The 539,423-nt window shown below is 38.4% G+C and overlaps 9 protein-coding genes, 2 long non-coding RNA genes, 1 other non-coding gene and 3 pseudogenes across 26 annotated transcripts; 6 read left to right on the top strand and 9 right to left on the bottom strand.

Annotated features, from left to right (window-relative positions):
- Positions 1–74,459: 74,459 nt before the first annotated feature.
- On the bottom strand, positions 74,460–219,053 carry TRIM33 (tripartite motif containing 33). 2 transcript variants are annotated; one of them, XM_067727340.1, is made up of 20 exons: positions 218,483–219,052; positions 153,289–153,407; positions 152,726–152,870; positions 152,430–152,562; positions 114,173–114,289; positions 111,580–111,694; positions 109,353–109,499; positions 108,754–108,871; positions 107,022–107,296; positions 106,246–106,410; positions 101,771–101,971; positions 93,047–93,179; positions 91,543–91,606; positions 88,851–89,010; positions 87,083–87,432; positions 84,853–84,976; positions 83,071–83,145; positions 80,987–81,139; positions 79,511–79,561; positions 74,460–79,431 (listed from the first exon to the last, which is right to left on the bottom strand). In XM_067727340.1, exons 1-20 carry the CDS (start codon positions 219,006–219,008, stop codon positions 79,219–79,221), a joined length of 3,384 nt encoding a protein of 1,127 aa, XP_067583441.1. In that variant the 5' UTR covers positions 219,009–219,052; the 3' UTR covers positions 74,460–79,218. The 2 variants fall into 2 exon arrangements, with proteins under 2 accessions (XP_067583441.1, XP_067583442.1); XM_067727341.1 differs by lacking the exon at positions 79,511–79,561 and having other exon boundaries at positions 218,483–219,053.
- Positions 219,054–220,398: 1,345 nt separating this feature from the next.
- Positions 220,399–234,408, top strand: LOC137219177 (cytochrome c-like; annotated as a pseudogene).
- Positions 234,409–238,137: 3,729 nt separating this feature from the next.
- Positions 238,138–271,569, bottom strand: LOC137219178 (uncharacterized). Of its 2 annotated transcripts, XR_010941009.1 has the most exons (3): positions 270,192–271,569; positions 268,187–268,335; positions 238,138–238,307 (listed from the first exon to the last, which is right to left on the bottom strand). It is a non-coding gene; the product is annotated as an uncharacterized lncRNA (long non-coding RNA). The 2 variants fall into 2 exon arrangements; XR_010941008.1 differs by lacking the exon at positions 238,138–238,307 and having other exon boundaries at positions 264,676–268,335.
- A 2,040-nt stretch (positions 271,570–273,609) lies between these two features.
- On the bottom strand, positions 273,610–289,237 carry BCAS2 (BCAS2 pre-mRNA processing factor). The gene is made up of 7 exons (XM_067727357.1): positions 288,960–289,237; positions 288,758–288,850; positions 286,157–286,227; positions 284,268–284,429; positions 276,025–276,075; positions 275,241–275,321; positions 273,610–273,919 (listed from the first exon to the last, which is right to left on the bottom strand). Exons 1-7 carry the CDS (start codon positions 289,050–289,052, stop codon positions 273,793–273,795), a joined length of 678 nt encoding a protein of 225 aa, XP_067583458.1. The 5' UTR covers positions 289,053–289,237; the 3' UTR covers positions 273,610–273,792.
- Positions 289,238–290,026: 789 nt separating this feature from the next.
- DENND2C (DENN domain containing 2C) lies at positions 290,027–383,289 on the bottom strand. 5 transcript variants are annotated; one of them, XM_067727347.1, is made up of 19 exons: positions 383,166–383,289; positions 326,858–327,869; positions 326,035–326,171; positions 325,495–325,607; positions 324,741–324,911; positions 321,443–321,539; positions 317,094–317,138; positions 315,072–315,259; positions 310,989–311,098; positions 309,323–309,392; positions 308,352–308,429; positions 307,627–307,767; positions 306,997–307,145; positions 306,345–306,522; positions 299,427–299,468; positions 298,381–298,486; positions 293,909–294,145; positions 293,580–293,666; positions 290,027–292,103 (listed from the first exon to the last, which is right to left on the bottom strand). In XM_067727347.1, the coding sequence occupies exons 2-19, from the start codon at positions 327,679–327,681 to the stop codon at positions 292,072–292,074; spliced, it is 2,805 nt and encodes a 934-aa protein (XP_067583448.1). In that variant the 5' UTR covers positions 327,682–327,869; positions 383,166–383,289; the 3' UTR covers positions 290,027–292,071. The 5 variants fall into 5 exon arrangements, with proteins under 5 accessions (XP_067583448.1, XP_067583443.1, XP_067583445.1 ...); XM_067727342.1 differs by having other exon boundaries at positions 293,909–294,148; XM_067727344.1 differs by having other exon boundaries at positions 293,909–294,148; positions 383,172–383,283.
- A 2,940-nt stretch (positions 383,290–386,229) lies between these two features.
- Positions 386,230–406,577, bottom strand: AMPD1 (adenosine monophosphate deaminase 1). Of its 4 annotated transcripts, XM_067727352.1 has the most exons (16): positions 406,444–406,505; positions 405,147–405,158; positions 401,637–401,817; positions 400,155–400,320; positions 396,770–396,935; positions 393,991–394,210; positions 393,400–393,529; positions 392,177–392,371; positions 391,460–391,591; positions 390,542–390,705; positions 389,048–389,174; positions 388,701–388,864; positions 387,899–388,019; positions 387,071–387,244; positions 386,768–386,878; positions 386,230–386,406 (listed from the first exon to the last, which is right to left on the bottom strand). In XM_067727352.1, the coding sequence occupies exons 1-16, from the start codon at positions 406,463–406,465 to the stop codon at positions 386,248–386,250; spliced, it is 2,244 nt and encodes a 747-aa protein (XP_067583453.1). In that variant the 5' UTR covers positions 406,466–406,505; the 3' UTR covers positions 386,230–386,247. The 4 variants fall into 4 exon arrangements, with proteins under 4 accessions (XP_067583453.1, XP_067583454.1, XP_067583455.1 ...); XM_067727353.1 differs by lacking the exon at positions 405,147–405,158 and having other exon boundaries at positions 406,444–406,577; XM_067727354.1 differs by lacking the exon at positions 392,177–392,371.
- LOC137219184 (uncharacterized) lies at positions 404,041–422,107 on the top strand. Its single transcript, XR_010941010.1, has 3 exons — positions 404,041–404,106; positions 405,401–405,474; positions 421,786–422,107. It is a non-coding gene; the product is annotated as an uncharacterized lncRNA (long non-coding RNA).
- A 423-nt stretch (positions 422,108–422,530) lies between these two features.
- NRAS (NRAS proto-oncogene, GTPase) lies at positions 422,531–429,785 on the bottom strand. 2 transcript variants are annotated; one of them, XM_067727358.1, is made up of 7 exons: positions 429,631–429,785; positions 429,005–429,132; positions 426,778–426,956; positions 424,285–424,444; positions 423,595–423,718; positions 423,243–423,284; positions 422,531–423,135 (listed from the first exon to the last, which is right to left on the bottom strand). In XM_067727358.1, the coding sequence occupies exons 2-5, from the start codon at positions 429,113–429,115 to the stop codon at positions 423,599–423,601; spliced, it is 570 nt and encodes a 189-aa protein (XP_067583459.1). In that variant the 5' UTR covers positions 429,116–429,132; positions 429,631–429,785; the 3' UTR covers positions 422,531–423,135; positions 423,243–423,284; positions 423,595–423,598. The 2 variants fall into 2 exon arrangements, with proteins under 2 accessions (XP_067583459.1, XP_067583460.1); XM_067727359.1 differs by having other exon boundaries at positions 422,531–423,153.
- Positions 429,786–429,887: 102 nt separating this feature from the next.
- CSDE1 (cold shock domain containing E1) lies at positions 429,888–466,800 on the bottom strand. 4 transcript variants are annotated; one of them, XM_067727348.1, is made up of 21 exons: positions 466,641–466,800; positions 459,519–459,936; positions 451,342–451,488; positions 449,384–449,582; positions 448,263–448,372; positions 447,769–447,861; positions 447,050–447,147; positions 444,512–444,593; positions 444,046–444,174; positions 443,795–443,920; positions 442,952–443,164; positions 440,834–440,974; positions 440,584–440,748; positions 439,195–439,302; positions 438,410–438,585; positions 437,456–437,568; positions 436,334–436,453; positions 433,298–433,476; positions 432,272–432,435; positions 431,575–431,707; positions 429,888–431,204 (listed from the first exon to the last, which is right to left on the bottom strand). In XM_067727348.1, exons 3-21 carry the CDS (start codon positions 451,477–451,479, stop codon positions 431,157–431,159), a joined length of 2,535 nt encoding a protein of 844 aa, XP_067583449.1. In that variant the 5' UTR covers positions 451,480–451,488; positions 459,519–459,936; positions 466,641–466,800; the 3' UTR covers positions 429,888–431,156. The 4 variants fall into 4 exon arrangements, with proteins under 4 accessions (XP_067583449.1, XP_067583451.1, XP_067583450.1 ...); XM_067727350.1 differs by lacking the exon at positions 451,342–451,488; XM_067727349.1 differs by lacking the exon at positions 447,769–447,861.
- On the top strand, positions 457,123–457,208 carry LOC137220333 (small nucleolar RNA SNORD35). Its single transcript, XR_010941635.1, has one exon. It is a non-coding gene; the product is annotated as a small nucleolar RNA SNORD35 (small nucleolar RNA).
- Positions 466,801–476,216: 9,416 nt separating the features above from the next.
- On the bottom strand, positions 476,217–484,433 carry SIKE1 (suppressor of IKBKE 1). 2 transcript variants are annotated; one of them, XM_067727360.1, is made up of 5 exons: positions 484,168–484,432; positions 483,829–483,934; positions 482,760–482,902; positions 481,446–481,559; positions 476,217–479,561 (listed from the first exon to the last, which is right to left on the bottom strand). In XM_067727360.1, exons 1-5 carry the CDS (start codon positions 484,324–484,326, stop codon positions 479,460–479,462), a joined length of 624 nt encoding a protein of 207 aa, XP_067583461.1. In that variant the 5' UTR covers positions 484,327–484,432; the 3' UTR covers positions 476,217–479,459. The 2 variants fall into 2 exon arrangements, with proteins under 2 accessions (XP_067583461.1, XP_067583462.1); XM_067727361.1 differs by lacking the exon at positions 476,217–479,561 and adding an exon at positions 479,696–479,918 and having other exon boundaries at positions 484,168–484,433.
- Positions 484,434–520,069: 35,636 nt separating this feature from the next.
- LOC137211181 (tigger transposable element-derived protein 1-like) lies at positions 520,070–522,076 on the top strand (annotated as a pseudogene).
- Positions 522,077–526,103: 4,027 nt separating this feature from the next.
- LOC137209078 (bile acid receptor-like) lies at positions 526,104–529,490 on the top strand (the record flags this gene model as incomplete). Its single annotated transcript, XM_067710247.1, has 3 exons — positions 526,104–526,497; positions 528,500–528,640; positions 529,312–529,490. Coding segments are annotated over 3 exons (714 nt in total), but the record flags the coding sequence as incomplete, so codon positions are not given.
- Positions 529,491–529,542: 52 nt separating this feature from the next.
- Positions 529,543–531,522, top strand: LOC137209084 (bile acid receptor-like). Its single transcript, XM_067710261.1, has 5 exons — positions 529,543–529,653; positions 529,788–529,887; positions 530,753–530,884; positions 531,292–531,417; positions 531,500–531,522. Exons 1-5 carry the CDS (start codon positions 529,561–529,563, stop codon positions 531,520–531,522), a joined length of 474 nt encoding a protein of 157 aa, XP_067566362.1. The 5' UTR covers positions 529,543–529,560.
- Positions 531,523–532,001: 479 nt separating this feature from the next.
- LOC137219186 (dnaJ homolog subfamily A member 1 pseudogene) lies at positions 532,002–532,899 on the bottom strand (annotated as a pseudogene).
- Between the last annotated feature and the right edge of the window lie 6,524 nt (positions 532,900–539,423).

Below are 539,423 nucleotides of genomic sequence, written 5' to 3' on the forward strand. Positions count from 1 at the left end.
GACAATATAGCATCTTCTTGGGTTAGACAGAAAACCAGTTCAATGAAATTATTACAAAACCAAAGAATAAGAAGGCAGCATAAGGGACTTCCCTGGTGGTCCAATGGGTAAGACTCCGTGCTCCCAATGCAGGGAGCCCATGTTTGATCCCGGGTCAGGGAACTAGATCCTGCATGCATGCGCAAATGAGTCCACATGCCGCAACTAAGAGTCCACATGCCGCAACTAAAAAGAAAGATCCCACATGCCATAACTGAAGATCCTGCATGCCGCAACTAAGACCCGGTGCAGAAGGAAGGAAGGGAGGGAGGAAGGGAGGAAGGAAGGAAGGAAGAAATATTAAAAAAAAAAAAAAGAAGAAGAAGAAGCCAACATAAAAGGCCTGTGCATGGAATCTTCTGACTTTAGGAGTCAGATTTTCTCAAGAAGTCAAGGAAGAAGAAGAGTGGTTTAAAAAACATGCCTCGTTCTCACACTCAGGGCAGTGGAAGATTGAAAATGAAAATAAAGGCTAATTAAACTATAAAAAGAGACAGATTTCCTTTTGAAAAAACACATAAAACATTGACCAACTTAAACTGGTTTTGCCTTCTTAAATAGGTTGTTGATTAATCAAACCTGGACTTATTTTACAGAAAACAGCACTGTGCATATGCAAGAGGGAACACAGGTCTCCAGGATGATCTCTGAACCAAGAATCTTCAATCTAGGGAACTCAAAGAATAGAACTGGAGATCTTTAAGAAGTCCTTCCACAAGGAAAATCTGGCTTCCAGCAGCCTGAGTAGCTCCTAGGGACTAATTCAAGACTAGCCCATCGGCATCCAAGCTTGAAATTCCTCTAACCCCTTAAATCTAACCCCGGGCCCGGATCCAGGAGACAGATTCGAGAGCCTTGCCTCCCATCTCCTTGTCAGTCGACCTCGCAATAAAGCTCTTTCTTTTCTCAAACTTTGGCTTCTGTGTGGGTTAGGTAGCGCGCCTTTGCTCACTAATACTTTGAAGAAAATCTGGAATCTCAGAAGATCAGATGGACTGACATAAAGAGAATGATGGAAATGGGGCAGGGAGGCGGGGAGCAGGGATTTCTACATGTTACTAGGTCAGAAAGTGTGGCTGGCACTCAGTGAAATCTAACAGAAGAGATAAGATGAGAGAGAAGACTGGAAAGGCTTCGCCAGAAGTAGCTGGGACCTGGGAAACTCTTGAGAAGTGCCCTGTGTAGTGGGCACTCTGTAGTGAGGACAATTGGGGGAACCATCTTGTAGACTGGGACCACTGGACCAAAGAGCTAGGGAAATCTGGACCAGTTTAAGGGAGGAATGCCAGGAATTCACATAAAACACTTGAGTTTCAGGATGATGCAGTCACTTGGGGAGGAGATGAGATGGGGCCTGTGTCCTGAGGGAATGCACATATTGACTTACAGAATTATTTATGGGAACTAGAGGAGAGTGAGACATGCTAATGACAGAGATCAGGCCTAGCATTGGATGCTGGCCTGATGGCAGACTCTCCTGGCTGGGATGATCTAACAGAAAGGTGAGCATGGTCATGATTTGTGTAATCAAAGATTACATGATTTAAGCACACTTGGACCACATTAATTTCCTATCTTTCTCTCTAGGAGATTTCAAAGACAAATGAAGATAACTATCTTTTTTAAATGTCTGACAGAAAGCAAAGAAAAAGAAAAAAAGACAGCATTTAACACCAGCAGGCACTGCAAACCCTAGATAGTTAGAGAACAAAATAGAGCACTTAGGATACAGGTTAAACTGTTAGAAACTCACTGAGCCTTCCTGAGAGGAGTAGGAGAATAGTAAAGCAAATGAAATGCCAACAGTAGACCATACCTCTATAAAACTTGTAACAGAAAGAAATGTTGGAATATCTAAAAGCTGGGAGAGACGGGCCTGAGAGCTAGGCATTAGGGGCTTTCCACAGCCAAGGCAGTGGAAGGCCCCATGTGCCACAGAGCGCAGCGATGAAGCCCTGGGCCAGTCTCAGGTGGTTGGGGGTCTTCAATGGGCCCTGGACCATGGGCTTCAGAAAATCAACCACAGCTTCAGTTCATTAATCTGCTAAAGGCTGAAACAAATGTGGAGATGAAGGAAAAATCTTTCCTACCACAGTGCCTAGAACTCAAATGTTAATTAACCCCACCAACACGCAGGCCCAAGAGCTCCCCTCAGCACTCAAAGGCTCTCCATCACAGTGTTGTTGAACCCAAGTTCATGTGCCCAAGGCAGAGTGAGGCCAAACACATGGAAACGTCGGAGTTTGGAGTAGAGAAAGGCTTATTGCAAGGGCCAAGCAAGGGGTATGGGTGGTTCATGCTCAAAAGACCCAAACTCCGTTAATGGGTTTCAGGGAAGACGTTTTTATAGGCAAAATTTGGGGTGAGGGCTGCAGGGTGTGTGACCTTCCTCTGATTGGTTGGTGTTGAGGTAACAGAGTGGTGGTCCAGGAATCTCAATCATCAGCCTTCTTGGTCCAAAGAGCCTTAGGTCCACGTGCTAGTGCTCAGCCTGAAATTACCATCCTCTACCTGATGGGGGCCTTCATTCCTGTAAAAGAACTCAGAGATATGAAGAAAAATTTTCTGCACATCCCTAAGGAGGAACCAGGACCCTGCCCCATCACTGCACTATTGTTTCTTCCTGTGTTCCTTCACTCTCCTAATTAGTAACTATTTGAATCTGCCCTTTGGAAATAAGGGAAGGTCTAGGGGGCTGAAAGACTTTTTTCCTACAAACAAGAAATGGGGGACATGGAAAGGCTTTTATGCCCAGGAGGGCCCAGAGGGTCCTACTCAGTCTCAACAGTGCCCAGCAATATTCCAGCAATTCACCATCCCTCTTTGTATTGATCACCATACAAAGCTGACCCCAGCTCACCTGTAAACACCCAGACCCTCATGTTCCTGTGGTTCTTACATTCCCTTCCCTCAGGCTTCCCTAAATCTTCCCCTGTATCCTCTGCCACTCCAGCTGCCCTCAGTCAATAACCCCAGATCCTCTCCCTCTTCTCTGAGCAGCTGGGTCACCCTCCTGCCACGGTGGATACCTGGCTCTCCCTTCAGGATACGGCCTCCCCTGAAATCTTCCCACTGGGCCTAGGGGAGGGGGAGGAGTTCTCCTCATTCATTATGGCCATTTTCTCCACCTCCTCCCCAAAGCCCCCAGCACCTTTTCCTCTCATGCCTGAATAAACTACCCAGGGGCTCCTCATACTCACTCCCTTCATTCATTGAAGAGTTCAGTACTGGGCTCACTGTCTTTCTCTCCACCACTCCTCCCATCATTATCCTTCCAATACCCTGGCCTCTCAGCTCCTTGACGCCTCTCCTGCAATGACCTTGTCCTGCCAAACCTCAGCCACCCACTCGCATGGCTATATTCCTTGTCATTACCAATAACCGCACCCCTCCATGCTTGTAATTGCAAGCATTCTCATCCTGTGCTCACCACTTCCTACTTCCTGTTTTTCCACATCATTCACTCTAATCCAACTCCAGAGAGAATTACCAAGATCATGAAAGATCACTACAGATCCCACAGACTTTTAAAAAAATAAGAGAATATTATGAACAACTATGTGCCAATTAATTTGACCACTCAGTTGAAATGGAAAACTTTTAAAGAGATAAGACAAAAATGACACAAGAAAAATAGGAAAATATCTATATCAAAGAAAAGTAACCCCTAATTAAAATCCTTCCCAAAATGAGAAGTCTAGGTCAAATGGAGAATTCTTTCAAGCATTTAAGGAGGAAATAATGCCAAATCTACACAAACTCTTCCAGAAGAAAAGAGGAAAACTCAATTGCCATCTCATTTTATGAGGCCAAACGTTACCTTGATGTTGAAAAACAGGAAAAGACAAAATTAAACTATAGATTAATATCCCTCATGAATATAAAGGTAAAAATTCTCAACAAAATATTAACAAATCTAATTAAACAATTTTTTGAAAGGATAATACACTGCAACCAAGCGGAACTTATCCCAGGAATGCAAAATTGGTTTCATATTCAAAAAGCAAACAATGTAATTTACCATGTTAGAATTAAAAAACTCATATGATCATCTCAATAGATACGAAGAGAGCATTTGGCAGAATTCAACAACCATCCATGATTTAAAAAAACAAAAAGCACACTCAACAAGCTGGGAATAGAAGAAAACTTCCCCAACCTGATAAAGAACATCTATGAAAAACCTACAGCTAACATCATACTCAAGGGTGAAAGACTGAATGCTTCCTTTCAAATATCAGGAACAAGACAAAGATCCATTCTTTTCTATTCAACATTGTACTGGAATTCCAAACCAGTGCAATAAAAGAAAAATAATTGAAGTATATAGATTAGAAAGGAAGAAATAAAATTACTTTTACTTACAGATGACATGTTCATGTACATGGAAAATCCTAAGGCATCTACCAAAAAGTTTCCAGAACTAATGAGTTTAGCAGTGTCACAGGATATAATAAATATTTGAAAATCAATTATTTCTATAAATAGCAATGAACAACTGGAAATTGGCATCTTAAAATGCCATTTACAACAGTATCAAGAGTATAAGATACAAATGGATAAAATTAGCAAAATTTACACTGAAATTTATCTGTACACTGAACTATAAAACATTGCTGGGAGAAATTAAAGATCTAAATAAAGAGAATTACCATGTTTGTGGATCAGAATATTCTTGAGGTGCCACATCTTCTCAAATTGATCTATAGATTCAACACAACCTGAATTTTAAGTAAGCTTTTTGGTAGAAATTGACAAGTTGATTCTAAAATTTATATACAAATGCAAAGAGCCTATAAGAGCCAAAGAAGTTTTGAAAAAGGAACAAAGTTGGAGGACATGAGCTACCCAATTTCAAGACTCACAGTGATCAAGAAAATGTGCTACTGACATTAGGGTAGACACAGAATGATTAGAATATAACAGGATCTAGAAATAGAATTTCAGCCAACTTGGCAAGGTGATTCGATGGGGAAAGGACAGTCTTTTCAACAAGTGGTGCTGGAACAAATGGGTATACATATGGAAGGGAAAATGAACATTGACTCTTCATCACACCATACCAAAAAAAAAAAAAATTAACTTGAACTGGATCACAGGCCTAAATGTAAACTTTTAAACAATGAAATGTCTAAAGATAACCACAGAAGAAAATTTTTCTTGACCTTAGTGTAAGCAAAGATTTGTTAGGAAACAAAAGGCACTAGTCATAAAAAATTAATAAATTGGACTTGATCAAATTTAAAACTTCAGCTCCTCAAGACTCCACTAAGAAAACAAAAAGATGAGCACTGTCTAGAGTAAAAGGATTCCAAAGGTAAAGTTTACTAAGGCCATAGACTCAGGAAGATTTCCCATCCAATGGAAGAAGATTCTATTTGATAGCTTCCTGGTGTGTTTTACGCTGGCTTTGTTAAATTTGGATTTTACTGAAGATTGACCACTACTTCTCTACAAAGGTATAATGGCATTCAGCAGCAATAATCTGATTCTTGCCCACTCCCCAAACTGGATTTTACACAGCTGGGTAATGAAGCTCAGTGAGGATGACCCCTGAGCTCACTTGCTTGTCTCAGAAATCAGAAATGGAGCCCTTGACCTAAGTGTGGGTCGGTAGGTATGTGTGTGTTCACTTTTGTTTTTTCTTTTTTTATAAAAGCAATGTATGTTCATTATTAATCAGAAAATGCAAAGTATCCAAAACTTATTGATTGCAAGTGACAGAAACTCAGTTTAAATAGCTTAATCAAAAGCTTGTTGGACCACCTAACCAGTTCATCCTGAAGCATAATGACCCTAAGAACAGCTGGATCCAAAGCTCCAGTGACAGGTCCAGGTTCATCTCTCCACCATCAGCTCTACATCCTTCATTTGGTTGAGGAGCTGTATTTTTACCTACTACCCACTGCCTTCTTCAGGAAACCAGTGAGGATAGCCACCCTGAAGTCACACCTTTCCATTTAGCAACTCAAGAGGGAAAAGGCAAGCACCTTTCCAAAACTGTGCACAATCGGGCCAAGAAAAATTAATGATTGATCCTGCCTGATTCAAGTACCTTTGCCCCTTTCTGCCAGGGGTATGCAAAAAGACCAACTACTAATGCAATCTTCATGTTAAGTGAACAGAATGTATATGCCCATTGCCTCTCCCTCCTTATAGAGTACTGTATTGCACTGTCAAGCCTAAACTAATCTTCATTTGGTCATTTGCTCTTTCATTTGTTCAATAAGCAGCCTGCACTGTGCCATGCCCTGCACTGAGTGCTGAGGATACAAGGTTAGACACAGTCCCTGCCATAAGCTGCTGAACTAGAGGACCCTTCTACAGTTAAAGGAACTTCTACCATTAGAGGCACGTCCATGGGACCACCAGGAGCACCAGTATGGAAATGAATCCTAAAGAAAAAATATGCACATGTACAAATTCTTCCAAGAACCTCAAATTACACTCACTTTTCTCTTGGCTCACAACTATAGATTGGGCTCTAGAGAATCTGAGGGAGAATCACAATCAAATTAACTGATCTCTCCACCTCCACACAGTTATGTGAGTTTGGGTATTTAGTTTTTCTAAGGTATTACTACTCTGGCTTCTAAAGTTATTCAACATCATTTGAAAAACTAATTCCAGCAGGAGTTGCTTGTTAACTAGTATGGACATGTGAGGAGGAATGGTTGTTGCAGTCAAGCAGAGCAGGAATTGGGGACACTACGATCATCCCAGAAAATTTCTATTGTATATTTATAAACTTGTCTTTTCTATAATTAGATTGTGTTCAGGAATACAACAAAGACCCCTAGTTCTTCAATTCATAAATACGTTTAACCTCCCTGGGTAGTAAGACATTTAAAAAGCTGTATTTGAAATGCAGCTCCAAGCTGTAATGTATTTATCACAGCATGCTGTACAATTCTGCATTTATGTCTTTTGTGTGGATGAAGTTGTATGGATAACAATGAAGACAATCTTAGTTCCAACTAATTGTGTCTATAACTCAACCTTTTCTCCAGCCTTGTAAATTAAGTATGGAACTATTAAAGCTAGTATGGAGCCAACGTTTTCTGCATTTTTCAAAAGAGGTATGATCCTCAACATAGGTACACAGAAGATACAAGCACAAATATAAATATACCCACATTTATATACAATTTATACAAAAGACAAATTGAGGGTCATTTATTTACTTTGCAAATGGAATACTCAGCGCAGAATTCCTTAATAACATTAAAGACTGCATTAACTTGGTGCTAAAATTAAGTTGAAAATAACAAATTCAATTTTCATGTAGTATCTGAGGCATACATCTGTGTGTAAAGACAGACATACTAGTAAAGATTTGACAATGACATTTTTTTTTTCCTGGGAATGGTCCATTCAGAGGGCCACCTGAGCCCCAATCTCCTTTCCAATTCTGTGATGAGCCCATACATTTGCTGATTGCCCTTCAGGTCTTGGATCCAAATTAACATTTGGTTGGTGGCAGTTGTAGGGGAAAAACGTAGCACAGCAGATTGGAAATTTACGAACCTCCTGGAAAAGCTGTTTGCTAAGCTCGTGTCAAATCTGCCTGAGTAGGCTGTGGCAGCTGCAAAATCGAGGCGCCCCAGGGTACAGATGGTGCTCCTGTCACATGGCCAATGGTTGGCTGGATCCCTCGCATCGCAGAGCCCTTCTACCAAGGGAGCTGGGCCCTGCTTGTAAGGCACCTGCACCCCACTCCAGCCACCACCACTGCCACGCAGGGCTGCAGTCTTAACACAGGCACTATGGCAGACTAGGGTAAGGGCTTATTCTGCTCCTACGTTTATCACAGCACACTATGGCATAGGCTTGGAAGGAGCATGCTCTCCCAGAAACATCTAGAATACTTAGAAAACTCTTAGTTACTACCCAAAATAGATAACTCCCTCCAGCAATGCAAATCCTTCCCCATCTCACTCAGAAGGTATCAACACTCTAATGTGGCATCTCTGGCCCCTGCTAATCTGGGTCCATCTGCCTCCATAAGCCTGCACAGAACGTCACCTTTCAACAAGTCCTTCTGGCTTCTCCACACAGCTCTGGTTATCCCTCTGCACTGAGTCTTGTCAGTACTTACAGGCTCCCAATTTATTCACTGTCATTGATTCACTTATTCATTCCATAAATATTCATAGAGCACCTACTACGTTCTGGGTGCTGGGGATGAAATTGTTAGAAAGACCTGAACTGGTAAACAAGATAAACAAGGTCCTACATTTAAGATTTTCCATTTAGTCAGGAAGATCAGCAAACAGGCACATAAGTGATAAGCTAGAGAAGTCAAGATGTTACAGGAAGATTACTAAGTAGACTTGTGAGTCAGAGTCTTCATGGAAGAACTGATGCCTCACTGAAACCTAGTGGGTGTTGGGCAGGTCCAGGGTAGCATGGTGAGGGTGGGCTCAGTAGGAACCCATGCAGAGAGGCCTGAGGGGCACCAGGGACCATATCCTAGAGAACTGAAATAAGTACAGAGAGGAGGTGGGACTATAATCATTTGTGCCTCTTTATTTCACTTTTTATGTGCTTTTAAGTTCATGTCTGTCTTCTATCTCATGTACTATTGTCTTCTCTGAAATACCCAATTATTAAGACAGAGCTTAGTAAGCACAGGCAGTGCAATGCTCCATAAAGTGTTGTCCAATGGATTACAACTCTTCACAAATGTGCTAAGGAAGAGAGATCTTTCTGTAGCTCCCATATGCTGTCTGTCAGGCTTCCTGTCACTAAGAGACTCAGCCTGGGCACTGGGTGCAGAAGGGATTTCTTAGTGCTTAGAGAACAATGACCAAATGGTACCCACATCCTTTTTTTTCTGGAATAAGTACATCTGGTGAATAATAAATGACATCCCATCTCCCAGACTTTGAGAGGTAGCAATAACTCACATTCCAGTGCAACAGAAGGGAGGAAGAGGAAAAGAGCAGATTTGAGACATTTTATAATTCATCGATGGACATTTCTCAGGCTTCAGCTTTCTGGGCCTCTGGGAAGGATTCAATACCTGAAACCATGCCATCCTTCTCAAAGCATGCTTCTCTCTTGGCTTCTGAAACACAACACTCTTATGCTCCCCTTCTTGCTACTCCTTCTCAGTTGTCTTGGTAGGTTCATTTTCCACTCGGCCTTTAGGTTCTGGGAGGACTCAAGGAATATTCCAGGCCCCTTTTCTTGTCTCACTCAATGCTCTCTTCCTTGTGGCACAATATATTAAAATGATGAAAGTGAAAAACTTACAACCAAGAATACTCTACCTGGCAATGCTCTCATTCAGATTTGATGGAGAGATCAAAAGTTCTACAGACAAACAAAAGCTAAAAGAGTTCAGCACCACCAGACCAGCTTTAGAAGAAAAGTTAAATGGATTTCTCTAAGCAAAAAAAAGCCACAACTAGAAACATGAAAATTACAAAGGAAAAAGCTCACTGGTAAAGGCAAATATAAAGTAAAGGTAGTAAGTCATCCAAGCACAAAGCTAGTAGGAAGATTAAAAGACAAAAGTAGTAAAATCATCTATATCCACATAGTAGTAAAATCATCTATATCTCAAACAGTTAAGAGATGCACAACACAATTAGTTGTAAAACATGTCAAAAACTAATATGAGAGTAAAAATGCAGTGTTAAAATGAAAATGTGTTTGAAATTAAGAGATTGGCAACTTAAATCATATATGTATGCATATATATAAACTCATGGTAACCACAAACCAAAAATCTATAATAGATAAACACATAAAAGAGAAAGGAATCCAAACATAACATTAAAGATGGTTATCAAATCACAAGAGAACAAAAGAAGAAAGGAACAAAAAGCCTACAAAAACAACCCGAAAACAATTAACAAAATGGCAATAAAAACATACATATCAATAATTACTTTAAATGTAAATGGACTAAATGCTCCAGTCAAAACATATACAGTGGCTGAGTGGATACAAAACCAAGATCTGTATATAAGCTGCCAGCAAGAGACTCTCTTCAGATCTAAAGACACACACAGACTGAAAGTGAGAAGATGGAAAAAGATATTCCATGCAAATGGAAATCAAAGCTGGGGTAGCAATACATATTTCAGACAACAGACTTTAAAATATTGTTACAAGAGACAAGGACACTACATAATGATCAAGGGATCAATCCAGGAAGATAACAATTGTAAATATATATGCATGCACCCAACATAGGGGCACACAAGTACCTAAAGCAAATATTAAAACATAAAGGGAGCTTCCCTGGTGGCTCAGTGGTTGAGAGTCCTCCTGCTGATGCAGGGGTCACGGGTTCATGCCCCGGTCCGGGAGGAACCCACATGCCGCGGAGCAGCTGGGCCCGTGAGCCATGGCCGCTGAGCCTGCGTGTCCAGAGCCTGTGCTCCGCAGTGGGAGATGCCACAGCAGTGAGAGGCCCACGTGACGCAAAAAAAAAAAAAAAAAAAACATAAAGGGGAGGGACTTCCCTGGTGGCACAGTGGTTAAGAATCCACCTGCCAATGCTGGGGACATGGGTTTGAGCCCTGGTCTGGGAAGATCCCACATGCTGCAGAGCAACTAAGCCCCTGCACCACAACTACTGGGTTTGTGCTCTTAGCCTGTGAATCACAACTACTGAGCCTGTGTGCCACAACTACTGAAGCCCATGCAGCTAGAGCCCATGGTCCTCAACAAGAGAAGCCTGCAATGAGAAGGCTGTGCACCACAATGAAAAGCAGCCCCCACTCGCTGCAACTAGAGAAAGCCCACATGCAGCAACGAAGATCCAATGCAGCCAAAAATAAATAAATAAATAAATTTATTTTTTTGAAAAAGAGATAAAGGAGAGGGACTTCCCTGGTGGTCCAGTGGTTAGGACTTGGTGTTTCCACTGCAGGGGGTGTGGGTCCCTGGTTGGGGAACTAAGATCCCACATGCCATGTGGCACGGCCAAAAGAACAAAAAAGACATAAAGGGGAGAAATTGACAGTAACACAATAATAGCAGGGGGCTTTAACACCCTGTTTACATCAGTGGACAGGTCATCCAGAGAAAATCAATAAGGAAACACAGGTCTTAAATGACACATTAGACTAAATGGACTTAAGAGAAATATAGAGAACATTTCATCCAAAACCAGCAGAATAAACATTGTTTTCAAGTGCATGTGGAACATTCTCCAAGAATTCTACATGCAAGGCCACAGAACAAACATCAGTAAATTTAAGAAAACTGAAATCATATCAAGCATCTTTCCCAACCACAACGCTATGAGACTAAACAACAACTACAAGAAAAACTGCAAAAACAAAAAAAAAATCAACACATGGAAGCCAAACAATATGCTACTAAACAACAACTGGATCACTGAAGAAATCAAAGAGGAAATCAAAATGTACATGGAGACAAATGAAAGTGAAAACACAATGATCCAAATCCTATGGGATGCAGCAAAAGCAGTCCTAAGAGGGAGGTTTATAGTGATACAACCTTACCTAAGGAAACAAGGAAAATCTCAAACAACCTAACCCTACACCTAAAGGAGCTAGAAAAAGAACAAACAAAACCCAAAGTTAGTAGAAGGAAAGAAATCATAAAGATCAGAGTAGCAATAAATGAAAGAGAGACTAAAAAAATTAAAAAGGTAAATGAAACTAAGAGTTTGTTCTTTGAAAAGAAACAAAATTGATAAACAAAATTGAAAAAACTTTAGCCAGACTCATCAAGGAAAAAAGGCCCAAATCAATAAAAGTCAGAAATGAAAAAGAAGTTACAACTGACTCCACAGAAATACAAAGGATCATAAGGAACTACTACAAACAACTATATGCCAATAAAATGGACAACCTAGAAGAAATGGACAAATTCATAGAAATGTACAATCTTTCAAGAATGAACCAGTAAGAAATAGAAAATATGAACAGACCAAGTACCAGTAATGAAATGAATGAAACTGAATCAGTATTTTATTTAAAACTCCCAACAAACAAGTCCAGGACCAGATGGCTTCATAGGTGAATTCTACCAAATACCTAAAGAGTTAACACCTATCCTTCTCAAACTATTCCAAAAAATTGCAGAGGAAGGAATGCTTCCAAACTCATTCAATGAGGCCAGCATCACTCTGATACCAAAACCAGACAAAGACATCACAGAGAAAAGTACAGGCCAATGTACCTAAACATAGATGCAAAAATCCTCAACAAAATACTAGCAAGTCAATTTCAACAATACATTGAAAGGATCATACACTCTGATCAAGTGGGATTTATCCCAGGTATGCAAGTGTGCTTCAATATCTGCAAATCAGTCAATGTGATATACCACACTAACAAACTGAAGAATAAAAACGGTATGATCATCTCAATAGTTGCAGAAAAAGCTTTTGACAAAATTCAACAACGATTTATTATAAAAACTCTCCAGAAAGTGGGTATAGATGAAACATACTTCAAATAAAGGCCATATATGATAAGCCCACAGCTAACATCATGCTCAATGGTGAAAAACTGAAAGCATTTCCTCTAATATCAGGAACAAGATGAGACTGCTCATTCTCACCACTTCTATTCAACATATTAATGGAAGTTCTAGCCACAGAAATCAGACAAGAAAAAGAAATAAAAGGAATCCAAAATGGAAAAGAAGAAGTAAAACTGTCACTGTTTGCAGATAATATGGTATTATACATAGAAAATCCTAAAAATGCAACCAAAAAACTACTAAAACTCATCAACAAATTTGGTAAAAGTTGCAGGATACAAGACTGATATACAGAAACCTGCATCTCTATACACTAACAACAAACTGTCAGAAAGAGAAATTAAAGAAACAATCACATTTACAATTACATCAAAAAGAATAAAATACCTAGGAATAAACTTACCTAAGGAGGTAAAAGATCTGTACTCAGAAAACTAAGACACTGAGAGAAATTGAAGATGACCCAAACAGATGGAAAGATATACCATGCTCTTGGGCTGGAATAATTATTATTGTTAAAATAACCATATTACCCAAGGCAATCTACAGATTGAATGCAATCCCTATCAAAATAACAATGGTATTTTTCACAGAACTAGAATAAATTTTAAATTTTGTATGGAAACACAAAAGACCCCGAATAATCAAAACAATCTTGAGAAAGAAGAACAGAGCTGGAGGAATCATGCTCCCTGACTTCAGATTATACTACAAAGCTTCAATAATTAAAATGATATGGTACTGGCACAAAAACAGACACATAGATCAATGGAACAGAATAGAGAGCCCAAAACAAACCCATGCACTTATGGTCAATCTGCAACAAAGGAGGCAAGAATATACAATGGAGGAAAGACAGTCTGTTCAATAAGTGGTGCTGGGAAAACTGGACAGCTACATGTGAAAGAATGAAATTAGAACATTTTCTCACACCATATAAGAAAAAACTCAAAATGGATTAAAGACTTAAATGTATACCAAAAGCATAAAACTCCTAGAACAAAACATAGGTAGAACACTCTTTGTCATATATTGCAGATATATTTCTTTGGATCTGTCTCCTAAGGCAAAGGAAACAAAAGCAAAAATATACAAATGGGACCTGATTAAACTTAAAAGCATTGACAAAATGAAAATATAACCTACTGAATGGGAGAAAATACTTGCAAATGATATGACCTAGAAGGCATCAATATCCAAAATATGTCAAGTCATTCAACTCAATACCGAAAAAAACCTCAACCCAATTTGTCCAAAGAAGACATACAGACAGCCAACAAGTCCATGAAAAGACGCTCAACATCATTAATCATAGAAATGCAAATCAAAACCACAATGAGATCACCTCACACTTGTCAGAATGGCTATCATCAAAAAGACCACAAAAAGCAACTGTTGGTGAGGATATGGAGAAAAGGGAACCCTTGTACACTGGTGGGGATATAAATTGGTACAGCTACTGTGGGAAAACAGTGTGGAGGTTCCTCACAAAACTAAAAATGGAACTACCATATGATCCAGCAATTCTGTATCTGGATATATATCTGAGGAAAACAAAAACATTAATTCAAAAAGATATATGCACCCCAATGTTCATAAAAACATTATTTAATGATAGCCAAGATAAGGAGGCAACCTAAGTGTCCATCCATAGATGAATGGGTAAACAGTTGGTGTGGGTGTGTGGGTGTGTGTGTATACACAATGGAATACTACTCAGCCATAAAAAAGAAAATTTGCCATTTGCAACAACATGGATTGACTTGGAGGGTATTGTGGTTACTGAAATAAGTCAGAAAGACAACTGCTGTATGATATCACTTATATGTGGAATCTAAAAAGTAAAACAAACCAGTGAATATAACAAAAAAATGTACTCAGATACAGAGAACAAATTAGTGGCTACCAGTGAGGAGAGGGGAGGAGAGGCAAGCTAGGGGTAGGGGATTAAGAGGTACAAACTACTATGCATAAAATAAATAAGCTACAAGAATATACTGTACAGCACAGAGAATATAGCCTATATTTTATAAATGGAGTATAATCTTTAAAAATTGTGAATCACTATGTTGACACCTGAAGCTTATATAATATGGTAAATCAACTATACCTCAATTTTTTAAAATGTTCTATTCCTAGGAAATGTCTTTGCCACCGTGTCTTCAATGGTTAACACTTACTGATTACTCCCATTCTCTGACTCCAGCTGAAATAGGCTGAGTGTTTGTCACTTTTCAGCTGCTTTGTAGCATCCAAACTCCTTTCTATTCATGGAGAATTCCCCTTCTTATAAGTCTTGGGAAGAAGCAGAGCTGTAATCTTCCAGAGAAGCTGGAGATGTCAGGTAATAAGTCTTCCCCAGCTTACTGAGTAGCTAGGGCTGAGGCCAGTGACCCAGGCTCAGCCAATCAGAGGTTCATTCAGGGACTCAGTCCAGATCTTTCCAGGTGACAAAAGTGAGGATGACACTGTGGCAGCAGCCTCCCAGGCCAGCTCTGGAGTACCAGGATACAAGATGCAACGTGCTATGTCAATAGCAGCTGCAGTGGCAATAACAGTATCTTCCCCTCACCTGCCTGCTGGTGATATGTTGGACCAGGTTCTGGACATTGAGCCTTCTTTTGATTCTTTCTGCCCAATTTACAAGCCTGGCTCTGAAGGCCTCCTGCTGATTCTGTGAGCTACCCAATATCTATTCAGTAAATCACTTTTCCTCTTAAATAAGCCAGAATTGGTTTCCATTCTGATGGTGGCCTGCCCATCACCCTACTCAGATGAAAGTTTCCAACTGGCTCTGTTCTGTCCCACCTTGGTCAGGGATCAAGCCTTTCTAGTTACCAGATATCAGTGATTTTGAGGTGTGGTCCCCAGACACCTGAAATTTGCTGAGACAATTTCAGGAGGTCTTCAAGGTAAAAGTTATTTTCAAAAAATTAGAGATATTATTTGTCTTTTTCATGGTGTTACATTTTCACTGATACATAAGCAATGATTGAAACAGCCAGTGCCTTGGCACAAATCAAGGCAATGGCACCAAACTGCAGTAGGAGCATTGTCTTTACCATCATGCCCTCACAGAAAAAAACAAAGCCAGATTCACTTAAGAATATCCTTTTTGAATAAAATACTTAGGAGTAAACTTAACCAAAGAGATGGAAGACCTATATGCTAAAAACTATTAAAAAAAATGGTAAAGGAAATTGAGGATGATTCAAAGACATAGAAAGATATCCCATGCTCTTGGATTGGAAGAATTAATATTGTTAAAATGGCCATACTACCAAAGCAATCTACAGATTTAATGCAACCCCTATCAAATTAGCCATGACATTTTTCACAGAACTAGAACAAATAATCCTAAAATTTATATGGAACCATAAAAGACCCAGAATTGCCAAAGCAATCCTGAGGAAAAAGAACAAAGCTGGAGGCATAACCCTTCCAGACTTCAGACCATACTACAAAGCTACAGTAATCAAAACATCAAGGAATCCAAATTGGAAAAGAAGAAGTAAAGCTGTCACTGTTTGCAGATGACATGATACTATACATAGAGAATCCTAAAGATGCTACCAGACAACTACTAGAGCTAATCAATGAATTTGGTAAAGTAGCAGGATACAAAATTACTGCACAGATATCTCTGGCATTCCTATACACTCATGATGAAAATCTGAAAGTGAAATCAAGAAAACACTCCCATTTACCACTGCAACAAAAAGAATAAAATATCTAGGAATAAACCTGCCTAAGGAGACAAAAGAACTGTATGCAGAAAATTATAAAACACTGATGAAAGAAATTAAAGATGATACAAATAGATGGAGAGATATACCATATTCTTGTATTGGAAGAATCAACATTGTGAAAATGACTCTACTACCCAAAGCAATCTACAGATTCAATGCAATCCTTATCAAACTACCACTGGCATTTTTCACAGAACTAGAACAAAAAATTTCACAATTTGTATGGAAACACAAAAGACCCTGAATAGCCAAAATAAGCTTGAGAACGAAAAATGGAGCTGGAGGAATCAAGCTCCCTGACTTCAGACTATACTACAAAGCTACAGTAATCAAGACAGTATGGTACTGGCACAAAATCAGAAATATAGATCAATGGAGCAGGATAGAAAGCCCAGAGATAAACCCACGCACATATGGTCACCTTATCTTTGATAAAGGAGGCAAGAATATACAGTGGAGAAAAGACAGCCTCTTCAATAAGTGGTGCTGGGAAACCTGGACAGCTACATGTAAAAGTATGAGATTAGAACACTCCCTAACACCATACACAAAAATAAGCTCAAAATGGATTAAAGACCTAAATGTAAGGCCAGAAACTATCAAACTCTTAGAGGAAAACATAGGCAGAACACTCTATGACATAAATCACAGCAAGATCCTTTTTGACCCACCTCCTAGAGAAATGGAAATAAAAACAAAAATAAACAAATGGGACCTAGTGAAACTTAAAAACTTTTGCACAGCAAAGGAAACCATAAACAAGACCAAAAGACAACCCTCAGAATCAGAGAAAATATTTGCAAATGAAGCAACTGACAAAGGATTAATCTCCAAAATATAAAAGCAGCTCATGCCGCTCAATAACAAAAAGCAAACAACCCAGGCTTCCCTGGTGGCGCAGTGGTTGAGAGTCCACCTGCTGATGCAGGGGACACGGGTTCGTGCCCCGGTCTGGGAAGATCCCACATGCTGTGGAGCAGCTGCGCCCATGAGCCATGGCCACTGAGCCTACGTGTCCGGAGCCTGTTCTCCGCAGCAGGAGAGGCCACAACAGTGAGAGGCCCGCGTACCACAAAAAAAAAAAAAAAAAAAAAACCAAACAACCCAATCCAAAAATGGGCAGAAGACCTAAATAGACATTTCTCCAAAGAAGGTATACAGATTGCCAACAAACACATGAAAGGATGCTCAACATCACTAATCATTAGAGAAATGCAAATCAAAAGTACAATGAGGTATCACCTCACACCAGTCAGAATGGCCATCATCAAAAAATCTACAAACAATAAATGCTGGAGAGGGTGTGGAGAAAAGCGGAACCCTCTTTCACTGTTGGTGGGATTGTAAAGTGATACAGCCACTATAGAGAACAGTATGGAGGTTCCTTAAAAAACTAAAAATAGAACTACCATACGACCCAGCAATCCTACTACTGGGCATATACCCTGAGAAAACCATGATTCAAAAAGAGTCACGTACCAAAATGTTCATTGCAGCTCTATTTACAATAGCCAGGACATGGAAGCAACCTAAGTGTCCATCAACAGATGAATGGATATAGAAGATGTGACACATATATACAATGGAATATTACTCAGCCATAAAAAGAAATGAAATTGAGCTATCTGTAGTGAGGTGGATGGACCTAGGGTCTGTCATATAGAATGAAGTAAGTCAGAAAGAGAAAAACAAATACCGTATGCTAACACATATATATGGAATCTAAGAGAAAAAAAAAAAAGGTCATGAAGAACCTAGGAGTAAGACGGGAGTAAAGACACAGACCCACTAGAGAATGGACTTGAGGATATGGGGAGGGGGAAGGGTAAGCTGTGACAAAGCGAGAGAGTGGCATGGACATGTATACACTACCAAACATAAAATAGATAGCTAGTGGGAAGCAGCTGCATAGCACAGGGAGATCAGCTGGGTGCTTTGTGACCACCTAGAGGGGTGGGATAGGGAGGGTGGGAGGGAGGGAGATGCAAGAGGGAAGAGATATGGGAACATATGTATATGTATAACTGATTCACTTGGTTATAAAGCAGAAACTAACACACCATTGTAAAGCAATTATACTCCAATAAAGATGTTAAAAAAAATCATGGTATTGGCACAAAAAACATATAGACCAATGGAACAGAATACAGAGCACATGAACAAACCCACACACCTGTGGTCAATTAATCTATGAAAAAAGAGGTAAGTATATACAATGGAGAGGGACAGGGGTCAAGATGGTGGAGTAAGAAGACAAAGAGCTCACCTCCCCCTACAAACACATCAAAAATACATCTACATGGGGAACAATTTTCACTGAAAACCAACTGGAAACCGACAGAAGATATCCTCTCAAACCAAAGCTGCAAGAAGGATATCCACATAACCAGGTAGGATGAGGGGGAAAAGGAGCCAGAATGGGACTGGCACCCCTGGGAGGGATCTGTAAAGGAAAGAAGGTTCACATGGGCAGAACTTCACCCTGGGAACCCCCTTGCCTGCTGGGAAATCCACTGGGCCAGATAGAGGGCCTAGACTCTACTCATCAGGAGTGCGCAAGTGCTGGCTTGTTAACAATCAGTGCACTGGTGGCTGCCACCCTGCCATACTTCCCAATCCAAAGGGGTGAATACCTCAGACCACTCCCTCCACACTGCAGCCTAGCACAAGATCAGGGCAGAGATTCGGTCTAGCTGCTCAGAGACAGACTGGGATGTGCCAGGGTGTGATTCAGTCCAAACCACAGAGACCATAGTCAGTGCACACACAGGGGCAGCAGATCAAACTGGGAAGACACTGTCAACACATGCACCAGGCGGTGCCACATATACGCACAGCAGCCAAGCACTGAATCTTAGGCAGACGGTTCCTGGGAGGGGACTTGATCTAGCTGTGCATAGACAGCCTGGAGGGCCTGGAGTGTGGTCAAGGGGGACCCACGGAGCCAGCTGTCAGTGCTCACGCAGCAGGGGCAGCCATGGAGCTCATTGTCAAAGTGCGCGGGGCAGGGGAATTCCAGCCATAGTGGGCTGCTTTGGTGCATGCACTGGGTGGCACGACAGATCTGCACAGCAGCTGGGCACTGAGGCTCAGGCAGGCAGGCCCTGGGCAGGAGTACTCAGTGGTTCATTCCCCTGGGGGAGTGCTATAGCTCCATCCACTCTACACCACACCTTGGAGCCAAAACTGGTGCATACAGGTTCTGGGAGAGATCTGGCACAGAGGCAGCCCAGGTCCCAGGCAGCAGCACAGCCACTTCAATTCCTGCAACCACAGCACCCTGGCCCCCAGCCCCTGCCTATTCCACACCACAGCCTAGCACAAGGTCTGGGTTGAACACAAGGGAGAAAGGCACACGACTTGGGCTGCTTTGGGACAGAACTGCAGACACCTGCATGGGCAGCACAGAGGTTTACTATGACCACATGGGCATCACTTGATTCAGCAGTCACCAGCTTTGGGGCAGGGCACACACTCCAGTGCAACAAAGTCTGATAAAACTCAACCATCAGGACTTCTACTCCAACAACTGAAGATCAGACCCCACCCCTGACAGGGTGGTGATAACCATAGCACAAGGAAAAGGCCCTGCCCGACATCAAGTGCAGGCTCTGAACACCCCAACACCAATCACAATCCCTGTCAAGGGGACAATGGCCAGCACACTCTGGGGAAAGACATGGCTAGAATCCATACTAAAACCAGCCTTCACACCAAAGATATTGGACTTATAGTCTACACAGGGACACTCCCCTAAAAACACCCCTTCAAGACCATAGTAGATGTCACTCTCTCCTAAATTCATAGATGCAGAAAGTTAACTAAAATGAAAAAGCAGAGTAACTATTCCCAATTAAAAATACAAAATAAATCCCCTAAAAGAGCAAATAATGAAACAGACCTCACCAGTCTACCAGAACCTGAGTTCAAAAAGGAGGTAATGGAAATGCTAAAGGAATTAAGAAGACTTTATCGATAGAAATGCAGATCACTGTAATAAGGAACTAGAAATTATAAAGATGAACCAATCTAGAAGCAATGAATAGCAGACTAAATGACACAGAAAAATAAGTGATCTGGAAAGTAGAATAATAGAAATCACCCCACTGGGAGAGCAAACAGAAAGACAAATAAAAAAAAAAAGAAAGGAACACACGAGATCTATGGGATAATATAAAGCATGCCTACCTATGCATAATAGGGGTTCCAGTAGGAGAAAAGAGAAAAGAAGAGACCAAAAATGTATTTGAAGAAATTATGACTGAAAACTTCCCAAACCTGGAGAAGGAAATAGATATCCAGGTACAGGAAGCACAGAGGGTACCAAACAAGATGAACCCAAACAGACCCACACCAAGACATATAATTAAGATGTAAAGAATTAAAGATAAGATTCTAAAGGCAGCAAGGGAAAAACAAAGAGTCACGTACAAGGGAACCACATAAGGCTATCAGATAATTTCTCTGAAGGAACATTGCAGGCCAGAAGGGAGTAGGATGATATATTCAAAGTCCTGAAAGGGAAAAACCTGCAACCTAGGATACTCTGTCAAGCAAGATTATTATTTAGAAGAAGGAGAGAGAGAGAATTTCTCAGACATGCAGAAACCAAAAGAATTCAGCAATACTAAACTTACCCTGAAAAATACACTAAAAAAAAAAAAAAAAAACTGAAAGTTTTTCTCTAAATAGAAAAAAAAGCAAGAATCTATAGGAGAGAGAAAATTAAAATAGGAAAGGGAAACATATATAAGGATTGAAGATCACTAAAATAAGCCAGGACATAGATTAAGAAACAATCAAAAAATTTTTGTAAAAGTGATTATAATTCTAATTAACAGTAAAGTGATAAACATGAAGATGTAAAATAAGACAATAAAATCACAAAATATGGGGGAGGGGAGTAAAAATATGTAGATCTTTTAGAATCCGTCTGAACTTGTATGACTATCAGTCTAAAGCAAGTACATATAGTAATGAATCAACATACTTGAAAACCAGGGTAACCACGAATCAAAAGCATACAATAGATTCACAAAAACAAAAAAGAAAGGAATCAAACATACTTCAAAAGAAAACCATCAAACCACAAAAGGAAAAGAAAAAAGAAATACTGAACACAGAAAAACTACAAAGTCAACTGGAAAACAAGGTTTAAAATGGTAATAAGTACATACCTATCAATAATTACTTTAAATGTCAATGGATGAAATACTCTGGGACTTCCCTGGTGGTTGAGAATCCACCTGCCAATGCAGGGGACACAGGTTCGAGCCCTGGTCTGGGAAGATCCCACATGCCATGGATCAGCTAAGCCTGGGAGCCACAACTACTGAGCCTGCGCTCTAGAACCCATGAACCACAATTACTGAGCCCACATGCTACAGCTACTGAAGCCTGCACACCTAGAGCCCATGCTCTGCAACAAAGACAAGCCACTGCAATGAGAAGCCCGCACACCACAACGAAGAGTAGCCCCTGCTCGCCACAACTAGAAAAAGCCCGCACACAGCAATGAAGACCCAACACAGCCCAAAATAAATAAATACATAAATAAATTTATTTAAAAAAAAAAAGAAATACTCCGATCAAAAGACCATGGAGTGACAGATTGGGTTAAAAAAACAAGAACCTACAATATGTTGCCTACAATAGACTCACTTCAGGGTGAAAGATGCACACTGAAGATGCCTGACTCTAACGGATCTGTGCCAATGGATCTGCACTGGTGGCTTTGAACACAGCACCTGAGGGACACACAGGTTGACTGTCTGCATCCCATGGTTGAGGTGAGGCTGAGGGCAGTGCCAACAACTGTGTACTTTCAGTCCACCCAACAGGTGACAGGTGACACCAGAGCACACTTCCCAGTGGACAGCTCCTGAGGAGGAATACTCAGTGGCTCCTCTCCCAGTGGAAGTGCTCCAGTCCCACCTACCTCACACTGCAGCTCAGGAACAGATCGGGGGTTTCTACCCCAACAACTAGGGAGCAGACCCTGTCCCTGACAACCACAGAGCAAAGAGGAGGCCCCACTCAACATCCAGTGTAGGCATTGGTCACCACAGCACCACAGCACCCTATCAAGGGGATAATGGCCAGTGCACACTGAGGAAAGACATGGCAGGCATCCATAATAAAAACAGCCTTCACACCGAAAATATTAGACTCATGGAGACTACACAGGGATGCTCCCACATAAAATCAGCCTTTCAAGACCACAGTAGATAATTGTTTCTCCTGAATTCATAGAGCCTGAGAAATACAAGTAAAATGAAGAAGCAGAGGAATCACTCTCAATTAAAAGATCAAGAGGGGCTTCCCTGGTGGCACAGTGGTTGAGAGTCCACCTGCCGATGCAGGGGACACAGGTTTGTGCCACGGTCCGGGAAGATCCCACATGCCACAGAGCGGCTGGACCCGTGAGCCATGGCCGCTGAGCCTGCGTGTCCGGAGCCTGTGCTCCGCAACGGGAGAGGCCACAACAGTGAGAGGCCCACGTACCGCCAAAAAAAAAAAAAAAAGATCAAGAGAATTCCCCTGAAAGAACAAACAATGAAACAGACCTCTCCAGTCTACTGGACCCCAAGTTCAAAAAGGAGGTAATAAAAATACAGAAGGGGGCTTCCCTGGTGGCGCAGTGGTTGAGAGTCCACCTGCCGACGCAGGGGACACGGGTTCGTGCCCCGGTCCGGGAAGATCCCACATGCCGCGGAGCGGCTGCGGCCATGAGCCATGGCTGCTGAGCCTGAGCGTCCGGAGCCATTGCTCCGCAATGGGAGAGGCCACAACAGTGAGAGGCTCGCGTACCGCAAAATAAATAAATAAATAAATAAAAAATTAAAAAAATAAAAAAATAAAAAATATACAGAAGGAATTAAAAAAGGCTATCAATAGAAATGTAATCACTGTAAAAAGGAACTAGAAACTATAAAGAAGAGCCAATTAAAATTAGAAAACCCATTTGCTGAGACAAAAGCTGAGCTAAAGGCAATAGACAGCAGGGAATTTCCTGGTGGTCCAGTGGTTAGAACTCCATGCTTACACTGTAGGGGGCACAGGTTTGATCCTTGGTCAGGGAACTAAGATCCTACAAGACATGCAGCCAAAAAAAAAAAGGCAATAAACAGCAAACTGAATAATGCAGAAGAATGAATGAATGATCTGGAACATAGAATAATGGAAATCACCCAATCAGAATAGCAGACAGAAAGACAAATGAAAAAAAAATGAAAGCAACGTATGAGACCTACGGGGTACTATAAAGTGTGCCAATCTATGCATAATAGGCATACCAGAAGGAGAAGAAAGAGAAAAGACGATTTGAAAATGTATCTGAAGAAATTATGGGGAGTTCCCTGGTGGTGTAGTGGTAAGGATCCTGGGGTTTCACTGCTGCAGCCTGGGTTCATTCCCTTATTGGGGAACTGAGATCCCACAAGCTGCACGGTGGTATGGCCAAAAAAGAAAAAAGAAAGAAAGAAAGCAGAAATTATGGCTGAAAACTTTCCAAACCTAAAGGAGAAAAGAGAGATCCAGGTACAGGAAGCACAGAGGGTCCCAAACAAGTGAACCCAAACTGACCTACACCAAGACATTATAACTAAAATGGCAAAAATTAAAGAGAGGATTCTAAAGGCAGCAAGAGAAAAACAAAGAGTTAATTACAAGGGAACTCCCATAAAGCTATGAGCTGATTTCTCTACAGAAACGTTGCAGGCCAGAAGGGAGTGGCAAAGTATATTCAAAGTCCTGAAAGGAAAAACCTGCAACCTAGGATACTCTACCCAGCAAGATTATCATTTAGAATGGAAGGAGAGATAAAGAATTTCTCAGATACACAAAAACTATAAAAATACAGCAATACTAAACCTATCTGAAAAGAAATATTGAAAGATCTTCTCTAAATAGAAAAGAAGCAAGAATCTATAGGAAACAGAAATCACATCTGGAAAGTAAATCACTTAACCCAGTACTCAGATTTTAAAAAAAAATTTTTTTTTGTTAAAGTGATAACTAATGAACAACAAAAGGATAAGCATGAAGATGTAAAAGAGGACACCAAAATCATAAAATGTTGGGGGGAAGTAAGAAAATGTAGATTTTTCTTTTTAGAATGTGTTTGAGCCTACATGACTACCAGTCTAAAGCAAGTACATATAGTAATGGGTTAACATATTTGAAAAACAGGGTAACCACAAGTCAAAAGCACAAAATAGATTCACAAAAAGAAAGAAAACACAAGCATAATACAAAAGAAAACCATCAAACCACAAAAGGAAAAATGAAAAGAAAAGGAACAAAGAAACACAATCAACTGGAAAACAAGGTTTAAAATGGCAATAAATACATATCTATCAATAATTACCTTAAATGTCAATGGACTAAATGCTCCAGTCAAAAGACAGGGTGGCAGATTGGGTAACAAAACAAGAGCCTACAATATGCTGCCTACAAGAGACCAACTTGTAGGCAAAGGATACTCATAGATTGAAAGTGAGGGGATGGAAAAAGATATTTCATGCAAATGGAAATGACAAGAAAGCAGGGTTAGTAATACTTGTATCAGACAAAATAGACTTTAAAACAAAGGCCATAAAGAAAGATAAAGGACACTATATAATGATAAAAGGATCAACACAAGAAGAGGCTATTATACTCATTAACATATATGTACCCAATACAGGAGCACCTAAGTATATAAAAAAAATTAATAGAAATAAAGGGAGAAATTGGGAATATAATAATAGTAGGAGACTCCAACACCTCACTGACATCAGTGAACAGATCTTCCAGACAGAAGATAAGGCAACAGAGATACTAAATGATACAATATAACAGTTAGACTTAATTGACATATTTTCCAAAGAAGAAAACAGAATACACATTCTTTTCAAGTTCACACGGAACATTCTCTAGGATAGACCACAAAATAGGACACAAAACAAGCATCAACAAATTTAAGAGGATAGAAGTTATTTCAAGCATCTTTTCTGACCACAACAGTGAGAAACTAGAAATCAACCACAAAAAGAGAAACGAGAAAAAAACAATTACATGGAGACTAAACAACATGCTACTAAAAACCCAATGGATCAACGATTAAATCAAAGAGGAAATTTAAGAATACTTTGAGACAAATGACAATGAAAACATAACCATACAAAATCTATGAAATGCAGCAGAAGCAGTCCTTAGAGGGAATTGCACAGCAATACAGGCTTTCCTCAAAAAAACAAGAAAAATCTCAAACAACCTAACTTACCACCTAAAAGAATTAGAAAAAGAAGAAACAAAACCTAAAGTCAGCAGAAGGAAAGAAATAATAAAGATCAGAGAGGAAATAGAGATTAAAAAACAATAAAATCAAAAAATCAATAAAACCAAGAGCTGGTCTTTGAAAGGGGAAAAAAATTGACAAACCTCTGGCCAGGCTCACCAAGAAGAAAAGAGGGAGGACTCATATAAACAAAATAAGAAATAAAAGAGAAGAAACAACTGATACCGCAGACATTCAAAAAATCATGAGAGAATATTATAAACAATTATATGTCAACAAACTGAACAATTTAGAAATGGACAAGTTTCTAGAAACATACAGCCTGCCAAAACTGAATCAAGAAGAAATAACTCAAACAAACCAATCACTAGAAGTGAAATAGAATCTGTAATTTAAAACAAAACAAAACAACAACAACAAAGACCTCTGCAAACAAAAGTCCAGGACCAGAGGGATTCATTGGGGAATTCTACCAAACTTACAAAGAAAAACTTATACCTGTCCTTCTCAAACTCTTCCAAGCTTTTCCAAAAGATTGAAGAGGAGGAAACATTCTCAAAGTCATTCTATGAAGCCACCATCACCCTGATACCAAAACCAGACAAGACATTACCAAAAAAGAAAATTAAAGGCCAATATCTTTGAATACAGAGCAAAAATCCTCAACAAAATATTAGCAAACCAAATCTAACAACACATAAAAAAGATCATACACCATGACCAAGTTGGATTCATCCCAGGGTCACAAGGATGGTTCAGCATACACAAATTAATCAATGTGATACACCACATTAACAAAAGAAAAGACAAAAAACACATGATCATCTCAATAGGTACAGAAAAAGCTTCTGACAAAATTCAACATCCATTCATAATAACTCTTACCACAGTGGGCATAAAGGGAACATATATCAACATAATAAACCATTCACGACAAACCCACAGCCAACGTAATACTCAATGGTGAAAAGCCAAAAGCCTTCCCACTAAAATCTGGAACAAGACAAGGACTCCCACTCTCACCACTTCTATTAAACATAGTATTGGAAGTCCTAGCCACAAAAGATAAGAAATAAAAGGTATCTAAATTGGAAGGGAAGAGGTAAAACTGTCACTATTTGCAAATGACATGATACTCTAATAGAGAGAACCCTAAAGATTCCACACAAAAACTATTAGAAATAATAAATTCATCAAGGTATCAGGATACAAGATTAATACACAGAAATCTGTTGCATTTCCTTACAGTAACGATGAAGTATCAGAAAGAGAAAATAAAAAACAAAAACAAAAAAACCAACGTTGTTTAAAATCAGTCCAAAAAAAATTAGGACTAAACTTAATTAAGGAGGTGAAAGACCTATACTGAAAACTACAAAAAACTGATAAAGGAAAATGAACATGATTCAAAGACAAGGAAAGATATGCCATCCTCTTGGATTGGAAGAATTAATATTGTTAAAATAGCCATACTACCCAAAGCAATCTATAGATTTAATGGCATCCCTGTCAAAATACCTGTGACATGTTTCACAGAACTGGAACAAATAATCCTAAAATTTGTTTGTAATCACAAGACCCAAAACTACTAAAGCAATCCTAAGGAAAAAGAAGAAAGCTGGAAGCATAGCCATCCCAGACCTCAGACAATAATACAAAGCTACAGTAATCAAAACAGAGTGGTATTGGCACAAAAACAGAGAAATAGATCAATGGAACAGAACAGAGAGCCTAGAAATAAACTCATACACCTATGGTCAATTAATCTTTGACAAAGAAGGCAAGAATATATAGTAGATATATAGTAGAGAAAAGACAATCTCTTCAAGTGCTGTTGGGAAAGCTGGACAGCTACATGTAAAGAAATGAAATTAGAACACTCCTCACACCACATACAAAACTAAACTCAAAATGGTTTAAAGAGCTAAATATAAGATGTGACACCATTAAACTCCTAGAAGGGAACATAAGCAAAACATAGGCAAAACATTCAGACATAAATTGTAGCAATATTTTCTTAGATCAGTCTCTCAAGGCAAAAGAAATAAAAGCAAAAATAAACAACTGGAGGGAATTCTCTGGTGGTCCAGTGGTTAGGACTCTGTGCTCTCACTGCTGAGGACCTGGGTTTCATCCCTGGCTGGGGAACTAAAATCCCACAAGCTGCACAGTGTGGCCAAAAATAAATAAATAAAATTGGCCCACTTTAAAAAAAAAATGGGGACCTAATCAAACTTAGAAACTTTTGCACAGCAAAGGAAACCATCAACAAAATGAAAAGACAACCTACAGACTGGGAGGAAATATTTGCAAATGATGCAAATGACAAGGGATTAATTTCCAAAATATACAAACAGTTCATACAACTCAAAAACAACAACAAAAAACCAACCCAATCAAAAAATGGGCAGAAGACCTAAATATACACTTCTCCAAAGAAGACATACAGATGGCCAACAGGCACATGAAAAGATGCTCAACATCTCTATTAGAGAAATGCAAATCAAAACTACAGCAAGGTATTACCTCACACTAATCAGAATGGCTATCATTAGTAAGTCTACAAGTAAAAAACGCTGGAGAGGTTATGGAGAAAAGGAAACCTTCCTACACTGTTGGGGGGAGTGTAAATTGATGCAGCCACTATGGAAAACAGTATTGAGTTTTCTTAAACTAAAAATAGAGCTACCACATGATCCAGCAATCCCACTCCTGGGCATGTATCCAGAAAAGAAACCCTAATTCCAAAAGATACATGCACCCCAATGTTTAAAGCAGCACTATTTACAATAGCCAAGACATGGAAACAACCCAAATGCCCATCAACAGAAAATTGGTTTAAGAAGATGTGGTATATATACAAAGGAATATTACTCTACCATAAAAAAGAATGAAATGCTGCCATTTGCAGCAACATGGATGGACCTAGAGAATATCATACTAAGTGGAGTAAGTCATAGAAAGACAAATATATGATATTACTTATATGTGGAATCTAAAAAAATAATACAAATGAATCTATATACAAAACAAACTCACAGATAGAAAACAAACTTATGGTTACCAAAGGGGGAAAGGGAGGAGGAGGAGAGATAAATTAGGAGTATGGAGTTAACAGGTACATACTACTATACATAAAATAGAAAAGCAACAAGGATTTACTGTGTAACACAGGGAACTATAGTTACTATCTTGTAATGATAACCTGTAATGGAAAATCTGAAAATATATGTAACTGAATCACTTTGCTGTACACCTGAAACTAACAATATTGTAAGTTACCTATACTTCAATTAAAAAATCAAATTAGGGCTTCCCTGGTGGCGCAGTGGTTGAGAGTCCGCCTGCCGATGCAGGGGACACGGGTTCGTGCCCTGGTCCGGGAAGATCCCACCTGCCGCGGAGCGGCTGGGCCCGTGAGCCATGGCCGCTGAGCCTGCGCGTCCGGAGCCTGTGCTACGCAACGGGAGAGACCACAGCAGTGAGAGGCCCGAGTACCGAAAAAAAAAAAAAAAAAAATCAAATTAAAGGAATATCTTGTTTGAAAGAGTAAGAAGTAATTAAATCTTGACCCTGAAATACACACTTCTTAAAATTCTATTTGTCAAAATGGGAAGTATCCAAAAAGCACTTCTGCTGCTTCCTGAAGTGAGAAGGTTGTCTCCAGGCAAAGCACTTGTGTGGTTATTGAGTTGCAAGCTGAACTAGCCACTTTTTCATGGAATCATTTTTATTTGAAAGACTGACTGATTGACAAGCCATAATTATTCAGAATTGAGTAGACGGAAGACAAATTTTTGAAAATGAACAAGTGAAACTGTCCTTTCAATGAAAACAGAATTTGTAGTCTGACAAAATTTTCACTCTCAAGCAAATTAGAATTTTGGCAAACTTATTTCCTCAACCTTGTGTTAGAAAAGTCTTAAGTATCAGGAAGCTATCAAATGAAATTGGTTGTAATGGAATGAACATGATTTTTTGATACTGTAAAATGAAATGTACCAACATTTAGAAAATCTGCACAATTCACAAAACCAATATTTTCCAAGTGGCCAATTCATGCTGCTAAAAAGTCATTCATGAGTAAAAGATCTACTCAACGTGCAAGATAATAGATTTTCATGTAACTGAGTATGAAAGTTCATTGACATAGATTCAGATTCCACATGACAACTATTAACAAAACCAGAGTGTAATGTCCATTGAAACAATCTTTTTCTCTCTGAAATTGCCCTCATTTTTACCAATATGGCCAAGTTAGGACTAACTTGTTTGCAAAATAAGTCTGGTTAATTGATACATAGGCTCTTTTAAACTGGCTGTGGTGGAACTTTTCATAAGAAATCTCAGACTGAACTCTTAAACGGCCCTTCAAGGCCAAGAAAACCACATCAAGGGCTTGTCACAGATTTCGCCTTACAGATTTGGGTGAATTCCTCTCCGAGATCTTGCACCTGTTAGGAGGTGGCCTTACTTACCTGATAAAGCTGCTGGGAACCTAAGAGTTTCCAGTTTCTGGAGAGGGATCGGGTAGAGAGAAAAGACAAATGTTTAATTCTACATACAGAGGTATAATTTACCAAGTTGCTACAAATAATAATTCGCTTAAGGGGGAAGTCTCCCTACATCTGAAACACAGATTAAAAGCCAGTAATATTTCAGACAAAACCAAAAAGTTATAACCACATTGATCAGTTTACCCAATCCCATGTAATTAATCCTTTTTGCTAACAGTTTTATGAAATCAGTTTCCATTAGACTTTTTAAATTTCTTACCCACTTCAGCAGTATGATCTGAAAGTTATCAGAAACCCGTGCTTGTCAAAGTCCTTTCAATGAACCTTCTTGAAGATAAGCATTTTTGCAAAGCATCAGCTTAACTGTCTATGAATGACAAAAGACTTAAAAAGGCAAGGTTAAAAATCTGATTACAGGGCTTCCCTGGTGGCGCAGTGGCTGAGAGTCCGCCTGCCGATTCAGGGGACACGGGTTCGTGCCCCAGTGTGGGAAGATCCCACATGCCACGGAGCGGCTGGGCCCGTGAGCCATGGCCGCTGAGCCTGCGCGGCCGGAGCCTGTGCTCCGCAGTGGGAGAGGCTACAGCAGTGGGAGGCCCGCGTACCGAAAAAAAAAAACAAAAAAAAAACAAACAAAAAAAAAATCTGATTACAATGTTTTTGACAAGAAGCTTGACCAACTTGCTGTGACATATATTTTAAGATAACAACTAGAATTATGACTGACAACATAGCAGGACATGTCCAAATTTCAGAAACTTTAAATAATTTCTAGAATGTCTATATTAAAAACATTTACCCATACAGTATAATCTGAGGAGGTTTATAACTCACTTAACAATGCTTCCTGTGTAATTTAACATGTCAAATAATCCTTTTTTAGTATTTCTCTCTGAGATGCCTTAGGGACCCTCTGAAGCTTCCCAAACTTAGCTGGAGGTCAAAAGAACTTTAATTAGAATTTGATAGGATGTGTGTCAAATATCTGAGTTTCAAAATACTTGGTCAAATAGGATCATAGGTCATTGTGAATATTTATTCACTTAACCAAAGTGACAAAAGACTTCAAAAGCAAATACAGATTACTTAAAAGCAAGGAAATTCGCACAATGTTATAAAAAGCAGCATTCCAAGAAACCTTTGTTCTTTTAACAGAAAGAAACCAAATCTAGTCCTGCAGCTGCCTAGTTTTGATTTTTTTTTTAAATCCATTTACCTGATTTATTTAATCTGATCCCAGCTTGACCACGCATAAAACTCATTTTTCAGGGCTCGCTCTCTTTTTTTCAAACCTTCCATAATTTTCTGTATCCATATTAGTTTTTCCCTTATCTTTCCATCCAGAAACAGCAACCTCTAGGATACAAATTATCCTTTTTTTCCTTTGACAAAAATGTAACTTCATTTTTCACACTTTCTTTTACTAAAAACACACATCTTACCTTCCAGGCATACTGAAATGTTTCCCTTATTTTTAGTAGCTTTAATTACATTTATTATAATTTTTAACCCATAAAAGCCTTAATCTCTAGCAAACACCAAGAAGCAAGAAATTGTGAACTTTCTGTCATACTAGCATTTCCTGACTAGAACTTATGAACATATTCCATAACCTCTATTTGAAAAGACCTAGATATTCAATGAAGTCCCATCATTTAACTTAGCAAAACTCAAGTTACCAAATGTCTGGAGAAAGTATTTTAGATAGACATACCCAAAACATAATTATTCCTAAAAGAGTTCACCTGAAAACTCTTATCTCATTTACTTTTATAACTTATGAAAAGCATACCAAGTTAATTTTTTTCTGACAAACTCTAACAGAAGTAACATGAACTTACCGGCCTTCAGGAAACCTAGGTACAATAAAAGTAAGACATGTCTGTATTGATTAAACCAACAAGTTTAAGCTAGCTTTAATATCAGATATTAATTTAATATTGAATATTTCCTAGATCACGTGAACTTAATTGGTTCTAGCCAGTTGCTTTTATATTTAGAAGTATTTAACTTGTAAGTGCTTACTTCTAGACCAGTTAAACAGAGTTCATTTACAAGTTAATTTTTAAATAAAGACAGAACCAGAGATCTCAGTTTTTCCACTGGAGTTTTCAAAGGACTCCTTTTTTTCTCAGTCTCAGGGGCTACGGAAGATCAGATCAGTTCCTGAGAGCCCAGGCAGAACATTTTAAAGGCATGGGGAAGGAAATGCAAGTTCCTCCCAGAAAACAAGCTTCCTCTAACTGTATATGCAAAAACCAGCCATCATGGCTATTTTCAGGGATTATTTTTCCCCCAGTTTCCAAAAATCCAATTCAGTTTAAACAAATAACAAATAATACATATCATTTACACATACACCCAAGATAAAAGTCAAACCAATTACAAAAGGCTCACTTTGATACTATAGCAGAGCCATTAGGGCCCATTGTTCTTCAGATCTCAGGGAGTACTGAGGTCAAACAGAGTTACAATTAAAAAATTATTTTTCTTTTATGGGAGCATAGCTGAAGATCTCCCACTTTTGCAAAATACATCCTAGGGGAATTACAAGCTGGAACAGAGCTGTGATTACCCATACTTAATTATTCATAGCCGGTGTTGTCAAATACCAAGAAAACAAACCAATGCAATGCAAAATGGTCTCTCAGGGTCACAGTTCCCTAGCCCCAGAAAGGGAGATTTCCAACCAATGCCCCAACAAAGATGAAGCCAAATAACCAAGCTTTAGTCCAAAAGTGAAAATCCCAACCAATGCTCTGTCATCGGCAAAGCTAACGCAATAGGGAAGAATACCCTGGTGTCATCACACAGGAGCTCCGTTACTTACCAAAGACAACTCAACCAGCCAAATCCAGTGCCTTGTTTCCTTTACCACAAAAATCAAAAGCACCATAGGTCAATGACAGCCAGTTGGCAGCAAGCACTCAGGGCTATCCTTGAGACAAAGTTGTCCAGGCAGCTGCTAGACAGGACCTGGGAGCCACCAGCAGCCATGGGCCAATGTGCCACAGGCAAGATGTCCCCTCTGGACTGCGGTCCCATACTGGTGTCAAAATTGTTACCAAACCAAACTTGGGTTTACTGCTCGCCCGTGCACAGTAAAGCCAACCTACTGACACCAGGTTGTGGTGAAGGAAAGTGTAGTGTTTATTGTAAGGCACCAGACAAGGAGTCTTGGACAACTAGTGCTCAAAAAGCTTGAACTCCCCAGTGGGTTTCAGCAAAGCATTTTTAAAGGCAAGGCAAGGGAGGGGAGTTGCAGGGTATATGATAAGCTCGTCCACAATTCTCTGATTAGTTGATGGTGAGGTAAATTAAAAAGGTGATAAGTTGTTGCAGATATTTCCTGGTTCCAGCCAGATTCCAGAGGGGATGTGTTCATTTCTTCCATTTGGTGCAGGGTCCTAGCGCCTGCAAAGCAATTCAGGAAATGTGCATCAGATACTATCATTTACGTACTTCAGAGAAGAGCTAAAGCAGAGGATATGGGGAGAGGGATCTGTCTCGGGAAGGCCCCAGAGGGTCTCGCTAGGTTACAAGACAAGACAAAATCTTTCTCTAACAAAGATCTTTGGTCCCTCTGCTCCCTCCTCTCCCATCGAAGTTGATTTTTCACCTTCTGATTACCCTTCCTCCAACCCTGGTCCTAACTAGTCTTTGAGGGCAGAAAACCTCACTCTGCATGCACTCACCAGACATTTTTGTCTGGCCCTTAACTCTGCTGCATCTTTGAGTCTTTGCTTGTACGTGGGGTGGGCTAGAGAAGAGAAACCATCCATTTGGGTACCCAAAGCAGAAGATAGGAAAATGAATGGAAAATAGATTAACATTTCATATAATTCTTACCTACACTTGCAATCCAGAACCCTGACTGTTGAGTTGGTTTATGGATCCTCCTCTGAGCCCCTGAGCAATATATCCAGCTGCCTGTTCCATACACAGCTCCTTCTACCAGGAACATTCCCCTCATTCGAAGCTTGACTATCTCCTGCTTTTTACTCAAGTCCTGCTGAACTTTTTTTTTTGGCCACAACAAAGATCAGCTTTCAGGATCTTACTTCCCTGACCAGGGATTGAACCCTGGCCCACGGCAGTGGAAGCACAGAGTCTTAACAACAGGACCACCAGGGAATTCCCAAGTCCTGCTGAACTTAAATGTTAATTTCTCAAAGAAACTTTCTTTTAAGTTCCAGTCTAATTTAGGTCACCTCCCCGCATAGCCCTCCATTCTTTCCCTTCACAGTATTTATCATAATTTTAATCTTTATCTGTGTTTGCTTATTTATCATTTGTCTGTCTCATAAGACTGTGGCCATCAGGAAGTAAGGAACCATGTCTGTTCTGCTTAGTTCTATATACCCAATTAAGTGCTTGATATTAATTGATTTAATAAATTAATGAGGATAGGACTATACCTATAACTCTTTTTAGACCTTCTTTCTATTGTAATCATATAAACCTATAACTTTCCCTCTAAGCCCTGCTTTAGCTGCATGCCGCAAATTTTGATATGTTACATTTCTGTTACTTCAGTTAAAGTATTTTCTAACCTCACTCGGTTTCTTTAGTGATATGTAGTTTAGAAGCATGTAGCTTACCTCATATCTTGAGTTTTCCTAAATATCGTATTATTGATTTCTAATATAATTACATGGTGGTCAGAGAACATACTCTATATGATTTCAATTATTTTTCACTTACTGAGACTTGTTTTTTGGCCTCATATTTTCTATCTTGGTGAACATTCTGTGCTCATTTGAAAAGAATGTGCATTCCGCAACTGTAAGGTGTAGTGTTGTAATATCAGTTAAGTCCAAGTGGTTGATAGTATTCAGATCATTTGTATCTTTACTGATTTTTTTATTGTTTTCTAGTGGTTTTATCAATTGTTGAGGTTTATGCTTCATGTATTTTGTTATTAGGCACAGAAGCATCTACAGCAGTTATGTTTTTAGTGAGTTGATCTTATTATGAAATGTCCCTCCTGTCTCTGCTAATACTTTTCCTCTTGAAGTCTGTATCTGATATGTTCTAATTTCTTAAACTGAAGTAAAATAGCTCATTTAAACTCCAACTTTCTTATTCCTTGTTCACATTTTTATCTCTTATTCTCCAATCTCAGTGCAAAGCTGAAAAAAATTAGAAAAGAGGCATGAACTAAAAAGACTCTTCCTTCTAATGCAGGAAGGAGAAGTGTAACTAAAAGGTTGGCCCATTCCCCACTTACATCCCTGATGCAGCAGTGCAGCCTCTCCTAGCTCTCCATGCTTTGCTCTCAAACTTCCTCCCTTGAATCATGAAAAGCAGCTCTACCCATTTCTAACATTTTTATGCCTTTGACTTTATTAAACTTGGGGCTTTCAATAGTGTATGAAAAGAAAATCATTTCATGGCTAAAAAAGCAGGATTAGCAGACACACTTTTCTGACCAGAGCCTCTGACCGTGAACACAATTGATGCAACTTTAACAAGTGTTTCAGTCCAGTGTACATTCAGAGGAGAATTTTGTGGCACTCTGAGGAAATCAAGTGCAAGGTTAACTGTGATTTTTCTTCATGTGAACTTTTCAGAACATCTCTATTCCTGTTATAGGAACAGCTGGCAATATAGATCTTTAGACTGTAACCCAGAGGGTTCACAGGGGTTTCCCTGAACATAAATGTTACTAAATTTGGGGGATTTTATTTTTTCAGTAAATTGCTATGATCTGATTGCAGGAAGAACCTATTGCTAGTCTTAGGTTGTTTTCAGTCTTCTTAGAGGTCTCCAATGCCCCTACTGGATGTCTAAGATCATTAAAAATAAATCAAAACCAGTTTCCACATGGCATGGACTTTAGACATCACATCCTATTCTTGTAGGAGCCTCCACGAATGTTTGACTGGCAGCTACCTAGGTGATGGAATTTGAGAGGGCCACAGAAACCCTACCTATCCCAGGAGCAGATGGTCTGCCATCAGTTACTCTTTTGAGACATTTTCTTCAGAAGGTTCATGTTACAGTTCACCTGCCACGTTTGCACGGGTAACATTAAGATTTACTAACACATTGGAACATACTTGTTCATCTATCAATTGGTGGTTCACTAGGCTTCTGTTCCCATCACACTGTTTAAAAAAAAAAAGTGACAAGCTTAAATCTCTAAACTGTCAATCCAAAGACTGTCTACTACTGTGTGTCTTATCATCTGCACTCCTTTAAGGCTAACATAGCTGGAAACCAAGCACAGACCAGCACTGACAAACTTCAGCATCTACTGAATTGACTAACCCCCTATAGGTATGTTATGGAAAGACTAGGGCATTTTTCAGGAAAGATTGTGACCCCCCCCCCAAAATTATAATAAAGATATTTGGGGAAATCTGTTGGATTCGTAGAACACTGAGCATTGAACCTCTACCAGGTCTCCCTTGCTGACATTCCCTCCCTGACTGATGCCTAGTTTGAAGATGCTGTAACTCCCTTCACACATTTCCTTGCAGAAGGAAGCCAATTCTACTCATGCCCTTCCCCGCTCCATCACTCATTGTTTATCGGTCTATGACTAGCGTCAGACTCTAGCATGGCCTGGCAGTAGGGGGCAGAGGGATGGGGAGTAATTACTGTTGACCCTTGAATAACAGGGATTTGAACTGCATGGGTCCACTTACATGTAGATTTTTTTCAACAGTAAATACCACAGTGCTACAAGTTAGTGGTGGGTTGAATCCACAGTTTACAAGAAGGAACTGTCTATATGGAGGGCCAACCATAAATTCTACTGGGATTTTCAACTATGCAGAGGGTCAGGCCCCTTACCCCTGGGCTGTTCAAGGCTCAACTGTACTTAAAGTTAAATCTTCATCATCCAAAGAATTTCGGAGAAGCAGAATCAGATGGAGATGAGCATGTAGAGCTTTTATTAGGAAGTGCTCCGGGGACCATGCCTGTGGAATAGAAGGGACAGAAGCAAAGCTGGGCAGAGAGGTTGAGCTGGGTGCACTGCCAGCCAAGGCTTTAGCCAGCCCTGTTGCAAGCTTGGGAGCTGGGATGGCCATTTGGAATTGTTCAAGCTGGGGCCAAGGGTCCAACTTTGACCTTGGCTGTGGCTGCTCCAGGAAGGGGGCGTGACCCAGGGCAGTGCTGTTTTGTTCAGCCTTAAGTGGGCTGCCAGCTGAGGGCCCACTGCCGGCAACACTCCCAGCAGCTGAGGAAGTAAGTCCTTCATTCCTAAGAGGGGAGCGGGTGCTGCATCCCAGTGTTTGCCACGAGTGCATCATTTTACATCATTATTTAATCAGGAGTACGCTCACCAGAAATCAGGAACCAGCGTTCCAGCTCCAGCCACTGTGAGTGGTCCTACGGCCACGTCAATTGTTGATTTGAAACCTGGATTCACCACTGCCTTGTGCAACATGAAACTCCATGGAATAATGGAGGAAAGAATGCAAAAGCTTAGGGATATAGAAATGCTATAGCAGATGTATCATGTGTGACCTGCCCATACATCTATTCTATCCTCAGGAGAGCCCAGAAGACAAAAAGACATTGGTGAGTAGAGCACCAGCATCTCCAAAAAGCAATTTCATGACTGATTTCCATAAATCAATGATGCAATTGGATGCAGTTGAAGTGGGATCCTTGATGTTAATGGAAAAGGAAAGATACCAGAGTAGAAGGAGTTGATTTCAAGCACTTAACTGCCAAAAGCAGGATAATCATGGTAGTTACAATAGACTGCAGGGCTGGAGTGGTAATCAAGGGTCTGACCTGATTTGGTGGGGACTAATTGATTACGTTGCCTACCGACATCAACTCTCTCTGTTCTCTCTAATGAAGACTGCATTTTCATCCTCCTTTCGGCTCTGTGTGGTTATATGACTAGCTCGTGGCCAGTGAGATGTGTGAAGAAAGAAGAGAGGTAAGCCATCTCCAGGGTGTGTCTTTTATCTATTTATTTATTTTTAAATAAATTTATTTATTTTTGGCTGCATTGGGTCTTCATTGCTGCATGCAGGCTTTCTCTAGTTGCAGTGGGCTGAGGCTACTCTTTGTTGCGGTGCATGGGCTTCTCATTATGGTGGCTTCTCTTTGTTGCAGAGCACGGGCTCTAGGCGCGCAGGCTCAGTAGTTGTGGCATGCGGGCTTAGTTGCTCCGTGGCATGTGGGATCTTCCCGGGCCAGGGATCAAACCCATGTCTCCTTCACTGGCAGGCAATTCTTAACCACTGCGCCACCAGGGAAGTGCAAGGGTGTGTCTTTTAAAGGGGGCAGGGAGGCTGCCATGTTCACTCCCTCCACCCTCTGGCATGAAAAATGGACTGGGGAGCAACACCCGAGGCAGGGTGGAGCAACAAGATAGAGTTTAGGTCTCTAGACAACCTCTTAAAGCAGAGCTGCCGTACCAGCCCTAGACTGCCTGCCTTTAGACAGTGACATGAGAAATGGATCACTTCTATCTTAGTCACTGTTGTTTGGGGTCTCTCTTACACCCAGAAAAATCTGTATCCTATGTTGTCTAGATGTGGGAACCTAAAAGCATGGCACTGATTTAGCAGATGGCAGGAAAGGATCATGGCATGCTGGAAAACCGGGGATGTTTGTTATGCCACGGCAAGACGTTTGGTCAAATTGTCACCTACAACACATTGGGAGGTGTGAACCCAGCCTGTGGTTCAGAAGAAATCGTTGAGGGAAAAAATCAGAATATTGGCATATTTGGGGTACTCTTTGTCCCTTTTAGAATAATCTAGGGGAAACCTAGGCAGTTTGCAGTGACGGGTGGAAGGCAGTACAACTCTGCCTGCAGCCTGTGCTTGAAGTTGCCTGAGAGTCTGAGAATGTGGGGCTTTTGTGAGTCAAAAACAAAGCTCACTGATTCGAGTCACTGAAGTGAAGCATTTCTAAATTAAGAGATAGCCTTGTAGCAGGAAACAGGTCTGGGACATGGCCCTAACTTTTCTCAAGCATCTCCCTTCGAGATCTCTCTCCAAGACAAGAGAACCACCCAATGGCCCAGAATGTAGGGGCATTGATTTCCCCTACAAACCAGGTGTTTCCGATGGCCTCGAGATAACTGCCATTAAACAGGGCATGGGCTTAGGAATGAATTGAGCACGAAGGTCAGTAGGCAAATGGCCAGAGCTTTCCGACTTAAAAATCTATGTCTAGACAAGAGAGGTGGACGTTGGTACTTGTACCTGCAACTAACCAGAAGCAAATAGACAGAAGGCCAAAGACAACACAAGCCTGACCTGAAAATTCTCGTGACCGGTCCAACTTCAAGTCTGTGACTGTTCAACCTCTAAAGCAGAGGTCCGCACACCTTTTTTTTTTTTTTTTTTAATATTTATTTATTTATTTATGGCTGCATTGGGGCTTCATTGCGGCATGCGGGCTTCCCTCTAGTCCACACACCTTTTATGTAAAGGACCAGCTGGTAACTACTTTTAGGCTTTGTGGGCTCTGTGGCCCTGATTCCACTTCCTATGTTTGCAGAATCTGCCGCAGCACGGATCGTGGTGAGAGGGAGGGCACCTCCCCCCAACAAACCAGATGCCAATTCCCCCCTCACCCTGATAGCCAGAGCGTGGGCAGGTCGCCTAAGTGTAGCCCAACTCTGGGCAAGTGACACAAAGAGGCAGGGCAGTTAGAACCCCCTCAGGTAACTCAGTGGTGCTCCCCATGTCCAGGGGCAGTAGTGCCAGCAGCCTGAGGGGACAGCAGGTCCTAACCTGACCACCCTAGTGTTGTGACCCTGGTGGGGTCAGAGGTTCTGACCTCTGATTCCTGCTCATTTTCTAAGCCTAATCTCAGCTTTCTGGTCAATTCTTGAGAAATTTAGTATCTTTCCAGTAAATTGCCTTTTTCTGCTCAAGCTAATCAGTCTTTTTGTTGTTTAAAGCTAAGAAGCCTGACTGTTACAGTTAAGGATGTCAATTCTGCAGTCATCAGCACAAAGTAGCAGTAAATATATGAGATGGTTTGAAATTGCCTAGGGAGAGCACATAGAAGAGAAGTGAGCTGGAGACGGGCCCACGGGAACGGAAGCATGTAGGGAGGGAAAGTGATCTGTACAAGGGGAGTGATATAGTGAATGGAGCAGCGGCAAATTAAGAGATTGTGTGCAAAGAGGTGGCGTTCCAGGTTCAATACTTGGAACTGGAGTTCTACATGTAAATAAGACCAAAGAGGGTCGGTGACATTCACAGAGGCCACCAGGGGCTGTGAGCCAGGAAGTCACTGACCTGGCCACAGAGGTCACAGAAGATGGAAATGTTGATGCATTTTCACTGAGCAAGCATTTTTCAGAGCAAACTCCTTTAATCCAATTTAATTAATGCATTTTCCCTATTGTGCAGTTAAATGTTTTCCAAGTTTTTCCATTTTTCATTTTTACAGTCTTGAAATTCATTGGCAACAATTCTTTCCCACTTACATTTTACATCAAAGTTGATTCATCAGGCTTCCCTCGTGACGCAGTGGTTAAGAATCCGCCTGCCAATGCAGGGGACATAGGTTCGAGCCCTGGTCCAGGAAGATCCCACAGGCCGCGGAGCAACTAAGCCCGTGCCCGACAACTACTGAGCCTGCGCTCTAGAGCCCGCGAGCCACAACTACTCAAGCCCGCATGCCTAGAGCCTGTGCTCCACAGCAAGAGAAGCCACCACAATGAGAAGCCCACGCACCGCAATGAAGAGTAGCTCCCGCTCGCCACAACTAGAGAAAGCCCATGAGCAGCAACGAAGACACAATGCAGCCAAAAATAAACAAATAAAATAAATAAATTTATTTTTTAAAAAAAGTTGATTCATCATCAACTTCTGATCCATATATTCTACCCATTAGAGCATCTGCAATTGTGAATTTTCTTTTGTGACCATTTTTTCTAATCAAATTCTATAAACTTGGCCAAGTAGATTTGTTGTCCTGTGAATTTTCAGTCAGTGACAAATTCTATCAAGTGTACCATTGTCAGTTGTATTTAATGACTTTTGGAATAAATTGTGTACACCCTGAGAACTTGTTTTTATTTCTTGGCTAACCCACGAGAAAATTATGAGCAGTGTTAGGATGCAGAGAGAAGCAGAGGGACAGGAGAAGGAAGGCGGGGAGACAGAGAGACAGAGTGAGCCCCAGAGGGGAAAGGAGGCATAGGCAGGGACCGCTCCCTGTCCCTAAGGCTGCTGCCCAGCAGTTCAGGCCTCTGACTCCTGAGCACATGTAGACTGCAATTGGGGGGGGGGGGGGCTGAGTCACTTGTTGGGCCAGGGAGCTGTGCCCTGCCTGCCAGCAGGGACCCTCCAGAGCCCTCTAGCCTCTGACCCAGCACCCAGCGATGCCCCGAGGCTAGCAGCTCCACCAGTCTGGACCTCAGAGCCAGGACATTGCAGAGGAGAGCGATGGACTTGATGTCTGTGAGAAATAAACCACTACCGGCTTAACATAGCCACTGGAATGTGGGGGTTATTTATTACCGAAGCATAACCTGCCTAGCTTGATTATCTATAGCTGTGTGGCTTGTGGCACGGCATTTAACCTCCCTGATTCTCAATTTTCTCACGTAGAAAATAGAGAAAATAAAACTTACTTGCTGGGTTGTTGTAAGGATTAGAAATATTGAATTTGAAGTGCCCAGTGTATAGTAGACACTCAATAAATAAAACCTTTTTTAAAAATTTAATTTATTTTTGGCTGCGTCGGGTCTTCGTTGCTGCACGCGGGCTTTCTCTAGATGCTTCGAGTGGGAACTACTCTTCGTTGCGGTGTGCGAGCTTCTCATTGCAGTGGCTTCTCTTGTTGCGGAGCACGGGCTCTAGGCGCACAGGCTTCAGTAGTTGTGGCTCACAGGCTCTAGAGTGCAGGCTCAGTAGTTGTGGCGCGCGGGCTTAGTTGCTCTGTGGCATGTGGGATCTTCCTGGACCAGGGCTTGAACCCGTGACCCCTGCATTGGCAGGCGGACTCCTAACCACTGCACCACCAGGGAAGCCCAATAAAAGCTTTTTAAAATTATTAATAGTATAGCTTAGTATGAATTTCACTCTGGTTTAATTTGGAAATCAGCTGCCTTGTTTTCACTTCTTTTCCTGAATGCCTGAGGATTCAGCCCACTCTAGCGGCAGGAAGGAATGATCCAGCTCTTTCTTCACCCGAGGAAAAGGGAACAAATTTTTGGATGCCACAGCCTTGAGCTCTGGTTTTCTGGACCATCAAGGCCTACTGTGCAGGAAGGGGGGTCAAAGCTCTTAGTGGGTGGCTCAGGTGAAAGGATAAAGGGCTGGAGGCAGAGGATGGGTTACCGGGTGAGGCGCTTGTACAAGACAGGATTCCTGGATTCTGACCCCCAGAGACCTCCTCGGCATCTCCTTTCTTGCTGGAGGAGCCAGGGGAGCAGATCAAGAGAAAGATTCTGTGAGTGCCAGGAGCCTCCATACGTCAGAGACAGGCCAGTGCTTCCCCCAAAGAGACCCTTCCCCTGGCTGCACCCAGGGGATTCGGCCTGCAGTAGGGACCACAGCTCTGCCTGAAGCTCATAAGTCACCTGTCCTGCAGGAGGGACATGATGCCTGATCCTCCCTGTGATGGCCTCCAGGCCCCCGCCTCCTACCAGTGCCCAGAGCCCACCCTGGACATCCAGTGAGTGATGGTAGGAGGTGAGGGGCTCCCTGTCCTCCATGCCCTTCCTTCCTTCTCCACTTGCTTCTTCCAAACTCCCTCTCAAGGCATTCAGGGACTTTAAGAGCAGAAAGACAGCTGGGTGTGAAGGAATTATAGGTTTAATCTGTTTAGCAAATGCTTTTGCTACTCCTGGAACAAACAGGAGCTTGTGCCTTGATAATTAATCAGAGATTATGGCATGTTTTAAATGATCAGGACCGAACCTGTAAGCTTTTCCTGTATTTATAAACCTGTAGACCCCATTCTAAGCACATTAACAGACAGAAAAACCTAACCGCCTGTCGCTAACATCTGTCCAAATGTCTGGGAGCCCCTCCCTGGGCTCCAGCAGTGCGGCCTATCTGCAGCGCCCCTAGCGGCCTCCGAGCCATTGAGCCTCTGCGGCACTGTGGTAGTTCTCTCAGAAGTGTCCACTAGAGGGCGCCAGTGCTCTTCAGAAGAAGGAAGCCGACTCCAGGCTTCGCTGAGGAGGCCCGGAGTTGTCATGAGGATACAGACGGCTCCCACGGCCACACAGCCACATTGCTTCAAAAATCTTACGTTTACCCAGGTATTTTTTAGACTGAAACCATTTTACATCCCCTGTGGCAGTCCCTCACAGATAATAGTTAAAATAATAATCATGATGTTGATGATGTTTTGTGATTGTCCCTTGCCCAGAGAGTTTTCTGGCCCAGAAGAATCATGCTTTTTGGCTGTTCCTGATAAGATAATCCCTTTATATATATATATATATATATATATATATATATATATATATATATATATATATATATATATATATATATATATATATATATATATATATATATATATTTTTTTTTTTTTTTTTTTGGTACGCGGGCCTCTCACTGTTGTGGCCTCTCCCGTTGCGGAGCACAGGCTCCGGATGCGCAGGCTCAGCGGCCATGGCTCATGGGCCCAGCCGCTCTGCGGCATGTGGGATCTTCCCGGACCGGGGCACGAACCCGCGTCCCCTGCATCCGCAGGCGGACTCAACCACTGCGCCACCAGGGAAGCCCTCTTTATATCTTGTATTTGCATACCTGTCTAACTTTTAAAGTGCTCTTCAGAAATATCTCATTTACTAAGTTCTTTTTTTCTTCTTTTTTTTCTTTTTTTGGCCAGACCATAAGGTTTGTGGGATCTTAGTTCCCCAAACATTGAACCAGCGCCCTTGGCAGTGAAAGCGCAGAGTCCTAACCACTAGACTGCCAGGGAATTCCCCAGAACACCTCATTTAGACTTCACAAATCTTTTGTTTCCCTCTTTAAAAATTCGCAAACAGATTTGCAGAGATCATTATTACTGTTGTTGGAAAGACACCCCTGGCTAGTAAACAGCACCTGAACTTGGGCTCTCCATCTCCAATCCCTGACCTTTGCCTCCCCCAATCCTTTGCTTACCCACTTGCTGTGCCCAACGCACACCTTCTCTTTGACATTTTCTGTCAGATAGACATTTACACCTGGGTGAGCACGGACGAGAGTACCAGACCCTTTCCCCACAGCAAGGGGGCGAGAGCGGGTGTAGAAATGGAGCAGTGCGGTGTCACGCTCTCCAGACTGGCATCTGGAGGTGCGGGTTCTGGTCCTCATCCTGCCTGCACCTGAGCGATCCTGGGCACCACATTAACCCCGGTTCCTGAACTGTAAACTGAGGAGGTAGCCTTGGAACCGGGCAGGGGGAGCTGTAGGCTCCTGCGCAAGGAAGCCTCTTTTTGTCCCCCCTTTCTTGTAGGTAAGACTCTCTAGCCTCCACGACCTTCCCTGAGTTCCAAAGGGCGGATTCAAACAGTTGCTAGTCAAGAGAGGAGCATCCAGGAAACCACCTGAGGCAAGATTAAAGGGACCAGAGAAGCTCATCAAGGTTAGGAGACCAACCACCTGAGACCCTGCACACACCCTCGTCTTGTCAGCAACCCCACCCTTGAAGTATTGCTATAAAACTCCTCATCAAATCCTCCTGAGTTGGGACACATAGTTTTTCGAAGCACGAGCCCGCTGTGTCCCCTTTGCCTGTCAAAGCAATAAACCTATCCTCTTCTACTTCACCCAAAACTCTGTTTCCAAGATTCAATTCTGCACCCGGTGCAGAGAGGCCGAGCTTTCAGCACCAGCCTGGCTGTAATCTCTGAGGAGGCAGCATGAAGCTCTGTCATTCTGGATAGTTGTTGTCAGGAAGGCAAAAGCCCACCGCTGGGGAGAAAGTGCTCTGGGCTGTGTTGGGGTAAACAGAGTGTGTTTCTGTTACCAATGTTGCAGGAGAGGGAAATGTCACATACTAGGACCTGCAGGAGTCCTTAGGACAGACCGCCAAGGGAGGGTCCTTGGCTTCCCGAAGGAAACAATTCAAGAACAAAAGCTAGAGTAAAGGGAAAGCAAGTTTATTTAGAGAAAACACGTTCCATAGAGGTAGAATGTGGTCATCTCAGAAAGTGAGAGCAGGCCCCGTGTGGTGGGGTGGAAGGTTTTTATGGGTTTAATGATTTCATAAGCTAAGGAGTGGGAGGGATATTCTTGCTATTTCGGGGTAGGGTGGGGATTTCCCAGCAAATGGGCCACTGCCCACTTTTTGGCCTTTTAATGTTCCTCCTTGGAACTGTCATGGCATAAGGGGGAGTGATTTTTGGTATTACAATGAAGGTATAATGAGCTAAAAGTCAATGCAGGCTATTGTCGAAGCCACCTTGGTTCCAGCCAGTCTTTATTGCATCCCAACAACTATACCCCTTCTTCATTATATAGCGTGTGTGTCCTGTCCCTTTCCCTCCTTTCTCACCAAGGCTATTGCCCTGAATCATTCCCCTACCCCACCCTCGAATGGAAACTATTACTCTTATCTAAGTTTCAGAAGGAAGATGCAAAGAGAAACAAGAACCAGTTAGAACCAGCTAGGCCCAAAATGGTGGAAGATTTGACTTTCAGTAGACCTTGAGTCTCATTATATGCTCACTGTAATCCATTAACGTGCTACATGACACACCCACCAGCGCCAAGAGTGTTGACAGTTGCCATGACAACCAGAAAGGCCCATACAAGGACTGAAAAGGAGAGCTGCATCAAACTGGGGTCCAAACCACACCCCTGTTCTCAGATTAGTCATGAATATTCACCCCTCTTTCTAATTCCCTCCTTTTACCTTGACCATCCTATATACTTGATGTCTCTGCCCAAATTGGGTTGAGAAGTCGATTTGTGAACTAGTTTCCCACTTCTCCATTCTTTGGCCCTTGAATAAAGCTTGTGCTATTCCAGTCTCAGCATTGGTTTTGTTATTGGCTGGGCAAATCTAACTGGAAAAAGGACCTCCCTGGCTGAGACAGGGGGTCTTGGCCTGGACTAGGGCCCCAGTGTGGGTCCAGTCAACCAATTCGGTAACATTTCCACTTATTGGTAAAGCCAGAGCACAGAGCTTCTCACCAAAGCCACTTCTGAGCTCTGCCCCGTCCGTCTCCTCATCATGGCCCATAAACCCCTTCTTGGGAGCCAGATTTTCCATGCCCAGCACTGGGTGGTTTGATCTGATGGTTACTTATGAGAACTAATATCTGAAAGGTCAGACCCACAGGAGGTGTCCCTTTGCAGCACAAGTGGCAGGCGACCACTGGTGGCTGTGGACATATTCCAGGTGCTGCCCGCATGTCTGCCATTTACTCTTTTATAAATTTATTTTATTGGAACATAGTTGATTTACACTGTTGTGTTAGTTTCAGGTGTACAGAACAGTGATTCGGTTATACATATATATGCATTCTTTTTCATATTCTTTTCCATTATGGTTTATCATAGGATACAGTAGAACCTTATTGTTTATCCATCCTATATATAATAGTTTGCTGCCATTTACTCTTTCTATTAATCCCCACCCCCATCTCTCAATCCTCAATTCCTCTGGGGGAGCTCTGAGCTTCTTTCATGTCTCCCAGATGCCACACCTGAGGGTAATCCATTGTAGTCAGATTAATTACAAAAGGTGTCTTTTTACTAAAGGAAGTGGGCAGACTCTGGAAGCCTTTCATAATAATAGTCTCACAAGTAAAGGAAAGGACACAGATTCCAAGAACCAATGGCATTTGCATTTTGCTGGCGCATATGAGTATGATTCAAAGACTTAAATCAGGTGGCTTTCAAAAACATTTTGCTCGTTTATGTTTTTCTGACAAGGATAATCACTCCAATGTGTGGCATTTACATAGTGCCTTTCATCAAGCGCCAGCTCAATGTTTCCCTAACGGCTTCCAAAGTCCTCTTTGTCCAAGTTGCTTTGGTTCTTTTTGTTCTCAAGAAAGTGTTTTCCGGCACCTGTACCTGACTTGTGTCTCTTAAACTCGGGAGGGAGGTGGGCTTTTGAGGAGGAAGCTGGGAGCCTTGGGGCCACTGGCCAATCCCCAGGGTGTCAGGCCCTAGGCAAGATTCCCAGGAGCTCCTAAGGGGCACGTTCTGCGTCCCCCAGGCCATGCCTGACTGCCCTAAGGGGGTGGCCCCCCTCGTGGGCTGGGCACTGAGTGTTCCCTCCAGGCTGAGCAGGGATTTGTGGGGCTGCATTCCGGAGGTGCTGCAGACCACAGCAGCGTTCCTGATCTCAGCGCCTGGGGCCCAGCTCTCCTGAAGCAGCGAGCTGCTAACTTGTCTCAACAACTTCCAGCCTCACACCTCTGGCCTCCCCTGGGGGCAGGGGCGTCTTTCTCTGTGGGGCAGACACCTTAGCTCCCAGGCTCATTCCACATTCTCCAGGAAGCTTGCCCTGGGCAAGGCCAGAAGCCTCCCAGACCTTGGGTGTCACTGGTCTGCAGGAGCCCAGAACATCCTCCCCACCTCCCGCTTTGTCCCCAGGGCTCTCTGCACGTCAGAGCCCCAGCTCACAGCCCATTCTCTCTTGGGAGCCCCAGGCAGCCAGGGAAGCCAGCGGGGTTGAAAGGCCACAGCTGAGATCACACCATGCTGAACTTTTAATTTCTGGTCTCAGAATCTTCATATAGCTTCCTCTCTCTTTGTCCTCAGGACCTTCCTATGAACTAGGTAAGACTCTGCCCACTGTGTTCCTTACACATAAGGGATCTCTGGCTTGTGAGGTGACCCAGGTCTGAGGTTACACAGCCAGGAGCCTTCAGACTTGCTTCCTCACTCGAAGGCCAGGAAGCTGATGGATGCTGCCCGTCTTCTCCTCTTGTAACCCAGCAGAACCCTACAGGGCCTTCCCGGGACAGACTCCTCCCCCATATCCTCTGCTTTAGCTCCTCTCTGAAGTACCTAGATAATATCTGACACACATTTCCTGAGTTGTTTTACAGATGCAAAAACCCCCACCAAATGGAGGAAATTAACCACTTGGTGACCATGAACACTGTAGACCCCAGACCTACAGGAGTCTGAGGATTGATATTGTTAACCCCTGCCCTGTTACCTCACCATCAACCAATCAGAAGTGTGTACAAGCTGATCACATGCCCTGGGACACCCCTCCTTCACCTGGCCTTTAAAAATGCTTTCCTGAAACCCATCAGGGAGGGTATTTTGATTTCTCTCTCAAATCTGAATAAGATCCTTGCTGGGTAGAGTTTTTCTCCTTCATCACTTTAACTATGTCCTGCCACTCCCTTCTGGCTTGCAGAGTTTCTGCTGAAAGATCAGCTGTTAACCTTATGGGGATTCCCTTGTATGTTATTTGTTGTTTTTCCCTTGCTGCTTTTAATATGTTTTCTTTGTATTTAATTTTTGATAGTTTGATTAATATGTGTCTTGGTGTGTTTCTGCTTGGATTTATCCTGTATGGGACTCTCTGTGCTTCCTGGACTTGATTAACTATTTCCTTTCCCATATTAGGGAAGTTTTCAACTATAATCTCTTCAAATATTTTCTCAGTCCCTTTCTTTTTCTCTTCTTCTTCTGGAACCCCTATAATTCGAATGTTGGTGCATTTAATGTTGTCCCAGAGGTCTCTGAGACTGTCCTCAGTTCTTTTCATTCTTTTTTCTTTATTCTGCTCTGCAGTAGTTATTTCCACTATTTTATCTTCCAGGTCACTTATCCGTTCTTCCACCTCAGTTATTCTGCTATTGATCCCTCCTAGAGAATTTTTTTTTTTTTGCATTACGCGGGCCTCTCACTGTTGTGGCCTCTCCCATCTCGGAGCACAGCCTCCGGACGCGAAGGCTCAGCGGCCATGGCTCACGGGCCCAGCCGCTCCGCGGCATGTGGGATCTTTCTGGACCAGGGCATGAACCCGTGTCCCCTGCATCGGCAGGTGGACTCTCAACCACTGCGCCACCAGGGAAGCCCCGAGAATTTTTAATTTCATTGATTGTGTTGTTCATCATTGCTTGTTTCCTCTTTAGTTCTTCTAGGTCCTTGTTAAACGTTTCTTGCATTTTCTCTATTCTATTTCCAATATTTTGGATCATCTTTACTATCATTATTCTGAATTCTTTTTCAGGTAGACTGCCTAGTTCCTCTTCATTTGTTAGGGCTGGTGGATTTTTACTTTGCTCCTTCATCTGCTGTGTGTTTTTCTGTCTTCTCATTTTGCTTATCTTACTGTGTTTGGGGTCTCCTTTTTGCAGGCTGCAGGTTTGTAGTTGCCGTTGTTTTTGGTGTCTGTCCCCAGTGGCTAAGGTTGGTTCAGTGGGTTGTGTAGGCTTCCTGGTGGAGGGGACTAGTGCCTGTGTTCCAGTGGATGAAGCTGGATCTTGTCTTTCTGGTGGGCAGGTCCATGTCTTGTGGTGTGTTTTGGGGTGTCTGTGGACTTATTATGATTTTAGGCAGCCTCTCTGCTAATGGGTGGGGTTGTGTTCCTATCTTGCTAGTTGTTTGGCATAAGATGTCCAGCACTGTAGCTTGCTGGTCGTTGAGTGAAGCTGGGTGCTGGTGTTGAGATGGAGATCTCTAGGAGATTTTCGCCATTTGATATTACGTGGAGCTGGGAGGTCTCTTGTGGACCAGTGTCCTGAAGTTGGCTCTCCCACCTCAGAGGCACAACACTGACTCCTGGCTGGAGCCCCAAGAGCCTTTCATCCACACGGCTCAGAATAAAAGTGAGAAAAAGTAGAAAGAAAGGAAAGAAAGAAAGAAAGAAAGAAAGAAAGAAAGAAAGAAAGAAAGAAAGAAAGAAAGAAAGAAAGAAAGAAAGAAAGAAAGAAAGAAAGAAAGAAAGAAAGAAAGAAAGAAAGAAAGAAAGAAAGGAAGGAAGGAAGAAAGAAAGAAAGAAAGAAAAAAGAAAGAAAGAAAGAAGTAAAATAAAGTAAGATAAAATAAAATAAAATAATTAAAATAAAAAATAATTATTAAGAAAAAAATTTTTTAAAAAAGTAAACAAAACAAAACAGATGGACAGAACCCTAGGACAAATGGTGAAAGCAAAGCTATACAGACAAAATCTCACACAGAAGCATATACATACACACTCACAAAAATAGGAAAAGGGGAAAAAATAATATATCTTGCTGTCAAAGTCCACCTCCTCAATTTGGGATGATTCGTTGTCTATTCAGGTATTCCACAGATGCAGGGTACATCAAGTTGATTGTGGAGATTTAATCCGCTGCTCCTGAGGCTGTTGGGAGAAATTTCCCTTTCCCTTCTTTGTTCGTACAGCTCCCAGGGTTCAGCTTTGGTTGGCCCCGCCTCTGCGTGTAGGTCTCCTGAGGGCGTCTGTTCTTTGCTCAGACAGGACGGGGTTAAAGGAGCAGCTGATTTGGGGGCTCTGGCTCACTCAGGCTGGTGGGGAGGGAGGGTTACGGATGCAGGGTGGGCCTGCGGCGGCAGAGGCCAGCGTGACATTGCACCAGCCTGAGGCACGCCATGTGTTCTCCCGGGGAAGTTGTCCCTGGATCACGGGACCCTGGCAGTGGCGGGTTGCACAGGCTCCCAGGAGGGGAGGTGTGGATAGTAACCTGTGCTTGCACACAGGCTTCTTGGTGGCTGCAGCAGCAGCCTTAGTGTCCCATGCCCGTCTCTGGGGTCCGCGCTTTTAGCCGCGGCTCGCGCCCGTCTCTGGAGCTCCTTTAAGCAGCGCTCTGAATCCCCTCTCCTCGCGCACCAGGAAACAAAGAGGGAAGAAAAAGTCTCTTGCCTCTTCGGCAGGTTCAGACTTTTTCCTGGACTCCCTCCCGGCTAGCCGTGGTGCACTAACCCCTTCAGGCTGTGTTCACGCCGCCAACCCCAGTCCTCTCCCTGCAATCAGACCGAAGCCCGAGCCTCAGCTCCCAGCCCCGCCTGCCCCGGCGGGTGAGCAGACAAGCCTCTCGGGCTATTGAGTGCCGGTCGGCCCCGATCCTCTGTGCGGGAATCTCTCCGCTTTGCCCTCCGCACCCGTGTTGCTGTGCTCTCCTCCGTGGCTCCGAAGCTTCCCCCCTCCGCCACCCACAGTCTCCACCCGTGAAGGGGTTTCCGAGTGTGTGGAAACCTTTCCTCCTTCACAGCTCCCTCCCACTGGTGCAGGTCCCGTCCTTATTCTTTTGTCTCTGTTCTTTCTTTTTTCTTTTGCCCTACCCAGGTACGTGGGGAGTTTCTTGCCTTTGGGGAGGTCTGAGGTCTTCTGCCAGCATTCAGTGGGTGTTCTGTAGGCGTTGTTCCACGTGTAGATGTATTGCTGATGTATCTGTGTGGAGGAAGGTGATCTCCACGTCTTACTCTTCCGCCATCTTCCTCAACTCCTCCAGGGAGGGTATTTTGAGCACTAAGTGCCCAGGACTCCTTGATTGGTGCCCTGCAATAAATGCAGCACTTTCCTTGACCAAAATCCAGTGTCAGTATGTTACTGAATCCAAGCTCGGTCTGCTCACCTCAGGACAGACCAATAATAGGGAGATGGGGTGTTGAGGCAAGGAAGAGCAACTTTATTCAGAAAGCTGGGTGACCAAGAAGATGGCAGACTAATTTCCCAGAGTACCATCTTATCGGGGTCTGGATGCCAGTTTCTTTTACAGAACAGAGAGGGAGAGGAAGTGAGGAAGTAAAGGACAAAGGTTATAAGGGTCAAGATGGCAGACTAGGAGGACGTGAAATTCATGTCTCCGCACAACTAGGGCAACTAACAGGCACCGGTGGGGGACCACGGACACCTAAGATGACAGGAGGAACCCCCAGCAACTGGCTTGCAGGGCCTTGGTTCCCAGGCCAGAGTTCAGACCCGAGCTCCTGTGGTGGGAGCTCTGAGTCCAAACCACTGGATTAACAGAGAACCTCAGACACCAGGAAATATTAATCAGAGTGAGACCTCCCGGAGGTCCTCATCTCAGCACCAAGACCCGACTCTATCCAACTGCCTGCAAACTCCAGTGCTGGACGTCTCAGGCCAAACAACCAGTAAGACAGGAATACAGCACCACCCATTAAAACAACAACAACAACAACAACAACAAAAATATGTTACAGAGGAAGGAGCAAGGTAAAAACCTACAAGACCAAATAAATGAAGACAAAATACGCAACCTACCTGAAAAGATTTCAGAGTAATGATAGTAAAGATGATCCAAAATCTCAGAAACAGAATGGAGAAAACACAAGAAACATTTAACAAGGATCTAGAAGAACTAAAGAGCAAACGAACAGTGTGAACAACACAATAACTGGAATTAAAAATACTCTAGAAGGAATCAATGGCAGACTAACTGAGGCAGAAGAACAGATAAGTTAGCTGGAAGATAAAATGGTGGAAATAAGTGCCAGGGAGCAGAATAAACAAAAAAGAATGAAAAGAATGGAGGACAGTCTCAGAGACCTCTGGGACAACATTAAATGCACCAACATTCGAATTAAAGGGGTCCTGGAAGAAAAAGAGTGTCTGAGAAAATATATGAAGAGTTATAGTTGAAAACTTCCCTAACATGGGGAAAGAAATAGTCAATCAACTCCAGGAAGCACAGAGAGTCCCGTACAGGATAAATCCAAGGGGAAACACGCCTAGACACATATTAATCAAACTATCAAAAATTAAATACAAAGAAAAAATATTAAAAGCAGCAAGAGAAAAGCAAAAACTAACATACAAGGGAATGCCAATAAGATTAACAGCTGATCTTTCAGCAGAAACTCTGCAAGTGAGAAGAGAGTGGCAGGACATATTTAAAGTGATGAAAGGGGAAAACCTACAACCAAGATTACCCTACTCAGCAAGGATCTCATTCAGATTCGAAGGAGAAATTAAAATCTTTACAGACAAGCAAAAGCTAAGAGAATTCAACCCACCAAATAAGTTTTACAACAAATGCTGAAGGAACTTCTCTATGCAGGAAACACAAGAGAAGGAAAAGACCTACAATAACAAACGGAGAACAATTAAGAAAATGGTAATAGGAACATACATATTGATAATTACCTTAAATGTAAATGGATTAAATGCTCCAACCAAAAGAGATAGACTGGCTAAATGGATACAAAAACAAGACCCGTATATATGCTGTCTACAAGAGACCCACTTCAGACCTAGGGACACTTACAGGCTAAAAATGAGTGTATGGAAAAAGATATTCCATGCAAACGGAAATCAAAAGAAAGCTGGAGTAGCAATGCTCATACCAGACAAAACAGACTTTAAAATAAAGACTATTACAAGAGACAAAGACGGAGACTACATAATGATGAAGGGATCAATCCAAGAAGAAGATATAACAATTGTAAATATTTATGAACCCAACATAGGAGTAGCTCAATACATAAGGCAAATGCTAACAGCCATAAAAGGGGAAATCGACAGTAATACAATCATAGTAGGGGACTTTAACACCCCACTTTCACCAATGGACAGATCATCCAAAATGAAAATAGATAAGGAAACACAAGCTTTAAATGATACTTTAGACAAGACGGACTTAATTGATATTTATAGGACATTCCATCCAAAAACAACAGAATACACTTTCTTCTCAAGTGCTCATGGAACATTCTCCAGGATAGACCATATCTTGGGTCACAAATCAAGCCTTGGTAAATTTAAGAAAATTGAAATCATATCAAATATCTTTTCTGATCACAAGGCTATGAGACTCAGTATCAATTACAGGAAAAAAACTGAAAAAATACATACAAACACATGAAGGCTAAACAATATGCTACTAAATAACCAAGAGATCACGGAAGAAATCAAAGAGGAAATCAAAAAATACCTAGAAACAAATGACAATGAAAACACGATGACCAAAAACCTATGGGGTGCAGCAAAAGCAGTTCTAAGAGGGAAGTTTATAGCAATACAATCCTACCTCAAGAAACAGAAACAACTCAAATCAACCACCTAACCTTACACCTAAAGTGATTAGAGAAGGAAGAACAAAAAAACCCCCCAATGTTAGTAGAATAAAAGAAATCATAAAGATCAGATCAGAAATAAATGAAAAAGAAATGAAGGAAACAATAGCAAAGATCAATAAAACTAAAAGCTGGTTCTTTGAGAAGATAAACAAAATTGATAAACCATTAGTCAGACTCATCAAGAAAAAAAGGGAGAAGATGAAAATCAACAGAATTAGAAAAGGAAAAGTAACAACTGACACTGCAGAAATACAAAGGATCATGAGAGATTACTACAAGCAACTATATGCCAATAAAATGGACAACCTGGAAGAAATGGACAAATTCTTAGAAAAGTACAACCTTCCAAGATTGAACCAGGAAGAAATAGAAAATATAAACAGACCAATAACAAATAATGAAATTGAAACTGTGATTAAAAATCTTCCAACAAACAAAGCCCAGGACAGGTGAGTGGACCCAAGTTTGGTTTGGTAACACTCTTCCAGGCCCACCCCTCAGAGGGACCCTGAGTGCCACCCTTGGTCAAGAGGGCCTGGGTGAACCCCCACCCCCACCCCGTGGGGCTGGCTGAGCCAGTTCAATCTGGAGGGCGGCTGCAGCCCCAGGGCATGCCGGGCATACGCAGTGCTGAGAAACTCCCATCCACACAAGACCCTTAACCCCTAGTTATTGTAATATGTACTTTATTTGAAAAGAAATAGCCTTTAGGGACATCTCTACAACTGAGAGTACAAAATGAGTACAATTTATCTAAGAATGGCATGAAACAGTTTCTGAGTGATTCCTATGTGCCAGCACTGTCTTTACTCATGAAATTCTCATAAGGACCCTGTGAGGCAGGTACTCTTACCATTATTCCTATTTTACAGATGAGGAGGCTGAGGCATGAAATGAGCAGGAGCCTGCAGGGCCCTCCTGGGTACAAAAGCCCCTCTGTGTCCCCTGTTTCTTCTTCTTCTTCTTCTTCTTTTTTTTAATATTTATTTATTTAGGATGCGCCAGGTCTTAGTTGTTGCCTGTGGAATCTTCATCATGGCATGTTTTAGTTATGGCATGTGGCCTTCTTGGTTGCAGCATGCAGACTCTTAGTTGCAGCATGCATGTGGGATCTAGTTCCCCAACCAGGGATAGAACAAGGCCCCCTGCTTTGGGAGTGCGGAGTCTTAGCCACTGGACCACCAGGGAAATCCCCCCCCCCCATTTCTTATTTGTAGAAAAAGGCTTTAGTCTCCTAAGCCTGAGTTCCAAAGAGTAGATTCAAGCAGGTGCTAATTAGGGAAGTAAGGGGATACAGAAACAAAGGAAAAGCAGTCAAACAAATAGTTCAGTGATAAAACAGAGTCCTAGGGATATACATTAACAATCTGATACATATATTTTGAATTGTTCTGCAGGGACTAAGACCCCCACCCAGGTGGAGGTCAGGCTGAGCACAAACGTGTAGACCCCACACTGGCTGGAACCAAAGGTTGATTGAGATTCCTGCACTACCACCCTGTTACCTCACCACCAACCAATGAAAAGAAAGTCATACCCCCTGAAGCCCTCACCCAAAAACCCTTCCCTGAAAGCCATCAGGGAGTTTGGGTCTTTTGAGCATGAGCCACCTGTTCTCCTTGCTGGGCCCTGCAGTAGATATTTCTATTCTCCAAACTCCAACGTTTTGGTTTGCTTGGCCTCAGTGTGCATCAGGCACACAGACTTGTGTTCGGCAACAGGTAGAGAAATAAGTAACTTGCCACAGAACTAGGGTTCAACCCTGTAATCTGGCTCTGAACCCACACTCTTAAGTATTAGATTACACTTCTGAAGATGTCTCACCAAAAGGGAAAATAGTTGAGAGCTAGAACTGAAACCACACAACTCAGATGGGATTCAAAACCAGTCAGAACTCAGATTGGGACTTGAACCCCTGGGCTGGAACTCGAACTCATTGTCTTTTAATTGAGACTGCACACCTGGTCTCAGGACTTAATGAAGCTCAGGTTCTTTATGTCCCAGCACAGAAGGAGTTTAGCAAGAGGCAAAGTGATAGGTAAGAAGTGAATTTATTGAGAGAGAGAACACATTTCGTACACAGAATGTGGTCCATCTCAAAAGGCAAGAGTGACCTTGAAATATGGGGTGGTTAGTTTTTATGGACTGCGTAATTTCATAGGCTAAGAAGTGGGAGGATTATTTCAACTATTTTGGAGAAGGGGCAGGGATTTCCACGAATTGGGCCACAGCCCACTCTTTGGCCTTTTATGGTCAGCCTGGGAACAGTCAGGGTGCCCGTAGGTGAGTCATTTAGATGCTAATGTATTAGAATAAGCATGTAATGAGGCCCAAGGTCCACTGGAAGTCAAATCTTCTGCCATCTTGGGCCTAATCTGTTCTAACCAGTTTATGTCACATCCTATGGCTATGTCATTTTTCTTTATTTATTTATTTTTAAACAAATTTACTCATTTATTTTTGGCTGTGTTGTGTCTTCGTTGCTGCGCACGGGCTTTCTCTAGTTGCAGCGAGTGGGGGCTACTCTTCATTGTGGTGTGCAGGCTTCTAATTGCAGTGGCTTCTCTTGTGGAGCACAGGCTCTAGGCATGCGGGCTTCAGTAGTTGTGACACGTGGGCTCAGTAGTTGTGGCTCACGGGCTCTAGAGCACAGGCTCAGTAGTTGTGGCACACGGGCTTAGTTGCTCCACGGCATGTGGGATCTGGGCCCTCGGCAGTGAAAGCACTGAGTCCTAACCACTGGACTGCTTAAAACAGTGCCTAGCACAAAGCATTCAGTAAATGTTGGCTATTGTTACCTTCTAGAGGCCTTTGGATTTTAATAACGGATAATGACAATATGTGGCCCTGTGGAGACACTCCAGGGTGGACTCTCACACACCAAGTTCCATGCAGGACTGAAACCCTGGCACTTTCTTCCTCTCCAACCCCGTTCTTGCCACCATAGCCTTGGAGGACTTCACTGTCCAGGAGGATGTGCCATCCAATCACTGGCTTCTTGCCACCTGACCTCTTCTCCTCTCTTTCTACCTCTCCTATGTTCAGAGTGGGGATATTATCATTCCAATTTTCTTCACCTTGAAAAATCACTAACTCAAGGGTCCTATTATTATCTGACCACAATCTTCCATCCTCCCAGCTTGTCTATTCAGCTACCCCAGCTGTAACAGATCTTCAACATCGTTAAAATATCCTGCCCATCCAGGTAGTGTTCTCCTTATCCATCACCTCTTCCTCTCATTACTTCTTTTTAAAAAATAATTTTTATTGGAGTATTTACAATTTACAATGTTGTGTTAGTTTCAGGTGTACAGCAAAGTGAATCAGTTATACATATACATGTATCTATTCTTTTTTAGATTCTTTTCCCATATAGGCCATTATAGAATATTGAGTTCCCTGCGCTATACAGTGGGTCCTTATCAGCTATTTTATATATAGTGGTGTGTATATATTAATCCCAATCTCCCAATTTATCCCTCCTCCCTTTGTCCCCCCTGGTAACCATAACTTTGTTTTCTACTTCTGTGACTCTCTTTGTCATTACCTCTCTCTTGATTTATGGTTCATCTTAATCTGTGGTTCATCGCATCATTAATTTCAGTCAACATGCTAAACTCCTTTGCCTTCTGTCCTTTTATGCACCAGTCAGGCAAAATCCTAACCCTGGATAATTCTGCTGTCCCTCTGCTGCCCTCAGCCAGTTGAGCAATGTTAGAGAAAATAAAGACCTGACACTAACATCTGTTAACGACTTACTGTATATCAGGCACTTTCCTAAGTGCTTCTCACATAATAATTCATTTACTTCTTCCAACGATCCTATGAGAAAAGGATTGTAGAGATGAGGCTCAGAGACATTAAGTAACCCATAAACGTCACACAGTCCAGGCTTCTTTGGCTCAAAAGCCTAAACTCTAATCATTAAATTGCGTCTTACATAAAGTCTCACAAAAAAATCAGATTGCTACCAACTTACAAGTTCATGGTCACCAACCTCAAGTAGTACCTCATCAATGCCCGAGCTATAGCTATTTCACTCTCCACTACAGCTATTTCAAACTTTCATTCTTCTCAAATCTGATTTCCTGCCTTACCAGTCCCTTCAAGGTTTTATGCCAGAATAATTCCAAATTTTCAAGCCCCTGAAAGGATCACAAACTCTGCAGCATTGGCAGTAGCTTGTTTAACCAAATGTGAGGGCTATTCTTGACAGGCAACCAGGTATTATCACTAAAGGCTTTCCCAGATGAACCAAGGATGATGTCTCCACCTCTTAGATTTGGAGAAGGATGAAGAGCAGGGCACCAATTTTTTAGGTTCAGCAGCCTCTTCAAGTGAAACAAATCTTCAATATCAAAGCAGTAGCAGAGGTCCCGCTACTATCCATACTTTAGCATGTGGGCTGGCTACTGTTGCAGGCTCAGACCCAGGAAGGCGTCTGTCATCCTCAAACTGAATATTCACCCTCACTACCTATAGGATATTTCATCTCTCTGAAATCACTCAGGAGCTCAGGTTCCCTTTATGATTTCAGAAGAGATGACAGCAGTTCTCTGAGCACTACTATGAATTCTCCTACCAGGTACTATAGAGTCATCATTGGAATATCCATCACCAACCAACCAGATTCTACTATAACCTTCAGTAGCATCATGGGGGTGGCCAAACTCCTACAAGAATGAGGAATCTCTCATAAAGTATATCACAGCCTGGTTTTAGAGGACCCTCTCCTCTTGCCTCTACCAAATCCCTGGCTATTATTTCTATTCCACGAAATCCACCCTCTCACTTACCTTGTCTTCTCCTTTACCCTTCAAGCTTCAAGCACATCTCTGAAAACATTTTGGCCTCCTGATCAACGGAAACATTCCTCCAGGAAATTTATGGCTTAAGACCTCCATGAAAACCTCCTGATGGGGGCCAGTTGAAGAGAAGTTTAGTGGACAGGCTGAAGAGATTAGATAGCCAGAGTAATAAAGACTACAGATGCCCAGGAATAGAAAATGTCAAGAGGCGGAAATTCATCTTCAAAGACCAGACTCTGCTGTTTATTTAAATGCAGGTAGCAGTAGATAGGGTGGAATGAAAAAGAATTAAGAGTCTTCCAGGCATGACAGGCAGTTTTGGAACTCCAGTCTGTACATCCTTTCCCAAAACAGATATGTAGGACACTTGAGGCTCACCAATTAGCTGATCTCTTATACAAATTAGCACAGGAATAGTCACATACTGACTCACTTAGTCTGGTCTGACTTGAGAGAAAGGAAAGATACATATGGAAAGTAGAGGAATGGGAATGGAACTGTATTGAGGCACTGGATGATGAGGTCAGCTAAATGGATAATATGAAAAGTCTATGAATATATGGAGACAACAAAAAAATGTGTGTTGAAAGAAATGGGTTATGCAACACACTCCTTCAGTCAGGTTTTCTTATCTTGGAAGAAGAAAGTGAATAGAAAATAAATTGGTGAGTAATCCGTTTCTTACTGTTCTTTGGAAGGAATTGGATAAAATAAATTATTTCTTCTTCATATGATTAGAATTAGTTTATAAAGTAACTTGCCTTTGGAATTTTCTTTAATGAAAGATTTTAAATTATAGAACCACTTTCTTTAAAAGTTGTAAGAATCTGTATCAGTTTTTATGTCTAGAAATTTTATCTAAAATTTATAACTTATTGGCAGAATGTTGTCTGTAATATCTATTTTTAAAATTAATTTTAACTTTCTAATTGTAAAATAAAACCGAAGTAGAAAAATCACACAAAGGTATACTTCTAGTGAATTTTTATTTTTTTTTAGTTTAGCAAATTTTGATAAGGTCAGCAACACCCTTGTAACTACTAATTGGAACAATAAATAGCCACCCCAAAAGTCCCTCCATATGCCATCTCACTATCACTGCCCACGGCTAGCTAAATAAATAAATAAATAGATAGATAAATAAACCACCATCCTAAGTTATAAGAATCAAGTTTTTAATGGCCCAAGAATGCATCTTGAAACAATGTAATTTAGCCTTCCCAATTTTTTTTAACTGGCAGGTTTTTTAAACCCTTTTTTTGTTTTTCGGCGGTACATGCGCCTCTCATTGTTGTGGCCTCTCCCGTTGCGGAGCACAGGCTCCGGCCGCGCAGGCTCAGCGGCCATGGCTCACGGACCCAGCCGCTCCGCGGCATGTGGGATCTTCCCGGACCGGGGCACGAACCCGTGTCCCCTGAATCGGCAGGCGGACTCTCAACCACTGCGCCACCAGGGAAGCCCTTTAAACCCCTTTTAATGCACAAATTTCAGTTTCCATCCCTTTTCCTCACAATATATCTGCTGAAGAACAAGGGCATTTTACCCAGAGTTCCACACATTCTGGATTTTGCTGTCTGCATAGTCATGGTGCAATTCACCATGTTCTTCTGTGCTCTGTAATTTCTACAAATTGGCAGTTGGATCCAGAGGTCTCGTCAGATTCAGGTTTGATTCCTTTGGCAAGAACTGTAGGTTGGGTTGTTCGTGTTCTTTCATCAGAAAGCATATAATGCTTTTCTCCCCACCACCATGGCTTGCTCATTGCACAGATCCACTAATTCACTGAGGGATGAAAAATATTTTGATTCTGTAATTTGATTTCCATTCATTAGCTGAAATAATTTTATAAAGGAATGCTTCCCTCATCTATTACTTGGTTACTCAGAGATACAGTCCATAGAGGAAAGACAAGATATAGTATTTGATTCTCTCCACATATTTACCATTTTTCAAGGTAATGAATTGGTTTCTATCATCTTCTAAAGGTGACCGATTTTTATATTGTTATGAATTCACAAATATAAATGTATTTATGGGCTTCAAGCAATTGCAATTATTCTTTTTGAAATTCAAGTTTTTATCATTTTTAGAAAGTGGAAATCTCTTCATATTGGCTCCTGAGTCCTTTTGATATGACAATAGTAGTGGTTAGCTTCTTTCGTTCTCTTGCGTGATAAGATGCTCCAGGCTTATACATTTTTCACACCAAAATTAGAATCAGTCATTTAACAGAAAGTCTGATTAATTTTAGTGGGAACAGTACTTCAAGACCATGAGTTAGCTTGGATATAATGACTTCTTTAGTGGAACAGTTAGGAAAGCAAAATAAACTAAAAAGTATTCTTTTAAAATGAGATAATTTACATAAAATAAAATGCATCCACTTAAAAGTATATAGTTAGATGAATTTTTACAAATTTACACATTTTTGTAACCACCACCCCAACCAAGATATAAAACATTTTCATTACCAAAAATGTTATGACCTTTATCAGTAAATCTACTCCCCCCACCAGAAGAAATCACTGATATAATTTCCATTACCATACATTAGTTTAACCCATTCAAAAGAAATGTATACTTTCCCATTATTAGATACTGTGTTCTATAAATCCTCATTGAAATTTATATTTCTGTATGCTTGTTTCAGGTACATCCCTTGTAAACATTAAGTGTATTTTTTTTTTTAAGGTAAGAAATGTATTTATTTAGAGAGAAACACTCCACAGAGTGTGGGCCATCTTAGAAGGCAAGAGCGGTAAGTGTATAAATTTTTAAATGTAGTTTGACAAAGCTCCATTTTACTAGGCAGTTTGGCTTGTTTATATTTACTGATTATTAATATTTGGATTTACTTCTATAATATTTTGTGCTTTCTATTCATCCTGTTTATTTCCCCCCTTCCCTCCTTACCTGATTTTAGATCTTCCCTCTTTCCCTTTTCCTTGTATGTATATTACACACTCTATTTTTATTATTTTTAAAAGGTTATTAGTATGCATATTTAACTTAAGGTCTAACAGCATCTTGACTATACTGTCAAATAATTCAAAGCTCTTAAAATGCTCTCATTTTCAGTTTCTCTTTCCTGCTTACACACTACTTTTTAAAAATAATTATTTATTTTTGGCTGTATTTGGGTCTTTGTTGCTGCAGGCGGGCCTTCTCTAATTGTGGTGAGCGAGAGCTACTCTTCGTTGCAGTGCACAGGGTTCTCACTGTGGTGGCTCCTCTTGTTGTGGAGCATGGGCTCTAGGTGCATGTGCTTCAGTAGTCATGGCACGTGGGTTCAGTAGTTGTGGCTCGTGGGCTCTAGAGTGCAGGCTCAGTAGTTGTGGCCTCACGGGCTTAGTTGCTCTGCGGCGTGTGGGATCTTACCGGACCAGGGCTCGAACCCGTGCCCCCTACACTGGCAGGTGGATTCTTAACAACTGCGCCACCAGGGAAATCCCTTATATGCTACTTTTGTTCAGTATTTTATTTCTTATTTCTTATGAGGGGGCTTCATTTTTTCAATATTTATTAAGATATTTCAAATATGACACTATTCACCCATTTAAAGTATACAATTCAATGGTTTTTACTATTTTCACAGATAGGAACAATCATTACTACAATCAATTTTAGAACATTTTCATCACCTCCAAAAGAAACTCCATACACTTTAGCTATCAATCCCTACCCCTAAGCAACCACTAATCTATTTTCTGTCTCTATAGGTTTCCCTGTATAAACATACCACTTATTGTTTATACATTAGTCATTGATGGATAGTTGGATATTTCCACCTTTTGGCTATTAGGAATAATGCTGCTATAAACATTGGTGTACAAGTGTTTGTGTGAAAATATGTTTTCATTTCTGTTATACACTAGGAGTGGAATTGCTTGATCATATGGTAAAGCTATGCTTAATAGTTTGAATAAGTGCTAGATTGTTTTCAAAAGCAGCTGCACCACTTTATGGTCTTATTAGTGGTGTATGAGGGCTCTGATTTCTCCACATGCTCACTCACACTTCTTATCATCTGACTTTTTAACTTCTAGCCATCCTAGGGGTTTTGCTTTGCATTTCCCTGAGGACTGATGATGTTGAGCCTCTTTTCATGTGCTTACCGGCCATTGTATACCTTCTTTGGAGAAATATCTGTTCAGATCCTTTACCCATTTCTTAATTGGGTTATTTGCCTTTTTATTACTGAATTTTAACAGATCTTTATGAATTCTGGATACAAGTCCCTTTTCAGATATATGATTGCAAATATTTTCGCCCATTCTGTGGGTTTTTACTTTCTTGATGGTTGGTATCCAATGACCAAAATTTTTTTGATTTTTAAATTAAAATTAAATTTGATTAAGTCAAATTTATCCTTTTGCTGTTGCTGTGCTTTTGGTGTCATGTCTAAGAATTCTTTGCCAAACACAAGGTAATGAAGATTTTCCCCTATGTCGTCTTCTAAAACTTTTATAGTTTAGTTCTTTTGTTTACCTCTTTGATACCTTTTAATTTTTGCTTGTTACGAGGTAAGGGTCCAATTACAGTCTTTTGCACATGGCTATCCGGCTGAACCACTGACATTTGTTGAAAAGACTATTCTTTCCCCATTGAATTGTCTTGGCACTCTTGTTAACAAATCAGTTGACAAGAGATTTACAGGTTTATTTCTGGACTTACAGTTCTATTCCAATGATCTATTTCTGTCTTTGTGCCCATACTATAATGTATTCTCATTACTTTGTAATAAGTTTTTGTTCTGTTTTGTTAATTTTTTGGCCATGCTGCATGGCATGTGGGATCTGAGTTCCCCGATCAGGGGCTGAACCCGCACCCCCTGCGTTGGAAGTGTGGATTCTTAACCACTGGACCACCAGGTAAGTCCGTGGAATAAGTGTTGAAATGGGAAGTGTGAAACCTCTTTCATTCTCCTTCAAGATTGTTTTAGCTATTCTGGTCCCTTGCAATTCCGTATGAACTTCAGAATTACCTTGTCAATTTCTACAGAGAACTCATCTTGGATTTTGATAGGGATTACACCACATCTGTGTATCAGTTTAAGTATTGCCATATTAACAATGTTAAGTCTTCCGATCCATGAATGAGATGTTTTTCTAAGTACTTAGATCTTTGATGTTTTATACTTTTCAGAATAAAAGTTTTGCACTTATTTGGTTAAATTTAATTCCTTAGTATTTTATTCTTTTTTGATGCTATTGTAAATGAAACTGTTTTATTTTCAGATCATTTATTGAAAACGTGTAGAAACACAATGGATTTTTATATACTGATCTTTTATCCTGTGACCTTGTTGAACATAATCTTTAGTTCTAGTAGATTTTTAGTGGATTCCCTAGGATTTTCCATATATAAAATCATGTCATCTCTGAATGGAGATACTTTTACTTCATCTTTTCCAATTTGCATGCCTTTTATTTCTTTTTCTTGCCTAACTGCCCTGGCTAGAGACTCTAGTACAATGCTGAATAGTAGTAAGAGCAGATATCCATGTCTTTTTCCTAATGTTTGAGAGAAAGCACTCAGTCTTTTACCACTAAGCATAGTATGAGCTGTGGATTTTTCACAGATACCCTTAATCAGGCTGAGAAAGCTCCCTTCTATTCCCAGTTTGTTGAACATTTTTTGTAGCATGAAAGTGTGTTGGATTCTGTCAAGTGCTTTTCTTCCATCTACTGAGATGGAAGAAAAAAAGATGTAATTTGTTTTTTATTGTATTTATATGATTGATATTATGTTGACTTTCAGATGTTTAACTAACTTTGCATCCCTCAGATAAATCCTACTTGGTCATGGCGTATAATTCTTTATGTTGCTTCATTCAGTTAGCTAGTATTTTGTTGATCTGTACATCCCTCACAGGAGATATTGGTCTGTAGTCTTAGGATGTTTGGTTTTGGTATCAGGGTAATGTCTCATAAAATTGGTTGGGAAGTGTTCCCTTATCTTCTATTTTTGGGACTATTTTGTGAAAATTTCATATAAATTCTTCTTTAAATTCAGCAGTGAAGCCAACTGAGCTGGGCTTTCCTTTGTGAGTAGTTTTTTTGTGTTTAAAATTACTACTTCAAACTGTTCACTTGTTAGAAGTCTATTCCGCTTGTCTATTCTTTTCTTTAGTCAGTTTCAGTAGTTTTTCTACTAATTTATCCTTTTCATCTAGGTTATCTAATTTGTGGTCATACAATCATTCACTGTATTCTTATAATCCTTTTTTTTGTTGGGGGGGAACTAAGATCCCACACAATATGCAGGATCTTAGTTCCCTGACCAGGGATTAAACTCGTGTCCCCTGCAGTAGAAGTGCGGAGTCTTAACAGCTAGAGTGCCAGGGACGTCCCACAATCCTTTTGTTTCTAATAAGATCAGTGGTAGGAGCGAAACATATACATACTACTACATATAAAATAGATAACCAACAAGGACCTACTGTATAACACAGGGAACTATACTCAGTATTTTGTAATAACCTATAAGTAAAGAGAATCTGAAGAATATATATATATACACACACACACACACACACACACACACACACGAAATGTATATGAAACTGAATAGCTATGCTGTACACCTGAAACTAACACAATATTGTAAATCAACTATACTTCAATAAAAAAAGACAAAAAAAAAATCAGTGGTAATGTCCCATCTTTCATTGGATTCTAGTAATTAGAATCTTTTTTTTCTTGGTTAATCTAGCTAAAAGTTTGTCAATTCTGTTGATCTTTCCAAAGAATTAGCTTTCGGTTTTATTGATTTTTCTCTATTGTTTTTATATTGTGTATTTAATTAATTTCAGCTCTGGTCTTTATTTCCTTCCTTCTGCTTGCTTTAGGTATAGTTTGCTCTTTTTTCAGTGTCTTAAGGTGGAAGGTTAGGCTATTGATTCAAATTCTTTTTCTTAACACAGGCATTTATAGCTATAAATTTCCCTCTAAGCAATGTCAGGTGAATTTCATAAGTTGTTATATTTTATTGTCATTTTTATTCATCTCGAAGTATTTCCTGATTTCCCCTGATCTACTTTGATCCACTGGTTATTTAGGAGTGTTGCGTTTAATAACCCAATTAAACACAACATATTTGTAATTTTTCTCAAATTTTTTCTATTGATTTCTGATTTCATTCCATTGTTGATGAAAAACATTTTGCATTACTTCTATCCTCTTAAACGTATTGAGGTTTGGTTTATAGCTTAGCACATGATCTCTCCTGCAGAACATTCAGGTGCACTTGAGAAGGATGTATATTCTGTTGTCTGTAAAGAGTAGTATTTTACAGATATCTGTTAGATCAGTTGGTTTACAGTGTTGTTGGTCTTGTTTCATTGTTGGTCTTGTCTAGTTGTTCCACCCATTATTGAAAGTGGGATATTGAAATCTTCAACCATTACTGTTGTATTGTCTATTTCTCCCTTCATGTGTCAGTTTTTTGCTTTCTTGTATTTTTGTGCTGTTAATAGGTATATATAGAATTGTGTGGTCTGGTGTGGTCTGACACTTATTACTTCATAAAATGTCCCTCATACCATTTTTTGTTCTAAAGTCTATTATCTCTCAAAGTATAGCCACTGCAGCTTTCTTATGGTTGCTGTTTGCAGGACACTTATTATTCCCTTCTATTATTTCAATCTATCTTTGAATCTAAAGCGTATCTCCTGTAGACAGTATATAATTATTTTATCCAGTCTGACACTGTCAGTCATTTGACTGGATTGCTTAATCCAGTCACATTTAGTTATTAATATCATTGGATTAATGCCTAAAATTTTACTTTTTGCTTTCTATGTCTGTCTTTTTTTGTTCTTCTATTCCTCCTTTAATGCTTTCTTTTGCTTTAAATGAATATTTTCCAAAGTAGTATTTTAATGTCTTTAATGAATTTTCACTGTACTTTTTGAGGGTTTGAGGGTTTTTAAAAGATTTTCTGGGCTTTACCATATACATCTTATGATCAGCTACAGATTTCCTAAGCTAATTCCATATAGGAACATTACTCTTATATAGCTCTATTCCTGTTTCCTCCTTTTTGTAATATTATACATAAAATTCCATTAATGTTACAAACCCAACAATACTATTATAATTATTTAACCTACTTAAATGTTGACAACATGGGTTTGAACTGCATTCCATTTACACATGGAATTTTTTCAATAAACACATACTATAGTACTACACAATCCACAGTTGGTTGAATCCACGGATGCAGAGCTGCAGATATGTAGGGCCAACTATAATGTTATACATGGATTTTCAAATGCACGAAGGGTCAGTGCCCCTAACCCCATGTCGTTCAACTGTATAGTAATTTCCTTATGCTAATACAATTCCTACCCACCTCCTTTATCTTGTTACTAGCAAGTACAATACACATGCCTTACATTTCAGTATGGGCCCAATGACATATACATATTCTTTTATACAGCTGCTTTTTATAACAATTAAGAGAAGGAAAATATACATTTATGCTGTCTTCTATAATTAGAGAATCATACCTTATATAATTATCTTTACTGATATGGATTCAAATTACCACATGGTGTCATTTGCTTTCAACCTTTACTCCTTTTTAAGTATTTCTTGTAAGGCAAGTCTGCTAGCAACAAATTCTCTCAAATCTTGTTTTATCTGAGAAAGTCTTTATTTCACCTTTATTTATGAAAGACACCTTTGCTGGATATAGCATTCTTGGTTGACATTTTCTTCCTTTGAGCATTTTGAATATGTTACCCATGGCCTTCTGGCCTCCACTGTTACTGCTGAAGTCAATTGTTAACCTTGCTCCCTTGAAAATAGTTGTTTTTCTCTTGCTGCTTTCAAAATATTGTCTTTAACTTTCAGGGTTTTTTTTTTTTTTTTTTTTTTCGCTTTTGCAGTATGTGGGCCTCTCACTGTTGTGGCCTCTCCCGTTACGGAGCACAGGCTCTGGACACGCAGGCTCAGAACACGCAGGCTCAGCGGCCATGGCTCACAGGCCCAGCCGCTCCGCGGCATGTGGGATCTTCCCGGACACAAACCCGTGTCCCCTGCATTGACAGGCAGACTCTCAACCACTGCGCCACCAGGGAAGCCCTAACTTTCAGCACTTTTAAATTTGATGTGTCTGAGGATTTCTTTATCATACTTGGGGTTCACTAAAGTTCCTGGATGTATAAAGTTATTGTTTTGCAGTACTTGGAGAACTTTCTTTGAATATTTTTACTTCTTTCTCTCCTCTCCTTCTGGTATTCCCATTCTGCATATGCTGGTGTGCTTTTATGGTATTCCATATTTCTCTGAAGCTGTATTCATTTTTCTTCATTTCTTTTTATCTCTATTGATCCATCTTCAAGTTCATCTATTCTTTCTTCTTGCAGTTCAAGTATACTGTGGAGCCTCTCTAGTGAATTTTTAAAATTGTACTTTGCAACTCCAGAATTTCCATTTGGTTCTTTTTAATATATGTCTCCTTATTGATATTCTCCATTCGATGTGACATGGTCATCATATTTTCGTTTGCTTTTTAACCATGGTTTCCTTTAGTTCTACTTTCAAGTGTCTCTTATAAATCCAACACCTTGTCACTCTCACAGGCAGTTTCTGTTGCCTGCTTTATTTCCAGTGTATGAGTTATACTTTCCTATTTCTTTGCATAATTATTATTTGTCAGGGACAGAAGATTTTAGATAATATATTGTAGCAATGGGTCCTTCCCCTCCCTCATCCCCAGGGATTGTTATTTGTTTAATGACTGGCTGCATTTTTAGTGAAATGTACTCCCTCCCCTCTCCCAGCATTAAGCTTTTGATGTTTCTCCTCAAGAGGGCACAGATTTGGATATAATCACATTTTCCTTGGGGTTTGGTAGGGCTCCCCTTGTTTCTTTGACCATGCCCAGCTGTTAAACTCCCATAACTGCCAGCTGCTGTATTGTTCTCAACAATGTTGTGGGGCATAAAATGCTCTATAAACAAATCCAATCATATTCTGTCTCCTTTAAAGGCATAGAGATGTTTGAAACTTATCTCACGATGGCTCCTTCAAGCTGCCTAATTCCATGGTTTTCTCCTGCAAACTAGTTTACCTACAGTTTAGACTGTATTTTGAATTTATTCTCAGTTGCTTTTTGCTACAACCTCTAGTGTTGTGCTCTCACGTTTGAAGTTATTGATGCTCTGTTGCAAATCAAGTCTTCTTTCAGCAGAGATTAGGAGATATTGGTTTCATAAACTGCTTCTCCAAGGTAAAATCTCTAAGCCAAGCACAGTCCAATCTCTAGTCCACGCACAGCTTGAACAATGTCAAACTTCTGAGTGACACCCCTACTCCAGAAGCTCAGTGGTGTAAGTGGGAATGCAGCCTGAGGCCTCAGCTTGTCTCTCCTGGCATGGAACCACCACTTCAGGAGCCAGGGCAGAGGTGATCAGTGTCCCAGTATTCTAAGCATGCCACACTCAAGGTGGAGCCTCCATTCTCTGAGTGCAGACTGAATAGAAGAAGGGAGCTCCCACTTCTCAGCCACACTCAAGACTTAACCTCAGCAACAGGTAGCTGGGGGCAGGATGAGAAAGACTGATATCCTGCTTTTCCCAGGTAGAGAGCCTTCCAATTGGGAGCTGAGGGAGAGGAAGCCTGTGTTTTTCACTGCAGCAAAGAGCTGATATGTCACAGAGCTGACAAAGGGGTGGGGGTCTTGGTTCAACTATTATAGATTCTAAACATTCCAACAGAATTTTCATAGGTTTTCTTGAAGAGATGTTTCTTCACCTGCTGTTCACACATAGGACCATCTTCAGAGGTTTTATGTGTTTTATTTTGTTAATAATTTTTGGGGACTTGCCTGGTCCAGTGGTTAAGAATCTGTCTTCCAATGCAGGGGATGTGGGTTTGATCCCTGGTCGGGAACTAAGATCCCACATGCTGCAGGGCAACTAAGCCCACAGGCCACAGCTACTGAGCTAGAGAGCCTGCATGCTGCAACTACAGAGCCCATACGTCATGAAGCCCACACACCACTACAGAACCCTCGTGCTCTGGAGCCTGTGCACCACAATGAAAGATCCTGTGTGCCACAACTAAGACCAGACACAGCCAGAAATGAAATAAATATTTTAAAAACAGGGTTTTTTTTCGCCAGTTTCCAGGGAGCGAGGAAGTAGAGTTCCTCATGCTGTCAATCATTCAGTTCTTCTTTTAACTTGCAAAAATTGACATCAATATTGTTTTATAAAGTTTACTTTACCCTCATTAACCATTTTCTTTGCTCATTATTCCTTCTTGTGTCTTAGATCTTCTTTCTGCTTTTCTTCGAGTAAACACTTAAGACATTCATTTAATGAAGATATATTGGTAGTAAGCTCTTTTTAGCTAAAACGTCCTTCCCTTTTCTCTTGATAGTTTTGTTGGGTACAGAATTCTAGGCTAACAGCTTCCTCTCAGTATCTAAAATATTATTCCACTGTCTTCTGGTTTTTACTGTTGTTCTTAAGCACCTGTAAGGACTAATTACTGTTACTTCTAGGTAAGGTCTTCTCTTGCTCTTTTAAGGCCCTCTATTTTGGTGGTTTGCTTCATAAGGGTATTGCTCTGACTTCTCACTTTTGTAGGTTCTAGACTTTATCTTCCAGAACTTAGCTCAGTAGATCTAGCTATTGACTTATTTCCCAGACTCCACAAATTTGAGGATGTTTGACTTTAATCAAATTTTTAAATTCTCAGCCAAAATACCTTCAAATGTTATCCATAACCATTCTATCACCTCCTTCTCATACACTATTAGATATTCACTGACCTTCTCCACATGTTCTGGATGTCCTTTAACCTCTCCTTCACACCCTCTGTCTCTGTAATGCACTGCATTCTGTATAATTGCATCTTGGCCTTTTATCTGTTGTTTTTTGTGTCCAAATGTTTTACTGTTTCAGTCTTACTGATCATTTTCCTTCTCATGCGCTCTTGTTATCCCCCACCTCCACCATTTTTAATACTCTTGTTCCTTCTCAATTTGTTGATGTTCTCTTCTTTTCCCTGTATTGTATTTCAATGAATCTAAGCCATTAAGTATTGAAGGATACACCATTTTTTTGTACCACTAACATAACCAAAATATACTACAATGCCATCCAAATTTTAGATATGTTTTTAAAAATGTCTTTGAACACACTCATCCAATAATTTCAATATCTGCCATCATTAGAGGTCAAAACCTACTGTTTCTCCTGATTTTTAAAAAATAATTTCCCATTTTTGTGACTCTGAATATGAGTCCAAGACTATTAAACACTACCTATGAAAATTATTTGAGATTGGGTCTAAAGTGCTTTCTGTAAGAGAGTATTAACATTAAATCTGTTAAGTGTCTGAAACCACTTCTAACCTGAAACAACTTTAATTTTTCTGACTCCATAAAAGTATGAGTCTGGGGCTTCCCTGGCGGCGCAGTGGTTGAGAGTCCGCCTGCCGATGCAGGAGACACAGGTTCGTGCCCCGGTCAGAGGAGATTCCACATGCTGCGGAGCGGTTAGGCCCGTGAGCCATGGCCGCTGAGCCTGCGCATCCGAAGCCCGTGCTCCACAATGGGAGAGGCCACAACAGTGAGAGGCCCGTGTACCGCAAAAAAAAAAAGAAAAGTATGAGTCTGTGTTGGCTTGTGGGTTCAAATTCTCAGGGAAGATTTTTTTGTCTTCCCTCCACCCAGTTCTCTCTCTGACGTAGGCTATCCTGCTTCATTCCTTCACTGAGTATATCATATTTTGAGGTCCCAGGTTTTGGAAGAGTATCTCACTCAGACTTCACACTTGTGTAGGCCCTATGCTTTGTCACCATTTTAAAGTTTGGCTCATTCCAAAGTCCTCAGGACACCTGGAGCAGTTGTCTTCTTTAATGCTTACTTCTCTAGATTCATGCTTTTTGTCCCTCCCACCCCAAATTAATTTATTTTGAAAAATTTCAAGTCTCCAGAAGTTTGAAACAATACAATATGCATCCATCTACCCTTAACTGATTTCAGCAGTTGTTATTCCGCCACATTTGTATTATCATACACACACACATTTTGCCTAACCATTTACAATAATAAAATATTTCATCCCTACATATTACAGCATGCCGTCTCCTAAGATTTCCAATATAAGCACAAATCCATTATCACACCTAAGGAAATTAAACATTCCATATCATTTAAGAGTTCATATACAAATTTCCACAGCTGTGCCTAAAATGTCTTTAATGGCGGGGATTATTTAATTCAAGATCAAATCACAGTTCATGCATTTCATGTCACTGTTTGATCTAGAATAGTCTCCATACCTGTTTTACACAGCAGTTACTTTAATAATTCACATCAGGCATCTCTGTAAATGTCCTATATTCCACTTTTGTCTATTTCACATGTTTAGATTCAGGTCAAATACTTTTGGCAAAAATGCTACAGGTGATAGGGTGGAGCTTTGAGCATCTTTCTTCTTTCCTGACTCAGCAATGCTTTTAAAGAAGGTTTTTGTTTGTTTTTAAGTGAATCTTACCCAGCATTTCAGATGTTTGAACCATCAGAGTTCCTCAGGGCATGCAGTCTGCCATACTGTCAGAAACTGATGTCCCTATGTATTGCCTTTCCAAATCAACAACAGTAACATATTTGTAAATGAAAGAACAGTGATATATTTACCACCACCTGAGCCCAAGTAATATGAAAAGGGGAAGCTTGAGACAAAACCTGGCATTAGGTACTGTATCCTACCAATTCATTTTTTGCATTTTTTATTTCCTAAAAATCTAGAGCAAAATATGGGTATATGCTGAGATCTAGAAGTCTAAGGACCAATCAAATTAGTGAAGGACAAGTTTAACTACTTAAGAGTTGAGGATAGATTTAAAAGCCTTGGGGTCCTGTACTGAAGTCTCTTCTTGTTTCATCAGTAAAAAGGGAGAAATTACATTTCTAACCTTCCCCCTTTTCATCCCAATAGCAGGAAGAAGAAACAGGAAGCTATATGCTTGTTGAGAACTTACTATGTGTCAACCCTGTGGCTACAAAGGATCTTGTGTCCATAGCAATTCCATGAGCTGCAATATGACTATCTCCATTTCACAACACAAATAAAGTAAAACTCTGGGTTCACACAGATCAGTAAATCTATCACTTCAAAAGGTTTAAACCAAAGTCTCCCCAATGGCCAAAATCCATGCTTTTTCCACTACACGAAATGCATCTAGAAAGATGATAATTTGGAAGTTTCATTCTGATATTTTACTTGATTATTCATGGCCATAAGCTCTGTATAACCTAAAGAAAAACCAAAGTCATATTTTTTGAAAGAACAGTCTACACTCAGTCATTAATCTAACCCACTGAACTCTTGTTGCTGCTCAAACTGGAGCAGGTCTTACCAAGGTCATCTATGGCTTCTGCATTCCTAAATTCAATAGCCACTTTAGCATTACTTCATCTCTTGCTCCAACATTTTATCACTGATACTTCATACCCCTTCTTGCCACCTTTTTCTTTCGTCTTCCATTATAGCTCTCCTGGCTTTCTTCCATGACTAATCCATAGTGTACTTGTGGAGTCTTTTTTCCTAATCCTTAAATGTTGTTGCCTCTGCTATCATTAAGTATTCTACCCTTATTGTATAAATTTCCTAGGCAATACCATACGCTTACATTGTTTCAGTTACCAACTATTATGCAAGTGACTCAACTCTGACATTTGTTTACTGAATGCCTACTGTGTGCTAGCATGCCTACCGTGTGCTAGGCATTCAGTGATGAATAAAACAGACATGATTCCTGATGTATCTTACAGGTTCTATCTGCAGCCCAAGGATTTTTTGTAAGCACCAGAACTATGGACACCTACCTGCACCTTAATTTTCCAGAGGTACCTTAAACTCAACAAACCCCCTTTTCTTTTCTCCCCCTTTACTATTTTAATAGGTACCACATAAAATACGCCGTAGGCAACTGCGTGGCCTCAGTTATTGGTCTATTTCACTTTTTAAATCTCTAAAATTTGACTGCTATTTTCCATCTCCACTGCCAGACAGCTAGTTTACTGCTCACCTAGATTACTCAGAGCCTACAATTGTCTCTCCACTACCAATCTCCTCATAACTCATTCTTCATAATTAAAATGATCTTTCAAAAAGGCACACCTGATTATATCAACTCACCAAGTCCCATCGTGCTTAATCTTCTTCAGGGGCTCCTTGTTGCCCTCAGTGAAAGCCCTTTAACATGACTTTCAAACCCCTCTGCTTGAAAAGGACCCTGCTCATTTCTCCAGCTTAGTATTTTACTACTCCAACTTACATTCTATTCCAGACTCTATTCCAGCCAAACTGAACTTTTCAGGTCCTGGAATACACAGATGTTCTCTTTCATTTTTAGGCTTCTGTATATTTATTCTTTTTTCCTTTTCTCTTTTACCTGGTCCTATCTTTTATGAGTGAGAGAGATTGCTTCCCTGACCAACAAAATTTGGGGTTAGATCCTTTCCTATGTGTTAATCCCTACCATAGCACTCATCATTCTCCAACAGAGTCTAAACACGTGAGGAAAGGGACTGTATTTTGTCTTGTTCATGACAATATCTCCAGTGCCCTGCACAGAGTATAAATTTTAAAAATAAATTTAAATGATTAAGTCTCAACTCAAAGAGGAAGAAAAAAAAAGAAATTCATTTGAAAAATTTTTCAATTTTCTAATTTAATAGAAATAACCAAAACAATGTGGCTTTCAAACAAAGCTTTAAACTAATCTAATACAACTTCTACAACACATTCCAGAGCATTATAACAAGAAATATTTACAGGTAGCTAATGTATTAAATAACCATGAAAAGAAAATCTTGCTTTTATTACACACCAGCAAAAAACACAGGAACGGAACAATTAGAAGCTGCAACCTTGTTTAAAAAAATTAAATATGATGATTTAGAGAATACAATACCACAGAAACAGCACTTTTTCTTTCAGAATCATATTGACGGGTAGTTAACTATGTGCAAAAATAATAGTAATTGTAATATTAGTAATAATAATAATGAGGGGAGAAGAGTTGAAATACTGGAAGCAAGGAACTAGTAAGGATGTGAATTTAACCCTTTCGTGTGTAGGTATGTCTACATAGAAAATCAACAGGCTTTCAGATTGCACAAATCTTTTTGTTATAGGCTTATATACATGTTTCACTGTGATTTAAAACATAGTTAATACCTACATTTTTCAGACCAGGAGCAGACATGCATTTCGTTCTTAAGATTGAAATTTAGGCCACACTTGAAAGGGAGTACTGCAGTGGCACTTACAAAATCATTTCAGTGCCTTCCCACATACAAATTTGGTGAATTTAAAAGAACAGTATTTTTAATTTTAAAGATCACTTGCTTTCTAGAAAAGGGCTAAACTTAATTTTGTACATTTTGTAGTTTGATCATAACAAATATATCCAAATTGACTTATTTTCAAAGATAATTTTGTTTCTCAGATACAATAAAAAATATATAAAAGACCACGAAGGCAAACACAAGGAACTAAATGGAAGAAATGCTATACATGCATTTTGACCAAATAAAACAAACCATTATATCCAAGAGTACATGTTGAAATCTGAAAGGTCTATGTAAACTGTGGCATATAAATTTTTTTCTTAAAAAAGTACCTTCAATTCTTTTACTCAAATGCCTACTTTTAAAAAAATATGCAACTTTCCCCAATTTTTAAAATAAAATGCCACAATATATTGTCATTAGCTCCAGCATACATTTAATTCCTTAATTTTTAAAAGATAGACTGGGTGATATGCATACAAACTTTCCTATAAAATCACCATCCAGGAGAGGATTATGACATGCTATTAGGCAACAGACTTAAAGCAGTGTTATTGCTTTATCAAGGAGGAGATAACTGTGAGAGAAATAAAACATCCAGGTCTGGTATATGATCAAGCTGCAATACACTAAACCTTGGATCACCTCCAGCAGATTATTAATATAGATGGTATAAGAATTCATGGTATGAATTAAGAACTTGATTGTTTTAATTAGGGAAGTTGGGGAGGTTGGATTTTATAAAACTACTCACTGATCCAAAGTTAAGTATGCAAATAAGCAGTGCTGACCTCAAGAAATGAGGTTTTTATACTTCATGTGTTGTATGTGAGTGAGCATGGGTAAAGGACTTTAAAAGGCCAAGAGAGAGGGGGCCACAGCATTTACTCCCATTTTGACTACTAAGAGACTGTTTAATAATGTATGGTAGGCCACAACCCAGGAGCATAGTCAGAAAACCTAAGTCTACTGGCTTATTAAAACTAATCACTAATAGTTACATGGCAGGATACCTGCTGAGGTAATTGGTAAATCTATAATTTGCACACCATAAACCTTTTGCTTGTATTTAAAAGCATTATTTCTTTGGATTAACTAAAAATCTCGAAGTGTTATAACAAAAAATTAGAATTAACTAACTTTAAAATTTATTTAAAATTCCCTTATATAAGAATAGAAGTCAGAAAGTACCTTGTTGATTCCAAAAAGAATAATTTCAACAGTGGATTCAATGCCTTAACCTTTCTCTGTGGTAATGATTTGATGTTTCAATATAGCGCATGACCTACAATTTAACCATACTTTGGAACACATACATACTTCACGTTGCAAAGCAATTCCTTCACTCAGTGCTACAAAAAGACAAATTTAAGCCAGAGGAACAGACTGAGGAACACTTTGTTCTTAGTGAAAATGAAAAATGAAGTGTGGTGAAAGTTTGCAAGCTTTTAAGGAAACATTTAACATCTACAAATCAAAAATACTGCCTTTTAACAAAGAATACAAATGTAAGGGAGTATCAAAACAAACACCTTCAGGGATCAATATTTGTCTTTTTAAAACATAAATGAGTAGGAAAACATGTAATATATCTGAATACCAATTTAAATTTTTATATTTTTTTACAGTCATATTAGTGCTGAACAAATCAGCTTAGAAACACAATGATAAATGTGCAAGAAAAAAGCTTTAATGAAATCTAAAGTGAATACCTTCACTTAAACGTGGTTTGTTGCTAGCTATATAATTTAATAGTAATTCCTCAGCCGTATGAACTACCTTCTGTTAAGAGAAATGAAGCCTGTTAAATGCTGGCAATAAGTAGCTTTTTAAGAACTAATCTTAAATTAAAAGAAAACAAAAACGCCATCTAACATGGAAATGTTTTGAATGAAACACATTACCTTTTAAGGCCCCAAATATCAAGAAATAAATATTTACTTAAAATTTTTGTTTCTGCCCCCGTTGGTAGAACCTATTATCTAAGACTCGTGAAAAGTATTCATATGAAGAGCAAGCATAAAATATTAGAACTCAGTGGCTTGGCAAAATGAAGTTATACTGTTACTCATCACTTTCCAAAAATGTGCCCTTCGGTAAGTCTCCTGATAAACTGAAATCATGAATGTTGTGGGAAAGAGGAAAATGCACACATAAAGGCATTTTAAAACAATTTTCTCCTTTTTATAAGAAACCTGTTCTTAAAGAACTTAAAATTTGAGTAAAATGATAAAAGTTTGGTATATGTTTTGAAGTTTAACTTATAAAGAAACTGAAAAAGAAGCTAAAAGAAAGCCACAGAATGAAGTCAGTAGCAATAATAAAACCAATATACCATCAGAAGGCTTGAATCATATTCATTTTTACCCCCACCACTTGTTAAGAAAAGAAAAACAACCCAAAGAAATTTGTATAATAACTTCTTTAGAGCACTTTATTTGATTCAATACGCACTAAAAAATATTTACCTCTTAGACAATTATGTCAAATAATTTTTTCTGAGTAGTCTACTGTCTGAACTGTTCAAGCTGAATTTTTAAAAAGGCAAATGATTTGCCACAAATCTGCTGATGTCTGAAAAATATCTAATGGAAAGTCTTCTATTTTGGTCACTTTACATTCTAACATGTCCATACAAAAGTAGGACTAAAATTTTTAACTCAACAAAAGAGAAGCCTGTACACAGTCTAGAACACGCATCTTGGATCTGAGCATCACAAATGAAGAGAAGAAAAATGAAACAGAGCCAAGGTGGTTTATCTGCCTCGGGTGCTAAAATCAGAGTAGTAAAGGTGGGTTTACTCCAGTAACCATTCAAGTGGGGATTGATTGGCTCATTTTCAGGATATACTTACAGGTCTCTTCTACGTCCTTTAAGCCCCCAGTCCATGCAAATGTCCCACTTGGTGGACGGATGAGTACTCTAACCCCACCGGGTTTATTTCAATATTTTGATATTTTAATAATAAGCTGCTTCTGAAGATTTTCTGAGAAGTCTGTTCTCTATTAAAATAAGATAGAACCTCAAAATATGAATGTGAACATTAGAAATAGACAGCATATATTACAAATCCATTCTTGATAGGAACATTAGTAAGAATACATATTAGCTTAAAAAACAGGCTCAGCAAATGTTGCTGATCTGCCAGAAGTTTTAGTTCACTATTTACAAATAAGACAAAGTGAAATACAGAAAATTTTACACATTTGGTAGTTGACAGATTACTGTTTGCCAATAGTGGTCTATCAGAAAACTGATATGAAGGAAGACTGGATAAGAGCCAGCTGTCACCTTCGCAATCAAATTTTAAATGTACAGAAAACTAGATTAATTTTCAAACAAACATTCTACCTTTCACGGGAATAACTATGATCAGATGATTTGATTTGGAAGTGCAATTCTGTGGAAGTGTCTTCTGGAAATGACTACTGTAAATGATCTGCTACTGAAAGGTTACCATATTTATTTCAGTAGAACATTAAAGTTGATTAAATGATGATCAATGGTCATGTTTCCTAGGCTCTTAAGTATGAACAGAAAATAAACTATTGTTGAGTTCTTTAAATCAATATAAAACTAAGGCCCAACAGCATCAAAATGAGAGAAAATATAACAGCATGATGCAATGCACATCTGCACTGACATCAAAGTGGAATCTGAGCAACTTTGATTTTTAACTAGAAAATAAGCCAGTATGTATATGTGTGGAGGGGGAGGCATAAAAGTGGGTTTAATAATTGTGCACTCTACTCCAAAGAGACAATTTAACCAGTGACATGACCCTTAAGTACTTGAACACTCAGTATCTGCACCAATCAATACCAAGTGATCATCAACATCTGCCCATTCTAAAAATCAGAACCATTCTCTGTGGTAACAGAAGTCTTCAAATCATTTTACTTTCGCTTTTGTTTTTACTTTTAAAGTTGCAAATAGAGTCCTTTCCCCCTTTCTTGACAAGAATGTGTTTTCTGTCCATTATTTCAATCTAATACTGTGTAAAAGCTATCAGCTTCTTCAAGGAGGTGCCCACTGTAGGCAGGATATTCCAGCAACACTTAAATAAAAGTTTTTCATTCTTTTCTTTTTTTAAACAATTGATTTAAGTTCATGTCATTTTACTTTATATGTACTGGTCTCTCATCTGACTTTAGGCGTTTTCTGCGGGGCTGTATAAAGTCTTCATCAGAGTCCTCAGTTACCTCACCATCATCCTCTTCCTGCTCAAACTCTGGCAAAGGTGCGAAGGTCCTGTCTGAGTAGATCTCTGTGAGTTTATCTTCAAAGTACAATGCAACTGCTTTCCCTGCCTGAGCTACTTCTGAATCAGCCTGCAAGCAAAAGATAGGAATATTCACCTATTGGTAATGCATATTCCTTCACCAAGTTTGCATGGTCTGAAAAGCTTACCTTCAAATTAATCTCTTGTGTTTCTGCATAAACTTGAACAACTTTCATCATCTAAAAAGGATACCAGAGTCAAAAAAAAAAAGGGAAATTATAATCCTTTCTAAAGTTATAAGACTGCATAGGATTGGCGACGAAAGTCAGCCATACTAGGAGGAACAAATTGCTATGACCAGATCAAGTGCTTTCTAAAATTATACAGAACATGGACCCCCTTTCTTAACAAAGCTATTACTAAAGCTACTGCAAAATTGTCTCAAATTCTGAATTAGTGAGGTCAACCTGAGTAGGAGTTGGTTTGAATACATCAATATATTTAAGAGAAAAATATTTGTGAAAAAAATGATGTAAGAAATATTTTTTAAAAAACTACCAAACTTTCAACAACCACGAAGTCAGAATTCTATCTGTATGGCAATTTGTTAATCATAATTTAGTTAACTATTATTAAAGCAGATAAAATGAGTCTTCTTCCTGGCAAATGTTAGCTATGGTTCATGAAAGTATACTTATTTGAAAATAATCTAACTGAATTAGAAAATAACACAAGAAACTTGGGACTGTATTAATTTACCTTCAAGTGAGTGAGGTTTTACTATATTCTCTGTGGCACATTGCTATAAAGGTGACCAGAACTTGTCACCTAATAAGAAAAAATTTTTTATTTTAAAAAGTCACCTAGATGCTTCCAGGGGAAACTATGAGTACACGTTAAATGATTCAATTTGATTTTTTAATAACATTCATATGGCACCCAAATTTTATCAGCAATAAAGATTTTAGTAGTAATCTTTTTGAAGATTTTGTGGAGTCTCATCCATTTTCTTCTCTTACAATAATGAAAATATTCCTGAACAATAAGAGACTTGAGCTTCCCAAAGATAACAAAAATTTCCTTGAAGGAGGTAAATATCTATCAGATTTCTTCTAAAGGTATGGATAGCTCATCTTTATTCTCAAAATAATACATAACCAAAGTTAATGAAAGTCACACTGAGATCAGATAACTCAAAATTATACACTCTGGGCTACTATTCAAGATGAGCCACGTGAGTTTATAGTTTTAAGGTTCTATATTTATATGGTCAATAACAAAATCTAAGGACACTGGTACAAATGCCTTTCCTAAATGTACCCCAAATGTAGGCTTGTCTGTAATCATTTCCCACAAAATATACTTAACTACAGACTATCTTCTATACTTATCTCAACTCTCAACATGTACAGAAAGGGATATCCAATAATATTCTTAATTTAATACATTATATTTAAGTATATACTTCAAATTATACACAGTAAACTTTCTTCTTTGGAGCTGTGGATGCAATCAAATTTTACTTTTGACAGAACTGAAGCAGAATAAATTTTAGAAATCAACTCAGAAAAATCTCTTGGCAGGAAAAACAAAATCCAATAACCAAGTAAGCAAACAAACAAAAACTACTAATCCAAGACTCTATAGTTTGGAAGCTAACATACTTCATTAAACCTTTCACAGTTCTTGAAGATCAAACGAACATCAGCCACAAAGTCATCTGGGATTTGGTAGTGTTGGGAATGTTTTTTCTGAAGCTTCTTTTTCACGGTGGATAAATCCATAGGTTTCTTTATAATTTTATAGTAGTTTGGTATCTAAAGAAACAAATAAGGATAGATAAGGATTCTCAAAAAATGCCAAAGTGTTTAATTTGAAAATGCAAAGCATATTAATTTTAGAGAAAAACATGTGTTGATCGAGCCAGCTGCATGCAAATTTTGAGTATAATGAATTGTACTTTAAATCTTCTGTCACATGCACATCATGAAAATCAAATCATATTCAGAATATGTGGCAGTGTCCATGGTTAGTGAAGGACCCAAAGTTCCATCTTTAATAAGAAAATTTGGAAAAAAAGCAATCAGCAAGGGTAGCCAACCACTAGTGTTAAGGACAAATCTAGCCCATCAGAATTGTATGACTCCTGTTTTTTTTAAAAAAGGGAAAAAGATTACAAAATGTATTGTTATTATTAGAATAGGGTATCTTTTAGAGGATAAAACCTTGTATCACAGAGAACTCTGGACATAGCAATAGAGGGGAAAAGACTGTAGTAACACAAGATAAATTTTTATTAATCATTTAGGATTATACTTGGGAGTTCTGGCTGCAACTCTTGGCCAAAAATTTGTATCCTTGCAAAATAACTGAACATGGAGAAACTATTTAAATAGTTCATGAAAAGAAAACACTGGAAAGTAATCTTCTACTGTAAAGTCCCTAAACTTGAAGAACAGACAGACTTCCTGGTATCAGATGATTACTATCTGAACAAAACATCTTCCTTGTATCTAGACCTTTTGTACTTTAAAATCCATTCCGGAGCCTACCCAGTAAACAAATTACTATTCAATGCTCTGTAACAGGTCTGGTATCCAATATTATCTTAATTCAACAACTGACGGGAAGTAAATATATGTTGCATATTCTTATACCATTTATAAGGCACTGAGCATCCCTGATATTCCTTTTACTATGGAATTTTAGAGACTTTACTCCTTACAAAAATCTCCTGTAAGATAAACAAAGGGCATTGGCTTGCAAATTTTCCCACAGTCTTCTCTTAATCTTGAATGTTCATAAAAGAGGGCTTATGAAGCAGAACCAGTGTGCAAGGTTCAACTTTACACTTTTGTTCAAATTAATACTTATATAGAGTTATTTTCTCCCTAAGATATAGATCCTAGAATCAATCATAGAACTGGAACCTTAGAAATAATTTAGTTCAATATTCCCACTGTACAGTTAAAAAAGTAGAGGCAGGGCTTCCCTGGTGGTGCAGTGGTTGAGAGTCCGCCTGCCGATGCAGGGGACACGGATTCGTGCCCCAGTCCGGGAAGATCCCACATGCCGCAGAGCGGCTGAGCCCGTGAGCCATGGCCACTAAGCCTGCACGTCCAGAGCCTGTGCTCCGCAACGGGAGAGGCCACAACAGTGAGGGGCCCGCGGACCGCAAAAAAAAAAAAAAAAAAAAAAAGTAGAGGCAGAAAATTATGTAACTTCCCCAGTTATAAGGCTGGTTAACGGCAGAACTAGGAAAAGTTAAGTCTTCTGATTCCTAGTTAAAGACTCTTTCCATTATACCTGTACCTGTATCCTTTATGTCCATTTTAAAAGCAACAGCTTATGGAAAAACCCAAATGAACTTTTTGGCCAACCCAATAAAAGAAGTGGAAATTAAATTCATTAAGTTTTTATCACAGCAACGGTCTTTAAAAACAAACTGCAATTTTATCAAGTGAATCTCATAGCCATTTAGCCCTAATAACATCACAAGTACTTCTTATTACTCAGAAATTTTATCAGGTACTATGCTAACATATTTTACACAGGTTATTGTACAGAAGAATCCTTGAAATAACCCAATGAGGGAAGAAACAGTGTTAGAAAAGAGAATTTGAGCACCTTGGTTGAGGAGATTCTTCAAGCCTGAGTTTTACCATTAGCAGTCTAAGGCCAGAGCCCATACCCTTAAGTATTATACTAAAACTTCTTCAACAGGAAGGTACTAAGGTAAACAACTCACCGAAGCAGGAACTGGCTCCTGGAATTCAATACTTAATTCATGGCAATAGAGGTAAAGCAGAAGACGTTCACACTTCTGGCCCAAGAAAAGAAAGGAAAACCCATGAAATGTTTTCCCTCTAAAAAGATATTCTTAAGAATAAGAACTTTATCAGTACAAAGCATTATTACAACAAACTGAAGATAAGCCTCCTACATACTAGCTATCCAACTAAATATACACCCAAAGAAAACTACCTTGTTTTCTATTTAGGTTTGAGACTATGACTATCTTCTGTCCTACTTTAAATGAACTTATCAAAGACAGAGTGCCTTTGTTCTCATCTGATAACTCAGGTAATTTACCTACTATTACCTCTTAACTATTTATACAAATAGAAAAGAGTCATTAAAGCAACATACAGCATTTTGTACAACAATTGATGATTGTTGCTACTCATTTTAATTCCCTGAGGCAGGCAAGATACATGCTATTCCCTTTCTTGAAAGGATTCTGCTCAGGCTCAAAATTAAATAAAAACTGTCTGTGTCTTCTCAGTCCAATTCTAGAATTTCATTGTACAATCAGAAGTAAATTGATATGCATTTTACATTTATAGTGTTTATATGCTTAAACTTTTTAATATCCGTTTGTATACTCTAAACACATACCTTCTCCTCAAAGATAGTGGAAGATGGATTTTGCAAGTTTATACATTAGATCAAAGCCAAACGTAACTGTAAGGACCACAGAACTACGTGAAAGATATTTTGTCTTTGGAGATCAGACTATAGACCAGATCAAAAGAAATCTGAGTGAAATGATGAGAGGATTTTGGATTTCATTCTTAATATGATGGGATGCTATTAGAAGATTTTAAGCAAGGAAGTGATAGACTTGTTTACATATTTAAAAAAGAACACTATGTACTGCATAGAAAATGGACTGTAAGGGGGCAAATGTAGAATCAGGGAGTTCAGCAAAGAGATATTACAATAGTGCAGATGAAAAACTATGATGGCTGTCTCAGAAGGTAATGGTTGGGTGAAGTGAGAAAATGGTATTATAGTCATTCCTGATTCTTCTAACAGATTGCTGGCTTGAGCAACAGAGATGACCGGTGGTACCATTTGATGATGGGAATTACTGAGAGAAGGATGCAGTTTTTTATGTCGTTATTTTCTTGCTTTTGCTTTTTAAAAATAAATAAATAAATAAATAAATTTATTTATTTATTTTTGTCCGCATTGGGTTTTTGTTACTGTGCGGGGGCTTTCTCTAGTTGTGGCGAGCAGGGGCTACTCTTTGCTGCGGTGCACAGGCTTCTCATTGGGGTGGCATGTCTTTGTTGCAGAGCAAGGGCTCTAGGCACGTGGACTTCAGTAGTTGTCGCTCTCAGGCTCTAGAGTGCAGGTTCAGTAGTTGTGGCACACAGGCTTAGCTGCTCCACAGCATGTGGGATCTTCCCGGACCAGGGCTTCAACCCGTGTCCCCTGCACTGGCAGGTGGATTCTTAACCACTGCACCACCAGGGAAGTCCCCTGCTTTTGCTTTTTGAAGGAGAGGATTAGAAATCAAGATTTTCGCTGGGAAATGTTAAGTATGAGGAAGCTAGATCTAAGAGCCTAGGGCTGAGGGCTACAGACAAAGATTTCAGAAATTATGAACATACTATCAGATAATGAGATTAAAAAATGAAAATTTATCAGGTTATATGTATATTACACTGAAGAAAAAAAAAAAAGATGTATAGCCACACAACTACAGAATCCCTAATAATAAATCAATTTATCTGACACTTACCCTTTGGTCCACGGGGCTTAACCCCTGTGCAGTTTTCCCCTTCTTACTATGTTGCAAATTATCACAATCATATTCAACTTCTGGTTTTCCAATATCTCTGCAAAATGTGCATATCCAGTCCCCACTAAAGAAGGAAATAGGCAATTAGTCCATGTAATTATAACAAAACCCACTCTAAGGAAGCTAGTTCCCTAGAGGAAGTTTCCAGTTTCTTTGTTTTCTTTCCTTTCCAGTTTTTGTGGAAAAGAGAGGTACTATTTTTGCCACATCTCATAAAGTGAAGTTATGTGATAAAAGCTTCCCCAAATGTTTCCATTCTTCAACTGATTACCTTCTGGAAAGCAATATAACCCCACTATCTCTATTCAAAAGGGGTCTGTCTCTTCATAGCACAAAGCTGATGATCAGCACTTGCAGCATAAGACCAATTCTCAATACCCCAGTATGACCATGACAGTGACCTCATATGCATGAGGAAGAAAGGAGTACACGATACAGTCCCTCGGGTATCTCGTACTGTTTTGGCATGTATTAAAGATGCCAAAAATATAACAATTACTTTTTCATGGCCAGTCTTTTAAATCTGCTCAGTCAATAGTTTTTTGTATCAGGATTTCTATCAAACCATAAACTCCAATTTGATTACTTCAAATGCATTCTCCCCCTTCTCTTCCTCATCATATATATATTCTAAGTCTAGGGATTATACTAAAACTGTGTCAACAGTTTCAATTCCTTCCAAAGCATCTGCCTTTGAGAGAAAGCTTTCAGTGGCAAAATTCTAACGTTCCAGCAGATGTTACTATCCAACGGAAACAAAAATATGAAAAGCCTTAATTTTAAGACCAAAATGCCAATGTTTTTTTCTAAAAGAGTAAAGAAAAAGAAGGTCCTTAATACATCTGTGGCAAAGGACTACACCTTCTAAGATTTAGGTAAGAATTACAATGCTTCAGAAAAATATTCTGGCACTGTTCATATATCCACTACTTTTCTAATACTAAAGGCTGAATTTTTCAGAAAGGGTAGCATTAATCAACTAAAATCATTACTTCTCAGGAATCTGAGAAAAAATGTGAATCTTTCATCTATAGGCAGAAAGAAGCTGGGTTTTCCCAAGGACACTGGTTTACTTTCACTTAAAAAACCAGGGGGTTAGGGTAGGGGAAGAAGGAAGGCTTAAAGAAATAAGTATGATTCTACTATTTTAAGGTCTCTGAAATCAACTGGAGACAAAATACCACGAACATAATAAATATGTTAAATGGAAGGGAACAAAAATAGCTCTTCTAATCCAAACTCTACTACTCGTAGATGCAGAAACTAATCCCTGAAAATCAGTGAACCGTCCAAGCTAATTAAGTTAGTTCACTACAGAATTACGACCAGACTACAGGTATCGTAACCCAGCCCAGCACATTTGTTCTGCTGTATTGGCTGGAATCATCAGCTTGCACTGGATGTTCATCAATGAATGTTTTAATGCTTGAAATCAGACTTAGCCGCCAAGGGGGTCATATAGTCTGAGGACAATGCTCATATGTTGCCCCAATCTTTATCTTTACCGTACCATCTTCTCTTCTAAATAACGAATTCAGTAACTGTCCGTTCCAAAGTTAATGACTAAAAGACATTCCAAATAGGAAAAGTTGAGAAAGCTGAGAAATCTGCACACTGTGCTTCAGGTAGGCACTACCAACTAACAGCTTCCAGTGGTCAAGATGAAGCTATTCCTCAAAAAATTCAAGACATTAAAGGTATTTTTACAAAGTACTTGTTTTTTTTTCTTTAAAGTGCCTTTCAAGAGCTTTCAAACATTAGAAAAGTAAGTTTTTGGTAAGATCCAATAGAGTTGCCTCAAACTGAATACTATTCATAAATAAAGCCATTATTATAGACCCTATTAAAATTGATGGCAATAGATTAAAAAATTATCTTCAAGAGGAAATCAACTAAGTTTCTCAATACCCTAGTCTCTTGCACCTCATAATTTACAGGTTTATCTAATTTGCTTATATTAAGTATAAATTGAAGGCCAAGAAATAGTCTATTTTTTTTTTAACATTAATGCACAACTTAGATCTTGCACATTTCTTCATTCAGCTGTTAATTTCTCTAGAAGGTAATGGAGTAATAGGCAGTCATTAAGAAGGCTATCTGCCCTGAATAATTTTGTTACTTCTTTAGCTTATAAAAATAAACAACAAAAAATCAGTTATTTCACTTGTACCTTGGAAAGCTAAGAAGTGTTGGAACATGACAAGTTAGATGAAAGACCTTTGGACATTTTTCACAGCACAAGAGATCCCCTCCATTTTGGCAGACGGCACACCAATCTTCATTTGGGTCATCATCTTTGCTGCTGCCATCTCCTCCAATCCTTGCCGACCTGTGCATGAGACTTCGAACTGGGGACTTTCCATTAACAAGGCTGTTGAGCCCTGACTGTTTGCAGCTTTCATTCACATCTGTAGGTTCAGTTTTCACGTGGTTTTCCAGGCCTGCTAATGCGTCCAACTCACTCTCTAGATGCAGGCTAGTTGAAAGAGGTGGTGTCAAGCTACTCTCAGGACTGCTCAACTAAAACAAAGCAAGGACAAATTCTTGAAGAAACATTTAATCCATACTGTTCGTAGTGTGTGCGTGCATGCATGTGTGTCTCTGTGTGTTTAAAGTTTTGTCAACATGTATATACAACATGATATACTGACATAACTTAAAATTATTTTGGAATTTACTATTATTTATTATAAAATTATTTGAAATCATATTAGTAACATAAAAGAACGAAAATAACCCCGAAGTTATTCAGGCATGTTAATGTATGATTTTAGGGAGCAGTCTCTGTAATATTGGTTCACTTGGATAATAAAGGAATTAATTAAACTGTTAAGCACATTGATTGGGAAGTGAGCATAGGGTTATACTTTTCCTGACTATGATACACTATTTTTCACTCAACAATCTGTCTCATAGCTTTTTCTTCCCCTTTATATTGGCTTTTTTAACCGTTTCTTTTAATTGAAGTATAGTTAATTCACAATGTTGTTAGTTACAGGTGTACAGCAAATTGATTCAGTTATATATATATGTGTGTATATATATGTGTGTATATATACACACACACACTTTTTTTTCAGATTCTTTTCCATTATAGCTTATTACAAGATATTGAATATAGTTCACTGTACTACACAGTAGGTCCTTATTGTCACATAGCTTTTGAAAAGCATTTTGAAATATTCTTCTGCCCACTTATCATTCTACTAATATAGGAAGATTGTGACAATGTAAAATCTTTCACCACCATTTTGCACTGTTTTTTGGGGGTACTTTCCAAACCAAGTTCTGAGTGAAGAGATAACAGTACTCTCTAAATCTACATAGTTGAAATTTCTATGTGCCAACCACGTAGAAAATGAGACATAAGTGTAGGTAGGAAGAAAAAACCAAGATCAAAATTTCTAAATAAGGAGGGACTTGGGCCTTCCTTCATTCTATACTATAAATTTTATAAAATGTTCTAGCTGAGGAATTCTAAAATGGTTAATAATTCATAAGCCAAAGGCAATCTTCTCATCACAAAACTCTGTGAGCATTAAACTTCTTTCATGTCAGCGGTCGTAATCCTGAGCTCACCGGTCCAGGGAAAATAGCCAAGGATTTTTCCAGCTTGAGACTGAATGTGCCTATTGAAATTATTAATAAATTTAGAACAAGCTAGAACCCAATTTAGAATCATGGCAAAAATAATGACCGATTACAAACTAAAAGTTGAAATGAGTCCTTAATACAAGTAAGTCTTTTCTCATCAATTACAGTTGACACTTAGATGAAAAAAGTCAGTTAGAAAAAGAGATATCTGGGTTATACCACGTATAAAAATTCAAAAATGAATACAGGTCCACAGGACCACTAACCAGACTAATACATGCAGAGATGGAAGAATCAGTGAAGTGACCTCCTTAAATTCCTGACAGATTCCACTGGGAACTTACCATGCAGGCACTCCTCCTGCCATCCTCTGTCTTTTCCTGTTTCACAGCTCCTGAAAAGCTACATATTTCATCTTCAGTGCCAGGTTCTTGCTTGACCTTCACTTGATCAGACTTGAAACTAAGACTTGTCTTCTCAGCAGTTCTTCCTGACGACCCACAGCTAACAAAAACAACAAATAAAGGTCACATATGTTTGACTGTATGGTGTACATAAAAACAATTATATGAAAAGCTTGTTAAGTTATATGAAATGTTCATTAAACTGAAAACAATTTATTAACTTTATAGCAGATAAGGATACTTCATAATGCAATTAAAAGGAGTGTATTATAAACTTGGCTTCAAATTTTTAAAAAACGTAGGTCAAACTTTCAGAAGACCTGAAAAATACATTTTATGGTCTGAGGCACTTATACTACATCATTTAAGGAATCTAGTAAACAATCATTTGTCTAGGCTATTAGTATAGTGATTGTTTCTCTCTCTATATATAAGACGTTTAAATTCTTCTCTACCCCCAAACATCTGAAGGAAACCTCAATAACAGTGGTTCATGAAGTGTCCTCAAAGGAATCACTGTTTCAGCTTTTGAGTCCTTATCTGAATTAATGGGATAATAGCCTAAGAGGACAGGTACATGACTAATTGGTTCTATCTAGTCCACAAAGCAAAACCACTGGCAAGAGAAGTGAATAACTAAGACTGTATTACTGTCGAAAATGAAAACCTTTTTCACTCAATTTGTACTTTTCTTTAAAACTACTGATTATTGAAAGTATAATTTAAAAGCCAAGCAAGTATATAATATAGAACCAAATGCATACACACATATATATACAAATACAGAACATTCATATATCTGAAATAAAATCTTTCTTACATTGCACTAAATTATTCAAACTAAAGAATAAAAATCAGTCGACATTTATTACATTTACCTTTAACACACACACACACTCTTTCCACACTACCATTTCTTTTTCTTAACTCTTTTATTTTTTTAAAACATTTATTTATTTATTATTTATTTAATTTATTTTTGGCTTCCTTGAGTGTTAGCTGCGGTACACGGGATCTTTCGTTGTGGCGAGCAGGCTCTTCGTTGCAGTGCACGGGCTTCTCCCTAGTTGGGGCGCACAGGCTTCAGGACACGTGGGCTCTGTAGTTTGCAGCACACAGGCTCTCTAGTTGAAGCACACGAACTCAGTAGTTGCAGCACGCAGGCTTAGTTGCCCCACGGCATGTGGGATCTTAGTTCCCTGACCAGGGATCAAACCCGCGTCCCCTGCATTGTAAGGCAGATTCTTTACCACTGGACCACCAGGGAAATCCCCCACACTAACATTTCTTAGCTCTCTGTCCACCAAAAAGGCATAAGAAACCATGAACAATTCAGTAGCAGTGAGTGCCCCTAGTACCCAGAAGATTGTCTTGAAGCACCATTTCCCCACTAACATGACCAGGATTTCCTAGAGAAATTTCTGATTTCAGGCCTGAGGCAAGAAATGTACAAGATGAACCAGGAACATCAGGACAGGAAACAAGAATGCTTTCAACAACTACTGGGGTTATAGCAGAAGAACTATGAAGCCAACTTGGAAAAGTTCTGATAGGACAAATATGGAACAATTTAAGCATCAATAAAAATAACAATTATAATTTTAGAACATATAAAATATGTTTAAATATATAAGCCCATAAAGTTAATTTCATTGGTCACTGTTGGAGGGAGCTGGGAATCAACTCATTATTATAAAAATAGGTAAATAAAGAGAAAGAATCAATTTATTCTGCCATTCCCATAATCAAATAGCTGATGGCAGAAAATTTCTCTTTACAGAAGTATTCTAAACTAATATACAAAGAAGGTATGATACAATAATTAAAATATTTTTAAACTAGTAAAAAAAAAAAAAAAAGAGCTAAGGCAATGATCATTAATGGGTGCTATCACAAAAGAATCAACAAAAGCGACCAGACATTTTGTGACCCTGAAAGAAGTACACATCACCACAATGAAGTATTCTCCCTACCTCTTTCCCTCAAATCAAACCTGAATCTAATCAAACCTCCCGATCTAAATACCAATATAGAGAAAAAAACAGAAGGTAGTGTATTTAAATGACAAGATGGGGAAATGAGGAAAACTCTGTAAGACAAACAATACATTTCTTCAACAAATACACTGAGTTTGACCTTGACATATGGGTTGATGGCAATGTATAGCGCCTATCTGAATCTGAGTCGAAGAAACAATTTAAAAAAAAAAAGCATTTATGAGAAAATCTGGGAAATCTGAACATTAACTAGAGCTCTACTGATGTTAGAGAGTTAGCTAGTAAATTTTTTTTTAGGTGTGATAATGGTTCCATAGTTATAAAACTTTTAAATCCTTAAAGTGATACATACTTAAAAGTGTATATATATACACTGAAGTGATACATATAGTGATATATACTGAAACAACCACAAGTAAAATGATAAAATGTCTGAGATTTATCTCAAAATAATTTAGAACGGGGGGAATGGGTAGGAGTATAGAAGAAATAAGACTGGTCATAACTTGATCATTGTTGAAGATGGGTGAAAAGTTTACGGGAGTTCATTATAATAGTCTACTTTTTAGAATACGTATTTGAAATTTTTCTTGATAAAAAGAAAAAATAAAGCTATTAATAATGTAAATACTCACCTGCCTCGACTACCAGTACTAGAAGTACTAGGGGGTCTCACAGGTGTGTGAGAATTGGATAAACCTGAAAAATAATAAGTCAAAATGAATAACTATGCAGGTAAGAAAATTCAGAATTCTACCTACTAATTACAGAATTCAAGTATCATTATAAGGCAATTCAGCAATTCCTGGAAATCAGCCCTTGTCTTAGTCTCAAAGTCAAGGATTTCATGTGTTATTGTTGGCAGCTATCAATCAGTTTCTCTCAGCTGAGCCCAGATACCATTCTCAGAATCCTCTCAGAGCACCACTATTCAATCAATGGAAACTACTGTATCAAGAGAAAGCTATTTGCCGTCCCACGCATTTGGTAAATATCCTACCTAGATTCCTATTAATTATTCTTCCTTTTAAAAGTCCTGGAATACTTATATTAAACCTCAAAAATAATACGATGCAAAAAATGTATTAATGATACATCTCATGAAAAACCCACATTTAGAGCTAAACTACTCTTACTGTAGAAATAATGAGGTGGTATGTTTCAGTAAGAAACCATGAATATATCCCATAACCACTTCTGCACTGTCAATCTATTTGGAGATGCTTTAATCACTCATTCATGTAATAGCGTTAATAAAACTGGGATTTTGGAAGAGATCTATAGCTCAGGACCTGATTAGTCACATTTTAATAGTTTCCAGTAAATTTTAAGTTTTTAACTGCAAATTGAAAGTTCACTTGCCCTTCCTCAATTCTTGCTTTTTAAACAAATTTTCAATTTTTTCATTATTTAACAAAGTGTTTTAAACTTGGATTTAAACCAAAGAATTCTTCAAATGACAACATGTATTGTAAAATAGAAGACACAGAAATTAAATTCATCTACAAATCCAGCAAAAAACATGAATATAACTGGGGGTTGAGGGAGGGGTACATTAGAGTTCTGAACAGTGTACACTACAGATATATATTATTATTTCAGTTCGCTGAAGCTTGTCCACAGTATTGAAAGAAAAATAATTAGATCAGGAAAAAAAAATGTTACTGCAATGGTTAAGTTTATGTCTCAACTTGGCTAGAATATGGTACTCAGTTGTTTGGCCAAACACCAATCCAGATGCTGCTGCAATGGTATTTTTTAGATGTCACTGACACTTAAATCAGTAGACTCTGAGTAAAACATAACGAGGGTGGACCTCTAATTAGTTGAAGACCTTAAGAGAAAAGACTGAGGTCCCCAGAGCAAGAAGGAATTTTGCCTCGATTCAAGACTAGCACCAATTCTTCCCTTTGTCTCCACCCTGCTAACTACCCTGCAGGTTTCAGACTTGCCAGACCTAACAATCAAGTGGACCAATTAATTCCTTAACCTCTGTCACCTCTCTCTCTCTCTCTCTCTCTCTCTCCACACACACCCCTCTCCTATTGGTGCTATTTCTCTGGAGAACCCTAATACATATACCGAGAGATACTTTTTTAAGGTGTTAAAGAAATGAGACGGTACCTCAGTTGACTTTACCTGATGATCCTGGAGATAGGGCAGAGGGTCCTGGGGAGGGATTCATGGTGCTTGTGGGTTGTGGGGGTAGGTGACTGCCTGAGATGTATCTACTTAGTAGATTATCTAAACTACTTGAACCAGCATCTTCCAACTAAAGAAAAAGAACAAAAAGATAAATTTGCTTTGATTAAAGCAGAGGAGAAGTTACTAATTTCATTAGTATAATCATTTATGCTCACAGTTTACTAATAAGCAGATTACCTTATATCAAACTTGGCTTAATTGTTCCTTCCTTATGCTTCCTCGAGGACCCAAATAGTATATAGTTTATGTGAATATAGCTATAATTAATATGCTTCAATAAATGATTGGGAGCTCAAGACAAAACCCAATAACCCACTAAATCCTTTGTGTTTTACTATGAAAATACCTCTGACACAGTCTTACATTTTTGCCTTTTTTCAAGGTTGATGCAGGATCCTGTTTTCAGCATCCTGCCCCTAGTATCAATATTCATGGTCCTGCCAGAATCATTCAACTAAACAGGTATCGAATAATGTCAGTACCTAACTTCAGTGCTTTGAAAAGTCTGTATACTCAACAGAAAGCCTTTAGCCTGGGATATAAGTTCCCTTATTACACACAAAAAAGCCGGCAGTCAACAGGAAAACTGAGCCCTTTTCGCACTTTATATGCAGAAGGTTAAAGCCAGAGGAGCTCGCACTGTGACTGCGAGCTGGTTCCCAATTTGAATATCAGTCCCCTGTTTTTAAACATCCCACCCACAATGAAGAACTGTGATGATGAAATGAGAAAATATTTATGTAAGAAATAGTAACAAACACTACTTAATTATGAAAATTACCTTAAGAAAAATATTACACTATTCCATATCAGAGATAGTTAAACTATTCTTACTTAACTGCTAATCTTCTTGCTTACTGATCTACTTTTACCCACACCTGCCTCTTTTAATCTTCTACTAGAGGCAAGATTACTTTTTAGGGAAATCTACTTCTCATTCAAAACAGAAAACTGCGGGACTTCCCGAGTGGTCCAATGGTTAAGAATCCGTCTTGCAATACAGAGGACGCCAGTTCGATACCTGGTTGGGGAACTAAGATCCCACATGGCGTGTGGCAACTAAGCCTGCTCACCGTGACTACAGAGCCCATGAGCTCTGGAGCCTGCATGCCACAACTAGAGAGCCTGCATGCCGCAACTACTGAGCCAGTGCAGTCTGGAGCCCAAGCACCACAACTAGAGGGAAGTCCGCGAACCACAACGGAAGATCCCACATGCCCCAACTAAGACCCAATGCAGCCAAAAATTAAATAAATAAATATATATTTTTTCAAAAACAGAAAACTGAACATATACATTTACTTCTCACTCTCCTCTCAAAATCACACTGATTTTCAAGGCTATAAAACAGGAAAGAATGGCATCAAAGCAGAAACTTTGAAGAAAACTATAGATACAAACCAAGGTAGGGCTGGATTGATATAAAAATGATCAGAATAAAGCAGCTCACAACACATTACAGGCAAGGGAGGACTCTCCTAAAGTAAACAGTTTTCATCAATATAAGTTGACCCTATCAGCAAAGTGGGTACAGAGGGAATGTACCTCAATATAATAAGGGCCATTTATGATAAGCCCACAGCTAACATGACACCTAACAGTGAAAAGCTGAAGAAGTGAAAGCTTCTCCTGTAAGATCAGGAACAAGACAAGGATGCCCACTCTCACCACTTTTATTCAACATAGTACTGGAAGTCCTAGCCAGAGAATTAGACAAGAAAAAGAAATAAAAGGAATCCAAATTGGAAAGAAAGAAATCAAACTGTCACTATTTGCAGATGACATGATATTATATATAGAAAATCCTAAAGACTCCACCAAAAAACTGTAAGAATAAATGAATTCAGTAAAGTTGCAAGACACAAAATCAATATATGAAAATCTACTGCATTTCTATATATTAATAATGAACTATCAGAAAGAGAAATTAAGAAAACAATCCCAGGACAGTTCCCTGGTGGTCTAGTGGTTAGGATGCCAGGCTTTCACTACCAGGCCCAGGTTCAACCCCTGGTCAGGGAAATGAGATTCTGCAAGCCATGTGGTGTGGCCAAATAAAGTGCATCATACACACACACACACACACACACACACACACACACAGAAAAAGAGAAAGAAAAAAAGAACACAATTCCATTTAAAATCATATGAAAAAGCATAAACCAGAAATAAATTTAACCAAGGAGGTCAAAGATATCTACACTGAAAACTGTAAAACACTGATAAAAGAAACTGAAGAAGATACATGTAAGGATACTCTGGGCTCATGGATTAGAAAAATTAATATTGTTAAAATGTCCACAATACCCAAAGCAATCTACAGATTCAATGCAATCCCTATCAAAATTCCAATGGCATTTTTCACAGAAATAGAACAATCCTACAATTTCTGTGGAACCACAAAAAAACCCAAACAGCCAAAGAAATCTTGAGAAAGAAGAAAGCTGGAAGCATCACAGGCCAGGATATGAAACTATATTACAAAGCTACAGTAATCAAAACAGTATGGTGTCAGCATAAAACCAGACATGCAGATCAATGGAACAAAATAAAAAGGCCAGAAATAAACCTACACCTATATGGTCAGTTAATTTAAGACAAAGAAGCCAAGAATATACAAAGGGGAAAGGACAGTCTCTTCAATAAACAATGTTGGACAGTTGGAAAACTGGACAGCCACATGCAAAAGAATGGAATCAGACTACTATCTTACACATACACAGAAATCAACTCAAAATGGATTAAAGAACTGAAATATAAGACCTGAAACCATAAAACTTCTAGAAGAAAACATAGGCAGTAAGCTCCTGGACGCTGATCTTGGGAATCATCTTTTGGATCTGATTCCAAAAGCAAAAATAAACAAGTGGAACTACATCAAACTAAAGAGCTTTTGCACAGCAAAGGAAACCATCAACAAAATGAAACTTACTGAATGAGAGAAAATATTCACAAATCATATACCTGATAAAGGGTTAATATCCAAAATACATAAAGAACTCATACAACTCAATAGCAAAAAATCAAACAATTCAGGGACTTCCCTGGAGTCCAGCGGTTAAGACTCCGTGCTTCCACTGCAGAGGGTGGGGATTCAACCCCTGGCTGGGGAACTAAGATCCTGCATGCTGCAAGGCACAGCCAAAAAAACAAAACAAAAAACCCGCAAACAACCCAATTAAAAATTGGGCAGAGGGACTTCCCTGGTGGTCCAGTGGTAGAGAAACCACCTTCCACTGCAGGGGACGCAGGTTCAATCCCTGGTCGGGGAACTAAGATCCCACATGTCGCGGAGCAACTAAGCCCGCGCAACACAACCACTGAGCTCATGCACCTCAACGAGAGACCGGGCACGCTGCAAACTACAGAGCCCTCGCACTCTGGACCCTTTGCATCACAAGCACAGAGCCCACGTGCCCTGGAGCCTGCAGGCCACAACTAGAGAGAGAAAACCCACAAGCCACAACTAGAGAGAAGCCCACACACCACAACAAAGAACCTGTGCCACAACGAAAGATCCCGTGTGCCACAACTAAGACCCAACACAGCCCAAAAAAAAAAAAAAAAGGCAGAGAATCTAAATAGACATTTTTCCAAAGAAGACATAGAGATGACCAGCAGTTACATGCAAAGGTGCACAACATCACTAATCATCAGGGAAATGAAAATCAAAACCACGACAAGCTATCACCTCACCCCAGTTAGAATGGCTATTAAAAAGACAAGAGATAACAGGTGTTGGTAAGGATGTAGAGAAAAAGGAACCTTGTGCACTGTAGTGGTAATGTAAATTGGTACATCCACTATGGAAAACAGTATAGAAATTTCTTAAAAAATTAAAAATAGAACTGTCATATGATCCAGCAATTCCACTCCCGGGTATTTATATGAAGGAAAAAAAAAAAAAGAAACAAAAACACTAATTTAAAAAAATATTTTTATTTATGTTTTTGGCTGCACTGCATGGCATGCAAGATCTTAGTTCCCAGACCAAAGGTCAATCCCATGCCCCCTGCAGTGGAAGTACAGAGTCTTAACCACTGGACCGCCAGGGAAGTCCCCCAAAACACAAATTTGAAACATATATGCACCCCCATGTTCACTGCAACATTATTTATAATAACAAAGTTATGGAAGCAACCTAAGTGTCCATCAACAGATGAACAGATAAAGCTACAGCTGAATGAATAAAGAATATGTGCTATATCTATATACACAATGGAATATTAGCCATAAAAAAAAGGAAATCTTGTCATTTGTGACAATATGGATGGACCTGAAGGCATTAAGCTAAGTGAGATAAGTCAGACAGAGAAAGACAAATACCACATGATCTCAGTTATATGTGGAATTTAAAAACAAACAAACAAACATAGAATCAAGCTTGTAAATACAGAGATAGATCTGTGGTTGCCAGAGTTGGTAGGTGGGTGAAATGGGTGAAAGGAATCGAAAGGTACAAACTTCTAGTTATAAAATAAATAAGGAGGTAATGTACAGCATGGTGACTATAAGTAATACTCTACTGTATATCTGAAAGTTGTTAAGAGAGAAAAATCTTCAAAGCCCTCATCTCATACACACAAAATTTTTACACTATGTGTGGTGACTGATGTTAACTAGAATTATTGTGATAATCATTTTGCAATGTATGCAAATATCAAATTACTACGTTGAACAACTGAAATTAATATATGTTACATGTCAATTATACCTCAATTTAAAAAAAGGTAAATAGGCCTTCCGCAGAAAAGCCCTTTAAAAACCTCATCTCAAAGACATAAAAGGCTAAAGGTGAGAGTTTGCCGTGGGCTAGCTAGAGGGACAATTAAGAGATATTAGGAGTTGCGCCTGCTCAGTGGTCAGAGCTACTGGCCAAGGATCCACTTGTAAGCTGTAACTACAGGAAAATCCCTAGCTGCAACTAGAGTTAACTAGAGGATTTGTGAAGAGGGGCAGTTCCTAACATGGGCCACAGATAAAATTTGCACTATATCTCACCTAAACATAAAGGAGGAGAGGATGATTCAAAACAGACATGAAAGTCGCAAGTTACCTACTTCTACTCCTACTCCCACTCCTTTTATACTCTCCCACCTGCGATTTATATCTCTGGCCAGAGAGACAACACTAAGGCTACAAGAGTGGAAAGATTAGGAAGAAGCAAACCGCCAAGTACATAAAAGGGCTTCCCTGATGCCACTACAGCACCAACATGGAAATGCTAGCTGATTTACCTCGATATTTCACCAGACATGGATGAAGAGTCACTATATATAAAGTTACAAGTCTAACGGGAAAAATATTAATTCACATATTCATTAAACCAATGTTTTTTAAGCATCCTTAAATTGCATGGAATAGGTAAGTGTTATATAAATAACTTCTATGAATTCAAAGGAAAAAGACAATCCACAAAAAAATTCAAATAATCAATGAACCTGAGAAAAGATAACAAACCACATGAAAAAAAGAAATGTAAATGAAATAACCAAACATGATTTTTACCTATCATATTGGTAAAGATGGAAGACAGCCAGTACTGGGAACACAGTACAGAAATGGGTATTCTATAACATTTAAATTTACATGTGAATATCTGAAAGACACACATGGTTTTCCCAAGACTTCATATTATCCAGTATAGTATACAGATAAATTAAGTACATATTTTCCAAATACGGAAAATTGTTTACAAAGAATTTAATATATCATTAGAATACTACATCTATTAATTATAATCTAATCTGAACAGATTCTAATATTCATTTAGCTACTGAAAAAGTATTTAGGTTCGTCATGTATCCCCTAAAGGTCAAAATTACTACCACATATTATAACTCCACTGGAGATGGATAGTAGAGTGAAATAAAAAATAATTCAAGTTGAGAGAATTCTCTTTAAATCAACTTCTACTCTATACTGGATAGCTGTAATGATCAGTATTAAGATATATCAACAAATACCTGAAATTGCTTTGTATTTACTTCCTGTCTGCGTTGCATAGTTAATGCTACTTTGTCTGCTTCCTGTGTAACCTCCCCCAGGATTCTTTTCTTTTCACTATACCACGGAAACTACAGGATAGGAAAAAAAGTAGATGAATCTTCAAGAGACGATAGGTTTGCTTCCCTTTCTATTTTTGATTAATATGGTTAACTACTTCTTACTGTGGTTGTACTTTTGTGGTACCCACCTCTAATTGCTCTTAAAAGCAGGTGACAATAACGAGCGTTGGCAAGGATGTGGAAAAATTGAAATCCTCATACACTGACACTGTTGGTGGGAATGTAACATGGTGCACCCACTGTGGAAAAGAGTTTGGCAGTTCCTCAAAAACTTAAACATACAATATGACCCTGAAATTCCACTCCTAGAAATTTACATAGAGAACTGGTAACCTACAAGTTCACAAAAACTTACACACAAAAGTTCATAGCATTATTCCTAATAGCCAAGAAGTGGAAACCCAAATGTCCATCAACTGATGGATGGAGGAACAAATGTGGTATATTCACAGAATGGAATATTCAGCCATAAGAAGGAATTAAGTACTGATACATGCTTCAACGTGTTTAGACCTGATAAACATTATGCTAAGATAAAGAAGCCAGACACAAAAGACCACATATTGCATCATTCCATTCATACAAAATGTCCAGAATAGGCAAATCCATAAAAACAAAGTAAATCTGTGATTTCCAAGGGCTGGGAAAGAGGGGAATGGAGAGTGGACTGCAAATGGGTAGTTTCTTTCGGGGTGATGAAAATGTTCTGGAATTAGTCAGTGGTGATAGTTGCACCATGTTGTGAATATACTAAGAACCACTGACTGAATTGTATGTACATTTTTTAAAGTTGGATTTTATGGTACGTGAATTATATCTCAGTTTTTTAAAGGAGTCAATACTTTAATAAATCAGTAAATAAAAATAAGGTTAGGCATTATGTCTGCAAGGAAGAGAAGGTTCACAAGAGAAGGTATGGATTCTGCTCCTTCTACCCCACTTTAACTAAAGATGGGAGGGGATATATTCTGGAGCCTCTTGTTTTGATTTCAAAGTTCTCCTGGGAAAAGATGACAAGGAAGATCTAATAATGACCCATTTCCCTTATGATGCCCAGCTTTTCAAAGATGTGGAGCATCCATCCTTCCTCTATCTGCTCTCTGTGACAGTGGCCCTAGCAGATTATGTTAAGTTTGACATGAGCAACCTTTCTTTTCCCTTTGAAAGTTTCCTAAAAATTGGAACAAAGTCTTGTTTCTTTTTATCTTCAATGCCCAGGCACTTTAGCATGGAGTGCTTAGTAAAACTTAAATGACTCCTTTAATACTGTACCTACCTCTCTCTGGTTGCCCAAAGGCCCTTAATACTCTACCTTTCCAGGCCTATGATCTCAAACCACCTCCTTGCTATCTCTATGGACAGAAGTGGGGAGAGAACTGGACTTTCTCAGTTCAGTAATCAGGAGCTGGGCTTTGAATTCCAACTTACCCATTTACTGGGTGACACTGAGAAAGTCACTAACCATTCTTACTCTCTTCCATGAAATAGGGATATTATATATCATATGAGATGATTTCAAGCATTAAACTGAAAGTTTATAAATTATAAGCGTACAACTTATAAATTTTACTTCTTATTGATATATTCCAAAATTTTCCATTCTATATAGTAGTCTAGTACTCTCAACACCACTACAGGGGCTTCCCTGGTGGCACAGTGGTTAAGAATCCGCCTGCCAATGCAGGGGACACGTGTTCAATCCCTGGTCCGGGAAGATCCCACATACCGCAGAGCAAGTAAGCCCGTGCGCCACGACTACTGAAGCCCACGCACGCCACCAACTACTGAAGCCCGCGAACCTAGAGCCCATGCTCCGCAACAAGAGAAGCCACCGCAGTGAGAAGCCTGTGCACCGCAACGAAGAGTAGAGAGTCACGGGTCCTAGTGTCTTAGTAATTTCACTGCTCCTTGCTCCCATGGTGACCCCTGACTCTGAATAACTCATACAATGCTTGAAATGACCCAGTACAACCTTCAAGTTTTATATTTACATTTAAAAATAAAATGCTTCTAATTCAAACGAATTTATGAAATTTCAGAGGGCACTGAATGATATTTTTCTTCAGGAAAACGTTACAGGTGAAAGGGACAAGACAGCTCAGAGGCCCTTCCCATTCATCTTCTACTCCTCATTATTACTTCCTCTCTCAGTATACACCCCCCCTCCCCACCCCCCCGCCACATGCCTAATATCTAGACCTTCCAATCTCTTCCTTTCTCAGTCCAACCTGTTTGCACCGGGGGTTGACTATCCCTTTTGTACCTAACAGAAGACTGACAAAAATTTAACTGTATTTTGGTACTGGGTCTCCTCTCTGGATCTAAACCTTCATCAGAAGTGCTTCATTTAACACAAAGTTTGCCTGCTGGCAGACAGATCAGCAAAGCTGACACTCTGTAGCTTTAAAATACTGAGGAGTGTTAGTTTTAGCACACATAACTTTTTAAAATTCAAATTATTTATACTCTACTTTTTGGAAATTTCAAAAAGAATACTGCTCCTGAATTAAAAAAAACAAAAACAACCAGAAATATATACTCTAAGTCCCTAATTAACACAAGGTTTTAAATCTCTCACTCAAATACAAACCTGTATGGGTGGAATATCTGGCAGCGACGGAAGGTTTTCTGGATTGGTAACTGAAGGAATTAGTTCTATTGCTGTAACAGATGGGCTGGTGGGACCTCGATTTGCATTTGCCATAGTAGCTGTAGTAGGGCTGGTTGGATTGACTGGGTTGTTGTGCACCGACACAACAGGAAAGGGTCCAGCATGCCCTGGGTTTGAGTGCTGTTAGGAAAAAAGATGTTATCATTACTTGATCTGCCAGGATATCCAAATATGAACAATACCTTGACAACAAGTTTCAGTTTAGGAAGGATACACAAGTTCAGAGTTTGATACCTGTGGCTGAGAGACAAAGAAGTAGGCCCTCTCAAACTTATGCAGGAAAAAAAAAATTCAAACTTATCATTTTTCTACTCATTTTTGTGTAGTATTTAGAAAAAAAACAGACTTGCCAATAACTGTACCCTGTCAGACTGGTGATATGATTTTACTTCATAACAAAGATATATATAAATAGATGATCTGGAAGCCCATAGTTTTCAAACATCAGACCAGGAAAGCCACTGTTGTGCCTATATTTCACTTTGACACTTCCGTCTTTTTTAAAATAAAAATAATTAATTGTATAATTGTGTATTATGTAACTGATATGGTAGAAAGAACAATGAATTTACAAATGGAAACGTGGTATCAATTCCTGACTCTTAATACTATGTGACTTTAGGCCAAATCACAATCTTGGTAATTTAGAAATGTGGATAATGATGAATGAAAATGGATACCTGTCTTTATGAGGAGTGTTATGAGGATCATTTAAGACAGTACACAGACTAAAATCTTTGGGAAATAAATTACTATACACATACAAATCATTTGAAGTATTTAAAAACTTAAAATTCTAACATTCAGTGATTTCTGTAGGAGCCCGAAAGTCTAAGGACAATGTTCTGAGATGGTTGGTTAATCCAATTATGTAGCTTCTGCACCTTTCCAAACGGTGTACCTCTCCCCTGGTAATACTTGAAGGCTTTCCAAGTACACTAAGGGGTACATGGGTATGTGAATACTTTTAAGGAAATTAAAGTCTAGATAGTCGACCTTCATATATACTTTTTTCCTGAAGAAAACCAAATTTACCTAAGAATGTGCCATGGTCTGTGAGTTCTTTTTTCCAACTACTTCTTTCACAACTGCCCTTCTCCTCCAAAAATAAAATACAAAACAACACATCTTTAACTCATGCCCAATCTTATCTAGCATATTGCCCCAGGGTGAAAAACAAAACAAACAAAAAATCTCCTGAAGAGACAAAGGTACAGTTGAAAATAAAGGTGTCAAGTTGCTGACAAAGTGCCTGGCTCTGAAACCTGGGTAATCGTTGAGTGGGTTCTGATACTTGGTGATCAACAAAAACAAAGAAAGACCTGAAGAAGTTGTCAACTGATAAAAAAAAGATTTTAAAAATCGTTTTGAATTCCCAGATACCAATTTTTGTGAACAAGTTTCCTGAGCATCACATGAAAACAATAACACAAAAAAACTAGTAATAAAAATCGGCGTTGAATTCTGACTTACTCTAACAGTACAAGGTAACAGACATACAAACAGGCATACATGAAGGAAGGGGAAAGGCTCCATGTATCTAATAAGAAATGTGTATCTAAAAGAATTTTATTTTTGTTTCCTAATAATCTTAAACCATGTAAATATATTTAAACAACTGTATAGGAATAATTGTAATGAAAATTTGGTCTAAAGAAAAAGTTTTAAAGTTTAATAACTGCATTATAAACTGGAAATTTAAGAATTTTCAAATTGCAACAGACATCTTTCCAGCAGAAAATTGCAACAAACTGATTCACAAGTCTATCAAACTTGTGACTATCTTAAATATGTATCTTAAATATATTAAGATAAAATTCTGTAAAAGTAGAACAGAAATTCAAGTCCATGGGGAAAAGGGAGTATATAATTTTGACTTTGAAAAAAGAACTTGCCTCTGTATTTGGGACTCCAGTGGATCCACTTAGAAGAATAATGTAAGGGTTTTACTTTACAATGTCAATATTTATACAACACAATATGCTAAACAGTATGTCCTTTGCAACTATTTAAACTTAAACTTGTAATGGAAGTTTTAAATGTCAACCTTCAAATGTGAGGGAGTGTGTATTTTTCAAAAGTCTTTCTGGAGGTAACTGGGCCAAAAAGTTGAAGGATCGCTAATCTAGGACTTCAGTATGCAGATCGATCTGAGTCAGTAAAAGTTCACACATTTATGAGTACTCCCCTCCTGGAAATTTTGATTCAGTGGATATGGTTCAGAATCTATTTCAGACATGGTGCCCCAGTCATTCTGATGGTCTTTAAATCATGCTTTGAGAAACATCACTCTGACAATTATAAAATGACCTTTAGTTTTTATATAACTAGAAATCCTGTGCAAAAGTAGCCTCATATTTATAATCATACCTCCTATACAAATATAATCTACTATTCAAGCAAAGATCAGAAAACATGCCTCTAAACACACTTATTTTTAAGAGTAGGTATATCCATCCTAAAAGGAACAATACTGAGTGAAGAGAAAAAAAAAAAAGTCAAAATGTCACATTAAAAGAGCAGAGGAACAATTTTAGGAAATTAAAGTTTTAATCTTAATTCTACCATTGTCTCTTATGATTGTGGGTACATAACAAGCTCCTTTGTTTTGCACTTCTCTAAATGAATTGGTTGGACTAGGTCAGAGATTCTCAACCCAAAGTATACAATGGGTTTAATGACATCAAAGAAACTCTTAAAATTTAATAAAAAATTAGACATTTCTCCAAAGAAGACATACGGATTTCCAACAAACACATGAAAAGATGCTCAACATCACTAATCATTAGAGAAATGCAAATCAAAACCACAATGAGGTATCACCTCACACTGGTCAGAATGGCCATCATCAAAAAATCTACAGGGCTTCCCTGGTGGCGCAGTGGTTGAGAGTCCGCCTGCCGATGCAGGGGACACGGGTTCGTGCCCCAGTCTGGGAAGATCCCACATGCCGCGGAGCGGCTGGGCCCATGAGCCATGGCCGCTAAGCCTGCGCGTCCAGAGCCTGTGCTCTGCAACGGGAGAGGCCACAACAGTGAGAGGCCCGCGTACTGCAAAAAAAAAAAAAAAAAAAAAAAAAAAAATCTACAAACAATAAATGCTGGAGAGGATGTGGAGAAAAGGGAACCCTCCTGTACTGCTAACGGGAATGTAAATAGATATAGCCACTATGGAGAAGAGTATGGAGGTTCCTTAAAAAATGAAAAATAGGGCTTCCCTGGTGGCGCAGTGGTTGAGAGTCTGCCTGCTAGTGCAGGGCACATGGGTTCGAACCCTGGTCTGGGGGGATCCCGTGTGCCGCGGAGTGGCTGGGCCCGTGAGCCACAACTACTGAGCCTGCGCGTCTGGAGCCTGTGCTCTGCAATGGGAGAGGCCGCGATGGTGAGAGGCCCGCGCACCGCGATGAAGAGTGGCCCCCGCTTGCCGCAACTAGAGAAAGCCCTTGCACAGAAACGAAGACCCAACACAACAAAAATAAATTAATTAAAAAAACAAACAAACAAACAAAAAACCGAAAAATAGAACTACCATATGACCCAGCAATCCAACTACTGGGCATATACCCTGAGAAAACCATCATTGAAAAAGAGTCATGTACCACAATGTTCACTGCAGCACTATTTACAACAGCAAGGACATGGAAGCAACCTAAATGTCCATCGACAGATGAACAGATAAAGAAGATGTGACACACACATACAATGGAATATTACTCAGCCATAAAAAGGAACAAAATTGAGTTATTTGTAGTGAGGTGGATGAAGTCTGTATGAGTCTGTTGTACAGAGTGAAGTAAGTCAGAAAGAGAAAAACAAATAGCATATGCTAACGCATACACATGGAATCTAAAAAAACAGTACTGACGAACCTAGTGGCAGGGCAGGAATAAAGATGCAGATATAGAGAATGGACATGAGGACACGGCTGGGTTGGTGGGGGAAGCTGGGATGAAGTGAGAGAGTAGCACTGACATATATACACTACCAAATGCAAAATGAATGGCTAGTGGGAAGCAGCCGCATAGCACAGGGAGATCAGCTCAGTGCTTTGTGACCACTTAGGGGACCACTTTGTGACCACTGTGGGATAGGGAGGGTGGGAGGGAGGCTCAAGAGGACAGGATATGGAGATATATGTATACATATAGCTGATTCACTGTGTTGTACAGCAGAAACTAACACAACATTGTAAAGCAATGATCTAATGAAGATGTGAAAAAAGAATTTAATAAAAATTGTACGTGTATTTTTCTGGGACAAGAAGATACACAGCATTAATCAAATTCTCAAACGTATCAATGACCACCCCTCCCTCCACCCCACAACTGATTAAGAAAACTGTTGTCTTTTAGTTTTAAAATTATATGATTCTTACAAATGGAACTCTAGGCATACTTGTCTTTGGAGGTGTGGCTGCATCATGGAATACTGAGGGCCACTGTGCCTGGGTATCCCTGGTATTCGGGCAGCATTCTGAGCCAATCTCATCTGATGGGCTTGGAAAGCTCCACAGTTCATGTTGCCTCTTTGCATTGCTTGCACACTGATCAATCTTGGAGGCTGCAAAAGGCAGAAATTGCCATTTATGTAATAATATTTATAAATTTATCTTTCAATTATAAAACGTTATGATAAGAATACTTTTGTCAGGATAGAAGGGCATAAAGTAAAAAGTGTTAAGTCATTTTCCTCATCTCTTACCCCAATCTCCTTCTCTCAGTATATGTGTGTTTTAAAGCCTATCAGCATTAACTTAATCAACCACAGATTAATAGTTTTGATTTGGATGGGAGACAGCAGGAAAGATACAGGGATGGGAATGATTTGAACAAAAGCCTAAAGAACGTGTCAGATCTTAGGAGGAAACAACATGGCTCTTTGGTCCAAAACCACATGTTTAAACAAAAAAGATCTGGTATAGAGGGATAAAAACGTGTATACCTCCACAGTACTAGTGAGTTAATTTTGTTTCCCATCATAAGTATTTACTTCTTGTCCTTCCTCACACCTCCCCCACATCCCTGCCATACCCAAGGCAAATGTTTAAACTGATCTTTGACCTCTGTCCCCATCAGTAACTTTGAAATGTGTAACTCATCTATATAGGACAGAGTGTAGCCTCAAGGTCTTCATAATTTATATCAATAGTGCAATGATATAATAATACTCGCCTGTTGTTGTAACATCTGAGGGGCTGCTTGTCTAGGGTGCTGCTGTGTTGTTGCTGTTGTTGTTGGTACAGGTGCAGGTGGCTGCTGCATCCTCATCTGTTGCAACTGCTGATGTTTCTGTGCATACACTTGTTGTTGCATGTGCTGGAGTCGAAGCTGTGCTAAGTTAATCTGTCCAGGGGTTTTACTAATGTGGTTTGTCCCTGGCGGAACTTGCCCAACTACAACATTAGGAGTATAACCAGGAGCTGGTTTACTCTCTATTACTAGATTACCTGAAGGATTTAAAAAATGAGAATAATTTGCATGTAATCAACTAACATCTACTTTGTGGGTTAATCATTATATTTTCCTCTTTCCTCTGACAACTATCACCACTCAAAGTTTCCAACAGCACAGAAGGGATGGGAGCTACGTTTAAAGATGATGAAGATCAGAAACCTAATATAGTCCAAAGCCAATTAATTGACTTTTGATTACTCAGAATAATATATTATCTGCCCTTATTTTTGACACAGATGTTCAGAAAATTAAAGAGCTGAAAGAGACAGTATTAGAGGAGGCCCATCTAGGCAGTCTAAATCATCTCGAGCCTGAGAAGATTCAAGGATACTCAAGATCGCTAATACTGATTCCACCTGCCTTTGGATTGTCAAAATGTGCAGGGCAGAGTACTATATTGCTACAAAACTGTCTTCTGTGGAAATGTTGAACGTTTTAAACTACTTATACCCTTGGAGATGACAAATTCTCCTTCCTTTTTACAGAGCCAGGTACTTTCTAGGGATAGAAGGCAAATTTTACTAAGGTTTGATCTAAGGTAGAGTTGGCAAACCTTTTTCCTGTAATAAGCCAGATACTTTAGGCTTTGCAGGCCACATAAAATCTGTCGTATACTCTTTGTTTTTTACTTGTTTGCTTTTACAACCCTTTAAAATGTAAAAACCAAACTTAGGTACCACGTCACACAAAAATAGTTTGCCGATGCCTGATCTAAAGGTATAGCCAAACGAATATACACAAAGATTACATTTTTTTACAAAAGGCTACCCACCTCTGCTTTTACAGCTTCCAATGGTGAGGACTTGACTATTTTGAAAATGAGTTTAATCAATCTGTAGACAGCTCTAATTGTTGGTTAGTTTTGGGGGGTTTTGTTTTACTTTAAATTGAGCTGGTTTTGTATGTCTATCTGTAACTTTCACCTAAGGCCCTTAGGTCCACACTGTGGAGTAACAAAAGCAAAGTCCATTTGTCTTCCATGTGAAAAGAGCTACTCTTATCTTTCAAACATTCCTCAGAACATGGCATTCGGACACATCAGCATACTGGATGGAGGTCCTCCTCAAGTGGGCAATTTTGTACAATTAATACATAAGCTACTAAGCATGTAAGAAATGCTTCCAAAGACTAAAGACCCATTTGGTAAGTTTCTGATATGTAACACTCAATACCAATTTTAAAAGATGTGGGGAAAAAGTTAGAAATGATACATAATTTTAAAAACTATACAGAGGAGACCCTCAACATTCTTAAAGTAATTTATAATTATATATACTTAAAGATGTAATGAACATAGCTGAAGTAAGTTTCCAATGAAGAACATATTTTCCAAAAAGTTTACATGTTAGAATGAAGTTTAAAAACTTTAAGTATCTAAAACTTGCTGTAGATGCTTTCTCCTCCTAATTCAGTGTTCCAAGTTATAGCCATAAAACGAATTATTTCTCACCTAAATTGACTACGTTCTTTGCCCAGAAGGTGGGATCACAATGGAAACGTATTGCTCCATTAGCAGCAGGGACAGGATCACACCGTGCTTTCAAAATATGGCGCAATTGAAAAGTAATCTAAAAGGGAAAAAGTCATATTAGTCTTAAAATTAAATATCACTTGAGAAAACATACAAGATAAAGACATGAAAGCTCATGTAGCCCCACAGTGTCCACCTCAGATGAGATAGTATCAGTGTTTAAAAAACGATATTAGCAATCGAAGGCACATGCTTGAATTTCTGCCATTTCTGGTGATAAACTACATTATACTACTAGGTATCTCCAAAACCTATGATTGACTCAAGACTTACTGTATGATTCCATTTATATGAAATTCTAGAAAATGAGAGAAATGAGACTAATGGTTGCCTAAGGCCAGGGATAGAGAAAAATAAGAAAACTTTTGTGGGTGACGGAAATTTTCTGTATTTTGAGGTGATGGTGATAACTTTTACTAAAATTCAAAATCTATACTTTAAACAGATGCAGTTCACTGAATGTAAATAATATCTTAATAAAGTCAATTTAAAGAAAAATAAGATACTATGTGTCTCACCAGTCGCTTGCTGTACAGTAGTGCCGTGCTGCTACCACTAGCAATTGCCCAGTTTGTAAAGTTCATAACATGCTTCACCTGCCGGGAAAGGCCTGTGATGTCATTCTGTTGCTGTAGTAACTTCATCTGTCTTTCTTTTGTAACATTCTGAAACAGAACAAGAGGTTCACTTTAGAATTCTGTATAAAAAAATCAACTCATAATTTCTATTGCCAGTGAACACAATACCTGTATTTCTTTTTTAAAATGGGATAACTTAATAAGCTCCTCATTATTTAATGAGTCTATGATCAAGGAAAAAGTCACTAACAAAAGTGGGACCAAAACTTAGTTCTATAGTCCAAAACAGACATTCCACATACAGAAATTAATGTTAGTGATATCTCCCCTTTCCTTCAGAAGATGAAAAGCCTTTGTTAAAAACAGTGTTTATTAGGCTAATCTAATATATAGAGCCTATGACATATGAGCTGACCTTTAGAAATAATTTTATGTAATCTTAACACACTTCTCAGGCCAAAGAAAATTTTGTGGTGCATGGCATGAGGCTGAAGTTAAAATCTCTTATTTTCAACATGTAAGGCAAAAGGAGAAAGATGAATTCCAGAGCTCTAAGAGTAGAACTAGGGAAGCTTCTTACATGACAAAAGTTCATAAAGAACAAGGGAGTAAGTGAGGGTGGAAGGAAAGACCAATTTGAGGAAAGTGCTGCAAAGGAAAAATAAACTGCTTTCTGGGAACAAAAATTCCCAGAAGGGACAGGTGATGTCCTATGTCCTTTGACATTCAGCATACTGTACAACTTGCCTCTTCGTTCTTAACCACTTTCTTACAAAAATGACTCAACTGGGTTTACTGAACAATTTTTTCCCTAAGGAAATAAGTTACTCATTTTATAATGTAAATCAATGGATAAAAAGATTCAAATGACAGAAGTTTCATTTACAACTTCCCTGGAAATCATCCCTTTTATAAAGCTTATAGGAAAACCTCTATCTTACAAAGTTTAGAAACACAGTGCGCTAGAAAACATCTACTGCTTAAATCATTAGTATGTTAGAAATATGTGGCAGCTTTATCAGTAGGTATTTGTGTATATTTTAGCATTAAGAGGTATCTTTTTAACTCAAAAGTTCTTGAAATGGTTTCAGAACATTACTTTAGACTTATAATTAAAATGTATTTACTGTAAGTTAAAAGGTATCAAAAATAATTGCTTGCTCACGCTCTCCATTTACAAGGTCCTTCTGAAAACAAAAATCTATTAGGGTTAACTGCAACTCAGCTGGATATACAACAGTCGCAAGAGACCTCAAAATTTAACAATATGTGTGAGAGTATTTTTAATTTCACAATTGTGTCTCAACGGCAAGATGTATTTCAAAAGACAGAAATTCAGAAATAATTCTCTGTTGACATTTATTTTATTTATATGTAACTGTGTCTAGTATTTCAACAATTTTCTATGAAGGAATGGAACAGAAAAAAATCTACTATGAAAAATTTGAGGTTAATAGTAATTAAAAGTTAAATAATCAAATATTCATGTAATTTAAATTGTTACTATTCAATGGTGCTTTAAACATAACCCGGTATCATCTAAGCCAACTTAAAAGCACAAAATTTTGAGAACCAGCCAACTACGGTCAGTAGAGTCTTTGACTAGAACTTAATTTAGATTTCACAAATTGATTGGATTCTCATCTAGAAATTTACATTCACATATTACTCTCAATATACAACACAAAGACCTAATATAACAAAATTATGAGTAAATTTAAAGTTTAAGTTTCAAAATGAGCAGCATTTTTAGCAAAACTATGGAACATTTAAAAAATAAAGTGAAGAACACACATGAGTCAGTAAGACTCCCAATATACATTCATATGTAAAAGTTAAATTGAGGACCTATCTTGTGGGGAGGAGAAGAGGGAATGTGGCAGGTCAGCTTTGTCTTCATTTATATCACATTTTAGTAATAATTCTTTCATTCCTAAGAGAACAACACTATCTCCTAACCGATACATCTAAAGTGTTAAATTGGGCTGCAAAGTAACTAACTTGAAAAAGGCCTATTTTCCAACAAAAAACACACAAAAAAATTTTTTTAATTGACTTTACTTTCATACCCACCCCCAACCAATCTAAAAGAGCTTTCAATAAACATTAAAAAACAGCTAAAGAGCAAGAGAAGCAGTTTTTGTTTTATTTTGGCTTTGAACCATACCTCTAGCTGCTGTAACAGAGATTTTCCTTTCTTATTAATTTCATTGATAAGGGTGAAAATGGCCACTTTAATTTCCTGTTCTACTCGTTTGTTAGTCTCATTTACTTCTTTTATCCTGAATAAGAGAAATGCATCATTAGGTTATAGACTTATCCTATGTCTCTGAATTACCAACTGTTACAGAAATTCATCCAACTGGGCACTTAACCGAGTAACTAAAATTAAACCTTTGTCAAATGTACAACTTATGTTTTGGCAGACCTGACCACTCAGTTTGGTCCAAACAAGTTATGTATGTAGACAAAGAATGGATTAAATATTTATTAATTTTAAATTAAGTTCATAAAGGACAGTTTATTAATCTAGATGGCAATCTCCTTTAGTTTCTATGACGTGAATGTGATAAACAACTGACATCAGTGATTGCTGGTTAGTGTCAAGTATGGCACATTGTTCTTGAGAAGCATTAAGATTAAACAGAACCAATGTGCAAAAAAAAATGTTGCAACCAATACTACTATTATCTTTTGAAACAAGAGGAAGCTTAGACGCATTTAGTTTCACTAAAACTACTTCAAATGTGAATTCAGATATACCCCTTCCATAGGTTCTTCTCAAAATGATTTCCTACTGTATACGGTTAAGGGAATAAAACATTTTCATTCCTTTTTAAAAAACAGCTGTTAGATGTTTTAGAAACAGGTATAAGCTCCCATGTAGTTATGAAAGTTTTGGTTGTAAATATGAAATAGCCAATACCTTGCTATTTATAAAATAGGAAGAGAAGAATTCTACTAATATAAATACATAAAATGTTAACAAACAATCATAAGATGGTAACTTTAAACTTTTATATATTCTACTTCTGTACAAACTATAACTGACACTTTCAACTGCTAAAACTGCCTTTCATTTACCAAATTCAAATTTGAATAACTTGAATACACCGGGTCAAAAATGTAGTTTTCTCTCCTTTGTACTTCAGGCACTGATTTAAAAATTTTATTCAATTTTGTCCTTATCTTATTAAAATGAGTGGAAGACATTTTTAAAAATGAGAATGCTGATCACTAGTGGTAAGAACACATGACCTTAAAACGATTCAGCCAAAGGTTGAAACCATTACGCATGCTGAAAGCAAACTCCCCTGAATTTAAGCATGCTTAAATATATGCTCAATTGTGAAGGCAGCAAAAAAAATGAATGTACATTAAAAAATGGAGAAAGGTCATCGAAGAATCTAACAGAAGTATAGACATTTTATTACTTTAATACTTTTTTTTTTTTAAGCTTTCTGGAGATGAAATAGTCTCCCCAACCCTACGCAATCTCGTAAACTTCACTTCTCTACACAGATTCAGGAACATATACACAAAATATACATATAAAAATATGGGATTGCCATATGAATTATCTCACTATCCTTTCTCTGGAAAGGACATCCATCTGTAATTTATGAGAAGACAGTTATCCTCTCCAATATCATCTATAATATATCAGCAATATAAAAAACATCCTGACATATCCATGAGAACTAACCATGACTACTGAATATCTATATATTTATATTATCTACAACCTCTGAGGAGCCTTTATTTTCCTTTGGTATCACTTTTTAAGATGAAAGTTATAAATTCTTACTAATATCTAATGTACTATTTTATAATGTATCAATAATATACAATGTACTATTCATTCATCTTCAATACTTTTTGAGTATTTATTATGTGTCATTTTAAATCATCATAAATTAATTTTAGTATTCTAAAAGTCTCAATATTTGTGAATCTGAAGAATAAACACATATCAACCCTATTCATACCTCTAGGAACATATGGGTTTTAATTATGCCAGCTCCAAGTGTTTGTCTTTAAGGATTCCTTTAAGAGTCCTAATCTTCTTAACCTACTCACTATGGAACTTAGTCCCACTTTGTGGCATGAAGGATCTTAGTTCCCCAACCAGGGATTGAACCCGTGCCCCCTGAAGTGGAAGCATGCAGTCTTAACCACTGGACAGCCAGGGAAGTCCCAGTCCCCCTTGCTTTATCAATAAATTTAGTTTATTGAGAAATGAATGAAAATAGGATTTTTAAAAACTGACAGTGTTATTGGTAAAAATAACAACAGCTACAATTTGAGCGTTTACTATATGCCAGAAACTGTGTTCTCATAATAATACCACTAAGATAAGTACTGTTTTTAATGCTTGTTTTACAGATGGAAAATTAATTTGTCCACCACTGTTCATACTCTCTCCTGTCTTCCACACAGTCTCCAGTTAAAATTTTATAATTCAACTCTCTACACATTAATTGGTTTTTCTACATTTAACTAAGGCTGACAAAGACTAGAGCCATATTAATTATAAAATAGTCAAAGATGTATCCTAAAAGAGTATTCAAAATTTGAAGCAATTAAATTCTCTTTAATTAACAATTATCATAATCCAAACTCAAACATACCATTTACCCCTCCAAAACAATGTTTTCTATATATGCTTAATATAATATAGAAGGAAAACAATTTAAACTGGACCCATCGTGTTTAATAATCCTTAAACTGAAATTATAGTTTTAAGGAAACATACTTACCTATTCTGCACCTGAGTAGCTGCAAAATGAACATAATTCTTCTTCTCAAGAAGCTTAGCCAGTAGATTCTCAATTGCACCTTTCTGGTTTTGAAAAGCTTCTTCTAAAAATTGATACCTTTAAAACAAAAACAAAAATTACATTTAAAAGGGAAAATTTACGATTTGCAAATGAAAAACTGCTGCATGAGTCAATCTTGAAACCTTACTTAAATGATCAACACTCTATGCTGGCCACACACCCTCTATGTTACCAGCAAGTTTTAACTACCAATCCCCTTTCCCTCTTAACCTGACACTGTGAAGGCACTATTAAGAAAAAAAAATTACTCAAAACTGTTCAAGTGCTCTTAAATTAGAGTTTTGATTCAGGATTGCATTTTTATAAAAACCTAAATACTGGTGTAAGCTGTATACATTTTAAATCATAAAATACAACCACATTATACAAAATACTTTCAAAGGTGGGAAAACCACCCACAGTTCCAACAACATAAAATCACTGCTACTATTGTAATATCTAGTTCCTTAGTCTTTTCAGTCACAATGTATGTGCAACTCTGCATTTGACTTTATTCTTTATCTTGTTGTTGCAATCACCCTTGAAATAATTTTTCAGTTCTAGACTGTAAATATTGTCAAACTTTTCCAAAAGGGTTATATCAATTAAAAATATGACCAACACCAGAGTTTTATTTTAACTTTGTCAACAAAGTGGTATATGTTAAGATTTGCTAATATTATAATAGTGAAAATTAGACAGTACAAGACTACAGTTCTTTGTTTGCTAGGAAGGCAGAATGGTTTTCTTTGCTAGTTTTGTTACCTCTGTGTAAATTGCTCATTAAGTCAACAAGTATTTTAGGGCTTCTTCTATACGCTAGGGATACATGGGTAAAATAAAATCCATTATTGTTTATATTTTCATAATAAATAGGCACAAATATGAAATGATACTACACTGTGAAATGAGCTATACTGGAGGCGTACATAGTCTGCAATAAGAACACAGTGTCTATGATGAAAGAAATCAAAGACAATACAAAGAGATGGAGAGATATACCATGACTATACACCCAAAACAACCTACAGATTCAATGTGATCCCTATCAAATTAGCAATGGCATTTTTCACAGAACTAGAACAAAAATTTTTTACAATTTGTATGAAAACAAAAAAGACCCCGAAGACCAAAAGCAATCTTGAGAAAGAAAAACAGAGCTGGAGAAATCAGGCTCCCTGACTTCAGACTATACTACAAAGCTACAGTAATGAAGACAGTATGGTACTGGCACAAAAACAGAAATATAGATCAATGGAACAGGATAGAAAGCCCAGAGATAAACCCATGCACATATGGTCACCTTACTTTTGATAAAGGAGGCAGGAGTATACAATGGAGAAAAGACAGTCTCTTCAATAAGTGGTGCTGGGAAAACTGGACAGCTACATGTAAAAGACTGCAATTAGAACATTCCCTAACACCATACACAAAAATAAACCCCAAATGGATTAAAGACCTAAATTTAAGACCAGACATTATAAAACTCTTAAAGGAAAACATAGGCAGAACACTCTATGACATAAATCACAGCAAGATCCTTTTTGACCCACCTCCTAGAGAAATGGACATAAAAACAAAAATAAACAAATGGGATCTAATGAAACTTCAGAGCTTTTGCACAGCAAAGGAAACCATAAACAAGATGAAAAAACAACCCTCAGAATAGAATAAAATATTTTCAAATGAAGCAACTGACAAAGGATTAATCTCCAGAATATATAAGCAGCTCATGCATCTCAGTATCAAAAAAACAAACAACCCAATCCAAAAATGGGCAGAAGACCTAAATAGACATTTCTCTAAGGAAGACATACAGATTGCCAACAAACACATGAAAAGATGCTTAACATCACTAATCATTAGAGAAATGCAAATTAACACCACAATGAGGTATCACCTCACACAGGTCAGAATGGCCATCACCAAAAAATTTACAAATGATAAATGCTGGAGAGGGTGTGGAGAAAAGGGAACCCTCCTGCACCGTTGGTGGGAATGTAAATGGATACAGCCACTATGGAGAACAGTATGGAGATTCCTTAAACAACTAAAAACAGAACTACCATATGACCCAGCAATCCCACTACTGGGCATATACCCTGAGAAAACCATAATTCAAAAAGAGTCATGTACCACAATGTTCATTACAGCCCTATTTACAATAGTCAGGACATGGAAGTAACCTAAGTGTCCATCAACAGATGAATGGATAAAGAAGATGTGGCACATATATACAATGGAATATTACTCAGCCATAAAAAGGAATGAAATTGAGTTATTTGTAGTGAGGTGGATGGACCCAGAGTCTGTCATACAGAGTGAAGTAAGTCAGAAAGAGAAAAACAAATACCGTATGCTAACGCATATATATGGAATCTAGAAAAACGATACTGATGATCCTAGGGGCAGGAGAGGAATAAAGATGCAAACGTAGAGAAGGGACTTGAGGACACAGAGACGGGGAAGGGTAAGCTGGAACGAAGTGAGAGAGTGGCATGGACATATATACACTACCAAATGTAAAACAGATAGCTAGTGGGAAGCAGCCACATAACACAGGGAGATCAGCTTGGCGCTTTGTGACAACCTAGAGGGGTGGGATAGGGAGGTTGGGAGGGAGGCTCAAGAGGCAGGGGATATGCAGATATATGTATACATATAGCTGATTCACTTTGTTGTACAGCAGAAACTAACACAACACTGTAAAGCAATTATACGCCAATAAAGATGTATTAAAAAAAAAGAACACAGTGTCTAAATCTGCCTCAACACCAAGGAATGCTTCACAGAGAAGTCAGAACAGAATTATCCTATGCTAACTGCAGAGGCATATGTGGAGAACAACAAATACTTCAACATACCTAGAGAAAGCCGTGCAAAGATCAGAATGTGAGACAATAATAAAATCCAGAACCAGACTGTGAAGAGCTGGGTATACCATGCTAATTTTTGGATTTTTGTTTTTCAGTAATAGGAAACCCTTGAAGAATTCCAACCAAGATGTAATAATCAGACTTACATTCCAGGAAAATCATCAGACAGAAATATAAAAGATCTGAAGAAGAGAGATGGGGAAGACTAGCTAGAACTCTAAGACAGTAGCTCAGATGAGCTATCAGGCTATGGTACTAATTGGTATAGCTGAATAAACAAACTTGAACAATGGACTCTGTCACAGAGATCAGCATCTTTGGTGATTTGAAAGTTTAACTGGAGCCATATAAAGTAACATCCATGGTATAACCTAAAAACTGAATGCCTAGCTAAGGCAGAGTCAAGAAAAGATCACCGGAAATGAGAAGTTCAAGGTACTGACAAAGTTATAATTGTCTATGTGGACACAAATCATTAAAGTAAAAGCAGAAATTGAGATGAAGAGGAAGGCTATAAGCATCTAGATGTTTGGGCCTTCAGTGAAGGTCTCAGTTAAGGTAAATAAAGGAGGAAAGGCTACGAAGTTGTTAACAAAAGGAAAGTCTGCTAAATGGAGGGGATCAAGAAGTAAAAGAAAAATTGAGAGAATTAGAAGGCAAAGTTTAGAGCAACAGGGGGATTGCTGTTATAGAGAACAGCTGGCTAATGAGGATTTTATTTTGTGTACTAAGAATTTTTTATTGTAGTAAAATACACATAACAAAACAAATCATTTTATGTTTTTAAGAATATTTTTAAAGCAAAAAAAAAACTGTCTACAATGTAAAGTCTAGCACATTATAACTTGTATGATATATTAATTAAACAGCACAAAAGCATGTGAGTATTTTAATTTAAAAGGCTTTTAAAAGAGGTTCTGCTGTTACATAGGTGAGCAAAGACTATTCCTTCATTGAAGAAACACTGAAGGAACAACATTTTATTTATTTCCTATACCATAATTTCTCTGTGTCCAAAATGAAATACTTTGTTTAAATCTGTACAGATGAAGCAGGAATATGAGATTACCATGCTAACCCTTTTGACATAAGCTTTACATTGTGAGGAAGAAAAGATCTTCTGACCCAGAGTTTAATTATGTCTGCAAATAAGAAGGCATTTGGCAGAAAGTTCAACTAGTATCATAACTCACAAAATTTAACCCTGCACAATTTTATTTCTTTTCTCAACTCAAAATAAATGTTTCAGAATCCTGTTTCTAGAAATGTCTTGTTGTATTCATATGAACAAGTAGCAAGCAAACACACCATGATACACCTAGGTGAAATTATGTGTCTGTCCTTTCCTCCCCTCATACAGGAGTTGACATCTGCACTGGATGTTAAAGGATGAGTAAGAGCTTTCTAGGTAAACAAACTTGGGAGGAAGGTAAGAGCTTTCACTGGGGGAAAAAATCTGAATGTACAAAAGTACACAGTTCTGAGGCCACCTGTCATTTTCAGGGCTAAGGAAAAGAAGACAAAGCTGGAAGAGACAGGGAGGTACAAATGTTAAAGAGCACTGTACATTTTGCTGAAGTTGGACTCAGATAATAAATAATAGTGAACCATCAAGAGATTGATAAAACAGTGACAATCAGGCTTGTTTCTTTTCACTTGAATAAACTTCAACTGTATTATTAGAAGAAAGATACTAACTAGAGCTTAAAAAACAAAAGAACAATATGGAAGTAGTTTTGGCTACAAGCTACTTCTGATTCTCTTAGCTAAAAGAATAAACTAACACTGAATTTTCTTTTTTGAACTGATCAAAGTAATAGTTGAAATACTTCAGAAATGGGGGGAAAGAATAACCAATAAATGGATTAAGCATAAATTTGTTAAGATGTAAATATATCAAGGAATTTCTTAGATTTTAATCCTGCATATGAAGCAGTGATTCTTAACATGGAAGTCTTAGCCACACTGAGCTATTTTCAGTATTTCAAAATGTCTAGGTAAAAATTATGCACGCCCATGATTTACTTATGATGGGCCTTATAAGTAAGACTTTCTGTGCTTCTGGCTAGAATTATAGAAACCCAGGATAATATACATACCACTGATTATCATGTTTTGGAGAGAATCATGCTTATATATGTGTGTGTGTGTGTGTGTGTGTGTAATTTATTGAGAAATAAATTATTATTTAATGCAGTTTGCTAAGAAGTTTTTGAAGAGAGGGCTCTCATAAGTATGGGAAATGAATAAAAGGATTTTTTTTTTTCAGGTTGAAAATCACTTAGCTATTAACTGCAAACTGTAACTTTTAAATGCACATTTAGAGTCTTATTAGGTTCTGAGTTGTACAAGGATGCTACTCTATTTGCCAAGTAATTACAGTATTATTCTTAGTAACTGTCAGAGTGTTTAACAATTGATAAGATTTTACTCTGGCACTTCTAGGGAAATATATTATCTTAGTTTGTATCCAAATTGACTATCTAGGGAAACATTTTTTAAAGCTGATATGTAGTAATTCTGACTCAGTTTCTTTCTTAATTCAGTTATTCCATAAAATTTCATAAATACGAATTACATAAAATTTCAAGCATATAATAAACTACAGATTCGACCCCACTGAACCTATCATCCACTTGCAAAGAGCATCCATTTATAGCCAATTTGTCAATATACCCACCTACTCTATCGTCAAGATTACTCTTAAAAAATTCCGAACATCATATTTTATTTCAGTATTTATCAATCTAGAAATGACAACAATTAGCCTGTTTTGAGAACTTACTCTGTTTTCAGGCACTTTGTGAAGTATCTGACATGGATTCTCTCATTAAATCTTTAGAAAGACTTAATGACTAGGTACTATTATTGTCTGCACAGTAATAGATGACTTGGACAACTTTCTGTGTCTCAGTTCTTCAGAAAAATGTGTAATATTCATCGCATTTATCTTACAGGACTACTCCAAAAATTAAATTGATCAAAACAACACAAAGCACTTAATCAACATAGTACTTTGCTCACTAAAGCACAGTAAGAGCTTAAAGCCAGTTATCACTATTTTTGGCAATAATTTTAAATGATTTGCACTGTTAAAATAAAAAACTTCAATCCTTCAACAACAACAAAAAGCCTACAATGTATATAAAGACCTCATAAGAGTGTTTTTGAGAATTTTTAAATGAGGCTATCTATGTTCCTCATTCAAGACAATATATGAAAGGGAGATGATTATGCCATAAAAGTTCAGCAAGAGCTGCAGAGAGCACACACTCTGAGCAACCATGATGAGAACCAAAAGGGTAGAAATCTCAAGAAAGCTTCAGGAAGATATCAGGATTCTCACATAAATAGAACAAGAAACAAAAGCCAACTTTAATTAAATCTCAAAAGGAACACAGTGACATCAACTGATGTTTCAGTTACTTAAGACTTCATTAGTAGAACAGGCTGCTACTTTATATTGCTGCCTTTCTTCAAATTCACTAATCTTTTCTTCTGTAACATCTAATCTGCTATTAATCTCATCTGAAATCAAACAGAGAAAAAAACTGGGGGAGGGGACAAAAGAGGAACAGTGAGTTTTAGGACAACTGTAATAACACTAATATATGTATGAGTGGCATCCCCAAATGGGAAGGGAGAGGGAACAGGGAAAAAATATTGGAAGAAATTATAACAATGGAGTAAAATTTCCCAAATTTGATGAAAACTATAAAACCTATATAGATCTAAGAAGCTCAACATCCTCCAAGCACAGGAAACATTAAAAAAATTACACAATGGTATATTATTTCCAAACTGCTTAAAGCCAATAATAAAGAAAAAAAAATTTTTAAGTTCCTAGAGGGAAAAAGATACATTAGAACAGAGGAATAAAGACAGAACAGTAGACTTCTCAATGGAAACAATGCAAGCCACGATAGAGTACAGCAACATCTTTAAAGTACTGAAAGAAAACTGTCAGCCTAGAATTGGTTACACAGCAAAAACAGCTTTCATATATGAAGGTGAAACTTTTGGGGATGATAAATATGTTCATTATTTTGATTATGATGATGGTTTCACATAACTATGCCACCGTAAGGCAGAGATCTAAAGGAGCTATAAGCTTAATGTAAGGATGTAATAAGAGTAACCTGCTCCTCTACCAATTCTACAGGACTAAAAGAAAGTTACAATAATGCTGTGGAAGAGGAGAGGGAAGAACCCTTAGAAGTAGCCGTCACAAAGCACCCGATGTGGATTTTTAGACAAAGTGCACATCATCTGGTTGTCTGAAACAACTTCATTCTGGATATTTAATGGTCCCAACCTGGCAGTGCTTGTATGCACTGGCAAAAGGAAATTCAAACCTTTACTGAAGAAAGCATCATAATTCTAGACAAAGTATGTGCATAAATAATTTTCAAGGAAAATGAGAAGTTCATAGTTTAAAATAGCCATATATATATAAAGAAACAAAGCACCTTGAGCAACAGAAAAACAAAGAGAAAGAAAAGACCCACTAACAAAAGCAAAATATCTCTACTTACTATATTTAAGGAATGAAACACAAGCTACAACTATTTTTAAATGGGGGTAAAGAATACAGAGGACTTCTAACTTTTTTGGGCAACTCCCTGTGAATCTCAAAACAAAACAAAAAATCTCATATCTCAAAATATAATTTTTTTAAAGGGGGAGTAACAGATTTAAATTTTTTTAAGTGTAATGAATGGATTTTAATGGAAGCTTAACATAACTAAAGAGAATATTCATAAACTGAGACTGTTCAAAAGAAAACGCCTGTTTTACATTTAGAGCTAAAAAAAAAAAAAGGGAAATACGTAAGTTAAGAGACATGAATGGTATAAGGGAGTCTAACATACAGATGTTAGAGTTCCAGAAGGAAAGACAAGAACACAACAGATGCATTACTTGGTGAGATTACTGATTGAAAGACAGTCCAAAGATTGAGAAAACCAAATCAAAAGAGGTAATCCTAAAAAGCAGTCAAAAAATGAAGACAGGTTACCTTCAAAAGAATAACAGGTAGAATGTTTGCTGAACTCTTAAGGGCAAAAAGGCAATGTACTTGTACAACCAATGTGCTAATAACAACAAAAAATAATTGACAACCTATACATAAAATGCTATAAAAAGCAAAAATGTATTTCAAAAAATGAAAGCAAAATGGAGATGTTTTTAGACAAACTAAAACAAAATTCACTGCCAGGGGACGTTTAGTGAAGATTCTAAAAATAATAAACTTCAGGCAAGGAAGATGAATCAAGGTAGAAGTCTGAGAAGGTGGAAGGAAAAAAACAGAAAGCGGGGAAAAAAGTGAAATAAATCTGTGAAACACTATATTGTACACCTTTAACTTACACAATATTGTACATCAACTATACTTCAATTAAAAAACAATTTTAAAGAGTAAAAAAAAGTGAAGTAAATCTAAAACACTATATAAAATCAGTAATAGTGTATTCAACAGGGGTAAGAAAACAGAAAATTAAAATACATTATAATTACAAGGAGAGTAAAGGAGAGAGAGGAATAAAGTTTTAAAAAATTTTTTAACTGAGGTACAGTTGATGTACAATATTTTGTTTCAGGTGTACAACACAGTGATTCACAATTTTCAAAGGTTATATTCCATTTAGTTATTATAAAATATTGGTTATACTCCCTGTGTTGTACAACATATCCTTGTAGCTTATTTCTTATATACCTAGTAGTTTGTACCTCTTAATCCCCTATGTCTAATTACCTCTCCCCACTTCCCTCTTCTCACTGATAATCACTAGTTTGTTCTCTATACCTGTGAGTCTGTTTCTTTTTCGTTATATTCACTGGTCTGTTTTAATTTTTAGATTCCACATATAAGTGATATCATACAGTATTTTTGTCTTTCTCTGTTTGACCTACTTCACTTAGCATAATACCCTCCAAGTCTATCCACATTGTTGAAAATCACAAAATTTCATTCTTTTTTATGGCTGAGTAATACTCCTCTGTGTGTGTGTGTGTGTGTGTGTGTGTACACACACACACACACACACACACACACATTATATCCTCTTTTTCCATTCATCTGTTGATGGACACTTAGGTTGCTTCCATATCTCTAGCAATTGTAAATAATGCTGCTATGAATGCTGGGGTGCATGTATCTTTCCAAATTAGTGTTTCCATTTTCTTCAGATATATTCCCAGAAGTAGAACTGCTGTATCATATGGTAGTTCTATTTTTAGTTTTTTTGAGGAATCTCCACACTGTTTTCCAAAGTGGCTGCAGCAATTTACATGTCCACTAACAGTGTTAAGAGGGCTCCCTTTTCTCCACATGCTCACCAACATTTATTATTTGTGGTCTTTTTGATAATAGCCATTCTGACAGGTGCGAGGTGATACCTTATCATGGTCTTGATTTGCATTTCTCTAATGATTAACGACGTTGAGAATCTTTTCATGTGCCCGTTGGTCATCTGTATGTCCTCTTTGGAAAAATGTCTATTCAGGTCTTCTGCCCATTTTTTAATCAGGCTGCTTTTTCTTTTTTTTTTTTTGATATTGAGTGGTATGAGCTGTTTATATATTTTGGACATTAACCCCTTATTGGTCATATCACTTGCAAATATTTTCTTCCATTCAAGAGGTTGTCCTTTTGTTTTGTTGATGGTTTCCTTCGCTGTGTAAAAGCTTTTAAATTTAATTAGGTCCCATTTGTTTATTTTTGCTTTTGTTTCCTCTGCCTTAGGAGACAGACCCAAAGAAGTACTGCTACAGTTTACAACAAAGAGTGTTCTGCCTATGTTTTGTTCTAGGAGTTCTATGGTTTTTGGTCTTACATTTAGGTCTTTAATCCATTTTGAGTTTATTTTTGTACATGGTGTTACAGAATGTTCTAATTTCATTCCTTTACATGTAGCTGTCCAGTTTTCCCAGCACCACTTACTAAAGAGACTGTCTTTTCTCCACTGTATATTCTTGCCTGCTTTGTCGTATTAACCGACCATAAGTGTGTGGGTTGATTTCTGGGCTCGTCATTCTGTTCCATTGATCTGTGTCCGTTTTTGTGCTGCTTTGATTACTATAGCTTTGTAGTACACTCTGCAGTCAGGGAGTGTGATACCTCCAGCTCTGTTCTTTCTCAAGATTGTTTTGGCTATTCAAGGTCTTTTGTGTTTCCCTACAATTTTAAAAATTATTTGTTTGAGTTAACTCTGTGGAAATTATCTTTGGTATTTTGATAGGGGTCACACTGAATCTCTAGAGTACCTTGGGAAGTATGGTCATTTTAACAATACTGACTCTTCCAATCCATGAACACAGTATACCTTTCCACCTGTTTGTATCCTCTTCAATTTCTTTCACCAGTGCCTTATAGCAGGGGTCAGTCCCCAACTGGGCCGCACAGCAGGAGGTGAGTGGCAGGCAGTGAGCAAAGCTTCATCTGTATTTACATCTGCTCCCCATGGCTCACATTACCACCTGAGCTCCACCTCCTGACAGATCAGCAGCAGCATTAGATTCTCACAGGAGTACGAACCCTACTGTGAACTACACACGTGAGGGATGTAGGCTGCCCGCTCCTTTTGAGAATCTAATGCCTGAAGATCAAAGGTGGGGCTGAGGTGGTGATGCTAGCACTCGGGAGTGGCTACAAATACAGATTATCATTAGCAGAGAGGTGTGACTGCACAGAGGCCATAATAAATCAATTGCTTGCAGACTCATATCAAAACCCTATCAGTGAGTGGCAAGTGGCAAGTTGCATCTTAAAGGGTAGACTGGACATAAGCAATACACTTCGGGTGTCACTGTCTCCCATCACCCCCATATGGGACCATCTAGTTGCAGGAAAACAAGCTCAGAGCTCCCACTGATTCTGCATTATGGTGAGTTGTATAATTACTTCATCATATATTACAATGTAATAATAATAGAAATAAAGTGCACAATAAATGTAATGGGCTTGAATCATCCCCAAACCCACCCCCGGCCCAGGTTCGAGGAAAATTGTCTACCACAAAACTGGTCCCTGGTGCCAAAAAGGTTGGGGACTGCTGCCTTATAGCACGGGCCTTTTATCTCCTTAGTAGGCTTATTTCTAAATATTTTATTCTTTTTAATGCGATTATAAATGGGATTGTTTCCATTATTTCCCTTTCTGATAGTTCATCGTTAGTGTAGAGAAATGCAACAGATTTCTGATATTAATTTTGTACCCTGCAACTTTACTGAACTCATTGATGGGCTCTAGTAGTTTTTTGGTGGGGAACGAAGTTTTAAAGTGGTCTGAAATTATTAGGCAGTGGGTGATCATATTAAGTACAGACTTTGATAAGTAACAATTAAGAGAAAAAAACAGTATAAATAACTTTGGAGCTAGTAAAATGGGGGGAATGGAATTATGAAAAATACTTAGCCAATCCAAAAGAAGACAGAAAAAGGAAAAATAAAGTGGGAAGGAAAATAAGAAATGATGAAATGGTAGATTTAAATGAAACTATAAGTACAGTTGATCTTTGAACAATGCAGGGGTTAATCTGCATATAACTTCCAGTCAGCACTCCCAATTCAGGGTACCTCTGCATGCAGGGATTCAACCAACCAGATTGTGCAGTACTGTAGTATTTACTATTGAAAATATCCACGCATAAGCGGACCTATGCAGTTCAAACCCATGTTGTTCAATGGTCAACTGTACTTACATTACATTTAAGTCACTAAGTCAGCTAAAGGATAAAGATTCTTAGGCTTAATTTTGAAAAATCCAACCATATTTGTTCATAAGCAATCCAGAACATAAGGATAACAGCAAAGCAGAAAGTAAAAATGAAAGGAAAAAGGTATACCATGCAATTCACTAACCAAAAGAAAGCTGGCAAACAAGACAAAATTCAAGGCTAACATAAGAGACAGGTCAACTCAAATGGCTCAATTCACCAGTAAAATCATTTTAAGTATGTTCCTGACAACATAGCTTAAATGTATAGAGAGCAAACAGTGATAAAACAAGAAGAATTTAAGAAATTGAGAATCATAACTGGAAATTTTAACACATCTCTTAGTAAAAGAATAAACTTTTGTTCTTTTACTGAGGCTATAGATAGAACACAACATACTTGAGGACTATACTTGAGTGTAGAACACCACCTGAAGTACAATATACATTCTTTTCAAATACACACAGAACCTTCAAAGAAAGCAATTTTATACTAGGCCAGAGGTCAGCAAACTTTTCGTGTAAAGGTCCAGACAGTACTTATTTTTAAGTTTACAGACTCTAAGGCCTCTATCACAACTGCTCATCTGTTCCTCTGCCTTCACAGTAAAGAGAGAAGCCATGGTAGCATGATTGGATTTGGTCTATAGGTCATAGTTTACCAATGGGTGGGTGAACTAGCCCATAAAGTGTTAACAAATTTCAAAAGACTGAAATAATACAAGCCACATACTCTAACCACAATGTAAATAAATTAAAACTCAAAGGGGGGGGGGAGATAAGTTTTCCATGTGTTTGGAAGTTAAACAAAAAACTATTCTATAACCAATCCACTGTTCAAAGAAGAAATTATAATGGAAACTAGAAAATATTTTTGAATTAAACTGTCAAAATTCCATGTAACAAACTGTTAAGATAGGACTATGGCAGTACTTAATAGGAAATTAACATTTATTAGGAAAAGGGATGAAATTTAGTAAGCCAAGCATTCATCTCAAGAAGGGAGAAAATAGGGACTTCCCTGGTGGCACAGTGGTTAAGAATCCGCCTGCCAATGCAGGCGACACGGGTTGTATCCCTGGTTTGAGAAGATCCCACATGCCGCGGGGCAACTAAGCCCGTGCACCACAACTACTCAGCTTGCACTCTATAGGGCCTGCGAGCCACAACTACTGAGCCCACGTGCTGCAACTACTGAAGCCCGTGGGCCTAGAGCCCATGCTCCACAACAAGAGAAGCCACCGCAATGAGAAGCCCGTGCACCAAAACGAAGATTAGCCCCTGCTTGCCACAACTAGAGAAAGACCACACGCAGCAACAAAGACACAAGGCAGCCAAATATTAATTAATTAATTAAAAAAAAAAGAATGGAGAAAATAAACTTAAAAGCTGTTTCACAGCAAAGGAAACTGTAAACAAAACAAAAAGACAACCCTCATAATGGGAGAAAATATTTGCAAACAAAGTAACTGACAAGGGATTAATCTCCAAAATATACAAACAACTCATGCAGCTCAGTATCAAAAAAAACAAACAACCCAATCCAAAAATGTGCAGATGATCTAAACAGACACTGCTCCAAAGAAGATATACAGATGCCTAAAAAGCACAATGAAAAGATGCTCAACATCACTATCAGAGAAATGCAAATCAAAACTACAATGAAGTATCACTTCACACCGGTCAGAATGACCATCATCAAAAAATCTACAAACAATAAATGCTGGAGAGGGTGTGGAGAAAAGGGAACCCTCCTACACTATTGGTGGGAATGTATAATAAATTGGTACAGCCACTATGGAGAACAATATGGAGGTTCCGCAAAAAGTTAAAAATAGAGCAACCATGTAATCTAGCAATCCCACTCCTGGGCACATATCTGGACAAAACCATAATTCAAAAAGATACACGCACCCTAATGTTCACTGCAGCACTATTTACAGCAGCCAGGACATGAAAGTAACTTAAATGTCCATCAACAGAAGAATGGATAAAGAAGATGTGGTGTATGTGTGTATATAGATAGATAGATAGATAGATAGATAGATAGATAGATAGATAGATATAGATATATAGAGATATATATACACAATGGAATATTACTCAGCCATAAAAAATAACAAAATCATGCCATTTGCAGCAATATGGATGGACCTAGAGATTGTCATACTGAGTAAGTCAGACAAAGACAAATATCATATGAAATCGCTTATATGTGGAATCTTAAAAAAATGGTGCAAATGAACTTATTTACACAACAGAAATAAAGTCACAGGTGTAGTAAACAAACTTATGATTACCAGGGGGTAAGGGAGAGGAGGGATAAATTGGGAGATTGGGACTGACATATACACACTACTATATATAAAATAGATAACTAATAAGGACCACAACTACTGAGCCTGCGTGCTGCAACTACTGAAGTCCGCACGCCTAGAGCCTGTGCTCCGCAGTGAGAAGCCTGCGCACCTCAACGAAGAGTAGCCCCTGCTCGCCGCAACTAGAGAAAGCCCTCACGCAGCAACGAAGATCCAACAGAGACAAAAATAAATAAATAAAATAAATTTAAAAAAAAGATATTAATAAAACCTGGTATCAAGAAATTTGAAATTTTAGACAAAATGGACAAATTTATAGAAAAATAACTTTGCAAAACTGATAGAAGAAACAGAAAACCTGAACCACAGAGAATCTGAATCTATGTTAAAAAATAAATATAACCACAAAATTCCTATCCAAAATACATACCCTAGAGAAACAAACGCACATGTGTCCCAGGAGACGGGAAGGAATGTTTTTATTTTTTATACTAGCCAAAACTAGAAACAACCCAAATTACTATCAATAAAAAATGAATTAACTATAGTCAAGAGGTTCCCAAACTTTTTCAGATGATGGTGCCATTAGCATCTCAGCAGTTTTTTCTCACAGAACTAAAAGAAATACCTAACAAAAATCCAGATTTTTAAAGATATTTTAGTTATTCTTTAAACCGTACTTTTAGATACTTTTCTGTGTGTATATATACATATATATATATATATATGTATATATACACCTTGTGATTTTTTTTAAGACTTTTTAAAAGTATCCAGTCAATGAATTCTTCTATTTGCCCTAAGCATTCAAAGGGTAGAAACACCACAGTAAACAAGACAAAATAGGGTCCCCTCCTTCATTTCCTTACATTCTAATTAATCAGAAAACCAAAACTTAAATAGACTGATGTGACAGAAAGGATATAGATGGTTAAAAATTCTAGATTGGGTATAGAGAAAAAGGTTCATTAAGAGTGACATTTATTTTAAGATCTCAAAGATAAGAACTAGCCATACAGAGATCAGAGATGAACCATAAATGATGAGAGGCAGGTTTGCATTGCTGCAAAGAAAAGTGATCAACCAATACTTTTTTTACTTTTGTAATAATTTTACCAATTAACAACATTTTTACCAACATACATCTCAACCTATCTGTACCTTTGCCAAATGGATAACTGATGACTCTGAATGTTTCTTTCTCAAATCTTCTCTCCCGATATTCCTCTTTTTCAATCTCTCTTAGCCATACCCAATTCTTTTTCTAGTCATAAGCAATCATTCTGCCAGATGACTGACTCACTGAGCCTATGCATTCCTCAGATAGTTTGATAGATCCACAAACTATGATATTAAAATTAACAAGGTTTTTTTCAGCAAACCCAAAATGAATTAACTATTTTTGGAGGTAACTGCTGAAATGAACTACTATTGAACCATATACTCAGTCTCAAGTCTCATAAAGACTGTTAAGACTCCCAAAACAGCAAGGACAGTCTCAGTTTTTGTATTATTGTACAGTCATCACCTAGCATGGTACCTGGTACGTGGTGAGCACTCAAATACCTACTGAACAAATGAGCTGAATGAATACTGAACTTAAGTTCAATAAACAAGCTGCTTTTTCTCTGACAATAAATGCATCTCATGAAAACAATATGTTTGGATAGGAAATCTTGATTTGTTGCCATAGCCCTTCCTGAGAAGACTGATAGTAGATATGAATTTGTATGTCATTTCTACTAGCTAGTTGGATCACATCTGAAAGGCTTTTTTGAACTTTAGGAGAATTTACAGCAAAACTAAAAACCCAGTTTGGCAAAAGTTCTTCTGAAGTAGTTGTTCTCAATCTCCACTGAATAACAAAAACCACCTGGGATGATTTACCAGTATTACTAATATACTGTAAAAAAATTTCTGATACCCAGGATGTAATTTAAGATTCTTATTTAACCAGTCTAGAGCCAGACTAAGGCATCTGTTTTTTAAAGCTCCATAGGTAGTTCTAATATACATATAGGATTGCGAATATATTCTCTAAACCTAATCTATCCATTCATTTGTCCTCCCATTTTTTTTTTCCCCCAGTACCAGTAAGTCTTTATTCATTGAATTTTCCCAGGGAAAAGAAGGGGAAGGGGAAAGGATCAGCATGTATGTTACAAAATGATAGCAAATGGGAAAGGAAGTACCTGGCACAGCAAAATCAACCATCAAATAGAACACTCCCCAGATGGAGTCACCAAAGCTCAAGCGGGCTCAGTCTCCTGCAGTTCAGGAATGTGGAGAAGGGATGAGGGAAAGAACAGACATGCACGCGCTTTTCTACCCTCCTTCCCTCCCCATAAATTCAAGATTTCACACAAAGCTTTGGTTTCTAGCAGTAAACATGGAATTACATTCATCCGTCTCCTATTAAACAATCTTGTGGCCACTTTACATGTTTCTTTCACCTGTATAAAAGTTCCTGAGTGACATGGATATACATTCATCTTTCCTTTTGTGGTCTCCCGACACCACTTTCTACACGGAAGGCTCCCTCATTGCTTCTCTCTACCCTAGGATTAGAGATTAAAGTAGGTTTTAATCCATCCAAAGACAACAGTCTGTTTGGCATGAATCACATCAAGGAATGGTCATGATTCAAGAGACTGGGAACAAGGGATGGAGAGTTCTTACTTCAGGATTTGTGCACAAATCGTTTAACTGCAGATACTACACAAATTAAATGTATGGTGTATGGGCTGTTTGTGGGGGGAGGAGGGGCATGACGGGGAAATAGAGGAGGGGGTAGGAATCTAGTGTTTAGGACAGAATCTCGTGTTCGAAATAGGAGAAGGGGAACACAAAAGAAAGTGTGGTTCAAGACCCACCCCCCACTTCAAGAAGAGAGGTCCCCAAGCTTATGTTTCAGATCTTTCTGCGTGGTGCAGAACCTTTTGTCAAAGATGCTTTGGCTATTTTTCTCAATATAAAAAGAAGTTTGTAAACAATAAAACCCCAAAAGAACATGGAAAAGATCAACACATTATATTTACACAAACTAGGCCACCTAGCAATCACCAAATCAGCTACTTGTGAAGTCCTATGAAACCCAAATACAATAACTAGAGGGGGGCAGCAATTGGTGGAGACAAGAACCCAGGATCAGACGTACATCACCCAATGAGTTCTACTGCATTTGCCCCGTTACAACAGTGAGGTGGGTTTGCAGTTATCTCACAGCATGTAAACAACACCCACTCTCCTTTAGCTACCATGACACTAGTAACTGCTGCAGCAGGGCAGGACACTGGCTCTGGTAACCACAAAGAAGTCATTGCTGATGGTCTCTCTGGAAGCCAAGGAGGAAAGGTCCAGAATTGTTAAAGGTTAAGGATCTTGTCCTTGCTTCATATATCCATACCTGGGCAGCCCAAGATGAGTACAGAGGCATCGTTCTTAAAACCTATCCTTACCAACTCACATTTTTTTTTTTACAAAAACACACACTTATACCCTGTTGTGCATATAGGCCTAGCCTAATCCAGTGAAGGATGGATCTAGTATGTAAAGCGAGTCCTGTGCCCTGGGATTAGAGGTCTGGAACAGGAGCCCTTTATCACACATACAGACGGGCTTCGCCTAATCTTGGCTTCCCCTCTCTGTGCCTTTTACCTGGCCCAGCCTCTCCTAACCTCTCTGCACCACCTTTTCCTGTTCAGACCAATTTCCAATCTTTCAGTAGAAGGAGACCAAGTCATGGGGCAACCCAGTTAAAACCCAGTCTCCCATGAAACACTTAAGATGGAGGAGTTTCAAGAGGACACTATGGCAGAAAATCCAGCTCTAATTGGCAAAAATGAGGTAGCTCAATAGGCTATACACTCCAAACAGTTGTTCTCTCTGGTGATACAGTAATAAAAAGTATTCCTGCTGTGCAGACCCGGAGCTGCTGCCAACTTATCCCTGAGACTGCTCACATACCTCCTAAGAACACAGTGCAGGAATGAGGGCCTTAGATTAAAATACACAAAAATACAAAACTAGAATATTTATATTATGGAAAAAAAAGTTAAATGCACAAGATACGTCATCCGTAAACAGCTAGTGCAGCTGGCATACTGGAGAAAGTGGGACACAAGGTACAGTCATCCGAGGGAGCAAATAAATAAAATTGTATTGGCCCAGAATGGGGTAGGAGTGAGCTTAGAAGCAGCAGGTCTGCAGCTGTTCCTTCAACCACCCCTTTCACCTATCATCACACAACCCACTGCTTGGGACACTTCTCAGCACCCTATCCCAAGAAGGGGTTATGAGAGACAAGATGTGGAAAACCCTGCCTTACCCCTGAGATATTCCCTCCCAAAGAATGTAGTGGCTTGCGGTTTGGGTCCATCAATCTGGTCTCATGCTTAATTTTCACTTTGGCATGGGAAATATTATTCCATACCCTTCTTTAAGAGTACAACAACTTCTTTATCCAGGCCACTTTCAAAAGCTGGAGATTCTGGGGGTGGAGACTCAGATAAAGCATGCATGGAGGGTTATGAGATAAAACATGCAGGGAGGGTTACCCCGCAAAGCCCTCACATGCATCTGGATACAGCATGATTGGAGTTCCTTTGCCTCACCCCTTCCCCCCATCAAGAGCGAAGAGGGGGTGACGTTGTGGACCCTACCCACCCTGTCCCCACTTTCTCCACTCTGCCAATTGATGCCTGCTCCTCAAAACTTCCTGATCAGGCTTCCCTGGTGGTGCAGTGGTTGAAAGTCCACCTGCTGATGCAGGGAACACGGGTTCGTGACCCGGTCCGGGAAGATCCCACATGCCGTGGAGCGGCTGGATCCGTGAGCCATGGCCGCTGGGCCTGCACGTCTGGAGCCTGTGCTCTGCAAGGGGAGAGGCCACAACAGTGAGAGGCCCGCGTATTGCAAAACAAACAAACAAACAACTTCCTGATCACAAAACGTCCATCCATTTTTTTTTAATTTAAAAGCCTAATTCCAAGAAAAGGTATTTCTTTAGGAAAATATTTTAGAGAAATTTCACTTATATAGTTCCAGTCAAGTGACTGTCACCATAAACTATACTTCTGTTACTCTTTAACAAAAATGTCTGATATTAGATTCTAAGCAACCACACTCTCTTAAACCATACTGATCCTCAAAAACAATCTACAAACACCCTTCTCTAACTATACAGAAAACTGCAATCAGGGATTAAAAAATATTAAGGTGGAACAAAAGTGACTTCCACCATTAACCATGACAGAATAACTGGCACCAGACTAGCCCTGCCACCAAAAACTATAAAATAAGACAGAAATACATGGTACAACTATATTCAATCATTGGACTACATGCAGAAAAATTCTGCAGTTCCTTAGAGAGCACTTGTCTGTCTGTAGACAATTACATGATAACAGCACAGAGGGCTGGAGACCAAGCAGAACACAGAAGTCTCTCTGAGCTGAGGAGGCAGAAATTAGGGCTTGGGACAACCTGAGCCATTGGAATCCATGGAGCAAGGCACTAGAATGGAAGGAGCCATGTGGGGTGAGGTTGGAGAGTGGGGGTGAAGGGAGAAGGAAAAGTGAATTCCTCCTTCCTCCCAAGTCCTTAGCAAACATCTGGGCTGTACGTACACAGGATGAGATTATGCAAGGATTAACAGAGAGCAGCTGCTATAAAGCTGACATTGTAAGACAGAAACTAGAGGTCAAGCAGTTCTGGGAGACAGAATTCCAGCTGAGCCAGAGGAATTGATTTTGTTCAACTCCCCAGGCATCTACATGAGAAATCAGAAAGCCTACACATTAAATGAAAGGACTATACTTGGAATAATTTCTATCCTAGGCCTATCCTGTCCTAACAAAGCCTAAAATCAAGCCTTCACAAGATCTTCCAAGAAATAGATTATAGAAGTTGAGAGGGGCTTGGGAAATACCTTGGCTTTCCACAGATCCTTCCTAACAAAGGATAAAACCAAGCTTACACAAGATCAAGGTGATCAGCCAGTAATTTAAACTGCCTGCTAGAACAACAATCAACAGTCTGAAGAGGAAGATAAAACAATTCAGAGTTTCTATAATGTATCATCCACAATGTCCAAATCTCAATTAAAAATCACTAGGTATTCCAAGAAACAGGAAAGTATGACTCAGAGTAAAGAAAAACATATTCAATAGGCACTGTCACCAAGACAGTCCAAATGCTATATTTAGCAAAGATCTCAAATGGGCTACTGGATATTTATTTAAAATTTAACTGAAAACAGGTTCTTAATGAATGAACTGATAATAAATCCCAGCAGAGAAATAGAAAGTATTTTAAAAAATGGAAATTCTAGAAAAGTATAATAATTGAAATGAAATAACTCACTGCATGGGTCTGGTAGCAAATGGGAGATGACTGAAGAAAGGGTGAGTGAAAATGAAGACAAATGAAAAGTTATAAAATCTGAAGAAGGGAGAGAATAGACTGAAGGAAAATGAATAAAGCCTCAGGGACCTGTGTGACAAAATCAAGGGTCTAACATACGTGTAACTGGTGTCCCAGAAGACAGTAAGAATGTGGAGAGAAAAATTTTTTTAAATGGCCAACTTTCCAAATTTGATGAAAACCATAAACTTATAGGTACAAGAAGTTCAGTGAAACACACACAGGATGAACAGAATGAAATACATACCTAAATACATCATGGTTCAAATGGTGAAGACCAAAGAAAATCTTGAAAGCAGCCAGAGAACTGTCAAACAACATTCAGGCAAGAACAGTATGAATGATATAATTAAAAACAAAGATGGCCGGAATACAAAGTAATGACAGCTTTTACATGTTGAAAGAAGAAACTGTCAATCCAGAATTCTATAAATAGTGCAAATATCCCTCCAAACTGAGGATGTTCCAATGAATGGAAGCTAAGAGTATTCATTGCCAACAGACCTACAAAACAAGAAATGCTGAAGAATATTCTTCAGGACAAAGGAACATGATAAAAGACGTAGAGAAACAGTAATAGTAATAAATGGGTAAATATAAAAGACTGGGCTTTTATTTTCTCTCCTCATAATTTCCTTAAGAGTCTAAACATTTAAAAAAACTCTGGAAGGTAGGGTTTATAATGCATTTATGAATAAATGATACAGCATTAGTACAAAGGATGAGGATTTGATAAACGGAATTATTCTTTTGTAAGGTTATTTGTGAAGTGAGAAATAGTACAATATTTTAAGTAGGCTTTAAGTTAAAGCTGCGTATCATTAGCCCTAGAGCAATCACTGAAAATAATAAAGAGGTACACCTTAAAAAGCCACAAGTAGATATAAAATGAAATACCAAAGAAGTTTTAACTTAAAAGATGGCAGGAAAGAAACAACAGAACAAAACACAAGAGAAAATAAAAAACAAAAAGTTAAACCTAACCTTATCACTAAATACATTAAATGTAACAGGATTAAACATTCCAATTAAAAGAGCAAGAGCTTCCAATTAAAAGAGGGAGCAAGGAGCCCTCAACTACTTATGCAATAAAAATACACAACATATAATTGATAATTCCTATATCCAGGCAGCACCTCTTTTTTTCCTCTATCTATATTAACAAATATTTATTCAACAGATGAAATGTATAAATTTGTGTCAAATACTGTTATAGGCTCCTGGGACTTCGTGAATAAAACAAAGACACCTTCCCTCACGAAGTTTACATTCTAATGGGAAGAACACAAAAAATAAAAACAAGCTATAAATTATAGAATATGTTTAGAAGGTGATAAGTGCTCTATATAAAAAAATACAGAGCAGGGTAAGGCAGATTAGGAGTGAAGGGGCAAATTGCAATTTTAAATACAGTGATCAGAGTAGATCTCACTGGCAAAGTTACATTTAAACAGAGACTTGATGGATATATGAAAGTTAGCTATGCAAACAGGTGGAGCAAGAAAGTTCTAGTTAGAGAAAATAGGCAGGTAATAGCATCTCTGGCACGTTTTAGAATCAGCAAGAAAGCCAGTGTAGCTGTAGCAGAGTGAGAGGTAAGAATAGTAACAGATGAAATGCGTGTATATAGGCCTCTATAAGGAATCTGACTTTTACTCTTATTGAACAAGAGAACCACTACTTTTGGGCAGGGAAGTGACACAGTCTGATTTGAGATTCACTCTAGTGAATCTCAAAGTAAATCTCTAGTAAACTGAATCTCTAGTAAACTGATGAGGGATAATATTAGAAGCATGGGGATGATTTAGGAGACTACTGTAGTAATCCATACAAGAAATGATGGTGGCTGAGACCAGGCTAGTAGCAATGGAGCTAACAGCAATGAGGTAGTAGAAGTTGTGGGATTTGGGGATATATTTTAAAGGTGGAGCCAAAAAGATGTTCTGATATGTTTGGGTTTGGGTATGAGAAAACAGTGGAGTCAAGGATGATGCCAAGATTTCTGGCCTACGCAACAAAAAAAATGCAATTGCAACAAATTGAGATGGGGCAAGGCTGCCAGTGAAAAAGGTTGGGAGAATGTATCAGTTCAATTTTGGATAAACAGTTGACCCGTGAACAATGCAGAGGTTAGAGATCCCAACTGACCGTGCAGTCAAAAATCCAAGTATGACTTTTCAGTTGACCTTCTCATCCATGATTCCACATCTGCGGATTCAACCAACCTTGGATTGTGTAGCACTGTAGTATGTATTTAGTGAAAAGAATCCACATATAAGTGGACCCACACAATTCAAACCCGTGCTGTTAAAGGGTTTACTGTATTATATGAGAAAGCAGACACTCACGTAGAGATGTTACAGTCTGTAGAACAGACAAATCTGAAAGTTCAGGAGACAGTACTAAGCCAGAAATAGGAATTTGAACATCACCAGCATATGGATGGTATTTAAAGCCATAAGACTGTAGTTGTATATCATGGAGTAAGGCCTGGCACATTCAAAATTAGGAATCCAGAAAAATGAGCAAATGAGACTGAGAAGAAGTAATCAGCGTGGTAAAAGGAAAACTGAAAGAATGTGGTCTCCTGGTAGCGAAGTAAATGAAACGTATTAAGGGAATGATCAGCCATGTCAAATGTTGCTAATATATAAGATGATGACAGAAATGACCTCTAGGTTTAGTAATGCAATGGTTATTTGTGACCTTGAAAAGAACACTGCTGGGAGAATGATGATAGTCAAATATGTATATTAAGAGAATGGGACAGGAGAAAATGGAGACCATGATTACAAGCAATACTTTCAAAAAGTTTTGCTGCAAGGAGCAACAGGGGCCGTTGTTAGCAGGGAAAGCAGGTTAAAGAGAAAGTCTTGTGTTTTCCTTCATTTTAAAGATGGAAGAAAAAATAGCAGAATATTGAAATACTGATGGGAGTGACTGCTAGAGACTGAAAAAACTGAAACCGGCAGAGAAAAGGCCAAACTGCTGAAGCAATGTCCCCAGCTACATAAAATGAGATGGAATCTAAGTGTGTATTAATTGGAGCAAATGGCTTTATAGAGGAAGAGAGTTTAATTAAGATAAGACAGAAATGTAGAAATGTGGGTACAAGTGTTTGCAGAAAAGTAAATGTGGTAGAGGGAGTCTGCACAAGTACTCTTTTGATTGTTTCATTTTTCTCAATAAAGTAGGAAGCAATACGAATATTTGGGAGTGAGAATAGAGGGTGAAAGTTGGACATTTAAGACAGAAAAGGTGTGAATGCACAGCACGATTGCCAGGCAACATTAGGGTCTATCTGAGGTTAAGTGGTCATGAACTGAGAGTGAGACCAGCTGGTGTCATTATGTGTTTTTTCTCCTGTGATATTCCACTGCATAAGCGAAGCATGATGGAAGTTGAGTTTAGTCAGGATGGTGGTTTTGCCAAGGGAGTTCAACCAAGTGGGATATGGGAGTCAAGGCTAAAAGCAAGGGAGTGAAAATGATCAGCCATTAAATTAAACTGAAAATGGGTTAAGTGGGAACATAAAGAAATGAGGTAAAGTGAAAGGGTAGTACATTCAATGGATTAAAATAAGTCACTGTATGGTGAATAACTGAAGTCTGGTACTGAGCAGAATGAGCTAGAATGATGGGATATGTGTTTACAAAGAGGAATGCTTAAAACTGAACATAACTATTGGAAATGCCAAGGTCTAGTATATGGTCTCAGGTGTGAGTGGCAATGTAGAGGGCATAAACCTTAGAAAGGAGTTCAAAAAGCAAAGACCAGAGTGTCAGAAGGATCAAATCTAAGTATATTAAAATTGCCAGGAATTAAGACAATAATAGAATACCACAGATTGCCACTGAGTTAGGAACTAAAATCTGTAAGAGATAAAGTGGAATGACCCGAGGGTTTTATGTGACAGTATCAATGAGGGACAAGAATGATAGCACTACATTTAGAGATTTTTCAGGGAGGAAGGAGGAAGAATGGTCTAAAAAATAGCAAAGAGAAGACCTACCTCACATCTCCAGGCCTAGTAATACATGGGATGTCAAAGAAAAAACAGCCATGGGGCTTCCCTGGTGGCGCAGTGGTTGAGAGTCCGCCTGCCGATTCAGGGGACACGGGTTCGTGCCCCGGTCCGGGAAGATCCCACATGCCGCAGAGCAGCTGGGCCCGTTAGCCATGGCCGCTTAGCCTGCACGTCCGGAGCCTGTGCTCCGCAACGGGAGAGGCCACAACAGTGAGAGGCCCGCGTACCGCAAAAAAAAAAACAGCCACCAGTTAAAAGGACTGCAGAGGGAGCAATGTCCTAGAGCCCTGTTTCCATTATAGCAAAGGAGGTACAGAAAGGGATCAAAAAAGAGGTTGAGGATATAGAAATCCTGCTGATGACAAACCATGAATCACAGAGAACAAAGTAGCAGAAACTGCCACGTGGGAGCCTTATGGGAATTAAAGCATGGCAGATGAGGGGAGACCTGGGAGTGTGGGGCTTTTCTTGGATGACAAACAGGGATAAAGAACATAATAATATTAGTCCTAGCAGATTTAAAGCAGATAATAATGGAGAAATTGCAAATATTGGTGGTAAACCGGGGTGGGGCCTAGGGCTTTCTCTTTTAATCTGTTAATGGAGAAGAAATTCTAGTTCTAGCAAGTCAACCACATCTTCACTCCAGATGAGGATAGAAGAGTCAGAATTGTGTGGTCTTAGAATGCGAAGGTTTAGTCATGACCCTCATTTCGGGAGACGCAAACTCACTCCAAATGTATATGTTACATCTTGCCTCATGATGACAGAGTGAAGGGAACAGAGAAGTTCTGAGAAGGTACACTGAGTGTGAGGACCTTCTCCAATCTGTGATGATGGGGGCAGAAGGTCTATGGGATGCCTTCCAAAATGATAGGCCTTTATTATATAGCTTTATCAATTAAACACAGTTAAGAATTCAACACATACCACCATCCTCCCTACTTCTATCAAGCCCAATCTGATTTTATCATAAAATAGTCAGTGTTTATATTACTACAAGATCTCAAATTTAATATGGCCAAAACTTAACTATCAACTCCCTAAATACACCTAACAAACAATGTCTTCCCACAGTCTTCCATACCTCAGTAAATTCAATCCTAATCTTCCATTATTCTTGATAAACTGAAAGCCAAAACTCTTGGTGTTATTGGTATCTCATACAACCCATATATCAGCAAATCCACATTATCTTTTTCAGGCATCAAGTTCAAAATATATTTAGAACTGGATTATATATTTATATCTCTAGTGTTAGTCTAAACCACCATTATTTCTTGCCAAAATTATTAAGAACAACCTCCTAACTTAATCTTGTGATTCTGTCCTTGCTCCTTTAATCTCTCACTAGAGCTAGTGCGATCCTTTTTAAAACAAACAGTCAAATTATTCCACCGCTCAAAAGCTTGAGCATCTGACTCAGAGTAAAAAGCAACATTCTTACCATAACCTACAAATCACTAAATAATTTGGCCCTTCCTGCCCCTGAACTCATCTGATAGCAATCTTCCCCTTGTTAACTGCACTCAGACCATACAGTTACTCAAAGATGTCAAATATGCTACTATCTCTGGCCCTTTGCACTTGCTTTCTCTCTACCTGAAGCATGCTCCTCACTGCCAAATTTAAGCAAGGCCTGCTCCCATTCTTCCTTCAGTCTCTACTCAAATCCCACTTCATCTCTGAAGCTTTTTGAAACCACCCTAATTTAAAATAAAAACCTACAAACCTGCATGCTCACATGCTCTGTTCCAAATTCCCAGCTTTATTTTTCTCTATGACAATTACCACCTGATATATTCACTATTTGTTTGACTCTACCATGAAAAATTAAGTCTTTGGGGACAGTGACTTTACTTTGTTCACAGAAATATACCATGCCTGGCACTCAATAAGCATGCAACTATTTGTTGAATTAATAAATGATTGTAAACGCTGTCCAACGATGAGCCAAGGAGTATAATAAGAGTAATTTCTTTTCTTGAACTTTTTTTCTTTTGGAATATTGACTTAATTCTCAATGTATTGATTCCTAATGTTTCTCATGTTCCATCAGGTATGTCAAAAACGTGTCAATATTATTTTTCAAATGACCTAATATAACAAATTTAATAGAAGTGGTTCCATTTTTTCCTGGAGACATCCTTAATGGGGTCCTTAGTCCTCATGCTTCAGTCTAAACTAGCTCCTGCACAGCTGTCATCTGGGCATTCCCATTCACTTTCTTGGCTTATTAACATTTCTGTGGATCACATTCTCTAATAGCTCTCCAGAAAGAGGTGTATGGGAGGCAGTTTCTGAATCCTTACATGCTGAAAAATGTTTACATCTTACTCTCACACTGATTAAGTTTAGATATAGAATTCTAGGTTGAAAATCTTTCCCTCTCACCCCACAACTTTTTATTTTAATTTTTTTTATCACCCCCCTCAACTTTTGAAGTTACAGTTCCACCATCTTCTACCTCCTAGTATTGCTATTTTTAAAGATCATATTTAGATTTCCATTTCATTGCAGGTTACCTACTTTGATTCTTTGGAAACTCTGTTGATCTTCATTTTAACCCATAGCATATCGTCATCTTATGATGATGATACACAGCTTTGATAGAAGCCTTTTACTGTCAGCATACTGGGCATTAAATGGGTCATTTCAGATTGGCAATTCTAGGTTCGTAGGAGAATTTCTTGTATTATTTATTTGATAATTTCTTTCATTTCTTTTTCTATAATTTGTACTAGCTGGCAGTTGATCTCTTGTAATTTTTGAACCTTTTTAAAATCTTCTTTTTGTTTTATTTTCTAGGAGACTAAATAGAATTTATCTACCAAACCTATTGATTTTTTTCACCTATCATACTTCCAAGAGCTCCTTCTTATTTTAATTTTTTTTTGGGGGGGTGCCACATTGCTCGGCATGTGGGATCTTAGCTCCCTGAACAGGTATCAAACCCGACCAGGGATCAGACCTGCACCCCCTGAAGTAGAAGCAGAAGCATGGAGTCTTAACCGCTTGACCTCTGGGGAAGTCCCTTTAATTACTTCTTTTGTGGAGATTCTATCCTTAATTTGTGACCAATAGCTTGCCATTTTTCAGAACATCATAATTTTTATTTCGCACTTCCTTTTGCCCTTGTATTATGTTATGTCCTTTCATGAGGGCAGCTGTGTCAATCAGAAACATGTACAGCTGTAGGGACTAATAGTGGCTCACATAACAAGACCAAATGTAGGCAGTTGATGGTGTTAGTTTAACAACATCAAAGTTAGAATCACTGAGATGATCTTGGCTTTATCCTCATGAGTATATAATGGTGTCAGAATTCCGGGCATCACATCCAAATTCAAGGAAGGAAAAAGGAGGAAGATGGATGACACCAGCAACATCTGTCCCTTTTGTCAGGAAGGTAAAAACTTTCTGAAAATCAACCTCTAAACAGAATTCTGTTTCTATTTTGGGGGCATAAACTGTGGATCAGAGGTACCCTAATGCCAGGAATGCTGAGAAAGGAAATACTTAGATTTTACAGTCTCTATATTTGAAGCCAGACAAGAGAGAGAAGTTGAGAATTCTCAACTATCCCACAATGGATGGCATATGACAGTGGCTCTCATCAAATGTCAGATGATCCTTCCATCCATTCATATCCTTTTATATTTAAATATACTTTAATATGTCAGTATTTACTTATTTATTTGGCTGCAATGGGTCTTAGTTGCGGCACACGGGATCTCCGTTTCGACATGCAAACTCTTAGTTGAGGCATGTGGGATCTAGTTTCCTGAACAGGGATCAAACCCAGGCCCGCTGCACTGGGAATGGGGAGTCTTAGCCACTGGATGACCAAGGAAGTCCCTAAATATACTTTAAAACTGCTCAGAATCATGTGTGAGAGAGAGAGCAGAACTTATGAACTGATGGGGTTCACTGTAAGGCCATCTTTTTCATCAGAAATGAACCCCAAATGGCAACATTAGGAGGCCTCTTCTAATTATTCACTTTCTCCAGAGTGACAAAGACTCTAATTCCAGACAGCAGAGTAGGGAAGAATAGTGAAATGGAAAAGTTCACTACTGGCAATCTGGAAGCAAGTCGAGGTAAGTGAATGTCTCACAGTTTAGTGTGCAGATTGATCCTTTAATCTCCCCAATTTCAGCCAAGTACCTCATCCCCACCCTCAATCTAGACCTAATATCCCCAAGTCCAGGGCCTCTGATTCTACTTATCCAGAGAATAAGCCCAACTTTTGTGATACCTATCACCTCTAGATCCCGAGCCACCATAGGTTTCTAGGAAATAAATCAAGTAGCTTCCTTTATATCTCATTTGCATGCCCTTGGGTTGTAGATGGCTCAACTCTACTAGGTAAATCATCAGATCCAACAAATATTCAATCCATTTCCCTGGTTTTGAAAAATTAACTGAAACCTCCATTGGTGTCTCTTCTCTCATTCTTGTCCTTTATAAGTCTATACATTTTTTATTCATGTACTGTGAAGAGAATTACTAGAAGGAGGAGGGATAATGCCTTGGTTTAGCTAGAAATCATGAAGTGCTTTGAGGTACAAAATTTCATAAAGTTCTACAGATGTTTTCCTTTTTGAAAACAATTTATGAGGCCATAAAGAAAACCAAAGATCTCAATAAAGTGTTTTTTTTAAAACAAAAAAAAATAGGGAATTCCCTGGTGGTCCAGTAGTTAGGACTCAGGGCTTTCACTGCTGAGGGTCCAGGTTCAACCCCTGGTCAGGGAATTCCCACAAGCCCCCCAGCATGGCCATAAATAAATGAAATGTAACAGACTATTATTGAGCCCTTACTGTCTTAAGCACTTTACAGGTACAATTCTCAACTCAATCCTCACAGCCATCTTATAAGGAAGGTACTACATATTATTCATTTGAAGATACACACTCGCACACACACACACCAAAGTTCATTATCTGTATCACTATACTATGCAACAATCACCTTTAAAAGGGTGGGTGGGTGGCAGGGGACCCAAAATTCTTATATAGAGGAGGTAAGTCAATAATGATTCTGGAATGAGGCTAAATTTTAATCAAAGAAAAATTCACAGGCTTCCCTGGTGGCTCAGTGGTTAAGAATCCTCCTGCCAATGCAGCGGACATAGGTTTGAGCCCTGGTCCGGGAAGATCCCACATGCTGCGGAGCACCTAAGCCCGTGCGCCACAACTACTGAGCCTGTGCTCTAAAGCCTGTGAGCCACAACTACTGAGCCCACGTGCCACAACTACTGAAGCCTGTGCGCCTAGAGCCTGCGCTCTGCAACAAGAGAAGCCACTGCAATAAGAAGCCCACACACCGCAACGAAGAGTAGCCCCCACTCACCGCAACTAGAGAAAGCCCGCGCGCAGCAATGAGACCCGATGCAGCAATAGATAGATAGATAGATAAATAAATAAATAAATGAAAAATTCACATCTTTTTGATAAAGTCAAGATTCAGCATAAGAACCTAAAAGAAGTACAATGAAATTAAGCTAAGCAAAGAATAAAAATAAAAGAGAGGGCTTCCCTGGTGGCGCAGTGGTTGAGAGTCCGCCTGCTGATGCAGGGGACACGGGTTCGTGCCCCGGTCCAGGAGGATCCCACATGCCGCGGAGCCTGTGAGCCATGGCCACTGAGCCTGCGCGTCTGGAGCCTGTGCTCCGCAGCGGGAGAGGCCACAGCAGTGAGAGGCCAACGTACAGCAAAAAATAAATAAATAAAATAAAATAAAAAATAAAAGAGAACTGTGAGAGTTAGAATACTTAAAAAAAGAATAAACAATTTCAAAAACTGGATCACTGAAATGACCAATAGGGACTTCCCTAGGTCCAGTGGTTAAGAATTCACCTTTCAATGTAGGGGGTGCAGGTTTGATCCCTGGTCAGGGAGCTAAGATCCCACATGCCTCGCAGCCAAAAAACCAAAATATAAAACAGAGCAATATTGTAACAAATTCAGTAATGACTTTAAAAATGGTCCACAACAAAAAAATCTTTAAAAAATAAAATAAAATGACCAACAAGAGACTCAAATCTATGGCTAGGCTAATAAAGAATAAGGAAATAGGGTTTCCTTGGTGGCGCAGTGGTTGAGAGTCCACCTGCCGATGCAGGGGACACGGGTTCGTGCCCCGGTCCGGGAAGATCCCACATGCCGTGGAGCAGCTAAGCCTGTGAGCCATGGCCGCTGAGCCTGTGCGTCCGGAGCCTGTGCTCCGCAACGGGAGAGGCCACAACAGTGAGAGGCCAGTGAGAGGCCCGTGTACTGCAAAAAAAAAAATAAGGAGGGCTTCCCTGGTGGCGCAGTGGTTGAGAGTCCGCCTGCCGATGCAGGGGACACGGGTTCGTGCCCCGGTCCAGGAAGATCCCACATGCCGCGGAGCAGCTGTGCCCGTGAGCTATGGCCGCTGAGCCTGCGCGTCCGGAGCCTGTTGCCCCGCAACGAGAGAGGCCACAACAGTGAGAGGCCCGAGTAACGCAAAAAAAAAAATAAAAGGAAATAAACTCAGCTATTCAACATTATAAACAAGAATGAGATAGAAAACACAGATTTTTGTAAAATCTTTATGGTCTATTTCTAAGCAAGTATGTTTTTCTTTTTTTTATTTATTTTTAAACTTTTCTTAATGGCTTTTTAAAAAAATTATTTATTTTATTTATTTATTTTTGGCTGCGTTGGGTCTTCGTTGCTGTGCGTGGGCTTTCTCTAATTGCAGCGAGCAGGGGCTACTCTTTGTTGTGGTGCGTGGGCTTCTCATTGTGGTGGCTTCTCTTGTTGTGGAGCACAGGCTCTAGGCGCATGGGCTTCAGTAGTTGCGGCACGCGGGCTCAGTGGTTATGGCTCGTGGGCCCTAGAGCGCAGGCTCAGTAGTTGTGGCGCGCGGGCTTAGCTGCTCCGCAGCATGTGGGATCTTCCCAGACCAGGGTTTGAACCCGTGTCCCCTGCAATAGCAGGTGGATTCTTAACCACTGCACCATCAGGGAAGCCCACAAGTATGTTTTTAAAACCTCTACTAACTGGTGGGATTTTCTAAGAAAATACATATTATCATAATTGCATGAGTGACTCAAGAAGAGGTGGGAAACCCGACTTGATCAATAAGCATGTGAGAAGCTAAGTCCCTTAAAGAACTAGCCCTAAAAGGCCTGAAGTCCAGACAGGGAAACGGGGTGGGTAAGATGGAACCATAGTGTTAGGGAAGACAAGACACAGAAGTAAACTGGCTTTTAGAAATAGTTCTCCTGACAGTGTACTGTTAAGAAATAGCATTTGTAAAGGCAGAGAAGTTTAAAACAGGGGGTTACCTACTGTAAGAGTGCAAATGGGAGATAACAGATTGTGTACTAAAGAATTTAACCTTGCCCAAAGAGAAGTCTGGCCTTTGCCCTCAGCAGCTGGGAGGGTGTCTCTAAGCCCTTGAAATGTACTGTCTGACAAAAGTATCTTTGTTCACTTGAGGCCTTAGGCCATATGCTAATGATATGATTTCTGGTAGAGTCTTCAGGTCACACAGTCAGCTCAACCTCAGGAGGGGCTGGAAACCAGTCAATCATGTGGCCAGTAAACTACATCTACATGACAGAGTTCCAAAAAAAATTCTGGACACAAAGGCTCATGCAAGCCTTGATGGTTGGCAATATTCTCTTCATGCTGTCACACATTATTGCTAGGAGGAGTTAACTACATTAAGAATTCCACTGAGGGGGCTTCCCTGGTGGTCCAGTGGGTGGGACTCCCTGCACCCAGCACTGGAGTCCCGGGTTCGATCCCTGGTCAGGGAACTAGACCCTGCACGCATGCCGCAGCTAAGGGTTGGCATGCCACAACTGAAGATCCCATGCACCACAGCTGGGACTCAGCGCAGCCAAAATAAATGGATGAATAAATAAAGATTAAACAAAAAAAAAAAAGAATTCTACTGAGAAGACACAAATGGAAGTTCCACATTTAGAACTCTCCTAGACTACTCTGCTCAGTGTCTTTCCATTGGATGATTTTAATCTGTATCCTTTCACTGTAATAAATGTTAACTGTCAGTATACATCTTTCAGTGAGTTCTAAGAAATTACTGAATCTGAGGGTAGTCTTAAGAAATCCTGAACTTGCAACTGGTGTCAGAAGTGAGAATGAATAAGATAAATTAAAAAAAAAAAAAAGGAAGCGCAAATGGTTTTGGGGACCCCCAAATTCTGCAACTGGGTGTCAGAAGTGAGGGAGGACCTGTGAATTGTTCCCTAACTTCATAGTTGGCCTCAAAAGTGAGATTCACTAGAACCATCCTGACTCATTGAAACTTCTGGTTGGGAAGAGGAAGGAAAAGATGACAAGGGTTATGAACCTTTGATTCCTGGATGACTAGTCACTCATGGTATGGAACTACAGCTGCAGTTATTAGAGATAAAAGTTATCAACAGAAAGAATTTAGAAACTGTAGCTCCAACTCCCTAGGAGTTGACTCCCTGGATAAACAAGGAAATGCAAACTAATAAGAAACAAGGTAATGAAACAATTCCTTGGTTATTGTTATCTGTAAAATAAAGAGTGTATTGGGACAGATCCTGACACTGGGCAAAGTTTAGATTTCAGCCAGTCTGAGCTACAGCCACTAGCCTCAGGGCCATTCCAAAGGGGAAAATTATGCTGGGAAAATAGACAGCACCTCTATGACCTCAGTCACAAAGTAGTCCGGGTTGAGGAAAGACAAAATCAAGAAACTAATGAAACGAGAGTTTACAATGCTAAGGAATTATCTCATTTTGTGGATTGACATTGTATGCTTCCTGAAAAAAACCTTTACTAAAATATTTTAAGAGTGACTGATTACATAGAGGTAGTATTGTTGATTTTGAATGCTGCAGAATAGAACAGCAATGTTTGAGCTGATGGAGGACCCACAGCTCACTATGGAATCACAGATGGCTATACATAACCTAGATACACAGCAGGTGATTCCTGAGGGGACAGCTAGCTTGGTGGACTAGATAAAAGCCCCTGTGAGGTTTTTTTTACCCTCAGACAGGCGATTGTCCTTCTCCTATAAATGCCAAATAGAACTCCCCAGAAGAATTGGCTGATATGCTTCTCACACGCAAGCCACGCCAGATTAGCATTACGCAGAGCAGGATGTTCATCTACTGAGTATGCCTCCTACTAAGATCAAGGTAAATAATGTGATTAAGGGGGACCCTTGTACATGGGCACCCCCATGTAATTTTACTGCTGCAAAACCTAGCAATAATCTGAGAAGCCTTATTAGATTTGTCTCAGCTTTATGGGCCTTACAGATATTAAGAAAACTAGTGATTCATGAGAAAATAGGGAAAGACAAAGGGGAGAGTCAAGGGATTTATCCCAGCAGGATGGAAATCTTCAGGTGGCTGTTAAAAAGGGAAGGGGCGGGGGGCTTCCCTGGTGGCGCTGTGGTTGAGAGGACGCCTGCCGATGCAGGGGACACGGATTCGTGCCCCTGTCTGGGAAGATCCCACATGCCACGGAGCGGCTGGGCCCGTGAGCCATGGCCGCTGAGCCTGTGTGTCCAGAGCCTGTGCTCCGCAACGGGAGAGGCCACAACAGTGAGAGGCCCACGTACCATAAAAAACAAAAACAAAAATAACAAAAAAAAAAAAGGGAGGGGGGGAAGGTAGTGAATAAAGCAGACAATGATGGTGTTGAAACAAAGGTCTTAACGTAGCACTCTTGGGAGGTTGGGTGGACCAATGGGAGCCACTGCTGGTCCCCAACATTAAAGGGCATTAAACAACTGTTGTATTTACCCCAGTATGAAGAAATTTTAAAAGCTGGAGGGCAAAGATGACAATGAGAAACCTGACCTTGTACTGCCTGGAGCAACGATTCCATGGATCAATCAACCTGAAAACTGAAGGAGAGGCCAGGGTTTTCTGGCTCAACCCCAGCTGGAAAACACAAGGCAATATGCACTTGTGTGGGTAAAATAGCCAGGGGGTGGATAAGAGACAGTTCCGGGACTCCCCGACATGGGGGCCCAATGTGCTATGATTCTAAAACCTGCTGAAGACCTAATGGGAGCTAAGGTTAGATTGGGAGGAGAGGAATGGTTGATAGGATTAAGGTGATGAAAGTTGGAATATATGAACAGACTTTATGTGAAGTAGTTACATCTCTCCTTTATGTGACTATGTAACTGGAATGGATATTATGTCTGACTGGTACTGTAAAACAGAAGACATACAGGTTCACATTCAGGCGAGTCTTGATTAGACATGGTACATGGAAACCACTAAAACTGTCCAAGTCCAGGGACTTCCCTGGTGGTCCGGTGGCTAAGACTCCACGCTCCCAATGCAGGGGGCCCGGGTTCGATCCCTGGGTAAGGAACTAGATCCCACATGCCGCAACTAAGAGTTTGCATGCCGCTACTAAAGATCCCGCATGTCGCAACTTGAAGATCCCACGTGCCACAACTAAGACCTGGCACAGCAAAATACATACATACATAAATATTTTTTTAAAAAAACAAAACTGTCCAAGTCCACAGAAGTTGTAGACCTGAGACAGTATAGGATACCTGATGGATAAAATGAGATTACAACTTTAATGACAAATTAGAAGCTGGAGTGCTAGTATCAATGAATTCTTTGTACAATAACCATGTGTAGTTTCATCAAGAAAAAAAGTAAATGTTTCATCAAGAGTAACAGCAGACTATTAAAGTTTTAATAAAGTAGTGCCACCATAGCATCAGCAGTCCTTGATACGGTTTCAACAATACAAAAAATATATACAGCAGACTAAAAAAGAGTGGCACTCAGTGACTGAACATGCAAATTTTTTTTCTAACTCTGAAAAAGAGCCAAACAGCAATTTTCCTTGATGTGGAAGGACCCTAATTGATGTTTACTATACTGCCACAGGGTTATTTCAATTCACCAGCTTACTGGTATGATTTGTTTAGAAGAGATTTAGACTTGATGCAGGTCCTGAGTGTAAAAATATACTATATTAATTTCATGATAATATCAGAAACTAAAGATGAAGGTAAGACTGACTCAGATGCAATGGCGACACACATGACCAAGAGAAGCTGTTGCTAAATATAACAAAGGTCCAAGGACCTGTCCAAACTGGTGAAATTCTTAGGAATAACCTAGGCAGGAGCCACCCATGACATTCCAAAGGTGAAAAAAAAAGCTGCTTCTGCCACCTACCCCTAGAACTAAACAAGAAGCCAACATTTGGTTGGTATATTTGAATTTTAAAGAACACACCCTCCATATCTGGGAATATTACCAGCACCAATCTATACAACTACCCAAAAGAAGGTCATATTTGAACGGGGGCCTGAACAAAGGCAGCCATTGTCTGAACTGCAAAAAGCAGTCTTTCTCATGATGCTTTTGGGCCCCTGTGATCCACACTCGGACATGATTTTGGAAGTGTCAGCAACACGTACCTACGCAGATTGAAACTTATGGCAAAAACCTCTCAGTGCCACTCAGAAGCGACCCACCAGGATTTTGGACCAGAGAAGTTCTGGATACCATGGTAAAATTTATGTCATTTAAGAGAAAATTACTAGCTTGCCATTCAGCACTGAGACTGACTCTATGACTGAAGGACACAAAATAACCATGAAACCTGAAATACTCATAATGTCTTGGGTGACAGGGGAACACTCTAATGACGAAGGCAAGGCCCAGAAGTGTTCCACATAAACAGAGATGGTCTGTGCAGGAACATGCGACCAGGAGGATGCAAAGAAGTATTTATTGTATTTATGAGCAGGTAGCTGGCCTCTTTTCCTCTAAATATAACTTCTGAACCACCAGAGGAGCTGCTGAATGCTATGATCACATAGGTGGTGCTCTATAAAGTCTATTAGCTAACAAAGCTGCTTGGCTTATGGATGGTGGTTCCAAGGTGAACAGAAAGCATCCTGTTTACAAGGCCACCACTCTAACTGAAGAAGGTATAAGTAATAACAAATCATATTAATGAGGTGGACTGCATGCTGTTATCCCCTATGTTTGGGTTTTTACTGAACTCTGCAGCTGGTATTAGAAGAGAGGGTGGTCTTGTGGACTGTTTCCTAACTTTTGTACAGATGATAAAGAAAAGAATCTGGTAAGACTCAATAATGAGCACTTTAAACTTTGACTATGGGGTATCTTTGAAGAGTGTGTTTAAAGGGGGTGGGGTGGGTGGGGCTTAACTACATGTTAGCCAAATGATACTGGCAGCAATGTGGACAGAATGAATTTGACAATATAAAACTCAAAACAGGGAGACTAGTTGTAAATGTGTTGTAGTAACAGGAACCTAGGCTTTTAAGTCCAGTGCCATTGGTTCTGCCATAGTCTATCCAGGAAAATCACAGGGTGAAAAAACAAAAGAAAAGGGAAGAACATTCAAGAGATAATTAGGAGTTGGCTATGAGTAGTAAAGGAAAGTGGTGAAGGAAAGGGAAGAATGGAACATGGTTAAACTTTGAGAGGAGTGGCTGAAGCTATTTGTTCACAGGATAAAGGATGCCATGTTCCTATTCTTTCTGTTTCGCACCATCAATGTAAAAAGCCATAAGAAATCTAAATGCTCAAAGATCTGACTGCAGCTGTGAGAAAGTAATTTAATGTCTTACTGAGATTACAAGACAAGGGTAAGATTTGGACCTCAGGTGAAGGCATTCACAAGATTAGTTACCTCAAGCAAAACATTAGCCAATTCATAAGCAAGATGAGACATTTTGTAACAAAGGATACAAAAGTTTAAAGTAGCATTTCTACACAAATGTTCTGTAAAACAGTAAGAGGTGCCTTGGAAAAGAAAAAAGAGCATTACCCCTATGAGGTCAAGTTTGAAAGATTCCATACACTGTATTCTATATTCTGAATACCACATGGGAGAAAATGAGCATATGGGCTAAAATAGATCTGGAGTTCAAATCCTGGCTCTACCACTTATGGGGACACCTTGTACAGATTACTGAAGCTTTCTGTAAGAACTCTCGCTCACCTTTAAAACAGTCAGGATATCAGTACCAACACTGCATGGGTGGTTGGTGTGAATTAAACAAACATGCACCATTAGGAAAACTGCCTGGCACAAACTACAGATGCAATACTTGTTAGTGAACAGAATTAATGTATCCCCTTCTTTTAGAGGATTCCAAAAAATTCCAATGGCTCTAATGAACTAAAAGCTCTAAGACATCCTAGAGTTAAAAAACAAATATTTAAGTGTGGTTAATCAAACTTAACACCTGACTAGAAATTTCAGTACTTTCCAGAACAGTTCAGATGTAACAGGCTGGTGATAAGTGAATACTATTGTATCCTGAGGGTAAAAGAAGGTTGAAAGACAAAGCTATGTATTAATGAATTATTAATTATGCTACTTAGATGCTTATAAATCCCTAGTTTTTCTACAAACTGTATATCCAATATGAAAGCAGTATATTTATGCTTTGATGTTAAAATGGGTATCACTTAGCCACACTCATGGAAATATTACCTTTTAAGACAACAGTCCAGAGCCTAAATCCCATAGAACACTTGAAAAAAAGTGTATTTGAACCAGAGGCATTGCATACAAAGAAATAATATAACTCCATTCTTGCAACCCAAATCCATGTACTGATACATTTTCAACAAATATCCATAAAACAATTAGGTATGAATATGGAAACCATTAAATAATTTATCAAAAATACATCTTGCTCTAAGACATAAAACACAAAACTGATAATTTTAAAATGCTAACAAAATTATAGAATACTTGCTTTAGGAAAAATAATTTTACAAGAACTTTTTATAATATTTCTTGATAAGCAATTATGACTTTTGTACCTATGTTCTTTGTGTTCCAATAGCTGACAGTCTCTACATGTCAGCCTATCACATGTTTCACAGAAAAGTTTCAACTGTTCTTGTTTGTGTACAGGGCAGAAAACAGGGCGCTGACCAGATGCTCCAACAGACTCTGCAGTAAAATAAAACACATATTTTTAAACTAAACAAAATTTTTGTCTAACTTTCTAAATTCTTACTGATATTGGTATCAAAAGCTTATAAAGATAAGTAGAAATGCTATAGAGGCAAAAGAGGGAGATTAATAGTAATCATTAAAACTGCTTCTATCTTACCTGAGACATCTTCTTTCTTCCTGATCAAGTGATCTTTAGTGAATTTTACTCTTTGATGTGCTTCAATACATGTCTTACATAGCCACTCTCCACATTCTACACAAAAGCCAACTGCACTTGCATTGTCTTCACAACTAGTACATACCTAAAGGAGGAAATAAATACTAAGCTACATTAAATTTACAAAATATAGTTCCACAAAACAAAAAGGTGAAAACTTTCTAACTTGCTCTCAAATATACTAATTCACTGTACCTAGAATAAAATTATTTTGTTATCCATTTCTCTTCAACAAAATCCTTTCCCTTCCAGATCAAACATTCAGGTAGGTAAAAAAAAGTCTCAGAATACAAAATCTATACAAGATTTGAATCTTTAAGTAATGACTTTTAATCTCATTTAACCAGGTCTGAGGGTGTAGAATAAAGATATCCTTCATTTTCAATTTGAAAGATGAAACTAAGGCATAACTACCCTAAATTATGTAACAATTCAAGCATGTTTTCTTATAATTCATATTTTCATATCAAGATAGGAATATAAAGAAAAATTGAGAAGCATACCTGTTCTGATTTCTCATCAGAACTGCTAGGAGCTTCAGATGTATCTTTCACAAAATAATTATCCACAAGGTCTATCTGTCTGCATTCTTGGCGGCATACTGGGCACCGTATTACACCAACTACAACACAAAACAACAACATTAAGAAATATTCTTCAGAAAAAATAAGGAGATTGTACACGATGCCTACATGGGAACTACTCATTCATATATCATAGACAAGAACAAAGAAATGAGCATTAAGAGCTGAGTAAAATAAGTTATTCCACTAAGTTATTACATTGGGGAAAAATGATACCTTATTTAGGAAGAGAAAATAAGCATAAATATGCAAAAAAACTTTAAGGTGCTTCGTTATTACACTATGTGGTTGTAATAACGGCCCCCAAAGATACCTAGGTCGTAATGCTTGGAAAACCTGTGTCACTTTATACAGCAAAGGAGATTCTGTGAGGGGGATTAAATTAAGGATCTTGAGATGGGTATGCTGTCCTGGATTATTTGATAGGCCATAAATGTCATCACAAGTGATCTAACAAGATGGAGGCAGAAGAAGATTAGACTACAGAAGAGGAGAAGGCAATTGACAATGAAAGCAGAGATTAGAATAATGTGCTTTGGAAACAGAGACACAGCCAAGGAATGCAGGTGGCTACTATAAGCTGGAAAAAAAGAAAAAGAAAAAGAAAATGGATTCTCTCCTCAGAGCCTCCAGAATGAACAAGACCTGCCAACACTTTGACTCTAACACAGTAAAACTGATTTCACACTTCAGCCTTCAAGAACAATAAGAAAATAAAATGTATGTTGTTTTAAGACAAAAGTTTATGGCAATTCTGTTACAGCAGAAATAGAAATACACAATCTATCAACTTATAAATTCTGACTTTGTTCAGAACTACTTGAATTCATGCTAATGTGGGAAGAGAGATCATCTGTGACGTAACCTGCTAGTGTTCTAGCATCTATCAGAACGAATAAACCTGCTGAGGTTAACATATGGAAGTTAAACTTAACTGTAAAATAGCATCACAGTCAACACAACAAACTGACTACTATATGTCAGCCATAAAATTGAGAACACAGCATGACTCAATCCTTGCTTTTAAGAAAGGGTTCAAGACTAGGATATAATTTTTACAGTTTATACTATGCACAACTATAGGAAGCACCATACAAAGACAAGGCTATAAACAGTCCAAAGAGCTGTGCATACAGGAGGTACAGCTAAGTGGTAGTGAGACTTAGGTGGTGGGAAGAAGGAACTATATACTCTACTTACACTGTGTGTGTGTGTGTATGTGTGTGTGTGTGTGTGTCTGCGCGTGTTTGTGTGGGCATTCACATTTGTGTATGTAATCCACTCCATTTTCTTTGAAACTTCTAAAATTAAAATACGGGAGAATTCCTGTATGTGCAATGATAAAATGTTTGAAAATTTAGGAAATCAAAAATTCTCCATGCTCTCCACCTTGATTTATGCTTGAGTTATGTGCTATATTTCCTTTGAAATCTTTGGTTATCAGTAGTTTTACTAAAATTTTGAAGAATCCACTTTCATCTGCTTTCTGGATTTCTTAATATAGGTTCGTAAGACACAGCTTGTTGCCAGCATAGTTTTCTAAATGCTGCAGGTTTGCAGCCATTACCACTTCAAAGAGGTTTGAATGAGGGAACTTTTTTTCCTTGTTAAAACAGTTCCTGTTTCTATAGAAACTTCATTTCTAGATTAACCTTGATGGATGCGCTACCATAATTCAAGTATATAGTTCTTTTTTTTCTATCAACTACTCATTGTCATCCACTAGTAGAGACATTAAAGATGCAGCAAGCATCCAGAGGGCAGACAGTAGAAGCAAGAAAAACTACAATCCTGCAGCCTGCGGAACAAAAACCACATTCACAGAAAGACAGACAAGATGGAAAGGCAGAGGGCTATGTACCACATGAAGGAACAAGATAAAACCCCAGAAAAACAACTAAACGGAGATAGGCAGCCTTCCAGAAAAAGAATTCAGAATAACGATAGTGAAGATGAACCAGGACCTCAGAAAAAGAATGGAGACAAAGATCAAGAAGATGCAAGAAATGTTTAACAAAGATCTAGAAGAATTAAAGAACAGAAAACAGAGATGAACAATAACTAAAATGAAAAAAACACTAGAAGGAATCAACAGCAGAATAAATGAGGCAGAAGAACAGATAAGTGACCTGGAAGACAGAATGGTGGAATTCACTGCTGAGGAACAGAATAAAGAAAAAAGAATGAAAAGAAATGAAGACATCCTAAGAGACCTTGGGGACAACATTAAATGCAACAACATTCGCATCATAGGGGTCCCAGAAGGAGAAGAGAGAGAGAAAGGACCTGAGAAAATATTTCAAGAGATTATAGTCGAAAACTTCCCTAAAATGGGAAAGGAAATAGCCACCCAAGTCCAGGAAGCACAGAGAGTCCCAGGCAGGATAAACCCAAGGAGAAACATGCCGAGACACATAGTAATCAAACTGATAAAAATTAAAGACAAATTATTGAAAGCAACAAGGGAAAAATGACAAATAACATACAAGGGAACTCCCATGAGGTTAACAGCTGATTTCTCAGCAGAAACTCTACAAGCCAGAAGGGAGTGGAATGACATACTTAAAGTGATGAAAGGGAAGAACCTACAACCAAGACTACTCTACCCGGCAAGGATCTCATTTAGATTCCATGGAGTAATCAAAAGCTTTAGAGACAAGCAAAAGCTAAGAGAATTCAACACCACTAAACCAACTCTACAACAAATGCTAAAGGAACTTCTCTAAGTGGGAAACACAAGAGTAGAAAAGGACCTACAAAAGCAAACCCATAACAATTAAAAAAATGGTAACAGGAACATACATATCGATAACTACCTTTAATGTGAATGGATTAAATGCTCCAACCAAAAGACACAGGCTTGCTGAATGGACACAAAAACAAGACCCATATATATGCTGTCTACAAGAGACCCACTTCAGACCCAGGGACACATTCAGACCGAAAGTGAGGGGATGGAAAAAGATATTCCATGCAAATGGAAATCAAAGGAAAGCTGAAGTAGCAATTCTCATATCAAATAAAAGAGACTTTAAAATAAAGAATGTTACAAGAGACAATGAAAGACACTACATAATTATCAAGGGATCAATCCAAGAAGAAGATATAACAATTATAAATATATACGCTCCCAACATAGGAGCACCTCAATACATAAGGCAACTTCTAACAGCTATAAAAGGAAATCGACAGTAACACAATAATAATGGGGGACTTTAATACCTCACTTACACCAACGGACAGATCATCCAAAATGAAAATAAATAAGGAAACAGAAGCTTTAAATGACCCGACAGACCAGATAGATTTAATTGATATTTATAGGACATTCCAAAACAGCAGATTACACTTTGTTCTCAAGTGCGCACGGAACATTCTCCAGGATAGATCACATCCTGGGTCACAAATCAAGCCACAATAAATTAAAGAAAATTGAAACCATATCAAGCATCTTTTCTGACCACAATGCTATGAGATGAGAAATCAATTACAGGGAAAAAAACGTAAAAAACACAAACACATGGAGTATAAACAATATGTTACTAAATAACCAAGAGATCACTGAAGAAATCAAAGAGGACATAAAAAAATACCTAGAGACAAATGACAATGAAAACACGACGATCCAAAACCTATGGGATGCAGCAAAAGCACTTCTAAGGGAAGATTATAGCTATACAAGCCTACCTCAAGAAACAAGAAATACCTCAAAACAATCTAATCTTACACCTAAAGGAACTACAGAAAGAAGAACAAACAAAACCCAAAGTTAGCAGAAGGAAAGAAATCATAAAGATCACAGCAGAAATAAATGAAATAGAAACAAAGAAAACAATAGCAAAGATCAATAAAACTAAAAGCTGGTTCTTTGAGAAGGTAAACAAAATCAATAAACCATTAGCCAGGCTCATCTAGAAAAAGAGGGAGAGGACTCAAATAAAATCAATAAAATCAGAAAGGAAAAGTTACAAGAGACACCACAGAAATAAAAAGCATCCTAAGAGACTACGGCAAGCCACTCTATGCCAGTAAAATGGACAACCTGGAAGAAATGGACTAATTCTTAGAAAGGTATAACCTTCCAAGACTGAACCAGGAAGAAATAGAAACTATGAACAGACCAATCACAAGCACTGAAATTGAAACTGTGATTAGAAATCTTCCAACAAACAAAAGTCCAGACCAGATGGCTTCACAGGTGAATTCTATCAAACATTTAGAGAAGAGCTAACACCCATCCCTTCTCAAACTCTTCCAAAAAATTGCAGAGGGAGGAACACTCCCAAACTCATTCTATGAGGTCACCATCATCCTGATACCAAAACCAGACAAAGATACTACAAAAAAAGAAAATTACAAACCATATCACTGATGAATATAGATGCAAAAATCCTCAACAAAATACTAGCAAACAGAATCCAACAACGCATTAAAAGGATCATACACCATGATCAAGTGAGATTTATACCAGGGATGCAAGGATTCTTCAATATACGCATATCAATGTGATACATCATATTAACAAACTGGAGAATAAAAACCATATGATCATCTCGATAGATGCACAAAAAGCTTTCGACAAAATTCAACACCCATTTATGATAAAAACCCTCCAGAAAGTAGGCAGAGAGGGAACTTACCTCAACATAATAAAGGCCATATATGACAAACACACAGCCAACATCATTCTCAATGGTGAAAAACTGAAGCCATTTCTTCTAAGATCAGGAAAAGACAAGATTGCCCACTCTTGCCACTATTATTCAACATAACTTTGGAAGTTTTAGCCACGGCAATCAGAGAAGAAAAAGAAATAAAAGGAATCCAAATTGGAAAAGAAGAAGTAAAATTGTTACTCTTTGCAGATGACATGATACTATACATAGAGAATCCTAAAGATGCCACCAGAAAACTACTAGAGCTAAATCAATGAATTTGGTAAAGTTGTAGGATACAAAATAAATGCACAGAAAACTCTTGCATTGTTATACACTAATGATGAAAAATCTGAAAGAGAACTTAAGGAAACACTCCCATTTACCACTGCAACAAAAAGAATAAAATACCTAGGCATAAACCTACCTAAGGAGACAAAAGACCTGTATGCAGAAAACTATAAGACACTGATGAAAGAAATTAAAGATCATACAAACAGATGGAGAGATATGCCATGTTCTTGGATTGGAAGAATCAATATTGTGAAAATGACTATACTACCCAAAGCATTCTACAGATTCAATGAAATCCCTATTAAATTACCAATGGCACTTTTTACAGAACTAGAACAAAACATCTTAAAATTTGTATGGAGACACAAAAGACCCCGAATAGACAAAGCAGTCTTGAGGGAATAAAAACAGAGCTGGAGGAATCAGACTCCCTGACTTCAGACTATACTACAAAGCTACAGTAATCAATACAGTATGGTACTGGCACAAAAACAGAAATATAGATCAGTGGAACAGGACAGAAAACCCACAGATAAACCCATGCACCTATGGTCAACTAATCTATGACAAAGGAAGCAAGGATACACAAGAAAAGACAGTCTCTCCAATAAGTGGTGCTGGGAAAACTGGAAAGCTACATGTAAAAGAATGAAATTAGAACACTCCCTAACACCATACACAAAAACAAACTCAAAATGAATTAGAGATCTAAATGTAAGACTGGACACTATAAAACTCTTAGAGGAAAACATAGGAAGAACACTCTTTGACATAAATCAAAACAAGATATTTTTTGATCCACCTCCTAGAGAAATGGAAATAAAAACAAAAATAAACAAATGGGACCTAATGAAACTTAAAAGCTTTTGCAAAACAAAAGAAATAAAAACAAGACAAAAAGACAACCCTCAGAATGGGAGCAAACATTTGCAAACGAATCAATGGACAAAGGATTAGTCTCCCAAATATATAAACAGCTCATGCAGGTCAATATTAAAAAAACAAACAACCCAATCAAAAAATGGGCAGAGGGGGCTCCCCTGGTGGCACAGTGGTTGAGAGTCTGCCTGCCGATGCAGGGGACCCGGGTTCCTGCCCCGATCTGGGAAGATCCCACATGCCGCGGAGCGGCTATGCCCATGAGCCATGGCCGCTGAGCCTGTGCGTCTGGAGCCTGTGCTCCGCAACGGGAGAGGTTGCAACAGTGAGAGGCCCGCATACCGCAAAAAAAAAAAAATGGGCAGAAAACCTCAATAGACAACTCTCCAAAGAAGACAGACAGATGGCCAAGAAGCACATGAAAAGCTGCTCAAAATCACTAACTATTAGAGAAATGCAAATCAAAACTACAATGAGGTATCACTTCACACGTTAGAATGGGCATCGTCAGAAAATCTAAAAACAACAAATGCTGGAGAGGGTGTGGAGAAAAGGGAACCCTCTTGCACTGTTGGTGGGAATGTAAATTGATACAGACACTATGGAGAACAGTATGGAGGTTCCTTAAAAAACTAAAAATAGAATTACCATATGACCCAGCAATCCCACTACTGGGCATATACCCAGAGAAAACCATAATTCAAAAAGACACATGTACCCCAATATTCACTGCAGCACTATTTACAACAGCCAGGTCATGGAAGCAACCTAAATGCCCATCGACAGACAAATGGATAAAGAAGATGTGGTACATATACACAATACAATATTACTCAGCCATAAAAAGGAACGAAATTTGGGGTCATTTGTAGGGACGTGGATGTATCTAGAGGTCATACAGAATGAAGTTAACTCAGAAAGAGAAAAACAAATATCGTATATTAAAGCATATATGTGGAACCTAGAAAAAATGGTACAGATGAACTGGTTTGCAGGGCAGAAATAGAGACACAGATGTAGAGAACAAATATATGGACACCAAGGGGTAAAGTGGCGGGGTGGGGGGTGGGCGGTGATGAATTGGGAGATTGGGATTGACATGTATACACTAACATGTATAAAATGGATAACTAATAAGAACCTTCTGTATAAGAAAATAAAATAAAATTCAAAAAAAAAGATGCAGCAAGCTTATTTTCTAAATGAAATAGGCATTTTCATATTTATTATTGCACTCTTGGTTATGCAAACACTTAGATGATATAAATGTTTATGTCCTCCATAAATCTGGTCAGAAATCACTTTTGATTTTGTTCATCAAGTTAAACAATCTACAGTAGGATAGAGTACTGGGTAAAAGTGGTACAAACTAAGATAAAAGACTACAATAAAAATGCTAGATCTTAAAATAGAAACTGGTTTATGCACTAAACGTTTTGTGCTTTGGTCTAATAATAACATGTCAGGACTTCCCTGGTGGTCCAGTGGCTAAGACTCTGGCTTCCACTGCAGGGGGAATAGGTTTGATCCTGGTTGGGGAATTGAGATCAGTTCCCTGCATGCCGTGCTGCACGGCCAAAAATTTAAAAAATAAAAATAAAAATCCTGTCATTAAAAAAACTAACAAACATGATATCTGTGTAAAATGACAAAAAGAACCAGTGTTGAATCACGTTATACTTCTTGTCATTCTGCATTATCCCAGATTGCTAAATGTGTTCTTTCCAAGAAGTTTGATTGAATTACTGTATACAGTTACTGTCCTATGTGACAGTTCTGTCACTGTTAGAGATTTCAGTAATTAAAATGGGAAACAGAAGCTTAGGCTATTTTCCTTATCAAAACTATCTTCCCTGGAGCCACATTGTTATGATGGTTTTCATGCTCCTGTATACTGGATGTCTTAAGGTGAGTGCAGTTCAGGGGATCCTTTCTAATTACAGGAAGGTACTTCTTTCCTTCAACACTGTGATCTGACCTGTGACAAATCTGTACTATACACTATGTAAATGGCTAACAAGTCAACTGCAAACCAACTGAATGTACAAAATCTTAGTGCTGGTGCTGAAATCTCTTCAGAATAGTCATCATGATCTCAAAGTTTTGAAATCTGCAAGCATTAAGTGTCAATCAAAACTAAAGATGAAACACTAGTGCATATTGAATTCTCATCCTTTAGGTGTACTTCCTTTTTAGATTTTTTGGTTCTCAGCTATTTTTACCATACTGTTTCATTTAAATTTCCTATATACTAACTTCGTTTGTGTGACTGAAATAAAACTGCAGTATATTAAAAAAAAAGGGTTCAAGACTAGTATATGATTTTTATAGTTTATACCACGCACAACTATAGGAAGCAGCATACAAAGACAAGGATATAAACAGTCCAAGAGTTGTACATATAGGAGGTATAGCTCAGTGGTACAGCATTTGACTGCAAAGAGTTGTACATATACAAACTACAGTAACTTATATAGTAATTGTAATGGAAAATGAAAACAAAATGTCATGCTAAAAGCAGGAATATCAGTCCCTCAGCAGACATACATATATTGGTAAAACAAACTCAAATTTACCATTACATATGAAAACAAAATATTGTTTTTGTAACACGAAATGCATACAAAGATCCTGCTCAAAGGAAATGCATAAAAACACTTTTTTGAATCAAAGGAAGAAACAGTATGGTCAGGAGAAAGGGGAAAATGAATATAAATATTTTTACATCTAAGATGGCATGAATTAAAAACCATTGTAGAGTGACTTCCCTCGTGGGCCAGTGGTTAAGAATCTGCCTTCCAATGCAGGGGAAGCAGGTTCAATCCCTAGTTGGGAAACTAAGATCCCACGTGCCATGGGGCAACTAAGCCCGTGTGCCTCAACTACCGAGCCTGCACACCACAACTATAGAGCCCATGCGCCACAACTAGAGAGAAGTCTGCGCACCACAATGAAAGATCCTGCATGCCACAACTAAGACCCGACGCAGCCAATGAATGAATGAATGAATGAATAAATATTTTTTAAAATCCTGGAAACCTACAGCATTAACTACAGAGGAGATGAGGATAAGTAATTTAGGAGCAAAAATACGCAAGCAACTAACTTCTTACAGTGAATAAGGTAAGTTTTCACTGAAGAGGTGACATTTATACATGGTCTTGAAGAATCAACATGCATTCACTAGTGTGCAAGAAAGAGTATGCTTGGTTGGCCTGGGTTCATTAAACCCCACACATTCCTAAGGAAGGCCTTCAACACTAGCCCTTGATGGGCATATGGGAGATGGCCTTCGAACTCTTGGAATATATGCCTGATAAAAGCGTTTCTGTTTGCCTGAGGCCTTGGGCCATCTGTATTCAGTTTGACCTGTGGGATCGGCTGGAGTCCAAGTAGGTGTTATCAGTTCTGTGGAGGCTGCATCCCTATATGACTGAGTCTCCAATAAAAACCCCAGACAAGGGCTTCCCTGGTGGCGTAGTGGTTAAGAATCCAACTGCCAATGCAGGGGACACGGGTTCGACCCCTGGTCTGGCACAATCCCACATGCCAGGGAGCAACTAAGACCGTGTGCCACAACTACTGAGCCTGCGCGCCTAGAGCCCGTGCTCCGTAACGAGAGAAGCCACCGCAATGAAAAGCCCGCACACCGCAACGATGAATAGTCGCCACTCGCCACAACTAGAGAAAAGCCCAAGCGCAGCAACGAAGACCCAACCAACGCAGCCAAAAATCAAATAAATAAGTAAATTTATTTTTAGAAAAACCCAGACACAGAGGTTCATGTGAGCTTCCCTGGTTGGCAATACTCCTCCTGCATATTGTCATACATTGTAACTGGGAGAATTAAGACTCTCCCTGTGCAACTCCACTGAAAGGAGACAGCTGGATGCTTGCATCTGCTTTCTCCTGGATTTTACACCATGCACCTTTTCTCTTTGCTAATTTTAATCTGTATCCTTTCACTGCAATAAAATCAACCATGAGTATAAGCTTTTCTTAATTCTGTGAGTCCTTCCAGCAAATCACTGAACCTGAGGATGGTCTTGGGGACCCCCAACAAAACTAGGAAAGGAAGAAACAGCATGCAAACCAAGAAGAGCAGGTGCGAAGTTCACAAATGGAAAAAAAAGGAGTCTATAGATAGACCATTATATGTATATATAACTATATGTATATATAATTATATATATATGTAAAATATTGAGAAAGTTCTTAAGAAATTTGTAACATCTTAATGAAGGAATAACTCTGAAGGAATATCTCTGAAGAGACATTCTGTTCTGAGCAAGAAACATTCAATATATAAAAGTATCCATTATACTTTTATGTATGATTTGATGTAAGTCATACCAGGTTTTGTTTTTTGAACTCAATAAGCTGATTCTCAGATTCTTACAATTTCTACTTCTACCTGGCAAGCTGACATCACAGTTTACGACTTTTTATCTTTTTCAAAAAATGTAGATGGCAAAAGGATACCTAAACATTGCAGAAGAAACACAACCCAAAGTACAGGAAGAATAGAGGGATACATTTGAGAAAGACTCTTATTTGCCATAAAGGTTTTCAGAGAAGCTTGGAATTCAGAAATCTAAGGCATGAAAGAACCCCCAATGAGACACAGGAAAATTTAAGTCTGCAGACCATCAGCCAAACCCATTCCTATGCTGACTACTTACTTCTGTCAGATTACCCAGCAGCCAAGGTGTCTTACCACCAAAACAAAGAGTTGAAGCTTCTTTAGGGATCTTTCTGCTATTTACTTCTATATTTATAAATAAATTTTTAAATTATATAAATGTTTGTGTTGAAAAGGTGAGTCATTTTCCATTCGAGTTTATGAGTAACAATGCCCTTGTAATTAGTGATCAGATGAGCGTGCTCCTGACTCAATAACTCAGTACTAGTTGTCATGTTGAGTTTTCATTACTATACAAAACTGAAACCCAAACTTCAGAGCCAAAGCTACCGACCAAGTTTTTTTTTTTTTAACTTGTATTTTTGGCTGTGTTGGGTCTTCGTTTCTGTGCGTGGGCTTTCTCTAGTTGCGGCGAGCGGGGGCCACTCTTCATCGCGGTGCGCAGGCCTCTCACTGTCACGGCCTCTCTTGTTGCGGAGCACAGGCTCCAGACGCGCAGGCTCAGTAGCTGTGGCTCACGGGCCTAGTTGCTCCGTGGCATGTGAGATCTTCCCAGACCAGGGCACGAACCCGTGTCCCCTGCATTGGCAGGCAGATTCTCAACCACTGCGCCACCAGGGAAGCCCCTACTGACCAAGTTTTACGCATAACGTCCCTAGAACTGATTTCATTACTTCAATGTTCTAAGAGACCCATTCATACCTATTAGATTAATTTCTTTTAAGTGTCAATTTACTAAAATGTATAATCTTTGGTGGGGGGGTGCTTAAAGGCTAAAATAGACAAGTCTACAAACTAGTTTATCTCCACAGTGTTGTTAACTGGAATTTAGCTTCATTAAATTGGTGGACTTCCATTCAAGATGGATCACTAAGCAAATCTAAGACCACCTGACCCCCAACTCAAACACAGAAATGGCTAACATATAACAAATTAAAGGTCTAAAAATATATAACTGAGTCTACAACCAAGAAGTCAAAATTGGAAGTGCCAGAAACCAAAAGGGCACTCAAAGCCTAAGTGGTAAGGCAGTGATGCAAGTGGGCCACAGGGGTTATTGTTACCACCGTTGGGAATAGGAAGACAAAGGTTAAAAGTTGAAACTGAACTCCCTCAATAAAGCCACAGGGCAGGCTTTAAGTACTCTGAAACCTAAAATCCTTGCCAGCCGTGGAGTCATCCACAAGAAGTCTGAACACAAACAAGCTTCCTGCATAGATACATAACTAACGTGTGTACTATCTGCACAGTACATAGAAAGGCCAAGTCAAGAAACTAATAAGAAGCTTGTCTAGGAGTAGCTTCCAGGTTGGTGAACTTGGGGATATTCAGGAAGAGTGACATGCTCAGTGAGCATGGAAGCTCCACACCTCTTCCCACATACCTTGCCCTATGCATCTCTTCCATCTGGCTGTTCCTGAGCTATATTCTTTTATAATAACTGGTAATCTATCCAATGCCGGATGACTTAGGGTTCACGTAGTGATGCAATCTCCAGCCCTGAACCTTCGTGTCCTGGCACCAGTTTTTCTGAGATTTCAGAAACACTGAATGGAAAATTGGAAGTAAATCTATTATGAACCAGAAGGAACCCAAGGAAACCAGTCCATCATACTAGTCATCTTTCCCAAGCCTGAACTCAACGTTTCTCCTCTGTTCTCTATCCTAAGTTCAAGTTCTTATTTAAAATCTCCTTTTTAATCAACTCAGAACTCCAAACAAAATGTCCACGAAGCAGAAGTCATTATTTTTGCCTAACAGCTACTTGTTTTCCTGAGATTCCTCTTTAGATAAGTAAATTCACATATTCATTCAACAACAACAAAAAGAAGCTTGTCTGGACCCTTACAAACACAAAACCATCTCATTAGAACTCCTCCCAACCCAAGGCACAAGTGGAGCTCCCACTGAAGATAAGCTCATAAATAAGACTACAATGCACATGAAGAAATTTCAGTACTATTACAGTCAACAAATACAATACACCAAGAAGTAGAAACCTAATCCACAGAAGACATATCAGTCTGATAAAGACTTCAAATATGTGTAAAATTTTCACAAAGTGACAAATGGGATCTATGAAAATGGGTAGATCTGAAAAAGAATCAAGAAAATAAAATTACTGAATAAACTCACAACACAAGCTAAATAATAAGTGATAACTGTAAAAAAATTATCAAGGTAGAAGATAGATATGAAGAAATCACATAGAATTCAACAGAGATAAGGAGAGACAGAAACCACAAAAGATAAAAAGCAAGCTAAAGAACTGAATGAGGCTTTCTGGCTGTGACAACCTCCCCACAAGAACAAGCCTCTCACAAAGGATCTCCTTCATCCTCTCCAGAAAAGAAGAAGAAACATAAGAAGAAGCACCTGGTGCAGAGCCCCAATTCCTATTTCATGGATGTGAAATGTTCAAGATGTTATAAAATCACCACTGTCTTTAGCAATGCACAAACACTTTTTGTATTGGCTGCTCTACTATATTCTGCCAGCCTACAGGAGGAAAAAGCAAGGCTTACAGAAGGATGCTCCTTCAGACAGAAGCAGCATTAAAATCACCCTGAATCAAGATGAATGGGAAACCATCCCAATAAATACATTTTGGATACTGAAAAAAAAAGGGAGGGGGACTGAATGAGAAACTCCAGCATGTGTAAAATAGAAGTTCTAAAAGTTCATGAAGGAACTGAAGTACAGATGCTAAAGAGATAATAATTGGAAATTTCAGAACTAAAGAAATGAACACTCAGATTGCAATCCAAGTCCTGAGCAGGGTAAATAAAAATAAATGTGCGCACATAAACATAGCAAAAATGAAGAACTTTGGTTTTTTTTTTTTTTTTTGGCCATCCATGTGGCTTGCAGGACCTCAGTTCCCTGACCAGGGATTGAACTCAGGTCATGGCAGTGAAAAGCCTAGAATCCTAACCCCCAGGCTACCAGGGAACTCCCGAAAAAAACTCTTAACTACTAGTAATAGAAGAAAATCAGACTTACAGCTGACCTCATCAGTAAAAAAAAAAAAACTGTCAAAAGATAACAGGAATGTTTATCTTCAAAGCTGTTAGAGAAAATAACAGTCAACCAGCAATCTGTATCCTGATTAAGCTATTATTCAAGAATATAAGCAAATCAAATTATCAGACATATAACAGTACTTATTCATTGTTATAAGAATGAAGCATTAGACTGAACCATATAAAACTGCCAGTATTTGACCATTTGTGACCTGCAAATATGGTAATTTTATACAGTTCAACCTGATATTTAAGAACATGGAAAAATACTTAGAAGATGCAAAAATTAATTAGCAAAGGCATCAATAAAACATATTGATATCTAAATGCATGGCCTAAAAGTAAATATATAAAAGAGATTAAAAATTAAATTAAAATAGAAAAATATAATAATCTGTTCTATTATAATTAAACTTCAGCTTTAAAAATCATTCTAATTACAATATGAAGGGAAAATTGAGATATGATTAAAATTATGTCAATTAAAATAAGGTAAAAACCTTGCCTTAACAAAATAAGCAAAGGCCTTGAAATTCAATCACACAAACTGGAGAGTCAAATTTCAGAAATTCCAGGCATCTCTGTTAGTTGGCACCTTTTTTTCCAGTCTGATTCACATAAATCGGCTCAGGAGACACTGGGGACACAGGAACTCTCTGCCACCCCACAATCCTTGTCAGATGTTTTCCAGCCCAACTTTGCTCTACCTTGTACTTCTGCCCTTATCCCAGTAAGAATTTTAACCTGCCCGTTTGAAAACAAAGGCTGTGTTGGGGACAAGAAATAATCAAATTATATCTATATTTGCATTAGTACAAGGTTTCACTGTAAGATCAGGTAGTATTTACTGGGAAATGTATATTTATTAGTTCATTCAGTCCTCCTAACAGCTTTGTAAAGTAGGTTCAATTACTATCCTCACTTCAAAGGTGAAAAAATTGAGGTTCAGAGAGATTAGATAATGTTCTCAAGCTATATGACAATGTAAATGGAGGGGAGAGGAGACCAAGGTCTGAAACTTAAATGTCTGAACCTACAGCCAATGCTCTTAAAACCTATGCTAAACTCGCCCTCTAATTAAAAGACTGGTCTATTAGTAACAAAACAAGAGACCAAACTAAGGCAATCATAAGAGAAACGTAGATGATAAATTAGAGGCAGAACTGATTTACTTAATGAATGAATATGTGAAGATGGAGAGGTAACAGTTACAGCAAGGGAAGAAATTTGAAATTCTAGATGATTTGCAAGTTTCTGGCATGGGTAATTCATGGATAATTACACAATTACTCAAAATGAGGGAAAAGTAATTTTAGCCAGAACGTAATGAATAAGTTTCGGACAGACTGTTTAGCATAGTTCTAGAACTGAAGAGTGTGAACCACCAGCATATAAGTATTTCAAATCTGAAGTGCAGTTATGATTAGTGAAGGGAGAACAGGATCAAGGACAATACCCCTTTGTACACCAATATTTATGGGTTAAGCAAAAGAAAAGGAGGTCTCAGATTTAGGAGACAAATTCCAAACATTTTCAACTGCAAATCACAATAAGTACATTTTACATGAAACACATACATGTAGCTGAAATAAATGAGAATCAAACAAGGGTCAACTACTTTTTCCATTAACCACTCATGATCCTGTCGTGCCTGTAGCAATTTACTTTTAGAATCACAAAATATTCTTAAATATCAGCTGACTCTTGACATAACCTAACAATCTTTTTATTCAGCCCTAGTTTTCTTTCCCATACCGTGTAGTTAGTTCAAATCTTCAATCATCAATTCCCCTCCTTTCCCTTCGAAAGTAATTATGAATGAAAAAATACAGACATGTTTTTCAGGTGGAGAAGGGAGTGGAAGGGAATTTACACCTATGGCCTCTAATTACCTAAGTGGGAGGCCAGATCAAGTGATGAGGGTGAGTCTTGTGAGTTGACTGTTGAAAGTCTGAATTGAATAATTCAGGGAACAGGAAAAAGAGGCTGGAGCGAATAAGATTAGTGGGTAGTGTCAAGAGCCCCAAGTTTGAAAGGTATAACCATTCCCAATGCTAATTCCTCCCTTCACCTTGCACCTATCTCCCGTTCATCTCTATTCCTTCCCTGTGTGCACACAATAGTAGGCACCTAGGAAGAAGTACATATTTGCTAAGGAGGAAGGCAAAAAATAACTAGATTCTGAAGCAACAAGTCACTGATCTTTTCTACAGAAATTTTGTTGTAACAGTGGAGGTAGCAGCACAAAGATTTGTATATGAATACGGGGGAGCTAGAAATATGGAACGTTAAATATGTTGCCCATTCTTACAAAACAAGGTGTCAATAAAGAGAGGGAAAAGAATGGAGAGGCAAAATAAAGTAGTATACTGCTTTATACAGGAAAAAATTGGAGATATAATACAGAAAATAAATTAATTTATAATCAAATTGGCTTAACCCTACAAACTAATACCATACAGAATGTGTATTTAAATTATTAGTAGTACGTATCCAGTAAGTCTGCACAAGTCAGTTTCACCACTGTGGTGATCAGTTTGTAATGTATAAAAATATCGAATCACTGTCGTACACCTGAAATTAATGTAATACTGTAAATCAATTATGCAAAAAACTGAACACCTGTCATGTACAAAAGAATATTTATAACACATATGCAGGCTGAGCACAATAAAACAAAAACTCGAAAAGCCAAAAAAAAAATTGTTTTTACCACTAAATATAGAACTGGCTTAAGCTGAAGTCATAGTTACATATGGCCACTTACATGCACAAATGATCATATAAGACCTAACACTGATTATCAAACAAACAAAATATATTTAGGAAATACAGTAATTAAGCATGGATGTTATCATAAAGCTTCTTGGTATTCTTTAAGCTTCCTTTTTTTCTTTTTTTGCGGTACACGGGCCTCTCACTGTTGTGGCCTCTCCCGTTATGGAGCACAGGCTCCAGATGTGCAGGCTCAGCGGCCATGGCTCACGGGCCCAGCTGCTCCATGACATGTGGGATCTTCCCGGACCGGGGCACGAACCCGTGTCCCCTGCATCGGCAGGCGGACTCTCAACCACTGAGCCACCGGGGAAGCCCAAGCTTCCTAATTCTTAAAGATAGATCTTTAAATTAAAATTCAAAAACCTAACATACTCAGAAAATTATGAGTAAATTCATTACCAAATATAGCAATCTAATTCCAGTACTCAGCACTGTTTGAAATAAGGTTGCCGAAGTTTTTTCAATATTAACAGAAACTTGTGTAAAAAATAACATACTTTTAAATTGGTAATGTGGGCAAGTTACAGCCTGCTAGCTACGAAAAAGCACAGTTTAAAAAATAATAAACAGTTCAGCCAATAACTTATTAAGAATGATTTTTGGATTTCCCTGGTGGCGCAGTGGTTGGGAGTCCGCCTGCCGATGCAGGGGACACAGGTTCGTGCTCCGGTCCGGGAAGATCCCACATGCCGTGGAGCGGCTGGGCCCGTGAGCCATGGCCGCTGAGCCTGGGCGTCCGGAGCCTGTGCTCCGCAACGGGAGAGGCCACAACAGTGAGAGGCCCGCGTACCGCAAAAAAAAAAAAAAAAAGAATGATTTTTATACTTCTAAAGGAAAAGAGGAAAGAAAGAGAAAGCTATAGAGATAGTATTTGTACTGCAAAGCATAAAACATAAAACACCTGGTCCTTTACAGAAAAAGTACTGAACATCTAGTTTGAATGAATGATTTTTTACTAACTTCTAGACAGTTCTTGAATTCAAGTATTCAAATCCCAAACTACAGGAATTCTGAGTCTTCTTTGTGGATACAGCTCACAGGAGAGAGGGCTTCAATCTGTGTATACATACATGTGCTTACTTGCATGCACCTAGATTTTCTTTACTCTCTTTTCATGGGGGAAGGAGGCATGGAACTGAAAAGTCCTAGTGGAACCTGGAGCCTTCACTATGAAGAGCCAGGATTCCATGGCTGCCTGGTTCACCGCATCTACTTATTCATTGCCTCCTTTAGGAGGCCATCTGAATTTTGCACCGATAGGCTCAATCAGTCAGTCAGTCCCTGGATCCTCAGTGAGGACTGTTCCAACCCCAGCTGTACAAGCTGAGCAGGGAAACAGTAAGGCTCCGCTACTCTTGGAATAAGGTAATTAATTTGAAAATATATTCATTAAAGGGCAGCTGAAACAAAGTTTATCATGTCTTTCATGGTCTACTAGTTCACCACTGACCAATAAAACCATCCCCCACAAAATTGACCCTGTAAAGGGAGCCATACTCATGAACAGGCAAAGAATAAGTATATTCCATTTGAGGAGGTTCAGTAACTTGAGGGAGACCAAGGTGAACAATCAGAACCAGCTGACTGGCTCCTACTGAGGCAGAACTAGTGGAAGAAACAAAAGAGAACTTGACTAGAAAAAAAAAAGCTTACTCAAGAGAAATGCAATTAGAATATACATTGCAAGCACAAAAAAAAGAGCTCTGCTAAAATTAAATAAACGTGATTTTCATTTATAAAAACAGAAGACCTGAAAGAAAAAAACAAAAGGTAACTTCTAAGAAGCAAATTAATCAAATTAAGAAACATACCTAAAACAAAAGAAAGGTTTAAAGAGAAAAGGATAAACAAATAAATATCAGCAAATGGGGGTGGGTGGAAGAAGGTAGAACCAAAAAAAAGAGGAAAAACAGTATAGCATTAGATAAGTGTAATTTGACCTCAAAAAGCATTAAATAGAACAAGGAGGAATTTTATTTAACAGTGAAGTATACAATCCATAAACTGTCATAAACTTTTATGCAACAAACAAGATGGCAGCCACAAACAAAAAGTAAAAATATCTGAATATACACAAACCTAATGGTAAAACATAAAATTCAGTGGCTCTCGAACTCATATTTCCTTATCCAAATTCTGAAATCCAGAAAATTTTGATGAAAGTTTAGTTTCAAAACACATTTAGGGAAAAAGACCTGACCTGACTGGCATGAAACTATATCTTTATGTCCCTACTAAGTGTAAATACTGCTGCAAAATATTAAGGTATTTCATTACAAAGATACTACCACAGACCTTGCTGAAAGGTTAAGTACCATCTTCCCTCTCTAAAATATGAAAATTTATGCATCCCAAAAGGTACTTGACACAAAGCTGAATCCATGAATGGAATCTTTTAACATAAAAATAATAAAGTATTTTTGTTTTCCTATGTCCATAAAACTTTAATCATGTGACCTGGCCATGATAAAAAAAAAAGTAAAAGGTTTTACTGACTATATATATGGACATAATCCAATAACTCTAAAAATAAATAAATAAATAAAAATATGACCTCCCCACCCCACAAAAGAACTGAAATGATTCCTAAATAAGAAATGATACTCTGGCTCAAACAGGAAATTCTTAAGTGAAAAAAATTTTAAACTACCAAAATGGAAAATATTTTATAACTTTATTTTATAACAAATTATCACTCAGCAAAATACAAAGGGAGGAAAATATTTGGCCTTTGTGCCTTTTCTTGTAACAATTAATGAACATGAACTTATTTTTTAAAGATACACATAGTTACAGTTAAACTACTGAAGTCAAAGAAATTTTTGAAAGAAGTAAGAAAAAAGTGACTCCTGATGTACAACGGAACGACAGTAAGATTAACAGTAGATTTCACAGAAACAACAGAGGCCAGAAAGCAATGGGATGACATATTTCAAAGTGGTAAAAGAAAAAATTACCAACCAAGAATTCTATATTCATCAAAACTAACCTACAAAAATGAAAATGAAATAAAGAAATCCTCATATAATCATGGGCTGAGAGAATTCATTTCAAGTTGACCTGCCTTAAAAGATCCTCAGGTTGAAAGAAAGTATCCTCAGACAGTAACTCAAATGCCTATAGAAATAAACAGCACAGGTAAGGTTAACTATGCTGGTAAATGTATTAAAGAATATAAATTTATTTGTTCTCTTCCCTTAACTGATTTTTTTAAAGTTGCATAAAACAATAATAGCACAAAGGAGGAGAGAGGAAATGGAGTCACACTGGCTAGCACCAGGACATAACACCAAACCATAACCCAAACCCCCAAAGAAATTAGAGTACCAAAAATGTTAATATATACAGGTTAATAGGAAAGACCATGTATTTTTTTCTTTCTTCTCTTCTTTAAAAACCATAAAAGTGTATAAACTATGACTATAACAGTACTGCTGGGTTTATAGCATATAAATGGAACATACGTAACAACAGTAGCACAAAGGAAGGAAAAGGTAGAGCAGCCATACTGGAGAAAGTTTCTATATTTTACTGAAATCAAGTTAGTAGTAATCTAAAGTAGACAGTGATAAACTAAGAGACATACTGGAATCTCTAGAGCAATCACTAACAAGGGAATTAAAATGGAACACTATGAAGTATCTATATAATATAAAAGAAAGGAAATAAGGGAGAACCAAGGAACAAAAAAATACATTACACAGAAAATAGCAAAACAACTAACACAGATTTGATATAAATAATGATAGTAAATGAGAATGAATTAAGCACTCCAATCAAAAGGTAAGACTGTCACACTAGATACCAAAAAGAAAAAAAAGATTAAATATATGCTGCTTACAAGAGACACACTTTAGAGATCAAAGACATAAACAGGATGAAAGAAAAAAAGATGCAAAAAACATGTCATGGAAACTGTTACTATGCAAGAGCTGGAGTAGCTATACTAATATCAGATAAAATATTTTTCAAGAAAAAAGTTACTAGACACAAATTGAACATTTTATAATTATAAAAATGTCAATTTAAGGAAGATATAATTATAACCATATGTGCACCTAACAAGACTGCTTCAAATATGTAAGAAAAACCTAGCAGAACTGAAGGGAGATGGACAAAACGAAGCATGAAGGTGAACAAATGAGCAGGGGAAAAAAACACATACGCCCACTACCTGTGAAACATTATCAAGTGGTTTAATATATGTGTAACTGGAATTCCAGAGAGGATATAAAAAAAGATCAGAAAATATTTTTTAAGAGAAAATGGCCAAATTTTCTCCAACTTTAACAAAAAGAACCCAAAATTTAATAATCTCTGAGGATTATACCTCTAAATAAAACCATACCAGGAATTCCCCAGCAGTCCAGTGGTTAAGACTCGGCGCTTCCAGTGCAGGGGGTGTGGGTTCGAACCCTGTTCAGGGAACTTAGATCCCACATGCAGCATGGTGTGGCCAAAAAAAAAAACCAAAACAAAGAACAATCCCCACCAAAGCACATTATAAAATCAATTGCTAAAAACTAATAATAAAGAGTAAACCCTAACAGCAGAGTAGGGGAAAAGACACATTACATACAAAGGAACAAAGATAACAATGACAGCACACCTTTCATTAGAAACTACAGAAGCCAGAAGTTGTTAATGGAATGCCATCTTTAAAGCAGTGAAAGCAAAGAAAACAGACACATGAATAAACAAACCAACTGAAATTACAAACTACAGGGGGGAAAACAAACAGCAGAGATTACAGACATAGAATTAGCGTATAAATATAAAATGAATGTTTAATGTAATAAAAACAGAATACCATTAATTATGACCAAGGGAAAACGATACAAAAATAGATTGAAAAAAAAAAACCCAGAAATTAAGAAATAAAAACAACTAAGTAATAAATTTAAAAGCATTAAAATGAATGGAGACCATGACAAAGGTAAAAGTATAATGAAACTTTTCAGTACACTTTTGAATGGGATTTTAAAAAAAAAACAAGAGAGTAAATAACACAATACATTCTGGAATAAAAACATACGTTTTTAATATTAGTGTAGAATACTGACAAAATTTAATCTTGTATTTAGTTACCAAAAACAAACAAGAAAAAAACTTCCAATTCAGACTGTACTGATTTGTACAGTCCACATCTTGATTATGACCCAATAAAAATGTTTACAAAGTAAAAATAAATGAAATGGTCACATACACAAAACCCCCCAAAAAAATGGATTCCAGTTGGAAATACAAACTAAAATTACAAGCTCTCCAGAAAACAGTGTAGCAGAAACAGCTAATACTCAAAGACATTAAATCTATCCTATCTTTCAACCTAAATGTCTATCAACAGATGAATGGATAAAGAAGATGTAGTATATATATACAATGGAATATTATTCAGCCATAAATAATGCCTTTTGCAGCAACAGAGATGGACCTAGAGATTATATTAAGTGAAGTGAGACAAAGACAAATATATGATATCACTTATATGTGGAATCTAAAACAATGATACAAACTTATTTACAAAATAGAAATAGACTCACAGACATAGAAAACAAACTTATGGTTACCAAAGGGGATGGGGGGGGGTAAATTAGGAGTTTGGGATTAACATATTAACATTACTATATATAAAACAGATAAATAATGGGAATTCCCTGGTGGCCTAGTGGTTAGAATTCTGGGCTTTCACTGCCATGGCCCAGGTTCAATCCCTGATCAGGGAACTGAGATCCTGCAAGCCACACACCATTTTTTAAATTTCCAAATCAAGATGGTTTTACAGAAGAGTAATGTTTAAATAACAGACCAGCATTCCATTATTATTTAAGCTAATCTAGAAAAAGTGAAAAAAGGAAAAATCCCAATTCATTTTATAAAATCCAACATTACTTTAACATTAAAAGTTGGCAAAAACAATGCAAAAGAAAATGGCAGACTATTCTAACATATTGATTAAAATATTGAATAAAATATAAGTTGATCATAATATTCTTCTGACAGATTACCAGGCAGATTACTAAACTTCATATAGGAATTCAAGGATTATTCAACAGCAAAGATATTAACAAAATAATATTAAAACAACTAAAGGAGAAAAACATACGGTTATATAAGTAGATGCTAAAGTGGCATATGATAAAATTCAGATAATAAAAACTCTAAGGAATAGAAGCAAACAATTTACATATGAAAAGAATCATTTCCTCCAAACCATCAAATAGCATTAAAAAATAGCAAAACATTAAAAAACTTTTCAAGTCAGAAACTAACAAGCACGACTCATCAAAAAGGCAATACAACAAAATAATGCCCCAAACTCTGGAACCAGACTAATTAGGATTAAATTCCAAGCCCATCCCCTTCTGCACTGTGTGACTTTGGGTAACCTTGTTAACCTTGGAGTCTAGGTTTCCCATTTGTAAAATAATGATCATAATAGTACCTATCTCAAGGGGTGTTGGAAGAGCACATGGATTAATAAATGTAAACTCCAACACACAGTAAGTACTCAGAAAATGGTAGCTATTATTATTAGTTACAATTTGTCTCAAAGATTTTACAGCATCACTGTGTAACAGAACTTTCTATAATAATGGAAATGTGCTATATCTGCACTGTCCAGTGCAGCAGCCAATATAACAAGTGGCCACTGAGCACTTCAAAAGGTGCTCAGCGTAACTAACAAAATAGTTTTAATTTAATTTTAGTTAGCTAAAATTTAAATAACCACAAGTAACTAATGGCAACGGTACTGGACAATTCATGCCTAGAAAATATACCTGAGATATGACTTATTTTTTTTTTAAAGAATAAAACTTTTTCAATTTTTGAGAAAATAAAATTAAAAAAAAAATTGACAGCTAGCCAACTTCCACTAATGGAAGAATGAAAAGTGAATCCTCAGGACTTCCCTGGTGGCACAGTGGTTAAGAATCCGCCTGCCAATGCAAGGGACACGGGTTCAATCCCTGGTCCAGGAAGATCTCACATGCTGTGGAGCAACTAAGTCTGTGCGCCGTAATTACTGAGCCTGCGCTCTAGAGCCCGTGTGCCACAACTACTGAAACCCGCACGCCTAGAGCCTGTGCTCTGCAACAAGAGAAGCCACCACAATGAAAAGCGCACACACCACAACGAAGAGTACTCCTCTTGCCGTAACTAGAGAAAGCCCGTGCACAGCGACAAAGACCCAACGCAGCCAAAAAAAAAAAAAAAAAAAAAAAAAAAAAAGAGCGAGCTTCCCTAGTGGCACAGTGGTTGAGAGTCCGCCTGCTGATGCAGGGGACGTGGGTTCGTGCCCCGGTCCGGGAAGATCTCACATGCCGCGGAGAGGCTGGGGCCGTGAGCCATGGCCACTGAACCTGCACGACCGGAGCCTGTGCTCCGCAAAGGGAGAGGCCACAACAGTGAGAGGCCCGCGTACCACACACACACACAAAAAAAGCGAATCCTCGCCTAAAAACTTGACAAAACTGTCACACATGTCACACACAAACAAAGAACCAACCTATTTCAAAGCATGGGGAAACAACGATTATGAGACAAAATGCAGTGCTTATTCTACAAAAAACTGCTAGAGTTTCTGGTAAAAACAGTGGAAGGCACTGGCTTTCTTGCCTGAGGATGATCCTAAAAACAGCAGCTTTGTTCCCATACCATATACAAAAATAAACTCAAAATGCATTAAAGACTTAAGTGTAAGACCAGACACAATAAAACTAAAACAAAACACAGAACACTCTTTAACATAAATGGTAGCAATATTTTTTGGATCTGTCTCCTAAGGCAAAGGAAACAAAACCAAAAATAAACAAATGGGACCTAATTAAACTTAAAAGCTTTTGCCCAGCAAAGGAAACCACCAACAAAACAAAAAGACAACCTACTGAATGGGAGAAAATATTTGTAAATGATATGACCGATAAGGGGTTAATATCCAAAATATATACACAGCTCATGTAACTCAATATCAAAGGAAAAAAAACCCAATTTAAAAAATTGGCAGAAGACCTGAATAGACATTTTTCCAAACAAGATATACAGATGGCTGACAGGCACATGAAAAGATGCTCAACATCACTAATCATGAGAGAAATGCATATCAAAACCACGATGAGGTATCACCTCACATCTGTCAGAATGGCTATTATCAAAAGGACCACAACAAATGTTGGTGAGAATGTGGAGAAAAGGGAACCCTCCTACACTGTTAGTGGGAATGTAAATTGCTGCAGCCACTTTGGAAAACAGTATGGAAGTTCCTCAAAAAACTAAAAATAGAACTACTATATGATCCAGCAATTCTACTCCTGGGAATATATCTGAAGAAAATGAAAACACTAATTTGAAAAGATACATGCACTCCAATGTTCATGGCAGCATTATTTACAATGGCCAGGATATGGAAGCAACCTAAGTGTCCATCAATGGATGAACAGATAAAGAAGAACTGGAATATATATGTGTATATATACACACACACACACACACATATACACACAATGGAATACTATTCAGCCATTAAAAGAAAAAAGAATGAAATCCTGCCATTTACAACAACATGGATGGACCTGGAATGTATTGTGCTTAGTGAAATAAGTCAAACAGAGAAAGACAAATACTGTATGTTATCACTTAACATGCTGAATCTAAAAAATAAAACAATGAATGGATATAACAAAACAGAAACAGACTCACAGTATGGAAAACATATCAGTAGGGAGAGTGAAGGAGGCGGGGCAAGATAAAGGTAGGTGATTAGGAGGCACAAACTACTATGTATATAATAAATAAGCTACAAGAAGATATTGTACAGCACAGAGAAAACAGCCAATATTTTATAACAACATTTTTGGTTTTTTCTTCGTTTTTCTTTATATAATAACTTTGAATGGAGTACAATCTATAAAAATATTTATTCACTCTGTTGTACACCTGAAACTAATGTAACACTGTAAATCAACTATACTTCAATTTAAAAAAAACAAAGCAAAATAGCAGCTTTGCTGCCACATGAAGCAGGATCAATTAGGTTAGGAGGGCAAATGTGAGCAGAACATTTGCCAGCTAAAAGTGGGTATCCAAGTTAGGAAAGAATAGCTTCCCTATACTGTGGCAGCAGCCCATTCAGAAAATTAATATAAGACACTTAAAATGAGAGAGTCACAGAAGAACTAAGACAAACTCTCCACACATAGCTGGCTAACTAAAAGGGACACCCAAGAAAGCCCAGCAAAAATGAAAGGCCAAGTGAGACTAAAAACTGGCTGCAACTTTTAGTGTCTTTCCTAAACTAAACAGAGATGGATCATCAGTGGTGTGAGGCTGATAGGCTCAAGGTATCTGACCACAACTTCCACCCAAAGCACTGGCTGAACACCAAGCTATGCAGATACAGAAGGGAACCGTAGCAAGCCAGGCTAAACAATTAAAGTAAAAATACTGAAAAGAGACATCAGTGGCTATAAGCTGTACAGACTCCATACTTTAAGCAAGTTACTAAAAAATACCAACAACCCACAGAAAAATAAAGCAGAATTCATAGTTGCTACAATATAATATAATCTAATTGACAAAACATACAAAGAAACAGAAAAGTGTGACTGAACCTGATGGTAGGGGGATTGGGGTGGGGAATCAGTCAACTAATCAACTGAGTCCAGACATTGGAGTTAGAAGACAAAGATTTCAAAGCAGCTAAGCATAAAGGTACTAAGTAAAATACAATGGCAGTACTCAACATACCGGAAGTCTCAAGAGAGAACTAGGAACTATAATAACAATCCATAAGATGAAAAGTACAACATCCAAAATAAAAATTTCATCATACAGCTATGCTCAATAGTAGACCTGACCGACTTCCCTGGTGGTCCGATGGCTAAGATTCCGCACTCCCAATGCAGGGAGCCCGGGTTCGATCCCTGGTCAAGGAACTAGGTACCACATGCATGCCTCAACTAAGAGTTTGCATGCCGCAACTAAAGATCCTGCACGTGGCAACAAAGATCCCATGTGCCACAACTAAGACCCAGCACAGCGAAATAAATAAATATATTTTTTAAAAACTGTTAGAAAAATTACAGACTTGAGTGAGCCTGTAGATAGATGAAAGTATCCAATCCTTAAAAGAGGGAAAAGACCAAAAAAAAAGGAAACGGCTTCTCAGAGACCAGGGAGACAAGATCAAGAATCCCAACATAAATGTAGTGGAAGTCCCAGGAGATGAAAGTAAGGAGTAGGAAAAACGCTTGAGGAAATAATGGGCCAAAAACATCCCAAACTTGATGAAATACATTAATCTGCAGAGTCAAAAGGTGGAAGAATTCTCAAACATAATAAAACAGAGAATCAAACCTTGATTTATCATACTCAAACTGCTGAAAGGCAAAGATTTTCAAAGAAAATCTTGAAAGCAGCAAGAGAAAAACAATTCATCACACACAGAGAAACAATACTGACATCTGACTTTTCATCAGAAACAATGCAGACCAGAAAACAATGAAATGACATATTTAAAGTAACTGAGAGACTGTAAAACCAAGAATTCTATATAAATCAAAAATATTCTTCAATATGAAAGCAAAATAAAGAAATCCTCAGATAAACAAAAATTGATAGAATGTCGCTAGCATATGTGTACAACAAAAAATACTAAATGAAGCCCATTCAGGCTGAAAAGAACTGAAATCAGACTATAACCTGAATCGACAGGATGGAAATGAGGAGCATTAGAAATGGTAAACATGGAAAACACAAAAGACTATTTTTTCCTCTTAATTTCTGTAAAAAAAAAAACCCATAAGATTGTTTAAAGCAATAATCAGAACAATGTACTGATAGTTTTTAAACATACAAACGAAATAATATGACAATAGTTACAAAGAAGAGGAATGGATCTATAGCAAAGTTGCTATGTTTTAACAAAATTAATACAGTATTACCTTGAAGTGGCATGTAATAAATTAGACATATAATTGCTAGAGCTAAAACAAAAACAAAGTAGAAACAAAATGAGAGAAAAACTTATAGAACATTGAAAATACTGGTGAACACAAAAGATTTAGTAAAAGGAACCAAAAACTGACATGACAAAGATGGAAAACAAACAACCTAAATCCAACCATATCATTACTTACATTAAATATAAATGGACTAAGCACTCCAATAAAAAGGCAGAAATTAGACTGGGTAAAACACAACTATGTGGCATCTTAAACGTTCAAACCCAGAGACACAACAGGATGAAAGGGAAAAAAAGGAAAAAGATATACCATGAAGATAATAACCGTAAGAGAGGTGGAGTGGTTATATTAGCATCAGGAAAAAGACTCTCAGATAAAACGTATTACTCAACTCAAAGATAAACATTTTATATGCTAAAGGACCAATACATCAGAAATATCTAACAATTATACGTGTATACGCACCTAAAAAATACATGAAGCAAAACTAATAGAATGCGGGAATTCCCTGGTAGTCCAGTGGGTAGGGCTCCGAGCTTCCAGTGCAGGAAGCACAGGTTTGATCTCCGGTTGGGGAACTAATATCCCACATGCCGCACAGCTGCAGCTAAAAAAAACCAAAACAAAACAAAACCAAAAAAACCTAACAGAATAAAAGGAGAAATGGACAATTCAACAATGTCAGATGGAGATTGCAATACTCATTTCTCAGAAACTGATAAAAGCAACTATCTTAGTAAAATATAAAAGCCTTGAACAACACTGTAACCAACTTGATGTAACTGATCAACAAACAATCCACACAAAGACAGTACAATACAAATTCTACTAAAGCACAAATCAAACATTCTCAAGGACAGATCATGTATTAGTCCAAAGATGGGCACTAATACTAAGGCCCATGGGCCAAATCAAGCCCAGTCTGTTTCTGTATGGCCCACAAGCTAAGCAGTAGTTTACATTTTTCAAAGAGTTCTGAGAGGTTTTTTACCTCCTGACATCAAATACCTGGTATCTTTTCTAACACCACTTCTCCAACTCTCTGACACCAACTGGGTGTCTAACAATTCAATTCAGTTCCGACCCTAACTACCTGCAGGTAGCATTAAACTCCACAAAAGAAGGGCTGTCTCACAAGACTGCCCCTAATACAGATGCCAGTCACAAGTCCTAGGTTGACACCAGTACTTCTGACCAACCAGTGATGAAATTCAAAGGGTTTCCACAATCCCCTCTTCAGGTTCAATTACATACAAAATGACTCAGAACTCAGCAAAGTGCTTAACTTACTATTACTGATTTATTATAAAGACAACTCAAAAACAGATAGAAACATTCATAAGGGCTTCCCTGGTGGCGCAGTGGTTGAGAGTCCACCTGCCGATGCAGGGGACACGGGTTCGTGCCCCGGTCTGGGAAGATGCCACATGCCGCGGAGTGGCAGGGCCCGTGAGCCATGGCCGCTGGGCCTGTGCGTACGGAGACTGTGCTCCACAGCGGGAGAGGCTGCACCAGTGAGAGGCCCACATACGACAAAAAAAAAAAAATCTTCCAACAAACAAAAGCCCAGGACCAGATGGCTTCACAGGCAAATTCTATCAAACATTTAGAGAAGAGCTAACACCTATCCTTCTCAAACTCTTGAAAAATATAGCAAAGGGGGCAACACTCCCAAACTCATTTTATAAAGCCACCATCACCCTGATACCAAAACCAAAGATGTCACAAAAAACGAAGACTACAAGCCAATATCTCTGATGAACACAGATGCAAAAATTCTCAACAAAATACTAGAAAACAGAATCCAACAGCACATTAAAAGGATCATACACCATGATCAAGTGGGGTTTATCCCAGGAATGCAAGGATTCTTCAATATATGCATATCAATGTGATACAGCATATTAACAAATGGAAGGATAAAAACATATGATAATCTCAATAGATGCAAAAAAAGTTTTCAACAATATTCAACACCCATTTATGATAAAAACTCTCCAGAAAGTAGGCATAGAAAGAGCCTACCTCAACATAATAAAGGCCATATATGAAAAACCCACAGCCAACGTCGTTCTCAATGGTGAAAAACTGAAACCATTTCTTCTAAGATCAGGAACAAGACAACGTGGCCCACTCTCGCCACTATTATTCAACATAGTTTTGGAAGTTCTAGCCACATCAATCAGAGGACAAAAAGAAATAAAAGGAATCCAAATCAGAAAAAAAGATGTAAAATTGTCACTGCAGATGACATGATATTATACATAGAGAATCCTAAAAATGCTACCAGAAATCTACTACAACTAATCAATGAATTTGGTAAAGTTGTAGGATACAAAATGAATGCACAGAAATCTCTTGCATTGCTATACACTAATGATGAAAAATCTGAAACAGAAATGAAGGAAACACTCCCATTTACAACTGCAACAAAAAGAATAAAATACCTAGGAATAAACCTATCTAAGTAGACAAAACACCTGTATGCAAAAACTATAAGACACTGATGAAAGAAATTTAAGTTGATACAAACAGATGGAGAGATATACTATGTTCTTGGATTGGAAGAATCAACATTGTGAAAATGAGTATATTACCCAAAACAATCTACAGATACAATGCAATCCAATCAAACTACCAATGGCATTTTTCACAGAACTAGAACAAAAATTTGCACAGTTTGTATGGAAACACAAAACGCCCCGAATAGCCAAAACAGTCTTGAGAAAGACACACAGAGCTGGAGGAATCAGGCTCCCTGACGTCAAACTATACTACAAAGCTACAGTAATCAAGACAGTATGGTACTGGCACAAAACAGTAATATAAATCAATGGAACAGGACAGAAAGCCCAGAGATAAACCCATGCACATATGGTCACCTTACTTTTGATAAAGGAGGCAGGAGTATACAATGGAGAAAAGATAGTCTCTTCAATAAGTGGTGCTGGGAAAACTGGACAGCTACATGTAAAAGAATGAAATTAGAACACTCCCTAACACCATACACAAAAATAAACTCAAAGTGGATTAAAGACCTAAATGTAAGGCCAGACAGTATAAAACTCTTAGACGAAAACGTAAGCAGAACACTCTATGACATAAATCACAGCAAGATCCTTTCTGACCCACCTCCTAGAGAAATGGAAACAAAATCAAAATTAAACAAATGGACCTAATGAAACTTAAAAGCTTTTACACAGCAAAGGAAACCATGAAAAACATGAAAATGGGAGAAAATACTTGCAAACCTAGCAACTGAGAAAGGATTAATCTGCAAAATCCTCAAGCAGCTCATGCAGCTCAATATCAAAACAACAAACAACCCAATCCAAAAATGGGCAGAAGACCTAAATAGATATTTCTCCAAAGAAGACATACAGATGGCCAACAAACACATGAAAACATGCTCAACCTCACTAATCATCAGAGAAACGTAAATCCAAACTACAATAAGGTATCACCTCACACTGGTCAGAATGGCCATCATCAAAAAATCTACAAACAATGCTGGAGAGGGTGTGGAGAAAAGGGAATCCTCTTGCACTGCTGGTGGGAATGTAAATTGGTACAGCCACTATTGAGAACATTATGGAGGTTCCTTAAAAAACTAAAAATAGAACTACCACACAACACAGCAATTCCACTACTGGGCATATACCCTGAGAAAACCATAATTCAAAAAGAATCATGTACCACAATGTTCACTGCAGCACTATTTACAATAACCAGTACTTGGAAACAACTTAAGTGTCCATCAGCAGATGAATGAATAAAGAAGATGTGGCACATATATAAAATGGAATATTACTCAGCCATAAAAAGAAACGAAATTGAGTTATCTGTAGTGAGGTGAGAGGACCCAGTAGAGTCTGTCATACACAGTGAAGTAAGTCAGAAAGAGAGAAACAAATACCATATTGTAACACATATATACGGAATCTTAAAAAAAAAAAAAAAAAAGGTTGTGATGAACCTAGGGGCAGGACAAGAATAAAGACACAGTTGTATAGAATGGACTTGAGGACGTGGGGAAGGGGAAGGGGAAGGTGGGATGAAGTAAGAGAGTAACACTGACATATATACACTACCAAATGTAAAACAGATAGCTAGTGGGAAGCACCTGCATTGCACAGGGAGATCAGCTCAGTGCTTTGCGATCATCTAGAGGGGTGGGATAAGGAGGGTGGGAGGGAGGTGCAAGAGGGAGGGTATATGGGGATATACATATGCATATAGCTGATTCACTTTGTTATAAAGCAGAAACTAACACAACACTGTAAAGCAATTATACTCCAATGAAGATGTTAAAAATAAAAGAGAAGAAAATTCATAATTTGTTTTAAGAGGCCATGTTATCAAAGACATAAGATGAACAAGACATCACAGACACTATATCCCCAGAAAATTAGACTGGAGAACAGAGATGTAATAGTAGAGGAGACAAGGATCATTCCCAAGTTTCTTGCTTAGGAATAAGAATAAGAAGAAAGGGCTTACAAGAGGAGATTCAATAATTTTTGAGACAAGTTCAATTTTAAATATGGTAAATCTGAAATGCATGTGGGTCATTCAAGAAAAAGGCAGTTGTGTTAAAACTGTGCTTGAGTGAGACTGCATGATGATAATATAATGTTTTATTCTGAAGTAATGGCCTACCTGACAAGACTTCCTGTACTCTTATTAGCTTCTTAGCTGATATGTATTTTTACATTTCCTGGTAAAAATGATATAGTAAGTATTTAATATGTTAGTAATTTATGGATTTAAATGAGTTACCATTATATAACCATTTATCTTGTTCAAAATTCTAATCATGTCCACGTTCTAGTATTTCAAAATAATTATAAAAGACAAAATGGTGGAAAAATATTATAGCCAAATACCCTTGACCACGACTTTCTGACCTGTAAATTTTCCCATTTGCAAAAATAAATTATATCAGGAATTCCCTGGTGGGCCAGTGGTTAGGACTCTGAGCTCTCTCACTGCTGAGGGCCCAGGGTTTGATCACTGGTGGGGGAACTAAAATCCCACAAGCCACGTGATGCAGCCAAAAAATAAATAAGAATAAAAATAAGTAAATAAATAATAAATTATATTGATCATCCCTTCAATTGTTAAAAATTAAGCACTTATTCAAGTCTCCTAAACCCAAATATGATACCCTGAGATCAGAAATCATCTAACACTGCCTTGCACAGAACAGCAATTGAAGCTAGAATTCAATGAGTCATGATTCTATAATTTCACACCTATAAAGTGTAAAATGTCAGGACCTAAAGAAATTCTCAGTATATCCACTTCAACAAATAGTGTTGGGAAAACTGGATTGCCACATGCAAAAGAATGAAACTGGACCCCTGTCTTACACCATACACAAAAATCAACTCAAAGTGAATTAAAGATATAAATTTAAAATCAGAAACTATAAAACTCAAAACATAGGGGGTAATAAGTTCCTTGACATCAGTCTTGGCAATAGTTTTAATGGCTTTCATCAAAAAGACAGAAAAGTGTTGGTGAGGATGTGGAGAAAAGCAAACCCCTGTGCACTGACGGTGGGAATGTAAACTGGCACAGCCATTATGAAAAACAGTATGGAGATTTCTCAAAAAATTAGAAACAGAACTACCATATGATCCAGCAATCCCACTTCCGGGTATATATCCAAAAAAAAAAAAAAAAGAAAAAGAAAAAAGAAAACAGGATATCAAAGAGAAACCTGCACTCCCATGTTCACAGAAGCATTATTCACAATAGCCAAGATAGGGAAACCTAAATGTCCATCATCAGATAAATGGCTAAAGAAAATGTGGCATGTGTGTATACATACATACATACATGCATACAAACAGTCTCACTCACACATACACACACACACACACACAAAATGGAACAGTATTCAGCCATGAGAAAGAAGGAAATGCTGCCATTTGTTACAACATGGATAAACGTAAGTGAAATAAGCCAGACAAAGACAAATACTACATGGTATCACTTATATATGGAAGCTAAAAAAAAAAAAAAAAAAATTGTAAGTCAAGCTCAAAGAAACAGTAGAAAAGTGGTTGTCAGAGCCCAGGGTGAAGAATACAGGAAGAGAGAGAGGTTGGTAAAAGGATACAAATTCTCTGCTCTAAGATGAATAAGAACTGAAAATCTAATGTACAACATGGTGACTATAGTTGCTAACACTGTATTATATAATTGAAATTTCCTTAGGGAGTAGAACTTAAATATTCTCACCTATAAATATAAAAACATGAGGTGATGGATGTGTTATTACTGAATAGACGGGGAGGAATCCTTTCACGATATATATGTACATCAAATCATTATGATGTACATTTTAAATATCTTACAATTTTGTCAAATATGCCTCAATAAAGCTGAAAAAAAGGGAAAAAATCCTCATTATCTCCACTGTCATGATCTTAAACAAACGACATTTTAGTTGAAGCAGATTATTTTTTCTTACCTAAACTACTAAAAATAACTCTTACCCTCCATGTCAGAGGGCAGTAACAGGGAGCTGAACTTCCACCCCCACTTGGCAATAACAAGAAGGAATAAGACAGTGGAAGGTGAGGCAAGTCATCACTCTACTTCCAGTCTCTGCTAGGCTAAAGTCTCAGGGGGGTAGATGAGATTCCACCCTTACCCTGCAACAAAAAGGTGGTGTGAGTCAGCCCTATGCTTCCTATTTCCCTTGTGTCAGTGGGGCTGAGTGGAACTGAGCAGACATGGCAACAAAGTTGTATGAGTTCATATCTCATTTTTGGGAACTGAAATTTCACCTCATCCATTTGCAACAAGGCAGTGAAAGTTAGCACTCCACTTCTGCTGGAATGGTGATAGTAGGGCTCAGTGAGAAGCTGAACATACACATCCATTTAATCATCATGTCCTTCCACAGGAAGACTACTTGCTTAAAAAGATTAAATATGACCTCAAGTATCAGAACATAATATCCAAAACATCACAGTACACTAAAAAATCAGTCAAACTGACAACGAGAAATATCTAATTTAAATCAGAAAAGACAACTGATGTATCAACAGAATCAGATGTTAGAACTATATGACAAAGCATTTAAAGATATCAACATAAAAGGGCTTCAAAAAGCAATTACAAATTCTCTTGAAACAAATTTTAAAAAAACATACCAAAGAAACAGAAGTTAAAAAGCCAAATGGTAATGATATAACTAAAAAATACAATAACCAAACCTTGATAAACAGCCTCAATAGTAAAGCGAAAATGACAGAGAATAAAATCACTGAACTTCAGACCAAATCAATATAATTTACCCAAAATAGACAAAAAAAAAATTCAACAGTCTCAAGGACCTATGGGACAATAAGAAAACAGCTAACATTCATATCACTGGCATCCCAGGAGAGGAGTGGAACTTAAAAAGTATTTCAACAAATAATGGCTGCAAATATCCCAAATTTGCCAAGACATAAACCTACAGAATGAAAATCCTTAAAAATTCCAAACAGGATAAATCCAAAGAAATCCACACCAAGACCCATCATTAAGTTCTGAAAGCTTACAGGCAAAGAAAAAACCTTGAAAGCAGCCAGTGATTGCATTACAGGGGAACATCAAATTCAAACGGCAGTGGATTTCTCAGTGAAGGACAGAAGGAACTTCTACAGTGTTGTTCAAAAGCTAAAACAAAAGAATGCAACCACAAATCCTGTACGCAATAATAAGTATTCTTCAGGAGTGAAAGAGAATTAAAAACGCATTCTCACGAAGCAAACTACAAAAATTTGTCACTGGCAAACCTACCCTTAACATATGATTAAAGGAAGTTTGCTAAACAGAGAAGACTTGTTAACAGAAGGAACTTCGATTTTCAGAAAAGAACACTGGAATGGCTAAGAATGAGGGTAAACATAATACTTCTCATGAGTGCCTTAAATGTAATATGATAGCCGATGTTACAATTATAACATTATCTCACAAGGTGCTATATGTAGAGGAAATATTTAAAGACAATCCTATTTTACAACTAGGAAGGATAAAACGATCTAAATAGAAGTAAAGTTTCTGTACTCAGCTCCAAATGGTAAGTCATCAATATAAATAGACTCTAAGTTAAAAATGAGCATTACAATATTTAGAACAACCACTAAGACACTACTCAAGCACTATACAAAACTATACGAACACAACACAAAGATGGAATCTTAAAAAAAAAGTTTAGGTAACCCACTTGAAGGCAAGAAAAAACCAGGAATCAAACAAAAAAATAAGAGATTTAATCCCTAGCATATCAATAAGTGCCTTAAAACGTAAATGGTCTAAATACACAAATTAAAAGACAAAGACTGGCAGAATGGGTAAGTTTAAAACATGATCCAACAATATATTCTCTAAAAGAAATCACTTCAAACAAAAGACATAAGCACACTGAAAGCAAAAAGACAGGAAAAGACACACCATGAAGATATTAATTTTCTTAAAAATCAGGACAGGAACAATTTTTGAAAAGGTAGTGGGAAGAGCTCTGCAGATGCCTTCCTGGGGAAATAACCATAATTGGGAAAAATGATTTTTAAAAAAATAACCATTTAGGGCTTCCCTGGTAGCGCAGTGGTTGAGAGTCCACCTGCCGATGCAGGGGACACAGGTTCGTGCCCCGGTCCAGGAGGATCCCACATGCCGTGGAGCGGCTGGGCCCGTGAGCCATGGCCGCTGAGCCTGCGTGACCAGAGCCTGTGCTCTGCAACAGGTGAGGCCACAACAGTGAGAGGCCCACGTACCGCCAAAAAATAATAATAATAACCATTTAAAATCTCTGGAAATTGTCCTAAGAGCATACAGTTTAAAAAAAGAAAGATTTACTTAAGAAAAGCTACTAGATCTTGGTAGATAAAACAACAAATCCGTGGCACTGAAGCCACAACCCACTCCCCACCTCCCCACCAACTCAACACGATGAAAGCAACACTCCAGGTAGATACGACCAAAAAGACCTTTCCCACAGGCTCGAAGTCAAGGCCTACAATACCTTCCCCAAAAGGGGCAGGCCATCAGCATTTCTCAACCTGCACAGCTCTGGACTACAAATGCTAAATTCAAGGCAGTACAACCAAGGGTCAGGAGTTCCCTTTCTCCACGCAGCCCCAATATATAAGGCACAATTCTATCCAAGGCACAGTAGGACTAAAATACTCTGGCAACTGGCTCACCTGCTTGTAATGCAGAGGCTCCATGCCTAAGAGAGGCAAGCCAATAAGACAAGAGACAACTGTACTTCACCTAGTATCCTGCTCATACAGTAGGGAAGTCACCCAAAGAAATGAGGCACTGGCCCCACCTACAGCTCCAGAGCAGTGACTCAGAGAATTTACACAGGGGAAGAGGTAGACTATAAGAACAAAAAGCTCTGAAGTTCCTCTGAGAATATTTGCAAATGAAGAACTGACTTTACTTGGAATAGAATATGCAAAAGTTCAAACCTAAGAGCACTTCCTGAAAAAAACTTTTGGTGGCAAGCAACTAAGAGGAAGCTGAACTAATGATGAAAACTCTGAAAGAGAAATTAAGGAAACACTTCCATTTACCACTGCAACGAAAAGAATAAAATACCTAGGAACAAACCTACCTACGGAAACAAGAGACCTGTAGGCAGAAAACTATAAGACACTGATGAAAGAAATCAAAGATGACACAAACAGATGGAGAGATATACCATGTTCTTAGATTGGAAGAATTAACACTGTGAAAATGACTATACTACCCAAACCTATCTACAGATTCAGTGTAATCCTTATCAAACTACCAATGGCATTTTTCACAGAACTAGAACAAAAAGTTGCACAATTTTTATGGAAACACAAAAGACCCTGAATAGCAAAAGCAATCTTGAGAAAGACAAACGGAGCTGAAGGAATCAGGCTCCCAGACTTCAGACTACTACAAAGCTACAGTAATCAAGACAGTATGGTACTGACACAACAACAGAAATACAGATCAATGGAACAGGATAGAAAGCCCAGAGATAAACCCACGCACACATGGTCACCTTACCTTTGAGAAAGGAGGCAAGAATATACAATGGAGAAAAGACAGCCTCTTCAGTAAGTGGTGCTAGTAAAACTGGACAGCTACATGTAAAAGAATGAAATTAGAACACTCCCTAACCCCATACACAAAAATAAACTCAAAATTGATTAAAGACCTAAATGTAAGGCCAGACACTATAAAACTCTTAAGAGGATAACATAAGCAGAACACTCTGACATAAATCACAGCAAGATCCTTTTTGACCCACCTCCTAGAGAAATGGAAACAAAATCAAAATTAAACAAATGGGACCTAATGAAACTTAAAAACTTTTGCACAGCAAAAGAATCCATAAAAAAGACGAAAAGACAACCCTCAGAATGAAAGAAAATATTTGCAAATGAAGCAACTGACAAAAGATTAATCTCCAAAGTTTACAAGTAGCTCATGCAGCTCAATACCAAAAAACAAAAAAACAAAAACCTAATCCAAAAATGGGCAGAAGACCTAAATAGACATTGCTCCAAAGAAGATATAAGGATTGCGAACAAACACATGAAAGGATGCTCAGCATCACTAATCATTACAGAAATGCAAATCAAAACTACAATGAGGTATCACCTCACACCAGTCAGAATGGCCATCATCAAAAAATCTACAAACAGTAAATGCTGGAGAGGGTGTAGAGAAAAGGGAACCCCCTTGCTCTGTTGGTGGGAATATGAATTGGTACAGCCACTATCGAGAACATTATGGAGGTTCCTTAAAAAACTAAAAATAGAACTACCATACAACACAGCAATCCCACTACTGGGCATATACTCTGAGAAAACCATAATTCAAAGAGTCATGTACCACAATGTTCACTGCAGCTGTATTTACAATTGCCAGGACATGGAAGCAAGCTAAGTGTCCATCGACAGATGAATGGATAAAGATGATGTGTATAATGGATAAAGATGATGTATATATTTCATATATACAATGAAATATTACTCAGCCATAAAAAGAAACAAAATTGAGTTATGTGTAGTGAGGTGGATGGACCTAGAGTTTGTCATACAGAGTGAAGTCAGAAAGAGAAAAACAAATGCTGTATGCTAACACATATATATGGAATCTAAAAAACAAAAAAAGGTTCTCAAGAACCTAGGGACAGGACAGGATTAAAGACGCAGATGAAGAGAATGGACTTGAGGACCGGGGAGGGGGCAGGGTAAGCTGGGACGAAGTGAGAGAGTGGCATGGACATATATACGCTACCAAATGTAAAACAGACAGCTAGTGGGAAGCAGCCACATAGCACAAGGAGATCAGCTCAGTGCTTTGTGTCCACCTAGAGGGGTGGGATAGGAAGGGTGGGAGGGAGATGCAAGAGGGAGGAGATATGGGGATATATGTATATGTACAGCTGATTCACTATTTTAAACAGCAGAAACTAACACACCATTGTAAAGCAATTATACTCCAATAAAGATGTTAAAAAAATTGATGTAGAAATAAAATATACATTTAAAAGTTGAAAAAAAATAAGAGGAAGTTGATACGTTCATGAGAAAAATAAGCTAAACCACAGGCCAACTGTTTATCAGGGACACAAGGAACCTAATAAAGAGCCCACCTAGGGTCATAACAAACCTCAAAGACAACCTCAAAAACTACCTTGGAAAGGGGTCTGAATTTCATTTTAACAGACTATGGAAAAAGTTATGTCCCAGGGCACTGTCAGAAACAACAGAGAAGGACTTCTGTGGTGGTGCAGTGGTTAAGAATCTGCCTGCCAATTCAGGGGAAATGGCCTCAATCCCCGGTCTGGAAAGATCCCACAAGCCATGGAGCAACTAAGCCCATGAGCCACAAATACTGAGCCCACGCGCCACAACTCCTGAAGCCCATGCACCTAGAGCCTATGCTCTGCAACAAGAGAACCCACCACAATGAGAAGCCCACACACCACAATGAAGATTAGCCCCCCCTTGCCGCAACTAGAGAAAGCCTGCGGGCAGCAACAAAACCCAACGCAGCCAAAAATAAATAAACAAATAAATTTATTAAAGGAAAAAAAGAAAGAAACAGAGCAACCAGATCACGATTAGCAGAGCCTAACAGCTTGGTATGACATCAAGAGAGGTAGAGAGCTTAACAGATCAAGAAAATAAACAAAGAGCCTACCTAAAATCATGATATCCCAGGGTGACTACACATGCCCAAGATTAAGCTCTCTGACAAGAGATAGCAGAGGCTTCACACTGTAGTGGAAAATAAAGTTGACTTCTCTAAAATGATCCCATCCAGTCACTAAACAAATAAACCAACTGGCAGCCCTGGAGGTGGGGGAGATTAGTATCACAAAAGAAGTCAGAAATGGAAAAATGGAAGAACAAAGGATATGAGAAAAAGCAAAATGGCAGGCATAAATCCAAGTATATCAACAGTAACATTAAGTGTAAATGGATTAAACAATCCAACCAAAAGACAGTGATTGTTAGGCTGGATTAAAAACAAAAATAAGACCCAACTACACAGTTTCCAAAAGATACAATTTAGATTCAAATACATAAATAGGCTCAAAGTAGAAGGGTAAGAAAAGATACAAACAGCAACCATAAGAAAGATAATGGCTATACTAATTACAGTACTTCCTAATCCCCAGAATCTGTTGAAGAATGAAAGACCAATGTACAAAACTCAATATTTTTATGCAGTGAATGACTAAGGAACATGAAGTAACAGACAATTTTTAAAAAATGAAATTAAGAAGACAATTTCACTTGCAAGAGCATTAGAAAGAACACAGTACAGTTGACCCTGAACTGCATGGGTCTGAACAACACTTATACATGGCTTTTTTTAAAAAATTGTTTTTAAAATAATTTTTGGCTGCATTGGGTCTTTGTTGCTGTACACGAGCTTTTTCTCTAGTTGTGGCGAGCGAGGGCTACTCTTCATTGCAGTGTGCGGGCTTCTCATTGCAATGGCTTCTCTTGTTGAGGAGCACGGGCTCTAGGCGCGTGGGCTTCTGTAGTTGTGGCTCATGGGCTCTAGAGCACAGGCTCAGTAGTTGTGGAGCACGGGTTTAGTTGCTCTGTGGCATGTGGGATCTTCCTGGACCAGGGATCGAACCCGTGTCCCTGCATTGGCAGGCGGATTCTTAACCACTGCATCACCAGGGAAGCCCATGGATTTTTTTCCAGTAGTAAATACTACAGTACCACACAATTCATGGTTGGCTGAATCTACAGATGCAGAACCGTGGATATGGAAGAAACAAACTGCTTATACGGAGGGTCGACTGTAAGTTATATACAGATTTTTGCCTGCTCAGAGGATTGGCACCCCAAACCCCATAATGTTCAAGGGTAAACTGTACTTAAAAATAAATTTCTTAAAGCATAAAACCTGTATTCTGAAAACTATAACATACTGTTGAAAGAAATTACAGAAGACCTAAATACAGGCATACCTCAAGATATTGTGGGTTTGGTTCCAGACCATCACAATAAAGTGAGTATCACAATAAAGTCACACAAATTTTTTGGTTTCCAGGTGCATATAAAAGTTATGTTTATGCTATACTGTAGTCTATTAAGTGTGCAACAGCATTACATATTTAAAAAAATGTACATGCACATACCTTACTTTAAAAATACTTTACTGCTGAAAATGCTAACCATCATCTGAGCCTTCAGCAAGTCGTAATCTCTTTGCTGGTGGAGGGTTTGAAATACTGCAAAAATTACCAAAATATGACAGATACATGAAGTGTGCAAATGCTGTTGGAAAAATGGTGCTGACTGACTTGCTTGATGCAGGGTTACCACAAAACTTCAATCTGTAAAAAACGCAGTATCTGCAAAGCACAACAAAGCAAGGTATGCCTGTAAATGTAAAGATGTCCCAGATTCATGAATCAAAAAACTTAATATTAAGATGGCAAAACTCCTCAAAACTGGCTTACAAATTCAACACAATTTCTATCAAAATCCCAGATGACTTTTTTGTAGAAATCAACAGGCCAGTATTTGACTTTCCAAATTTATATGGAAAGTCAAGGGACCTAGAATAGAAGGGCTAAAATAATCTTGAAAAAGAACAAAGATACAGACTTACTACCAATTTCAAATCTTACTACAAAACTACAATGAACAACACAATTTGGTTCAGGCATAAGGATGCACAAAAACAGTCATCCCCAGTATTCATGGGGGATTGGTTCCAGGACCCTCATGGATACCAAAATCCGCAGATGCTCAAGTTCCTTTTATAAAATGAAATAATATTTGAATATAACCTACACACATCCTTCCATATACTTTAAATCATCTTTCAATTTCTTATAATACCTAATAATGTAAATGCTATGTAACTAGTTGCCAGGATGGTTTTGCTCTTTGCAACTTTCTGAAAATTTTTTTCCAAATATTTTCTACCTGCAGTTGGTTGAATCCATAGATGTGAAAGCTGCAGATATGGGGGGCCAACTGTAGATGAATGCAATGGAATTGAGAGTCCCAAAACAAAAATTCACTTCTATGGGTGCTAAGACAATTCAACAGGGAAAGAATAGTCCTTTCAATAAATGGTACTGGGACAAGTGTTTCCTGATGGCCTAGTGGTTAGAATGCTTGGCTTTCACTGCTGTGGCCCAGGTTCAATCCCTGGTCGGGGAACTGAGATCCCACAAGCCTTGACATGTGGCCAAAAAAATAAACTAATTAAAAAAAAAATGGTACAGGGACAATGAATAAGCACATTAAAAAAAACTGAAGCTGGATCTTTACCTCACACACAAGTTTTACATACAAAAATTATTCAAATGCATCATGGATCCAAAAGTAAGAGATAAAACTGTAAAGTTCTTTTTTAAAAAAAAGTACATTTTCATGATCTTGGGTTAGGAAATGGTATTTTAGATACAACATCAAACATAAAAGCAGAGGAAAAAAATATTAAATTGGACTTCAGCACAGAAGTTTTTGTGCTGTCAACACTATGAATGCAATTCATGCCAAAAAGATGTACACTTAATAATGGATAAAGTGGCAAATTTTGTTACATCTTTTTCTACAATAAAAAAATAGCAAGATGTTAAAAAAAATTGTGTGGCAAATGATATCATCGAAAAAATGAAAGACAGAAGATACGTTCAAGTCAGATATAAGGGTTTACTATCCAGAATATATAAAGAACTCTGACAACCTAATAACATCAAATAATCCAATTAAATAATGGGCAAAAGTCGGAACAGACATTTCCTCAAAGAAGATATACTAATACAGTAAATAAGCACTTGAGAAGATGCTCAACATTATTAGCCATCAGGAAAATGCACATCAAAACCATGATGAGACACCACCTCACACCCACTGGGATGCCTCTAATAAAAAAGACAGAATAACAACTTAGGAAGATTATGGGGAAAAAAATGGAACCTTCATAAACATTGCTAACGAGATACTGCAAAATATTAGACACATTGGAAAACAGGCAGTTCCTCAAAAGATTAAGTATAGAGTTACAATATAACCCCAAAATTCCACTCCTAAATATATACACAAGAAAAGTTGAGAATTTCCTGGTGGCACAGTGGTTAAGAATCCGCCAGCCAATTCAGGGGACAAGTGTTCGATCCCTGGTCCGGGAAGATCCCACATGCCGTGGAGCAACTAAGCCTGTGAGCCACAACTACTGAGCCTGCGCTCTAGAGCCCACAAGCCAAAACTACTGAAGCCTGAGCGCCTAGAGCCCGTGCTCCACAACAAGAGAAGCCACCTCGATGAGAAGCCCGGCCTGCGCACCACAACGAAGAGTAGCCACCCACTTGCCACAACTAGAGAAAGCTCACCCACAGCAACAAAGACCCAATGCGGCCAAAAAAAAAAAAGAAAATCTGTTAACCTTTAAAATAAAAAAAGAAAAGTTAAAACAGGGACTTCCCTGGTAGCACAGTGGACAGGACTCCAAGCTCCCAATGCAGAAGGCCCAGGTTCAATCCCTGATCAGGGAACTAGATCCCACATGCACGCTGCAACTAAGAGTTTGCATGCTACAACGAAGGATCCTGCGAGCCACAACTAAGGAGCCCGCCTGCTGCAACTAACACCTGGGGCTACCAAATAAATAAATTTTTTTTAAGAAAAAAGGAAAAGTTAAAACATATGTTCATGCAAAAACTTGTACAAAAATGTTCACAGCAACATTATTCATAATAGTCCAAAAAGGGGAAGGAACTCAAATGTCCATCAACCGATAAATAAACAAAACATAGGACAGCCATAAAATGGAGTATTATTCAAGCCTAAAAAGAATAATGTGGGACTTCCCTGGTGGTCCAGTGGCTAAGACGCCACGTTCCCAATGCAGGGGGCCCTGGTCAGGGAACTAGATCCAATACGCCACAACTAGAGATCCCACATGCCGTAACTAAAACTAAAAGATCCAGCTTAGATAGATTAGATAGACAGATAGATATTTTTTTAAAAAAAGAATAACGTGCTAACACTGCTCCAGCATGTATGAACCTTGAAAGCTTTGTGCCAAATAAAAGAAGTTACAGGGATTCCCCGGCAGTCCAGTGGTTAGGACTTGGCACTCTCACTGCCGGGGCCCTGGGTTTGATCCCTGGTTGTGGAACTAAGATCCTGTAAGTCAAGGGACGCAGCCAAATTTAAAAAAAAAAAAAAAAAAAAGCAGCAGCCAGTCACAAAAGACTATATACTCCATGATCACATTTATATGAAATGTGCAGAACAGGCAGATCTATAGACACAAAAAAGTAGAACAGTGGTTGTCTAGATCTGGGAGTGGGTATTATGGGTAAATGGGGAGTGACCATTAATGGGTACAGGGTTTCTTTTTAGGGTGATAAAAATGTTCTAAAATTGAGGTGATGGTTACACAACTCTGAATACACTAAAAACCATTATTGAGCTGTACACTTCAAATGTATGAATTACAATCACCCCTCCGTATCAGCGGGTTCCTCATCTGCAGATTCAACCAACCATGGATAAAAAACATTCACAAAGAAAAAACTTCCAGAAAATTCCAAAAAGCAAAACTTTAATTTGCCACGTGCTGGCAACTATTTACATAGCATTTACATTGTATTAGATGTTATAAATAAACTAGAGATCATTTAAAGTACATAAAAGAACAGGTTTCATGCAAATACTATAGATTTCAGAACAAAAAATAAAATATCTCCAAGATACAATTTTAAATGAAAAAATTGGGGACCTCCCTGCTGGTCCAGTGGATTAAGACTCCGCACTCCTGATGCAGTGGGCCTGGGTTCGATCCCTGGTCGGGGAAGTAGATCCCACATGGATGCCACAACTAAACATGCTGCAACGAAGATCCCGTGTGCCTCAACTAAGACCCGTCCCAGCCAAAATGAATAAATCTTTTTTAAAAAATAAATAAATGAGGGGCTTCCCTGGTGGCGCAGTGGTTGAGAGTCCGCCTACCAATGCAGGGGACACGGGTTCGTGCCCCAGTCCAGGAGGGTCCCACATGCCACCGAACAGCTGGGCCCGTGAGCCATGGCCGCTGAACCTGCGCGTCCGGAGCCTGTGCTCCGCAACGGGAGAGGCCACGACAGTGAGAGGCCCGCGTATTGCAAAAAATAAATGAATAAATAAATAAATAAAAATAAATGAAAAATTTTAATGTTTCCATTTACATAAAACAGAAAAATGATTTTGGGTTTTTTTTTCTTTTTAACTTTTTATTTTATATTGGAGTATAGCCAATTAACAATGTTGTGATAGTTTCAGGTGCACAGCAAAGGGACTCAACCATACATATACACATATCCATTCTCCCCCAAACTCCCCTCCCATCCAGGCTGCCACATAATATTGAGCAAGTTCCCTGTGCCATACAGTAGGTCCTTTTTGGTTATCCATTTTAAACACAGCAGTGTGATTTTTATTTGTATTTACATAGGGTCAGGTCTCATTATTCACAGCAGTTGTTTTATAAAGTTGCTACAAAAAGGAATTAGTGGATACTAAACCATCACTAGGAGAAACATAGGGTTAGGTTCCTGCGAGACTCTGGTCAGAACATTTAAAACAACCAATCAATACACTACCTTGTTTTATGTGTATTTCTGTTTAATACACTTTAGTTAATATATTGGGTTTGCCAAAATGTTCGTTTGGTTTTTTCCATACGATGGCTCTAGTAGTACTTAGTCGTTTTTCACTTCATTCGAAACAGTTTTGTTAGACTGTACTGTGACAGCCGTCATATCAGCATGCATTTTAAAAAAACTTATCAAAATTGGTGCATTTTGGGCTTCCATGGTGGCGCAGTGGTTGAGAGCCCGCCTGCCGATGCAGGGGACATGAGTTCGTGCCCCGGTCCGGGAAGATCCCACATGCCGCGGAGCGGCTGGGCCCGTGAGCCATGGCCGCTGAGCCTGAGCGTCCGGAGCCTGTGCTCCACAACGGGAGAGGCCACAACAGTGAGAGTCCTGCGTACCGTAAAAAAAAAAAAAAAAAAAAAAAAAATTGGTGCATTTTTGTGTAGCCATTTTAATATTGAAGATGTAAGAAAAAAGCAACATATTTGGCCTATTATGCTTTATTATTTCAAGAAAGGTAAAAACGCAACTGAAATGCAAAAAAAGATTTGTGCAGTGTATAGAGAAGGTGCTGTGACTGACTGAATATGTCAAAAGTGGTTTGCGAAGTTTCATGCTGGAGATTTCTCGCTGGATGATGCTCCACGGTCGGGTAGACCAGTTGAAGTTGATAGCGATCAAATCAAGACACTGAGAAACTCAACACTATACCACGCGGGAGACAGCCGACATACTCAAAATATCCAAATCAAGCGTTGAAAATCATTTGCACCAGCTTGGTTATGTTAATCGCTTTGATGTTTGGGTTCCACATAAGTTAAGCGAAAAAAACCTAAATGACTGTATTTCTGCATGCAATTCTCTACTGAAACGTAACAAAAACTTTCCATTTTTAAAACAAATTGTGATGGGCAATGAAAAGTGGATACTGCACAATAATGTGGAATGGAAGAAATCGTGAGGCAAATGAAATGAACCACCACAAACCACACCAAAGGCCGGTCTTCATCCAAAGAAGGTGATGTTGTGTATATGGTGGGATTGGAAGAGGGTCCTCTATTATGAGCTCCTTCCGGAAAACCACACGATTAATTCCAACAAGTACTGCTCCCAATTAAACCAACTGAAGGCAGCACTCGACGAAAAGCATCCGGAATTCGTCAACAGAAAACGCATAATCTACCATCAGGATGACGCAAGACTGCATGTTTCTTTGATGACCAGGCAAAAACTGTTACAGCTTGGCTGGGAAGTTCCGATTCATCTGCCATATTCACCAGACATTGCATCTTTGAACTTCCATTTATTTCAGTCTTTAAAAATTGTCTTAATGGAAAAAATTTCAATTCCCTGGAAGACTGTAAAAGGCATCTGGAACAGTTCTTTGCTCAAAAAGATTAAGAAGTTTTGGGAACACAGAATTATGAAGTTGCCTGAAAAATGGCAGAAGGTAGTGGAACAAAATGATGAATATGTTGTTCAATAAAGTTCTTGATGAAAATGAAAAATGTGCCTTTTAAAAATATATTTATTTATTTGGCTGCGCCGGGTCTTAGTTGCAGCAGGTGGGCTCCTTAGTTGTGGCTCACAGGCTCCTTAGTTGTGGCATGCAAACTCTTAGTTGCAGCATGCATGTGGGATCTAGTTCCCTGACCAGGGATTGAACCCGGCCCCCTGCATTTGGAGCACGGAGTCTTAACTACTGCGCCACCAGGGAAGTCCCAAATGTGTCTTTTACTTTTAGTTTAAAACCAAAGGAACTTTTTGGCCAACCCAATATAATGTTGGTTCATTAACACTGAATTCAAGCCAAAAGCACTATAACTCCAATAATACTATAAATCTCTGAAAAAAGCTTATCTAACATGTATTTTCTCAATAAAGCACACAGTCTTCTTGCACTTAAAAACACTAGACACGGAATTCCCTGGCAGTCCAGTGGTTAGGACTCTGTGCTTTCACCGTCAGGGCCCAGGTTCAATCCCTGGTCGGGGAACTAAGATCCCACAAGCCGGGGATGTGGAGTGCAGATAAAAAAAAAAAAAAATCCTCAACAGCACTTCCCCTCTATGCTTGGGGGCCATTTTAAGCAGTGAAATCACCAAACAAAAAAGCACAAAAATGAGGAAAGCATGGCACAAAACAGACCACAAGAAGGACCAGAGTTTCCAGCATGAAAGCTGAAAAGAAGGCAGAATATTACCATGTTCTCCCTAAGCTTGGAACACATGCATGGAACAACTGGAATTTTTTGCCACTTTGCACGTGTCACAAATGAGAAAGTGCCACAATTACTGATTTGGGGGTTACAAATAAATTTTAGTGAGTAGATAAATTCTAAAATACAGAATTCACAAATACTGAGAATTGAGTCTATATAGTTTCTAAATCTCTGGAAGGAAAAACAAAGTTTTTTAAAGTACTTTTTTATTGTGGTAAAAATACATATACATAAAATTTGCCATTTTAACCATTTTCAGGTATCCAATTCTACAGCATTGAACTACATTCACAAAGTTATATAACCATCTAACCATCACTGCCAAACTGTCTTCCAAAGTGGCAGCACCACCTTACATTCCCACCAGCAATATACAAGAGTTCTAATTTCTCCATATCCTTGCCAACACTTTGATTTCTTTATTAGACACACCCTAGTAGATGTGAAGTGGTATCTCATGATTTTGATTTACATCTCTAATGACTAATGATCTTGAGCATCTTTTCATGTGTTTATTGGCCACATGTCTTCTTTGGAGAATTGTCTATTCAGATCTTTTGCTCATTATTTAATTGAATTTTGTCTAAATTATGTTGTTAGCATTCTTTATATATTCCAGGTACTAGATTCTTATCTGAGTCTCCTATTCTTGTAGGTTGTTTTTTCATCTTCTTGATAATGTCCTTTGATGTACAAAATTTTAATTTTGATTAAGTCCAGTTTATCAACTTTTTCTTTTGTTGCTCATGCTTTTGGTGTTATATTAAGAATCCACTACCAAATCCAAAGTCATGAAAATTTATCTCTATGTTTTCTTTTGAGAGTTTTATGCATTTAGCTTTTATATTTAGGTTGTTGATCCATTTTGAGTTCATTTTTTTAATATGGTGGGAGGCAGGGGTCCAACTTCATTCTTTTGCATGTGGAAAATCCAGTTGTTCCAACATCATTTGTTGAAGAAACTATTCTTTCCCCCACTAAATGGATTTGGCACTCCTGTCAAAAATCATCTGGATGTACTGGGAGGACAAATAGATTATTAACACATGTTATATATTGGGGGAGATAGGAACTGGATGAGGACAAGGAGTGGAAAGAAGGCTTCTCACTATTTAGCTCTGTATACTTTTTAAACGTTTGAGCCATGTGAAAGTACTACTTATTCAAAAGCTAAAATAAATTCAAGTTTTAAAAATACAATTAAATAGGCAAGCCACAGAATAGGATGTATATCTGACAAAGGACTCATGCTTGGAATATATAAAGAATTCCACAAAAGCATCTGGGAAAAGGCAGACAACCCATAAGAAAAAAAGTATGGGCACAACTTGAACAAGCATATCACAAAAAAAGATATCCAAAGGCCGATAAACATAAAAAAGTGTGCTCGATTTTACAGTTTACCAGGGAAGTGCAAATTAAACTGCAATGCTATCCTACTACACTGCACGCCCATCAGAACAGCTAAAATGTCAAAGACAGATAATGTTATGTCTTAGTAAGAATATAAAGCAATTAATCTCAAACACTACTGGCAGAAGTGTAAATTGATATAACCACTTAAGAAAACTGTTTGGCAATATCTAGTAAAGCTGAACTCATGTGCAACTTATGACTCGGCAAGTCCACGCTAAGATACGTAATCAACAGAATGTGTGCATATGTTCCCCCAAAAGACATGTTAAATGAACACATTCATAATAGTAAAAAACTATAAACTCAAATGATCACCAACATTTGAGTGGATGAATAAATTTTAGTATATTTATACAATGAATGCTGTGAAGGCAATGAACAAACTACCATCATAAGCAATGTGAATAATCTCACAATGCTGAGCAAAAGCAGTCAGTCACAAACTAGTACATACTGTTTAGTTCTATTTAAATAAAATTTTAACACAGGCATATTAACCCATGGTGTTAGAAGTTAGGTTCATAGGTAGTAACAGGAAGGGGACACAAAGAGTACAGGCTTATAGGGTGCTAATAACGTACTTTCTCATTCTGGTTGCTAGACTTACAAATGAGTTTATGCGTATTTACTGAACTATATGCTTTTGATTTTTATACTTCCATTTATGTATATTTCAATAGCACGTTTACTTTAAAAACTGCACACATCATTAAAAATAAACCAATATTTTAGTCTCCCATCACAAAACTACTCTGTATGAGCAAATCTGTTTACTACCTTGACCATGCTCTCTACTGAAAAGACAAAATTTTCATACAACTTCTCTTTGGCATGAGATTGTCTTTTCCCAAGCTTCTGCAAGGATTAAGCAAGTTGTGTCATGTTTTATGTCACGTTAAACGACACACTGGACTCAACAGTTAGATCAAACAGACATCAAATGTGCCACTGTAACAAAAATTAATTTCACACTGTTCAGAATCTGGCAGTACACCTGTGAAGTGCTCAAGTGTAACATGCTGCTATGACACATCAACTGAGAACCATTCACCTAATTCCATTTTGAACATGTAAAAACTTGAGTGTTTTTAGAAGTGAGAAGAACAGGTAGGTAAATTACAGAAGTATATTATAATATGGGTTTGGTACAGAATTAGTAAAATTCTGAAGGCACCTATACCATCAGTTAAACAGACTTTTGTGAACTTGCTAATCACCATTTTTCAGCATTTCAATCACTTTACCAAATTTGACTAGACAATTCTCTTACCTTCTTCCCTTACTAGTAAAAATACTAGTCATTCTAATGATGTTTAATTCTTTTTTTTTATTTATTTATTTTTGAGGCAAGAAATACGACTTTATTTGGGAAGCCAGCAGACCGAGAAGATGGCAGACTAGTGTCTCTGAACAACCATCTTCTAATGATGCTTAATTCTTATTAAAATATTACAATATCACTTACTGAAACACTCTAAAGGAAAAAGTTTACATAAATAATTAAGCTTTTAAAACTATGACTTCTAACTAATTATAAATTAATTATATCCAACTCAGATAAAGTAACTAATCAGATCCAAATAAGGGCAAAGGTAGAAAACTGGCAGTCTGGTATCATCTGATCAGGAAGGAGTATTTTTAAAGTTTAAATTTTACTCCTTTTACGTAAGGCAAGCTTTGATACTCCCGTAAGCCTTACTACTAGGTGCCCCTGAAGGCATTTATCTGAGGCTGGTCTACTCTCTCCACACGGGAGAGCCACATTTAGGTAAAATTTTACCTCTCTGCCTCAGTTCATTTGTTTAAAAAACAAAAGAGAATAATATTACGTGAGAAAAATTTTATAAGCAAATTAAAAAAATGTAAAAAAAATTTAAACTGAAGCTGATATTATTCTACAGGTAAGGAACATGAAGTCTAGTCAGATTCAAATAAACCTACTCTTATCTAATTCTCTCCTGCCATTACTAATTCAGATACCCCACCTTGAAACCATACAACAAAGTAGGGAATGGAAAACAGAGAAAGAAAATTGGATCAAAGTTAAAGCAGCCTGGATTACAGCCAAAAGCCTAAGAGCCAAAATCAGTCACATTGTATGCACATGAGAAGGGAGACCATCACCTGCCAACCAACATTAAGAGCGAAAGCTGTGAATTTCAGCCATGACTAATGCTACTTCTGAACCATATTTCAAAGTAAAAAACCGTGGTTTCATTTTTTTATTTTTAAGAAATTCTGCCACGATGAAATATTTCATTCTAAATTTCCTAATTTCTCTGTCCACTGCTTTCCTGTGAATTGGGAATATCATGTCCCATACTTAGTCTGGTATTGCCCACACATGTTATTTAGCAAAGCTATATGGTAAAAGTGCATAATAAACACTTTGCCATTAAAGGAAAATAACCCACATTCCACTGTGTCTTAAAAGTGTAACATCTGAAATCCACATTTCTCTTTTCTTGTTTGAAAAGGTAAGTATGCACTGGTAACAAATATTTTTGTAAATGTCATGCTATACTTATACATATGCCTATCAAGTTATAACTATTTCACTGCAATTTGTAGTGCACCAAAAGTCATTACAAAGCAATAAATACCACATACAGTCTTTGTCACAACTACTCATTTTGCCACTGTAGCATGAAAGCAGTCATACACAATACATAAACCAACGGCCTTAAATGTGTCCCAAAAATTTAACATGAAAACAAATCTGAATTTCATAAAATTTTCACATCACAAAGTATTCTTCTTTTGATTTTTGTTCAATGATTTAAAAATGTAAAAATCATTCCTAGCCCACGAGTCATATAAAACCAGGCAGCAGGAAGGTGGTGTAAAACACGAAAGACCCCGAATAGCCAAAGCAATCTTGAGAATGAAAAATGGAGCCGGAGGAATCAGGCTCCCTGACTTCAGACTATACTACAAAGCTACAGTAATCAAGACAGTATGGTACTGGCACAAAAACAGAAATATAGATCAATGGAACAGGATAGAAAACCGAGATAAACCCACGCACATATGGTCACCTTATCTTTGATAAAGGAGGCAAGAGTATACAATTGTGAAAAGACAACCTCTTCAATGGGTGGTGCTGGGAAAACTGGACAGCTACATAAAAAGGAATGAAATTAGAACACTACCTAACACCAGACATAAAAATACTGAAAATGGATTAATGACCTAAATGTAAGGTTATAAAACTTAGAGGAAAACATAGGCAGAACACTCTATGACATAAATCACAGCAAAATCCTTTTTGACCCACCTCCTAGAGAAATGGAAATAAAAACAAAAATAAACAAATCGGACCTAATGAAACGTAAAAGCTTTTGCACAGCAAAGGAAACCGTAAAAACAGATGAAAAGGCAACCCTCAGAATGGGAGAAAATATTTGCAAACGAAGCAACTGAGAAAGGATTAATCTCCAAAATATACAAGCACCTCATGCAGCTCAATATCAAAAAAAACAAACAACCCAATCCAAAAATGGGCAGAAGAACTAAATAGCCATTTCTCCAAAGATATACAGATTGCCAACAAACATAAAAAGATGCTCAACATCACTAATCATTAGAGAAATGCAAATCAAAACTACAGTGAGGTATCACCTCACACCGGTCAGAATGGCCATCATCAAAAACTCTACAAACAATAAATGCTGGAGAGGGTGTGGAGAAAAAGGAACCCTCTTTCACTGTTGGTGGGAATGTAAACTGATACCGCCACAATGGAGAACAGTATGGAGGTTCCTTAAAAAACCAAAAATAAGGGCTTCCCTGGTGGCTTAGCACTTAAGAATCCGCCTGCCAATGCAGGGGACACGGTTTCAAGCCCTGGTCTGGGAAGATCCCACATGCCGCGGAGCAACTAAGCCCATGTGCCACAACCACTGAGCCTGCACTCTAGAGCCTATGAGCCTCAACTACCGAAGCCCACAAGCCTAGAGCCTGTGTTCCTCAACGAGAAGCCACCACAATGAGAAGCCCATGCACCTCAAAGAAGAGTAGCCCCCGCTGCTGCAACTAGAGAAAGCCCACACGCAGCAACAAAGACCCAACTCAGCCATAAATAAATAAATAAATAAATAAATTTTTTTAGAAAGTAAAAATAGAACTACCATTATGACCCAACAATCCCACTACTGGGCATATACCGTGAGAAAACCATAATTCAAAAAGAATCATGTAGGGCTTCCCTGGTGGCGCAGTGGTTGAGAATCTGCCTGCCAATGCAGAGGACACGGGTTCGAGCCCTGGTCTGGGAATATCCCACATGCCGCGGAGCAACCACTGAGCCTGCGCGTCTGGAGCCTGTGCTCCGCAACAAGAGAGGCCGTGACAGTGAGAGGCCCACGCACTGCAATGAAGAGTGGCCCCCGCTCGCTGCAACTAGAGAAAGCCCTCGCACTGAAACAAAGACCCAACATGGTCAAAAATAAAAAATTTAAAAAAATTTTTTAAAAAGTCATGTACCACAATGTTCACTGCAGCACTATTTACAATAGCCAGGACACGGAAGCAACTTAAGTGTCCTTCGACAGTGGTATAGATAAAAAAGATGTGACACATATATACAATGGAATATTACTCAGCCCTAAAAAGAAACGAAATTGAGTTATCTGTAGTGAGGTGTATGGGCCTAGAGTCTGTCACACAGAATGAAGTATGACAAAGAGCAAAACAAATAGAGTATCCTAACACATATATATGGAATCTAAAAAAAAATGGTTCTGATGAACCTAGGGGCAGGACAGGAATAAACACGCAGATGCAGATGCAGAGAATAGACTTGAGGCCACAGGGAGGGGGAAGGGTAAAGCTGGGACGAAGTGAGAGAGTAACGCTGACATACCTACACTACCAAATGTAAAACAGATAGCTAGTGGGAAGCAGCAGCATCACACAGGGAGATCAGCTAGGTGCTTTGCGACCACCTAGAGGGGTGGGATAGGGAGGGTGGGAGGGAGACGCATGGTGGGGGGATATGGGGATATACGTATGCATATAACTGATTCACTTTATTACACAGCGGAAACTAACACAACACTGTAAAGCAATTATACCCCAATAAAGATACTGAAAAACGACAACAACAACAACCAGGCAGCAGGCTAGATTTGGCCCATGGGCAGTATTTTGCCAACCCCGATCTAAAGTAAGGTCCAACAATTAACAAGCACAGAACTTCCAATTAGAATTTTATTGCCTCACTCAAATAGGAAAAGAACCAAAGATTATCCACTGTTTAAGGAAGCCTTTGAGACAAGAAGAGATAAGGATAAAAAGAAAAAAACAAAGTTAGAAAATAAAGTCAAGGACTTCCCTAGTGGCACAGTGGTTAAGACTCCGTGCTCCCAATGCAGGAGGCCTGGGTTCGATCCCTGGTCAGGGAACTAGATCCCACATGCATGCTGCAACTAAGAGTTCACATGCTGCAACTAAGACTCAACACAACCAAATAAATAAACCAATATTTTTTTTAAAAAAAAGAGAAAGGGAAGAAAGAAAATAAAGTCAAGGTGATCTTTCAGAATGTCAGTTGAATAAGAAAGTAAAGAGAAGGGGAATTCCCTGTTGGTCCAGTGGTTAAGACTTGGCACTTTCACTGCCGAGCGCCCCGGTTCCATCCCTGGTCAGGGAACTAAGATTCCACAAGCAGCGGTGAGGCCAGAAAAAAAAAAAGAAAGAAAACAAAGAGAAGGAAAGCATAAGAGAAAACGTAGGAGAGAGTATGAACCCAGTAGCTCCAACATTCAAATAGAAACAGTTCCAAAAAGAGTGAGAGAAAGGGGGGCCTGAAGGGGAAGGGCATGAAGAGAGAGGGTCCTTACGAAAAAAATTTTTAAGTTTAAACTTTTTCTTACTATAAATGAAGAGTAGAAGACTAACAGAAAAAGCACAGTGAACTTTTAAAAACGATAAAGGAAAAAAAATAGAAACAATCACTATATTCCAGAAAAGGATGAAGAAATATTAAAAGTTTCCAAGAAGAGGTAAATAAAACCCAATTGGGGTTGTACAAGGGAGCAAAAAATCAGACTAGCATGAGCAACACTGACTACTTTAAAACAAGGGAGGAGATACCTTCAAAGTTCTGAAGAAAAACAAATTTGAACCTGGCATTCCATAACCAGTCAAACTACCATTTAAATAGAAGAATAAAATAAAGAACTTCAAAAATGCAAAGGCTCCGAAATTTTACTCTTAACGATTCTTTCTTAGTATGTACAAACAAGGGAGTAAACAAAGAATGGGGAAGCCTGTGTAAAATAATTAGAAGCAAGACTCTCCTCATAAGGCAGGCTTGAAAGATTACACCCTCAGTTAGAAGGGTGCATAAGCAAATAATAATAGTAAAACTTAAAAAATAAATAAATCAGACAATTAGCATAGAAAAAAAAAACTGTCACTCCCTGGTTTCAGAGTGAGGGAAAAAATTTTCTCCTGAGAAGTTTCAAATACAGGTTAGCCTATAAGGTAAACTCTAAATCAACATCTGCCAGTTCTAAGAAACACCAAACTAAAAATTAACATCAGTGACTTTTCACTGGTGGTACCTGACAGAAGCAAGGACAAAATACTCTTTGGAGGCTTGTTTCCAAAAATCAGGTCTGGCAGGGTTCATAGTTAAAGCCCTAGTAAACACACTCAAACTCCAAAACTATAAAACACTGGAGAACACCATCTACAATAATCAGGAATAGGCAGAAGCAAGTAATAGTAAAATAGGACCTCAAGAACTTTAGATAATGGAATTATCAAATATAAATATGAAATAAGTACACTTCAGATATTTAAAAAATAAAAAGTAAAATGAAAAACAAGAAAACAAAGCAAACACAGCTAAATGTAATTTAAGGGAAGCCATTTATAGTAAAAACAAAGTATAAAATATATCAGAATAACTCATAAAAGACGTACAAGACTTTTCTAGGAAAAAAGCTATATAATATTCAAAAATAAAAGATTTAAGCAAATGGAAAGGCATGCAATGTTTCTGAACAGGCAGATACCATATTGTAAAGATAGCATTTTCTCCCAAATTAATCTATATATTCAAAGCAATTCCAACAAAAATGCTGACAAGTTTTTAAAATGAACTTTCACAACATGATTCTAATATGTTTAAGAGCTAAAAGCCAAGATCAGTCAAGATAATCTTCAAGATGAACAAGGTATATGTAGAGGGGGATGAAATTACCTTAACGAATAACAAAGTTTACTATAGCTTTATAATAAGCAATAAAGGCAGAAAAATGGGGGGAAAACTGATTTTTAAAAAACCTCTCATATATCAAAAGACAGCTCTCTAAAGAGTAAAGGGAAAAGTCAAGTGTATTAGTTTATTGCTGTGTAACAAATTACCCCAAAACTTAATGGGGTAAAACAATAATTCCTTATCTTTCAGTTTCTTTGAGTCAGGAATCTGGGAGTGATATGGCAAGTGGTTCTCTCTGAGCCTCTAATGAGGCTGCAGTCAGATGTCAGCCAGGACTGCAGTCATCTGAAAGCCTGACCATGCTGGAATATCCACCTCCAAAGTGGCTCATTCCCATGGCTGGGAAGTTGGTGCTGGATGTTAACAGACCCCAGTTCTTTACAGAACTGCAAGAGTGATAGTTGTTTTCGCCTAGAACAAGGAATCCAAAGAGTAAGGAAAAAGCTGTATACCTTTAATGAAGCCTCAGAAGTCACTGTTAATTCTGCTATACTCTCTTGGTCACCCAAACAAGCCCTGAGTCACTGTGAGAAGAGACTAAAGAAGGGTGTGAATACCAGAAGAGAAGAACACTGTGGCCACCTCAGAGGCTGGCTACCACACTAAGCCATAGTAGGCTAAGAACAAATCTTCAATTTACATAACCAACAAAGGATCGGTATGTAGAACTTACCAAGAATTCTTGTAAATCAAAACAAAAAAACGTTAGCAAACTAAAAAAAACAGAAGACATGTGGCCAAGTAATTCACAGAAGCAACAACATAAATCGCACGTAACAAGCATTCAAAAAGTATTTTTCCCTAGAACCACGTAATTCATGCTATTTACGTATCATAAAGGCATAGAATTTAAATATTTTTCTAAAAATGATGCATTTATGTTCATTCATCCTTGTTTTTTCCCACTTTCCCTTGAGACCAATGTCCATTCTGGAAGCTGGCTAAGGATGAAGGTACAATTTGTGGCCATAGAGGAGACACAGATTAATGTATCCAACACCATGATCCCAACCTCAGAACTTGTCCTCTGGAAAATAAAATGATAGAACTCAGTCAACCAGTAATAAATATGAAAAAAAAAAATCAGCAGATCTACAGCACGCTATTTACAAAAGGTTAATTTTAGTTATTAAGTACTTTTTTCCTCTTTACATTTACATTTGGGGCAAGCTCTTTATGAACTGTGATGGGTACCCCAAAATGAAGGACTATAAATGCACGAATCTGCCACCTTCTACTATTCCATGGTCTGACACTCTTCCTAATGACTTTACATTATTACTTGGTTATAGTCCCTTTAAAGAAGCAGGTCTCTGGGCTTCCCTGGTGGCGCAGTGGTTGAGAGTCCACCTGCCAATGCAGGGGACAGGGGTTCGTGCCCCAGTTCGTGCTCCACATGCTGCGGAGCGGCTGGGCCCGTGAGCCATGGCCGCTGAGCCTGCGCGTCCAGAGCCTGTGCTCTGCAACAGGAGAGGCCACAGCAGTGAGAGGCCCGCGTACCGCAGAAGCAGGTCTCAAACTTTTTGGTCTCAGAATCCCTCTTACATTCTTAATCATCAAGGACCTAAAAAGCATTTGTTCGGATGGGTTTTATCCATCCATGTGTACAGTATTAGAAATAAAAACTGAAGATTTTAAAATATTTAAAATTGTAATAAATAATTAATAGCAAATTAATAATGTTTCATTAAAATTAAATATTTTATTAATTCATTTAAAAATAAACACATTAAATAATAATAAATAAAAATAAACACATTGCATGTTTAAATAACATTTTTAACAGAAATAACTAATTTCCAAAACCAAAAAAATTTTTTAGTAAAAAGTGGCACTGATTTCACTTTTAAATCTCTTTAATGTTTAGTTTAATAGAAGATGTCTGTATATACGCTTTTGCATTTAATCTGTTGTGAGAGATTGTTTTGTTTGAAGACTATAAAGAAAACTTGGCCTCATATAACCATGTACTTAAGAAAAGGGAAGAGTATTTTAACAGTCTTTTCAGACAATCTGTGGATATTCTTCTTTGATACATTCAAAAAATTTAAAGTGTTTTTATTTATTTCTTAAACATCAGTTGCAATGTGAAATTTCAAACTATAGTGATGAACTTTTACTACGCCCTTACATGAAAATCTATTGGTCTATTTTGCACTTTGAATCTTTTTCCTACGCCTGATTTTGTAACATGATGCACTGGTCATTTGGCAAATACTGGTTCACTATGTAGATCTTCCAAATGTTGACATTTCATTGCACAATATCAAAAAAAAAGTGTTAATATCACTACCAATCTCATCAGAAAAGCCTTTAAATATTGAGAAGCTGTCAAGCTCATGGTGGCATATACAAGTTTCCCAAAAATCCTAATTTTCATTTAAAAGCTCAATTTTTATCACTGGCAACATATAACAACATCAGTTGTTTCTCTTGAAGTGACAAGGCTCAATTCATTCATTTTAAAGAAAATATCTGCCAAATATCCATTCTTGAAAACCACAGTTTGTTACTCATTCTTTCAAGTAAAAATTATTTTCCAAGAAAAAAAGCAGCTAATTCAACTTGGAATTCAAACAACTGCACAAGTACTTTTCTTATTGCACTTCAGTCTGCAGCAGAAGCACTTTATGCATTACCCCATTTCATCGCACAGAATATTAAGGATAAAGATTTTTAAAATAGGGACGTCCCTGGTGGTCCAGTGGGTAAGACTCCATTCCCAATGCGTGGGGCCCAGGTTCAATCCCTGGTCGGGGAACTAGATCCCGCACGCCACAACTAAGAAGTCCGCACGCCACAACTAAGAAGTCCGCACGCCACAACTAAGACCCGGTGCAGCCAAAATAAAATAAATATTAAAAAATATATATTTTAAAAACAAGTTTCATTGCTTCATGAAGGACATAAAAGTAAAACTAACATAATTTTTGTTGGTGGCGGTGGTTTTACTCTAAGTATGTGATGGTAAAGTTACAATAACTTTTAGAGTGCTTTGGAGGCACTATCTTAATTCCTGCTAAGGTGCCAAGCAGTCTTACCCATCATTGCTTTTGTATTATTTATACAAATGTCAGAACAGTGAATAAGGCAAATAATGAATCAGTGTTATAATGAAAACAGTTTCAACTCTGCCAACACCTGAAAGGGTATCAGAGACAATCCCCCTATCCCCTAACTCAGAGTTTCATGGACCAACTTTGAGAATCTACTTTAAGGTACTATTCTCATTTAGTGTCTGCTAAGAGGAGTATATATAAGGAAATGAAAAGCAGTTAGATTCCCCTAACTGAAATTTTTGGTGTACAGATATTAAACCTTGTAAAAACTTAGGATTTAGAACATTAGTTTACAAGTTTTTACACTGTAAGTTTTAGGCAGCTGAAGAGAGGTTTGGAATACAAATTACTTTGGTGTGCTGTACTTCATTAGATGTCAGAAAAACCTAGAAAAACACCAACAATTTGCCTTCCTGCCTCTTCTTTTCTGCTTACTGTGAGATAGAGGTAATCACAAAGGCAACAGCAGTACAATTTATTGGGGGCTTACCAGGCGCCAGGCACTCTATGAAGCAATTTACAATGTATTAACTCATTTAATCCGCACAATTAACACTATGAAATAGGTATTATTATTATTACTCTCAATTTATGGATGTTAAGTAACATATCCACAGTCATTCTAGTAGTAAATAAAGGAGCTCAAAAATGAATGCAGGCAGTCTGACTCCTGAATTGTGTGCATTTCACCAACCACAATGCCGTAAGATATTAAAAAGTGTTTTTCTTTGATACGTCTTTAATGACTGATTGCTGATGACTATGTTATCATTCAAAAACTCAAACATGTTTATGTCAAACAGAGCATTAGAGAAAGTAGGACCTAAAAAAATCCCGAAACAGATAAGCCACACCCAGAACTAGCAAACTGCTAAATGTTACATGTACTCCTGGGACAAGAACTTCCAAGAGCTCAAACAGAAGATTGCCCTGAGTGGCTCACCATGCTCAGAGATAAAACAGGACCACTGTGAGGAGGTGCTCTTCACACTATACGCAGAGTTATTCCCTCCAACTTACCACATGACTGTTGCCATCTCAGACTTTTCACAAAAAGTTGAAGATTCATAAACAGAATCATTTTTCCACGTTGATTATTCCCCACAAAAGATGAGAATATTAAACTTATGTAGATATAAAAAGTTAGCATAAAAGACAATAACAGAATCACACAGAATTTTACTGGATAGGAACTCAACTTCATATTGCAAACCTGGAGAGGCTGTCTAGGTGACTTGCCCAAGGCTACACAGCATATTAACAGCAGAACCCAATGCAAGTTATTCCCAATCCAGATAATCATCCACATCACCATGCTGTCTATGCCTTACTACAAAAGTCTCACCTCCTTCAAGAGTTCATTTGAGAGGTTGTTCAGATGCATCAATACATATTTGTATTTTTACTGATACATTATAGATTGTACATACCCACTACTGATAGCTATTCTGACTGAACCTGAAATAAACCTAAAAAAATAAAAAATAAAAGTCACAAAAGCACTTTAAAAAGCTCACAATTGAGATTCAACAAATATTAACTAAATTATCTATTTTGATTTTCCTTTTCCAAATATTCCAACAGCACATAAATCAGTCTTTCTCCTCAAAATATTTAAATCCATGTCTCTCAAAGTGTGGCAGGTTCCAGACTCAGAATCACATGATACTTGTTAAAAATTCAAATCCTAGTGTCATCCCCAAGTCAATTGAAACAGTCTCTGAAACTCCCAAAATGGTATTTTAAAAAGCTCTCCAGATGATTCTTATTCATCCAAAAGTTATTTATTGAACATTCACTCTACAATATTCTAGTGGGAAACAAGGAACAAATGAGTAAACAAAAACAAGTAAACATTCTGGACTTTAGCTGTCCTATGAAGAAATAAAGATAATATATCAAAGAGTGACCTGGAGGACTACAATTGTCCCTCAGCAATCTCAGGGGATTGGTTCCAAAACCCCCATCAGATACAGAGAGCCAGCTGTACCTTAAAAGGAGCAGCCAGACACAGAATTTTCAGGGCAGTGAAAATACTATGTATAATATTATAATGATGAAAACATGTCATTATACATTTGTTCAAACCCTTAGATTGTGCAACACTAATAGTGAACCCTAACATAAACTGTGGACTCTGGGTGATTATGATGTAGGGCCATCAACTCTAAAAAATGTACCACACTAGTGAGGGATGTTGATAATAGGAGAAGCTATGTAGGTCTGGGGAGAAGGGATATATGGGAAATCTCCATATCTTCCATTTAATTTTGCTGTAAATCTAAACTGCTCTTTAAAAATAAAGCCCTTAAAAAAAAAAAAAAAACAGTGATCAAGAGAAGGTCTTTCTGCAGAGGCAACATTTGAAGTGAGGAGCCCTTCTCTTAAGAACAGTGGTTCTCTTGGGGTTTCCCTGGTGGCGCAGTGGTTAAGAATCTGCCTGCCAATGTAGGGGACATGGGTTTGAGCCCTGGTCCGGGAAGGTCCCACATGCCACAGAGCAACTAAGCCCCTGTGACACAACTACTGAGTCTGCACTCTAGAGCCCACATGCCAGAACTGAGCCCACGTGCCGCAACTACTGAAGCCCGCATGCCTAGAGCCCGTCCTCTGCAACAAGAGAAGCCACCGTAATGAGAAGCCCGTGCACCGCAACGAAGAGTAGCCCCCGCTCGCCGCCACTAGAGAAAGACCGCATGCAGCCACGAAGACACAACACAGCCATAAATACATAAATAAATAAATAAATTTTATATATATAAAAAAAAGAATAGTGGTTCTCAAACTTAGTGTGCATCAAAATCACCTGGAGGACTTACTAAAAATGATTTCTGCTTTGAAGGTCTTGAGTGGGGCCCAAGAATTTGCATTCCTAACAAGATTGCAAATGATGCTGATGCTGCTAGTCCAGAAACCACACTTGGAGAATCATTGATCTGAAGGGAACAGCTAAAAGGTTTGAATAACTCTGGTGTGTTAGAGAAACAGAAAAAAAGTCCATTAGAAGGGAGGGTAATGTCATTGTTTCGGGACCACTTAAGATGGTGAACTAAACTACCAACCATGGATACCCAGACCAGAAATGGAATCACAGGTTGTTCAATAATACCTTACATTTGCAAAGCATTTCACAGTTTATAAAAGCATTTTCACTTTCATTATTTAATACGATTTAGTGAGATATAAGTGAAGGACTATTAGCTACATGTAGAGATAAAGAAGCTGAAGGACAGAAACATGAAACTGAGGGAACCAGGAAACAATTAAGGGGCAGAACTATGTCCCCTGACTCCAAATCCAGTGTTACTTCCAGAACAGCATGTTCCATTTTTTTAAACAGCAAAGCAAAGGATACATACAGGAGTTGATACTAAGTTACTTTCTAGACTCCCTGCCTAAAAACATGATGGCTTCCAGACTTAATTTGTTTTAGATACCAGTTAGAAAGCAATACTGCCTTAAGATTGACAGTATTTAGTCCCATCTACTTATTTCTCCTAGTTCAAAAACAAAAGATGGAGAAATGAAGAGGGAATTTACACACTATTATTCTCTCTCCTGCATAAGTAACAGAGCTAATTTCATAACCTCAGTCCCTCAGCCACATCAATCAAACACAATTTTCATCTTGTGTTTACTCTAAATCTCTCACCTAATCCAGGTTCCCACAAGAACACTGAATCCTACATGTCTTACTACACTCAGTGAGGCCATGAGCAGTTAGTTATACACCCATTATCCACCCTCTACATACCCATTATGATTTAGAATCTTCTCCATCAATCAAACCGTTACTCTTAACATTCTTACCTGCAGATCTCAATAATACTTCAAACCCAAAACTGAAATAACTATATCCTCCCTCCACCCCACACACACCTGCTTCTGTGCCTGAATTCTTTTATTTGCGTTAATGACACTGCCACCCACCAAACAAGAAACCTGGAACTTGGCCTAGACATGTGTGTCTCTCTCACTCGTCTCAATTGGCCTCTCATATCCATTCCCACAGCTACTTACGATTAGTTACCACTAATAATAAACTAGCTGCCATTTCACTAATAACTAGCATGTACTAGTCACTTAACACACTTCATTCTATCAATAACTGTATGAGGTAGGTAATTTTGTCCTTGTAAAATTAATCTGTCCAAGTAGCAAGTAGGAAGTGACAAAGTAGGCATCCAAACTCAAATGTTTCTCCCAAAGTCCATACCTTTCCCCCATACCAAAACACTTCCTTCTTTAACACCTTATATCAGTCCTTTACTACCTACTCCAAATGCTAACTTCTCCCCTAGATTACTGCCAGGATTCTCCTACCTGGCCCTGCCTTGGATCTTTTCTTCCCTTACCCTTCAATGTGCCCCCAAGTGATCTTTCTAGATCATAAATGTGATCCTTTTATCTTCCTGATACAAAAATCTGTTAGGGACTCCCTTTAATCTATCTACACTGTACAGGATACATTCTACAGGATGAATCCCAAACCCTTTAGTACAAGTCCACAATCCCTTCCGTACCTGAAGTTCCAAAATTCAAAAGCTTTGAAATTTTAAAGTTCTTTCATAATTCTGCAACAAAACCCACTCTGAATTGCAGGAGGTTATTGGTCTATCCCATTAGAATGATATTCACACACTTCACTGCAGAAACATTAATATTTGATAATGAGTTGTTAACCCAGACCCCGCAGTAGTGTTAGAGACCTTACCAGGAAAAAGAAAAATTTCTAACCTATTCTGATGTCTAAAACACACCTGGTCTCAAGGGTTTCAGATAAGGCACTGCAGACCCCCTACCTATTCAGCCCATCAAACCAACCTAATTTCCACCAATCACCTTACACATCGCTTAGCTCCAGGGATGTGTAAGGTGCCCTGTGCCCTGAAAACTCTCCAACCCAGGGAGCTACTCACCCTTCAAGAAACCTACTCAAGGGTTTCCTTTTCAGTGAAGTTTCCTTGACCTTCTCTTGATTGTGCCACAACCACTGTACCAAGGACCCACCTCCACTGCTGTACCTTATATGTTTGTTTCCCCTATGTTGGACTGTGAATGAGCTCCTCATTGAGTATTTTATCCAATTCTAGCACAGTATCCGAAACACTAAGTGTTCATTAATGTACAAGGAACTGAAATTCATGCCCAGCTCTCCCTAACCCCCAATTCCCTTCAAAGTTCATTTCTCCTTCACCCCTAAACCTTAAGATTTTTCCCTATCCATGCAGGCCCCTCACAGCTATTTTGCTTCCAGAGTTCCTCCTTCTCAATGTCATCCTAAAATTACTCTCTACTAGACGGCTTCTCGTAGCCCCAAATTCTCTAATGCCCTTTAACCTCCCTAGTCCTTCTTTCCCCTAGCTTTGAACAGATCAAATCCTCTCCCTCTAAGGCAATTCATCCTTACTGCCCTTATCTCTGAACTACTACACCTCAACACCTCTCGCGCCTAGGCCTTTCCTCCAAAATGCTTCTCACAAGCGGATTCCCAGACCCCCTCTTCTCTCACAGTCCGTTCCACCGGCTCCCGAACCTGCGCTCGACCAGAGTCCACCCCTTCCCGGCCCGTATCCGCACATCGCGAACCTCCCCTGCAGCCGGTGTCCCCCTCCCCCAGCCTCTCGCAGCCGGCACCCCTCCCTTCACCCTCCCCGTATCTCTGGAGATCCAGCTTCTCGGGAAACTGTCCCAGGAGCCGTGTCTTTCACCTCAGACCCCTTAGGATTACGCCGGTCCGAGCAGCCCCGGGCCCGAACACCTCCGTCCTCAGATCCTCCTCGGCACCGCAAATCCCCTTCGGCCCAGACCTCGGGCCGGGCCTCCCGCTCACCTTGCTGGATGTCGCCGTTGCTGCCCCCCGGGATGGGCACGTTGAGTTGGCGCTCGGGCTCCGGCAGACAGCGCAGGCAGAAAGAGTGAAGACAGGGCAGCAGCTTGGGCTCCGCCTCACGCCGGCTCTGCAGGCTCTGCTGACACACGGCGCAGGTGTCCAGGAGCGAGGCTGGCGGACCAGGAGGCGGCCCCGCCGAGGGACCCGGAGCAGGAGCCGGAGCCGGAGCTGGGGCCGGCGTCGATACCGCCCCCCCGGGAATTCCAGGGCCCACTGAGGCTGCAGGGGCTGAGGCAGCCGGGGCCGAGCCCGAGGAGGCCGCGGCCACCCCCCCGTCGTCGGGCCCGGCCGCGCCGCTCTCCGCGCCGGCCCTGCCGCCTTCCTCCTCCTCCTCCTCCACCAACACCGCGGCGAGAGGCGGCTCCGCCTCCTGCGCCGCGGGCCCGGCGGCCCCGGCAGTTACCGGCGCGCTGCTGCTGCCCCCGCCGCCGCTCTCAGCCTCGCCACCGCCTTTGTTTTCCGCCATGTTTTCCTCTTTGAACCCGCCGGACCGCCCCGCGCCGCCCGCCGCCGCCGCAGCCGCCGCCGCCCCCAGCCCCAGCCGCAGCCGCAACGAGAGCGGCCGCCGAGAGCGAGCAGGCAAGCGAACGAAGGAACGAGAACGCGCGCGCACGCGGCGCCCCCACCCTCGCGTCGCGCTGTTGCAAGAGGGCGGGCGCGGCGCGCGCACGTACGCACGGACGTCCTCCGGAGGGAGGCGGGAACTTGGGGCGCGGGCGCGCCGACGTTCTGGCCGCCCTTCCTGACCTCCGTGGCCGGCGCATGGAGTCCGCCCCGTTGCAGTTCGGCTCGCAGTGAGGGTTTAGAGTCAGAGGCTCTTGACGCTGAACTACCTTTGGTCTGGGTGGTTAAGAGCTCGGCCGCGGCGATGGTGCGGGGAAGAGCGGGCAAGGGTGGAAGGCCGGAGTGTCTCTCTGGCGGCGAGGTCCCCAGAGGCGGGCGCGTCTCCGCCGAAACCTCACTCGGTGCGGGGTCAGACGCCTTGGCCTCCTGGCTCCGAGGTGCCGACCTCCTGGGTCGCTGTGCTTTAACTGGCCGCGTTCCTTTGGATGGTTGTGTCTCAGGGGAGCAGTAAAGTGCGGATTTTTGTTTTTAACTGGTGGCGTACCAGAAATAGGCTGAAAAGACCCAATGAGGAAAAACAGCTATTTTAGCAGCTATTTTTAGCTTCTTAAGGTGATTGATTTTCTGACGTTGCTACGCTTCAGAAAACCAATCAACTGAGAAGCTTTTTCAAAGCAGAGCTGTTCCAGGACCACACCCCAGACCTACATCAGGAAGTGGGGGTGAGCTCATGAATGTTGAAAGCGCTTTGGCTGATTCTGATGTGCGTCAGTTTGGGGAGTCACGATCTAACCAGTATTATGTCCTGAGAGTCTCACTTAGTGCCCTGGCGGGAGTTGGGTTGCAAATGCCTTAACAGTGTCGGTAATAGAAGCTTTCAGGAAGGGTCTTTATTGAGAAACAAGTACTACGGCTGTTTTAATGTTAGGATTGTGAAGTGCTTTCCTCTTCTGACAGTGTTCCCAAGAAACCGTTATTCTTGAGCTGGTAAAAGTCCTTAAACCACCTCGAAACATTTTTCATTTATTCGTTCAAAAATAGTGACCTCTTACTATGAGTCAGGTAGTGTTTTAGAGATGCTAGGATTACAGCAAAGAACAAAGGAGATCCTTACTTTCAAGGAGTTTGCAGTCTGGAGGAAGAGTGACATAAATATATGCAGGGAGTGATAAATGCTATGAAGAAAAAAAAGCAGAGTAAAAGAGATTAGAGATGATTGGGGAAGGCCTCGGCTGACAGGTGAACAAGCTTGTGGTTCTCTTGCGGAAGAGTGTTCCAGGCAGAGGAACAAACGGTAAGTACAAAGGGCCTGAGGCACAGTCGGCTTGTAAGTGGAACAGCAAAGAGTCTGTGTGGCTGGAGTGGCTTGAAGGGGGAAAGAGTAGTAGAATATGACATAATAGTAAAGGAGCCAGGTCATATACAGAAATGGCCTTCAACTTTTTAAACTTCTGTGCCCGGGAAAAGAACTTAGAAAAACTATTTTCTCCCTCGAACATCGTAAGTTGATTCTTAACATTTTTCATCAGGAGTGTAAATAGTTGCAAAGAGTGCCATTTCTGACATTTTGCAATACCAACATTTTTTAATTGTCACATTACTTTTAAATCTATCCAATGGAAAGGTAAACAAGTAGTTTAACAAACATCGTCATCCAGTTTAAAAGTACATGATCAAAAATGTTCTATTTCATTAAATAAATATTAAACATGAAAAGTAAAATGTTAATTGGGACTGTCTTTTAATGAGATGACATAGTTTTTTTTTAGTTTGTGTAGGCATGGATGTATATAACATTACTAGGAAGAGATAAAGTCCTGTATCAATTCCATTTTTCATTTTTATTGACATAAGCACTGCATTAAAAAATGCATGTATACATATGTGTATATATATATATGAATTAATATAAAATTAAATCTCTTAAAACTATCCTTGTGTACCCTTTGGAAAAATTTCCTCCACTGTAGTACCCGAATACTCATATTCCAGTTTTAAGATGCTGAGTGAGATAGGAAATCTTGGATGAGTTTTGATCAAAGACCCAAAGTTGTGAAAAGAGTCACTGTGGCTGTTTACTGTAGAACTCACTTGTAGGGGGTCAGAGTGGAAGAAGGAAGACCAGTTAGGTTGCTAATACAATAATATTTCAGCCGAGGAATAATGGTGGATTGAACCAGGGTGGTATCTGTACAGGTGGTGAAAAATAAGGTGTATATATAATAAAGAGCAAATAAAGACTTTTCTCCAAATTCACTTCAAAAAAACAAATTAGTGGACCAAATTTCTCAACCAAAGTCTTTGTTTCCTTGCATTTTTCTTAAGCTTTTGATGCCTGCTACGACTTGCCTTTATTAAAATCTAGTACAAGGGAATTCCCTGATGGTCCGGTGGTTAGGATTTCATGTTTCCATTACAGGGAGCATGGGTTCGGCACATGCCGCGCAGCACAGCCAAAAAATAAATAAATACTATAAAAATCTAGTATAAAATTTCTTGTTTTTTAAACACTTTTTAAAAATTTTTGTTTATTTAGTTATTTATTTTTGGCAGCATTGGGTCTTCATTGCTGCATGCAGGTTTTCTCAAGTTGCGGTGAGCGGGGGCTACTCTTCGTTGTGGTGCACGGTCTTCTCATTGCAGTGGCTTCTCTTGTGGAGCATGGGCTCTAGGCGCGTGGGCTTCAGTAGTTGTGGCACATGGGATCAGTAGTTGGGGCTCACATGCTCTAGAGCACAGGCTTAGTAGTTTTGGCGCACAGGCTTAGTTGCTCTGCAGCAAGTGGGGTCTTCCCGGACCAGGGCTCGAACCCGTGTCCTCTGCATTGGCAGGCGGATTCTTAACCACTGCACCACCAGGGAAGCCCAAAAGGGTTGTTTTTTGAAAACGATATAATTTTATAGAGAGCAAACTGTCCCCCCACCAATATAATTTACTGTGTGCTCTGAGAATGCAGTGCCTGGAATTAAACTGTCAGGGAGTACTTGGCGACATTGAATCAGCTACATTCTCAATTTGCAATGGAAACCCAGAATTCTTGCAGGAGAAATTGTGAAATCATAAGACTGATGTATGATATGGATAAACCTGTCTGATGGAGAGACTGTATTGCATGGAGGTTGAGTCTGTGCTGGAGCCAGAATGCCTAGTTTGAAGCCTCGTTCCGCCACCTACTAGCTGTGTGATTTGGGGTAACTCACTTCGCTTGCCTCAGTTTCCTCATTTGTAAAAGGGCTTTTGTTACTAGTATGATCTACTTCAAGGCTGACAATTAAATATTTGTAAAGTGCTAACTGTACCTGGCGCATGGTAAACATGAAGTGAATGTAAAAGTAGACAGACCTAAAGGTTCATGAAGGGAGCAGAACTGGAGGGAGAAACAAAGATACCTCAGAGAAAAATCTCAAGACGAGAAACCATTCTGTGGGCTGAACTGAGCAGCAAGTGTAAGGATCCAGCCATTCCCCTAACCTAGGCTATCTTTTACCCCTGACCGGCTTGCCCAAACATTATAAGAAAAACACAGTTCTGAAATAAAGGAGAGCTATCAGTAGATGCCTAGAAGCTCTGCTGTGGAGAAAACTGCCCTGATATTGCCGGTAACCAGAAGTGAAAAGAACTTTACAATTGTCCAGAAAAGAGAAAGAGCACTGGGAATGACATAGCTAGGTGAGCAATGGTGAGAGCACAGCAGGTTGGCAACAGTGAGGCAGAGTAGCCCATGAATAGGGTGAAGGTTTGCAATGGCTGGTTCTGCCACTCTTGGACAGAGCAACTACGGCCATCAGCGGGAATGGAAGAGGTCATGAGGACCAGCAGAGGAATGCTGAGCTGCGGTTAAGATCTGGGGCATTTCTGGGGAATTCCAGTGGTTAAGACTCCACGCTTTCACTGCCAAAGGCTCAGGTTCAGTCCCTGGTCAGAAAATTAAGATCCTACAAGCCACGTGGCACAGCCAAAAAAAAAAAAAAAAAGATTTGGGGAATTTCTGTTAATGTGCCATATTAGCAATCATGAGTGGGTAAGGCCAGGGGATATAAAGGGGACATCTTGTGATTTAAAGTTCACTTCTCTGAACACAGGTACATAAGCACATGTACCTTGGATTAGCATATCCTTGCACTTAGCAGGAAGTCCAACTTCAGAGCAAGGACCTTCCTAAAGCACATGTCAAAAAACCAAAATTAAAATGGGTGATGTTGAGAAGGGCAAGATTTTTGTCCAGAAATATGCCCAGTGCCACACCATGGAAAAGTAAGGCAAGCATAATAAATGGTCCTGGCTGGAAGACAGGTCAGGCCCCTGGGATTCTCTTACACTGATGCCAACAAGAACAAGGGCATCACCTGGGGAGAAATGTATTTGGAGAATCCTAAGAAGTACATCCCTGGAAAAAAATGATCTGCGCTAGCATTAAGAAGACAGAAAGGGCAGACTTGATAGCTTATCTCAAAGCTTCTAATGAGTAATAGTTGGCCCACTGCCTTATTTTCTTACAAAACAGAAATGTCTCAACTTCTTTTATGTGTAACATATTTAAATTGATCTCATACCAGAATTCAGATCATGAGTGGCTGACAGAATTTTTTTTGGATAGTCCTGATTTAAATAAGATTGGCTGTGGTTAAATTAATATGATGAGCTTTTTGAATTTTGATAGGAATTCCAGTTCAGCAAGTACTGTCACTGTTTCCCTCTTCTAAAGATATAATCAGACTTGATTGGTAATATCGAACTTTTCACAAAGATGGTGAATGCCATCTCAAAACCTATGGGATATTGGTTTTAATTTAGATTTATAGAACTGATTATTTGAGTATAATATTTACATACTGGGAAAATCGCTTTGTTGTCTCATACAATTGAGCAAGACTCACCTGCATTTCAGTTTGTGTTCATTAGGCTTTAAAGGGCTGAAGACAAGGTAGAAATATCCATTTTATCTTTTTGGTCTTAACTATGCCAATCCAAAATTCCCTGTATCCAAAATGTTGCCTTTTGGGAATTCCCTGGCAGTCCAGTGGTTAGGATTCCACGCTCTCATTGCCGAGGGCCCAGGTTCAGTCCCTGGTCTGGGAACTAAGATTCCACAAGCCACGCAGTGCGTCCAAAAAGGAAAGAGAAAAATAAATAAAAATAAATAAGTAAAATGTTGCCTTTTACTTAACGAAAGGCATTTTAGTGTGGTTTATGTAAAATGTCAAAGAATATTTAACACTTCACACATTTTATAAATGATCTATAAGGTCAGAGGCTTTTAAAAGTCAGTGTGACAAGATATAATAGCAAGTTAAACTTTGCTTTTAAATCCTTTACTATCTGAGTGAGACTGAGTTATAATTCAGGATTGTCTTTAAACAGCTATTCAAAATGACATGAAACTATAAAACTCCTGTATATATGTGATTGGTAATGGTGTCTTTGCAAACTCATTAGACAAAGTAGGGGAGATACACCATCAGCACAAATTTGTAGATTTTGTGATCATAAGGCTTAAGATAATTAAAAACAAGATCTTAGAAAAAATAAAGTTCACTTCTCAGCATTTCATGATGTTGTGCAAAGCGCCCTTTGACTTCCAGGTGCCAAGTTGTCTGAGTTTGAGAATCACTAGTACCAAGAAAAGAGGGACAAATGGCAGAGTTCTGAGTCTAATTGCTAGCTCTTTGGCTTTTCTATGTTTCTAAGGCCTTCTGGGGGCACATTGTTAATCCCAGTAATAAACAGGACATTTGAACAGCAGTTTACAGTTTACAAAGTGATTTCACACACATTATCTCTAATTCTTGCAACCAGTAAGATACATTCCAATTTAGACAATAAACAGACTTCATAATGTGAGTGTACTGTAATATATTAGCTGTCTGTTCTTACACAATAAGGTTGTTTTCAACTTTTTGCTATTATAAACAATACTGTGATAAGCATTGTGATGAATAATACTTTGCATGTCTATAGTTATTTTTTATGACTATTTCTAAAGATAGAATTGCTGATTCAACAAGTATACCCATTGTAAAAATTTTTAATATATAAATTCAAAGGGTTCTTATTAGGTTATTAAATAACTAGATTATGTTTGATGTATTTTGCTACTATAAATAAAGGTAAATTAACCTGCAATCTTTTTTTTCAAATTTGTTTCTCTGTCTAAAGTTCTCTGTTTCCTCACATCCCACTTATTCCTCAATCTACTCTGGCCTGGCTTCCCATTTCCATCACTCTACTAAAACAGCTCTTGCTAAGGTCATCAAGGACCTCCATGTTTTTTAAATCCAGTAGACATATTTTATTCCTAACCTTACTTGTTTTCTCCATGGGATTTCACACCTTTGACAATTCCCCCTTCTGGAATCACTTACTTCCATGGCTTTCATGACACCATACTCTGGTGGTTTTCTTCCTACTTCTTGGACTGCTGTTTTTCTTTTACATACTGTGTCAGGGTCCCCAAAAACAGACTAGAAGAATTCATAGGACTCAGAAAAGTTGGTATGCTCATGGTTATGGTGTATTACAGTGAAATGATACAGATTAAAATCAGCAAAGGTAAAAGGTCCATGGAGAAAATTCCAGAAGAAAACAGGCACAAGGTTCCAGGTGTCTCCTCCCAGTGGAGTTGCACAGGCACTAATTCTCCCAGCAATGATGTGTGACAACACCTTTGTGCAGTGTTGCCAAATGGAAGTTCACCCAAGCCTTGGTTTACAGGGTTTTTATTTTGGGGGAAGGTCTGTCACATAGGCATGGATCACCCACATAACTGACCTCAGCTGCTCAAATTCCAAACTGATACATCATGGTCCAAGGCCTCAGGCATACTAAAACAGATGATCAGCATAAATCACATTGATAGCTTAAACTATTCAGTCAAAGTGATACAGTGTGGCCCAAGGCCTCAGGCATACAAACCATTCTTACAGGCAGAGTATTCCGAGGGCTCAGAGGTTATCATCTCCCAGGAGTCAATCAAGAACAGTTCTAAAAACAAGCCTTTCTTTGGAATGTGCAGGGTTTGATCAATACAGGCCTACAAAGTTAGCACTTTGCTGTACTCAGACTTATTCAGTGTTGGGCTTTCTGAAATACCAGCTCTAGACCCCCTTCTCTTTTCAATCAATTTTCTTCCCCTAGGCAAACTTATCCATGCTTCAGCTTCATTTGCCATCCATATAATAACTGCCAAGTGTATGACTTTAGCCCAGGTCAGTTAATATCTCCACGTGAATGTCTCAAAGGCACTGCAAAGTCAGCACGTCCAAGACTCAGTAATCTTTTCACCAAACCTCCTCATCTTCTTCCACATTCCCTATCTCAATAAATGGTGTTTTAAGCTAGAAAGAAAGATATTTAGAAGATACATTAACTGATTTTATTGACAGATTACATACAGGAGGGGGTCGTCCTTAAAACCTACAACTTCTCACCACTCATATCTAATCTTCTACCCAGTCCTGTCAATTTGACTTTCTAAATATTTCTCCACATCCCTCCATTTCCACTGTCACCACCCTAAGTCAGCTTACCACCCTCAAGATATCACAAGCCTCATCTCCACATGTACTGTGACTCCCCTATAATTCACTGTCTAAACTGGAGTTGAGTAATCTTTTCAAAGAAAACTGATCCCTGCTTCCCCAATCCTTATCTTCACGGCTTTCTCTTACTCTTAGGATGAAAAACAAAATCCCTAAGGGCCAATAAGGCCCCATTTCATCTGGCCTAGACTACCTCTCTAGCCATATAATGTCCCACTTTTCCCTTGCTTTCTACATTCTGGCTACATTGGCCTTTCAATTTCTTCACTGTGCCATGCTCCCTCTTGCCTCAGGGCCTTTGCACATTCTGCCCTCTAGGTGAAATGATTGCTTCTCCTACTGCCACCACCACCCACTTTGCAGAGTTAATGCCTACTCAAACTTGAGGTCTGAGCTCAAGCAGTACTTCCTCAGAAAGCTCCTGTCTAGATCAGTTTTCTTTGTTGGATATCCTCATTGATCCCTCTTTCTGGGACTTCCCTGGTGGCACAGTGGTTAAGAATCTGCCTGCCAATGCAGGGGACACGGGTTTGAGCCCTGGTCTGGGAAGATCCCACATGCTGCGGAGCAACTAAGCCCATGTGCCATAACTACTGAGCCTGTGCTCTAGAGCCCGTGCTCTGCAACAAGAGAAGCCACCACAGTGAGAAGCCCATGCACCGCAACGAAGAGTAGCCCCTGCTCACCCCAACTAGAGAAGGCCTGTGAGCAGCAAGGAAGACTCAAGGCAGCGAAAAATAAAAAATAAAATAAAGTAAAACTAAAAAATGATTCCTCGGGCTTCCCTGGTGGTGCAGTGGTTGAGAATCCACCTGCCAGTGCAGGGGACATGGGTTCGAGCCCTGATCTGGGAAGATCCCACATGCCACGGAGCAACTAAGCCTGTGTGCCACAACTACTGAACCTGCACTCTAGAGCCCACGAGCCACAACTACTGAGCCCACGTGCCACAACTACTGAAGCCCGCGTGCCTAGAGCCCGTGCTCTGCAACGAGAAGCCACCACAACGAGAAGCCCGCGCACTGCAACGAAGAGTAGCCCCTGCTCGCCGCAACTAGAGAAAGCCCGTGCACAGCGACAAAGACCCAATGCAGCCAGAAACAATAAATAAATATTTTTTTTTAAATCAAAAAAAAAAAGATCCCTCTTCATAGCTACTTGTAAGGACCAGTATAGCATAATGGTTAAGAGCAGGGGCCAGACAATTTGGGTTTCAATTCCAACTCTATCACTTATTGGCTGTATGACCTTGGACAAGTTACTTAACCTCTCTCTGACTCAGTTTCATTTCTGCAAGTGGGCATAATAGTGGTGGGCATAATAAAACTATATACATATTATAGTACGTATAATACATTATTTATGATTAAATTAATGCATGGAAAGAGTGGAATAGGGACCAACAAATATGAGTACATAATATTTCATTTTATCATTAAGGTCTCAATTTGCAATAATGCATTCATTAGTGTGATTATCTGATTGATACTTGTCTCATTAAGCTCCATGAAATCAGGGATGATATCTGTTTCTGCTTATCATTTTATTCATGGTACCTGGCACATGGGTGCTCATAAATATTCAATAAATTAATAAGTGATTTTTTTAATGAATTTATTTATTTTGGCTCTGCAGGCTTCTCTAGTTGCGACACACAGGCTTAGTTGCAGTATGTGGGATCTTAGTTCCCCAACCAGGGATCTGACCTAGGCCCCCTGCATTGGGAGTGTGGAGTCTTAACCACTGGACCACCAGGGAAGTCCCAATAAGTGATTTTTAGAAGCAGAATTATATTGGATCAAAAAAAATGTACATATTAAATGTTTTCTGATCAGAGGAAGGTTTATCTTTGTTTATAAGAAGGAAGAGACTTGGCCATTTTTCTGCTTAAAGAAAAGAACTAATAATAATACAGAATTTGAAAATAAGGGAATAAAGGAAACTTTTACCAAAGCAGACTCCCTAAGAATCTGGGAGAAAATAGTATATAGAAACATGATGGGTAAATTAGCCTTGGAATAAGAGAAAGAATATCACTGCCTGGAAATTATGGGAAAGAAGATAGAGTACTGTGGAGATGTAGGTAGTGTTGTGCCTTAGGGGATGTGGATAGAAGAGTAGGAAAAGCCTGTGTAGCCTCTGAGAAAGAAGCAAGGCTGTATGCTGAGAGGGGCATCAGTAAGGTTAGTTGGGCAGTTAGAATTCTTTTGGCTGCAAGTAACAAAAGATGGTGGAAAGAAGAGTTATTGTGAAGGCAATCAGCATTGTCTATTATAACTGATAAATATGAAAAACAGTCACTGAGCTCTTCTTCTTACCCGTTTCTTTTCCCTTCCCCAGCGATCCTGCCCAGAAGCCATTAAGCGGGATCAACAATGCGGGTATTTGTGCCTGAGAGAGAGAGCAGCTGTGCTCAAGGGCAGAGTCAGAGACTAAGGAGGGTTTCCCTCTGGGGAGAGGGGTCAGCCTCTGCAGGATGAAGAGAGAGGCTTCTACATGGGAGGTTGGGCCATCAGGAGTTTGGTGAACAAGCAGGGTGAAGAGTGTGTCCATGCAGGGGATTATCACCCAGCACAGACAGTCAAAGCCAGAGAAGAGTGGGGACACCCAGCATGGGACATCAGAGCCAGCACAGGGTGAGGAGAGTGGCCAGCACAGGGGGATGGCCTGGCCCTGGCATCAGAGCCCACGATGGATGGGGAAGGCATCTGTGTAGCAGGAAGGCCCAGTGTAGGGTTTTAGACTCTGAGCAGGGTCAGGAAGACATCCAATGGGAGAACAGCTTTGCATGGGCAGGGGTTAGCCCAGCATAGGGTAGCCCAAGAGGGTTAAGAAGGGCATCGGTGCAGGAATGGAACCCATCGTAATGTGTCAGAGCCTTGGTGGGGTGGGGACATCCTCCTCAGTTACAAATATGGAAAGAGAAAACTAGAACAAACTCTGCAATGCTGGGTTGGAATTGTGGTATCTATGTGTCCTCATGGGTGTCAATATATAGAGATAGTTACAGATATAAATACATAAATGAGAGAAATGTATAATTGTATATGTATGTATATATAATGGAAGCAAAAATTTTACCTCTACCCTCTTAAGGTCTCTGGCTGGGCCTGAGAATTAAGTTGACATAAGACAGATTAAGGGACTTCCCTGGTGGTCTAGTGGGTAAGACTCCACGCTCCCAATTCAGGGGGCCTGGCTTCAGTCCCTGGTCGGGGAACTAGATCCCACATGCATGCCACAACTAAGAGTCCACATGCTGCAACTGAGTCTGCATGCCACAACTAAGAAGTACACATGCCGCAACTGAAGATCCTGCATGCCGCAACGAAGACCTGGGGCAGCCTAAATAAATAAGTAAATAAATATTTTTTAAAAAAACATTAAGAGGAGTAAAGCATACAGATTTATGTAATATAAGTTTTACGTGACTTGGGAGCCCTCATAAGGAAATGACCCAAAGCAATGACGAAACCTAAGGGCTTATATATTAAGTTGAACAAAGAGAGGCAATTGTGGAAGAGTAACTTAAATATATGGGGAGACTAAAGGAAGTTAAGAGTTATTTTAACAAGGTCTGTTGTATACAATTTTCTCAGCATGGACTCCCTATCTCTGGTGATAAGAATGTGTCATTCCTCCTGGTATAAGGAATACATCTTTTACATGGGGGTTTCATCTCCTGCTTTCAGGTAGAAAAGGGGAAGTCAGAACACCCTTCCTGCACCTGCTGTTTTTTAAGAACATTTTGTTCAAAATAATCCTTAGGCCATATTAGCACATTTTGGGGTGGCATATTCTGCCACCCTTTACATATTTACGTATATGTGTGTACATAGAACATATATTCCTTAGGTCTCTCCACTGAGAGGCTTGGGAGCAACAATACCCCAATAGCAACAAATACACCTAGCACATATTGTACATCAACAATACTTCAGTAAAAAAATTAAACTAAAAAAATAAAATTAAAGTAGATGTTACAGATTCACAGCCCCTCATTTACAATTCTAAAACTTCACAGGTTTTAAAAAGCAGAAATTTTTTGTTTTTGTAATTTTTGGCAGTAAAACCTGAAGTCTGCTAAAAATAATAATAATAATACACCTAGCACCCAGATCCTAGCTCTTAAATACCCTTCTCTTTTAAAAAGAACTAGAGCCCTTTGGTGAAATGGCTGATTCCAAGCCTACAGAAGATGAGCTGGGAATATTTTATTGTTGCAGGTAAGGAAGTCTTCATAAAATGATGGTAACACATTAAAAGGTAAGAAAAGCCAGCTTTAATAAGTTTTGAGTAGCCAAATCTGGAACAATTTGAGTATCAAAATAAGTAATGATAGGAACAGATTATAACCCACTGAATAAAATAGGAAACCATGAATCCAAACTGATGAAAAGAAATAAATAAATCGAAACTTTGTTGAGGAAATTTTATTAACATATCCTCAAAGTTTACATATTTGCATAATTTAGTATCTCATTTATATACTTAACGTAGTGTCAAAATATTACAAAATATTTATTAATTACAAAGAAAAAAGGAGTAACTTTTTAGTGGAGAAGAGTAGCAGACACTGCCTTAGTCACAAATTGAATTTAAGCCACCAGTAATGAGACAAATCAAAACTATATTAGGATGGCATGAGAACACAGAACATAATTCTTTTACATTCCTGCTAAAATTGTATAACCTGCATCTAGTCATGAAGAAACATCAGATAAACACAAACTGAGAGATATTCTACAAAATAGCATGTCTCCAATCTTCAGAATTTCAAGGTCATTTGGAAACCACGTTAAGAAGATGGCAAAGCTGCAATATGGAAGAAGCATGGAATCTTGAATCACTATCTACTGATCAGGACCATTGGTTTCGGAATTTATGGGAGTGATAATTAAACTTCTGCTTGAGCCACTATTCACTTGAAGGGCCAAAAGAAAAACTATCAAGGTCACAAACATCAAGGAGAGACTGAGGAACTATTCCAGATTGAAGGAGATTAAAAAGACTGACAAAATGCAAATCAAAACCACAATGAGATACCACTTCACATACATTAGGATGGCTATTATCAAAAGAAAAGAAGAAAAAAAGAAAACAAGTGTTGGCTTTTATGTAGAGAAATTGGAACCCTTGTGCATTGCTGATGGGAATGTGAAAAGGTGCAGCCACTCTGGAAAACAATATGGCACTTCCTCAAAAACTTAGAATTACCATGTGATCCAGCACTACCACTTCTGGGTATACACCCAAAAGAACTGAAAGCAGGAACTTGAACAGATATTTGTACATCAATGTTCATAGCAGCATTATTCACAATACCTAAAAGTTGGAAACAACTCATGTCCCCTGATAAATGAATGTATAAACAAAATGCGGTATATACATACCATGGAATATTATTTAGCCTTAAGAAGAAAGGAAACTCTGACACATGCAACAACATGGATGGAACTTGAAGACATTATGCTAAGTGAAAAAAGCCAAACACAAAAAGACAAATATTGTATGATTCCACTTATGTGAAGTACCTAGAATAGTCAGATTCACAGAGACAGAAAGCAGAATGGTGGTTGCCGTGGTGTGGGAAGGAAAAAAATGGAGAATTATTGCTTCATGGGTATGAAGTTTCATTTTGGAAAGATGGAAAAGTTCTGGAGACAGATGGTGGCGATGGTTGCACAAAATGTGAATGTATTCATGCCACTGAGCTATATATTTTTAAATGGTTAAAATGATAAATTTGTTTTGATACAAAGGACATTTCTGGATCGATTGGTAAAACTTAAATGGGTCTGAGGTAGTAGTGATGTATGGTCTTGATAGTTGTGCTGTGGCTACTTAGGAGAATATCCTCATTTGTAGGAAATACTTGAAAATGTTTGAGAATGATGGGGCATCTCTGTTTGCTCTCAAATGAGCCAGGAAAAGAAAACAACATTTTTCTGCTGTGCTTATAACTCTTTAACATACTTAAGGTTATTTCCCCAAAAAATTTAAAGGTAAAATTAAAAGTGGAAATTAGCAGTGGTCTGTTAGATAGTTGAGAAAAATGAATCCTGGGTTAGTTTTAGCATCAGGATTTAAGCACAGGTCTCCTAGATTATAGCCTTGGAGCACTTTCGCATAAAGTCAATACAATGTTAACATAATAAAGACTCCATCGTAGTACGTATTTTTGTATATATGGTGTTTTATTTGTTAAAGGTTGGCTTTTTCTAACTACCTAGCACATTATCGTGTTATGAATCACCATTCTCCAGACAATGTATCCTTAGGAAAGATAGCCATAAGTTAATAATAAGGAAGAGAGAATGGACATAGGAAACCAAGGCTGATGGACAAAAAATTGTCTGTATTCTAAAACTAACTACAAATGATTTAAAAATTTTTTTTGTTATTTTGTATTATACTTGTCATAGAAATGTGTGGGTTTACTAGAGGAAGTTAGTTACAACTAACTTCCCTTAGTTGTAAATATACTATGGTCAATAGAAAGTGCTGCCTACCTATTTTTAATTACTTTTATATTTTATTTGGCCTTAAAAAGGTTGTCTTTTATTATGTAAATATACAAATTAGTCACTGAAAGGAATGGTCCAGGGATTGGACCATTTTGAATTGGAATAGAATTGCTAAGTAGATTGATGGCTAATGTCACTGAAAAAGCAGGGAAGAATTGGGATCCGGAAATGGCCTTGGTGGATAGGTGGGATGGTCTGGGGCAATTTTTCTCAAGTTAATGGACAGAAGGAAGATGTGAAAGGTCAGGGGCCAAATCTGGCCTGCTTTTGCATGGTCCCAGAAGGAAGAATGATTTTAATGGATGAACAACTGATCAGAGCCCCCAATTAATTAATGTTATTCCTAAAAAAAAAAAAAAAATCATTCTTCTCGTTAGTAGACCTTTTATATAAAAACTCATGTAATATCCTTGAGTTTGCCTCTTGGCCTTCAAAGTCTAAAATATTTACTACCTGCCCCTTTACAGAAATGTTTGCTGAGCCTTGTTCTAGAGGTAGAAAATGGTCTATGTTCATATGAAGAATGGAGTTTCAGCAAAAGTTGGAATTCTTGACAGACTCAATTATTTGTGAAGAGTTGTCTGCTGAGAGTGATGGAAAAGTGGCTGATAGGGAATTTTTGAAATAATTGCTGTGGGAAGTGCCCACATATGATAAAGGGACAGTTCAAATCATGGAGAAGAGTTAGGTCTTAATAAGTGATGTTTGTGCAACTGGCTGGTCATACACAGCAAAAAGAAAATTAGGTCGTTACCTCACTCCTTTGCCAAATAACTGTGGAGAGATGAAAATTAGAAATGTGAGAGAATGAAAACATTAAAGTACCAAAAGGAAGTTTGGGTAAATGTCTTTTATAAATTTGGTATGAGAAATGTCTTTTGAATCTTGATGAAGATTTAAGAAATAAAAGTTGAGGCCGTACCTTTGACTACATAAAAAATTTAAAACAGGTATAGCCCCCCTCCCTTAAAAAAAACAAAAAAAGATATTCAAGGCTAAAAAGCAATTCACAAATGGAAAAATATGTACACAACATATATGATAAAGGGTTAAGATCGTATCTCTTAACAGTTTTTTTTATTGTTTATTTTTAAAATTTTAATCAGATGAAGTTGATATTCTTTGTTCTATGAAGGCTGTCTTAGTTATGCAAATGTAATTGGTGAAGGCACCCACTGTCCTGCAAGAAGATTCTAACAAAACTTTTTGGTGTGCTGGACTTCCCTGGTGGCGCAGTGGTTAAGAATCCGCCTGCCAGTGCAGGGGAAACAGGTTCGAGCCCTGGTCCGGGAAGATCCCACATGCCGCAGAGCAGCTAAGCCCATGTGCCACAACTACTGAGCCCGGGTGCTGCAACTCCTGAAGCCCACGCACCTGGAGCCTGTGCTCCACAACAAGAGAAGCCACCGCAATGAGAAGCCCGCGCACCGCAACAAAGAGTAGCCCTCACTCGCCGCAACTAGAGAAAGCTTGCGTGCAGCAGCAAAGAACCAACACAGCCATAAATAAATTAATTAAATTAAAAAAAAAACTTTTTGGTGTGTGTGTGTGTGTGTTTCTTTCCAATTAGCAGCTGCCTCACCTTAGTTTTACCTAGTGGGTCACTGGGGAGGACGTGAATCAGTTTGCCTTAGAAGCCTGGTACCCATAGGGAAGAGGAGACCAAAAACCCTTTATGCTCACCAAGATCTGAAGTTAAGGAGAATTTATGTGGATGTGCAAAGACTCAGTGGCAAAGGAGGACTGAGTAGACACAAGTTCTAGTTCTCTCTGTATTTGGCTATTAAAAGAGGTGCCATTTGGGCTGAGTAAGCCCCACTCAGTATTCTTGGACAATCAGTGGAGACGAGGGAAAACCACAGTGGAGAAAACTAGACTTTCTTCTAATAGGGCATGTGGCACGCCTTGAAAATTAATGGATGTACTTGACCACATTTGTACCTTGAATTTGTGGAGCAGATCATACTAGTTACACTAGTATAGAAAGAACTCTTTTAAAAATCAAGAATAAAGGTCCTACTAAGTAGCACAGGGGACTATATTTAATATCCTGGGATAAACCATAATGGAAAAGAATACTATAAAAAAGATGTCTAAAATAAAAAAGAAAGCTACTGAACCACCACCACCCCCCAAAAAAATCAAAAAGATAAAAGCATTCAATATAGAATAAACAAAAAGCATGACCAACCAATCATATGAGAATAAAAATAAATGCATATTAAGTGCATGAAAATGTCAAAGGTGCACTGGTAATCAAAAAAACTATACAAATAAAAAGTGACATTATTTGTCACAGATCAGATGGTTCAAGAAAATATTATTCAGTGTTGTAGATGTGAAAAAATATATATATTCCCATGTACTGTAAGTTAAGTGGTATAACACATTGTCATTCTGTATTAAAAAATAGTATGTATATTTGTTTAATTTTAGAAAATAAATAGAAGAGGGATTTCTAAGGAAATAATTGGGCAAGCACCGAAAGATATGAGAACATTTGTTGTAGAGTTGTTAGATAGTATATACAATTCATGAGTACAATAAATTAATTTGTGCCTTGGAGTAGAGTTCAGTAAAAGAGATTGGTGCAATGCCTTCCAAATTTACGGGAGTCCTACAATTTCCCTTTTTTTTATGTCTATATTATTGAAAGCTCATTCACTGCCCTCCACTACCAAGTCCTACCCGCAACTATGCCTAAGCTGCTGGAAATTCTGTCAGCTATTCTTAACAAGAACAAAAGAAAGCAGTATCAAAGTTGAATGAGAAGGAAAGAAAAAGAGGGTGAAACCGAGAGTAACCATCAGATCCATTAAACTATAACTTGCTTAAAAATAATAAACTGTAACCTGCTTTCACTGATCAAGCTCGCTTTGTTTTTACAAAAACTTGCATATCCTCCAAGCGTCATGTAGCCTAAACAATGTCACGACTCTTAAGATGTTTGCCCAAGTTGTTTTTCAGGAACTTAGTCAGCTGTTGTTCATTTCGAGCTAGTTAAGACTTGCTGGGACCATGGACCCTCCAACTGGACACGCACAAGTGTCCAATTGATGATGACCTTTTGACATCAGAGGGCCAAAAACTCCACCCTCAGCACATGGCTAATGCCACCATTTTCTTAAAATGTGTCCAGGCTTCCCTGGTGGCGCAGTGGTTAAGAATCCACCTGCCAATACAGGGGACACGGGTTCAAGCCCTGATCCGGGAAGATCCCACATGCCGCGGAGCAGCTAAGCCCGTGCGCCACTACTACTGAGCCTGTGCACTAGAGCCCATGAGCCACCACTACTGAGCCCATGTGGCACAACTACTGAAGCTCAAATGCCTACAGCCCATGCTCCACAACAAGAGAAGCCACAGCAATGAGAAGCCCGTGCACCACAACAAAGTGTAGCCCCTGCTCGCCACAACTAGAGAAAGCCTGTGCACAGCACCAAAGACCCAAGACAGCCATAAATAAATAAATACAAATAAATTTTTAAAATAAATAAAAATGTGTCCAATGAAGAAGCATGTAGCTTAGTTTCGCCTGTGTGAAACTTTACCTCATCTTTTCCTTATTTCCAATCGCAGTGTTTGGCTTGCTGTGTGTCAGGCAAAGGAACTTGGCCTGGTAACAGGAAGAACTGGGATTTCCCAGTCTACAAAAATTTTGACTTTGTCTATGGCTATAAGGAACTGAAGGATGCCTCCTGGTCTTTTGTATTAGCACGAGGGAAATCCTAGTGGGCTTCACATGAAATGTAAATATGATTTAATCATTTCTAGAAAGCAGACTATTTGCCGACCCTTTCCAGGTCATTACTAACAGCTCCACTTGGACCAATTCATATGCACGTGTTCTTTATGTATAATGGAAACCATATAACTTATCATCTAAACCAAAATGCTTGAGAATGAAAGGGGATGCTGTTAGTAATTATGCTGCAATTGTCCTAGGAAAACCAGGGCAAACAGTCACCCTATTTACATACCATATGATTTTGCCATGCTGCAGGGGGAAAACAGATCTAATTGAGTTCAGATATTAGTAGATGTAAATTGAAGTAAATTGAAGCACAGATCAGATAGATAGCTACCTAGCTAGAGAAATAGATGTTGATTTGTGAAAGATGTAGAGACACATGGCACAATAATTTTAATAGATATCCATTTTGTAGTATAATACAGTTCACTAAATTTTCTTTTTACCTGGCTTCTGCTTCACAAATAGGCTGATTTTATTACAACGACTTTAACAATTTTGAAAAATGCTATTGCTAGTTCTTTAGACTCTTGTCCTTTTGTTACCAAACCAGGTTCACTTGCCCCATAGATGCCAAGGTTTGCAGCAGAGATAGTGTTTATTCATGAGACAGCCAAGCAAGGAGACAAGGAGAGCAAATCTCAAATCCAGCTCTCCCAAAGGCGAGGGGTTTTGAATATTTATGGATAAAGGGCATAGAGTGGTCAGAGGTGCAGGGCAAGGTGACTGGAGGTAAGAAAAGAGGAAGTGAGGTAAGTGTTGCTCTGCACAGGTGCAACTGGGCTTCACGCTCCTTTGTAGGATGTATGTTCAGAAAATGGCGGTGTTAGCATGATCTAAGGGTAGAATTTTTGGCCCTCTGACTCAATAGGTCACCTATGGAACAGTCAAGCAGGCCCGGTTATTGGGTCCATGGTCTCAACCGGCTTGATGTGGACAAGAGTTGACTCAGTTCCTGAAAAACAGTTTGAGCACACATCTTAAGACACGTCAGAGATGCTATCTATAAGGGGGTGGTGAAGGGAGTCTTGTGATACATTGTCTAAGCTACGTGAAGCTTGAAGGGCACGCAGTTTTGCAAGCTTGATCAGTGAAGACAGATTACAGTTTACTATTTACTAGACAAGGAAGTTAGTTTAATGGATATAACTAATGACCATCCTCAGTTTCACTTTTACATATTTTAAAATCTAAAAGGTAAGGAGTGGCAGATACAATACATAGGCTCATTCAGCCTTCATTTCAAACCCTTTTTTGCTTACCTTAATCTACCATAGAGGCTTGTGCTCCCAGACCCTCTTGTTGCTAAGTGTGACCATGTGACTCATTTCAGGCTAATGAGAGTTAAGTGGAAGTCTGCTGCTTCTTATTCCTTATCCTCCTTCCTGTTTGGAATGTATAAAATATTTGAGGCACAGCATCCATTAGCAAGAAAGCAGAACAGGACTGCTAACGAACTGGTTTCTTCTTACTGTATGTGAGTGTTGGGTTTTTTTGGAAAAAATGTGTACATATTTGTATTTCTCCTTTTTTATTATACAAAACTCAGCACACCATATATATTATTTTGTGGCTTACAATTTCACTCCTCATTAGTACCCAGAGATCTTTTTCTTTTTAATGGCTACATAGTGTTCCATTCTGTGAATTTTAAAATCAAACCTCAAATTTGAATAAAAAGAAAAACAAATTTCCAGTCCTTCCCTCCCCAACCCCAGAAGGACTATGAGTTTGGGATTAGCAGATGCAAACTATTACATATAGGATGGATAAACAACAGGTCCTACAGTATAGCACAGGGAACTATATTCAGTATCCTGTGATAAACCATAATAGAAAAGGATATGAAAAAGAATATATATATATATATATGTATAACTGAGTCACTTTGCTGTACAGAAGAAATTAAACACAACATTGTAAATCAACTATACTTCAATAAAATTTTAAAAAGAAAAACAAATAAACTTAATTGTATATAAAATGATATAACCTCAGGGACTTCCCTGGTGGCACAGTGGTTAAGAATCCGTGTGCCAACGCAGGGGACACGTGTTCGATCCCTGGTCCGGGAAGATCCCACATGCCGCAGAGCAACTAAGCCCATGTGCCACGACTACTGAAGCCCACGCACCTAGAGCCCGTGCTCTGCAACAAGAGAAGCCACCACAATAAGAAGCATGTGCACCGCAACAAAGAGCAGCCCCTGCTCACCGCAACTAGAGAAAGCCCATGTGCAGCAACAAAGACCCAACGCAGCCAAAACTAAATAAATAAATTTTTAAATGCTTAAAAAAATACTTTATAAAATGATATAACCTCAGAGAGAAAAATAATTCAAATAATTTTGAGTACAGGTTTCTCACTGTACACATTTAGTGGGGTATGATTTGAAGACAAACAACTAAAATGAAATCTTAAAATTCTACTTAGAAGATTTGTTGTTGGTAGTGATATTGGTGTTGCAACTCTGAAACTCTTGTGCATAATATAAGGAAGAGCAAATAATTGATATTGAGACCAGGGTTTTCTCTGTGGGGGAAGGAAAATAAAATATGGAATGGGGGAAAGTAAGGAAAGACCTTGTGATGTTTGGTTTTTGTTTTGTTTTATTTTTAAGTGCATTTCCTAGCTTTGTCCACTGAAAAGGGCTAGAAGCAATAACAGCCCAGAACAATTTCTAAATATTATTCTCCACTATAAAGAATCAGAACTCCTTAAAGAAATGGCAGAAACCAGCTCTGGGGCAGAGAAAGAACAAGGTAAGCCTGCAGTGTTTGGCTGTGCCAGAAAGCAAGGAACTGTTCAAAGACTATTGGAAACAAAAGGACAAAGGAGCCAATGTGAAGGGTCTCCCACTGTCCAAATTCGAGACAATATGGGAATCAAACAGCATAACGATGGTAAAGGATTATAACATGCTGGGATTTTTTTTTTTAATTCCACAAGTTCACAGTGACATGAGAGAGAGGGAGAGTAGCAGATGCTGTTGATGCCTTTTTCCACATTACCCTCAACCCACTTGAATTCTTTTCTATCCACAGTTCCCATCATTCTGACAGATGCCCACCTTTCTGCTCTGCCTGAGGTCTTTCTCAGGAACCACTTAGAGTGTATGGCTGCTGAGGGAGGCAATGGGAAAGTGCAGAGGGTTAGGAATGGGGGGATAGTTAATACATCCAGGGCAGCTCTTAACTAACAGGTGTTGGGATTAGCAGCACAATTCTAAGGAATTCAAACATTGTTTCTCAATGGGACTGAGCACCAATTATCCACAGCAGAACTGTTCATTGATAAACCGTTTACTGGCTTTTCCTCCTTGCCCTGTCTAAATTTCCCCATTTCCTCTGGTATCATCTCCCAAATAAACTACCCACAACCAGGTTTCTGTGTCAGGGTCTGCTTTGGAAGGACAAAAAGTAAGAGTTTAAAGAGACTAGATAAAGGGGGAAAGGGTAAGCTTGTATTATAGAAGAATGCCAGCTAATACATATAAAAGGAATGATAGAATTGGGAAAACCACCATTTTGCAACCTCGAATTAAAATCTGATTCAGGCAAGAACTATTAATTTATGCTAAAATTATTATGAAAGGTTAATGGTAAACAAGATATTCACAGGGTCTCAAAGTATCACCCACCCCTCAGATTACTTAATGATTACAAGGAGATATACATGTTAAGTGGAAAGACTGGTCACCACCTCTACCAAGTTGTATTAGTCAGCTCGGGCTGCTATAACAAAATACCATAGATTGGGTGGCTTAAATAACAGGAATTTATCTTCACAGTTCTGGAGGCTGGGAAGTCAAGATCAAGGTCCTGGCCAATTTGGTTCCTGGTGAGAGCTCTTTTCCTGATTTGCAGATGGTCACCTGCTTGCTGTATCCTCACATGACAGAGAGAGAGAGAGAGAGAGAGAGGCAAACTCTTTGGTGTTTCTTTTTTTTAGGACACTAATCCCACAATAAGGACTTCATCTTCATGATCTTATCTAAACGTAATTATCTCCCAAAGGCTTCATCTTCAAATACCATCAGTTTGGGGGTTAGGGCTTTAACTTATGAATTTTGGTGGGACACAGTTCAGTTCATAACACCAGAGATCACACTTAACATCACAATAATTGGGTAACCTAACATTATGTGCCTTCTGATTTTATACAAAAAAGGGTACAACATGTATTTTTGCTAAAATATTTCATTTATTGCACTAATGGAGAAACAAAAGAAAGAAATCCTGGGACTTTCCTGGTGGTCTACTGGTTAAGACTCTGCGCTCCCAATGCAGGGGGACGGGTTCCATCCCTGGTCGGGAAACTAGATCCCACATGCCGCAACTAAGACCCGGCACAGCCAAATAAATAAAATTAAATAAATATTAAAAGAAAGAAATCCTGAATGTGGAACATTCTACCAGAAAACTGCCCCAGACTCTTAAAACAGCCTAATTAAACATTTTTAAAAAGCCAGAACTGTTTTAAAAATTTTAAAGAGTAAAGAGACGTTACACCAAATGTAAATTGTGAACCTTGAAAAAAAAAGCAACTATATAAAAGACATTTTGCAGACAATTGGGAACATTTAAATATGAACCTAATATTAGATGATTAGACATTATTGTTGATTTTCCTAGATGTGATAAAAGTAATGTAGTGGTAGGAGAATATCCTTCTTCTCAGGACAAGCATGCTTTACCCCATTTACTTAGGGGTAAAGTAATATAATATCCGCAACTTACTTCCAAAAGGTTTAGCAATAATAAATGAAGTAATAAACAGTTTAAAAAATAATAAATAGATTAAAAATTTAAAAATAAGGCAAGTGTGACAGAATGTTAGCAACTGGTGAATCTAGGTGAAAAATGTTCATTGTGCTATTCTTTTAAGTTTTCTATAGGTTTGAAATTTTTTTAAAAACTGAAAAAAGGTAAATATTATATAGAAGCCATATAAATGTTGTTTTTGTTGTCAAAGTGGAAAAATGGATCCTTGTGAATGCCTTTATTCCAAGTCTCCCAGGCAAATGTGTAATCTCTTTCATGCTCTATGATGCTGAATTCTAGGGCTTCAATAAAAAGCTTCTCTGGGACTTCCCTGGTGGCGCAGTGGTTAAGAATCCACCTGCTGATGCAGGGGATAAGGGTTTGAGCCCTGGCCAGGGAAGGTCCTACATGCTGCAGAGCAACTAAGCCCGTGCACCACAACTACTGGGCCTGCACACCTAGAGCCCATGCTCCGCAACGAGAGAAGCCACCGCAATGAGAAATGAGAAGCCCACGCCGCAACAAAGAGTAGCCCCCGCTCACTGCAGCTAGAGAAAGCCCGCGTGCAGCAACGAAGATCCAATGTAGCCAAAAATTAATTAATTAATTAATTTTTTTAAAAAAGCTTCTCTAACTCTTGACCACTCCCCTTAAAAGGTACTAGGTCATTTCTAATGTTTCAGTATTATGAATGTATTTTATGTATTATTCCTTTTATATCCTTAAATACTTGCTTAGAATATCTGCCATTAATTCTAAGAATCCTTAATTAAATGATAGTTTCTACTTCAGAAGGCAATCACTACCACAGGTCCATGGTTACCAGTTACATGGTTCCTTTTAGACCTGGTTCTGTGCAGATTCATGTTACCCAACTTCAAGTTCACTTTCCCTGCTATTCAGCAGTTCTCTAGTCAGCTCCTTTTAACTTACTGTAAAGCAAACAGTATGTTTTTTTAAGACATCAGTTTCTTAAGCCCTCATTACACAACTATGCCTTCCTTTTCCTAAAATTAATATTTATTGACAAGTAATACAAGAACATGTTATCTTTATAAAATGGTGGAACGTTGCAAGTTTAACTAACTTGTGACCATTTATATCTTCTGCTTATTCTGTGCTAGGCACTGTTCTAGCAATAAATAAAAAAGACAAAAATCCTTGCTCTCGTGGAATTTACATGCTAACATGGGAAGCCAGACCCCAGATTATTTAAAATATATAATTCATGATTGTTCTAAGAGCTACAAAGAAAATAAGGCAGGGAAGAGGAAAAGGGACTGCAGAAGAGATTATTTTGTGCAGTGTTCTGTAGTTTAGCCTTTCACCTCTTTGGTTAAATTTATTCCTAGGAATTTTATCCTTTTGGATGGTATTATAAATGAAATTATTTTCTTATCAGGTTGTTTGTTGCTAATATATAGAAACACAACTGATTTTTGTGTATTGATCTTGTATCCTGAAACTTTACTGAATTCGTTTATTAGCTCTAATAGTTTTTCTGTGGATACTTTAGGATTGTCTATGTATAAGATCATGTCATCTGCAAATACGGATAGTTTTACTTCTTCCTTTCCAATCTGGATGATCTTATTTCTTCTTCTTGCCTAATTTCTTTGTCTGGAACTTCCAGTACAAGGTTGAAGTGACAAAAACAACTATCCTTGACTTGTTCCTGATCTTAGAGGGAAAAGCTTTCAGTCTTTACAATTGAGTATGATGCTAGATCTCAGACTTTTATAAATGTCCTTTATTAGATTGAGGAAATTCCCTTCTATTGGTAATGTATGCTCTTGAGTTGGATTATTTTGTTATAAAGTATATTATTGGGCCAACTGGTAAAACTTGAATGGGGTCTGAGGTTTACATAGTGTTAATTTCCTGATTTTGATGATTGTAATGTAGTTATATAGGAGAACAACCTGTTTGTAGGAATCACACACCAAACTATTCAGGAGAGTCATGCATCATATGCTCAAATGAAAGTTCTCTGTACTATTCTTGTTATATAACTTGAAATATATTTTTCTGTGAGTTCAAAATTACTTCAAAGTAAGTATATTTCTTAAGTAAACATTTTTGTTCAAAGAAACCCACCATAGACAAAGTTTAACAAATGACTGAATGAGATATTTGCAATCTAAATTCAATAAGGGATTAATATCTAGAATACAAGTAAACTCTGGTATATTAACAGGGAAAAAAAATCAGCAACCCCTACAGAAGAATGAACAAAGGATATGAAGAGATAATTTAGAGAAGAAGAAACTCAAAAGGCTACCAAGCATATGAAGAAATGCTCAGATTCATTGATAATCGGACACATTTAATTTGGAACAAAACTGATATGTCATTTTAGTTACTGTATTAACTGGGAACCTTCATGCCCTGCTAGTGGGGAATGTAGCCTGGTGCACCCTTGTGGAAAGCACGTTTGCTCAGATTAGTCAAACTAAAGGTAACTGTCCTCTATGTCCAACAGTTTCCCTCCTGGGTATATATCTCAAATTCTCCCATGGGCCTATGCAAGGAAATATATAAGGATATTCACTGCAATGTTATTTGTGATCATGAATAACTGGAGGCTGTCTGGGTTTCCCTGCCTGGGAGAGGGGGTACTCACATGGAGATCCATGCAAAAGTTGGTAGCAACAGACTAGTTATATAGCTAGCAACATGGATGGTTCTTAAAAACATGTTTTTAAGTAAAAATCATAAGAAACTGAATGATACTGTACATTTTAAAACGGTGAAGATGGTAAATTTTATGGGTTTATTTTTACCACAATAAAAAAGAAAATGAAATGAGAAGTATTACAAAACATGATTTTCCATCTTTGTTAACTAAAAATAACTCATACTAAAAAGCTGTAGACATTTTTTAAGAACAAATACAAATAGAAAGATGTGCTTTTAATAATTATTATTTAAATTATTTATCATCTGTTCTAATTTCTCTGCTTCCTTAGATAGATGTGATTTCCTCCCCTACTTTTTCTTCCTTTTTGGCTAGTTCTACTCTCTTTATTTTAACCCACGAGTGCATGTTTCCCTGGGTGTGATGGCCAGTCTTTTGGGCACTGCCTATTGGGAAAGGTTGGAAAGCCAGACCCTAGTCTTTGTCAACCCAGAGAAATTTAAGTAGAGAGAAGGGGAGGAGTCCTAGGTGCTACAAAACTAGTGAAGCACACCACCTCCCCTTGCTCTAAGCAGCAATTCAGCATTTGGACTTCACTGTCAAACCCTGTGGGAGAAGAACCACTAGGAGGAAGTACTCCCTGGATTGTCATCTACCAACCATGGTGGTTCGGAGAGTAAGAGAGCAGGAGTAGTGCCCATGGCTAGCCCACCCCCACTGCTTTCCTAACTCTTCACTCCAGCAGGGTTTTGTACTGCGATAAATTCATCCCTGGACCGGAAATACTGGACAGTAGAGATTTCTGAAATAAAGGTTGTCAATGATTGTTCCAATGCCAAGGGGATGGACAGGCAAGAGGAATGTAAGTTGTTTTTCTCCAAATTACCCTCTTAGAGCCAAGACAACACTCTCTGTTCTAGGATGCACCAGCACTACCACCTAGATCCCCCCAACACACACACATACTATTTCAAAACAACCTTTTAGGGCTTCCCTGGTGGCTCAGTGGTTGAGAATCTGCCTGCCAATGCAGGGGACAGGGGTTCGAGCCTGGGAAGATCCCACATGCTGTGGAGCAACTGGGCCCATGAGCCACAAGTACTGAGCCTGCGCATCTGGAGCCTGTGCTCTGCAACAAGAGAGGCCGCGACAGTGAGAGGCCCGCACACCGCGATGAAGAGTAGCCCCGGCTCGCCGCAACTAGAGAAAGCCCTCGCACAGAAACGAAGACCCAACACAGCCAATAAATAAATAAATAAATAAATTTATATATATAAAAAAAAAAACCCTTTAATCTGCTCAGGGGGTTCTTATGGTTTGCTTGTTATTTCCTGGAAACCTATAGTTTCTCGAAGGTTAATCTCAAGGGGAGGAGCCAGTATCCTATCTATTTCACCATATTGGTCAAAAGATGCCATTAAACACATTAGAATGGGAAAGAAAGGGAGCTGGGACTGGGCAATGGAGTTAAAAGGGAATGAATGAATGAATAAATAAACAGGAGAGGGGCCCTGAATGGGGCAAAAAGCCACATAGTATTCACGGTTTTAATATAAAATATAATTATTATTATAAAAAATAGTAATTCCTTGCCCCATCACACTCTACTCCGATTTCCACAGCCCCAAACATTTAGCTCTTTCAGATTTTTCTTTTGGTACTTATCTTGTATTTCTAAATAAAGTTTTTAAACTCTCCTTTCTTTTTTTTTTTTTTAGAAATTCTTTTTTTTGGGGGGGTGGGGGGCCACGCTGTGAGGCTTGCATTATCTTATTTCCCCAACCCAGCCCCTTGGCAGTGAAAGCGTGGAATCCTAACCACTGGACTGCCAAGGAATTCCCTAAACTCTTATTTCTTGATTTTCCAATTTTAGATGCTTTCCATTGACCATAGAGGGAGATTTTTTGTGAAAATAACACAGCTTGTGTTTCAGAGTCCCTCACTTTCACAGGTCCTTTACAAGACCCCATTCTTAACTTCAAACACATAACTTTGTATTACTTTTCTTAAAGACCATCCCTCGAATCATATGTTCCTCTGGCCCTACAAAACTCGAATCCATCCCTGATTTACTACCGAATTTGGACAATGAAGACTTAGTTATATCCCACTCCCTTCAACACACACCAAAACACATACATTTCCCTTCCTCGATCTCACACAATTATATTATGTTTTTAAATTTTAGGTCATCTACCATGTTTTAACCCACGGATGCTCTTCCTTGTTATCTTTTCCACATTATCTTGTTTTGTCTTATGGGTGTGAAATCGAGCAGGACCCTGTGGGGTTCCTGGGCACGGAAGCCTTTCCGTGTCCCCATTCCTTGTTTGTAGGAAACAGACTCCAGCCTCCATGACCTTCCCTGAGTTCCAAAGGGCAGATTCGAACAGTTGCTGATCAGGGAAGGGAGGGGATGCAGAGACAAGGGAGGAGCAGCCAAGAAACAATAGTGCAGCCTTGGGGCAGGGTCCTGGTTCCACCTCAAGAGATACACATAATACCTTTGAGCTCTTTATAGAACTAAATCCCAACAAATGGAAGTTGTCAGCATTCTTCCTACCAGAGAAGACCACCTGAGGCCAGATTAAAGGAACCAGAGAAGCTCATCAAGAGATTATCTGAGACCAGATTAAAGGAGTGCAGGCCTGGTACACACCCTAATCTTGTCAGCAAGCCCACCCCGGTACTATTGCTATACAACTCCTCACCAAATCCTCCCAGGTTGCGACACAACAGTTTATGAGGACAGGAACCTGCTGTGTTCCCCTTCGCCTGGCAAAGCAATAAAGCTATTCTTTTCTACTTCACCCAAAACCCTGTCTCCGAGATTTGATTTGGCACCTGTGCACAGAGGCCGAGTTTTTGGCATCAGATGCAATATTTTATCTCTCTAGTAATATTGCAGGGTTTCTTTTATTTTGTTGGTTAGTTGGTTGGTTGGTTTTATAGTTTAATTTAGTTTAGTTTAGTGTAATTCCCTAAATTGTCTGTTTCCTCTAAGTTCCTTCTTTCTTCATGGTCTGTTTAGCCCTCTCTCTTACACTGTAGACTTTTCTTAAATGGGTGGTAATCCAATCACATTTAAGAGTGAGGTACTTAAAAACTGATCAGGAACTCAGATGGGGGAAGTTCTGTAGATGGTGGGTGTGGTAGGCAGGCTCTAAAATGGCCCCTAGTGACCCTCAGCTCCCAGTAGTCATGCCTTCGCAGTGAAGGATTATTCCAAAGAGAGCCTGGTCTCTGCCCTCAGTTCCTGGGAGGTCAGTTCTAAGCCCTTGGAATATTCTGCCTGATAAGGGTATCTTATTTACCTGGAGGCCTAGGGCCATGTGAGGTAGTCTAAGCTAACAATGTGATTTATGGTGGTGGCTCTGGACCATGCAGTAACAGCTCAACCTCCAGAGGAGCTACAGACTAAGGTTAGTCAGGCAGGTAGTCAATCATGTCTACGTGACTGAGCCCTTGTACAAATTCTGGACACCAAGGCTGGGGTAAGCTTCCCCAGTTGGCAGTGTTACATGTGTATTGTCACATAGCGTTGCTGTAAGAAGTAAGCACTATCTGCACGACTCCTTGGGGAGAGGAAGACTGGATGTTCTGCACTTAAACTCTCCTGGCCACTGCCTTATGTTCCTCTTCCCTTGGGTGATTTTGATCTGTATCCTTTCACTATAATAAACCGTAACCAAGAATATGACCACTTTTAGTGACTACTGTGATTCCTAGGAAGTTATCAAACCTGAGGGTGGTCTTGAGGACCCCTACATTTGCAATGCCTTTGTGCAATCCTCTCCCTTTGAATGTTCGCTGGACTTCCTGACTCATTTCAAGCCAACAAAATATGACTGAAGTGATGGGATGTCACTTCTGAGATGAGTTTATAAATAGGCTGAGGCTTCCCTCTTGGGTATTGTAGACAATAGCGTCTTTCTTGTATTGCTTGCCCAGGGAGAAGACAGCTGTCATGTCTTGAGCCAGCTCCATGGAGAGGCCCACTTGGCAAGAGTCCACCAACCACATAAATGTGCTTGGAAGTGGATCTCACTTCAGTTGAATCTTCAGATGAAACTGCAGCCCTGGCTGACAGCTTGCCTGCAATCCCACAAGAGACCTTGAGCCAGAGGTACTCAGCTAAGCCATGATTCTTAACTTAGAAGCTGTGAGATAATAAATGTTTGCTGTTTTAAGCCACTAAGTTTTGGAGCAGTTTGTTACACAGTGGGCTACAATGTAAGGTGATTAGGAGGATCCTATGTAGTGAGTATCCAGAATTGTTTTTATCTGTAGGTATTTTTCCTGAGGCCGTTCAATTTCTTTGAAGAAGAACTCTCCAATCTCCCAGAGAATATATGCCTGGCTGCCTGAGTTCAGGGGCCAGAGCTGGAAAAGGCACCAAACTTTCACTTATTCCCCCCATTTTTAGCCCCAAGGCCAACCCCTGCCCTCTAGTGTGTTTGGTGTGCCTAATTCTGAAGACTTTCCCTTGTCATCTGTCTGGAGAAGTTGTTGTAGCTACACCCAGGTGGAGAAGGGGCCTGGTGGGGCTAACGGCGCTGTATGTAGACTTTCAAATTTTTTCCTTGTTTTCGGCCCAGATCCTTATTCTCACCTTTTAAAGTAACTAGTGTCATTCACAAAAATCAACCCCACAAGAGTTACAGATCTACCATGAAAAACAAAACTATAAAACTTTTAGGAGATAATATCGAAGAATATAATATCTTTATGACCTCAGGAAAGAGAAAGATACCTTAATATAGTTTTAAAAATATAACTTATAAAGGAAAAATATTATAAATTGGTCTACATGAAACGTAAGAATTTTGTTCATCCAAAAACACCATAAAAAGAGTAGAAAGACAAGACATATATAGTTACAACACATATAATCCACAAGAGGTTTATAACCTAACTATATAAAGGTACCTTAAAAATCAGTAAGAGGGCTTCCCTGGTGGCGCAGTGGTTGAGAGTCCACCTGCCGATGCAGGGGACATGGGTTGGTGCCCCGGTCCGGGAAGATCCCACATGCCACGGAGCGGCTGGGCCTGGGAGCCATGGCCGCTGAGCCTGTGCATCCGGAGCCTGTGCTCTGCAACGGGAGAGGCCACAATAGTGAGAGGCCTGCGGACCGCAAAAAAAAAAATCAGTAAGAAAAAAAAGGCAACACACTGCAAAAATATGGGCAAAAAGCCCTGAACAGGCAATTCACAAATAAGGACATTAACAAACATATGAATAAGTGCTTAATGTGGTTAGTAATCAATGAAATGCAAATAAAAACCTAAGTGAGGTACCACAACACATCCATTGTACACAATGCAAATATCTATGAGCAGAATCATGATTAGTAAGTTGTTGTTATGTTCAGACAATAGAATACCATCCTTCCAAGAAGATGCACAAACTAAAGATACATGTAACATAATGAATGAATGTTGAAACACATTTTTAAATAAAAGAAGCAAGATATGAAAGGATAAATATAGTAAGATTCTATTTATATAAAGTACCAAATCAGGCAAAACTAGGAATGTCTACATAGAGTGTAAAACTACATATATATTTTATGTATATATAAAATATATATACAGGCATACGTCAGAGATATTGCAGTTTTAGTTCCAGACCACCACAATAAATTAAATATCACAATAAAGCGAGTCACATGAATTTTTTTGGTTTCCCAGTTATATAAAAGTTATGTTTACACTATACTGTAGTCTATTAAGTGTGCAATAGCATTATGTCTAAAAAAATGTACATAATTAAAAAATACTTTATTGCTAAAAAATGCTAACTATCATCTGTGCCTTCTGTGAGTCATAGTTGTAACATGAATGATCACTGATCACAGATCACCATAACAAACATAATAATAGTGAAAAAGTTTGAAATATTGTGAGAATTGCCAAAATGTGATACAGAGACACAAAGTGGGCAAATGCTTTTGGAAAAATGGGGCTGAGGTATTTGCAACAACATGGACATAGTGGGTATTATGCTAACTGAAATAAGTCAGACAAAGACAAATACCATATGACTCCACTTATATGTGGAATCTAAGAAAACAAAACAAATGAACAAATGTAACAAAACAGAAACATAGATACAGAAAACAAACAAGTGGTTGCCAGAGGGGAAGGGGATGAGGAGAAGAGAGAAATAAGTGAGGGAGATTAAGAAATACAAACTTCCAGTTAAAAAAATAAACAAGTCATGGGTATAAAATGTACAATGGGGGGAATATAGTCAATAATTATGTAATATCTTTGCATGGTGACGTATTGTAACAGGTGATCATTTTGAAACATATAGAAATGTCAAATCACTATGTTGTGTTACAGGAACTAACATAGTGTTGTAGGTCAATTATACTTCAGAAACAAGCAAACTCAGAAAAAGAGATCAGACTTGTGGTTACCAGAGGTTGGGGGAGGGGGAATTGGATGAAGGCAGTCAAAAGGTACAAACTTCCAGTTAGAAGATAAAAAAGTACTAGGGATGTAATGTATGACATGATAAATTAACACTGCTGTATGTTATATGTAAAAGTTAAGAGAATAAATCTTGAGTTTTCACAAGGAAAAAACATTTTATCTATTTCTTCAATTCTGTATCTATATGAGATGATGAATGTTCACTAAACTCACAGTGGTAATCATTTCATGATGTAGGTAAATCAACTCATTATGCTGCACACCTTAAATTTATGCAGTGCTGTATATCAATTATATCTCAATAAAGCTGGAAGAAAAAATTTTAAATAAATAAATAAACTGAGGAGGAAAAAAATGGGGCTGATGAACTTGCTCGACACAGGGTTGCCACAAACCTTCACTTTGTAAAAAGCGCAATATCAATGAACCACAATAAAGTGAAGTGCAATAAAATGAGGTATTCCTGTGGAAAAAAGCATGTAATTACCATAAAAGTCAGGATAGTGGTTATCTGTGTGGGAAAGAGATTATGATCAGGAAGGAATGCTAGTAATGTTGCATTTCCCCGACATGGGAAGTGTTTAAGGAGTGTGTGCTTTATAGTGATTGGTTATTCTGTATATTTTATGTATTTTTCTGTAGGTCTGTTATACTCAATAACCAGAAGTTTAATTCTTTTTTTGTCTTCTCTACATTTTTTGTTACTGTAGTTCTGCTATTTAAAATGCTGTTTCATTTTTCTCAAGGTTACCTTTATAATTAGACCTTTATATACTATCTTTTCCCTCTTTTTGTTTAAGCAATATTTATTACTTCCCTGCCATGCACAACGTGAGCCTGTATCTTCTTCCTCCTCTCTCACCTCCTTCTCTTCATCCAATTTCAATCAGTAACGTTACATGACTCAGGGCATACTTTTGTGCCATTAAACACGCTTATCCTATTCCTACTTGATTTGTCACCCTTAAATGATACCTTTTGATTCTGAGCTCTTACAGGTGAAGTTTTTCAAAACTTATTTTACTTCCAAATTGTTTCTCTGCTCCCATTTTCTGATGGTTCTAGTTTTCCTACACTGTCAGAGCCTGTAACATCGTGTCACCCTCAATCACACGTTTATTTTTCTTATCTGTACCCTTATTTTTGCTTATTTGTTTTATATCTTAATTGACTCTCACTGCCAGCCCTTTAGCTAAAGTTTGCCCACGTTCTCTGCTGCCTGCGGTTAGTTCTTGAGCAGTTTCCTCAAGAAAGGTTTATATAATCAATGTCTTTTGGGTTCTTGCTGACTTAAAACTGTTCATCTGTAACCTTTATGTGTGAAGAACAGTTTGGCTGAATAAAAAATAATCTCTGGCTTTCTTTACTTGAGTATATTGTACGTATCGCTTTTGTGTTTTCTGGCATTCAATTTTGCTGTTTTGGGAAGTCTACGCCAATTTGTTTTTCTTTCCTTTTAAATGACTTTATCATTCTACCTGGCTCAACAAATAATTCTTCCTTGAAATTTGGATAAATTCACTTTTTACTTGAATTTGTTTAGTGATCGTTGGTTCTAGTAGTTCTTCTGATAGCTACTGAAATGACTGGACAAAGGTTATACCAAGAACAAGACAGAGGCCAAGTGCTTTCTTAAAGCAGTATTATCACCCTGGTCAAAAGTAATCCTGCCCCTGTTAACTCTATTTTTCTAGACCTTTGATAGGTAGCAGCATGAAAAAAAAAAAAAAAAAAGAGGTATAATTCACATGCAAAAAGAGGTATAATTCACATGCAATAAATGCACATATTTAAAGTGGACTATTTGATGAGTTTTAACATAGACACTTTTGGAATATGTAGGCACCCTAGGTTTGGCTCCCAAAGTGTGTGAATACACATGATCCTCCTTGACGGCCTGATTTGACCACTAACTCTCTGAGAAGGAAAAGAAATTTCAACCTTCCTCCAAAGGAAAATTAAACAATACACACAAAAGGATGCTAAAATCCCCCAAATACCAGCCTGAGGTTTTGCCTGAATTTTCTTTAAAGTCTTTTTTTTTCATTTTTTAAAAATAAATTTATTTATTTAATTTATTTATTTTTGGCTGCATTGGGTCTTCATTGCTGCGTGCAGGCTTTCTCCAGTTGCGGCCAGCAGGGGCTACTCTTCATTGCGGTACACGGACATTTTTCATTGCAGTGGCTTCTCTTGTTGCGGAGCACAGGCTCCAGGCATGCGGGCTTCAGTAGTTGTGGCACATGGGCTCAGTAGTTGTGGCTCGCTGGCTCTAGAGTATAGGCACAGTAGTTGCGGCTCACAGGCTTAGTTGCTCCACGGCATGTGGGATCTTCTTGGACCAGGGCTCAAACCTCTGTCCCCTGCATTGGCAGGCAGATTCTTAGCCACTGCACCACCAAGGAAGTCCCTCTATTTTGGGGGGACACTAGTGTCTTTACTTGTATTTCATCCCAAACACCTTTCTTTTGAAATATAATTTATTTAAAGTGTTTGGATAAATAATATATAATTATTATTAACATATGTTAATCATTTATTGTGTGATTACCGGATAGTCCAAATTTTGAAAGGCTCTTTAAGAATTCAGAAAATACAACCCACCACAATGATAAAAGAATCATTACCATCCTTTAAAACTGTGCATATGTATATTTTTTATAAAGGACCTGAACTTCAGTAAGTCCTGAGACTTAACTGTGCGGTTTCAGTGGGAAGATTGTGGGTTCAAGTCCCATCTGCGGTGTGGTTTTGAGACAGGAGGGAAGGGGGCAGGGCACGACCTTTTTTTTTTTTTTAATAAATTTATTTATTTTATTTATTTATTTTTGGCTGCATTGGGTCTTCACTGCTGCGTGGGCTTTCTCTAGTTGTGGCAAGTGGGGGTCACTCTTTGCTGCGATGCGCGGGTTTCTCATTGCAGTGGCCTCTCCCGTAGCAGAGCATGGGCTCTAGGCATGTGGGCTTCAGTAATTGTAGCACATGGGCTCAGTAGTTGCAGATTGCGGGCTCCAGAGCACAGGCCCAGCAGCTGTAGCGCACGGGCCCAGCTGCTCTGTGGCTTATGGGATTCTCCCAGGCCAGGGCTTGAACCCATGTCCAAGGCATTGGCAGGCAGACTCTCAACCACTGCGCCACCAGGGAAGCCCTAGACCCATGTTTTTATAATGTTAGTGTCTAGGTTCTGAAAGAACCAGCTCATAAAAGCCACAGCATACAAATTATACTATATCTAAGTTATAATTTTATGTTCACATTACATATAGGTATTCCCCAATATATTCATAAGTGATTCCAAGACATTTTTGGTTCATCACTAAGGTTTTTATCCTCTTATAAAACAAATACTTTATAGTGGAGAATCCTGGCAGATACCAAGTGATCAAGGTTAACGTCACCAGTAATACAGAAACATCATGTTGTACCCCTGATATGATGCACTAAGAAGGGTACATCACCTTGTAGTAGCCTTCCCAATAATGTAGAACCTCAATAATTACAGGAAAACATCAGATAATTGTGGGATAATTGTCCCAATTGTGGGGTAGCCTATAAAATAACTGTCCAGTATTCGTCAAAAGTCAAGTTTTGGGAATTCCCTGGTGGTCCAGTGGTTAGGACTCTGTGCTTTCACTGCCGAAGGCCTGGGTTCAATCCCTAGTCAGGGAACTAAGATCCCACAAGCCATGCGGCATGGCCGAAAAAAAAAGATGTCCAGTTTTGCGTGTTCATTATTTTTAAGAGTTGTAATAGATTTAATAGTATGAATGTTCCATAAATTACTTAATCAGTTCTCCATTAACACACACTTAGGATGGTTTTTCACTACTACAAACAATACTTCTGTGAATACTATTCTACATGTATTTTTGGGTCCTTTTGCAAATAAAACTGTAGAGTTCATTCTTGGATCAAAGAGTATATGCATTCAGAAAAAAATTATAGGTATTATCAAATTTCCTTCTTAAACAGCTATAATGGGACTTCCCTGGTGCAGTGGTTAAGAATCCACCTGCCAGTGCAGGGGACACGGGTTCAAGCCCTGGTCCAGGAAGATCCTACATGCCTCGGAGCAACTAAGCCCGTGTGCCACCACTACTGAGCCTGTGCTCTAGAGCCCTCAAGCCACAGCTACTGAGTCCACATGCCACAGCTGCTGAAGCCCAAGTGCCTAGAGCCTGTGCTCTGCAACAAGAGAAGCCACCACAATGAGAAGCCCGTGTACCACATCGAAGAGTAGCCCCTGCTCGCCGCAACTAGATAAAGCTCACAAGCAGCAGTGAAGACCCAATACAGACAAAAAAAAAAAATAGGTGATAACAATTTATAATACGTTTTGTTCCAACCTTGCCCTCAACATTATGAAAGTTCCTTTTCCCCCAAATCATCTGCAACACTGAGTATTATCAATTACTTTTATACTGACCAATTTTTTTTTTTTGACTACACCACACGGCTTGTGGGATCTTATTTGCCCAACCAGGGATTGAACCTGGGCACTCAGCAGTGAAAACGCAGAGTCCTAACCAATGGACTGCCAGGGAATTCCCTATATTGACCAATTTAATAGGATAAAAAGTGATGCATTGGAAGGAGGATTCTGGGAAGATAGTGAAATCTGTCTCCCTACCTACACAACAATTGCACTGGCAAAATCTGTCTGGCGTAGCTATTTTGGAACTCTGGCATCTATAGGAAGTCTCACAACTTCCAGGGGAAGGCTTGGATAGTAAATTGTGGTTAATTTTGGTCAATTTAAGCTCTTAGCTCAGTAGCAGCTAGTTATCCCCCATATCCTAGTCCCATAGTAGGCAGCTGTGCAGGTGTTTCAGGAGCAACGTGTGGAGCTTGTGGGCCAAGGCAGGCAATAAGGATCTTGTCCTCTAAATACTGGGGATCTGTGTTCTGATTGATGATTGCTGCTTCTGATCATGGAAGTTCAGACATAGATATGGGCAGCAATTGTTACGCCCTGCCCCACATTGTTACAAGCCTCTCCAGCTCTGCCTGAAATGACTTCCAAGGTATTTAAAGGACTGATGCTTTTTTTCCTTACTCTTTGTTTTTCTCTTGTTTCACTTTTGGGAGCCAGACTAGAACATTTAAGGACTAGGATATTCCAAAGCAACCACATATACAAAGTCATTGTGCATGCTGAGGGGAAGGTGCAGGCTCAGAAAAGACTTGAGAAGACCCTAAGTTTACACTTCAGGTTTATTCCTAGCACAGAGATATCTAAAATAATCAAAAATAAAAACAAAAGCAAAAAACAGCAAACCCTGGGGAAGAAGGAGACTCTGATTTCTAGAGTTCCCATATTACTAGTTTCAAAAGTTCAGTTTTCAACAAAAAATCACAAAACATATAAAGAAACAGTAAAGTATGGCCCACTGAAAAGAAAGAAAGAAATCAACAGAAAGTGTCCCTGAGAAGGACAAAATGGCAGACCTATTAGACAAAGACTTTAAAATAACTGTCTGAAAGATGTCCAAGGAGATACAAAGTATGAAATGAAACCAAAAAGAAATTCTGAAGCCAAAAGTTACAATAAATTAAATGAAACATTCACTAGAGGAATTCAATAGCATATTTGACCAGGCAGAGGAAAGAATCAATGAATTTGAAGATAGGATAATGGAAATTGTGATGTCTGAGGAATAGAAAGAAAAAGAAGAAAACTGAACAGAATCTAAGGGACCTAGGTGACAACAGCAAATGGACCAATATAAACATTGTAGGAATCCAAGAAGAGAGAAAAGAAGGCAGAGATATTATTTGAAGAAATAATGGCCCCAAACTTCTCAAATTTGAAAGACATAAATATAAACATCCAAAAAGCTCAATGAATCCCAATACAATGATCTCAAAGAGACCCACACCAAAGTACAATTATAATCAAACCACCAAAAGATAAAGACAAAGAACGAATGTTGAAAGCAGCAAAAAGAAGTGACTTGTCCCAAAGGGTCCTCAATAAGACTATTAGCAGATTCCTCATCAGAAACTTTGGAGATCAGAAGGCAATGGGCCAATATATTCAAAGTGCCAAAAGAAACAAACTGTAAACCAAGAATCACATACCTGGCAAAACTGTCCTTCAAATGTGAGGGAGAAGTTAAAACACTTTCAGATTTAACAAACAAACAAAAAATACTGAGGGAGTTTGTTATCACTAGACCTACTATAAGAAATGCCAGAGGGGGTCCCGCAGGTTGAAATGAACGGAGAGTAGACAGTAATTTGAAGCTGTATAAGAAAGAAAGTTCTCAGTAAAAGTAAATACATGAGCAATTATAAAAGCTAGTTATCATTGTAACTTTGGTTTGTAACTTCACTTTTTGTTTTCTACATGATTTAAGAGACTTAAAAAAAATAAATTTATTTATTTATTTATTTTTGGCTGCATTGGGTCTTTGTTGCTGCGCGCGGGCATTCTCTAGTTGCTGCGAGCGGGGGCTACTCTTCCTTGCAGTGTGCGGGCTTCTCATTGCGGCACGTGGGCTTCTCTTGTTGAGGAGCACGGGCTCTAGGCACGTGGGCTTCAGTAGTTGTGGCACGTGGCTCAGTAGTTGTGGCTTGTGGGCTCTAGAGCTCAGGCTCAGTAGTTGTGGCACATGGGCTTAGTTGTTCTGTGGCATATGGGATCTTCCTGGACCAGGGCTTGAACCTGTGTCCCCTGCACTGGTAGGTGGATTCTAAACCACTGTGCCACCAGCGAAGTCCCTTAAGAGACATTTAAAAAAAAAACAATTATTTGCCTAAAAGCTAGTATAAGTGTAACTTTGGTTTGTAACACCCCAAGTTTTTAAGTAGTTTGATTTATTACTATTTACCTTTATGGCTTGTGGGTTTTTAGATGTGCCGTTTAACAAAGCATTCATCACTCCAAGAAGTTAAAATAATTCACCCATAGTGGTGATCATTTTGTAAAGTATAGAAATATCAAAACACTATGTTGTGCAGCTGGAACTAACATAGTGTTGTAGGTCAATTACACTTCAATAATTTCTTAAAAATCACCTATACTTTCTTCTAGTGCTTTTATTCTTTACATTATAATTTTTAATTTATCTAGAATTTATGGTTATACAAAGAATAAAGAAGAAATTTGATATGTATACATTTTTTTCAAAATGGCCTTAAAATTTTGAGTAATCTATCTTTCCCCACTGATTTGAATAAAATATGTTAATGCATACTAAATTTTACATGGATTTCAGTCTATTTTTTCTACTTTCAGTACCTTCCTTTAATCCAATTTAGGTCCCTTTCTGCATCAGTACCAATATGCTTAAATTACTATAGCTTTATAATAGGATTTATTATCTGGTTATTTGGTATGACTAGCCACCTGTTATTCATCTTTGTCAGATGATACCTGGCTCTTCTCAAACATTTATTCTTCTAGATAAACTTATCATTTCATGAAATCCTAACCAAATAAGCAAATAAACACAAACCAATTAGTATCTGGGTTTGGAGCTACACTGAAATTACAAATTGATTTTGTGAAGAACTGGTATACTTATAATCTATTTTAGTCTTCCTAGCCAAAAACATTTTAAAATTTTATTCCATTAAAAATATATTTCATTTTAATAAATAATTCTTGAATGCCCAATATGCATTAGATGCTCTACTAGGCATCAGGGAAACAAAAATTAAGACATGGTTGGGAGTTCCCTGGTGACCTAGTGATTAGGATTCCAGGTTTTCACTGCTGTGGCTGGGTCCAATCCCTGGTCGGGGAACTGAGATCCTGCAAGCCTCGTGGCGTGGTCAAAAAAAAAAAAAAAAAAGACATGGCCTCTAGGGGCTCATATCCTGGCTAGGAGGACTGACAAGTAAACAAGTAGTTCTAACATAATGTGTGATAAGTAAATATAAAAGTATGTCTACAACTTAGAGAACAGACACAGAAGAACATAACTGTCACATGGAGAAGGGTATAAGGGAAGGCTGCCAGGAGGCCATGACCCTTACCTGCCCCTTAAAGCATGAACATAAATTCATCAGCAGCAAACTGGGGAAGGTATTCTACGGAGAGGACAAAGCATATGAAAAGGGACAAAATAATGAAAGGGTATGTCATGATAGGTTTGGAGAATTATGAAAATTTCACTACGGCTTAAGAATTGCATTCAGATAATCAATTGGCAGATGAGCCATAAAATATTAACTTGTCTTAAATTTAGAAACTGTAGCAGAACTTAATATGTGCCATGTAGTGTTCTATGCATTCTATACACTTTACGTGTGTTAATTCACGTATTCCTTACAACAGCTCTCTCAGACAGGTTCAATTGTGCGTATTTTTCACATGGGAAACAGACACAAGGAATAAATAAACTTGCCTGAGGTCACATAGCTATAGGTGACAATCAAAATTTACTCCTGGAAGTCTGACTTAACCACTGGGCTTACTATCTGCCTCTCTCTGAAAAGCTTTGTAATGCCATGGTAAAAAGTTTAGCTTTTAATTATAGGTAACAAAGAGCCAATAAAGAATTTTAAAGAAAGTAATGACTTATTAGTTTAACTTTGGGAGGAAGATTACTTTGGTAGCAGCTTTGAGGGTGAGTAGTAGGAAAAGATGGTTACAAGGAGAACAGGGAAGAAGCTATTCCTATCATTCAGAGATAAGGAGGACCTGAATTCATGACAAGTGGCAGTGAATATGGAAGAGATCAGGATTAGTATGACATGCCCAAAGTAAATGAACAGGATTGGGTGGTCAGTTGGATATAAGGATTAGAGAGGTATCAAACACCTCCCTTGAAAAATATCTAGGTGGAGTTGTCTAAAGACTGCTGGGGAGAGGGAATTCCCTGGTGGTCCAGTGGTTAGGACTCAGCACTTTCACTGCTGGGGCCTGCGTTCAGTCCTTGGTCGGGGAACTAAGATCCCACAAGCTGTGCGGCAGGGCCAAAGAAAAAAAACCTGCTGGGGAGAGAGTCAGGCTAACGATACAGATTATTGAGTCATCCAGATTATTGGTGGTAATTGAAGCTTATGGGACTAGAAACCCCAGGTAAAACAACCGAACAGAGCTTTAAGGAATACCAGCATGTAAGCAATGAGCGGCAGAAGAGAAGGAGCCTCTGAAAATAACAGATAAAGACCTGTAAAACAGGTAGGAAGATAATTAACAAAAAACAGAAAGCAACAAATACCATAAAAGAGGTACAAACAAAGTAGTGTGGGAGTTCAGAGGAGGATTACAACTTAATCTTTCTGAGCCTCTGTTAAGTCATCTGTAAAATTAAGCTGGACTAAGTGGTCCCTGAAGTCTCTTTTGTCTCTAAACCTCTGAATCTATTCAGTGTCTATCATACGCCCACTAACACAAGAGATGGTATGAGAAAATGCAAGGCAGAAACCCTGCTCTGGAGGAGCTTTCAATCTACTGCGGACCCTGGCCTCCTCCCCCTCCCCACCACATACTAAAACAACACTGGAGATGAAGATCATTTATTTATAATTAAGGGGTGAATTTTGTGGTATAGCCTGTGGGATGCAAATTCGGAGACGAGAGTAAGATAATATGTACATAAATGTTTAATGGAAAAAGAGAGTGGAATTGGGCTGGATTTAGGTAGAGAAGAGGAGAAGCATGGAGAGAAATAAAGATGTGAGTCCACTTGATTGACTGAACTTGAAGATCTCAGTTGGGAATTCATGGGAAGTAGGGTTTTACTAGGTAGCGCAAGGTCAGATTATGGTGATTCTTACAAACCAGAGAATGGGGTTTAGAATTGACCTGGAGTGAGCAGAGAGCTATTATAGATTCTTGGTCAGGGTTGGGATATATTTAAAGTACAGGACATAGGTAATTTGATCGATCTCAGCTAATTTTACCCCACAAAATGTTTACTGCTATATTATACTTTAACCCACTGCCAATTTCAGTGTTGTGGATGCTGCGGTGTGCTGCCTAAATCACCCTCCTCAGGTCTGAAGCACTCTAGCTTCTGGGAGAGTAGACAGCTGGCAACTCTCAGCTAAGTCCTTCTCTGGAACTTGCCTTGGGCTGAAGACAGCCACCTTGTCCAATGTCATGCTACCTCACCAGGAGCAGCCTACCTTCAACAGTATTTACAAAGGCCCAGCCAAGCCATCCCAGTTCAGAAAAGCTGAAAAGTGTCATCCCAGTTCCAGAGTTCCCAGTAGGGATTGATCCAGGCCTTTCTTGCAACTGTATCACAGTTCAGCTTCCCCTCTGGCCCACTCCTTCTTCTCTCCCTCCTCCACAGGTGTTGATCCCAAGAACACTTCCCTAAGAAACTTTTTGCATGCTAATTTCCGCCTCGGATTTTTTTTCCTGGTGAACCAAATTGCAACACCCAAGACAATAATATTTTCACTCAACTCTTCATCTATTCTACTTAACAACTTAACTGAAGAAAATTTATGAACTCAGATTTTGGTTTGAGCAGTTTTCCTCAATAATGTTGACATTTGTAGTTTAGAACACCAAGATCTACCTTTTATAAAACCTGTAATATCTAAGATCACATAACTTTTTTTTTTGCAATATACATCACTTCAGTTTGTGAAGAGAGTACAGCTACAAACAGCTAAGCATAAATAATGAATACCAATCAAAAGGAAATACTGAGCTGGTGGTAACTGTGGCTTGGCAGGCTAATGGAGCACATTGCTGGGTGTCTTGTATAGTAATATACTTGCAAGTCACAGGTGTTCTGCAGAGGTGGTCCATAGCTGAAGATTTTACAGAGTGCTGTTTCAAGTCACGAAGAATCATGACACCGTCTGATTTTTTTTTTTCAGTTGTCCAAAATATCTTACTTTTATATATTTTGCACTTAGCACTACTTAAAAAAAAAAATCACCAACAATTATACTACCAGATGGCTCTCAGCTAAGCACATTACTGTCTTGAAAACACCTTGAACAAAGTTCAGAAATTTAAAACTTGGAATAAAAATGGGTAACAAAATATTACCATCCTAAAATTGGTGGTAAAGTGGTTACCATTGTTACAATGGTTGCCTCAAAGTGTCCACAGCATCAAAGTGCCTGTGAAAAATATCTTGCTAAGACAATGACTGGTCTGGCAGCTTTTTTTTTTTTTTGGCCACCCCACACAGCTTGTGAGATCTTAGTTCCCCGACCAGGGATTGAACCCTGGGCCCACAGCAGTGAAAGAACAGATTCCTAACCACTGGACCACCAGGGAATTCCAGGTCTGACAGCTTTTGAGGGAAGGAAGTGGTATGGAAAAGGGATGGAGAGATTGGCCATCCATATTGCTGATAGGCTACGGCCACTATTTTGTCCTTATGATGCCTTGTTTTTCAAAATGTCCTTTTCTTAACAAGATTAATAGATATAGTTTAGAAATAAGTAACACTCAGTGCTCACTGAAATTATCAAATGTTTAACCCTGAAGTAAATAGGCTTACATTGCACTCTTTATAATACATACAAATTCAGTAAAGGGAAACATCCATTGAAAATGCTGGGTCTGCAATTGACATATTGCCAAAGAATAAATTATATCCTGTGCTGTAATTATGTATTCAGAAATAATGAATACTAGGAGAAAATAGCAAAGTAGTAATTATGCCAATTACAATTGATTAGTTGGTATTAACATTAAAAAATGTGCTCATTTTATTATACTCTCTTATGCCACATGAAGGCTCTTATATATAAAGATATCTCATTCCTCTTTAAAATCCCTTTTTATAATTGATTAAATTCAGTGAACTCAGAATAATACTGGGAATTTGTATTATTACCCATGATGAAGTTTTATTTAGTTATGCTACAATTTTCATTGTTTTATGTTAGTCTGTTTTCTAATTTTCTAATCTGTTTCTCCTGTGCTATTGGAATACTATCACTGCATTTTTTAAATCACTGCATTTTTATATAGAACAAAATAATGCAAAAGAGCTGTAATAAGTGGAGTGCCTCAATATCCACTGTTGTTTACTTTTTGTTAGAAATTGAGATTAAATGCGGCAAAGTGATTGCTGTTCTATATAAAGTAGAGCTCTGTTTTCTCTGCAGATCTACAAAGTATGAATTTGTTTAGCAGGACAAGATGATAATCCAGTGAGTTGGGTGCCCTTCATAGTTTTAACACTGAAAGTGAAGTCTACTTGAAATTAAATTTAACCTCTGAAAAAAACAGAAGGATCCTTCAATATGTGAAACATCAGAGTAAATTAATTATCTTCGTTTTCTCAAGTCACGAAATGGAGAGCAGACAGGTATTACGAATTGCTGCATAGGTAATTTACTTAACTTTTTATGACCTTGTGCCCTCTATGGTCAGACAAGAATACTACAAGAAATAAGCAGTTTCTCTCTTAAAGTAAGAGAGCATAACAGAATGTGAATTGAAGGAAAGACCTTCAAACTTAGTGAAAAGTAAAAGACAAAATAAGGCAAGGAATATTTACGTGTGGCTAGATAGATTTTCTTAGGACCAATTTTAGTGAGTGGTTAAGATTTAATTATAGCGGGACTTCCCTGGTGGCTCAGTGGTTAAGACTCCGTGCTCCCAATGCAGGCGGCCAGGGTTCGATCCCTGGTCGGGGAACTAGATCCCACATGCATGCTGCAACTAAGAGTTCACATGCCACAACTAAGGAGCCCACATGCCGCTACTAAGAAGCCTGCCTGCTGCAACTAAGACCCAGTGCAACCAAATAAATAAATAAAGATTTAATTACAGCTATAAGCAAAAGCCTAACATATATGGTCATTAACAGAATTCAATTTAAGAAAGTTATTTCCTAAGCTGTACACACTTCTTTCCTTTGAAAGCATTTGACTGCATAGTATGGAGGATAAAAGAAAGACTGAGGGAGAATGAAGCTGAGGTGGTTTTTTTTCTCTTTTTAATTGAAGTATAGTTGATTCACAATGTTGTGCTAATCTCTGCTATACAGTGACTCAGTTATACACATACAGACATTCTTTTTTCATATTCTTTTCCATTATGGTTTATCACAGGATATTGAATATAGTTCCCTGTGCTATACTTTAGGACCTTGTTTATCCATTCTAAATGTAATAGTTTGCATCTACCAACCCAAACTCCCAGTCCATCCCTCTCCCTCCCCCCTCCCCCTTGGCAACTACAAGTCTGTTCTCTATGTCTGTGAGAGTGTTTCTGTTTTGTAGATAGGTTCATTTGTGCCATATTTTAGATTCCACATATAAGTGATATCACATGCTATTTGTCTTTCTCTTTCTGACTTACTTCACTTAGTATGATAATCTCTAGTTGCATCCATGTTGCTGCAAATGGCATTATTTCATTCTTTTTTATGGCTGAGTAGTATTCCATTGTATATATGTACTGCATCTTCTTTATCCACTCATCTGTTGATGGACATTCAGGTTGTTTCCATGTTTTGGCTATTGTGAGTAGTGCTGCTATTAACATAGGGGTGCATGTATCTTTTTGAATTATAGTTTTGTCCAGGTATATTCCAGGAGTGGGATTGCTGGATCATATGGTAAACCTATTTTTAGTTTTCTGAGGAACCACCATACTGTTTTCCATAGTGACTGTACCAACTTACACTCCCACCAACAGTGTAGGAGGGTTTCCTTTTCTTCACACCCTCTCCAGCATTTGTTATTTGTAGACTTTTTAATGATGGCCATTCTGCCTGGTGTGAGGTGGTACTTCATTGTAGTTTTGATTTTCATTTCTCTAATAATTAGTGATGTTGAGCAGCTTTTCATGTGCCTACTGGCCATCTGTAGGTCTTCTTTGGAGAAATGTCTATTAAGGTCTTCTGCCTATTTTTCGATTGGGTTGTTTGTTTTTTTTGTTGTTGAGTTGTATGAGCTGTTTGTATATTCTGGAGATTAAGCCCTTGTCTATAGCATCATTTGCAAATGTTTTCTCCCATTCTGTAGGTTGTCTTTTCGTGTTTCTTTTTCTCCTTTTTTTTTTTTTTTATGGTTTCCTTTGCTGTGCAAAAGCCTATAAGTTTGATTAGGTCCCATTTTTTTTTTCTTTTCCTATTGCCTTGGGACACTGACCTAAGAAAACACTAGGGGACTTTCCTGGTGGTCCAGTGGCTAAGACTCCCAATGCAGGGGGCCTGGGTTCGATCCCTGGTCAGGGAAGTAGATCCCACATGCCGCAACTAAGAGTTTGCATGCCGCAACCAAGAGTTCTCATGCTGCAACTAAAGATCCCACACACCACAATGAAGATCCCACAGATGGCAGCAAAGATCCCGCATGCTGCAATTAAGACCCAGCACAGCCAAATAAATAAATAAATATTTTAAAAAAATAAGGTCATGTTACAACATACTACATACATTAAAAAAAAAGAAAACATTGGTATGATTTATGTCAGAGAATGTTTTGCCTATGCCCTCTTCTAGGAGTTTTACGGTGTCATGTCCTATGTTTAAGTCTTTAAGCCATTTTGAGTTTATTTTTGTGCATGGTGTGAGGGTGTGTTCTAACTTCATTGATTTACATGCAGCTGCCCAACTTTCCCAGCACCACTTGCTGAAGAGACTGTCTTTTCTCCATTTTATATTATTGCCTCCTTTGTCTAAGATTAATTGACTGTAGGTGTGTGGGTTTATTTCTGGGCTCTCCATTCTGTTCCATTGATCCATATGCCTGGTTTTGTACCAATACCACACTGTTTTGATTACTGTAGCTTTGCAGTATTGTCTGAAGTCTGGGAAAGTTATGCCTCCTTTCCCCACCCCCCTCGGGATTGCTCTGGCAATTCTGGGTCTTTTATGGTTCCATGTAAATTTTTGGATTATTTGTTCTAGTTCTGTGAAAAATGTCATGGGTAGTTAGATAGGGATCACATTAACTTTGTGAAGCTGAGCTTTTTACTGTCCTGAATTATGTAACCTTAAACTCCATACCCAAATTACTAGACCAAAAATTTTTAAGATCTAGAGAGAGAAAATTTTATATGAGGGTATTAACACCCCTCCTTCTCCTGTATTTCTTTTCACTTACTGAGATATAATGGGACATTTGGAGTACCATCCATTTTATTTCTAGGTTCTGCAGAGTGAGATTATATATTCACATGAACAAAATTTGGTTGTAACAAAATGCTGATGCCGATTTTAATGGCATTTTTATCTGTAGCAAACTGTATATAAATTAATATTACTAGCATACTTCTTTCTTTTCTCTTCAATTGGTTTGACATTCTCTTGAAATTAATTTTTTAAATGATGGTGCAAAATCAGCTTTGGGAAAACCAAAGTATAACTGAAGGTAACTCAAAACATTGCAGTTGATGATAGTGCTTTTTACTGTACAGTAAAATCCCATTTTAATGAATATGTATTGCCATGTTGTATCCAAATCTAATTAAAATGGAAATTTCCTGCTACTGTGCACAGACTATTTAACCATTTAAGTAAAATAAGTACTAAGCATATTGTTCACATCATATCAGCACAGAATTCTCCTTTTTCCTCATTTGTATACCACCCTTTCTTCTAATGTAGCTTAACAGTAATTTATGCTATGAAGTTAGATAAGTCATCACTGTCCAGGTGTAAGATTCTTGGTTGGTAAAATGTGGAAATTAAGAGCATGACTTGCACCAACTAGGACCTATTGTATAACACAGGGAACTATATTCAACATTTTGTAATAACTTATATGGGAAAAGAATCTGAAAAAGAATATATATATATATATATATATATATATATATATATATATATATATCACTGTGCTGTACACCTGAAACTAACATGAGATTGCAAGTCAACTATACTTAAAAAAAAAAAAAGGGCATGACTTGCAAGTTGCAGACATCACTTCAGTTCCTATCTCATTGAACACAACCTAGTCACGTGGCATATGCACATGATTGGATGGGAAACTGGGAAATTAGTTTTTAGTTGAGCAACCATGTGCCCAGCTAAAACTTCTATTATAGGAGGGGATAACATACCAGAAGGACAAGTTGTAGTCTCAGCTACAGTAAGTCACTGAGAGAGTAAGCTGAGTTTACCCTCTTCCCTCTCAAAAGACATACGAATCCAATCAAGTCAGATAGATATTATAGGGGAATCTTGAATTTGTATAATATATTTAAAAGACAGTTATTTAAAACTTCAGATACTGACCTACTGTTAATAACAAATTTCTTATCTGTCATCTCTCAACAAATCACTACAGCAAGGTTACGAGCTGTTGACTTTTATGGCTATTTCCCAGCCCAAAGTATATAATAGACCAGTAAAAACATCGCAAATTTTCCACTGCTGGGAGTTCCCTGGTAGCCTAGTGGTTAGGACTCAGCACTTTCACTGCAGAGGCCCAGGTTCAATCCCTGGTGGGGGAAACATCCAGCAGGCCGCTTGGTACAGCCAAAAAAAAAAAAATTTCTCCACTACTAAAATTATATAATCAATACATCTATTACATTTTTCTTGATGAAGAAAAACATCGGTACTTCCCTAGTGGTTCAGTGGTAAAGAATCCACCTTCCAATGCAGGGGACGCAGGTTCGATCCCTGATTGGGGAACTAAGATCCCACATGCGGTGGGTCAACTAAGCCCCTGCACCACAACTACTGAGCTCACGCACCTCAGCAAAAGAGCCCACAAACTACAGAGCCCACGTGCTCCGGAACCTGCACGCCACAACGAGAGAAAACCCACACACCACAACCAGAGAGAAGCCCGCGCACCACAACGAAAGATCCTGCATGCCTCAATGAAGATCCCACGTGCTGCAACTAAGACCCAACACAGCCAAAAAAAAAAAAAAAAAAGAAAAGAAAGAAAAGAAAAAATGAAAAAAGAAAAGAAAAACAACATGGGGAGTAGGTGGGTGAAAACTTTATCATAGTGGGCAGCTAAGTTAAAGGGGTTATCTTTTTTTTTTTTTAAAAGAAGATGTTGGGGATAGGAGTTTATTAATTAATTAATTTATTTTTGCTGTGTTGGGTCTTCGTTTCTGTGCCAGGGCTTTCTCTAGTTGTGGCAAGCAGGGGCCACTCTTCATTGCAGTGCACGGGCCTCTCACTATCGCGGCCTCTCTTGTTGCGGAGCACAGGCTCCAGACGCACAGGCTCAGTAGTTGTGGCTCACGGGCCTAGTTGCTCCGCGGCATGTGGGATCCTCCCAGACCAGGGCTCGAACCCGTGTCCCCTGCATTAGCAGGCAGATTCTCAACCACTGCGCCACCAGGGAAGCCCAAGGGGTTATCTTTTAAGCTAGGGAAGATTCAAAGTGTAACAGATTATTTTTGTTTACTCAACTTCTTTCTCTCCTGACGGTGGAAGCACCATCCCCATCTTACTTTGAGGAAATATCACTCCAATCCAAACAACTGCCAACTATAGCACCCTACCACAAGACCACACGTATATGACCACAGCCTGGCCAATTGTACTACCCCAAATCCCTGGCCATACCTCTGAGTCCAAGGATTGAACATGGAATCCAAACGTGGTCAATTGGAACTCTTCTCTAGAATTATATATACTGATACACTTGCTTTCCTCTGAGATTGCTGAAGGGGGATGGTGTAAGTCTGTAGCTGCCTTGTACAGAGGAAGCCTATCTGTAGAAGGAGAGAATAAGGCCAGAAAAGGAGAGAGGAAAAAGATGAAAAACAATTAGGATGACATAGAATCCCTGCATTTAGCTGACCCTGAAGTCAGCTCCACCTCTGTCCTCACCAGTTAAATGAGCCAATAAAGACCCTTTTACTGCTTAAGATAGTTTTAGTTAGCTTTCTGTCACTTGCAAATAGAGTTCCAATATACAGAAGTACATTCTAAGGATGGAGGAAACAAAGAGGATATAATGTAATAAATGTTAGTCCTTAGGGTAGAAAATAGGGTAAAATATATACATCCATTCATAAATGTTTACAAGGCATCCCATTAGTTTATCTTATTCATTTTTGATTTTATGTATTGTAATTAAATGAAATTTGGGGTTTCTATCTGTGACCATGTGCTCTTCCGGCATTAAATTAAAATAGCACCTTCTAATACATAGAGTGGCTATCTTTGAGTGATGGGTTTATGAATAATTTTCATTTTCTTCTTTTTTGCCTGCATTTTCTGAATTGCCTATGATAACCATTTTTTTTACCATTTTAATCAGTTATTTTTATTATTTATTAATTTCCTATTGCTGCTGTAGCAAATTACTGCAAACAGTAGCTTAAAGCAAAACAAATTTATTATTTTATCATTCTGGAGGTTAGAAGTCTAAAACTGATCTATAAGGCTGTGTTTCTCTGGGAGAACATTCTAGGGGCAGTTTGTTTCCTTTTCTTTTCCAGTTTCAAGAAGCTCTGTACATTCCTTAGCTCATAGTCCCTTTCCTTCATCTTCAAATCCAGCAGTTTAGCATCCTCTCTCCTCTCTGATCTCCTACTTCCCTACGGACGCTTGTGATTACACTGGGCCACCCAGATAATCCAGGATAATCTCCCCATTTCAAGAACCTTAACTTAATCCATTTGCAAAATTCCTTTTGCCAAGGAAAGTAACACACTTATAGGTGCCAGGGATTAGGACATCTTTGGGGGCCATTATTCAGCCTACCACAGTTAGCTACATGTGAAAGGTAATTAACATAAAAACTGAAAGGTAATTAACGTGAAAGGTAATTAACATAAAAACTGAGACGCATAACCTAGCTATGTAAAGAGAAGGTATCTTAGTCCATTTGGGCTGCTATAACAGAAATACCATAGACTGTGTGGATTAAACAACAAACAATGATTTCTCACAGTTCTGAAGGCAGGAAATCCGAGATTAAGGTATTAGCAGATTTGGTGTCTTGTGACAGCCTACTTCCTGGTTCATAGACAGCAATCTTCTCACTGTGTCCTCATATGGCAGAAGGTGGGAGGGAGCTCTTTGGGGTCACTTTTATAAGGTTACTAATACCATTCCTGAGGGCTCCATCCTCATGACCTAATCACACCTCAAAGGCCCCATCCTCAAATACCACCACACTGGAGATTAGGTTTCAACATATGAATTTGGCGGAAGGCACAAATATTCCGTCTAGAGCAGAAGGCAATATTTCAGTGGGTTGGATAAAGACTCCTGGGAGAAAATAAGCTGAACAATCTCTGGGTCATGGTCTGGCTTTAGCTTCCCCAACAGCTACAAGAGCCTCTTCTGGGGAAGTTAGGCAAGAAGGCTATAAGTGAATCCTGGGAGACGAAAGACTCATCAGCATTTTTGGGCTTTCTGGCAAAGCTGGAATATAGGCTAGGGGCTGCACCTTTGGCAGAATATGTTCAGGAGATGAACTCCTATGAATTTTCTACTTCTAAGCCCTCCAGAAGTAGGATATAGCAGAACACTTCCAGCAGGTCAAGGAGGGGAGAACAGGAACTTCAACAGGACAGAGAGCAAGCCAAGTGTAGGTCAGAAATGTGGGCCAGCTCACCTGGGCATCCTGCTCCTCAGGGTATAAGGATGGCGCCATTGTAGTGGGCACCCTTGTGATGAGAGCTCTCAAAATGTTAGTCTCTTGAGTCATACTATTCCAACCTGAAATGGCTGCCCTCTATTGAGTGTACAGATATAATCCTGGGATCCTCTTTCACCAACCTCTTTGGAAGAGTCCCTTTACCTTTTCCCTGTGTTGGGTCAGAAGAGCACATCCTCCAGTAGCTCCTTAAGATGCTCAGGAAGTAAATGTTTTCAAGATCTCACTTGACTAAAAATGTCTTTATTGTATCCCCACACTTAACTGTTAACTTGACTATACAGTGTCCCAGGTTGGAAATTTTTCGTAATTCTGAAGGCACTGCTCCATCGGCTTTTTTTTTTTTTTAATTTATTTTGGGCTGTGTTGGGTCTTCATTGCTGCATGCGGGCTTTCTCTAGTTGCAGTGAGCAGGGGCTACTCTCTGTTGCTGTGCACGGGCTTCTCATTGTGGTGGCTTCTCTTGTTGCGGAGCATGGGCTCTAGGGTGTGTGTGCTCAGTAGTTGTGGCTTGCGGGCTGTAGAGCACAGGCTCAGTAGTTGTGGCGCATGGGCTTAGTTGCTCCGCGGCATGTGGGATCTTCTCAGACCAGGACTCGAACCTGTGTCCCCTGCATTGACAGGCTGATTCTTAACCACTGCGCCACCAGGGAAGTCCCTCCATTGTCTTATTTCTAGCTTCCAGAGTTTATGTTGAGGAGCCTGAAGATATTTTGATTGATTTTTTCTATGTAGCAGGTCTCCTTTCCCCCAGATCTTGCAGAATGGGCTTTGTTGTTGTTATATCATTAATCATAAACTTAACTCTGCAATCCAGCTAGACTTGTGATAAGGAAAACATGGAACCCAAAGAACTGCAGTAAGAGCACAAAGGTTATAGGAGGTTGTGAGTAGATGGGGGTGGAGGGGTGCTCTCCTGAGCTACGGAAGAAATCAGCTGGTAGTTAAGATCAAACACGAGTCAAAAATTTTGCAAGATCTTAGTTCCCCGACCAGGGACTGAACCTGTGCCCTTGCAGTGAAAGCATGGAGTCCTAACCATTGGACTACCAGGGAATTCCCTCAAACTTTTTAGCTGTCCACAGTCAGCAATAGTGATCTTCCTGCCGGTATTGCTATTATTCATGGACCCAAAACACTCCATGGCTTCCACAACATTCATATCCTCTTTTCACCTCGCCAAAGACCACGTTTTCCATCCAACCATTCAGTTTTGGCAGTGCAGATGAAAACTGGAAACGATGGGCTTCTTATTCAAAAGGATGCAGTTCAGCTGAGGTTGAATCTGGGGAGAAGGGAGAGAAGGGACACAGGAGGATTGGAACTTGATTTGAAAGAACAGTCATGTCTACCCGGGGAGGGATCTTTCTTGCATACATCAAGTTCAACCTGATGTAAATTACACTCTATTAAAATTGCATACACACATATAAAGCATTACACAGGATGTGAAGCAGTTCACAGAACCCTTGAAGCCATTCATAGATCTTTAGCTACTTAAAAATACTTAGTATATAACCTTTCAGGTATTTGCCCATATAAGAGAAAGTCACTTTTGTATATAAATTCCTAAATAAATTTAGAAAAGTTAGATAAATGGGGAGGGTGGGAGAAGGATGTTGTTTACAGAAAGCTAGAACATAGAAAAATCCTAAATCACACTAGTGTTTTTCCCCTTGAGGGTGGCTAACTTTGCAAAGTGTATTATCACCTCATCTTAAAATTTAAAAAAATCTGTTAAGAGGAAATTAAAATGTAATTCCTTTTCCCCCCAACTCGTCATAAAGAAATATGTAGCAAGCATTATCCTCAACAGTTTTAACATGCTACTGAACTTTCCCTAGGGTTTAGGTTTAGGCCATTGTGATGCACTTTGTTTGGCTGTGCTGTGTGCTGCGTGCTGCACAACTTATGGGGATCTTAGTTGCCCGACCAGGGGTCGAACCTGGGCCCCCTGCAGTGGAAGTGTGGAGCCCCTCGCTGTGATGTGTTTTGGATACCGATTCTAAACCTTTAAAGATTTTTAAACTTCATCACTATACCTTTTTTGACGTTTCGTAAGTACTTCATACGTTTCTCTAATTTATTGTCCTCCGTAATTAAGCAGTCAACAGCTCAAGACCAATGAGCTTCCGACTGAGGCTAAAGATTTGCCAGTTCCAGCATATCTCATATAACCATTTCCATCATTTTTATTTTAGAAAGAGCAACATATGAAAATATTCAATAAATTATATAAATACTGCTATTCAAAAGATGAGTAAAACTGAACTGATAGATGGTATGAACTTATAATAATATGAAATATTTGATAGCTCACATATGAAACTCCATACTTACTGTACAGAGAAGTTATGAGTGCAATACACAGAAATTTTAAGATGATTTTTAAAAAGCCGTAAATGAGGTTACATTATACAAATTATTCTGTAACCTGTTTTTCCTATACATGTACCTTCAAAACCACTGACCCATAATATTGTCAATTATACTTGAAAAAAAAAAGGCACTGACCATTACCAACATAATAGGTTTAAAAAGTTCTAGGTTTAATTTGTATTCTTAATGTTAAACATCTTTTTTTCCTGGTGAGAGTTCACCTCTCAGTGATTTGTAAAAGGTCTCTCTGTACAGTAAGACTATGACTTATTTGATATAATGCAAATATTTTTTTCTGAATTGGGCAGGAATCTTTTTACTTTTTCATTCTTTACAAGTAGAAGGGTAAGAGCATAACCATGGTGCTAGACTACTGGGTTCAAAATTTGGATGATGCTTTCTAGCTAATAAAACTTCGACAAATTAATCAGCACCCGTTACAGTTTGTGTATGGGAACAACAGTATGTAATTCCATAGGTTTTTGTGAGGATTCAATTATTTTTCTATTCATGTAAGTTTAGTTCATCTACCTAAAGTGCTTGGAACAGTGTTCAGCACATACTAAGCTTTATGTGTTACTTATGACGATGATCATCATCACAGATGACATATATGGAGTCATTGTATTTCTTTAGTCTTGTCTGGTAATTAAGAAGTCATTTAGAACTACCTCTTTCATTTTATTTTGGCCGCACTGAGCAGCATGCAAACTTCCCCAACCAGGGATCGAACCCGTGTTCCCTGCATCGGAAGCACGGAGTCTTAACTACTGGACCACCAAGTCAGTCCAACTACCTCTTTATTTGAAATACTTATAAATCAAAAGTTTCCAACTTCTTGTACATGTTGAAAACTTTCAATAAAGATCTCTTGGGTACAAAATATGATCCTGGTGACTCAAAATTAATTCTACGAACATTATTATAAAGTCATACTTATTTTGAAAGTCTAAAGTTCTTTTTTTAAATGGCAAAAACACAAGACAAAACAAGCCACCATGTTGAAATTTTTTATTTTGCTGAAATGTACAAACAGAATATAACAGTCCACATTCTATGCTTTCTAAACATTTAACCACTGATGATTTCCGTAAGATGCTGTTGTTTTTCACAGTTCAGATGTTTGATCTTCTGTGAAAGCCCAACATGCCTTCCTTTCTACCCACCAGATTAGTCTTTTTCAGAAGTCTTGCCGTATGTTTTCTTTGTTTGCCTCTCCATGTTGCTGCTTCATTTGAAAGAGTTCATTTTCTAATTGTACAATAGTCCTTTCAATCTCATAATTCTTACTGACCAGGGATACCCAACTAGAAAAGAATAAAGGGGGGGAAATTACTTAATGTGAACTTTCCCTTATAAGATTTTTATAGTATATATATTTTCAGCCAGGGTCAAAACACTAACCTTCACTTTTAGCTTTACATTTTCAAAAACTGAGGTGTAATTAGGCGGGAAAGTGAGTAAAGGGCGTATAGGACCTCTGTATTACTTCTTAAAATCTCAAAATAAAAAGTTTAATTTAGAAAAGAACAAATTAGAAAGAGCTGAAGAGATATGAAAGAGTGAAGTTGGTATTTAATTGGATTAACAAAAAAGGAGAGAAAATAGGGCAGAGGCAATAAAGAAAAATGATGAAGAAATTCCTACAACTGCTAAGATAAAATTCCATAGATTCAAGGAATCTTCCCCTTCCCCCAGAAAAAAATCTCTAGGACAAATGAAAAGAAACACACATGTACATGTAGAAGATTATATTAGTTTGAAGAACAGTGTGGAAAGATGCATAATAGACTGATAACATGGGGTACTTAGAGGATGAGGGGAAGGTGGAACAAGGACAATGATGTGGGTGATGGAGGCAGGGAGGTTAGGGAAAAAGCAAATCAAAAATGAAAAGAAATGATAAAAAAAATCATGACTATATTCAGGGATTTGTACAAACTTATTTGAATACATGAAGAACAACATTAAAAAATATATATATGGGGCTTCCCTGGTGGCGCAGTGGTTGAGAGTCCGCCTGCCAATGCAGGGGACACAGGTTCGTGCCCCGGTCCGGGAAGATCCCACATGCCGCAGAGCGACTGGGCCTGTGAGCCATGGCCAGTGAGCCTGCGCGTCCGGAGTCTGTGCTCCGCAACGGGAGAGGCCACAACAGTGAGAGGCCAGCGTGCAGGGGAAAAAAAAAAAAAAAAATATATATATATATATATATATATATATATATATATATATATATATATAAACAAAGGGAAAAAACCCCTGAGACACATAAAATTATCAAGAAAGTATGGAATCTCCCTCCTGCAAGAGTTAAAAGATAGACTTTTTTCCTTTTAAAAGGAGAATATAGGTAAAATCCTATTCAGAGCAGAAGTACTGGGCAGAAAACAGGGTGCTCTAAGATCAGAATAAATTAGCAGTGGTTCAGTTTTTGTTTCTAACTCTCATTTCCTTCCGAGCCCATACTTCAGAAAGAGGAAGAGGCGGTGAAGAGTGGGATTCAGAAAACAGCATTTCTGTGACACCTGTGGCACCCCATTTGAATACTGTTTGAATTATATTGTTGAATCTTGATCTTAAAATGTGCTAAGCAATTTAAAAGGTGATGGGATTGTGGATACTCACGTTGACTCCATTTCTCTTAATTTAGATCCAGCTGTGAGCTGCATGTTCTTTCGCTGCCAGTTTAAGTCTTGAATATGTTTCCTGTAAAAAAAATTATTTATACAACCCACCTACATTCTAAAATAAGACTAAAATCAGCAGAAAAATCTATAACTAATACATTTTTAATACTTTGAGAAGAACAGATATATGTATGTGTATATATATACACATATATAGTCATAGACTAATTCCAGGAAATAACTTACTTTTTTTTTAACTTTCTTCTCATTATTTTTCAATTACAAATTTCATAAAACATGCTCATGGTGAAGAATTAAATACACACACACAAGCATGCACACAGACAGAATAAAAATCCAAAGTCCCTCCTCCCATGTGCTTCTCCTTCTCCCTGATAACTTCTGTTCAGTTTTTGGTGAGTGTCTTTCCAGATTCTTTCCTGTATATGTATGTGCATGTATAGATTAGGGTGTTTTGTTTGCTTGTGTTTTTAACATAAATCAGATTATACATGCTACTCTACAAATTTTCCCCTTCTAAAAGTACCTTTTCAATGTCTGCAGACTTGCAAACTGCAAATGACCTGGTAGAGATGTTTTCAGACCTCAGGTCTATTTCTCCTCTACTCAGGTAGGGCAAACCCAACACTAGACACTGGACACAGTGGATCATCAATTATTTACTCTCATATGACTATAGTCCAATGGTTCCTTTTTCTTCTCATTCTATTTATTAAGATTCACCTCAACTTTATTATAAAATAAGAAGAAAAACAATTTACCTTAACTTCTGGAGCTCTTTCTGTGCATGTTCAATCATATGAACTAGATTTCTAAAAAAGAAAAAGAAAATCAGATCAATGTACATTAAAATCACATAGTACCAACTAAAAGTGTACTATCTAGTTGATACAAGGTCAAGTTTTTCTGCTAAAAATAGTATTAATTGAGCTCTCTGTGCCAAACACCATGTTAGACACTCTATAAAACTAATTTAATTCTCATAAGAATTCTTTGAGGTAGGTATGATTATCCCTATTTCACATGTTAGGACACTAAGAAAGATAAAGTAAGTTGGTCAAGGTAACATGGTTAAGTGTCAGAGGTGAATTCTACTTCAGGTCTTTTAAACCCTTGAGCCCAAACCATTTACTGATATTCTGATTTTGTGTACTTATATCACGTCTTAAACTGTTATTGTCTTTTCATAGACAAGATGGGAAGTATCTGATGAGTGCACTCATTTACACTCCCTTTTATCTCTTTATTTCTTTACCTACATTTATCTTGTCACTCTCCCATCTACTGCTAGCTAGAAAGAAGAAAAAAACTGTTGTGGAAGGCTATAGATTCAGATTCCAGTCCAAGTCAGCTCTAATGAGCAGAGGGAAGAAGTTGAGCCATACAGAGTTCCATGGGATTATTATCATTAGAGAAGTGATTCAAGGGTAAAGTTCAAAATCTATCTTTTCCTAAATAACAGCTTTACTGAGATATAATTTACATACCATATCAATTTCCTCTTAAGGCAGTAGAGTCCATTTCAACCACATTGGCCCTACTATGCTCTTGCTCTAGATCCAGTATTGTTTCCCGGCTTTTGTGACTCAAATTTCCTGCTGCCCTTCTGAGTTATTCTCCTATCTCCACTGACTGATTTCCTATAACTAACTCCAATTCTCTAGAGATCTGGTCTTCAAAAAGTGGTGCCTCTCCAGCTTTCCTTTAGCTCATCCCAATTTCCCTGACTTTGACACTCATTCCATGCTGAGGACAATAAAGCTTAGTACTCTATTCCTGACCTCCAACCATTAATAGGGAGCTTTCTTTTGAACCACCTCTTCCTGAAAGCCCAGTTTGTGGTCTTCTCCCTTCTTCCAGCCTCCCTCTTAAGTACACAGGTCTCTCCTCAAGTACTCTGAATGCTGAAACTGATCACACTGCATTATGGGAGTCAGAAGACTTGGCTTCTAGTCCCAGCTCTGCCCTAAATAGCTATGTTTCCTTTGACGAGTCACCTGACATCACTTGGGCTGAGTCTGTTTATTTGTAAAATTAGGGGCTGAACTTGAAGGTTTCCCTTCAGTTTCAAGTACAGAATTCTCTCCTTATTAATGAAATACTATTTTTTTTAAAGAAGTTCGGCACCAAGACCTACTTAGAGCTTTCTGCCTAGCATATTTGACACCCTCAAATCCTATCACGGAGAAAGAAAATATAGTACAGCTCCTCTGGAGAAGCATCCATTGGGTTTGGAGGAGACAAAATATGTGCAGAATGACCAACACTATAAAGTGTTATGTAATTAAGTGTACAACAAGTGATGTGCATAATAATTTGTATAGTTACTCAGAAGAGAGAGAGAGTACCAGAGGCAGAATTTTAATCAGGGAAGAAAAGGAAACAGATTAAAGTTGGGCCTTCAACAAGTTGAATTTGGGTAGAATAGTTAAAGGTATCCCAGGTGGAGATAAGGCCTGAGTAAAGGTTCGGAGGCAGAGTTTATGATAATCACCAAGGAGAGGACTAGTTTGGCTGGAGTGAAAGTCTACAACCAAGGTATAGCCTTTTGCTTTGAATATCATGTTAAATAGCCTGGACCTTACCTTGTAGGTAAGGGAAAATTATTAAAGGTTTCTAGGCAAGATGAAAGCAATGCTCTCTTCAATTTAATGCCTCCTCCCCACCCCCCATCCCCTCACCTATGTTCTCCTCCATTCCTGGAATGTTCTCACTCTCCTTTAAACATCCAAATCTCACCCTTTTCTGGAACCCCTGTACACTGTTGGTGGAAATGTAAATTGGTGCAGCTACTATGGAAAATAGTATGGAGGGTCCTAAAAAAAAAAAACTAAAAATAGAACTACCACATGATACAGCAATTCCACTCCTGGGTATATATCTGGAAAAAATGAAAACTCTTAATTTGAAAAGATACACGCACCCCAATGTTCACAGCAGCACTATTTACAATAGCCAAGACATGGAAGCAACCCAAATGTCCATCAACAGATGACTGTATTAAGATATGGTGCATATATACACACATACAATGGAATATTACTCAGTCATAAAAAAGAAATACTGCCATATGCAGCAATGTGGATGGCCCTAGAGAACATTATGCTTAGTGACATAAACAAATTGGACAGAGACAAATATTGTACGATGTCACTTATATGCGGAATCTAAAAAATAATGAAAATTCATGCAAAACAGAAACAGACTCACAGACATAGAAAGCAAACTTGTGGTTAGCAAAGGTGAGAGAGAAGGGGAGTAGGGACAAATTATGGGTATGGGATTAACAGATACAAACTACTATATATAAAATAGATAAGCAACAAGGATATACTGTATAGCACAGGGAATTATACCCGTTATCTTGTAATAACCTACAGTATAATCTGCAAAAATACTAAATCACTATGCTGTATACCTCAAACTAACACAAAAATCAACTATACTTTAAAAACCCCCACCCCCATTCCCTAATCTCACTCTTTTATAATGGTCCTAATCCTTAACGTCCCTTTCTTTGGATCTCTGTAGTTTATGGACCACAACACACAATGCAGCACTTGCTTCCATACTGCCAAAAATGAACTACTAGTTATCTGGCCTAGAATATCTTGCCTCCTCAACTAGATAAAGCTTCCTGAGGACAAAGATCACATTTTTCCACTTTGTGAAATACACATTTTGAGGATTGATTTGTTCTCAAATTTCTTAATCATCCCAACCCCATTTTCCCTTTATTCTCCTTGCAACATATTCACAATAGAAACTGAATTGTTTGTTCTGCAGTTTCTTAAATTCTGGATTTTGCCCAAAGATCCTTATGTGGCCAATAGACATTTAAACATGATTCTGAAAACCTGAGAAAAGGTATTTATTATTTTGTGATTTTTGCTTTACTGTTTCAGGAATCATACTCTAACAAATAGTTTTATGCACAGTTGTGTAGTTCAATGGCCTTTTTTCCTTAAAAGAGACTCAGGATTTTAGGGCTCAAAGGAGCCATGGAGATCATCTAACCACTGAGTTTTACAAGTTGGAAACTGAACCCTAAATAGATAACAAAACCTAAAGCTAAAGCTAGTTATATGGAACAGAAACAGGAGCTAGTGGCACTTTTGTTTCTGGTGTTAATTCTCTACTTACAGTCAATTCTCATCATTTGCAGATTCTGTATATGTGAATTTGCCTACTCACTCAAATTTATGTGTAACCCCAAAATCAATACCTGCACTGTTTTGTGATCATTCATGGACATACTCAGAGCAGCAAAAAATTTTAGTTGCTGGGCACGTACATTTCCAGCTGCACTGGAACAAGGAGATACTCCACCTTCTTGTTTCAGGTCTCATGCAGGCATGACCAAAGGATAGAGTTTGATTTCCAATTCTGGCAAGTTACTTAACACTTCTGAACTTTATCTTTTCTTTTATAAAATAAAGAAAATACAGAATCTGCCAGGATGAGCTGTTTTAAAGGATTTAAGACTATAATCTGTCTGAGATGTGTATATATACATATGTACATATTTCTCCTAGGAGAAATGGTTCAGTATTTGTTAATTCAGTATCAAAGGCCACTTTATAAAGCACAACATGCAATAATGAGAGCTAACTGTATAAGCAACCCCCCACATTAAGGATTACACTCTACCAAGCTGTGATTTGTAAATCAGACCTCAGAACTCATTATTGCAATATTACACAACAAATGTGTTACGTTTACATCCCCTTAAACTTTGAGATGGGTCTCAAAGCCTTTCATATGGGTTGTAGTTCTAGGACATGACCCCAAGTGAAAGTCCAGCTATACTATTTTTATCCCACTTCTCCTACTCTATTTCCCACATTAAAAAAACAAGACTGGTGAGTGGTCTTGGCACTGCAGGGTCGGGGGCAGAGGGGATGCAGGGCCTGGGCCCTGGTCCCCTGCCTTCATTTGCTCTGGGATCACCAGTGGCAGTGCCATAAAGGAGCCAGGCGCCATCCAGAGAGTCAAATCTCCACCCAGCATGGGGCACGTTTCTCCTCCAGCTGTAAACACGGTATTTCTTAAGTAAACATTTAATACACTCCCTCAGAAAGGCAGCCATGGGGGCACGAACCACACGTGGGTGAGAGGAGAGAATTCCATTCTCTTGTCCCAGTGCCTCTGGGATGAGAGGGTGCTAAGGCCTACAACCTTAGTCCCGGTGCCCAGGAGGGGGTCATACGGAGCTGGTCTCCAAGGAAAAGACTGCATCCTCCCGGCTGGAGGTAAGAGGCGGGACCTGCTGGGGAGGAGGTGGCCGAGAGTGCACCTGTCTGCAGCACAGTCCTGGCCTCAGCAGAAGCTGCTAGTGAGCGCCCTGTGATGGCTGGGGGTCACGTGCCTGGCTGCAGCTCTTAGGAAAGGATGGGGCAAAGACCGGGGCGTTCATCCTCCCACGAGGCTATCTGTGGGCGGGGGGTGAGAGTTTAAGTGGCAGATGAACACCGAGAGGGAGAAAGAAGCCTTGTACTGCCAACTGAGCGAGGCAGTCGGGCGGGGAGGGCAATGGAATAAGGCACTATGATCTGTCTTGCTGATTTCTCTCACTGAGGGGGAACGGAGCTCAGATCTGTAGGGCTGAGGCCCAGATCCTCCCTCCAAAGGCTATCCTTTTCACAGATCCCAGGAGACAAGAATAACTGACTGCTATTTTAAGGGTTGGAAACTCCTAGAACTTGGACAGGACTAACAAATTGGTGGTGCTAAGATGATGCTCCCCAGGGCGGCTGCCAGGCCCGAGACCCAGGTAAAAGGCAGGAAGAGATGACAAGGCTGACTCCAGTGGGAAGAGGTGAAGAGTGGCTAAGGGAGAGGACGGCTACCTGGGCCTAACTGAGGCTAGTCTGCCGACTGGGCAGAGCCAGCCTTGACTTCGGGCTGACTTCCACCCGGCTGCTGGGTGTCCGAGGTGGATGAAGTGGAGAACAGGGGAGGGAGAAGAGAGACAGGCACTTGGGGCTAACAAGCTGGGCCTCAGGAGCTAGGGAAGGAGGTCCTGCCACCAAGCAAGGACGGGCTAGGAGTCCTGCAAGACAAGGGTACGTGGAGGCTGCCCACCACACCCGAAAGGTATAGCCACCTGTGACCTACAGTTCCAAGACCTTAGTCAGAGCTAAGAGACCTGGGGAGGGCGGAAGGGTAGGATAAGCAAAAGGTAAATAACCTGTTAGGCTTGAACCCTCACTAGGACTTCAGAGTGTGGGCTGTGGCGAGGGACAGGTGAGGGCGCCAAGTCCGGGGACTGTTTTTCCCACGTGCTCGTGGACAGACAGACAGCTGCCCTGAGGGAAGGCAGGGAGGTGGGGCAGAGAAGGGGTGCGCACTGCAGTTAGGGGATGTGCTCTCCCAGCTGCAGCTCAGAGTAGACTCTAGGTCGTCTGAGAAGTCAGAGGGAAGAGACAAGAGACAGATGATGACAAAGAATTTCAGCTGAGGGAGGGGAGGGATGGGCCTGGTCACCTCCTGCTGCCCTGCTGGATCCTGCTAAGCACAGCTAGCCATCTGCCCTGGAGAAGGAAGAGGACTTGAGAAAAGGTGGAAAGAATGTGAGCAAACACATTGCTGAGTTTGCAAGTCTGGGCTGATGCTGTGCTGGTCTCTCCTAAACTCCCAGGGCCGAAGGGCTGCGGCTCTGGGGGGGAAGCCCTCCTTGGTCACATACCAACTTAAATGCCCTCCAACATCTCCCCTATCCATCCTATGCTGGTTTAGAGAAAACAAACAAAAACAACTAAACACAAAAGAAGAATTCCTTTTCCCTTCCTTGCTTTGCTGTAATGGGGTTAGAAGCCAGGTGAGGGGCAACAGGAACAGCTCTCCTTCTCCTGGCAAGGGGAGAGGACACCCCACTTCAGAGGCCCAGGAGTAGGGAGGTTGCAAGAGTCGTTGGAGAGCGGAGGAAAGGCTACAGACAGACACTGGGGGTGGGATCACAGGGTCACAGCCAACAAGCCCACAGGCACCTAATGGCCATGGTCCACCCCGTCAGCCAGGTCCATCCTTTCCCATCAGACACATTTACACTGAGGGTAGCCCCTAACAGTTAAGTCCCTGCAGTGAGGGAGATGATGGTCGACACTGTCACCATATGTGACACCAGGGGGCCAGCACACAGGGCACATCCCTCACTGTGAGGAGACAACAGTGGCAGCCGGTTCAGGACACCCTGTTCTTATGGCAATGGTCACAACTGGGTCTTGGGGACTGAGGCAGTGTCTGACGACCTAGACATCTGGCGGGTACATCTGGGAAGACGATGATGCAGGAGGTGATGGGTGCTGAGCTCACAGGAGTGACAGATGCCCGCCGAAGACCCACCTGTGTCCCAGGCAGAGGTTTGGCACACAGTTTTTTCTGGGAATCATCCTCTGGGAAGAAGATCACTAACAGAAAGGTAGGCTTATAGAGCTGGGGTGGGCTGGCCGTTCAAACGCCAGGCAGTATGAGATGATCACCCTCTGTCCCTCCCCACCTCAGAATTCCTGGTTTTAAAGGGCAGTAGAAGGAATGGATTCCCTCTTAAGTCCTGGTGTGGCCCTGGGCTTCCAACTGCTTAAAGAGGACAAACCCAAAATACAGATCTTCTTTCTCAAGTTCTCCTGGCCAAGCCCTGGTCCTCCCCTTTCAGGTGGTTCTTGGCCTCTATCATCTCCAAGGCCCAAGGGCCAGCCAGGAGCAGGCCACCAGGGAGTCCAGCAGTTCCTGAACCTGGTGGGGAGGCAGCACAGAGGCCTCCTTCTGGATTCCAGAAGAAATCCCCAAATTCTCCATGGAGGGGCAGGCCTTCTCTGGGGAAGTGAGGTGTTATAAGCAGAACTAAGAGATGGGTAAAAGAAAGAAGACGGGAAAAATAAAGGACAAAAACAAAATAGCTCCCTAACCCCTTATAAAAATGAAATTTATACATATGCTTTGTCCATATTGAGTTTCTTTAAAGAAATTGGTGCCTGTCCACAGCATAGCTTCCTGTTCTTCTGAAGTCTTAATTGTTTAAATTTAAAAAAAAAAGAGGAGGAAAGGAAGACAAAAAATTTAAAAATTAAGCAAAACTAAAAGGAGGGGGAAAACCCAAACAAAAGCTTCACATTGCTGGAGATCCAGCTGTTGGGAGATCGCCAACCAGCCAAGCCACCGCCCGTACCCTCTGCCGTCCTCTGTGCGAGACATGATGAGACTGTGGGTCCCGAGGATCAACGTAGTTTAAAAACACCCAAGATGCTTTGCCCTGAATTTTAAGCAGCACATGTGACCCACTACTGGGCATATACCCTGAGAAAACCATAATTCAAAAAGAGTCATGTACCAAAATGTTCACTGCAGCTCTATTTACAATAGCCAGGACATGGAAGCAACCTAAGTGTCCATCATCAGATGAATGGATAAAGAAGATGTGGCACATATATACAATGGAATATTACTCAGCCATAAAAAGAAACGAAATTGAGTTATTTGTAGTGAGGTGTATAGACGCAGAGTCTGTCATACAGAGTGAAGTAAGTCAGAAAGAGAAAAACAAATACCGTATGCTAACACATATATATGGAATCTAAGAAAAAAAAAAAAAGGTCATGAAGGACCCAGGGGTAAGACGGGAATAAAGACACAGACCTACTAGAGAATGGACTTGAGGATATGGGCATGGGGAAGGGTAAGCTGTGACAAAGCCAGAGAGTGGCATGGACATATATACACTACCAAACGTAAAATAGATAGCTAATGGGAAGCAGCTGCACAGCACAGGGAGATCAGCTCGGTGCTTTGTGACCACCTAGAGGGGTGGGACAGGGAGGGTGGGAGGGAGGGAGACACAAGAGGGAAGAGATATGGGAACATATGTATTATGTATAACGGATTCACTTTGTTACAAAGCAGAAACTAACACACCATTGTAAAGCAATTATACTCCAATAAAGATGTTAAAAAAAAAAACAAGACTAAAGGTGGCATGGGTTTAAAAGAAACAAAAAAGGCTTCTTACTCATTATACACTTTCCAGGCATTGCATCCATGCTGTGACATTAGTTCCAGATTCTCAATTCGAACCGCTTGATGCTCTAACTGGGCCATAGAATTGTTTACGCATTCTTGCCACGCAGTAATGTCATTTTTCTGACCCGAGGAAGGGGCTGGAAGTTCATATCTGAAATTAAACAACAATGAAATAAAACCACATATTCCTCCAAACCTTTCTTTCTCCTCCCAACAGAATGCCTCATGGGTCTAGGCACACTGTAAAAACTACAGAAGACTGAAGATAAGATGCAGACTTTGCAATAATAAGAAATCTATTTATCCTAAGAAACAATCAATTTACAAATAAGATTTAGCATCATTATACACAGTAACAAAAAATTGTTCACTTTAATGAACAATTCAATAAGCTACACTGTGCATTCATATAACGTACTGTTATATTAGCTATTAAATGTTATTAAAGAATAGTTAAAACATTAAGATGTTTGTAATACATTAAGGGAAAAAAGGATAGAAAAAAATATGCACCTACATCCATCCACCATCCCACCCACGTACCTACACCCCTCTAGAGAAAAAATGGCAAAGGGGTATAATAATTTCTACATTTTGAATTCAGCCTTTTCTCTGTATTCATAATACCCAGTCCTTCAACACTGCCAACATAGCCAGCAACATACACTCTTCATAAATCTCAGCTCATTACTCAGTTACTACAAACTAACTTCTAATTTCCATTTTGTTATTTTTAATAGGTATTGTAAAAACTCCAAATCATTCCTATGAAAAATTGAGGGATATGCAACTGGGATTAAGAAGTGATAAACCATTTTGTTTAAAAACAAAAAAAAAACCCAAAAAACAAGCTTTACACATGCATCATGAATGCAGCATTTTGGGAACTTCTAATCATAACCCACAGTAAGAAATATTTTACACTGTGATCCAGTCCACAAATACACACAGCTGAACAGAAGTTTCACAAAACAAAACTTACTTTTACATGCAATGCATTCTGATATTTTCTATCCTACTTCCTTAAAAAAGTGCTGTGGTGTCTTACTAAACTTACTGCACAATCTACTGCTTAAAGGATCATGACCTACTTATGGGTTCAAAATATACTGTTATGAAGGAGTTACTATCATGAACATCTTTAGAGCAGAAGCACCTGGAAACAGAACTGAGGAGTCCTAGGAGTTTTCCTGCCTTTATCATTCAAGCCAGATAGGAAATGGAGCACAAGAAAAGAAAAAATCTGGTCCTTCGGTTCTATAGACTAAAATCCCTCTTTTAATCTGTACATATGCTGAGAGGATAACCCTATTGTTCATGTGGCCCTCTCTGCTCTGCCAGATTAGTTACTGGTTCTCATAATTTCATAGTTTTCTTAGAGCTGAAGGGGGCCTCAGATGTTAAGCAACCCAATTCTCCAATTTAGTGAAAGTAACAAAAGGGTGTTTTGGTTTTTTTCCTGAAACAGTTTTGTAGTAAAGTGGTATGGGAAGGGAGACAGTAGAACCAAAGTCAAACTATGCAGGTACTCTGAGTTTACTAATGTTGCCTGTGTAAGAGCGAAGCACTACATGTCTAACCAGGAACCTTTCCTCGGGAATTCTTAAACATGAACTTAGTTACAATTTACCATTCCCCTGTTATTGGATTTTAAAATAGTTTGCATTTTTAAATAAAGGTGCAAAGAATATTTTTGAACATTAACACAAGATTATATGAACCACTATTATAACTATTACATGAAAAAACATAAATGCATAAAAACAGACAAGAATTTTTTCTCTTCCACATTTATTTTAACATGGCTACAGCAGTTTTACTAATAAATTAAAATTAAACAATGATTTGAGGCCAGCTGAACCCAGAAATAGGACTTACCGTTTCATACTGAGCAATTCAATTGGTTGTCGAGCAGCCAATCTTTCAAATTCATTTCTCATTATGTCGGTCTGATGTGTAAATTGAAGAAAGAATTATTTCCAAAATCATATCAACAAACTGTATTACTATCCATTATTAACAGATCATTTCCCTTCCCCCCAGGTCTTCTCTGCAGTCAGTGCTCTCTAGAATCTGGAGAAGTGCACAGGCACACACACACTTCATATGTAAAGGGGCCCTCAGAGAAAAGGATTAATCCTAAATCAGTGGTTCTCAGTCCAGCACACATTTAGAATCAAATGGGAGTTTCGAAAACAATTCCAATACAATTCACATTATCACTCCTCTCCCCCACTACAGGACGTGATTATAACTTTTGCTTTCAACTCACCAGTTGATTGTAAAGTCAAGCCAGTGTTGAGAACTATGGATCTAAGTATTCACTGGGGGCATGGGAAGAGAGAAGAGGACGTGGGACATAAAATAATTTGCTTTAGCGCTATGAGCCTAAACCTATACTTTCTTTTTGATCCTGGCTGCTCTTTTCACTTTACTCTTTGCAAAGGAGTAACAGGGGAAGGGACAAAAGGACCTGGTTCTGCTGTTTGCTCTAACAATTTTACTATTTTTAAAAAAATGTGGTATAGCTCTACCTCTTTAAGTCCAGTGTTTTGGTCACCATCTTATTCCATTTAGACTAAAGAGTAGGCAAAAAAGACCTTCCAGAGGTCACATTCCTTGCTTAAAAATTGTGCATTAAGCATGTCTTCATTGGAGAAAGACTTTTTTTTGGACTATTGCTGAGTTTCACACAACTCTAAGAAAATGTGGTTACTTAGTTTCCTGCAGAAACTAAGGCATTCTAGCTAGAAGGCTATGCACAGTGACAGAGTAAAAACTAACAATTAGGTAAGACAGAAACTACAAAAATATAGTACAAGCCAATCTTCCGCCACGTAACATCACATGGCTAGTAAGCAACAGATCTGGAATTTTAACTAAACTCTCTTCAACGAATGAGCCAATTCTCACAGGGCTAAGTCATAAGAAGAACTCCAGGCATGAATTGCACACATTAAGCATTCATTAAACTGCCTTAGGCACTCTTCATACATTCAGTGATAAATATCTGGGTTCCTATCGTGTGCCAAACACTGTTTTAGGTGATGAAAATACAGTGCTGAAGAAGACAAGCAAGATCCCTGCTCATAGAGCATTCTCATTCTCAGCTTAGACAGGCCTTCCTCAGCCATCCTATCTAAAGCAGTCACCCAGTCACTCTGTATCACATCATTACTTTAATTCTCTGTATAGCTTTATCAATAATCTGATATTTTCTGATTTATCTGTCTCCACACTCTAGAATTTAAACTCCTGTTCCCCAATAACTCGAATAGAATCGATTTTCAGAAATAGCTGTTAAATGAATTAATGAAAGAGCAGTTCAAACGCAGTTTGAGGAGTGCTTAAGGTCTTGGGCAAATTAGTTAGCCTAACCTGCAGTTTTCCCATCTAAAAAATTGGGATAATAAACATACAGTTATATAGTTCACAGAGCTGTTTTTAGGACTGAGACAGTGAACCCAGTACACTATTAGCTTCTACTATTAGAAAGCGTTAACTAATCAGTATACTAATTATAAAGACAGGAAACACAGGCTGTATCTAAAAGAGGTAAAAAGAAAACTGGCTCAAGTATTTAAAAGTTTGTGACTGAATGCAGTTATCTAAAACTTTCAGAAATCAAGCTAATAAGTACCCATTACTGTCCTTAGTTCTTAATGTGATAACATCTATATTTGGGCAACATCATTTACAAAAAGCATGGGAAAACAGCATGCCATAGGAACATCTCTCTCCTACTTAAAACTTAACCAATATTTTTTTTCATGTTACTTCAATAGGAAATCCTGCGTTTTAATAACAGAATTCTTTCATAAATAAATGGTTAACTGTAATGGGGGAAAAAACGGAACATGTATGTACTAAAATGCCTAACAGAATCCATTAACTTAGAAATGATATTTTACATTTCATTCAGCTAATTAGACCCTAAATAGTATTTTGGGTGCACTTCTGGGCTAAATAGCTAAATGGTTTGATATGGTTCACTTAGATATGATTTACCTCTACAGTCATTCACGTCCACCCAGTAAATATTTTAAGACTTTTGATACAAAGGCCGCCCTCCACTGGTTCTCAGAGGCTTAGGTAATTAGGCTTTTGTAAATATATTAAAAAACCCTAGATCACTTGTTTTACAGTAGTCCTTAATTAGAGAGAAGAGGATTCCTTTGAGAATTTACGCAGTAAACCTATCTGGGAAAAACGTTAACACTAAATTTTGCTGTTAGGTCAGTTCGCGGAGCCCCAGAAAGTCCTTCCGTGGCTCTCAGAATAAGAACCCCGGGGAAGGCTTATCTGTGTAGCTGTTTTCAACTGACTGACAATACCTATACAACAGGGTAAGTAGTAGCTAAGCAAGTAACAGTTAAAGCTGGAATTTAAAATTCACTTCTACGTGGCGAAGCCTCTCGATCCAAAATAAGGATTCACAGGATCCTGGTTCATACGCTAGGCTCAAAACATCACACTTACTTCAAAAGCGGAATAATCCGGGGCTGTCAGGTAGCTCAGGTAGTTCTTGGTAGGTCGGTATCTGCGTGTTTCCTCCTCCACCAATGCCGCAGCCTAAGAACGAGAACAGAGGCCAGGGTAGGGGCAGCAAATTGTTAAGCGATTCTTCCAGCACTAAGGGCCAGCGAGCGCTGAGTCAGTTACACAGACACCCCGAACTTACCGCTTCCCGCACACCAGGCGCTTCATAACCTTGGTCAAAATACGGCAGCGCATCCACCACAACCTCTCCGGCCACCAAACCCGTACCCGCCATTCTTAGGTTCGCCGAAGTTTTCCGACTCCGCGCTGGCTCAGGTTCACTTAAATACTCCTGCGCCCTACGCTAACGTAATGACGTCGCCTGCGCATCAGCTTTGGCGCCTGCTAAGTTAATTCTGATGGCGCGCTCGCTAGAAATTGCCCGACCATTTTGTTTTGGTCGGAATTGACGTCACGTCGTGGTTTCCCCTAGTCAGCGGTACATCTCAACTTCCTGTCCCCACGTGCTCTACCGTTTTGCCTCCGACTGGCAGCAAAGTGGAGAGGAGTTGGGACTTTCGGTTTCCTCCAGGACGCTGATATTTGGTTGGGGAATCCTTTAAAACTTTTGGAGGGAACTGGCTGCAGGATTTGGCGGGGAGCAAGATACTGGTTTCCCACCTCGGCTTAACTCTCCTAACCTTCCACCTTCTTCCGTTAAACTTCTCTCTTTGCACTTCCTTGCTGTATCCCCATCATTCTTCGTTCTCAGCGCCCCGAGGGTCTTTGCACTAAGTGCAGTTCTTTTACAGATTCTGGAAGTGGGCGCTAGTCTCCAATTAAAATTGCGAAGCTTTAGACTCTGCGTAACAAAACGAACCTGATCTCGCCCCCAGCGCGAGATAACCGCCCGCTAATCCCATCTTTTAAAAAGACTGTGATTTCGCATTCAGGGCGTGTATAAAATCCAATCATTTTGCCCTTAGAACTTCTGGTAATAGAATAGTTTCTCATTGCCTCCGACCACTCCTGCTACTGCTGGTGCCCAGTCTCTGGTCCCTGGCTTCCAGTTCCTTTTGACTAAGCAGGGAAAGACCAAATAAGGTAGTCGGACTATATATACCGTGCCCGGTGTGCAAATCTAGACCCCGACTTTGCCAAGAGCCTGGAAATGATGGCCACTGTAATTAAAGCTTGGTTAGTCTTGGATCGATTATCTTTTACCTACCATTAGATGAATGTGTTAGCTATAGATTTAAGTAAAATATCTTTACAGCTTAAACAATTTTATTTCAAATTCTCCAGAAGATCCATTGAATTTTTTGTTTATTCATTAAAAGATCTGTAAACATTTTATACAAATTTTCAGCGATTATTTTACAAGTGTGTCCAGAATTTGTAATACTTTACAAACAAATAATAAAACAGACTGAAGAAAAGGAAGCAGCTTCAGATCGCAGGGATAAGACTCCCATCCCTGAAGAAAAGGTCTCCTCACAGAGGGATGTCTGGGATCCACCACAGTAACACCTTATACCCCCGTTTTATAAACACTCAATTCCCAGTTACTAATTGTTCCCTCAGGGTGGGAGTGTTAGAGGAGACCAAATGGGGACATGTCTGGTAAAAGCCCCACTGAGGTAAGCTGCTTAATAAACTTTTTTTCTTTTTTTAACATAGGCTTAGTTCTATTTTCTTGGCCCACATCTATAGGAATTGAATTATACAGCACCCATCTTAAATGGTGTCTGATTCAGATCCATTCACGCACACCTGAATGGGTTGTAATGACAATACTGCACAAGTTAATAAGTTGTATCATAACACAACTTATAATGCTTTAAGTTTGAATAAATATTTTTTATGCCAGTTAAAGCCATCAGCAGGAGTTGAAGAAAACAAACTGACACTTGCTGTAACATTTATCAATTAGCGTTACACCAATGCTGACAAATTTCTCTTTCATACCACTACTACTACTTTAGATATTATGGGTTGGAGTGATTATGTGGTGTGTGCCCAGGAAATGTCCATATTCTGAGTCCAATTTAACTAGAGCAAAAAGTCCAACATTTCTAGAGGAACCAAAAAAAGTCTCATCTAGACACCTATAGTTTGAAGTCCCTTATTCTCAGAGCTGCAAGTTGACTCTGGTACACTTCAGCTTAAAAAACAAAAACAAAAAAAAAGCTTTTTCAATAACTATAGTCCCACAGAGTTCAAATTTCCATCTGTAGGAATAACCAACTTTCTATGTGTTCATAAACTAACAGTCCTAGCTTCAGTTTAAAGTTATTTAAACTCTGAATTCCATTTTCCTCATTAGTAAAATGCAGATGAAAATATCTCATAAAGTTGATTTAAAGACTAAACAAGATGACATACATACATGTCCCATTCATGGCACATGGTGGACACTAAAAAAGAAGGTAGTTCTCATGCCCTTAAAGGACATTTTCCTGTTAGGTATATATTTTTTTCTTTTCTTGTTTTTGGCCATGCCATGCGGCATGTGGAATCTGCATGGGGGATCTTAGTTCTCGGACCAGGGATCAAACCTGTGCCCCTGCAGTGGAAGCATGGAGTCTTAACCACTGGACTGCCAGGGAAGTCCCCCATTAGCTATAATTCCCCAAAGTTTAATGCTGACATGCGTGGGACAAGCTACCCAAGTGCCACACAATGTGGAGGAGGCGCTATAAAATGTCTATTTTTATAAGATACTCAATAACAGTGATAATACATAGGGCTTCCACATAAGTGAGATTCCCCTAGACAGGGCATTAGACCAAAAAAAAAAAAAAAAAAAAAAAAAAGAGTATAGTCCTTAGCTCAGCTCAAACAGCCCATAGGTTTAAAGCTGCCATGGTATTTCAGTGATGAGAATTATGTGTGAAGGGCTAGTCCTCTACTTCTATCATGCCTCCGTAGTACCTTAAATGCAGCACTTTTCTCATTGTGCTCATCTATGAGCTGTTTTTAAAATGCAACACCATCTCTTTCTTGTAAAAGACAAATGCCTTCATAGACTAAGCTCAAAACGCAAAGAATGAGCTCAAGAATCAAAAAGAAAGGCCACTTAAAAAAAATCTGGTGGCAGAATAAAGGGAGCATTGGTTCCAGACTACTCCCAACAATTCTCCAGTGATTACTACAGCAGCAACAGGAGAATCCTCCTCCGAGAACCTGGCCCGCTCTGTAACCTTTCAACTTTCAAGACTTTGTAGAATACTTCAGGGCATCTTGACTCTTGGAAAAATAGTTTCTTTGTCACTTTCTGTTCTATTTAGGATGGAGGCTGTCAATCAAAGATTTCATTTCTTCTGAAGAAATTTCATTTTACTTCCTAAAGGAAAAAAGTAGAGTGAACTCTCATTAGTTCATTTTTATTTATTATACATTATTTGAGGCAAGGGATTAAACCTAGTCATTCAGAACAGCCCAGAAGTAAGCTGCCATCTCAAGCTATCAGTTGATGGTTTTTTTTGTTTTGTTTTGTTTTTTTGCGATACGCGGGCCTCTCACCGTTGTGGCCTCTCCCACTGCAGAGCACAGGCTCCGGACGCACAGGCTCAGCGGCCATGGCTCACGGGCCCAGCCGCTCTGCGGCATGTGGGATCCTCCCGGACTGGGGCACGAACCCGCCTCCCCTGCATCGGCAGGCGGACTCTCAACCACTGCGCCACCAGGGAAGTCCAGTTGATGTGTTTAACCACCAAAAAACCCCAAACCAAACCAAACCAAACACACACACACAAAATCCCCACATTTCTAATTGTAGAGGTAGAAGAGAACTGAGACATCATCTAATCCCATGGTTTTCAAACCTGACTGTAGGTTAAAATCAGCTGTCCTGCTCCCCACAGATTTTGTGGAGCCTGGTGTGGGGTGTGGGGTGGATTTTCTTTTTGTTTTTTCTTTTTCTTGCCGCACCACACAGCTTGCAGGACCTTAGTTCCCTGACCAGGGATCGAACCCATGCCCCTGCATTGGAAGCGTGAAGTCCTAACCACTGGAACGCCAGGAAATTCCCTGGATTTTCATTTAAATTCCCCAGAGATTATAATATTGTAATCAGAGCTGAGAACCACTGATCTAATCTAACACCATGGTATAAAGATGAAATAATAGCCCTAGACATGATTGTCCATGGTCTCTCAGCTAATTAGGGGCTAATTTTAATTAGGGGGGCATATATTTCAAAGACCAATATAAATACCATAGAATACAGGTTCTTCATTGTTTGGGGCTACCACACCACTGTTCTCCTACATCATACTGGATAATTAAAAGTTAAATATAATTGAAAAATCATAAACAACTGTGTTTCCTTGTGAAGAGTAAAATTAGAGACTTGCAGGAAATCCTCTTTTGCCTCAGATGCCCTCTGAACCAGGTATTTTTAACCTGGAGCATATGGATGGGCTTCAAGGGGGTCCATTAACACCCTAAAATTATATGCATAATTTGTTTGTATGCTCCAAGTATATTTTTCTGGGAAAAGGTACAGATTTTAATAAGATTCTTCCAGGGATGTGGCCTGGAAAAGATTAATAATCATGATATGCAGAATTCTTATATCATGAGGGAGCTTCATCTGAGGAAAACAGCCCCATGGACGACTCTGATGGAGAATCCTAACCTCTGAGAAAGACTTTTGTCTTTCTCCAAAACACTTTGGAAATAGGGTCATGGTTTCTGGTCACCCTCCTTGAGGTTATATTGTTGATGTGATGATAAAGCTTTTGTGATGAGGCATGCTTACCGCAAAAGTTTTTTTTTTTTAACTATATTTATCTAACAGGAAAACACAGCAACTTACCAAGAGTCCGCAAAATTCTATTCACTCCACTGGGCTCAGACTCAGGAATTGTTTCCAAATACTGGAGGGCCCGGACCTCAAACAAACCTACAAGAAAAACTCATGTTGATGAAACTGCCATACATTTAAGACTGAAAATCAATTGAATAAAACTCTGTACTCACTACCAATGTACTTCCGTAGCTAAAACAATATCACAAAATAAATGTTTCCCATAATAAACAACTCATAGTGAGCCCTTGTAGCTTTATGCTATTTTTTTATATATTATTTTCAAATCTTTCAAGTACTCACTAAATACAGAGGGAGAACTTTATGATGAAACTGACCTTTCACCCCACTTTTCCGAAGCTCTCGGTCCTGGATGAATCCTGCAAACATCTGAGTTTCCATGAAGAGATCCAGGAAGTGGCGTACACTTCGGGAAGTGTGGGATTTACGGAATGGCTCCCTTTGGAATACACGCTCCCCATGCTCAGTGACAGTCATGCTCAAAGAATAATGTCCCACCAGTTCAACAAAAAACCTGACAAATGCTTCGGACACCAGAGAGTTGAGTGTCACATCTTCTGCAAAATGAACGAAAAAAGAAAGAAGGAGGGAAAAAAATCCCCTAAGTTTTGTGTTTATAGGGACACTGGCTCCAGTTATAAAAGTGACGCCTAGGGGATCATAGATCAAAGGACAGAGAATAAATGTAGGAATCCTCATTCTTAGCTTTCTTGTACTCTTCATGACCTGAAAAAAAGCAAATGGCTTATATCCTTACCTTCATGTTCTTCCCACGCATACTGTGGTCTGCACATCTGTGATTTCACTGTAATGGCTCTTTCAAAGGCCACCAGTGAGAACCAGCCAAATTTAATCTCCTTTTCTATTTTTATCCTCCTTTAAACTCTATGCTGTATTTGTGCTGACCTCCTCCTCATTCCTCTTGTCTCCCACAACTTTATGCTCTCCTGATTTCCTGATTCCTCTCCTGCCTTTAGGACCAAAAACATTGGTTTTGCTCTTGCCTCTTCTTCTTCTTCCTAGGCATGGTCTTTGGACCCCTTCTCTTCAACATTCCTTTCCTTAAAGAGCTAACTGGTATATGCAGAGAGAGCTGGCTTTCTTTGTCAATAATTCTCAACCTCAGATCTCCAGTCCTGATATTTCACCAAAATTCACTTTCTACATTTTCAGGCTACCTATAGGTGATCATCATTTGGCTGTCCCATTAGCACTTACATTCCATTTGTCTAAAAGTCACCATCTAGGGAATTCCCTGGAGGCCCAGTGGTTAGTACTCTGTGCTCTCACTGCTGAGGGCATGGGTTTGATCCCTGGTCAGGGAACTAAGATGTTGCAAGCTGCCCGGCAAGCCAAAAAAAAAAAAAAAAGTCACCATCTCAGGTCCTTTTGGGAAATTGGTAGACTACAAATCAAATAAACAATACATGCCAAAAACCAAATTCATTATATTTCTCCACCAAATCAGTTTCTCTCTCAACTTTCTCATTTCATATTGCATCACGATTATTCCATAATAAATAATAATGTATTGAGTGCTTTTACAAATTTTAAAATAATCCAGTGAGGTAAGTCTATTATTTCCCTTTTACAGCTGAGGAAACTGAGGCTCAAATCAAAGACATTCTCCAGGGTCCCCTCATCCAGTACCATGGAGAAGCTGCAGGGCTCCCAAGTCAAGTGATTCTTAACCACTATAATATAGCACAATGTGTTGCCTTCCAGGTTCCAGGCTGAAACCTCAGGTTCAACTTAGACTCCTCCTTTTCCTCCCATATCAAAATAGTATTCTTTTCCTCACAATGTCTCTTGCTCTTTCCCATGGGCTGACTGGGGATCTGGGACCCAGGTTTAATCAGACTTCTACCATGAAGCAGCTGTATAATAGTGGGCAACTTGCTTTACCTCTCATGGCCTCTCTTTCCATATCTGTATAATGAGGTGGCTGATTAGGCAATTTCTGAGCTCTCTTCCGACATTAACATTTTTATTCTTTTTTTTTTAATTTCATTTTTATTATTTGGCTGCATCAGGTCTTAGTTGTAGCGTGTGGGCTTTTCTCTAGTTCTGGCATGTGGGCTTAGTTGCCCCATAGCATGTGGGATTTTAGTTCCCCAATCAGGGATCGAACCCATGTCCCCTGCATTGGAAAGCAGAATCTTAACCACTGGACCACCAGGGAAGTCCCTACATTTTTATTCTAATCTAGATTTTTGTTATATTTTGTTCAACAGACTTCCTTCTCATCTCTTTCTTTCTGCAGCTGAGAATCCATCACTGCTTTATCATTAACGCTTTTGCCCCACTCTCCCATCGCCTCCAGTTACTGTCCCATCTCTCCTCCAGTTCGCAGCAAAAGATTTCTTGGAAGAGCTGTTTATACCTGTTGTACCTACTTTCTTACACCTAATTCCCTTTCTTTAAAAAATTATGTTTTTCTATAACTTATCTTCCATTCTTTGTTTCTGTTCTAATGAATAACTTTATAGATTCTTGTAATATGTATGAATATTTCTTAAGATCAGGAGTGAGATGACCACACAAGTGCCCACCACAAAGCTTAGAATAGAACATCACGTGTATCTCTGAAGTTCCCTGTGTGATGCTCTCTCAGTGGTGTTCTTCCCCTACTTTGCAATAGAGGGTGACCATTTTTTGTAATTTTGTGTGTATCATTTGCTTTACATTACAGTCTTACCATACACATCCAACACCAACAACATACTGTTAGGTTTTGTATGTCTTTGAACATTATATAAAACATTATATTCTTCTGCAACTTACTGTTTTAATTCAACGTGTTTTTTAAAAAATATTTATTTATTTATTTATTTGGCTGTGTTGGGTCTTAGTTGTGGCACGCCAGATCTTCAAAATGTGTGTTTTTAAGCTTCTTTTTTTTAAATGCTATATTCTCCTGTCAGTGGACATCTAGGTTGTTTCAGTTTTTGCTATCACATACAATAACACTATAAAAATTATTGTACTTGTTTCCTAGTTATAATGTACAAGAGTTTCTCTGTGTATATATCTAAAATGGAATTGTTGGGTTGCAGGATATGTACACCTTTAATGTTACTAGATGATGCCAAATTGTTTTTCCAAAGGAGTTGAAGTAACTTACACATTCTCATCAACACCTGATACTGTCAGACTTTTAAATTTTTGCCAATATGGTGGGCATAAAATGGTATCTCACTGTGGTTTTAATTTACATTTCCCTGATTTTGATGGGGTTGTATATCTTTTCATATATTTATTGGCCTTTCATGTTTCCTCCTCTATGAAATGACTGTTCATATCTTTCCCCCATTTTCCTCTTGGGTTGTTCATCTTTTTACTTTTAAACTGTAAGAATTTTAAAAACTAAATTCTAGATACTATTCCTTTGTTAGTTATATTTGTTGAAAATGCCTTCATCTAGTTTACAGCTTGTTTTTTATTTCTTTTAGGGTTAGGGAGATTGGGGTTGACATATATACACTATTGATACCATGTATAAAACAGATAACTGATGAGAACCTACTGTATAGCACAGCAAACTACTCAGTGCTCTGTGGTGACATAAATGAGAAGGAAATCCAAAAGAGAGGGGCTATATGTATACATATACCTGATTCACTTTGCTGTACTGTACAAACTAACACAATATTGTAAAGCAACTATACTCCAATAAAAATAAAAACAAAAAAACATAACTGCTTACTCTTTCCTTCATGGAATACTTTCTTCACTCAGTTTCTACAATATCACATACTCCTGGTTTTTCACCTACTTCACTAGCTGCTCCTTTTAGTCTCCTTTGCTGGATCCTTCTCCTCTTCCCAACTACCAAAAGTTGGAAATCTAAGCACATCATCCCCAACCAGGGCTCAATCCTTAAATCTTTTTAATTTTCTCTCTATACTTACTCTATTGGGCTATTTCATCTGTTCCCACAGCTTTAAAATAGCAACTTTTAAATGTATGTCTCTAGCCCAAATCTTTCCTCTGAATCTCAACTTCACGTATATAAATGCCTACTTGATATCTCCAGCTGAAAGTCTGCCAGGTATTGGATGTCCAATAGGTATCTCAAACTTAATATTAAAAACTGAACTTTTAGTTAGTCCTCTAAACCTTCCCCTTCTCTAATGTTCCCCATTGGTAAACAGCCTTAGTGTTCTCCCCTGTAGAATGGGGATTAAATCATAACACCTGCTTCATAAAGATATTACAAGGATGAAATAAGATGTATGCTAAGTGCTTAAAACAATGCCTGGCACAGAGTAAGCCACCCATAAAATATTATTCATCCTTTTATTCAACAAATACTTATTGAATACCTATTTACTGAATGCTGTTTAAAGTACTGGAAATAGAAAACAAATAGATGGTCACTGCTCTCATGGAACTTACATTTTAGCACATCAGATGGTGATGAAGGCCATGGAGAAAAATAAGGTCAGGGAGGAGGATAGGACATGCTAAGGGAACAGGAACAATTTTAAACAGGACAGTCAGAAAAGGCCTCACTAAGAAAGTGACATTTGAGCATGGGCCTGCAAGAACAAAGAGCAGGAGCCCTGTGGATATCTAGGGGAATAGCATTCCATACATGGAACTGAGCAAGTGCAAAAGTCCTGAAATAGAAGGGGACTTGGCACAGCTGAGGGTGAGCAAGAAAGCTGACTATAAGCTTACGAAGGCACAGGCAATCTCATACTGCTATTGCATATGCTTTGGCAGGGTGCTGGGCATGTGGTATTTACTGCCTTGACCTTAAATCCTCAGACCACTTGTCTCATACCTTGTAAAAAATTCTGCTCCTGAGCCAAAATTTCATTTCGTTCTTCCAAAATTTGTATCAGGGCAGCCTGGAGTTTAGGTGGTAGAATTTCATCCTCATCAGATACCTTAAGAGAAGAAATTGAGATTTTCATGAGCTTTGAGAGAGAAAGTCTCAAACATGCCTTATTTAAGTCCCTCAAAGTCCACAGGTAGCTTTGTATATATTATGGCTGAAGAGTCAGTCTCAAGCTTCCTTCCCTACATTGAGCAGAATCCACAAAACTTATGGTGCATACATTTTCATTACATTTAAGAAAAATAAATAATATGCCTTATAAAATTTTCTGGCACTTTCCCACAAAATGTTTCTCATCTCCAAGTCTTATGCTATATTACAAAGATCATCCCCAAATAAATGGTGCTTCACATGTGACGAGCTGACTGATTCTGAAAAAAGACAGTCTTGGGAAACATTCTTTTCACCCTGCCCTCAGTGCTCACAAAACTATATACAGGTTACATACAGAGGGCTGCTCTAAGGCTTTACTAACTCTCCTCTCCACTTCACTATCTAGAATAAGTGACACTTCCTTTCTGCCCCTACTGTATCTTGTATAAGTTTCTATTACACCATTTCTAAAACTTTATGGCTATGTCTGCTCCCTCTCCCCTCCCCTTTAAACTATAAGGCCTGAGAGATCAAACTGAGTATCTTACTCATCTTTAGTTTCTGACTGGCTAACAGAATATCTAGAAATAATTGGTGCTGAATGCTTGTTAAATTTAATTAAATTAGAGACCTATACATCAACCCATAAGACTTGAAGGGAGGGTTACCTCTTTTGAGAATGGCAGTTAATCTGTTTCCTCCTTCCCTAAGTTGGGACAGTGAGCTATGAACCCAAATCAAATTTTTCAGGTCAATCTTGTATGATTGGCCGCAGTGTCAAGTCAAGTATGTGTAGGAACTGTAAGTCTTGCCTGAGTCACCTTCTCTAAGTACTTTCACATATTTTCTGGCCAATTATACCCAAACATTACATAATCACCTCCTTTGTCACTCACCTCCTGTAAGAACTTGTCTGCACAGAGATCAACTATCAGCACCTACGGAATAAAGGAGCCAGACAAGTTAAACCAGAGACATTCACAGAGAAATACATTAGACACTGCTAGATCAGGAAGAGTGTTTTGATTCTTTCATGCAAAGGGGAATAGTTTTAAATAAACTTAAAGGTTTATTTGTTTTGTTTCCTTTCTTTTTTTAAAAATTGAAGTATAATTGACTTAAATATTATATTAGTTTCAGGTGTATAAAGTGATTCAATATTATTATACACTAACTTAAAGTGTCAGCCCATTTAAAAGTTAACTCATCAACACAAGTAAAAAGAATTTCAAGTTAAAAAAAAATGATGGCAGCACACCTAGAGATTAAAAGAGACTAAAAAAACCACACCAACCAAATGCACTGCATGGACTTTATTTGGAACTTAATTCAAACTATTAAAAATTTATGAAATAATAAGAGAGCTGAATACTGAATTTTTCTGATATTGAGGAACTGTTATTAAATTTTTTAGGTGTGATAATGGTATTGTGATTATGTTAAAAATGACCTTATAGGAATTCATATTGCAATATTTAGAACTATGAAATTATGTCAGGATATACTTCAAAATATTATGGGAGAGAGGTAGAAGTATGATTGGCCAAAACTTTGTAAGTATTTAAGAAGGGTGATTGGATTTATTTTACTCTCTTGTTTACTTTTACATATGTTTAAAATTTTCCATTATAACAAGTTAAAAAAATAGGTTAATACAAAAATCAGAAGTGTTTCTATACACTAACAATGAAGTGTCTGAAAAATAAATTAAGAAAACAACCCCATTTTCAATTGCACCACAAAGAATAAAATACCTAGGAATAAATTTAAACAAGGAGGTAAAAGATATTTGTGCTGAAAACTATAAGACACTGATGAGAGAAACTGAACAATACACAAATAAATGGAAAGATATTCCATGCTCATGGACTGGAAGAATTAATATTGTTAAAATGTCTAAATTACCCAAAGCAATCTACAGAGTCAGTGCAATCCCTACCAAAATTCCAATGGCAATTTTCACAGAAAGAGAACAAACAATTGTAAAATTTCCATGGAACCACAAAAGACTCCAAATAGCCAAAATGATCTTGAGAAAGAAGAATAAAGGTAGAGACCATCATACCTCCTGATTTCAAACTATATTACAAAGCTATAGTAATCAAAACAGTATGGTACTGGCATAAAACAGACACATGGCTCAATGGAACAGAATAGAGGGTCCATAAATAAACCCCACACATAGTCAATTAACTTTTTTTATTAATTTTTTTTAAATTAATTAATTTATTAATTTGGCTGCACTGGGTCTTAGTTGCATCACATGGGATCTTTAGTTGTGGCATGAGGGATCTAGTTCCCTGACAGGGGTCGAACCCGGGCCCTCTGCATTGGCAGCGCACAGTCTTCACCACTGGACCACCAGGGAAGTCCCAGTCAATTAACTGATGACAAAGGAGCCAAGAATATAAAATGGGGAAAGGACAATCTCTTCAATAAATGGTGTTGGGAAAATTAGATAGCTGCATGCCAAAAAATAAAATTGGAACCCAATCTTACACCATACACAAAAATCAACTCAAAATGGATGAATGACTTAAACATAAGACCTGAAATCATAAAACTCCTAGAAGAAAACACAGGGGGTAGCATCTTTACCTTGGTCTTGGCAATGATTTTTTGGATTTGACACCAAAAGCAAAGGCAACAAAAGCAAAAATAAGCAAGTAGGATTACATCAAATTAAAAAGCTTCTGCACAGCAAAGGAAACCATCAATAAAATATAAAGGAAATGTAAAGAATGGGAGAAAACATTTGCAAATCATATATTGGATAAGGGGTTACTACCCAAAATATATAAAGAACTCATACAACTCAAAAGCAAAAAAACCCCCAAACAATCCAATTAAAAAATAGGCAGAGGAACTGAATAGACATTATTCCAAAGAAGACATACAAATGACTAACAAGCACATGAAAAGGTATTCCACATCAGGGAAATGCAAATCAAAACCACAATGAGATATCATCACCTGTTAGAATGGCTAGCAACAAAAGACAAAAGATAACAAATACTGGCAAGAATGTGGAGAAAAGGGAACTATTGTGCACTCTTTATGGGAATGTAAATTGGTTCAGCCACTATGGAAACAGTAAGGAGGTTCGTCAAAAAATTAAAAATAGAATCAGCACATGATTCAGCAATCCCACTTCTGGACATGAAACCAAAGGAAATAAGATCACTATTTTGAAGAAATATCCGTACCCCCATGTTCACTGCAGCATTACTTACAAAAGACATGACAATGGAAACAACCTAAATGTCCATCAACAGATGACTAGATGAAGATGTAGTATGTGTGTATGCATACACACACACACAAACACACACACACACACACAAACACACACAAACACACAATGGAATATTATTCAGCCATATAAAGAAGAAAATCCTGCCGTTGGTGACAACATGGATGCTAAGTGAAATAAGTCAGGCAGAGAAAGACAGATACCACTTACATGTGGAATCTAAAACAAATGAATTCAAAGATACAGAGAACAGATTGGTGGTTGCCAGACATGGGGGTGGGGGATGGATGAAATGGGTGAAGGGGGTCAAAAGGCAAAAATTTCCAGTTATAAGATAAATAAGTTCTGGATATGTAATGTACAGCATGGTGACTACATTTAATAATACTACACTGTATATTTGAAAGTTGCTAAGAGTCTATCTTAAAAGTTCTCATAACAAGAAAAAAAATTTCTAACTATGTGAGGTGATGGATATTAACTAAACTTACTGTGTAATTATTTTGAAATATATGCATATATCATATAATATCATTATGCTGTACATCTCAAACTAATACAATGTTATACGTCAATCATATCTCAATAAAACTGGGGGAGAAAAAAAGCTTAACCCATCAGTGTAATAGGGAAGAAGAGCTATTTCAATAAGTGGTAGTGGGATAGTTGGCTATCCATATGAAAAAAATGAAACAACCCCTACCTCCATTTTTTCTTTTTGGCCACACTGTGTGGCTTGCAGGATCTTAGTTCCCTGACCAGGGATTGAACCCACGCCCACAGCAGTGAAAACAGGGAGTCCTAACCACTGGACTGCCAGGGAATTCCCCCTACCTCCTATTATATATAAAAAAAAATCAAGCCCCCGACTTCAGAAACAAAAATTAAAGGCATAATAATAAATCTTCCAAGAGATAATATAGGAGGCTATGTCCATCAAGTTAATACAAAGAAAAACTTAAGCAGTTCACACACACACACACACACACACACATAAAAACACTAACCATAAAAAAATTGATAATTCTGACCACATTAAAATTAAGAACACCACTGTATTTAAAAAACACCATTTTGGAGAATGAAAAGGTAAGCTACAAAGGGGCTCGTATCCAGAGCTATAAAAACGCTTCTTACAAATCAGTGAGGGTAAACAATTCAGTATAAGGATATAGCCTATGAATTTTACAAAAGATGACAAAAAATGACATTCAAATGGCCAATAAACATATAGAAAGATGCTCACCCTCAACCATAATCAAGGAATGTCAATTAAACCACAGTGAGTACAACTACATACCCATCAGATAGGCTAAATTACACAAACTGATGACAACAAGGGCTGTCAAGGATGTGGAGCAACAGGAACAGTGCTGGAGGAAGTTTAACTTGGCACAGCTACTTTGGAAAAGCTTGACTTTACCTACTGAAGTTGAAGGTTTACTCTATGACCCAGCAATTCCATTTCCAAGTATATGTCCATAAAACTGCATGCACATATGTACATATGTACCAAGGGTCATGAACAAGAATATTCATAGCAGCATTATTAATAATAACTCCAAACTGGAAACAACTCAGATGTCAATCAACTGTAGAATGGATAAGAAAATTGTGGCACATTCACACAATGGAATACTATACACAATTAGAATAATCAAACTACTGTTGTTAAACCCATCAACATGGATGAATCTTAAAGACATAATGTTGGGGACTTCCCCGGTGGTGCAGTGGTTAAGAATCCGTCTGTCAATGCAGGGGAAACGGGTTTGAGCCCTGGTCAGGGAAGATCCCACATGCCACGGAGCAACTAAGCCCACGTCCTGCAACTACTGAGCCTGCACTCTAAAGTCCACGAGCCACAACTACTGAGCCCACGTGCCACAACTACTGAAGCCCACTTGCCTAGAGCCCGTGCTCCACAACAAGAGAAGCCACTGCAATGAGAAGCCTGCACACCACAACAAAAAGTAGCCCCGCTCGCCGCAACTAGGGAAAGCCCACACGCAGCAACGAAGACCCAATGCAGCCAAAAAAAAAAAAAGACATAATGTTGCTCCAAAGAAGCCAGACTGAAAAAAGAAAAGAAAGAAAGAAAGAAAGAAAAAACATACTGTATGAGTTCATTTATTTCAAGCTTAAAACCAGGCAAACCTGAATTACATTGTTTAGGTATACATGCCTAGGATGTTAAGCTATAAACAAAAAAGAAAATGAGCACCACGAAAGTCAACATAATGGTTACCTTTTGCAAGGGGTGGGGAAGGGAACAGTGATTAGAAGAAAGCATGATGGGGGACTTCCCTGGCAGTTCAGTGGTTAAGACTCCGCGCTTCAAATGCTGGAGGTGCGGGTTTGATCCCTGGTGGGGGAACTAAGATCCCACATGACACGCGGCATGGCCAAAAAATTTAAAAAATAATAATAATTAAAAAAATTAAATTAAAAAGGCATGATGGGGGGCTTCCCTGGTGGCGCAGTGGTTGAGAGTCCACCTGCCGATGCACGGGACATGGGTTCGTGGCCCGGTCCGGGAAGATCCCACATGCCGCAGAGCGGCTGGGCCCATGAGCCGTAGCCGCTGAGCCTGCGCGTCCGGAGCCTGTGCTCCACAAAGGGAGAGGCCACAACAGTGAGAGGCCCGCGTACCGCAAAAAAAAAAAAAAAAAAAAAAAAAAAGGCATGATGGGGACTTCTGTTTCCATTGCCATAATATTTCTATTCTATTCCAATGTTGGTTACATAAGCATTCACTATGTGATAATTAGCTGAGCCATACATTTTGTTTGGGCATTTATCTATACGTGTTTTATATCTGAAACAATTTATTAAATTAACCTAGAGTAGTTTCTGTGTATGATTTTTTAAAAAAGACCTATTCGTCTATACAATGGAGAAAAGACAGCCTCTTCAATAAGTGGTGCTGGGAAAACTGGACAGCTACATGTAAAAGAATGAAATAAGAACACTCCCTAACACCATACACAAAAATAAACTCAAAATGGATTAAAGACCTAAATGTAAGGCCAGACACTATCAAACTCTTAGAGGAAAACATAGGCAGAACACTCTATGACATAAATCACAGCAAGATCCTTTTTGACCCACCTCCTAGAGAAGTGGAAATAAAAACAAGAATAAACAAATGGGACGTAATGAAACTTCAAAGCTTTTGCACAGCAAAGGAAACCATAAACAAGATGAAAAGGCAACCCTCAGAATGGGAGAAAATATTTGCAAATGAAGCAACTGACAAAGGATTAATCTCCAAAATTTACAAGCAGCTCATGCAGCTCAATAACAAAAAAACAAACAACCCAATCCAAAAATGGGCAGAAGACCTTAATAGACATTTCTCCAAGGAAGACATACAGATTGCCAACAAACCCATGAAAGAATGCTCAACATCACTAATCATTAGAGAAATGCAAATCAAAACTACAATGAGGTATCACCTCACACTAGTCAGAATGGCCACCATCAAAAAATCTACAAACAGTAAATGCTGGAGAGGGTGTGGAGAAAAGGGAACCCTCTTGCACTGCTGGTGGGAATGTAAATTGATACAGCCACTATGGAGAACAGTATGGAGGTTCCTCAAAAAACTAAAAATAGAACTACCATACGACCCAGCAATCCCACTACTGGGCATATACCCTGAGAAAACCATAATTCAAAAAGAGTCATGTACCACAATGTTCACTGCAGCTCTATTTACAATAGCCAGGACATGGAAGCAACCTAAGTGTCCATCAACAGATGAATGGATAAAGAAGATGTGGCACATATATACAATGGAATATTACTCAGCCATAAAAAGAAACGAAATTGAGTTATTTGTAGTGAGGTGGATGGACCCAGACTCTGTCATACAGAGTGAAGTAAATCAGAAAGAGAAAAACAAATACCATATGCTAACACATATATATGGAATCTAAAAAAAAAAAAAGGTTATGAAGAACCTAGGGGCAGGAGAGGAATAAAGATGAAGATGTAGAGAATGGACTTGAGGACATGGCGAGGGGGAAGGGGAAGCTGGGACGAAGTGAGAGAGTGGCATGATGGACATACACACACTACCAAATGTAAAATAGACAGAGGGAAGCAGCCGCATAGCACAGGGAGATCAGCTCGGTGCTTTGTGACCACCTAGAGCGGTGGGATAGAGAGGGTGGGAGGCAGATGCAAGAGGGAGGAGATATGGGGATATATGTGTATGTATAGCTGATTCAGTTTGTTATAAAGCAGAAACTAACATACCATTGTAAAGCAATTATACTCCAATAAAGATGTTTTTAAAAAAAAAGACCTATTCAGAATAACACAAGAATTAGCCCATGGTTCAATACTGCAAATAAGATACAACTTCAGATTCATGTGTACTACAGAATTTTTCTCATTTTCATAAACAGATACAAAAATATGATAGCATAATGTATTAACAATCATAATTATATATTATTATTAATTAATGACATATCCACCACTGTTAAAGATCACTTGTTTTCATTTGCCAGTGCCCCAGTCTTTTCCACAGGTACTATTTCTCCCATCTCACCTCTTCAATGGGTAGGTCCTGGAGCTGTGGTAAGGAGCAAGACAGGATTCCAATAAGGAAAGGAGTAGGTGAGCACACAATGTCGATCATAGATGCTGGCAGGACTGGGATGTAGGTATGCTGCCAGGTGAATGGATACAGTGTGGCAACCACAGCATGGCCACATTTTGACAGGGTGCTAGCCAGAGGAGAAAGCAAACGGTGTCATATAAAGAACAACAATGGAGGGCATTTCAGACATTACGTTACAGAATTACAAAAGTGATGCCAGTTAGTGATCATAGATTAACAATTCTGTGATTACTCATTAAATTTTAACATTTTATTTAAATTTTAACTTAATTTACTGAATATCTTTAATCTCAATCTAGCTGTTTCCCACAATTTATATTGCTAAAAGCTAGTGTGTACTTAGAAAAGCAATTCCAATTTTTAACAACAGTTTTAACAAAACACATTTTGAAGGTAAATTAATTGCAACCCCCAAAAGTCACTGTTATAGCCGAATGCAAATAGCTTTTGGATTATCCATGTCACTATAGCATTAGGTAACTGAGATCCTACCTAAGTGTTTTCTAATATGCCCAAATTTTAAAATAGTAAGCACAAGTAAAACAACAGGCTGAAGTGACACATTTTACTTATTTCTCACCTTAGGCTGTTGGCAACAAAGATTATCCTCCGCTCCAAAAGGAGAGAGGCACAGACCCGAATGAGATGGCACACACTCAGGCACTTAAAGAGACATTCAAAATCAACATGTTCCAATCGTGAGTCCAGTGGTCGGCACAGTTCAATTGACTGAAATGCAAAATTTGAATCAGGGGAGCTGAGGTGGGAAAACAATCCCTAATGACAATACTAATGGATCCTGTCATTCTTTTACAGGTTAAATTCAAGAGAGAGGGTCTGCTACAAAGAGTTTGTGAAGCTGCCTACGCTAATGCCAAGACTTAATACCTTACTTTTGGGCTGTAAATTTCTGGTGAAATCTTTCATCCCACTGGACAATAGTATGTATAATCTTCATTTATCACACTGAAATAGATATTATGCAGGGGCTCAATCTACAAATGATAGAAAACCTCTGGTTCCTGGGTCTAGGATCAACTATCTCACAGATCAACTGGATGTTTCTCCAGTGCTTTGGTGACCAAAACATATTCTGTGCAGTTCATGAAAAAGAGAAAACTACCCTGTAAGGTTTCTATCAGGTAAGGCCTACTAGTGTAAGGCCTGCTTTTTGGCAGCTATCAAACCTTTTCAAAATGAACTAACTTACCCCATCTCCAGCCCCAGGGAGGTAGCTCTTTACTGTGATGGTGCGTCCAGGAGCTGGGAAAGGAGCTTCCATGACACTTCGCATAAATGGGTAAACCAAAGCTGGAGACATTTCTCTTCTCTTTTCTACTTCATCTAGAATCTACATACACACAAAAGATTTTTTTTTAATTAGGGACTCAGTTCAAAAACATAAAAGAATCCTATTGAAGGAACTGCCAAACTGGGTGCACAAACTTGAAAATAATACCAACAGATTTCAAGACAGATAAGCTTCTGCAACGAATAAAAGTTCATTAAAGGCATCATTTCTCTTAGAGGTACCTTTAAATCTCCAAGAAAAGTTACTAAAATAAATCAACTTAATTTTAGAAGAGAAGCCCCTTTTTATATCACTAAGGCAGGGGCAAAGAAGGTGACACAATAATACCCTGCAGTTTGGTGTCTGGGAAAGACATGAGACAAGATAAACTTCAGGCAATGTTTTGCTTTAAGCTGGGAGGTTTAGCAAACCAAAATGAGGATGACGGGGCAACATCATCTGGATTAGAGGTCTAAATTTAAGCCTTCAAACCCGTAGCTCTAATCTACTAATGGGAAACCCTTTCTAAAGTACTATGTTAAAGTCTATGCCACTTAACATTGCCTGGTGAAGTCATCAGAAACAAAAACTCACTCAGAGCTCAGAAAGGACAACACTTTTCATAGGGCCCATTCTCCACTCACCTTTGAAAAAAGGTTGAAGCAGCCTAGGCGACTGACCATGCAGTATACCTCAGGGAGTCGCTTTCCTTTGCCTTCTGGCTAAAAAAAAAAAAAAAACAACAAAGCAAAAATTAAACAGCACGAGTCTTTACTAATTTGGACTATTAATACCTCTTAATACTCCTTAGTATAGAGTAGGAACCAAAGCTCTCATTCTCAATGAACACTGAAAGATGAGAAAATGCTAAAAAAAAAAAAAATGATAGCATGATTTATTCCAGTTTAGTGATGGCATATAAGCAAGAAGTAACTCAGAGCTCCCTCGATTGGCTCACTGTACTCCATTCCTCAAATATAACCAGACTGACTTCAGCTACAATGTCAGTGCTTTCTTCATCTATTACAAACAAACAAATAAATAAAATAACTCCATACCGTTTCTATTATGGAACACTCTGTGGCTAACCTCCACCTTGCTCTTACTGTTTAAAGCTAACATAGCTTCGGGACTTCCCTGGTGGTCCAGTGGTAAAGAATCCTCCTTCCAGTGCAGGGGACTCGGGTTCAATCCCTGCTCAGGGAACTAAGATCCCACATGCCACAGGGCAACTAAGCCCGTGAGCCACAACTACTGAGCTCATGTGTCTCAACTAGAGAGCCTGCGTGCCGCAAACTACAGAGCCCACACGCTCCGGAGCCTGTGAGCCACAACCAGAGAGAGAAAACCCGCACGCTACAACTAGAGAGAAACCCGTGTGCCACAACTAGAGAAAAGCCCGCATGCCGCAACTAAGATCCTGCGTGCTGCAACTAAGACCCACCGCAGCCAAAAAAATAAAGAAAATAAAAATATGAAGCTTAACTAGCTTCTTTATAATACACAGATCACTGAGTAGCCCCCAAACTCATCTAGAGATCGTGTTTCTGAAGTTCCTAGTCTGACTCTTTTGTTCCTCTACCAAAGCTGCCTGTAGCACAAGTCTGGGACTTACCAAGAGCTTCTTACAGTAACCAAACCACCGGCTCCCATCTTCACCAGTTAAGACAAAGGAGAACGTTTCACTGAAAAAAACAGTCAATAGTTTGAGATCCAAACAACTGCTTATGACATTCCTCGGAACAAGCAATTAAAAATTAAGAGTCCAACAGCAGTCATTTTGTGATGTAAGAGGAGGCAGCAATATTGTATTTATTGCAAGTCACATTCCTCCTGAGGGAGAATGTCCAGCCCTTGAGAATATCTCGCTTTGTACTGGAGTGAGAGAATAGCATGTGATGAGCTGTTGATGCCGCTGCCTCCTTTTACTTTCTTATTTATTTAGTCCAGCTATTAATCAAGCCTATTTTCCTTCTGCTGAATGTCCAGTTTAGTCAAATATATAGGTAAACTATAAAGAATTCTGATAAGCTATCTTCCCTTCCAAATTCTTCTATTTAGTTCTGAGAGGTCATATGGAACTGTGATAGGGAAAAGTTTATATCCTTAATACATAAAAATTATTAGGAAAATTACCATCTCATTAGAAACACTGGCAAAAAATATGCATAGATAATTTACAAAATGAAGACCTAGAGATGCCCAAGAAATAAATTCATTAACAATCAAAAGAAATTCAAATCTGAACAACATATACATATGTCTATATTTGGCCACGAATAAAGATTGGAAGGGAACATCTCAAAACATTTACAGTTGCTTATCTCTGAGTAACCAGAATGCCAGTGATTTTTAATTTCTGCTTTTTATTTACTCCTCTGTATTTTTCAGACATTCTAGAATAAACACACATAACTCTTGGGGAAAGCCAACCATGGAGCAGCCAGGCCAATAAGAAAGAAGCCGCCTATGCAATTAGTACAACTGACAGCACAAAGGCTTCAGGGTTGATGGCTCAGAGATGAGAGCGCCGATCAGGCTAAACTGGTTAGGGGAGACAGGAGCAGAGTCTGGAGGCAACGTGGGGTGGAAGGGCAGAGCTACTTAGGCAACAGCTGAGGCTGTCTTCCAGCAGGTCACTGGCATGTGATATGGTTCACATAATCACGCTTTTCAGCCTAAATACATGATTCAATAATTACAGTTTTGAACAAAGCACTTATCTATTTATAAGCAGGATATAATTTTATTATATTATATATGGCTTATTAATTGAAAATAGTAATTTCCTCTAGATACTGGGAAGCAATTTCTTATAATTCCCTTCTCAATATACTTACACCTTCCAAACTACAGCCCCCTCTTCGTACAAGTTCGACAGGGAACATACAATCTGGGCTATGGCTTCTTCTAACAACTTGAAGGAGATAACAAGATGCAGACATTGCCATGTTTTATCTCTGTTTCTCAGTCCCTAAGTTAAAGTCTTTTTTTCCTTTTCTGTCCACTTGGTGGCATTTCTGATTATATGTAAAGTGGAACTTTTTTTCCTGCAGAATTGGCAAACTGAAGAGACTCTCAAACTTGTTTTCCCTTTGACACTGTTTTTCTTTTTTGAGCCCCACATAGGAAATGTCCTAATTGTTTCTTCCTTTCCTCCCACTGCATCCTTGATCTGCCACAGAGTCCACAGAGCTTCACTGCTGACTCTGTTTCTCAAAGATTCTCATTCTACTTTTGCTCGTCCAACAAATAGAAATCAGATAAAGTAGTCTATTTACCTCTTGAGTTCTGAGGTTGGCACCCAGTCCTTTGAATCAGGAAAACAAAATTTTGGGATAACTTTGAGCCTGTCTTCAACGTCTCTGGATTGCTTACAGCCATGATCACCCTGAAAAAAAATAACACTGTAAGTGACTAATATTCTGTGTGAGCGGAGTATATAAATAAACTCAGCCTGGTCTTAGGAAAAGAGTCTCTGATAAGTCTAGGTAGGTGTCTCAGAGTGGTTCTGTGCTATTTAATAAAACAGGAAGGCCAAGACTGGTAATCACTGGAAACATACTGAGAACTGAGTTTCTAAGGAAAAAGAATTCTGTTTTACATACAGAGGGTACTTATGGACATCCTATAATCTGATGTAAGAGAAATGATTGAAAACAGTTTCTTAGCTAGAGGAAGAATCTTAATTCAGAATTAACATACTAGTGAGAATATTTTTATGAATCATGGGACATAAAATAAATGAAAATCTATTCTACAATATACTGATAGCAAAAACCTAGTTAGCTCAAGACACTCTCTGATCAATAATCCAAGATGTTTTGAAAAGGCAGGTGAACGTTACTTAGAAAAGATACTATTTTTAGAATCCACCCCATATATATAATCATTTTCCTTAGCATATAATCTTTGCTACCTAATTACGGGTTTGCAACTTCCTGTAAGATTTTAGCATGGAAGACCTTTTGTGCAAGTCTGGTATTGTACTTTAAAGGACAGTCTAAATTTAGTTAAACCAAAAGACATTTTAAAATTAGTATAAAAACAAGCAGATAAGTCTAATTACCATATTGCCTTCATGTAACTAATACCAATGACCTATCCTTTAATTTCTAAAACAAAACATGCAGCCATTCTGGGTCACTTAGAGATTAAGCCCTTAAGAAATGGAAAAGCACTCTAACAAAATTTTAGTTGTGTCATATTCTATTATTTTTATACTGTTAAATGATTCACAATCATCTTCATTCAAGGTTTTCCACATCAGAATCAAGAGGGGCTCAGGCAGCTCTTTCCCTCCCAGACTTATAGATGCCTAATGCACAATAACGCCAAGTAACTTGCTTAGAGACATCCTTGAATTACTGTCAGAGTCAACTGGGTCCTCATCTGGTTCCAAACCCATAATTCAGGCTGTGCTGAAAACAGGTTCAACCTCAAGATTTCTCTTTGCAAATATAAGACTGATGAACAACAGAGAAAAAAATTAAGCTTCTCTTTATGGGAAATTTGATTCCTCGACTATCTATTTTAGACTCTTACGGTACTGTGTTACTAAAGAGTGCAGTGACGCTGTGCTCTCAGGCCACACTGAGGAATTTTATAAGAAATTAAACATTGATTTATTTACAGCAGGAATGTTGGTGAGGACTTTCTTAAAAAATGAGAACCCATGCAGGAAATGTCTCAGATTTCAGTTCAGTTGTGCTTCATTAGCTTTTCTTATTTTTATTTATTTATTTTTTGGCTGTGTTGGGTCTTCGTTGCTGCTCATGGGCTTTCCCTAGTTGCGGCGAGCGGAGGCTACTCTTTGTTGCGGTGTGCAGGCTTCTCATTGCGGTGGCTTCTCTTGTTGTGGCGTATGGGCTCTAGGCGTGCGGGTTTCAGTAGTTGTGGCTCGAGGGCTCTAGAGCACAGGCTCAGTAGTTGTGGCGCACGGGCTTAGTTGCTCCGCGGCATGTGGGATCTTCCAGGACCAGGGCTCGAACCTGTGTCCCCTGCATTGGTAGGAGGATTCTTAACCGCTGCACCACCAGGGAAGCCCTTCACTAGCTTTTCTAGTGAAACATGAAACTCAGGGTTTAAACCCGAAGTCCTAAAGTTCCTGAGCAGATAATGAGAGCAGTGGTCCAAGTAGTAAGCTGGAGGGTGAGTAAATGTCCCTGTTTAAAGGGATTACTCCTTCCCAAGGCCAGCTACATAATTTGCAGAGCACAGTGCAAGATGAAAAACTGTGAGCCCCTTGTTCAAAAAGCAGGAAAAAACAATGTAAAATGAAATATAAAACTTGTTACTTTCTTCTGTGGTTTCTTTCTCAGCCTGCAATGGGGTTTTTGATTTTCTGCTTAATGGCATGCTCCCTCAGGCACGAGGATCCTGGAGACAAGTGCAGACTCTCACAGGTGCCCAGGGACCCTGGCCTGCAATCTGGTGCCCAAGTGGCCCACCAGCTGCTGGGTTTCCCCTCGGGCCAGCTGCAGGACTGAAACTCTGTGTCCTGACTAGGGGTGGGACAGTTGAGCCAAGGACTTCCCTTCCCATGGGCCCACTACTCGAACCCGCAGCAGCTAGGCGACCCTCAAGGGGTTGTAGCCTCCACATGGGGACGTGCTTAGTACTTGGATTGGGGGTGGTGAAAAGGCTTGCCCCCCCCAGGCCACTCACTGAACACAGGGGCAATGCCCAGGGTAGGGAAGGATCTACCATGTGTTGCTTAAGACACTTCGGCGTTAATGCTTGCCTGATCCTGACCCCCTCCATGCCCGTGCAGAGGGTGGCAGCAGTCACTGAGTGAGGATTGAAAGGGGGAAGCCAGACGGGGCCTGGGGAACCAAGGGGTAGGAGTGAGGACAACTGGAGAACTCATCCTGGAGAGGTGACAGCATACATGAGCCAAGGCTTTAAGACCTTGGCACGTGCCCCACTGTCTCATCAGATCTCACTCCTCACTTACAAAACACAAATTCAAATATAAAATTATTGGGGCTTCCCTGGTGGCGCAGTGGTTGAGAGTCCGCCTGCCGATGCAGGGGACGCGGGTTCGTGCCCCGGTCTGGGAAGATTCCACATGCCGCGGAGCGGCTGGGCCCGTGAGCCATGGCCGCTGAGCCTGCACGTCTGGAGCCTGTGCTCCGCAACGGGAGAGGCCACAACAGTGAGAGGCCCGCATACCGTAAAAAATAAAATAAAATAAAAATAAAAAAATAAAATTATTAAGAACTTCAACGGTGACTGCGGAGCAGGGTGCAGGGCCCTTGTAAGTGAGGGGCCTTGTGTGACTGCACTGGTCACATGCCCATGAAGTCAGTCCTGCTCTTACTCAGCTTCAGCCAATTCATGCCACTTAGGAATGTAGGCTGAATGTTGGCAGTCTTTCTAGTTTCTCAGGAGAAAGCAGAAATACAGATTTTTATGTGAAATATGACTTTTAAACAAAAAATTGACAACAAAACTTTTATTATTTTATTACTGTGCAAACCCAAAAAACATATCTGTGGGCTAAATATGCTCAGAGGCCATCAGTTTGTTAAGCCCTGATGTAACGATTATGCTCTTTGTATTTACTGCCACAAAGCTCAGAGCCACATTTGGGGTCTATTTTGTAAGCTCTGTGAGGTAAGCTCTGTGCTCTCCCAGCACCTAATCTTGGCAAATAGTAGGTATTTATGAAATATTGATTAAATAAATGAATGAATTATTTTGTGAAAAAGGTAAATGAAATAATACCGTTAATAACAGTTACCATTTATCAAGTGTTACTATGTGCAAGGAACTGGATTAAGCACGTTACATACATTATCTCATTAAATCCTCACTAATAGGGAATAACATTACATAGTGCTTACTGTATGCTAGACACTGTTCTAAGTGCCTTATATTAATTATAATTAGCTCATTTAATCCTCACCACAACTCCAAGGGGGTAGACACTATGAAGATTATCCCCCTTTGACCAATGAAGAAAATGAGGCACAGAGCAGTTCAACTGGTCCAAGTCACAGAGCTAATAAGTGGCAAATGCAGATAGCTGGCTCCCAGTCCATGCTCTGAACTGCTACCCTACTCTGCCACATTTACCACTCCCCTCATTAAGGATGAGAAAACTGAGGCTCTGTAACTTGCTAAAGGTCACTTAGTAAATAGCAGAGCAAAAGATAAAAGCCCAACTTGAATAACGAGCTTTAATTCCCCCTTGGTTGCAGCCCATGCCTGACACGAGGTATCATTAGAGTGCACCGGATCCTACAAGAAGTACAGTATTAGTAAAAGCTAACTGAGACAATAGTAAACAAGAAGAGAGGGAATAAATACACAGAGACACAGAAACGTTCCTGGATGCCTCATAGCCTCCATGCACTTACCTTGCTAGGGAATTGTTGTATGACCTGGGGAATGTAGCTTATTTCTGATGGCTTCTTCTGTAGAGACACCACCACAAAAAGTTCAAACAGCTGCTGCTCCTGTAATTCAATTAGATCCCGCTCTAAGGTCTGGTAGTGAGGATTCCTCTTGGAAGGTTGCTGCAGTTGCGCTATGCGCTTGTAGCGACCTGCGATGAGATTACGGAGTCTTGTTTTCCTTTATAGCCCTATCTTCCCTCTAGCATCCAGAGGTCATGACCCACGCAGGACTAATCTTCACTCAGTCGTTGCTAATGAATGTTGACTAACCAATGTCTGCCACCCAGACATACTTGTTAGGGCTATGACACACTTGGAGGACAAGTGCAGATTCTCACAAGCACCTGGGGGCCCTGCAGTGGGACCGATGTTCTGTGTCCCAACTGATACCTATGTATGTCCCAACACATACTCTGTGCCATCCCATCTTTCATGGCATGACGCCAGGATACACAGAAAATGTCAGGTAAAAGCACTGGCCTGACAAAAGATGCCATTTTGGGGACCATGAAATCTTAGGTGGGGGAAAAGATCTGATAAAAGAACTGAGTCCTATAGAAGGTAAGTTCCTAAAGAGACAAGTTTGATCAAGTTAAAACAAAAACTATCCTCACATTAAAGAAATGTTCTTTTCCCTTTTCTCCTTGGCATATATTACTAATAATGGACATATACTTATATCAATAAATGGTGCTAAATGCAAGAGAGAAAAATGACATGTAAGAAGGTATCCATTAGCAGACTATTTCTCAAAAGAAAGAATTCATAGAAGCATACTATGTAAACAGTATGAGCAATCCCACCGAAAAGTGGATACCATTTATCCTTTATTCTCATTTATCTCTAAATTCTGAATAATTTGGGGTAGTCTCCACTAGGGGACATGCAGTACTTGCAGAAGAAATAGTCTAAGCATCCCAGAGATTTGCTTATGTGTCATTCTGAGCCAATGATGGAAAGACTCATCCACTAACTGTTTCGCTTTTCTTTTGAGATATGATGCATTCTGCCCCCAAAGAAGTTACAAGGTAGATCAAAATATTAAGAACACTTAAAAAATAGTTTTGGAGTGCCTCTCCAAAATTATCCGGTACATTTAGTGCTCTAGGCAAACCTTCCTTGCTCCAAACTCCAAAGGGCTCAGTTCAAGTCAAGAAAATTTTAGGGCCTGTTTCTCAGTAGCAACAGAACAAAATTAATCATCTTTACACATCCAAGCTGAACCTGATGATGACTTAAGTTTCACCTTCAGTCAGCCTACAGAATCAAACACCTGAAGCAATTTAGGCTACTGGTAGGAGCACATGATTATTAATCATAAGATCAGAGTATCAGACCTGGAACTGCCCTGTACTCAGCTTTGATAATTCAGGTCTCCTATTTTTTCCATGCTTCAGTTAAACAGAAATTAAATAATTTGCTGTGAAAATCCATTAGATGAAGGATACAGAGCACTATGACTGCTTGAACAAATACAGCCAAAAAAGCACAGCAGCTTCTATATTCTAACAGAAAGTAAATGGCACAATAATTTAGAATATAAATACCTATGAATAAGAAACAGATCAGTGTTTCCTGTCCCAATGTCAGAGATATCTAAGATACTCAAATGAATGACTATGAAAAAATCAGATATTTAATGCAAAGTATTTGCCTCAGAGAATGACTCACATACTCTGTTTTGGCTGCTGCACATACGTCTGAACGTGCAGCTCTGCCGCTCCCCTCTTAAGATGGAAGGACATTCCATCTTAAGAACTACACTGGTCTGCCTCACTCTACCATGGGAGATCTTTAATGCTGTCAAACATCTGACAGTGTACTGTTTAGTTCCCCAAATCTCAACAGGTTCTTATAATGAAGAAATCACCGACAAAGTGAAACTTCGTGTAGAAAAAACATGCTTAATCACAAAGGCAGGTGCCACTCCACCTACAACCAGGATCATCACGCGAAAGGGAGCAGCCCCACTGACTCACTCACTCTTTGGCAGATACTCGGCATCACTTTCGTACCCACAGGTTTCACCTGAAAAGAAAGAGTTTCCATTTGTACTGTCCAACAAGAACAGGCAGAACATGAGGACAAAAACAATGTAAAAGCTCCACGGACCTGGGGACTTACTTGGAGTAAGGAATAATTAAGGAGGCTGAGCCTTTCTCCAAACCACTTAGCTGTATCAGGGCAGGACAGGTGCAAAAAAGAATAAAAGGCTCAGAGAAGAAACTATTCCATTCCATCTTCTTCCCATACCCACCTCCCTCCTCAGTTCCCCTCTCATCCCTAATTCTAGAAATTAACAGCAGTTCAGACTAGTTTTAGAAAGCCTTGATCAGAGTGGATTTTATTTCTACCTTCATATCATTGTCTTTATATTCCCAAATAAGGTATCAAAGGTAAAACACCAACCTGGCTAAACAAAAATCTCAATACGGAACAAACTGTGAATTTAGATTAACAGGAAAATGTGAGGCTAAGAAAGATTACCAAGTAAGTTTATGAAGTAATATTTATGATGCCTTTATGATGCCTCTAAGCCACCTCTAATGCCAAACTAAACTGAACTTTACTCTGAATTCTTACAGTACTCAAACAGCTTTGAACTGCTCTTATTTTCCACAATTGGATTTTAAGTATCTTGAGGCTAAGATACTTTTAGCCTGTTTCTAGAAGGGAATGTTCTGTACAATACTAGGCACATTGTCAATTTACAAAAAAAAAAAAAAAAGAAAGAAAGAGAACAACCAAAACACAAAACAAAACATCGTGAACAGGTGAACGAAAAATTTCTAAATTAAGTCTGAAAAGTTAAAGCAAAATTTTAAAATAAAAAGAAAGGGAAAAAATTTTAATATATCAGGAAAAACAAGGACTAGGAGTCATAAATGAAAACTGTACGGAAGTTTGATTGTATAAAAATGTAAAATTTCTAATCTAATAAAAAATCATTAGTAAATTCAAAAGGTAAATAAACTGGGGGAATATTTGAAATCCACGTTGCAGACGCAAGGCTAAGTTTCTTAATATTTAAATAGCTGTTACAAATGAATAAGTAAAAACACAGCACAACAAAAAAAATGAATAAAAGAGTAGGAAAAGACAATTTGTAGAAAAAGACTGATAACTATTGATAAACATAACTGTTCAAATTCATAATTAATAAAATAAATTTAATAACTTAAAACAATAAGTAAGATACACTTTTCAACCATGATACTGGCAAAAAATAAAAAGCTCTAATAAAACACAGTATTAATGAAGATTACGAGGAAAAAACCATTTTCAAAAGCTCTTCAAAGAAATATAAAGCTGTTTTTTTTTTTTTTGCGGTACGCGGACCTCTCACTGTTGTGGCCTCTCCTGTTGCAGAGCACAGGCTCTGGATGCACAGGCCCAGTGGCCACGGCTCACGGGTCCAGCCGCTCCGCAGCAATGTGGGATCTTCCCGGACCAGGCCACGAACCCGTGTCCCCTGCATCGGCAGGCGGACTCTCAACCACTGCGCCACCAGGGAAGCCCAAAGCTGTTTTTTTTTAAGTTGTTAAAATCTATTTGTGAGACAATTTGTCAGCAGTTATAAAAATTTTAATTTATGTGTTCTTTAAAGTATGTGTTCTTTGATTAAGTACACTGCTAGGAACTTATTCTACAGATGTATTCTTACCAACATACAAAAAAATATATAAACAAAAAATATATATTACAGCATTGTTTGAAGAAAAAATCTATATCTATATATCTACCTATCTATTTATAAAACTTAATTATCCACAGGTTAAATAAAATGTTAGAAACAGCCAAAATGTCTACCAGCTAAATAAAATTCTTTTACATCTATACCAAGAAATACAGTACAGCTATGTGGATCTCTATGTGTTGATACCAAAAGAGCTCCAAAGTATATTAATTATATATTTTTTTAAAACAGCAAGATATACAAAGTCTGAATAGTATAAAAGTATTTGGGGAGAAAAAATATTTGCATGTGCATAAGATTTTCTGGGATTAGTAGGAGGAGGTTTGGGAAACTTTGGCTTTCCGTTTTATGTTATTTTATATTATTGTAATTTCTTGCTGTGCTCATTTTAATTTTGTAATAAGGAAGAAGAGAACATAAAAACAAATACTGTCTCTTCATTAGATATGTGGGAAAGCTACACAAGACATGTTACAGAAAAAGCAGGTATTTAAATATTGTGTACTGTACAGGTTTTATAACTTCAAACTAACTACAATGACAAAAAGTATACTGGGGCTATAAAATATTGTTCAGTATGAAAGAACAAACACTGTGAGCTCCTGAGTCCTATTTGTATCCTTAGCACCAAGCACCTCTTGGGAGCCCATGAAGTGTTTGGAAAGACAAAAAAAAAAGAAAGAGGGAAGGGAGGAAAGGTAATTTACCTGGAAAAGACCTTACAAAAGCTCATTTAAATGGCTTTAATATATTCACATCTATGGGTTTTGACGATCTGCATTCCAAGACACTGAATGAAGGTTAAGGGGTTTATAAGCCAATAGGAAAATCTGTTGAGAATCTGTAGGGATCAAAAAAGTACTAGATTGTCCCTTTTTAAAATGTGACTTCAACACACAAAATTATAATTTTGAAGAAGGACAATAAATCATTTTGTGATACCTGATAACTGAGAGTTAAGAACTGTTTAGGTTGCAACAGATTCGGTAAAACCTAGCATGTACTGGCAGAGCAGGTAAATACAATCATCTGGTTCTATGAGGCATTGCTGATATACAGACAAAAGCTTAAGGAGGTAAACAAAAATCTGAGAACTGTGACTACTGAGCCAGGAGATCCTCAGGCATGAGAGAAATTCCTCGGGTCCACTGAAGGAGTTGGCCACAGAGACTGAGTAAATGCATATTTCCTTTGAGCCACGCAAAAGAAAAATCTGTAGGGACTCCTCCTTTTTGTGTGTGTATGTGTTAGAAGTTGGCAGTTTATGCTCTTGAATTTTTTCTTTTCAATAATGATACAGTGAAAAAAAGGATTTGGCTCTTCAAAAACTTTTCTTCGAGCCAAATTTACTAAAATGTTCCTAATCCATAAAGCATTCAAATAAAATAAGAGATCGGTGATCATCTACCTAGGGTGGCATATCTGGTGAATACAGTTATCAATAGAGTGCTGTTAATACGGGAAAATGATAATGTTTTCTAAGAATTTGTCCTGGTTCCAGTGTCTTGATATTTCACAAAATTTGCAATTTATAATTTATTTCCTTATCTATAAAACAATAATATTTGCTACATGCCGTTATTTAGAAAAACAATCATAATAGAGAAGAAGAAGACTTTGTGGTATCATGCTCCTTGATTCAAATTGATGCTTCCTCCTCTGGCTCAGCTTCTTCCTCTGTAAAATTAGGACAGTCCCTACCTCCCAGTGTGGTCATACGTTATACACCAGATAAAGTACATAAAGAAACTATTACTTCATTCAGTAAATGGTAGCTATTATTATTAACAAAAACCAGAAGTATTTCTTCTACAGAAGAAAAGGCTGAAATGTTGTAATAATTGCTTTTGCAAATATGAAAACTCACATTTAAAATGGTGATGAGATGATTTTAATCATCACAAAGTAAGAAGAAAGAGTCTTGAATTATTGAACAGGGAAGTTTATTTTCACATAGTAATTGTTAGAATGAAGAAGAGATTTTCAATGAAAATGAAGAAATTTCTGTCTTTGGAAGTCTGCAAAAATATGAAATATTCTTTTCTGGTATGACTTGGCTGTTGCTTCTCACTTATGAATCTCACAGACAAAAATTGCTAAACTCTACACATCCTTTGCCAGACAACCAAGTTAAAGTTGTAAAGAAGATTCTACAATAATAATTCACTATAGATGTTGAAAGTTTCTTAAGACAATCTAAGTTTTATCTAGGCATCTGAGGAATAAAACTACTGAACTTATTAGATGACTATAGGTTGAATACCACATACATTCAGTATATATATACTTAATATTTTCATTTCGACACTGAGAGAGTCTATACTGACAAAAGACTGTAAATCAAAGTAGTACTACATAATAAGGATGCAACCTGTCCATGAAAATTAGTCTCATTGGTTTATAACTATTTTTTAATTTATTTACTTATTCATCCAATAGTTATTACTTGGTACAGAACTAAACAAAAGGGATTTGAGGAAGAACAAGAAATAATCCCTTAGCCTAAAGAAGTTTTATGTTTAAGTGGGATAGACAGGAAAGTAAACCAAAAATTATAATTCACATCAAACATTAAATTATTTAATGATTTGCCCTTCATATGCTAATAGCTATGGACAGTTGGAACAATTCTTACCTTTAGAGGGAGGTACATCTTTTCCAGTGTAAGGGTGTAACTTTACCCTCTTCTTCCCTCTCTTAGATTCAAATATATCATCTATTTTCAATACAAGCTGAAAAAAGACCAGAAAAGTACAAGCTAAAACAAACACCAACAAGTTTTGCAGCTTGATGTTAACTTATTAGTGATTCTCGTTCAGAGAAAGATCCATTTTATAAATAAAAACCTTTACATTTTTCAATTTTGAATCTAAAATTATCTTTAGTAAGATGATATGCTATTCTAATACATATTCCATTTAACATGGGTAAGAGAAGTGGGAAAGGATATTTCCTTTCCAGAGGAAGTTTAGCACAGGTTCTTAGAGAGATTGCTTGTCATTCCATGTCACAACATGCAGGAAATCTGGCTACTGCACTCCATATATTGACCAAGCCTTACCAATGGACTCAAGTTTTTGCGAGCCCAGAGTAGGAAGTGGGATATTTACTCACTTGTAAGGCAGGGTGAGGCACAGTTATGTCTGCTCCCAGGAATTTTTGCAAAGAGAGGATAATCACGCTTAGAAAGCTTTAGTCAAAAGGAATACTCCTTTGCTACTGGGAGCACTAATATTATAATTTATTTTGGAAACATGTCATAAAAATAGGAGATTCTCAAATATGTCCAAGTACAAAACAATGTTCCATTTAATATGCATTATTCATTAAAATTCTTTCTTTGCTTCTGGGAAGTGTGTATAAAAGAGACAGACAGACAGACTGGGCTTAAAAAAGAGAAAAGAATTAAAGCTGATCAACAGCCACTTTTAAAAGGAGAAATTGATTAGTTTTTCTATGTATATTTTTCTTAAAATTCCAAACTTTTTCTTAACTATCAATATTGATTTAACATATTTAATGCCCAGAATTACAGTTGTTAGGAACATTATATAATATGATAACCAACAAAGTTGCTTGAGAAAAATGTTCTTGTTTTTTCCTTTGTCCTTGTTTCTCTAGCAATCCTGGCAATCCATAGGCAGTGAATCAGTCCACTGCAAGAAAAATAACATGTGAGAAACATGTGCTTCCAATATGCAGATTATTCCCACATTTTTGGATGAGTTTATTCTTTTAAAGATTTTCATAGCTATAATTCAAGTGAAAAGTTACCAATATTCTTAAATATTAGCATTATTAAAGAAAATAAGAGAATCCAACATAAAAAGGTATTGCTAGGGGCTATAGGAAAGATGTATGAGAGTAAACATGTATTTTGGATACATAAGGACCAAAAATAGTAGAATTATTAATGTGTATTTGAAAAGTATACTTAAAAGTATACTCAAATGTTATAAAGAAAAGGGAACTATCTATTCTAGAAATATGAGATAAAGTAATAAAATTTAAATTTTGATTATGAGCTAGGAGCCTATAATTACCTTCTAGTTATAGGAAATACCGTAGAATAGTTTTCCTAAGAAATGATGGAAACCATATTGCTGTACACACTTGACACAAACAATATAAAACATTAGGAAATCTACTCTAGCAAACAATCCCACACAGATTGCCACAGTAGAGAAAGAAAGGAAGGGTAGGGAAGAGGCATATGGACTAGATCAGTTACTTTCAAACTATGAAACCAGTTTCCCTTCCAGAGATAGCTCTAGTCATCAAAGAGGAAATAAGTGAAAACTGCTTTCCTCATGGAATGTTGTTCCCGAAGATAGTCCAAAACCAAAATTTGTATTGCAAATGAAACATCCTAAAAGGATTTAATCCAAGGAGGGTCACAGGTAGAAATGCTAACAGTCTGTTCCTGCCTGACAATCAAGAATTCATCACCATTTTTCTCTTCCCCATTTCTTAAGAAAACCTTTGGGAAAATATCCAAACAGGAAAAGTTGGATCATCTCACCTATAATCAGAAAGAGAACAGGCTTTGAGTACTCAAGGGATCCACAGTACATAAAATACTGAGGCATGAAATCAAAAGCACTGCAAATATCCTTGGGTCTCATTAAATTCCACAATCCATAATTTCTAAATATTTGTTAATGCTATTCCAAGAACCACATCTTAAATACAATTCCTTATGTGTTTGTGTTCTAGCCCCTGTGAACGCATGATCTGCTGTTTCTGGAACATGTGGGAGGCTGCTTTGTTGTGCCAGCAATTCTTTTTTTTTTTTTTTTTTTGGAAGTATAGTTGATTTACAATGCGGTGTTAGTTCCTGGTGTACAGGAAAGTGATTGTTATGCATTATATATACATACATCCTGGAAATTCTTTAAACCTCTGATTTTTAAGTAGTCCTCACCATACACAGGAGAATAAACACCTAAAGATTTTTTTTTCCAGAGAGATCAGTTTAGTGCTTTAAAAAAAACTCTGTGTCTTTAACACTTCACATATTAAAGAGGGAGGGGCAGGAAATGGATCAGAAGAATTAAAGTAACTGTGGAACAGAATATTTCCCAAGGAACCAATCAGCAGTTACTACACCAAGAAACAGCTATGACTTTTGTTCAGTGTTAAAATCAGGTACAGAAATCATGTGCTAAATGAATATAGCTAATTCAGATGGGATTAAAGACAGGAATACTATTTAAATGATTTTATTTCTGCATAGTAATCCTGAAAACATTCTGAATTACAGAACAAAATAACATAAACAGTTTTTAAATATTTTCATGTAATTTCTTAAATGTCTCTCTTAAAAATATATATATTACAAATAATCCAAATTTCTTTATTTTGGTTCAGTGGCTGTCACTGAGATGATTTACAGACTTACTGCCTTTTCTCCCTTGAGAGAGAAGTCATTTATTTAATATAATTGGCAAAAATTTCTTTTCCCAAGTAATAGTAAAATTTCTTTTTTCCTTCCTTTGAGTGGACATTTTTGGCATATACTTTGTCATTACTGAAAATTTGTAAACTCAGGCACAAAACTGAATTAACTTTGGCTGTTATACAAATAAGTGAGAACAACACTGATGCCAGCTTACTAGAAGGTCCTTTTACATGAGGTTCTAGGGCTTCCTTCACACCGGCAGCTGATTTTAATGAGAACTAAGGTAACTAGGGCGAAGTCCTCCATCTAAAATCAATTTTCCAAATCCACACACACACACAAAAACCTTGGCAAAAGCCATTCATGCATTTTTCTTGCATGAGCAAAAACTTAGCTTAAGGCTGCTTTCCAAATCTTCTAATTCCAGTAGGTCAGTTCTAACCTATTATTCGTTTCAGTCTAAAGTTTATTTATTCGCATTTGTGGAAATGCTGAAGTAAGAGTTGAAGAATCAAAGTACTGGAGTTCTTACCCTTGGAAGATTTTTCCTTTTCCTGTTTGCAACTTCTCCAGCTCGGAAAAGCTTCCATTCAGTTAAAGTGACAGGCAATGTGGTATCCTTTGTGAGCTTTGACCATAAATAAACTTGTGAGTTCTTCGGTTCCATAGTCTTCCGGTGAAGTAACTGAGGTTTGGGAGGAAGCTAAAACAGAAGAGGTACTGCTAAGGTAAGATCATCTAGGTAATGCCTGTGTTCTCAAAGTCAAAGCTATCCCCCCAAAATATTTATCTTTCCTTTAAAATCATCTAAAATGAGGACACCGTAATTTCTTTTTCACTGTTTGTAAAGAAGTTTCTTGGGTTTCTAATCCAAGTTCTTCTACAACAGTGTAATCAAATTTCCAGAAAACAATAGCTCAGAGTCCTCATTAACTCAAGGCAGCCTTTGCTTTCAGGGCTGGTGAGTGCTTGCAGGGACCAGACAGGTAATTTAGGCCACAGGTTGATGTGGGACTATTACAGTGCTGTGGTAACTATAGTGAACTAAAAGGTTTATGGTCTGTCTAAAGGTGTTTGTATTCAAGTCTTCTCAAGCGCTAAAAAAACAAACAAAAACCCCTCCCCAAAACCAAAAAAAAAGTTTTGTGCTGCTCCCCCCAAAATAAAACAAAGAACAATAAACCAACATTTCAGTGCCTCTTAGTTTTGGCCCTAGTTAAACCATTTTAACCTTTTTGTAGGATCATAAATAAGATTCTAATATTTTCTTATTTCTCTGGTTATACCTTGTGTGCTTTGAAAGCAATTTTAGGGGGTGGTAGCTTCCATGTTGAAAGAGACCTCCACATGGGCAAAGGCTGCACTGGAATATCTTCATATGGATTTTCTTTGATGGGATCTTGAAAAATAATGAAAAAAAAGTTTAGAGGAACATAATTAAATGGGAACACACTGACTACACTTAAAAGGAAAAGAAAGCAAAAACTGACTAAATATGTTCAGCTTTCTACTCTACATTGCTGTAGGGATGTAGGTCTCAAAATCAATGGTACTTTAAGCTCACAAACCACTCAGGTGTCCAACCAACCTCAAAGAATTCTCAAAATACCATACTACACACATCTACTTCTGAACTGAACAGTCCAATAAACTAGTTGTAAAATCCATTAGAGAATTAAGGAATTTATACAACAAAGGTTTCAATATTAGAAAGGAAAATCTAGAGCAAGACATGCTTGATTGTAAAAGAAAATAACATACTCTAGTTAAGGGCTCCACCAACTACATACTCACTAAATTTAATTGCAAAGTTTGTGGACACCTACATATGATATCCTCATAGATATTGTCCTCAGACTGTGTGTAATAAAGTGCTGAGCCAGAATTTCTTCTAAGTTCTTCACGAATCTTCCGTGAGTTCTGATTTCGAAAGTGCTGAATGTCCTCAAATTCAAAGGATTTCCTTAAGAAAGGAGATACATTTTAAAGTTGTATCTTGTAAAACTCTAGTATTCTTTATATTGGTATGATAGACACAAATTGATAAGAAAAGGACTTAGTGTACAAAATTACAAAGGTGTTTTATCAGATACCTAAGAATAATAAATTAGGCTGATGCCCTAATACGCACCATGAGAAAACTGGAGGCTTTTAGCCAATTACATTCATGTTCTTCTTTGGGTACTTTATTAAATTCACTCTGTAATAAAAAGTGAGGCTAATGCCAGCATGTCCTAAATGAAGTAGAAGAAGGTACTTGCTTCCCTATACATTGTTCTTTTCTTTTTTGGCCGCACCGCATGACAGGTGGTATCTTAGTTCCCCAACCAGGGATCGAACCCATATCCCTTGCATTGGAAGTGCAGAGTCTTAATCACTGGACCGCCAGGGAAGTCCCCTATACATTTTTAAAGATATAAAATGGAAGTTTTTCTACAGTACTTATGTCAGTAGATTGTCCTGGATATTACCTATACTCCTACTGTTTCGCTTATATGTATTTTCCCCTTGGGTTAATCAACATCTGTATAATCAAATTATACGTGTAACCCACACATGGAAATGGAAATTGGTTTGAAAAGGAAACAGAAGCTCAATAGTTCTATAAGGAAAATACTTAAAATCATTACCTTTCAAATAAAAACATACCTTTTAGATCTCCCTCTGATTTTTCTGCCATAGTTCTTTGGTTCAGGTTCCTGAGAAGAGGCTAAAGAGGGCTCTGTACAAGAATTATTTTCACAGTATTTTCTGTCACAGTTTCTTTCTTTATATGGCATATCACCAGATTCAGATAAATATCTGAATGTCCTACGAGGTTTTGGCAAAGGATTTATAGAAGGTCCACACTCTTGTCCCTCAGGTTCAGAGTAAATGTTTTCTAAGCTCTTCGTTACTCCATATGAACTATCCAGACCTCTGAAATTCAGTTCTTTTTCTGAAGAGTCACAATGTTCTAAAGCTAAATTTAAGACTTTATCTGGGGGAAGTGCTTCTATTTTCTTCCACAATATCTGTGAGGTATAGAAATTTCCTGGAGGTAATGAAGTCTCTGGATCCAAAACTTCTTTCCAGCTTTCAGTTTGTTTGGCCCGAGAACATACCCAGTTGGATCCTGATTCATTTTTAAAGAAGTGTGTATCATCATACTCACGTCTCTCACTTTCATCCTCACTTCGATTGTGGCTTTTGGCATCTTCATTAATACCCTGATCAACATTTTGAGAGTTGGTGACATCCAGGTTTTTGCTCTTTCCCTCAGCAACAGGATTTCTCTTAAGAAGAATCTCTTGATTACAGTTATTATATCTCACTCCAAAGTCCTTTGGATTGCACTTATCTGGATTAGATTTACCATTAGTTCTTCCTTCCCACTGAGAAATTTTTTGTTTGATGTTTCTGCAGTGGCTTCTTGACAGTGTATGAACAGCAGAACGAGAAAAACCAACATCCATGTTCCCAGTTGGGTGCATGACAAGTGATGAATTTTACTGAGGTTCCATTACAAGTAACTGTGAAATACTATATTCTTTATCCTGTCAGTTAGAATCCAAACAATTCCAGCATTTTCCTTTCATCTTTAACTTGAAAATGTTTTAAAAAGAAAAATTCTTATCATCAATCCTTGTTGAAAATGGCTACAACTTTATCTTGAATAATCCTATTAAAATGAAATGAATATGTTAACACAGTTTTATAATTTCCTAATTTAAACTCCACTAAAACACTGCCCACCTATCCCTAAATAAGTCGCTAACATTTCATATGTAAAGATGTACCTGTCATCCATTAAGCAATTCAACCTCATAAAGGCATTCCTAAGAGGGTGGTATAATATTACAGAGAAAATACTACTTAATGGTATTTCTCAAATTGTCTGCTTTAACATTCTGCATATTTAATTTCCTAAAGTTAAGTAGAATGAGGTTTTATAAGAGATTACACATAGTAGTATACAATATTATTTTGTGATAAATCAATTCTTTACAAAACCTTCTGTTAATGAAACAAGGACCAACAGAGTATTATAAAAAGCATACAGAAATACATCTCAAATAACCAAAATATCCAAATAACCAAAAAGTTTATGATTCATAAGTAATTTAAATAACCACAGAAACAAAAGTCAATATTTTTTACATGAACACATCAAAATCCAGAGGAAGAGCCAGTTAGTCTGGAAACACACCAATAGCTGATTTCCTTCTCCAGTGCTACTTTGAGATAATATTAGCTCATCACATACCCTTATTTCAACTTTACTATTAGCAACACAGAATTCCATACACACCACTGTCACTAAAGACAATCCAAGGTGCCATTAACTATCAGTTACTTTGAAATGTAATAACCTATTTTGTCACTGACTGAATTTTCCACATCTCTGCCACCACACACTTGACCCAAATCAGCAAAAATACTTACAGTCACATCCCTTCCTTTCACATAGAGGCTTCACTCATTTAGGCCCATTAACTGTTTCCTCAAATGCAAAATTTGGCAGAGAACTTTTCCTGTCAACTGAGTAAAGACCTGATCTCAAGTTCTACTGTATACTGTTTAAAAATAGCAACTGATTCGATACTTCCTGAGACAGGGGTCATCCTTCCTTGAGCTTTGTCTGTGTGTCCTTGATTAACAGGCAGGAAAATGTCTTGGCCCAGCTCTGTCAGTGTAGCTGACCAAAACTGATACACACACCACACACACACACAATTTATTCTAGGCAGAGCAACTGCTAGTCAGGACTACCATCAGCTTTCAATTATTTCTTCAAGTTTGTAGGAAAACCAGGTTTGCTAGCAAATAAACTTTGATGAGGGTCTTATGCAAAGAAAATCATTCTAAAAAACCTTAAGAAATTGAACTCATGAGTGGAAAAAAACAAAACAAAGCACCCAAAATATAAAAGCTGTTGGGCAGAACTCTTCACAAAAGACTAATGCATAGAATTTGAACATCCAATCAGCTTCTACTGCTCATTATTAAAACTCTGAAAATCCTTTATACTAGTTTCCGATGTTTACAGAGAATTCCTAAGGATTTTAAGGTGTCTTTAGACTCAGGTTTTCTTCACTACAGACAAGATAGGAGTATTTTTCTCTCTCCTGGGAACCTAGTCAAGGTTTTTGGCAGTCCCAAACTCTTTCATTACTCTTCCCTTGTTAATGTGTTTTAAGTATGAAGGCGTGAAACTGAGAAGAAAAAGATGAAAATTGCTTGGGCTAAAAAAAAAAAAAAGTTTAACTTGAAAAGAACTGGCAACAAATGGCTTAATCTATGGAATTCACATACAAATATAAGTGATGTGTATTCATGGTGTTTCAGTGGCAAGAGAGTAGCATAGCAACATGACACTCCTTAAATCTAGGTAGGTATTATGAAGAGAAATGCTATTTTCTCCTAACTATGTATTAATACATTGCAGCTTTTAAAAAATGACAAATTATTTCAAAACCAAAAAGTTTTAATGCATTCTAATTAGATCAATGCCTATATTGATATTATAATCTGTCTTTATACATGATTGCACAGCTCCAATTTTTGCCAAATTAAACTCTTTATAATGTGGCTTGCCTATTCTTATATGTAAGTTGTGATTCTGTCCTATCCAAAAAATAAGAATCACCAAACCAAGAGTTGCCTGTTTTTTCCTTACAGGCATCTCACATCTAACTGTCCTTTTAGTCTAATTAAATTGAGTCACTTTGCTACCCAGCACCTCCTCCCCTATGGCTCTCCGAGCCTGCAAGATTCTTTATATCCCATCCTTCACCTCTAGTTTCTTGCCTTGACCTCCACTATCAGTAGACATTCTAATCCCTATGTGCTGGCCCAGTGTTCAAGTCCTAGATCTCGCCAAGCTTCATCTTTTGAAAGCTCCCTAAAGCCAACTTATTCACATATTTGCCCCTAGACACTGCTTTCTGAGCCTTGCTTCAACAGTTCTCACAGAAACACAGATTGAGAAAATATAACAGCTTCAATAATTTTAAAAATTTTGTTTCTTCTCTTAATACTACAAAATGAGTCCAAAGCTTCTCCAACTATTAAAAACTATTAAGTCAGGCAGGACTCACACGAAGAGAAGCTACAGCTCACGATAACCACAATGGGCAACCTCAAGAGAAGAAACCAGCAACTCAGTTCCTCGGGTGGGCAAAAGAAGTGTAAATGTGAAAAACTAAGCATGATTTTAAAAGTATAATAAAACAGAATGCTTGGAGTAAAGGCTACTAATCAATTATTTTTTCCTACTCTTTGTTCCCAAAGAGGTGATTCTTAATCATGTCCTTTTGTTTTTACAGTAAGTCCTCCATATACAAATGAGTTCCGTTCTGAGAGCACATTTGTTAAGTACGATTTGTTCGTAAGTCCAGCAAAATTAGCCTAGGTACCGGATTAACACAATTGGCTATATAGTACTGTAATAGGTTTATAATACTTTTCATACAAATAATGCATAAAAAACAAACAAAAACAAAAAATAAACATTTTTAATCTTACAGTACAGTACCTTGAAAAGTACAGTAGTACAGTACAACAGCTGGCATACAGGGGCTGGCATCTAGTGAACAGGCAAGGAAGAGTTACTGACTAGAGGAAGGATAGGAGGTGGGAGATGCTAGCGGTGAAGGATCGTCAGCAACAGGAGACAGAAGGCAAACTGCAAGTTCACTCACACCTGATGATGGTGGCACAGGTTCTGGTTCCTTGCTGGATTCAATTCTATCTACCCTCTTGAAAAAACAATCCAGTGATGTCTGGGTAGTAGCCCTTTTTTTCTTGTCATAGATGACATGGTAGCACCGGATTGCATTCTGAACGGCTGCTTCAACCTTTGTGTACTGTTCTATGTTCGGGTCCTGTGCCTCAAAAACTAACAGTGCCTCCTCAAATAAAGAAAATCCCCTTGCCATTTCCTGCATCATGAATCTCTTTGGTTCTTCAGTTACTTCCTCCTCCTCTTGTCTCTCTTTGTCCTTTCTCTGGGCCTCCAGTTCCTGGTCTTTTTAGCAGTACCACCTAGATCACCACTGCTTTTACACTTGCTTCCGGACATCCTGGGCTTGAAATAAAGATACTGTACTACTGTACTCTATACAGTACTGTAAAGTACACAAAAGCACAACCTCTTGTAGAGGATGCATGCACGTGACAATGTACACCAGACACGTGAACTAACTTACGTGACTGGACATGTGAACACACATTCGCATCTTTGAAAGTTCGGAACTTGAAGGTTCGTATGAGGGGACTTAAACTTGTTTTCTATTGCTTTTCTGAGTATTTACTTTCATCCAAGATAAACAGCAACTACAGTTTATCAGTTTAAGATGTAATTTATAGTATAACCTAACACATATAGGATTCTGTGTTCTTAGCCTTTTAAAAGAAACCAATCTAAATCCATTCAGGTAAGTGAAATTCCCTTTAAGAAAGAGAATATTAACGTTCTATTTTACTGACTCAAGTCTATATAAGGAAAGTTTCTCACTCCAAATCCTTTAAAATATTTTATTTGATTAAGTATAATCTGGACAAATAGGAAGAATTTAGAACATTCTAAAAGTTGACTTAAAAACTGATGAAAGGATATACTTTTAAATGGTTAATTTTTGTTATGTGAATTTTACCTCAATTAGAAAGAAAACAGATGAAAGGGACCGAGAAGACTCTCGCTTCTGGTATGATAGAAAAATTGGACTAGACTTGCCTTCCCAACATAAAAAACTATAAAACTGGACTTATATGTAAAATAAATGCTTTTAGATATTGAATAACAGCAAAGGACTGTGATCCCTGAAAGAAGGAAAACAAATGAAGTGGGCACCAAGATGGCCCAGCTTTCACCCAGGAGGCTCTTTTCAGAAAACAGCATAGAACATGGTAACCATGCTGAGTTAAGGATAAAGAGACCAGAGTGTGGAGGGGCAGAGGCAAATACAATCTTCAGGGTACAGTATCAGAAAGGAGGAAGCAACACAGAAGAGAAGCTCCAGAAATCTACATAGGATCTACTTGAGTCTTGGGCTGAATACTAAGCTGGTAAGGTATAAGGTAACACTGCACGAGGCTAGACAACATATTACTGGGAAAGAAGAGCTAATGGAACCCTGTAAAGCTGACTAACACCCAGAGTTAACAAAGGTCTGGGAAATGTTCAACTTCCAATGATCTTCACAAGGGAGGCCTTGCCAAACACCTGGGTAATTCAGTAGAAACAGTAGGAGGTCACGGCTTGCCAGTGGGACTAAACTAGCCCTAGAGTGAAGGCTACTTTAAAACCACCACAAAAAAAAACTTTTCAGAAGGATCAAGTTGATTCATAAGTAATTTAAATAACCACAGAAACAAAAGTCAATATTTTTTACATGAACACATCAAAATCCAGACACACCACAATGTAACATTTACAATGTCTAGCATCCAATCAAAATTACTAAACATGCAAAGAAGCTTGAAAATGAGACCCATAATCAGGAGAAAAATCAGTTAACAGAAACTGAAGCAAAAATGACAGACACGATACAGTTGGCAGAGAAAGACTTCAATTCAGATATTTAAAATATATTCATAAACTTAAAACAAAATATGAACATAATGAGTATAGAAATAGAAGATATAAAAAAGAAAACAAAGGTAACTTCTGGAGCTTAAAAATACCCCATATGAAAAGAAAACTTCGCTGTTTTGTTTGAACAGCAGATTTTAGACGCTGCAGAGGAAATGATCAGTGAAGTTGAATAAGTAGTAATAAAAACTGTCAAAAACTAACACAAAAACTGAAGCACAGAGAGAAGAAAAGAGTAAAACAAAAGTCTCACTGGGACAATATCAAGTGGTTTACCTTACATATAAATGGGAATCCCAGAAGTGAGGGGTTGGGAGGCAGGGAACAAATATTTCAAGAAATAATAGCTGAAATTTTTCTAAATTGGATGAAAACTCTTAACACATAGATACATGGGGCTCAACAAATTCCAAACAGGATAAATATAAGGAAAGCCTTACCAAGGCAAACCATAATCAAGTTGCTGAAAACTGGTGATAAAGAGAAAATTCTTAAGAGCCAAAGGAAAGAATATACATTACATATAAGAACAACAAGGTAAGTCAGAAAACAATGGAAAATATTTAGAGAATTCCTTGGTGGTCCAGTGGTTAGGACTCGGTGCTTTCACTGCTGTGGGCCCGGGTTCAATCCCTGGTTGGGGAACTAAGATCCCACAAGCTGTCCAGAACAGCAAAATAAATAAATAAATAAATAAAAATTGAAGTGCTAAGGGGAAAAAAAAATCTGTGAAATCTAGAATTCTAGACATATCCTTCAAGATGAAGGTGAAATAAAAACATTTTCAGTTAAACAAAACTGTTGTGAATTTGTTAACAGCAGACCTGCACTTAGGGCCAGGGACATAATTTGTGGGTCCCAGGGCAAATTGAAAACATGAGGCCCCTTGTTCAAAGTGCTTTAAAGGTACATATGAAGCTTTTCCTTTTTCTGCAGTCTTCTTTTCAGCTTATCATGGCATTTTAAATTTACTATTTAATGTTTTATGGGAAAAAATTTTTAATTTAAATTATCAGCATGAGTTTTACCATTCATCTATATATTGTGCAATATCATTTAAAATGCAAATATCAGAGCGATACATGGAACATTTACCAATAGACCATACATTGGGCTATAAAATAAGACATGATAAATTTAAAAGGATTGAAATCATTCTGAGGATGTTTTCTAACCCACTATGGAAATGAATTAGAAATCAGTTCTAAACCAAAACGAAAATCCCAAAATATTTGGAAATAAATGTTTATATTACAAAAGGAAGAAAAAGCTTAAAAACAATGAATGATGATGCTATTTCTTGGTGTTTTAAATTGGAACACCTTTTACCCTGTTAAGTTTCAAGTTATATTTTATCTATTTTTTAAATTTAATTTTATTTATTCTTTTATATAGCAGGTCCTTATTAGTCATCAATTTTATGCACATCAGCAATTGTCAATCCCAATCGCCCAATTCATCACACCACCACCACCACCCCCCCCGCCGCTTTCCCCCCTTGGTCTGTCCATACGTTTGTTCTCTACATCTGTGTCTCAATTTCTGCCCTGCAAGCTGGTTCATTGGTACCATTTTTCTAAGTTCCATATGTATGCAATAATATACGATATTTGTTTTTCTCTTTCTGACTTACTGCACTCTGTATGACAGTCTCTAGATCCACCCACGTGTCTACAAATGACCCAATTTTGTTCCTTTTTATGCCTGAGTAATATTCCACTGTACATATTTACCACAACTTCTTTATCCATTCATCTGTCGATGGGCATTTAAGTTGCTTCCATGACCTGGCTATTGTAAATACTGCTGCAATGAACATTGGGGTGCATGTGTCTTTCTGAATTATGGTTTTCTCTGGGTATATGCACAGTAGTGGGATTGCTGGATCATACGGTAATTCTATTTTTCGTTTTTTAAGGAACCTCCATACTGTTCTCCATAGTGGGTGTATCAATTTACATTACCACTAACAGTGCAAGAGGGTTCCCTTTTCTCCACACCCTCTCCAGCATTTGTTGTTTGTAGACTTTCTGCTGATGCCCATTTTAACTGGTGTGAGGTGATAGATACCTCATTGAGTTTTGATTTGCATTTCTCTAATAATTAGTGATGCTGAGCAGCTTTTCATGTGCTCCTTGGCCATCTGTATGTCTTCTTTGGAGAAATGTCTCTTCTGCCCATTTTTGAACTGAGTTATTTGTTTTTTTAATATTGAGCTGTTTATATATTCTGGAGATTAATCCTTTGTTGATTTGTTTGCAAATGCTTGTAAATACTTTCTCCCACTATGAGGGCTGCCTTTCCGTCTTGTTTATGGTTTCCTTTGCTGTGCAAAAGCTTTGAAGTTTCATTATGTCCCATTTGTTTCTTTCTGTTTTTATTTCCATTACTCTAGGAGGTGGATCAAAAAAGATCTTGCTGTGATTTGTATCAAAGAGTGTTCTTCCTATGTTTTCCTCTAAGAGTTTTATAGTGTCCAGTCTTACATTTAGCTCTCTAATCCATTTTGAGTTTATTTTTGTCTATGGTGTAGGGAATGTTCTAATTTCATTCTTTTACATGTAGCTGTCCAGTTTTCCCAGCAGCACTTATTGAAGAGACTGTCTTTTCTCCATTGTATATCCTTGCCTCTTTAGTCATAGATTAGTTGACCATAGGTGTATGGGTTTATCTCTAGGCTTTCTATCTTGTTCCATTGATCTATATTTCTGTTATTGTGCTAGTACCATACTGTCTTGATTACTGTAGCTTTGTAGTATAGTCTGAAGTCACAAAGTCTGATTCCTCCAGCTCCGTTTTTTTCCCTCAAGACTGCTTTGGCTATTCAGGGTCTTTTGTGTCTCCATACAAATTTTAAAATTTTTTTGTTCTAGTTCCGTAAAATATGCCATTGGTAATTTGATAGGGATTGCACTGAATCTGTAGATTGCTTTGGGTAGTATAGTCATTTTCACAATATTGATTCTTCCAAACCAAGAACATGGTATATCTCTCCATCTGTTGGTATCATTTTTAATTTCTTTCATCAATGTCTTATAGTCTTCTGCATACAGGACTTTTGTCTCCCTAGTTAGGTTTATTCCTAGGTATTTTATTCTTTTTGTTGCAATGGTAAATGGGAGTGTTTCCTTAATTGCTCTTTCAGATATTTCATCATTAGTGTATAGCAGTGCAAGAGATTTTTGTGCATTAATGTTGTATCCTGTAACTTTACCAAATTCATTGATTACCTCTAGTAGTTTTCTGGTGGCATCTTTAGAATTCTCAGTGTATAGTATCATGTCATCTGAAAACAGTGACAGATTTACTTCTTCTTTTACAATTTGTATTCCTTTTATTTCTTTTTCTTCTCTGATTGCCGTGGCTAGGACTTCCAAAACTATGTTGAATAATAGTGGTGAGAGTAGACATCCTTGTCTTGTTCCTGATCTTAGAGGAAATGCTTTCAGTTTTTCACCATTGAGAATGATGTTTGCTGTGGGTTTGTCCTATATGGCCTTAACTATGTTGAGGTAGGTTCCCTCTACGCCCACTTTCTGGAGAGTCTTATCATAAATGGGCGTCGAATTTTGTCAAAAGCTTTTTCTGCATCTATTGAGATGATCTTATGGTTTTTCTTCTTCAATTTGTTAATATGGTGTATCACACTAACTTACGTATATTGAAGAATCCTTGCATCTCTGGGATAAATCCCACTTGATCATGGTGTATGATACTTTTAATGTGTTGTTGGATTCTGTTTGCTAGTATTTTGTTGAGGATTTTTCCGTCTATATTCATCAGTGATATTGGTCTGTGATTTTCTTTTTTTTGTAGTATCTTTCTCTGGTTTTGGTATCAGGGTGATGGTGGCCTCACAGAATGAGTCTAGGAGTGTTCCTTCCTCTGCAATATTTTGCAAGAGTTTCAGAAGGATGGGTGTTAGCTCTTCTCTAAATGTCTGATAGAATTCACCTGTGAAGCCATCTGGTCCTGGACTTTTGTTTACTGGAAGATTTTTAATCACAGTTTCAATTTCATTACTTGTGATTGGTCTGTTCATATTTTCTATTTCTTCCTGGTTCAGTCTTGGAAGGTTATACCTTTCTAAGAATTTGTCCATTTCTTCCAGGTTGTCCATTTTATTGGCATAGAGTTGCTTGTAGTAGTCTCTTAGGATGCTTTGTATTTCTGCGGTGTCTGTTGTAACTTCTCTTTCTTCACTTCTACTTTTATTGATTTGAGTCCTCTCCCTCTTTTTCTTCATGAGTCTGGCTAATGGTTTATCAATTTTGTTTATCTTCTCAAAGAACCAGCTTTTAGTTTTATTGATCTTTGCTATTGTTTTCTTTGTTTCTATATCATTTATTTCTGCTCTGATCTTTATGATTTCTTTCCTTCTGCTAACTTCGGGTTTTGTTTGTTCTTCTTTCTCTAGTTCCTTTAGGTGTAAGGTTAGATTGTTTATTTGAGGTATTTCTTGTTTCTTGAGGTAGGCCTGTATAGCTATAAACTTCCCTCTTAGAGCTGCTTTTGCTGCATCCCATAGATTTTGGGTCATCGTGTTTTCATTGTCATTTATCTCTAGGTATTTTTTGATGTCCTCTTTGATTTCTTCAGTGATCTCTTGGTTATTTAGTAACGTATTGTTTAGCCTCCATGTGTTTGTGTTTTTTACGTTTTTTTTCCCTGTAATTTATTTCTAATCTCACAGCATTGTGGTCAGAAAAGATGCTTGATATGATTTCAATTTTCTTAAATTTACTGTGGCTTGATTTGTGACCCAAGATGTGATCTATCCTGGAGAATGTTCCTTGCGCACTTGAGAAGAAAGTGTAATCTGCTGTTTTTGGATGGAATGTCCTATAAATATCAATGAAATCTATCTGGTCTATTGTGTCATTTAAAGCTTCTGTTTCCTTATTAATTTTCTGTTTGGATGATCTGTCCATTGGTGTAAGTGACGTGTTAAAGTCCCCAACTATTATTGTGTTACTGTCAATTTCCTCTTTTAGAGCTGTTAGCAGTTGCCTTATGTATTGAGGTGCTCCTATGTTGGGTGCATATATATTTATAATTGTTATATCTTCTTCTTGGATTGATCCCTTGATCATTATGTAGTGTCCTTCCTTGTCTCTTGTAACATTCTTTATTTTAAAGTCTATTTTATCTGATATGAGTATTGCTACTCCAGCTTTCTTTTGATTTCCATTTGCATGGAGTATCTTTTTCCATCCCCTCACTTTCAGTCTGTATGTGTCCATAGGTCTGAAGTGGGTCTCTTGTAGCCAGCATATAGATGGGTCTTGTTTCTGTATGCATTCAGCAAGCCTGTGTCTTTTGGTTGGAGCATTTAATCCATTCACGTTTAAGGTAATTATCAATATGTATGTTCCTATGACCATTTTCTTAGTTGTTTTGGGTTTGCTTTTGTAGGTCCTTTTCTTCTCTTGTGTTTACCACTTAGAGAAGTTCCTTTAGCATTTGCTGTAGAGCTGGTTTGGTGGTGCTGAATTCTCTTAGCTTTTGCTTGTCTGTAAAGCTTTTGATTTCTCCATCGAATCTGAATGAGATCCTTGCTGGGTAGAGTAATCTTGGTTGTAGGTTCTTCCCTTTCATCACTTCAAATATATCATGCCACTCCCTTCTGGCTTGTAGAATTTCTGCTGAGAAATCAGCTGTTAACCTTATGGGAGTTCCCTTTTATGTTATTTGTCATTTTTTCCCTTGCTGCTTTCAATAATTTTTCTTTGTCTTTAATTATTGCCAGTCTGATTACAATGTGTCTTGGCGTGTTTCTCCATGGGTTTATCCTGTATGGGACTCTCTGCACTTCCTGGACTTGGGTGGCTATTTCCTTTCCCATGTTAGGAAAGTTTTCGACTATAATCTTTTCAAATATTTTCTTGGGTCCTTTCTCTCTCTCGTCTCCTTCTGGGACCCCTATAATGCGAATGTTGTTGCGTTTAATGTTGTCCCAGAGGTCTCCTAGACTGTCTTCATTTCTTTTCATTCTTTTTTCTTTATTCTGTTCCACGGCAGTGAATTCCATCATTCTGTCTTCCAGGTTACTTATCTGTTCTTTTACCTCAGTTATTCTGCTATTGATTCCTTCTAGTGTAATTTTCATTCCAGTTATTGTATTGTTCACCTCTGTTTGTTCTTTAATTCTTCTAGGTCTTTATTAAACATTTCTTGCATTTTCTTGATCCTTGCCTCCATTCTTTTTCCAAGGTCCTGGATCATCTTAACTATCATTATTTTGAATTCTTTTTCTGGAAGGTTGCCTATATCCACTTCATTTAGTTGTTTTTCTGGGGTTTTATCTTGTTCCTTCATCTGGTACATAGCCCTCTGCCTTTTCATCTTTTCTGTCTTTCTGGGAATGTGGTTTTTGTTCCACAGGCTGCAGGATTGTAGTTCTTGCTTCTGCTGTCTGCCCTCTGGTGGATGAGGCTATCTAAGAGGCTTGTGCAAGTTTCCTGATGGGAGGGACTGGTAGTGGGTGGAGTTGGGTGTTGCTCTGGTGGGCAGAGCTCAGCAAAACTTTAATCCACTTGACTGCTGATGGGTGGGGCTGGGTTCCCTCCCTGTTGGTTGTCTGGCCTGAGGCAACCCAACACTGGAGCCGACCTGGGCTCTTTGGTGGGGCTAGTGGTGGACTCTGGGAGGGCTCACGCCAAGGAGTACTTCCCAGAACTTCTGCTGCCAGTGTCCTTGTCCCCATGGTGAGCCACAGCCACCGCCTGCCTCTGCAGGAGACCCTCCAACACTAGCAGGTAGGTCTGGTTCAGTCTTCCCTGGGGTCACTGCTCCTTCGCCTGGGTCCCGATGCACACACTACTTTGTGTGTGCCCTCCAAGAGTGGAGTCTCTGTTTCCCCCAGTCCTGTCAAAGTCCTGCAGTCGAGTCCCACTAGCCTTCAAAGTCTGATTCTCTAGGAACTCCTCCTCCCATTGCCGGATCCCCAGGTTGGGAACCTGACCTGGGGCTTAGAACCTTCACTCCAGTGGGTGAACTTCTGTGGTATAAGTGTTCTCCAGTCTGTGAGTCACCCACCCAGCAGTTATGGGATTTGATTTTACTATAATTGCACCCCTTCTACCATCTCACTGTGGCTTCTCCTTTGTCTTTGGATGTGGGGTGTCTTTTTTGGTGAGTTCCAGTGTCTTCCGGTCAATGGTTGTCCAGCAGCTAGTTGTGATTCTGGTGTTCTAGCAAGAGGGAGTGAGAGCATGTCCTTCTACGCTGCCATCTTGGTTCCTCTCTCAAGTTATATTTTAATTTTCTCTCCAGGTTAAACACTCTAGCTTCACATTTGTTTAAGTTACTTTACAGCCAATCTTGAACAAAATGTACCATTCTTTTCAAAGTTACATTTTTCTAAACCATGTAGTGAAATTTGAGTGTCATTATTCCACCTAAGAATTGAAAAATAAATGATTTAAGGTTCTCCCTTAAGAAGAAAAAACGAATAACTTAAGCGCAAAGCAAGTAGGAGAAAGGAAATAATAAAGAGTGAATATTGATGAAACAGCAACAGATGAACAATGGAAAAATACCAATAAAACAAAAAAAGTTATTTAAAAAGATCAGTAAATTGATAAACCTCTAGGTAGACTGAACAAATAAAAAAGAGAGGAAAGCATAAGTTAGCAATATCGGGAATGAAAAAGGGGGCATCACTGCAGATCCCACATTAAAGGATATAAAGGACTATTATGAATAAATTTATGCTAGTAAATTTGACAACTAAAGGGACAAATTTCTTGAAAGAAGCAAAGTACCAAAACTGATGTAAGCCTTGGCTGCAGCTTTTACTTTCTGTGTAATCTTAGTAAGGTTCCTTAACCTCTCTCTCCCTCCATGAACGTGCCAATTCATAAGCTGATACATTTCAACTATTGATACTTAGATCAGTGCCTGGCACATAGAAAACACTCAGTGCATGCTAGGTGATATTAATATCATCATCATACAGACAGGGACCCCTTCCAAAGAACACACGGCATCTACATTAGATCAGTTTGAGAACTGTCAACCTCATCAAATACTACCCTAGTATGTGAGTGAGTGGGAAGATTACAACAGAAATTAACATTTAATGTAGCAAACACTGCATCAAAAAGAAACTGTCTTTTGGTCTTTATTAGAAAACTGGACTTCTAGCAATGGAAAAAATAACCCCTTCAAATGATGGTGTTTCAGATCTTAGTCTAAGTCTTCCTTCTTAAGCATGATTTCTGTTTTCCCTGGGCTAAACTAGCCAGCTTGTTTTCACCATGATTTGAATTCAGACTATTACTGGAAATGTGTAGTGCTGATAATATAGCTTAAAGTACTTTAAATTTTTGTCTGGAATGGCTTCATGTACAAATTTGAGTAGGGTGGGATGATAAAACAAAAAAAGCCCATAAGATTTACCATTAAATTTTTAAAGTAACCAAAAACAAAAACAAAAAAAGAAGATATAGGAATTCTGAATATCTCTATATTTACTTAAAAATTAATTTTAAATTTTAGTTAAAAACCTTCCCATAAAGAAAATTCCAGGTCTAGAGACTGGTGAATTTCATTAAACATGTAAAGAGACAATGTCAACCTTACACAAACTCTCTCAGAAAACAGAGGAAGAAGAAACACTTTCCAATTCATTTTATGAGGCCAGCATTACCCTGTTAGAAAACCAGACAAAGACTTTACAAGAGAAGAAAAACACCGAACAATATAACTCATGAAAATAAATGTAAAAATACTTTAAAAGTATTAGCCAAAAAATTGCATAAATAAATACAAAAAGGATACTATGCAGTGATTAAGTATACTTTATAACAGAATGCAAGGGTTGCTTTAACATGTAAAGCCATCACATTTATGACATAAAGAAAAAAAAAACCCTCACACTGGTCAAAATGGCCATCATCAAAAAGTCTACAAATAATAAATGAAGAGTGTGGAGAAAAGGGAACCCTTGTACACTGTCAGTGGAAATGTAAGTTGGTGCAGCCTCTATAGAAAACACTATGGAGGTTCCTTAAAACCTTATCCCATTCCTGGGCATATATCTGGAAAAGATGAAAACTAATTCAAAAGGATACATGCACCCCTATGTTCATAGTGGCACTATTTATAATAGCCAAGACATGGAAGCAACCTACATGTCCATTAACAGATGAATGGATAAAAAAGATGTAGTGTGGGTATGCACACACACACACACACACACACACATATATACACACTGGCATACTACTCAGTCATCAAAAAGAATGAAATACTGCCATTTGCAGCAACATGGATGGACCTAGAGATTATCATACTAAGTGAAGTAAGTCAGATAGAGAAAGACAAATATCATGTGGTATTGCTTATATGTGAATCTAAAAAAATAGTATAAATGAACTTATTTACAAAACAGAAACACTCACAGACATAGAAAACACATGGTTACCAAAGGGGAAGTGGGAGGAGGGATAAATTGGGAGGGAGTATGGGATTAATAGATGCACATTACCATATGTAAAAATAGATAAACAACAAGGATTTACTGTATAGCACAGGGAACTGTATTCAGTATCTTGTAATAACCTATAATGGAAAAGAATTGAAAAAAGGGTATAGATATATGCATATATATATGCATAACCAAATCACTTTGCTGTATACCTGAAACTAACAGTGTTGTAAATCAAATATACATCAATTAAAAATAAATAGGGCTTCCCTGGTGGCACAGTGGTTGGGAGTCCGCCTGCCAATGCAGGGGACACAGGTTTGTGCCCTGGTCCGGGAAGATCCCACATGCTGCGGAGCGGCTGGGCCCATGAGCCATGGCCGCTGAGCCTGCGTGTCCGGAGCCTGTGCTCCGCAATGGGAGAGGCAACAACAGTGACAGGCCCATGTACCGCAAAACTAAATAAATAAATAATAAATAAATAAATAAATGAAAAAACCTCTATATGATTATCTTAATAGATGCAGAAAAAGTATCCCAAGATGACAGAGTAGAAGGACCCTGTGCTCACCTCCTCTCACAGGCACACCAAAATTATAATTATTTACAGAACAAATATTGCTGAAAAAGATTGAAATCTACCAGAAAATATATTCTACAACTAAAGATATAAGGAACAACAAGAAGACACGTAGGAGGGGCAGAGATGCAGTATAGTCAAGACCCATAATCCTGGGTGGGTGACCCATAAATGGGAGAATAATTACAACTGCAGGGGTTCTCTCCAAGGAGCAAAGGGTCTGAACCCCACATTAGGCTCCCCAGTCTGGGGGTCCTGCACCAGGAAGATGAGCCCCCAAAACATTTGGCTTTGAAGGCCAGCGGGACTTACTCTGGAGAGAGTCAGAGGGCTGTGGGAAATAGAAACTCTATTCTTAAAGGGTGCACACAAAATTTCACACACTCCAGGACCCAGGGCAGAAGCATTAATTTGAAAGGAGCCTGGGTCAGAACAACCTGCTGATCTTGGAGAGCCTCCTGGAGAGGCAAGAGGCAACTACAGCTCACCCTGGGGACACAGACACTGGTGGCAGCCATTTTGGGGGCTTGTTCTACCACGTGGACACTGGTGCTGGCAAGTGCCATTTTGGAATCCTCCCTCTAGCTTATTAGCCTCAGGACCCCCGTTTACGAACATTTAGGCACCAGTACTGGGACACCTCAGGCCAAGCAACTAACTAGGCAGTGACACAGTTCCACCCTCCAGCAGACAATCTGCCTTAAGACCCCCTGAACTCACAGCCGCCCTTGGACACAGCTCTGTCCACCAGAGGATCCAAGACCTGGCCCCACACACCAGATCCAGGACCCTCAGGGTCCTGCAGCCAGACAACCCAGAACCCAGCTCTGCCCACCAATGAACAGGCACCAGTCCCAGAATCTCCTGAGCCCCAGCCCCACCCACCAGCAAGCTCCGGACCAGCCTCACCCACCAGTGGGCAGACACCAGCCCCCAGGACTACAGCCCCACAGCCTGCCATGGCAGGACCCAGCCCACTCAGCAGCAGGCCAGTAACAGCCCTGGGACAATCTGAGAATCAGCCTTGCCCACCAGCAGGCCAACACAAGCTTTGGGACACCCTGGACCCCACAGTCAGCTGTGTCAGGAACAGGCCACATCCACCAGTAGTCCAACACCAGCTCTGGGACACGTGTGCTCCACAGCCAGAACCCAGGACCCAGCTCTGCCTACTAGTGGGCTGGCACTAACCCAAAGATCTGGCTTAACTCAGTGGTGGGTGGATACCAACCCTGGGATCTCCTAGACCCCAACTCCACCCACCAGTGAGCCAGCACTAGCCCCAGGGCCATGTGGGGTTCTTCAGCCAGCCAACTCATGACCCAGTCCTGCCAAAAAGCAGCTGGCAGCCTCCTCACAAGGCAGGGCCTGGCAACTAACCAGGCTGGGGGCCAGCCATTTCTACCAGACTGTCCACAGTAGTCAGCCCACCATAAGAGAAGGATCTACACAGCTCAATTAAGGGGCACCCCCAGCTCTGGTGACCAGAGGGGAGTGTGTTTCTGGGATGCATAGGATGTCTCCTACAAACGGATACTTTTCCAAGGTTGGAAGCATAACCAACCTACCATGTACACAGAAACAAAAACAGCAAGTTAGGCAAAATGAGGTGACAGTGGGATATATTCCAAAGGACCAAGAAAAAAACCCAGAAGAACTATGTGAAGTGGAGAAAGACAATCTACTTAAGAAACAGTTCCAGGTAATGATTATAAAGATGATCAAAGAACTCAGAAGTTTTAAACAAAGAGTTAGAAAATATAAAGAACAACCAGAGTTAAAGAATATAATAACTGAAATGAAAAATATACTAGAAGAAATTAACAGCAGACCAAATGATACAGAGGAACAGATGAGTGAGCTGGAAGACAGAATAGTGGAAATCAATGAAGCTGAACAGAAAGAAGGAAAAAGAATTAAAAGAAGTGAGAAGAGTTTAAGAAACCTCTGACACAACATGAAGCGTACTAACATTTGCATTATAGGGGTCGCAGAAGGAGAAGAGAGAGAAAAAGGGGCAGAGAACATTTCTGAAGACATAATAGCTGAAAACTTCCCTAACCTGGGAAAGGACACAGAAATCCAAGTCCAGGAAGCACAGAGAGCCCCAAACAGGATCAACCCAAAGAGGATTCACACCAATACACATTGTTATTAAAATGACAAAAATTAAAGATAAAGAGAGACTATTAAAAGCAGCAAGTGAAAAGCAACAAGTTACATACAAGGGAACTCCCATAAGACTATCAGCAGAAACTCTGAGGCCAGAAGGGAGTGCCTGATATGTTTAAAATGATGAAAGAGGAAAACCTACAACTTAAAATACTCTGCCCAGCAAGGCTCTCATTCAAATTTGATAGAGATATCAAATTTTTACAGAGAAGCAAAAGCTAAAAGAGTTCAGCATCACCAAACAGGCTTTACAAGAAATGTTAAAGGGACTTCTCTATGTGAAACAGAAAAGCCCACAACTAGAAACATGAAAATTACAAAAGGAAAAAGCTCATAGGTAAAGGCAAATATACAGTAAAGGTCATATACAAAACTGGTAGGAAGGTGAAAAGACAAAAGTAATAAATTCTTCTATAGCTACAATAAGCAGTTAAGGGATATACAAAGTAAATAGATGTCAAAAACAGTAATCATGAGGGGAGAGGAGTACAAATGCAGAGTTGTTAAAATGTGTTTGAACTGAAGAAATCAGCAACTTAAAATAATCATATATATGTATGTTTTATATACATGCATAAACTTCATGATAACCACAAAAGAAAAACCTATAATAAATAACACACATACAAAAGAGAAAGGAATCCAAACATAACACTAAAGATAGTTATCAAATCACAAGAGAGGAGAACAAAAACAAGAACAAAGGAACAAAAAAGAAATACCAAAACAACCCCAAAATGATTGAGACAATAAGTACACGTATATCAGTAATTACTTTAAATATAAATGAACTAAATGCTCCAGTCAAGACACAGAGTGGCTAAATGCATACAAAAACAATATGTGTATACATGCTGCCAACAAGAGACTCACTTCAGATCTAAAAATACACAGACTGAAAGTGAGGGGAAGAAAAAGTTATTCCATGTAAATGGAAATCAAAAGAAAGCCAGGATAGCAATACTTACATCAGACAAAACAGACTTTAAAACGAAGACTGTTAAAAGAGACAAAGAAGGATATTACATAATGATGAAGAGATCAATCCAAGAAGATATAACAACTGTAAATATATAGGCACCCAACATAGGAGCACCTATATACATAAAGCAAATATTAACATACATAAAGGGAGAAATTGACAGTAGCACAAAAATAGTAGGGGACTTTAATACCCCACTTACCTCCACAGATAGATAATCCAGAGAGAAAATCAATAAGGAAACACCAGCTTTAAATCACACATTAGACCAAATGGACTTAATAGATACATATAGAATATTCTGTCCAAAACCAGCAGAATACACATTCTTTTTAAGTGCACATAGGACATTCTCCAGGGTAGATAATATGCTAGGCCACAAAACAAGCCATGGTAAATTTAAGAAAACTGAAATTATATCAAGCATCTTTTCTTAGCACAATGCTATGAGACTAGAAATGAACTAAAAGCAAAGAACTGCAAAAACACCAACACGTGAAGGCTAAACAATATGCTAAACAACCAATGGATCACTGAAGGAATCAAGGAAGAAACCAAAAAGCACCTAGAGATGAATGAAAACAACAACACAAATGCTATGGGACCCAACAAAGGCAGTCCTAAGAGGGAAATTTATAACAGTAAAAGCTTACCTCAAGAAACAAGAAAAATGTCAAAGAAACAACCTAACTTTACACCTAAAGAAACCAGAAAAAGAAAAAAACCCAAAGTTAGCAGAAGGAAAGAAATAATAAAGACCAAAGCAGAAATAAATGAAATAGAGACTAAAAACAAAACAAAACAATAGAAAAGATCAGTGAAATTAAGAGCTGGTTCTTTGGAAAGATAAATAAAATTGATAAATCTTTAACCAGACTCATCAAGAAGAGAGAAGGCCCAAATCAATAAAGTCAGAAATGGAAAAGAAGTTACAACTGCCGGCAAAGAAATACAAAGGATCATAAAAGACTACTACCAATAAAATGGACAACCCAGAAGAAATAAATTCCTAAAAATATACAGTCTCCCAAAACAGAACTAGGAAAAAATAGAAAATATGAACAGACCAAACACCAGTAATGAAACTGAATCAGTGATTTAAAAAAAAAAAAAAAACTACCAACAAACAAAAGTACAGAACCAGATGACTTCACAGGTATATTCTACCAATATTTAGAGAAGAGTTAACACCTATCCTTCTCACACTATTTCCAAAAATTGCAGAAGGAAAACTTCTGAACTAATTCTATGAGGCCAGCATCACCCTGATACCAAAACCAGACAAAGATATCACAAAAAATGAAAATTATAGGCCAATATCACTGATGAACATAGATGCAAAAATCCTCAACGAAATATTAGCAAATGGAATCCAACAATCCATTAAAAGGATCATACACCAAGATCAAGTGGAATTCATCCCAGGGATGCAAGGATGGTTCAATATCTGAAAATCAATCTATGTGATACATCACATTAACAAATTGAAGAATAAAAACCGTATGATCATCTCAGTAGATACAGAAAAGCTTTTGACAAAATTTAATGCCCATTTATCAAAACGACTCTCCAGTAAGTGGATATGGAGAGAACATGCCTCAACATAATTAAGGCCACATATGATAAGCCCACAGCTAACATCATCCTCAATGGTGAAAAGCTGAAAGCATTTCCTCTAAGATGAGGAAAAAGACAAGGATGCCTTGAAGACCGAACACAGCCAAAAATAAATTTTTTAAAAAAGTTACAGGGTACAGAATTAATGTACAGAAACCTGTTGCATTTCTATACACTAACAACAAACTATCAAAGAAATTAAGGAAACAATCCCATTTACATCACATCAAAAAGAATAAAATACCTAGGAATCAACCTACCTAAGGAGGTAAAGACCTCTACTTGGAAAACGGTAAGACACTGATGAAAGAAACTGAAGATGAAACGGATGGAAAGATATATTGTGTTCATGGGTTGAAAGCATTATTATTATTACTTTTTAAATTTATTTATTTTATTTTATTTATTTATTTTTGGCTGCATTGGGTCTTTGTTGCTGCACGAGGGCTTTCTCTAGTTGTGGTGAGCGGGGGCTACTCTTCGTTTCAGTGCACAGGCTTCTCATTGCGGTGGCTTCTCTAGTTGTGGAGCATGGGCTCTAGGCACATGGACTTCAGAAGCTGTAGCACACGGGCTTAGTAGTTGTGGCTTGTGGGCTCTAGAGCTCAGGCTCAGTAGTTGTGGTACACAGGCTTAGTGGCTCTGCAGCATGTAGGATCTTCCCGGACCAGGGCTCCAACCTGTGTCCCCTGCATTGGCAAGTGGATTCTTAACCACTGTGCCACCAGGGAAGCCCTGAAAGCATTATTATTGTTAAAATGACCATACTATCCAAGGCAATCTACAGATTCAATGCAATCCCTATCAAATTACCAATGACCTTTTCACAGAACCAGAACAAAAAATTTTAAAATTCGTATGGAAACACAAAAGCCGGCAAATAGTCAAAACAATTGAGAAATAAGAACAGGGCTGGAGGTACCATGTTCCTTGACTTCAGACTATACTTCAAAGCTATGGCAATCAAAACAGTATGGTACTGGCATAAAAACAGACACATACTTCAATAGAACAGAATGGAGAGCTAGAAATAAACCCACACATCTGTGGTTAATTAATCTGCAACAAAGGTGATAAGAATACACAAGGGAGAAAAGTCAGTCTCTTCAATAAGTGGTGCAGGGAAAACTGGATAGCTACATGTAAAAGAATGAAATTAGAAATTCTCTAATACTATATACAAAAATAAATTCAAAAAACCTAAATATAAGAACAGAAATCATAAAATTCCCAGAACAAAACATAGGCAGAATGCTCTGTGACATAAATCATGGCAATATTTTTTTGGATTTGTCTCCTAAGGAAAAGGAAAAGGAAAAAAAGCAAAAATAATCAAATGGGACCTAATTAAGCTTAAAACCTTAACAATTAACAAAACAAAAAATGAAAAGACAGCATAGTGAATGGGAGAAAACATCTGCAAATGAAATGACCCATAAGAGGATAATATCCAAAATATATAAACAGCTGATACAACTCAACATCAAAAGAACAAACAATGCAATTAAAAAATGGGCAGAAGACCTGAATAGACATTTTTCCAAACAAGACATACAGATGGCCACCAGGCACATGGTAAGGTGTTCAACATCGTTAATCATCAGAGAGATGCAAATCAAAACCACAAAGAGATATCACACCTCACACCTGCTAGAATGGCTATCCTCAAAAATACCGCAAATAACAAATATCGGCGAGGATGTGGAGAAAAGGGAACCCTTGTACACTGTTGGTGGGAATGTAAATTGGTACAGCCACTGTGAAAAACAGTATGGAGATCCTCAAAAAACTAAAAACAGAACTACCATATGATCCAGCAATTCCACTCCTGGGCATATATCTGGAAAAAATGAAAACACTAATTTGAAAAGATATAAACACCCCAATGTTCATAGCAGTGTTATTTACAATTGCCAAGATATGGAAGCAACCTAATTGTCCATCAACAGATGAATGGATAAAGAGGATATATATATATATATATATATAGAGAGAGAGAGAGAGAGGGAGAGAGAGGGAGAGAGAGAGAGAGAATGGAATACTACTCAGTCATAAAAAAGAATAAAATTTTGCCATTTGCAACAAAATGGATGAACCTGGAGGGTATTATGCTCAGTGAAGTAAGTCAGAGAAAGACAAATGCTGTATGTTATCACTTATATGTGGAATCTAAAAAACAAAAGAAACTAGTGAATATCAAAAAAAAGAAAAGAAACAGACTCTCAGATACAGAGTGGGGAGAGGAAGGGCAGGAGGAACAAGACAGAAGTAGGGGATTAAGTGGTACAAGCTACTATGTATAAAATAAATAAGGTGCAAGAATATATCGTACACAATACAGGGAATATAGGCAATATTTTATAAGTATAAATGGAATACAATGTATAAAAATTTTGAATCACTATGCTTCATACCTGAAATTAATATAATATTGTAAATCAATTATACCTCAATAAAAACAAATAGATGAAGAAAAAGCATTTGAAAAAACTCATACCTGGGCTTCCCTGGTGGCGCAGTGGTTGGGAATCTGCCTGCTAATGCAGGGGACACGGGTTCGAGCCCTGGTCTGGGAGGATCCCACATGTCGTGGAGCAACTAGGCCCGTGAGCCACAACTACTGAGCCTGCGCATCTGGAGCCTGTGCTCCGCAACAAGAGAGGCCGCGATAGTGAGAGGCCCGCGCACCGCGATGAAGAGTGGCCCCCGCTTGCCACAACTAGAGAAAGCCCTCGCACAGAAACGAAGACCCAACACAGCAAAAATAAATAAATAAATAAACTCCTACCCCCAACATCTTCTTTAAAAAGAAGAAAAAACTCATACCCATTCACAATAGTAAAAAAAAAAAAAAGAACCCTTCAGAAAATGAGTAACTAAATTTCCACAATCTCATAAAGAGCATCTATGAAAAAAACTACTGGTAATAGCATACTAAGTGGTAAAAGACTGAACACCTTTCCCTTAAGATTGGGAAAAAGGTAAGGATGTCATCTTTTCCCACTTTTATTCATCACTGTATGAGAAGTCATAATCAATGCCATAAGGCAAGAAAAATTAAATAAAAGGCATTCAGATTGGAAAAGAAGTGAAAGGTTTTTTGGGTAAACAACATGATTGTATATTTAGCCAATCCCAAGAAATCTACAGTTACAAGCTAACAGAACTCATGAACGAATTTAGCAAGGTCTCAGGGTACATGGTCAATATTTAAGAATTAATTGTACTTATAGATACTGAGAATACTGGATAATGAAATTTAAAATAACATTTACAGCAGCATGAAAAACAGGAAATACTTAGGAGTACAAGACCTATACACTGAAAACTACAAGATAGAAAAAATTAAAGAATTAAACAAAGACATATCACGTTAATGAACTAAAAGATTTGATTTTGTTATATCTAATTCTCTCAAAATTGATCTGTAGATTCAACACAATCCTAATCATATTCATAACAGGCTTTGTTGTAGAAATTGACAAGTTGATTCTCAAATTTATATGGAAATTCAAACGACCTAGAATAGCCTAAATAATTTTGAAAAATAATAAAGTGGATTTCAGGCATTATAAAGCTATGGTAATCAAGACAATGTGTATTAGTGAAAGCAGAGACAAATGGACCAATAGAACAGCACAGAGTCCAGAAACAGACCCACTTGTATATAGACAACTGATTTCCACAAAACTGGGAAAAGAATAATCTTTTCAGTTAGCGGCACTGAGATAAATGGATATCCATATGGAAAAAATGAACCTCGACCCTTACCCACACCAGGTACAAAAATTAACTTGAAATGTACAGGTGTCCCCTCCTTATCCATGAGGGATACATTCCAAGACTCCCAATGGGTGCTGAAACTGCTGACAATACCAAACACTCTGTATACTGTTTCTTCCTATAATGGGGGGGTAGCGTAAACAGTGTGGATTCTTTGGACAAAGGGATTGTTCATGTCCCTTGAAGGACAGAGCAAGACGGCAGGAGATTTCATCATGCTACTCAGAACAGCATGCAATTTAAAAATTATAAATTGTTTATTTCTGGAATTTTCCATTAATATTTTTGGACTATGATTGACTGTGTGTAACTGAAACCACAGAAATTAAGACCATGGATAAGGGGGATCACTGCATCATAAACCTAAACTTAAGAGCTAAAACTATAAACCTTTTAGAAGAAAAAAAATCTTTGTAACTTTAGGGAGGGAAAAGACTTTTAAGGACACAAAAAGTACTAACCATAAAGGCAAAATATTGCTAAAATGGACTTCATCAAAATTAAGATCTTCTGCTCTTCTAAAGATGTTTTTAAAATTAAATGGCAAGCCACAGACAGGGAGAAATTATACACAATACATATATCTGACAAGGACTTAAATCCATAATATATTGCATATAAAGAGCTATAACAACTGAATGAAAAGTCACACAATTAAAATGTGCATCAGTTTTGAATAGACACTTTCCGAAAGATTTTAGGAGTAGCCGATAAGTACAACAAAACACCTGAAAGATGCACACTATCATTAGTTACGAAAAACACGCAAATAAAAACACAAGATACCACTGCACACCCACTAGAATGGCTAAAATTAAAAAGAATACTAAGTATTGGAGCTCATGGAACTTTCAAACACTGCTGGTATAATATGGTACAACCACTTTGGAAAATAGTTTGGCAGTTTCTTATAAAATTAAACATATGATTGCCATATGAGATAGCAATTTTGAGACAGGTTGGGGCCTGGGGCCTGGGACCCTTTGCGGCAGTCCTTACACCTGGACAAACGTCTCCTTGAGCAACAGAATACAAAGAAACTATAAGGAACTAAAAATAACTGTGTATGTGCAGTTGGGGCAAATTATGAACAACAAGATACAAAAAGACTAAAAACGTAACTGCCATTTCTGAGGTGTTGGGAGCAAAAGCAGGGTACTGGGCATGACCCCTACACATTGCACCACCAAGCGGGTGGGCAGACCACCTAAGACACCCCTCCAGCATAATGCATGGGTCCGCCCCTATCCTCACCCCATTTAAGGGACCAGCTCGCCCTTGGCCTCAGGGTGCAAGCAAGGGAACCTATAACTTGTTTTCGTTCCCTCGAGCTGCAGCATGAATCCCATTAAAGCCTTGCCTGAATTTCTCATCTGGCCTCTCATCAACTTCTATTGATTAAAGAGTCCAAGAACCCTGATAGGTAACAATCTCACTTAGGCATTTCATATGAAAGGAAAATAATGTTCACACAAATACTTTTACATGAATATTCACAGCAGCTTTATTCATGCTAGCCCCAAACTAGAAACAACCAAAAGGTCATCAAGAAGCGAATGCAGGGCTTCCCTGGTGTCGCAGTGGTTGAGAGTCCGCCTGCCGATGCAAGGGACGCGGGTTCGTACCCTGGTCCGGGAAGATCTCACATGCCGCAGAGCGGCTGTGCCCGTGAGCCATGGCCGCTGGGCCTGCGCGTCCGGAGCCTGTGCTCCGCAACAGGAGAGGCCACAACAGTGAGAGGCCCGCGTACCAAAAAAAAAAAAAAAAAGTGAATGCATAAACAAATTGTGATATAGTCATACAATAGGACATTACTCATCAATTAAAAAGAACTAATGATATGTACAATAACTTGATGTCTTTCAGAAACATTATGCAGAAACGACAGTACATACAGTATGATTCCATTTATATGAAATTCAAGAACAGGCAAAACTAATCTATTATGAAAGAAAGCAGATCAGTGGTCGCCTAGGGCCAGGAAGGTAAGAACTAACCACAGAGAAGTATGAGGGAACTTTATGGAATGAAGAAAAGTTTATATATCTTGATTGGGATGGTAGTTACATAGGTGTATACATTTGTTGAAACTAATGGACCATACACTTAAAATGGCTGCATTTTACCGTTTGAAATTAGAACTCAGTGAAGTTAGTTTTTAAATGTGAAAAAAAAGATGAAAGGTAAAATATCTAGTACACTCTGAAAATCCTATGCATTTTTGCTCTTAATTTGAATGAGAAAAATCACCCTTTTAAAACAGATTTAAAACACGTCATTTACTTCAATATTAATTTGCATAGTATTTCTAGTTACAAAGCAGTTTCAGTTAATCTATCTCCTTTCCTCCTCATAACAACCTTGATTATTATATTATTGTATACATTTTTATAGGTGAGGATACTTATGCTCAGAGAATATAAATGAATTACCAAAGCCCAAGGTTTTCTTCTATATCATAGCTACTACTAAACACTTGACAGTTCAGTTCATTTCAACCTGTTCTTCCTCTGCCAGAGCCAGAGATACTGAGCTCTCCAATTGTTTGCCAGGCCAGAAAAAGAAGAAGCCATCAGGATTTAATTTCCTGAATCTGAATGCTTTAAGGGAAAACACTGCCAATGTCAAATTTAAAAACAAAAGGTCTCCTTTGTTGAAGTTAGTGCCCCTCAAAGCAGGTGTCACTGGTCTTCTGTATCCTTAATAATGAAGTGACAATCATTTAATTAAATAGTGTTAATAAACTTGTTATTAAACAAAATCCAAACACAGTGAATTTCACTCTGGGGACAATATGACTAACTTTCACTAAAATAGTCTTCTATTCAATTTTCACATAAGGCTTACTGCTTAAATGCAAAGGAAGCTTTGGACTTAACAAGGGTCCATAGTTGTCATGAATTTCAGACCCATATATTTGTAATGAATTTCAGACCTTTTGGAAACAGTGAATGTATGCTGAGTAAGATACGTTAATTATTCTAAACAAAAATCACTCTTTGTATTCAAGCCTAAATTCTGTAGGACCAGTATTACCTTTCTCTGAACAGCAGATTTTGATCAGGAAATGTAAAACAAGTTGTCATACAACCGTATCCTGGAACATCTAAATAATCTGATATTTCTTCCTCATAAATGCATTTAGCCCCCAAGAATACTATACTATTCACTGCAGATTTACCTTAAGCTCCCAGCTATTCCTTTGTCCTAAGAAAAGAGGAGGCTTGGGCATAGATGCCTATTTTTTAAAATGCCAGTTTCAGGTATAGTGTCAGAATGACTGTTGCTATCTGAAGAAAATGGGTGCCAAAGGGATTCCAGCTATTCAGATACTAGAAGGAACATAGCCAAGTGGAAAAAGAATCACTATTGGTGTCATAAGAGTGATTTATTTCAGGAAAGAGATAAGACTAAAGATAAAATCTCTCGAAAAGATGACTCCCCCTCAAAAAAAAAAAAAACACGCTGTACTGATTTTTCAAAAAGGCATCGTAGTAGAAAGAGGGGAGGAGAATTAAGATTCATTTTATGCCTTCAGTGTACAAGGTCCTTTAACAAACATTATAATCCTCCTCTCAACTGTATAAAGTAGATATAATCTCTCTGTGCATATTCTTTACCTGAAAAATGGAGATGAGAGATTTTCTCAATAGTCCAAGGTTCCAACAGCTGGAGGAGTTGAGATTCAGACCTGAATGTGATTACTCCAATGTCATTTGCTTTTCCCACTAAATATGTTATACTGTAACCCAAACAAAGAGTTTATTGAAATCAGAAGAAATGGAGTTCAGTCCTAACCCTGCAATTTATTAGCTGTGTGACCTCAGGAAATCACTTTGCCTTTTGGGATTTCAGTTTCCTCATCTATAAATTCTGACTATTCACTGATCTCTGTGTACATTCTTTAATATTTCTTGTAGTGCAGATCTGTGGCAAACAAATTTCCTCCTCTTTCATTAATTTAAAATCACTTTATTTCACCTTCATTTTTTAAAATTCTATTTATTGATTTATTGGCTGCATCAGGTCTTAGTTGCCGCATGCAGGATCTTTCACTGCAGCACGCAGGCTTCTCTCTAGTTGTGGCACGTGGGCTCCAGAGCACATAAGCTTTGTAGGTTGTGGCACATGAGCTCCCTAGTTGAGGCGTGCGGGCTCAGTAGTTGTGGCATGCAGGCTTAGTTGCCCCGCGGCATGTGGGATCTTAGTTCCCCGACCAGGGATCCAACCCACATCCCCTGCATTGGAAGGCAGATTCTTTACCGCTGGACCACAGGGGAAGTCCCTCACCTTCATTTTTGAAGGATAATTCTGCTGGATATAGAATTCTAGGTTGATAGTATTCTTCTTTAATTAGTTTAAGGTTATGATTCTTCTGACTTGCAGTTTGCATTGTTTCTATAGAATGAGAAGTTTGCAGCCATTCTTATGTTAGTTCCTCTGTACATAATGCAGCTTTTTTTCTCTAGTTGCTTTTACGATTTACTCTTTATCTTCACTTTTCAGCAATTTGACTACAATAAGCCTAAGTGTGGTTTTAGTTATATTTATCTTGCTTGAAGTCTGTAGAGCTTCTTAGATCTTTAATTGGTGTTTTCTATCAAAATTACCCCCAGCTATTTTTTTTTTAAATAAATTTATTTATTTATTTATTTTTGGCTGTGTTGGGTCTTCGTTTCTGTGCGAGGGCTTTCTCTAGTTGTGGCGAGCGGGGGCCACTCTTCATAGCGGTGCGCGGGCCTCTCACTGTCGCGGCCTTCTCTTGTTGCGGAGCACAGGCTCCAGTCACGCAGGCTCAGTAGCTGTGGCGCACGGGCTTAGTTGCTCCGCGGCATGTGGGATCTTCCCAGACCAGGGCTCGAACCCGTGTCCCCTGCATTGGCAGGCAGATTCTCAACCACTGCGCCACCAGGGAGGCCCAGTTTCAGGTATTTTTGGTTCACCTTTGGACTCAACTCTGGCAGAGCATCACTGCACAAATACATGAGACTGCACTATTTCTTTGCTCTTCCCACACCCTCCTGCAATGCTGCTTTCTTAGTAGAAATCTGAAGATGCGGGACACAGCAGATAATTCTTGGGCCAGCTCGTTTGTTTTCACATTTGGGATTCTTCCAAATTCCAATCCACATTTCAATTCCAAGAGTCCATACTGTTAACTAAGGCTTGGCAGATATCCCCCTGCCTCTATAAAGCCTCACCATCTATGTCAGGGCTACTTGTATCCAGACCATGTGCTTGTCCCCAGGTATGAAAGTTGCTGTGGCTTTCCACTCACTTATAAACACATTCATTTTGGAATTCAGTTCATGAAAGTTTCCTTCTGTCCACTGCTATGCACAAGCCCCAGAGAAATATATGATCTTTATTTTGTCCAGGATTTTCTTGCTACTACGGGAGCAAATGTTTTTCAAGTCTTTCTAACCCTAACTAGAAGAGGAAGTCATAAAATGTTTTTAACGAAAAAGAATAGTGTGAAATAGAAAAAGTCAGAATACACTGTATGTAAATAAGGGAAAGTATTGCTTCAGAGATGTTTATTTCAGATGTGTAATAGACAGACTGCAAATGTATTTATTATGGTGGGGTGTGGTCAAAAAATTTTGTAAAGTCTCTGCTCTAGAGACATTAAAGTCCACTTCAGTATAAAGCACAAGTTTAGAGAAAGGATATTAGGATACCAATTTGTAAAGAGAACAGTCTACTGCTAGATCACCTTCATGCTCTGAAACTTTTCAGAAACCCAAAGGCTTTTACGTATCAACACAGAACAAAGTAAGTCACTGTAAAAATATACAAAACCATAAATTATCACAATAGGCAACTGCTGTCAGAGAAGAATAAAACACATCCAGATATTTTAATAACAGACAGCCTTTGACTTTTTATTAAAGCCAGTTTCTGGACCTATGTACTATAATTCAATTTGTTGTTAGTGATTACTATTATGAGGTTAAGTGTGCAAAGAAATGTCCTGGAGAGAAAATATGTTCCTTTTACATTGTGCTTCCTTATTAAAAATCTTTTCAAAATCTCTTTTTAAGAGTGAGGGAGTTATACTCCAATAAAAATGTTTTTTTAAAAAAAAAAAACATGAGGCAAAGAGCCAAGAATATTCTCTCAATGTAGGAAAGTTATTCCTAGGTGAACAGAATAAACAACTTTTAACTCAGCAATCAATGAAATAAACCATAGAAATAGGTATGTAATAAAACGTAGGTGGAGGCTACAATATTTAATTTATAAGGGAGGCATCATGGCGCATGGTACAAAGAAGGCAGGCTTTGGAGGCAGACAACTGGATTTAAATTTAAATTTTCTACAATTTACTGTGTGGTGTAGCCTCATACTCTTGATCAATCCAGCCTTAATCTATAACAAGGGAATAAGATTCACCAGCAGAGTTATTGGAAGGATCAAATGAAATAATATATAAAGTGTCTTGTACAAAGTGCCCAATAATGCCTATGACATTACTGCCACAACTTATTTAAATATTGTATATGTATGGGTGTCAGTACACATTCTCACCAATCTAACCTCCTGAATGTCTCTCTTCATTTCTATTACCATTACAAAAACCTTAATTTATGCCGTATCATACTTCTCCTAGATCTACTGTAATGTAGCCTCCTCTATGGCACACCTTCCTCCAGTATCAACCTGCCTCCAATATTGTTGTCAGAGTGCTATTTTTAAAACTTACATATGATCAAGCAACAAACCAGTTAAAATCTTTTACTGGTACTCCATAATCTACGAAGGTGATTAGCAAAACATACCCTCAAAGAACCATGCACTCTCAAGAACAGAGCAAGGTTCTGCTATCAAAATTGAATAATATCTCTCCCGACCAACACTACTTTGCAGAAATAAGTTAAATTAGTGGGCATAATTTCCTCAATATTAAGTTTTTTTTCTCCACAAATATATTTTAAACATTTGACCCTTGCTACTATTTGTGGTGATATTAAATACTAACAAAATGGCAAAACAAATAAATATATGGCCAACAAATATGAATGAAAAAATTGGAACAAGGAAATCATGAAGAGTTTTAAATCTTTAAAAAAATGTCATAGGTACATACACATCTGTGTTTTTATAATGCATAAAAATGATCATGATGTTGCTCTAAAATACCTTCTGGTTTAAATGATAAAATTAATCCTGTAAATATTTCATGGTGTACTACCAGTGACAAGATAAAGTCCAAACTCCTTAACATGACATATGAGGTCTTTCACCCTTTGATTCCAGCTTTGACTCCTGCCACTTGCCTTTGCTCACATGCTACATGCTAACAACATTGAATACTTTGCATCTACTAGTGGTTTAAAGCTAGAAAATCATGAGTTACACAGAGTTCAAATACCACCAGACTTGTTTCTTGGCTGTGTATCCTTAGTCAAATTACCTAATCCTTCTAAGCCTACTTCCTTATCCATAGAATGATCATCATGATTATAGGTAATAGATATTGAGCACTTACTATGAGCCAGGCATAGTTCTACTCACTTTACCAATATTAACTCATCTAATTCTTGTTACAATCCATGAGGTAAATAGTATTGTTAGCCTCATTTTGCAGATGAGGAAACAAGGCACAAAGAGGTTAAGCAACTCATATATGTCTTAGCACTCTCTGCCCCAAAAGACACAGGTATTTATTTATTCTGTAAGGTTGTTATGGGGATTAAATGAGATGATATAAATAAAATGTTTAAGACAGTTCCTGGCTTTCAGTAACTGCTCAATAAATGATAGCTCCTATTAATTGCTTCATGAACATACAATGCACTTTCAAGACCAGTTCAAAGTTTTTCTGTGAGATCTTCCTTAGCCCTTTACCCAGAGTTAATGACTCTCTCTGTGTGCTCCCATTACATTTAATACTGTTCTGTAATTGTTCCCCAATTTTGAATTCTCCTTACAACAAATACTTCTTTATACCATTCCATGACCTTAAGAATCTTAATATTCTGGAGTAATTCTTGCTGGGTATATTTAGAAAAAAAAGGAAACTCAGGAATGAAAATGAAAAGAGAGATAGCATTAATAGCCAAGAGGAGTAAATGCTTCTGCAATGCTGTCTTAAAAGACCTAAAGTGAACCTAAATCTCAGAATGTCACTCCTGTACTTGTTACAGCAGAAGATGCTAAGACATGCGTCAGAGAAAAATTGAACATAATAATATCTACTCAGGAAGATGGGTAGGAATTTGAACTGCTCATGGTATTTGCTTTTTGAAATTTCTATTAAGTATATTTAATTAAAATATTAATATAGCATTTAATTTGTAAAGCCTTGAGATAAATTTTTAATAAAAGTCACTGGAAGAAATCTTGCCTAAAATACATCATTAAATTTAGCTAAAACTATTTTAAAGCAAATGATAAAGGAACAAAGAAACAGAGGGAAAAAAAGTAAATGTCAGACTGGCTTCTGCCTTTCAAAACTTTTACCATTTTGCTGACTGTTCCTTGAATAACAGATCTTCAAAGCAAGCACATACAGGATATCAGCCTTTTATCTCACTCCTATCAGAGGAAACAGCCTTATAGGTAACTAAAAATGATTCCCAAAATAGCAAAGAAACTTAAACCCTAATATTACTAAGAATGGACAACATAAACATCTCAAGCAGTTATTGTGCCTAATTGCAAAGTAAGAAAGACAATTCTTCAAAAAAAAATTGAATTTTAACAATTCTACCAACTCTGTTGAGACATCCATCACAGAAATTTTTGAGGTTTTTCTAAAATGCAAGAATAAAAAATGATAGTTGATTTAATGCAGATTATATTCAGAATTTTGAGGCACAAGCCAAAGACTTAGAATAATACTAACTTTGTGATTTTATTATCCAGTTGGTTACCCACATTGTTCAAAAAAACTTCCAAATGACTACAAGTCCTCTTCCTTGCTGCCCACTGATTCTACTGGGTACTACTGGAGGTTTTATTTGCCACAGCTGTGTGACCTTAGGAGTTATCCTTGTAACTAAACCAATGGTGTTATGGACTGAATGTCTATGTTCCCCCGAAATTCATATGTTGAAGGCCCTAACTGCCAATGTGACGGTATCTGAAGGTAAGACTTTGGGAGGTAATTAGGTTATGAGGGTGAAGCCCTCACGAATAAGATTAGTGCCTTATAAAAAGAGATACGATAAAGATGATCTCTCTCCATTCTGGGAGGTTACAATGAGAAGATGGCCATCTAAAAACCAGGAAGAGGACCCTCACCAGGAACTGGATTGGACAGTACCTTGATCTTGGATTTCCCAAACTACAGAATTGTGAGAATTAAATTTTTGTTGTTCAAGCCACCCACTCTATGGTATTTTTGTTACAGTAGCCCAAACTTACTAGGACAAATGGTAATTCTTATTGGTTCCACTTTCAAACATATCTCTAACTCCAACCATTTACCATCTTCACTGCTACCACATTAATCCACGACACCATCATTTCTCCCTCTCTCATTTTTCGATTTGTACTCACTTTTCACCTTCCCTGTTCATCTTATCTCAAATAAGGCTTCTTTCCTCACATATTTCTCTATGCCTTCACCATGCTATATTTTCTCCATAGGGCTTATCGTTTACCTGAAATTCTATTATTTATTTGTTTACTTATTGTTTGTCTCCCCTATTGGAACATAAGCTTTTTCACTACTGTATCCCCACCACCTAGAAGACTATGCACCAGATAGTAACCCTTCAGTAAATACTCGTTAAATGAATGACTAAATCCTGACTATAAGAATACATAATAAGGAAAGGTTTATGAAAATTAGCAATGCCTATTACTTTATGGGCCTCTAGTGATGTGAAGTTGCTCCATTTGTAGAATAGGAAAACATCTTAGAATACTTTAAAGATAAATGAGTAATACCAAAACAACTTACTTAAATAATTATAAGCACCACAATGACTTTTTTGTACATTTCTTATTTGCCAGGCACTACATGCATAATCTCATTTAACCTTTACAACAATCCTCAGAGGAAGACATCTTTATTTTCTAGAAGAGGAAACTGAGGCTTAGCAAGATTAGATAACTTTTTAAGGTCATATATGTTATCATAAGTGGGGAAAGTATAATTTGAACTCTAAAACCCATGTTATTATTAATATCATGTAACATATTACCTTCATGATAGAAAGACATTTTAAAAGGGGGCAATATCTAAGTCAGGGGTCTTCAAATTTTGGTTCTAAACTCCTATGAACATAAAAGAATGATTTATGTATATTTATAAGTTATAAACATACAACTATAGTAACATCATGCATATTATAAAGCATGCAAAAATAAAAAAGTTAAGAGATATTTTAAAAATCATTTTATTACTTTCCTTAAAAATTAAATATGTAAGAGGAAGGTAAAATGACCATTTCACTTTCACTAAAATATGATTAATTACAAATATTTTAAGTAAAAGCAATGTGATTAAACATGATGTTTTTTCCTTGAAACAGTAATTCAAAGATCTAGTTCTAAATTCAGTTTATTTCAATACTTGGTTCTAAGGGTGCTATCAGCTGAATTATGTCCAAATTCATATGCTGACATCCTAACCCCTAGTACCTCAGAATACGACTATTTGGAGAAGGAGGCTTTAAAAAGGTAATTAGGTTAAAATGAAGTCACTAGGGTGGGTCTTAATCCAATATGACTGTTGCCTTTATAAGTAAAGGAAATGTGGACACAGACAGATAAGAGGGAAGACTATGTGAAGACACAGGGAAAAGACAGCCACCTATAAAGCCAAGGAGAGAGGCCTCAGAAGAAACCAACTGTGCTAAACCTTAATCTCAGACCTCTAGCCTCCAAAAGTGTGAGAAAGTAAATTTCTGTTGTTTAAGCCGCTCAGTCTGTGGTACTTTGTTATGGCAGCCTGAGCTGACTAACATCAAGGGCCATAGTAACTGAAAAAGATAACTTACACAATAGATAGAGCCAATGAAAGAAGAGCTTCATTGACTGAATCAAAATACTCACTGGTAAATTCCATTCACCAATTAAGCAAGAGTTTTTGTTGAAATTTGATTAGTATACCTCCATCTTCTCCAATGTCTGTCAACTATACTCGCAAACTAATTGGACAGTATTACACTATTTACATTTTTAACAAACTGATTAAAAATCCCCTGAAACTACTTTGAAAGATCTTAAAACAGACTAGAAAATTGTTTCCAAGAGTGCTAAGTGTGCAGATAGGAGAGTTTTATAGATGACACGCATACTTTGTTTTGGGCAATAACAAATAGCAATGGAAACATTCCCAGTTACCAAATTCCCTCTCCAAATCATGAATTTCTTTAGAAAAACAATTGATTTCTCTCTCATTATTAACTTTTACCTTTAAGGAACAATTATATTTAATTATATTTAATTTTTTTTTGCCAATAACCACTAATCCCAGAAAACCAACAATTTTGGAACGTTTCTTACAGTAAAGGAAAATTGTGTGACATTTTAAGATTGGCAACTTTTAAAACTACTTGTCCGTAACAAAGTAGAGAACTATTGTGAGATACAAAATATTTTCATGCCAATGCTCATCTTATTTTCAAGGACTGTAATGATTCTATCATTTAAAACATAATTTCTAAATCCACCTACTTGGACATATATAAACTGGACACATATGACTATTATGTGTTGCAATAACTAAAAGAGAACAATAGCTAAAAGACCAGTGAGGATGTCACTGCCAATTCTTTTTTGCTGGGGAATGAACACCTTCCCCTTGGGATTAATGCCTTAGATGAAATCTGGTAAGACTGGAGGCACCAGTGTCAATCTGTATATTAAATATACCTTATTACCTTTTTTCTTTTTTTTAACTTATTACTTTTTGAGGTGAAAACAAATATAAATAACTCTAATGCTCTTTTCACATCCTAATAAATCGTCTTGTGCACCCCCAGCAGACCATAAGTATAGAGTAAGATATTCCAACTGCATTAACTTTAATGTTCACCATTTTACAAAGGAAGCTGAGGATATTCAGGTGTCTGCTAAAATAACCAGGTGGCCCAAAATCCTATGAATAGAAAATGTAAACAACTCTTCCCTTTGAGACTTAAGAGAACTAGTCAGAAGAAGCAATAACTATTTCCCCCTCAGCTTTATTGAGATATAATTGACATATAACACTGTGAAAGTTTAAGGTATACAAAATGATGAGCTGATACATACATATATTAATATATATATATACACACACACACACCCTGTGAAATGATCAGCACAATAAGTTTGGTTAATACATTTGTCACCTCACACAACTATTTTTCTTTTTTTAGTGAGAACATTTAAGATCTACTCTCCTACAACAATATTGTTAACTATTAACTATAGTCACCAATAGCTACTGATATTTTTTGAAAAGTGTAAAAGTACATGCCCACAGAGGTCATTTACATCTGGATGGTCCTTAGGCTTTCCTGAAGGACAGGGAAAAGTAAAGGAAGCCTACAGAAGGGGAGATATGCACTACAGGCAGAAGAAAAGAAGAATGTGATTTGGGAAAACTTCCTCAGTCTAAATATCAAGGAGGCTAGAAATCACAACAGTAACTATATTTCTGTTGCAGCTGGACCTTAATCTAATGTTCCAGTTAGTAATCTAGTTTAGAGACAACCTAGGTATGGTTACTGCAAATTATGCCATATCCAGAAATGTACTGGTCCTAAAAGGTTGCAAGGGCCACTGAGGAAATAGGCCTTAAATAAGGTTGGAAAAGAACCTCCCAAACCAGCTTCCAGGATTCATAGAAAAACGAATTTTCTTGTAGTAGAACCACTGTTATAACATATATGCTAATTAGTACATGGATTAAATCACATCCTTGAACTGAAAAATAACAACTAAACTGAATAAAAAACTTAGCATAATGCAGTTAGCCTATAAGGTTTTACCAATACCAGTGTTTTAAAGATATTCAACTAAATTTACCTAAGAAAAATAAATTTATAAAGATACTTTGAAAACCTGGAAAATATATAAGCTCAAAGCTTAAAAAATTTCCTAAATAATTTTATTTAAAAAAATTATTTATAATATTTAAAAATATTTATTTTCTAAATAATCTAATGATATGGTTCATTATCCACACCCCTGTTCCTCTCCCATAAATAAGGCTATAATTTAACAGGCAAGTATTTAATGTTATCTAATTGCATGGCTGATGTTCACGGCAGTCCTCTCAGTCTAATTCAGTTCTTACATGTTTCTGATCTGAGAGTAGAACCTAATTTCCACTATTTGAATATTTTCAGCAAGTAAAATGTAAACGAAAAATCCAGGAGGTACAGAAGAGATATGTTTGTATAGAAATGTGATATTTTAAATGTCAATAATTATTAATTTATTAAGTGCTTACATGTGCCAACCACTGTGTTTAGTACCTACCTAGATTATTACATTTAATTTTCACAGCTCTGATAGTCAGTATTACCTCCATTTTGTGGATGAGGATGCTGAGACTGAACTGGTTACATAGGCTACCCAAGGTAACACAAACTTAGTTCCGCTTTACTCCAAAGCTTGTGCATTTAACCACTACATATTACTTATTTTTGTGGGTAGACATAACAATAACATCAGCTAATATAACAGGATGTCAAATGCAACTTTTCCTGTCCTCTCTGAGTTTCTGCAGGGGGCTCAAAGGCCAAAATCAAAACAAAAGGAGTCAAACACTTCCCTACTCTGAAGAGAAGGACAAGGCTTATAAAGTGGGGTGGCCAAAACCTGGTTCACTACCCTTGTCAAGACGATGTGAGAAGAATTTCAATTCTTTAATTGTAAGGATTACAAGGACAACAGAGAGGATTTCCTTAAAGAAACTAGGTGGTCTATGTTTCTCTGCCTCCTAAGGGAAAAGGGGGAGATACTTCCTGCCCACCTCAAGATAACCACTCAGAGTGCTTTAACATGTATCCTGAATTAGGACGGAGAAGGGACTAGTACTAGCTCCTGACTGAGGGGAAAAAAGAGCTGGCTCAGAGCTAAATTTTAAAGACTGCTTAGGTACCACAGTCAAATAAATGTTTCAGTAGAAGAGGAAGTTTTACAAAATGAAACAATGTGGAAAATTACATATAAAAATAACTTTAATAACATGAAACTTTAGAATCTCACTACATTAATGCAATGTTAATAACTATCTGCATAATTAAATGAGGTTTATCTTCTTCTATTGAGGTATAATTGACATGTAACATTGCATTAGTTTCAGATGCACAACACAATGACTTGCTATTTTCTATCAGTGTGAAAAGATCACCACAATAAGTCTAGTTAACATTCATCAACATACATAGTTACAAATTAAAAAATTTTTTTCTTGTGATGAGGACTTTTCAGATCTACTCTCTTAGCAACTTTCAAATATGCAATACAGCATTATTAACTATAGTTGCCATGCTGTACATTACCTCCCCATCACTTATTTGTTTTATACCTAGAAGTTTGTATGTACCTTTTGACCCCTTCACCCATTTTGCCCACCATCCCCACCATCCCCCTCTCGTAACCACCAATCTGTTCTCTGTATCTATGAACTTGGGTCTTGCTTATTTGTTTGTTAGTTTCCACATATAAGTGAGATCATGTACTATTTGTCTTTCTCTGTCTGACTTATTTCACTTAGCACAATGCCTCAAGGTCTATCCATGTTGCAAATGGCAGAATTTCATTCTTTTTTATGACTAATATTCCATTGTATATATATACCACATCTTCTTCATCCATTCATCTATCAATGAATACTTTGGTTGTTTCCATATATTGGCTATTGCAAACAATGCTGCAATGAACATGGGGGTGCAGATATCTTTTCGAATTAGTGTTTTCATTTTCTTCAGGTAATACCCAGAAGTGGAATTGCTACATCCTATGGTGGTTTTATTTTTAATTTTTTGAGGAACCTCCATACTATTTTCCATAGTGGCTGCACCAATTTATATTATTACCAACATTGCACAAGGGTTCCCTTTTTTCCACATCTTCGCCAACACCTGTTATTTCTTATCTTTTTGATAACAGCCATGCTAACAGATACGAGGTGATATCTTATTGTGGTTTTGATCTGCATTTCCCTTGATGATTAGTGATATTAAGCATCTTTTCATGGGCTTGTTGGCCATCTGCATATCTTCTAAATGAAGTTTTATCTTAATCTTTTTGATCTATTTATCCTTTAAAAAAAAACCGCTCTAATATAAGAAATAACTGTCCCAAATTAGAACTTTTCAGCTTTGTAAATACTTCAAATAAACTTAAAATAACCTAGTTTTTATATCACAAGCTCAAGCTTGGCTAAGTTCTTAGCAAGACATTGGAAAATAAAAGCAGCAAAATTCTTACTTCCTTGAGTGTACAAAGGTTGAAACAAATTTCCAAAAACTAAAAAGAAACTAAAAAGAAGCAATTTTTCAAAAAGGGATTTTAAAAGTCATACAGTCATACTGCTACTTTTTAGAAATTTTGAAAATACAGAAAACAGGGGGAAAATATCTATAAGCCTACCACATCCAGCATAATCACCGGTATATTTTGGTATATTTCCTTCCTGTTTATTTCATAAGATATATTTTTAATTTATTTATTTTATGTATTTATTTTTGGCTGCATTGGGTCTTCTTTGCTGTGCGCGGGCTTTCTCTAGTTGTGGCGAGTGGGGGCTACTCTTTGTTGCGGTGCACGGGCTTCTCACTGCAGTGGCTTTTGCGAAGCACGGGCTCTAGGCATGCGGGCTTCACTAGTTGTGGCACATGGGCTCAGTAGTTGTGGCTCGCGGGCTCTAGAGCGCAGGCTCAGTAGTTGTGGCGCACGGGCTTAGTTGCTCCGCGGCACGTGGGATCTTCCCGGACCAGGGCTTGAACCCATGTCCCCTGCATTGGCAGGCGGATTCTTAACCCCTGCGCCACCAGGGAAGTCTCCCATAAGATATTTTTATATAGTTGCAATTATAGTGTATATGTAATTGTACCCTGCTTTTCTTTTTAATGCTGTATAAGATGTACTTTTCAAGGTTTAAAACTGAGACATAACAGGCTCTCTTAAAAATATACATTCATATCCATTGTACAATGTAACTTCCCATTTTATACTAAAGCTTTTAAAAAAGCCAGAAGACAGATTTCTCAAGTTTTCAAATCACATCCCAAAATTATACATCCACTGGGTATCTTATCTCACTTTACAATATAAAAGCAACAAAAAGTAAAACTGCATTCACACAGATATTAAACATATCTCCTACCCCTCAAATTACCATTTAAAACACATAAAAGTATTAGTTCTGCAATATACTAACCCTCAGGCCCAACAATATCATACAGACACAAAGTTATTACTAAGATAAAAAATTACTACCAGCTCTTCCCCTCTCTTCCTGAACAATTCAGCTGAAAGCCATTGGGTGGAACAGAGTGAGGGAGACATCCATTCCTGATGCTAAGGAGCCACAACAGCAGGGCAGGTTATCAAAGCACCAGAGCAGGAGTAAGGAAAGCATCTTTGTAGGAGGGCTGCGAGTGTGGACCGTCAGGACCCACACAGGGTAAAGAGGGCAACTCCACAGACGGGCAGCCTCTGTGAGATGTTAGTGTTGGAGAAGGATGAGGGCGTAGCCAGCCTGATGGGTGGCCTGGTGTGGGTTGTCAGAGGCAGAGCAGGGTGAGAAGAGGATCCTTGTGGGAAGGGGCAGACAGGCATAGAGTATTGACAAGTGGACCTTGGGCTGAATTTCAGCCCCTCACCTGGATGTCTATGTGTAATACATAAACTGCTCAATTACGTAGGACATCCTGATTGAATACTATGCCTGTATTAAAAGAATAAGGTAGAGACTTGTGTGCAGATATGGAAAGATGTCCAAAATAAAAGTGGGGAAAATATTTCTCAATTATGGTTCCTTTTCTATAGACTTTTAAAAAAGGATACACATATATTTACACACACACACCCACACACATATCTTGCAATAATGTGAGTTTGGATATTACACAACTGACTTCTACCCTCTGTAGTCCCCTTTTCTGAAATGGGGGTGGGCGGGATAGATCTCTTGTCTTCCTCAAAGCAGAGAAAGAAGGTGGTTAGGAAGTGATCATCTTATGATCATTTGGACATTCTCAGTTCAGTATATGGTCAGTTGTGTCAATAAAAGTTTCATTATCTTCACGTTGGTACTTTTTATACAATCAGACCATATTTTTTGTTATTACAAGACTGAATCTTATAAGCCCTGCTTACTGAATTATGGTGGATATGGAAGAAATTGTCTACAGTGTGACCAGTGAGAAGGACTTGGGAGTAGGGGAGCAAGTTTTTTACTCTTCATTTTATAACTTCTTACAATGCTTGACCTTATGTATTTGTTGTTGTTGTTTTTAACGTTAAAACACAATCTATCTGAACAGTCAAATAACGGGTCTTTTAAATTGCAATCTTCATGGGAGAAAGTATTTGCAAACGAAGCAACTGACAAAGGATTAATCTCCAAAATATACAGGCAGCCCATGCAGCTCAACATCAAAAAAACAAACAACCCAATCCAAAAATGGGCAGAAGACCTAAATAGACATTTCTCCAAAGAAGATATACAGATTGCCAACAAACACATGAAAGGATGCTCAACATCACTAATCATTAGAGAAATGCAAATCAAAACTACAATCAGGTACCACCTCACACCGGTCAGAATGGCCATCATCAAAAAATCTAGAAACAATAAATGCTGGAGAGGGTGTGGAGAAAAGGGAACCCTCTTGCACTGCTGGTGGGAATATAAACTGATACAGCCACTATTGAGAACATTATGGAGGTTCCTTAAAAAACTAAAAATAGAACTACCATACAACACAGCAATCCCACTACTGGGCATATACCCTGAGAAAACCATAATTCAAAAAGAGTCATGTACCACAATGCTCACTGCAGCTCTATTTACAATAGCCAGGACATGAAAGCAACCTAAATGTCCATCAACAGATGAATGGATAAAGAAGATGTGGCACATATATACAATGGAATATTACTCAGCCATAAAAAGAAACGAAATTGAGTTATTTGTAGTGAGGTGGATGGACCTAGAGACTGTCATACAGAGTGAAGTAAGTCAGAAAGAGAAAAACAAATACCGTATGCTAACACATATATATGGAAACTAAAAAAAAAAAAAAAAAAAGGTTCTGAAGAACCTAGGGGCAAGACAGGAATAAAGAGGCAGACGCAGAGAATGGACTTGAGGACAAGGGGAAGGGGAAGCTGGGACAAAGTGAGAGAGTGGCATGGACATATATACTCTATCAAATGTGAAATAGCTAGTGGGAAGCAGCCACATAGCACAGGGAGATCAGCTAGGTGCTTTGTGTCCACCTAGAGGGGTGGGATAGGGAGGGTGGTAGGGAGACGCAAGAGGGAGGAGACATGGGGATATATGTTTATGTATAGCTGATTCACTTTGTTATACAGCAGAAACTAACACACCATTGTAAAGCAATTATAAAGATGTTAAAGATGTTAACATCTCTGATAAAGATGTTAAAAAAATAAATTGCATTCTTCATATCTTTCTATATTAAATAAGGCCCTAATAAATGCTTTTTAAAAAACATATATGATGATGCAGAAACATCACTTCCAATAATTTATCCTAAGGAAATAAGTGAACAAATTCACAAAGATACACACACACACACACACACACACACACACACATACACACAAGAGTAGATTTAGAATACTGTAAAATTTAAAATAACTTAAATTTCCAATAGGGGACTTAAATGTATTATGGTAAATCCATACAATGGAACATTATGAAGTCATACATGTTCATAGTAAATGAAGAATGTTATAAAGCACTGTATAGTATAAGTTAATTTTAAAATCTATATGAGGGAATTCCTTGGCGATCCAGTGGTTAGACTCCATGCTTTCACTGCCTCAGGTGCAGGTTCAATCCCTGGTTGGGGAACTAAGATTCCATAAGCCACACAGCAAAGCCAAAAAAAAAAAAAAAACACTATATGAATAAAAAAGTGAATATGTATATAACACCAAAATGTTAACAGTGATTATCTTAACTCTGGGTATTAGAACTATGGCTGTTTTCTTTTGGCTTACCTAATTTTAAAAAATAAACATAAATTGCTTTTATAGCACTTGTTTCATAAAATATAATATACTTTTTAAAGGATTCATGCAATACTTTCTAAGCACCCACTTCATATAACATATTGCGGGAATTAAAACAGAAAGAACAGTAGTTAAGTTTTTTAAAATAAAATTTATTTCTTACCATACCATATCACAAATCCTTTACAGTATTACTAAATAAACATACTTCATTTTCAAATTGACTTTTATAGATCACTATGCTCTGTCAGGGATAAGCTTTATAAACTCCGAAAACATTACTAATCTAAAACAGGTCAGTTCTAGGACATTCTGGGTCAGTCTTCTTCTATCATAGATGGTCATTTAAGTCATGAAAGTAGTTAAAAGAAAGGAGAGGGCCTCCCTGGTGGCGCAGTGGTTAAGAGTCCGCCTGCCGATGCAGGGGACGCGGGTTCGTGCCCCGGTCCGGGAAGATCCCACATGCCTCAGAGCAGCTGGGCCCATGAGCCATGGCCGCTGAGGCTGCGCGTCCGGAGCCTGTGCTCCGCAGCGGGAGAGGCCCCCACAGTGAGAGGCCCGAGTACCGCAAAAAAAAAAAAAAAAAAAAGAAAGGAGAAAATACCAGGAGTATGTGGAATCATGGGAGCCAATGGAAGAGAACCTTTCAAACAGAAAAGAATGGTCAACAGTGCACTGTCAAAAGTCAAATAAAGTAAAGACTTGAGTGTCTATTGGTCATTAGGACCTGGGCAAGAGCAGATTCAGTGGAAGGAAGGAAGAGCATAGTGAATTGAGAAGTGGATGAGAAAGAACAAATGGAAACAGCAACTGCAGACAACACTTTCAAGGAGTTTATCCAGGTAGGCAAGTGGACATCAGAGTAGTAGCTGGACAGGAACATGTGGCCCAGGAAAGCTTTTTTTTTTTTTTTTTTAAGATAGAAAAGAACTAAGCTTGTTTTAAACACTGGTGGAAAAGAGTCAGTAGAGGAGACAGAAGAAACAATGGTAGACAGCAAATGCCACGTGGGCGAGAAGGCATTGCCTTCAAATGGAACTGGAGGGATTAGCATTTGACAGAAAGAGGGACAGCTCTTCCACTGGAACAGAAGGTAATAAGGAAAGAAAGACACGGATGCAGGTACCTTTGTAGGCTTGGGGTCTGTATGTTGATTAACTTGCCCTCTAATGGCTTCTATTTTCTCTTTGAAATAATATATGCAATTATTTGCTGAGAGTAAAGTGAGAGATAGAAAAGCCAAAGGTTTAAGGGGAGTAAAGGTTTAAAAGAGACATCATGGAGAAAAAAGCAAGAATACATAGTTACATACATATACATACATAAGCAGAAAGTTTTTAAAAGGCAAAGAATTAGGGATTAAACTTTTGAGAACATTAATCATGATTAGGAACTATAGATGGCAAGAAAAGGGAGAATCAGAGTGGAAAAAAGACTATTGAGAGGTAACAGAACCAGGATAATGTGGATCACAAATAATCATGGAAGGAAAATGTCCTAAGAAGAAAAGAAAGAGGTAAGGAGAATAAGGACCGAGAAAGGGTCCTTGTATTTGGTAACAGGGCATTAAATAAATAGTGTCAAAAGACAGTGAGGACAGGGACTTCCCTGGTGGTCCAATGGTTAGGCAGGACTCCTCGCTTCCATTGCAGGGGGTATGGGTTCAATCCCTGGTCGGGGAACTAAGATCCCACGTGCCGCAAGGTGCGGCCAAAAAAATAATAATAATAATTAAAAAAAAAAAAAAGGACAGTGAGGGCAGATAACAGCTAAAGCTTAGGGAGAAAATTAGTGAGAAAATGGATCAAGTATGAATACATTTATTTTAAAGTCAATAATAAGAAGAAGATCAAAAAGGGGAATCAATTTTAAATACAATGCTTTAAGGTTGGGAAAAAACCCTATATATATTTTAAAACTGCAGCAAAAAAATAATGAAGGATATAATAAATACGTGGAAGAGGGAGGGGAAAGTTAGGTCCCATGGAAGGAAGAGGTGTTAGGAGTCTGAGAAGTATGACAGTTCTTATGGAACTGGAAAAAAGATGAGAAGATTTGTGTATGCTTAAGACCCAGACCAAATCAGTTAAGCTTGCTCATACCATGTAACCTTAATCTTTGAAAATTACAACAGCCTTATTAAGATTTAGAGAAAAAGCCCATCTACTTGAGGACAAAATTTTTAAGAGCTGCTCAACAATGAGCTGGGTAATTAATAGATTAATGGAAGTACACTCAATTGAAGTTGGAAACATGATTCATAGAGGGTCTGGCCTACCTACGTGATTCTTCATCTGTCTCCTAAAGCTGGGCACAAGAGTGAACAAAGTAAACTGGAGCCAAAGATAGGAAAACTAGTAATTATCTCCAGCAGGGGGAATGCCTTGCTTCTTGTGCACAACAGAGATCAGTGGAGTAAAGGAACCTAGTGATATGAGGAGAGCAAATCTGAAGTCTAGGGCACTGGGTAAAGGAAAGGCACGTTTGTGGGGAGAAACTGGGTTCGAGGGAAGCAATAAACACAAGGAAAGTAGGCACACATAAGGTTAATAGGGAAGGAGACAGAGTGAGCAATCATAATTGTTTGCAGGACGAATGGAGACTCAAAGAGGGATCATTTAAGAGCAGTAGCAGCAGTAGTACAGGTTGGTATGGTTTTTTAGAATACACACACACACACACACACACACACACACACACAATCCCTAGGAGTCTTAAGCCTGCTTAGTGGGAGAAAAGATTCACCTATCGAATCAAATCCTCTTTCTCTTGCACTGTAGGCCAATGCTTCCTAAACCCTTCTGACCAAAACCCACGGTAAGAAATACATTTGATTCACAGTACACACACACACACACACAACTGAAACAGAAGTTTCACAAAACAGTAATTAACCTTACTACATATGATAAAGTAAAACATAAAGTTAACATCAAATATTTGGTCATTATTTAAATACATTGAAAATTCTAAAATTAATACATAATATAAATATTAAAATTAGAAAAGAGTCAGTGTAATGCAATGAGTGACCTTTCCTGTTCATAAATTAATTCCAGTCTGGAACACACAAGGACAATGTTATGTACTTATTAGGTTCACTACAGAGTCTTGCACTCTTTTGCTTTATATTGGGTCAGGGTTGAAAACCCTAGATGAGACAATAAGTTGCTGTGAATGGTAAAAATAGTACCATACGCATTCTACTTAGTAATGGAAATTCTTTGGTCTTAATACAAAATGATGGTTAGCAATATCATTCATAATCACTTCAGAGTAAATTAAGAACTAAGCTGTAAGAAGTCATTTTCTTCTTGGAATCCATATTGAACGCAGTTATTGATGCAGGGCAAATGGATCTTTTAGCTAAATGTTTTTCTTTAATGTTTTAAACTTCCCCTCAGGAAAATAATAATTGAAAGTTTGGAGACAGAGAAATGAGATTTTACAATATCTCTACATTTTATTTTGTTCAAATTTTCTTTAATGATAATGCTCTCTTCCAGATGTAGCAACATGTTTGAAAGAGTAAAAGAGTCCAAGTATTACTTGCCATAACAATGTTTTGGAACCCTTAGACATACAGCTTCAAATTTAGCTCACTAGGTTGCCAAAAATATCAGTTAAATATGCAAATTTTGCTATTCAAAAATACTGGAAAACACCTGCCAAACGAGAATGTTTTTCAACTGGAAAAATTCCAGATTTGCACAATCTGCTTAGCTCCTGACCTCTTAACAATTATCAAACTCTGCGGTGACATAGTAAATGGGTATGATTAGCTCTGAACAAAACATTTTTAAAACTTGGCTACTCAGCAAGTCTCCTTTATAATAATTAATAACTTTCAATATTTTTCAATACACCCAAGAGATTCAGAGGGTTTTCAGCAATTACCAACGCTTTTTGTATACGTAAAACAGTGATTCCAAAGAGCACTCTAAGCCCTTAGAACAAATGGGACAGAAAGAGAGCCCACCAATGACCTGCTGGGCAGTGTGCTTATTCATGCCCAGCCTACTGCTTCTGCTGGAGGGAAAGCTTCAAGGAGACCAGTAGTCCGGCTGCCCTGGACTTTCAGAAGAAAGCAGGAGGATGCCTGCACTGTAAGTTGTGCTGTTTTGACTACTGTCTATATGTCCATCTCTGTCTCTGTCTGTCTCTCTGTCTCTGTCTGTGTCCGTCTCTCTGTCTCTGTCACTCTCCCTCCCTCCCTACCTCTGCTTGAGTGTTGGAAGGGTGCTTTGAGGAAATACTCAATAAAACATAAGTGTGGACCTTTGGGGGGAAAAAAGCACTATTATCAATAGCTTCAAACAATGTTTAAAATAACTCCTCTATGTTTTCTAATCATATTTGCTATTCCACTACTTACAATTACTTCAAAAATTTTTCCCAGTTTAACTTACGAGGATCAACAATTCCTTTTCTATAAATATGACCATACAGTTGGAGCTAAATTTAAACAACACAAGAAAATCTTCCTTATTAATTACCTTGCTACCATATGTGACAAACTTAAGTCAGTGATCCCAACAATTTGGACTGTGAAGTCTGCATCAAACGGTAGCCACCTTATAAGCACTGTTGAAATGTCCCATAATGATACAGAATAGAGGTATGTCAACACGAAGAGGTGCAATTTTCAATTTTCCACTTACTAATCACCAAACATCATAAACATAACACCCATGCATTCTAGACAAATACTTTTTTCAAGAAATATGTAGCCATTTTTCTCTTATGCCACTGATATGCAACAAAATAAAACAATAATTCATCTTTCTCAGGAATGGTCCTTAAATAAAAGGGAAACTGAGATAATTTTATATTCTTTTCTTTCTTTGAAAAAATATATATATATTTAAATTTTATTTATTTTTGGCTGCTTTGGGTCTTCGTTGCTGCGTGCGGGCTTTCTCTAGTTGCAGCGAGCGGGGGCTACTCTTCGTTGCAGTGCACGGGCTTCTCATTGCAGTGGCTTCTCTTGTTGCAGAGCCTGGGCTCTAGGCGCACGGGCTTCAGTAGTTGCGGCTCGTGGGCTCTTGAGCACAGGCTCAGTAGTTGTGGCGCACGGGCTTAGTTGCTCCGCGGCATGTGGGATCTTCCCAGACCAGAGACTGAACCCGTGTCCCCTGCATTGGCAGGCGGATTCTTAATCACTGCAGCACCAGGGAAGTCCTCTTTGAAAATATTTTAAAAGGCTTATCGAAAAGTCCAGTATGCTGTTTCCAAGAATCTTTTCAATTTTAAAGATTTTAACTTTCATTTGCAACATTAATACAAATATATGTCACTTTAGTCAGGTTTTGCACATTTGATAAACCCATTTTTAAAATAATCTTCATTAAAGTCTTACACTTTTTCTCAAGTCACCATTTCCTCAACATTTTTGTACTTCTAGATGCAGCTATTGAACATGGCTCTGTATTTTTTTTACTACATGCTCTCTTCTCCTAATAATTAAACAGTACATTTAAAGGGTATATTGATCTAGTTTCTTTTTAAATAACAATTATCACTGAACTCTTAAAAACATCACACTTGAAGAATGCATTTAAAGTTAAAAAATAAAACCTAGTTAGATAGCATCTCACCATTTTTACCAACCATTCTGCTCAACTTTGAATTATGTTAATATAAATTAACTGTGCAATAACCATTGCATTACAGTCATCACCAAACTGACCATCACTCTAATTCACATAATGCTGCTCTTCTGTTCCATGTTACCCCTTACAGTTTAAGTAGGAACCAGGGAAAAGGTGATTTTGCAGTAAATACTGTTGTAAAGCAGGCTGTGTCATTTCCTCCCAGCAGGCCCTAACATCATCAGCCTTAACAGACTCTTATTTAATCAGAGTATCAAAGAATACAGATAAATATTTAAATACAAAATTATGCTTCATATTGCTAAGTAACCAACTCGAAAACATCCTAGACAGCCAGAGTTTTTTGTTTTTTTAACTCGAATGGAAAAAAGGAGAGAAAGAAAAAAAGCACATATCTTTTAAGTAGCACCAAGAACAAATCTCACACACACCTCCATCTGTCCTATATATTAACAACCACACAGAAAAAAATCCACAAATATGCCACTTCTATGAATTTAAACTTCGAAGAAAAACTAATAATTGTCCTCCATGCCCCCTGTTGTAAACATTTATCTCTGTTATGAAAACCATGAAAGTCAGAAATCTAACTTAAAGAAATAGAGCATTAAATATTACTTATAACTAATATAAATGGATTAATACTGCCTGAACTGAATGTTAAAATTATGTTTTCAGGCTGCTAACCAGGCTAAGATCTATAAGCAAAAAAGTATCATAAATTTCCTCCTCAAACATATAAGGTGCAAGAGAAACATCTGGGATGGCTCAATGTGAAAAAGTTAAGTCCTTTAAATTTCTTCCTCTTATCTCACCATTATTTAATCCTTCAATCTTATAACCTGCTATAATGCCCCTGAAGTGAAGAAAAACTTCATGTTTCCTTTTCCTTAGGATAAAAATTATTCACACAATTCAAAGAGGAAAAAGATAAAAGATTCCATCCTGCCCAGCCCTCTGGGAACCAGTGCAGGACACTCCTTCCAGTTTTGGTCTTTTATTCCACCTAGCTTTCAATGTTCCCACTTTCGCTGAGGCAAAAAGATTGCTGTTTAACTGGTTCAGTAAGCAATACTGAATGTTGAAAAATATTTTCAAACATATATATATTTTTTTTGCGGTATGCGGGCCTCTCACTGTTGTGGCCTCTCCCGCTGCAGAGCACAGGCTCCGGACGCACAGGCTCAGCGGCCATGGCTCACGGGCCCAGCCGCTCCGCGGCATGTGGGATCCTCCCGGACCAGGGCACGAACCCATGTCCCCTGCATCGGCAGGTGGACTCTCAACCACTGCGCCACCAGGGAAGCCCATTTCAAACATATTTTTGATTCTGACACTGTACAATTTAATCTATTTCTCTGTATCTCGGGTTCCAAACTAATGAAGGGAATGTATTCTAATTACTCTATATGAGAAATAGAGTATGAATGAAAATTTTTCAGATGTTTCAAGAAATGTACTAGAATTTGGAAGCAGGAGGTATAACTTTGAAGAACCATTTTATAAAAACTAAACAAATCCAAGTACTTCAAAGAACACCCCTTAGAACAGGGTCAGCAGACTATGGTCTACCTGTGGGTCAAATGTGACCCAACATCTGTTTTTGGCCTCTGAGAATTTTACATTTTCAAATGGTTGAAAAAATAATCAAATAACTACATTTTGTGACATGTGAAAATGCTATGAAATCCAAAGTTCAATGTCCATAAATAAACTTTAACTGGACCTCAATCCATACTCATTCATTTAAGTATTGTCTATGGCTCTTTTTTGGCAGAATTGGGTAGTTATGACAGGCTGTATGGCTCACAAAGTCTAAAATATTTACTATCTAGCCCTTCAGAGAAAAAGTTTTCCACTCCCTGCCTTAGAAGATCATACACTTATTTTAATGATACTACAAACTAGGAAAATATTTTGGAAACTGCTTGTTTGAAAATGCCTTCAAAGCTGTAACACTTTCTTTTGAATCTCCTCAGTGGTGACAAGTCTTCACCCTTTGAAGATGAAAATGAATTTTGGAAATGGCTAAGCCATTTGGAGCCAAGACTGAATAAGTTGGTTATCAAGATGAATCAACCATTTATTGATAATCTAAATATATGGGAGGCTTTTTTTTTTAAAGCACTATCTCTGACTTCTAAGAGCTAACAACCAAGTGAGGGAAGAGTCATATGCTTTCTTACCTTTGATTCAAGGTAAACAGGCTCTACAAACAGTCCCCAACTTATGATGGCTCCAGTTAAAATTTTCTGACTTTATGATGGTACCAAAGTAATACGCATTCAGTAGAAACTGTATTTTGAATTTTCATCTTTTCCTGGGCTAGTGATATGCAGTATGATACTCACCATGTTGGGCAGCAGCAGAGAGCCGCAGCTCCCAGTAAGCCACACGATCATGAGGGTGAAAATGCGATACACTTACAACCATTCTGTACATACAACCATTCTGTTTTCCATATACAGTACAGTATTCAATAAATTATATGAGATAATACACTGTATTATAAAATAGGCTTTGTGTTAGATGATTTTGCCTAACTGTGGGCTAATATAAGTGTTCTGAGCACATTTAAGATAGGCTAGGCTAAGCTACAATGTTTGGTAGGTCAGATGTACTAAATGCATTTTCAACTTATGATATTTTCACATTATGGGTTTTTCAGAATGTAACCCCATGGTAAGTTGAGGAAGATCTGATAAAAGCCCATTGTAAAATAAAGTGTTGACTATCTCATGTAATTTATTGAATACTGTACTGAAAGTGAAAAACAGAATGGTCCTATGGGTACGGAATGGTTATAAGTGTATCGGCTGTTTATCCTTGTATCAATAATCATGTGGCTGACTGAGAGGTTGACTCCTTGTCTCTGCCCAGCATTAGGAGAGAGCCTCACACCGCATACTGCTATCCCAGGAAAAGATCAAAATTCAAAATTCGAAGTACAGTTTCTACTGAGTACGTACCAATTTTGCACCATTGTAAAGTCGAAAAATCAGAAGCGGAACCATCTTAAGTTGGGGCCCATCTATTATAAGCATGGAACTAGAAAGTACAGAGGAGGAAAAAGAATTCTATAATAAAGCCAGAAGATCTACTTTCTTGATTGGCTGTGAATTTGCTATAAAGTATTTTTTTTTTCACAAAGAGGTACTCCAGTAATAGTTTGGGCAATACACTTTGGGAATAAATGAGTGACTCCCAGTGAAATTTTAAAAGAACAGGATTCATTTGGATGTAAAAGCTGTTTAATCTTCAATTAAAACCCATTTAATTTCTTTATAATCACAATTAATAAGAAAATTAGTATAAATGAATCCCTTCTATTCATACAAAGCAAATAATTTATCCTTGGCCCTCTTCTCTTCTAATTCCTTGTCTTCCCCCCAAACAATTTCATCTGCTCTTACAGCTTCAATTTCCACTTACTGGCTAACTCCGAAATCTGAATCCCCAATCTCAGCCTCTCTTCTGGGCTCTGGATCCTCTCTTGACACCTCTGTCTGAATGCTCCATAGACACTTCTAACTCACCATGTTCAAAACTGAAACAATTATCTTCCCCTCACATTAAAAATTAAATCAAGTTCCTCTATCCAGTTTCCCAAGCTGAGAAACTAAGTTTTTACTTTTCTGTTCACCTTCAAAGCCAATCACTTTTTAAGCCTTGTAATACCATCTGTCCTCTCCTCTTCATCTCTATTACTATTTTCCTACTCCAGGCCCTTATCCACTCTTATCTGGGCTATTTCAATAGCAACAGCCTCCTAACTTATCTCTCTACCTTTTGCCTCTCCATCCAATCCAGCTGCTATACCATACCACCACCATGTTATCTTTCCTAATTACTTAAAGTCCTTCCCTGGCTCTCCACTGTCTTTAGAATCAAGTCCAAAGTCCTCAGCAAGATAAACAGGCTCTTCACCAAATGGCACCACAGACTTCTTTTTTCTCTTTCTCTGAGTCATAACTTTTTACTTGCATAAATCTGTATGTTGTTTTATAGTATATCCTGTACTTCAAAGTATTAAAACTACCTTTAACACCATATTCTAAAGTGAAAGATTATGCCAAACTGGGCAAATCTTCATTATTTCAAATGATAGGCACTGAAATCCCACACTTACCTTATTTCTAGAAATTTCAGCGATCCTAAAGTGATTGGCAACCAAGCTCTGCAATTTTAATTTTTTCAGCTTACTTCCAGGCACCACCTTCTTTAGCCCAACCCCTCATCTCTATACACTCTGACTTTTAGTGACAATATGGACTACAACACATTCCTCAAACATACCATATACTTTCACATAATATTCCTCGTTTTCATCCATATCTTCTGTTCCCTTCCCCAACTCAGCAAACTCCTATTCATCCTTTAAAGCCAAATTCAAATATGGTATCTTCTCACTAATCCTCCTCCCTACCATATACAGAATTATCTTCCCTCATCAACGGTCCCATTAACTCTATAACTATATCTCTGTTATAACTCTTATCACACTGAAATTGTAGGGACTTATTTACATGTCTACTTATAAGCATCTTGAAGGCAGGGAAACATTTTCTTTTCTTGAATCTAACTTTAACTTATGGTCTGAGAACAAACATTTTAAACTTATTAAAAAATAATCACCTCTTATAGTATTAAGATAATGCCATAATTGTAGTAACTGAGTGACTGAGGGCTTAGAAACGAAAAGAATCCCACATCATTCACCAGGAAAAAAAAATTCTCCTATATATAAAGTATAATTGTAGCTTGGATATGCCTTCATCTACTCCTTGCAATACCAGTTTCTTTCTCTCTCTCTTTCTTTCCTTCTTTTTGAAGAAGTTCTTTACAGAACTTTCTTTTAAATGCTTGTTGGATTTCATTTGTATCTCACTCACAGAATTTTACACTCAATATAATGAAGAGGTTAAGATCAGGATTTCTGGAGCCCAACTGTCTGGTTTGAGTCCTACCTAGCTCTGGCACCTAGGCTGTTTGATATGGGAAAGTTATTCAACCTTTTTGTTTCTCAATGAGGAGATCATAATAATAACACCCCTCAAGATGCTGTTGTAAGGATTAAATAAGATAATGCATGTAAAGAATTTAGAGCACTGCCTGGCCCAAAGAAGGTCCCAGTAAATGCTGGTTGATGTTATTGTTAACATCAGTTTTAAAAACAGCTTATGTTAGCCCACTTGGTAAAGTGTAATCTCCTAGATGGAAGGAATTATATCCTGCCCATACATGAATATAAGTGCTAAAACTGTGCCTTGGAATGTATTAGGTGCTCAATAAATAACGTGAATATAAGGCTTCAGTCCTCCAAGATCAACAAATTATAAATCATAGCAAAATTTATATATGGAGTACATGTTTGAAACTGGTGTTTCAAAGCATCCATCTTGCACTGAACTGTTGAAACATGTAAAACTGTTAAAGCAACACAAAAATTACATTCACTAGAAACTTTCTCTCTACTCCTCCATTTAATTTGATCTTGGTATCCAGTGGTCTAAAATTCTTGTCTATAATGTAAGACTTACTACAGATCATTTAAAACATAATTTTCAGCTTTAGAAAAGTGCTTATTGTCGCATCAGAAAAACTAATATTCTTCCTTTATATTTGCATTATTTTAAAAGTCTATTGCCACACTCAACACAAAAAAACTAATGAAAAGCCAAGAGACACAATTACTACATTTCCTGGTTTCTGCCTGGGAAACGACTTCAGAACACGCCTATAAGTATCCCTAGTCAAAGTCTGCTGGTTGCAAACTACTACTCTTTTTTCACTTCTGCTCTCCCAACACAACACCTCACACACATACCCACAGATAATAATGCACATGTCTATAATAAAGGCTGTACCCCCAAAATGCGGCTATATATTAATTTTGTTTTGGAGGACTTAAATCTTACAAAAGCAAATACAAGTCTGATTTGAAACAATACTCCCAGCTTACTTTACCAGGTAACTTAAACGACAACTATTTATCTAAAGCAAAGACATAGACTGATTGCTACCAAACTTCTTGGTAAACGATCAGTAACAGTGTATCGATAATATATGCTATTCTAGAAAAATTCATTAATCAGTTAAAAATGGACCACATTTCCAACAATGGTGATTTGTGGAAAATGAGCTTAAGCAATTTATTTACACAGTAAACGAAGGTGTAGGACTTGATCTAAAACACTGTGGGTGAATCACTAGCTTTAGGGTAAATGTTTACAACGTGCCTACTATGTGCCTGGCACTTAGTAGTTGTTTTACAGAATATGCAATACCTAACACTTATGGAATACTCTCACGCATCTCATTTGACCCTCAGAACACCCCCAGGCACGCATGAGCATCTCGATTTTACAGCTAAGGAAACGTAGGCCCAGAAAAGTCTACTTGACCGAGGCATCACATCTGGTATGTGGGTCCTGGCCGAGGCTCCAGCCCCTGACTCATATTCTGATCATCTTCTGCCATACTAGTTAGAAGCTCTTAGATGTTCCAATGCCAGATTTTTAAATCAAAATCCTACTTGACAACTTTCACTACTGTGCTCGTCAGATTCTGTTAAGAATCAAAGCACAAAAAAGCAAAAATGTAAGGTCCGTCGTCTCAGCCTGTCGACGTTCAAGCGCCGTGGCTAATCCTGGAGAGAGCCCCATGTTTCTTCCTGGATGCGGGGCGCTCCCTGCCTCTACCCCAGGACTGTCGAGCGTCCCCGAGCGTCACCTGGACGGCGGTCCCCGCGCCCCGAGGGGAGCGGCGAGGAGACCCTCAGCCAGGCTCCGCCACAACCTCCGAGGCCGACGAGCGGGCTCCCAACGCGCGGCGTCCGCTGGGCGCCGGGCTGCACGCTCGGGCGTCCCTCCAGGCCGTGGAGGTGCCGAGAGAGCGTGGGCGGCGCCGACACCTCCGCCAGCCCGCTCCCGCGCAGCGGCCGGACGGCGCCCGACGCTCCGTGGCCCCGCTCTGCGACACCCTCCGCCGCGAGGGTCCGAAGCCCCTGCCTCACACCCCGCCCGGGTCTCCCTACCCCTACTTGCTCTCGTCCTCGACGCCGCCTCCGCGGCTGGGCTCCGAGGCTCTCGTCCTCCGCGCAGAAGCGCCCAGTCGGCTCGCTCCCACTCTGGGTGGGCTCCGTCCCGCCCCCACAGGCCCGGCCGCAGGCCCCGCCCCGGCAAAGTCCTGTTCTTATTGGTTCCTGTTCCCACCCCTCACGGTCGGGCCCGCCCCCGGCACCGCCCGGGGACCTTCCAGAGGGGAACCGCCCCCTCTGGAGTTCGGCGTAGGGGCCAGAATCTTGCCCAGGACCTTGGGCGCCGAAAGGGTGCGGCCCCAGGAGGCAGGCTACCGGCGCCACTGTCGTCCAGCCGAGGGCCTCTAGCCAAAGCTCCTTCGCCGTTGCCGTGCCTGCCGTCCGACAGGCCCCACGGCGAAGGACCAGAACTTTACACGAAGGTTGACTCCTCACAACCACCCGTGAGAGAAAGCCTAATCAAGGAATCCAAATGGCACCTCACTCAAAGAAACCATAGAATTGTCTCCTGCCACCGGGCTCAGTTGGCCTGGTGTCTCCAGTGAAAGAGCAGCACCATTTCTCGGGCTGAGCTCAAGGAGGAAACAAACATTTCTCCGGCAATTGCAGTACAGCGCCTACTTGAAACATACACAGATGCAAATGACGCTCCGGACACCTGAGGCGTGAAATCCCAGAGCAGGGTTGCCTTTGATACTCCCAGTGCCTGAGGTCGGCTCCCACGCCCTGTTGTGACACACATGCTTAAGCGCTACGCCTGCAACACACTCATACTCAGGTATGTGCATGGCGCAGTGCCTACTGCGAGCAGCAGCCCAGTTTCACTAAGGCTGCGAGTCAAGGATGATTTGAGCCTGTTTCCCAGGCACTTGCTAACCACCCCACCCTGCCTCTGCCCGCCCGACTCCACCCTACCTCACCCCACCCCCACCAGAACCTCTTGGATTTGGTGATCAAACTCCCCATATCTGTTCGCATAGAGGTACCAAAATAGAAGACGGCCAGAAAGAGCAGTATTACACATCACAGATGACTGTCACAAGCCAACGTAGTCAAAGCAATAAAAGCTGCATATCCCAAACCACTGTGAAACCATGAACCGTGGACAATGAAACAGGAAGTCTCTTCTGTGATGGGGGGGGGAGAAAAAGAGGAATGACAAGACATATTTTTTTGACAAGACATATTTTTAATCATGTCTCAGTGAGGAAATAAATTTGTAGTAAATTTTGAACACTGATCTTTATGGACTCCTGCTCACCACCAAAAAATTCCTTATGTATTTAGAAAACTTCCCAAACAATTGTTTAAGATAAAATTTGGGGCTAGAATAGTGTGGCTTTGGAATTTCAAATTTATTTCAAAGTTCAAACTTTGAATTCCAGGAGACTATATGACAAAATGAGCAAATCGAATTCCAAGTACCAAATTGGAAACCAAATCTGCATGGATGTAATAAATGAATTAACATGTATGTATTCTACTGCCCTCTCATGGGTAAGATGGAGATATACATAATGGTAGTTCATGCCTTTTAAAATCTGAGAATAGAAAGTTTAATTTGGCAACTTATATTATTTTGATGACAAAGAGGCCAAGGTAAAATAAAATCAGGTTTTCCAAGGGACTTACAAATACTCAGCAAACAGAACTTCAACTTCAGAAACCAGGGAGAGCATTCTAACACCAGGGCTAGTACAAACATGCTGCTGGGATCATGCCTATGCTTATGGCTACCTGTACAGAATGTGGAAGCATGCAGGAATTTGCTTTTAATTTTTTTTTCCATTTGAAACGTCATTACTTTCTGGGATGTTTCACAAAATGCTCTGTTTCACTTTTGTATCCACTCATGCTATAACTTCTTGCTGTGAATAACTTGAGAGTAGAAGTGAAATCTTATTCTTTATATCTTTGCTGCCTAGAATAGTACCTGGTACTTTAGATGTTTGATCAGTAATTGTTTATTGAATAAGTGGAACGAAGTATCAGCCCAACCACTAGGTGGCAACACAACTGTATATGTATAGAAGTATGGTCTGGCTAATTGGATTGAATTCCACCTGACCTTGAGTAACAGGAATGTTTCTAAAAAGTTACACGTGTATCTTATTTTGGTAAGTGAAATCGTTTAAAACGTACCACTACAGCTGACTATAACTTTATTGTCAATTATATCCTTAAAACTAAGAATCCTTTCATAAGATAAATTCTCCATGAGTATAATAATTCATAATTACAGATTTTCTATCTTGGGGTACACCTGTTTTTGTCTAAGAAAGCCACCCTTCAGATGTATCCTGTCAAAAGGACTTTTCAGAAGTCTAAGTGCCTATAGCAAGTTTCATTCTATAAACCAAAAGCCTACATTCTCCCTATATCAAATCATTTGCTTGTTTTTGTTTTTGTTTTTTTAAATATTTATTTATTTATTTGGCTGTGCCAGGTCTTAGTTGCGGCAAACAGGATATTTTAGTTGTGGCATGCAGGATCTAGTTCCTTGACCAGAGATTGCACCTGGGCCCCCTGCATTGGGAGTGCAGAGTCTTAACCACTGGACCACAAGGGAAGTCCCATCATTTGCTTGTATTTTTGCCCTGCCTTAATAACCGTTTTGCCTGGAAGTCATGGACACTCAAGAGTCAGAAAAACCCAGGTCCCCATTGCTACCTCTCACTAGGTGCATCCTTGTGCAGCTTATTTTTTTTATCAAAGATCATTTCTTTTTTTAATTAAGGTATAGTTGATGTACACTACTATATGTTACAGGTGTACAGCATAGTGATTCATAATTTTTAAAGGTTATATTCCATTTACAGTTATTATAAAAAATTGGCTATATTCCCTGTGTTGTACAATTGTGCAGGTTATTAACTTCACCAACCTCAGTTTACTCATCTTCCCCAAAATGGAGGTAATAATACCTATAAAGTTGTGCAAAACATTAAATGAAATAATGTCAATGGAACAATATCTAATACAATCTTTGGCTTGTAGTAGGGATTCAATAACTGGTAACTATTGTTATTCACACTCTACAATGAAAATCTCACCCATATCATTATTTGGTTTATTTGTTTTATTCTCCTGATTTAATGCCTTCAGCAATTAAATTAAGTTCATAACACCAGGTTTCGTAGCGATAGGCCATGCGGATTTGGGCCACATTTGTCTTTCGGATATCATTTCCAGTAGGACCTTCTTCAAGGTAATTATCACCCAGAAACTTTACTTTCTCCTATAAGAGAAAAGGAAACAGAATGATTGTTGTCTCTTTTTACCCTGATATAGACAATAATTACATCCTCCACCAAGATTCCTTCCTTATGTTAGCTACGGGCAAGAGGAAAACAATAAACCATTAAAAGCACTCATCCAGTACCTCAATGTGCACGGTCTGCTGAGAAATCAATTATATTTTATTTCCCTTGCCCAAAAAGCATGGCCAGAGAGACAGAATAGTTTTTTCTAGTCCCTGTCCATAGTAATTGCACATGATTTTTGAAATAATTTTTCAACATGTTTCCCCAACTAATTTTTCAATATTCAAGTTGCCAAATTCTAAACTCAGAAGGAGAGCCAGTCAAGGGCAGGTCTACCTCATGAGAAATTCCACATTGCAGAACACTGTTTCTTGCCACTTCACACATATCACAGGTACTCAGCTTGAAGACTTGTGCAGCAATGGCATATTCTTCCATTAGGGGCTCCTTGGGTTATTTATTTAAATGAGGCCAAAAAAAAAAAGGAAGAAAGGAAGAAAAAGGAATGCATTAAAAGAAATAACCCACATCCTGCACAAAAAGAATAATGAAATATCTTGATTTGACTTTAAAATTCTGGGTGGTAAACAACATTTCAGCAAAAATATACTTGTATTACTCAAAATTCCATATGTGTACCTTGGTGAAGTGGAATTGCATCGGGTCATCTGTAGACAGTGAGATCATTAGCCCTTTCTGGAAGAAATCTAAAAACGGATTTTTGGCATATTCTAGAAATAAGCTGTTGTTACTTAATGGCGACATAGCGATGGGAATCTGGGCTAAGAAAAACAAATACTGTAACACAGGACTCTGTAAAGGAAGAGTGAAAAAAAATTTTTTTAATGTTGAGAAAGGGATACAAACTAGAAAAGTTAAAACTTCCTGGTTACCTCAAGTTTTACCTTTCAACAAAATTATCACCTATTCTTTAAATCCCCTTGTAAAGAAGAATAATAGCTTTTAAATGTAAATACTATTTAGAAGAAATTTATTTGGGATCAATTTTCAGAAGCATTGAGTCAAACCCAGCTGTTTGTGTTTTAATTGTCTAGTTAGTTAGGCAAAAGACTTCACCTTGAAACATTTTTTTTCCCTACAAGAAAGTTCTGACTCACACCAGAGGCATTTTAAAACATGCTATAACATGAAATCTGGTGAAAACCAGTTTCAGGTAAGCCAAGCTGCCTCTGATTTATCCCTTGTCAGAGTTCTAAAATGCAAGTCAGGCAATCTGCATTAACTCCTCCCTGCCACCAACTATCTAGGTAATCTTGAGCAACTTCCTTTACTTCTCTGGGCCTCTGTAAAATGAGATGCACTAAATAATCTCAAAAATCTTTTTTGCTCTACTTTAATTTGATTCCAGTGTTGATAATGACTTGTGACAGAATGATAAGGGGAAAAAATGCTGTTCCTCTAGCTCCAGTATAAAAGTTAATATTGAGAAGAGAGCTTCCAACTCACCTTTTTTAAATTCAGGCCATGAGAGATATTATCTGCTGTCATGAATGCTGTCATGAGATGGGTGAGAGCTCCAGCTTCCCCACAGTGAGGTCGGAACAGAAACGTATTCATGCCTCGTTCCCTAGGGAAACGGAGCTACTATAGCAATCACAGGTGACTGACTGGGACCTGGCAACAGTGCTGGGCATAGAGTGATTTATAAGAAAATCTGGTAGGAAACACCAGAACACTCTGAAAGGGAGTGGGGTATCCAAAGTATTCAGCAAAACTGACAATTCCAAATCATAATCTTAATTCTTCCCAAACACAGACTTTTTGAAAAAAGAGACAACATAGGATATGAGGGTATGGAGGAAAGTTTTGATTACCTGAACAGAAACATCTTCAGTTTCCACCCAACTTTTACCAATATCACCATGTCGTTGTTTCTCCTACTCACACTTCAGCGGGGAAACATTTCCAGAAAACCCCATTATGATAGTCCTCTATTTATTCCTTACCCAGATATATCAAGAAAGGTAAAATGTATGGAATTTTATAGTAAATTGCACAGTGATTAGTGTAAATTCCTAAACTTCCAAAGAAAAGGAACTGTGAAAGTTACTGAAGGCTCCAAACTGTCCATTCCTGCCCCTAAATAAATAAAGAAACCGAAGAAAAAGACAAGGGAAAGAAATTTCTGCTCTGGGCCAGCTGGCAGCATCCCAGCAGCGTAGGCCCTCAACCACCTAGGGTGCCAATGTATGAGGAAAGAGGTGTGCTAAATAGATTCTCCTTCTAGCTCCAGTTCTCATCTACTTACTTTCTCAGGCTGTTGAGCACCGTGATGTTTGCGTACATATAGTAGGCATAGTAAGTGTAAGATGGATTCTTTTCCATGGTCCACTCCTGGGGCTTAGGGCTCTTGGAGGAGAACATGTGGCCGCTGTGTTTGGACTCATCATCCACACTGTCGAAGCCAGTAATCTGTCAGGAAGAGTGAGCCACGTAATGGGTTCAGTCCGAAGGCAGGGTCCCGGCCCTCAGACAAACTTTCAGCTTCCAAAGGCAAGGACCAAATGTCAGAGATAAGCATCAAGAATTAATCATGGTTAGGTAGGCGGGCTGGTTCATGTGCAGCCGTAGGAAGGCTTTCAGGGCCATGCTTACATGCTTGAGGAAGACACTGAGGTCTGGGTGAGCCTGGGGGTTGATGGTGGCCTCAAACACTGGCATGAAAATATTCTCCAGCATCTTTCCGAAGTGTGGAAGGAAATTCTTAGATCGGAACACATCACTAGAGGCAGGAATGAAGAGAATTTAGGAGGAAAAGATTTTTTGGACTAATAGTTCAAAGCAAAGGACCAAAGGCAAGCAAAGGACTAAATGCCATGCTCAGGAGAAGACCTAGTGTCTCCATCCTAGGTCCACTCTGGTACATTCTTCTTGGTTACCCATAATGAAGGATTCAGTTTGGGTTTGGCATAGGAGGTATAAATTTCTTGTTGGACCACATGCCCCTATATCTTCTACAAATCCTCTGTGGTAAGAAAACTAAACGTTCACAGCTAAGTCCAGATAGAAAATGAAGAGTATGGGAACTCTGTCATGAAAGTTTCAATGATTTTTACATGTGTCGTATCGTGAGCGTGAAACAGTTATCAAGAACACCTATGATATGCTGTGGCCAGGGGGCAATCTAACAAATTCTTATATAGCACACAATATATGCCATCCACTCTTTTAAGTGGCCAGAAGTATTAGCTAATTTAATCCTCATAAAACACAATAAATTAGGTACCATTATGACCCCATTTTAAAGATGATGAAACTAAGGCACAGAGAGGTCACACAACTTGCCAAGGTCACACAGCTAGTAAGTGGTAGAGCCAGGATTCAAGCATAGCCAGTCCAGAGCCAGGGCCCATGCTTCTAACCACCACACTCTAATGCTTTAATGTCTCTTCCTTAATGATATTAGACAGGATGTTTTACTCCAGTCAAAAAGCTACTTTTATTTTTGGCTAAAGAGACAGGATAAAACTCTTGCATTGTCACAGGGCACACACAGCATGGAGATAGGTGGCTAGACAATATATAAACACTTAAGTTAGATAAAAGATCAATGATATGAACATCCCTGAGGGCAATGAGTAATTAGCAGGTGATAATACCATTGATAAATACTCATTAATCATAGAGAACTTGAGCACTTGTAGATGAGACAATCGACAGACAGTGGTAGAGGTTCTGATACAAGAAAGGTACACCCCAGTACAGATGCGCATGGGAAAGAGTGAACTGGACACAGAGAGGAAGACCAAGAGAAAGAAAATGTATAGTAAAATGTATATAGTTCTTATCTTAAGTCTTAATCATTCTCAAGAAGTTATTTTGTGATCTGCATAAAGTCCCCTGTTTTACAAAACAAAACCAAAAAACCTGGTTAGAAAACTGAACTGAAATGATCTTCCTAACTCCTGTCTGTCATCAAGAGTGCTAAACCCAGAAGGGACAAAACCAGGCACCCGGGCCCCAGTACTGACTGCTGTTTAACAAAGCTTATTTCTGTCCAGATGTGCTGCACATTCCTTGTTGGTGTGGAGGAGGTGAGGCAGGTGGGAGGAAGGCAGGCTTCAGGGTTTCCAGTGGGTGGGTACGTACTAGATCCTGGGGACCTGGATCATCCATGTCATGTTGGGGCAGTAGATGTGGTTTCGGACGAACCAGGTGGAGAGTTTGCTCCACTCATCAGGACTGCGGCCGTAGATAGACAGGCGGGGCTCAGTGTGCTGGTACTTGGCGTCCACCAAGTCTGCACCTACCTCCTGCAAAGCCAAGAGAGGAGTCCAAAGCCAGGAATTCCCACGGGTCCCTCAGGGGTCTAAACCTGTGGGGTCTAGGGAGAGGAGATGGGTACTAAGAAGAACAGAGGAAATGTGAAAGGCAGTCAGAGGAAAACTATCAAGGTTAAGATGTAAGGAGCCTGAGAGGTGAGGGGGAGTTAGTCGGGCTAAAAGACTGATAGGATGTAATGGAGTCTAGAGAGAAAAAGAGTCAGACTAAAGACGATGAAATCCCAAGGCACCGCTGCAAAAGAAATTCAGTTTTCATATGCCCCCTATATCTCCAAACACACATCTCCCAACTGCACCTGTCATTCCTGCCTCCTAATGTTCAGGTGTCATGAAGATCAGGATGGATTCTGATCCTAATTCTTCCTGAACTTACAACTCCAAAAGCCTGGAAGAGCCAGGTCCTTAATCCCAAATCCACACCCTTAGGGTCTCTGTCCTAGGAATCAAGGTCTTTGAAAATCATTACAGTGAATGTTTCAGAAGAAATTATCACATTCATTTGTGTATTGCCTGACCCCAGGGATAGCACGCTCCCTCCCTCCCTCCTTTCCTTCCTTCCTTCCCTCTTTTCTCTTTCCTTTTTTCCCTCTCTCCTTCTTCCCTCCCTCCCTTTCTTCTTCCCTCCTTCCTTCCTTCCCTCTTTTCTCCTTCCTTCCCTCCCTCTCTTCTTCCCCCTCCTCAAGAACCAGGCCAGGTACCATAGATCTGGTTGATTTCTCCTCACCTTGATGATAGTGGCAAAATATTCCCCATTAATGTAATTGTCTGTCTTCAGGTAGAGGTCCCGTAGCTCACTTGCTCCTACAGGATTGTATTTGTCATTGAACTTATCAAAACGCTGGAAAGTCTGACGTCCCTGCATCAGGAAACAGGAGCACAAGTATATCTTTATCAGAGCTGCCTGAACACAGAGAGTTAGGGAATGGCCACAAGGAACAGTGGCCTGGTAACAGGAGAAGGGCTTGGCGCAGAGCAACTAAGCCAGTGTGCCACAACTACTGAGCCTGTGCTCTAGAGCCCATGAGCCACAACTACTGAGCCCGCGTGCTGCAACTACTAAAGCCCGTGCCTAGAGCCCGTCTCCACAACAAGAGAAGCCACCACAATGAGAAGCATGCGCACCACAATGAAGAGCAGACCTAGCTCACCACAACTAGAGAAAGCCCATGCACAGCAACGAAGACCCAACACAGCCAAGAATAAAATAAATAAAATAAATTTATTAAAAAAAACAAAAAACAAAACAGGAGAAGGGCTTGGGCTCCAAGAATGGAATCCAATACAGCTGACAATGAGAGAACCTCAAAGTTGTCCATGGGTTCTTTCAGTTAGCATGGTAAGCCCACGTAGTTTAGCGGGCTCTGAGAAGGGAGAGTTTGTAGGGGAAAGGCGTGTGGGGTTCTGAGAATTAGATGAAACTGACATTATCTTTTCAACCTACAGCATGAACATCCAGAGAATCGACAGTCAGGTCGTAGGGATGCATTTTTAATTTAGCAAAAAGTTCCTTTAGGGTCAGATTTTTCTCCTTGGTGCTATAGACCACTCTGTCAGCATCAACTTGGTAAGATTTCTTAATAAAGCGAAGTAGATGTTTCTGGTTCATGCAAGCGGCTGCATGGATATGGGTATCAACCTGTGTGTACATTCAGACAAAGAAAAACAAACAATCAGCTTGAGTTATGCTTCTCTGTGGTGCCTGCCAATCCCACTGTGATGGGAGAAAGGAGTATATGATAGGGGTGTGACCTGGCAGCTGGTGGAGGTGGCCGAGCAAAGAATGAACCCATAGCACCTTTTTGTGCCCTTGTGAGGATGTGAAAGTTTAGGCTGGATACAGTAATATTGCCTGCTTCTCCTGGATATCTGTGCATCAAATTTACTTCCTACATTTGATCCACACAAAAGTCTTAGGGACAATTCTCCACCCATGAGACACAGCTGGAAGTGAAGCAGCTGCTACAGCTTTCAGCCCCAAAGGGAGAAAGGTTGAAATGATGAAGCCATGGCACAGCGATGGCACTTATGAGTTAGGTACTTTTATGAGTACAATTTTATAAGCGGAAGTTTTGATAGATTAAGTAATTTGCCCAAGGTTATACAGGTGGCTGAGCCAGGGATTGGTCCCAAACCTCTGCTCATATATTTCCTACTCCCACTTCCTTGCAATCATTTAAGTGGTCAGAACACATCTTGGAAGTGTTTCTAGTTGATTAGTTTTCCATTTGCTATTCACAATCCTCTTATGAGCTAGATTGAGCAGATATATTTCCCAGTTTTACAAATGAGGAAACTGAAACTCAAATATTTAATCACTTCCTCCCCAATGTCTTACAGTCAGGAAGTAGAAGAAAGAGGACTAGAGTGAAGACCTTTCAAATCCTAGAATAGTGGTTTTTGAGGTTCTATTCGTTTTTATTATTTTTGTTGTTGATGATAACTATAATTTTTTATGGCAATAATGTGATAAACCTTTCTATGCAGAAAACAGTAGAAAAGGCATTTTAATCTTTTAGACATCATCTATCTCCTTTCATGAAGTTCTACTGAACCTGCAGAAATCTTACATGAATCAGAAAAACAGTATCTTTCTTGTCCTGTTCAAGAAATAAGTGGATTAATGTTTTTGTCCAGGAATGACCCCTGAGCACCGAATATGTTTACCTTCCTGCAGTTGTAAAAATCCCGGTGGGGGTTGCTCTTCAGCTCCTTCAACTCATCCATCTCATTGAGCATCTGATGGACCTGGAACTTGGAGGAGAGGAACTTCAGGCGCCGGTGGGTATAGGTCTTACTGTGAAAATTAAATCATGATTGTAAAAAATTCCAGACATCTAAGGAAAACAGTCACAATTTCAAAACCATCAGGACCCTTATAACCTGTAGAAAACTATTATGTTTGTTTCCAAATGGAACTGGCTTACTCTGCATTAATCTAACTTGAAAAGTATTGGGCTCCAAGGACTTAATCTTTTCATTAAAATTGTACATAAATAATAATGAGGGAGGATTGGGGCTCAAAGCCTGTCTCAGCCACCTGTGTGACTTTGGGCAAATCACTTAACTCGTCAAAGTCTCAGCGTGTAAATCGGGAGTTATAAAAATACCCACCTCATAGAACGATTGTGAGGAGAAAAAGAAACAATGCACATGAAGGTTTTAACATAGTGTTTGAACCTTGTAAGCAATTAATTAATACGTAGTCTTACTGTTAGTAGTAGTAATAGTAGCAGTAGTTTAGGTCTTAACACTTACACAGGTCCTCGAGCAATTAAAGCAAGTAAAAAATTCATATCATCTAAGAAGGTGTCCAGATTTGGGTAAGGAAGTGGCTTAGGCTCCTCTTTGCTGGCTGCTTCTTCATTAGGATAGATGTAAACCACACCGTCCTTCATTTTGAGGTGATAACCGAGGTTTTCCGGGAGGTTATCTGTTCGGAAGGGGTCTTCTCTCTTCTTCATGGGAGGGGTAAAGACTTTTTCAATAAAACACACAATAATATATCAGCACATAGAATGAATGACCACATAAAAATAACCAAAGTTAAATACTGTAAGATCTCATTTGTATGGAATTCTGTATGTCATAAGTTGTAATTATCCAGAGCTAAGCTAAAGTTTATTTTTACATTATTTCCCAAAGGTGACTAAATTAGTAGTATAAAATAACAATAACATTTTATCTAGTGTAAGAATGATTTTCAAGTTCTTCAGAATTTCTGTTTATATAATTGCAATACTTCTTACAAACCATTTTCGTTATTTATTAAAATTGTTAAAATCTTCCTGTTAAGAGCATTTTATTAACATTTGAGATAACTGCGTAGAAATAAAAGTAAAACTACCGTTAAAATGTAGAGTTTGGGCCTTTTCCTTATTTAAACCAAGCTTCTCTATCAGTCTTAATTTAGAGTGGTTATTTTTTAACAGACAATTTTTTTGAGCAGTTTTAGGTTTTAGGGGGGTGGTGTGATGAATTGGGAGATTGGGATTGACATATATACACTAATATGTATTAAATGGTTAACTAATAAGAATCTGCTGTATAGGGCTTCCCCGGTGGCGCAGCGGTTAAGAATCCGCCTGCCAATAGAGGGAACATGGGTTTGAGCCCTGGTCCGGGAGGATCCCACATGCCGCGGAGCAACTAAGCCCGGGCACCGCAACTGCTGAGCCTGTGCCCTAGAGCCCGCGAGCCACAGCTACTGAGCCCGAGTACCACAACTACTGAAGCCCGCGTGCCTAGAGTCCGTGCTCCGCAACAAAGTGAAGCCACCACAGTGAGAAGCCCGCGCACCGCAAGGAAGAGGAGCCTCCGCTCTCCGCAGCTAGAGAAAGCCCACGTGCGGCAGCGAAGACCCAACGCAGCCAAAAATAAATAAATAAATAAATTTACTAAGAAACATATATATATATTTTAAAAAAAGAACCTGCTGTATAAATTTTGATGACCAAAAGAAAAAAAAAAGAAAACAGAAAATGTTGGCACATTTTCTATCCAAAACTGAGATAAGGAACACGAAAGAAGTGAGACAGTACATTGCTATGTCAAGTATAAACTTTCGAGTCCCTACTCTTAAATATACTAGAGAGATAAAGTATAATTTAGGAGAAACAAAGGCAAGTCATCCTAAATGTCAATACTATAGAAGATGAACAAACCAATGTTATGAGTTACCAAACTGGAACATGTTTACTATGATTTTAATATTAAAAGGAATTAAAGAGAAGAAGCTCTAGAACTGGAAATTTTTAACAACATAACAAGTTGATAGTTCAAAAACCTTAAATAGCTGCCTCCCCTGAATTTCAATTCTAGAAGTCTAATCCTAAAGATAATAGAGCAATTGTACAAAGATGTCTTAATAAAGATGTTTATTGTAACCTTGTTGGAAATAAACTTTTTTTTTTTTTTTTTTTTTTTGTGGTACGCAGGCCTCTCACTGCCGTGGCCTCTCCCATTGTGGAGCACAGGCTCTGAACGCGTAGGCCCAGCGGCCATGGCTCACGGGCCCAGCCACTCCGCGGCATGTGGGATCTTCCCGGACCGGGGCACGAACCCGTGTCCCCCGCATCGGCAGGCGGACTCTCAACCACTGCGCCACCAGGGAAGCCCTGGAGATAAACTTTTAAAAGTCAGAAATCTAAACGCCTAAATATAGGAATTGATTAAATAAATTATGATACAGTTATACAATAGAAATTATTAAAATATGATTGTTTAAAAATATGTACTATATAAGAAAGAAAGTAAAAATGAGATATGTAAATAAAGTGCTATGGAAAGTCAAAACCTGTAGTTTACTTTTGTACAGAGGTCAGAGGAAGGAAGGAAATGATAATGGTCGAGCTGTACCTTGAAGGATGAGACTGGATCTGGACATTTGGACATATAGTAAAAAAGTGAAAGGAAGGGCAATGCAGCACAGGGAATGGCATGGCAACAGTACGGGGGCAGGAATGTGCTGAACTAAATGGACAACAGGATATGCTTCCAACCAGGACAAAGAGTTCAAAGGTGGAGTAAAGGAGGTAAGTTTATAAATAGATTGAGTGTGCAAGTCCAAAAATAAATAAATAACAGATAAATAAAACATAGTTAGAAGGCTAGATGGTGGTAGGCCTTGAATGCCAGGCTCAAGACTGGACTTAACTTTGTAGGGGGCGTAGTTAAAGGTTTTTTTCAGGAGAAGGATGTGCTCAGATCTGTTTTATAATAACTGGTACCAAAGTGAGGATGAACTGAAAGGAAGTGAGATTAGAATTTAACAGAGTAGTTAGGAAGCTATTGCAATGATCTGGACAAAGAGAAATATGCACCTAAATTAGAGCTTGAGGAATGGTGAAGAGAGGAGGTTCTGAGAGATATTGTACAGACTGAATCAAGTGATTGGGCACTTGGGCGGGAGAGAGAACGGAGCCAAAGATGACTATGATATCTTAAAACTGGGTTACTTGTAATCATGGGGCACTTTTAACAGTTAGTAGTTAAACCTAAAGCTATATTCCAGACATTATATAAGAAAATTACTTACCTGGATAGAAGCTCTCATTTGCTACCGAAGCCTCACCCTCAATGTTCCTCAAGTACTGGGAAGGGGTTTTTGGAAACCTCTGAAATGACTTCTGCATATATTTCTCCCGTATACACAATGCCCGATAAAGACCTTTGCAAACCATTTCGAAATCTTCAACCGTAACCTACCAAGAAAATTTCACAGTAGCTCCTGTGAAAACTGGAGAAGTGGGGAAAGCTTGTCATTGGCACCTCCCAGCTCTCCTGGGTGTCACAGCCCCTGCTGAGCCGCTCCTACTTCTCACTCAACTTGGGCCCTGGGTCTCCCTCAAGGAGCAGGCCCTGAAGTTTTAATCGCTCTTCCATTCCTGCCCAAACGTGTCTGTCCTATGAGTCTTTCCTTACAGTCCCATATTTGTTTTTGGTTTTTGCTAGATAGCAGTGATTATCTAACAAATATGATTAAAAGGACCCATTCTAACATGGACAATACTTTCTCCAGGTAGCAAAAGAACATTTTAAGTATAGGCTTCTGAAGACAACATCTCAACTGAAAGACAATGTTGGTGTAATATGAGAACTCAGATCACCTGCTGGTCAGTGTGGAAAAAATTGGGGAAGGAATAAAGTGTCACACTTCCCTCAAACCCTGTCGCCCATGCACTGCTTTCTGTAGCTAGAGACGGATCAGAATATCATCCTGTGAGAAGTCATTCTTTGGGATGGTTTTGAACAGGATTTTATCTGGGACTAAAAACAGAGATTATAGAGTAAAATTTTCTTAGAACTGCTGGAAATTTCCTAAAACTGACCTATTTTTGGGCTTCCCTGGTGGCGCAGTGGTTGAGAGTCCGCCTGCCGATGCAGGGGACGCGGGTTCGTGCCCCGGTCCGGGAAGATCCCACATGCCGCAGAGCGGCTGGGCCCATGAGCCATGGCCGCTGAGCCTGCGCGACCGGAGCCTGTGCTCCGCAGCGGGAGAGGCCACGGCAGTGAGAGGCCCGCGAACCGTAAAAAAAAAAAACTGGCCTATTTCCCTGACCCCATCCCCAACTCCTGGGTGGGCTTGACATGCCCACAGTTATAACTCTAAATCATTGCATGCTCATCATCAGAACCCAAAGACTTTCTGGGACCAATGCAAGCTTGTTCCCAATGGTTTGAAGTCCAGATATTAATCCTGAACAGTTGAACTCTTTTTAATGACTTGTTGACCTTGACCAAGAGAGTCTGGCACAGGTGCTAGGTCTGGGGGTCTGCTTCCGATAGCACGCTTGTTCCTTTGCTACCTAATGGGCCAGCCACGTAAAGCTCCTTGAGGACAAGAGCTGGATCTTATCCACCTTCTCGTCCTCAGCACTTAGCACACAGTGCCTGGCACAGAGTATGTGCTCAATAAGGACTGATTACAATGAATTTGTTGTTTACCTGGGATGAATGGCCTTGGGAACTTAGCCCTAATTCCCCCTTTACTTCTCTGTTCAGTTATAAGGGCAAAGACTGATTCAGGTACAGGCCACAACTAGGTGGAGTGTAGCTCAGCAGCTCAGCCACCTTCAGCTACCCCGTGTAGCCACATACTTGGTTCTTCAAAGAAATTATACTCCAATAAAGATGTTAAAAAAAAGAAAAAAGAAAGAAAGAAAAAAAAAAGACTCCAGACCAAGATTTCAGGTGCCCTCCAGCTTTTATAGGAGGAGAAGCTAATCCCTGACTTCTGTGAGCCTTGTCCTTCCTCTCATCTTCTTTCTTTTTATTCCTGTTTTCATTTCCACCAAGCACATAGGGATCAAGTTTTAATATTTGTGGTTTTTTTGAACTCTGGCCTTCTCCAAACTTTGTTTGCCACGTTGCTATTAAACATTTTGTTTCAGTTATTTAGCATCTAAAATCCCTGCCATTTGTAGAGCACACGTTACCATGCAGAAAACGAATAAACAAGAATAGTGTCCATTTCATTGCTCTGTCATTTTTAAATATCTTGGAACTGACCCTAAGTGGGTCAGTTACATGAGAAGAGGGTTTAGGACCAGTCATTAAAACTATATTTGGAGCATAGACCAATGGCTAAACAGCAATTTCACCAATATGATGCTGATTTTGCAAGTCCGTGTGGCAGAGGTTTATTTATTGACCAACTGTTCTGGGTAGGACAAGCAGGTCAAGTTGTTTGCAACTTGAGTTTACTATCCCTGTGGCATACCAGAATCTGTTCCAAGCAATAATCTACTGTGTAAGCATCTGCTATGAAATTGGAAAGGACAGTTGGTCGAAAAACAGCAGCTGCATTAGAATGTTCTGACCTCTCTCTCATCTTCTTCTTCTTTTTTTAAAAAATAAATTTATTTATTTACTTTTGGCTGCGTTGGGTCTTCGTTGCTGCGCACGGGCTTTCTCTAGTTGTGGCAAGCAGGGGCTACTCTTCGTTGTGGTGCATGGGCTTCTCATTGCAGTAGCTTCTCTTTGTTGCAGAGCACAGGCTCTAGGCACGCGGGCCTCAGTTGTTGTGGCACGTGGGCTCAGTAGTTGTGGCTTGCGGGCTCTAGAGCGCAGGCTCAGTAGTTGTGGCGAACGGGCTTAGTTGCTCCAGGGCATGTGGGATCTTCCCGGACCAGGGATCGAACCCATGTCCCCTGCATTGGCAGGCAGACTCTTAATCACTGCGCTGCCAGCGAAGTCCTCTCTCATCTTCTTTCCTCTCCACTCTTCTTTCCTCTTTTCTCTCTCTTTCTCCTGATCTGTTTTCTTTGATTGGTTAATGCTACCTGCAGCCCTTCTCTCCATTCTAGGTCTGCTCTGGGTCCATCTTTCCCCAAGAGCCCCTCCCCACTCTGCCCCCCGGGCCTCCCTGAGGCTCCCTTTCCTGCTTTATGATGCCCTCAGTGAAACTAGTTCAGTTGCTACTCTCTTTGGTTCTTTTGCCAGAATCTGTCCACTGTATTCTGTAACACACACATCACATTCTACTGCGTATTCGCATGTGCAAGCAAATGAGATAAAGGAGGAGAAATTATGTGAGATGATAAAAGCAAAACAGAAATATGTCATAGCATATCGTAAACAACAAGGTCCTACTGTATAGCACAGGGAGCTATATTCAGTACCCTGTGATAAACCATAATGGAAAAGAATATATATATATATATATATATATATATATATATATATATAAAACTGAATCAATTTGCTGTACAGTAGAAGTTAACACAACATTGTATATCAATCATCAATAAATTTTTTTTAAAAGTTGTAGCATATTGGTATTGAAATGTGATAATGAAGTATAGCAAAGGACAGGTGAGCTAACACCTTCTTCAAAAGGAAGGGGAGGAAGGAAAGAAGCTGAAACAATCAAGCTGAGTATCTTTCTAGCAGCTACATGTGAGGGGCAAGAAGCAACTCACCCCAGAGGAATAATCGCCTGTGATCTGCACTCTCTGAAAATCAGGCACGGTCTCGTAGGTGGGAGACGAAGAAATGTATTCATCAATGTGGGACAATTTGGTGGAAGATGTTTCACTTTGTGGAACGGACAAACTAATGGTCCTCTGTCCAAAGGAACGCTTTTTTCTCGGTTTGAAATTGAAAAATAAAAAGAGTTAACTTTATCTTCATTGCGAGTTTCATTGTGATAAGTTGATGTTCCACTATACAATTTCATTTTGAGAAAAAGAGTGAAAATTAAATGTGGGCTGGGTGTCAGAAACAGGATCCAACCTTATGGAAAGGGGTATCATGTTAGAGTGTTCCCTTCGTCCTCGTATACCTTGGAAGAGTGGGTCTTGGGGAATGTACTAGAAGACTCTCAGCATGACACTGTCCTGCACAGGAGGCCCACTCCCAGCAGAACAGGAAGTCTGGGTGCTGCAGTAAGCACAGGCTATGTCAGTTAGTACCTGTGTCATTTGGTGCGTGTCCCTTAAATTCTGTGAGCTTCTGTATCTCTCTCTAAAAAAGTGGTGTAATGATGTCTACCATTCAGGATTTCTGTGAGATTTAATGTTTATAAAATGCTTAGCACACTACCTGGAACTTGTAAGTTGCTTAATCAACATTACTTCCTCAAATCAACATGTATTTATTCCGTTTCTACTTTGACCCATGCCCTGTGTTAGGTCCTATGGGGGATGCCAAAGAAGGTGGATTGCTGTTATTTCCTTAAAGAAATAAAACCAAGGGAAGGACTGCAGAATGACCTCCCCATGAAGCTGGTTGGGGGAGGGGAGTGTTTTGAGGAGGGGGTGGTCCAAGTAAGTGGTCAATAACAGGTTTGAGAACTAAACTGTGGCACATAGTGACAGGTAGTAAGTACTAGAGTAGTTCAAAGAAGGGAAAATAAACAGACTTTGTGGAGAGGGATCTGTTCAGGGGAGGCAGTAGTAGTTACACATCACAGGCATAGGATGGGCAGCGCCTGAGGGCAGAAACGGAGAGCTGTATCCCTGAGGCCTGGAGGAGGTCAGACTGGCTGAAGGGCAGGATTCCTATCAGGCAGCACGACACTAAGGTTGACTAAGTACAGAGTCCAAAGATGAGGCCCTTGAGTTCCAGTTTCTGTATAGTGTGGAAACTGAGCGTGTGCTCAGCAGCCATCAGCCACTTTGGTTTGGAACAATCACGTGGTAGATCATGTCCTCTTGCTTGGGTGAACAGGAATGGTTCAACTAAAGGCAGGTTGGATGAAGGTAGGAAGGCCACTGTTTTCTTCTTTTTTGGTCCTCGTTGCTTCGCCCTAGTGTATTCAGTGTGTGTGTTTGGGGGGTGTGGGTTTAACTCTGACAGAGTTTTTCCTCCAAGTTGAATCATCATTCAGAGTGAACCATCTGCCCTGACATTTCCCCTTCCTTGTGTCCCAACATAATGAACATTCCACTTACACCACTTACCTCCTGCCTCCTGTGGGGGTGGACAGAGCCTCCAGCTGGAATAGGTGTTTGCGCATCTCATCGTGCAAAATTGGACAGATCTCATCCACATCAAAAGGGGAGATCTCATGATGGCCTCCCTCATCTTTGACTTCAGAGGCAAACACTTTTTCAGCAAAGCTCCGTGTTGCATCATCAATACCTAAAAGGCGTTTTCACGTGTTAGTGTTCAAGCACTTTCTCAGAAGTCATCCGAGAGTTTCTGCTACACAGAAGGCACAGTGCTAAGGACTGCCCTGGGTACATGGCTCCCCTGCTCTCCGCCCAGTGTGCCAGGAACATGATGGCACTTCATGCCTATTCTCTCTTTAGTGGGTTTCTGTGTGGGTAGCTTGGAAATCCATTCTCAGAATCACGGGTCAGATTCTTACAGCACACTTTAGAGGGTCCTAAAGATGGGATTGGGCTCTTGCAGGACTAGCACTTAACCCAAGATCACCTGTTTCTGGCGGGGCTAAGTTTGATTTCATAGTAACCATGCAGCATAGTCCTTCCTATCAGGTTGGTGGAATTTTTCTGACGGTTTTAAAGATGCGGATAGGGTTGTTGGTCCTTGGCGTTCTTCTTCCTGAACAGAATAAGTGATCTAAATAGTTCTGAGAAATAAATGTGTACTTTAGGGCCTTTCTTCCTCATAAGACAGATATTGTGTTTCTGTCACACATCACAACCTCATTTTTTTCAAATCCTGATGACTTGGTGATGTGCTGGTGTTGGGGGCGGGAAGGGAATCGCTAATATTTACTGCCTAGTGTTGGGAGTCCCATTTCTTGTGGATATGTGGCCTTCCATAATGAGTGACCTTTGGACAGCCCATTTTACTTTTACTTGCCTTAATTTTTCCATTCTTAAAATGGGTGGAAGGATGACCTTTTAGCCTGGCAATGAACAACCCCAAGATCCTTAGAATACAAGACAACCAGTTTTATCATATAGGGTGGTGATGGCCATCAAATATCTGCTTTTCTGTTAAGTTCTATTGTGTTTTCCAGACACCCAGCTGTTTCCATCTGAGTAGTTATAACCTCCAATACTTCTAAAAGTCTCTTGGTATTTCCAGAAAAGAGCAGGTAGCAAATAATGAGAATGGCAAACAGCTGGATATTTGGAGCAACAGCAGGAGACAAACATTCTTCATGTGATGACAAAGCAAACTGCATGCAGAGAGATAGATCCCCTCACTCCTGCTGCCCCTTCAATGTCTATACAAGTCTCCAAAATGACACATTTTCAATTACAATTTAGGTAAGTGTACTGTATTCAAGCACTGTTCTGTACTTACCAACTCCTTCACCTTCTCCTGTTTCAGTTTCCTTATGTATAAAGTGGGAATACTAATACCTACAAACCTCACTTACAAGGCTGTTGTGACATCGAGATAATGTATGTGAAAATGCTTTTTGAGAGCAATTTTTTAAAGGAAAATAAAACACCAGATTAAACTGAATGACATAATTTGGTAGCATTGCTCAGACTGTTATTTGGTATTTGGGGTTAGGTTTGGGTTATTAAGGAAACGATACATGGTATGGCTTAGTATAGGCTGAAGCATACATTGGAAATGAGAGTAATTGACTCATAACTTCACCAACGCTAACAGTCAGGTCAGCCAGTTTTCAAACCTGGCTTGTCACAGCAGAGTAACAGAGAAGCCCAATATGTTGGCTGAACTTCATGCATCTATTTGTCTCATTGAGCTCAAGCACTTCCTGAAACTGACAAGCATCTTTGGATGCTATCCCTAGTTTTTTGGCAAGCACCAAGATCCATGAAGGAACGAACAAAACACTAAGTAGATACATTTGATGACCTGAGAATGCCTCCCCACCCCACAGCCAACTGTTCCCCAGAAATAGTATCATTCCTCCCTGAGCATCACAGGCAAGCATATGCACCCAAAGGATGAATGACAAGCAGAAATTAGAAGAGGCTTCATGTACCATGGGGAGCAAATGGAAATAGGCCAGTGGGCTCTGATGATGATCAGGAGGAGAATGAAGATGACTATGCAAGTGGCTTGTCATGATGGGTCTGTGGCAATGCTCTTGGAGGTCTCAGGAGGGAAAGTATGGAAATGGAGTCCCAGGAACCAAATCCTACTTGCTTGGGATCTGGCTCTTCCAGAACAAGCATCCATTATGTGGGACTGCACACATCTATTGGTTTCATGTTTTTAAACATTGTTTTTCTAGGTTGTAGCTAAGTCACTATAGACAGTTGAAAAGTAGAAACTCTACTCTCAAGAAGTAGCTTACATTATCACCAAAAATTATATGGTTGATATTTCCTTCCACTGAATCAACCAGTTGTTTTGGCTTCATGTAACCACAGCTGAAATTTGATTCCTAATTCAAGAGCTTTGCCTTTCAAAAATACTTCAGGGAGTGGTGGTGATTAGGGAGAGGAAAGAGTGAAACTGACATTTCAAAAGGTGAGTAGATAAGATTTGGTGACAACCTAATTCATGGAGTAAAGTACAGATGACTCCCTGAGGTTTGTATAGATAATTGCTGAGTTCTTTTTTGAGCATGTTTGAGATAATGGAGCATCTGAGTGGCAATGTCTTGAGGTTAGGACATCCACATTTAGACAGAGAATAGATAAGAGAATAGAAACAAGAAGTAGAGTGGTGAAGCAGAAAGAACACTGGGCTAGGAGTGAGAAAAAGTGTCTGTGACAGCTGGGTGGCCTTGGGAAAGCCATATAGTCACTAGGAGCCTCAGTGTTCATCATCATAAAAGAGGAATATTAATAATAATAATGTCAACTTCAGAGAATTGTTGTAAAGATTGAACAAGAAATACTTTAAAAACTACACAGTACTATGCAAAGTTGGGGATTACTATTATTAACATAGGAAGTGCAAAACTCTTGAGAAAAGAAATATCATGCTTGCTGCTTCACCCAACAGACCCAGAAAAACATGCTTATTTCTCAGCAGTGCTTTATTAATGTGTAGGAAAGACAGGTTGTAGATCTTTCATCTGCCACACGGCATCTCATAGAGGAACTCAGAGGCACCAGGAGTACTATCAGTCCGTCAAAGGACAAGTCTGATTTGAGATGGAGGGGAACACACATAAAAAGTTACAATTTTATCGAAAATGGGTTTCACTTTATCTGGTCACAAAAATTCACCATGGAATTTTTTGCATTGGAGGAGGGTTTACTAGGGCAGGACTCAGTAGATCCCCTTAACTAATGTCTAAAGGAGAAGATTATTTTATGTCAGAATAGCAAATGAATGTCCTCTGAGGTTTCTTTAAAAAAGGGATTTTTGGAGGCAGGAAAATTCATGAGTGCATTTGCTATGCTATGGGAGATCTATGGTCATTATAAATCTTTGTTGGCTTTTAATGGTATCATTAATAAACACTGCTGAAAAATAGACATGCTTCTGAATTAAAGAATAGTATCTTTTAGAAATTGATACTTTGGCAAATGGCAGGAAAAATAGCCCAAAATACTCACGTTTTTCTTCAGCTGTATGAAATAAAATAGAACAAGATAAAATATATGTGGCTGCTAATCAATGCTTTGGAATAGAAATAGGTAGGTTGGTATAAGAAAGGGGTGTGGTGGGATGTGTTATTAAAGCTCATTCTTCCATTTTTCTACAATTTGCTGCCAATAGAAAACCCTGGGAATGTAGTTATTATATAGCTCTTCGTTTTCTTTTCCTTTCTAATTTGTCTCTTTAAATTTATGTTTATAATTTTAAAAAGGTACTCTTTGTAAAATGTGATTTTTAAAAACCTGATCAAGAGGGATGGAAACTCTCATACAATGCTGATTGCAGGTAAGCGAAAACAGATTATTTGGTAAACAATTAACACCTACCAAACAGCCATTTCTGAGAATCTATTCTACTGAAATAATCCTTAAACATGGAAAAAGCTTTAGGTACAAATATTATTGTCAGAGCACATTTATACTTAAAAAAATCATAAGGAACTTAAGGGATTGGTTAAGAAAATTGGAATATTATACAGCCATTTAAAATGATGTTTAGGAAGAGTTTGGAGTGCCATGGTAACTGATTAAGTTATAATGTGAAGCCAGAAAAAGGGCAGGATACAAAGTCACATGTATAATATAATCTCAACTGTGGTTTTTAAAAAAAAATTCCTTAAATTTTCAAAGAAAATAGTTTGAAAGAAAAACACTAACATGTTAAAAGTTATCTTTGGATGATGAGGATTGTGGTTTTTTTTTTTATAACTACTTTTCTAAATTTCTCAGTTTCTCTAAATGAGTGTTTATTACTCTTATTTTTCAGTGAAATGTCTCTTTTTATTTCACATGAAATGTATTACTTTTATAATGAAAAAGACAAATTATTATTTTGAAAATTACTCTGTGTACAAACCTGGATTGTGAACCATCAGAATACACAGATTAATATTAATATTGCCATTATTCTCATGATTTTCAGCTAATGGTATAGCTAAAGACATTTTATAGGACCCTTCTCCCAAGTGTGGCAGCACAGGTTTTGTTTAGACTAGCAGCATAGATAATAAATATCTTACACAGTTTTCTACTGGGATCATCAAGGATGCTACTACATGATACAGTTTTAGAAGATTACCTCCCTCCTAAAACTAAAAACCAAAATCCCCTTGGAAACCTTGTCTTGTCTTTTCCTGAAATGTACTGTTAAAATTACTATGAACCTTAAATAAAGGATTCCCGAGCTGACATGATAGTTAAAGGATTGATTGCATATTAAAAGCAGTGAACTCTACAAACACTTTTGCACACCTACCTGGAAGTTTCAACAGAGGCATTGTGCTGGGATCCTTGATTCTAGGATAGCACAGTAGAAAGGAAGAGACAGGAGACTGTGGGGATGACTGACTGACAGTATAAAACACGCTGATATTCATTTTATTATTTTGCTTTGCCCCTGTAATTTGACCCTTCTCTGCTAAAAGGAGACAGATGAGCTTTAGACCTATTTATAGCTTTAGGCATTGACTGTGAAAAACAGGTGAAGCCTTCAGTGTTTACCCTGGGATTTTAGACAAGATATCTGTGGTAGGCCAGAAATCGCATTTCAGTACTCTCTAAATCTTCCTATGGATTGGATTCTCTTCAAGTGTAGTTTTCTTGTATGACTGGACCACTGATGACTATTTTCCACCCTAGCGAAACACAATGAAATCGTCCAGCCTTCTGGAAAGTCAAGGTCCTCAGGATTTCAGTCCTGAGAACAGCTTTCTGTGGTCGGGGAATATGCTGGTACATTCATCAAACTCTCAACACACACGCACACACACACACACACACACACACACCCCTTAAGAAATATTCCTGACTTGGCAGAAATTCACCTGACAGAAGTTATTTAATGAATTAAGTCATAAATTTACTTCAAATCTTGTGGAAGCACAACTGCCATCTAGAGTGCTCAGGGACCCTTACTCTATATATTGTTACAAAAAGAATATATTTCTCATGCATAACATTTTATAGTACACAAAGCACTTTCCAAATATTATCTATTTTATCCTGCTTACAATGCTATAAGGCAAGGAGCACCTTACCCTTGCTTCCCAAATTAGAAAACTGGGGCCCTGGGGAGAGACGTGCCTTACCCAAAGTCATTCTGATTGTTAATGCAAAGCCAAGTCTCTCTGGACCAAGATCTCATGCTCCTTCCACAGTAACACAGAGTCTTGGTTACAGCAAAATACAGGAAGACCTCGATTTTATTGTGCTTAACTTTAACACACTTTGCAGATATTGTGTTTTTTACAAATTGAAGGTTCGTGGCAACCCTGCAAGGAGCAAGTCTACTGTCACCGTTTTTCCAACAGCATTTGCTTACACTGTGTCTCTGTCACATTTTGGTAATTCTCACAATATTTCAAACTTTTTCATTATTATTATATTTGTTATGGTGATTTGTGATCTGTGATCTTTGATGTTACCATTATAATTGTTTTGGGGCACCACGAACGCATGCCCATATAAAACAGTGAACTTAATCGATAATGTTGTATGTGTTCTGACTGCTCCACTGACTGGTTCCTGTCTCCCCGCTTCTCCTTGGGCCACCCTATTCTCTGAGACACAGTTATATTGAAATTAGGCCATTGAATAACCCTACAATGGCCTCAAAGTGTCCGAGTGAAAGGAAGAGCCTCATGTCTTTCACTTTAAATCAAAAACTAGCAACGATTAAGCATCGTGAAGAAGGCATGTTGAAAGCCAAGATAGGCCAAAAGCCAGGCCTCTTGCACCAAACAGCCAAACTGTGAATACAAAGGAAAAGTTCTTGAAGGAAATTAAAGGTGCTTCTCCAGTGAACACACGAATGATTGATAAGAAAGAAAATCAGTTTCATTGATGATATGGAGAAAGTTTCAGTGGTTTGGAGAGAAGATCAAACCAGCCACAACATTCCTTCAAGCCAAAGCCTAATCCAGAGCAAGGCCCTAACTCTCTTCAATTCTACAGAGGCTGAGATTGATGAGGAAGCTGCAGAAGAAAAGTTTGAAGCTAGCAGAGGCTGGTTCTTGAGGGTTAAGGAAAGAAGCCATCTCCATAATGTAAAAGTGCAAGGTGAAGCAGCAAGTGCTGATGAAGAAGCTGCAGCAAGTTATCCAGATGATGTATGTAAGTAATGAATGAAGGCGGCTCCACTAAACAATGGATTTTCAATGTAGATGAAGCATCCTTACATTGGAAGAAGGTGCCATCTAGGACTTTCATAGCTAGAGAGGAGAAGTCATGCCTGGCTTCAAAGATTCAAAGGACAGGCTGACTCTCTTCTTAGGGGTTAATTCAGCTGGTGACTTGAAGTTGAAACCAATGCTCATTTAGCATTCTAAAAATCCTAAGGCCCTTAAGAATTAAGCTAAATCTACTCTGCCTGTGCTCTATAAATGGAAAAACAAAGCTTGGATGACAGCATATCTGTTTCAACATGATTTACTGAATATTTTAAACCCTCTATTGAGACGTACCACTCAGAAAAAAGAAATTCTTTTCAAAATATTATTGCTCAATTGACAAAGCACCTGGTCACCCAAGAGGTCTGATAGAGATGTACAACAAGATTTATGTCATTTTCATGCCTGCTAATACAATATCCATTCTGCAGCCCAAGGATCAAGGAGTAATTTTGACTTTCAAGTATTATTCTTTAAGAAATAAATTTCTTAAGGCTACAGTTGCCATAGATAGTGATTCCTCTGATGGATCTGGGCGAAGTAAATTGAAAACCTTCTGGAAAGTATTCACCATTCGAGATGCCATTAAGAACATGCGTGATTCATGGGAAGAGGTCAAAATATCAACATTAACAGGAGTTGGAAGAAGTTGATTCCAACTCTCATGGATGACTTTGAGGGGTTCAAGACTTCAGTGGAGGAAGTAACTGCAGATGTGGTGGAAATAGCAAGAGAACTAGAATTAGAAGTGCAGCCTAAAGATGTGACTGAATAATCTCATGATACAACTTGAATGGATGAGTTTCTTCTTATGGATGAGCAAAGAAGGTGGTTTCTATTTTCTTTCTTTCTTTTTTTGGCCACTCCACACAGCTTGCGGAATCTTAGTTTCCCGACCAGGGATCAAACCTGGGCCCTGGCAGTGAAAGTGCCGAGTCCTAACCACTGGACCACCAGGGAATTCCCAGAAGGTGATTTCTTGAGCTGGAATCTACTGCTGGTGAAAATTTTGTGAAGGTCGTTGAAATGACAGCAAAGAATTTAGAATATTACATAAACTTAGTTGATAAATCAGTGGCAGGGTTTGAGAGGATTGACTCCAATTTTGAAAGAAGTCCTACTGTGTGTAAAATGCTATCAAACAGCGGTGCATGCTACAGAGAAATCGTTCATGAAAGGAAGAGTCAATTGAGGTAGCAAACTTCACTGTTGTCTTATTTTAAGAAATTGCCACAGCCATCCCAGCCTTCAGCAACCACCACCCTGATCCGTCACCAGCCATCAACATTGAGGCAAGACCCTCCACCAGCAAGAAGATTAAGACTCTCTGAAGGCTCAGATGATGGTTAGCATTTTTTAACAATAAAGTATTTTAAAATTAAGATATGTACATTGTTATTTAGATATAATGCTACTGCACACTTAATAGACCACAGGATAATGTAAACATAACTTTTATATGCACTGGGAAACAAAAAAGGTTGTGTGACTTGCTTTATGTGATACTCACTATCTTGTGGTGGTCTGGAACCAAACCTGCAATATCTCCAAGGTACACCTGTCTGTGATAATTACTGTTAGGTAAATAAAGTACTTAGCTAGACTCAACAGAATTTATGAACTGTAACAGCATATATTAAAGATAGTAGCATCAGTGTGGAACTTCAGATTTGGAACAGAATTGTGGGCATGGACTGAACGATCTTTTAACTACTATTTTCTACTGAAAGTTGGGACAAGCCTCTTTGTCTGCAAAGAGAACATTTTACGGCTTAGCTTTATGGCCATCCTCTCCTTTCAATCAACAACCTTAGAAACACATTACAAAGTTGTTTCTCAACCAAAATATTTTTTGTTCCTTTTGAACTCTTTTTTGTGACATTTCCATCTGGATTTCCCAATGGTATCTACAAATGGATATATACAAACCAAACATCTCCCCCCCATATCAGCTTCTCCTTCAAATGACTCTTAACCTTTATATGTTACCCTCCACTTTCCCCATTCTATTTGTGACAGATACCCTAGTTGTCTATTCAAATATCATTTTCTCTTTTTTCTTATTAACAAAAGTTAACTAATGTTGACAAGTGTTAACCGATGTGCTCAGCCAAAAAACTATATTTGCTATACTCTTTGCAGTGAGAGTGGCCATGTGACACAGTCTGCCCAATGGGATAGAAGCAGAATTGCTGGGCGGGATGTCTGGAAGAGCTCTTTTAAAAGAGGCCAACTCAGCTGGCATATGTTTTGCCTTTTGCCCTTCTTCTTATTCCTGCCTGGAATAAGAAAATATCTGGGTAGGTTGAGTGCAAATCAACAATTGTTGTAACACAAGTGACAAGCAGGACAAAAGCCACATGTGAAGAATGCCTGAGCAGAAAGAAAGGGCCTGGGTTCCTGATGGTATCCTTAAGCCACCACAGTAGCGCTGGACTGCCCACCTCCAGACTTCTTAATATATGAGAAAATAAATTTGTTTTATCCACTGATTAGTCTGGGTTTTTTAGCTACTAGCAACCAATGTAATTCTAACTGATAAGTCATGAGTTATTTCAAATTCAGATGATTGCAATAGATTCTAATTATTTTCCCTGTCACCAATCCATATTGCAAAATACTGCCAGGCTAAATCTTCTTGAAACACAACTTTGATCATTATAGTCTCAGTTCAAAAACATTCACTAACTCTTCATTCATTGTTTCAACAAATATTTCTTGGGCACTTAAGAAGACCAAGTTTACGTGGTTAAGGTGAACTAGACCTCAGTTCTAATTCTGTTTCCTCCTCTTACTAGTTGTGTGGCCTCAACTTTTGAAAACCTAACCAGACACTGTCCTGAGCGATGCCATTTAGTGAACAAGACAAGGCCTCTGCTTATATTCTAATGGGCAATACACAATAATTTCAGGTAGTAATGGGTGTTATGAAGAAAACAAGACAAGGTTATTTCTAGTGACGAGAGATGGTTTTCAGCCAATCCTATAATGGAGGACAGGAGTAGATCACTTCTCAGAACTGTTTAGATTAGTAGTATAGATTTTTAGATACCTCACACAAGTCTCTACTGGATCATGAAAGACTTTATCCATACAAATGGCCAAACTTCTTGAATAAATTTCCCTATCACTATAGAGCACTACAGAGAAAACAAAGTTCCTCTCGCTACTTCATGGTCTTATCCCACTGATGCCCCCTCAAACATTTTTTATATACCCGCCCATTTTACAGTCCAAACCCTTTTTCATAAATGCACTCTTTTCAAGAATTCATGACCCACCTGTGGAACTGCAATTAGTTCAGTATGGCTGGGACTGAAGAGCCTCAGATTGTAGTCTGAAAAAGTCTTGGCCAGGCCAATGGGGAGCTCCCCAAAAAGACTGCCATTAAAAAAAAAAAAAAAAAAAGACTGCCATTATAGGAATTCAGGACTGAGCAGAATTGATCCAACTCTATACCCTCATCATGGTCAATCATTGACTGTGGGATGGTGAGGGGGGTACTGAGCATGGCTTCAAGGTTGCAGATGAAAAGGTGTGGAAACTGGAAGCTGTTCAAGGGCCTCTTCTCCCACCTCTGTATTTATTGATTTATTTTTGCCACACCACGTGGCATCTTAGTTTCCTGACCAGGGATTGAACCCACACCCCCTGCAATGGAAGCATGGAGTCTTAACCATTGGACTGCCAGGGAAGCCCCTGTTTGAGAAGCTTTAGAGGAGCCATGAGAGTAGAGGAGGCTTGATGGTTGTGAGTTGAAAAGTGGATGGGAACTGAGGAAGGTGGAGACTCTTCTTTCCTAATGACATTGGCAGAGAGTGGAAGGAGAAAAAATAGAATGATAACTAGAGGGAACTAGGGTCAAAGGAGCAGATTTACAGAATTCTAGGGGCAGAAACAAGTAGATGGAGGAAAGTAAACATATAAAGAGAGTGGAAACTACAGGTCAGAACAAGTTTCCACTCTCGGAGGACATGCGAGGAGGTGGAAGCAAGACCCAGGTGGAGGAAGAACCTGGAAGAGAGGAGAGGTGCTTTATCGCTGAGTCTGGAGTGGAGGAGGGGAGAAGAATGCAGACAGAGACACTCTGAGATGTGGGGGTAGTGTTTGGGGTAGTCAAGGCCTGTATAAGTTTTAATATTCCTGATTCACCGAGTAAGTAAATTAAGGATTATAAAGTTGTTAGCAGGTAGAAATGTCCAGACAAATGTTGGTAGGTGTAAGTAGTGGGGAAAAGTGCAAACAAATTTCAAGGCTTTACCATCAAATTAAAAATGAAAAGATATTAAGAAACTGCTGTCTTTTGGGGAATTCCACCTGATACAGGTAAGAAAATATGATTGATTATACTATGAAGAGTTTCTAAAACTGCATATATTGTAACACTCCATTTTTTTTTTTAATTTACAGTTTCTTTTTGTTTTCCCACACAATTTGAAGTGAATTTGATTATAAAAAAGAACCAGTTTCTTGATAATACTCAATGTTTAATATATGGGGAAACAAACACTCATGTGGTCGGTGAAAGTGTAAGATTTTAGCCTTTCTGGAAGGAAATTTGGCAAAATATTTATCAAAAACCTTTAAAAATATGCTTATCCATTGATAAAACAATTTAATATTTATGACTTTATCTTAAGAAAATTATACAAGTGCTCAAAGATATGTTTCAATAATGTTAATTGTAGCCAAACTTACAAGATTCAAAAAGTAGGAACAGGGACTTCCCTGGTGGTCCAGTGGTTAATCCACCTTCCAATGCAGAGGAGGTGGGTTTGATCCCTGGTTGGGGAACTAAAATCCCACATGTAGCGGGGCAACTAAGCCTGAGCGTTGCAACTACTGAGCCCATGAGCTCTGGAGCCTGCACGCCACAGGTAGAGAGAAGCCCGAGTGCCGCAATGAAGAGCCCGCGTGCTGCAACAAAGACTAAAAACAGCCAAATAAATATGTTTTTAAAAGTAGGAACAACTGCAATAGAAGACTGATTAAAGTATGGTACAACCATAATATAAAATACCATTCAGTCATTAACATGATGAGTAGATGAATATATAGTAACCTGGAAAACATTCAAAGATTTTTATTAAGTGAAAAAGCATTTTACAAGGATGTATACATAGTATAATCTTGTTTTCATTAAAAAAAAAGAAAGGCATTTAATTTATGTATCAATATAGACGTTGAAAACAGCCTGGACAACCTATACCAGCGTTCTGTCTGGGCAGTGGAATGATGGCAATATTTTACTTTTTTCTTTTTTCTTGTTTGCATTTTCTACCATGAACAAGTATTATTTTTGTCATTAAAAAACTGAATTTAAAGCAAAACAAAACATATTCTGGTCCTATTGTCATCTACAGCCCTTAAGGAAAAATGTCCAGAAGTTAAATGGGACAAGTCTATAAGTGGGACAAGTCTATCTACTCATTCTTTTTCTGTAATTTAACTTCGTTTTTCTTCAAGCATCAGTATATAAACTAGTCTCATTTAATTCTATTTTTGCTTTAGTTTTTGGCAAAAGAAAATCATTATTTTCTAAAATCATTATTTTCTATGTCTTTTAAAAATTGTTAATGTGAATATTTCATCCAAATTATGGACTACATTGGTTGGAGCTTACCCAGATGCTTCCCATCATTTAGAACATTATTCCAATGGAAAACATTCAGAGTTCCAAATAACAAATTTACAAACTATTTTTTAAAGTGGAGACTTATTGTATTTTATCAAGTTAGAGATACCTGTAACCTGAGGCTCTACAGGAAGGAGATGACAGACACTTAACAGGAATGAGCTGTGCACAGGCAATCACTGCTGCCTGGCTTTTTTGTCCAGAAAGCCCTTCTTCTATTCTACTATAGCAGGTTTCTGTCCCTGCTGTGAAACCTGCTGGGAGGGCCCAGCCCTTTCCAACCTGCTGTTCACCCCACCCTCCTCCATGCCCTCACAGTCACTCATGGTTTAGATGCCAAAGCGTTCTATGGGGCTTGGGGCTACCAGTAGTAAACTTTCAGGATGAGCTTAACCCTTTGTAACATTGCTTCAGTGGCAGCAGTTCTGAGTTCATTACAACCTCTGGTTTGGAATACAGTCCTTTTGCCAGCAGCAACTATGGACTATTTTTGTCACCCTGCTAGAGGTATATAAAAGTTACCTTAAACCTAAGAAATGAGTTTTAGTTTGGAATATAATCAAATTCTGAAATCTTATGGTATTTTACTGTATTTAGCTTCATTTCCCTGTCAGTCATAATTTCCCATACATGCCTAAAAATAAAGAAGTCAACTTCGTAAGACTCATCCTTTTCTGTGAGACAAACTGACTTTGTTTCCTGCCTCTTGCATGGAACTAAAATTCAGCAATTTGCTCTTAACAAAGCAATCTAAACATCAAAAGTATACTGCATTCTGTCAGGAGAGAGAGGGAGGCATGCCGTGGGGTCTGTGCAATAATTAACAGTGCTCAACACTGTTCCAAGGTTGTTGTTGTTTAACATATATTAATTCATTTAATTTTCACAACAGTCTTTTGAGGAACTATTATTACCTCCATTTTACAGTTGAAGAAATTCAGGTACAGAGACTGACTTGCCCAAGGTCTCACAGTTGTTTAAGTGGTAGAGATGGGATTTAAGCCCAGGAATTATGGCTCCTGTGTCGGGGCTCTTAACCATGGTGTCATTTACGGCCTCACTCTTGCTTAGTTGTGCAATGACCGTGATTGTGCCTACAGTATTGGGTTCTGGACTAGACATGAGGATGCAGCATAGTGATTCCCAGCTTGACAGATGGTTGTAGGAGTAGATCGAAGTCAAGGGGTGTTTAAACTTTTACTTATGGAATCTTCAAACTAAATCTTGAGTGGAAGCCTAAAATGAAAAACAAATGAAAGTGCTTATAGTTAAAGATATGCAAATTGGACAGTAGACAAAAATATCACAGTTTACCTATTAATCTGGTAAGAGTTTGAAATTTTGATATATCCCAGGGTTGCCTAGGGTCTGGGATAAAACATCTTCTCATGCACTGTTGGAAGGAATCTATTGATAAAACAGTATCTGGAAGACAATTAAGGCCATATGTATTAAAATAAAAAATGTATTGGGGACTTCCCTGGTGGTCCAGTGGTTGAGACTCTGCACTCCCAAGTTCAGGGAACTAGATCTCGCATACTGCAACTAAAAAAAAAAATATATATATATATATCCCGCATACCACAAGCATGCTGCAACTAAGACCCGGCACAGTCAAGTAAAAAAAAAATTAAAAATTAAAAAAAATTAAAAATGCATCAAGTGTAACCCAACTATTTTGTGGGAATTTGCTCTATGCATATACTGGCAAATATATGTTGAATATAATGATATTTGATATGACAAAACAATCAACCATCAAATAAAAAACAGCCCATGTGTTTGTCAGCAGAGAAAAGGTTATATAAATTACAGTACTATATAGTTTTCAAAAGAAAGATGTTGTTGTAAATATGCTGGCTTAGAAAAGGTGTGGAATTTATGTTATTAAGTGAAATGAGTAAGGTACAGAACACTGTATATCTAGATGATTCAATCTTACACACACACACACACACACACACACACACACATCATGTGACCCTGTGCATAAAAATCACCACAAAAGATGACAGAAGAACAAGAGAAGTTTAAAGTGATTAACTTTGTGTAAATGTTAAGTAATTCTATGTGTGGTTTCCAATTTTTTTCAATTTTTTTAAAACCAGGTTCTGTTACTACTCTTATAAAATTAATAAAATTGACTACTTGAAACACAAGGTCAATTCATACAAAACTTCAGGTAGTTGAATTAAAAATTGTCATTCTTGATATTTAAGATTATAAAAATAAAATATCTGGATAATATGCCAAAATAACCCCACCCCCAAACAGTTGAAAGTGGAGCCTGGGTTGAAGGACAAGGGAAGACGAGCAGAGCCCTGACCACTCAGGCTTTCCCGGAAATCTCCTTTACCATACTCCAAGGGCTTTGAGCAGCATGGTTTGAAAGCTACAGTTGACCCTTGAACAATGCAGGCCTTAGGGGCGCCTACTCTCCATGAAGTCGACAACCTGCCTATAATTTACAGTCAGCCCTCAGTATTCGCGATTCCTCTGTATCCCTGGATTCAACCAACCTTAGAGTGTAGTACTGTAGTATTTACTGTTGAAAAAACATCTGCTTAAAAGTGTACCTGCCCACTTCAAACCCGTGTTGTTCAAGGGTCAATTGCACTAGTGAACCAAAAAGAGCACAGTATCTGAAGTCAGCAGACCTAGGTTCAAACCTGGAATAAACCCATCTAATTTTACAGGATTCACATCAGTAAAATGTAGACCATTCCTCTTTTACATGGCTTTTGTGGAGGGTTAAACGAGATTTATGTAAGAGCACTTTGAAATTGTGAAGCAATATACAGTTTCCTTTTATGAGAGCCTTGACTTGCAAAGGAGAGACCCAACTGGCAATGAGGCATGAGACAGGCTCTGTGCATCTTGGGTAGCCTTGATTATTCACCGAAAAATTGGGTAGGAGGTGACCCTGGGCAGTGTCATGAGGGCGACAACTGGAAGAGTGAGGCTAAGCAAGTTATGCCTCAGTAAACAACATCCTTCTCCTTTGAAACAATCACCAAATTGCAACTAAGAAATTTTTGTTTTCGAGATCTCTCCTCAATGCAATATAAAAGACGAATGAGGAGCCAGCCTATGTGGCTCACTGCTGTATGCCCAGAGCAGCACAGCATTTAGGCACATAGTAGGTTCAATAAAAACCTGCTACATGGGTTAGGAAGGAAAGTCGTAAGGAAAACGTACTGAGCCAACGAAACAAAAACATTCTGTTAGGGCATGTGACTATGCCTCCTAGTGGAATCCAAATGTGTTTCTCTGAGAGGAAATGTCACACCAGCTATAGAACGATGGGGCGACAGGCCTTGGTAACTTCAGTTCATGTGCCTTGCTAGGCTTTAATATCATACGTCAAACTCCTCAAATTCACAGGCAAAACAAGCATAAACTTATGAGATTTCTTGATCTAATTTTCAAGATGTATTTAAACTTCATTCCAATGAATAAAAACATTTTTTTTAATGTTGGGTCTCAATTGTACATGTGGAGAATTGATTTACACTAAGATGTTTAAAATAGTGTGCAGTTTTCCTTCAGACAAATATCATACAAAATTCACACATCTCAAGCTCCTCCAGCAAGTGTCAATAGTGCCAATTTTATTATTTCCACAGTAGCCATTCTAGAAGATTGCTTTTCCTAGCCTGGATAATATTTCAGCCTACTGCATCTGAAGGCTCTAGTAGGCAACTGCTCAGTTCCAACCACATACTCCCTGGTTAGGCATGTAGCTGCCTCTATCTTTAGAAACATTTAATATCACTTTAACCCCCAATATTGCAGGCACTACGCCTTGTTCTCTTTATACGGTGCCTAAAAATTGATGGCAATCTGTATTTACACTAGTTTTAAGAAGAGATTAAACATTAAGTTGAAAAAGAACATCTCCCCCCTCCCCACTATAGGTTAATAAGCAGACTATTTTGGTGCAAGCGCAAAGTCAGTCATGAATACAATGTCTCCAGATAAGAATGATTAATTCACTAGGTTTACTCCCAGTTCCTGAATCTGAACCTTTGATGTTCCTTTTGGCACTGCAAAGGGTATTTATTATCTGTATTTCGGATGTTCCTAGAGTTCCAGTTTTCTTTTATTAAGGTATAGGACCACATTTCATTGCCCAGGGTTTTACTGAAAGCATTACAAACCATACCCTTCCCCCCTTTGCATACTGGACACTGCTTCTCTGTGCTCTCAAGTCATGGAGCTGGACATAATCTGAAATGTGTCCTAAGTGGTTTTGCAAAATGATCACTAGCACAAACTCTTGGCCCCTTTACATGTATTTATGGATATCAAACAACTCATGCGACTCTGTTGGCCTCTTAATGACCTTGAGAATTGCTTGTTCTGAGAAGAGAAACCTTAATAGCACAGAGATGCATAGGAGGTCCCCTCATATTCCAAATAAACAAGTTTCCTTAGCTACTTTTCCATTGTTTGTCTTTCTATAGCTTCATCTTGCCAAGTGGAACAGCAGCTATCATCAGTAAGATAATATCCTTTCCTCCTTTCCTCTTTCTCAGTTATCAGGGTGTCAAATATTAGAAGAACAAAAGATCTGATGTGAGGCATAGGTGACCGACTTAGGAGGAAATCTGTTTTAGATATACCAGTCCATAATTCTGTTTTTCATGTACATTTTACAATCTAAAATATTTACACTCATCTAGTAGCTAGAAACAGTATCCTGTTGCTTAAATATGGTTTCCTTAAGCTTAATTCAGTCAAATACTAATGATCCACATTTCTGCCTTTTTTAAGAAAAAAGTGAAAAAAAAAAATTGATGTCTTTGGTAGAATGAATCAAGGTCCTCATAATCACACTATTCCAGTGTTGACTGAAAAAGCCTAGGTTTGGGCTTCCCTGGTGGCGCAGTGGTTAAGAATCCGCCTGCCAATGCAGGGGGACAAGGGTTCGAGCCCTGGTCCGGGAAGATACCACTCGCTGCGGAGCAACTAAGCCCGTGCGCCACAACTACTGAGCCTGCGCTCTAGAGCCCGTGAGCCACAACTACCGAAGCCCGCGCGCCTAGAGCCCGTGCTCTGCAACAAGAGAAGCCACCGCAATGAGAAACCCGCGCACCACAACGAAGAGTAGCCCCTGCTCGCTGCAACTAGAGAAAGGCCCGCACGCAGCAACGAAGACCCAATGCAGCCAAAAATAAATAAATAAATAATTATAAAAATAAAAAAAGAAAAAGCCTAGGTTTGAAATCATTCTTTTATATCTCCTTAATTAGGATTGGGAAATCTGAGATATCCTATTTCAACTTCCCTATTTTGCAAAATGGGGAAACTATTGGCTAGAGTAGTAAAATTATAGTTGGAGCTCATGTTCTCTGGCTCCTAGACTTTCACTCTCAAACCTACACCAAGACTGGTAGACTGTAGAGTAGTACAAAAATAGACCAAAAGATCCAATGGTAGTTTTTAGCACTTCATGTTAATGTGTGAGAATCTGCCATACAGCTTTGAATCACCCCGACATAATAAAGCAGGCTCTGACATATTTTATGCTGAGACAAAATGAGGAACTCAGATCTTCCAATATTGTCCAAATGTCACATCCAAACGTCTGAATTAAATATTAACTTTCAATAAAGGCAATCAGTGGTAAAAGCAATTATGACTAAGCAAAGAACTTCCAGTTTTTATTTTTCAAACATTTAACAAGAAAAATATTCAACCAAAGTTTTAAAAATTAGAATGGATTAATTTACAATAAAATAGTCAACTTAAAATATCAGCCCTTTCATTTAGGGCCAAGGAGGCCAATAGTTCCTGTTTAAACAGCAGAACTGCACAATTGACATTTTTTACCTCTATTTAATGGCACAGAAATATAAAAGTCATACAACTTCCATTGAGATCCTCCCTTGCCTCCAGAGAATTCATACAATTGCTTCTTAGGTCAGTACTCAGGCCTTTAAAAATTACCAGTTATATTTTGAAATATATCTACAATTACTCTGATAACAAGAACACTTTAAAAACAATTCTTATAAGAAACACCTTAAAATAATTTCGTGGCACATTAGGTTTCTTAAAGAAACAGCAAAGATGAAAAATAATGTACAAGAATTATAGTCTCTTGTTTATAGAAACCACCCAAATTAAATACTTTCTCTAATTTAATTATCCTTGCTTCTTATAATTTATTAGCAGAGATGAATTACAAGAAGCAGAATGCACCCTTTTTTGGTTCTTGGTTGTAGCTGCCAGCTTAAGAGTTCATGACTGTAAATGTAAAGCAAAACATGACTATGCTCACAAATTCCGGAATGGAAAAAAACCAGACTATCTCTTTAAAGTGTTTCTCTATTCTTGCTTTCAAGTCAAGACAAAAAATTCACAGCAGTTTAAAGGATGATGAAAGACTAAACATGGGGCCCACTACAATACAGATTGAGGATAATTTTACCTATTACACTCCTGAAGTGAAAACTGTAATAAGTACGATATGACCAAGTAGCATTCTATAGTAAGCTGTTGGAGCAAATACAGCACTCAACAGATTCATTTACACACAGGCATGGTAGCCTTCACACAGAACACCTTATTTTCACAATCTTGAATGGACAACCTTTAAGAAACAAACAGACATAAAGTAATATGTAATTTATGACAGCTGGCCAGGCACTTAACTTGGGGAAAGAGACTTCCAGATTTTGAGGTAAACTGTAATTGTTTTCAGCAATTACAAACATATTCTAAAAACTATCTGATACCACACTAACTGAAGTTATTCAGCGTTTTAACTGTCAGTTTGTCACTCTACTGTGCCAAAATTCATACCAAAGTGTAACTCTTTAAGAAGCTATTAAAAGAACATTTTCAAGTCTGAATTTTGGCCCCATTTAGATACTACTGTGCTTAGAACATACTTGAGAAAACTAAAAGATACAAACATACAAGGGTAATGGGCACAAGAGCCTAAAATGAGTTGTTTTCCCCCCAATTTGACATTCATAAGAATCACACAGTCAGTCACATAGACAAAAGAAGAAGAGGAAGACAATGACAACTGAGGTGACAAGTCTCCATCTATCCTCAAGAAAATGAGAGCAATGCTCCAAGAGGAGCAGAAGCAAAGTGGCAGAGTTTCTGTTTACCGGCGTGGACTGTGAAAGCTCTCAGAATTAACACGAAGGAGCACAACTCTCTGGGTTTTTCATTCTCTGGGTACATTATGTTTTTTCTTCTCTTCCGAATTCATTTCAAGGCAATGTGAAATTTGCTTAATAAATGAAAATTCATATTAGAAGAGGACCTCAGTAAGTATTTACACATTAGAAGACGAGAACAGGAAGTGGTCGTTTTGGAAGTATTCTTTCATCAAAAGTTATCCAAGTCTATTACTCATTAGAATTATCAGGATATTATCTGCAAATGGAAAAGCCAAGCCTCCAAATCCTCATAACTATTAATTATATTCTCTATTCCCTTCTCAAACAGCAATTCCAATCCAAAGGCTACTTCTTGTTCAGAACAAGAACAAACTCATCAGCTTATCTGGTATGCCCAGACTAATTAATCAACAACCCGTTTTAAACCCTCAAAGAACATTATGAATAAAGAAAAATTTAAAAATTTTGATCTGAGGTATCCTCATTCTCAAAAACATGAGAAAAAATATTGGCTTAATTTGGTTTCCATGTAGCTAAAAACAGAGTCTAGATCCTTTATTTATAAAGACTTCTAAGCTGACCCTTCTCAGGATAACAAGTTTTTCCAGTCATGGTTAAGAATTTGTGCTAACTGACCTCTTCTCTCCTTGCAGGCCTAACCACGTGCATCTGGCAAAACTACTAGCTGGAATTAATGGTGCAATGAGGAAATGTGGAAGAATTTCTCTCTCTGTGATGCTAACTGGCTCACTGAAGTTTTGAAACTGTGACCCTGGCTATTAGCACCACGCTTTACTCAACTGAAATAATCAAGCCACTGCTATAGGGTGAAGGACAGGGGATGGGGTGAGAAGGGGACCGAGGGCAATTATATACATGAATAATTACCATGATATGCAGTGAAAATTTGTCTATTAACATATTTGAGGCTTGAGAATCATTGATCACAGCTATTAAATAAACCTGCATCTAATTTTATAATTTTGAACACCTGCAAATACAGACTTTCTGATATGACCCAAATTTAAATATGAATGGAAGTTCATTGAACATTAGATTATCAGTAAGCTAGAAGAAACAAATTATATACATTTTGCAGGTAGTAAACTACCAAAACAAAAAAAAAGTGGAGATTAGGTAAAAAGTAAGCAAAATTATCCCTAATCATTTATAGTCTCACCTTTCTCTTGGGAGAGCCCCAAAACAGGTCTCTAGAAAATCAACTTCATACATGTAAGAAATGGCATCTGCTATCATATTGGTATATCTTTCCCTCAAAGCTAGACGGGTCACAGACATATCTCGCACAATCATTTTCATGTATAACAGTTTCTAAGACATCTATTCCACTGAAGTATTGTAAAGGAAGTCTACAAACCACTTCCAGGAAAAAGGCACTTCATTGTGAAAGTCAGATTTAATTACAAGAAAGTCGAGAAGACGAGGATAGACTCAAAAAAGTCAGTATTCACTTTTGTATTTCTGAATACAGAGCAGATGCCAGTTTATAGAATATAGCTGATAACATTACAAACAAACCAAACAGCAACATTAACTATATTCTCAGCAAAACAGTAATTTATGACATTTCTCCAAAAACCAACATAGTTCCAAGTTCAACAGTAAAAAGGAAAAAAAAATCACCAGCAGTTGCTACTTCAGAGCTCAAGACATTGTTTTCTACAGAATTTCACGTTTCTACAGTTTGGTTCTCTGTTTCAGAGCATTAATTGCTTTTCAGATGAAAAACCTGGGGTGGTGGAGGTTGGTTTGTGTGTGCTCGGGGAGAACCCAGGGTGGAGAAATACTGGGAGTAACAAGAGGTTCATTTCTCTGGTCAGACAACCAAGTGAGGAGGTAGTTACTCTGAGAACTTCTCAAATAGAGAATATTATACTGATCTACTGAGAGTTGGGGAAATCGCAGGAGCTTCTTTGTGAGACTGAAGATAGCAACAGCAATACTTCTCCTCCAGGGAAGTCAGGACCAAGGTGTCAGTGCAGCTGAAATAAAGATGGAGTCTGTATAAATGGTACATAGAGAGTATTAGAAAGACAAGGTTACAAAATCAACATAAATGATAATACATTCATTTCCAAACCCGTCCTACCTTGACGGTGGCTCTTTTCTGATGCTAGAACTTTAAAAGTATCTATGAGAAAAGAATACACACCATGTCATCATCATGTAGTGATCCTTCAAGCTCCTGGTAATACATTTCATAAACAATGTCTTCTAATTTCTAATATTATTGAAAATTTAATAGTCTGTAAAATAATTAAATGTTTTAAACACAGTTTAGGCTGTGGTACTCTCAGAAAGGGTGCCATAAGGAAAGTTCTTTATTTTATAGCTGTAAGTGAGCAGAAACTGTTAAATAGCAACACAGAAAAGATAATAGCAACACTCCTCCAAATTACCTAAATAATGTTTATAATTCTGTCAAGAGACCACATGCTCACCTTGTTACATCACTACACATGGCAATCCCATACAACCTTGAGTCCCATCATCACTGCTGTTGAGTTTTTTCATTCGGTACTGACGTATTTCTCTTACCAGTGTGTAAAAGGCATCTTCAACACCCTATAAAAGAGAGAAAATGATAAAGACAGCTTAACAGACACAACCCAAGTTGTAAGTTCTCTCTCATTTGTACTTCTTTATGTGGATTTAAAATTGCAATTATTAAATTATTAGCTGATAAAATAGGCTGATTCAGCATTCCTATTGAGTCACATTAGCAGGATGATATACAATAGCACTTTCTGCAAAGATAACATTTAAGTAAAGGAAAATGGATAACATGGGACATACAGAACTACCAGATCTAAAGCTTCCATTCAGGAGGGCCTATGCCTTAAATAGTAGCTGGTGTTGATAGATGAAGGACAAATGTTTTAAGTATCTTTAATCAAGGGTCTTCATTTTAGAAATATTTGTGCATGTTAACTTGCATGAGTAAAAAAGAAACCACACTTGAATATTAATAAATTCATTTTGGGTTTAAACTGAAGATTAAAAAAATAGAACAGTATTAAAAAAAATCCAAAACAGCAAAGAACGTGGATCATGTCTCTAGTGAAGAGTCAGTCAATCAAACTTTTCTGCCTTAAATAAACCCTTGCCAGATGCTAAAAGCTGTACTATACCTGTCTGGTCTTGGCTGAGGTTTCAATGAATGGAATCCCATAACTCTTGGCCAGTTCATGGGCTTGTTTTGTGTCAACTGTCCTTGTTGGCAAATCACACTTGTTTCCTACTAGCACCATAGGTACATCATCTGAGTCTTTTACACGCTTAATCTGTTCCCTAAAAAAGGGAATATGTTATCATAACAGAAGAATAAACGTTTAGGAAGGAATAAACAGCTAGGGCAAAAAAGAAAATCTAGCAGATTTCACCTAGCCCTATTAGCTTCTATACTGAGTTTCACTGTTTTTCTACTTATAAAAGGCCTTACATACTAAGAAGACTGGTGTAGACTTGATGCAGCAGCCGCAGGGAAGCCAAGTACCAGTTCACCTTCTATCTTGACACATGTCCCTGTTAGGCTCCTTGATTCTCCAAAAAGCTTGGCTCTGGAGTTAAACAGCAACTAGAAATCACACTCTAGGTTAAGGTCTGAAGTATAAAAAGTAAATCTTACTGCCTCCAAATAACTTTTTGAAGCTCCCTTGAGAGTGACAGTATTTAATGAAAGACAGTCTATCCACTTCTCTAGATGGATGGTGTCCAAACATTTTCTTCAAACAAATTATAGCTGGAAGTCCAAGACATAAAATAGGAAACACCAGAACTGCTCTTATTAACAGGAGACTAAAGGATTTGGAACTCCCAACTGACAGTTCTCTCTTCAATGACAAGTAAGACATACCACACAGCAGTTTGGAAACTACTGTTCCAGATTCTCTTGATCAACCCTGTCCAATAGGACTTATTATGGTGATGGAAATGTTCTCTAGCTGCACTGTCCAACTATATGCTAGTCATATGAAGCTACTGAACACCTGAAAAGTCAGTTGCTAATGGGGCCGACGAACTGATTTTTAAGTTGTTTAATTTTAATGAATTTATTTATTTATTTTAAAATAAATTTATTTATTTTAAAATAAATTTATGTATTTTTGGCTGTGTTGGGTCTTCGTTGCTCTGCACAGGCTTTTCTCTTTGTTGCTGTGGCGAGCAGGGGCTACTCTTTGTTGTGCTGTGCAGGCTTCTCATTGCAGTGGCTTCTCTTGTTGTGGAGCACAGGCTCTGGGTGCACGGGCTTCAGTAGTTGTGGCACACAGGCTCAGTAGTTGTGGCGCACAGATTTAGCTGCTCCACGGCCTGTGGGATCTTCCCAAATCAGGGCTTGAACCCATGTCCCCTGCACTGGGAGGCAGACTCTCAACCACTGCACCACCAGGGAAGCCCAATTTTAACGAATTTAAATTTAAACCACATATGGTTTGTGGCTACCATACTGCACAGCACTGCTCTAGACTCTTCCCTGGGATTACATACAAAGTCATGTACTTGAAATGCATTTCACTGGCTATCTGCAGAACTGAGCTTTGGTGTGATGGCAGTAACCTATGTGAAGGGATAATATAAGACAACCTAAGGAGAAAAACGATTTCTAAAAATTCAGCAAATAGTTTTTTGGTGCTTGCCAAGTGCTAAGCTTTTTATTAAGTGCTGCTATTAACTGCAGAGAGAAAATGGAAAGTAGAGCAGGTTTAGGGGAAGAAAACCAGTTTTAGACTAGTTTGTTTCTGAGAGTCGACATCGTCATATGGATGGAGCATATGCCAAGACTCAGGCTACAGGCAGAACGCTTGTGTAGCATTTACTCCATGCTAAACACTGCTCTGAGTGATTCACATATTTATTAACTCGTTTAATTTTCAGAGCAACTCTTGGTAGGTACTACCATCTCCACATTATAGATAAGGAAACTGAGGCCCAGCGATTTAGTAGTTTGCCCCAAAGTTCCATGGCTAAGAGATGATGGAGCCAAGTTTCAACCCAGGCAGAGTCTGTATTCTTAACCATTATATTATTCTGCCTAAAGAACACAGAGCTAAGAAAAAGGAGCCCTGAGTTTTTGGTCCTGGCTCTGCTATGAATAATAATCATGACTATGAAAACCTAACAAACCACCTTCTGAACTTTGTTTCTGTAAAATAAGAATGTTGTATTAGAACTTTTATGGTCCAACTGAGCTTTGAAACTTTAAGGTTCTGTGGAGAAAGACCATCTTTATCTAACCCCCCTTTGCCTTGCTTTCATCTTTATCTAACTCCCCTCCCCCCATTTGTTTCTTCCCACTATCTTCTCTATTACTTACTGAAGAGTGTTTCTCAGAGGTGTTTTCCTCTCTGTGATCTCTCATAACACCTCTAGTTCTGAATCACTCCCATTAGCAAGCAAGCTTCATTTATGTATTATCAGGCATTCTAGACATAGTAGCTTATATAAAATAAACTCCAGTATTAACTTTCAGTAATAACCCGAGATTCTCAATGTCACAACCTAAAAGCAATTCTTTTCATAATGAAAAAATTGCATCTTCCCTAGTGTGGTATCCTCATTCTCACCCCAAAACTTCAGAACATACTTAAAGATCATCCTTTCAGAAAAAACAATGCTCCTAGTACCTGTAGAGGTTAATATCTGCAAATGATTTGCTATTATTGATGGCAAATACACAAAGGAAGCCTTCGCCTGTCCTCATGTATTGGTCTCTCATGGCACTGTACTCCTCTTGTCCAGCTGTATCCAGTATGTCCAACAGACAGGTTTCACCATCTATAACCACCTGTTTTCGGTAAGAATCCTGGGGTGGGGAGGGGGGCAGGGAGAGAGGGAGATTCCATTTTTATTAAAAATCACAGGGAATGCAATGCTATTGCTAAGGTTAAATAAGCTCCTAACCAAGTCCAATTCTGTCTCTTTGGTTTGTCCCTCAAACTGCTGATATATAATCACAAACAGAAAGTACTTAATGTCACCCTAGGAAAAAAGCCCCAAATGCTATATGCCTATAGAAAGGAAAATGTGGTCACTCTGTTCCCGGAAAAGATGAAGAAAACATGGTAATTGAAAAGACAGTTCTACCGCACTTAGACTAGAGATTACGTTCATTGAAGTATGAACTGTACTTCTTCTTTGAGTTGTTTATTGTCCATTTACAATTCTAAACATACCTCCACCAATTATAACTTGGTCCAGGATGCACTATCTTTTGTGTTTATGATTAAATACACAAATACCTTTTATTTCAGACAAGGTTATAATATCAAAATATTTTTCTCATCATGACAGACTGTACCTCTGGGGAATATTCCTGAATCAAATTCCTAAAGGTTCCAAACGTGGTATAGTTAATTAATTCCTTGGGAAGACAGACATGCATAGATCATATTAAAAAAAAATTTCAATTTGACTCTAAGGCAAAAATTTTACTTGTATTTTAATATTTATGTTCTGGGACTTCAGTTCAAAGAAAATAACCTCATCACACTTAGTAAAGATCTGGCTCCAGAAACAGTATGTAACATAGTTTGCCAGCCCATTTGCATTGAACAGCGCCTCTGTAACTCACGCCATTGCGGGACTGTAATATACTTTCAAATTAACATAGAATTCACATTGTCCAAATTTCCTTAAAGCATGAGATAGGGTCAAATGTATGAGTGTTCTGAGGAAATAAGCAAAATTAAAATGATAAAGATAGGTTTTAGTCAAACTAATTTATGATAATATAAGTCAGAGAAGTGGTCATTTCCTGGCAGGATAGGGGGGGTTACTGACTAGAAAGGGGCATGAAAGAACTCTCTTGGGCATTGGAAATAGTCTATATTTTTATCTATGCGGCGGTTACATAAGTGTACACAAATTTAAAGCCACTGAGCTATAGATGTAAGATTTATATACCTTATGTATATTACTTCACAAACAAATAAAACAAATAAAACTCTGAAAAATAATAAAATGTTCTAACCATTAATACTAAAGCTGGTAAGCCTAAAATAAAACTTTGCCAAGGACTAATGACTAATTTTTAATAATGGCTATATTAGAGTTAGCTTGCATTAAACACTCAATGGCTGGGTGGTACGAAGACCAGCATGTGGATTAAAATAATCTCTAGAGTTAGACGTTTCTAAACGGAATAAGATTACAAACTCTTTACTTAAAGGACTTTAGATGACATTTACTGAAGCCAATCTATAACATGAACTCCCACAAAAACAACAGAAACTTTAAATAAGTGATAATTACACAGTGTGTTAGCATCCACAAAAATTTAACATATTTGATTTTTCACAACATCCCCTGGGTGTCAGGCAAGACAGGTTTATGGTAATTTAATAGATGAGAAAAGTGATCTGCTCACTATCATATAACTAACTGCAAACAGGGACTGTATTCCTAGGCACAGTGACTCAAAATCTTATGCTCTTTCTTCCCCAACCCACAGTCTCAGCTGCTTCAAGTGGCTAAGAAACACTCAGATCTCTGAATCCTTCATCTCCATCCTGCTATCATTCAGGTATTCTATGACCTGTGTTTCTTTTTAACGGAGCTGTCATATGTGGAGAAACTAAATGAGTCCAACACTGAGTTTGTAACCGTTTTCAAAACTGTTAAAAACTGTAAACTTTTTAGAAAATCATCAGTAGCTAATAAAAGTGAACTCTTCTCCAAAAACAAGTAAAGCTTTACTTACTGTATTACTGAACACAGTGCCCCAAATAACTTTTATTTTCTCTCCTGATTATTCCTTTAACTAAGGAATAGGAGAAAGGTATGGGAAAGGGAATGGGTTAAGAGTAAACTGAAAGAGAGAGGTATGGTCAGCGGACTGCCTCTGGGCCTCACCTCTATGGTGGGATCATATTCATCTACAAAGTGGTTCTGGATCAGCTGGATTGTCAGTGCGCTTTTCCCAACACCACCTGCTCCAACCACCACCAGTTTGTACTCAGTCATTTCACACCAGCAAGAACCTGTGGGAAAGCAGCAATTAGGGTTAACTGTCGAACCACATCTACAGTACTTCAAAGCTTTCTGTAATCAACAGTAACTAAAACCAGAGTCTGAAATGTATTGGTTCCGTACACGTTCATCGCCACTTGGTTCTCAAAGTGATTCAGGAGTGCAAAAACACTTGCAGGTTACCGTGGATCTCAGAATTCTGGACTAGTCTTCTAGCTACCCCCACCCTCGTCTATTTTTCAGTAGCCCTTGGGCCCCGCCCTCAGCCTAAGGTAAAGAAAACCCCCCTTCCTACTCCTTTAAATCTTCTGAGCTCTGGGGGGCGGCCTCCAGACCGTCTCCCCTTCTCTCTATCCCGCCTGTCTCCAAAGAGCTCCCCCGTAGGGCTCAAAACGAAGGACCCCCCGCCCAGGGCCTTTGTCTCCAGCTCGTAGATTCCGCTCGATTCCTGGCAACAAGGAGTCGTCAGCATGCTCCAAAGTCGAACGCTACACACGCCAGAGCCTTACCTCAAGCTCCACTGCCTCCGCTTCGGACAGATTTGGACCACAACCGGGAAAATTGTTGGAGACCCCGGAACCGCCATGAACAGCCCCCACCAGGGAGCGGCACTTCCGGCCCCACCCGCTACGCAATCAGTCGGCGCCCCAGGCGCCGGAGTCCCCGCCCCGGCCACGTGGGCCTCCGACCCAGGAGTCACGCGGCAGGCCGCACCCAGACCCGCCCCTCCCATACAGGACGTTTTAATAATGAAAGCGCTAGGTGCTAGTGTCTCAAAAATCAGTAAAACTTTATTCGCTTCCATTCTTTCGCCATTAACAGAAAACTGGAGAAAGCAAAAGTGTTAACGTGTTTACAAAGATAAATGGCCTCTTTACCCAGAGAAGATCAAAACCTCAAACGACAACGGGGAAGATAAAACACCCTCCCCCACATCCCCTGAGCTGACCCTTGTCATCTTAGACAAAGCCTTCAGTCCACTGGCCAGGGACCCTGTACGTGGCCAATTCAAGTTGAGGGCCAAGAAATCAGACCAATCCTTTCCCATGATATAAAGCCGAACAGAAGCTACACCAAGGGTCAAGTGCCTGTACTTTTTACAGGACACAGGAACCAGGCGTCTACTTATAAAAAAAACAAGATTCATTTCAGGCACAACTTTTTTATTATTTTTTGTTTGTTTTTGTTTTGTTTTGAAATCAGTAAAAGAAACTGGGTCCTAGAAGCTGCAGTGATCTAAGCAGCAGCAAGTTTGTGCATTCATCCTTTTGTTTTTCTTTAAATACGTTTAAATTATCACACTGCTGGCACACCTCATTTGCATGAAATTCTGCACCATATATACTAATTGTGGTAAAGTTACAACCCCCATCCGGGGGTGGGGGGGGGAACTACCCTGGAAGATAATTTTCACTGAAATCTAACCAAACTTCATTAAGTGGACTGTGATAAAATTATAAATGATATGAAAAATAACATTTTAACATTTGGCCATCAACTTAAAGAACTGGTTTGCCTATACAAATTTTTGTAATTTTTAATATATTCTACCATCATATGGTCCTCAGAATTAAAGCATAATGAACAGAAAAGAAAAGGAAAAAGAATGCAACTGAGTGCTAAGGCAGAACATCTTGCCAAAAGTAATGAAGGTAGAGTATATATACTAAGTATCAAGTGCAGAATTTCATAGGGCCAACAAGGTAACAGTCTATATTTTTCACTTACACAGGCAGAAGTGGATTTTGCAATTACCAGTTGCGTTAAATGCACCAAATAAAGCTCCTAAAATTGATTCTATAAGGCGCCACCTTAAGTTTTCCAGGCTGCAACTGTGCATAATTTTAAAATGGTTTTCTTAAATTTATTTATTTTTTTAAACATAACACGAGGAAGGTGTTAAAACTGGTGTAACAGCTCAATAGAATAAGTATTCCAGATTTTGGGAGGGATGAAGAGGGAGATATTCAGAACCCTTCACCAGAATCCCCCCAACTTGATCATAGTGGATTAATGATGTGCTTTGTGGATGTGGTTAGTCAATGACACCAGCTTGACGGATCTTTCTTTCGGCACCAAATCCCTGTGAGGAAATAAAATTGCAGTTAATGACCTGGGTGTATGACAATCATTGTACATTCACAATTCCAAAAGGGACTACCAAAGCATTACTCTCAATCACCACCAATTCTTTTGCAGAGGAGGAAATCTATAGTAAGCCTTCCTAAACTATGTTCAAAGTATCAGGAACACCAAGAAATGTTCCTCTTACTGTAAGCAACCATTACGTTAGGGGCTGAACCAATGTGCAGGGATGCTAACTAGTTATGACAGCAATACTGAAGCACCTTGGTAAAAAGTAAGCTCTTTGAGTTCTGCTAAAATAGGTTCTCAAGTAGTATGCTGGTCTATCAGTTGCCCCCATCCGCCCAAAACCTTGTATGCCCTCATACCATTGAGTTATCTGGTCCCCTTGGCTGACGAAGAACCATTAGGCGAGGAGCACTGGCATCATCCAGGGTGATGTTCTTCAAGCGATTGACCAACCTATCAGGTCGTGGAGCTGCAACAGCCTTGGGGCCCTCGCTGTAACAAAGTCAATAGGTGAGAAGAAGCAACACTTGATGGGAAGAAAAGTACATGCAGAGTAGTGTGTCTTCTACCTAACTACCCAAATGACTCAGTTTTAATGAGGGGAGACTCTTGCCTCACCTAGCCAACTAATTAACTAGCAAGACAGGGCAGACAAGTTTATGTTTTTATTCTGAACTCAATGTTTATTACTGCTTAGGAGCTGGAAGAATCATTTGGGTGAGGGTCATCCCGAGACTGGTCTGCAACCAGAAAACCAGTTCCACAGACACAAAAAACAATGTAGCAGGTATGGAAAAACATTAGAAAAGGAAAATATGAAGAAATATTTCCAGAGACTTCCAGCTCCTCTCATGCTATTTTGTTATTAAAACAAAACAAAAACATAGTGCCAGAAATGCTAAACTACAAAATTTAGACAATGAAGAAATAACCAGAAAGTGGCAGAAGAGGATTAAAAAAAAAGCAGTGATGGAAAAGTGAAAAAATATGATAAAGCAGAGATTACGAAAGAGACAGTCCAGGGAGGTTACTAATCAACAACAACAAAGAACTCACCAGACTCGCCAAACATTACAAGCACTGCACTTGCCAGTGCGCTGATTAAAAATCACTGAGAATTCCACCTCATCTCCTGCCTGTAGCTCAATGCCATCCTGAACTTCTTTCACATGGAAAAAGAGCTTCTTGCTATCTCCTACTTCATAGTTAATGAAGCCAAACTGAAATTTTAAAAAGACAGCATAAAAAAGACATACCACACAGCAGGGAAAAGAAACTCACTTTGAATGAAGCACAATTTGCCCCTAGCTAGTGGGGTTTATAAAATGTGGTGTCAGTGCTGATGCTCGCTGCCTGGGCTATAACAACAGCATATGGGTCTGCAAAACTTGTCAGGGAAGAAATGTATCTTTGAAACCACTGCCATCCACTCTATCATAGCCTGAGAAACAAAGAAAGGTTACCTTGTGCCTACATATATTGTATGAACTACGCTTTTGAATTAAGCAAAATCATTAGGAAGCTGTTACTTGAACATATGCATTGTTTTGATACCTTCCAAAATTATTAAGCTGGGTTATGGTATTATTAGAAACAGCCATACAAAATGTTAGTCACTGTACTGATACCAAAAAATGTCCTCTCTGAGGACTCAGAGAGATTTCCTTGAGATTTAAGTACCAGGAATAGTTTTGTTTGCCCGAAGCTTATTTTATGAACACTTCTACACATGGTTTCTTTCTTTGTGTGGTCTGTAAAAGAAGCTCTAAGCTCAAGTATGAAAAACATTATAGTCTTTCTATCCTGGAAATCTCACTCCAAACTTATTTTCCCCATTGTGTTAGCTATTAATACTATTCTTACTTTCCTTTTGCTACTATTGCCGTTTTTTCTTTCCATGTGGTTTTCTCTGTGTTTTTAATAAGCTACTTCAAATCACTGAAAAGGGGGGTAAAGTGGAAATAAAAACCAAATGAATGTTGATGGTTCCCCCTGGGCTGAAAAAGTTTCAAGGTTTTGGTTACTATTTGGTTACCAACTCATAAAAGGATCAAATTCAGATCAAGAGATATAACCACTTACCTGATCTTTCACACACTCCACTGTGGCCCTACGCAGGGGTGTGATGTTGTAGGCCATAGTCTGTGCATTTTGGCCCAAGACACACAACTGGAACTTGACGCTCTCCCCTTTCTGTAGGCAATCCCCTTTGTTGGCCATCCCAACTATGCCAAATGGATAGACCTCACCTTTCATATCCCCTGTAAGGAGAAACAGGTACAAAGTCTAAAAGCTAATATTTCACGACAGCCCTCTGCTGATGGTCCTAATGAATTTTTAATTTGCTAAAAATATATTCACTAGGAAGATTTTTTTTATACCTAAGAAATTCTACTTTAAAGCTCCAATAAAATCCTGAAAGCTAAATACTACCACAAAAACAAATGAGAACTTGTAACTCATTATCACCTTACTAGCTAATGAAGAGTTTTAAACCACATTTATGGGGAAAAAAAAAAAATAACACTAGCACTCACAATCTTATTACCTTTCAGCTTTTAAAGCTCTATGGGTTGCTAACATGATCCACTGGATTATCTTCTTCCCAAGTTCACAATATGAGCCAGTCAAAAACATTTCTGATCCATACCCGACTGGGCATTAAACAAGCCAGGCATAGGCAAAAACGCAAAATAGATAAATCATTTCTTGGCATTCCACTTCCTTTCTTTGTTCTGATTGTGGCTCCCTCAAACCTACAGTTACCTTTCTTCTAGATCAGGGCCCATCACACTTTTTCTTAAAGGGCTAGATAGTAAATATTTTAGTCTTGTAGGATCCTGTCTCTGTCATGATGACTCAACTTTGCTGTTGCAGTGAGAAAGCAATCAAAGACAGTATGTAAACAGTCTTGGTTGTGTTTCAACAAAACTTTATTTATAAAAACAAGCTATCTTATTTGCTGAGCTCTGCCCCAGAGTAAAAAGTTGGCTGGAGGTCAGTGCAGGCTATGGATAAAAACCAGGCCAAAGAGTCCATCCAGATGCCTATCAGTTCCCCTGGATGGTGAATTCACTGAATCAACGAAGGTGGAAAAGAGGGGAAAAACATTAGATGGAAGACGAAGCTTCAAAACTGGGAATGCTTTTAACCGTTCTCTTGATGATTATAGGGGGTAAGTGAAGATTTTCTTCTCAAAGTTACGGGAACTAAAAACTGAGATTTCCAATAGATCAAGTCATGCAGAAATACTAAAGACAGCTAGTCTGTCTTAGTGGTACTAGCAGTAACCACTATTTATTAAACACTTATACTGATGCATATTTAATCTTTATAGAATATTCTGAGGTTGAAGATATTATCCTCATTTTAAAAATGAAGAAACTGGGGCTTCCCTGGTGGCACAGTGGTTAAGAATCCACCTGCCAATGTAGGGGACACGAGTTCAAGCCCTGGTCCGGGAAGATTCCACATGCCATGGAACAACTAAGCCCACGTGCCACAACTACTGAGCCTGCGCTCTAGAGCCCATGAGCCGCAACTACTGAAGCCCACGTGCCTAGAGCCCATGCTCCTCAAACAGAAGCCACCACTATGAGAAGCTCGTGCACCGAATGAAGAGTAGCCCCCGCTTGCCTCCTCTAGAGAAAGCCCGCATGCAGCAATGAAGACCCAAAGCAGCCAAAAATAAATTTAAAAAAAAAAAAACAAAAAACAAACAAAAAAAAACCCCGAAGAAACTAAGCTAGTAAAGATTTAATTAATTTGACTTAGGTTGTATAGCTAGAAGTGGAAGAGCTGGTATTCAGATCTAGGTCTGTCCGGCTCTAAAACCCATGGTCTTATATTGGGTTAGCTGTATTCCTAAATAAAAGAGCTGTTCTCACCACCAAGTGGGGAAAAGTGACCTTTCTAGTCGCAGAAAACTCTAGGCTTAGAGATTTCAGGGAAGTTTCCTTTTCCACAAAACCTTGCTTTTAGACTATCAAATAGCCAGTGTTGAAGAATTAAGTGGATTGGGGGGTGGGAATGCAAAAGTAAATAAAAGGGTGCATGATACAGAGGAGGAAATGGGGCACTTTGATATTACCTCACGAGTTTAAGTTAGTTGCCCATACCCTCGTGGCCCTTTTAAGGATATGGTGTCACCATGGCATTAGTTTAAGACTGACTTGCTACAAAGTCAATTCATATTTGGAGATGTGTGTATTAGGGTACTGATTCTATTAAAAACAGAAATTTCTAAGAACCTCATGTAGTAAAGGAACATGTTCATCAAGGCTCACTTCCTTCTCTCAAATGACCTTCTCTTCCCCACTTTATGTTCTCCTATGACTCCTAGATGACACAAGATTTATTCCCTTTGTGAGCCAAGCTATCGTCTTTGGTTAGAATTTCAAATCCTCTCATCAACCCCATCATTATGGTAATTCTGCTGTATTAATCATCCAGTGTTCCCTACTAACACTTCTACTGCAAACTTATTTTATGCACAAAGTTGGTCTTTCTGGCATTAATTGTTTGGGGTAAGGGATGACACCAGGACTCAGGGAGTTGTCAAAGATGGGGAGAAAAAGGCAGGAAATGAAAATGTAGGGGGCCTTGACCTAGAGAAAAGTAGTAGGATCCCCATGGAACCCTGGCTATTAAGTAACAGATACAGTAAACTTTTACAGGAGGCAAAAATGTTTATAGAATTGAACAGTTACTAGGAAATTTTGTTAATACTGATGTAAATAACCAGTGAATAACAGAGGAAAACTGCAAAGTTGTACTAAACCCAGCCAACTTGAATGTCTGATTATCAAACATTAAATGCATATTTTTAGTGTGAGATTTTGTTCTCAGTCTATTTCAGTATAACTCACCGTTAGTAGCTCACATATCAGCCATATGCTCCACAGCAGTCATTTGTTCACAACATAAACCCAGGCTGATCTCATTTCCAAGGGATATAAAAAAATAAAAACCAAGTATTCTGGGAATAAAATCACTTTTCCTTGATTCAGTTTTTAAGGAATTTGAAAATAACTGCCACCCTACCATATTTTAAAATCTTCGACGCACTCATCTGAAGGTAAGGCAAATTTCAAAACAATCTGATAGCGATGTTCTTACCTTCGTCCATGATCTCAATCATTCCTTGGTACTCAGTCTGTGTTGGATCGACACTCCTCAAGGGGCGAATGACTTTACCAGAGTAGATGGTGGGATCAGCTTCCTCAGTAATGCCATTCACTACAAAACAAAAGCATGTATACCTCTCCCTCAACAATTTTATTTAAACTCTATTGCATAGGACCAAAAAAAAAAGCGAACATTAACAGAACAAACGTTAACAGAGGGTTGGCTGGTTGCCTGCCAGTCCTGAAATGCAATACTTCTAAACTACTATTAAAATAAAGATGTTTAAAGACTTAATAAGTATACATATTTAAACATGTCTTGCTCTCTCACCTTTTCCACATGACCAAATATCACCTTTTTAGTGAGGCCTTCCTTGGTCTCTACAAGTATTGCTAACCCCAATACTTATATACTTCCCCAATTTATTTTATCTTAGTATCTTTCTGAACGTACTATATCCGATATTTCACTCATCTTTTTTGCCAATCTGTCTTATTTATTTCTTCACTGCTGTACCCCCAGTTTCTAAAACATTTATTAAACTGAATGAATGTTCTTAGCTCCCATTTCTCTAGAATAACACCAAGAAAAAGTATTATTTGGTGAGTTTACACGAAAGCCAAAAAAGTAAGTTGTAGGCCTTTTAAAAGTCAAAGATCCTAAATAGCAACGATTTCCTTAAGTTGCCATTATTCTTCACATTTAAACTCATTCTTCTCCAAAATCGTCTTCTAGAGGAATGCCTCCTCCCCCAATCCCATGGAGATTTATTATCTTGGGGTTATTTTTAAAAAGAGATATTGAACTGATAATAAACTCAAAGCAAATGACCTAGAAAATCTAGAACAATGGTTCTCAAACTTCAGTGTTCATCAGAACCACCTGAAGGATTTGTTAAAACAGACTGCCCATCTCCAAAGTTTTGGTAGGTCTGGGGTGGGGTCAGACAACTTGTATTTCTAACAAGTAGCCAGGTGATGCTGCTGGATCTGGGGATCATACCTGGAGAAACACTGATCTAGAACAGTAGGCTTTTCTCTCCCTCTCCTACCCCACCCCTCACCCTCCCTACCCAAAACATAGGCCTAATAATCAGAAGTCACAATTCATTACCTGAGTGTGTTTTGTTCACTTTTTCTGCACTGACTTTGTTGCCTTTTCCTTTGGACAAGCTGTACTCGACCATGTCCCCCAGTTCCAGGCTATCAACGTCACCAGAGAACTCACTGCAGGGGAGGGAAAGGAAATGACATTTGCAAAAGTATTTACCACAAACATCAACAGTAGCAAGTACCCTTTATTTCTTCTATTATAATATTCATGGTGTGCTTACTTAAGCTGGATACTGTTTTAAGCACTGACTCATGTAATCTTCAGAAACATCCTATGAAGAGGTACCATTATCCTCAGCTTCAAGATAATGAAACTAAGATGACAGGAGGTTATTTTCATTTGATAAAACTTACACAGGTACTAAGTAGCAGAGCCTGGATTCAAACTGGAACTGTACGGTTCTAAGAGCCCATGCTCTTAACCACTATACTGTAACACCAAATGAAATATACAACTCTCTGGTAGCAACACATAAAACTGTATCTTTTAAAGCATTTTTTTTTTTTTTTTTTTGCGGTACGCGGGCCTCTCACTGTTGTGGCCTCTTGCGTTGCAGAGCACAGGCTCCGGACGCGCAGGCTCAGCGGCCATGACTCACGGGCCCAGCCGCTCTGCGGCATGTGGGATCTTCCCAGACCGGGGCACGAACCCGTGTCCCCTGCATCGGCAGGTGGACTCTCAACCACTGCGCCACCAGGGAAGCCCAAAACTGTATTCTTTTACTGAAGCAGAAAGGCTCCTATCCAATGTTCAAAGCAGGTACAGGTCTTTATCTTTTGACCACATGTTTTCTATACAGAGGTAGACGGTTAACTTTATATATTGCCAAAATTTCACCAATATGAAATTTGAGATTAAAAAATACATAACTACCCAATACTAATGTTTTTGACTCCAAAACCAAAGAATGGATTATGGATTGTAAGCTCTAAGTTCCTAAAAGGCATTCCTCACCTGTAATGGAAAAAGATTTCCTTATCATGATTGGCTGTTTCAATAAATCCAAAATTATCCTTCAAAGTTGCCACATAACCCAAGAGCCTCTTGGAGTTGGAATTACGACCTAGGAGTCGCACACAAGTTGCAATCTGCTGTCCAGGCCTCTGTTTGTCACTAATACTAAATTCAACCTGTGAAAAATAACGATGCTCATTAATATCATGTCATTTCACGCCAAGTGGAAATGACAACTCCCCCAGACCTTGCTTTCCACTCTAAATATCCTTTTTATAAATACTCTGATGGAACAGATATTCACCAGAACTATCACTTCTACTTCTCATTCCACTTTTCACAAGGATCAAGTTTTGCTCTCCAGTGTGTATTCCTTATAGATTCTTAATTTCTCTAAAGGACGTCAACTAGAAAACCAGACATATTAAGTATGACAAAAATGAACAGCAATATAAAAACCTTTGGCGTGGTTTTATTTTGATAATGCTTCAGTGACTGTTTTAACTTTCTTACCAATTTTATTAATTTTATATAAGTAATTGCTTTTGACATATCTAATGCTTAAATACTAACTCCTCAAAAAGCTTTAACAAAAAGCTTGCTAGACCCTGTTCTTATTGAATAAGCTGCTTTTAAATAGGAAGATGTTCATATATTAAGCTTGTAAGCACAAAAGAATGTTAGCAAAACTTGATAAAACTTAAAGAAACCATTTTTCAGGATTTATGATGAAGATGATAACCTTTAACCCTCCCCCCTCTCTCAAATAAACAGAATTATCTTGCCTTGTCTCCTATCTGAGGAGCATTAGATCCTTCCACATCCTTGGCTTGAAAAGCAATAGTCAATTTCACCCCACAGTCATCATAAGCAATAATACCATCCTCAGCCTCCTAAAGAAATAGTCAGAAAACAATGAAAAGAATCAAGAACCACCACCAAAAAAACAATATAAGCACAACTGCAATTATTACAGACTCCTGAGCCAAAGCACTGGTACAGCTGTAGAAATTTCCTACCTAGGGTTCTCTAAAATATGTATTTTTCGTATGAATAATAGATGGTCTTGCCTTTTAACCCAGGGCTGACTCAGTCTGCCTAATTTGGTCTTAAAGTCTTAACCTAATTTTAATGTTGAGAAGGGAACGCTTACTGACAATATGCCTATTCTATAGTGTTCACGGCCAATCAACAATCACCCCCACCCCAAAAAGAAGCCCTATCTTCCTGTCAAACTAATTAGTGTTTTATAAAGAAACCCTGAATTTTTCTCATCTGTACCTCTATTCAGTGAGGAATATCCTTTCCTCATTTATCTCCACCTATTAAATGTCAATGACTTAGTGAAACCATCCCAGATCCTGCCAGTTTAGAATTTTTGCCAAAGCTTTCTCATTGACCTTTTATAGCAATATTTAATATTGTTTGAATCACCTGTTTCTATACAATTCTTGTTATTTACTTAAGAGCAGAGGTCATCTTAGGGATAGCTTCATATTTACGGATTTAGTGGATTTTTCAATAAATGGAGTTCAAATGTGTGAACTGAGTCTACCAAAATTTCGAAGTTTTAAATTGCTTGGATGACAAGTACTATCATTTTAGATGAGTGATGCTAAACTGGGGGTGATCAGGGGACATTTGGCAGATTCTGGAGACATGTCTGGCTGTTGTACATGGGAAGAAGGAGAGATACTGACCTCTAGTGGGCCAGGGATGCTGCTAAACATCCCCAAATGCAAAGAACAGCTCCCCACCCCCTCCCACTCAAAGAATTATCCAGCTCAAAATGTTAATTTTTTTTTTTTTTTTTTGCGGTACGCGGGCCTCCCACTGCTGTGGCCTCTCCCGTTGCAGAGCACAGGCTCTGGACGCACAGGCTTAGCGGCCATGGCTCACGGGCCCAGCCGCTCCGTGGCATGTGGGATCCTCCCGGACCGGGGCACGAACTTGTGTCCCCTGCATCGGCAGGCAGACTCTCAACCACTGTGCCACCAGGGTAGCCCCCTAAAATGTTAATATTGATGAGATTAAAAACCCTGCTTTAGGTTAGTTCACTGTTAATATTACAGGGAATTCTGAAAGAGACAATACTCCATTATTGTGTGGACAGTGGTTGCCTTTAAGCAGATGAGGAATAAAGAACTGCAAAAATCATTTTGATTAAAACTTACCTTTTCTTTGCCTTTATTTGGGCTAGTGGTTTTAGGATTGGAAAAAGTGGCTTCTTTTTCTACGGTGCCCAGAAAACGATGATCTGAATGGGAGTGGAACGAAACCGTGCCCTTGGGAAGTTTTTTAATCCTAATAGCATGATTTCTTTGGGCAGAGAGCATATCCTACAAATGATAAACAAAAGTAACTTTAAAACCAAAAAAGGAAGGATCAAGAAAACCTCCCATACTTTTCTCAAAAACTACTCACAGGAACCACAGTAAACTCTACTTCATCTGCAATATGGAACTGGTTCCCATCCAGAATTTCACTGAAGTGGAAGAACATACGAGCATCACGATCCACACATTTGATGAAACCAAAACCATCTCTCATGGCAGCAATTACACCCTGAAACCAAAACAATACTTTTACTGGCTGTGCAGATTGTCAAGACAACAACATTCAAGATTGGAAGTATCATCAAGTTAAATTCATTAGGAATTCTCTGTATTAAACAGCCAAATTTTGTGACCACATTTTAATTTTTCCACTTAAATACAAACTCATTGATTTCAATAAAGTAAATTAATTTCTAAGCAATTGCCTGAGACTCCCCAGATGCTACTTCTTGGCCAACACGCACTAGAAAAATTATCATTTTTGAAGTAAATGCATACAACATATTCCATTTAATTTTCAATTCTGTGAAAAATATTGTTTTACAAGAAGAGGAAACTGAGGTTGAAAGAGGTTAAGTAATTTTCCCAAAGCACACAGCTAGTAAGTGGCAAAAACCAGGATTCCAAATAATGCCCAAGCTTTATGACACTGTAACTTCCAGAAATTAAAAATCTACAGAACAATACTCCAAATACCCCAGAAGTCAACTAAAGGCAACTCTCTAATCTCTACTGCAAAAATTTCTGAGTTTAGGCACAGGAGGACTTAAGATTTAGGTTTGAAAAATAAAATAAATGAAGTTCTATCCTCATGTTTTTTTCCTTCATACTAAATTATCAGCTCTGTAAGGGCATTATATCCAGAGTAACTGGCACACGGCAAGTACTCAAATACTTACTAAAATACAATTATCAACCCACCAATGACTTACATATTTACATATTACAGAGATGATTATTATTATTTTTTTTTTTGCGGTACGCAGGCCTCTCACTGTTGTAGCCTCTCCCGTTGCGGAGCACAGGCTCTGGACGTGCAGGCTCAGCGGCCATGGCTCACGGGCCCAGCCGCTCCGCGGCATGTGGGATCTTCCCGGACTGGGGCACGAACCCGTGTCCCCTGCATCGGCAGGCAAACTCTCAACCATTGCGCCACCAGGGAAGCCCGAGATGATTATTCTATAATCAGTTTTGAATATAGCCTAAACAATACTCTGACATTTAATCCTTGCTATATCCTGATAGTAAGCAAGCTATTCAACAATGTACTCCATAGTGTAAAGCAAAGTAGATCTAAGAAACTAAACATGCATTAAAGTTTAAAGCACATTGCAAGTGTCAAACAAGATCAGTTCTCCTAACAGTTAAAAAGTTTCAAGAAACTTAAATTTTCATTGAATGTATCCAGTTCTACTGACAACACTGAGATATACTGTAGATGTTATGACTCCAAACAGAAGCAAATGTAAATTACATCTGATAAAATTAATTCACGAAAACGGAACTTGTAAAATATGTTTCAGCAACAATTCTGGCGTATATCATTTCCAGACATATATTCACTAAGAAGAATTTGCAAAGTCCTGCTGTAAAAACGAAAGAAACAAAACCTACTTTGTTTAACCTACTGTTTACTAAACATTTTATGAACAGTCTGGAAAGATCTACTTTCTACAACGATGAACTTAAATCTTCTCAGTCTTCATATTTAAGGGCCAGAGAATCACTGACTCTCAAAAGACCTTAGAAATCATCCTCTCCAGATTTTTTTTTTTTTTTGCGGTACGTGGGCCTCTCACTGTTGTGGCCTCTCCCATTGCGGAGCACAGGCTCCGGACGTTCAGGCTCAGCGGCCATGGCTCACAGGCCTAGCTGATCTGCGGCATGTGGGATTCTCCCAGACCGGGGCACGAACCCCTGTCCGCTGCATCGGCAGGCGGACTCTCAACCACCGCACCACCAGGGAAGCCCATCCTCTCCAGATTTTAATTCTACAATTTTCTCTCATCTATTTCAAGGTAACTGGCAGAGCTAAGTGTCAAACCCAGATTGACTCAAGTGTCTGTGTTCTCAATCACCTTAATAAGGTAATTGCCCAATATTGTCAAAACTCAAAGAATTTTGAATACCATATTACAAACTTGACTGTAACATTGCCCTGCCACCTCCAAGACTGGGTACGTATCTAATAATACCCAACACTTACCATTTCTCTAGCTTCATTAGTGAACTGAAATGTATTTGACAGAACTTCTATGTTGGTTGCTCGTTCTAATTTGTCACGACGGTCTGTTGAAATATTAAACCTAACATGGTCGCCTTCCAGCAGGGTCACCTTGGATTTCGTATCTTTGTCTCCAAAGGGAAGTTCTTTAGGAATCACAAAATCAACTTTGATGCGTCCTGGCAATGGGTCATTCTGATGAAAAGGAAAAACTATTTTAGCTGGAGATTTCTCACCCTTCCTAGTTCTAAGTCAAACAAGAAGAACACACAGCAAACCCATTTTATAACAGATAGCTCCCTAAAGAAAAAAAAGGTGTTGATAACATAAGTCCAATTTGAAAGGTTTGTGTTCTATGGTCACATGACACAACCATAAAATCATGATACTGCAGTTAAGATCCTGCACTCTGATACTGAGAGATTTTATTTAAGGAAAAGAATTTCAGTCTTTTATGTTCTACATTTCCTTAGCAATGACACCACTGGTCTCATCTCTTCACCCCACCCCACCCCCACCCACCAACAACAGGACAAAAAACCAAACTGGGATGCACGCATGCACACATGAATTTTTTCCCCAATCTAACCAGTATTTTTTTTGCCCCCTTCTCCATATCACCCAGTTTAAAAAAAAAGAAAGAAAAACATATTCATGGATGTACCAATGGTTTCTCATATAGTTTAATTACACACATAAAATACTTAACTGCTCCACTGTCACAAAATTACATTAATTGAAAGTAATAAAACTTCTGTATACCATACCGTATTATTCTATTACTGATGAGGTGTAAGATGACTCTTCTGAAAAAACACTATTTACCTGGGTTTTACTGGGTACTTTTGGGATAACTTTGGTTACAGTTCCTTCAAAATGTTCAATGCTGATATCTTCAAAAATGACTGTTCCTTGAGGCAATAGTCTGACATCTGTTGCAACTTCTTTACCCTAAATCAGAAGGGAGTGGAGAGGGCGAGGGGAACCATGTCACTTTAAGTGTTTCCTAAAATTTTAACTCACTACTTATCTTAAAAGAAGGCCAAAGATCAAGTTATTCAACTATCTTATCTTACATTTCTGTCCTTGATTGTGAATTCCACGTCATCTCCAGGCTGCAAGGTTTCTAAGTCACCCTTAAATTCACTATAGTGAAAGAATATCTCCTTTACAATATCACCTCTTTCAATAAAACCAAACGCATCCTAAAGCCAAACAAATATGAAGAAACAGCAGGAATATTATGTACTATTCAGTGCACATATTTATGATTACAATTTACAATCAATAAGCCTTTTCACAAAATTATACTCCAGTGGAAACAATATTACTTGATAAAGTCTAATATTAATATCAATTAAATGGCCCATTTTAAAGAACATAATTAGTAACCAAGGAATTTTAAAAGATTACTTCTGACATTAACAATTAAATATTTTTAAAGGAAATATAAAGAGGAAAAACAAAAGGCTCGGGTTTGAAAGACTTATTTAAAGCGGTCAAAGAAAAAACTAAAGTTTCTCAAATCTGATCGACACTTACCTTCATGGCACAAACTACTCCCTGACAGCGAGCTTGTTTCTTTTTCAACAGCATAATATTACGAGCACTTACAGCACCAGTACTAGAACAAAAGAATCGGGTGGGGACGGTGGGGACCAAAGAGGGGTGAAAAATGCATTGGCTTGGTTAGACATGATGAGTTTAGAGAAACAAACTAGTTTTCTGAGGCCTCAGGAATTCTGTATCATTAATATAAGGTTTTATAATACATAATCCTTTTCATATGGCTTCACGTGCAAAGGACTTCTGCGCAAACTCCCCAGCCTTTTAAATTGGGCACACATATATGGCATTGTTTCTCTCAGACTGCTGAAATAAGGCCACAAATTGGTTGCAACCAGATGGGGAATGCTAAAGTTTTAGAAAGGCCATTACGTGAACAAACACTAAGTAGGTATTACGTACTGCAAACAAAGATACAGGGGATAAAGAGATAAATAAGAGATAGTTTGCAATGAATACTGAATTTACTAGCTATCCCATCAATTATTTCTGATTAAACAGTCATAAAAGAAACATGAGTAAATGCAGTGATTATAGGAGATATCTGCTATGCTTTAGAAAAGTTCAGGACTTCCCTGGTGGCGTAGTGGTTAAGAATCCGCCTGCCAATGCAGGGGACAGGGGTTCGAGCCCTGGTCCGGGAAGATCCCACATGCCATGGAGCAACTAAGCCCATGTGCTGCAACTACTGAAGCCCGCGAGCCTAGAGCCTGTGCTCTGCAGCGAGAAGCCACCACAATGAGAAGCCCGCCACTGCAACGAAGACCCAACACAGCCATAAATAAATAAATAAATTTAATTTAAAAAAAAAGAGTGATGTTCACCTCCATTGAAAACAGACATCACATGTTGCTGCAGCAACAATGTAAATCAGATTTCGTTTTAAAGATGGCACACACAGTGTAAGATGCAACAGTATTTGTTGGTGTTGTTTATAAGATCTGCAGACCAACTAATTACTTCCCTTAATTCTTCATGGACAAATTGTCACCCAATTGTGCTTTTTTTATTTCAAAAATTTAACAGACTAACAAAGACACTGGAAAAATCCTATTTGCTCTTGCAACTTACTACAATGAAAAGGCTTTATTTAGAGCCAGATTGGGATTCAAACGTCAATTTAAAAGCTGTATGACTTTAGGCAAGTTACTTTATGAGAACATACCTCATTTTACAGATGAAGAAACTTACCAGATGAGGCTGTTCTGAGAATTAACAACTGTACATAAAATATTTAGTACAAGTTCTTAGCACATTCAAGAACTTATTAAGATTAAATAAAGCCCTTTCACTGGTTCCCCATCCACCTCTAACTCAAGCCCTATTCCCAAGTTTCCTAACTTGACATTAAATTGAGGCCTCAGACTAGCACTACTAATATCAATCTACAACTCAATCCAATTCCTTCTAGTCTTACAAGAGGTAAGGTTCAAGGCTAATAATTCTGCACACTCTTGGGACTTTTCTTTCTGTACTGCCATTCAAAGTCCATTCCCAGCACTTTCTCCTGTTTTTAACTTCCTTCTGTACTTGTATCTGTTTCTCCCACTCCAAAATAAAAATAATCATCCCTGGGCTTTCTTAACTACACTTTCCTTAACTGCTTATGCCAATGAATTCAACAGCTCTATCTCCATAACTAGCTTGTTCAGATCTATATACGCAACTACATATTTAATATCTTCCCCCAAAGACACCTCAAATTCAAAATGCCAAAATAAGCACAATTCTTCTCCCATCCTTAATATTTTCTGCTGTACCTCCTTAGTCCAGTTAATGATCATCATCTGCCCAGTAGCCCAAGCCAAAAAAAAATGGCATTTGGGACTCCCTTTCCCTTAGTTCTAATACACAACCCTATCTAAAAAGTTATAAAATTTGGTGATTTTATCTTCTCAACGTGACTTGACTTTTATACCCAAACGCCCCTGGCCTGTCTATACTACACCCTCATCTTTCATATTAATTTTCATAACTCTGCCTCTAGTCTATAGCATCCCTACTCTCCAAAAGTCTACCGTTTCCACCACTTCCAACAATAGAAACCAATCACACTTCCCCATTTAAAATCCTTCAAAGACACCTGTGACGAATGAATAAAGTTCAAACTTCATCTTTCCATGATCCAGTCAATTAAATCAACTCCAACTTTTGGCCTCTTCCCCCATGGTACTTCCTCTATCCAGAATGTTTTTCTCATCTCCCTAGTGACTTCCTCGTCTTAAAGCGCACCTCAAGCACTGCTGCTATGGCAAAACCTTCACTGATCTCTAGAATAGTTCCTTGAAAGTTCTGACCATGTTTTAATTATCCTCCTATCTCTGACACCCTGCATAGTGCCTGTCATAGAATTGACGCTCAAATGCTTAGCTGATGAATAAAAATTTAAAAGATCATGAAAATTATCCAGATTTACAAGTTAGGTTTTCGACTTGCTTCAAATTTCTTATTGTAAAAGGAAAACAAAAACAAAAACAAAAAAACAAACCACTTAGGTGGGAAAAAAGAACTTACTGTTTATTGTTATCAATTACAAAGTTTATTTTATCTCCAGTTTCCAGCTGAACATTCCCTTCAACATCTTCAGGGGTGTAAGTCAGATAAAACACTTCCTGTGAATTAATAAGGTATTATTACTATACTGGCAGGATGCATGTTCAGTGTATACTGTGATTTACTTTGTTAAATACTTCTTAAACTGGCATTTAAAGCCAAATTTCTTAAAATTAAATGCCTTTTGACAAGCACATAGTTTATTCACATAAACACACTTCCCCTCCAAGGTGCTGATGACTTCTGCGAGTCCACAGCTGAGCAGCAATCCAACTTCAAAAAGCTTACACACGTGGAAGCATTTGCCCAGAGGCTGTAGTTACATTTCAAAAAAAACAATTTTTATATAAGGCATTCCAAACAAAAAAGCTGAGTTAGTGCTTAAAAGGAACCAGAAAAAAGATCCCCTCCCACAACCCCCAAAAAAAGCGAGTAAAAGAAGCATTTTACCTTAATGTTCTAACTAAGGTCACACTTGGGCAAGCTAAGACACTCGGAAGTCCTATGGATTTTTTTCTTTTTAGATTTTTTGATAATGCTGCACTCGAAGCCTCTTCAAAACCAAATTTTAAACTGATTTTTATCAACTGCAGCTTACGTTTTCTATTTTGAATTTTAAAGTACGCTTATAGATCACATGGTGGATCAGGCAAAGGTTTAAGAAAAATACACAAGTTTACCCCATTACGTTCGTAGCATACACTCCCTGTTGGACTCTGACCCGGGGCAGCTGGAGATTTACTCTCTAAGTTGTGAGGAACAGCGCACACAACCTACCAGTCAAAAAAAAAAAAATTTCCATTGCTAATCATTTCAGGAGCAGCACTGTGCAATATAAACTGAATTTTAATATCCTCTATACTATACAAAGGGATACATTTTGATATGATCCACAAGAGGATGTCATGCTGCCAAGTTTCAAACTTACAGTACATAAGCTGACTGTAAGTATAGACTTAGGGTTATATGTAAAAACCCAAATTGAGTCTTGACCAAATTTTTATTTCAGGTCAAGAAATGCCAGTGCTTCTGATATAATTTTAAAATAGTAACTTTTATATACTATAGCTCTCTTGCGTGCAAACTGAGGAGATGGGGAGAATCTTCCTTTTCTAATGTGAAAGATATGCAAATGCAGGGCCCTAAGAAAACATAAAGCATCTAAGTCACTAACTTGTCCATTAATTCGTTCTTCAGGGAGGATTTCTTGTTTTATCTTCACCAGTTTAACAGCAATGGGCTTCCCAGTCCGCCGGTCAGATGATACTTCAAATTCAACATCATCTAAAACAAAGAGAGTGTTGTGTTTGGTGGACTAATTTTGGCCAAATGGTATCTCACTTTCAAGCTAAACTTAATGAGGCATTTGAGTTTCCTTAGACTGGTGATTCTTAAAGTGTGGTCCCTGCATCAGCAGCAGCATCACCTGGAGTGTAGCAGAAATGCAAATTCCCAGGCCCTACTCCAGACCCACTCCAAAACAAATTCTGGGCATCATGTACAGTAATCTGCATTTTAACAAGCCTTGTAGGTAACTCTGATACACACTAATGTTTCAGAACCACTGCTTTAGACTAAGCTAGCCATATCTTAGTTTTCATGGCACCTACACATACTACAGCTGATGCAATGTAATGATGAGATTTGGCAAGCTTCCCCCCTCACGCCCAAAATCCCTCTATACCCTGAGTTTCTTCATCTGTAAAATGAGGATTAACCAAAATAACACTCTTGTACAGTTTAGAGTATTTGGTATGCCAAATATTCATGTAACTATTGTTCTTTTTTCTCAAAGATATTTTAAAAAAACACACACTGAGACCTTGTAACTTCAGTCCTTTAATAAGCCACACATTTTCACATGTGAAAGTAATTTCTATGTTGTCAGCCAAAATGAATTTCCACATAGTCCAAGTGGTGACATGGTAAGAGTTATTTCTTTCAGGTACTACTCAAACTAGTACCTGGCAAAATAATTAAAACTAACATTATAAAGTTTAATATTTTCACTGGCATAAAATCCAATATATAGCCAAACAGTCATTATTGGGGGAATAACAATTAAATATACCAAGTGTCTATTTAAAAAATATTCAAAGATATCTTTAATCAATTACTCTTTCATCCCTCAAAAAGACTATCACCACAACAAAAATCAGGATTCTGCTAATTTATATAAACAAACTTCAGTAATTGGTACAATTAAAAGGCCAAAAGCATAACACTGTCATGAGTAAGTTGATATGCAAGATAAATTTGTGATTAGTTTTATAAAAAGGAGAACCAACAGATTACCTCCTACTTTTAAGTCCTGCAGGTTGCCATTATACTGTGAACAGTGGAAGAAAAGTCTAGCTTGACGTTCTGAACACTGAATAAATCCATAAGAGGTTAGCAGTTTTTCAATAACCCCAGTTTCACGCAGTGCTGCTGAAGTACCATTGGGGTACCCATTATGCCCATTGTTGTGGAGAAGATTTGGATCAAAGCTCATCTGTTTTAAAAAGAGAAAGAACTCAATACATATAGATCTGTATATTACCTCCATAGCTTACTATAAGTCTGATTAACAAATCACTGAATTTTCGTATAACTGATTCACTTTGTTATAAAGCAGAAACTAACACACCATTGTAAAGCAATTATACCCCAATAAAGATGTTAAAAAAAAAACAAATCACTGAATTTTTAACATAAAAAGGCAAATAAAGGTAAAACAACAAATAAAGGGAAGATTATGTGTTTTTATTACTGAAATGTTAATTTAGCTAATAAAACATTTCAGAGGAAGTAATTCAAATTATTTTGGGGGACTGCCCCAATTCATGGTAGAATTTTCACTTACCAAACAAATAGAATTTCTGGAGTTTAAATATTAAGATAAAGTAACTATATAAGGAAAAGCTGCCTTTACATTAACTTTAAATTACTAAAACAACAGTATCAGAACAAAGGTAACTACTATTCAAGAGATGGAAACCCAAGCTACCAGGACATTTCATTAAATTTATTAATACTTATTTTGAAATGTAAATAGAAACCTTGATGCTATTTGGTAAGCCGTGCATCTTGAAGGCAATTATTTAAGTTAGTAGAGATTAAAACAATAAAAGAAACTTTCCATGCAATACTTATTTCAAACTAGAAAATACATGCATGCTCAGGTTCTTTAATGGAAGACGACTCAAAATAATGAGTTAGAAAGCAAGAGTTTTCTAAGAACTCCAAGACAACAAAAGCTCTTCAATCCTAAAAATCTTCAATCACTTCACAGGTACAATTAAAGAAATCTTTTCACCTGTTTTCAGACAGTGAAATCTCTAAATACTGTCATTTGTTTCTATGGTCAGATAAAGCAAAATAAAACATTTTTTAGTAAACAGAAGGGCTATTTATTTAAATGCAATGCACTGGGACCTATTTAATCATCAGATACTGTCTATCACATTGGATATTTCATTTTATTTAAGTGAAGCATGAAATAGGACAAAATCCCTAGGAAAGGTTAGGTCTATAATTGATTTACTATAGCAACATATCCACATCTTTATACCTAGTTTTGGACCCTTTCATTGAAAATTTGACCTATAAACATTTTCATTTAAGTTTGATGTTGGGCAAGTAAAAAAATTTTTCATCAGGAAAAAAAGATGACTGAAATTCTAAAAAGATAAACCCAAGTTTTAAGTAAACACTGGGTGGGATAGCCAAATCATGCAAATCAAAGCCATCACATCTGTAGGTGGTTAAGTTCTAATTCATTCATGCTAGACACTCTTTTGTGTCGGATGTGTACTAACTCATTTAATTTTTACAAAAGCCCATGAGGAATATTGTCCCAATTTTACCAATGACGAAACAGACATTGAGATTAAATGACTTGCCAAAGTCAAATGACAGAGGAGTTGAACCAAGAAGGTCTACCTCTACAATACTGACTCGAAACTAGGGCTTCTCAAACTGAAGTTACCCAGTGATCTGGTTAAAATACAAAATCTGATTCAGCGGCAGGGCTTTGAGATTCTCCACTTCTAACAAGCTCCCAAGGTGATACCAATACTTCTGATTCTTGGACACACTTTGAGTAGCAAGGCCTAAACTACTAAACTTACCTTTCAAGATTCAAGGTGAAGGAAATACTTAGGCAAGTTAGAAAGTGAGTTTGCAGGGTATTTCAATCAAACTGAGTGGCCCTTCTGAGTCATGCTCTTAACACAAAGAAAAAAGCTGGGATGACTGCTTCCCTGACTTACAGATCTCTGATACGTGGGGGTCCTCTTTTGTTTTTTAGTCCCAGATGAGGTAGAAGATGAAGATAAAGGTAAAGAAAGTGAAGGAGGGGCTGTAGGAGGGGGATGAGGATCTGATGACACAGTAAAAACGTTCTCCATCTCAAACAGCTGTGATAACATAGCACAATGTTTACAACTATGATCAATAACAATTTAACACACATTTGACAGTCAACCTGTATATCTTTACATTTATCACTAAGTTACTTTAGCAAAATATAATTCATTTAATCAGATTTCTAGCAACAAAATAAATTATAGCATTAACACTAAACGGTCAAACTGAAATGTATTTTTTAAAGCACTTACTTAACCCCTAATCCATAACATTTACAATTTTAAAAATGCCATAAGGACTCTGGTGGTTGCTACAGCAAGACAACTGAGACCAACTTCTTCTCAATGTCCCACAACTTTACACAGAATCCAATATTCTCAATCACTTGTCTCCCTCAAGTAGGGTACACACAGGATAATCTAATGGGGTGTAGGAAGAAAATATCTGAATTAGAATATATATATTTGGCCAGAGATAAAAACTAGCTTTTACAAATGGTTATTATGTATTTATAGAAGAGGCCTTGCTGAGTTGATATGTCAGGTCGTATCACATGTCATACATTACTTAAGTACTCTGAGGAAAGAGTGGAGAACCTCACAAGAGATTGACAATGAAGCCCTCGTTCATTTACTTTCAGCATATTAAAGTTTACATCTCTCCAATTAAGTGTACATATTTAGCGATCTAGTTTAACTAAACTGTCCTCACAAATAGACAAACTGTTGAAAAAGATTCCCACAGAAGAATCTTAGAAGATAATGCTAATAAAGCAAGCAAAGGCAGAGAATTGGGAGCCAGCACTTCTAATCCTAGTATTAGTTCTTGTACCTCCACATTATGAAATAAATGACCATCTAATGAGATCTGACAAGTCTGACAAAACATTAAGATCAAGACTATGATACAGACTTATACCAGTATCAATAAAACATAAAATGCATACTGTCCCTCAGATATTAATTCATGATAGTATAAAGTTTTTAAATTAAACACTTATAAACTAAGCATCCAGATATATATATTTCTAGTGGGGTTGAAAAGTTTCTACACTGTTAACAGGTACACTATTTTCACAATATTGCTTATTTCACCTTTGTCCTATTTGTACCACTGCTTCACAATGCAAATGGAGCAGTATAATCACACGATTTATAAATATATACACGTACATATTGACATACATGCTCTTCTTGTTAAACAGTATGATCAAATTAATTTGAAGACCACTATTCCACCATCACTGACTTAGACCATGACTTTCAAGCTGTGCTTTTTTCATGTTTAGACTAGTTCTTACCGCCATACAAGTAAGAACACAATGATACGATCCGTAATACATAGGCCAGGAAACTGCAAAAACCACATTCTCAAGTCTCCAGTCCTAGTAGTCCTAGCTGAAGGTAAGAGGTAAGACTCACGTTTTTCTCACCCTAAGGGAAAATGAACCAGAATGAGAAGGGATTAGAGCTATCATTTCTTTCTAAGACTAAACTATTCCCCAACAAGCGTACTGGAATTTAGGCTATATTGCTCATCTCATCTCACCTTTAGATGTGCACATCAAAACAGAATTGAACCAGAACCTCTCCTTTCTCCTAGCACCTTTCCTGACTTAAGTATTTTTCTCTAGCCTTTATCTAATTTGAGGGCTACTTTTTAAAAAGGGAAACCCATATATCACTCAAGCAACTTTAGATAAGAATTCCTAATAGTTCAGCTAAATAGTTCAGCTAAATTTTTTTAAGAATTTAAAAATTCTTCCTAAAAGAATTCCTAATAGTTCAGCTAAATTTTTTTAAAACCAGCACCATCAAAACTTTAAAGAAGCACCATTAAACAAAAGTGATGTTCCTTAAAAAACAAAACAAACAAAACCACTAAACAATTACGTAAAAAGAGAAATCCAATGGAAAAAGTAGACAGCTCAACAACAGATGCTTGTTTATAAAAAATTAACTAAAGACAACATCAAAAAAGGGGGGTGGTGGTGGATCAGTATGTAAATGTTACTTGGCTTTTTTTTAAATAGGGGGAAAATCAATTTAGTTGCTCATCTCACAGTATACAAAAAATATATTCTAGATGAACTGTGTTAAATGCCTTAACAAATATTAAATAAAAATGTACGCATTTATAAAGTTTTTGGAAGGGGGGACTTTCTAGGTTTAAAGTCAATAGAAAAAGACGCCAAGGGAAAGGATCAATATTTGATTACATAAAAAGTAAAAGCTTTTATACTCAAACCTAAAGAGAACAAACGCAAATGTAAATATATGAGTGTATCATTAAAGAATTTAAGCAAATCAGTAAGAATTAAACTACCAGAATATAAGCTCTATGAGAGCAGGGGCTTTTTGTTCAAAGATAAATCCCTAGTGTTAGACAGTGCTTGGCACATAGTAAGCACTCATTTGCTGAATTATGGAAAGACATTAAGACAAATAAGTCTTAAAAGATCATTCATTAAACACAAAACATATGAACTTCAATTCTAGCAAGCAAAAATTTAGATAAAACAAATTATTCATTTATCAGATTATCGAAGATAGATTTAAAAAATTGAGAAAGTAGGTTAAGAACAACATGCTAATATATTTTCATGGTGGCAAACTGGTGCAATCTTTCTGAAACACAGTTTAACCACATGTACCAAAATGTGGAGGTGCTTTCCTTAATAATTCCACTGCAGGAAACTTATCATGGGGAAATGTGAAATGTGGACAAGGCTTTATGCACAAATGTGTTCATTAAAATGCTTTAATAACAAATTCCCGGAAACGATCTAAAGTTTCATAGTCATTTATATAATGACAAAAATATTTCTATAATATAATTTCAACTGTATTTTAAAAAGGAAAGACCAGGAAAGTCTACTTCAATACTCCCAGACAATGTAACACTTAGATGGTGTTCTAAGTGCACAGAGCTAAAATTGATAAATGGGAACAGAACTCAGTACTCACTCCATGGCTCACATTCTTAACCACTGCTTTATACGCTAAACCAGAACTCGAATGCCTACAATGCATCAGCACTGTTCTAGGTTCTACATGTATAGTAGTGAACACAGCAGACGAATACCCCCAACACCAAGTTTAGACTTTCTACTCTTTTCTATGTATTTGTTTTTAAATCAGAAAGTCATTAACGGGACTTCCCTGGTGGCGCAGTGCTTAAGAATCTGCCTGCCAGTGCAAGGGTCATGGGTTCGATCTCTAGTCCGAGAAGATTCCCACATGCCACGGAGCAACTAAGCCCGCGAGCCGCAACTACCGAGCCCTCGGGCCTAGAGCCCATGCTCCGCAATGAGAAGCCATCACATCGAGAAGCCATCACATCGAGAAGCCCGCGCACTGCAACAAAGAGGAGCCCCTGCTTGCCGCTCGCTGTAACTAGAGAAAGCTCACACGCAGCAATGAAGACCCAAACATGGCCCAAAAAATTTTTTAAAAATTATTAACAATGATTTTTTTTTTTAAAAGGAGAAATGGAAAAGAATCACAGGTCAAATTTAAACTTCACTTCTAATTCAAGAAATCAACTAAAGTTCCCTAAAGAACACAGAACTAGAATCAAAAGACTGGCTTTTAGTCTTGCTTCTCATACTTTTTAAAACTTCTCTGGGATTGTTTCTGCAGATGTAAAATGATGGCCTAAGTGATTTCCAAATTCCCTTGGGAGGTGGGAAAAAAAATCAAAATTCTGTGCTCTGTAATTTCTTCTTGCAACATCTCTGAGCTGTTCCCCCCCCCCCCCCCGCCCTTTTTTCCTAACCTAGTCTGCTTGGCTCCCACTGAAAAGGAATTAGTTTAGAAAAGGCAACCTATTTCACTGTATGACAGTTTCAGAAAATGACTGTTTTCTTAATCTAAACATACTTCCCCTTAACTTCCTTTGCTCCTTTCAGTTTTCGGAATGCAACTGTTTTTCAGACTAACTGCTGTCTTCTGGATATGTTTCAAGTTATTATTCACTGACGTACATTTCACTACTATTCTTACTGTACCCTGACCAATATATAGAAAGCACTGAGTGATTATGTTTCTTGATTCTGTAAAGTTTGAGTAACTTTAAAAACAACAACAAAAAAAACTCTATTACTCCTTAATAAATTAGTAAAATCATATTTTCTCCTTTTAGTACTTGTATAACTGATCATTTGTTACTAAAGAAAAAACTAATCTAATGCTTTTAAATTTCTTAGTTAACCTGGAATTCCAATCTAGAGGGATAATTTTAAATCATTAGCCTTTGTAATCTGTCTTTTAAGCATTCTATGTCCTTCCTTAATACCCACCTCACAGGGTTGTGGGGACGGTTAGGGTTACTTCATACAAAAAGCCTGGAATGGTGCTTAGTACAGAGCACACACATAACTACTTACCACTAAATCTTTTTTAAAAGTAAAGCAAGAATAGAATCTGGCAGCACACATATGGAGACCTCTCTGAAAATCAGTCCATTAGTCAAAGCCTTTTAATGCTTATAATCCAATATATATTCCATACTGACCACTATGTTATCAAGAGATACTCTCTGTCAAATCTCCTTATTGAAAGATCTTATTTTTTATTTGTTTGCTCCTGGATTTTTGCTAGGGATGGATAGCAGGCTCCAAAGTTCGCACACCTGACTTTGAAAATCAACCAAGACATTTACAGTTCCTGATCATAGGTCTCCACACCCCTAGCCAAGTTACCCTGTTATCTTCTCATTCACCTGAGGCTTTAGTTTTCTTTTAATGTTCCTAGCTTTGCTTTCCTTCTTGTCACCTTAAACTGTCTTTGATCAAAATACTCATCAAAACAATCCATGTCTATCTTTACGTGACAAACTTCTTATAAGCCTTATTCATTGATATTTTTTAAGGCCAATCCCACTCCTCAATATTTTTATTCATTCCTAATTATGTACTACTTTTACTGTTTTTTACAAAGGTTCTTTTAAAACCTGTGGTTCTCAGATGTAGAGAACAAACTTATAGTTACCAAGGAGGGAAGGGGCAGGGTGGGATGAATTGGAAGACTGGGACTGACATATATACACTACTATGTATAAAATAGATAACTAATGAGTACCTACCTACTGTATGGCACAGGGAACTCTACTCAATGCTCTGTGGTGACATAAATGGAAAGGAAATCTAAAAAAGGGTGGATATATGTATATGTGCGACTGATTCACTTTGCTGTACAGCAAGAAACATAACATTGTAAAGCAACTATGCTCCAATAAAAATTAAAGTAAAAAAATAAATAAAAACAAAATCTGCGGTTCTACTGCATTACCAAATCTGTTTCCTTAGCTGCACTCATTTTAAATGGAATAATTCACAACTGTACAATCAGAACACGTTTTACTGTCAATAACCCAATTGTTATTTATGTTTGTAAATATGTGAATTAATCTATATAATTTTTTTTTTTTCTTTGCAGTACGCGGGCTTCTCACTCTTGTGGCCTCTCCCGTTCCAGAGCACAGCCTCCGGACGTGCAGGCTCAGCGGCCATGGCTCACGGGCCCAGCCGCTCCGCGGCATGTGGGATCTTCCTGGACTGGGGCACGAACCCGTGTCCCCCGCATCGGCAGGCGGACTCTCAACCACTGCGCCACCAGGGAAGCCCTTATATAACTCAACTTTTGACAGCTATGCATGCATTTACGCATTAAAAATGTTCACGTAGCAGATGATGGCTTTCTCTCACAATGGTCTGCGATGCCACTGTGGACAGTGCCAATAATGCCAATGGCTCAGCTGATGCCAGAAGGAGCAGGGAGCGGCTTTTGAGCTTAGGCTTGCTGAGAAGTTCAATGACTAAACTGGGATCCTCTAGGACAGGTTGTCAATAGCCCTCCCCTAGTCACCCTGTCTTGTTTCCTTACAGCTTTGCTTCCCCCCACCTCCACCACCCCGGCACCCCGGGGCGGGATGTTCCTGTAGTAAACTAGCACTCAGAATACAAAGATCAGGCTAAACAAAAAGCACTTCTACTTTAAATCCATCTTTACAATTCATGTCAATGCAATGAAAGCTGTAGCATCTAATCTTTTACCCTTCTGAATAGTAACGATAGAGCTGTACAATTTCAATGCCCATTATTTTATCTAACCCAGCACAAGTGGTACCAGTCTAAAATTATTTTTTAAAAAATCAGATGAGAAGGTAGGAAGAAACAAACAAAAAAAGCAAATAATACAATAACCTTGGGCTTCCCTGGTGACACAGTGGTTGAGAATCTGCCTGCTAATGCAGGGGACATGGGTTCGAGCCCTGGTCTGGGAGGATCCCACATGCCGCGGAGCAACTAGGCCCGTGAACCACAACTACTGAGCCTGCGCGTCTGGAGCCTGTGCTCCGCAACAAGAGAGGTCGCGACAGTGAGAGGCCCGCACACTGTGATGAAGAGTGGCCCCTGCTTGCCACAACTAGAGAAAGCCCTCGCACAGAAACGAAGACCCAACACAGCAAAAATAAATTAATTAATTAAAAACAAAAGTACCAATGCCACTGTGGATGTGAGGATTAAATTAGTCAATGCTTAAAAAACAAAACAAAACCAAAAAAACCCTTAATACTGAGTAATTATATGTCTGTTCATGGATAATTTAAACAAATTGGTGTTAATGGTAGTTTTAAATTAAGGAATAATTCTGGTCCACAGTAAGGTCATTACCACAGCCAGGTCCTTAACCTTTAAATAAACTGGAGATAAAGGCCCACTACTTCTTGAAATGGTGATGAAGCTTTTATAAGACAACCACCTAGGAGTGGTCTGTTTCCATTCTCCTCATTTGATCAATGAAGCGTTTTACAAAAGGATTACCACCCAGTTCTTGAAATTCTCTTCCTTGGCATTCCTACCTGGACTACCTATTTCTTTCAACATTCTCTTCTTTGGCACTTCTTCCTTTATTACCTATAAAGTGAAGACTCCTTTCTGAATTCCAAGTCTTTATTTCTGCTGATTTTAGAAACTCTAGAAACTAAAGATTAAAAAGGAACAATTGCCCTTCACAATCTTACCTCCCCCAAACAACCACTGTTTAACATTCCATACTAGAATATTTTCTCAACTTCAGATTACTAATAAAATAGATTTCCACAAATTCCTACCTGAACTTCCCCATTCCTATGAACAAAGATTTCTAACTTGGACAACTGGATAGACTAAATCAATTCCCTCCAGCCCCAACTTCCCATTCAACTAGTCACCAGTCCCATTACTTCTACCATTAAAACACCTAGTGTCTACCTCTTTCTCTGCCTTTACCCTAGCTTTTATCTTCCTTCCACTCTGTCCATTGCTCCTAACAGGTCTTCCCATCCTCAGCCTATTCCTTAAAAGTAGCACCATTTGTCTTTCAAAGATACATTTATGAATATGTAACTTTAAAACCTGAAGCAATAAACTATCTCAGGTTTGAAATACAAAATCCATTAAGCCCTTGCTTATAAACAGCTGACAACTTTCCTGAAAAATAAAGGCAAGTAGAGTGGGCCCTGTAGAACCTGCCTCCAGCAAGCCTCCCTTTCCAGTTATTCTCTCTGACCCACAAAACTGTATTCTCTACTCCTTTCATAACAGACTACTCAACATATACCACGTGCTTTCAGATCTCCCCAAATCTGCTCATTCCGTTACCTCTACACCTCTACCAAAAACTCTTCTCCCTCTTAACAAAGTACAACTCACCTTCAAATGTCCCTTCTCTGTAGGCTTTCTTTACCCAAGGTTACCTCAAAGACTACAAAGGGCACTCCTAACTGAAACCCTAACTTCTTAATAGTACAGAGGGAGTTTTTCTTTCTAAGAGACCAATAAATCAAGAGACCTGCATGTATTAATAAATATAATCTGGGGTGGAAAATCCCAGATTTGGGCATAAATATTGTCATCTAACAAAAGACAACAAGTTAAAATAATCTAGTGTTGATATTTTCAGACTAATAGTTGATAATATAAACTGTTTTCAGAATACCTTTAGAAGCAAACAGATTAAGATTTTAAATTTAACCAAATCATTAGGAAATCTAGAATTATAAACTGATTCTTGCCAATAGGAAACGATAAACCTACCTCGCAGTGATAATCAAATATTGCACTTTCAGTAGTATTTGCTGATTCTTCTTTTTCAGCACACGTTTCAAAGGATGAAAGTTGCTAGTGTTAAAAAAAAAAAAAGAAAAGAAAAGAGAGAGAGAGCGCGCGTGCGAGAGAAAATGACCTATCAAGCTAATAAAGAATACAACTGCTGCTGCACCAGGCAATCTCACAGTACAGCACTGAAGAAAACAAAGACTACTAGCAGCGTTGGGAAGTGCTCTTTCAAAGCTGTTGAGTAGGCACAAACTTCTTGTTTCAGATCAAGTGTTGTGTCTTCAACTTAAGTGTACTCTTCTTTGGTCTTGTTGGTTGTTTCGAGGTTTGTTCCTTGCCTGATCTGAACTTGAAGCAGCAGTTTCAGGTGGTAAAGTCTGTTCTGTTACACTTCATACTAGAGATAAGAATGAAGACATTAAGTATAACTTACATAAAAGAATCAGGGACAGAGGGTAGCTAGAGGGACAAACTCATTTCATTAACTTAGAATCAAGCAAGGCAGAAAACTTGGAAGCACACACACTCAATGTCATTTAAGCAATCTCCCAAGTGCTAATGGATACCTCCTTTGGTACTGTACACTCAAAACCTGAAATTATTCAGTCCTTATTGACACTCCCCCACAAATAAATTCGAAGTTACATAACATAATATTCTATTTAGTATGTGTTTTGTAACTACCTAGCACTGTGTTAGGTACTGTGGAAAACATAAAAGAATTTCCTGCCATCAGGGACTTTACACCCTTGTTGAGAAGAGTTATTTATACATGGAGGGAAAACTAGAATATAGGACAAAATGTCCAAAATTAATTTGCTCAACTAATATCTGGGTATCTACTACATCACATACTATTCTAGAAATACTATTTATTGTTTATGCATCACCATCTGTACATCAAAGCAACATGGTCAGAGAAGGCTTTTAGTTAAGAGGTAGAATATTTCAGCTTAATTTGGAGAAATGGGCAGATTTTTGAGAAAAAGAAAACAGCTGAGTATTCTAGGCATAAAATACCACATAAATCAAACCAGAGTATACAACTAAATCCTAAGTCCCTTGAGAGCAGAGACCATGTATAGGATTTTCTATGCCTGACATCAAGGGAGCTTTATTGCATGAGACTGTCACAGCAAGTGTGGCTTGTTTCAGAGGAATCAATAGGCTAGCCTGGCTAGAACAGAGGGCTGGGTTAAAGTGAAATGAGATATATGGTGTGACAGATGCAGTAGAGCCAGATTATGAAGTGTTTCAACTTGATATAACAGGAAACAGAGAGCCTTAGTTCTTGATGAAAGGGTATGAAATCCTGAAATCCTATGAAGGATCACTTAGTGAAGGAAACAGACATCTCATTAGAGCTGTTGCCATAAACAGATGAGGAATGTCTATAGAAGAGAAACAATTAAGATGAGAAGGGGAAGAGAAGTGTAATATATGCATAAATAAAATCACAGAATTGTGCTTTGTATTAGCTGTAAAAAATTATTATTTTGCAGTGCCTCAAATGTTAGCTAAGATGGTGCTGTTAACTAAAATGACATATGGGGAAAAGAAAAGGTGGATTTGGTTTTAGATATGCTGAGAGGTGGATAGTATATTTTAAGATGAGAAATAATGACTATAAGGTGAGAGGTCAGACCTGGTGAAACAGAGTAGGAGAGCTCAATATTAATCACACTGATACTTACCAGTAAAATGTCACAAACAAATTATTTAATCTCCCTGAGTTTCAGTTTCTCCTATGCAAAATGAAAACTCAGTAACAGCTGATCTGTGGCTATTGGGTATACCTAACATTCCATGACTTTATACAGTAACTTCAAATATCAAATGTTACATTTGTCAAATCTTTCAATTTTATTTGCATCATTCTATTACCCAGACTAGATACTTCTTAGAGCAATGATTCTCAAATCACTTGGGAAGCTTTAAGACATACACATGCCCAGTCCCCACTCAAAGAGTAACTGAACTGGCCTGACACAGGGCCACTTCTGTAATGATCTTTGATTCCTCCCTCTCCACCTACACACCCAATGTTGCAAGTCTTATCAATATTTCAAGATACCTTGTGTATTCATCTTTTGCCCTAAATGACATCATATTTTAGTCCAGGGGTCTGACACATCTGCTAACTTCCAGTGTCAACCCTTTCCATATTCTGCCACATAACACTACCAGACTGATTTATCTAAAATTCCAATTTCATCTCATTCATCTCATCTCCTTGTCCAAAATCCTCAGCGATTTTTCCAGCACTGTAAATGGGAAGTTCTTAAGCCTGGCTGCAAATCCAACCCACCTGGGACTTGGGGGGGAGGGGAAATCAAAGCCTGGATCCCACCTTGAGATTCTAATTTAACTGGGGTTAGGTCCTAGGCATTGGTGTATTTTCTTTCCCACCCTGCCCCCAAGATGTTTCTGACTGCAGCCAGCGTTTAACCACCACCATTCAAGGTGTGTCTCTTCTACCTTTACATCTTTACCTTCTTCTGCTCTCCAGTTCTTCTAGATAGGTACATTTTCCTCCCTAATTCTTAAACGCAACTCTTGGGAGATTCCTGAATTCTAGTCTTTGTGTATACAGGTCTTTCCACAAAGAATACATTTTATCATCTTCAATGTGACAAAAAAAGCCTTTCTCGACCATTCCAGCACAGATTTATTACAGTAACTCCCACTGCTGGCATCATGCTTTTTGGTACCAAATCATTTCTGCACTTTACTTACATGTTTATGTACCTTGTTCCTTCAATTATATTTCAGATTTCTGAGAGACAAATTCAAGTTTATTTCTTTATCACAACCCCTGATAGCACTTAACCAGGTACTGCTAAACTTACCACAGCACAAACTAATACAGCAAAAAGAGTTAATCTATAACAGCAAAAGACACAATTCAAGTTGGTACACAGTTCCACCAACTTTAAAAAATTTTGTTTGGTGAACTGTATAAAGTCTTAATTATCCAATCAAGAAATAACCTCTTCTTTTAAAAGATACCCATTGGACATTTTAATAAATTTGTTATCCACTCATGCTAAGATTATTAACATTCACGGGTGGTACTGACCAATTCTTTCGCTTTAATCCTCTGAACCAAAGTGTACCCACTACAACCTCCCCCCCCCCCGCCCCCAAAGCTAGACGCTTCTTAAGTCACATGAAATACAGAGTACTAATAAAACTAAGGAACAATTTAAATGTGGATCTGAGAGTCTCCCTGATTACTAAGTAATCAACTCCTTTTCCCTTTGCTCTGTATGGGAACACTACCACCATTAGTTAATTATCAATTATGTCATGCTGTTTTAGAAGTTAATTTTCCTTTACTTGATCTGATAATCCGAACAGTCATGCCCTATTTTACCTGCCTTAAAACTATCATCACCTGTTTTGTTATTTACTGTCTCCTCCACTTAGCTGCTTTACCGCAAAGGCTTAGCTGAAGCCGGGCACAGAGCAGGCACTAAACTAATACACGTTGAACTAATACATTTATATGACATTAATCCATCTAAAATGTTACCACATAACCCAGTTTATCATTTTGACAAATTATACTCAAATTCTGTACAGCATTCACTTGGGAAGAATGTTAAAGAAATGCTAAACCAGTCTATAAAAGTCCCTCCACCTAACCTACTTCTTCAGAGTACTTTCTTTGAGAATAAGAGCAAAGACCCAAATAGGCAGCACGGAACTGAAAAGGTTCTCTACTGTTGATTTATATGACTAACACTCATTCTTGCCTTAACTCCCCAGTTGGTATTTCTTGATGAATTAACCCAAGACAAGTTTAAGTATATCACATTTTTCTCTAACCTGCATAACCGAAGTGCCTAACAGCTTTTAATTCAGTTTTACTTTGGGATCTAAGGAAAATGATAAAAGTTCAGATAATTAACCACCTTAAAACAATTTAAGTCATCAACACGTTGAGCGGAAATAAAAGAAAATCAAATTGCTGCAACCATCTTTTTCTATGTTTCCTTTAGTAATAACAATTGTGCTGTTACTAGATATTTAAAATTATACACCCACCCATCACTTAACTTCTTTTACATATACTAATACTTTGAAATAGGACAAATGCCAGTGTGGAAAGAAGCTGAAGAAATGCTCCAGACACAAAAATCAAAGAATAGTGTAGACCAGCACCAACCAACAGAAATACTGTGCAAGCCACATATGTAATTTAAAATTTTCTAGTAATCATATTAACTTGAAAGAAAGGTGAAACTAATTTTAATTAAGTATCTTACTTAACCAAATCCAAATGTCATCAGTTCCCACAGGTAACTGACATGTTTTTAACATCCCTGGAAATCCAATGTTTAGCAGAAATGCAAACAACTAACTGGTTATATATTGGCTGCAGCTGCAAACCAATGGATAGCCTACAGGTTCAACGCGAATAAACTCCGGATCAATTATTTTCAACTACACATTAATATTATACCTCAGCATAAAAGGACAAATGCTCAAAAAATAATCTTCCAATACACAATATTCAGTTTAATACCCCTAATAAAAAATGTAGCACAACAGAAACATCTCTAAGAATTCCTCTGGCTTGACAGTATATTTGAACTGGAAAAAAGTTTTGAATTATTTTTTTTAACTAGGTACTCACACATGCAAGCAGAAAACATTCTAATACCAAGACAAAGGAATTTTTAAAAATCTTGATTTGGCAGAAAGCATTTAACAGCAAGAAATGATGGGATTCAAGAAAACAAGTCACCCCCACCACAGCAATTTCACCACTGAAGACATTCCAGCTATTAAATCTTAAAAAATACAGTTGTAATTCTTCTAGCTGTAATTCTTTATCATGAAAAATCCTACAAGTTACAGCTCTCCATAAGACAGTCTGGGTCAAAAATCTCAAAGTAGTCCCCCTTTGATTTTTGAAAAGACTAAACTAAGAAGGCAAACCAACGCCTCGTATTTATTTAACAAGATCTCAAGATTTTATTTTGTAATGCAGTCCTCAAATTCAACTCCTTAAAAATCTGCGCACACAGCATTTCCATGTTTAAACTACTTTGTCAAAAGTATGGGCCTCACAACAATGTGAATGAACTTAATGCTACTGAACTGTACACTTAAAAAAAAAGGTTAAAACGGTAAATTCCGTTATGTATATTTTACCACAATTTAAAAGAAAAATTTTTTTTAAATGTTGTAATGGCCCTGCATTGTGTGTCTTTAGATGGAGGGAAGGGAAAACAGGAGTAGGATAAAGCAGAACTACATGTCAGCTTCCACATTCTCATTTTTTATTTGCAGGAATTTACCAGAATTTTCAACCATACTCTAAAGGTCATACTTGTTAAGTCAGAACTTATTTACAAAAAAAGAAAACCTATCTTCTGTGCCTCAAATGCTTTACTTTTCAACTCAGCTGCTATAAATACTCATCTCGATGGTAAACATCCAGAGCAGCTGCAAAATCACTCAAACCACTACCATCTCTTTTATTTCGGGCCTATGGCTAAAAGGAAAAAAAAAAAAAAACAAGGTTGAAAATTTATCAAGATTTTATGACTCAGGCATATGCCTATTCAAGTATATAACCCCCCTCCTTACCCAAACCAAGAATACCCAATATTGGTTACTACCAAAAGGGCACAAAGGTATTATACTGCCCCTCAACGTAGTATTTAAAATGCTTCCTTCTATAGACTCGAAAATTACTCAGCGTTTTGATACAGAACAACTTATATTAGCGGGCTATAATTTGGTACCTACATTTTATAGATTGGTAGCTCTGGTCAAGAGCTGCCATTTCATACCATCCTGATAAAAAGCTAAGTCTCCCACAGTAAGGATTTAAAGATTTAACTACCACAGTGCCTTTGGGCGTCCTCCCTCCTCCACCCTGTCTACCAACTGTTTAAGAGGACCACATTCTTGCGCTCATTTTAGGTGCAAAACAAGGAAATTACCTCAAACAACGTTCAGCTTTTGTATTTGCGGATTGAAGGCTGTTTTTAGAGAGGGTTCCCTGCCTCACTTGTCAGGCAAGAGAGGAGCTACTGGGTGTTTCTAAAGGAAAACCTTAAAGCAAAAAGAACCGTAGCACTAAGAGTTCCTACTTATGATACAGCGGATGGTAAGAACCTCTAAAGTGTCTACGACCAGGGCTCTGAAAAACTAATTCTACACAGAATGACGAAGCCATGCCTTTCATTGCACAATATGGGCCGGGCTCTTACACCATAAGAACCAGAGGGGGAGTAAGGAGAACTCCACTGAGTTCTCACCGAGTTCGCCCTAACACCAGGATTAGAAGGGTGAGAGCCATGTGCCTAAGTTTAGGGGCTGGTTCTCTTCCTCAAGAAGCCGAAGGGGAGGACTAGACGGGAAGGTTGGGTGTTGAGACCCAAGATAAACAGCTCTAGGTGAATGGAAGTAAGGATGACAATTCGGCCGCACTACCGTGCCAGATGTGCCGAGGAAAGGTGGTGTCTCTGAGCAGTTAGATGGAGCGGCGTCTCAGTCCATACACAAAGGAAGCGCCATTGCCGCACTGCGCGCTGGTACTCGTAGTCAGATCCAAGCAGGTGATGGCCAAGATACCACAGGGTTCGGAGTCAGGATAGGCCCCTCTCCTATGCCTCCAGCTCTTCCAGTCTCACACAAAGGACCGCGCCACCACTCCCTCGCCCCGCCCGCCGGGACTTGTAGTTCTCGTTCCCCCCACCAAGCCGCAGAGGAAGAAGCAGCCAGACTACAACTCCCAGCAGCCTCCGCGCCCGAGCCCCGCACCCCTGCCTCCATCTTGGCTGCGGTCGGAGCCTCCATTTTCGCTCCCTCCCCCCACTTTAGTCACCACCACCACCACAACGCGCGACCGCCTGGCCTAGACTCTTCGCTTCTGCTCTGCAGCCTGATGTGAGGCCTAGACAGTTGAACGGGAGCCGGGTGGAAAAGCCCGGGGCAGGGACTCAGGGTGAGATCGTCTCTACCCGGAGCTCTAGGAGTGCCCACCCTGCCTCAGAAGTCTCTCCCGTTTGTCTTGGTTCTCTCATCCGCCCTTAACGTGGCTTTTTGCTACCCCTAGTTGGACCCTGAGGTCGTACTCACCCCAACAGCTCAGCGCCCCCTCTCCAGCGCCGCCATAAGCAGCACGGCCCGGTACGTAGGACTAAATCTCGCTTCTCTCGCGAGAGTTGCGGGCTTCGAGCGCGTGCACAGGAAGGGGGGAGCGTACCCTTAGTACGCCTGCGCACGAGGGCTGAGTGACGCCGGCCAGTTCGCTGCGCTTAACCACAACCGAAGTGGTGTCTACGTTCCCTTAGTTCCCCTCCTCCGTGAGCTGCAGGAAGCAATCTCTGTGTTTGCTGACTCCGCTGGGACGCACGGGGCGGGGTGGCGGGTGACTTTCGGCGTCTCTGATCTTTGCAAACCTGAATGTTTTAGGCCCCGAGACCAGGGTAAACCTTGAAGACGAACAATTAGGAGGGCATATCAGGAATGTAATATAAAGGATTTCTCTTTTCTCAGCGATAATCCGGAAGTTCCTCAAACCCCAGTTCTTCTTTATTCACCGTGCAAGCCTTCTTTCTCTTGTCCGCTACCTTAGACTGGACTTTTATTTAATATAGAGTTAGGCTTTAAGCAAGGTAATTTGAATGCCATACGTGAGAACTTTGTTTCCCACAAACTATGTTGCTTGCAACAGACAGACAAGAGTGAGCAAGGTAGCATAATCATTAAAAAACAAACTCCTTCAACTGACCTTTTTAGTTAACAGAAGATCTACATAGTGTATCAGGTAATCAGAGGGGTGAATCAGTAACCAAAAGGTTGAAATCAGGGCAAATGGATGACTCATCCCACAGGGAAAGAGGGAAGGAGGAAAATGGTTAATTCTGGCCCCAGAAAAGTTCAATGAATTATACCTTGCCAAACGATAGAGCAGTCCCCTCTGGTGAGAGGAATGCTCTTTCACAGATTCTGTGGCTCTCTCACTTGACAATATTGGATAAAAAATGACCAGTCAACGCTCCTGAGAACTCTCCCACCACTTTATTTTCCCCTTCAACACTTATTTGTCTGGCATCTTGTATGCGTCGTCACAGGGGTGTGTACTATAGTAAAGATAAACGGTCATGGTTCTGTCCTCAAGGAACTTTCAGTCTAGCATCATTCAATAATCACAAAACCAAAATCTGAACATACACATTGAAATAACTGCAATGAAGGAAAGGTGCACAGCTCATTTCTGAGCAAATCATCTTGAATTATAAGAGGAGGTAGTATTTTCTGATGTTCAAAGATTTTTCTTTCCACCTTTGTTGCTATTGGTCTAATCCCATACCACCTCCAAGCTGCCTCTTCTTTTTGATGCCTTCCCACGCTTTCCCAGGCACAGATATTTGCTTCATTTTCAGCGCTTTCATAGCTCACTCTATTGTAATTATTAGTTTATACTAGCTAGTGATTCTTTAGGACAGGGCCTGTGACATTCATCTTTGCATCACTCTTTCCTGACAGTGCCTGGCATAGACAACCCTCAAAAGCTTGTTGAATGAATAGCACTGAACAACAACGTAAGAAGTTGTTAGAAAGTGGAGTGTTCTGTTGGGAAGTATGGAATGTAAATATGTCAACCTAGCTGTTTTGTTTCCTCTGTCCAAATCTTAAATTAAGATTTCTCCTCCCCAGCAATAGATCTCGTTTGGATATTCTAATCTAGTGTTACAGAGAAACTGCCCTGGGCTCTTGCACTAGAAATAAGGTCATGTGAAGCTGGGCTAAAAGTAGAATTAGGTCTAAGAGCACACATTCTCAAATATCACAGCAATGGGAAATGTAAAAAGTAATAGTCTCACTAAATTCTATAGATACAAGTCCTATTAATAAGAATAAAGTCTCAATTTCTACCATCATACATAGCTTCTGAAGACCTTCTTAAACCATGTAACTGTTTTATCATCCTCATTCTATGTCTCAATTGCCTTTAAATTCCTCCTTGGTCCATTAGTATCGAATTACACTTAACACAAAATGCAAATGTGTATCAATCCAGAAGCATACCTTTTAGCTTCCAATGCATTAAAGTAAAAGATGGAGTAATTCACTAGTTTAAATGATTTTGTCTTAAATCATTGATTTAAATCACTAGTTTAAATGATTTAGTCTTTCTACAATTACCACTCATAGGTTTCATTTTTAGGTAGAGGTAGGTTTCATTCTTAGGAGATCACATTTTAAGGCAATAATATTTTTTCAGAGTAATTTTGAAGTCAAATTAAAAATACCCCAAAATGTAGTTATATTTTTATGTTTATTTTTTAAACTGAAGTTAATTAAAGCAGAAGCTTATGAAGTCACTTGGGAAACCATTTCCTATAACAATAGGGTAATCATGGATTTGGGGAAGATATTTACTCCATTAAGGAATAATAATCAGAATTTAAAAGTTGCATATATTTTTGGTTATCATACTAATTTTTCTTTCGAGAAACATAGACAATGAGATTGATTATAGTTGTGGGGTTTTTTTCCTCTACCATTATCAATAAGCACATTTCTCTGGAGTCTATTTGAGAATCAAAAGCAAGCATTCTGGGCTTCCCTGGTGGCGCAGTGGTTAAGAATCCGCCTGCCAATGCAGGGGACACGGATTTGAGCCCTCGGCCGGGAAGATCCCACATGCCGCGGAGCAACTAAGCCCGTGCACCACAACTGCTGAGCCTGTGCTCTAGAGCCCGCGAGCCACAACTACTGAAGCCCACGCTCCTAGAGTGCGTGCTCCATGAGAGAAGCCACCGCAGTGAGAAGCCTGCATACCGCAAGGAAGAGTAGCCCCCGCTTGCTGCAACTAGAGAAAGCCCGTGCACAGCAACGAAGACCCAACGCAGCCAAAATAAATAAAATAAATTTTTAAAAAAGTAAGCATCCTTTATGCATTTATAAGGTTTTCTTGAGCAGCAATGGATGAGATTTTTGTCAGTTGTCTGTGAAATGAGAAAAATTAGATCAATGTAGAGACTTCTTTTAAGTAAGGCTAAATTGATTCAAGATTTAAGGACTGTTTTGTTTTTTTCTTTTTTTTGGCCATGCCATATGGCATGCAGGATCTTAGTTCCTGGACCAGGGATCGAACCTGTGCTTCCTGCAGTGGAAGCACGGAATACTAACCATTGGACCGCCAGGGAAGTCTTTAAGCACCGTTTTTATTCTGACATTATGTCTTTCCTAGTTAGGGAAGTTAATGAGAACTTCCTTTATAAAATTATGGTAATAGTGGGTGGTAAAGGAATCCACATTCAAGATATCAGAACAGGAAAACACAAGTTAGAGCAAAAACTTTCATAAAGAATATTACTTCCAAAAGAATGTAAATAAGATTTAACCCTAGAACCCCACAATCCAAAACTTTTTATTCATTAGCAAGCCCCCAAACAGTTAAAATGATTGTTTAAATGAGAATAATATGTAAGAATAACAATTATGTAATAAAATATTAGAATTTAAATAAAAATAAGGCAGAAGCTTTATTTAATGCTTCCCTTTTTTAAAAAAATGAATTTATTTATTTATTTTTGGCTGCATTGGGTCTTCGTTGTTGCACGCGGGCTTTTCTGTAGTTGTGGCGAGTGGGGGGCTACTCTTCATTGTGGTATGCAGGCTTCTCATCGTGGTGGCTTCTCTTGTCGCAGAGCATGGGCTGTAGGCACACAGGCTCAGTAGTTGTGGCTCGCGGGCTCTAGAACACAGGCTCAGTAGTTGTGGCGCACGGGTTTAGTTGCTCCGCGGCATGTGGGACCTTCCCAGACCAGGGCTCGAACCCATGTCTCCTGCAATGGGAGGTGGATTCTTAACCACTGCGCCGCCAGGTGAGCCCTATAATGCTTCCCTTTAAAATGTCAACATTGCACTGAACGGAAGAATTAGGTGGACATGCTAAGCTGCTGCACTAAAAGTAATCACCATAACATTTTGGCTCTGGGAATCAGCCAGAGAGAAGCATGGAGCAAAACCTATTTCAAACTTAATTAAAAATAAAACCAATTGTATTTAGAATAAAGTCCAAACTCTTTTACAATGATCTATAGTACAAGGCCCTAAATGACCTAGTCTCTGCTAAGTCTAACCCCTGGTTCACTGTGTTTCAATCCACTGCCACCAACATTGCAAATTTTTTCCTACTTCAGAATCCTTGCCTTTACTCTTGCCTCTGCCTGGAATGCTCTTTCCCCAAATCATCAGATATTTGGCACTTTCTTATCACTCAGATTTCAGCCCAAATGTTACCACCTCACAAAGATCTTTTCTAAAGTAAAAGTACTCACTGTTACCATTGCTCTCCATAACAATATTAGCTTGTTTTATTGTCTTTATAATATGTATTGTTATCCAAAATTAACACATTTATGAATTTAATTTTTCATTGCCCTACTTCCTGAACAATAATGTAAGCTTCAGTTCTCTGGTTCATCATTGCATCCTCTAAACCTAGGATAGTGGCTAAGATAACAGTAAGTACTTAATAAATGTTCATTGAATGAATGAGTTATACTTATTTAATTAAATCTAAGACAGTATTGACTGTGTGATACATCATTATTTATGTACCAGCAAGAAGAAAATGTTGCCATTTTCACTGTGACATAGGGAGTTCCTTGGCGATCCAGTGGTTAGGAGTCCGTGCTTCCATTGCAGGGGGCATGGGTTCCATCACTGGTTGGGGAACTAAGATTCTGCAAGCCGTGCTGGTGCAGCCAAAAAAAAAAAACCCAACACACTATGACATAATACTTTTATTACTTAGAATTTTATATTTATTAAAAGGGCCCTTTTAAACTAATTTAGACCTAGTTTTTTAAAATTATGTCACACTTGTGTGTATATAAAGCAAAAAAAAAAGCAAAGTAAATTAGTTGAGGTATTCCTAAAACTTCTTTACTAGTCCAACTCTTCTGAATCTCTTTCTTTTTAGTAATAAATTTGAACATGTTTTTATTTTTTATAAAATTTATTTATGGCTGTGTTGGGTCTTTGTTGCTGCGTGCGGGCTTTCTCTAGTTGTGGCAATTGGGGGGTGCTCTTCGTTGCAGTGCATGGGCTTCTCATTGCAGTGGCTTCTCTTGTTGCAGAGCACGGGCTCTAGGTGTGCAGGCTCAGAAGTTGTGGCTCGTGGGTTCTAGAGCGCAGGCTCAGTAGTTGTGGTGCATGGGCTTAGTTGCTCCGTGGCATGTGGGATCTTCCCAGACCAAGACTCGAACCATTGTCCCCTGCATTGGCAGGCGGATTCTTAACCACTGCGCCACCAGGGAAGTCCCTGAACATATTTTGAAAATGCCATACATCAAGAGGCACCATAAAAAAATAAAAAACCAACAGACTAGGAGAATATATATTTGCAACATATAAAACTGACAATGTATTATCATGAATGTATAGTAAATTAATACATATCAATCGATAAGAAAAAAATCAAAGAAAAGGAAAATGGAGGAAAGACTTGAATGTCTATATTAAAAAAATCTCTGTATAGGCAAATAAACATTTGAAATTATGCTCAGCCTCATTAGTAATCAGGGGAATGCATATTTGTTCTGAGATAATTTTAGGCTTACAAAAGAATTAGAAATACAGCACAGAAAGTTCCCATAAACCCTTCACCCAGTTTTCTATTATGTTAATCTTACCTCACCACAGAACAATTTTCAAAAGTAGGAAATCAACCTTGACCCAATAATATTAACTACAAAATTAATTCGAGTTTCACCAGTTTTTTCTCTAATATCCATTTTCTCTCCTAGAATCAAATCCAGGATCCCATCCTACATTTAATACTATGTCTCCTTAGTTTCCTCTATCCTATGACAGTTCCTCAGCTTTTCCTTGTCTTTCATGACCTAGATGCTTTGGAAAATATTGGTCAGTTATTTTGTAAACCTCCCTTAATTCAGTTTTGTCTGATGTTTCTCTTGATTAGATTGAGGTTATGCATTATTTGGAAGAATGTTACAGAGGTTATGTATCCTTGTCATTGCATTGTATCAGGGCTTATATGATGTTGAAAAGTATTATTAGTGATGTTTACCTAATCAATTGGTCAGTGTTGTCTGCCAGGATTCTTCATGGTAAAATTACTGTTTTTCCCTTTATAATAATTAAATATTGTGGTGGAGATACTTTGAGACCATACTTGATTGAACAGTGTCCTGTCAAAATTCATGTCTACCCAGAACCTCAGAATGTGGCCTTATTTGAAAATAGGATCTTTGCAGATATAATCAAGTTGAAATGAGGTCATACTGGACTAGGGTAAACCCTAATCCAACAATCAGTGTCCTTAGAAGAGGGAAATTTGGACACAGAGACATATAAGGAGAACGCCATGTGAAGACTGAGAAGGCAGAGATTGCAATGATGCATATGGAAGTCAAGGAATGCCAGGAGTTGCCAGAAGCTAGAAAAGGGGCATGGAACACATTCTTCCTCAGACCCTCCAGAAAGAACCGACCTGCCAACACCATGATTTCAGACCTCCAGCCTCCAGAACTGTGAGAGAATAGATTTCTGTTGTTTTAAGCCATCCAGTTTGTGGTAATTTGTTATGGCAACTCTGGGAAACTGATACAGAGACTATGCAAATATCCTTTTTCTGTTTGAACTTTAGTCCACTTATTTTAGCATGCATTGGTGGATCTTGCTAATAAATCTCTTGTCTCATAGATGTGCAGGTTTTTCCACACGGAAGTATTCTTGGGCCACCAAGAATACTGGTAATGCAGAATTTCCTGAGTGTTTCATTGTTGTCTCCAGGATTTTATTCCAAGCTGCCAAAAGCCACTGTGGTAGGCAGAATTTTAAGATGATCACCAAGATTCCTATCACCTGGTACACTTGCTGTGTATAATTCCTTCCTCTTGAGCATGGGCTGGGCTTGTAGATCTTAGAGGATATCACTTATATCTCGTCAATGACAAAAGGGATCATTGCAGATATAATTAAGATATCTAATCAGTTGGGTTAATCAAGAGGGAGCTTATTCTGTGTGGGCCTAACCTAATCAGGTGAGCTTTCTCTCTCTCTCTCTCTCTGTCTCTCTGTCACTGTCTCTGTCTCTCTCTCTCTCTTTTTCTCTTTTTCTTCCCCCTCAGTGGCTGGAGACTTTATCTTGGCCATACCGGCAGCATGTGGGATCCTAGCTCCCCGACCAGGGATCGAACCTGTGACCCCTGCATTGGGAGCACAGAGTCTTAACCATTGGACCACCAGGGAAGTCCCCAGATGAGCTCTTAAAAGGGAGTCTAGAGGTAGAACGCAAGGGAAGTCAGAGATGATCTCCTGTGAGTTCTACACCAGCAAGGAAATGAATTTTGCCAACAACCACGTGAGTATGGGAGAGGGCCCAGAGCCTTAGACAAGATGCTAGCCTCGGATGATACCTTGACTTCAGCCTTGTGAGATCCTGAGAAAACCCAGCTGAGCCCTGCATGGACCTGTGACTTACAGAACTGTAAGATATTAAATAGGTGTTGCTTTAAACTGCTAAATTTGTGGTGATTTGTTACATAGCAATAGAAAATGAATACAGCCATACTCCAAATTCTTATGCTGGCACTCCTGATTTTACAGTAAGTGCTAATGGAAAGTTCACAGAAAACAGCTAAACCCCCATTCCTTTCTCAAATTGTCCTTAGTTTGTTGACTGAAATATCAAGAACTTGACTTTATCCAGTCACACCACCAGGAATGCAAACCAATTTTCTTATGCTTAGAATCAACTAGATGACAACCCCTACATGTATAAGACATACCTCAATTTCAGAGACATTAAAGTATGAAATAAAAATGAATCTTAGGATCAATAACATACAGAAATCCATTTCTAGGAGGCTAGACGAAATGTTGAGTGAATTGTAGTTCATTGAAGCTCTGAAGGTTCCACTTTCTCTTAAGCATTCTTGGAGAGTGACAAAAGAAAAAGCATCATCTGCTTTCCACTATGAATATTAGTGGATAATAGTCCTTAATTCACTTTGAAAGTTGCCATGAGACAACTGCAAGTGAAATAACTGCGGAATACGAAATACAACTGCTTATAGTGAAACGTGTCTAATATCAATGAGGTAGATGGAGGAAGAATTAAAAATTAGGAGTCAGATATTAGCAAGGATTTTTAAAAAAATGTATAATTTTATTATTTTATATGTATGTATCTCTTAACAATATACTGTAGTCACATGATGAAATCTAGTACATCAATGAAAATGAATGACAACTATATACAACACAATGAATCTTAGAAACATAATGAAGAGTGAAAAAAATCAAATCCCCATAGACTACTATACAGTCTAATACCACTTTCATAGAGCTCAAAAAGGAGCAAAACTAAAAAATGTCACTTTAGTGTTATACACATATTTTAGGTCTTTTCTCATGTGATAAAACTATTAAAAAGAGGGAGCAGAGGGGTAGAGACAGGAGAGGAGCACAAATAAATAAATGTAACATATGGGTAATGTTCTATTTTTTAAATTAGGTGATGAATTATTATGCTTGATAATTTGCATGTCACATCTTTTTATGTCAAAAATTACATTAAAACATAAGGGCAAAATTATGCATAATGTGTTGACAAAATTTATATTTGCATTGTTGCTTTTTAAACTATGCTTATTTTATCAGTCAGCGTTCTTAATTATAGTCAATTCAGGTTAATTTTAACAAAAAGTGATTTTATTAAAAGCTAATAATTCTCAGGTAATCCTCAGGATCTCTGGATAGCCAGAAAACCAGAATTAGAGGCTATACAACCTCTATAATCACTTCAGATAATTGCTTCAGTGAAGACCCCACTGTGTCCACTGGGGCAGAGACACTGCAGCTTACACCATTGACTCTGCTGACACTGGATACTGAATGTTGTCAGTACAGCCACTTGCTGCTCCTTCTGTGGAGGTGGATGTAGTAGCCAGTGTTGTAGTCACTGCCTTTATTCAAAGAATTCAGCATAGTTCCCTGCTTCTTTGTATCACTAACTTTTAAGGCAGAGGTATCTTCACTGGCTGCAAAGTGGCTGGGAAAACATCTGACACTTTCAAATTTTTTAGGACGGAGGAAGGCTCTGCCTCATTAGGTGATGGGTTCCCTAACTATAGTATAGGAGTTAGGATAATGGGCAGCCTAAAAAGAAATGTCAGATGTCTTCCGCAGCCCATTCCTTGGCCACTCAACACCAACACACTCCTTTGGCTAATGCTTACACTTGTTAAAATCTATTCAGTGTAAGAGGACTTGTGTCAGACATTGTTAGCTGCTTTACCAATACTGTTTCCTCTTTGCTAATAGAATACTGATTTTATTTGTGGCAGCTATGTCCCCAGCCTCCTTTGCTACTAGAAGTGACCATGTAACAGGTCAGGCAAATGACAAAGGGAAGTCTGTCTGGATTTCTGGGAAAGCGTTGCTTTTCCTCATAAAAGAGAATACATATAGCTGGCATACGACATTTCCCTTTTTTTTTCTGCCTTCAAACATGGACATGACTTCTGGCAGAGCAGCAACCTTCTTGCAACAAGAAAATTGCGTGAAGGCTGAAAAACAACATGCTAAGGAGACAGATTTGAAAGACAGAACTGCACCCTTTCCTGTATGTATCAACAGTAAGGATTGTTAAGCACTGATTAAGCATTGTTCTTTTTTTTTTTTTTTTTTGTGGTACGCGGGCCTCTCACTGTTGTGGCCTCTTCCATTGTGGAGCACAGGCTCCGGATGTGCAGGCTCAGCGGCCATGGCTCACAAGCCTAGCCGCTCCGCAGCATGTGGGATCTTCCCGGACCGGGGCACGAACCTGTGTCCCCTGCATTGGCAGGCGGACTCTCAACCACTGCGCCACCAGGGAAGCTCTAAGCATTGCTCTTTTCAGTTGCACGCACATACTCTCAGCTACACCACTCTAAAAAACAGATGACAATTATGTCTCATTCCTTAAGACTCCATTTATTAAATTCATGAAATTTTCTAATATATGGGCTGTGGTGTATCTTTTGCACCATTAATAAAATAGATTTTCCTCTCAAGAACCACTTGAACTCTGAATAGTATTTGGCATTTAAAGGAATCTTAACTTAATGGTTAAGAATATGTTTAAGTCTGGGTTTGAATCTTGGTTTCAGTTTGGAATAATAACAACCTCCTCGTGCCTGAGTATCTGTAAAATGAGGTACAGTTGAAATGGAGATTATATAATAACTAGAAAGCACTAAGCTTTCTAGTTCTACTCATTTTGTCTCTATTGGATTCTCAAGTTGTAAATAGTCCCTCCTCTGTACTCTATACATCCTTATATTGGATTTATCACATTGTTTGCCTCTTCTACCAGATTTTTCTTCAAAAACACTGTCAACGCCTCCCCCCTGCTTTTTAAAATTCATAACTCCAAATCAAGTGCCTAACATAGTAAACTAGACAGTCTCAAACTAGTGTCCTTAGAAGTTATCTGGGATGATTATTAAAATACAAATTCCTAGATTCCATCCCCAAACTTCTATTGTAGTAGGTCAGTGAACCACATTTTGAGGAACACTGAAATAGATCTTCAATGTTTGAATCAAATTATGCATAAGGTATTAATATAAGGTAATAAAGGTAGGTATCAATAATATTTACGCATTTTTCCAAGATACTTCCAAACAGTTTTAATTTTATACTTTGACTTGTAATCATGTAACTTATGATTTCTAACCATGAGGAAACCTCTAAAACCTTTCAGAAACAACTATTTATAGTTATCTGAACTACAATGTGATAATTAGAGAGTATTTATGAAAAACGCTGTGTACCTGATAGGTTGCTATATAAGTGAAAAATAAACCCTTGCACTTCCTATAATTAGACTCATTACTGAGTAAAATTAGCTGATATTCTCAAAATGAGATTTTTTATTAGAAAAGATAAGTTTTTACTAAAATTTTGCACATCAGTCAAGTTCCATCATCCACTGCAAAATAAACTTTCATACCCATTCAGACCAAAGTCAAGAACATTCCTTCTCCCCTTCAATTTTCTAATTACACACTATTTTCATAGTATTAACACCAGCTAGAATTCACATTATATAGGGTGCTGAGAATTCTTGAGGCTCATGCTTCAAGCTTTTGATTTACCAGGGGGAAAAGTTAACATTTAGATTTATCCTGATATCTGAGATGTAAAGAACTTTACAAACAACTCTAAAGGAACATAAAGCAGACACCATGTTATAGTTTAATGGGCCATTTGATTACGTTATCATTTTCACTGAAAACTGGCCATGGCAGCTGACCAATGGTATAGGGTACCTGCCTCCTGAATGGAACTGTGGAACACAGAGTGGCACTTAGGACATATACTGCAAGGCAAATGGCTAGACTAAAAGTTTACATACTCTTAGGAAATGAGATAAAAACGTCCACACTTCGGGTGGAAATTGTTCGCAGGATTCTGAATAGAAATTTGACAAATTCAAAAATGACATATACCGATTCATTACAGCCTACCATTTTAGGCAAAGTCCTTCGGTATTACTGGGATCAGATGCTCTTAGGATATCATGGAGAAATTCTGTTGTTTTATTTGGAGTTAATTCTTTACGGCTGTACAAAAAAAAGGTTACACCACACAAAGCACTAACAAAAAACTCTTTCTAATGATGTGTCTCTCCCATGCAGTATAGTGCTTTCGGTTACTGGGAAATATTGACAGGTTTAGCATTCATTATTTCAATTATTTTGGGGCAAACCTAAATTGATAGTATTACATGAAGTAATTTATAAGTTTGAAATGTGAGTAAACTGAGATGGGGGAATGAAATGATGAGTGGGCCTAGCTGACCACTTAGCATTTGAATCTCAACACAGCTTCTATGAATGTAATAAACTCTCATTAAGTGATACAACTTTGCTTCCTGTGAAAAATGGATCTAGAAAGAAAGCCAACTATTAGTACTAGTAATGAAAGACATCCAAGTAAGTGATGGTTCTTAATTGTAAATGAAAGTTATATATAAACTGTAGAATGTAGTACCTAAGAACTATGATGTGAATAAACCAATTATATCTTCTTCACACTGGGTAAACTACCCAAGCTGAAGATTTCCTAGTAGGACAAAATTGAAAAATTGACTACTAACATCTAATAGAATAAATAAAAGTTACTTTTAGCATCTGAACTAAGAGCACATGTGTGTGTAAACACACACAGGACAAATTTTTCAGCATTCTTTGAACAATACGATGATTATCCTACCACTAGTAAAAAAACAGTTGACTTATTTTCAAGTATGTTTCCCAGGGACTAGCAATAGGTTCTCTCAAATTAAGAGTAAAGACACCAGGCCATAAAGTGCCAACTCTTAGCACCAGAGAGACTTAAAACATCAAAAAAGGTGAATGACATTACAAATTAAAGAATCTGCCAATCTACTTCTGTGGAATTGTATTATTTTTCTCAAATGGAAACAAATCCAGGTTTATGCCAAATATATTGAAAAAGCTAATCTCTTTTTAAAATTTTTAAGAATTGCAATTTATAATCCTATATAAAATAAAATTGCTGGTTTATAATAAAATGCTCTAAGTTTCAGAGATATGAAAGAACAAAAATGAACTGAAAACAGTTCATATAAATTGAGGTCCCAGAAATGAAAATTAAAAGTAGTCTCTTAGAGAAAGGAATGGTGAAACTCAGTGTATTTTAGTGAGTATTTTCACTAACATACCCCAAAACTGTTTCGTGGACAGCCACTTTTGACTGCGAATTCTAAACTGCCACTTGATACATTTAATCAATGTTAAATCAAGTCTGAGGCAAGACACTGAATGGACAATACTCGAATAGAGAGATAATAACTTCCTTCCTCAATAAACAATCTCTAGCCGTCATTCAGAAGTTGAATTATTTGATAGCTTGGGAAGCAGTGTCCATTGAGTTTTCCTTCCTGACCCGAAGAGACTCACTACTGATGGACAATAATTCTCGAAGTTCCTTATTTTCAAGCTGGAAAAAAAAAGTATATGGTCATTTCAGGTATTTTGACTGTCAAATTGCATCAGAACACATTGTTTTGGGCCTGAAACAGAAAGCATATTATTTTAATTTTAAAAGTTTTAAGGAAACAAAAGAACTGAGAATTTCCTAAAATTCTACTTATTTATTCATTTAAAAAACATTTACTGAGTAATTTCCACATGCCACGTGTTAGGACTACACAGAAAAAAACAAGGTCCCTCTCCACTTGAGGAATTCACTGCTTGTCAAACTCTTTATAGTTCCCACAAGTTTTAGTATTGTTTCTTCTATCTTTCAAATTCCTAATAATAATTTCACTCTGCTCAATCTTCTCTCCTAGACGTCCTACGGTTTTGGAGAAAGGAAGGAAAGGGGGAAAAGAATCACTGGGCACACAGCCAGGTATCACACGCGTGTCTTACATCTATTATCTCACACAATAGGTAGGGTAAGTACCATTGCCTACATCCGTGTTCTCTTTGAGATGAGGACACTGGCCCACAAAAGTCCAAAAACTTGTCCAAACTTAGACAACTTAGATGTGGTATTGCTGGGGTCTCAATCCAATGCCCCTGTTTTTTCCACTTAAAATATTAAGTAAAATTTGTTCCACATTTCCTTAGGCTGTTTCCATAAGTGAGATAAATTAGGGACGGCGTAGACAAGATCATTCTATCATTTTACCTAACTCCTAGCTCCTAATTGGGACCTTGCCACTCCCTTTGATTTCCAGGTAGGGCAGTTTGCACTCTTCATCCTTATTCTCTCTGCAGGAAACTCTGGGAAGCCACAGCATTTTCAGGTTTCACTGAGAGTTAGAGCCCATGGTCATTAAACCTTGTACCATATAAAGTGCTTCCCTCAATACTCTGTATCTCTCTCCTAGCATTTATATACCATTTCATACCAAAATACTACTAGTCTTATTCCTTTCATTAGACTCTGAGCAGGGACCCTGTCTTTTTCTCTCTAGTATTTCTCAAAGGGCCCATGACAGCATCTTGTAATAAGGAACATTCAAATCATCTATTGCAGGGGTCCCCAACCCCCGGGCCTCTGATGGCTTCTGGTCCACGGCCTGTTAGGAACCGGGCCGCACAGCAGGAGGTGAGTGGCAGGTGAGCAAGCGAAGCTTCATCTGCCACTCCCTATCGCTCACATTACTGCCTGAACCATCCCCCCATCCCCACCCCCAGTCTGTGGAAAAATTGTCTTCTACGAAACTAGTCCCTGGTGCCAAAAAAGTTGGGGACTGCTGATCTATTGTAATGCTTTTCCTTAACAATTTTATGGGCACACTAACACCCCAGGCCTTTCTTTGTAAATTACTCCCATTTTTAATCAAAATATTACAGAAAATAGCTTTTAAAAAAAATCAAGACTATCCAATAAAAATTAATTTAAAAAAAATCAAGACTATAAGACTTATAAAATAGACTGCAGTCCCTTGACTTTGTTTCCCAAAGGCAACCACTTTTAATATTTTTATCTATTTCTTTTGGTATTTACTTCCATAATTCTACATAATATGCCCGGTACTGCTATTTCCTGATCATGAAGTTTAGACATTGCCTATTTGAGTTCTTTTTACGGCAGATGAGGCACCTTAGCTCACATGTAATCTGTCCCTTCCACTCTCTCTACCCTCTCAATATGATATCTCAATTTCTAGCTAATACACAGTTGGCATTTTCATTGTTTGCTGCTGATTACATTTCCTTTCTTGAAAAGGGTATGGAGGATGTATTTTAATTTTAAATCAGACCACAAAGGAAACATCAGTACATAACAGTGATAATACAGTGATGGCGTATCTTCCAGAGTCTGAAATCTCCGTAAAATATTGTGAACCTAAAGTATCAACAATCTTACCTCTAATTGTGCTAGTTTTTCCTGAATCTTACAAAATTGATCATCATCCATTTGAACTGCTTTCCTCATCACTTCTCCCATTTCACAGATTCTGTCGATCTGACTCTCAATTTCCTGTGAGGATATTAAGAATAAAAAGGTGAAAAAGTCATCTTTTTTACAGATAGGAAGTTCATGAAAACATGTGCATTATGATGTTAAAAGTTCATTTAATCTGTGGTACAGAGGTTACAAAGGAGTTTCACTACAATCTAAGTCCTCAGAGGTAAAGCCATAATAAAGTTATCTTGTGATATTCACAGATAATTTGTTTTCAAAAGATCAGTTCTAGTCTAACCACCCATTGGACACTGGACACTATCTCTAAATGGCTGTTTAACTTAAATTTGAATACTTTTATTGGCAGGAAGCTTACCATATTCCAAAGTATCTTATTCTATCATTGGACATATCTCTTAGCAAGTTTTTCATAAAAGCTAAATTCTGTCTCCTTCAAGGATCAGGTTTTCTCCTCTGGACCACAGATTATTATCTTGTCCAGATGTAAGCCATTCACATATTTAAAATATCCCTGTGCCCTATGACTTTAGTTAACTGAAGTCATTAAAATGCTTCAAGTGGGATCTAAGATGAAACTTATCTTCCATAAATTCCACTGCAGTAAATAGTGAGGTGTCAATCTATTAATCTAGGATTAAATGATATAGTACCTGTGAATGTACAATGACAACTCTGAAGCACTCTACAAACTTAAGAACAAGTACTCAGTCTCCCAAATTAAATCATAAGCAACCAAAGTATAGAAACTATGCCATGTCTTTTATTTTTTTAAACCATACTTCTCTCTCCTAACAACATAGTATGATGCTATGTAGTTCAGTTTAATAAAAGTTTACTGACCCCCTGCTATGTGCCAAGTACTATGTTAGGGATAAAAGATGAATTCATGCTCCTTACAACCAAGGAGCTTACAGACCAGTGAAATGTACAATAACTACCCAAGTATTTACTGAGCACCTTCAACACTAACTGGCATTCTGTTTGGTGGAAGAGCTAACTAAGCATTCATTAACATCTTGAAAAGAGATCTTGGTGAAGGGGGGAGGAACTTTAGTCTTACTCAAATAAAAGGCCCTGAGCAGCCCTTTACCCCCTTCTTTCTATTCATATCTTTACAAAGCTATAGTAAAACCTACAGCAAATGTGATAAACATGAAAGGAAAACAAGCTTACTTTTCTTCAAAAGCAAACACACAATCTAAAACAATTTCAAGATTTCAATTCATTTAGAATGTATTCATCAAAGTTTCTTACTGCAGAGTGAGACTGGTGAGCTTTCAGGACTGGTTCAGCATCCACTGCTTTTTTAGCAACCATTAACTGTAACATCTGTTTCCGGTATTTGCTCATGATGAGTTCCAAAGCATCCTGGTGTTCCTCCAAGGAAACCCATAGCTCTATCAAAAAAATAAAATAACTTGGCAGTGATGTCTGAGAGGTACGTCCTAAAGCCAAACTCAAACAGTTGGAATTTTATGACACTTCATGTAACATTATGAATCCAAAGTTGTAAATTAGTGTTTAAGTCCACAGAACTCAACAGTTATGGTCTATGTGAAAAATATCTTTCTAGGCAGTGGCAGCATAATCTGGTAGAAACAACATGGGATGTGGCCTCAGAAGACATGAGTTTAAGTTTAGTTCTGTGAGTCACTAGATTACGACTCTTAAGCAAATCATTTAACCTCTCTGAGCCTATTGCTTATCTGCCTTGTAATAATAAAAACCTTGCTTGTCTACCTCAAAATGAAGATGTGAGAATGTAATGGCATGATACACGTGAAAGCCCTCTGTAAACTGATATACAAATAACTATTCATACTACTATCATTAATAATGTATTCATCAAGCCCAAGAATATACACCCGAGGATACGATTTACCTCTTCCACCTTGCACAAGGAACATAAAAAAACCTTCAATCTTAGCTTTAATGTTTATTTCAATTAATATTTAAACATTAAATTTTAAGTCCTTGAGGATATTCTCTTGTTATGCAAGCCTCCATGTTGGGACACCTAATAAGCCATGCAATAATTCAACTCTACTAAGCACCTCTTTGATAAGCTGCCTTTAAATAAAAAATCAGTAAGACCTTGAAAAGGGTAATGTAACAAACTTTACTGATACTGGGCGAGCACAGGCTAACTTTCCTGTTAAAAGTACTGACTTGGGAGGCGAGAATTCTACCACTGAACCACCAATGCCCCTCTCTGACTTGGAAATACATACAGAATGTGCGCTTTTGTGAACAGTTTTGCAAGAACTTATGAAATATTACTGCATATGAAAAAATCATAACTACACAAAAAGGCCTGACCAACCTCTGTTTTCCTGCTGCAAGTCTCTAATCTGTGTATTCTCTTGGGACAGCAGAATGTGAGGTTTGTATTTGGACATGTCCTTTATATCGGATGCATCCTCTTGATACTGGACAAACAGAGACAGACTAATCGCGCATTAAAGAGAACAGCCGCAGATGCAACTTAATAGGCAGGAGGCAGAGCTTCAGGGCAGCATCCTCAGCCCCGACCCCGCAGAACGTTCTCACCACCGCCCTCTTGGACCAGGACAAAATTCCAGGCCGAGTGCCCACTCTACCTCACCCTCCACCCCTCAAGTGCCCGGAACCCGAGGGCACGGACCCCTACCCTCTGCCTGACCTGGTCCGGAAGCGCTGTCCCCGCCTCCCGCATAGCGGCCACCCGCCGGTGCAGCGCCGCTGATTGATCCACTAGCGACTCGGCGGCTGCATCGTGCTCCCGCAGCCTCTCCAGTAGAGTCTTAGCGTCTGTCAGAATCTTCTCGATGGTGCAGCTCATAGCGGCCCCAGGACGACAGTCGCAGAACCGCTCACCTGTGCGAAGAGTTCAGATCTCCCTGAGCCGATCTCAGCTTTACAGACGTCACTTCCGGGTACGTTTAAAAGGCGCCTCGGTGGTAGCCGCGATATGCGCTTGCGCAGTGGCAGCCTAGGCGGCCGGTGACCCGCTTCAACCGGCGGCTTTCCTGGAGTCTCGCCCAGGGCACCGCCCTGGAAGCCTGCCCTTGCCCCGCCCTTGGTTTCCTGTTTCCACAGCCTGGTGGTCGAGTTGTGTTAAAGCTGGGCTAGTCCGAGTTTCTCCTTTCCCTACTGGTTTTGATTGATGTGGATTGTTATTGTAACCGTTTTTTTTTTTTTAATTTTTTTAATATTGGTAAAATATGCATAAAATGTATCATCTTAACCATTCAATAGTAGTAAGTACTTCAGGTTGTTGTGCAGTCATCGCTACCATTCATCTCCAAAACTCTTTTCATCTTGCAAAACTGAAACTCTGCACCCATTAGACTTCCCCTATTCTGCCTTCCTCCCAGCCCTAGGCAGCCACTATTCTACCTTCTGTCTCTATGAATTTGACTACTTTAGTTACCCCCATACAAGTGGAATCATATAATGTGATGGCTTATTTCACTTGGCATAATGTCCTCAAGTTTCACACAACGTTCTGTTCATCTATTCATCTATTGATGGACCCTTGGGTTGCTTCCACCTTTAGGCTGATGTGAATAATGCTGTTATGAACACATGTATAACTATCTGTTTGAATCCCTCTTTTCAATTTTTTCGAGTGTATACCCAGAAGTGGAATTGCTGGGGCATCTGGTAATTCTATTTTTAAATTTTTGAGGAATGACCATAGTGTTTTCCACAGTGGCTGTGCCATTTTACATTTTCACCAGCAGTGCACAAGGGTCCCAATTTCTTCACATCCTTGTAGACACTTGCTATTTTCTGGTTGTTTTTTTAATAGCCATCTTAATACGTGTGAGATGGAGTCATTATTTTCTGCTTACCTTTTTTTTTTCTGTTTTAATTCAATTATTAATTGAAAATAAATTTAACCAGAACAGCAATGACTTGTGCTGTTATATTGGTTTATGAGTTTACCTTGTCAAGCTTGTGTGTCAAACTTTGTTCTTTTTCATTAATTACTTTAATACTGTAAATACTTTTGGAGAGTCTTGTTTCAGGCAGTGTTTAGTGTCTGGGAATACAGCAGAGAATGACACAGGTCTTGGCCCTTAGGGAGTTTATATTCTTTTCTTTTTAAACATCTTTATTGGAGTATAATTGCTTTACAATGGAGTGTTAGTTTTTGCTGTATAACAAAGTGAATAGGGCGTTTACATTCTAATGGGAGAAAGAGTTCATACTCTTATAAGTAATTGAAGGTAATGACATGATTAGGAACATGGTGAAAGGGGCAAGAGTGTCACAGCAGTGAGAGGTCAGAGAAGGGGGTGCAGGAGGAGAACTGGGCTTTTTACCTTTGTATTCCCAGCAGATTCTGGAAGAAAATCTGCCTACCACACCTCCTATAGATAATACTGCTGGCCCACCTATCCCACAATTGCAGAGTTTGCAAACAATGTTTTAATATATTCTTTTACTAAAACCACAATTCCAAGCAATTAGTGCTCTCCTCCACTTTCCCACACGATTTGAACCACAGTCCCACAGAACATTTACATTACGCAAAGGAGAGGTGCTAAGTATACACAACAGGCAGTGGCCCTTAGGAGAGACAATCTAGTGGAATTCTCTAATTCTCTTTTTGTTACACTCATACAATCTGTTCGTACTGAAATCTGGAAGACGACATTTTAGGTCCATTAGAAAGCCACAAAAGTATGTAATCGACTCTATTGAATTCTACTTCTTATTATGCTATCCTGTGGAATTTTTTTCCGATTACCATTCTATGCTGTGCCTCAGGAGGCCTAGATCCTGTCCTCCCCCCTTTTTCCTAACCTGGGAGGCCAACGTTTACATTAGAAGGTATACTAGTTCTATGGTACCATAACCGTCTCTAACACCTGGTCTATGGAAAGGATTGTATCCAGAATTGCTATCAGTATTGACAGCAATACTGATGTTAAGTGCTTACTCTGTGTCTGTCACTGTTCTAAGGACTTTATAGTAAAGTTATTTAATCCTCACAATTACCATATAGGTTAGATTTCCTGCAAACAATGTCTTATGCATCAGAGAGCTTTAGTATTATCTATCTAGCTCAAACGTTTCTTTCCAGATATTGACCACTTTCCCTAAGTCAGCTTTTGATTACACAGGTCCATAATTCCTTATTCAAAACCTTGGGACATGATGTGTTCTGAGATTCAGAAAATGTAATACTTTAGAAAGGTAATAAGATCCATATACTGTATATTATATATACTCCTGGCAGGGTCTGAATGAATTATGTGCATCTTTTGCACATATATTGCATTTTTAATAAAACTGACTGCCTAGAGTTAATAGTATTCTTCATATTTCCAGTCTTAGGCTGCTCTGTGACAGAATATAATTACTATTTTTCTTTAGGAGTGTGCATGTTTTTGGTATAAATATTTGCTTATAATAGATTGGGAGGATAGTCCACAAGAGGAGCATGAAGATCTGAAATTCTTTTCACTATAACCTGGAGGAAAGTGTGTGAAAAGGAACTGGACTGGATCTTACATGAAGTGTCGAAATAGGATAGTGCACCACACATGGGCCTAGTTAAGGCTGAGTGAGTCAGACTTTGGAAACTGCGCTGTCAACTATTATGGATTGGCTTCCTGGAGCCAGGGTCCATATCATACTTTGCATGGTGGGAAATAGGAGATCTTTCCTGAATTCAGTGCTTGTTCCCACTATCAGTCATCCTTGAGGAGAAAATGTGGCCCCTACCTAGAGGCCAGCTTTTTCTCTGGCTGGGTCTGAGAAAGAGAGCGAAAGCCCATGGCTTGGAAAGGAAAAGATAATGCTAAAGTGACTCCTGATTTTGGGAGGAGAGCTGCCATTCTACAACACCATGACCAGCTGGAGGATAAGGAGAGAGCTCACTGGTAGAGAACCCTCAGGGATAAAGTATTGCCAGTAGATTCTAGGGCAATGATAATTAAAATTTTGGTTTAAATGATCATCTTTCCTCGTGTTGTAGTCCCTTTTATATTTGAGCCAGCAGTTAAGTTTATAAATACTAAAGCCTCAGGTTAGCTGTACTTAGGGATTTTAGGTAGGTGCTTAAGTCTACACTTGGGGCAAAGCTTTAGCGAGATAATCCTGGTAGGATGTTGAAATGATTTTGAGATAGCATGAAGAGATCTTGTGAGAAACACAAGGAAGTAGACTGAAGTAAGAGATGGCAAGAAACAATAATATATTTGTGGAACATGTAAGCATTTCCCAAGGAATCTTAGAAATACTTAGGGAGTGGACAGAACTCCCTGAGGTCACATAGGATGCGGGCTTAGGCTATGTTAGCTGGACATTAAAGGTAAAGGTGATCACCTCAATTCTGGAGAACTTGGGGAGAATTTGAAGGTTGTACTTGTAACCCAAGGAACCTTGACTAAAGCTTACCAGGATATGTTAGGACCTTTTTAGAGGGCAGAAATCTGGGGCAATCCTGGCTTTGTCAGCCTTCACAGGGTAGGTCTGACTGTGGGGAGTGAGAAGCTTCACCTAATGCTACACCTTTAAGTCCATCTGGCATACGTGATAATGTTAGCTGGAGACAGTCTGGTGCTGTTTGTGTCTAAGTATTAAACCTCGTTTCCTCTCCAACCCTATTTCTATCTGACTCTGATTCTTGGCTTCACTTCTTGTTTACAGTTCTGCTCCTACTCATTGGACTGTCATCAGTATTTGGTCTTCCCTGTTGGACTCTTGGCCCTTCCTTAAGGATTTGGATCAGAGCCACCTTAGTTTTTCAGGCCTCAAAAATCAAGCTTTGTTTTGGGGTGATGAGAGTGCTCTAAAATTAGATTGTGGTGATGGTTGCAGTACTCTGTGAATATACTAAAAACCATTGACATGTACACTGTAAATACATGAATTTTATGGCATATGAATAAATAAATATGTGAATAAAGCTGTTAACAATCAAGTTCTGGATCACTGGCTAGTCACAATAAAAATAATAGTAACTTATATTTCTAGAACATTCACTATGTGCAGTGAAATGATCTTAAGGCTTTATTCATAATTCTCACAACAACCTTATGAGGTAGGTATTATCACTACCCCTACTTTAACAGAGAAGGAACATGTAATTTTCTCTAGGTCATACTGCTTATGTGTTCCAGAGCCAAGGTAAGAGTTGGGAGTCTGATTTCAGAATCAGTACTCTTTACCACTACACTGTAGTGTGGTGTTAGGGCAGGGTGGGAGTTAAGTATGTTCGTTTTTCTCATTAAAGAAGGAGGTAAAATCAGGTGCTGAGAATGGTAGTAGGGGTGGTTATTAAATGGTGCAAGGGTTTGGAATAAAGTAATTACTGAAGTGAATCAGAGGGTATATCATTTATTTATTGCTGCATAAAAAACTACCCCAGAACTTAGTGGCTTAAAACAATAATCATTTATTTTGTTCATGAGTCTTCTGGGTAGTCCTTCTGGTTTGGGTCAGGCTTAGCTGATTCTGGTTTGTGATTTGTTGGTTGGCAGGAGGCTAGCTGGTCCTGGATATGTTCACTCACATATCTGGTGGTAGGCCAGCTGTCAGCTGGAGTGATTGGTCATGTGTCTCATCCTTTAGTAGGCTAGCCATGGCTTGTTCATGTGGCTATGGGATAACAAGATCATTACAAGCCCAAATGTGCAAGTTTTTTTTTCACCTCTGCTTATTCATGTATACTACAGTGTCTCACTGGTCAAAGCAAATCATGTGGCCAGCCCACATTCAAGGGATGGAGAAACAGACCCTACTTCTTTCTGGAAGGGAAAGAATGTGTGTCATTTTTGCAATCTATTGTAGGAGATTTGCAATCTCTCATAGAAGGAGAGGTACCAATGTTTAAAGATAAATGAGTGGTGTTAGGGGTCTGACTAAAATTAGAAATTATACTTTTGTGGTGGCACAGTCTCCATGATTTTACAATTTTCTGTGGCATGGTTCAACTTCTTAGAGACAAATTGTAGTACTAGCAGTGGAAGAGAGTGAGGTCTTTGGGAATCTGTAATGAGTCCCAGCTGAAGAAGAAGGCAGTGGGCATGGGGGATGGTACTTGGTGGATGGACTGATATGCAACTGAGGGGGCAGTGGTGCTTGATAGAGGCAGAACCATGCAGTAGAGAGAACCTAGTAGAGATTACTGCTTTTAGTGGGACAGGAGGGGCAAAACAACATGGATTCCAGATAGTCTTTGACTGGTCCTGTCTGTTATCATATGTAATACATTCTTTAGGACATCCATAAATATGAATGAATTTTGCTAGAAGACAGGTGTCTTAAAAGAGCAAGTGGAGCAAAGCTGGTGATACATTAGGTTTTTAAATTTCATACACAATAGAAACCACAATTCCCAAGAAGATAGTGGCTTTAATTTTTGATATATTGGAAAGCTGGATTAAGTAGGCATGCTTGCTTTATTTTTCTTTTCTTTTTTTCTACTTGTGAGTGGTATGTGTATGTGTGGGGAGTACTGGCAGGTTGTAACTTTAGCTTTGTTACTCCCAAATGGGGTAGTAGTGATTATGTAGTTGACTTCCTCCACTGGACTGATGCCAAAGTTTCAGCTTTTCCACTTATAAGTTTGTATATGCTTTTAATAAATGTTGAATTTCTAAACAATGTGAACATTTCTCAGATATCATTAGACATCTTCTTTTCCCTTTAAAAAGTGTTATAGGAATTCTTTGGTGAATTTGATTTAATGGAACATCTTTGTTAGAAAGTAAGTAGCAACAAAACCCAAATATATCCACCAAAAAGCACAAAAATATCTTTGTAATAATAGTCACAACAATAATAAACATTTATTGAGCACATTTTATGTTTTAAGCATGTAATAAACATTTACAGTTATTAGAACATTTACTCTTCACAACATCCCAGAGTTCTGAGGGTAGAATAGTGGAGAGAAAAAAAAAAAAGCCTGAGAGAGGGAGAGAGAGAGAGAGAAATGAAAGAGTACTCTGGAGATGTGGACATGACTGGGACTAGGGTGAGGCAAGAGAGAAGTCCAGACCACAGACTTCAAGGAGGTACTTATTCTTAGGTTTTTGCTTGAGCCTGAGAGTGAAGGCCTCCTTAAATTTTGTTCCTGGGCACCTCTCTTGCCTTACCCTAGTCCCAGGCCTGGATCTGCAAAGTGTCATCCTAAATTCTTCAGCCAAGTACTGATTAGCACAAGAATATTAGGAAACTGCCCGTGGCTGGGGAGAGAACCACCTAAAAGACTAGATAGAGGGAACCATGCTCAAAATTCCTGGATCAGAGGTGAAGGGCAGTTTATTACTATCTGCAATAACAGTAGCCAGAGCATCAGGACTTTCATGTTGTTTCCCCATCTTAACTTCCCACAAAGTGATGTAAAGGGGGCAGGATGACACCTGCACATGTAGTGGGTTGATATAGGAGAAACTGGAGCTTATGGTACATGAATCTTTTACAAAGGGTAGTAAGCATGCCTCCCTTTTGGTCTGGAGGGAGACACTATCTTATCCTTAAAGATTGTTTTCTAGTCAAACACCTTTGAAAAGATACTATGAATAAAGGGGAAAAGTACATTAGTTGTAAGATGTGCATAAATGTTAGAGACCCTTGGAGAATTGACTCTCAACAACTACCTCCTAGCCTTATTCCAAACACATACTATACCTTTATAGGAGTTGTAAACTCAAAGCCCAAGAGGGGCCATACAGGAATAGTAAATGAGTTAACTGAGCTAAGTGCTAATAATAGGGACTGGAAGGCTCTGTGGTGAAGAATTCAAGAGAGTATGCCTCCCCCACAATCCTACCTAAATCATTCAGATTAAAAAAATTTTTAAATAGAGTGCTTGCCAAATAAAACTATGGTCACTGCTCACACTCACTTAAAGATGAGCACAACCCTTTCCTTATACATTTGTGTTAGTATATTCTTTACAAGAATTTTGAAAAAAATATCAACCTACTTACTGTTTTTAACTTGTTTGTGATTTTTTATTTTTTTTACATCTTTATTGCAGTATAATGCTTTACAATGGTGTGTTAGTTTCTGCTTTATAACAAAGTGAATCAGTTATACATACACATATGTTCCCATATCTCCTCCCTCTTGCGTCTCCCTCCCTCCCACCCTCCCTATCCCACCCCTCCGGGTGGTCACAAAGCACCAAGCTGATCTCCCTGTGCTATGCGGCTGCTTCCCACTAGCTATCTACCTTACGTTTGGTAGTGTATATATGTCCATGCCTCTCTCTCGCTTTGTCACAGCTTACCCTTCCCCCTCCCCATATCCTCAAGTCCATTCTCTAGTAGGTCTGTGTCTTTATTCCTGTCTTACCCCTAGGTCCTTCATGACATTTTTTTTCTTAAATTCCATATATATGTGTTAGCATACAGTATTTGTCTTTCTCTTTCTGACTTACTTCACTCTGTATGACAGACTCTAGGTCTATCCACCTCATTACAAATAGCTCAATTTCGTTTCTTTTTATGGCTGAGTAATATTCCATTGTATATATGTGCCACATCTTCTTTATCCATTCATCCGAAGATGGGCACTTAGGTTGTTTCCATCTCCTGGCTATTGTAAATAGAGCTGCAATGAACATTTTGGTACATGACTCTTTTTGAATTTTGGTTTTCTCAGGGTATATGCCCAGTAGTGGGATTGCTGGGTCATATGGTAGTTCTATTTGTAGTTTTTTAAGGAACTTCCATACTGTTCTCCACAGTGGCTGTATCAATTTACATTCCCACCAGCAGTGCAAGAGGGTTCCCTTTTCTCCACACCCTCTCCAGCATTTATTGTTTCTAGATTTTTTTTAGCATCTTTATTGGGGTATAATTGCTTTACAATGGTGTGTTAGTATCTGCTTTATAACAAAGTGAATCAGTTATACATATACATATGTTCCCATATCTCTTCCCTCTTGCATCTCCCTCCCTCCCACCCTCCCTATCCCACCCCTCTAGGTGGTCATAAAGCACCGAGCTGATCTCTCTGTGCTATGCCGCTGCTTCCCACTAGCTATCTACCTTATGTTTGGTAGTGTATATATGTCCATGCCTCTCTCTCACTTTGTCACAGCTTACCTTTCCCCCTCCCCATATCCTCAAGTCCATTCTCTAGTAGGTTTGTGGCTTTATTCCTGTCTTACCCATACCCATAGTGGCTGTACCAATTCACATTCCCACAAGCAGTGCAAGGGTGTTCCCTTTTCTCTACACCCTCTCCAGCATTTATTGTTTCGAGATTATTTTCATGATGGCCATTCTGACTGGTGTGAGATGACATCTCATTGTAGTTTTGATTTGCATTTCTCTAATGATTAATGAGGTTGAGCATTCTTTCATGTGTTTGTTGGCAGTCTCTATATCTTCTTTGGAGAAATGTCTATTTAGGTCTTCTGCCCATTTTTGGATTCGGTTGTTTGGTTTTTTGTTATTGAGCTGCATGAGCTGCTTGTAAATTTTGGAGATTAATCCTTTGTCAGTTGCTTCATTTGCAAATATTTTCTCCCATTCTGGGGGTTGTCTTTTGGTCTTGTTTATGGTTTCCTTTGCTGTGCAAAAGCTTTGAAGTTTCATTAGGTCCCATTTGTTTATTTTTGTTTTTATTTTCATTTCTCTAGGAGGTGGGTCAAAAAGGATCTTGCTGTGATTTATGTCATAGAGTGTTCTGCCTATGCTTTCCTCTAAGAGTTTGATAGTTTCTGGCCTTACGTTTAGGTCTTTAATCCATTTTGAGCTTATTTTTGTGTATGGTGTTAGGGAGTGATCTAATCTCATACTTTTACATGTACCTGTCCAGTTTTCCCAGCACCACTTATTGAAGAGACTGTCCTTTCTCCACTGTACATTCCTGTCTCCTTTATCAAAGATGAGATGACCATATGTGCGTGGGTTTATCTCTGGGCTTTCTATCCTGTTCCACTGATCTATCTTTCTGTTTTTGTGCCAGTACCATACTGTCTTGATTACTGTAGCTTTGTAGTATAGTCTGAAGTCAGGGAGCCTGATTCCTCCAGGTCTGTTTTTCGTTCTCAAGATTGCTTTGGCTATTCGGGGTCTTTTGTGTTTCCATACAAATTGTGAAATTTTTTGTTCTAGCTCTGTGAAAAATACCAGTGGTAGTTTAATAGGGATTGCATTGAATCTGTAGATTGCTTTGGGTAGTAGAGTCATTTTCACAATGTTGATTCTTCCAATCCAAGAAAATGGTATATATCTCCATCTATTTGTATCATCTTTAATTTCTTTCATCAGTGTCTTATAATTTTCTGCATACAGGTCTTTTGTCTCCTTAGGTAGGACTATTTCTAGATATTTTATTCTTTTTGTTGCGGTGGTAAATGGGAGTGTTTTCTTGATTTCACTTTCAGATTTTTCATCATGAGTGTATAGGAATGCCAGAGATTTCTGTGCAGTAATTTTGTATCCTACTACCTTACCAAATTCATTGATTAGCTCTCGTAGTTTTCTGGTTGCATCTTTAGGATTCTCTATGTATAGTATCATGTCTTCTGCAAACAGTGACAGCTTTACTTCTTCTTTTCCGATTTGGATTCCTTTTATTTCCTTTTCTTCTCTGATTACTGTGGCTAACACTTCCAAAACTATGTTGAATAAGAGTGGTGAGAGTGGGCAACCTTGTCTTCTTCCTGATCTTAGTGGAAATGCTTTCACTTTTTCACCATTGAGGATGATGTTTGCTGTGGGTTTGTCATATGTGGCCTTTACTATGTTGAGGAAAGTTCCCTCTATGCCTACTTTCTGCAGGGTTTTTATCATAAATGGGTGTTGAATTTTGTCGAAAGCTTTCTCTGCATCTATTGAGTTGATCATATGGTTTTTCTCCTTTAATTTGTTAATATGGTTTATCACATTGATTGATTTGCATATATTGAAGAATTCTTGCATTCCTGGAATAAACCCCACTTGATCGTGGTGTATGATCCTTTTAATGTGCTGTTGGATTCTGTTTGCTACTATTTTGTTGAGGATTTTTGCATCTATGTTCATCAGTGATATTGGCCTGTAGTTTTCTTTCTTTGTGACATCCTTGTCTGGTTTTGGTATTAAGGTGATGGTGGCCTTGTAGAATGAGTTTGGGAGTGTTCCTCCCTCTGCTATATTTTGGAAGAGTTTGAGAAGGATAGGTGTTAGCTCTTCTCCAAATGTTTGATAGAATTCACCTGTGAAGCCATCTGGTCCTGGGCTTTTGTTTGTTGGAAGATTTTTTATCACAGTTTCAATTTCAGTGCTTGTGATTGGTCTGTTCATATTTTCTATTTCTTCCTGTTTCAGTCTTGGCAGCTTGTGCATTTCTAAGAATTTGTCCATTTCTTCCAGGTTGTCCATTTTATTGGCATAGAGTTGCTTGTAGTAATCTCTCATGATCTTTTGTATTTCTGCAGTGTCAGTTGTTACTTCTCCTTTTTCATTTCTAATTCTATTGATTTGAGTCTTCTCCCTTTTTTTCTTGATGAGTCTGGCTAATGGGTTATCTATTTTGTTTATCTTCTCAAAGAACCAGCTTTTAGTTTTATTGATCTTTGCTATTGTTTCCTTCATTTCTTTTTCATTTATTTCTGATCTGATATTTCTGATTTCTTTCCTTCTGTTAACTTTGGAGGTTTTTTGTTCTTCTTTCTCTAATTGCTTTAGGTGCAAGGTTACGTTGTTTATTCAAGATGTTACCTGTTTCTTAAGGTAGGAATGTATTGCTATAAACTTCCCTCTTAGAACTGCTTTTGCTGCATCCCATAGATTTTGGGTTGTCGTTTCTCCATTGTCATTTGTTTCTAGGTATTTTTTTATTTCCTCTTTGATTTCTTCAGTGATCACTTCATTATTAATTATTGTATTGTTTAGCCTCCATGTGTTTGTATTTTTTACAGATCTTTTCCTGTAATTGATATCTAGTCTCATAGCCTTGTGGTTGGAAAAGATACTTGATACAATTTCAATCTTCTTAAATTTACCAAGGCTTGACTTGTGATCCAGATATGATCTATCCTGGAGAATGTTCCATTAGCAGTTGAGAAAAATGTGTATTCTGTTGGTTTTGGATGGAATGTCCTATAAATATCAATTAAGTCCATCTTGTTTAATGTATCATTTAAAGCTTGAGTTTCCTTATTTATTTTCATTTTGGATGATCTGTCCATTGGTTAAAGTGGGGTGTTAAAGTCCCCTACTATGAATGTGTTACTGTCGATTTCCCCTTTTATGGCTGTTAGTATTTGCCTTATGTATTGAGGTGCTCCTCTGTTGGGTGCATAAATATTTACAATTGTTATATCTTCTTCTTGGATCGATCCCTTGATCATTATGTAGTGTTCTTCTTTGTCTCTTGTAATAGTCTTTATTTTAAAGTCTATTTTGTCTGATATGAGAATTGCTACTCCAGCTTTCTTTTGGTTTCCATTTGCATGGAATATCTTTTTCCATCCCCTTACCTTCAGTGTGTATGTGTCTCTAGGTCTGAAGTGGGTCTCTTGTAGACAGCATATATATGGGTCTTGTTTTTGTATCCATTCAGCCAATCTGTGTCTTTTGGTGGAAGCATTTAGTCCATTTACATATAAGGTAATTATCAATATGTATGTTCCTATTCCCATTTTCTTAATTGTTTTGGGTTCATTATTGTATGTCTTTTCCTTCTCTTGTGTTTCTTGCCTAGAGAAGTTCCTTTAGCAGTTGTGGTAAAGCTGGTTTGGTGGTGCTGAACTCTCTCAGCCTTTGCTTGTCTGTAAAGGTTTTAATTTCTCCATCAAATCTGAATGAGATCCTTGCTGGGTAGAGTAATCTTGGTTGCAGGTTTTTCTACTTCATCACTTTAAATATGTCCTGCCAGTCCCTTCTGGCTTGCAGAGTTTCTGCTGAAAGATCAGCTGTTAACGTTATGGGAATTCCCTTGTGTGTTATTTTTTGTTTTTCCCTTGCTGCTTTTAATATGTTTTCTTTGTATTTAATTTTTGACCGTTTGATTAATATGTGTCTTGGCATATTTCTCCTTGGGTTTATCCTGTATGGGACTCTGTGTGCTTCCTGGACTTGATTAACTATTTCCTCTCCCATATTAGGGAAGTTTTCAACTATAATCTCTTCAAATATTTTCTCAGTCCCTTTCTTTTTCTCTTCTTCTTCTGGAACCCCTATAATTTGAATGTTGGTCCGTTTAATGTTGTTCCAGAGGTCTCTGAGACTGTCCTCAGTTCTTTTCATTCTTTTTTCTTTATTCTGCTCTGCAGTAGTTATTTCCACTATTTTATCTTCCAGGTCACTTATCCGTTCTTCTGCCTCAGTTATTCTGCTACTGATCCCATCTAGAGTATTTTTAATTTCATTTATTGTGTTGTTTATCGTTGTTTATTTCATCTTTAGTTCTTCTAGGTCCTTGTTAAATGTTTCTTGCATTTTGTCCATTCTATTTCCAAGATTTTGGATCCCCTTTACTATCATTATTCTGAATTCTTTTTCAGGTAGACTGCCTATTTTCTCTTCATTTGTTAGGTCTGGTGGGTTTTTATCTTGCTCCTTCATCTGCTGTGTGTTTTTCTGTCTTCTCATTTTGCTTATCTTACTGTGTTTGGGGGTCTCCTTTTTGCAGGCTGCAGGTTCGTAGTTCCCATTGTTTTCCGTGTCTGTCCCCAGTGGCTAAACTTAGTTCAGTGGGTTGTGTAGGCTTCCTGGTGGAGGGGACTAGTGCCTGTGTTCTGGTGGATGAGGCTGGATCTTGTCTTTCTGGTGGGCAGGTCCACATCTGGTGGTGTGTTTTGGGGTTTCTGTGGAGTTATTATGATTTTAGGCAGCCTCTCTGCTAATAGGTGGGGTTGTGTTCCTGTCTTGCTAGTTGTTTGGCATAGGATGTCCAGCACTGTAGCTTGCTGGTCATTGAGTGATGCTGGGTGCTGGTGTTGAGATGGAGATCTCTGGGACATTTTCGTCATTTGATATTATGTGGAGCTGGGAGGTCTCTTGTGGACCAGTGTTCTGAAGTTGGCTCTCCCTCCTCAGAGGCACAGCACTGACCCCTGACTGCAGCACCAAGAGCCTTTCATCCACACGGCTCAGAATAAAAGTGAGAAAAAGTAGAAAGAAAGAATTAGTAGAAGTAGAAAAAAGAAAGAAAGAAAGAAACAAACAAAGGAGGCAGGGAGGGAGCGAGGGAGGGAGGAAGGAAGGAAGGAAGGAGGGAAGCAAGGAAGGAGAAAAATAAAGAAAGAAAAAAGATAAAGTAAAATAAAATAAAATATAATAAAGTTATTAAAATAAATAAATAATTATTAAGGAAAAAAAAAAGGATGGATAGAACCCTAGGACAAATGGTGGAAGCAAAGCTATACAGACGTAATCTCACACAGAAGCATACACATACACACTCACAAAAAGAGGAAAAGGGGAAAAAAATCATAAATCTTGCTCTCAACGTCCACCTCCTCAATTTGGGATGATTTGTTGTCTAAAGGAGGGAAGGAAGGAAGGCAAGAAAGAAAGAAAGAAAGAAAGAAAGAAAGAAAGAAAGGAAGAAAGAAAGGAAGAAAGAAGATAAAGTAAAATAAAATAAATTTATTAAAATCAAAAATAATTATTAAGAAAAAAATTAAAAAAAGGAAGGATAGAACCCTAGGACAAATGGTGGAAGCAAAGCTATACAGACAAAATCTCACACAGAAGCATACACATACACAGTCACAAAAATAGGAAAAGGGGAAAAAATCATAAATCTTGCTCTCAAAGTCCACGTCCTCAATTTGGGATGATTCGTTGTCTATTCATGTATTCCACAGATGCAGCGTACATCAAGTTGATTGTGGAGCTTTAATCCGCTGCTTCTGAGGCTGCTGGAAGAGATTTCCCTTTCTCTTCTTTGTTTTCACAGCTCCCAGGGGCTCAGCTTCGGATTTGGCCCCGCCTCTGCGTGTAGGTCGCCGGAGGGTCTCTGTTCTTCGCTCAGACAGGATGGGGTTAAAGGAGCCGCTGATTCGGAGCAGAGGCTCTGGCTCACTCAGGTGGGGGGGAGGGAGGGGCACGGAGCGCGGGGCGGGCCTGCGGCGGCAGAGGCCGGCGTGACGTTGCAGCAACCTGACGCGCGCTGTGCGTTCTCCCGGGGAAGTTATCCCTGGATCCCGGGACCCCGGCAGTGGCGGGCTGCACAGGCTCCCCGGAAGGGGGATGTGGAGAGTCACCTGTGCTCGCACACAGGCTTCTTGGTGGCGGCAGCAGCAGCCTTAGCGTCTCATGCCCGTCTCTGGGGTCCGCGCTTTTAGCCGCGGCTCGCGCCCGTCTCTGGAGCTCCTTTAAGCAGCGCTCTGAATCCCCTCTCCTCGCGCACCAGGAAACAAAGAGGGAAGAAAAAGTCTCTTGCCTCTTCGGCAGGTACAGACTTTTCCCCGGACTCCCTCCCAGCTAGCCGTGGCGCACTAACCCCCTGCAGGCTGTGCTCACGCCGCCAACCCCAGTCCTCTCCCTGCGCTCCGACCGAAGCCCGAGCCTCAACTCCCAGCCCCGCCCGCCCCAGTGGGTGAGCAGACAAGCCTCTCGGGCTGGTGAGTGCCGGTCGGCCCTGATCCTCTGTGCGGGAATCTCTCCACTTTGTCCTCCGCACCCCTGTTGCTGTGCTCTCCTCCGCAGCTCCGAAGCTTTTCCCCTGCACCACCCGCAGTCTCCGCCCGCGAAGGAGCTTCCTAGTGTGTGGAAACCTTTCCTCCTTCACAGCTCCCTCCCACTGGTGCAGGTCCCTATCCTTTTGTCTCTCGTTATTCTTTTTTCTTTTGCCCTATCCAGGTATGTGGGGGGTTTCTTGCCTTTTGGGAGGTCTGAGGTCTTCTGCCAGCGTTCAGTAGGTGTTCTGTAGGAGTTGTTCCACGTGTAGATGTATTTCTGGTGTATCTGTGGGGAAGAAGGTGATCTTCGCATCTTACTCTTCCTCCATCTTCCCGGAAGCCCCCCTCTTCTGAATAACTAGGCTTTAAAATGCTTAGGCCCTGGATTCTACCTCACCCAGTTTCTGACTAAAACTGAAGTGGCTGTTTGTGATTTTTCACCATAAATATAAATACACTTTTTTATGACTTTTATGAATTTTTAATTTTTTATAAAATGTTTAAAGGTTATACTCCATTTACAGTTATTACAAAATATTGGCTATATTCCCTGTGTTGAACGATACATCCTTGTAGCCTACCTTACACCCAGGAGTGTTTACCTACCACTCCCTCACCCCTACCTACCTTGCCCCTCCCCCCTCTCCCCACTGGTAACCACTAGTTTGTTCTCTGTATCTGAATACACTTATTTTTTGATAAAATTAGGTAGGAACTAGTAAACATTTATAAGATGAGAATTAACTAACAGGAATATTTAATTATATGATTTGACAAATTTGGTTTTAATACTTAATTGAATAAAGCACATCATTTATCTATAGGTTTCAGTCACTGTATCTCAAAAAATTTGGGAGTCTCCCAAATATTCCATTTATATATACTATACATAAATATATAACATATATTAAATATGTATTCTATTTATATTGAAAAGAAAAATCCTCACTAATTTATACTGATTCATCTGTTCTGAATTCAGAATATCCTAATGTGGGCCAAAATATCCAATATCTAATGCTAAGTCTTACTAAGCAAGATAGGAAGCCCTGTGGGGCTGATTTATTGTTAAAGGAGATTTCTCCCAAACTAGCATTTTCATTTATGCTCTTGTTTGATGCTCTGGAAATATAACCCAGTGGAAAGTATCGTGCTAATATTTGGGTTGGATTAGGAATATGTACTTCTTTTGTAAAGTAGGATAATTATTATTTTGAACATAAGCTCATTCTTACACAGATCAGTCGTGAAAAAGGCTTCTTGAGATTCTTGAAATTGACTTCTCAAAAAATCCTTCAATGATGTAAGGCTGTTTTCATGCATTTCTAGGGATCCTGGAATCCTAGTTTAGACACTGCTGGGGTATGAGTGAAATGGGTAAATGTGGATAAACGGTAAACTTCCAGCAAATAAAATAAATGAGTCTTGCAGATGTAATGACAGCATGATAACTGTAGTTAATAGTACTCTATTGTATATTTGAAGGTTGCTAGGAGAGTAGATCTTGAGGGATCTAATCACAAGGGAAAAAATTGTAATTATGTGTGGTAATGGGTGTTGACTGGACTTAGTTTGGTGATCATTTCACAATATATACATGTATCAAATCATTATGTTGTATACCTAAAACTGAAAATGTTGTATGTCAATATTTCTCAATAATAACAACAAAAAAGAACCATCAAAGAATAAAAAATAAAAAGAGGTCTCTTGTTCTCCAACTCTCTCAAAGTTCCAGGATATATGGCATCTAATCTAATCACTGATCTGACACTTTCATTCTTGCATATTTGCCTGAGATCCTTCAAGGCCTAAATCAAATGCCTTTAATTCTCCAGATCTCAACTCAATCTTTCATCTGGGAAGCTGTCTGAAATCTCTCAGTTTTGGTTAGGTTCTTTTATTATATACTATCATAAAATTATGTTCTTTCACACATTTATTTTATTTATAGTGATGTTTCATCAGTGAGAAACATCTGATGAAATCTCATCATATGAGATTACTTTGTTTCCCCACAAGACAGTAATTTCCACTAGAGTTGAGATAATGTTTGTTCTTGCTATCATTGATCCCTAGCACCTGCAGAGTGCCTGAAAAATAGTAGGTGTTCAATAAATATTGTGGAACGAATGAATGATGCCATCAGGTTCTCCTGATCAAGTTCCATTAGCTTGAATTTGAAAGCTCCTCAGTTTGATTCTGATGGTTAGGCGGACTTGAGGACCATTGCATTACATATACTAGAAGGTCCTGTTTAACATCCTGGACTGGGTCAGCAGATAGAAATATGACACAAGAAAAGCATGCTACCATTTATTAAGTGCTGTGTCCACCAACATTCTTACATGCTAGCTATAGAATAAAATTCTAGTCGATCTGAATGGAGAATCATTTATTTTAAGGATATTGTGTTGCCTAAAGATCCACTAGGAAGACTGGAAAATCAGGTTCACCACTGTGCAACCAGGAACAATGTTCAAAATCATGCTGAAGAACTTGTGTAGTGAGAACATTACAACTACCATCTTTATCACTAGATGCTTCAGTTTGCTCTGCAGAGAGTTCTCAAATATCTCTACTGTAGTTGCTCCAGGTACTTTTCTTTCTATCTCTTTCTTTCTGTCTTTCTCTCTCTTTCTTTCTGGCTGTGCGGGGTCTTTGTTGCTGCTCGCATGCTTTCTCTAGTTGCGGTGAGCAGGGGCTACTCTTCGTGGCGGTGTGTGGGTTTCTCATTGAGGTGGCTTCTCTTGTTGTGGAGCACAGGCTCTAGGCTCACGGGCTCAGCAGTTGTGGCTCACGGGCTCTAGAGAGCAGGCTCAGTAGTTGTGGCGCACGGGCTTAGCTGCTCCGCGGTATATGGGATCTTCCCGGCCCAGGGCTCGAACCCGTGTCTCCTACATTGGCAGGCAGATTCTTAACCACTGTGCCGCCAGGAAAGCCCCCCACAGAGAGTTCTTTGCAGTCTTTGCTATTGGGAATAGTTGGTGTGGGGGACAGTGATATCTGGTCAATTGAGCCTAAGTCATGTTCTAGCTGCAAGGGAGGATGCCACATTTTTAGCTTCCATAGTGAAATCTGGGCTCTGCCTTGCCAAGAATCATAAGGAGAGGAACTTTTCCAAACAGTGAAAAGTTTCAGGTACCAGGTGGCTAGAAAGAATGATAAATTTCATCTACAAATGCTTATTGTGGGCTATGCTAATTATTTCTTCCTCTGCTGTGTCCTCACAGTTCTTTGTCTGCTTAGCACTTACCATGTTCTACCCTGTGTAGTAGTTACTTATATACATGTCCTACTCCCTACGTATAAAGGAATTATGTTTTATTTATCTTTGCTCTGCCTTAGGAGCCAGTGAAGTGCTTAGTTTATAGTCAGGTGACAAGAGATTTGGGGCAGTCGTTAATATTTGTTAAGAACTTCCTATTGAGGTGTGCTGTAAATTGAATTCAATTAAATTTGTGATTAGAGGGGCTAAAATATTCTGATCTGAAAATTCTTTATTTTATTTTATTATTATTATTTTTTGGCTGCGCGGCTTGCGGGACCTTAGTTCCCTGAGCAGGGATTGAACCCGTGTCCTCAGCAGTGAGAGCTCAGAGTCCTAACTACGGGACCATCAGGGAATTCCCTGAAAATTCTTTAATCTAGAGTGCTCATGTAATGATTATTTTTAAATTAAAAAAAATTTTTTAATAAATGTATTTATTTATTTTTGGCTGTGTTGCGTCTTCGTTGCTGCACGCAGGCTTTCTCTAGTTGCGGCCAGCGGGGGCTGCTCTTTGTTGTGGTGCATGGGCTTCTCATTGCAGTGGCTTCTCTTGTTGCGGAGCACGGTCTCCAGGGGCGCAGACTTCAGTAGTTGTGGCACATGGACTCAGTAGTTGTGGTTGCAGGCTCTAGAGCACAGGCTCAGTAGTTGTGGCGCACGGGCTTAGTTGCCCTGCGGCATGTGGGATCTTCCCAGACCAGGGCTCGAACCTGTGTCTCCTGCATTGGCAGGCGGATTCTTAACCACTGTGCCACCAGGGAAGTCTCTCATGTAATGTTTAATAAACCGAGTCCTGATACTATCAAATCTGTAATCTTGAAATTCTGAAGATTAAATGATTATTATAATGATAATTGTTTCTTGAACAATTCCCTCTCCGACACTTCAGTTTCACCAGTCGTAGATAACTAAAATTATATTAATTAACACTAAAACAACAATTTACGCTGTCTCTTCCAATGCTTTTACTTTCTGTCACATTTATTCTTTCTAGGCTGAAAAGTATAGATTAGTTGTTCTCTCTAATTTTTAGTGTTTAACTTCAATTTGATAAAATTCTTAAACGAGGGTAGCAAGTGAAAAATGAGGTTGCTAAAGGTTAATGTTTTAATGCTTTTAATAACTATTAGCGCCACTTCTGCATCTTGTCAAAATGATACAAATTCATTCTGGCAGGACTCAGAAGAGCTGCTAACAAAGAATTACTTGATTTAGTTAAAAAAAAAGCAAGGAAGAGCAACTGTCCTCCTCCATAGATAATTTTAAAAATACCCATTCTAACTCTGGCATTAATATAAAAGGAGGTGCCAAGTATTCATAAACACTGCATAAAAAATGTGACTAATATTTTATCCTAACAATTAGAGCCTGAGCTGATCTGTCAATGCCCCATTAAATAAAACAGTCTGATAAGGCGCACCCCCCCCAAAAAAAGGCCTGCACAAATCATGTGCATTTCTGTAACATTATGCCAAATATGATATTGATTAAGGAAAAGGGGAAGTAGAATGAAAAGAAGTCTTAGAATATTTAATTCTACATTTTAAGGTGCATTTACACAAAATATCTGACAGTCTAAAACCAATGGTTAAATTTCCAGGTAAAGCGTGTCAGTATCGTAAATGGTGACTCTCAAATTCTCTCTGATATTATTCAGCTTTTTAATTCACACAAAGGAGATTCACCTGGCTATTTAAACCAGGTGACTTCTTTTTTTCTCAAAATAAGAACCCTTAACAGGTGGTCCTATACCTTTTCACTTTGGAGAAAAAATAATACTTTTCCCCTGCAGATTTTCACTAGTATTATGGGAAAATATTGAGCAGTATTATTTTGAAAATTCTCTAGATAGGAAAGTTGTAACTAGAATACTTTAGAAAAATTTCCCACCCTTGAAATTGAGATTGTTATAAGATTTAATTTTTCATTGGTTATTTTATTAAAATGATATTTTAAAATGTATAATATTCTGCAAAAGCTGAGTGAAGAAATTTCATAAATTATTATTTAATGTTAATTAGAAGCCATATATTTTTGGAGCTGTTTCTTCATAAACCAGTGCTAATCAATAAGATTTTTTTAAATATATTAAGTATAAATTATAAATAGATAGAAATGTCCCTGCCATTATCTACAGATTCCGTATTCTGAAAGGTCTGTACTACATTAATATACTAGGAACAAAATAAAAATGAAGAAGAAAATATTTTAGAGAAAGTGTCAACTTTGGGTTCAACAAGCATTTATTGATTATCTCTTATGTGCAAGTGACTGTATTAAGCACTGGGGAAATAAAAATAAACGTGGTCTCTGCTTATAAGGTACACATGATTAATTCATTAGGATAAATATGAATAAAAACAATTATAGCCCAGGGAGATAAAGCACTAATAGATTCATAAACAAAGTGTCAACTGCTATTGCTCAGTTTTCCTCCCACAAAATGAGCATAAATAAATCTTGAATTCAAAACAGGAGCTATAAGATAATGAAGTCCTTAATTGAGTATTTTGACTTTCTTGAATGCCAGAGCCGTTACTTTATTGCATCTTTACTTTCACTCCCTGGATAGTTAACTAGGCTGGTTAGCATAGCAGCCATTCATTCTTCATGCATTTATTTGTTTATTCAATCAAGAAATACTTATTGAGCATTTATTATGAGCCAAGCCCTGTGATGGGCACTGGGAACACAATAGTGAAGAAGATTGCCACAGACCAATAGTCTAACAGAATAGTAATGAAAAAAGATCATTGACTGTATCACCCTAAGAACCTTTCCTGCTCTATAGCTACAGACTGACCCCCTTAGTCAGCAAAGTGAACTAGAAAAGAAGCTCAAACAACATGCTCAATTGATGATCAGCCAATAGCATCATTTATATATATAAAGCTTGCATCTCATCATTATCCCTTATATTTTGAATTAGCATTCTATTTTTTTTGCCTTATTTTTCTAACATTCTCAACTCTACAAAATATGAAGACTTGAGGAGAAATGATTACAAGAGTGGAGCATATTTAACTATAAATCACTTAAAACTTTGTGGCATTCTCATTAAATTCCAGTAGAACAGTCTTTTGGAATTGAATATTTAAATCTAATTTTGTTTTTGGATACACTAACTGATAATTTTGCTTGTGCAATCTCATAAGCATATCATAAACTAAGAAATATGTTTTAAACTGTCTCCCACGCTCTTTTTTACTCAATCAACTGAAAACTAAGTAGACTAGAAAATGATGTCTCTAAAGGTGGTTTGATTAAATAGGAATCTGATTTTTATAGCTTATAGACATAAATAAGCAGCTGAAAACTCTGCTTTTCATATCAGTGAAAAGTATTGTTAAAATAATTACTCTTGTATAAAAGAATTCAGATAACTTTGCCAAGAGAAATGCTGTAGGTCTTAAGATTCTTTCATAATAAATGGAAAACAACAACAAGATAACTTGGAACACTCCTATAATTAGTTGCAGTAGCTTTTAAAGAGATGTTACTTTGCCCGGATCCTGTTCTTTGTTTAAATTTTGTTTGACAAGCATTTTTATAAATGATTAGAGGAGGTGGTTTCTGTTTCATTAATGAAGCTGATAATGGTTAAATACTAAAGTGGGGTAAACAGTTCAAAACCAGATCAAGAATGAAAGCCAATTATGTAGAAATGATCCAGCTGTACTAAATCTGATTTCCTTTTACTATTAAAAACCTCAAAAATGTTTTAAAACACTTGAGGACAAAAAAACAACCAAACCACCTACCATGTAACTTTATTTCTTACTGTTTTGTTTAGAATTGAAAGCCACATCTAGTTTAGTTTTCAAATCCAGTGAAACAGCTCCAAAACCACAAAATGGAATTTACTTGATCTTACCATAAAATGAAAATCAGTGCAACTTTAAGAGACAGCCTTTCTGTTTGCTCAGTATGAACCTCAACTATAGAGCCAGGCCTTTCTTGTTATTAAACAAGGTGAGGTGTGGTTCATGTGAGGTGAGGTTCATGTAACATAAAATTACCCATTTTAAAGTGAACATTCCAGTTGTATTTAGTACATTCAGTGCTGTGCAGCTACCACCTCTATCTAGTTCCAAATCATTTTCCTCACCCCAAGAGGAAAGCCCATGACCATTAAACTGTTACTTCCCATTCACCCCACCCCCAGCTGCTGGCAACTACCAATGTGTGTTCTGTCTCCATGGATTTACCTATTCTGGATATTTCATACAAATGGAAACATACAATATGTGACCTTTTGGGTTTACTTTCATTCGCTTAATAATGTTTTTGAGGTTCATCTATGTTGTAGCATATATCAGTATTTCATTTCTTTTTATGGCTTAATATTTCATTGCACGTTTATTTTTAATTATTTATTAATTTGTTTGTTTGTTTATTTTGCGCACCAGGCAGCATGCAGAACTTCCCCAACCAGGGATGGAACCCGTGCCCCCTGCAGTGGAAGTGCAGAGTCTTAACTACTGGACCACCAGGGAAGTCCTCATTGCATGTTTACACCACAATTTATTTATCCATTCAACTATTGATGGACATTTACATTGTTTACTTTTTTTTTTTTCCCGCTACGCGGGCCTCTCACTGTTGTGCTCTCGCCCGTTGCGGAGCACAGGCTCCGGACACGCAGGCTCAGCGGCCATGGCTCACGGGCCTAGCCACTCTGCGGCATGTGGGATCTTCCTGGACCGGGGCACGAACCCGTGTCCCCTGCATCGGCAGGCGGAGTCTCAACCACTGCGCCACCAGGGAAGCCCCCATTGTTTACATTTTTGGCTCAAATGAATAGTGATGATATGAGCATGTATTTATTTGAGTATTCAATTCTTTTGGCTATGTACTTAGGAGTAGAATTACTTGGTCGTGTAGTAATGCTATGTTTAACTTTTTGAGGAATCACCAAATGATTTTCCACCACACTGAATCATTTTACGTTCCCATCAGCAATGTAGGAGGGTTCTGGTTTCTCCACCTGCTTGCCAACGCTTATTTTCTGTTTTTTAAAAAAATTATTATAGCTACCCTAGGGGTTGTGATGAGGTACCTCATTATGGTTTTGATTTGCATTTCCATGGTGATTAATGAAGTTCAGTATCCTTTCATGTGTTTGTTGGCCATTTGTACATCTTCTTTGGGGAAATGTCTAATCAAGTCCTTTGCCCATTTTTTTATTGAATTTTTTCTTTTTATTATTGATTTGTAAGAGTTCTTCATATATTCTGGATACTAGACCATTGACAGATATATGATTTGGAATATGTTTTCTACTATTCCATAGATTTTCTTTTCACCTTCTTGGTAATTTTCTTTGATGCACAAAAGTCTTTAATTCTGGTGAAGTCCAATTTATCTATATTTCTTTTGTTACGCATATTTTGGTGTCATATCTAAGAAACCATTTTTAAATCCAAGATCATGACAATTTACTCCTATGTTTTCTTGTAAGAGTTTTATGGTTTAACTCTTGATATTTAGGTTGTGGGCCCATTTTGAGTTAATTTTTTGATATGGTGTGAGGTAGAGGTGCAGCTTCATACTTTTGCAGGTGGATATTGAGATGTCCCAGCACTATTTTTTGAAGAGACTATTCTATCACCATTGAATGGTATTGGCACCCTGTCAAAAATCATAGATGTATGGCTTAAAGACTGGCTTTTAAATTCCTTCAAAACCAAGTGGACATTTCCATCTTACCACAGTGATTCTTAAAAATTTGATTCCAGACTAATGGGAGTGTGAGGATTTTCCAGGTGTTAGATATTCTGGACTCCAGGTTTAGTCCTTATAGTAGGACGTGGTAGTGAAGAATTCTGTAGTGGAAAGAGCATTCACTCTAGGCTGCCTGGTGTTTGATCACACCTCTGCCTTTAGTTGTCATTGACCTCAGGCAAATAATATTATCTGCTTTTATAGGACAATGTCTAGAAGTTCCTTAGTTGAATTAATCATTTTGGTGCTCATCGTTGGTATGTTGCCAAAAAAATGCAGTTATGCTTCTGAGCATTGTTCTTTTACTGCTATGACAACTGGTGGAGAAGGTGGCCCACTGGATCTTTTCTCCATGATAAAGAGTCTTGTACAAGAAAGAAGTTTGGTGTTTACGTTTTGATTGTACATGCTGTTTCCACCCTATACCTTCTACTTAGTGGTGTGGGCTCATACTAACTTATGAAAGCCAATTGTGTGCATCTCTTTCTAACTCTGTGTTCATGTGACATCATGTTGAGAGCTTAAAATTGGCCGTGCTAGGAGTATATACACCAGGGAAATTACTGAATTCTACAAATCAAGTTTGTTTGTTTGTTTTCCAGGGGGCTGGCTCACTAGCTCATTGCTGCTTCCACTCCTTCCTTGCCTTATTAATTTTTAATAACTCTTCAAGACTCAGGTTAAGTGAAATATCACTCCAGAAGTCTTCACTTGCTTCCTCAGGTCAAGTGTACCTCCTCTCTTCTTTCATAGAAACTAGTGCACAATTTTATTGCCTTTTCAAGGACTTTTTTGAGAATCAAATTCCACATCAGGATTCAATCCGAGAAGCAGAACCAGGGATTTTAAGGCATTTATTACAGGGAATAAGTTGATGCAATTGTGGAGGCTGGCTAGGTGAGTCTAAAGTCCAGGTGATCAGGAAGGGAAGATCACAAGCAGGTTAGAACCTATGGGCATGAGTTTTTTGGAGTCTTCCTTTTCATTCTCTTTCCTCCCTGCATCACTAGTCTCGCCCCTCCTCACAATGATCATTCTTATCATCTTACAAACATAGCCTACTACTTCATATTAAAAACAACGACAATAAAATAAAACAAAAAATATCCCTGGACCTTATAACCCAATCTAGATACCATCCTACTTCTCTGCTCCTCTTCACAGCTAAACTTCTGGCCAAATGAATAGAAAATGTTTCTATTCATTGCATTTTACTACCTCACCTCCCATTCACTCTTCAGTCCCCTGTAATCTGGTTTCAGTCTCACCACACCATTAAACCTGTTATTGTCGAGGTCATCATGGCAGGCACTTTTGATTGCTTAAACCATCCATTCTCAATCCCTCTTTCTTTTGTCCATTTTCACTGTAGAGGCTGGAAAACTTAAATTCTCACCTTCCCAGAGTTTCCCTTGCAGTTCAGGATGGCTGTGTTACACAGTTCTGACTAATGAGGTGCAAAATAATTCCGAGGGAAGGGAAAGTTCTTCTACTCTTGATAAAGGGGCATATGTTGCTGGCACCACACCTTTGCTTTCTTTTCCCTCTGTCTTGTACATGAGTCCAGAACAATGACACCCACTTTCCAGCCATGAGGGACAGTCCAAGGGAAGCACAAATCAGCAGGCTCTGACAGTTGGCTCCCTAATGCTTTTAGCTGCTTACATCCAGGCTTTTTGTTGTGTGGGAAAAATAGCAGATTCCTATTTGGGGTTAAAATGGATTTTTTGTTTCTTGACTCTGAAATCAGTTTTAATTAATTCAATCATCAGTTACTTTCATGCTGCTAAATTCAGTGGAAAAATTTTTTTCTTTATCATATTTAGCTTCTCTCAGTAGCATTCTACACTATAGAATACCTTCTCCATGAAACACATATCTCCCTTTATTTCCTTGATGCCTCTTTCTTTGTTTCTCTCTTACCTTTTTAGCTACTCAATCTATTTTGTGAGTTCACTTTTCCCAAAGCAATACTTAAATATTGGAGTTCCTCAAGGCTGTGTCCAACTACTTTTTTTCTTCTTAGGTGATCTTATATAGTTCAACAGCTTTAAATGCTATCAATTTCTTGAAAACTTCCAGATTATTACCTCCAGCCTTGACTTCTCTAAATTCCAGCGTCATGTATCTAATTCTTTGCTTGACATTCTAGATACTTCACAAACATTTTAATCTCACCATGTCCAAAGTTGAACTATCGCTTTCCCTTAAAAATCCATATCTATTCCGCTCTTACACATCCTAGCAAACTGTAATATAATCTGTCAACCAGAAACATGGGAGTAATCCATTATTCCTTATTCTCCATCATCCCTAATGTGGCAGGTACTCTGGGTTGGCTCGCTTAGCGCCCATTGCAGTAAACTTCTCCCTGCTTTTCTCTACTTTAGAGACTGGAAAATAAAATATTCATTTCCTAGCCTCCCTTGCAAGCTGAGTGGCCAGTGACATAGTTTTAATCAAGGAGATATAGATGGATGTTTCTGGAAGTGCTTAACTTTCTGAATAAAGTCTCACTAAAGGAAAATTTTTGCAATTCTGTCCTTCTTACTGGAACTCATCTGTGGTACCTAGAAGTACAACATCCATTTGTGACCATATGGTTCAAAGTCATATGTTAATGATGAAGGAGCAAAGAATAGAAGGATCTTGAGACATTGGTGACATCAATAGAACTGCTAACTCTCAGACTTATTTTTGTATGGGGGAAGAAGGCCTCTACTTAAGTCATTATAGTAGGGTTTTCTGCTGTTTGTAGCCAAATGCAATTTCTGACTAACTGTCCAATCCATTAGCAAGTCCTACAGATTATACAGCAAAATATATCTTGAATCTTCCCTCTTATCTCCTAGTCCACATCACTACCATCATCTTAGTCTAGGCTACCATCATCTCTCACCTGGAGTACTGTGATAGTCACCTTACTGGTTACCTCATTTATTTCCCTGCTCTCCTCCCATGTAGCATCAGAATTATATGAAAATAAAATTCACGCATATAGTAGTTTAGTTAGGAATAGAGAATTACCTCCACTTGATAAAGAGCATCTATAAAAATCTTAGCTAACATCACACTTAATGATGAAAAACTGAATGCTTTCTCCCTAAGATTGGAACAAGGGTAAGGATGTCTGCTTTCACCACTCTTACTAAACATAGTACTGGAAGTTCTAGACATTTTAATAAATGAAGAAATAGAAATAAAAGGCGTACAGTTGGGAAAGGAAGAAATAAAACTATTTCTACTTGCAGATGACATGATTGTCTACATAGAAAATTCCAAGGAATAGAAAAATCACTTTAGAGCTAATAAGTAAGTTCAGCAAGGTTGCAAGATACAAGATCAACAGAAAAATGCAGTTATATTTCTATAAACCAACAATGAAGTAACTAAAATGAAAAACAATACCATTTAAAATCACTCCAAAGAAAATGAAGTACTTAGATATTTACTTAGCAAAACATGTACAGGGTTTGTATGCTGAAATAAATCAAAGACCACCTAAATAAATGAAGAGATATACCATGCTCATGGGTTGGAAGGTTCAACATAGTAAAGATGTCAATTCTCTTCAAACTGATCAATAAGTTTAATACAATTCTTATAAAAATCCCAGCAATTTTTTTTGGTAGAAATAGGCAAGCTTATTTTGAAATTTATATGAAAAAGCACAGGTCCTAGAATAACTAAGACAATCTTGACAAAAAAGGAGAAAGTGGGAAGATCCTTCCACTAAGCATTAAGTCTTTCTAGTTAGCTACAGCAGTCAAAATGGTGTGGCATGGTAGTGGTGGAGAGGTAGACACATAAATCAATTGACAGAATAGAGAACCCAAAAATATACCCACACAGGTATGCCCAACTGAATTTTGACAAGGTGCAAAAGCAATTCAACAGAGGAAGGATCACTTTTTCAACAAACAGTGCTGGAGCAATTGAACATCCATAGACAAAAACAAAACAAAACAAAACCTTAACTTAAACTTCACATCTTATAAAAATATTAACTAACAATGAATCCTAGACTTAAATGTAAAACTTAAAATATGAAACTTTTAGAAAACTATATAGAAGAAAATCTTCGGGATCTAGAGCTAGGTGAAGAGTTCTTAGACTTAACACTATAAGTACAATCTGTAAAAGGATAAATTGATAAATCATCCTTCATCAAAATTAAAAACTTTTGCTCTGCAAAACTGGACAGTTACATGTAAAAGAATGAAATTAGAACACTTCCTAACACCACACACAAAAATAAACTCAAAATGGATTAAAGGAAAGGCTTAAATGTAAAGCCAGACACTATAGAATTTTAGGGGAAAACATAGGAGGAACACTTTTTGACATAAATCACAAGATCCTTTTTTACCCACCTCCTAAAGAAATGGAAATAAAAACAAAAATAAATAAATGGGACCTAATGAAACTTCAAAGCTTTTGCGCAGCAAAGGAAACCATAAACATGATGAAAAAAAACCCCTCAGAACGGCAGAAAATATTTGCAAATGAAGCAACTGACAAAGGATTAATCTCCAAAACATACAAGCAGCTCATGCAGCTCAATGTCAAAGAAACAAACAACCCAATCCAAAAATGGGCAGAAGACCTAAATAGACATTTCTCCGAAGAAGATATACAGACTGCCAACAAACACATGAAAGGATGCTCAACATCACTGATTCTTAGAGAAATGCAAATCAAAGCTACAATGAGGTATCACCTCACACTGGTCAGAATGGCCATCATCAAAAATCTACAAACAACAAATGCTGGAGATGGGGTGAAGAAAAGGGAACCCTCTTGCATTGTTGGTGGGAATGTAAATTGATACAGCCACTATGGAGAACAGTATGGAGGTTCCCTGAAAAAGTAAAAATAGAACTACCATATGACCCAGCAATCCCACTACTGGGCATATACCCTGAGAAAACCATAATTCAAAAAGGGTCATGTACCACAATGTTCACTGCAGCAATATTTACAATAGCCAGGGCATGGAAGCAACCTAAGTGTCCATTGACAGATGAATGGATAAAGAAGATGTGGCACATATATACAATGGAATATTACTCAGCCATAAAAAGAAACGAAATTGAGTTATTTGTAGTGAGGTGGATGGACCTAGAGACTGTCACACAGAGTGAAGTAAGTCAGAAAGAGAAAAACAAATACCATATGCTAACACATATATATGGAATTTTAAAAAAAAGTGGTTCTGAAGATCCTAGGGACAGGACAGGAATAAAGACGCAGAATTAGAGAACGGACTTGAAGACACGGGGAGGGGGAAGGGTAAGCAGGAACGAAGTGAGAGAGTGGCATGGACATATACACACAGACAAATGTAAAATAGATAGCTAGTGGGAAGCAGCCACATAGGACAGGGAGATCATCTCGGTGCTTTGTGACAACCTAGAGGGGTGGGATAGGGAGGGTGGGAGGGAGACGCAAGAGGGAGGGGATATGGGGATATATGTATATGTATAGCTGATTCATTTTGCTGTGCAGTAGAAACTAACACAACAATGTAAAGCAATTATACTCCAGTAAAGATGTTAAATAAACAAAACAAAACAAAACAAAACAAAGGCCAAAAAAACTTTTGCTCTGCAAAAGACCCTGTAAAGAGGATGCAAAGACACACTACAGATTAGGAGAAATGTTTGCAAACCACATATGCAACAAAAGACTAGTATCTAAAATATATAAACAACCCTCAAAACTCAACAATAAGAAGATAAACAATTCTATTAGAAAATGGGGAGAAGACATGAACAGACACTTCCCCAAAGAGGATATACAGATGGCAAAAAAAAAAAAAAAATGTGAAAAGATGTTCAGGAGACCTCCCTGGTGGTCCAGTGGTAAAGAATCCACCTTCCAATGCAAGGGATGCAGGTTCGATCCCTGGTTGGGAAACTAAGATCCCACATGCCGTGGGGCAAGTAAGCCCACATGCCACAACCACTGAGCTTGTGTGCCTCAACAAGTGAGCCCAAATGCCGCAAACTACAGAGCCCACGTGCCACGACTACAGAAAAGACTGAGTGCCACAACTAGAGAGAAACCTGAGCGCTGCAACGAAGAGACCACATGCCGTAACGAAAAGATCCTGTATGCCTCAACAAAGGTCCCGTATGCCACAACTAAGACCCGAAGCAACCAAAAAAAAAAAAGGAAAATAAATAAATAAAATAAATAAATATTAAAAAAAGATGTTCAGTATGATTAGCCATGAGGGAAACACAAATGAAAACCACAAGATATCACTACCCATCTATCAGAAAGGCTAAAATTAAAAATAGTAACAATATCAAATTCTGGAAGAGATGGAGAGAAATTGGTTCACTCATACATTCCTAGTAGAAATATAAAATTATACAGTTATTTGGGAAAAGTTTTGCAGTTTCTTATAAAATACACAATTATCATAAAACTAGAAATTATACTTTTGGGCATTTACTCCAGAGAAATGAAAACTTATGTTCACACATAAATCTGTACATGAGTGTTCATAGCAACTTTATGTGCAGTAGCAGAAAATGGAATTAACCCATGTGCCCTTCCAAAGGTATTTAATATTTAAACTGTGGTATGCCCAGAACCATAGACTACTACTCAACAATGAAAATGAGTGGTTTTTTGATCTACACAACAACTTGGATTAACCTCCAGGGAATTATGCTGAGGAATAAAAGGTTACACAATGTATGATCAATTGTATAACATTTTGAAAAGGCAAATTTTTAGAAATGGAGGACATATTAGTGGTTGCCAGAGGTTAGGAATGGGGAGAGGGAAGAAGGAAGTGAGTGTGGTTAAAACAGGGTGACACGAGGGATTGTGATATGGGAACTATTCAGTATCTTGACTCTGTGATGGCTACATGAACCTACAAGTGATAAAATTGTACAGAATTTAATTCACATACATAAATAAGCAGAGGTAAAATTGGGGAACTCTGAATAAGGTGGTTTTTATCAATGTCCATATACTGGTTTTGATATTGTACCACAATTTTGCAAAATGTTACCATTGGGGGAAACTAGATTAAGCACATGATCTCTCCGTATTATTTCTTAAAACTGCAAGGTAATCTACAATTGTCTCAATAAAAATGTCAATTAAAAACAAAACAACAAAATAAAGCAAAACAAAAAATATACTTCAGATTATGTGTCTTTTCTGCTTAAAATCCTTTAATGATTTCCTGTTATACCCAGAATAAAATTCGGACTTCTCTCTAAGGCTCTTACAACCTGGTTTTATTTTCTCTCCAGTCTCATCTTGTTCTATTCCTGTCTTCTGTCACCATTCACTACACTGACCTTCTTTTGGTGTTACACAAGCCAACACAGAGCAGTGTGTTGTTCCTTCTAAAACATTCATCCCTCAGCTCTTCCTGTGGCTGGCTTTTTGTCATCCTTTAGGTCTTGTCTTGGATGTCACTTTCTCATAGAGCCTTCCCTAATGATGCTCCTAATTATACAGCAAACAAGTGGGTTAGATTTGTAACTCTTTAGATTATTTGTTACTGATAATGTAATGATAATATTTATTTTAAATGGCATGTATCTATAAATATAGGCCACCTGTGTATTGAGTGACAGTATAAAAAGAATAAATTTCAAGAAATTTCCTCATTTATGCATATTAAGGGATATCAGTGAACCATGTGATTACAAGTAGAATGCTCGGTTGCCAGTAGCCTGTGTAAAATTTGAAAAATATAAATCTGCTTTCCTTATTTTAAAATATCAAGATATATTTGCACATATCTTTAAGTACCTTGGAATGAGCACTATGCTAATGCCACAGTAAGTCTAGAGTATTATTATAAACCAGGGAAGTACATGTAAAAATTTGTAGCTGTAAAGTTCTGGATGAATCTTTTTTTTTTTTTTTTTTTTGTCTGCGGCCACACAGCTTGCAGGATCTTAGTTCCCGACCAGGGATTGAACCTGGTTCACCACAGTGAAAGCGTCAAATTCTAACCACTAGACTGCCAGGGAATTCCCAAATCATTTTTTGTAAAACTAAACAAGGAAGCTGATTGTCAATGAATTGTAGTATCTCAGATATAATTGGGATGGAACTGAGGGTATGCGTGGTCAAGATGATATGAATAAGTGAAAAGTTTGAATCATTGAGCATTCGAAATTGTATTTTTTAAATACAGAAGCTAATAATTCTGCTTATAAACAGAGGTTAAAATTGGGAATTATCTAAGCAATAAAATTGTATACATTATCCCTGATGTTTGAATACTAATAGTGAAAGGATTAAAGTTCTTTAAAAAATATGTTCTCTTAAGAAACAAATGTTCCAGATAAATATTTAGAAGTTAAACATTGCTTTTAAAAGATATCAAGTACTATATGTTTGTTTTGCTATTTTTTTCTTTCATGTAGTTGTTTTGCTATTTTTCAGTGTAAGGTTGCTAGTAGAGAGTACCTCTTTTAAGACATAATCTGGAGTCTATTTTTGGAATATTTTAGAATCAACACAAATGAATTATAATGGCATGACTGTTATTCTTTGGTTAACCAATTAAAATTCACAGATAACAGAGCCTCTTATTTAAAAAGTAAACAAAACTCCATGTGACATGACTTGCAGATTTTATCATGAATTCTGCTCTGTAGTAGATGAAGACCCTTGAAGAATTCATCATCAGTATTATAGTTTGAAGTCAGAAACTGGAGGTGGACAAGATCAGATGCCAGGAAAGGTAGAGGTGCATACTGAGGCTATGCCATGTTTACATGCAAGTGGAACTGGGCAGGACTGAGACAAGAGCATAGTGTCAGATAAGAAAAGTCAGTCATCAGGTCAGAGATGGTGTAACCAGGAGAATGGGGTTTAGTGGTAGAAAACGCATTTGTAAACTTGCCTCTGTAGAAATGCCTTAAAGGAATAAGACTCTGAGCCTGGTATTATCTAACAGACTTTATTTATGTGACATTAAAAAAGTCATAATGAAATTATTTATATATCCTGTTCAACTGCTTGGATTTTCATTGAGTTTCATCTCTGCTACTAACTAGCTATGAGAACTTGAACAAGGAGTAGTATCTATTTGTGTTGAAGTTTTTCTTAGCCAAAAACTTGAGAGAGTTGAATTAGATGATTTGTATACATCTAACATTGCAGCAATCTATGAATTATTACACATTACTAATTGGTTTAACAAATTCCCTTTTTTATGGGTAATGAAAAGATAAACTTCAAGTTGAATTGTTATAGCACCTGTATTAGTGGAGTTTGAATTTAATGAAGGGTTTTTTTCCTTCCTGTATATATTACTTGGTAGTTTGTAGAGACCCAATGTTTTGTAATCAGAATGGAAGAATGTCAAATTCAATCATGAAAACAAAGTATGTATTAAATAAACAATAAGGAACTCTGGGAGAGTGTGACCTGAAGGTCCCAAAGGCTTCTATCCCTGATGATCTGGTTATTATTTGATTTATGTCAGCTTGTAACTGCCCTTGCTTTGACCCGAGAGGATTGTGTGGGAAGTTTGTCTCTGAGATAGAGCTGAAGCATTGCTCTGCAGAGTGTCTAGAGCCTAAATGTATGCAGAGTGCCCTTATTTCCACTCCTTGATAAATAGAGAAAAGGCTCAGTTGCTCCAGATGGAAAGTTAAAGTCATTGCTAAATCTATCTATACTCATTCTGTGAGGAAAAGGACAATCTCTAGTAATATCATTGAACTGTGAGTATTTTGTTCTCTCTAAAATAAGAAAAATGTATTTTATACTGTCTAAATTAAATATGAATGCTAATTTTGTTGACAACTCACTTCATTATTAAACCGTAAGGTATTAATAAATTAGAGGGTATTTTTTGAGATCTTTAGTTTCCACTAACATTAACTTAATTTTTGCAAGGTAAGACAATTGTAGTTACTATGATAGTCAAGCTATAAAAAGCATTTTCCCCTTGAAAATAAGAAATTTAATTAAGTAGGTTACACAATAATTTGGTTCTTTCCTAAAGAATGACAAGATAATTTTAGACTATGGTTGGACTTGACATTTGATGTGATAAGTCACTTCACAGTAATGTTTATTGTTATATTTTAAAAATTAAACTCATTTTTAAATCAAGAACTTATTGATAAAATATTTTATTTTTTGAAGCAATAGGTAATATGTAAATTCAAACCACTTGAAATAAATTCTGATAAAGAGATATTCAGGGAATTATACTTTTGTTGAAAATTTTATGATGATATAATTATGAAAATTACGTCAGATTGTGGAAATAGACACACAAATATTTCTATACTTCTGAAGTATCTAAAATATTACTTTCATAGTCATGAATTTTCTAAATACTTAATCTATTTTCTTTCTGTCTTATGCTGTGAAAAGTACTTAACATATTAATTACTTTTTTCATATAAAACTATGTATGGATTATATGATTAGATTTATATGAAATGTGTAGAATAGGCATATCCATAAAAACAGAAAGTTGCTTAGTGGTTGTCAGGGATTGGGGGAGGAGGGGATGAGGTGCCATGCTTACAGGTATGGGGGGATCATTTTGGGGTGACAAAAATGCTCTGGAATTAGATGATGGTAATAGCTGCACACTCTGAATATTCTAAAAACCACTGAACTGTACAGTGAATTTAAGAGAATGAATATGATGTTATGTAAATTACATCTTGATAAAGCTGTATAATAAAAGCATGAGAAGACTTCACAGTGTAAAGTCCTCCCTGTATTCAAAAGTTAAAGGACAGATAATTATGGAGGAATCAAGAAGCCTTAATTTGTGTTATTATTCAAATATATTCTTTTCATTTTTTCTGGTTCCAATAAGCTCAGAGAATTCTGGCTCAAAGAAGCACTACCATAAAAAACCTTTTTATAATTATGTATTATATAGCACTATCACTCATTTTTTAGTAGATACTACTATGAAAACTAAAAATTTTTTTTTGCAAAACAATATACTTTTCAATTATGTCAATAAGCAATGCATTATTCATGATTCAAATGACATATATTGCAAGAGTAAAAATGTGAAAACTGTGAAATTCTTTAACATATAGATATAGTTCTCAGTAATCAATATGTTTTTCCTGTTAAGGTTTTAGACATGAAGAGTTACCAAGAACAATTCATGGTTAAAGCAGAGGAGACGCAAATCCATTTGTGCAATTACACATCTTTTCAGTAAAATAGCTATCATAATCTGTGAAAAATATGGTTTTTGATAAAGTTATATTTGTTAAAGAAAAACATAGACTTTACGCAGGCCAAATTGATCCTCTTGACAAAATCTCCTCTCTTAACTAAGTTATTTTCTCTTTAAATAAATATTTACTAGGAAGGTAATGAAACAGAATCATTCCAAGACCACGGTAATTTTTCTCTTTACTTTAATAGGATAGGAAGTTTTTGATTACATACCTCTCTCTATGTTATTAATAATTTGTTTTTAAACTAATTTTATAAGCATATTATTTCTGAAAATTTTGTTTTACCATGCATACATATTATAATACTTCTGTTAGACATTTAGAAGTCTGAAGAAAAATTTAATTGTGAACATTTTATGTAGAAAATAATGCAACTATTACTATAAGCATATAAAGGAGAGAAATATTTCATATTTTAAAAGGCATATTTTAATCAATGGCCTATTTATGTTTGTGTCCCATATAGGCCCTGGATTATAACTACAAGCATACCTCATTTTACTGCACTTTGCTTTGCTGCGCTTTGCAGATACTGGGTTTTTTTACCAATTGAAGTTTTGTGGTGACCCTACACTGAGCAAGTCTAGTGGCACCATTTTTTCCAAAAGCAGTTAGCTCACTTTGTGTCTCTGTGTCACATTTTGGTAATTTTCTTAATATTTCAAACGTTTTCATTATTATTATATTTGTTATGGTAATCTGTGATCATTGATTTCTGATGTTACCATTGTAATTGTTTTGGGGCACCATGAACTCACACCCATATAAAGTGAACTTAATCGATAAATGCTGCGTGTGCTGACTGCTCCACTAACTGCCTGGTTCCCATCTCTCCCCTTCTCCTTAGGCCTCGCTATTCTCTGAGGCACAACTATATTGAAATTAGGCCACTGAATAACCCTACAATGACCTCTAAGTGCTCAAGTGAAAGGAAGAGTCTCATGTCTCTCACTTCAAATCAAAAGCTAGAAATGATTATGCATAGTGAGGAAGGCATGTTAAAAGCTGTGATAGGTCAAAAGCTAGGCCTCTTATGCCAAGCAGTTAGCCAAGCTGTGAGTGCAAAGGAAACGTTCTTGAAGGAAATTAAAGGTGATTCCCCAGTGAACACACAAATGATAAGAAAGTGGAACAACCCTATTGCTGATATGGAGAAAGTTTTAGTGGTCTGGATGGAAGATCAAACCAGCCACAACATTCCTTCAAGCCAAAGCCTAATCCAGAGCAAGGCCCTAACTCTCTTCAATTTTATGAAGGCTGAGATTGATGAGGAAGCTTCAGGAGAAAAGTTTGAAGCTAGCAGAGGTGGGTTAATGATGTTTAAGGAAAGAAGCCATCTCCATAACGTAAAAGTGCAAGGTGAGGCAGCAAGTGCTGATGAAGAAGCTGCAGCGTGTTATCCAGAAGACATACCTAAGTAATGAATGAAGGTGGCTACACTAAACAACAAATGTAGATGAAATAACCTTACACTGGAAGAAAATGCCATCTAGGACTTCCATAGCTAGAGAGGAGAAGTCAATGCCTGGCTTCAAAGCTTCAAAGGAAAGGCTGACTCTCCTGTTAGGGGCTAATACAGCTGGTGACTAGAAGTTGTAGCCAATGTTCAGTTACTATTCTGAAAATCCTAGGGCCCTAAAGAATTATGCTAAGTCTACTCTGCCTGTGCTCTATAAATGGAAAAACAAAGTCTGGATGACAGCACATCTGTTTACAACATGGTTTACTGAATATTTTAAATCCACTGTTGAAACGTACTGCTCAGAAAAAAAGATTCTTTTTAGAATATTACCGCTCATTGACAATGCACCTGGTCACCCAAGAGTTCTAATGGAGATGTATAGTAAGTTTAATGTTGTTTTTATGCATGCTAACACAACATCCATTCTACAGCCCATGGCTTTTGACTTTCAAGTCTTATTATTTAAGAAATATATTTTGTAAGGCTATAGCTGCTGCAGCTAGTGATTCCTCTGATGGATCTGGACCAAGTAACTTGAAAATCTTCTGGTAAGGATTCACCATTTTAGATGCCATTAAGAACATTCAGGGATTTCCCTAGCTGTCCAGTGGTTAAAACTCCACTCTTCCACTGCAGGGGGCACAGGTTCGATCCCTACTTGGGGAACAAAGATCCCACATGCTATGCGTTGAGGCCAAAAACAAAAAAAACACACACACACCTTAAAAAAAAAAGAACATTCGTGATTCCTAGGAAGAGGTAAAAATATCAACATTAACAGGAGTTCGGAAGTTGATCCCAACCCTTATAGATGACTTTGAGGGGTTCAAGACTTCAGTGGAGGAAGTAACTGCAGCTGTGGTGAAAATAGCAAGAGAATTAGAATTAGAAGTCAAGCGTGAATATGTGACTGAATCGCTGCAATCTCATGATGAAATGTGAATGGATGAGGAGTTGCTTCTTATGGATGAGAAAAGAAAGTGGTTTCTTGAGATGGAATCTATCCCTGGTGAAGATGCTATGAAGGTTGTTGAAATGACAACAAAGGATTTAGAATAGTAAATAAACTTAGTTGATAAAGCACAGGCAGGGTTTGAAAGACTGATTTCAATTTTGAAAGAAGTTCTACTGTGGGTAAACTGCTATGAAACAGCAGTGCATGCTACAGAGAAATTGTTCATGAAAGGAAGAGTCAATTGATGAGGGAAACTTCATAGTTTCATAACTTCATCTTCAGCAGCCACCACCCTGATCAGTCAGCAGCCGACAACACTGAGGCAAGACCCTCCACCAGCAAAAAGATTATGACTTGCTAAAGGCTCAGATAATGATTACTTTTTTTAGCAATAAAGTATTTTTAACAAGGTATTTTTTAAAAAGACATAATGCTATTGCATGTTTAGTAGACTACAGGATAAAATAAACATAACTTTTAATATGCACTGGGAAATAAAAAAATGTATGTGACTTGCTTTATTGTGATATTTGCTTAATTTTGGTGGTCTGGAACCAATCCCGCAGTATCTCTGAGGTATGCCTGTAGTCCATAAACTGATAAAGACATTTCTGCTTTAGACAATATTTTGGGGCATTTATTTATCAGTATTGGAAGGACTTGGTTTGAGAACATTGTTATTTATGATATGAACCCTGACAGCAGCATTGTTATAAGATACTTCTGTATGTATTTGCCAGGATATTACCGGTTTTGTTTTAATGTGCTACCTCTAATTTATTCTATATTATTTCTTAGATGAAATCTTGCTCAGCAAAAAAAAGGAATACCAAATACTTTTTAATTTTCAGATATTTATTTAATATTATATGAAGCCTAATGCTAAAAGCAGGAATTTTAAAGGAAGGGTGAGTAACAACTTCAAGTTTTCACATTCATTTGGGATTTTCTAAAATCAAATCGAGACTCAAAAGAGAAGTTTGGAAAAAACTAAACAGGATTATTACTAAAGAGTATGGCACAAATTAAACCGATAGCACTTAGAATTCTTTTCATATGGAGAGCCGATTAACCTGTTGTAATACTGATCCTATTGATTTTAGTCCTTACTTTTCAAGGAAAACTTCATTTTGAAAGTGCACTTATTTGGGGGCACCACTTTTGCTTCATCTGTTCCATTCAGCACTTCTTCTACGTGACTGTCAGAGAGTGGGAGATTTAAGTACTTTTAAAGGAACCTAGAGCCTATTAAATAATACAGGAGACAAATTTCAGAGATACTACTATTTTAATCATCTTCACGAATGTAGAAACCTTTGCCATGACCTCATCACATGAGAAATAAATCTAAGTAAAAGATTTTTCAATATAATCTCAGAAGTTTGTCATATATATCTTTTGGTATGTTTCAAAACCCATTTTCTTCTTTTTCGGTTCTTTTAAAAGGTGAAAACAGTCTTTACCTTCGAATAGACAGGATAAAGCTATAAAATATCATGGACTCTAGAGTGACCTTTATTTTCTTTTAATAATTTCCAATTTCTTTAACTGTGATTTCCTGTTTAAGTCTATTCAAAGATGCATTCTTTTTGGAGTTCCTACCTAGGAAATAACAAAAATAGGTTTTTTTCCCATAAGGGATCGTCCTAGATTTTGAATAATTTTCCCTCATAATAGCTTATGATTTTTAGTCTTTACTATTAAAAATAAAACACTTTTTCAGTAATCAAAAAACTATTTTCATTGGTCATGCAGAACCAAAATTAATGCTTAGCATATCACAGTGCTATGAAAAATATTTACAAAGAACTTAGAAGATTAAATAAAGTGCTACGAAAGCCATTCTTTTCCTATTCTTTAATTTCCTTCATGAAAAAGTGTAATTTTTCTTCCTAATTCACCTAAATTGAGAACACTGAGATCTAGCGCAACTATTAGAATAATAATTATACAACTCGGTTATTAAGTCAAGAACTGTACTGGATTTTAAACACATTAATTAAACTCTCCCATAACTTGGCTAGGTGTGTTTCATTCTTTCGCTTCTACAAATGAGGAAACTAAGGTTCAGGGAGGTGTAAAAATGACCCATAAATAAGTGGTAAATGCAGTGTATGAAGTCTAACTCCAAAGCTTGGTACCCTTTCAAGAGCCATAATGATTATTACCAAGATTTAAGTTATTTTAAAGAACTGAGCAATAAGATGTTGTCTGAATTAAATAATCTGGTATGTAGAGATATGAAAAATCAATATTCTTCCAGTTAAAGTGTAAATATAAATGTCTTGTATAAAGTCTGCTAAATTCTTTATTTTTCAAAAACAGTATTATACTTTTATAAAATCATACTGATTTGATAATCATACTTTCAAAAAGTCTACAAAATTTTTGTTTCCTTCAGGTTCTATTTTAGCATCTACTAATGAAGAAGTGAAAATTGGACCAGAGAATGGCCAATACTTACGTCACTGCATCTGATGGGTATTGTCTTGCTGAACCAGTGCAGTACTACGGTGTGTAATAAAAAACTACAGTATAATAGTTAATAAAACTTTTTATTTGGCGGGAATTATGGTTAATTAGAGGGTTTTTAAAAAAATATTTATTTATTTATTATTTATTGTTGGCTGCTTTGGGTCTTCATTACTGCGCGCCGGCTTTCTCTAGTTGCGGCGAGCGGGGGCTACTCTTCATTGCGGTGCACAGGCTTCTCATTACGGTGGCTTCTCTTTGTTGCAGACCACGGGCTCTAGGCGTGCAGGCTCAGTAGTTGTGGCACACGGGCTTAGTTGCTCCGCGGCATGTGGGATCTTCCTGGACCAGGGCTCGAACCCATGTGCCCTGCATTGGCAGGCGGATTCTTAACCACTGCGCCATCAGGGAAGTCCCTAGAGGGTTTTTTTTTTAAAAGAAATTAACAAATGAACCAAAGACTTTCAATTACTCCCTACCAGAGAATATATAATTACTTTCAAAAATCAGAAATACCAAAATGCTGTAAGTCAGAATCAAATGTAAAGAAGAAAAAGCACAGTAGTCTAAAATTGTATTCAATTTTTAAAAATAGAATTAGCATGCAAATTATAAGTTATTTTTAGGGGTTAGCTGAAGCTAGTTCACATGCAATTTAGAAAATGTAGTTCAGAGTAGTTATTCAATGTTCCTGAAACTTTAATCTTAATATAAGATTTTTATCAAAGGGAAAGAAATAGAAAACAGAGTGCAAGAGACAATAGGATTTTTCTCCAAAAAGACCAAGATTATAATATGAATTGAATTTTAAATGCAGTTTTCTTTTATATTATACTTTGAACTCTGATTTCCATGCCAATGGAACATCAGCCAGTATTCTGCAGTCTTTTGATACTCAGCCATGAAGGGCCCTCTTCTTTAAATGAAAGTTACATTGTTTTTACTGATAACTTTTCTTCTTATATCAGGCTGTTATTGGTATTTATTCAACACTTTGCATTGGATTGGATGCTATCAGATTGCAAATAATTTATGTGAATTAATAGAAATTATACTGTTTACCAATCTTGGGGGTAGAATTTTGAGGGTAAGAGTAAGTCTAATCATACTGTGATTCAGCACCAGGAAAAGTACAAATATTACTAGATACAAACATAGAGGAACTAAGTATTCCTGGGTCTCTTTGGAGCCAATTTTCTGGATTGATTTCAGTAATCCTCCTGAAAACAGAAAGTAAGTTGGTGTTTGGTAGCTTCTGATAATAACAATAAAGATACCCATTAAGTATCATTTTGTATTTTATACATGCTTTTGCATTTCACATTTTATTTCATTCTTACAGTCACCCTCCGGGGTAGGTAAGTTTATCACCAGATAATTGAATTGCTAGACAATAAAACAGAAAAGAAACTAGTAATTTAAATCAGGTCTACAAATGGCGAAGGAGAGTGTTAAGGTATATTAAATGGGGAGTTTAAAGAATTTATTTTTTGCTTGAAATAACCAGATAACTGGTATAATTGTATTTTAGTTTGATTTTTTTGGTGGGGGGGTGGGATAATTTATTAATTCATCTCTTTACTGATCTGATTGCACTGAAAACAATTTTATTCACAACAAAGAAAATACAGAAGCTGGGGAAAAGCTTTCATTTCAAACTCCGGGAAATACTCATTTCTACTTAAGGAAATAGACTGCATTGGTATGTAAGCCATTAACAACCCTTTCTCCCAGCTCCTGAGCAACCTCTGCATACTTCTGGGGTGGCAGCATTTATCATGCATTGCAATTCAGTTTACTGTCTGCCTCTCATGCTGGACAGCAAGTCCCTGGGATGTATTGGACATGTTGAATTAACTCTGTTCTTTGATTGTAAAACTCTTTGAAATTTGAAAAATAACTTGACTTTCACCATTTTTGTGTGTGTGTGTGTGTCCGTTAAAAAAACTAGATATTTTGCCAGAACAAATCAATTATCAGCTGTACGACATTGATTTTCAAGAATCACCTTATTGCAAGTATTCTACTGTCCAGTTTCCTCCAGCTCTACAGTCCCAATCTTTACAAAGTCATTTCAACACTTGTAGCTTGGACCCACAGTTCAGTGGTGGAGAGTATGGACTTCTTTCCTGTGAATTAAATAAATCCACTTACGTGGTTGCCCACGATGCTGAAGATGGTTACCCTGGAATAAAAAGGTCCAGAATAACTCATTCTTCCATTCGTATTAAGGGACAGGAAGAACTCTGTGTAGTTTGTGGTGATAAAGCATCAGGATATCATTACAATGCACTTACTTGTGAAGGTTGCAAAGGTAAGGATAAAGTTAAAACTTTAATCCTAATGTTCACTGAAGAGTCATGAAATTTTAAGCATGTAGGAGTACTCTCTTTAAAATGTGAAACATAAAATCAAGGAGAGCCATTGATATGTTTAAAGTGATCAATCTGTGGGATCAAAGATGTGAAAATGGAATTTAACGAAGTTTTGATTTCATTTTCTTTTTAATTTTGATGAAAACTTTTATATTTAAATATAAAATTCAAAATATTTTTGTGGCAGAAACTTTGCATGTTCCTAGGTGAATTTGACGTTGGAATAAAAAATGTCTTTTAAAAAGGTCTGAATGTTAACTATTACATCTCATATGGCTGGTATAATTCGTGAATTAGGAAGAAATTTCAATTAAATGACTTCTACGATTCTATCTATTTGTTGGAAATGCTTTTTAAAAAATATTTATTTATTTTATTTTATTTTTAAATTTTTGGCTGTGTGGGGTCTTAGTTGTGGCACGTGAGATCTCCACTGCGGCATGCAGGACTTTGGTGTGTTGTGCGGGCTATTTGTTGTGGTGCATGGGCTTCTCTCTAGTTGTGGCGTGCAGGTTTTCTCTCTCTAGTTGTGGTGCTTGGGCTCCAGAGCACGTGGACCCTGGAGTTCGAGGCACGCGGCCTCTCTAGTTGAGGCGAGTGGGCTTAGTTGCCCCGCGGCATGTGGGATCTTAGTTCCCAACCAGGGATCGAACCCGCATCCCCTGCATTGGAAGGCGGATTCTTTACCACTGGACCACCAGGGAAGTCCCAGGAATGCCTTTTTGAAAACCAATGGGAGGTCTACCACTGAAGATCATCATTGATATTGGCATGGAGTAAGGAGTAAAATAGTCCTTGATGAAGTTTTGAGGTTTTGAAACACTTCTGCATTTTTTAAATTCACAAATGAAATATTGGGGCAGAACCTGGAAATGATTAGATCAATACAGGACTAGGTAAACGTGTCTAGAAGTTCAAGGTGAAGTCTTATTGTCAGAATCTCACACTCACCCCACACAAAGAATAGCCAAACGAAGACTAAGGGAAAGGAGGTACCAGCTTTATGAGTAGAATAGCTGGGCCAGTATTTGCTTACTCTTAAAATGCAGGGCCTTGCTGTTAAAACTAAGTTGAAGAATGAGGCATAGTTCTGAAACCTAAGCTGAGCTTTCTATTCCCTTTGCTGAATCTAAGTCATGAAACTCCCACTCTCAAGCGTGTCTACAGAAAGAGTATGGCAGGCTTCTAATTGGGGTATTGACTAACTTTATCATCTTCACTGCTTGGAATGGAATAAGAGGAAGATAGCAGGGATTGTTGCACAGGAATGGGAAATGAAACAGGAAATGGGAAGAGACTGCTATGCATGGATTTAGGAAAATGTAGAATCTCCACACCTCTCCCCAGCATGCACACACACACACACACACACACACACACACACACACAAAACGGCCCATTCAACGTCTTGGACTAAATAAATTAGCAATATGTTCTCATCTGGGGAAGTGCTAAAAAGGAAGGACAGAGGAGTAAGTTTGGAAGAATTATCTCTTCCTTTATGAGTTGAGGTAGAAATGTGGGGAGAGAAAAAGAGAGGTTTCCTTATAGTTTTATTTTACATGAGCACATATTCCTTCTAGGGAACCTTGAGAGATGTGTCATGGAATCTTGATATTCTGTAAAATATAGTTTAAAAATGCTTTTAGATGGTATATTATAACCATAGAAAACAGAGAGTTGTTTTAATGTGTTGGGGTTATTTAGTTTAATTTCCAGATAGATTATTGACAGGAACAACCATGGAATAAGATATATCAAATAGGAGAGGATTAAAACAATTATCCAGATAAATGTATATTAAACCAAACCTTCTTACTGAGGGAAAAAACATTTTATTGAAATAATTTAGTTAACTTGATTACTTTTACTATGAAGGTTAAAAACAAGTAACTAAAAATACCTAATAGTAAAATTTTAAAAACTCTCCTTTGTTATTAGGGTTTTTTCGACGTAGCATCACCAAAAATGCAGTATATAGTTGCAAGAATGGTGGTCACTGTGAAATGGACATGTACATGCGTAGAAAATGTCAAGAGTGCAGACTAAAAAAGTGTAAGGCAGTAGGAATGTTGGAAGAATGTAAGTGCCATTGTGGTTTTTTTTTAGGGGGATTTTAGTTTTTCTTACCTTACTAGGAACTTACGTTCTTCAAGTTATTTTGAACATATTTGAACATAACATATTTGTCTGGATTTAAGCTATTTCTCCAGCAACTGCTAAATTAGGATAGCCAGTTACCAATCTAGGTAATTATTTCCATAAAATCTGTTCTATACTATATTGCTCTAACTTTGGTAATAATCATATTTTCTTCTTAATTGGAAATCCTTGTATTTTTATATTACTTAACCTAAAGTTATATAATTCAACTACAAAAAGCACAATTTAAAATTAGTGGTTTCCCTTCAATGTACCAATTAACATTCTGTTGCTTCCAAGATATAATTAATGTGGAAATTTCTCTAACATAAAAAGGTCTAAATTTATAATTTGGAGATGCAAAATTAATTTTTAATTTAAGTCTAGGATGACTGTGTAGTTTTAAGTAGACAGGAAGTTGTGGAAGGAAAAGAAGTAAGTAATGTAGTAAATTTAACTGCTGTTGTACATGCTTACCAAAAAAGAAAGGTTTTTTGTGAAAAGGCAAGTTCATGATCACATATGTGTACAATGTAAGACAATTTTCATCAAATCCTATAATGTTATTTGTTGTACCAAAAATATTTTATGTGAATTTTGTAATATCACAGGTTTGCTCACAGAAATCCAATGCAGATCAAAGAGACTTCGAAAGAACTTTAAGCAGAAGAATAATTTTTACTCTAACATCAAAGTGGAAGAGGAAGGGGTAAACAACAAGCTTGTGTCACCTACCACTAGATCTGGAAAAGTGGCAAGGCTCTCCTTAAAAAATTTCTTGTTTCTTTAATGATGATGTCTTATTTAATAGGTATGCATTACAGTTTCCCCCCTATATTTTCTTACAGATTCAGGAGAGCATGGAACTAACTCAAGAGGAACATCAGCTCATTAACAACATTGTGGCCGCTCATCAAAAATATACAATTCCATTAGAAGAAATAGAAAGATTTGTATGTGTTCATTACTAGCAAGAAATAATTTGTAATTACTTATGTTAGAAAATAACAGCATAATCAGAAAAGTTTAAAATTTAAAGTTATTTGAAAGAAAAAAGTTATTAATCTTATTTCTTTTTGTTGCTTAGCTGCAGGGATATGCAAATCCTGAACTGATCTTCTTGCGACTCTCAGAGACAGTTGTCCTACATATACAGAGGTTAATGGATTTCACCAAGAGACTCCCAGGTAATCACTTTATCTTTGGAAAAAATTAAAGTAATTTAATACGTAATTTTAAAAAAGTTCCTTGTTTTAAAGGAAGGTGGCATTTTAAGAAAACAAAACCCTCTATTTTTCTACCAAAACTGCTTCTAAATTTAAAAACATGTTTACTTTGTTTGCTTTAATCAATCAGTTGGATGAAAATATAAATATTTTAAAATATTATTCAAGTGAATTCAAAGACTTAGAGTTAAGACAAACTATGATTGATTGTATGTTTTATTTTTATTTTGGGAAATAAATTGTTTTTGTTTTTTAGATAAAACATGAAACAAAATTCCCTGTACCATACCAAAAAAAAAAAAAAAAAGGTGAAGCCACTGTTGGCCAAAACTTAGCTATCTAGTTACATGCACAGGTAACTCTCTGTGAAAATAAATTCTTCAAGGCTAAACCAACTATGTTTAATTTGCTCTTGCCATAGGAAATTATTATTATCTGGTTTTGATGAAAGTGCCCCCAAATAGTAGCATGTGGAATCATAATTATTCTAAGGGACCAGTTAAGATTCGTGTCATAAGTAAATAATATAAAAATGTTGAATCCTGGGCTTCCCTGGTGGCACAGTGGTTAAGAGTCCGCCTGCCGATGCAGGGGACACAGGTTCATGCCCCGGTCCAGGAAGATCCCACATGCCGTGGGGCGACTGGGCCCGGGAGCCATGGCCGCTGAGCCTGCGCGTCCGGAGCCTGTGCTCCGCAATGGGAGAAGCCACAACAGTGAGAGGCCTGCATACCTCAAAAAAAAAAAAAAAAAAAAGTTAAATCCTATACCTGAAAATTATCTTTTCATTATTTATTTCAAACAATTATGTGATCTTTTCATAAAGGATTTGAAAATTTGACCAATGAGGATCAGACTGCATTACAGAAGGGATCAAAAACTGAAGTGATGTTCCTTTATGTGGCCCAAATTTACAGTCAAAAAGAATATCTTTCATCAACTTCTGAAAGCAAAAAAGGTCAACTAACTCAATCTTAATGTTAATAGTTACTATTAAATTTAGCAACAGATTATATAACATTGAGCTATTTTTTATTATATTTTTATTGTACTAGTTGGTGTACAAATAAGTACTTCATAATAGTCGTTTATAGTTTTCCAATTCATTGTTCTAGCTTTTGTTTTTCTCTTAAAGAAAACCATTCTTCTTATATAGTATCATAGAAAACACATTTTTGGAGGGTCTTCTATATAATGTTTATATAAAGTGTGAACTATTATTCTAGATTCATGTTTCAGTAATAAAAATTATAAAGATACCATTTGTTGGGAATGTTTCCTGTTTAACAGACGTTAGAGAGATTGACTTTACTATCTGAATAAAGATTTAAAAAAATCAGACTTTATATTTTTTCCCTTAACTAGGTACTATGAAAATATCAGATCATTCAGATCATTCACTGAATTGTCATGATCAAAGTGGTGATAGAAGTGCTATTTATCCTATGGAAACATTTTGCAATGAAGATTGTCCTTCTGCTATGCTGACTGGTAATATTATATATAATACAAAATATTGTATTGGATGGAAAAAATTTGTCAGACATGTTTCATTTTCTTGTACTGCTTTGAGAAAATATGATAATGGCAATATGAGTCTGCACTGTGTTCTGATGAAAATACATTTGATATTAATCTTTTTAGGTATTTCTGAAGAATTTATGACTACACTGTATTACTTCTGTAGAAGAATGAGTGAGCTTAGCATTACTAATACTGAATATGCTCTGCTTGCAGCCACAACAGTGTTTTTTTCAGGTAAAAAACTATTTAGCAGTAAAAATTTGGATTAAGTTTGGCAATGAAATCATGAAGATTGTGATTATTTTATTACTCATTGATTCCAAATGTACCAATTTCCATCAAAATAGCCTTCTCTATAAGGGCATTCCCTTCAGCTTACAAACATGCTGTAATTTCTTGCATCTTAAAAAATGCCTTTTTTTTAAAAAAACATCTTTATTGGAGTATAATTGCTTTACAATGGTGTGTTAGTTTCTGCTTTATAACAAAGTTTTTTTTTCTTTTTTATATTTGAGTTTATTCTTCATTTAACTTTTAAAACACTACTATAGTTGAATATTAAAACAAAAAATAGCAAGTAGTGAGCATATTATGATTATAGTCTTTCACTCAATCACTACTGCAAATAAAATGCCAGCAGTGAGTGTTATTCACTGGCCCCATTAGGAGGTCTGACACTGAACACCACCCCGAGGATGATGTTCATCATCCTCATATGCGTCTCCATTGTAATGGCACTGTCTTTCCTGATTTGGATCAAAGTCCACTAGTTCTACCTGGTCCATTTCATCAGTCTCTTCTACTTCCTTCCTCTCAGGTAGGAGTTTTTCCAGCAAAGAGAGTTTATCCGGGGAGAGAAAGCCATTCTCAGGAAAGTTTACCTTAAATTCAATGATTAGGCGACCCTTTTCATATGGTCTACGATAAATTGGCATGCCTTCATTTAGCACACACTTGATATCTCCATGCTTGACAATCTGGCCTGGATGAGAAGTGATGACTATGGTTCGGTTGTCAAGAGTAGATATTGGGTTTTGGAAGCCACACAATGCCTCAACCAGCTGTATGTCCATACACATGAAAAGGTCTTCTCCTCGTCGTGTAAAAACAGCATGATTCTTCTGATCTAAAATGATGATAATATCTCCTGGCTCCAGTCCTGGTTCTTGGTCTCCTTCACCATGGGATGTTATCTTCTGGCCATCTTTCATGCCTTTGTCAATATGAACTTCTAGAATTTTCTTCTCTTGAACTATCTTCCTTCCATTGCAGCTTTTACATCTATCTTTAGGACTGATCCGCTCCCCATGGCCCTGGAACTCCATGCAGACAGACTGAATTTGCTGAACCATTCCAGGTCCTATCTGATGAATTCTTATTTGCATTCCAGTACCTCAGCAATTGGGACAGCACTCCACTGCTCCTTTCTTACCACCTTGGCCTTCACATTTGTCACAAATCACATTCTTTTGCAGAGCTAGTTTTCTTGTTGCACCATACATATACATATACATATATCCCCATATCCTGTCCCTCTTGCATCTCCCTCCCACCCTCCCTATCCCACCCCTCTAGGAGGTCACAAGGCACCCAGCTGATCTCCCTGTGCTATGTGGCTGCTTCCCACTAGCTATCTTATTTTACATTTGGTAGTGTATATATGTCCATGCCACTCTCTCACTTTGTCCCAGCTTACCCTTCCCCCTCCTTGTGTCCTCAAGTCTGTTCTCTACGTCTGTGTCTTTATTCCTGTCCTGCTCCTAGGTTCTTCAGAACCACTTATTTTTTAGTTTCCATATATATGTGTTAGCATACGGTATTTGTTTTTCTCTTTCTGACTTACTTTACTCTGTATGACAGAGTCTAGGTCCATCCACCTCACTACCAATAACTCAATTTCGTTTCTTTTTATGGCTGAGTAATATTCCATTGTATATATGTGCCACATCTTCTTTAACCATTCATCTGTTGATGGACATTTAGGTTGCTTCCATGTCCTGGCTATTGTAAATATTGCTGCAATGAACATTGTGGTACATGACTCTTTTTGAATTATGGTTTTCTCAGGGTATATGTCCAGTAGTGGGATTGCTGGGTCGTATGGTAGTTCTATTTTTATTTTTTTAAGGAACCTCCATACTGTTCTCCATAGTGGCTGTATCAATTTACATTCCCACCAAAAATGCAAGAGGGTTCCCTTTTCTTCACACCCTTTCCAGCATTTGTTGTTTGTAGATTTTTGATGATGGCCATTCTGACTAGTGTGAGGTGACACCTCATTATAGTTTTTTTTTTTTTTTTTTTTGTGGTATGCAGGCCTCTCACTGTTGTGGCCTCTCCCATTGTGGAGCACAGGCTCCGGACGCGCAGGCTCAGCGGCCATGGCTCATGGGCCCAGCCGCTCCGCGGCATGTGGGATCTTCCCGGACCGGGGCACGAACCCGTGTCCCCTGCATCAGCAGGCGGACTCCCAACCACTGCGCCACCAGGGAAGGCCCTCGTTGTAGTTTTGATTCACATTTCTCTAATGATTAGTGATGTTGAGCATCCTTTCACGTGTTTGTTGGCAATCTGTATATCTTCTTTGGAGAAATGTCTATTTAGGTCTTCTGCCCATTTTTGGATTGGGTTGTTTGTTTTTTTGATATTGAGCTGCATGAGCTGCTTGTATATTTTTGAGATTAATCCTTTGTCAGTTGCTTCGTTTGCAAATATTTTCTGCCATTCTAAGGGTTGTCTTTTCATCATGTTTATGGTTTCCTTTGCTGTGCAAAACTTTGAAGTTTCATTAGGTCCCATTTGTTTATTTTTGTTTTTATTTCCATTTCTCTAGGAGGTGGGTCAAAAAGGATCTTGCTGTGATTTATGTCGTAGAGTGTTCTGCCTATGTTTTCCTCTAAGAGTTTTATAGTGTCTGCCCTTACCTCAAATCCCCTTTCAGCTATTCTCCTATTTCTGTTCTACATTATAGCAAAAAAAAAAAAAAAAAAAAAAAAAAAAAAAATTTAAGAGTTGTCTATACTCCTGCCTCCATTTCTCTCTTCTCATTTACTTCTGAACCCAGTACAGTCAGATTTGGTCCCCTCCTTTCCCTTCCACCATAACTTATCAAAATCTTCAGTAATTTGGCATTGCAGATTACAGTGGTCAATTCTTAGTCTTCATCTTACTTGACCCGTGAGCTACATTTGACAGAGCAGATCACTCCCTCTTTCTTAGAACACTTAACATTTGGCTTCAGTTGATCACTCCCTCCTTCTTGACATGATTTTTTTCCACTTGATTTCCAGGACATTTCACTCTCTTGGTTTTCCTCCTCAGTTGCTGCTCTTTCTGTCTCCTTTGTTAATTCCCCCTCATCTCCCACACTGATAAATGTTAAAATGTCCCAGGACTCAGTTCTCTTTTTTCCTATGTGCACTTCCTTTGAAATTTCATCTTATCTCATGGCTTTAAATGCCATCTAGAGGCTGACAACTCCCAAATTATATACCAACCTGGACTGCTACCCTAAGCTCCATTAAATAGCCTACTCAAGATTTCAATTTGGATGTTTAGTAGGCATATAAAATTTAACATGTCTGAATGTGAACTCCTGATTGCCCCCTGATTCTCCTATATTCTTCCTCCATCTCTACTAAATGGCATCTCCACACTTCAAGTTGTATAAGCCAAAATTCTTGAAGTCATCCTTCACTTCTTTTTCTCTTATGCCCATTATCAAATATGCAGCAAGTCTTGTTGACTATAGCCTCAAAATAGATCCAGAACTCAACCACTTCTTACTGTCTCTGTCCCTGCCATCCTAATAAAACTACTAACTCACTTTCCTGTTTTTGCCCTTGCCTCCCTAGGGTCTATTCTTTATACAGCAGCCAGAGTGATTCTTTGACAACATAAGCCAGATTATGTCATTCCTCTGCTCATAACCCTGTAATGGCTTTCTATTTTACACAGTTTAAAGCCAAAGTTCTTTCTATCAATGTCTATTACTATTCCTTTTGCTCACACCACCACAGCCACACTGCCTTTGATGCATATGTTGCCTGTAAATTTCAAGCAGACTCCTTCCACAGCTTCTACTGTACTTGACAAATCTTCTGCTTGGAAAGCTCTTTCCTAGATGGTTTCATGGCTCCCTCTTCACCATCCTGGATCTCTGCTAAATGTCATCTTATCTCTGATTACCCTTTTAAAAATAGCTAATGCCCCTCCCCCCCAATTCTTATCCCGTACTCTCGCTTATTGTTGTCATATATTTTTATTTAAAAAATGTGTATATGTCTCTTTCCTCCCCTACTCCTCCCAGACCCAAAAAATAAGCTCAATGAGGGCAGGAAATTTAGTCTCTGTTCACCGCTGTATCTCCAGCACAATGACTGGATGAGTGAATGCTGTCTGATCATTAAGAGATACTCTTCATAGGGTATTATGAAGATTAAATAAAACATTGCATAGAAGCAAGTTACCTGGCATAAAATCTGGCATATATTAAAGGTTCAGTAAATATTTGCAATTTTTATTATTTAAAACTGTATTGTTTTAAATTAATTCATTATCTTCTACCATTTTCCAATATTCATTAAGATATATGTGATAATGTTTTTCAGATCGTCCATGCATTACAAATAAGCAACATGTGGAAAATTTACAAGAACCAGTTTTACAAATTTTGTACAAATATTCAAAAATTTATCATCCAGAAGACCTACAGCATTTTGCTCATCTCATTGGGAGGCTCACTGAACTGAGAACACTGAATCACAACTATTCAGAAATACTTAGCATTTGGAAAACAAAGGACTCCAAATTGGCTAGTTTACTCTCTGAGAAACGGAATTTGTATTCATTTTGATGAAATTTTAGAATGTTGTGGTTTGTCTTAAACTTCCTAAATCTAGATTGTTTACGCTATGATCACAGGATACTGATTTGAAAAACATGAACAGAATTGCTGTTACGAATAGAATATATCGCCATAAAATGGACATCGTCAAGGGCTCATCAAATTTTGTGGAATTTAGGACCACCACTAGAGGGACATCTAGTATTCTTTTTAAGATTCGTCCCCAAAGAAGCAATGGTTATTGTTACTGCGTGGTTCGTTCAGAAAGGAGTAGTACTAAATAGAGTTCTTACCTGAAGAAACTCTCCTTTTTTTCATTTAGTAGAAAATTGAATGAAAATATATATATTATTTGAAGACATAAAAGAGATTATTTAGTGGAAACAGTTGTAATCAGAATAAAAGCAGTTGTGAACCTCTTTAAGGCTAGATTGATGGATAAGGAACTAACATTTTAAACTTATTTCTGTTATAGCATTTTATAAATTATTAAAGAGGAACAAAGCTTCGTTCAATTCTTACTTTTCCTTAATGTCTTTTTTTTTAAGATTTTTTTTTGATGTGGACCATTTTTAAAGTCTTTATTGAGTTTGTTACAAATTGTTACAATATTGCTTGTGTTTTATTTCTTTTTGGTTTTTTGGCCCCGAGGCATGTGGGATCTTAGCTCCCCGACCGGTGATCAAACCTGCACCCCCTGCATTGGAAGGTGAAGTCTTAACCACTGGACCGCCTGGGAAGTCCCTTAATGTCTTTAAAAAAGAGATCTTTCATAAGCCCCAATTAAAAATTTTGTCATGGCAAGATACTGAAAAAATTAAAATGACAAAATATTTTAACATACATTGGGAAATTCAGCACAATTTAATGCTCATTCTGGTAGACAATATTTTGACATTTTTGCCAACACCTTTTGCAGAAAAAATAAAGTTCTTAAAACCTGAAATCTTACCACAAATATTTTAATCCTTGTAAGAACAAGATTAATGTTAACAATTTTTCATGTGAAATACATGAAAGTGAGAAATTCTATGGAAGCACAATTGTTTTGAAAGACTGGATCTGATTAAATAAAATACTGTGATTTTTAAGTTAATTTAATACTAGGAATAGCATTTTGTTTTCAATACAGAAAAAAGACCATAGTTGAATATTTCACTGTTGTAAAACTTAAAAAAATTGGAATATTGAATTTATACCCTCAACTTATAAAATATATTAATTAAATGTATCAATTATTCCCCCCAGGGGTTATCTTGTGCATTTATTCTTGGTATCATCTCTTGAAGGGAGTATTTTATCTTTTTTAGGGTATCTAGACTGTTTCATGTAAAATGAAAGCCTTACACTGGATCATCCTTTCTAGCTCAAAATGTAATTTTATCAGAAACTGTTCCGTCTTGTAGGTTAAATTTATACAAAACGAGTTGCTTAAAAATATTACTAAAGTCCTTTGGAAAAGCATGAATTATATTGTAGTACATGGAGAAAGTTAGAAAACAAAGTCAATATGTTGAAAACAGAACTCATTATTTCTCAAACCTAGGTACCTAGCACCCACAATATTTATTGTGTCTAGTAGCCCAAGTCTGAAACCAGGCAGTCATCTTAGACTTCTCTCTTTTGCTGCTCACTTTAAAAAAGCCATCAAATCCTATTAATTTTCCTTCCTAAATATCTTTTACATTTGACACATTTTCTTCATCTTTACTGGCACTGTCATAGCTCAGGTCTCATACCTTACTCACCTAGGCTATTAAAACTGTCTCCCTAACTCCAGTCTCATAAATCTAAACCATTTTTCATACTACAAATTTTCTTCTGAACTTGATCATGCCCCCTTTTCCGCTCAAACTTCCTCAAGATTCCCATCCATAAAGGCTGAAATCCAAAAGCCTTCGAGAGGCCGTCACATCTGCTAAGTCTCCAGTTTCATCATTTTCCCATTTGCGTCCTCACACACCTACACCGCACTGCCTGGACCCACTCACTCTTTTTATTTACTTTTATTTTTTGCGGTACACGGGCCTCTCATTGTTGTGGCCTCTCCCGTTGCGGAGCACAGGCTCCAGATGCGCAGGCTCAGCAGCCATGGCTCACGGGCCTAGCCGCTCCGCGGCACGTGGGATCTTCCCGGACCGGGGCACGAACTGGTCGGCAGGCGGACTCTCAACCACTGCGCCACCAGGGAAGCCCCCTCAGTCACTCTTGGACTTATCTCTCTCACGACTCCAGCGCCTTTGCCTACCGTCCCTCAGCCGGGAACACCCCTTCCCGCATTCACTATCTAGCCAACGCTCTATTCACCCTTCTGTTTTCTACGGAAGTAGTAACAAAAGTGTACCACATCCGTGAAGCTCTCTCCTGACTCCCAAGCCACTGTAAAGGCCACTGTCCCTTTCTAAGGGTCCCAACAACCCTTAGAAAATTACTACCATTAAATGATTACAGGGGGTTATAATTATGTTTGCACTTGTTTCTTCCCTAAGACTGTGAGCTCTTCTTAGAGGACAGAAATAGATTTTTCACTCTCAGCTCCATTCTATCACAGCACCTGATAGTTTTCCTCACATTCTTTAACAATAGGAGAAGCTTAAAGAAGGCCAATTCTAAGGAGAAAGAGTATCCGGGGAAGAATTGCTACTAAGGTAAAGGGAAATCTCGCGAGATGTAGGTCTTGCGCCCCGGGTCAACGGAGGTCGCCGACCGTTATTTAGCCGTTAAACCTCCAACCGCCCTGCCCCTCCCTCCTGGCCGCTCGGCTGGCGCGATATCCCGCCTTTTCCGAGGTTCGGAGGCAGAAGTTCGTGTTGGTTCTTTCTGCTGCCCTAATAGAGAGCAGGTGGCGGTTCGCGTGAGCACCGAGCCCGCGGTTTCCCGCTAGTTTTTTAAAGGTAAGGGCAGGTGTGCTGAGTTCCCTCCCTGATGATTGACCCAGAGCTGGGCGACGTTTTGTTACTGGCCCTCCCACACGCAGGCAGCCCCCGGCGCCTTGTGGCGCCTTCTCCGTAGTCGTCTAAGCACCTCAACTAGTTCTTCCCGGCGAGGTGATGCAATTTAACAGGGCTGGTGGAGGTAACGGGCTTCTTTTCAGGCAGTCCCGGCGATGATGCCTAGTTTGAGTTTC

This window comes from Pseudorca crassidens, chromosome 2 (assembly GCF_039906515.1).
Source record: "Pseudorca crassidens isolate mPseCra1 chromosome 2, mPseCra1.hap1, whole genome shotgun sequence".
Taxonomy (NCBI): domain Eukaryota; kingdom Metazoa; phylum Chordata; class Mammalia; order Artiodactyla; family Delphinidae; genus Pseudorca; species Pseudorca crassidens.

Coding starts and splice junctions, on each gene's coding strand:
- TRIM33 (XM_067727340.1), bottom strand. CDS start 219,008: ATGGCGGAAAACAAAGGCGGTGGCGAGGCTGAGAGCGGCGGCGGGGGC. Junction 152,563..152,725: donor GAAGAAAGAAGATGTCTCAG/GTAAGATAGAAG, acceptor ATTTTACTGCAG/AGTCTGTTGGAGCATCTGGT. Junction 87,433..88,850: donor GCAGGAGGAGTGCCTGCATG/GTAAGTTCCCAG, acceptor GCTTTGTTTTAG/TTGAGCAGTCCTGAGAGTAG.
- BCAS2 (XM_067727357.1), bottom strand. CDS start 289,052: ATGGCGGGTACGGGTTTGGTGGCCGGAGAGGTTGTGGTGGATGCGCTG. Junction 288,851..288,959: donor CGCCTGGTGTGCGGGAAGCG/GTAAGTTCGGGG, acceptor TCTCGTTCTTAG/GCTGCGGCATTGGTGGAGGA. Junction 273,920..275,240: donor TTAAGAGAAATGGAGTCAAC/GTGAGTATCCAC, acceptor ATTCTTTTCTAG/TTGGGTATCCCTGGTCAGTA.
- DENND2C (XM_067727342.1), bottom strand. CDS start 327,681: ATGCACCCAACTGGGAACATGGATGTTGGTTTTTCTCGTTCTGCTGTT. Junction 294,149..298,380: donor GGAGCAGAATTTTTTACAAG/GTATGAGACAAG, acceptor TTCATTTTGCAG/AAGATGTGACACTCAACTCT. Junction 292,104..293,579: donor TAGAATTTTGCGGACTCTTG/GTAAGTTGCTGT, acceptor TTTTTCCTTTAG/GAAGTAAAATGAAATTTCTT.
- AMPD1 (XM_067727353.1), bottom strand. CDS start 406,564: ATGAATATCAGCGTGTTTTATACTGTCAGTCAGTCATCCCCACAGTCT. Junction 393,530..393,990: donor TTAATTGCTCGAGGACCTGT/GTAAGTGTTAAG, acceptor TAATTTTCACAG/TAAGACCTATACCCACCGGC. Junction 392,372..393,399: donor ATTTTTACAACTGCAGGAAG/GTAAACATATTC, acceptor ATGTACACACAG/GTTGATACCCATATCCATGC.
- NRAS (XM_067727358.1), bottom strand. CDS start 429,115: ATGACTGAGTACAAACTGGTGGTGGTTGGAGCAGGTGGTGTTGGGAAA. Junction 424,445..426,777: donor GCAGATATTAACCTCTACAG/GTACTAGGAGCA, acceptor TCCCTTTTTTAG/GGAACAGATTAAGCGTGTAA. Junction 423,719..424,284: donor CCTCAGCCAAGACCAGACAG/GTATAGTACAGC, acceptor TCTCTTTTATAG/GGTGTTGAAGATGCCTTTTA.
- CSDE1 (XM_067727348.1), bottom strand. CDS start 451,479: ATGGAGAACGTTTTTACTGTGTCATCAGATCCTCATCCCCCTCCTACA. Junction 436,454..437,455: donor AGTGAACAAAACACACTCAG/GTAATGAATTGT, acceptor TTTGTTTTGTAG/TGAATGGCATTACTGAGGAA. Junction 432,436..433,297: donor TGGAGTGTGTGAAAGATCAG/GTAAGTGGTTAT, acceptor TTAAAATTTCAG/TTTGGCTTCATTAACTATGA.
- SIKE1 (XM_067727360.1), bottom strand. CDS start 484,326: ATGAGCTGCACCATCGAGAAGATTCTGACAGACGCTAAGACTCTACTG. Junction 482,903..483,828: donor CTTGCAGCAGGAAAACAGAG/GTTGGTCAGGCC, acceptor TTTTTTTGATAG/AGCTATGGGTTTCCTTGGAG. Junction 481,560..482,759: donor CTCACCAGTCTCACTCTGCA/GTAAGAAACTTT, acceptor ATATCCTCACAG/GAAATTGAGAGTCAGATCGA.
- LOC137209084 (XM_067710261.1), top strand. CDS start 529,561: ATGGAACTAACTCAAGAGGAACATCAGCTCATTAACAACATTGTGGCC. Junction 529,888..530,752: donor TTTCACCAAGAGACTCCCAG/GTAATCACTTTA, acceptor CTTTTCATAAAG/GATTTGAAAATTTGACCAAT. Junction 531,418..531,499: donor TCCTTCTGCTATGCTGACTG/GTAATATTATAT, acceptor TACTGCTTTGAG/AAAATATGATAATGGCAATA.